The sequence below is a fragment of the Stegodyphus dumicola genome, chromosome 2 (assembly GCF_044657685.1).
Source record: "Stegodyphus dumicola isolate Sdum_Otavi_A_Nest chromosome 2, ASM4465768v1".
Classification (NCBI taxonomy): Eukaryota; Metazoa; Arthropoda; class Arachnida; order Araneae; family Eresidae; genus Stegodyphus; species Stegodyphus dumicola.
This window is the reverse complement of record NC_140769.1, coordinates 250,823,066-251,399,781: the sequence shown is the minus strand read 5'-3', so window position 1 is coordinate 251,399,781 and position 576,716 is coordinate 250,823,066. Positions and strand designations below refer to the sequence as shown.

The 576,716-nt window shown below is 33.3% G+C and overlaps 7 protein-coding genes and 2 long non-coding RNA genes across 15 annotated transcripts; 5 read left to right on the top strand and 4 right to left on the bottom strand.

The window, feature by feature from the left end:
* Positions 1–7,934: 7,934 nt before the first annotated feature.
* Positions 7,935–35,157, top strand: RpL27A (ribosomal protein L27A). Its single transcript, XM_035366014.1, has 5 exons — positions 7,935–8,021; positions 8,820–8,883; positions 12,325–12,400; positions 15,887–16,061; positions 35,000–35,157. The coding sequence occupies exons 1-5, from the start codon at positions 8,019–8,021 to the stop codon at positions 35,126–35,128; spliced, it is 447 nt and encodes a 148-aa protein (XP_035221905.1). The 5' UTR covers positions 7,935–8,018; the 3' UTR covers positions 35,129–35,157.
* A 21,211-nt stretch (positions 35,158–56,368) lies between these two features.
* On the top strand, positions 56,369–122,222 carry LOC118194815 (histone-lysine N-methyltransferase SMYD3-like). 2 transcript variants are annotated; one of them, XM_035366023.2, is made up of 12 exons: positions 56,369–56,522; positions 70,634–70,697; positions 78,382–78,492; positions 81,395–81,464; positions 88,292–88,419; positions 92,554–92,624; positions 97,931–98,036; positions 98,232–98,339; positions 99,151–99,256; positions 106,106–106,286; positions 111,744–111,852; positions 121,937–122,222. In XM_035366023.2, the coding sequence occupies exons 1-12, from the start codon at positions 56,404–56,406 to the stop codon at positions 122,036–122,038; spliced, it is 1,275 nt and encodes a 424-aa protein (XP_035221914.1). In that variant the 5' UTR covers positions 56,369–56,403; the 3' UTR covers positions 122,039–122,222. The 2 variants fall into 2 exon arrangements, with proteins under 2 accessions (XP_035221914.1, XP_035221918.1); XM_035366027.2 differs by lacking the exon at positions 70,634–70,697 and having other exon boundaries at positions 56,370–56,522.
* A 48,279-nt stretch (positions 122,223–170,501) lies between these two features.
* On the bottom strand, positions 170,502–284,728 carry LOC118200201 (uncharacterized). Its single transcript, XM_035372141.2, has 5 exons — positions 284,593–284,728; positions 214,015–214,113; positions 179,692–179,766; positions 174,387–174,480; positions 170,502–170,867 (listed from the first exon to the last, which is right to left on the bottom strand). The coding sequence occupies exons 2-5, from the start codon at positions 214,095–214,097 to the stop codon at positions 170,799–170,801; spliced, it is 321 nt and encodes a 106-aa protein (XP_035228032.1). The 5' UTR covers positions 214,098–214,113; positions 284,593–284,728; the 3' UTR covers positions 170,502–170,798.
* LOC118198284 (CD151 antigen-like) lies at positions 183,723–441,936 on the top strand. 2 transcript variants are annotated; one of them, XM_085812015.1, is made up of 7 exons: positions 183,723–183,786; positions 405,719–405,834; positions 406,447–406,632; positions 408,328–408,402; positions 416,087–416,176; positions 421,629–421,829; positions 441,552–441,936. In XM_085812015.1, the coding sequence occupies exons 2-7, from the start codon at positions 405,805–405,807 to the stop codon at positions 441,600–441,602; spliced, it is 633 nt and encodes a 210-aa protein (XP_085668141.1). In that variant the 5' UTR covers positions 183,723–183,786; positions 405,719–405,804; the 3' UTR covers positions 441,603–441,936. The 2 variants fall into 2 exon arrangements, with proteins under 2 accessions (XP_085668141.1, XP_085668140.1); XM_085812014.1 differs by lacking the exon at positions 441,552–441,936 and adding an exon at positions 422,303–423,298.
* Positions 430,342–484,233, bottom strand: LOC118198283 (nucleoside hydrolase-like). 5 transcript variants are annotated; one of them, XM_035369922.2, is made up of 6 exons: positions 454,617–454,755; positions 453,561–453,828; positions 450,459–450,670; positions 445,855–446,143; positions 439,158–439,294; positions 430,342–435,410 (listed from the first exon to the last, which is right to left on the bottom strand). In XM_035369922.2, the coding sequence occupies exons 3-6, from the start codon at positions 450,657–450,659 to the stop codon at positions 435,075–435,077; spliced, it is 963 nt and encodes a 320-aa protein (XP_035225813.1). In that variant the 5' UTR covers positions 450,660–450,670; positions 453,561–453,828; positions 454,617–454,755; the 3' UTR covers positions 430,342–435,074. The 5 variants fall into 5 exon arrangements, with proteins under 5 accessions (XP_035225813.1, XP_035225812.1, XP_085668139.1 ...); XM_035369921.2 differs by lacking the exons at positions 453,561–453,828; positions 454,617–454,755 and adding an exon at positions 483,884–484,233; XM_085812013.1 differs by lacking the exons at positions 453,561–453,828; positions 454,617–454,755 and adding an exon at positions 483,394–483,678.
* Positions 471,982–538,922, top strand: LOC146998937 (general transcription factor II-I repeat domain-containing protein 2-like). The gene is made up of 2 exons (XM_085812016.1): positions 471,982–472,140; positions 536,600–538,922. Exons 1-2 carry the CDS (start codon positions 472,065–472,067, stop codon positions 536,842–536,844), a joined length of 321 nt encoding a protein of 106 aa, XP_085668142.1. The 5' UTR covers positions 471,982–472,064; the 3' UTR covers positions 536,845–538,922.
* LOC146998938 (uncharacterized) lies at positions 514,757–525,215 on the top strand. The gene is made up of 2 exons (XR_015039836.1): positions 514,757–514,851; positions 522,445–525,215. It is a non-coding gene; the product is annotated as an uncharacterized LOC146998938 (long non-coding RNA).
* A 1,032-nt stretch (positions 538,923–539,954) lies between the features above and the next one.
* Positions 539,955–541,019, bottom strand: LOC118203343 (speckle-type POZ protein-like). The gene has a single exon (XM_035375625.2). It carries the CDS (start codon positions 541,017–541,019, stop codon positions 539,955–539,957), a length of 1,065 nt encoding a protein of 354 aa, XP_035231516.2.
* A 24,823-nt stretch (positions 541,020–565,842) lies between these two features.
* LOC146998936 (uncharacterized) lies at positions 565,843–569,271 on the bottom strand. Its single transcript, XR_015039835.1, has 2 exons — positions 568,155–569,271; positions 565,843–566,909 (listed from the first exon to the last, which is right to left on the bottom strand). It is a non-coding gene; the product is annotated as an uncharacterized LOC146998936 (long non-coding RNA).
* Between the last annotated feature and the right edge of the window lie 7,445 nt (positions 569,272–576,716).

Below are 576,716 nucleotides of genomic sequence, written 5' to 3'. Positions count from 1 at the left end.
TCAGTTTATCAGTGTAAGTTATATCGAGTTTTAGTTGTGTTCGATATAAGAATTTTATTTGGTTTATATAAATCCGATTCGTTTAATAATATTATATTTATTAAATACTATTTATTAGGTTTTCAAATCTGTCAAACCCAATCAATGGCTTCCTGGCTAAGATATCTGATTATTGCTATTTCGACTCGTATTCGAACCCAAACAAACGAACTGGTTGAATTTTGTGATTTTCCCTATGTGTAACATGAACATGAGTACGTTTTACTTAGAAAGTCGTCCATGGAGACATTCATTGCCTTCGGCTGATAGATCTCGTTTCCTTTGCCATACTCAAAAAATCTAAAAATTTTTCAAAAACACTAACAGATGCATATAACAAAATAAAATTAAGTAAATGCATATAAGAAAATAAATTAAGTAAATGCATATAAAAAAAACTGAAGTAAATGTATATAACGAAAAAAAAAAAAAATGAGGTAAAAACAAATTTTCAATAATTTTTCAATACAGTAGTTTTTAAATTGCTTGTTTTCAAATTTTATTTAATTTTTTAGTATGTACTAATATACAGTGTATGTGTGCGAAAGTGTGCTTGTTCGGCATATCCATATATATTAATTAAATAAATCTGATTTGAAAATGCATGCACTAACGCGCTATTCTCGTAATTTGAAAAACACTAAAGTATTGTCTGAGAAAAATATTTATAAAGAAAATTAAATTTCGTCTCCTTACTCGGTACCGTGTAAAAAATTTAAATAAGCTTATTAATTTTTTCTTCTTTATTAAAAACAAATTAGTTTCTTTTCATCTATATATGAAAAATAACAAAATCTTGCTGTCAGAATGGAAATTCTTAAAAATATGAAATTCGTTTTTTTCGAACAAAAGTTTCTGAGAAATTTCTCTAGGTCAGCAGGTAGTAACAGGACCACTGACTGCTTTGTTTGAAAAACCCGATGAAGTGGATGATTTTACCCCCAAAAGGTTTTCTTTAACAAAGCAGATGCGGTCCAAATGGCTTTTCTGAGAAGCGTTCGTATTTGAATAGCTTGAAGCTTGAAAGCTTGAGTTGGAAGATGTTCCTGAAGTCAGACAGCAATAAAATTTGTTATAGATATTTCTCTCTCTCTCTCTCTGTGAGTTCTTGAAATCTTGGAATGGGTGAAAATTTATTTTGTTTTACATATATAAGGAAACTGCATGTAAAGCAAAATAATTCAAGGCACCCATTGTATGTTAATCATTGTACGTCCCCTCAGCTCTTCGGTTGGGTATTAAGAAAAGAAATTCCTATACTGCTTTTGTATTACTTGTATAGTGAAAGATTTGAAAAAAATAGCTTCATATGAAAAGTTTTTCTCCGATGAACGAATACAGCTGAAACATGTTTCTGTCTTCAAGTATATCCACAAAACATGAAATAGTATTGTACTCTTTTGTATTCTATTGCATTTTTATATTACTTCGTGGTAAATTTTTTGATTCTTAAATTTCTCTCTCTCTTTTCTTATAATACACAAGTACTCTTTCAAATATGGCTGACCTATGAACCTAAATTTTTATACTATAAAATTTTATATAAAAATTAGCCGTAATCATTAGACACAGCTTTGTGTATATTATATTCTTGAATACATGCCTGCAATTAATACTAAGAATACTATTGATAAAATTCGTGATATAATTAATAATGAAAATACTGTTTAAGCTAAAAACCGATTTGAATCTTTTTTTCATTATAGGGTAACATGAGCCAAACAATTTTCGTTAGAAATATACAATTATGCTAACTTGACACATCAGATAGAAAATATTTTATCGTCATCATCGGCTATGATAAAAGATTTATACGCTTAAGATTTTGGATTATGATAAAGCACACAGGACCTATTTGTCTAAGGGAAAGGAAGTCTTCAGAGTAGATTTTTTTTTTTTTTTTTGTGGGAAACAAACTGTTAATTCACAATCAATTGTACTTATGAAAAACCCCTAAGCCTCCCATGCAGCCGCTAGAATTTACCGGTGCTCAGCTATCTTACCGCTTGGAGACTAGTTGGCTTTCTGAACTTACGCAATATCTATCTGAATTTGAATATTTGCATAAAAAACGAGCAAAATAAAATGACACATTGTAAATAGTACATTTTACTGAAATCAAACTTTCTTTGAAAAAGGAAAATTAATTGTAAGCAATAAGATGGATGCATTTAATTAAACGGCGGGCAATAACAGCGCTGATCATATGTTTCGTATAGGAAATCATTTTCTTCGTGTTATCGTATAACGGAAAATATCCACAGATTATATTTTACAGTTTTTAAGAAGTCATGGGTTATCTGCTTTAAGAGAACACCTTCGTGGGCAATTTTCTAAATAAAATTGGCTTGAATTCACGTTACGCATCGAGAAAATCATAAATACCACAAGCAGCTAAACTGTTCGGTTGCCAACAACAAAATACCAACATCCAGCAATCTTATTCACTCAACTATAGTGAACTTAAACGAATGTTTGTATATTATTAGTAGTATTAAAATAACGAAAATATTTATTCTAATAAAAATTTTTGTTTGAATATCCTCCCTAGTAAGGTATTTCCTTTGGTTGGAGATTTGTCAACAATAAATGCTATGTTTAAACAAGACATTTATTTAGAGCATAATGCTTCAAAAATGTATGCTGGGATCCCTAGAAAAAAAAAATATCGCCGGAAAATATATCTCCGAAAAAATATTTAATTATTCATATTCTTATGATTAATTATTAAATAATTAATAACTTTTATAATTATTAAACGAAATGCTTATTTATACTTTACCAAATGTACAGCAACACTCTTTCTTTACAAAAATACCATATTGAATAAATTATATTGTAAGCTAATAAGTAACAACATTGCTTTGTTTAAGATACAATAACAAGCCGAACAAACATTAAATTGGAAGTCAAACAACAAAAATCAGCGTTATATTTTCAAATTTTCACAATCTAATTTTCATTATATCTTATCTCGTTCATTTGCGCTTTTGCAGCTGAAGATGATGGTTCGGTAAAACCATCGAAACTAGTCCTGTGAAAATTTGAAAATATAACGCTGATTTTTGTTCTTTGACTTCCAAATTAATTGCTTTGTTTGTTATTAATATGTCTCATCCTTCCTATTTCAGATAAAATTTACTAGTGTTTCTTGGACAGGAAAGCAAGAATTTTTAATTTGAATCCATAAATTTATGATACACTGAAAACGGTTTCATGTTATAATTCCCTTTCTGAATATCTTGAATGTATATGAAAAAGTAAAATGCAAATTTAATATTAATATTACCACCCTTAAAAACACACAAATATTTCGTTTATTACTCTCTTAAAACTACGTAATAATTAAGGAAAAAAGAAATTATTTAAAAAAATTATTAGTTGCCTGCAGTTGAAGAATATAGGAAAATGCAGATGGTTTTAAAGATTTTTAATTAATGACAAAAATACAGAAAATCGGAAATAATACGAAATGTTTCAGCAATATCTCAGAAGGAATGAAAATTGCACCAGATATTTGTCAGAATATAATTTTAGTGATAGCAGTTTAATCAGTCTGCATTGAAACTCCGGTGATAATCAGTGACATACAGATTTAGGTTACTTAGGTTAAAAATGCGTAATAATTTAAAATTTAACCGGGTAAATTTTAAAACCAATTTATTTGAAAACTATCAGCTTCGCTGCGAGCCTTCGTCTGGCTTTTAAATGTACCGGAAAAATGGCTGAAGGGAACTCCAAACGTTAAATTTAAAAACTGCGTAGGATTTTACTCTGCAGAACAACTTCATAAAAAAAGTTATTACGTATAACAAAATTACAATGAAATAAGCAATGGCCCCTTAATACAAATATTAATTATCCTAATAAATAAATTAACCAAATTCCCTTTGCAAAATCTTAAGAACTCAGATGGTATAAAGGAGGTTAATAACTTTGTTTCCTAAAAAAATCAGTCAAAACTTTTCAATATCTTAAAAACAGTGAAATGAGCAATAAATAAAATAAAGGAATGCAAAAAACCAAAAATTCTGAAAAGCAAAGTATAATTAATGATATTTTATCTTATGTTTTCAAGGGAAAAAATTACAATGAAATAAGCCATATCCCTTAATACAAATATTAATTATCCTAATTAAAAAATTAACCAGCTTTCCGTAGAAGAACAAAAATCATGTAAAACTTTTCAATATCTTATAAACAGTGAAATAAGCAAAAAAATGACATGAAAGCAACTCAAAAAACATAAAATTCCGCGCAGAATTTTACTCCACAGAACAACTTTATCAAAAAAAAAAAAAAAAAAAAAAAAATCAATACAAATATATTATATTTATATAAAAATGACAATGAAATATGCCAATCTCTTAAAAACAGTGACATAAGAAATACGATGAAAAATTGTTGCCAAACCCATATTTCTAAAAGAATGAAACTATTCAAAATGATGCGATTTCATCAAAATCTATCAACAACAATAAGACAGGAAAATTGTTGCCCAAATCACATTTTTAAAGATGTGAGATGTGAGAATGTACTCGGAAGCTTCATTTAAAAAATCTTTTAAAAATACAAAATATTATTATTTTTCCAAAATTTTTTTTGTAAAAGCATTCGCAAGGATGAAAGTTTAACGTGTCCAAAAATCAAAGAAAAATAATCTATACATTTTTAAAAATAAACGTTTTTAGAAAAAATCCCATTGAAAAAGTGTTAAGCCCCTTTGTTAAATAAATTCGTATTTAATCGATTTATTGAAACATGAAATTTATTTTAAGTTCGTAAAATAGCTAAGTGCCTACGTTTCATGACGATGTGAAAATGGAGTGTGTAGAGTAAAATCTCACTTTCCTATAGCCCATTATGTTTCAAAATGACACGATTTCGTTACAAAACATGAAATAAAAAAAATTCGAATTCGAATTTCGAAAAAATCGCTTCGAAGTGCACTGGCTTTTGTGTAGATGTACCTATGTACCAAATTTCGTAGCCGTCGGTCTATTAGCTTACGCGCAGCGCGAACGAAAGGCGCGCACACACAGACAGACTCTTTCTTTTATTATATGTAGAGAAGATATGTAGAGATAAGATTGTTTAAGGGAAGGAAACTTTCAAGTTTCGCAGCTGTAGCCTGCGGCATTAAGACGGACATCACGGAGAGTCTAGCCTTTTGCAATTCTCTTGAGAGCTCACAGGTACTGAACAATATATGGCAATCAATCTCACTTAGCGGAATCTTTGAAGTAAAATTCTGGGAGGGATGGGAAATAACAAAAGAACTGCTTGACAATTTTCAGAGGTTTAGGGTTATTTTCGCGACATTTTACGGGAAGTTCGGTCCAAAACTAGCGACAGTTTTAAAGAGATTCGCAGATAATCACTCGACAGGCTAAGGGTTAAAAAATGCCAACCTCAACTTTTCACAAAAACACCAAATAATCTTGCCAGCAAAGGGTAAGTTAAGCAGTATTATCATAAAAAATACCTTCATGTAGCTTCGAAAGCATTGTGTGAAGAAGAAATTCTAGCCACTACAAGTAAGAATTTAACTAGAAAAGTAATGCATGAATGCGTTACCTGTAGGAAAAACAACCCAATTGCACTCAAACAAATTATGGGTACTTTACCTTCAGAACGCATAAATCCCAGTGCTTCTTTTAATTATGTTGGTACAGATTTTGGGGCCGTTTTCTCATAAGATATAAAGGATAAAGAAAGGAGATCCTAAATAAGGCATACTTAGCAAATTTCGTTTGCTTCTTAAGCAGTGCATTTCGAATTAGTATCTGAAATTACAACAGCTGTGTTCATTGCCACTTTGAAGTGATTCATTGCAAGAAGAGGGAAAATGGCAGTTACATTTTCCGACAACGCAAAAAAAACTTTGTAGGTGCTAACGCTGAATTGCAAAATTTAACAATTTAATTAAGCATCATGAAGAAAGGTTAGCTAATTATTTATCCGAAGAATGAACCCAAAGGAAATTTATTCCTCCTAATATTGGTTGGTTGTGGGAGGCAGGGTTAAAATGCTTAAAATATCACTTAAATCGTACAGTATGCAACGCAAGACTAACATTTGAGGAATTATTAACTGTAGAAACACAAATCGAATATATTTTCATTCGACATTCATGATATAGAGGCACTGCAGGTGATTTCCTGATCGGAAGGCAAATGACAGCCATCGTTGAACCCTAATTAATCAATGTAAATGAAAATAGACTTTCTAGATGGCACAAAAGTAGTAGGTGGGTCCAACTTATACTAATCGATGGCACGGAGAATACTTGAACACTCTTCAACAACGTTCAAAGTTGTAGTCAGATAGAACGAATTTGAAAATAGGTATCCTAGTTTTGAAGGGAGATGGCCTTCCTGTAAATAAGTGGTTGCTAGGTCGCGTTGTAAATGTTTTCCCGGGATCAGACGGAAAGGTTAGGGTTTTAAATGTGAAGACAGCAATGGAAACCATAAAAAGAGGAAATGTAAAAATAGCGATATTGCCACTGGAGAAGAATTCTTCCTAAAGAACTATTTTTGATTTAACAATCTGCTAACAGTGTTATTTCGTTTTTTATAATTGTATTGTATTATTGTACTTTGTAAATTTATATATTAATTGTCTTGTAACTGTAATGTATTATGTAATATAGAATATGATTAATATGTTTTCAATGCATTTGGCGATATCTTGTTCTTGGCACCCGTTTTGGCGCATCTTGTTTAGAACCCACTCATGTGGAACTACGCACTTGCAGTTTTGTTTTCGCATATAGCGGCCCGCAAAGCATTCTGTCAATTCAAAAAATAGTTAATTAATTTCATAGTGTTACGTTTGGTTTATCATAGCAATACACATCGCATCTGCATCCACAACATTAACCAAGAAAAGGTAGTGGGAACCATGCATAATCAACTCATCTAACTTTTCAACCATAGTGAATATAAAATAAGTAAAAAAATTGGAAGTATTGTCAACGATATTTAAACTTATTACGTTACATATAGTATCTTTGCTAAACATTCAGATTTTAAATTGCGTTTCTAAATTATAATTCTCAAATTATTATTTATTTTTTATAAATTTCAATATGCTAATTATTTTAATATTACATTACTATAATTTTCACATTTAGCAAACGAAAACAAAAATCCATGTATTAAATCAGAAGCGGAATTCTTTCCCATATTCAAAACTTCCGGCATTGTTTGCGACGGATACATTTACCCTGGACCAATTTAATTATAGCTATTATGAGAGAAATTAGCAGATACTTAGGTTATTGTACACATTTTACTTTACTTGCAGATTATAAACATTTGAGAAGGTATAAACTCTAATTGAAAGAGTAAATAATATTGTACTAATTAGGCAAAACTGAGCACCTGAACGAGGTTCCCAACTATCTGTTCGGCAATTATTTACCCAAATGTTTCATTTCTTGGTTTTTAGGAAATTTTTACCAATATATGAACCTTTCTATGAATGATTTGAGCAACTAATAGCTGCACACCCGACCATTTTACACAAAAAAGCACAATAAATTGTTGCACTGCTACCTATACAGCCGCGCCATTAATGTTCCCATTTGGTCTCCCGAATGGCAGATGATTCAGGGTGGTTAAGCACCGCAGTTCAACATAATAATATAGAAGCCTTATTCAAACCCTTTTCGATTCGTAAGTAGATATTTTTGAGAAAGGAAATAAGATCAGACCATGTAATTTCCTAATAACTTATAACTCACTTGTAAATAATCACTTTATAACGTTTTCTGAAAACTAGATAAAATTTCCAAAGTTATCAATAAAGTGTTCTAATGTAGTTACGGTTAGGCTTGAGTATTTACATCGAACCGTGTCTAAGCCGCAGTTTAATCTTATTTCTCTGATCGGCAGGAATGAAACACCTCAACTTGACTAAGAAGCCCCGTCAATAATTGAAGTTTCCAAGGGAGAGCTTCCTGATCTGTGAGTATGGTAAGTTATAATCTTTATTAATCGAAAGTGGTTTATGCATAAATTAATTTTTTGATTAATTTTTGAGAAAAATTGTAGATGAGAATGGTGTTTTTGGTGGTCATTTTGAATTTTTGCAGATTGGCAAGAAAGTGTTTTTTTGGTTGTCGAGGCCTGTTTATGTAATAGGTCATCTTAAATGTGGAATCTTATATTTCTTTAAATAATAAATGTAATTTGATTAAGCTTCGAGATACTTGAATTATTAAGAATTTATTAGAAAAGTGTTTGTGTACTACACTCATTAAATAGATACTGAAAACTTGCAAATATCATAAACTGACTCCCGTATTCCCTCAAACGTTAAGCACAGCGATGTTTGTTTAAGAAATTTTCTGAAATAGGAAAGTATTCTCTAAAAGATGCTTTATGCAGAACACGAGGAGTTATTTCACACCATGTATCTTCTCAGTAAAATAGTATGAAATAACTCCTCGTGTCTCTTTCCGCTAGTTATGAGTACTGCAGATATTCCAACTTGGATTAAATTTCATTTTTTGAATACAGATATTTAATAATTACTTTAAAAGCATGTATTTTAACTTATGTAAAAAAATCAAATGTGAAATAAATACGCGCAAAAACAGTTCACACACATCTTGTGTTTCAGAGTTAATTCACTTAATAGTTTTTGAAAGATGGACTAGAGTTTTAAGTTAAAGTACTGTCGCTTGACTTGGATGAGCTGCGTTACTACTTTTTCTTTAACAGAATTTACGTTATTTTATGTATTTCATTTTTATTTATTTAATTTTATAGTCGACACACAAAAAGAAGACCAGGAAGCTTAGAGGGCATGTGAGTCATGGACATGGGCGAATCGGTATGTTCATTTTCTTTATGCCTAATATATTTCCTCGAAAATTTGTCCTTAGCATGTAATTCTAGTCGGATCAAATCTTTATTATTGTATTGTCATACATAGTGCTGGTTGCTAGGATTACTGGTTCAGAATTAAAAAAAAGTATACAATCAGTGATTATAAACCATGTGCTCTGCTTGAGAACATTGGATGATTTGTAAATAATTAAAAAAAATTGTAAAACATTGAAGGTACAGGATAGCGCAAAAAAAGGTTATAAAAGCCTGAAAAAAGGAATGAGATATTGCTAGATACAATCTTTTAAACTCAGTTGTAATAATAGAATTGGGAATGGCCCATCTGGCTGCTGACCTGAGAAAGAAAATGCTTATAGTTCATTTGTTTTACGAAAAATATCCAATCCTGTTCCATCAGCCCATAATTCTCTGTGCAATCCAGCTATGTATAAGAATCCTAAAAAAGCAAGAAATTCTTTCTCCATAGGTTTTGCATCTCTTTTAAAATTTCCCAAAATATTTTTTACATAAATATTAGAGCATCTCACAATCATTTCAGTCATTGTGTCATCAAATATTAACTTCCATGCATTGATAGGTGAAGCCACATCTTTAGATATATGTATATTGCCAGATAATTTAAATTTTTTATGATATTATGGGAAGCCATGCGTTTTTAAATTTGAAAGGTTTCTATCTTACATTTTGTTGTTTTATCTTTTCGTATAAAATAGTCACATTGATCACAAGGAATGTCTTCTGAAGAGTAGCACTCTTTCTGATTCAGACTGATGATCACTAAGTAGATCTTCATTATCTGAATCTTCTAAGAAAATCCATCTCTGAAAAGATGTTTGGAAACTTATATGAAATGATGTTCTGTGAATTTATCTTAAAATGGATATAATTCAGTGCTGTATATATTAGTGCAATTTAGATTATCCAATGGAGAATGGAAAAAACAATATTCTCATTTCCATTTATGAAATAACCAATGCTGTTGACAAATTAATATGTACCCTAGGATAATTCCAGTTCGACGATATCATTGAATTAAAATTATTTCTCCTTATAACAAATGTGGGAAAAACCAGCAGTTCCATTATTTGACTTTGTATCAGGCCTGATGAAATTAAACATGACAACATTATTATGTATGAAAAAGGCAGATGAAACACTTCTCAAGATGTTGTATCTGAAATGAGTCGTAAATGATTTGCATGAAAAGTTCATGAGTTGTTGCCAGATGTTGACAAACCTATTTGTATTCTAAGAAAGATCCTTTTAAATCTCTATTATAGTGAGTCTTTGGAGAGACAGCAGCTGATATATTAGTTTTGACAAAGTGGGTAACATGGTCAAGTGAGATTGTTATTATGCCAAGCAGTACTAACTTTATGGGGCATGACAGTGTGATGGCCCAAGATACTGAATACTGAAGTTTCAAACTTGGGTCAAATTACCAGTATTTAGCAATTGTATTGCTCAGCTGCTTGTGAACTTGAACAAAAGTATGAATATCTTGTTAGTGAAACCCATGACGTAAGAAAATCGGGAAAATTTATAAAGTTTTCAAAATTAAAACGTCTATTTTATTGTGAATGCCATGGTTCTGACATGTTTTAAATATACTCCTGTCACACGGATAGAAGCTGAATGATCATTGTCCTGCTTACAACAGATATAACATGTCATTGTAGAATCTGAAGGAAAGTTTAGGTTATTCGAATATGGCAAAGAATACCGGCTATCGACCTGAAGAAGGATACCTTTTTGAACAACTCTGTAAGGGAAACTGGCTTGTATTTGCATTACATATGAGGAAAACTAAAAAAATCAACCATGATATGAAACCAGATCAAACTACCAGTATTCAACAGTCTTAACTGGTTGTAGGAAAAATCTGAAGAAAATGCTTGCAATATCATGTAATTAGAAATTAACTATGTGTTGCATAGCAGGATCTCTTTTTAAAGTGTCGAAGTAGAGAATACTTTTTTTGTTTTTTTTTTCTTTATATAGGTTGGCCATGGTATTTATTACATGTGTTCTCTGTCATTCATACAGAATACTAATAGTTTTAGTAGAAAAGTGTCTTTTTCATTAAGTGCTTTGCTTGTCGATATTCTCAAAATTTTGTTTAATAATTAGTTAATTAATGGATTCATTACTAAATTCATTTTTCACAAGCAATTTTTCGAAGTTATTTTGAATTTACTTGCTGATAGCTTAAAATATTTAATTTTGAAACAACTGCCTTTTTCATAGTAAATTTGACAATGCCAAGAATCATCAATAATATTCAAATCCTTTAAAGTAGCATTGTAAATAACACTAGAAAAAACATGCATCTTGTTATCTTTCAAGATTCAATTAAACTTTGATTAATTACTCAAAGCAGTGGTTTACTAACTTTGATGACCCTGGGAATACATAAAAGTATTTTGTCATCTCAGGAAGCTCATAATAATTTTTATTTCATTCTAATCATCTATTGTATACCTAGCATCCTCTGAAAAGTAACTGTTAAAATGCATTAAAAATATATCAAATTTTTAAGCACGAAAACTGATTTAATTCTTATTTTAGGAAAAAATAACAGTAATAAAAATGAAATCTTAATTATTTAAAACATATATTATTGCAGCCCACGTTAATCATATCTTAAAACGCCTATGGTTCTGCGTGTTTAAAGTCTTATAAAAATTATGTACACAGCTACTATTCTAAACAGCCGTGTTATCAATTATCATTCACACCCGCCGATTTTCACCACCTCATCTGGTAGTGATGCACCTCTAGCCAGCGGCAAAACAAAGCCCCGAACAGATGAGAAATATTCTTTGTCTAAGGCAAGCCCTTGTACAACCTGGTTGTTAGCTCCGACAAACCAATTCGACGGGTTACCAGCTTTGAACTTTTATCGCCATTTTTGCCAATGTTTACATTTAACGGATCCTTTGGGGAAGTGCTTCCAAAATTAAAAATGCAGGAGACATCATCCATAATGAAAAGTAAAAAATTACATGAAATCAACATCCATAACAAAGCACTCAAAATTTCATGAAACAGTAACAAATTAACTGAATTAAACAACCATCCATCATAAAGACTTACCTTTCTGAATATTCTTGGTCTTATGTCCATATGGGCAGTGATGTGTTTTAACTTAAAAAAAGGGGTGGTCCGAGAATTGCAGAATTTTTCAGTCTTGCATAGCAAATTGGCACTGCTTCCCACCAACATATCGGTTTAGTTTAAATTAACAAAAATTTAAGAGAATTGTGCAAATTATTTTCATGGAATATGTCATGAGATGTAATTATCGGGTTGTCGTTTTGAAATGTTTTAGTAGCGTATATATGATAAAAATATAGTTCTTTTAACCAAGAGAATTTTCTTTTTGTGAGTAAAAAAATTAAGCAGTGTTTTCTCAAATCTTTAGGAAAACATCGTAAGCATCCTGGTGGCCGTGGTAATGCTGGTGGTATGCATCATCACAGAATAAATTTTGATAAATAGTAAGTATTTTATACTTTGATAATTTTTATTAATAACAATATGGAGGTAAAAAATATACTGTACGGTACCCCTTGGCAAATCGTTTCTTTTTTCACACCAAGATTGGTGGCAATTTCAAGGTAGCCGCTACACAAAACCAAAAGACTTGCACAAACTCTGCATGTGCACATCGACCTATTTTCAATTAAAAAAAAAATAGAGAATTGCACAAATTTGGCATTGCGCACTTTCGTGACCTCTGTCCTTTTACACATTGATCTATTAAGTCAAAGGAGTACCTAATTCTACAGTAGAGCCAAACAAAAAAAAAAAAAAAAATACATATCTCAATAAACTACATTTTAAATGAACAATAAAATAACAAAAAAGAAAATTCATCTTGTGCATCTAAGCACTACACAAAGCAAATATCTACTTACCTTATTTAGAAATTTCTGTGTTACACAAAGTTCCTTAACAGCATAGTAAAACTTCTTAAAATTATCTGGACTAGAATCCATATATTGGCAATTCCACAGAAATGTACAAAAAAGGGGGAAAATATCCTCCATAGTGCCAGACTGTTGGGGGCATTTCCTGCGTGAACCTTTTCTTGTGACAAAGCTTTTTGAACGATCATTACATTTGACCATACGAATTTCCTTCCTACAAACAGGACACTTATAGTGGCTACTAAGTAAACCTGCATTTACACACCAGTCAATTAATGCTCTTTTCCCCTTTCATTCCAAATCATAAAGAAACTTCAAATTAATCTTACCACATTCAGCCATTCTATCATCTAAGCCACAATGAAGTAATGTACTTCCTTATCAACACACACAAGCCCTTACAAATCTTTCCCCGTCATCAAAAACTTACCGCAGTCACACAACCGATTACATCATAATAGGGTTTCCATAACATTAAACTACTCAGGTCACCATAAGTGAAACAACTTTACAATAATACAACAGGTACCCTTCAATCTACTCTAACCTCCGGTTGATCTTTACATTATGGTAACTTGGCGAAAATTTGGCGACCAACTCTCCTACAGCAACCCTCTTTTTTCCCCGCCGCCATTTTGTCTTCACGAAGTAAAGACTTGTTTCTTTTCTTTTTATCTACTGAACACTTCTTCCAACAATCTACTAGCCGAATTACACTTATGCTAGAAATTTTATCTAACAAAACTGCTTAATCATGACAAATATTCACTGCAAAATTGGGAAAAAGTGCACAATACCATACTCCTTACGCGTTTTTCAAAATAACACATACACATAAACCATGTACACGCCGACTTATTTTTACTTAAAAAAACATCCCAGAATTGCACAAAAATGGCATTGTGCACACTCTTCACTATATCTATGTACACTGCTTTTTTCTCATAAATTAGAAAAATTTCTCGAAAATACATGACAATTTTCTCAATATTTAAACCCGGTAAAAAGAACATATGTGAAATTACCTGATCGCGAAAAAGTATTTACCCTTTCCAAATATGAACATTTCCACATATAAAATAAATAAAATATCCAAAAACTTTTACCTCTAAATCATCTATTACATTATACACGTCACCAACGAATTCATACCGCAAGCATTACAAATACATAGTATCAAATATTTAAATTATTTCCATGTACGTTTACTTCAACTTAAACGTATACCAAATTCCTACAAACATAAAATTCACAAAATAACTATCATTTAATTAAAATATCACTAAACCATGTACACGTCGACTTATTTTTACTTAAAAAAACATCCCAGAATTGCACAAAAATGGCATTATGCACACTCTTCACTATATCCATGTGCACTGCTTTTTTCTCATAAATTAGAAAAATTTCACGAAAATACATGACAATTTTCTCAATCTTTAAACCCGGTAAAAAGAACATATATGAAATTACCTGATCGCGAAAAAGTATTTACCCTTTCCAAATATGAACATTTCCACATATAAAATAAATAAAATATCCAAAAACTTTTACCTCTAAATCATCTATTATATTATAAACGTCACCAACGAATTCATACCGCAATCATTACAAATACTTAGTGTCAGATATTTAAATTATTTCCATGCACGTTTACTTCAACTAAAACATATACCTAATTCCTACAAACATAAAATTCACAAAATAACTATCATTTAATTAAAATATAATTAAATTCAAAAACACTACTTAAAATATAAATGAGCACATACATTAAATTAATAAAAATTACCTTACAATCCTAATTACTTTAAACTAAATCATTGCTAATAACAATTTTCCCAATAATACCAAATTCCTTTACTTCCACCTTACATTTAGAACAATGCATAAAAATAATATCCTCAAATAATTAAAAATACTAACTTACCTAATTTTCTTCAGAATCTTGATTGCGTGTCCGATAAACTTTTCTTCTTTCTGTTTCGGGATCTTTAAAATCATACTTATATTTCACAGCAAGGTACCAGGTAAAATAAATAACTTAATAAAACATCTTTATTTCTATCTCACACAACCTTAAAGAAACATTTATTACTACCCTTTTCAATACCACTAAATACCCATTTCGAATTCACTTTAGTTACGGCCATAGGATCCAAAAATTCACAAACATTGTTTCACACAACACAGAATAAAGCCAAATACAAAATTTCCAGATTTTTTCCCGATTTCCCCCCTTTTCCGATTAAAGAACCGTAATTCGTCCATTAATATTACATGACATATCCCATGATCTCTCATTTCCCTCACACAAAATAATGCGTAATCGGAACTGAGTACTGCTCACATTATTACCAAAGTCCCAGGTAGTAACCTTTATCGCCTCCAAAATGTCGCCAAACTACCAGTTACCATATTGTAAAGATCAACCCTAACCTCTTTTAGCAATATTGTGTGTTTCAGTGTTTATTATCTTTTTTAAATGAAATGTGTTTTAAAAATTCATTTTGTTGCTTATTCTTCAAATTCCGCTGATGTTTCAATTTAACACATGGCTATAAAAAAATAGGCCGATCTGATCTTTCTATGGCAACATACAACTACATATTATCTGTCAGGAGGTGTTTTTATGGTACGAAATGCTTTCACTTGGTACATTGGTACTCATTCATTTTCCTTTAAGAGTATTATAAATATGTAAATTGTATGTTAAATAAGCAAGGGGGAAATTCATGTATGGCAAATACTATTTTACTCTCATGTATGCAAATAAAGTAACTTAAAAAATGTTAGGAAAATAAATTAGATACTTTTCTGTTATTGGGATTGGATTCAGAAGTGTAGGTATGTATTTATGTATGTACGTATACATATACAAACACAAATTTCTGAAGCACATCCTGATAACAGAAAAGTGCCATAAATTCTATAGTCTGTAACTGAAATGCTTTTTTAAATTGCTATTATAACATTTGTATTATGCATGCAAAGAATCTTCTGTTGAATGAAATGTGTTACTAGTGTTGAAGTCTAAACTTGGAATTTTTTTAGCCATCCTGGTTATTTTGGAAAAGTAGGAATGAGGAATTTTCATTTGAAGAAGAATCAGAAGTACATGCCCATTATAAATATAGACAAACTTTGGTCTCTTGTCTCTGAGAAAACAAGGGAAACATACAAAAATCATCCAGAAGGAAAAGCTCCTGTGATTGATGTAGTAAATAGAGTAAGTTAGGCTACATTTTTTAAAAGAGGAATTTGGAGAAAAAAAAATGAAATGTTTTCTTTATTTTCTTTAAATATATTCCTCAGAGTTTTAAGTTTTCTGTTAATTTATCTCTTTTATTTGTTGTTGCTAACTTTATTTTGCATATTCATATAATTCAACAAAAAATTTTGTGTTCAAATGTTTACAGATTTGCATGTATATACGTTATTATTTAACTTTATATCAAGTAAATTAAAACATTTTAGATGTCTTGAGAAGGGCTTCTCAACCAGGGAGAAAGGCTGTCAGCCTTACTCCACCTGCTTCTTGTTGTACCATTAAAAAACTATCTAAAATATATTGTTTTCGAGTTGTGGAAAAGGAGGAATGATCTAGCAGTGGTGAAACGAATGCAAGGGGAAGAAAAGGGTAAAAAATCAGTGGTTTAGAGCATATTTAACTACATAATGTTGGAAATATACTGATTATTTTATTATAATTTATATTTTACTATATTACATGAAAATACATAAAGCTTTCTAATTTAGAATGTATTGAAATATGCTGACAACTTTTATGTTATATGCTTCTTCTTTTTTTAAAAATATATTTGTGTTTTTTGCTACCTGCTCATGTTCTGCTGAATTAATTTGTTCTGCAAACAAATTAATTTTTCAAGCAGTTAGAGCAAAACTCGAAAATTTGACTTTTCTGTGATAACGTATTCAAATTATATCATGTGGTAAAGTCGGCACAGGTAAAGGCCAACATGTGGTAAAGTTGCTGAAAACTGCTATTTGATCTGTATTTGAATCTCGCAAACAGGCTGGCTGCACGGCCATTTTCATGGTTTTTCTCCACATGTTTACGTGAATATGACCCGGTTTCCCTTAGATAGCCCACCTTGAAGGCCATCCTCTGAAGCAGATAACTGTCATGTGGTTTCCAGATAATCAAATAAAACTGAATTGTACCAAAACCAAATTTTATCATATTTGTTTATATAAGAAAAATATAGAATATATTCATGTGTATAAAATGTAGGTATATCGATATGCGAGTATGATTTTTCTAATAATTGATAGTAATACATTCATGATAAACAAAAAAGGAAGAACTAGATGAAAACAAATATGCTTTAATAATACTTAGTTCATAAAGTAAAACACTCATGATGAATCATTGAATCTATAACAAATAGCATACTTAAAATAAGATATCAAATACATTTTTGAAAGAAGTTTTAATATTTTATTACTGTTAACCGTTCATTCTTATAGACACTGCTTCAGTGAGTTTTATTTCATTGTCAAATATATTTTGGAAAATTCCTTGATATTAAAAGTTTTTTAATTTTCTCATTTAATTTTTTTATTTCCTAGCCCAGCAATAGTACTGAAAATGGGCATAAATTTTGGTTTTATTTTATTATTGTATACTGAAAAATAGATTAGGAATGAAAATGTTGAAATGTCTTAACAGTTTTTAGTATAATGTATTGTTTCTTATGGAGAACCATTTCTAATTTTCATTTTCTAATGCAGTTTAGTTTTTCTTCATAACAGACTATTGATTATTTTCTTTTTTGGACTTTGGATATTATGGCATCGTTTTCTTCCATGTGTTCCATACTGCTTTTAACTTTTCTCTGCATGTTTCTTCCACACTGCTTTTAATTTTTCTCTATTCAGTATTTTAGCCCTTTTTCAGATCGAGAAAGTAGTTCAGTATGATTACACTCACTGTTTAATTACCTCCACATTGCCAGAAATGTCCTGTATACTTCTACAGTGTTAATTCGATAATTTTAGTCTCTAGAATAACGGTGCTGTTTTGTTATCAGGACCTGGTCTCTAGAAATGAACAAAGTATGTATATATGTATGCATTTATGTGTGCATGTATATATGAACATGCATATGTACCTGTGTGTGTATACATATTGGTGCACATGCATACATACTCTTCTGACTTCTGTCCTGATAACAGGTGAGTATCGGAACATCTTAAAGAACACTAACATTAAAATCTTTTGTGAAAACTAAGAGTGAGACAGAGCAGTATCTGTTAGGGTAATGGCTTTCATTGCTTTAAAAATATTACCATTAATTAAAACTTAAAAATGCCTTCTTGTAAGCTATAAATGTAAGAAAATATAGGGTTGATCTTTACATTATGGTAACTTGGCGATTTTTTGGCGAAAATTTGGCAACCAACTCTTTTACAGCAACCCTCTATTTTTTTTTATCCGCCGCCATTTTGTCTTCACGAAGTAAAGACGTGTCTTTTCTTCTTATCTACTGAACACTTCTTCCAACAATCTACTAGCCGAATTACACTTATGCTAGAAATTTTATCAAACAAAACTGCTTAATCATGACAAATATTCACTGCAAAATTGGGAAAAAGTGCACAATACCATACACCTTACGCGTTTTTCAAAATAACACATACACATAAACCATGTACACACCGATTTATTTTTACTTAAAAAAATCCCAGAATTGCACAAAAATGGCATTGCGCACACTCTTCACTATATCCATGTGCACTGCTTTTTTCTCATAAATTAGAAAAATTTCACGAAAATACATGACAATTTTCTCAATCTTTAAACCCGGTAAAAAGAACATATATGAAATTACCTGATCGCGAAAAAGTATTTACCCTTTCCAAATATGAACATTTCCACATATAAAATAAATAAAATATCCAAAAACTTTTACCTCTAAATCATCTATTACATTATACACGTCACCAACAAATTCATACTGCAAGTATTACAAATACTTAGTATCAAATATTTAAATTATTTCCATGCACGTTTATTTCAACTTAAACATATACCAAATTCCTACAAACATAAAATTCACAAAATAACTGTCATTTCATTAAAATATAATTAAATTCAAAAACACTACTTAAAATATAAATGAGCACATACATTAAATTAATAAAAATTGCCTTACAATCCTAATTACTTTAAACTAAATCATTGCTAATAACAATTTTCCCAATAATACCAAATTCCTTTCCAGCTTACATTTAGAACAATGCATAAAAATATCCTCAAATAATTAAAAATACTAACTTACCTAATCTTCAGAATCTTGATTACGTGGCGGATGCACTTTTCTAATTCATTCAATAAAATTATTCAAAGATTTTTTCTGCGAATTTTTCCTCCATTCTTCCTCCGCTAAATAAAAAGCAAACTTCTCTTTATCACAATGCCTAAATACCCATTTCGAATCACTTTAGTTAGGGCCATGGGATCCAAAAATTACACAACACAGAATAAAGCTAAATACAAAATTTCCACATTTTTTCCCGATTTCCCCCCTTTTCCGATTAAAGAACCGTAATTCGTCCATTAATATCACATGACATATCCCATGATCTCTCATTTCCCTCATGCAATATAATGCGTAATCGGAACTGAGTACTGCTCACATTATTACCAAAGTCCCAGGTAGTAACCTTTATCGCCTCCAAAATGTCGCTAAACTACCAGTTACCATATTGTAAAGATCAACCCAAGTATAGTTTTATAGTTTGGAGATACGTATTGGTATCCACAGGATTAGCTTTCTAAGGAATAGAATGCTGGGAGCTCTAGTGTTACGTAGGTTAGGTCCTTCGCACTAAGGATGTGAAAGTATCGAATGCATTAGCTGTCATGTTTGTTTTTAGATGAAATTCCATGCATTAAGCTTTCAATTTATTTCTAATCAGGTTTGGCTAATTTAATATTAGGTGTCATGTTCTGTTTTATAATTAAATCTTGCCAAACGTTTTATTATATTTAGTTTTCGAGATAAGGTTGTAAAGTATTCCATTTAAGGTGATTCCCAATAAAAAATTTTTTATTTATTATTTGCTGCACATTGGCATGTAGTAGGGGTTTTGCAACTCATTGATCTGATAAAAAATTAACACATTAAAGGCGGGAGTCATAGTAAGTACTACTGTTTATCTCGATTGTAGCTTAAAGGTGGGAGTCGTAGTAATATGATTTATCTCGACTGTAGCTAGCGCATAGATTGAGCAATCCATGCGCCACTTTACATTTGTATTTAGTATATTTTGTGGTTTGAAGCTGTTCAGTTGTTCAAATTCTACTTACAGTAAATTTTGAAATCCTTTGCTATGGTTTCACGTGAAAATACAGATATATACATGGAGACGATTTGATGGACATTGAAGAGCCACAACCTGGTACATCGAACTCGTCACCACAGACTCCACGATATAAAATTTATCGGCCTGGACGTCTTTTGCTACACATCAAAAAGAACAAATTAATTCGGATAGAAAATAAAGGCAAAAAGCTATATGCCCAACGAAACTGCGTAGTTTGTGTGGCACATAAAAAGAGAAAGTTGACTTGCTTCAAATGCGAGTTTTGCAATACACCTCTTCACCATGGCGAGTGTTATCAACATTATCACATTTATAAAAAAAATACTAGATTCTTCTCATAAATATGTACTTTAAAACATTTTTTGTAATTAGTGTTCAGTTCTTTTTAAATATTTCTTGTAGTTTTAAGAGTTTAAATAAACTTTTTATCAAGTCTAAATTTTTTTGATTACACAAAATATCGCCTGACCTAGCATACTTTTGTCAATGCCCCCTGCCTTAAATGTGTTAAAAGGGCGTATCAGAAAGAGGAATTAAAAAACCTCAGTATTCAGTAAAGCTATTCATAATGTAGGATCAATTTTATGTAACTTTTTTGTGCATAACTTGTTAGTAAATACTATATTATCTTTGAAGATGCATAATTGTAGACTTGCTGTCATTCAAGTAATGACAGCAAGGGGAAAAATTATGCCATATTAAATTAGCTTTAATTCAACAGGATTTATTTTGATCTCTTTGAGAGAGAAGCTAATACAGTTCAGTAATTCATTGTGCATATCTGTAGACATTTTAACTGATGTGAGTTGGTATAACACTGGCTGAAATGTGAAGTCCTTTAATAGGAATCTGTTTTGCAACTCAAAAGTATCTTAATTTTGTGATGCTTAATATTGTTCCCTTAATGCTGTCGTTAAAGGAGTAGCCAACAAAATTGACTATTTCTTGAATACTACTGATCCTTGCTGTTCATGTTTAGCGAAAAGTTGTATTTACTAGTCAACCAATCAATAGTTGAATGGTTAAAGCAGTGGAACACTGGTAGTTTACTCTGTATTTTGTTTTTGATCATGTAGTGGTCTCGCAAATTGGAGTTTTTCTGTTTATGATATAAATAAATACTGATCAGTTTCTCTTGTCAAGCCCTCAACAATGCATACGATCTTGTGTATGCGATCTAGCCCAATTTCTTAATTTGTCAGGCAGCTTTTGCATGCTTTGCTAAATTCAAATAACCTAACCTATTTCTGAGTTGATAGAATGTTATGTGAAATATTTAATTTTCTTATTATTTATTTTGTAGAATTTATTTTCAGGAACAGAATATCAAATTTTCAGTGTTATGTAAATGTCTCAGCTTGAAGAATGAAACTGTTTGATGCCCAATTTTACAAAATTGGGTATTATGCTTGTTAGAAAGTTTAAAAAAAAATTTTAGTTAATACAACTGTATCTGCGGCATTCAGTTATATTCAATTTTTATTAATCTTTTGAGTCCATATGGTGATAATTACAGTACTATCAGAGACTAAATTATGAAAAGTGTCTGATCAGGAAGGGGGATCTGGTTTAAATATAAATAGCTCAGTCATCTACTGAAAGATTTAAATGCTTAAATTTGCCAGAAATTGTGTGAGCCATAATTTGTAACCATCATGAAGTCCGATGTTCTACATATGTTAGATTAGGTAAAATTTATTATGTAAAGTGAAGTAAATGGCCTATGATGAAATATAGTACCGTCCCAGACTGAAGTATTGATGAGAGAACTTATTATTCTGAGGCATTGAATTTTTATCCGAATATGTATGTAATTTGTTACAGAAGTTAATCTTACGCCAGGAATTTACTAGAGTACTGTGTTTTTTTTTTTTTTTTTTTTTGCAAAATTTAAAATTAGCAATTATAAGTAGTTAACTACTGATATTTTATTATTCAGGCTAAATTACTATGAGCAAGAACTTTCAATGTGATGGGAGCATAGTTCTATATGAGGTTAAATTTATCTGATAAAAGTAGCCAAGATTAGATTAATATTTAGGTTTTGTAATAAATTATTACTCACTTTTTTTATGAACGATTTGGTATAATTGTGTAAAGCAGAAGCATTTGGCTTGTGATGAATTTTGGTACCATCCTGGACTGAGATGCGAGGAGTGATTCATTCTATGCTGTGGAATTATTTAATCAGGTTTAAATGTAATTTCTCATATAAACTAGCTTATGATTATAAGAAGTGGATCTATTTGAATTATAGAACATATGTTAAAATACGTCTGAAAATATTTATTTACCTGTGATGATTTACTGTACCGTCCCAGACTGAAGTATAATGAGGGATGACATTTAATCTGAGGGCACAATGCTTAAAACATTAATTATTTGTACAGCATAAATTAGCATTTTAAATGAATTTGGTAGAGCAGAAATAGTGTTTTCTATGATCATAAAGTGAGTAGGTAGTTTGCCTGTGATGAGTTACTGTACCGTCCCAGACTGACTGATAATGAGGGATAATGTGTAATCTGAGGGTATTGTTGTAAAACATAAATTTATCAGAAATAGTGTCTATGACTATAAGTGAATGAATAATAAGCATCTGAGTGAATGGATAATGAGCATCTATACTGTTCCAGACTGAAGTAAAATGATTGATAACATTTACTGTGAGGACTGTAAAACAATTGGTATGATATAAATAGTGTCATCCACAACCATAAAGTGAATAGGTAATAGGCCTGCGATGAGTTAATTGTACTGTCCCAGACTGAAGCATAATGAGGGATGGCATTTAATCTGAGGGTGCTATTGTAAAGCATTATGTGTTATAGCATAAATTAGGCATAATTAGCACTGTCCATGACCATAAAGTGAATGGGTAATAGGCCTGTGATGAGTTACTGTAACGTCGTAGACTGACTAATAATGAGGGATGACATTGAATCTGAGGATTCTGCTGTAAAACTTGAAATAGTGGTTAGCCAGAAAGTGTTGTATATAACCTTTGTGAATAAGTAGATTAGCCTGTAATGAGTTACTGTACTGCCCCAGACTGACTGATAATGAGGGATTACGTTGAATCTGAGGATACTGCTGTTAACACACAACCAGAAATAGTGTTGTACATTACTTTAGTGAATAGGTAGTTGGCCTGTGATGAGTTACTGTACCGTCCCAGAATGATGCTTAATTTTTTAAAAAATTGGATATTATGCTTTTTAAGAAATTTAAAAAAAAATTTTTAGTTATGACAACTGTATTTGTGGAATTCAGTTACATTCACTTTTTATTAATCTTTTGAGTGCATATGGTGATTACAGTACTATCAGAGACTGAATTATGCAAGATGTCTGATGAGGAAGGGAGATCTGGATTAAATATAAATAGCTGAATCATCTATTAAAAGATTTAAATGTGTGGTAATGCATAAATTTGCCAGAAATGGTGTGAGCCATCATTTGTAACCATCATGAAGTCGTATTCTAGATCATGTTTTATGTTAGATTAGGTAAAATTTATTATGTAAAGTGAAGTAATTGGCCTATGATGAACTATAGTACCGTCCCAGACTGAAGTATTGATGAGAGGTAACTTATTATTCTGAGGCATTGAATTTTTATCCAAATATATATGTAATTTGTTACATGAAGTTAATCTTACTCCAGGAATTTAGCAATTATAAGTAGTTAACTACTGATATTTTATTATTCAGGCTAAAGTACTATGAGCAAGAACTTTCAATGTGATGGGAGCATAATTGTATATGAGGTTAAATTTATCTTATAAAAGTAGCCAAGATTAGATTAATATTTAGGTATAGTTTCAGTTAAGGTTTTGTAATAAATTATTACTCACTTGTTTTTTTATGAATGATTTAGTGTAATTGTGTAAAGTAGAAGCATTTGGCTTTTGATGAAATCTGGTACCATCCCAGACTGAGATGCGAGGAATGATTCATTCTATGCTGTTGAATTATTTAATCAGTTTTAAATGTAATTTCTCATATAAACACTAGCTTATGATTGTAAGAAGTGGATCTGTTTGAATTATAGAACGTATGTTAAAATACGTCTGAAAATATTTAACTGTGATGATTTACTGTACTGTCCCAGACTGAAGTATAATGAGGGATGACATTTAATCTGAGGGCACAATGCTTAAAACATTAATTATTTTTACAGCATAAATTAGCATTTTAAATAAATTTGATAGAGCAAAAATAATGTTTTCTATGATCATAAAGTGAGTAGGTAGTTTGCGTGTGATGAGTTACTGTACCGTCCCAGACTGACTGATAATGAGGGATAATGTGTATTCTGAGGGTATTGCTATAAAACATAAATTTATCAGAAATAGTGTCTATGACTATAAGTGAATGGATAATAAGCATCTGAGTGAATGGATAATGAGCATCTATTTTGTTCTAGACTGAAGTAAAATGATTGATAACATTTACTGTGAGGATTGTAAAACAGTAGTTGGTATGCCATAAATAGTATCATCCACAACCATAAAGTGAATAGGTAATAGGCCTGCGATGAGTTACTATACTGTCCCAGACTGAAGCGTAATGAGAGATGGCATTTAATCTGAGGGTGCTATTGTAAAGCATTATGTGTTATAGCATAAATTAGGCATAATTAGCACTGTCCATGACCATAAAGTGAATGGGTAATAGGCCTATGATGAGTTACTGTACCGTCCCAGACTGACTAATAATGAGGGATGACATTGAATCTGAGGATGCTGCTGTAAAACTTGAAATAGCGATTAGCGAGAAATAGTGTTGTTACATAACCTTAGTGAATAAGTAGTTGGCCTGTGATGAGTTACTGTACCGTCCCAGACTGAAGTATAATGAGGGATGGCATTAAACCTGAGGGTGCTGCTGTAAAACATTAGTTATTTGGTATAGCATAAATTAACTAGAAACTGTGTCATTTTATTTGTGTATTTTGTATAAGCGTAAATGGAAAGTATATGAGTAGTTTTTATACCTGTGATGAGCACTGATATGAAAGACTTTATTTTCTGTGTAATCTATACTATTTTACATTTGTTGTGTAACATAGATTAGCCAAAAAATAGTGTATGTGCAGACCATCTGCATTGTATTTCATGCAAGATTCGCTATAAGTGAAGAGGTTTGGCCTATGATAACCATAGTGTAGTTCTCGACTGAAATATTGTAAAAGGATAACTCTTATTCAAATTTATGTGACATTTGTGATGTGCAGTATGATTGTGGGGTAGGAATTTACTGGAATAATGAGTTTGTGCAAAATTTAAGGTAGAAGTAAGAATATTTAGTTGTGTTTTATTATCTCGTACTCAATTATTACAACAGGAATTATCGGTACTGCGACAGCATACAGTATTCACTGGTTAACATGCTACATGTTTTTAAGTTAATATGTTAAGAAATACTAATTCAGAAGTCAAACAACAAGAATCAACATTATATTTTAAAATTTTCACAGTGCATTCTCATTAGAATTGATTTTTGATGAATTTAACCTTTGATTTTGCCTTTTCTATATTTTCGCCTTCGGGTGAACGGGACTTAATTACCGCGAATGGTCTTAGGGCATAAAGTTTAACTATATAAGTAAAAATTCTATGTAGTTGTATGCCAGTATTGAAAGAAACAATCAATCTGATAAGAAATGGCTGCGACTTCTTTTGAAAATGAAGCGTAAAAGGTTACCGCGAGGATATTCCGTTTGGCGCAGCAGATGTACCATTGTTGACGACTTTATCGTTTGCGCCGGCAAAATGGAAAAGTACTGAATTATCTATGCAAGGAAGTGCCTTTAAATAAATCAGTAATCGGCTGCAGTTTTACTTAAGATTTTGCAAGGCTGATCCATATTTTGTGAACGATCAGATGTAGCACTAACAAACATCTGGCCTGTGATGAGCTGTAGTACCGTCTCAGACTGACGTATTTTGAGGGATTACTTGTTCTGAGGCATTGAGTTTGCTTTCAAATATCTATTTTTTTTTTATGTAAAATGAGAGATTTGTTTAAGTTTTCTTTGAAGTATGGAAGTTTTGCTAAATTTTATGCTATCTTCTACTGATGAGAGATTGTAATGTTCCTGCGGTCATTTGTTTCAGTGGATAAATTTCCCTTGAGATATTTCTAAATAAAAATACTGCGAGTTACAAATTTTTTCATATGTATTATTGGTACAGATAAGCTGTTCTTGTGTTTTTATAGGATATTTATGAGTTTATAAATAATACAATTGTTGCAGTTAAATACTAATACAAAAAAGTAAAATATCTAAGTATATCTGATGTGTGGGCATTTAAAAGAGGCTACTTGGCACCAAGATTCATAACATCTAGCACAGATTTAAAAAAATGCTCAGGGTATAAGAATAACTGTTTGTATTTAGCTACTTGCTCTCATTGAATATGCTAGAATAAAGTTAATAACTTCAAAAACATTAAAAAGTAATCAATAAAGTAAATGTTTAAAACACTTATATAACAGCATGACCCAGTCCTGTGACACAGTGTCAGTTCAGTCTTTAAGCCATGTTATTTCCTGTTGAAAAGGTTGGAATAGCATAGTTTATCTGAGCTCTCGAGTCCTTTGGTAAATGTTGCATTGAATTTCATTATGTGTGATGTATTACTGAATTAAAGTGACCCGTATATTTATCCTTGCTAAATGATGAAATATTTCACAGACCTGTTCTGAATTTTGATGATGGTATTTATTTTCTGATAATATTGGATAAATGCTTTAAAGGTAATATTTGAATGCATTTATGGAAATCTGACAGTACTATATGTCTGGAGTTGACATATAGTTAATGTGGTAGAATGGTTTTGAGAATATTGTTTGCTTCAATGTTGAGAGTATATTAGATTTATAGCTCAGTTCATTTACTGTTGAATAAAATATGTACATGTTTTCAGTATAAAAGATTTGAACTTATATGAATAGGGTGCAAAAATCACCTTTTTCTATCCCTAATTCTTAAATGATGAAATTTTTCACAGACCTGTTCTGAATTTTGATGATGGTAATTTCTGATAATACTATAGGAATTCTTTTACGTAATGTTTGTATGTATTTTTGTGAATTCAGGTTGTATTTTTCCTTGCTAAATGATGAAATATTGCACAGACCTGTTCTGAATTTTGATGATGGTATTTATTTTCTGATAATATTGGATAAATGCTTTAAATGTAATGTTTGAATGCGTGTATGGAAATCTGACAGTACTATGTGTCTGGAGTTGACATATATTTAATGTGGTAGAATGGTTTTTGAAATATTGATAGCTTCAAATCTCAGAGTATATTAAGATTTATAGCTCAGTTCATTTCTTTTTCAATAAAATGTGTACATGTTTTCAACATAAAATTTTTCAACTTTATATGAATAGGGTGCAAAAATCACCTTTTTCTATCCCTAATTCTTAAATTATTAAATTTTTCACAGACCTGTTTTGAATTTTGATGATGGTAATTTCTGATAATACTATAGGAATTCTTTTATGTAATGTTTGTATGCATTTTTGTGAATTCAGGTTATAAAAATCTAAGACTATATATCTCGATTTATAGGTGATTTCAAATTTTGTTTTGTGACCTCTTGAGTTATTGTTAGCTTCAATGTTAAGAGTATATTAGATATTTCTTTCAGAGCCTAGTTTCAGAGTATTCAGTAACCTGTATTTTTAAGACAGATTTTTTTTGGGGGTGTTGTAATAATGGACACATTTAAGACATGATGAATCTCCTGTTTGTAAGAGGATCTTCTCTTACAATGGAAGAAATTTCATTTAATTTTTTGAGAAATCCTATTTAATCTAGTGCAAATTAAAAGAATGCATCTGTCTTATTCTGTAATGAAGAGAGAAAGCATGTTTTAATACCAGACTTTTATGATGATACACAACACAGACCTGTTCTGAAAAATGTTTCTGATGATATTGCAGTCTGAAAAGTTTGTTAAATTAATGTTTTATTGTGTGAAGATGTAAAAAGTTCTTTCATGCTCAATATCTCCTAGTGAAAAGTACTTTTATCCCTGATATAAGAGTTGAAATTTTTATTTTGCTGTTTTCTCTGTATATCTAATATATTATTAGATGATTATATTTCAAATTATAAATTATTAGATATTCTTGTTCTGAAGCCATACACTGGGCAGTTAGTAGCAACTTAAAAGTAACAGGCTTGAGTCAGTTGAGCCTGATTATGTTTTAGTCAGAATAATAAAGTTTTGGAGATTTGAGGATTTTGAAAGATGGAATAAAATAATTTGCTACTATATAAAGTTCTTAGAATTTATTTGGAAAATTAATCCATTCAGGTGCAGCCCATGGTTTTATATGTGATTGACCTTTCTTATTGGGTTTAATTTCTGTTAGAATTTCATAATGAAGTATTTCCTATGATGATTTTGTTATCCCTGTCTGACATATAATGGAGAAAGTGGGTGTCTGAGATGTATTTCATACTTATGGTCTATATGAGTAGTATATTAAAAGAAGTGTATCAGTACCTTGGAGCTTTCTGCAAGTGTGAACTATACCTGGTTTTATTTTATCATAAGTAGACTTGTTATAGTTCCTGACGAGTCTGGATTAAAGAATTTTGACTGTATTCATTTTTTTTGGGTTTAATTTCTGTTAGAATTTCATAATGAAGTATTTCCTATGATGATTTTGTTATCCCTGTCTGACATATAATGGAGAAAGTGAATGTCTGAGAATGTATTTCATACTTATCGTCTATGAGCAGTACATTAAAAGAAGTGTATCAGTATCTTGGAGCTTCCTGCAAGTATGAACTATACGCGGTTTATTTTATCATAAGTAGGCTTGTTATAGTTCCAGACGAGGCTGGATTAAAGACTTTTGACTGTATTCATTTTTTGGGGGTTTAATTTCTGTTAGAATTTCGTAATGAAGTATTTCCTATGATGATTTTGTTATCCCTGTCTGACATATAATGAAGAAAGTGGATGTCTGAGATGTATTTCATACTTATGGTCTACATGAGTAGTATATTAAAAGAAGTGTATCAGTATCTTGGAGCTTCCTGCAAGTGTGAACTATACACAGTTTATTTTATCATAAGTAGTCTTGTTATAGTTCCCGACGAGTTTGGATTAAAGACTTTTGACTGTATTCATTTTTTTGGGTTTAATTTCTGTTAGAATTTCATAATGAAGTATTTCCTATGATGATTTTGTTATCCCTGTCTGACATATAATGGAGAAAGTGAATGTCTGAGAATGTATTTCATACTTATCGTCTATGAGCAGTACATTAAAAGAAGTGTATCAGTATCTTGGAGCTTCCTGCAAGTGTGAACTATACGCGGTTTATTTTATCATAAGTAGGCTTGTTATAGTTCCCGACGAGGCTGGATTAAAGACTTTTGACTGTATTCATTTTTGGGGGTTTAATTTCTGTTAGAATTTCGTAATGAAGTATTTCCTATGATGATTTTGTTATCCCTGTCTGACATATAATGGAGAAAGTGGATGTCTGAGATGTATTTCATACTTATGGTCTATATGAGTAGTATATTAAAAGAAGTGTATCAGTATCTTGGAGCTTTCTGCAAGTGTGAACTATACATGGTTTATTTTATCATAAGTAGACTTGTTATAGTTCCCGACGAGTCTGGATTAAAGACTTTCGACTGTATTCATTTTTTTGGGTTCAATTTCATAATGAAGTATTTCCTATGATGATTTTGTTATCCCTGTCTGACATATAATGAAGAAAGTGAATGTCTGAGAATGTATTTCATACTTATGGTCTATGAGCAGTACATTAAAAGAAGTGTATCAGTATCTTGGAGCTTCCTGCAAGTCTGTAGTATACACGGTTTATTTTATCATAAGTAGGCTTGTTATAGTTCCCGACGAGGCTGGATTAGACTTTTGATTGTATTCAATTTTTGGGGTTTAATTTCTGTTAGAATTTTGTAATGAAGTATTTCCTATGATGATTTTGTTATCCCTGTCTGACATATAATGGAGAAAGTGGAAGTCTGAGATGTATTTCATACTTATGGTCTATATAAGTAGTATATTAAAAGAAGTGTATCAGTATCTTGGAGCTTCCTGCAAGTGTGAACTATACAACAGTTTATTTTATCATAAGTAGACTTGTTATAGTTTCCGACGAGTTTGGATTAAAGACTTTTGACCGTATTCATTTTTTTGGGTTTAATTTCTGTTAGAATTTCATAATGAAGTATTTTCTATGATGATTTTGTTATCCCTGTCTGACATATAATGGAGAAAGTGAATGTCTGAGAATGTATTTCATACTTATGGTCTATGAGCAGTACATTAAAAGAAGTGTATCAGTATCTTGGAGCTTCCTGCAAGTGTGAACTATACACGGTTTATTTTATCATACGTAGGCTTGTTATAGTGCCCGACGAGGCTGGATTAGACTTTTGATTGTATTCATTTTTTGGGGTTTAATTTCTGTTAGAATTTCATAATGAAGTATTTCCTATGATGATTTTGTTATCCCTGTCTGACATATAATGGAGAAAGTGGATGTCTGAGATGTATTTCATACTTATGGTCTATATAAGTAGTATATTAAAAGAAGTGTATCAGTATCTTGGAGCTTCCTGCAAGTGTGAACTAACTATACAGGGTGTATTTTATCATAAGTAGACTTGTTATAGTTATTCTAGTATAAATAAAAGGAATCCGAACATTCTTAGCGATTTTATATTTGTAAAAGTTAAAATATTTTGTGTAAGCTGAGACATATAAATTATTTGAGGTAGTATTGTAGCAAAAATGATGGTTAGCAAGTTTGTAAAATAAAACTGAGTTGTTTTATTTATTGGTAAATAGAACATGAAGAAGTGTTTCATTAGTTTATAAGGTATACAATGTGAAAGATTAATAAAAAATGAATCTAAAGAAATTTTGGCACATCTGTTTTCAGATTCCTGAGTTAATAGTATATAAGTAACTGGCGGCCATTTCACTGGCTGAATTTTTCAGTTTTTTACTTTATTTGATTGTTTTTTCAGAAATAAAATTTTAAGATAAAATAGTTCAGAGTAATTTTTCTGGATAAACAATGTATTTTACTGTCTTTTAGCACAGAATATTTTATTTTGATTATAAATATGATTCTTGTGAGAAAGTTAAATATGAAATATTTCCTATGATGATTTTGTTATCCCTGTCTGACATATAATGGAGAAAATACCATCTGAGAATATATTTCATATTTATTATATAAATGCCATGAAACATTTTTGCATATTCAAAAATCAAATACGGTTAATCCTGTTCATAAGAGATTAAGAATGCAAGCTTTGAAGCAAATATTAAATGTATACCATTCAGTGGTGAATAAGTGAATATGATGATTTCGTTATCCCTGTCTGATGCAGTATGAAGAATACAGTATCTGATAATCTTTAGAAGCTGTACATTTTCACGTGTAAATATACTTCTGTGAACTGCGTCCCATTCTACTGAGCCGTTTGATAAAATTCAAATTGTGTTTTTCATGTCTCGAAAGTGCGACTTAGGTATCTATTAGATTTATATTCTAACATAGGTATTTTGACACAAAATTAGACTTTTTTTTTAAATCTTTTTTCCATATTTGGATTCTACAACTCAAATTATGGGTAGATATTAAATTTTGTAAAATTTGGTGTGAAATTTATGGAGAAATTCAAAAATTTATCTTGGCGAAATTTTTTCAGTTTGAGCCAAGAATGATTCACTTGGCGAACTTCAATGCACCAATATATAAATTCATGTATATCTTCGGAAATTTTGACTAAAAAAACTAATTTTTTGCAGGTTTGCTTAGAAATACGTCTACTTTAAGATGATGGTAAACATTTTATAGATTATAATTCAAAATTTTTATGAAAAATTTATAAAAATTATTTAAAAATACAAATTTTAAAAATCATAAAAATGAGTGAATTTTATTTGTATTGAACCTGAGTTTTGAAATGTGAAAGAAAGAATCAAATAAGTTTAATAAAAAAAAGAGAGATTAATAAATATATACCAAACTCAATTAACATTGAAGAGCTAAAATTTTAGAGAGCTAATTTTTTAAAAGCTACTCGTGTGATTTTTACAAAACTTATGAATGTTGTAGAAATTACTTCATAATTTGAGTCGTAGAATTGAAATATGGAATTTTTTTATCTTATTTCAGAAAAAGTCCAAGTTTGTGTCAAAATACCTATATTAGAACTATGCTATACATAAATCTAGTACATATTCTATCCTAAGTCCCGCTTTCGGGGCATGAAAAACTCAAGTTAAATTTCGTCAGTTGGCCCAATAGAATGGGAGATATAGAACTGTCCCCCCTTTTTTCACAGTGTACCATTTTTTAGTGCAATGAATTTTTATATGTTATGTAATTAACATACAAGAGATTTGATGTTTTTTCAAGAGATACTGCCTGCACATAATTAGAACCTTCTACTCTGAAATCCTGGAATAGGTGTCGGAACTGTGCTAAATTAAAACGAAATGTTTTGCTGCAAAATAATTTTATTTGTTGTTTTGCTGCTTGTAAACATTTCACAATAACTGTAAAAGAAATTATGTATTTTATTTACTCTTAGGTAAATTTTTAGTTATTCTTATTTGTGCTTAGATTTTTTCTCCCTATATCCCTTACTGCAAAAAATTAACAAATTGCATTATTTTCTGGTATATTGTTAAAAATTGTGAATAAAGTTAACCTGCTGTCAAACTTTTAACTTTCATTAACTTCAATCCCCCCTTCTCCCTGCATTATACAGAGTGTCTATGCTGTAGCACGAAAATAAGTAGACTTCTACTTCCAATCACAAAAGTGTTTTAACTGGTGCAAATATTTGTTTTAACATTATATAAGGTTAGTGGGAAATATAAGAAGGAAAATCTCATAACTCTTATATTAAAGATACAACCAATTGTTGTATTGCCATAAATTATCAACTTAGAATTTTTTAGTAGCCAACTGCATGAATATTTTGTATTTTTGTTTAGTTAATAAAAAAATGGAACTTGTAGCTTCCTAATTCATTCATGGAATTTTGTTCAGTATATCTCTTAAAACTACTTTTTGGATTTGTTTTGTCTGCTTATTTTTTAATTATTTTTGGTTCCCTGTATGTATTTATTTAGGGGGTATGATTAGATATGCATAGGTCAGTTCATTCATATATTGCAGTATTATATCATTGGCATAATGATTTGTAACTGCCAAAGATCTTCCCAAATTTAATGTAGACAGAAGAGAGCTATTGGTAAAGAGCAAGTAATTTGCTTTACTTCAATTACAAATATAAAAAGAAAAAAAAAAACATGCTCTAAAATAAGTATAGTTTAATTTTATAAGATAAATATTTTGATATAAATACTGTGGCTCAGAAAAAAAACTTGTTGTTTAGAAAATTGAACTGTAAATTGAATTAATTTGCAGTTTAATTAACTAAAAAAAAGAATATTAATTCTATCGCAGAATTTATAATTTTGGCAATGTTTATTGATGTCATACTGTAATATAAGACAGTTGTTGGCTTAGAAAGGGGGAAATTGGAAGCTGGAGACCATTCAATGACATGCTGTAATCATTTTAGCAAGGAGATGCAGTATACAACATGCAGTACTTTTCTATGCACTTCATTAGAACCTTCTATTCTGTATCCTAGAATAGTGGGTGTCGGAATTGTGCTAAATGAAGGAAGATGTTTGTGCTGCAAAATTAGCTTCATTTGTTGTTTTGCTGCATTATATGCATTTTACATTATGGCAATAGAATTTATGCATAAAGCTGCACATTTAGTAGCTTTTTGACATACAGACAAAAGAATGGTTTTAAATTTGCATTTTTAATGTAGGGTTGGGATTATTATTTTTGATTATCGTATTTCCATCATAAATTTAGGCATCATAAATTTTGAAAAAAAAAATGCAAAGTAATCGTACTGCCAGGCATTTTGTAAAATAGCTTAATAAATGAAACAAACTTGCTATTTTATTTAAGCACAGGTTAAGAACTATGTAACTTTATAGATATATAGTGTCAAACTGTGCAAAATTAAATTGAAAATCCATTGATGCAATTCTGAGAATTGCTTTGGGTTATATTCATACAGTATATGCTATGAGTATGTGGCATGAGACTAAAAAAATCTTACTTCCATAAGTCACTCGAGTTATTAAATTAATAGGCAAAATATTGAAACTTGTGTTAAAGAAATTTAAATGAAAGAACTAAAGAATATTCAAGTAAGCTCAAACACAAAAATTTTATATCTATGTTCTGTGGCGTGATCTAGAAGCTTGAGCTCTCCATTGAGTATATATGAGACTCTTCTATTGTGATGGTTTGCTTGTTTTTGGAGGAGTCAGTTTAAAATGGGGCTCTGTCACAGATGTTTTTTTAACTGCATAAAAGTATGTTGGCAAGATTTTTCATCCTCGAGTAAAGGATGTATCAGTTGTTATTCAGGTATTAGTGTTGAATTCTGAATCAGCTGATCTAACGGTTTAATTTATGCCAGCAGGGGCAAGTAAGTACTTAGGTGCTGTGAATTGTCTTCAGATGACCTTTACAAGAAAGATTACTTTTCAATGCTTCCTTTTGCATGAATTTTTTAATTTTGCCCTTCTATTTATATCCTTGTAAAAAGGTAGTAATAGGATATCAAAAATAATGTAGTATAATCTGTTACATAAATATTAAAATTTTACTGCTAAATTTATTTTATGTTGATCTTAAAACTAGTATTTTTAAAGTACTGCTACAAATGTTTTTCTTCATTTAGGGCTACTACAAAGTTCTTGGGAAAGGTCGTTTACCAAGGCAACCTGTAATTGTAAAGGCAAGATTTTTTAGTAAAGAGGCCGAAGCAAAGATTAAGGCTGTTGGTGGAGCTTGTATATTGACAGCTTAAAAAGAAATAAAAAGTTATTTGTAAACTTGTTTGTCTTGTATTATTTTGAATTCCACTTTTACTATATTTAACTTATATTTGAATAATTTGTTCTGATACTTAATCATTACAAAAGTATTATTCTGTTGCATATTTAAAGTGGAAAAATATCAGTGAAGTTTCAACAACTAAACAATGTGTATTTATGCCTATAATACATTTTATTAAATAAAGCATAATAAAATTTGCCACTGCAATATTTTGCACTCTTGATACTTGCTTAAAAGAAGCTGAACAGATCTTACAATTTGCTGATATCTGCAAATAAACTATAGATGTATTTAAAGAAAAACAAAACTTCTCTTGATAAAGTGTTGTATATGTTACGGTGAAACACCGAAATCTGGAGAATGTCAACATTCATATAGTCGCTTGGTGTATGTCCAAAAAATTTTCCAGATACTCTTATTTCTGACTTACACCGGTCAATGTCGACATTCCCCATGTACTAATGGTGAATGTTGAACATATAAGAATATTATATTTTCCTCTCCGTAATCCAGTCGCGAAAAAACGCACTTGAAACTTAAAATAAGAACATAAGACTTTAAAACACACAGTACATTCAAAATGAAAAAGGAGAATAATAGAAGTTAAAAACTTACTAAATTATGTGATTCAAATCTTATTTATTGCAACAACTTAAACTATTATGACACTTTGAGTTGCACAAGGAGGTCCTTGCTTTCACAAATGAATTTACTTGTGGAAAATTTCCTTTTGCAACTACAGCGTGTACATATACTCCTCTCTTTCTGACCTACACCAGAGCATATCTGTGATTGTCGACATACACCGGTGAGGGTCCAAATGCACAAGAATTTAATGCAATATTCGATCTTTCACCGACGTATTTGGTGAATGTTGACATTCTCCAATTTCGGTCTTTCACGGCAACACATACGGAAGTGTATCACATGGAAATCTTGACATTATTTAATGAGCGCTGTTATAAAACCATCTAGCTGATCTGATTTTCATTGGTTTGTTAATGGAATAATCAATTTTCCTGTTTGACAAATACTTAAAACCTTTTATCATATAATACGTTTTTAACCTTCTATATACATCTAAAATTTGCTATATTGAAAGAAAAAAACACTGAGCATTTTTTATTTCCAGCATTGCACTTAAGTACGAATCAGAACTCTTAAAAGACAACTGATGAACAGGATCAAACCATAACATGGGGGACTTTCCCTCCTTCAATAGTAAATTCCCTCTTTTCGGAGAAGAGCAAACTCATTTAACGTGGCCCTGTTTCACGTAAAATGTTCCGAATGATTTGGAGTGTTTTGATAGAATGCTATTCAAAGTTGTGTTTGACACAGTTGAACTTTGTAATTGTCTAATAAGAACTGTTATAGTATACAGGGCCTCACATTTGTTTTCAGATATTTAAGGTTTTTGATGATTATTAGCATAAATATTGAAGCTTAAAATTTTTTTTCTAATATTTTCTCTATGTTAAGCTTTGCTTTGTAAAATAAATATCTATTCTCTGGATCAAAATTTGTCCAAAAAGTGTTAAATTGTAACTCATGTATCTTGGACACTTCAATTTATTGTTGAAATGTTTTGTTTTGAAAGAAAATATATCAGAAGAGTTGCCAAAATTTTTCCTTGTTTATAGGGGGTCCTTACATTTGAAAATCTCTACATATAATAAAAGAGTCTGTCTGTGTCTTTCGTTTGTGCTGCACGTAAGCTAATAGAACCATGGCTACGAAATTTGTTACATAGGTGCATCTAGACAAGAGCCAGTGCACCTTGAAGCGATTTTTTTTTAAATTCGAATTTTTTTAAATTTTATGTTTTGTGATGATATTTCGAGACATGGGCTATAGGAAAGCGAGATTTTGCTCTACACACTCCATTTTCACATCGTCATGAAACGTAGGCATATTTTATGGACTTAAAATAAATTTTGTGTTTTAATAAATCGATTAAATACGAATTTATTTAACAAAGTGAGCTTGAACATATTTTCAATGGGATTTTTTCTAAAAAAGTTTATTTTTAAAAATGTACAGTTTATTTTTCTTTGATTTTTGGACATGTTAAACTTTCATCCTTGCAACTGCTTTTACAAAATGAATTTTGGAAAAAAAATAATATTTTGTATTTTAAAAAATTTTTTAAATTAAGCTTCAGAGTACACATCTTTAAAAATGTGATTTTGGCAATAATTTTCCTTTCTTATTGTTGTTGATAAATTTTTGATGAAATCACATCATTTTGAATAGTTTCATTCTTTTAGGAATATGGGTTTGGCAACAATTTTTCATTTTATTTCTTATGTCACTGTTTTTAAGAGATTGTCATTTTTTTATATGCACAATACTTTTTTTTTATAAAGTTGTTTTGTAGAGTAAAATTCTGCATGGAATTTTTTGCTTTTTGAGTTCCTTTCATGTTATTTTTTGCTTATTTCACTGTAAGATATTTAAAAATTTTGCATGATTTTTTTTCTTCAACAGAAAGTGGTTAATTTTTTATTAGGATAATTAATATTGTATTAAGGGATATAGCTTATTTCATTGTAATTTTTTTCTCTTGAAAACTTGCAGTCATTCGGGTTACCTGAACCAAAGCGAAATGTTGAATCGGCAATGCACAGTGAAATTTGTCATGAAATGAGTTACAATTTGCAAGAACTTACAAAATGCTTAGAACATGTAAAGAAACTGGTTCCAGATCAAAAGAAAGCATTTGAAACAATTATGACCGCAGTTTCTAATCAAGGTGGTATTTTTTTTATTGATGCACCAGGTGGTACTGGGAAAACATTACGCATTAATCTGATACTGACAAAAGTTTGAGTTAAGAAACACATTGCGCTGGTTGTTGCATCCTCCGGAATTGCTATATTGCTAATGGTCCTCCCTTTTATAATGTAAGATATAATGCATGCTCCTACATAACAGGCTAATAATTCCAATCTGGGAATTGTTGCTTTTGCCAAGGGAGCAACTCTGCTCTTAACTTGAATTAAGTGAATTTTTACTTCAGCATGGTTTTCTTTACAAAAAAATACAACTGCGCTGTAAGCAGATTTACTAGCATCTACAAAAGTATGAAGACTTAATCCATCTCGGAAACCATCACAATCAACATATCTTGGAACTTTAATTTCCCATAATAAATGAAGATCTTCTGCCCACAGTGAAAATCTTTTACAAACACTTTCAGGGCATACCTCATCCCAGCCTAACTTAAAGAGTCCGGCTTTCTTGTATGAGCATCTTCATGCATACAGTTACAGGGCACAATATTCCGATGGGATCAAAAGTACTGTTGACAGCTGAAAGAATATTTCTTGTTACAGATTCTGTCTTAAAGGAAACATTTTCTATGTTACAAAAAAGGACATCTTTATTTCTGTTCCACAATAATCCAAGAACAGGAGATTCCTTTTCCTTTTTATCTCCTGTTAAAGAAGTATATTCCCATCCACATAGTCAAAACATGCTGAAGCTAGAATTTGTTTAGCCTCATGTACAAATTGCAGTAATTCCTTTTCATCAGATACAGATATTACACAGTTATCCATATAAGACATTTCTTAACTTCCACACAGTTTCTGGAAAATCATCACGGCATTCCTCCAAATGAAAATTAATGACTGCAACTAAGAGGAATGGATTGCATGTAAGTCCAAAGACTACCCTTTTATGACGATAAATTTTTAATTTTCATGAAATTCTCCCACCATAAAAATCTCAAATAGTCTTGATCTTCCGCAACAGAAATTTGTAAGAAGGCCTTTCTTATGTCTGAAATAATGCCAATCGATCTTTCCCGAAACCTCAGTAGCAGTGGAAGGATTTTCTCCAAGAGGTTTTGTCCTTTCTCTAGAACATTAGTGACGCAGAATGACCGGAGCTACATGAAGCATCGAAAACAGGTCGAACGCTTGTGGTGGAGTTTTTTTTTAAAACGCCTCGATGGGGTAAATAATGGCATGGGATATTTTCTTCTTCAGGTGGTACTTCTTCAGTAATATTCTCTGCTAAGCATTCCTGGAAAACAGCCTCATAATCTGCATATTTGCCTTCCTTAGTAAGTTTCTCCGCAGTTGATGCACACCTACGCTCTGCAACCAATTTATTTTCCTTCAGAATCTCCTGTTCTAGCCAAAGCAGCTTCACGATGTAACAACCTTCTTTATCCCTTCTCACCGTTCGCTGGAACTGTTGCATAACTAATTGATGTGTCTCTTCTTTAGATTTTATTTCAACAGGATCTTTGATGCCTAGATTATCCAAGTTCCACAGATCAGCAATTGATGCATTTTTTATCAGTAGAGAGGTGATTAAGTTTGCAGAGGTGTTAACAGGATTCTTATCAAACATTTTCCCCATAATCAGCCAGCCCAAAAGCGTTTCATATGCGACTAAGCCACACTTAAGATAATGAGTTTTTCCCGTAAACAAATGAACAAAAATCAGCTCCAATCAATATCTCGATATCGGGAAAATTCCATAATCATTAAGCCATGTCTTCTTTCCTTTAACTCCTTTTACCATGATCCTCCTTTCTTTAGTCGTGAAATTTTTCCACGAATAATAAACTGATATAGAGCTTCTATTTTACATGAAAATGTATTGTTTAAGGATTAAATGTCAAGTTCATACTGACGATGCTCCATCTCTGTCATTAATCCTCGAAAGAGTGTGTGAGTCAAAAACCTGTTGCCATTTGGTTCCATACCCATCTCTTCTACAGTTATAAAAAGAGTGGAAATAACAAATATGCCATTCATTAATATGAGTGGAAAAATAAATTGTATTTATTTTTAGGTGCCAAGCAAATATAAGTATGGTAAATTATTATTTATTTTCTCTATTTTTAATTGATATTTCATCATTAAATCTTGTAATATAATTTTGTTCTGCATAGTTTTTTTCTCTCGTAAACTAGTTCTGTAAATTGAGCTGTTATTTAAAATAATAATAATAAAAGAATGTAATTGTTTTCCATGGTAATGCTCATTCTCTCTTAATGAATACTGAATTTTAAATTACAAATCTAATTTCTTTTAAGGTTATGTAGTTGTGTATAATGCAATTAGGTACTTTTTTTTTTGTTGTTGTTGTTAAAATGTGTTTGAAAAGTGCTTATAGGCGTTTATTTATTTTTTTTTAATTAAAATGTGCCTACGAAACCTGTGTTTAGCACAATATATCAACGGTGATCTGAAGTGAAAATGGCAGGATGCTGTGAATTAACAATCAGTTCTGTTAGAAATGTAATATTTTATCTTTTTAATGTAAATATAAAAACATTTGAAGTAATCCCAGATATCTTTGATTTAATAAAATGATAGGAATTGCGTGCAATTGTTGAAAGTGACCTGGCACCCAAAAATTAGTATTTTAAAATTTTCAGCAGATTTAGAAGAATGTTTGCAATCAAGTTAAACTTGAAGCTAAAAGAGGCACATTAGTTCAAACAAGATCACCACAGAAAATTTTTCGTTTACAAAAAAAAAAAAAAAAAAAAAAAAGCCCGGCGTTCCCGATATTGGTAATAAGTTAGGTTTTTTTCATGTAGAACAGTGTTACATATGCAGAAATTAAATGCATTTGAATCCGATAGATTAACCAGTTAACTGTGATTGACGAGTATATTCGTTATGGAGAAGCGACACGATTTTGTGTATTGATGAGTATACTCGTCATGCATATATTATGTTAATGAAATGGAAAGATAAGAGGGAGGTTTATTTAGTAAGTACTGTACATAATGACAACGTAATATAAACAGAGAAAAGAAAAATAATAACAAAGAAACCGGAGCTAGTGATTGATTATAATAACAAAATGGGTGGAGTGGATATGAGCGATAGAATTATCATAGCGTACTCCACAGCAAGAAAACGACTCAAAAAGTACTACAAAAAGATATTTCTCCATTTCTTAGACATTATGTGTCTGATTGCATTCGTATTATATGGAAAAAAAAAGGAACCATCGCTTATCAATTTTTTGCTCAAATTTATTGAAGACACTTTTGCGACGTATGCAATTGAAAGAAATAAATCTACACAAACTCGGCCATTTAGACCTAATATAAGCCAATTAGGCAGGAGTCATGTTCTGGATTATATACTCGGAACATCGGGGGAAAAAAAAAAAACCCTACGCGAAGGTGTTCGCATTGCTACAAACGTAAGATCAGGAAGGAATCGCGTTACTGGTGTTCGATTTACTAAGTCCCATTGTGTATAGTACCCTGTTGTGCTGAATATCACACTACAGCAGGAAATTAAATTCTTGCTTTTATATGTATAATATTTAATTTATTGCGTTATTAGTTTTTTTAGTTTAAAATATGTATGTAATATATGCTTATGTTAACCAAACAAGTAAATATTAGGAATAAAATTTTCAGTTTTATAAAATAAACCCATCTTTTCCATCCAATATGTTACCAGCGCAGCTTACTCTGTGATTGACGAATATACTCGTCATGGCTCGATTCTGGCGACACAAAACGTCGCGCAATCTTAAACAAGAGCGCAACAGTTAACTGGTTAATATGTGGCAAAATCTGAATAAGAACTGAATTTGAAAAACCTTTTGCGTTAGAGTACATCCCTAAATCTTTGCCTGTGGTTATACAGCTGTTCTGGAATTAACAAAGCTGAATATACTTGAATCCAAGGAACATGCATGGGAAGAATTGGAGAATGAGTGTTAAAATAGTACTTCAGGACCCTCGTTTGTTTTCGGACATTTGTATTTTTCAAGTAGATCATAAATTGTTTCTCTCCTTCTGGTCCACAACAATCTCACTGTACAAATGGACTTCGAAATTTTCCAGACGTTCGGTTGAATATCTCTTTTCTAGGAGTGAATTTTAGCTAATAGATTTCTAATTAACGATATCCTGAGCAATTTATCTAGTGATGTAATTAATTTGATGCTTTTCTTTTGGGTTGCAGGTATTTTCCTAAATTTTTCTGCACCTATTTCTGTTTTTACTTAAGTGCATAATATGGCTAGGACGATCTAAATACACTGCTGGCCATTAAAATTTCAACACATGAAAGAAAGATATACAAAAAATATATTTATTGCACGTAAACAGTAGACATGAAGACAAAATGATTAAATTGGTAGGCATTTTGGAGGTTTACAGGGGTGAGAAATTAGTAGAAACATCTACCACTCCTAGCAGGTAAAACGGCCCTTACCTCATTAGGCACGGAGTCAAACTGGGCTTGGTTGACAGAAATGGGAAACTCATTCCTTGCTGCTTCAAGTCTACCACACTTCATCAACCGTATTAGCTGGAGAGGGTGCCGAGCCAGTCTCTCAGCAACCCATGACCAGATGTTTTCAATGGGTGATGGATCTGAAGAACGTTCAGGCCAGGGCAGCAATCGAGTACCTTGTGTACCTTGTGTTGTAAGGAAGGTAAGAACACGACTTGCAACATGTGATCTTTCATTATCTTGTTCGAGCATGGTGTTTGGGTGCCTCGATAGGGCACAACCACTGAACATAAGATGTCAGAAATGTACCCATCTGCTTTCAAATTGCCGTCGATCCGAACTAGAGATGCTGTCATGTACCAAATGGCTGGCCAAGCTATCACACTAGGTGCAAGGCCCCTATGCCGATATTGAATGCAAGTAGGCGATGTGCGGTCTCTTCGGACACTCCAGACGCGTATATGCATCAGAACACTGAGACTCGTTTGAAAAGGCGACATTGTGCCACTCCTGTACCCAGCGTTGTCGTTTGGCGCATCAGAGTCTCTATGTTGCAGTGTTAAGGGAAGCTGAAGTAATGGTCACACTGCTGATAGACCACGCTGCTGAAAACATGCACATTTCCTGTCTAAGGGTCCGTGATATGGTCTGCGGTTTTTGCAGGACTGACCTAAGAATATGCCTGTCCTCGTTAGTCATGGGAGAGCGTTGAGATCCTGCATGCCGTTCAGCATGACCTTCACCAATCCATTGGTTCCATATTCGCATGACCGTGGTTGGATGTTGACTAGTGTGACCGGCGATGTCACGGATCGATAATTTGCACTTTCGATAGGAAATGATCCTGCCTCTATCGAATTTTGAAACTTGCTGATTAAGCATTTCCTTTCTTATTCAAGGCATAACACGATGAGCAAATTCCAAACTTAGAAAGCACTTTACGAATGAGAAATCCACTACACAACTTCTCTTTTATGCAGTGCTTCAGATGTCATTTCTCCCTCCTATGTCGTCTAAAGTGCACTGAGATACTTATCATTTGCATAGCCCAACTTTTTCTTTCTTGTAATTTTGACGTTCGTCAGATCATTCCTTCCTGGTGTTGCAATTTATGGCCAGCAGGATTTATTTGCAATTTATGGCATTTCTTGGATTTGCAAGTGAAGGAAGCAATTTTGTAGTAAGCTTGTGTATTTTTTCTTCAGTATCTCGACAGTGGTGGAAATTAGTTCTGCAAGGCATGTTGACCAGTTGTTCTCTATACTGTTCCTAGTTAACTTTAGAATTTTGATTTTGAACAGGTGGGTAAAAGCCATAAAAGCTGAAACTGACTTTTACTTCCACGTATATTACTGTTCAACCTTTTTAAAACGTACTTGTTTTCGAAAAACTTAATTCGAAGTATTTTTAAATAAAAAATTAGTTTTAAGTAACTTTTAATCGGACACTTTGAATAAACAATTTATATTTAATGAAAACTAAAATAACAGGTTAATCAGTATTTTATTGGATTCCTTCAGCCCTTCCCTACAGCTACACTCTTCATGAGCTTTGTCATGTATTCAACTAAAGTTTTCGAGCGACGAATGTTCCATTTTGTTCTCAGTTTCTGAAGTAAATCGTCATTTTAGCCTCAGCGCGCTGGAGCCCTGAATAAAATGTACCCTGTACTTCCTTTATGTAAGTGAAACAGTTTCAGCAGACAAATTTTATTTTAGAAACAAACACACCTTTAAAATCGATTATAACTTCCGAATTCCTGCCTGTTTTTCTCTGGAGAATAAATACTTTGGCGGAGGTTAGACTTTTAAGGAAAGAAAAGCCCCATCAACATGTCAAAGGCTTAATCTCCAGATAGTGCAATAAATTTATGAAAGCGGGTAAAATGTTTTGTTCTTGAACGTATTAACAGAGATCACCTTAGTCTTCCATGTCCAGTGCTAGTGACCTCTCTCAGCAGAGGTTCTACAATAACCAAATGGGGGGGGGATTGTCGCATATCACCTTACATTTGTTCTCATCTTGTCATCGGATTGAATTCGGGGGAAATGTTTTTGACTATTATGTTAGCTGTAACCGTAATTCGACCCTCATATTGCTTTCCAGTAATTTCGAGAAGCAAAAAGTCCTAGAAATATCTCATCAAGTGCATGGCTTAAGAATACAACTTGTTGACTTGTTTAGAATGGTAATTTCTAAATCCCGCTTGTTTGGAAGATATTAAGCCATTGGTTTCTAAGTACCACTGAAGACGAGAAACAGTCATTCTCTCCATTATCTTTGATAACACACTAGTTAAAGCAATTGGTCTATAGCTGTCCAAATCCTGCTGTGGTCTGTTCTTTTTAAGAATTGGGATTAAGATGGCCTATTTCCAGGCAGCAGGAACAGTCGAGTTCCAATTCTTATTAGAGAGCTTCATGACGACATTCAGGGTGTTTTCGCCAAAATTCTTTAAAAATTCAATATGGATATTGTCTGGGCCTGGACTTTTTTTACATTTCATTTGTCCAATAGCTCCCCGCAATTCAGAAATAGTTAAAAAAATCTCTATTAAAAACCGAAGGTCCCCGAGGGCTTGAAGAAAATTTCTCGATAATTGTTTTCCTAAGGATCTTTCGGCTCTTCTTTAGATCGTTTTTTAAACGCTGTCTTTTGCAATAAAATGAGTTAAAAGCATCCGCAATGACCAGATCATCCGTCAGTATTTTTGAACCTACTTTCATGGGTTCTCTTCCATGAACACTCTGCTCCCTTTTCACTCCATTCACAAAATTATAAACCTTTTTTCCCTCCTTTCTATAATCTGTATTAGTAATGAAATCATTAAAGCATTTTTTCTTTGCCGCAATAATTTCTTTTCTTTTCAAAACTATATAGGCCGGAGAGAGAGCATCCGTTCTTAATTATTTAGTTAATTGTTGTTATTGTTGCGAGTTGTTATTCAGTGTGAGATTAGCGATATTTCCGGGTTAGCTTTCTCTTTAGATTCTCTTTGCATTGCGTTGTGTTTAACGTTCTTAGTAGTCTGAAGTGCGAAGTCTGATTGTACTCTGCGATACTGTGAATACCTATACGAGAATTTCTGCGGGAAAATTCCAGAACTTTGAAGTATTTCATTGGATAAAAATAAATTTTATTAACCTATCATCCGATCTGTGTCTATTTAATCTATTACGAATCCATACGCGCTCATTTGGCAACTTCTTGAGCTTAAAAAGAAAACCCACTCTGGTGATACCGTTAATACGAAAATTCTGGGGGCAAAAAGAAAAGGCATAGAAAAACCAGATGTTGGTTGTAGAGTAATTAGATTACTGAACTCATAACATAAAACATACGCATAATATTTTGAATTATTTTTAATAGTTGTACAATCAAAATGGAATACTTTTAAACGCATAGCTGACTTCACTCCTTACACTGTTTTTTCGTTGTCGTTTGCTGTAAAAACAGCTCTCTGCGTCAGGCATTAGAATCACTAGCAGAAAGCACCATTCCCAAGTGGACCAGCTGCTCTGTCTGAGTACAGTAAAATAAAAAATTGTGAATGACAAACATAAATACTAAGAATTTAAATCTGAAAATATTTCATTCAAATAGTAGCAGCGTATGTTCAATTTTCACGATTTAATGCAACAGGTGGACATATTCGTCCAGCTCTCAACGCATAATAATGCTTTTGTTTTCTCGAAATTTAAATATCCAGTCGAAACTAGTCTTCTAATAAATAATTTTTCCAACAAAAAGAAGGAGCGGGAGATATTTTTTAGCATTTGGTAGTGAATTTTTTTTTTTTTATAGAAACAGTATACATGATTTTGAAAGTTTAAGGAATGAAATTAACCATTTTTACGGATTTGAATGAAATCACGTGTCTGTCTTTTGTTTATGTACCTTTTTTCCTCCTTCGCTTTGTTTTCAGTTTGATAATGTGCAATAACTGCATATGCAGTTAATGCACATTCTGGGGGCAAAAAGAATTATATAAAAAAAAAAAAAAAAAAAAAAAAAAAAAAAGTAAAAACCAGTGTACCTGCTATCAGTTTACTAACATTTTTTCGGAAAATTATCGATAACAGAATGAAATTTTTGCAACTTTTATAATAACGTATGATAAGGTTATCTTTTTCTGAAATTCAGTAAGATAAATACATTTCAGTAAACATCTGTATAGTGTTGGTTTAGCTTAGAAACAATCTATTATTTTTTTATCCCTTTTATTGCAAGATTTTTGTTTTGTTTTCTCCATCCCTACTTCCTTTTTTTTGCATGAAGTCATATTTACTTTACGTTATTTAAATTATACCTTGGCTGCAGAGTCGCCAGGTTTCCTCTTAAGAAGGAAATGGGAAAAATCAGTAATCAGATACGAACAATTTTCTTTTTTTCAAGCAAAAAACAATTCGGAAAGAGCACAGACATGGCCTTGCATTCATTGCTTCTTTGAAACCGCCATTTTGCTTGAAATCATAACTGTCAAGCAGTAGATGATAATTAATACTTTCAAAAATATGGCTGCAGTTAAAAAAACGTATTTACTAGCAAAGTCTTTTATAGCAAAGTCTTTTATAGCAAAGTAAAATAGTCTAAAAATGTGCGAATAGCTTCAGTATTAAACCATTCACCATTCGAAAAAATTAATTTTCAAAACAAAATTATATTGTTAAGCTGAGAAAAGGAGTATTATTACTTTAAGTAAAGCATTTTTTATCAACTACAAAAAATATTACAATCAGCCTTATATAACGTATCTGTATTAAGTAAAATAAACAAAATTTTAGTTTAACTATAAGTAATACATAATTTTCATGATTCTCAAAAGCAGACGATTGGATTTAAATTATTATTATTAATCGGAAAACTGGAAATTTTTCTTCGGTTTCTTCAAACCAAGGCAGTTTTAATTTTTAATGTGAATTGACTTGATCTTTTCTCTTTATTTATATATGATAAATATAAAAGGGATTTAAGAGAGTATTCGAAAATTAACTTCAGAAATGTAAGCAAAGATTTTACTTGTTACAAAGTAAGAACTTATGTGCTAAAGTGGAATTCTTGTATTGATTTAAAGCTGCAGTATTCACAGTACATTGAAATAAAGACTGGCGAAGTTTTATTGACAGGATTGCGTCCATTTATGGATGCATTCCTTGATGTACTTCGGTTCCTGTCATTCTTTGATGTACTTCTACTCCTGTGATTACTTGATGTACTTCTATTCTCCATAATGGCCAAGTAGCTGATGAAATCTCCCTTTATTGGCATGCTATCACCGACTTTCAAATAAAACCAAGGAGGAAAAACGAGATTAACTCTTTTATTTACGAGAGAAATGTTTCGTCAAAAGTGAGACAAAAAGAAATGAAGGAACTTTTGTAAGGGCCAGTAGTTTGGCACTTTTCTGAAAAATTAATTTCAGAAATAAATTATATTAAACAAAGAAAAGAGTCTAGAAGGCATTTTTCTGGAAACACAGAACATTTTCAAACTACAAGAACCGCATGGAATAATCGTTTTCTGTGGTCGTACAAGTACAGTTCTTTGGACGTTCTTTATGTATTCCAAGCGAGGAATCTGGCTATGCAAAGTTTGGGAGGTCTTGATGGGACATCCTGTATTTAAATATCCGTATCTAAAATACACTGAAGAGCCGTTATATTATGCCCACTTGTTTAATATCAAGTAGGATCACATTTTGCTCTCATAATCGCAAACATCTGGTGAGGTCTTTAGTTTCAGGTTCTGGTACCAGACACTCACCAACTGGTCTTAGGATTCTCGCACGTTGCGAGATGGTAGTGAGTGAGGCAGCACGAATTCGGTTTTCCAGGTGGAACCACCAATGTTCGACTGGATTCGTGTCAGGTGAATTCAGGGGCTAAGACGTGACTTTAAATTCACCAGAATGTTCTTCGAAACCACTTCCTGACGATTCGGCCTTTATGAAACGGTGCATTATCTTGTTGGTAATAAATACCCCATCACCTGCTGGCAACACTGCTGCCATGAAGAGGTGCATCTGCTCTGTAGTGACGTTCGCATAGCGCACAGATACCAAGGATTGTTCTGTGTGAATGATGGGTGCTAATACGCCCATGAAAACATCGCCCACACCATAATACCGCCTCCAGTTCGGATCCGGCCCAACTGTATACCCGGGAGTCAGGGTTTCCGTAGGAAATCGGTTTATTCTCAGTTACCTGTCAATGTAGTAGACCAAACAACGAGATTCATCAGACAAGGCGACTTTCTTCTATTCGTCTATGGTCCAATGTTCATGTTCCTTGGCCCAGTGATTCATCAGACAAGGCGACTTTCTTCTATTCGTCTATGGTCCAATGTCCATGTTCCTTGGCCCATTGCAGGCGCTATTGGCGATGGCGTGTTGTCAGCACAGGGACGCGATTCGGGCGTCCTGCGTAGGTCCATATGCAGCAGTGCACGGTGCAGTGTATGTTGAGATGCACCATCGGGGTGAGCACTGTTGTAATATGAGCAATGTTGTTGAGCACTGGTAATTTTGACGTTGTAGCCCTTCAGTCATGACGACCACTTTCGACAAGCACTCATAACGGATGCAAGTGAGCAATCTACCAAATGTGCCGTTAATGAAATCGATGTTCGCAGGTGCGGAGCCATAACTGTTTGACCTTTATCGAAATCTGATAAATCACCTGCTTTTCCCATTATGTCACTAAATAATGTACGTGGGAAAAAATGGGCGTTTTATATACTCCAGTGTCAGCCTTGTGTGCGTCGTGGTTTTGTCTCCACGCGAACTGATTGCTTTTTAGGTAAAGAGTGATCATAAGGTAAGATTTCTTAGGTGTATATTTAAATACAAAAAATGAATAAAGAGTAATTTTTAATTAATCTTTCTTATTCGCATACTAAAGTGTGCAAATTAAGTGGGACAAAGTGATTTTTTTCACAGAATTTTAAGTTGGTTGTCAGCTATCACCCAAAGCAGTTTTGTCTGCCTTAATGTCATCTGGATGTCTGCTTTAGACTACTTAAATCATCTGTGGCCCTATATAACTGCAATTTCGAGAAATTGACGGTAATGGAAATTTCTCGGCGGTCGGAGGAAAACTGTATAAGAACAGAGAGAACATCAGTTCTCAGTCTTTAGTTCAGACTTGAGCTCGGAATATTGAGAGATCTCTGTGTGAGCTTCGCTTTTTAGATCCACTTTGCATTGCGTAGTGTCAACATTCTTAGTAGTTCGATGCGGCAACTACTGATTGATAACTTTTATAGTGAGAAGAGCTGTACGAATACTTTTGTGAATAGTTCCAGAACTGTGAGGTGTTTCTTTTTGGAAAATACATTATTTCAATATGTCATCGGTTCTCTGTGGATTCAATCCATTGAGAAACCGTATGCACGCAACAATTTCTGGTGTCAGAAGTGGGATTGAATGCCGATGACTAGAGCGATGGTGACATGAGCAGCTAAGACAGCTGGTGAGAGAGCTTTTTGCGTTCCAAGAAAAGATAGAAGGCGCCTCCATTAAAGCAGATATGAAAGCACTTCAAGGAAAGATGGAAGGAACCGTAAAATCAGTTCAGGAAGAAATGAAAGCACATCATTTCTTCAGATGAAAGGGGCCGTCAAACCAGTTCAAGAAAATATTAAAGCAGGTTCAGACGAAATGAAAAGAGAAATTACATCCATAATAGAAAATAAATTCGAAGTTATGGAAGGCAGAGTTTCTGCTGTCGAACAACAAATCAAGTTTCCATCGTTTCCAAGGTATCCGACAGTTTGAAGAAATTCATAATGACAACAAGAAGCAATTCTGAAGGCTTTAAGAATGAATATTTCTCATCCAGAAGATACGGAGGTTTTTTAGCATCCAGCAAATTTATAACAATCGCACTGTTGCTTTCAGATTAATTTTCGATACATATTTCAACTCATCTCATGTACTCAGATGATAAGAACAATTCTTAGAGAGCATTATTGGATTTTAGGTAGTTGTCATACAATCCGGGCTGTCCTTAACCAACTTTTTACAATACAAAACAGTACCAATAAATTATAGAGGCTTTACCAACTGCCCTGCCTGAAGATCATGTATGTAATGTCAAGGCTTTCGAAGTAACATATGTAGATTTCGATGGTCCATTATACTTCATATGGCGAACGTTTTCCTACCTCTGTAACAGTGACTGTAACTTTAACGGACTCTAAATTTTGATTTTGTATATTTCCAAAACCGAAGATTTAGAGTTGTTTATTTAGGATTGTTACCTTGATAAATCTTGACTGTATTTTGCATTCCAAGCTTTCTTCTAGATACTTTGAGGTTTAATTGTGAATATTTATATATTTATACAAATCCACATTATTTTTATAAAAAATAAATTTTCCATCGCAGCCGTAGCGAAATAGATCCAATCCATTATGCTTCCACCTTTTTCATGTTCAACAGCAAGCAATAAGATTTTCGAATTCAGTTCTTCATTTGGCTATCTCTCCACAACAGTTCGTCTGTCGATCCAAATGTATTAAATTTTGACTCGTCTGTAAATGTAACATTATTTTAATTTGATAAATCTTAGCTTGCCATAGATTTCGAGAACGTAAGAGGATTTTTGTTATGTTTGGTAGACGAAGAATTCCTTTTTGCTGATCGCCGATGGTATCCACGTGCCCTAGTGACCCTTCTAACATTTTCATATTTTACTGCAAGCTGTTCTTCTAAATCGCTGCAAGCTTCACAACACTAATTTTTTAGCTTAGTTTGATTTTCGTAGGAATATTTTCGGTTCTTTCGTGTTAGCCTGGAATGGGATTCAGACTTCAGTACATTTTAATGAGCTCTATGCAATTTCCATCGTTTCAATACATTAAAGATAAATTAACGCTTTGAATCAAAGGACGTTTTAAAAATATTTTTAATATTTTGTCGTCTTTAAAATCGTGGATAGTTAAATTTCTAACAGAACGTGTCGTTAATTTGTAGCTTTATAGAACTTGCCGTTATACAGTGTTCACTTCAGATATGGAACTCTTAATATACTAAAAACGTATATTATACTAAGAACTTTTTTTTCTTAGTATATATATTATACTAAGAATATTATACGTACTAAGAACTAATATTAAACTAAGAGCGAATATTATACTAAGAACGTAATAATTTTCAAATCCAGATAATAATTCTTCTGATGTTTCTTTTTACTTCCTTGTAAGAAATAAGTTTTCGGGTATCATATTTCAGTGGAAATATCCATTTTGAGGGTTTTTTTTTTTTTTTTTTTCGCGTGACGTCTGTATGTACGGATTTTTCCAAAACGGATTGTAAAAAGGATTCTAAAAGGACTTTTTCGTGACGTCTACGTATGCACAGACATCCTGAAAAATCCCCTTTCCTTACTTGTATACGTATTTATCTCGCATACTCTAAAGCGCTTAGTCGTTGAACGGGGAAATTTGTATATGGGATTGCTAAAACATCTCGTTGTGCAGTTACCTTTTTCATTGCAATCGGCAGTCCGAAAGTATATATATATATGTAATAATAAAATTCCATAGTCAAGAATACAATTAAAATTCTAACTGTATGTTCTTTTCATTTTTAATGGCGACGTTCTCTTATTTGAAAGTACGTGGAATTAAATCCACAGCCCCGTAGTCAAGTTGTTTTTCCTGCTTTTTCTACACGTACAGTTATAGAATGTTCTCGAGATATTTAAAGCGAACTGGATTGGCTGACGAGGCTGACGTCATTTCTTGGAAGCTCCGCCTTTCCAGAGGCTATAAAAGGACTCGCAAAAGGTATATCGCGGCTTTTTCTTAAATGTAACGATGCAGTAAACTACATACAAAAAGTTATTAGTAATTCTTTTTATTTACTCCGGATATCTGATTTTTGTAACTGCTATTTCTCCTGAATAATAATAAATGGATCCTGTTTTTAAACTTATCGTCTGATTATTTAAGCTACGACTAAAGCTGATACATCACATATATGTTAGATAAAAAATATGTAAACCAGTTTCAAATTTAATTTAACAATAGCCTCTTAATTCCTTAATTTTAATTTGGGTATTTCCTTTCTGTATTTTGAAAACAGTAATAACGTTTCTGGACAGCGTGATTTCCAGGTCATTCTGTGTCACATGGCTTACGTAACGTTGATAACATAGCTAATTTGGAACCGAACTCAAAATTTTGAGCACTGAAACTTTTCTTTTAATAAGCAACCTAAAGCAAAACTTTCTCTGGGTGAGTGCCCCTTCTTAATAACTGCGCACTTTAGCTTCTGCCTCTCTTCCTATTAAAACAATATTTAGCTCTGTGAAAAACAAACGTCACCTAGAGACATCAGATTTTGAATAACGGAGTCCTCCACTCGAATATGGGCATCTGAAAGCTCAAATTTGGAATTTGTTTTATTATTTAATGCATATTTTGTAAAATTTTAACGGATTTTCGATTAGCAAACTCAACGATTTCAAAGCTTTCCATTAACTTTAACATCGCGTGCATCTTCCAAGCTCGGATATTTTATGCGCGAGGTTTCTCTTTTTGTGATATTGCTGTTGAATTGAATTTTATTGTTTAACCCTCAGTTGGAGGGGCTGGCGTATGGTACAATCTTAGAGGGGCGGCGTATGAAGTACGCCAGGTCATTTTTCGCCTCTGCTTCGTGTTTGAACTTTTTAATCTTATACATGGTATTAATAAGGCGATTCGTCATAGTAAAAATGATATAAGAAAAAGAATAACAGAAAAAAAGCAGTAAACATGGAAACTACGAATTTTTAATTAATTCAAAAAGTGGATGCAGTGGAAATGTAATTTAAAGGTAAATAGTATTCTGCATTATTTTCTGTATGAAAATTATAAGAACATAAATCAAAATTGCAAATTATAAATATTCCGAAAAGAAAAGTTCGGTAAGTTTCACAAATGAGAAATTTGAAAAACCTTTTGCTCTTTTAATCCTCTTCCGATTGCCTCTGTTCACTGCAGCAGGGTTTGCAAAGTTGTACTGTCTTACCCAGATGATTTTTGCAGGTAAACTTAGAACACTCAGAATATTTTATGGTAGTGTAGTTATTCTTCATTCTACCGCACTCAGCGCAGCGTCCTTTGATCTTTTTTGCAGATGGTTCCTCGTCCCTTTCAACCGTCTTGTCCGCTTCTGTTGTTACCAGCCTTCTAATAATAGCTTTGGAATGCGACAGGAGAAATGGCATTTTCTCCAAATGGCAAGAAATATCTTCTAAACTTGATGGTTGCATCAGGTTTGGAGAAGTTCAAGAGCACTTGCGAATTTAGGGCCGCTACGTTTAGCAGTGCAAAAAATATTGCCATTGTCCACCTCTTGGTTTTTCGGGCAACAGTGAAATTACTACAGAGTTGATCTACGGTATCAACTCCGCCTTTACATTTGTTATAATCGAGGATTATTTGAGGTTTATTCGTTTCCTGGTCAATTTTGCCATCATCGTGTAAAGTACTGAGCAGTATTACACACTTATTTTTTTTCGTTGCATATGAAACAATTGTCATATCCTTTTGAAAACCAAACAGTAAACTGCCGACTTCTTTGGTTTTTGATGGCTGGAATTCATTTGGAATTTCCTTTTTATTTTTTTTTCAGCGTGCCCACAAGTGTTATACCTTTGGTAAGAAGATACTGAGCTAGCGGGTAGCTTGTATACCAATTATCGGTCGTCAGGTTACGGTTGAAACCTTCATACGCACCAATTAGCCTTTTGACAATGTCAATACTTGAATTAGAAGCCTCATAAGGTCCTGGGGGTTGATTGCCACAGTAAATTTCAAGCTTCAATGTATAAAACGTTCGTGAGTCAACAACTGCAAAACTTTTCAGACCATACTTTGCGGGCTTGTTGGGGATGAATTGAATAGAAAGCACCTCGCGCGAAAGGGTCCCAACTTCTCGTCGATTGTGAGTTCGTCACCTGGTGTATAAAAGTTTTGACAGTTCTGATTGAAAGATTCAAAAAATTCTTCTAGTGCAGCAAGCTTATCAGTTTTTCTTCGCACATACCTTGTGCCTTTATCATCGAATCTAATAGCAGCACACAGGTTTCTGAATCGCTTGAGGCCCATGACTCCTTGCAAAATTTCAATTCCAGTACCGTCTTTTGCCCATGCTTCCTGCAAATTGAGTTTTGACATTTTTTTGCACCCTAATAAGAATAAAATTCCTAAAAAGGCCAACATTTCTGCTCTATTAGTATCATACATGCTTCTCTTTGAGATGTTTTGGAGATCATCTGCAGTCCTGTTACATTTGAGATAAATATTTGTATATTGTACGATAGCATCAATCATATTTGTATTTATGATTTTCTGAAAAGCAGAAAGCTCATCATTTATATTGTCACAAGTTTTGGCACTTGGACATATTTTTTTCATCAAATTTTTTCGAGGCGTTCTGGCGAATTTGCTCTTGAGGGGAACTTTATTCCACTTATAAGTTTCCTTTTCTTCTTTCAGAAACTTTCTTCCAACTTTCTTCTTTTTGTAAATTGTTTTTCCAAAAAAGTCCTCATATTTTAAATCACTCATGTCATTTTCAATATCACTAAAATCGTCATTTGTTGGGGAAACATCATTTCAGGAAGGAAAATGAGGATATTTAGAAACATTTCCCTCATCTGAGTCACTTTTATGATCAGATTGTTCGATGACTTCTTATTCATCGACATCAGATGCGTTATCCAAATTGTCGGAGTCTTCATCAACCGAGACTTCTAAAACGCGCAAATAATCTTCAGGAGGTACAATATTCTTTTTGTACATACTTGGAGGAGCGGCGTATTTCTTTCGCCTACGCGACATGTTCACAATACTTTCGGAAGGAAGCGAAAACCAGACTGACCAGAAATACCAGGTGCATTGCACTCGTGGAATGTTTCTAGGAGGTAGAGGAAGGGAGGACGCTTAAGAAGGGGTTGTCTAAAAATTACAGCTCAAAAGATGGCATTGGCGTACTCTGTACGCCGGCCCCTCCATTGCAGGGTTAAGTGCAAAGAACATGGTATTTAATAAATAAAGGCAACACACAAAACGTTAAAAAAACGCCCCTTTTGGCGTAATATGAATTCTGAAATGTTTCAGATTTTTTTTTCTCTTTTTAATATATATTTATGTGGGAATAATGTGAGCACGACTGTAAATTATTTATTGTTATTAGACAAAATATCTATTGAGAAATGGCAACAGCTAATTTCTGGATGTCGTTCTATTTATAATTTTAAATACTATATGCTGATGATGTACGCTTGAAATGTATATTGCTACGATGCAGTAAGAACGTCTGTTATGTTATGTACGTTTATGAATACGTTACGTGTAGGTTCTTAAGTAACGAGTAGGATTTATCTTTAAATAAATGTTTGTTTGTCTTTTAAAATTGTTTCATGCGTGAATAATTTAACTACAAAAGGAAGCTAAGAATAAAAAAACATTTAAATTAACGTCTGCCGATAAAAGGCAAAAGAATTCCTTTTTGGAGTTGGCAACGTCAAGAATTCGAAGAATTGTAACGTTCAATGTGCATAGTAAAATAGTGATAATTTAATTGTCTATTGATTATATCAAATTGTTTATTTATCGTGTTTTTTTTTTTTTTTTCAATTTAACGTAGAATCCACATTTAAATATTTAAAAAATTCGATACGATATTTCTGCGCAAATATTACTACGTAAGTTTCAGTTATTTTACAAATTAAATATTTTATACCAAAGTGTCAGGTAAACTGTGATAGATACGTTAACGAAAAGCAATACAAAATGAAATTTTTTAGCATTTATGTAGTTTGCTGACTACGAAAGTTCGTACTTTGCTTCTTATATTGTTACCTCAGAAATCCTGACAGTGGTTGAATAAAATAGTTAAGGCCAAAAAAGAAAATTTGCTATCTTTCCTAAACCGAAACTCTTTATCGCAAGTATTTATTCACCTGCGTTCCGGAAACAAGCCTTTTTAGCAGTTTGTATCTCGAGGTAGGACGTCAGTATGGCAGACGAAAGGCAAAACTATTACTATCCCGGAGATGTAATTTATTCTGGCAAACCTTTCGTAACTTGTGTTCCGAAAAACGTACAGTCTGAGATATGCTCATATTGTTATGCAAGGTAATTTTTTATATAATTTTTTCAACCTTACTTAAATTGCACTTTGAGAGGTAGTATAGTTCTTTTCTCCCATATGCTGTTCCTTGCTGACTACTATTTTTTCAATTTTAAAGATCTTTTCACACAAAAATATCGATCACAAATGGCGTAAATTTTAATTAAACTCTTTTTAATGCTTGCAAGGGTATTTCAAGAAGTTTAAATTTGAGAGAAAATCATATCCTGCGAAATAGGAAATCGTTGCCAGTTCAAGAGGCATAAGACATTTCTGTTCGAAATCATAACGGCACATCGCTTTTCAGTATAATAAAGAGATCCATGTAAAAACCATACTTTTCGATGCCGAGAAGATTCATTAACATTTATACTAAGTACGTATGAAAAGTACTTCAATTCGCTGACATCTTCGACGAAATCGATGAAAACTGTTACAAACTTCATTATTCGCATCAAATAACAAACTGTTTATTAAAATATACAATTTATAAAAGGAAATATAATCTTTGATAAGTAAGGTTACAATAACATCGATGAACTATCTATGCCTCTCTCAAATGTTAATAGTTTGTTAGTAATTTTCACGGTTTAATGGCCCGCGATCAGTTCATATCACAATAAATATTTGATTTTAATAGGTGGCAACAATATATATTATTTTAACTGAAAACAGAAGTGAAATATCTCTAAATATAATAAAAGAAAGAGTCTGTCTGTGTGTGTGTGTGTGTCTTTCGTTTGCGCTGCGCGTAAGCTAATATACCCACGGCTACAAAATTTGGTACATAGGTGCATCTCGAAGCGATTTTTTCGAAATTCGAATTTGATTTTTTTAATTTTATGTTTTGTGACGAAATCGCGTCATTTTAAGACATAATGGGCTATAGGAAAGCGAGATTTTACTCTACGCACTCCATTTTCACATCGTCATGAAACGTAGGCACTTAGCTAATATTTTACGAACTTAAAATAAAATCTTTAGAATTTTCGATATACACAGTCTCGCGAGCTGGAGATAAAAGTTTTTTTTTTTTTTTCTATATAACGTTGCTATTTCTCGCTTTTAAAGCATTGAGTTTGTAAATCAAAAATTCGTTAAAGTTTTACAAAATATAAAATCTATAATAAAACAAATTCCAAATTTGGGATTTCAGATGCCCATATTCGCAGTAGGATTTCGTCATTCAAAATTCGATGGCTCTATGTACCATTGTTTTATCACAATGCGAGAAATAGACAATCATTTATGCAGATTTTTCATTATTTAATTTCTTCAAATATAATGCAGGACTCTAACATTTTGTTTGCAACAGTTTGAAAAGTGAACCGACGTTTATGAGTCCGACGCAAAATCGCAAAACGAAAACAATAGTCCTCCAGGGACAAAGCCCCTTTGGACTAATAAAAACACTAAAAAAATTCCCCCTTTTGCAGGAATTCCAAAATTTCAAGCAAATCTTGGTTCTTGATTTAAAAATTCATTTCTGAAAGCTAATACCTTCGCTATAATCCTTTTTTCAATTGGTCATTATTGAAATATAGCAGAAAGAACACGCCGAGGAATGAGTGTTAAGAATACTAACAACGCCGATTCTTGTTACTAATTATTAGAATCTTTAATATTTGGTATGCTAATTTTGTGAAGCGTCTTTTTCCTTTTGAAAAATTCTACATAGGTGAGGTAAGGGGGTGACCAAAGTCACATGAGCAAGGTGAGCTGAGTAGATTCCAGAATAAAAGATGAAATTTACAAAATTTCACGAGTACAAAATAGCATACATTAGTAAAAAGGGTGCAGGATCATGTCTTGATAATAAATATAAATAAAATAAATGTTCTAAATACAATAGATATTTACAAAGTCCTCAGATTAGATTTCAAAGTCATGTGGTGTAGACACCCTCCCTAACTGTGTGGTCAGATTTGCTCTGCGTGAAGAATCAAAAGTATTTCAATAACTGTTGAGCATATAATATTAAATAAAGTACAATTCATAATGCAGGTACAGACCCCAAGAAGAAATGAAAATAATGAATACATACAGTACACATAGTCCAGTAGTAAAACCACAAGCGTGCGGTATACAGATATGGATATCAGATGGGGTGGTGACCCTCCGAAGTCGAAGCTCTGAGAGTTGCTGCTGATATGAGCAATCCATCAGACGTAGTCTTAAGTCTTCATTAAGGATTTCATAATGAAACAGTCTGAAGTGATTCATTATTTCACAGGTGTAAGCCCCCTGGAAGAATTTTCTATTTTTAGTCCTGAGAAATTATCCGTAGTGTCCATTTTAAGATCCTTGTGAAGTAAATTATGGGTAGATGTAATAGTTCGTAAGAAGCGGTTTTGTACTTCTTGCAATATATGAATATCCTTCTCAGTCGCTGCAGCCCAGGCAGGAGAGGCATAACTCGTGATAGGCCGTATGACAGAAATGTAGATAAGTCGTTTTTTACACAAGTTAAGCTTGGAATATTTCCCAAGTATAGGTAAGAGTCATCTCATCACTTTAGTGACTTTATTCTTGTTATGTTCAATATTGTGTTTCCAGGTGAGGCTGCCATTTAAGATAACTCAAAGATATTTAGCTTTGTTTACGACAGCACCGGCTTCTTTTTAATAACGGCTTATTAAAAAGAAGTAAGTGCTTCTTAGGTTGCAGTTTTCATTTTTATTTGCGTCTGATAAGTAAAAGCTGGGATTTCTGAGCATTAATTTGAATTTTCCAGGATCTGGAGTTTCATATCCGAGATGATATCTTGGAGCTTTTTAATGGCACGATTTATGTTAACAGACTTAACTGCCAGGGCAGTATCGTCTGCGTAACATGCGAGGATAGAGCTATTCTTTTGACAGAAATTAAGGAAATCAGAAATATAAAAGAGATAGAGGATTGTCCTAAAGCTGAGCCCTGTGGAACACCACTAAGCATGATTCTTGTAGAGGAATAAGCATCTCTGACTAAGACTTTAAAAGTCCTGCTTGCGATGAAAGAGAAAATCAGCAAGATCAGCTCCCTTTCCAATCCGAAATCAACAAGTTTTGCAATAAGTCCTTCATGCCAGATACGGTCGAAGGCTTTCGCCATGTCTAGCACGAGGATAGCAACATTAAGTTTGTTGTGTAAGGCAGCTCCAGCATATTCTAACAACTGCAGGAGTCCCATCAATAACAAGATATCATGGACCTTATAAGAAATAGACTAACCCAAACGGGTTTTCTCCCTCGCCTGAGGCGTTGCCGGCTGTCACCTTGATCACATCCGGAGGAGTAGGGACGACTTGCAGAAATTTAACATTGGTTGCCTAGTGCAGCGTGTATAACTGTCACGAAAAATCTGGTTGTAGCGCCTCATTTCACAAATTAGAATTTCTACATATTTTTATTTTTGAAATTGAGATTGATTTTTTAAAAATTTAGCATATTTGTCAAGCATAATTAACTTTCCAAATATTATGAAGCTATTGCATGCTTTCAGGGCTGGATATTTTTTAGCTTTTCCTATGCCGTAAAGAAATTTGTAACTACTTCTTTTAAAAAATAATGTTTTAAATCTGAACTAACAGAAAATTTCAAACAAGTAATTTTCTCTTGCAATTTTTATGCTTTTTATTGGTGTAAATAAGTAAAAAATACTAAAATATTAAAAAACGAATTTTTGAAAGTTTTGTTTAAAATTCTAAATTGTGCTGCTTTTTTAAAATTATAGATGATTATTATAGCACAATTTCTATAAAGGAATTTTATTTCAATTATATTTCATTATGAAATCACATCATAGTGATAAACACCTTTGACTCCTTAAAAATTTTTATACATTTAATTCTAATATTAAAATTGTATTTAACCGTAATAATTACTTTTGCTTGTATTTTATAGTGATTATTTTTTAAAATTTATTTTTAGTTTTGCATAAGATTTTTTTAATTTACTGTTAATTTAATTTATTAGCCCAAAGCAGCGGTAGCCTAGAAAGGCTGTTAGTTTCGAAGCGGCATTTTGCGCTGTTTTACTATTAATGTCTGTGTCTCCTTGCAAATTGTTGTTACCAAATATTATCGCCCTATATTATATGTAAAGAAATTAAATAATGAAGAATCTGCATGAATACATGTATGTTTCTCGCACTGTGACAAAAACGACAGTATCTAGAGCCATCAAATTTTGAATAATGTAATCCTCCACCCGAACATGGGCATCTGGACGGCCGAATTTCGAATTTGTTTCAATCTATTTCATATTTTGTAATACTTTAAGAAATTCTTGATTAACAAACTCAACGAGTTCAGAGCGAGCACTGTACAGAAAATAACAGTTTTATCTCCAGTGCGGAAATTCTAAATATATGCTGTTTTCAAATATATGTGGTTTACGGACGAAGAACATGATATTCAATAAATATAGGTAACACACAAAACTTTAAAAAAAGGTTCCTTTTGGGCGTAATATAAAATCTGAGTGCTTCTAAATTTTATTTTATCTTTTTTTCCCTCTTCATTACGCTCGAAAATTTTATGTTCTGAATTTTATGAATTATTAAAACAACTAATCCACTTTAATGGTAATAATTTAATGATCATATAATCAAATAAATATGATCGTTTTGAATGTTATTATAGTTTGGGAAATCATTTCCTGAAAATGTTCATTAAATAAAATAAATAAATAAATAAATAAATAAATAAAATAAATAATAAAAAAAAAAAAACTGTTAGATCTTGTTTAATTTTACCTTATTTATTTCAAAGTATCACGTACTATCAATCTGATTTAATTTTACTTTATTTTTACGCAAAATTAAGTTCATAAATTTTGTGCTTAGAGTTCTTAACAATGTAAAGATGTTTGTACAAGAATTACGCGTGAAAAAAATGCGCGAAATGCAGTAAAAAGTGTTTTAATGAGATATATTAAATCCTATTTGGAAAAAACTGTGGCTTTCATAATCTCATCACTGTGCAACGTATCACATTTAATAATTAAAAAGACTTAAGTGATACAAACGCCATAGGTTTCAATGTTAAAGTAAACCAGATCGTCCCTACTCTTTCTTGCCGACATGTCGGTGACGCACGCCCCGCCCACTGGGTTAGTCTATCTCATATAAGGTCCATGCAAGATATACGAACGCGTAGAAGACCTCGCCCATCATAAGGTAGCCACGCCTTCATTGCAAAAGAAAGGGAATAAAATGAGCAAGTGAGACTAAAAACAAACCAGATTCTTGCCGCAAAAGCATAAACAAGTGATCTTCACCTAAAGATCAAATCTAACTCAGAACTAAAGATCACCTCAGCAAACACCAATTATTTATTTATTTATTTTTGTGTAAAGGAAGAGGAAGAGATTGTACTAAAACTATCCAAGAATACCGGTCACTACCCTATTTTCTTCGTAAGAAATATTACGTCACTCTCACTATAGTATTCTGCACAGAATGAGACTAACGAGCTTTGGTGCCTGCTTCCATGAAATTAAATTCACCTGAAGCTGTAATAAAGGAGGGGGAAAAGCGAGTGCGAGATAAGAAGGAGATAACATCATTAAGAAAGCTAATTCATATTTATTATAAAGCTTTTTATAACCAGTAAGATAAGACGGAGGGGAGGAAAAATAGTAAACGTTAAATTTGGAGACGTATCAGTTACGAGATATGCAGAATAGAATAGGCCCCGCCTCCCAATAAGAAGCCGCTCCTTCATTAGACTTAGAATAGGGTTTAGGACACTAAAAATGAGATGACAATTGTTGCCACCCGATGCTTTCAAATGCTTCGCATTCAAAATTTTTCATGGATTATGCCGGCAAAGAAGCAGATATGCTCCAAATTATTTTACTCAGCTACACACAGGGTAGAGTGATGCCTAGGAACCTGGAACTGTGACTTCGTCACTGTATGGACGCCGATTTTGCCTCATGAACTTTGACAGGTCATGGGCTTCGGCAGAGATTGGGAACATACTTCAAGTGAATTTAAGAAAATAAAAAGGAAGATAATGAAAATTTTGTAAAGAAACAATCCTGAAATTCCAACAGAGGAGATCGTTATAATCAGTGTACGTAAGTAGTGGGAGGAGACAAGGTGTGTTACAAGTCTTACTGTAAAGAAAATATTAAGTTAAAAATGAAGGGGAGGCAGAATGAAAGACATTATCGGACCAAGTTACGACAGAATCTCAAGTCATGGTCACAGTTACCTCAAGTCAGCGATTAATACCGCCATGACCGCTCACCCTGAGTACACCGTCAAATGAGTGGAGTTCATAATGATTTGGAGCGTGTGCTCGCAGGTCCCCCCCCCCCTGAAATGGTATCAGTTTTATTGCTTTGAAAATAAAGATTTAACAGTGTGGGAAAAAATTGCACAGAGATGTCACAGACAAAAAACTCTAGCTCATATGAAAAGTTTTTATAGAGAAAAATTTACATAACAGCAAATTGATGCATGTATTCACACATGGTTTGGCTTGCCTTATTAATGGCAAAGCACTCAAGGGCTATCTGCTTAAAGGAGTGATACCTCCGCGGATGACATTTCAAGGAAAGCTGACTCGTATGCACGTTACATATGGATGGGGACCACGAAAACGCCCATGCAGCCAGCCCATTCTCCAGGATTCCAACCCGGAGCCGAATTACCAGTATTCAGCGACTTTACTGCTTGGCCGCTGGTGGGTTATACTGTCACACGTAAGACTACTGAAAACAGTGTTTAAACTGCAAATATGACCTGATTTCTCCTTTCCTTGACGAAAACCTCACGAAAAGTTTTATAGGCTAAGTTGCATTGCAACTCCTGACGATTTCACAGTAAAATGCTGCGATAATTCAAGCATAGAAAAAACATTATTATATTTTGATAAACTTCATTGAATTATATTATATCGCATATATGTGCTTCGTGAAACCAAGGAGATTGATAATTTCAGTCTGTCCAGTTTTATTATGTAATTTATGTTGATTTAGTGTCTTACAGATGTGAAGCTGTGTTTTATGTTTTTGGATATCTATGTAAGTGCAACTGAACAGTTATAGATGTTGCAAGAAATAATTTAAATTTTATTTACTTTATCAGTTTCTTACCTATTTCTCGTACTTTTCGAGATGCCTTATAATTTTGTTTCATACCTCAGTAACATAAAAGGATGACAAACACATTACTGAAAGATGGGAGAAATCATATCGTGCCCCAAAACCTCGACATACGAGTACTTATTAAAATGCTTTTTCTTTTTTTTTTTTTTTAACAATTGTGGCTTAAGTATTTATAAAATTTAACATTTAAATACATATTCACTTAAAATATAAAGGAAATGTTGTACTATACTAGCTAATTTGGAAGTCCTTGAGGGCTAGAATATTGAAGAACTGTGTAGCCACTTAAGAGTTTTATTTATTAAGAAGTAAAAAGAAGGGTTAAATTTATCTTTTATTCCAACTCAAAATAAAAAAGCAGATGGCCTCCTTCTCGGGCTTACAATAATCCTTCATTTAGGATTTAACTCAAGATTTCTATCTTGAGTTAAATTCCAAATTGAGGATTCTTGAGTTAAATCCCAAATAAGAACTAATCTAATGTTAACTGAAATAAAAAACCAGCCGAAGCTGCACGCACTTAACTGAGTTGCTTCTTATTTGAGATCACCGGCGGATACTAATAGGCACTTAACAATGCAACCGAATAGTAGTAAGATTAGACTTTTAGCAGCAGCATCGTCGGAAAGCAGAACACGGACTCCTAACGCTGTACTAGGGTATTTCTAGGGAAGCTTGTCTTGATCTTTACATTACTTACTGGTCCTAACTACGAAAGGTTTTACACAGTATGTTAAGTTTCGAATTCGTAACTCTTGCTTGGTTTTGAAAATCAAAGACATATGATCGCGACGAGAAAACCAATATAAAAGTTCATTCCAAAGTTGATAAATAATTATCATTGAACAAGAAAATTCTTCCTAGACAAGACGGGGAGGATGAGCTTGAAGTCATTTAAATAGTCTATATACAAGTTATTTACATTAAATGCAATAGTAACTTATTTAGTTTCACTTATTGTGCAGTTCGCACGATCTAAAATTCTAATTCCATATTGGAAATGTAATCTAAAGCAGCTATGCTTACTTCTAACTTCTCTAGCATCGTTTTCGCTTGCTGAAATTCAGTGAGTTCCTTAGCTTTTTTTGCATGGTTTTTCATCCATTCAAAAAATGAGAGGTTTGTAGTCATTTTCTTCCATGTAGGAGCTTCTTGGGTTTGCGGATGGTCGTTATTCAGAGTAGGAAAATTTTCTTGATTGAGATTGAAGTTACGAGTTTTCTTCGGATTATTTTCTTCACGTTTCTTCTTGGCCTTTTTGATATTGTTTGGATGTTTCTTACAACCTTTGTAAGAAGATACATGAAATTCGCCGCAAAGGGCACAAATTGCTGGTTTACTATCTTCTTTTTTCTGTTTGCAAGTGTATGTTTCGTGAAATTGACCACATTTAAGACACCTCGGTTTGTAATGGCACACTTCCCTAAATTCTAGGGAAGCAATCCAGACTTTAGCTTAAATATTGGTTTCTATCCTCATTTACATAAAACGTATTCCTAAAAACTCATTCTGGCAAGAAAACGAGAAAGGAACAAAGGAGGAAACGAGAAAGTAAAACAAAACAAAACAAAACAAAACAAAACAAAAAAAATTGTTTAAAAATATAAATTAGTAAATTAAAAAATTCCCTACGATGTAATAATTTCTTTCCTAATTGGCATTTAAATTGTTATTCTGATTCCAGCATATAATATATCAGTTTAAAAACATCTCTTATTAATTGCACATTCTGCATAAATGTTTACGGAATTTAGACGACATTCATAAATTATATAAAATATGCATGTAATTAAGAAATATATTAAATGTTAATATTATTAAGAAACAAGTATTTTGCTCTTTTTCAAATTGCTCCGACGGATGTTTATAATTTCAAAGCTAAATTAAATATCTTCCACTGCAAGACTTTAGTAGTCTTGAAAACTAATAGTTTAGTATAAAAATTAATTTAGTGATTTCTTTCTGGAAGTTTGATAATTAATTTCAGAATTATGAATTTCTAATGCCACGATAATGAGTAAATCTAGAAGTAGAGTCATATAACTGCGGTAGTGCCCAGTCGTTAACTTGACGCGAGCCAATTTAGAATTTCAAATATATTGGCGAGCTACAGTTACATAATGCACCTTTAATATTTCAATTATGAATGCATATAATGCACCATCCTTATAAAAATATTTACTTCAGCTACACTGCAGATATCTGTTGATTCCTTACTGAAGTTAGCTGACATAATTACATTCTCCTTTAGCATTTGACATAAAATTCCGATACAGAAGTATACCGTTTTTAATTATGTTGTCCTCAAGGAAGTTTTGTGAATTGCAGGTATATGTGCAGTTGTAAGTGATACAACAGTAGCAGCCTTCATTTTATTTGCAAACTTGGTAAATATGATTGTTGGGCAATGAATATACTTTTCAGGTTTTTCACTTTTCATTTTCTTAGATCGCTGATCGAAGAATATTCAGTAAAATAATTTTTATGAACTATTGTAAAATATCATCCATGCTGCATTTTTTGTTTCTCAATAGAAAATGTGAACCACAAATCAGTTCTTAAAATTAATGAAAAAATATTTCCTTCCTATTCATCGTTAAAATTATAATGGTTGCTAAGTTTTTAATTTTTTTTCGCTTATTTTCATTCTTTTTGGCTTCACGTGATTAGGATAATTAAAAAATCATTAATATCTATTAAAACTAATGATTAACTTACATAGAAAAAGCGAATATTTTCTATACCCGTATGCAGCCACCAAAAAACAGCTGCTTCACGCACAACTTCGACACTTCGTTCAGTGTTCGATGGTGTGTTTTACGCAGGATATGGCAAGCGACTGATGATGGGGCAATAAAATAACTAAACGTTGCACGTCAAAGATATACGCTGCCCCCCCCAAATAATAATTAAAAAAAATTTGAAAGTTTTCAGATTTTATATTACGTTCAAAGGGGCGTTTCAAAAAACGTTTTAACGTTTTTTTTAACGTATACTGTTCTTCGCCGTTAAACCATAAAATTCAGTTCAATAGCAATATAAAAAAATTAAAATAGCATATCTTTAGAATTTCCGAAACACAGTCTCGCGCGCTAGACATAAAAATGTTTTTTCCCCACTTTTTTTCTTTTTTTTTTTTTCCCCGTACAATGTTGTCATTGTTCGCTTTGAAATCGTCGAGTTTGTTAATAAAAAATCGTTATAGTTTTACAAAATGGGAAGCAGATAATAAGACAAATTTCAAATTCCAAATTTGGGCTTATAGATGTCCACATTCAAGTGGTGGACTACGTTATTCAAAATTTGTGATCTGTAGGTGCCGTTTCTTTTTTTACTGTGCGAGAACCATTCATACATTCATGCAGATTCTTCATTATTTAATTTCTTTAACTATAATGCAGGGCTCGAATATTTGGTGACAACAATTTGAAAAGTGAAACACCGTTTTATAGTGAAACAATGCAAAATGCCAAACCGAAATTAACAGCCCTTCTTGGCAAATTCACCATTTGGGCGTTTTTTTTTAAAGATAAAAATCTGATGTGTACACCACATGACTTCCTTGTACGGAATATTAAATTATATGCATTTTTTCTTGCACTTCATTTAAACTTATTGGATTGAATTAAATCTACTTCGCCGACAGCGCATAAACCAATAAGAATAAATGCATTCTTTAAAATTCACTCTAGTATTTGTTTACCATAACGACACTCTGGCGCTAGATTCACTTAACAGTATTATATTTTGTTCATATTATAACTCATAATGCACAAAATTTATATCATTTAAAGAATAGAATTATCTAAGCGTTGCCACATGTTCTATTCAAATACTATAATAAAGCTAGAATGATGTATAAAAGAAATTAAGCAAACAAAACAAAAAAGAAACAGTTTTTCACAGACGATTGAGTATTTCTCATTCAATTAATTCAGTTCTCACTTCGCGACAAGGCAAAAATACATAAAAACTCAAAGTATCTATATTAAAAATTACGAAGTAAATCTTAAACACTTATTTCCTCGAAAAAATTCCAGAAAGGATTAAGCATGATTTAATTTGCAATAATATATAAAGGCGTTATCTTTGTTGTTGCGAAGCTGAGTTTGTCTAGATTGCCAACAAATCCACTAGTCTGCTGTTTCAAATGTAAACAATCGATGGGCGCCATCAAAAAAAGGCTTAGCGGCACTTAAACAACCTTAACCTCCTCAGACCCGAGACAAAAATAAAAGCTTGATATTTTGTAAGAGGTATTTAAAATAGTTGTTTCGATCACTTTGATGTAGAAAAGTGCAATAAATTTTTTTTTTTTTTTAGTTAATGAAAGCTAGGGGGGGATGTATCACATGTGATACATCAGGAACAAGGCACTACAATCAGAATTTTCTTAAGTATTAAGCAAGATTGAAGTAATTAATTTAATCTTAGTCTTTAATCACACAATACATACAATTCATAAATTCAACACGAAAATTAAGTTTTATTGGAGTTGTAGGTACATATTATTATTATTTATATTCGTGAAATGCCTTGAAACAATTTCTACTAGTTGTAAAGCATAGAAAAACCTTGCAGTCTGTACATTGTACATTTTTTAAGGCCGAGCAGTTCTCATTCCTGCACCTACTTGGATGAGTTCTATCCCCAGCCATTTCAGGCATGTGCCAGCTTCATTGTTACGAGCTGCTTGATGTGGAATGCAAGTTGTAACTCTGCGTTTTGGAGGGGGTTCATCATTTTCATCTTCGGCTAGCGAAGGAGTGGGAGATGGCTTCTTCAGTAAGTCGTGGATGAGTGTATTTGCAATACTGAGTCTAAACGCAAAATAGTCCAGAATGTTCTTCTTCGGTTCCTCTAATTCTGTCATAGTATTTCTCCTGAAAATCAAATGAAAATGGATTGAACTTATCTGTATGTATTCCCATTGATTTGGAGCAGAAAAGTCAAAAGTTACATCCTGATCTTCATCAACATCATTCACCTCACATCCATTATCGCTTTGATAATCATCTTCATCTGACAGTGAACTCAAATCAGAATCATCGCGATTCATCAGCTCTAAAATTTCATCTGGTGTCAAATATTTCATTAAAAAAAATACTTATTAAATAAAAAATTATCAGGAAAAAATGGGTAAAATGGAATGCAAACACTTCAACTAAAGATTTGAATTCAAGAAATACTTCTATCAATCTTCAAATCCCCCCCCAAAATGTAACTAAAAATTAAAACAAAATTGACTTAAAAAGTGTGTTCATAAGTGATTGGGTCCCATTGTATCACAAGTGATACAAACAAATTTCACAAGTCATTATGCTTTAATATATCAGTAAAAATTTCTTTTTTTGCTGTTAACTAGTAAAACGTACATATACAAAGAGAAAGCATATTTTAAAAATAGTTTAATATTTGTATATAAATAAGAAAAAAATACTTACTTCGACGACGTGCAGACATTTTGTTTTGATTCAGAGATGCTACTAGAAATCGCTATCATGGACAAGTACTGCCATCTGTTGACTAAACGAGGAAAATATATGAAGTATTTCACTTTGTATCTTATGTGATACAACCGGTCCCAAATTTGTTTTTGCAGCTCAGCCTTCACAAAAAATTATGAAACTTTTGTATCACATGTGATACAAGGGAACCGAGGAGGTTAAAATTGTTGATAATTCTAAAAATATTGCATACAGATTTACTAAAGGCATAAAAACCTTAACCGGAAGATAAAAACAACGCAATTCAATCATTTTTAAAGCAAAAAATGTACAATTTACAAACATATACCAGTAAAGAAACTGAGATCACTGAGCCGGGTAACAGAGTGGATATATATATAAATATATTTATATACGCTTGGTGCCGCCGATTGCAACCAAAATACGAGGTGCACGTCTACATGTTATAGCAGTCCTATATACAAAATTTCAACGTTCTAAGGCTACTCGTTTTTGAGTTATGCGAGATACGTACGTACATACGTTCGTACAGACGCCATGAAAAATTCTCTTCAGAATTCATTTTAAAGCAGTTTTATAATTTTTTTGGAGGAAACGAGTCTTTTATTCTGTCCTTACGTACAGATATCACGCAAAAACATCGTTAAATTGCATTCGATAGCGGTCAAAATGAATATTTTCGTTGAAATATGCTGCCTGAAGCTTTTCGCGATTACAATACTTCCTTTTTACTTCGTACAAGGAAGTAAAGAAGACAGTTCTATATCTTCCGCTCTACTAGGATGATTGACGAAATTTAATTTGCGTTTTTCATGCCTGAAAAGTGCGACTTGGGATATATTAGATTTTTATATGACATGGTTCTAACTAAGCATTTTGCCACAGAAAACGAGACTTTTTTAGAGAAGACATATCGATTTTTTTCGATTATTCGATTCTATGACTCAGAAGTGTGTTATAAGTAGTGTACTTATAAATATTACCAAATGTAAACATAGCTTTAAGTTCATTCTGAAGTAACTCACTATGACGTTAATAATGATGCGTGGGATACTGACAGCAATATTGCCACGCAATTTCTGGTGTAAAATAGTGTATCGTCTGCGCCGTAGAGCGTGTGGCATACCTGGAGTTCGACTTTTTCTTTCCCTTCTTGGCCCTTGATTTTACAAGAATGAGAAATCACCAGATGTGCAATGCAAGCCACATCAATAAGTCGTTTGCGTCACGTGCGGCTTGCGAGCTACTGGTTGGGCATTCCTGACCTAATGTAACGTAACGCGAAAAACAGAAAACTATAATAGCTTCTAATATCAATACAGAGAAACTTAGAAATGTTCATAAAAATTTCATTTTCATGTCTTCTAGATACATACACCTTCGCTGCTCCAAAATTCATTTCTGTGAAGAGTAGCCAATCTATAATTTAAGAAATTAATTGAAGGAAGTTATAATCTTTTTATACTAATAATTCGACTATAACAGGAATTTCGTTTCAGTATTTTTACGTTTTGCTCTGATATTATTCTGCTGCAATTCTCTTTCCAGGAACTCACCTTTGAAGTTTTGTGGATGTTGCCGTATATCTAAATATTGCAACAAAGTTTGTCAGGTAACGTATGCTATCCAAAATTTTTCGAAATCAGTCACATTTCAGATTTAAATTCATCTGGCTGCACTTCCTCCACACAATATTTGTAAAACATAATGTTACTAATTTTGTACATATGTAAATAATTTTAGGGAAATTACGAGTGAAATTAAAGTGTTTTTCTTGTATAACGTAACATGAAAATCTACCGAAGCGAAGCTTTGCCGAAAAAGTAAGAATACAGGGACAAATCTATTTAATATTGAGTAAATGGCTATCTCGCCAATTTGGCGAGATATCGCCAAGCTGGCGATGGTTTTGGAGACTAATGTTTGTCGCTAAATTTGACGAGAAAGCACCAAAAGTCGCCAAACTTGACGATAATTTGGCGGCATTTTGATCCGGTCCCTGTGTATCTGTAATAACTGTATAACTATTGCAATTGAATTGCTGTACTTGATGCTAGATGTAAATGTAACCTTATCCGGCCCTCATATACCTTCCACAAATTTCGAGAAGGTACTAGAATTCTCTCAGCGGCCGGAAGAAAACTAAGGCCTAGGAGGAGAACTGGAGAGAACTGGGAGAGCTTCAGTTTCGGAATAGTTGTTGTTTAGGTCAGCGTTAGTTCATTGTACTGAGATATCTCCGTATGAATTTCGCTGTTTAGATGCGCTTTGCATTGCTTTCTATATAACTTTCTTGGTAATCTGAAGTGTAGCTACTGATTGTACTCATTAATACTGTAAAGAGTTGTATAGGTAATTTTGTGGAAATTTCCAAAACTATAAATTGTTTACTTTGGGAAGATAAATTTTGTCAAGCTACATTCTGTCATGCGTTCTGTGTGCATTAATCCATTACGAAACGGTACTCATGTAACAATATATGTATTTGCATGTATATGGGAAATTGGTATAAACTGACACATTGACAATTTAAAAATTTTAAACGTTTTAAAAGTATCAGTTAAAACTTTCAAGATGTAAATACCCGTAAATTTTAATTTAATTGTCTAAGTTTATCCGAATTAAATAAGTAAATTTTAATTGTCTAAATTTATCCGAATCGGACGGCGAGTTCGAGAGTGCTTTTCTGGAGTAACGAAAAAGCTGACGAAAAAAAGCGGTGCCAATCATTCGATGCCAGTGTGGGTCGAAAAGAACCGAAGAAATGCAGTTTGAAGGAACCTCCAGCGTTACTACGTAGGAGTGCCTTTGAACGTGTCCGCCTTTGGCATTCTGGGACCTCGAGCATGGACTGCTGATGGGAACAAATACATCTTCGTTGTCATTAACTACTTCATAAAGTGGCTTGAAACGTAGCTTGTTCCTGATCAAGAGGCTGCCACGGTAACAGAGATAATGATACAACATTGGATTACCAGATCCGGAGTGCCTCTTCAAGAACACATTCCGATCAAGGAAGAAATTTTACCTTGACTGTAATTAAAGAACTATGTAAGCTACTCGGCATCGACAAAACCAAACAACACCTTTATATCTCGAACCAGATGGCATGATAGGAAAGTTTCATCGCCCCATCCTTAATAACCTCTTGCTGGTGGTTTCCTAAAACCAACAGGATTAGGACCAAACGTTAGCACTGTTTTTACTTGCCTAGTACATAACAGCACTGCCTAGTGCAGTGCTGTTCACGAGACTACCGGCTATTCGTTTCAGATTCTCTTCCGTGGTGGCCTTCGTCTGCCTTGCTATACCTTGTTTGGTCACCCTCCGCTTGTTCCTTCATCGCCTGAGGAGTACATCGAAGATCTCCAGGCATGCTTTGAAGTGATGCACAGTTTTGCACGAGAGGAAATTAACTTGGCGGCGGAGGAGATGAAGACCCGATGCGTTAAGAAAGCTACAGAACATCGATTCAACGAAGGTGACAAGGTATGGTTATGGAATCCATTCCGAAGCAAAGTACTTTCTCCAAAACTATGGTCACCTTGAGACGGTCCCTAAACAGTCCTAAACAGGCTGAACGACGTCGTAGTTCGGATCCATAAACCATCGAATTTTAAGCCTAAATTCGTTTATTATGATAGGCTAGCCCCTTACTATGACCATAGTACGCAGTCCCTATAGTGTATATATTGTAAATAATGTACTAAGACCATGGTTTTATTTGTATATGAATTTGTAAATTTATGCGTTTATTTATTGGTTAAACATCTGATTCATTTATTGCAATTATTCTTTAAGTAATGCATTGATTTGCTTTAGTTGTAAGTATGTAAGTATGGCTTCTTGTCTAGGGATTGTACTGCTCGGAACATGCAGTCTTGAGAGGGGGGCGATGCTATGAATTTTGTATGTAAAATAGATGATATTTTAGTCCAATTATATGTTAATTTTTTTAAAAATTTTTCTGCATAATGTAACATGAAATTCTGCAGAAAAGTAAGAATACAAGAGCAAGTCAATTTAATATTGAATAAATGGCTATCTCGCTAATTTCGCGAGATATCGCCAAGTTGCAACGGTTTTGGCGATTAACGTTAGGTGAAATCTGGCGAGAAATCGCCAAAAGTCGCCTAACCTGGCGACATTTTATTCCAGTCCCTGTATCACCGTAATACGTATATAATATAAATTAAGAGATTTAAAAATAATAAACACAGTTCTTAAGTATACAGTAAGTTTGTGCTTACGTAAAGCGTAAAATAATAGTTTGCGCTTTTTAATGTGATTGATTTACAAACATATGTCAAAATGTGATGCCTAATCAGATATATTCAGTATTTTTCATGAAATTACATTAGCTGGACTCATTAAAATTATTATATATATTTTTCTTTTTTATGATAATTGTTTTAGGTGGCCGGTTGCGCAAGCGGTTGATTTTTGAAAAATACTATAGGGAATATAAAGTCATGTATGGCAATCTCTAACACTACCCCCCCACAGGTTTTTATATTCTACCTTTTATTACTTACTGTAGCGAGCCGCTCGTGGCAGCATCTATCCAAATGAGCGATACATTCGAAAGATTTCACAACCAAGCTTTTTGACGTATCACTGATACTTTTAAAACCACCCCACATGATGCACTATTAACACGAAATCCTCAATAAAGAAACAAATGGCCATATTTTAAAATCTATGTCTTTGGAAAACATTAAAGCTTCATATTCTGAGAGAGAATGGCTGCTTGTGTTTACGTACGGCTTTGTGTTGACTGGGAGTATTAATACAGGCTCTGGCATCTTTTGCGAGGCGTTTTCATTTTACAATCCTGTTGAAAGGAGCAGGACTGCTTTTGATGCTGAGATTATGGCCATACGCATAGCCATATCGCAACTCCAGTGTCAGCTTGAACATTTTACAGAGGTTGTCACACAATCTGATTCTAAAGCTGCTCTTCTAGCCATTTCTTCTTTTGAATCGCTCAAGATGTCAAAGCAGTTGTAAGGTATATTTTAATTTTATAACAGTTATTTTAATTTCGAAACCCTTTCCTATCAATTCTTGTTTCCACTTACAACTCCTTACCAGAATAAGGTTTTTGAATCGCGTTGAATGCAAATGAGTATAAAGTAGTATTTAAGGAAGGTTCAACTTACTTCGACAGAGAGAGAGCTAGGAATCCTGAGTAGCGAGTGTTTACCTTCGGGCTAAGTCTCTCCTGAAGCCGTATTATTACGTGCCTTTTGATATTCACCGTCTAGTCTAAATTAAGGGCCATCTACGTTAGATAATTGTGTTTAGCTTCGGCTAAGTCTCTTAGTTAGTTCTAATTTAGTTCTTATTTCTTATTCTGAATTTTAGCCCGAGTGGAGGCTTTGTTGTAAGCCCGAGAAAGGGGCCAACTGTTTATCTTATTTTGAGTGAAATAAAGGGTACTTAACTCTTCTTGAATCTACGTCTTTATTTATTTAAATTCAGCGATAAGTCGCTTAACAGTTCACTAGGTTCCTCGACATTTAAACTAAACTCAGTGGCGTAACAGCCCTAATGGGTCTGCAGTGTCCGAAATCTGCTTTCCTGACCGTGGGCCCCTGGATGCGTAAGCATATGCCCTGAACAAGTGGTTAGCTTGTCGTAGGACCCCCTGTGTTTAGTTCCCAAGCGAACTTGGTACTCATTTTATTGAACCAAGTGATGGAAATCAAGGGATGAAAGACAACTTTGCCCAGCCCGGGAATCGAACCCCGGACCTGTGGTGCTGCTGCGCGCTGCGCCACTGGGCCTCCGCCTCGACATTAACGTTAGCCCAAAAGAGAGAGGAACCCTACAAAGTTTCCATACTATTGCGGTTTTAAGTCCTTAACTTTAATTTCTAATTTTAAGACGTAGAAGAATGAGAAAATTTTAAATAAGTAAGAGACGAAATGACAGCGTCACGTGCAAAGCAAGTAAAATGAATGCTTCTATTCTAAAAAGAATTCGTCGAAACGATTTTCATTTTTATTTGTCTGTATTTATCTATTTTCAGATACATTGTGTAAAAATATTTGGTAATTATAAAATTATAAGTTCAAGAAATATCAAAACTGCTAAATTTTTGGCGACCCCCTGCTGTAGGTCCTGCGACCTCCCTGGGGGTCACGACGCACAGTTTATGAAACGCTGGCTTATAACAAACATGTGAAATTTCAGTACACGCCAATATATAAATTCACGTTTACCTTGGGAATTTTAAATAAAAAACTCTAATTTTTTGCATTTTTGCCTAGAAATTCATCTATTTTAAGGAGATGGTAAAAATTGTACAGGTTCTAATGCAAAAGGTTTCCGGAAAATTTATAAAATTACTAAAAAATACAAAACTTTAAACTAGATCAGAAAATAATCTGCGAATTTAATTTATATTCAACCTAAATTTCATATTCCGAAAAAAGGAATGAAGTAAGTTTAATAAAAATGAGATACTTATAAATATATACCAAATTCAATTAACACTGAGAAGCTAAAATTCTGAAAGCTAATTTTTTAAAAGCTACTGGGGCGACTGACCTTTATAAAACTTGGTAATTTGGCATAATTTGAGTCATAGAATCGAAATGTGGAAAAACACAGGTACGCTATTTCAGAAAAAGTCTGATTTTGTGTTACAATACCTACGTTAGAAGAATGTTACATATAAATCTAATATACATCCAAAATCACGCTTACGGTACATCAAAACGCAAGTGAAATTTCGTCAATCGTCTCTTAGGACAAGAGATATACTACAACCGTCCTCCTTCGTTTTTTTATTTGTGCAAGTTGTAACTTATTTGCATTGAAGTGGGAGCTGACGGAAGTAGAATTAAAAGTAAAGATAAAGTAATAGTACTAAATCATTTGACAATAAAGATAAAATAATTTGAAAGTAAGGATAAAATAATAAGATAATGGGCTAGTTAATATAAACCTTACAGAGTCGGTCTCTTCTTCTTTGGATGCATACAACGTAGACTCTACGTAGAAGACGAAGTAGCGAATACTCATTATGTCTTTGAAGAATAAATACTGCAGAAGAAGGTTTTAAAACCTTTTATTTTAACTAAAATGAACAGATGCACGCACTTGGTGCACAAAATTCCCCACCACTTGTGGCTAACTAAATTAACAGAAAATAAGAATGCAAAATGCGCATTAAATTAAGATAGCTAACGACTAGCTCCTTAGCTAACGAAGCGCTAAACGAAATTTAATCATTATTTTCCCTCTTGATATCATTATTTTCCCTCTTTCTAAATCATTATTTTCCCTCTTTCAAAATCATTATTTTCCCTCTTGATATCAGTTTCCGGCGGGAAACTGATATCAAGAGGGAAAGGAAACTAAAACTAATTGGTTAGAATAAAATAAAGTCCTTACAACCTTACAATTTCTTCAAGCGATGAAGTCTGTCAGAAGACTTACTTCCCTTGAAGAGGATGTTAATAAAAGAATTCAATACGAGTTCCCACTTTTAAAGCATCTTGTATGTATATTAGAATGCGTCTCCATTTCATAATTTGTAATTTTATCACCCGTGCTGGCAACAGCTAAGCGTAAACACTTTTAGAATGTATTGAATTCAATTTCTCCTTTACCACATATCTCTTAAGCTTAGTAATCACTTTTACTATCTGCGCATAAATTTTGCTGATTGTAAAATTTTCGGATTTCGTGAATATTTTTTTCAAAATATATTTTTCATTTTATTAGCCTGGGTTGCTGTTTTTGTGTTACAGCTGTACACTGCGAAAAAAAAGAAAAAAAGGGACAGTCCTATATCTCCCGTTCAACTGGGGAGATTAACGACATTCAAATTGCGTTTTCTATGCATCGAAAGCGCAGCTTAGCATATATATTAGATTTATATATAATATTGTTCTAACATAGGTATTTTGACATAAAATCGGACTTTTTCTGAAATAACACAACAACCTTTTTTCATATTTCGATTCTACGACTCAAATTATGCCTAGATATTAAATTTTGTAATTGTTGGTGAGAAATTTAAAAATTTATCTTGGCGAATTTTTCTTCAGTTTGCGCTAAGCTTCAAATGCTTCACTTGGCGAACTTCTTAATTTGTAGCGCCCTATTATACTTTGCCTTTTTTCTTTGTGCACGAGCGGGGAAAAAAGTCATCGTTTGTACTTTCAAATAATTTTAACAGAGTGCATACACCACATTTACGTTGCTATCGCTTATAATAAATACGCCAACATTCAAAACGCGCCAAAACTTAAATTCAGGCATATCTTAGGAAGTTTTGAATAAAAAGCTTTAATTTTTTGCAGGTATGCTTGGAAATACATCTACTTCAAGATCATGGCAACAATTTTATAGGTTATAATTCAACATTAAAAAAATATATATATAAAAATTATTTAAAAATACAAATTTTAAAAATAAATCACAAAAAATTGGCGAATTTGATTTGGAATTAACATAAATTTTGAAACATGAATCAAGTATATTTAATTAAAAAATATATCAATAAATGTATATTAAATTCAATTAACATTGAGAAGCTAAAATTTTGAGAGCTAATTTTTTAAAAACTTCTAGGATTATTTTAACAAAACTTGGTAGTTTGGCATAATTTGAGTCGTAGAATTGAAATATGAAAAAAAAAAAAAAAAAGATATGTCATTTCAGAAACATTTGTGTCAAAATACCTATGGTAGAAAAATACTATATATAAATCTAATACATATCCTAAGTCGTGCTTTCGAGACATGAAAAACGCAATTTGAATTTCGTCAATCGGCCCAGTAGAACAGAAGTATAGAACTGTCTTTTTTTTTTTTTTTTTTTTCCCGCAGTGTACATTAGGGGAAAATATTTTCCACTGTGAATGCATATATAGACATTATTTGGATCTTTGCTTTCGGCCTTTAAAGAAATTATATTTTAGTTCTGGTTTTACCAACAGATGGCGCCACTTGCTTATTCTTGTGCAGGCTTTCTTATCTTATCTAATCATTATTTCATATCTTGTTCATTTGCGGTTTTGCAGCTGAGGATGGTGGTTCGGTAAAACCATCGAAACTAGTCCTGTGAAAATTTTGAAAAATATAACGCTGATTTTTGTTGTTTGACTTCTGAATTAGTATTATTTGGATATTTTACCATTTTCTATTTATTTCTGGTAACCGTTTTTGTATGAAAATACTACTATTAATTCTAAATGCAAATTTTTCATTTTGGAATAAAAAAGTATTTGATTTCAGAGAGTCGGTACTGATACTGAAATCTGAATTATTAATTTTTAGAGAAAAGACTGGAGTAATCACAAACTCGAATGCAGATTTCTGAAGAACCTACCAGAGCATGAGTTAACTTACATTATTCAATTGGTGGGAAAAATAATTATAAAAGTAAAGGTAAGTTATATTCCTCCTTTTGATTTTTCCTTTAGTAAGTTTGAGCAGTACAGGAATTGAGTAAGTAAAACAATTGAACTAAAAATCAAATTTATCAATTCCAGAATTGTCTAATAAAAGGAAAAAATATAGTGCATAAGTATTTCATTCTCTTGATTATCAATATTAATCTGTGTGCAAATGTTAATAATATGCTTGCTTTGAATTAAAATTAGAGAAGTTGCTTTTTAGTGTAGCGTCGGCTTACAGAATTAAGAGGACTCAAAACCCATAAGATCTTCCAATAGTTTGACTGTTGCAAGAATTGGGATAACTTATTTATTCTAAAAGCAATTACTTTCAACGTTTTATAGCTGACTGCATAATATAGCTACTTTCTGAAATAGTAATCAGGAAGTTTGTGTTGCCTCAAATGTTTTTATAATTTAATCCGCTTTGTGACAAAAATTTTCGTCGTGTTTCCACCTTGCGCGCACAGTTTAAAACATTCTGTTGCATCATGTAATTCCATATTTAATATATAGCTTTTACAACATTTGTAAACTACTGTGAACCAAAACTTCTAAGAATTTCATGTTAAAATTTTTATTTAATTTGGAGATGAGCTTATAAAATGTATTTTATTAAAAAAATCTGTAATGGTTTTGTGCATAAAATATTTTTAATATTAAAATATTCATCAGATTTTTGGTTCATTTAGAAAATAGTGCCCATATAAAGAATTCCATCAAATTTCAAGTATATATCGTTAGCCATTTTTAAAATATCACGCGCACAAGGTGGAAACACGACGAAAAATTTTGTCACAAAGCGGATTAAATTATAAAATTATTTGTGGCAACATAAACATTCTGGTTGCTTGTTTCCAAAGTAGCTATACTATGTATTCAGCTGTAAAAAGATTGAAGTTGCTTTTAAAATAAATAAAATATCCCAATTCTTGCAACAGTCACATAATTCGAAGATTATAAGGGGTTTAAGGTGTATGAGCCCCATTAAGTTCTTCCCGAAAGTTGTTCGATAAGAGAAATGTTCATAAACTGAAACTATTAGCTAGAACTAGTTCATAAGGTAGGAATTAATATAAAATAGATTAATTCGTTCCTTGAACACAGATTATTGTGTATTTAAACTTGTTAACAGTGCATTGTGCGCAGATTCACAATATGAAACCAATGGAAACATTAAATGAAAAACATCCGACAGCAGTATTAGCTTCGTCGAGCTTGGAGTTTAGCTCAACAAGCTGTGGAAGAGAAACAATGTTCCAGACCACAATGGCAGCAGAGTGGAGGTTCCTTTTTTGGTTTTTTTGCAATTTTTTGGACCAGATTTCACGCAGCTACGTGCATGACGGCACTAGTTCTGGGCGTGGAAAAATGTTTGGCAGCAGAAACACTGCATGATTCCGATTCTCCTCTTTAGCCTTCAACTTTAATTCGGAGTTTCATGAGATAGTTCACGTTGTGACCCTAGATTTTAGAATCTTGGGAAGAATGACCAGAACTTAGGGCATCTTGGTGTCGATAAGGAAATCTCTGCTGATGCGAGCTGGTAGGCGCGAAATTTAATTTGTTTGCTGTCCAGCAAGCCGGTTACTTTAAGGCAGGCTTCGATGTTAAAAACTTTAACTTATAATTCTTTTCTTTCTTTCAGTTGAGCCTTACAATCTTTCATCCCAGATTTTTTTCCAGAATTTTCGTGAGGTTCTTTCATAAATACTGTATGTAGTTGATAACTATCGACAGAAGATTTTTACTGTTATTCGCGTAGGTGAATTCTCCATCACATGAGTCGCTTGAGTCTTCTTGATTCACTGGCAAATCAGCTGGGAGCGTGGCCTTGCCGGAGCCGGCCTCCTGGGCTGGTGTAGCAAGCACAGTGCTGTCATAATGGGATTAAATAAATGGAATTAAATATTTAATTAATAAATGAAATTATTAATTAATTAATTAATGAAATTAAACACTTCTTTGAGGATAGCAGTCAGTTTCTGTTGTTTAGATTTTTGTGGCTTTTTTTTCTTTGCCGTGTTTTGGTTCTGAGTGTGAGCCTCACTTTTATTAATCCTAATTTTATCGCTTTCATCTGGGAGGATGGCGAATGTGCTTCCACTAGGTAGAGTCCTTCTGTGTTTATTTCGAACGAACTCGATGTTTATGAAAGTGAATAGGTTCAGCAACATAAGTAGCTGAAGAACCAGCAAAAGCCTGGGAGGTGGAAATAACTCCGGGAACTGGTTTTTGTAAACACGCATTTCGTCCACTATCAGGAATAAAAATTTACCCACGAGAGGATAATCCATTGATCCTCTTCTTTCAGAGTATTATTTGGTTCGCTATTTCTTAGTTCAACACAATCCGAAAATATTTGTTTCACAAAAGTCATTTTCCAATTCAGTCAATATGCGTAAGAAAGAGTTCAAATCCTGCAAATGCACGAGAGAATGGATCGTATACTCGATACACATGGGGAAACCACGGAAACGCCCATGCAGTCAGCCCGTTCGCTGGTATTCGAACGCCGAACCGAACTACCGGTGTTCAGGGACTTTACAGCTCGGCCGCTGGTGGGCTTCAGCGTTTCGTTAGTAAAATGTAAATATAAATGCCACAAAGTTATTTCAAAACACCTTTGAAAATAGTGTTGCAGGCTTGGCCAAGTTATCAATCATTTCAATAAAGTTACATTGAAACATAAATATCTTGCTGATGATTTATGTTAGGATTCATTCATTCCTAATTTTTTTTCTTTACTATTTATTTATTTATTTATTATTTTAATTTCCAATGGCTAAACAAAAAGTTACAAGGCTAGGCAATGGCTAGACAAAAAATTATAGAATGTTGTGGTTGATTTCAAAATTTGGAATTCATTACAAAATATGCCTTCTTTTATTTAGGGTGAAGACTGGACTCTGATAACGGATCAGATTGGAAACGACACTGTGAGTTTTGCTGACGTCACGAGCCGTAAGTAGTTATTTTGGTGCATCCTTCTCAAACGGCCGCAGTCCTCGGTGTGACTAAATGGACGAAGCTATAGCTCGAATTATAATGTAAAAAATTTTAAAGTTTGCAAATACTTATGCGATGTTAGTTTTAATTAAAACCTCTCTCATTTTATTTTCGAGACTTTTGTTTTCCTTCTCATTTTATTTTTTCACACCCATCACTCTCATTTTATTTTCGAGACACTTCGCGAGACTTTTGTTGTCCAATCACATGTTACTGCTAGAACTAGTATAAATTTCTGTTTGTTATAAGAAGTGTGGTAGAATTGGATTTATTATTTTTCTTTAATATTCCGTGCGAAATTCTTAAAGTAGCGATACTCGAAATCATTTAATCACATGACTCATTTTTGGACTATCAGATAGTTTCTTTCCTTGCTGATTACAATAATAATGTAAATAATTTTATAAGTGAATCAGCTATTAAAATTTTAAACGCAAAAGCAATATTTTTTCTACCAACATACTGAATACGTATTTGATGAAAAGATTTTGAGTTTAACCAGTCAATTTGTGAAGGATATTTCTTCCATCCCAAGACCCCATCAAAAAATAACACACAGTAAGCAAAAGTTCCTCTGGAGAAAAGAATGCGAGGATGCATTTAACAAAGTGAAGGAAACTTTAATGTCTACGATATTTCTGACGTATCCTCAGGTCTACAAACAAATTATTCTTGATACGGATGCGAGGAATGAGACAGTCGGTGCTGTTTTCTCCAAAGCAATAAACGGTCAAGAACATGTCATAGTAAATTGGACCAAGTATTTATTTAAACTGGAGAAGAATTATTGTGTCATTACCAAAGTGGTGCTCGCCATAGTTAAAGCGATAGAACATTTCAGTCGTTATCTCTATAGCTGAAATTCCAGCTCCGCATAGATCATGCATCGTTAACCTGGTCCTTTAATTTTAAGATTCCTGAAGACCTTTCCTGGATACAGAGACTTTAGGAACATGATATCACTGTCACAGGAAAAATTCCTCACACGGAAATGCCGACACCCTGTCTAAAAGAAAGATGCTGTATTGTTCCAGGGTCGGAGCAAAATACGAGTTGGTTAAAGCGATTGCATGTCAAGGTGCAACTTCCATGTCGTCTGATCCAATATCATGGAGTGACGCAGAAGTCGGAGAAGACCAGTTGGAAGAGGCCGATATTAAACCCTTAACTGACTTACTCGATTCTTCAAACAGGAAACTTAGCTAGCGGGATATTTCGATCTATATTCCGACGAAAAAACTATATTAGGCTTTCAGGGACTCACTTCATATTCGAAACGGCTTCTTGTATGAGAAGTTCGAATCATACGATGGAAAGGTATTCCGATGGCAGCTGATACTTGCAAGATACTAAACGTTCTTAAAGTACTACATAGCAGTTCGGCTGGATGCCACTTTCTAGTAAAGAAGACATTGCATTGAGTTCTAGATCACTTCTGCTGGAGTAATTCAAGAGCTGACGCGTAAACGTGGTGCCAGTTTTGTGATGTATATGCGTGCTCGAAATGACCGAAGAGACACAGCCGAAGGAAGCCGCCACGTTGCAGTTTAGGACCGCCTTTTGAACGTATCGTCTTTTACAACCTGGGACCTCTGGTACGAAGTGCTAATGGCAACAAAAGCATCCTTTTTGTCATTAGTTACTTCACAAAGTGGCCTGAAGCATATAATATCTCTGATTAAGAGGCTGTGACGGTAGCAGAGGCAATGGTACAGCATTTGTTTTCTTGGCTTGGAGTGACTCTTCAATTCCAATAAAATAAGGGATTTTATCTCGTCTGTAATCAAAAAACTCTGTAGAGTATTCAGTGTAGACAAAACCCAGACGGCACCTTTACATCCCTAGTCAGACAGCATGGTAGAGAGGTTTAATCGAACCACCTTTAATAATCTCTCACTGGTGGTTTCCCGAAACCAGGACTGGGACCAGAATTTGTCTTTTTTCTTACTGACCTATCGCAGTGCTGTCCACGAGACTACCGACTATTCCTCATCTCAGATCTTATTTAGTCAAGACCTTGGCCTGTTTGTAACCTCTTGTTTGGTCTCTCTCCAGATGCGCTTTAATCGCCTATAGACTGCATCCAGGATCTCCAGGCATGGTTTGGAGTGATGCACGGTTTTGCAGGAAAGCGAGTAAGTTTGTCTACGGAGACGATGAAGAACTGATAGGACACAAAAGTTCAGTACGTCGATTTAAATGTAAGAAGCTATGGTAATGGAATCCGATTCGACGGAAGGAATTTTCTCCTAAACAACAATCATCTTACACACTTCTAAACAGGTTGAACGACGTCGTAGTTCGGATCTTTAAGTTATCAAATTTTAAGCGTAAAATCGTTCATTACGACAGTCTAGCCCCTTGGCCATAGTACGTAGTCCGTATAGTATATATAGTATAAATATTATACGAAAACAGTGGTCCTATTTGTATACAAATTGGTAAATTGATGCATTTAATTGTTGATTTAGTATTTGATTTTTGTAAGTTAATTATTGAAGTTATCGTGCTAGTATTACATTGGTTCGCTTTAGTTGGAAGCATAGTTTCCTGATAATAGATTGTGCTACCCAGGACGTACGATCCTTAAGGAAGCAGTGTTACGAATTTCGTACAGATATGGATATGAATAATTTTAATGAAATTATATGTGAAGTTGTAGTACTTGTGCATAGTGTAACATTGAAAGTTTGAAGAGAAGGAGCTCTGCGGGACAGTTAAGATTATAGGGCCATGTCTATTTAACACTGAGGTAAATGACTATGGTAAATGGCGACTAATTTGTGGTGTCAAATTTAGCGAGAAATCGTCAAAAGTCGCTATACTTAGCGGCATCTTGGTCTGGTAATCGGTACTGTAATTATAGTTCCTAAATGTAACTGTAACCGTATCCGGCCCTTATATGTGACTTTAATCTATCTGCCTCCAGTAGTTTCGAGAAATGGAAGGTACAAGAGATTTATCCGTTGCCAGGAGGAATTATATAAGCCCGGACAGAACGCCAGTTTTTTTTTTAATTCAGAGCTGATTTCGGAGTATTTAGAAATTTCTGTGATCGTTTCAGACGCACTTTACATTGCGTTGTGTTTAACGTTCTGAGTATTTTGAAGCGTAACTGATTGTGCTTTGTGATACTGAGAAGACCTGTACGAATACGTTTGAGGGAATTCCAGGACTGTAAAGTGTTTCTTTTGGGAAAATAAATTTTATCAAGCTGTCATCGGTTCTGCGCGCATTCAAGCCATTACCAACCCGTACGCCTGCAGCGATATAAAGATATGAATATAAATATTTTAAAACACACAATTTTACTTAAATGTACTACAAAGTAAATAATAAAATTTTAGTTATAACAATATTTTGGTCATATTTATTTAAAATTAAATTCATCGGGATAATGGGAATGACAGATTTTAAATCAAAACTCTCAAACAAAAAGTACAATAAACTGAATATTATTCTTGTAGAATCCTATTTGCACTTTCAGTATTATTTTCCCTAAAATTTCTGTTTGTGTTCAAGTATATTGTTTTTATATTACTCCAAGCTTTTATTTTTAGCCCTAAATATGTAATAATATTGAGATACGTATAAAATTATTACTGCTATTATTTTTTGTTTTATTGTTTTTCAGTACATTGAATTAAAAAGAAAAAAAAATTGAAAATTTTTTATATATACATTTTACTTATGTTTTTTAGTCCAAAGAAAGAGGTAAAATAAGAGCCTCTAACTGCAAGAAAATTATTCCTTCTACTAAGCCTGGCAACGAAAATCTTATCTTAATTTCTTTCAACATCTTTTTTGTCTGTCCAATGGTGTTTTAAATTTCTCTTTGGAGTGAAATATCCGTCAGTGTTTGCTGTTCCTGATAAATCAGATTTGCAACCACAGTTTCATACCAGACCCCTGATAAGCTTTGAAAAAAATCTGTAAAAGTGATGTGATCAGCGAATAAGCCCTGATTTCAAAATTAAATATCTCTGCAACAAAAATCGATAGAATTATGCGGTAAACTGTACATTCATTAGCAAAACTGTAAAAATGGTGTACAAAAGTTTAGAATATTTAGTTACAAAAATTGTTAACAGATGGTGCTCTGCACTGAAAACTCTTTCTCCGAAAGGAGTCAAAAAAAATTAATTAAAAAAATAAAGTGAAGCAGCCTTTGCAATCAAAATACAATTTTTTCAAAATGTTCACTGTTCGAAACAATGAGGTGGCGTAAACAAACAATGAAATTTGACATCACCTCTTGCAATGTCTGGACGGAAATGTAATTCAAGCTCATCTAGAGTAGCAGGATTGTTTCGATAGACAGCGTCTTTCAATGCGCCCCACAGAAAGAAGTCACAAGGACTCAGATCGGGAGAATATGGAAGCCAAGCTATTCCTGTGTCAGTAAATTGAGGATAATCTAACGCAATTTCTCTATTCTCGAAGTATTCGTGAAGAAAGTGAAAAACTTTATTTGTTCGATGTGGTCGAGCCCCATCTTGCAGGAACCAGTCTATCCTCCAACGCTAGTTGAGTGCTGACAAATTGTTCCAAAATTGTAACGTAACGTTCAGAAGTTATCGTTTCTCGTACGAAAAAGGGTCCGATAATGCCTCTGGCGCATACCGCAGCCCATGCCATAACTTTAGGCGAATGCAGTGCTTTTTCTTCACACAAATGAGGATTTTCGATACCCGAAAATCTCCAGTTTTGTTTATTAACGATTCCCTTCAAATGAAAATGTGTCTCATCTGGGAACCAGATGCAGCTCACATCAAATGTGCCGTTGTCGATCATTGTTAGAATCTGATTCAAAAGATTTAATTCATTGTTAGAATCAATCAAAGTCAACCCACAGCTTTCATGGGTTATAGCCTGATGACTTTGGATTTTGTATGGAAACAGCCGTAGGCTATTTTTAAATATTTTTTGTGTGCTCGCGTACTTCAAACCTGTCTCTGATGCAATCCGTCGGATGCTTTTCCTTGGATTTTGCTGAACAATTCCAGAAACTTTGGCTGCATTTTCCGGAGTGACTATAATTTGCTTAGGCCCAACATTTCCCTTTCGATCATCAGCCACGCTGCCAGTCCATCCGAATTTCGCGAAGAGCATGCGAGTGGTTTTCGCATCGGGTCCAAGTGGAACATTGAATCGGTTTTGAAAACTGCGACGTGTTGCCGTAGGACTGTGTTCTAATCGGTGAAATTCCAGAACCAAAATACATGTTGTTCAATGGAATACATTATTTCACTTTCTACGCTAGCCTCTTTTCACTAGCCAACAGTTGTACTGATCACTTTCGATTTCGAAGCATATTTTAAAGGCTATTGATAGGTCATTGCGATTAGAGCGCCATCTGTTAACGATTTTCGTAACTAAATTTTATAAACTTTTGTACGCCATTTTTACAGTTTTGCTAATAAACGTACAGTTTACCGCATAATTCTATCGATCTCTGTTGTAGAGATATTTAATTTTGAAATCAGGGCTTATTCGTTGATCACCCTGTACAAAGCTAAAGATTCTGAATAAACTTCATTTGGAAATCATGCCTTTGCTCCATCGATCAATCCAATGGAACAAAGGTAGGAATTTTACGATGATTTTTTTATCCTTAAGTACGCATAGGAGTGAAAAACACTGCAAAGTTACACAATGAAATACAGTAAGTAAATTCTAGAAGACTACACTTAATAATAGTTTATTAATAATCAAAATTCTCTTTGAAAGCCTTTGGTAGCTTCCATAATACTTACAAGCATAACGCCGACAAGGCGTCTCTGCCTTTACATAACATATCACGTGGCTACACTTGGTACACTGCGGAGGCGTCCGGGCCAGCAAATACATTTAAAAGACAGATTTCAACAAAGAACCAAATTAAAAATATGTGTTGAATTTTGAAACTTTCGCTATGAAACGTTGTATTATCATTAGAATTATGTGTGTATACGTCCACACTTAAAATTAAAAACTAATTTTAAAGTTTAAACAAAGGAATAAACAGAAAAATTACTCCAAGCAAAATTGCCTATTAACAATAAATTGCAGGTTTTCAAAGCATTTTTACAAGATTTTAATTCTAAAAATATCATTTACTGTGTATAATTAGTGTAATGAGCTTTATGAAGTATTTCATTGCAAACATATGCTAATATGTCGATTTTATGATAAGTGGAACTTTAAAATAATGTTTTAAACGGAAATTTTTTATTTATAAATTAACAACTGAAAAAAATATTAAATTAGTTTTCGTACAAATCCTTCACCACGTTATTAGTAAATTATATTATCTCACTTCACTATTATCTGTATTTGATAGTTAAAATATTTGCCATCAAAAATATTTTAAGAGTGAATACGATTCGGTTTGCGGCGCTTCTATTGCAAATGCAGTGTATCTATTTCATGAAAATGAGGCCCACCAGCGGCCGAGCGGTAAAGTCGCTGAACACTGGTAGTTCGGTCCGAGGTTCGAATCCCGCGAACGGGTTGGCTGCATGGGCGTTTTCGTGGTTTTCCCCATGTGTAACGTATATACGAGTCAATTTCCCTTAGAAAGTCCTCCACGAAGGCATCCCTCATCTTAGGCAGATAGCCCTCGAGGCTTTGCCATAATCACACACACACATGAAAATGAATAAATTTCTCATGCCTGAAATGATTAAAATTCAAATGATTATTTTTGTGCTTTTTTATGAGATATTTGTGTTAAAATTATAGTAATAAAACAACAGTTGAATGTAATATACAGTAACAGCATTCAACATTTTCTTATCAAGATACGGATGAACTGGATTCCAACCCTAAACTGAAGCTTGCGTTCAAGGAAGTAGCAGCGGAAGTCAGAAAATACATCGGTGTGGAAAATATGCCTCCACAGGATCAGGTTTTTGAAATAATTGGAAAGGTATGTCAAGGTTCATAATGTGATAACAAGTTCTATTCTTCAGTTAAAAAAATATCTACTTTAACCATTTACTGATAATTCTGGCGTAACTGTTTTAAATGTGCTTACTATTTATTTAGTACTTGTAAAATGTCAAGATGAGGGTAATACTCATTTAAAATATATTTTTTAAAGAATATTGTTCAATTTACTTAGTAGAAATAGACATGTAAAATATAGATCACGGATGTCAGTAATCTTATGTAGTATTTTTTAAATGGGCTTCTTTTCATCAGAAAGACATTTTACATTTCATGTGAATATTATACAATTCGTATCTGCTAAAGCTATATAATGTCAAGCTATATAATATTCATCTCATGAAACCGTATACCGTATGATGATTTAAGGTTAAGAAGTTAAAGTATATAAAACACAGAATTATTCCTTTATTGAGGATTTTACAAAATATCAATAAAGGAATACAAATCCTCAATAAAGGAATAGAATCTGTGTTATTATAAAACACAGATTCTATTCCTTTATTGAGGATTTTACAAAAGAATTTATTTTATGCATGAAAATCTACTAAATTATTAATTTAACCATCTTAGTCGGCGACTGGGAATAATAGTTTTAGTTCTTTAATCGGTGATCAGAAACGATGCTTGTATAAGTCGGTTCAATCAAATTTATGAACTGCTCTGAATTTTATTTATAGTTATTTATTACGAATACAAATTAGAAATTATATCTAAAATATCTAATCACAGGCAGTAACTTATATGTAGTAAAGATACTGAAAGGATGAGCCATTGTTGCTGTTGAATTCCTTGTGCAGAAAGTATTAGATCAAGAATTTTATCTCTTAAGAAGTGCATTTCTCAGTCTACAGTGAACATACATCTAAATGGATTCCGATGTAGTCGACGATCCGAGAAGGGATCGCATAAAACGAAAGCAAGATGGAAGGATATTGATCTCATTCTTCTGTTATGGATTGCCAATATAGTCTACAATCTGTCGTGGTATGCTTGATAACACAGTGAACCTAAGCCTTGCCATCACAATATCTAAAATGTCCAATCACTAAAATGGTGAGACAAACGGAAATATTTGCAATTGAATTTCACAGTTTATTCACATTATGAACGGCTTATATATAACTGAAAAAAAAAAAAAAAAAAAAGGTGAAAAGTTTCTACATAAAAGCATCATTACTGTTGCCATTTACCAATTACTAAAACAAAAATTGTGCTTAATTTCGAAGCTTCTTAATCATGTTCCTTCTTAATGAATAGGTAACAAAATGATGATAATACAAAGAATTTTCTTTTGAATAAATCCAGGTTGTAAATATTTTTTAAGAAATCTACCGTACGGCAGTAATTTGTTTTTGGCCAAATACTTCATTAATGTATTCAGTAACAGCTAACAAATTTATGCTATGTAGTTTTAATCTAGAGTGCATTATACAGTTGCGTAAAGTTTTTTTTATAAAAACTGAATTCAAAAAGGCGAGAAATGCTCTATAAGTCTTAAAGAAATTTCTTTATCTTAACCACCACAGGCAGAAAACTTATCTAGTTCGACGAGAAATTGTATCAAAAAGAATTGAAAACACCGAAAGTAATAATTTTCAACGTTCTTGCATAGCAATTCTATTTTACCTATTTTAATTTCGCGAAACCAAAAGCTGAACAAATTCAACTTAATGAATTGCTGAATTTTCTCAACAACATCTGGTTGAAACAAAGATAAATTTGCGCCAATTTCAAGAAAAACTAATATATTTGAGAAATAATTTTAATTTTAATGATAGGCAATGATGAAGCTTTCAGTTCTATCTGATATTTGCAATTTTGAAGTTTCTAAATTTTCACCATTTTTTTTTTGAAAACTTATGTTTGTACTGATTTTTAATTTTTTGGACTATTTTCTTAATTTTGAATTTTTTATGTGCTTTATGTCCCAAAATATGCATGGTGTTTAAAATTACTATTTTAGTAAGTCTCGTAAAATTTTCTTTACAAGTTTAAATGATAGTTGTGATCCCTCCTTTTGTTTCGATCATTAAATCCTCTGTAAGGATGATAGTTCTAACTTCATGTTGTCCCCGGCAGCTAGATACTTGATATTTGAGAAAAGCTGTACGAGTATTTCTGTGAAAAATTCCAGAACTGTAAGTTGTTTCATTTTGTGAAAATAAATTTTATCAGGCTATCTGGGGTTCAGTGTGCATTCAGTCCATTACGAATTCGTAAGCCCGTACAATAGTTAAATGATGATGTATGAATTTTCTTTAATATTCAAGTACCAAGTAAATTAGATGATACTTTTTATGTATTTCATTGATTTTTATATTATTAGGTAAGACATATATGTGCAGTGAAGATGATGAAATAAACATCGTGATTGATTTAAAAGTAACAAAATATTTGAAAATTACCTTTTAAAAATTTTGGAATGCGTTTACCTAAAATTGTACAATAATGTCTTTGATGATGCAAAGTAAAAGCAGAGATTCTCAATTAATTAATTTTTTTATGTCCATAAAGGAGAAAGAATTTAATCAACAAAAGACTTTCGGTCATAAGTAATATTGTATTACCGCGATTGTGAGCGCGATCTTTCCCATCCTCGGAGCTGGAAACTTCAGATTTCCTTCAGCAAGTCCTTATCTCGAAAACCTTTGATGACATGTATTGTCAATGGTGAGGTATATTTGTTAATGAATAGCAGTACACTAATATTCAAAATTACAAACTAATGCGGTTTTTCTGGAAATTTGGTCAATAATAAAGTGTCGGCAGGCAATACGTAATTGTACAAGGAGATGCGACAACGAAAGATTTTTTTAAGAAAACGTTGCCTTTTATTCCGCTCTTATTTCATTCGCGCGCACTGGTGATAAATCATAACATTTCTTTCAAACCTTTGTTAAATTTCGTAAGTAGTGCGTAAGAATGAATAACCACGAAATTTAGATGACAGACACATGAGAAGAATCATTGGCAGATATAGGAAGCAACCACTTGTTTCGCCAAGGGCAGGTCCGAGTTCATGTTCCAAGATAGTAGATGTAGTACGTTCATTACCATGTACAGTTTCTAAAAACAACTTCATTGGCCAAATCTATATCCTGAGGGCCTGGAAGAGGACGTCCAAGAGCTATGATGCTCAATGAAGATCGATATTTGTCTGTATCAGGCAGACCCAAAAGGACTGTTACAACAGCAGAGCTTTCTCATAAACTCTCTACTGCCCCTGGAATTTTACTTTCATCGAGTACTTTACTGTAAGGCTTCGCGAGAAAGAGCTTTTTGCCAGAAGATCAGCTGTTTCCTTTCGGCATACTCCATCATACAAAAGAACCTTCAACCTGGATTGAGCTTCAGTGAGTTTCATGATTCAACCTAGAGGCTTATTCTCAACATACGTTCTTCTAGAGAGAATCTTAGACGTGATAGTGTTCCTCTAACATCAGAGAAAAGAACCATTGTACAGTGAAAGTTTCATGCTGTACAGACCTCATTTCAGATGGTCGCACACCACCGTGTTTGACAGAGGCTCTTGGCCGGCTCGGAGGATAAAGAGACGATCTTAGAGGCATAGGTTCAAAGTTTCAGAAGCGCTGTTAAATTTTCGTTTCTCCCTATGAAGGAGATAGCGCTCGTCCATATAGAACTCAGCTAGGGAATGAATATCAGTTAAATGAAGATTTCGACAGATGGATTGACTACAAATATCCATACTTAAACTCGAGTGAAAAATTTCGAGATGCTTTTAAGAGTCCGAACCAAATCACCATCAGCTTCCAAAACCGTGCTGGTGCTGAAAATTGCCTTGGTTTAGTAAACGTTGAGCCTGCCGTAAGGATCCACCACTCATCAGCTGTTTCCCTAACACGTACCCTGAACAGTGTATGACTACTCGCTGTGAGACTTGTATGCTTTGCAGTTTTTAGCATTATTTTGAAAATTAAATTATTTGCATGCTGATTATATTTGTAAATTTCACATATTGTTCTGCATATTTAAATAATAAAATTTGTTAATATGTAAAATTTGTTATACATAGTATTAGTTGGAGCCATCTGGTTTTCAATCAATTGACTCTAGCATTTTGTAACACTTTTTCTCCAAAACGTTTTAGGTACTTTTCGGATACATAGCTAATGTTTCCCCCGCAGGATATTTTACAAAAATAAATGGATTTTATATTGGGTAAGTCATGTAATATTATTCTTATCTTTCTTATTGCAGAATATTAAATAAATCTTTCCCCAAGGATCGGGCATATTTTTAGTCTTTCAAAACACATATATTACTCCTACAGTAGAAATCAAATACAGTGAAGCTTCTCATGTCCAATATCTCTCAAATATGATCACTTCCGAAAGTAAACAGTATTTTAAAGAAAATAAATGAACATCATATAGTTCTAGTTTAATTTAATTATTCATTTCATTTGACCATCACCAGAATTCTAATTTATATAAGTTTAAATAGCGAGTGCATCTTATTATTAGAGAGGGTAAATTAACAACGCCGTCGATACAGCGATTCTACAATTCTTTGAAACCGAGTATCGTCAGGTGCTGTTCTGATACGAATTAGTGTGATTTGATCTATTTGTCATAAACTAGCATTGAGTGGAGTAACGCAGGCTGGAAAGGTGATTTTAAATATTTTATCTTAGTTGAAATGCTGCAAGTAATGATGGATATTTGTGTTAATTTTGGGATTTAGGTATAGTCTGCAAGTAACGAGGTTACAAGCAGTGTACTTCCTTGAGCAGCTGCTCCGTTCCAATCCGCAGCCTCACAGATAAAATGAATGCTGGCGAGTTCTGCATTCATCTAACGATGCTTACCGCTCAAAGTTCGCACAGCGAATGAAGATAAACGCTGCAGAATCCTTTCATCTCCCAGTCAAAAGTGCCCTGTTGCATCTCGGCTCGCCATTTCCGCACACATATTCTGTTTACAAAATCTGCTTGCTTCGACACCCTCTACCTGTCTATGCATTTCTCCCAGATATTTTTTAATCATAATGCCTATGAATAAGTTAATTACTCATATTCGTATAAACTACTGAAATAGAATAACATTTATATCCCTTTTTGAGTTACAGAATATTTTAATGGTGGAAAACTGGTTATTGAGGCTTGATTTTTGAAAACTGAAATCTTTTATGCATGTTTCATTGTGTACAGTATATCCTCTTGAACGTTTAAAATATTAGTTGTGTGTTTCTACCGCTCGGCACCAATATACTACATGTTTGCCTATCCTGGCAGATTGCTGATCACAACAACTCGATTTTCAGAAAGAATAAAATTGAACAAAACACAAGAAACAGCGAAGATATGCTTGCAAAAATTAATTGTAATGCAAATTTTTAATGACTCGAACACCGTTTGCAACTTGCAAAAGACCAAACTTCGTATTGGAAATACTGACCGCTGTTGGACTCATGGATCTGGCACAGCCTAATGGATAACCGTTTAGTCAGTAACAACAAAACTCTTTATCTCCCATAGTTTCCATAATATAAGTACTTTGATTACATTTAATTTCGTTTTATTTCTCTGTTTTCTCTCTCCCTATTAATTGTGTCGCTTTGAAACATAATTTTTCACTCTCTTCTTATCAGGTTATGTCCTCAAAAGGAGAACGCAGTTCGTTAAAGTGCAAGTCAAAATTGAATTTACGTCGAAAGCCTAATCCAAGTATGGAAGGGTGTGTAATATTTTCTACACAAGCCGTGTGATGGTAGACGGCACTTCAAAACGTGATGTTTAGATTTAATTTTCCATCAATGTTGATTTTATTCGCGGACAAATTCTGGACAGTAAGGCAAGGCGGCGTCCACATAAGTTTACGTTCCAATTGTTGAGCCAAATCTTTTCGGATGATGGTGACATTGGCTCCTGTATGGATGGTCATATTGTAAGAAACTCCAGTGATATGTTCCATGATGAAATATTCATAACTGCTGCCATTGATTTCAGAAATCTCAAAGTGTTTTAAGATGGGGCTTCGCATTATCTTTCATTCTCCGCTTCGCGAGATGGCCACTAAATTGTTTCTTGCGTCCTTGCTACGATGCGGTCTTACCTTCCCTGCCCTTGTTATTTTGCTGTTCCTTCGTACGTGGCTTTCAACACTGCTGTTCTAGCACTTTAGGATTGGATTTCTGTCATCCTATTCTGTATCAAGATCTTGATCCACTGGGTTTTGGTCTTTAGCAACTCTGATTGGGTGGCAGTCTCTTGAAATGCTTGCTGGGTTGCCTCGAATTCCATGTCGTACACTAAAGCGCTTTTTTATATCCTTCACATCCGCCATTCGCAGGGCTTTTTGAATCTCAGGATCCGGGATGCCATCGATGAAGTACTGCAGGGACAACATTTTCCTTGTTTCTGATGGGTAGTCTAAAAAGGCGAGGTGAGACAGCCTTTCAACATCCGTGGAGAACTCCTGGAGTGTTCCCATGGGCTTCTGTTAACGGGATTTTGATTGAAGCCTGCTGTAGCCTTTTAAGCATTTGTCCCCAAAGGCGCAGGTCCAACTTGCCGACTAGAACTTCGAAATCTGGCCTCTGGTTTTCGGGAAGAGTCTGAAGGATATTCGAAACGTTTGGTTTCAAAGAAGCGTCGAGATGACAGGCCTTAGCTTGGAAATCCCATCCATTTGCTTTCCGCCACTATAGGGAGATTTTAAATAACGGCGGCTATAGTCTTTGAACACTTATCCCCAAAGAGCAGCTCCAATGCCCAGAATAGAGCTTTGAAATCTAGCGTCTGGTTTCCGGGCAGAGTATATCCGCTGCGTCCGCTCTCAAAGAAGCGGCGGGGTTACAGGCCTAGCCTTGGGAATTCCATCCATTTGCGCCCACCACTATTGAAAATTGAGTTTTGTATATTTGCTAAGAGGTCCTGCCATCATATATGGATAGCTTTAGAGAAAGGTGAGAAGACAAGGCTAGGAATTAAAATACGTCAGAATTTTTTCCTGCTGTTAATTATGGATTTCTTTAAGATATCAACTTCCTTGGCGACTGCAGAAGAAACTCTGTAATCAATTTTTTTAGGCATCAGAAACTGTTTCTTCGATTTGTTGTTTGACAGGAGGACCGTTTTTTCCAATTCGGTGTTCAGCAGCAGATAACCTTTCTTCAATTTTTCCAGGCTTCTTTTCAACCTTGCCTGTTCTGCCTTATACAGCTTGAAGTTTGTTTTCTATTATGGCACTAATTTTTCTTTTCATTTCCTCTTGGCATGATTCAGTCTTTTTTTGCAGTACCTTGTCTGCCCCTTCAATATTTTCTTGGCCCATTTCGTTTCTTCTGGGCCTTTCAACTCTCCTTTCAATACAGAAAAAGCTGCCGCCTGCTGTCTCAGTTGTTCAGCCGTCCCTCTTGTCACTCGCATTTAATCTCGCTTCTATGAACTAACTACGAGGCGTATTCGAAAACTAAGTACCGTTTTGGAAAAAAAAAAAAAAAAAAAAAAAGTAAAACAATTTTTTCGAATCCAATTTTATTTTTACATGAAAATACATGTCTTAAACTATTTTTCAACATAGTTTCCGCCAACGATCAAACACTTGCCATAGCGGGTGACCAGGTTTTGTATACCATCGTCAAAGAAACTTATCGCCAGTTTTGATAACCACGACTCCACAGCATTTTTCGTGTCATCGTCAAATCCAAAGCGCTTGCCACCAAGCTCGCGCTTCATGTGCAGGAACAAGTGATAGTCGGAAGGCACCAAGTCCGGGCTGTACGGCGGGTGATCGAACTGCTCCCAATGAAACTGTCGAATTAACGATTGAGTGAAACCAGCAGTATGGGGCCGAGCATTGTCATGGAGCAACACAATTCCTTTACTGAGCATTCCTCTTCGTTTGTTTTGAATGGCACGCCTTAGTTTTGTTAAAGTCTCACAATATCGTGCCGCATTAATGGCTTCACCTCTGGGAAGAAATTCAGTAAGCAAAACGCCTTTCCTATCCCAGAAGACAGTGCACATGATTTTTTGTGATGACAGTGTCACTTTGAACTTTTGTTTTTTCGGAGAATGAGTGTGTGTCCACTCCATCGATTGTTGTTTCGATTCTGGTGTGAAATGACACACCCAAGTTTCATCACCTGTCACAATGTGGTTTAAAACGTTTTCTCCCTCATCACTGTACCGCGTGAGAAATGTCAGGGCACTACCAAGTCGCTTTGTTTTGTGAACATCAGTGAGCATTTTTTGAACCCATCGGGAACACAGTTTGCGATAATTCAAGCGGTCAGACACAATTTCGAACAAAACAGTACGTGAAATTTGTGGAAATGCCTCTGAAAGAGTTGTCATTGTGAAGCGTCTGTTCTCATGAAATGCTTCATCAACTTTCCATACCAAATCATCGGTGACAACAGAAGGCCGACCACTCCGAGCCTCGGCGTGGACATTTGTTCGACCTGCATTAAACATTCTTACCCACCTTTCTCACCATTCTATTATTTATCGCTTATTCACCGTAAACATCTGTCACTTGACGATAAATTTCGGCCGGTTTAACATTCCTCGCGTTCAAAAATTTAATCACGGCACGAATCTCACAGTCAGCGGGAGAACTAATTGTCTTAAACATTTTGAATGTGCACAGCAAACTGAAAACACAACATAGAGCAACCAAAATGGCGACAATTGAAAGTGAATAAGAAAGACTAGTGCGCATGCGCGGAACGCCTACCACAGCGCTGCAACGGCGCTAGAATGAAACTGTACTTAATTTCCGAATACGTTACGTAATTACGAAGAGGTTCGTAATGGATTGAATACACACAAAACGGATGGCAACTTGATAAAATTTATTTTCTCAAAAGAAACATTTTACAGTTCTGGAACTGTCCTTAAAAATACTCGTACAGCTCTTCTCAGTTTAACACAGCTCTAGCAGTAGTTACCATTTCAAGCTACTAATAAAGTTAAACACACAACACAATTCAAAGCGGACTCAAAAACTGAAGCTCGCATGATCTCTCAGTACTCCGAAGTCTGCTCTGAATAAAATAAAATATGAAAGTTCATGCTTTCCCCGATCTTAGACAGTTTTCCCTCGGCCGCCGAGAAATTTCTAGTATTCACCACTTCTCGAAATTACTGGAAGGCATAGATGTTCGGATACGTTTACAGTTACATAGAGAGATCAATTACAGTTATTCATTTCAGTATCAATTACAGTTCTACAGGGACGGGACCAATATGTTGCCAAAACCATCGCCAGCTCTACGATATCTCGCCAGTCAGCGAGATAGCTGTTTACTGCAATGTTAATAGACTTGCTGTTACAATTTTATTTTTCCTGGCAGAGCTTCGTATCTTCAGACTTTTAACATTATGTTATATATTCACATATAATGTCACAAAAATTATTTACATTTGTACAAAATTCGTAACTTTTTTTTTTTTTTTTTTTGTATTGGAACAATAACTGATTACTTTAACTGAAAGAAATTTCTTACACTTTTTCTAGATTTTCTCAGTTGAATAAGTCCTGTATACCAAATGCTTTGGTCACCGTAGAAGGTACTGATGCTAAGCTTCGTACTTTAAAAAAAATTGAGAAGAATATTAAAGCGGTAATAGTTTTAATTTATATCAAAAATATATTATTTTTAAGAAATGAAACATATTGCAATTCAAATTACTTTCGTTTTTATGTAACCTTTATATTATTTAAGAATCACATTACTAATTTTCATTACGTGCATTACAAATAAGCATGAAAGTTATTGCATGAACATAGGATTGTCATTTATGCCGTTTTTCTTTAGCTGAAGCTCAATAACTTTCACAAGGTTTGTGATATGGAATATGCGAAAATTTTTCTATCTTCATATCAGAAGAACTGCAAATGCAACGAATGTTCTTTGCCTTATGGGGTAAGTGAAATATAAACGATGTTTCATGCAAATGTATAGTTGGTTATTATCGAAACACACCGTCGATGATATCTCATTTTCATATAATTGGTCACGCTATATTCCAATTTGCATTTGTAATTCACATTTCTAAACTCTAAAATGCTGTTATCGAGAAATAACTAACTTATAATCTAAAACTTCTTAATGTTAACATTTTTGTTTCGCCAGAAAAACTTCCCGCTTTCTAACTTTGATTCTTTAATTGTTTATTTGATATGACAAAAACCTGGTAGAAGAAGATCCCTAAGGAAGATATACTTTCGTGAAAGGAATTTTCTAAGATAATCTGATTGGTTACAGATGAGGAAAACATATTAAAAAAAAAAAATCAGACAAGTGAGCATAACAACAACAACAAGACAATAGTCGACTTACACCCATTGCACTAAATTAGAAGACCGGACTGAGAAATGGATCTGGCAAACAATTCCTCAATCTAATGTGGTACGCAGTAGTTAAATTAGATGCGTTTTAAGCGTCTGTATAGGTTAAGTTGACTTTGAAATGTGTTTTAACACGCAGTAATATATTTCAGTTTAGGCTTATATTAATTCTCTTAATTTAATTGTATTTGTTTTCAGCTCTGAAAGTCATATTCATTAAGTTAAAATGCAATATTTGTTTTTTAATGCAAACCACATATCAGTGTATTATTTTACAATCCATTTATATATTATTCAATTAATGCCAGCAAGTTAAACAATACAATCTCCATATAAGAATTTAGCTTTGGTTATGTTAATATTATTTCCTGGAAAATATTTTACAGACATCTGTTCTTACAAAAATTATCGATGATACTAAAGCTCATCGTATCATTGAGAAATCTGAAATGTTACTGGAACTTTACAGTACTCTTTACTGTTTTCAAAGTGGTAAGTGATTTTTCCTGATGAAATATTTTCTTGTGTGTGTCTGTATATATATATAGATTAAAATAAAAATAAGATCAAAGGGAAAAAAAATTCTTATAGTTTTCAGATTTTATATTACGCTTAAAGAGGCGTTTTTTTTTTAATGTTTTGTGATTTACCTTTATTTATTAAATATCATGTTCTTTGCACTTAAAGTACATAAAATTGAATTCAGCAGCAATATCACAAAATAACTAAAAATAGCAAAACAACACATCTTTGGAATTTCCGATACACCATCTCGCGAGCTGGAGATAAAAAGTGCTTTTTTCCCGTGCAATGTTGCCATTGCTCGCTTTGAAATCGTGGAGTTTGTTAATAAAAAATTCGTTAAAATTTTACAAAATTTGAAATAGGTAATAAAACAAATTCGAAATTTAAAATTCGGGCTTCCAAATGCCCATGTTCGGTTGAAGAACTACCCTATTCAAAACTTGATGGCTCTAGGTACCGTCGTTTTTCATAGTACGAGAAGCATGCAGTCATTCAATGTGAAATTCACGCATTCATGCAGATTTTTAAATTTTCGGTTTCTTTAAATATAATACATGGCGATAATACTTGGTGGCAACAGTTTGAAAAGTGAACCAAAGCAGAAAGTGAAACGAGGCAAAATGCCGTTTTGAGACAAACAGCCCTTCGGGTCTAACGCTCCTTTGGGCTAATAAATTCTAATAAACCGAAAGATTTTAATTAAAGCAATTCGGATTTATTTATTTTTTTTTTTTTGAATTAAAAATTGTAAAAAGGGAGTGAGAAAAAATTTGTAAAGAAATGTAAAAATATGGCAAAAAAAGTTGTATTTGTAATTAAAACTTTTATAATTAATTAATTACTTAAATTTAATTAATTATCGATGACTTTATGACATCAGGTTAACTAACCATGGGGTGTTAACCTCTTACCATACTATCATTCAGTAATTAAGGAATTCTGATTAGGCGTTTCTGTTCTTAACTACTTGAAAGTATATTTAACTGAAAAAAATCAATAAATAAACTATCAAGCATTCATTACGCCTTTTTAGGATTAAAATTTCCAATTTAGATTTAAAATGTGTTTCAAAATTGTTTTGTGGAATATTAAATAATCTTAAAAGTTGAATCAAATTAAAAAACCGAAAAAATTGAAATGAAGATAAAGAATTAAAACTATTTAGGGTAAAATTACGTCATTTAATGCATAAATAATTACAAATAAAAGCAAAAGACCAAAATATTATTTACTAGAACAATTGTCTTCTATCTCTTAGAAATGAAATTTTTAAAATAGCTGTCCAACATAGGTATGGCAGTCCTTGGTCAAAGAACGTGTATGTAAAGAAAGCTTTCATAGACTTAATGTAAAGCAGTTTGAGACTTGAATAATAGACTCGTAGAATTTTGTTGCTCAAAATAAATAATCCATTAATTGATCTAGTTGTGCGGATCACTGATTTGATCTGCATGGCAAACAAATGGTATCACAGAATTTTGAACTCTTGACAAACGAGACTTTGACGTTCGACACCGACTCGACAACTATTTCGCCCATGCACAAAAAGGTATTAAGCCTACACCAGTTTGACGGCTATTTCGCGCATGCGCAAAAAAGTATTAAGGTTGGATGGATAGCCCCTGTAAAATAAACTTGGAGTATATTTTTCCCTCTGAGGTCTGTCGTAGCCAGTCTTGTTTGGCGAAGCTTTCATTCCTAACATACACGTTCTTTGCCTTGGCGAAGAGCTACACTTTTAAAGAAATGGCGATGTTAAATAATTACAACGTAGGACAGATTTGTTCTAAATGTGAAAAAGGGTTATAGTGTTTTAAGCCGAGTTGCCATAACCAGCGAATAATTCTGTGTATGATATGTTCGTTCTTGAAGTTTATTCAAAATGGTTCCAATGGCTGAAATAACCTAGATACTCTCTACACATGTTAATTATCAAGGTGTCCTGAAAAAGTTAGCTTTGATTATCCAAATAGATAAATTTCGTTACTAAAGAATATTGCTGATTGGTCTTTGTTAACAAAGAATGAAATCTGACGTGATTCTGAGAAAAGAATTGCCTTAGTAAAAATACTTATTTTTAAAAATTGGTAAGCTTTACTCTTAAAACCTACTTCTATCATTGTAGCTTAAGGAAAATGGTAAAATCGCTGAAACTGTTTAAAAAAGAATCGTAATCAATGTAATATTAATTCTGGCAAGAGGTTACGGAAACAGAAAAATAGTAGAATAAATAATCTTCACTCTAAATCGGCTAATTTAGCGTCTAATGAAATTGTTGTAGAGACATTAGTTATTTTTTGGAAGCAGGAAAGATGAAAAATTAGCAACGCCTTCGCAGGGAATCGAACCGTGGACCTCTCAGTTACGCACTGAGCGTGCAGACCACTACACCACGAAGGCTCGTTAAGAAGGCGGGAGAAATACCTTATACTGTTATGTGCATATGGGTTCGTAACAGATTGAATGAACACAGGTCCGATGATAGGTTGATAAAATTTGTTTTATCAAAAGAAATATTTCAGAGTTCTCTAACTTTCCACACAAATACTCGAACAGGTGTTTACCGTATCCTAGAGTACAATCAGTAGTTACATTTCAAACTACTAAGAACGCTCAACACAACGCAGTGTAAAGCTCATCTAAAATAGGAAGCTTTCCCGGATATCTCAATACTCTGAAATGGCTCTGAACTAACAACTCACAACAACAGCTCTCTCCAGTCTTATATAGTTTTCACCTGACGGCCGAGATATTTCTAGTTTCTTTCCTCCAAAGGCGGAACTTTTCGACATTGGCCACTCCTACGAGCGAAAGAGGTGTCCGTTTTATTGTGGAGGGCATCTAATAGGCGGCCACCATTGCCTCCTACGAAGAGAAGGACATATAAAAACCTACCTCCTCGGGGTTTGAGCACGGGCCCTTTGGTATCGCAGTCGGCTCTCCTAACCACTATACCTTCTGGGTGGCCGAGATATTTCTAGTACTTTCTACTTCTCTAAATTACTGGAAGGCATTATGAGAGCCAAATGTTGCAGTTATACGGAACATCAATTATAATATCCATTACAGTTACACAGACAGACAGGAACAAGTGGGGCACCAAAACACGCCATGGGCAAAACTAACCATCTATGGAAGTGCACCCTAAAGGGGCACACTAACGCCATCCTCGGGCATTTGTTGCAATATTCATAATAGTTACATATTAATGGTGCATAATTTGCATTACAGACAATATTGACATAAGGTATACTTTATGTGGCTACTTGGATACTTTATGTGGGTACTTGAGTTGCATGGATAAATGCAATAAGTTATTTACAGATATTTCTTTTGTATTTCAGTTTGGAGCTTTGTTAGTGGGGGGAGTGATTATAGTACGTGGTTCTTTGATTGTTTGGTTGTCTACTACACGGTGCGCAGTTTATAAGTTCATTCATAGTACAGTTCATAGTTCAGCACACAGTTTATGAATTAATTTCATAGTACATAGGGTCAAGTGCGTAGTACTGGCGTATATGTCACACATTACACAGTATGAAGTTAGTTCATAATTCATAGTTTGAGTAGATATGGGAAAAGTCACGGTTGTCTAAAAAAATCGAGATATTTATGTGTATTTTCTAAAGGCACTACTGCATAGTATGAGGGTGGAGAGTGTTGTCGCATTTTCTGAACTTGGAGAATTATTCTGAGTTGCATGCTATGGATGACTGAGGTCCATTTCTTGGCGGTGAAGGAAATCAATAATATTTTTGATGTTTTGGAAGACTTAAGGTGCTTAATGATGAATCTCCTAAATTCTATTCCAGTATCGGTGGGATGGCGAATGCGATGGGCTGACGTTAGCGGACACTGAAACGTGTAATGTTCAGGGTCTCCGCTTTCCCCGCATATGCATCTATCCGACGTAGCCATATTACGATTATAAAAATATTCGGGGAAGGAACTGTGACGCGAGATATACTTGGTGAGGAATTAGGTTCATACTTGTGATATTTTCGTCAGCCTTAGGTAGCAATTCGAATGTACGTCGTCCTTGTTCCCATTAACGTTGCCATTTTTCATTCGCCATTTGTTTTAGTTTGTACTTAGACTGATTTAGGCCATGGGATGTGAATTTGAGATCTTGTTTGTTCTAGTGATGCCTGTTTTGGTAGAAAATCGGCCCTTTCACAAGCGTTGTGCCCTCTGGTCCATGACAGGACAAATCTCTTGCTACTTGTGCTTATGATGTCTTACATTTGCCGGGCTATTGGAAAATTTGTATGCTGTTGTTTGATGGCATGTATGGAGGACTGACTATCGGGGATTGCTTGGGTGGTATCTGTTTTTAAGTCTCTAAGTTGCATTATGCTGTTTAGTATGGCTATGAGCTCTGTTTGATATACGCTGTTTTGCGGCCGAAATGAACCTTGCTATTCGGAGTGGAGGCCTGTTTTTGTTTTTTGTGGTGACACCGCTTGCTACCTTATTTTCGATATTTGAGCCACCCGCGTATGCAGTAAATTCGGTTGATGGAGAAGGCTTATCTAGGTTACAGTGGAGATTGTGAAGACTCAAAAGCGGGATGTCTGTTATAGTACTTCGGTGGCTGTTCTTCAATCTTGTGGATTGAAAATAACGTCGTTGTACGTGGTAGTTTTCTTGAGTTGTAAGATCATTGTGAAGAGTGCGTTGATTTCTGTTTAAGTTGGTAGTGTGATCACTCCGGCTATTATTTATAGTGCGTTGGTGGAGGTTGTTGAGAAGGATCGTGTAATATACAATCGGGTAATATACAAGAATGGTCTTTGAATTGGGTTAAGAATCCGAATTTTTCTCGGATTCTTAACCCAATTTAAAGACCATTCTTGAATTGGGAAAGACCCAGAGAATTCTTGAATTGGGAAAGACCTCTGGGAAAGACCCAGAGAGAAGCTCTGTAGGTAATTATTTTACTGACTATCGTGTTTAATAGAATTTTCATAATGTGATAATAAATTAAGGCCCCAGGAATATCCTTTCATCACTCTTAATGCTTTTGCAATTTTGGCGGTGGTTAGCTTCTTGTCCTGGAGATGCGGTATTCAACAGAATTTCTGGTTTATGGTGAATCCTAAGTACTTGATGGTCTTCACACATTTTGTTTTATTGTTTCCAATTCGCAGAGTGGGGTTCCTGGTGATTGTTGTCCTGGCTTGTGTATTACGACTGCGTGCGATTTTATGTGTGATATTTTAAGTTTTATTGTATGACAAACGTTGTTGAATATAGTAAGGGTGGTGTTGCAGTTTTCCTCTGTTGTCTTAGCGTACATCTTTGGATTATGAAGGATTTTGAGATATGCGAAATACGTAAGAACGTACATATATACGTACGCACAGACGCCACGAAAAGTTCTCTTCAGAATTCATTTTAAATAAGTTTTACAATTTTTTTGGGGAAAAGAGTCCTTTATTCTCTCCTTACATACAGATGTCACTCAAAAACATCGTTAAATTGCATTCAATAGCGGTCAAAATTGATATTTTCTTTGAAATATGATGCCTGAAGCTTTTCGTGATTACAATACTTCCTTTTTAGCTCTTACAAGAAAGTAAAAAAAAAAAAAATCATATATGTTGCCATCTGAGAATCTTAACATCAAAATTAAATTATTGGTTTAGCTAAATAAATATAATGTATGGTTTATGTAACAATAATGCTTCAGTTTATGATATAAAGCATTTTATTCTTTTGAAACAAAAGAAAAAATGCAACCAACCAGAGATAAGCAATGCTTAATTGTGAACAATACAGTAGTTAAGAAATAATAAATCTGAAGTTAATTCCGTAGGGACACTTGTGACAAAGATGAACGGGTTGAGGGTAATGATGTGAACCATTGAGTAAGATTAAAAAAAATCAAGAATTTAAATCTTAAAGTTCAGAAATGTGAAATAATTCCCCGACGGGATTATAGAAAATCAACTAAATTAATTTAACCATGTTTATGATTTAAATTCAGATTTTATAAAATTTATTAGAAAATTAAAACTGGAACAATCATTTTGTTCAGAAATGCGAAATGACGAAAAGTAAGCCTTATGAACTGTTGATGGTTGTGAGGAAAGATTCCAGTTCCCCTTGATAAGTCGAGATCTTTCTATTGGAATCGGCAATAATTCATTTGTTTTAATTGTTTATCTAAGCATTTTAATTACCACTTCCTGTTTCATTAATTATAAATTCCAATTTTTAATTTCCACTGTATAAATTTCACTTCGCATTTCCTAGGAGATAAATTTTATTTACATAATCTCTATTAAATTAAATTTTAATCTTTGCAGCGGAAATGCAGGATTTTACTTTTAAAATCCTTTTTGAATCAAGTTTGAAATTCGTTTATTTTAAAGCTTTTGTCATTATATTTCTTTACAAATACATATATATTTATTTAATCACTTTTGTTTTAAATTTAAAAAGTAATATTTTTATTCGATAGCTTTTCATTTGAAACATTTAAGTATAATTCAGAAACGTGGCTCTGTTGCCAATTCTTTCGGCTGCTGCCTGATAAAGAGTAATAAATAATGAACTTCTCTTTTATTCTTAAATTAATGTACTTCTGCTTTAGATTTGAAAACCAAGTTCTTGCTTCATATTGTTTTTAATTTTTGCTTTCCCGTTAAATAGTAGATTTCCATTTGTGGCTAATATACATACTATATATTTTATCTCATTGTTTTATTAATTAATGAATTTATCAGTATGCGTGATATTAACAGTACTTATTGAATTAATTATTCTTAGCTTTTAATCTATATATATATTTCTTCAATTTACTGCAAACAGAGCGACTGATCGATAAAGGATTTTTTCGTCGAAATATCGAAATTGCGTTAAAGAGGCAAGAAGGTGTTCTAGGAAATACCAATATTCTCCGAATGCGACTTCTGGCATTGAAATGTTTGCATCTCGGCGGACATCCAAGAGAACAACTCGAAGATATGGAAAAGCTCTTAAAGTATATGAAGTAAGTATTAAATTCATATTCGTATTTACCAGCGTGAACAACCTTTCTCGTTTATGAAAAGTACAATTTCCCAGCGAGATCTGGATTAACAGACATACATCTAACCTCCGTTCTGAACATCGCTAATGCTAATCATATGTCTCCAGAGGTGCGAAAGCAGGCTGCAGGAAAACGATGCTAGATGTTGGGAAAGAATAATAGGTATCAATCTATTGCCAAGATTTCCTTATGTTTCTTCTATTTTTTAAGAAACTACAGTATTAGATAAGATTTTATGTTCACTTTGCACAAAAAGAGGGGCAGATCTATATGTCCCGTTGTGTTGGGCCGATTGACGAAATTGCATTTTTCATGCCTCGAAAGCGTGACATAGAATATATATTAGATTTATATACTACCAGTATACAATTCCGATTCTGACACAACATCGGACTTGTCCTGAAATGACGCACGTACTGTGTTCAGTATTTCGATTCTACGACTCAAATTATTATAAAATGCCAAGTTTTGTAAAAATCGCACAAATAGTTTTTAAAAAATAAACTCTTATAATTTTAGCTTCTTAATATTAATTGAATATGGTATATATTTAATAAAATCTTTTTTTTAAACTTACTGGATTCCTTTTTTTGAAGTTCGAAGTTTAAATTTAATATAAATAAAATTCGCAGCTATTTGTATTTTTTAGTAAATTTTATAAATTTTTTAAAAATTCTTTTGAATTATAATCTACAAAACTTTTGCCATGATCTTAAAGTAGATGCCTTTCTAGGCTTACTTGCAAACAATAAGAATTTTTTATTAAACATTTCTATAAATATACGTGAAGTTATATATTATTGGATTTATATAGGAAATTTATTTGAAATTTAGCATATTTGTTGTAAGCAATAATAGCACCACACATTTTACACACTTTGTTACAATTATGTGAGAGAATGCACGATGTACCTTTTTTTCTCCTCGTGCTCAGTGAAAGGGAAAAGAAAACTGGTTACCATAAATTAAGAATTTCGACAAGTATTCTTGACGTAAATTGAAAAAAAAAGTGCCCCAAGATAAATTTTAAAAATTGTGCTAAGTTTCTCTTCAGATTTTACCAAATTTAATATTTAGGCATAATTTGAGACGTGGAATCGAATTATGGAAAAAAATAGTCATGTCATTTCAGAAAATGTTCGGTTTCTAGTCCAAGTACCTATGCTAGAACAGTATTATATATAAATCTAATATTTATCCTACATCGTGCTGTCGACATATGAAAAACGCAAGCTAAATTTCGTCAAACGGGCCCACTAGAATGGAAAATATAGAACTGGTCCCCCTTTTTTGTGTTACTCATTTTTAAATCCATCCTTAAATATGAAAATGGCCTGATCTTTATTTTTTCCTTGAGGTTTACACTACAGTACGCTACGCTCATACGTATTTGGCAGACATCAGATACTGAGTTTGACTTGCCTGATGTGGAGCAAGAGTCAGGCAAAAGACGACCAGATTTACATACGACCGACATAAAATATTTAAGACATAGCACAGGTTCGATAATACAGCACATTCGAGATTTTAGCGATGCCATATTAGTATCCTAAATTTGCATAACATTGTAAAACGATTTTTGTTCACGTTATTGACTGTATTGAACGATAAAATTATTAAAAAATAAGCGCTTTCATAACTTAATTATATTAAATCAGTTTTTGCTTTGATGCCCTCAACATTGATGGAATATGAATTTTTTCCAACTAAAATTGGAATGCCCACGTGCTTCATAGATTCCGCTTTGAAAATCATTCGGTAGAATGGCGTTTCTTAATCGTTTAGTAAGTGAACTAAGACTTTTAATGTCTCTAACACTTTTTAATGTCCACTTTTATCCTGAAACCCACACAACTACCACAAGAACGTCCAGAGAACGTTCAGTGTGCAAGTGCTTCACAAACGTGTCGGGAACGTTCAAGCAGAACGTTCAAAATGCCGTCTATATGTTAGTTACAGTTCTAAGACGGGCAATAACACGTCAAATACTTGTGTTTGTAACACTTTCATGCAACGTGTCCTTAACGTTCTAGTACACTCTTTTTGGCACGTTTTACCTGAACGTTCTGAACCACGTATATGTATTGTAGTTCAATAACGGACAACAGTACTTCAAAAGTGGTACTATTATCACTTTTTATAACGTTCTATGAATGTTCTTCTAACGTTCTAACAGAACGTTCCTTTAACGTTCTGGCAGAACGTGGTGAATCACGTCAATATGTTACAATAATAACGGGCGGTAGAACGTCAAAAAATGGTGTTACTAACAATTTTATAAAACGTCCATTGAACGTTATATGGAAGCTCTTTTAACCTTCTAACAGAACGTTCCTTCAACGTTCTAGAAGAACGTTTTTTTTAACGTTCAGGCAAAACGTTCTGAATTACGTCTGTAAGATATAGGTCATTAAAGGACAATAGAACGTCAAAATGTGGTACTAGTAACCATTTTATATAACGATCCTAGAACGTTCTATGAAAGTTTTTATAACGTACTAGCAAAACGTTCTCTTAACGTTTGGGCAGACGTTCTGAATGTTGTCTATAGAGTATGGTTCAAGAGTATGGTTTTAATTGGTTTTTATTTCTGACTAGAAGACAGACCTGTATACATTTTATTTAATTTAAATTTAGCTTTACAAATTTTCATGAAAATTATTAGTAACTTATACACAATTTTATCAATAAATTTAATATTTCAATTACAGAAATTATAAAATGAAAATTATAGGATAGTAGCTAATGAAAAGAGATTGTATTTAAATTCAGATAGTTCATAATACAACAAAAGGGATCCTTAGTGTTTTAGCACAAAGTTAATAAAAGAAATTTTTTTTCTGATTTTAAACATATATACAGCTGTCGGCTCTTAAACGTTATCAGAATTCTTGCTCTAGTGAGGAACTTAGGCCACAACGATGACAATGTCGATTTCCATTGGTATCTCATCAAATACTCGCCTTACAGTTTTCAATACTGTTACGTTTTTCTCTTTATTCTTCTGACATCAGTTGTTACGTTATTTTCTTCCTTTACGTTCGTACGGGGTTCGTAGATTTGGAGTGAATAACGACGACACTTGATGAAGTATCGAAACACACTTTATTTAGCCAATATTAATCAGGACAGCTCCAAAACACTTTTACAGTCGTCGAAGATCTATAATAAACACGCTGGAGCAATCAGCGACACAGCCTTCACACTGTCAGGCATTAACGGTGGAGACAGCTTCACTGCAAAGCACCCGAGTACAGCTCCCATCTCTGCTTGGTTGTTCTCGGAACTCCACGTACTCTCGAGACTCTCCACACGATGCACTCGACGATACAGAAGAGCATAGCTCTCGACTCAGCACAGTCTATGACGAAACTCGACGATGCACTAATTTGCGATGTACTAAGGCTCTCTCGATGTACTCGACGACCACCTCGGCGCTAGATTTGGAGACACTATCAGCTCGCTAGACGAGGCACACACACTCTCTATGAGAGACACACACTAACTGACTGCGGACCAGCAGGGTTATATAGCTTTAGGCTTGTGTTCGGGAACATTCTGGACTAAACCGGTAAGAATTCGTTCCAGAAGGTTCTCCATCCGTCCTTGGTATATCGCCAATTTTGTCGCTAAATGGGCGATTTCTCGCCAAATATGGCAACCCTGACATCTTTTGCCATTTTATGACAACCCTAAAACTGCTTTGCGGGGAAGCCATGTTACCGCGCCTTTACATTTCGTAACAATACCAAAATAATCCAGCGGCGTTTGGTTGACCGCTAAAGGGATTCTCACAATATAGCGGTGTAGCTGAGGGTGCTTATGTACTGTAGAGTTGAATATCCATGAACTCCGCAGCATCGAAGTTGTGAGAAGTTTACGGTTATTTCTTTTTACTTTTTACGGTTATTTCAGATTTAACCATAAAGCTTCATAACCTCATGTTGCAGCTCTGCGATAAATACGAAATGCGAGCTTCCAAAAAAAAAATTATTTTATTTTTCAAACAAAATAATCAGGAGCATGCAGTTGCTCTGATAAAAATGATGAATGAAATTTTAGAAAAATGATGATAGGTATTTTAATTGCATTTCTTTCATATAATTCCTGATATAATTTTATTGGTGTGTGATTATCAGAAAAGCCAACTTTCGTTGTATTTAAGTTTCATAAGGAACATCTTTCCTTTCTTCAAACATCTGACAACAGAGAACCGGTTAACATTTAAGCATTTCATTAAATTGCCATCTATTGTGATTATTCACATTCGGATTCCATCAGTTATTTTTATATACATTATACGGTTTTAAATTTATAACCATTTTATGTAAAATTTGCTTCAATATATTGTTACGAAATGGCCAGCTGCATTAAGATAGCTTAAAGTTGCCATAAAAACAGCAGGGCAGGATTGCCAGATTTGGCGCGAAGTCACCCATTTGGCGCAAAATTGGCGATATGCCATAGACTGAGAGAGAATATTCTAGAGAGAATTCTTACCTGTTTTCCCGAGAATGTTCTCGAAGACAGGTCAAAAGCTATAAAAGTCCTGCCTCTATACGAAGGAGTTTATCGTGAACAGTATCTTGAGAGTAGTATATTGAGTTCAGTAGTAGCGTCTTGAGCTCAAAGCGATCAACTCGAGAGCGATCGACCGTGTCGGGAGCTGTACTATAGTGCTTTGTCGTGAAGCTATCTTCACCGTGTAGCCTGAAAGCTGTGTTGCTGATTGTTTCAGCATTTTTATCGTAGTTTTTCGACAGCTGTAAATGTCTTTGGAACTCTCCTGTGTAACACTGACGAATAAATTGCGTTTTGATTCTTTATTAAGTGTTGTCGTCAATCACTCCAAATCCACGAGCCCGTAGAACGCAACGATATCATAAATAGTTATGCCTTTATTATATGAAATATTTTTGTGTGAATACTTGGTGCTTAAGATTAAATATCCTTAAACGGTAGTCGTCAAATAACCCATCTATGTGTTTTAAATAGAAATCCTTAGACAGCAAATGAAGAAAAGCTAATTTATGTAAAATTAAAATTATTTTAGATAAAGTCTTAATTTTAAATTGTACATTTATCTTATAATACGCAACTAGATTTGTTAACTTACAAATTATAGAAAAGATTATCGTCATTATGTTTAAGTTGTGCTTCTCACAATTAGAAATCACTTCTCACTGGTCCACTGCACTTAAGTCCGAAACTGACGCTTTCCAGAAAGAGTTGCAAAAGATTGTAACATAACATGTTTTAAGAGTTTTCTAATTCACTTTTGTGCATTTTTTGCTGAAAGACCAAGTATCCTTAGTAATCAGTTGTCTCCAGTCTTCTCTTACCTACGTCCAGAATTTTAAACTATACGCACACACAACTTTTAATGCTGATGTTCATATGATTATATTTATATTTTAGGCTTGCATATGGAGAATACTATCCGGAACTTGAAATAGTTTACAAAAGACTGGTTGCTACAAGTCTAGTTGTACAAGATTATGCCAGATTTGCCAGCTATGAAGAAGAGGTAATAACAGCTTTTTTAATCGAAAAGAATTAAGCTCTTCTAAAGTACAGACCTCTTTTAGTTCCGAAGTGTTTTAAAGTCATTTTTTCTAAAGCATTTTTATGAATTTTCATAAATATATTCTTTATATTTTACTTATGTTACGTATATGGCTTAGCTGCCATAATTGCATGGACACACACTAGAAGCAGATTAGGAAGGTATACGAAGTTTAGTCAAAAATGTATTATTCCCTACAGTGTTGCCACTGCTCGCTTTGAAACTGTTGAATTTTAAAATCAAAAATTCATTAAGGTTTTACAAAATATGAAATAAAAAATAAAACAAATTCCAGATTCCGAATTCGGGCTTCCAGGTGCCCATGTTCGGGTGAAGGAGTATGTTATACAAAATTTGATGACTCTAGGTACCATTATTTTTTCACAATGCGAGAAGTATACATACATTCATGCCGGTTCTTTATTATTTAGTTTCTTTAAGTATAATACAGGGCGATAATGTTAGGTGGCAACAATTTGAAAAGTGATACAGCGCAATTGAGTGATCCAATGCAAAATGCTGTTTCGAGACTAATAGAACTTCTGATCCTATGCGTCTGATGCACAGGTTGTTCATATACGTCAGGTGCTTGAAAATGGCAGTGCCACAGAAGTAGTGAGATTTTGCCCGATCGAAGAACATTTCAACATTTGCACGTGCAACTCATGGATCATCTCCAGCGGGTACAGACCTTAACCCTTTGCGGCACAGTGCGTCCGGTCTGCACACACCTAAAAATTTCCTTCTGTACGTACAGAAAAATTGAATGAACTCTGAACCTTCTTTATTTATAGTAGATGGCAGCTCAACACAAACCAGTCCATATATTTTAGCCATGTTTAGTTTTTTAAGACCCTCATTTTTCAAAGAAATCTTCCAGATTTTTTAGTGTATAAAAGGAATTGTTTGAAAAGAAATTTCTATGCTATTTTTTTGGCTGTATGCTAATATCCTTATTCTATATTAGTTTTAAATTTTTACCTTAAAATATTGCCTAAAATCAAAAGGCGAACCCTAGGTGTGCCCAGACCAGGCTCACCGATAATCTAGGACAACTGAGAGTCTGTATGTTTTGTTTCTCCGCATCTCATCGGTCAATTCATTGACAATAAGGCTGGTTTCAGCATTCTTTTCGAAGCTCTATTCAATCAGTGTGCCCACTTTGGGCACACCTATAAAATTAAAACGATAAGTGCATCTTCACAAAATTTTACTTGTGTACTCCTCTAGGCTTAATTAGACTGCCTACCTTTTTTTAAATCAAAACTCCGACTTTAAAAGGTAGCGTGCCGGAAAGGGTTAAATGGAACGAGTTTCCAGAACGTGTAACATTTCCACGTTGGTTCTTGCAACACAGCATACTGTATCCTCAGTTTGCAGTATTTATCCTCTTTATAGATGTGGCTACGTTCAAATGTAATGTCATGTTTAATATGCACAATAATTATGTGTGGGCCACTGTAAATCCGCATACTACACATCTGAGCTGCTGCCAGCAAAGGTTCCCCGTAAATGTGTGGCTAGGAATTATCAATAATCACTGAATTGGCTCGCATCTTTTACCAGACCGCCTAAACGGGTAGAAGTACATCAAATTCCTTCCGCAGATCTCGACTGATATATTATAAAATGTGCCAGCATATGTTCGAACAATTATATGGTTCCAGCACGACGCAGAGCAAGCACGTTCAATGTCAACATTGCCGTTTCAATGTATTGAACGTTGTACTTCAAATCTTGTTAAAGAGCATTATAAATATGAACAGGTTTTTAACTACTCATAGTCTATCATTAATATCATATTCATATTGTATTCTGTTCATATTCTATCATTAAATCTAAATAAACCCTGAATTTCCTCGTATCTGAAATCGAATTCTGAGAGATTTTGAAACTTTTCGGATATCAAACTTTCGAATCCTCTAAATAAGAATCAGAGGAGGGGAAAAAAATTATACTTAAAATTTTATATACGAAGAAAAATTCGAAATCTGCGTTTAGTGAGAAACAAAATTCAAGCATGCATTTTTAAAAATACATCTATATTTACTAAAAAGCAGAGATATGACGTTTAGTAAATGAAGGTCGTAGCTAATATCTTGAATCTTGGAAGTTCACTTTCTCAAGATAGTTTAATAAACATATTTTTGCAAAGATTCACATTTCACTTAACAATTCAGAATCCAGCAAGTATAGCTGAATAGTTCAGGTGGTAGAAAAGTGGTGTAATGTTTGCTTCGAAGAATTTATATGCCATGCCAAGAATTGACATATTCGTAGTAGATAATTTGTATCTAGAATTAACGATACTATTCAAGGGATAGTTTCAAGAATTTTCGAGAAAGCGCGGCATACCATTTACTTGAAAAAGCTAACGAAGACTATCGGCTTTTAATAGGAGGAATGCGTTCATGAAGGACTTTCTAAAGGAAACTGGTTCGTATTCACACTACATTTAGGGAAAACCAGAAAAACCAAACGCGCAACTAGCCCTTTGGCCTTGCTTGGAACCCAAGTCGAACAACTGGCATTCAGCGGTCTTTACCACTGGACTACTGGTATGGCTTAACAGTACAGGACGCAGGCTCGTTAGGATTTTATACGTTTTATGGATTTTGATATCATTAAAAAATTCTAATAATCCCATTCTTTTTAAAGACTTCTACTGAGCAAACGCTTGGCACTAAGCGTCAGTGAAATTAATCTTTCCAAAGTTTTAAATTAAAATGTTCGGTTTTAGTTAGGATTTGAACGATTCAAACCCAGCACATTCAAATATCTTCGATTGACATGGGATTCAGGGTTTTACTTGGATACAACACATAATGGACTTTAAGAATCGGACGCTAAGAACTGAGTACAAACTTCAGGAATTTTAAAGTGCCAAGTGGGGCTTGTATCCAAAATTATAGAAAATACTCTACGCAACAGTTGCTGAAGAAGTACAACTTACGTAACGGCAGTCCGTTTAACTCCAGTGCAAAGTACGAACCTAAAGTATCTTCTAAGCATCGAAAGACTGTCTGCCATCAACATTACACATGCTTACCGTAAAACTTCTACAGCTGAGGACTCACGCCCCTGCATATGCAGACAGAATCAACAGCTGCACAACAAATTATTTCAGTAGCGTCTCCGATCTGCAGGGCTTAAGATTCACGCACGCGCAATACACATTTTTTCAGCACGGCAACCTTCGTCGATTACCCACGAATTACCACTTCAAGCACGCATTGTCAATTGCTGCGAATTGTGTCTGTGTTCTTTTTTACTTCCTTGTACGAAGTAAAAAGGAAGTATTGTAATCGCGAAAAAGCTTCAGGCAGCATATTTCAACGAAAATATTCATTTTGACCGCTATCGAATGCGATTTAACGATGTTTTTGCGTGATATCTGTACGTAAAGACAGAATAAAAGACTCGTTTCCTCCAAAAAAATTATAAAACTGCTTTAAAATGAATTCTGAACAGAATTTTTCATGGCGTCTGTACGAACGTACGCACGTAGGTACGTATCTCGCATAACTCAAAAACGAGTAGCCTCAGAACGTTGAAATATTGTATATAGGACTGCTATAACATGTAGATGTTCACCTCGTATTTTGGTTGCAATCGGCCGCACCAAACGTATATAAATATATTTATATACTATATATCCACTCTGTTACCCGTGATCCGTTACCACTCCGTTACCCTCAGTGATCTCAATTTCTTTACTCTTATATGTTTGTGAATTGTACATTTTTGCTTTAAAAATGATTGAATTATGTTGTTTTTTTCTTCCGGTTAAGATTTTTATGCCTTTAGTAAATCTGTATGCAATATTTTTAGAATTATCAACAATTTTAAAGTTGTTTAAGTGCCACTAAGCCTAATAATTTTTTTGATCGTGGCCATTGCTTGTTTACATTTGAAACAGCGGACTAGTGGATTTGTTGCCAATGTAGAGAAACTTAGCTTCGCAACAACAAAGATAACGCCTTCATTTATTATTGCCAATTAAATCATGCTTAATCCTTTCTGGAATTTTTTTGGAGGAAATAAGTGTTTAAGATTTACTTCGTAATTTTTAATATAGATATTTTGAGTTTTTATGTATTTTTGCCTTCTCGGGAAGTGAGAACTGAATTAATTGAATGAGAAATACTCAATCGTCTGTGAAAAACTGTTTCTTTTTTGTTTTGTTTGCTTAATTTATTTATACATCATTCTAGCTTTATTATATTATTTGAATAGAACATGTGGCAAGGATTAGATAATTCTATTCTTTAAAGGATATAAATTTTGTGCATTCTGAGTTATAATATGAACGAAATATAATACTGTTAAGTGAATCTAGCGCCAGAGTGTCGTTATGGTAAACAAATACTAGAGTGAATTTTAAAGAATGCATTTATTCTATTCTGGTTTATGCGCTGTCGGCGAAGTAGATTTAATTCAATCCAATAAGTTTAAATGAAATGCAAGAAAAAATGCATATAATTTAATATTCCGTACAAGGAAGTCATGTGGTGTACACATCGGATTTTTTCATATACGAAAAATAAATGCTTAGAAGTAGTCATAGTCCTAAAAATAACTATTTAGAAGTCTGAATGAAGAATTACTGATTTTTTATTCAGATAAGCCCAGAAATGCGGAATTTATTTACTCGGGACTTACAAGCTTATGCGAAAACAGACATAGACGTTGTTCTTTCTTCAAAATAGACGTTGTTCCTTGTTGACTTGCTGATGTTAATACTGTAGGTTTCTGTAACGCTTAATAAGCAATTTACTTAACCTTATATCATATTTATTTCCTAATGTATTTTTGTTTGATATTCCATCCTATATTTACTATTATAAATATCTTTTTAAATTTATTTGAATTAATATTTTCCACAAAGACATCTCTCATCCAAATAATTTTTCGGTGCTTTGCCATAATCAATTAATTTAAACTCATTTTACAGTTTTTTTCTAATGCAGTTTCTATACATATATCTTATATGTATATTATGTACAACTTCTACATTATATGTCTATGTTTTCTTGTTTTTGATTGCATTATCGTACCTATTAGTAATCCAAAAGACATACATTTTATTCGTAATCGATCCTCTAATAACTAGGCTTACCGTATTTTCTTTTTTTTTTTTTCCCTCAACGGAAGAATTTTGAGTAACAAATACTCGCGTAGAATATAAAACCGGAAAAAGCAACTACTAAGAAAAAAGGAAAATAAAGAAGGATTGAGAAGGCGAAATAAAGAAGTTATTAACAAAAAACAACAATGAGTTAAAATAAATTCTCAAATATATATCATAATATATATCATTAGTAACTCAAATATATTATTTATTAGTATTTCTCATTTAGTATCTAGTGTTTTAATCATTAGTGTGAATTTTGTTTAAAAATTATTTGTTATTTTTAACAGTATCGAAAAATCCACATCAATTTAGTTGGCTACTAATTTTGCAGTTTAGTACAGATTTTACTGTCGATTCAGCCAGTTTACCTCTTTCTTCAAACCATTTTTTTATTTGATGCTTATAATTGACAATATTCTTTTGATTGTTTCCAGTGTGTCTCGCATTGCTTGAAAATGTACTCTATCATTTAAATGGCACCGTGCAATGAAATGTGTTTTTATTTGAAATGACTGAAATTTTGTATCCCATTTTTTCACAATTTTTATTTTTCTAAATTTCATAATTAGCTGACCAAAGCTTTTGAAATCATTAATTCATCAAAAACTTGATTCATATTTATTGTATAATTTGTGACAGTTTAATACATTTTTTCATTTGAAGCTTCAATTTCAGACCATTTTAATTTAGTGTTGTAAAATTAAAATAAAAATTCCACCCCACCAAAACGGTTTTCCCATAGCTCAGTATAGAAAAGACATCAATCAAAAAAGTTGTAAATTTATGGTAGTGGTAATTTATGGTTGTAAATTATGGTACGGTTGTATTGATATTAATACTTTCATCATTTTCTAATATAAATCTTATTTTTCAGGTGCGTTATTTTTTCCATGCTTTGTGCGTTCATGTGCACGAAGCAGGTTTAGTTTTGAAAAAACTTCCTCACAATCATCACATGCAAATTTTCGAGCAGTTCTTAACGTAGGGGCTAACTCCTCTAATTTCGAAGGATGGCACTTAATAACATGCGCCCGTAATTTTCGTCGGAATGAATAGGACTTCGAACATTCTAAACATAGCAAATTTCTTCCATAATAATCACACTAAAAGACACAAGTCAGGGTTAATTTCGTAGCGTGACAATATTTAGCAGAACAACATATCTTTGCTCGCCGATCTTATGATACATCGCCAATAGTGTATAGCAGATGCCAGCCTATTACGCTAGCGAAGCATGTTACTGCTCATGCGTGAAGCGTAAGCCCTGAGGAATGGAGACGCTACTAATTATTCCCCAATTACGAAACCAAACGCAATTCCACAACACATGATTCCATCCTAACGCGTATGAAGCACTTAATATCAAGCTGGAATGTGAAATAGAAGTCTTCAACAATAGTCTACTAACTCCAATGCAAAGTTTCAGTAGTAAACTGACGGTCCAGGCCATGATAATGGAATTGGCTGGGTCGTTGTTCAGTACATTGATGGACAAAAATTCCACATATGAAAAGTACAACTTTCACCCAAGAATAGCATCTTCCAGGCTGAAGCGCGTTTACTAGCTGTGGCAAAAATTTATGCAGTAAACAGTAGACACTACACCGTCAGTTTCTATAGCGACAGCCTCTCAGTGCTTCATGCCACCCTAAATCCCATCGACAGTTCTCATATCATCAGGAATATTCAAAAGGACTCAAGGCGCTTCAGATACTTTAATTTCCACCTTCACTGGATAAAGGTACATGTCAGGAAGTAGATTCACTGGCAGCTCGCATCATCATAGCGAATTCGTAACTTCTGCCTCTGCCAGACTTTCACCTCAAAAGATTCGTCCATCATTTTGTTAAAACAAACTGACAAGACGCATGAGACCATTTATCACTCGCTAATTTGTGGCGCCTTTCTATTCTTTCCTAAAGTCAGCAACAAGTGACGTACTTCCACTGTTCAGCTAACACGCTACATTACAAATCACGGCCCATTCCCAGTCTAACTTCTTAAGCATTGTTTAAAATAATTAGATGGCATCTGCGGTAGGACGGGAGAGTCCGAACATTACCCGACGTGCTGCTCACTGATATCCAGCGACCATCTCTGATTTCCAGATAACACAGATGACAGAGTCCCGTACCAATGCTATATCATTAATTTGCACCAAGTATAATTTGGCAAGATATCGCCAAGCTGGAGTCGGTTTTGGCGACTAATTTTTATCGCTAACTGTCGACAAACTTGGCGACATTTTAGTCCGGTCTTTGTACAGCTATAAAAAAATTGTAATTGTATAAATATAGCTGATGCTCTAAATATCTGTAACCGTAGTTCGGTTCCCATACGCCTTCCAGTAATTTCGTGAAGCAGAAAGTACTAGAAATATCTCAGCGCCCAGGTAAAAACGATATAAGACCGACCAGAGCATCAGTTCCTCAGTTGTTAGTTCAGCGTGAATATGGAGCACTGAGAAATTTCCAGATTAGCTTCTTTCTTTATATGCGCTTTGCACTGCGTTGTGTGTAACGTTCTTAGTAGTTTGAAGTGTAACTGCTGATTGTACTCTGGGATACTTTGAAGAAATAAATTTTATCAAGATAGCATCGTTTCTGTATACATTGAATCTTTACGAACCCGTACGCACGCAACATTATAATTTTTTATGCAAAGTCCTGAAAATATTGACAGCTTATTTAAAATTTTTTTTCAAACAGTTTACATATGCGTAAGTTTCTCTTATAAGTTCATTCGCGATGGAATCCCTCCTTTAAGAAGGTAGCCCTCGTAAGCTTTGGCATATTCAAACAAACAAGCAAAACTTTACTGAACATCAGTTTCTCCATTTTTTTCTTTTCGCTGTATTCTTTCTAGGTGACTGTGTATGAGTTAAAAATTAAGAAAAGTCACTGGTTGTGTTTTTTAAATTAGTGCTTTATTCATTACTCAGTTGAGAAATGCTTTACGTTACTGTACTTGCAAACACCAATACGAGTCTTGCTTTCGATTTCAGTTTGCTTCTGTTAAAACCAGTTATTAATTATAAATAGGGAAGAAGATGGAAAACCAATTGGTTTTCTGTCCGAAGAAAGAATGCTCAATTGCATCGTACAATGGTAGAAATAAATGCGTTCGTAATAAAGAGTTCAGGAAATATGAACTAATTTTTTATACCTATATGTAACTTATATTTATCACATAAAAATGTGAAACTCATTTTTACTTGAGACATTTCATCTGATGAAATTCTCTTTCGCTATTTGTAAAATGAAGTAAATTCTGCGGCTCCTTGAAAAAAATTGAGTGTCGGCTCTCGAAATTTTCAGAACCCTAATATGTGGCTCTTTTGGCCATGCCTGCTATGCAGTATCCTTGTTACCGTGAAAGACCGAAATTGGAGAATGTCGACTTTCACCGGAGAATATCAACATTCACCAAAAAAGTCGGTGAAAGACTGAATATTTCACTACATTCTTGTATATTCGGACCCTCACCGGTGTATGTCGACAATCACAGATATGCTCTGGTGAAAGTCGAAAAGAGAGGTCATAAAAGCCCCGTAATAGTTTAAGTTGTTGCAATAAATAAGATTTGAATCACATAATTTAGTAAGTTTCTTATCACTGTTATTTTATTTTCTCATTTAGAACGTACTGTATAATTAAGTAAATTTTTAACTTCTATTATTTTCCTTTCTGATTTTGAATGTATTGTGTGTTTTAGGTTCTCATGTTCTTATTTCAAGTCTCAAGTGCGTTTATTCGCGACTGAATTATGGAGAAGAAAATATAATATTGTTATATGTTCAACATTCACCATTAGTACATGGTGAATGTCGACATTGACCGGTGTAAGTCAGAAATAAGAGTATTTGGAAAATATTTCGGACATACACCAAGAGACTAAGTGAATGTTGACATTCACCGGTGAAAGTCGACATTCTCCAGATTTCGGTGTTTCACCGACCCATCCTATAATTAGCCATTGGAAATGGATAATAGGAAAAAGAGAATAAGGTAACATTCGACCGTTGCAAAAAGATGAACAGCCTCGGTTAGAATTCTGACAGATTTAATCAACGGCGTTAAAATACCCCTACAAAGAATACCTATTTGAAAGTTTCTAGGAACCGATATAAGGTCAATGTTTTGAGGAAACAACCAAAACCTCCTGAATCTTAAAGTCATTTTTTCATCATTTTTTCATGTATCTGTTACCGTGAAAGACCGAAATTGGAGAATGTCGACATTCACCGGAGAATGTCAAGATTCACCAAATACGTCGGTGAAAGATCAAATATTTCTTTACATTCTTGTACATTCAGATCCTCACCGGTGCATGTCGACAATCACAGATATGCTCTGGTGTAGGTCGAAAAGAGAGGAGTATATGTATACGCTGCCATTCCAAAAGGAAGTGTTCCACAAATAAATGCAGTTGTGAAAGCGAGGGCCTCTTGTGCGATTCAAAGTGTCATAATAGTTTAAGTTGTTGCAATAAATAAGATTTGAATCACATAATTTGGTAAGTTTATAACTTTTATTATTTTCCTTTCTCATTTTGAATGTACTGTGTGTTTTAAGTTCTTATATTCTTAAGTTCTTATTCCGAGTTTCAAGTGCGTTTTTTCGCGAATGAATTACGAAGAAGGAAATATAATATTCTTATATGTTCAACATTGACCGGTGTAAGTCAGAAATAAGAGTATTTGGAAAATATTTCGGACGTACACCAAGAGACTATGTGAATGTTGACATTCACCGGTGAAGCTCGACATTCTCCAGATTTCGGTGTTTCACCGTAACATATCTATGATAATATGTGTTACATTTTGCTCTTTCATACTGATAGTGAATGTATACGTATTCAAATTTTAAATATTTTAAAAGATTAACATATTTCCCTTTTCCAATTTTCTAGCTACGTCGCTTTCATCACACCTTATTCAGGGACGAATCTGCGAGAGAGATAAACTTTATGACTTCTTTATTTGGACATTTACGGATGTTTAATGTCGTTTAATAACGATTGTTTACAGTATACTAATTTTGTGATTCAAATATTCTTATTGTTTTGATGTGATAAAGGAATCATTATCACAATTTATAAATTCTGTACGTTTATTTTCTTATTATGTATAAAGTTACTGAATTCAAAATTTATCTTATATTTTTGCAGAATTAATAAAACAGATTTCTAAGCAGTGTTTTCTTTTTTTGTGTTTTCACAATATAATTATATCGTAGTTTAGTGTTCTGGTTGTTTTACTTTTTTTACGCAATAACAGTGAAACTTTAAATTCTGGAACAGCCTTGGATTTTAAGTTTCAATTGGTCTTCACATCTCTAATGAAGGACCACCTAACGTAACCGACCTTGTTCAAAAGGCCGATTTCGTCTAAAAATATCATATTGTTTTATTTCTCATTTTAAAGGCTGGATTCTTACCTACCCAAAACAACTTTCCTTATTTTAATATATTTATTAGAAGTGGAAATATATCAGTTTTTCTGAGAGAGGAAAAACCGAAAGTTATTGCTTGCAACTGCAGAAGTGAAATTTTAAAAGGAATATTAAAAATGCAATTTCGCCCTTTTTTACTTCCTTGTACGAAGTACAAAGGAAGTATTGTAATCGCAAAAAATTTCGGGTATCATATTTCAACGAAAATATCCATTTTGACGGCTATCGAATGCAATTTAACGATGTTTTTGCGTGACATCTGTACATAAGGACTCGTTTCCTCTCCAAAAATTATAAAACTGATTTAAAATGAATTCTGAAGAGAAATTTTCGCGGCGTTTGTTCGTACATATCTATCTCGCATAACTCAAACGAATAGCCTCAGAACATTGAAATTTTGTATATAGGTTTGGTATAACATGTTAGATGTGCACCTCGTATTTTGTTTGCAATTGGCTGCACCAAAAGTGTATAAATATATATATATATATATATATATATATATATATATATCCATTCTGTTACTCAGCTCAGTGATCTCATTTTCTTTGTTCTTATATGTTTGTAAATTGTGCATTTTTTGTTTTAAAAATGATTGAATTATGTTGTTCTTATCTTCCGGTTAAGGTTTCTCATGCCTTTAGTAAATCTGTATGCATTACTTTCAGAATTGGAAGCCATGTTTGTTTACATTTGAAATAGCAGAATAGTAGATCTGTTGCCAATCTAGAGAAAGTAATAATAAACAAAGATTACGTCTTCTTTTATTATTGCGAATTAAATCATGCTTAATCCATTCTAAAATTTATTCGAGGAAATAAGTGTTTAAGATTTACTTCATAATTTTCAATACAAATATTTTGAGTTTTTTATGTATTTTTGCCTTGTCGCGAAGTGAAACTGAATTAATTGAATGAGAAATACTGAATTGTCTGTGAAAAACTGTTTCGTATATTTGTATTTGTTTCTTTTATACATTGTTTTACATTTATTATAGTATTTGAATAGAATATGTGGCAACGATTAGATAATTTTTATGATGATATAAATTTTGTGCATTCTGAGTTAAAAAGTGAATGAAATGTAACGCTGTGACGCGAACTTAGGATCAGAGTGTCGCTATTGTAAACAAATATAGCGAATTTTAAAGAGTGCATTTATTCTATTGTATTTTATGCACTATTGACGAAATAAATTTAATTCAATCCGGTAAGTTTAAATTAAATGCAAGAGAAATGCGTATAATTTAACATTCCGTACAAAGAAGTCATGTAGTATACACATCAGAGTTTTATATTATTCGTTAACTAAATAATTTTAAGCATTTCAATTAGTCTGGAGAATCTGGTAAAGTATTTTTATTATGAATTTTCTCATTTTCATTTGGCAGCGTGAATAATTATGTTTAAATCTCATGTAATGTTAATCTGAGAGTCTTTAATGCGTTTTCTGTTAAATCATTTTTTATTATTTACGTTCACAGCAATCCTGATAATTCTAAAAGTACCTTATAGAATCACTTAAAATTTTGCACACAGAGTTTGTATATTATTATGCATGTTGTAGACTAGTCTTATAGATTTTAAATTATACAATTTTTTCTTCAGTAGTGTATGATTTTTATTTTTTTATTTTTTGTTTGTTGACCAACATACATTACTAGTGAATCAATATTTTCCATTTATCCTTTACTAGTGAATCAATATTTTCCATTTATCCTTCTTCACTATATGCTTATGGTTAATATACATAAATAAAATCAAAAATATGTTTTTATCATCATCTGGTCAGCGACGTTTTTGTTAATTTCAATGTAAAATTTTCAGTTTTTTTTTGCATAAATTTCACAAAATAATGAAATTTTTATCACTTTTATAGTGATCACACTTGTGAGGACAATCAAATAAAAAATATCGAAATTCAGAAATACAACAGACATTTTGAAAAAAGGCCCTTTGAACGAGGTCGGTTACCTTAATTACAGTTCATGGGTTAGGTTGGAGAATCTTTCGTAGTAAACGCAGCATCATCAAAAATGGACAGTAAAATTACACAATAAATATTTAAGCAATTATTAATTTAAATTGCGGTGTTTAAGCACAAATTTGCATTTTAATAGTGGTATAATGGAACATTATTTTACAGCAAACAAAAAATAAAATATTGAAACCTTTTTTGGTACTTTTCCGTTTCGCCGGCGCAAATCTCGCCAAGCAGACTTTGTTGGCTACAACATACAGTATACACATAAAAAATGTTAATTCTAAGAATTTTTTTTTTATTGTGAAGGCATAAACATTTTAATATGGTTTAAAATTTTGTAAAAAGCCAATAAATAAAGACAATAAATTTGTAAAAAGACATTAATTTAAGAATTTACTATGATTTCATAGTTCAAAATCCTGATTCGCCGATTCGTATCACGTGACCCCAAGTGATCTCATCTCACGTAAACTACGCTACTAAAATTTAATTCGCTCAGTAATTATCTACATTAATTTTAAGTTAAATCTTAATTTGGAATACAAGTTTAAATGCAAGAATTATTTCAATTCGTACAAATAGCTTACTCAGAAATTATGTAAAACCGCAGTGCTTTACTTCGCTAGTCATTAGAATTGATGAATTTAACACTTGATTTCACCTTCGGATGAGCGGTGTAATTGCGTTCTAATTTACTTAATTACCGTGAATTGTCTTAGGGGATAAAATTTAAATATCGTGTAAAAATTCTATATTATTGTATGCCAGTATTGAAAGAAACAATCTGATAAGAAATGGCTTCAACTTGTTTTGAAACTGAGGCGTAAAAGGTTACCAGCGAAGATATTCCGTCTGGCATCAGTTAAACCATTATTGGCGACTTTATCGTTTGCGCCGGCAAAACGGAAAAGTACCCCCCCTTTTTTTTTTTTTTTTTTTTTTTTTAATTTACGTTCCTAAAATTAAGTTAATGTGAGATCTGGTTTCCTTCTCTCCTTTAAGTACACTTATGTCCATAAATTAAGGATAATTCGGAGTCACGCAGAAATCGAACTCTAAAATAAATATATCACCTGTAAAATCACTACACACATCTTCAAGAATCATATACAAATTTCAAGAAGTAACCAGATGACACCGATGGTACGTTACAATGACGAGTGTGTAAGAGAGTGATATATAAGGAATACAGGCAAAGAAGTAAAATTGTTCGCAGGCGCTTTATAAGCATTTTAGTGCAATAATAAGATTTCCGGTCTATTATTTTATGACCACTCACGTATTTTTTTAAAATTTATTACCTAAATCCTTAAGATCTGCAACAGAACTCTGTTTCTTCATTCATAACTTTTAGTTCATCAGAATAAATTCTTTTATGTTCTAAAAGATCTTCTGAGATGTCTACAGAAAACTTTCGTATTATCAATTTTACTTATAATACTTTTAATAATCTTAGTGACTGAAGCACCTTTCAGAGACTAAAGATCTAGTGCTAGCACGTTTCTTTTTTAAGTTATTCAAAACTTCGTGAGGCATATTAATGGTTATATGTAAGTTCAGTTCTAATAAAATCTAATCAGAACTCTTCTTTATTATAGTATATATCTATATGATAAAGACCATTCTGGCAGCGATGCCAGACATGTCGTGATTCCACCGAACTAACAAACAAAACAAATCTTCAGAGTGAAGTATCTAAACTTATACGTAAGCAAAAAAAAAAAAAAAAAAAAAAAAAAAAAAAAAACTAACCTGTATTGACCAGAGGAGGAATTTTTCAATTCCTGCTTGAATTTTATCTGATACAGAGCTGGTATTTTGGAAGGTATGAAGAAATTCGTTGATTTTCGTGAAGATTTCCTTGAGGAGTTCAAATACATTTTTCTCCTTTGCTTGACATTTTTGTAAGAATGTGTGGTTGGCTTCGAAATTTTTTGGTTCCCTTTTCCATGGCAGGATGCTAGTCAAATAATTTGTCATTAGTTGGGGCTGATTTCTTTTTTTGCGCCCGAGCCTTGGAATTCATCATTCTTGCTGATAAATTGATAAACCGAGTTGCCACTTATGGAGGTATTTGGTATAAAACTATTTTCTTTTGGTTTACATGTCTCCTTATCTCTTTTAGCTTTAGTAAGATATGTAATATTATAGAGCAACCTTTTCAAGTATGTCCAAATATGTGAACCTGTGCAATAAGCTCATTTACCATCCCCATTTTCGTTTCCATGGCCACATGTATACATTGCATGAGGTCCAGCGCATCTCGTACCCGTGTAATTGGTTTTGCAAAGAGCCTGGCCGTGACAGAAATGTCGGCATCAGTGGCACAGCGTACTTTGAAACTTTGGTTGTATACTGATCGGCAATAGGAGAACAGTTTTCGTATTCTTACGAGTTCCATAGAGAATCCCTTGTAGGGCCTGGCGATTGTAGAATCCTACGCCGTACTCTCTATAAATGAGGTAGATATCATATAGAAAGAGAGAGAAACTGAAGCACTTTGGATCGATGATGAAAATGCCAAGACTAGGAATGTCGGAGAAAGGAGGCCAGATCCAGAGAGCTTGCTTGCTGGTCACATGGTACGACGCATCCGAAACATGTGTGGTGAAGCTTGCCAAACACTTCGTGAAATATAGTGCCACCGCGTTGGTCCAGAAAGCATCTTTTATGGTTCCATATGAACTGGCACGTCAAAAACGGGGGATAACTTCTAAACCAGAGGTGGGTAAAAGCCACCACGCGGGGCAAATGCGGGTCTGCTTATTGCTTAATCCAGCCTATTATGAAATTTTGTGCAACAAAACTTTCATCTCTTTCCTAATCGATTTTGTACACAAACTTCCGAAATCAGCCGCACAAGAGTCCTAAACTGTTGTTAGTGTAGAGGAGAAAGCTATCATTTCTATCAGCTTTGATTTAGAAATTAAATAAATACATACGAATATTGTTGAAGTAAAAACATTGCTTAGGAAAGAGAACTTACGAAAAGAACATTTCACCTTCTAAATTTTTATTTATAAATGAAACAGCATACTTGTCAATCGTTTGATGACCAATAAGAAGAGATCTTTTGTTTAGCATATTTCTAATTTAAAAGAAACTTGACTTTTTTTAATTATATTTTTTTACCGGGCAGAGGTTGTCTTCCCCATCGGGTGCTGTAAAAATAGGGACACCGCAAATATCGTGAATGCCCTGTCCGTATGGTATACTAAATGATCCCTTTTGACCCGCGGTTAAAAGTATCTGTCTATCCTTGTTATAGATCATTTACGGTCATTGTTTCTTTATGCCAACTACAAAACACATCGAAAGTCATTTAGCATAGGTTTCTCCTTTGTAAATGCAATGGCTTTTGCAATTAAATGAACCCGGATGGCTTTCATCGGTAAATTTTCAAGTAATGTTTTAAGATAATGTTTAAGATATGCCATGAAATTTAATCCGAGTCAAACATACGAGTAATTTTCCTATAATCCTACTGGAATACGCAATAGATCACTTTTTAAATTTCCTGTGCTTTACCAACGCTTGAGTCCTTATTGAATTCTTGGACTTTATTCCAATCTATATTGAAATGCGATATTACAGTTAATGGAATGTGGCCAGCATTTTCGCTGATCAAAGTTCATTGGAATCTGCGTTTGTTTCCATTGTATCATCATCCGATTATGAATCAAATTTATCGTGCTTAGTAACGTTACCTGAAGATTAATTACTTAACTTGCTCTTTGGTAGTCTTTCTGAGGATTTCCCAATTTCCGTACACGTTATTTTCATCAGTGTTTAGCTATGATTATTAACGGATCCGCTTGCGTTCACCGCTCAGTTTGCATCATGGGCTACAATTATTGAAGCCTCCGTTTGGTTTTCTTGGGCTGCAACAAAACGTTGTTCGTGAATTTTCTCTTCAGTCAGGCTATTCAGTTTAGTACTTCTTATATATTTCCCATCGGTTGGCAAGAGAATGTAAAAAATCGGCTGCATATAAATTCATAGAATTAGACATAATACCCTTGATAAAACCCCTGGAAATATGCTCATAGGAGATTCTCTTAATACTCTTTTAATATTCTCATCCTTGAAAAGCATTTGCAAAGAGGATGCCATTGTTCATGTATTGAGTTCACAGATGATTCACAAAAAAGCTGCAGTAAAATTTGGAGAACAGCATGCTATAGTGCCCTTCTAAAGACTCAGTCTTCTCGTGTTCCTTCTAAGGAAGCGCACACTGCTTTCGAATATTTCAGGGTATAAATTTGGCCCAACATGTCGACAATCATTTAAAGAAATGTACCCTAGGGCATGTGATGATGCATCATAAACAATACGAAATTTACTTGTAGCTCGATCCTCGCGTATAACTTCCCTGTGTAGTAAGTAAAACACGACATCCTCTTCATTTGAAATTTCTGTAACTAGTTCGATAATATTTTGTTTTAACTGCTCTATTAATACGTTCCGGTATTTGGAAAAATTGATTAGGAATTTTTAAATCGTTTTCTAAGTCGATTAAATCTTTGTTCTGCGATTTCCCTATTATTATTTAGATTTGACGTGTCACGTTTCCAAGGCAATCTAACTTTTAGCGAGAACTTTCACATGTTACATTTGATGACTTCATTTTCAGTTGAATCGAAATTTTCCCTCTTATCAATAAGTCCAGAGCTTTCCAAGTTCCAAAATTTTGTTATTTGTTTGAAAATCAAATTTTCCCCTACAACTACATTGAAGCTAAAGAGACATCATCATCACCTTTTCGTCCATGTGGGCACCAGCCGAAAATAGTTTCCACTGCAACAAGGTTTTTGCTTAAGTATGTGTCCCATTACTATGTTGTAGCTTCAATTAGAATGGCAATGGGTTTTTTACAATCGAGAAAATCTGCGAGTATCAAATTTTTTAATTGTCTGTTTTGCTTAATTTCTTCTCATTTAGGAGAAGGAATCTCTGTACCTGCTACATGATCAGTTACTAATAATTCAACGTCTATTCTAGAATCGGGAGAATTTCTATGCTCTAAACTTAATTTAACTACGTCATAATTTTTTCGGATGGGTGAGGTATTCCCAAAAGTGGAGACTGTCAAATTTTCTTTTCTTATGACTTTGAGGTTTAATCTGTTCGCTAACTCGCAAGCACAAAACCTTTTCATACTTCCACTATCCAAGATGCGAAACGGCCGAAACAATTTCTTCTTTCTGTTCCTTAGTTTGTGTATCGTATTTCGAAATTGATATGCTATCCTTTTTATCACTTGCTGTATTTTTAACTGTCGAACTGGATTTAAAACATATGGCTTCCGAATGTTTACCTTCGAAATTTTACAAACTTTAGTTTGCCGTTGCCGGCATTCTGAAATTTTGTGCTTAGGGGAAAGGCACAGAAAACAACGCCCTTGCTTTTTCAAAATATCTCTCTTATCATTAACTGTAAAGCATTAACAGGATTCTAAGTCATGGTTTTGAAAACAAAAAATGCAGTTTCGATCTGATGCCGCGGCTACCATAAATTCATGTGTTGTGACAGTTTGTTTATGTTTTGGCGTCGGTTTATATTGTCATGTCGCGAATTTTAATTTTAATTATATATCATTATTCTAGTATTTTTATTTGTACTACCACTATACGATTGTTCGATATGATATATGAATGTTCTTATGATGATTATATTTTTTGAGTTTTTTGTCCGGCACCATCACTTCAGTTTGAGTTAAAGTTATAAAAGATTAAAACACCTAATTTTCATATATTCAATAATATCTGTTAATACTTTTCATTTCCGGTTTTGACTTGCGTGGAAAGGATAAGGAGTTAATTTTTTCTCGCGATTCTATTTCTAATCGGAGAAAGCCTGGAAATTTGTTTAAATCATAGGTTGTAGGATTTCCAGTATTTGTTTGATGAAATTCTAAAGTTATATCGTTCGGGACAGTTTTCATCAAAATTAGAATAAACATGTTGGAATATGTTTCTGGTTTCATACTGAATGTTAAAAGGCTTCTGACTTGAATGTTAATTGTATCATAAAGTTTTCGTCATTTTGCCACTTCATTTGAACTTTGAACGGGATTTAAATTTAAGAGATTAGAAATGTGTGTATTGATAATAAGGTCACTTCGTCCGAATCTATTTTTAAGAATGTCTATAGCCTAGTCATAATTAGCCTCTGAGATTGAGAGATCTGGCTGATGCTGCTTTTCCACATAAATCAGTTTTCAAATAATTAAATTTTTCGATCCTCGAAAGCGTAACATTATCATGAATAGTAACCTTGAATGAATTCCAAAAATTCATCAAAAAGCCGTGTCCAATCGTTATAGTCTCCGGAAAATTTGCGAATTAACCAGATTGGGAAATTTCACATTACCTTCAGTCTATCTTTTGGTTTCAACTTCCGTAGATGAATTATTTAAATTCGTGCTGACATTTTGAGTACTGTATTTCCTTAATTAATTTTAGATTTCGTTATTATCATTTTATCGTTATATTCCATTCAAATGTTAATATCTGAATCTAAGTTTGATTCATCTTCAATTAAATTTTGTACTTTTTTCATTTAAATCATGTAGTTCCGTTTCTTTACTATTTAACAATTCCAAACAATTTTTTAATTCTTCTTGTTTTTCTTCTTTTAAATATTCATCTACATTTTTAATAATTTCAGTTACAGAAGCACGTATATGTGCTCGATTCTTATTTAATGTCTTCTGTTCCATTTTAATAAATTATCAAAGGAGACTTACCGTGAGCAGTCTTCGCCTACAAAGCTTAATCCAAGAGGCGAAAAACACATAAATTTCAAATTAATCAGATTCTTGGGTTTCCAGCCGATACACCAATTTTGAAACGAAATTCTAGATCAAGTTGATAATCAAAAAATGAGATGCACGGCCTGGAGGGTTTTGCATAATTTTAATTAAAACTTAATATTATACATGTGGAGATCATCGACGACCGATGCTGACTTAGCGAATTACCAGAAAGGACGTCATACCAGCATAGCTCAGTGCGAATTATTCCAGACAGCGTCAGATAGCGTCCAGACGTGGACGAGAGTGGAGATGTGAGCAGACGGCTTGCATGCCTTCAAGAGTTGAAGAAGACAGGCGGTCTTCCTGGATTATTGAGTGCTCTTTGGGTTAACCAAGCCGTACATATTATTTAAAGCTAGCCGTGTACTAACGTATTCTATCAACGCCGGAGGAACTAATAGTGTCTGTTCATCATTACCTGAATCATGCAACATTAATTTTCACTTACATTTTATTACTTTTATCTATTTCTTATTATTAAAATAAAAGCATTTAAAAATGCAATGTTCGTGCTCTCTGTTTTGAAAGTAAATCCTACAAACTTTGGCGACCAACCGTCGAGCAACGAGCTCATCAACGAACTTAAAATCGAAAGTGTGCCAACAGTGTTCTGAACTGTGAATTGAGTGAACTGTTCTTACAAGTTATTGGATTTATTGGATTACTGTTTAAGTGTGTGGATTACCCTAATTGAAGACGATCATCTGTCGGGTGAGTACAAAACTTTCTTTCCAATATGAAGTTAGTAGAAATTCCAGAATTGGAAGCAGCTTTAAAGAACAGTAAAAGTTCTGAAATCAAAAGTTTGCATAAGCTTATTTTTAATACTGATGGAGATCGAAATAACAGGAAAAGATTACGTGAATTTTCTGGCTTTACATTTAAACCAGATTCTGAAGAATTTAATAAGAGAATAGATACAGTGCAGAATAGTTTTACTTTGAATGAGTTAATTAAAGTTTGCAATGTATTGTGCATAAATTCAGAAGGTTTAAAATCAGAAGTCGTAACCCGAATTGTCTCTTTCTTATGTGATTTATCTGTATTATTTGAAAATATTTTGCATGAAGAAAATAGTGATATTGAAGATGAAACTGTTAATAAAATTTCTGAAGTAGTACTTGATGATAATCAAAGAGACAATCCTGGTTTTAATGAGTCTCAAGTAAATAACAGTATGCAGCTTCCAATTCAAGATCATTTTAAACCTCATCTTAGTTTTTCTGATATTGAAAGTATTGTTAATCCTTTTTCTGGTCATGCATATTGTTCACTCGTTTGTGAAGGGGGGCAGAAATTGAACTCCACACTCATCAAAAGATCGACGCTACCTTTTAGGACAGCACATTTATTCCTACTCACTAACATATACTATGATACATAAAAACTAGCAAGATTAAACAGCGCCCTCTTACGGCGGGCAATGGATGGCGTAACACACTGAGCCCCCATGACCCCGTCATCAGCGCAGCTAGAAATATAAACTGAAATATAATGCAACACATAAAAATTAAACTGTAAATATAATTATAAAACATGGAAAGAAATAATTCAATCAGTCATTTATAGGAAGTCTGACCAGTTTATGTATTGGTCATTTTCATTTCAGCCGACGCAGTTTTTAAGTTGACTGACATTACTCTTTGGTCATTTCCCTTATAAGTGCAAATTACTTTTGCCATCTTCCACTTAAGTGGCGGCAAGTTCTCATCCTTGATTAGCACCAAGTCATTCACACGTAAATCGGAACTGGGTAGTTTCCACTTGTTGCGCACTTGCAACTGAGTTAAGTAATCTTTTGACCACGATTTCCAAAATGATTGGGAAATATGTGTGACTAATTTCCACCGTTCACGGATGGGAACTTTCTCATTTGTTACATCAGGCTCAGGAACACTTTTTAACTCAGAACCGATAATAAAGTGACTCGGTGTAATGACAGAAAAATCATTTGGGTCCTCAGAAGCAGCCACTAAAGGACGGGAGTTAAGTATGGCTTCAATCTCCACTAGACACGTTGAAAATTCTTCTTGTGAGAGAATCTGCGATCCTATAACACGTCTCATGGGAAACTTCATTTAACGACAGCCTCCCAAAGGCCTCCAAAATGAGGGGCTGATGGAACATTCATTGTCCATTTAACGCCTTCGTTGATCAAGTAAGTACCAAGTGACTCCATCGTACACGCCTTTTAAGTAATTCTTTGCACCGATAAAGTTTGTTCCACAATCACTGAATATTTCAGCGGGCTTTCCTCGTCGTCCTATGAATCGTTTCAGAGCTGCAATGCATGCCTGAGCACTAAGGTCACTAACAAGTTCTAAATGGACGGCTTTCGTTGCAAAGCATACAAACACACATACGTACATTTTCAGTGGTATTATCAGGTTCAATGTTTCTTCTTACCTTCTTCGGAAACATACAAGGACCTGACTAGAACAGAGCTTACTAAAGCTATGTTCACTAATTGTAGTAAGTAGACAGGATACAGACGAAGGGTATACAAAACCCTTTATTTTTCTTTATATACAATGACTTCCGTACTTCGGAATACAATGACCCTCCACTCGGGGTCTAACGTAAAAGATATCAAAATAAAACTAAACTCTAATTTAACTTTAGAATAAGATTGGCCTTATAATAACAGGAAGCGTATGTAGCACAGAGACTGTGAACACTACAATACGTTTAATTTATCAAGAGGATTAAAACCTCTGGCCTGGAAGGCAAATAGCAACTGCGTAACTTTTAAGGTAAGCGGCCTGCTTCGAACTCACTGCTTCCTCTCTTCTGCTTGGCAAAAAGGCCACACTTAAATACTTGGCGTTCGCCAGACAACTTTGCATAAACTCCTTCACGCTTATAATTCTGGCCGGAAGTAGAAAATAAGAAGTGATAGTAAAGATTTAAAATAAAATAAACGTTAGTAAAACTTAAGATCCTTACATACTTCCCGCCAGAGTTAATTTGTTTGAAACTGAGGTCTAAAACGACCTTGTTGAAAACTTTTAACTCTAAAAACTAACGCGAGGCCAACCTTTTACAATCATAACTTAGCTAGAAACTAGAAAATTTAAAAGAAAGAAATTTGTTACAATAGCAGCTCCCGGGATATACAACAATCTTTTTTTTCTTTTTCATCTGTACTGCATCTAAACAGGAGCTTTATTCAATTCTGGTTCCTTCCAGAGATCTGGAAGGAAAACTAGTTTAATGAAATGTTACAGAATGACATTGCAAATAACATATAGAATATACTTTTCTTAACATTCTTATTTCATTCATGACTATGTTAATTATCTCTCCCCGTGCTCTCTGACATGTGTTGTAAAAGAACACCAACCACGAATGTGTTTCTGTCTACGTGTGCCACACTTCCTCCTACAATCAAAACACTAACGTGTTAAAATTCAACATACGAGACCTCTTAACACACCCTAATTTTAACTCTAGACCCTGAGGTACTATTCTGAAAGTGGCTAACTCTAAAGTGTAGCGTCAGAGAGCCTAACTACATCATTCAACCTTTAACATATATTCGTCATGATTTAATCTTTACAGTCACACGAATAACAAATTTTTAACATTACTTTCACTTTTACCATATCACGGTATTTCTTTAACATTCAAAATAACAGTTCACATGTATACAAGAACATATCAACATGCCGTTAATTTTACACATTTGAAAACATACATTAGTAGTACATTGTTAACTTCTATTCTTTTCAAAGCAAGTGCCAATTCTTTCTACATTGAAATAATACTACATTTCAAAAAGTCTTTCAGACTAAAACTTCTTTCTTGCTAGAATGTTTTAAATAAAATTTATACAATAACTTTTTACAATATTTAAGTCTTTACACAACGCTATTATACATCAACTTTAGTTTTACGCGCGAGTAATTGAAAAACATAATAAGAAAATCGGTCACAACTCATTTCTCGCCCTTTTGGCGATAAAGGTAGACCTCGCATGAGGTAAAACTTCTTGAAATCTGCCACTTGCAGTAAGAATGAAAGATTAACTTAAGTTTGTAAAGTAACATAAAATTTTACTTATCTTTGTAATATTCAGACATCCTTTTCTGGGCCCAGTCTTTAAAGGTATAGCTGATAGTAGCTTGGTTGATCCTCCTTCTTGTACGGGCTCGCCCTTCAGTGCTTTCCTCTGGAAGCTTCCGTTTTTCACCACTACGGCCACCCTTGAACATCTTCCTTCTGTCCTCTGCTTGTGGTCTTGGCCGTTTGAAGGCAGCTGGTCTTGGTGGAACCGGGAAACTTCTGTCGTGATCCTGCTTGGACCTCGTTGTTGGCCGTTCAAATTTTTCTTGTACTTTTTCCTCCGCCGCTGATGGCCCTTCCGCAGTTCGGCGACTTTTGCTGCGGAGAGTTCTGTCGGATGAGTCAATCTTCCGTTTCACAGCCGGGTTATAGTTCCCGTCCTTTCTCCCGGTCCTTTCCACATACGTCGTCCTTCTCCCTTCTTCATTCTGGGGATGTTCGTGAACTCTGTTTTCTGGACGGTGGAACGGCTTCTTTTTCTTTTTACCTTCAGTTTTTCCGCGGGGCAATTTTCTTTTCACTTGCTTCTGTCTCTCATTGGCTTGCCCTTGTACTTGTCGTTTTCCCACCTCTGGAACTTGTACCTGCGGTGTCTGCCGTACCGGATCCTGCAAAAGATCTGAAAAGATTTTCATTTTATTACGATCGAAGTAGGGTTTAATTTGATCCATATTTGCGGAACAGGTTTCACCATTTCTTGCCTTTAACACTACAACAGCGTGAGTTATTTTTTCTATAACATATGGTCCTTCAAAGCGTGGAAAAAATTTGGCAGTTTTATCTTCTGGTGCTGAAGAAAGTGAATGCTTAATTTTTAAAACTTCATCCCCTACTTTATAAGTTACTCCCCGTCGTTTCAGATCATAGTATAACTTCTGTTTTCTTTGTGCTACTTCCGTATTCTTTTTTGCTTCTTTTATTAGTTTTTCTATATCACCCATTTTAAATTCTGGCGCTCTTTGTTGCACATAAAATAGTTTATCTAACGGTGTTATAACCTTTCTGCCTAGAAATAACTCAGCAGGAGTTTTGCCCGTTGTATCATGTTTTGCGGTCCTAAGGGCGAAAGCAAATTCATTGACATAGTTATCCCAGCTTTTATGAAAATTTTTAACATAACTACGGATAATTTTCACTATATTTCTGTTGACCCGTTCCGCTATATTTGATTGCGGCCGATACGGGACCATTTTTAAATGACGTATGCCCAGTTTTTGACACATGTCTTCAAATATATTACTTACAAATTGAGGACCATTATCCGATATAACTTTTAGGGGCGCCCCGTATTTTAAAATATATTTATTTAAAATAGAATCAGTAACTAATTTCGCGGAGGTTCGTTTTAAGGGAACAAATTCGGTCCATTTACTAAAATGATCAACCATAACAAGGAGATAGCGATTTTTATTTAACTGACTTTTTGGGAAAGGGCCCAATAAATCGATGCCGATTATTTCATTTGGAAATTCGGATTTAATACTATTTAGAAACCCGGCCGGGCGGAAATTAATATAATTAACGGCTTGACATGTTGGGCAGGACTGGACATACGCCCTTGTTAACTTTTGCAGTTCAGGAAAGTAGACTGCCTCGCGTACGCGTTGGATAGTTTTTCGAATACCAGCATGAGAAGCCAAAGGGCTGTCATGGAGCTCTTGCAGGATATTTAATCTAAGACTAGCTGGGATAACAGGTCGAAATTCGTTGTTGGAATTCGTAGTTTTTGTGTAGAATAATAGACCATCTATTAGTTCGTAATGGGCCGCCCTATTTCTTATCGCCACAATATCTTGGTGGCTAAAATTTTCAGGATCCTTCAAATACTCATAAATATTTCCAAACTCAGGATCCTTACCCAGTTCGGTTATTACAGTTTCTCGGGAATTTATTGTACACGCTGTCAGCATTGCAACTTTTACGGTATTACCCTGTTCGTCTAATTTAATTCGTGATAGGGCATCTGCTACGATATTTTCCTTTCCGGGGGTATGCTTGATTACCAGATTATATTCTTGCAGCTTGAGTGCCCATCTTATTAACCTTGGGGATAAATTTTTCCCTGAGTACAATCTAGTTACCGCCGCATGATCAGAGTATACTGTTATCGGCGCCTTTCCAAAATAGACTCGGAACTTTTGCACTGTTAACAGAACTGCAAGTGCCTCTCTCTCGGTCGCGGAATAGTTTCTTTGTGTTTGATTTAAAGTTCGGCTAAAAAATGCCACGGGCTGCTGATTTTGCGAAAGTACCGCTCCTACCGCATAATCCGAAGCATCCGCTGAAATTTCTAAATTTTCATCCTTTTCAGGAAATTTCAACACAGGGGCTTGCGTTAATGCTTGTTTTAATTTTTCGAAAGCACTATTGGCTTCGGCAGTCCACGAGAATCTTGCCTTTTTCCTTTTTAATTTTAACAATGGCTCAGCGATAGCCGCAAAATCTTTTATAAAGGACCTATAATATGAACAAAGTCCTAGAAAAGAAGAGAGCTTCTTTGCCGTGTTTGGAGTCGGATACTTTTGTACAGCGATTATTTTTGATTCATCTGTCTCGATCCCTTTTTGCGATATTTTGTAACCTAAATATTTTAATTCAGGGGCTGCAAATTTGCACTTTTCGACATTAACTTTTAGACCGGCCTCATTTAATAAAGAAAACACCTGTCTTAAATCCTGTATATGTTGGTCGAGATTACCACTAGTAATAATGATATCATCTAAATAGATAAATGTGGACTTTCCAAGAACAGGTCTTAACACAATGTCCATGCATCGCTAAAATGTTGCTGGGGCGCCTGAAAGGCCAAACGGCATTCGCAAAAATGCATAAGTGCCAGACTTGGTTATAAAAGCAGTCTTAGGCACGTCCTCAGGCCTGACCCCTATTTGAAAATAACCATTCGTTAAGTCTAAAGTCGTCATAAATTTGGTTGATTTTATGTTCCTTAAAATTTCTTCTATGATCGGTAACGGATATACCGGATATTTCGTTATGGAATTTAATTTACGGTAATCAATAGCGAATCTCCACCTTTTTGGATGCTCCAAAGGATAATCATTATTTTTCTTACATAAAACCACCGGACTAGCATAACTACTTGAGATAGGCGTTATGATCTTTTTACGTAGCATATCGGTAATATGCCATTCTATAATTTTTTCCTTATTCTTATCATACCGGTATGGTTTTTGACGAACCGGCAATGCATCTCCGGTGTCAATACTATGGTTAGTAACCTGGGTAAATCCTGGAATATCACTAAATAAGGAAGCAAATTCACTTACCACTTGTCGGATTCTATCTTGCTCGTCATTAGGCAGGTGGTCAAGATTTAACCTTGGCGGTTCAACCTTTTCTACACGCACTGGTTTTATCGTCAGCTTAAGGGACGCTTCATTAAAATCCAGTGTAGCTTGTGCGTCTGAAAGAAAGTCTATTCCTAGGATTAAGTGTGCTTGCAAATTCTTTACTATAAAAAACATCACCTTTACTTGTTCGTCCTTGATACGGATGTACAAAGGTACTTTACCTACGCACTTACATTGTTCTCCTTGCGCCGCTAATACTGTTGTATTATCCGCATTATATATGCGGTATTTGCGAAAATACTTTCTAAAAAAGACTTCTGCCACACAGGAACACTGCGCGCCGGTATCCAGGAGTGCGGTGGCCGGGATATTATTTACCAAGACTTCAATCTTCGGAAGAGTTAAATTTTTCACCATTACTGTATTTAACTTGTAGGAAGAGGGGTTTTCGTGGCCTTCGGATTTCCGCACCCTCTCGTCAGCAGAAATCCGTTTTAGTTTAAATTATTTTTCCTTTCGGTGCTTTCCTTCTTTCTCCACTGGCCTTGAGACTTTTTTCCTGGGTTGCTATTGAACTGTCGACGTTCGCCGGCTGTTTTTGAATGCTCGAGTTTCCTTGCCCACTGATTCGCTTTTTCTCCGTAGCCATGTGCTTGAGTTTGCTGTAGTCTTCGCGTACCAAATTGGTTTCGCTGTTGATATTGGCGTCTTCTTTCGACGTCCGCCGTTCTTCTACTTTCAAACTGCATTGCTAGCTCAAATAACTTTTCCAGTGTAGTCGGATTTCGTAATTCAATAAAGTCTTGCACTTGGGGTAGTAACCTCGGCAAAATCACTTGAATTATTTCAGGATCCGGACGGTTTCCATACAAGAGCTTGAAAACGTGAATTTTTCTTAAAATAAAGCTCGAGAGGTTTTCCATTCTTTGTTGATATATACTGAAAAGTTCTGTTTCTAATTTCGCACGATCCCTTACAACAGGGAAGGCTTTTAGTAGGGCAGTCTTGAAATTTTCGTAAGTATAGGTGGGACTGCCTGCTTGACCCAAGAGACTTCTGCCGATACATTTGAACCAGTTAAGCGCTTGGCCCCTCAAAGCGCTGGTAGCTAAGGTAACTTTTTGAAACTCGTGCACGGGGTAGAGCATGAAGTGGTCATCCAATTTTCCCAAAAAACTGGTTACCTGTGAGTTTCCATTAAACGTTGCTTCTGGTTTCATCGAAGCGCGCATGGTCTGGACGATGTACCCAAATCCTTCCAGGGCGGCAGCTGGCATTTCTGGATTCTGAGCCGTTTCTGCAGGCAGCACAGGTTCTTCCTGAAACTCGGCCATGGTTATTCTTCGTCGGGCGCCACTATCAGGTTCAATGTTTCTTCTTACCTTCTTCGGAAACATACAATGACCTGACTAGAACAGAGAGCTTACTAAAGCTATGTTCACTAATTGTAGTAAGTAGACAGGATACAGACGAAGGGTATACAAAACCCTTTATTTTTCTTTATATACAATGACTTCCGTACTTCGGAATACAATGACCCTCCACTCGGGGTCTAACGTAAAGATATCAAAATAAAACTAAACTCTAATTTAACTTTAGAATAAGATTGGCCTTATAATAACAGGAAGCGTATGTAGCACAGAGACTGTGAACACTACAATACGTTTAATTTATCAAGAGGATTAAAACCTCTGGCCTGGAAGGCAAATAGCAACTGCGTAACTTCTAAGGTAAGCGGCCTGCTTCGAACTCACTGCTTCCTCTCTTCTGCTTGGCAAAAAGGCCACACTTAAATACTTGGCGTTCGCCAGACAACTTTGCATAAACTCCTTCACGCTTATAATTCTGGCCGGAAGTAGAAAATAAGAAGTGATAGTAAAGATTTAAAATAAAATAAACGTTAGTAAAACTTAAGATCCTTACAGTATAACTCCTCTACAACGTCTAGGGCTAATCAAGAATGGTCCTGAAAAGTCAGTTCCACATTTAAGAAATGGTCTTCCGAGATTCACTCTCGCAGAAGGTAAATCAGCCATCATTTGTTTCGAAACCTCAGAGCAAAATCTGGTGCAGATAACGCATTTTCTTATTTCTCTGCGTATGGCAGTTTTTGCTCCTATAATCCAATACTTTTGTTTCATGGCAGAGTTAACTAATTGTACTCCTCCGTGCATATAATTAAGGTGATAAAATGTCACTAACAATTTTGTAACAGGATGATTCTTAGGCAATATTATTTGATGTTTCACAGAGTCTGGTAAGCTGGCATTTCTTAAACGTCCTCCTACACGTAGTATGCCACTGTTGTCTAAGAACGGATTTAGAGAAATTATAGAACTTTTCTTTAACACTCTCGCTTTCTCTAAAGTAGCTATTTCCCTTTTATACTCAGTTCTTTGGACTAGTTTGATTAGAATATCATGCGCTTCTTTTAGTTCACTTGTTTCTAAGAAAGGAGCCAAAATCCTATTCCCCCTCACATTTCTTATAAACCTTAAACACCAAGCAACAACTCTCTGCAACTTACTCCAAACTGAAAATTTGTTCCAAAGTTGCTCAACTAATTCCAACTGAACTACAAAATATTTGACAGAATGTTTTTGCTCTCTTAGTATTTCCGCACTGTCTACATTTGGTAACCCTCTAACCCAATGTTTAGGCTAACTCTCAAAACTTTTTCGAAGGCAAATTGGACCTGACCACCATTTTTAATTAAGTACCAACTTCTCAGCCGAGATTCCTCTAGTAAGCAAATCTGCGGGATTATCGTCAGACGGACAATAATACCAATCAATTGGACTCGATCTTTCCTGAATTTCCACAACCCGGTTGGCAACAAACTGTTTCCATCTCTTCGCACTTCCCTTCACCCAATGCAACGCAATACAAGAATCACTCCAAAACACTATTCTTTCAATTTTATCCTTAAAAACACTCTTAAGGTAATTTACCACTATAGGACCTATTACCATGGCCATTAGCTCCAACCGTGGCAGCGTTAGTTTCTTTAACGGTGAAACTCTACTCTTCGACATTATAAAAGATACTCTGTAATTCCCATTATTCTCACAATATCTAAAATAAACAACAGTTCCGTAAGCACTTGGTGAAGCATCGCAAAACACATGTACTTCGGATTGCTCATTCTCACAATCCAGAAAACAATATCTCGGAATAGCAACGTCTATCAATTTTTCAGTTTCTTTACACCACGTTATCCACTTTTGCTGCAAGTCCTCCGGCAATTCTTCATCCCAATCACACGCTCTCTCCCAAATTTCCTGTAACAATAACTTTATACGTATCACAAACGGCGCAATCAAACCAATAGGATCAAAGATTTTTGCAGCTGTCTGTAAAACACATCTTTTAGTGCGTCGCAGCGTTTTCCACGAATCCACCAAACCCTTCACCTCCAACGACAACTTATCTCTATCAGGATTCCAATTCAACCCTAGGACTTTCAGTTGTTGAACTCCCACTATCTCACTGTCTCTAAGTCCATTTTCTATCCACAATTTTTCTAATTCTCTACTGTTCGACTTCAGTTTCCTTAAATTAAATCCACCACTCTTTAATATTGATACAGCATCCGACGACAACTCAAATGATTCTCTCACACTGTCTCCACCATAATATAAATCGTCTACGTAAAGTGATGAATTTAACATTTTAAATGACTTTGGTTTACTTTCCTTATATTTTTTTATATGATGCTTTATCGTAGCACTCAAAATGAAAGGGGAACTTTTACACCCAAAGGGTAGTCTTTTCATTCTCATAATTTTATATTCTTAACTAGGGTTTTCTGAACACCAAAGAAATTTTAAGAATTTTCTATCTCTTTCAGAAATTTTTATCATTAAGAAAGCCTTCTCTATATCACCATTAAACTCTATTTTGTAATTACGAAATTTTAGAATCACATCAAGAATATTTGGATTTAAATTTGGGCCAGTTTCCAAACAATCGTTTAAAGAAAGATTACCTTTAGATTTTGAACTGCAGTTAAAGACTTTACGAACTTTAGTTGTTTCTTTATCTTCCCTAATAACTGCTCTATGAGGCATAAAATACTCATGCTCATCTCTACCACATTCCTCAATAACTCCATTTTGTTTCTGGTCATTTATTATATCCCTATACTCATTAGCAACCCAATCATTTTTAGAAACATCCTTTACTAACTCATCAAACCTCTTTTTAGCAAAAAAATAATTATTTCCTAATTCATCGTAACTAAACTTCCATAATAAATCAGTTTCATATCTCTCATTCATGAATTTTAAATTTTTTTCAAAATCATCTATCAGAGCTTTATCAACTACATTTAACTCTTCTTTTTATTTAATTCCTAAAGCATCAAGCTCCCATAATATCTGAACATCTGAAGCGGTTACACAAAAATTCGCTGAAACTGCAGTCTCAACATTTGGCTTGTAAACATCTTGACTTCCTGTAAAGCAAACCCGAAAATCGTTGGCACGCAAGTAATTTCCTGGTTTATTTTTTCGAAAGCTGAAGCTTCAAAAATCTGCCAAAACACATCTGCCCCAATTAATATCTCAATGGTTATATCACTGTCACAGCAGTCGGCTAAGACTAATCCGCAGGACTGCATAATATGGAACAGAAACAGATGCCGCCGTAATAGTATCAGCCACTAGCACTTCAATTTCAATACACTGATTAGGGTTGTATCTACTAGATAATTTTAATTCTACTACTTCGTATAATTTCTCAGTAGGCTTTGCTGAACCAAAGGAAAAAACTGACAACCTTTCCTTTCTAAATGATTTTAATTTTAAGCAATTGGCAAGGGCCTTCGTACATCAGCTTCTTTCAGAGACATTATCGCATAATATGCCCGTCATTTTATTCAATTTTGTTTTATCAACAGAGCTAACATATACACTGCACGTGAGTAACAGCACAGATGATTTATGTATTCGGCTTGACCTTGATACTGAAGCATTGCACTGAGTTTGTTCGGCGTCACCGTTCTCTACTTTGGAAAGAGGCTTATTTTGTTTATAAAAATGAATCATAGAATGATGAGCTTTCCCACAGAAACAATTTCTGGCTCTACACGTTTTCGCATTACACTGCGAAGAAAAACATTTTAAACAAAGGTTATTTTGCTTAATAATTTCAACACGCTCATTTACTGAAAGCCTTTTAAAATTAGGACAATTTTGTAACGGGTGGTTTTGATTAGTTTTACACAAAATACATGTTTGATCTTTTGCTCCAGATACATATACATTAGAAATATAATTTGTAATTATAATTACGAAGTTTATTAACATTATTTCCCTCGCCTCTTTTATTATCGTTACCTATAAATGATTTTGCAAAAAGGGATTCTGGTTTTTGTTTACCTTTTGATGACAAATAAATATCGCATTCACGACCTAAAGTTTGGGGTTCGAACCATGTCTCTCCCTGTTTAACAGGTATATGGGTCTTTAATTCACGATCAAGTTCACTGAATATTTTATCCGAAACCATAAGATCACATAATGATTTAAAATCTTTTACATTTCTCAACTGACAATAATATTCAAAATTTGCACTTAACCTTGATGCAAACTGTACAAAGTTCTCAGATGATAATTTTTGCATAGAACGAAAATGATTTAAGCACTCTTGAGGGGTTGGTTGAAATTCCTTTAACATCATGGACTTAAGTTTATCGTAATTATTAATATCTTCTTCCTTTACATATACCATTAAATTAGTGACCTTCTCTCCCAAAATATTTAATAGGATTTCTGCTTTTAAATTTTCAGGTACTTGTTTTGTCCTAAAACCCCTTTCAATTGATTGAAAAAAGAAATTAAAGGATTCTGCTTTAGTAGGTATAGAAATTGTTAATGTTTTTACACTTTTAATTAAATTTTCCATATTTCGATTTCAGTTGTCCGTTTCAACATTTGGATTTTGTAGCACATCTTTTCTAGTGTTAGCTAAAGCTAATTCCGCCTCTAACTGAGAAAGTGTTATTTTCTCTAACTCTAATCTAATTTCGTTTTCCGATTTTTGTTTCTCAATTTGTATTTTCTTTTCCTCTAGAATATTATTAATAACATTTTGCACAAATTCAGCATCATTTGCACAAACTTCTGAACTTTCTATTAAAGTTTTCAAAGTAACAATTTTCGCCCCGATCGGAATTACTAATCCTAATTCCTCCGCGACGAGCGTCAACTCGTCTTTTTTTAATGATTAAGCGATTTCAGACTCATCTTAATTCAAAGTAAAATACAACCTTGAATTGACAACTAGAACACAATAAGTACAAAAACGAACACAATCAAACTCAACACAGACACTATCAACTCAAATTATCAAGTAGGAACACCTCAATACACAACACTAATAAACAGAATTTAACACTAAACATTATTACAACAAACCAAAATTACTCCTCACAATCTACACAATGGAACACCTTCACTTTCTATTTTCGCGCAACACATATTCCCATATCGCCACACTATTTTTTAACACAAAATTCGATGATAAACATTATTACCATCACATTCTCACCTAACCCCACTCCTGACACCAAAAAATATGTTCACTCGTTTGTTAAGGGGGGCAGAAATTGAACTCCACACTCATCAAAAGATCGACGCTACCTCTTAGGACAACACATTTATTCCTACTCACTAACATATACTGTGATACATAAAAACTAGCAAGATTAAACAGCGCCCTCTTACGGCGAGCAATGGATGGCGTAACACATATGAAAATGTTGATAAATGGATTGATGAATTTGAAGATGTTATAAACTCTTTGAAATTGAGTGATTTGCATAAATTAGTTTTTGCTAAAACATCATTGAAAGGTAAAGCGAAACTATTTATTCAAAGTGAACCTAAAGTTAATGACTAGTGTAAGTTAAAAAAGCTTTTGAAATCTGAATTTGGTAAAGCTTTTACTTCTGCTGAATTGCACGAAATGTTATGTAAGCGTAAATTAATGCCTAATGAATCTTTAGATGAGTATTTTTTGAAAATGAAAGAAATGTGTTCGCGAGGTAACATTGAAGATGCTTCATTAATTAATTTGTGACGTCTCTGATCAAAAGCGTATATTAATGGTTTCTGATGTGTAGGAATTTGAAACTTCCTGCTCTCTAACATATTGTAATGTATTTTGCAGTAATTTACAAAACAGACAATCTTCTTAGTAGAACATAAATTTTATTTCTAGTTCACAGTGATAGACAAATTTCATACAATTCTTAAGTGGCAAAATTTTAACACTACTCCTAGCTGGCAAAATCTTCAGAATACTAATCTTTTAAAACAATCTCTCAGGTTGCTGAGCAACGGTTTAATACAAATATGGCGTTGCCACTTCAGCAATAATTATATTTATTTATTAAATAACAAGATATTACAATATGTCGGAATTCTCGTACGTGGACTCCATTATGAATTTTACTGAGCTTCCGTTTTCCCTGAGGTAACTATACAATATTGCTCTTGATTGTGACGTCTGAAGCATCTGCTCAGATGCTAAACTGGGATTCAAGAACATAGTGTCCTGCTGTCTTAAAACGATACGCTGAGCAATTAGTATTTTTAGCAGCAATGAAGGCTTGTTTGGAATTTTTATTCCAGCTTAGCTGCTCGGAAAAATTCCGAATGCAAGAACAAGATTTCTTTTTATTGATGTGTATTCTTAACAGATTTATTAAAGCAGAAAGAATGCGTGTTGCTTTAAGAATGAAACAGTTTTAAAAGTTAAATATACTTAAAAATCAGAAAACTGAGTAATCATAATTGGTTGAGGGTAACATTTGACTTTGTCGGGAAGAGGTTCACTTCCGTTTTCAATAAGATGAATACCTAAGAAATCAATAGATGTTTAACCGAAGGTGCATTTTGAAACATATATACGAAATCTGTATTCCTGAAGTATTGAAAATAAGGCTTTCAAAGGCAGATCTAGGAGTCTCCCTCTCTGGTGCATTGTCCCTTTCGTTATAAGCAATTAAATGATGTCAAAATGGCATGTAGGGAAATGAATTCGAACTGCGTGTTTCTTTTCGAAGTAAAACCTAATAATACCAATGTGCTTCCGTAATACCAATGTGCTGGACCCGTAATCGGAAAGTCCGGAGTTTAAATCCTGACGAGAGCATTCCACATTTTTCATGTTCATGCATAGATATAACCTATTAGCTGTACAAATTCATGTAATATATGTATTAACAGGTCCCGCCAGCGATAAAATTGCTGAATACTGGTAGATCGGTCCGGTGTTCGAATCCCGGCGAACGGTTTCGCTGCATGGGCGTTTTCGTTGTTTCTCCATGTGTAATGTGTATACGAGCTTATTTCCCTTAGAAAATCCTCCACGAAGGCATCTCCCTCGCCTTAGGCAGATAGGGTTCGTGTTTTTTCTGTAATTAAGTAAACCATACCACATGTATTAAATGCATAATGATAGATAATTCCCATTAAAGTTTAGAGAGTTGCAGTTCATTCATCTTTTCATTTCATTCAGAAATTAGCAGAAAATGTGAATGTCAAAGTAATTCATATATTTTGAATTATGAAATTGTAAACAGATTTGAATTTTGAAGCGAAATTTATGTATTGGTATGTAATAATGATTTTTATAAATTTCTTAGACTTTCATTTGGAGAAAACTATGTGGAGCTTATGCTGGTTTATAATAATTTGCTTGAAGTCAGTAACTGTTTGCTAGATTTTAACAGAATGGGACATTATACGAAAGAGGTAATATCATTTCATATATTTTAAAAGATTTTTGCCTTCGATACATTACTGAATTATGATTCTCTAGTGTTATAATTTTTCCCTTAACTATTCCTTTGACGAATTTAACATTTCTAAAACAGCTGAGTGAGTATTTAAATGAAAAAATTAAAATATTGCGAGGATATTATACTTCGTATGTAACTTTGATAATGTAGTGCAATCATCTGTTTACGCAACTAAATTTCGAAAATGAAAATATATAATTCTTCTGTATTTCAGTTACTAACATATTATATGTTAAAACAAGCAGTTTCAATAACAATAATTAAAAATCTGGATTTATTCAAAATTCATAAAATAATGAGTTTGTAATAAAACACGCGATTTATTTGTAGATCATGTCCTCTGCAAACTTTGTAATTCTTAGATTTGTAGGTAGTTTATAGCACTTTTGTAAAAATATTAAGTGAAATTTAGACAAATAACCACCGCCTTCGTGCACTGTGCCTAAATCAAATCCAATCCTAAATTTTGGGTTTTCTAGACGTAAGGCTTCAGATCCCATCATTTTTCGATCACAAATCTAGACGACGATGTGCTACTAAACACAAGCTCGTGGTACCTATATTCACTGGCGCATGCGAAAGTTCAGATAAAAATTCCGAAATATTTGTAGGCGTGGAGGTATTTTAGAAGACTTATCGGACTTGTTAAAATGACTAAAAGTGTTTTAATAGCTGATATGGAAATTTTATTTGGGATTGAAAAATTTGATATTTATTAATCTAGGAACTTCCATATTTATTAATCTAGGAACTTTCATATTTATTAATCTAGGAATTTCATATTTATTAATCTAGGAACTTTCATATTTATTAATCTAGGAACTTTCATATTTATTAATCTAGGAACTTTCATATTTATTAATCTAGAAACTTTCATATTTATTAATCTAGGAACTTTCATATTTATTAATCTAGGAACTTTCGTATTTATTAAACTAGGAAGTTTCATACGAAAAGTTCAAACATATTTGATTGATTGATTCCCTTTCGAAATACGGCGACTAGAAAAAGAAGCTAATGGAAGGTTCACTTTGCCACGAATTTCTCGTGAGCGTGGGAACTCTGCATTTTAACCTTTTCCAATCCAGTGTTTCACCTCTGACTTTAAAACCGTGAACACATCTAACCGTAATATTGAAGTACCTGGTTTCCACATTCCTGCAAGTACCGGTATAAGTAGGAGGTGCGCGTCAGTGGTTTGAAGATTCAGTGGTAATCCAAGTTTCGAATATATGGTGGTTCAGCAAAACATAATATCACATCAAATGTGAATAAATCAAAAATCAATAAAATATAAATTAATTTAATTAAATATAATAATATCACAATCTCAGAATCTCGCGTCATCACTGCGTCACACCTTCCATCGAGACTAACACACTCAAGGTGCTCTCAGTGCCCTCTAGCGTTACGCGGGTCTTACCAGGAGGAACAGAAGAATTTCACCGCAGCACTAAATATAAAGATGCGCCCCAAATTTGAGGAAGAGAAACCTGGGGTGCGGTCCGAGGTCTTTCCACCTTCTTCATCTGCACCAGAGGACTTTGGTTCGCAGTGTATTTTGAGTGCCTTCTTGCTGCACAAACAATATCCATTTACAAACATCCATTCCTTCTCCGAGATTCGAGCACGGGCTTATCGATACTGTAGTCAGCGTCATTAACCACTATACCATAAAAGCGGCTCACATCCGTGCAGTTGGGGGGGGGGCAGAAGATGTGTTAAATTTCGTTTTAGGGATGCTTGAGAATTTTTTTCAGCCTCCTAAGCTGTTAGAAATACACATACAATAAGGAATCAATTCCCCAGTAGAGGTCTGTACTGAGTTCTAGTTATCACTGGCAATACAGCAAAACGTGACCAAAACGACCTCAAATTTTGAAACAAAATTCGAAAGCACAGCTAGCTCTTGAAAGATACAGACAGATTTCTCTTCTTCCCCGTTTTTAGTCGCTTTAACGAGAGGGTAAATCTAGGCTCACAGTGACTGAAAAGCCGCTGAGTGTATACTAGGGGTCTTCAACCTTTAACGACCGAGGCCTACATCAATAAATTCACAAAGATACGTAGGCTGCATATCTGTCAAAAGGAAATGTAATAAGAAAATTTATATAAAAAATCTGATGTGTACACCACATGACTTCCTTGTATGGAATATTAAATTATACGCATTTTTTCTTGCATTTTATTTAAATTTATTAGATTGAATTAAACCTACTTCGCCGACAGCGCATAAACCACAATAGAATAAATGCATTCTTTAAAATTCACTTTCTTTACCATAGCGACACTCTGGCGCTAGGTTTAATTAACAGTATTATATTTCATTCATATTATAACTCAGAATGCACAAAATGTATATCATTTAAAGAATTATCTAATCGTTGCCACATGTTCTATTCAAATACTATAATAAAGCTAGAACTATGTATAAAAGAAATTAAGCAAACAAAACAAAAAAGAAACAGTTTTTCACAGACGATTGAGTATTTCTCATTTAATTAATTCAGTTCTCATTTCGCGAGAAGGCAAAAATACATAAAAACTCAAAATATCTATATTAAAAATTACGAAGTAAATCTCAAACGCTTATTTCCTCGAAAAAATTCCAGAAACAATTAAGCAGGATTTAATGGCAATAATAAATGAATGCGTTATCTTTGTTGTTGCAAAGCTAAGTTTCTCTAGATTGGCAACAAATCCACTAGTTCGCTGTTTTAAATGTAAACAAGCAATGGCCGCGATCAAAAAAAAATTATTAGGCTTAGCGGCACTTAAACAACTTTAAAATTGTTGATAATTCTAAAATATTGCATACAGATTTACTAAAGGCATAAAAACCTTAAGCGGAAGATAAAAACAACATGATTCAATCATTTTTAAAGCAAAAATGTACAATTTACAAACATATAAGACTAAAGACACTGAGATCATTGAGCCGGGTAACAGAGTGGATATATAGTATATAAATACATTTATATACGTTTGGTGCGGCCGATTGCAAACAAAATACGAGGGGCACATCTACATGTTACAGCAGTCCTATATGCAAAATTTCAAAGTTTTGAGGCTACTCGTTTTTGAGTTATGCGAGATACGTACGTACGTACGCACGCACGTACGTACATACGTTCGTACAGACGCCACGAAAAATTCTCTTCAGAATTCATTTTAAAGGAGTTTTATAATTTTTTGAAGGAAAAGAGTATTTTATTCTGCCCTTACGTACAGATATCACGCAAAAACATCGTTAAATTACATTCGATAGCGGTCAAAATGGATATTTTCGTTGAAATATGCTGCCTGAAACTTTTCGCGATTACAATACTTCCTTTTTACTTCGTACAAGGAAGTAAAAAGGGAGATTTGTTTTGCAAGTCTGCGATTGATTCTAAGCGAAAAGATAGTCTTACAGATTTGTATGTATATACATTGGTTCCAAATGTCAAATGGAAATCGAATTAAAATGTTTTGCAACTTTTTTTAACTATGAAAAAAAGTATAAAAATGATTGTACAGAACGATGTTACAAAATGCATTTACAATTAAGAAATGAAAAAAAGAAAGAAAAAAAAAAGACTTACTTTACTGGCGGGAGATGCTAATTTAGTTTTAATGTGAAATTTCACATTCATTTTCTTTGATTAAAGCTTCAATACCCGGTTTAATCTGTGTTGTAATTCGTAGTTTACTCCATATGGCTGTCTGTCAGCCGTGTTCTTGTTTCTTATTTTAGGATTTTTATTTGACTAAAAACCTGTTCACATATGTAGGTACTGCCAAAGATAGAAGAGTGACATATGTAGGTGCATCTTTAGGAATTCTTGGGTACTTCTAATAAAAATCTTCGGTCTTGTACTTCTAATAAAAATCAATTAATGTATGATTTTCAAGAAACATTCATTTTACTGCAGAGTCACACTGTAAATCTATAAATTCTAATTGAAAATCAGGTGGAACACTTCTAACCTCTACTGAAAATGGCAAGACGAACATTCTCATAAAAATTTCATTTTCACGAAAATCGGAAAATCTGCTTTTGAATTCCTCTTTCAAATTTGAAATGCCTTACACATAATTATTTGAATTCCATGTTGTAGAGTTCTTCATACATTCCATCAATTTTGGAAAGTGAGTGTTCTTAGAAATTTTCCCACAGGATTAATTTTGTCTCAAAAGCTTTCACAAAGTAATAAAGATTATGAACAACTAGATCTTTTCCCAGCAAGCGATAGTTCAAATCATTGAAATAACCTGTAATATCGACAAGAAATGCAAAGTCTCTCAACCATCTGTCAACACTGAACTCGTGAATGTATTTCTCTTTAAATCCACGAATTGTTGAACTTCGCTCTTCAAAGAAAACAGGCGCTGAAGCATGTTCCTCGCCTCAACCAACGTACATCGGTGTTATATACAAAATCACCATATTCAGCTTCAAAATCACTCAAGAACTGTTGAAATTGCATGTGGTTAAGTCCTTTAGACCGAATGAAATTAACCACTTTTACAAAAACATTCATCACATGTTCAAAGTTTGAGAAGGACTTCTTGCACAAATTTTCTTGATGGATGATGCATTGGAAAGTTATCACAGTATTATTTCCACTTGCCTTCACATCAGATTTGAGTAATATTGTTGAGATTTGAGTAATACTCTTATTTTCTTTCCAGTCATATCCGAGGTTATAGCAGATATATTACTGAAGTTTAACTGGCATTTATCCAAAGTTTGTGTCAGATTCGAATACAATTTTATTCCTCGTATTGTACCTTTAAGTGAAACGACACTGGCTAATTTCCCTATAATTGTGAAGTCACTGTCGACGCCACGAATAAACATGGCTACTTATGCAGTATTTGTTGCATCTGTTGATTCATCCATCGCTACAGAATAAAACTGAATTTTTTTGCATTTGTATTTTAATTTACCGAATATATCTGTTGCGAGATCTTCTATGCGTCTCGCTACTGTCACACCAGACAAGCTAATATTCGATATGACTTGAGCCTGTGATAGGCAAAGCACATCAACTGCACTCTGAAGACATTCTTTTGCAAATTCTCCATAAGTAAATGGTTTTCCACGCTTAGGAATTTTTTCTGTTATCACGTAACTAACACGAACACTATTTTCAGACTCTTTATTCATTGTGGTGAAGAATGACTGCTGAAAATTTAGTTTGGATTTTAATGCACTCACCTTATCACTCCGAAAATGACCTTCCAATGCAGAATATTTCTCATTGTGCTTAGTATCATAACGTCCCTTAATGTTGTATGCCGTTGCAAATAAGGCAAACTGCCTTACCCTTATGTACAACAAAAAATAAAGATCTGACCACTTTTCTTGAAAAAATTGCACTTTTCCTTCGATTATTCTAACTTTAGTTATCCCGGCTTGCCATTGTTTCCTCATACAAAAACCACAAACGCTTCTGAATTTTAGAATGTGGAATGAGTGTGAGTAACCTAGCTTAAAATCAATTGTAGAAAATCTGCTTATCACCAAATTAAGCAGGATTTTATGATCACCGTTTACTTTGACAACTAATTGCAACATTAAGAGAAATAAAATTATGTTAATTTATTCCCCCTCCCCTCTATAGTAGCGGCACGCTCAAGCTCACCTTTGACGAATGATTGACATTTGTTGCAAACCTATTAGCGATAAGAATATACCCTTTTTATGGAATTGAGATTTTATGCGTAGTCAAATTTTTAGTCCAAAGGGATTTGAATCCCGAAGGACTATTAGTTTCGTTTTGGCATTTTGCGTCGGACTCATAAATGTCGGTTCACTTTTCAAACTGTTGCCACAAAATGTTAGAGTCCTGCATTATATTTGAAGAAATTAAATAATGAAAAATCTGCATAAATGTATGTATATTTCTCGTATTGTGATAAAACAACGGTACATAGAGTCATCGAATTTTGAATAACGTAATCCTCCAACGAATATGAGCATGTGGAAGACCAAATTTGAAATTTGTTTTATGATCGATTTCCTATTTTTTAAAACTTTGACGAATTTTTGATTAACAAACTCAAGGATTTCAAAGCGAGCAATGGCAACGTTGTGCAGAAAAAACATTTTTATCTCCAGCGCGTGAGTCTCTGTATTGGAAAATCTAAAGATATGCTCGTTTTAAAACTATTTTGCGATATTGCTGTTGCACTGGATCTTATGGTTTAAGTGCGAGGAACATGATATTTAATAAAGAAAGGTAACACACAAAATGTTAAAAAACGCCCCTTTGGACGTAATTTAAAATCTGAAACATTTCAGATTTTTTTTTTTTTTATTTTTAAAATTACGTAAGATAAAGTGAAATTTTTGAAAAGTTCGTCATTTTCAGAAAATTTTATCTCAAATAATATCAGGCATGTCAATAAAATGTTTTAAATATCAAGAATAAGAGGGGAAAAGTTTGCGATATTGCTGTTGCACTGGATCTTATGGTTTAAGTGCGAGGAACATGATATTTAATAAAGAAAGGTAACACACAAAATGTTAAAAAACGCCCCTTTGGACGTAATTTAAAATCTGAAACATTTCAGATTTTTTTTTTTTTTTTTTATTTTTAAAATTACGTAAGATAAAGTGAAATTTTTGAAAAGTTCGTCATTTTCAGAAAATTTTATCTCAAATAATATCAGGCATGTCAATAAAATGTTTTAAATATCAAGAATAAGAGGGGAAAAGTTTGTTTCACGACAAAATGCTGACAAGGCAATTTTTCTTGAACACAAAATTTCTTAAAATTCTTCAATTTTTCTTCAAATTCAAATGTAGGGCCACTAAAATGCCTTCAGCGGCCCACGAGTTGAAGACCCCTAGTGTATACGAACATCGTATTCATGATTTTATTTTCCTTCGCGTCAGAGAAACCGCTAATTATGCTATTTCCTTGCCTTGTTTAGTGATCCTGCGCTGAAAAACATTCCTCGGCAGAAAACCAACATACATCCAGGTATCAAGGGATCTCAAACAGCTCAACTTTTGAATAAATAAATAAAATAAACTACAAATCAGTCTACCATATTCTTTTATGTGTGATTTGTTACAATACTTGAGTCATAATAGTTTTAGAACTATCTAGTACATATCTGCTGCGATTAACCCTTTCAAGTGTTGAAAGTTTTGATATGGAAAGCTAATGTTTGGCTTTTTATCGCCAATGCTATTCATGAAAATTAATCTACAAGATTATTAAGATGGCAAAGGAATATTCTAACGATATTACGTAATGCGTAAGTTTACTTATTATGATAATTTACATAAATTACTAGTTGTTCGAATTCGGTAGCTAGTATTTGCTTAGGTCGCCACTGATTTTCCTGGATTGCCATTAGATCGTCATTGATTTTCATGGAAATTAATTTTCAAGAATATTAAGGTTACAAGTGAATGTTTAAAAATTCCAGTATGCGTAAATTTAATCAGTATAGTAATTTACATAAATTTTTAGTCTTTTAAATTCAGCCTCTCCGAAAATCAAGCATTTAAATTAATTAATTAACCATTTCTTCTATTAAGACACTAGTTTGCGTTCCCTTTAAATAAGATTTAGCAATTAGAATCCTTATATATGTATATGTGTGTGTGTGTGTGTATTTAGACGGAACGAGAAGCTATCTGTGTATATATATCATGTTTGTAGCATTAACTTAAAATATTTTAAACGGTTATTCAGTACAAAGTCCGTAATCCTGACTCGTTGGGACTTCGGCGATTTCGGATTAGGGGTTTTTCCGTATTATAGATCATTAATTTAAATTTGGTAAGATGGCTTGCAGAAATTATACAGTTAAAAATATGAAACCGTAATTTATGAAATAAAGAGCAATTATGATCTAAAGGGTATCAAAATTTACAAAAAAAAAAAAAAAAAAAAAAAGCTTAATATTTATTTGTTTACTTTATTAAACATTTCTTTCAATGTAAGTTGTTTAAGTTGCTTCGTTTTTTGTGCTAATACTTTCTCTTTAATTCTATAAACAGACATAATTTCTTGTTCAGTTACAAAGTTCCACTGTTCAAGTCCTGTAATTTCTGTATCGAGAATGCCGACTAACTTGTCAATCGAAATTTTTTCGTTTTCAATAACCTCTCTGTCACTTTCTTCACTATCGGAAGCGGTATTTTCTGGATCTTCTATTTTGGGTACCACCAGTGGTACACGTAGCACTGGTTAAGAGTCAGTTACGCACTTTAGTGGGCACAAACGAACACAACTCGCTTTACAAATTTACAACTGACAGATATCGCGCGTATTTGGGAAGAAAGAATTGCTTAATTTTGCAACCGAAGATAATATGGGTTTTTGGTTAGAATTAGTAATGTCAAACTACGTGTGAGATGACTCAATTCTGTGAAAGCGAACATTTTTTATTGAGACACTAGCATGTGGTCTGCAGTTGTTGTATTGATGAATATTAGTAATGTCATAGTTCATACAACGGTTTGCTAATTTCCGAAAACTTTAAATGATTGCTGTTAGCCGATGCCAAATGAAATTTCTAAGAACGTAAATGTGTACTGAAAAAATACTCCCTACTCCCTCTCCAAAAAAAATTTAAAGGCGTGAACAATTTTGTCTGAAATGTACAAAAAAAATCATAAATAAAAATTTGGTATAAGACATTTCAGCGAGCTATTCACTTAATTCTGTTATTGTATTGTATTCTTATTTCCCGATTTAGAGCAGTGCAACACTATAAGAAACTTTTCCGAGAAAAGCGTTTCATCCAGTATTAATCTAAATGGAAGTTTTGTAACCGCAAATTGCTTTCAGTGTTATGTTTCGCGCATATATCTGCAATATTTTATGATTCTGGGAAAAAAATTGCTCTGGGAGCTCTGTTTCGCATAAGATCGGAACCAAGGAAGGCCTAACTTCTCGGCAATACACTTCTAGTACGTCCTACAGTACACTTCTAAGCAGTCTTTACTTTTGGATTAGTTGTTTGATTATTTCAATATGGGAAAGCACACAAATGTTATCTGTACTATCTGCACTATCTGCTATTGTACTTTCTAGAGAGGAAGGTTCTACTTCTAGTATTTCTGGTGATGTCTGCTCTTCAACTTCCGGAACGAACGCATTTCTCAGAAAGATTTTTTTTAATTGAATTTTTTTTTTATTTTTTTTTAGTGCAAAGGGGCTTTGTTACTGAAGGACTATTGTTTTCGTTTTGAGATTTTGCGTCGATTCACTACAAATGGTGAATTACTTTTCAAACTGCCCACCAGCGGCCGAGCGGTAAAGTCGCTGAACACTGGTAGTTCGGTCCGAGATTCAAATCCCGATAATGGGCTGGCTGCATGAGCGTTTTCGTGGTTTTCCCCATGTGTTACGTGTATACGAACCAGTTTCCCTTAGAAAGTCCTCCACGAAGGCATCCCTCCCCTTAGGCAGATAGCCCTCGTGTGCTTTGCCATAATTAAATACACATACACTTTTCAAACTGTTCCCACAAAGTATAATCGCCCTGTCTTATATTAAAAAAAATTAAATAATGAAGAATCTGGATAAATCTATGTATGTTTCTCGCATTGTGATGAAACAACGGTACATAGAGCAATCGTATTTTGAATGACGTAGTCCTACTGCGAATATGGACATGTGGAAGACCAAATTTGAAATTTGGAATTTATTTTATGATCGATTTCATATTTTGTAAAACTTTAACGAATTTTTGAATTGATTAACAAACTCGAGGATTTCAAAGCGAGCAATGGCAACACTCTACGAGGGGGGGAAAACCTTTTTATCTCCAGCGCGCGGAACTGTGTATCGGAAATTCTAAAGGTAGGCTCATTTTAAAATTATTTTGCGTCATTGCTATTGAACTGAATTTTATGGTTTAAGTGCAAAGAACGTGATATTTAATAAATAAAGGTAACACACAAAACGTTAAAAACACGCCACTTTGGACGTAATTTAAAATCTGAAACTGGTTATTGTAAAGCACACTAGGGCTATCTGGCTCAAGGAAGTAATCCCTTCGTGGAACAACTTTCTAACGGAAACTGGCTCGTATTCACGTTGCACATGTGCAAAACCATGAAAACGCTCATGTAGCCACCCCGTTCGCCGGAACTACCAGTGATCAATTTGACTTTGCCCCTCGGCCGCTGGTGGGCGTGTTTCATTTCGATATGTCTGATAAAGGTTTCACAGTTTGGTAATTCCAAATATTCATTATCAGTCTTTATGTTGAGCTCTAGTTTTTTAAAATTTCATGTTAAATTCATTCAGAATTATTCTATTAGTACACAATTTTACTATTTATTCCATTTACTTATTTTAATAGTTTTCAAAATTTGGCTCAATGCCTTTTTTTACTCTCAGATATTCCAAATTACAAACCGAGATTATAATTTTAAGCAAATTTAAAATATATTTCATTACTAAACCTTTTTATCTAATCTTATGTATTTAAGACCATAATTTTCTGATGTGTGGTAGGAAATACGATATTGTTTTCATATTTTGACAACAGGAATATTATTAATTAATTAAGTTTAATTAACTATCAGAGCCGAAATTCAGGGCTGTAATTCCAACAGGAGACTTGAGTATTTTGATATATTAACTATTCTTAATTTAATTTAATTTATTAATTTGTTATTTATCTCTTTCCCACTGCCACTAATTTCATTCACAATATTTTAGAAGCAGTATCAGACAATAGATGGCAGCACATTTGAAGGAGAAGTTTTATAGGTGATTGAAAATTTTTTAAATGGATAAACCAGGATAAGCAGTCTCTGAGTAATTTAAAGTTCTAAAATAAAACTAATTAGCTGTATATTAATTTTACCCGATGTGAAGCTCCTCGTTTATTACGTTTACCCATCTACGAAATTCAATCATGTAATATCAAAGTTATTTTCAAGAAATTTCACATTTTAGTAAGTTTTTAAAGATACGTTTACAGAAATTTGATTCTCGAAGTTTTATTTTTTGATCGACCTTCTTGATCATCGAAGAAAGTTCCGATAGGTTTTACCAAGGAGGTTAGAATAGAAGGAGGGAGGGTTCGCAGTTTCCTCCACTATCGGGGATTGAAACTTCACCGAACAAGCGGCGTCCATGTTTGTAACTTCAAAATATTGCATTACGGCAGTGAAACGTACGTGCTTTTAAGCTGTTCCGTGCATGTATTTTCCACTAAAAATATGTAAAATTTGTAATGAAATACTTCACTATTGTTAGTTTTTTGTTTTAAAGTTATAAAGATAATATCCGTAATTTACTACGTACAGAATATCATTAACAAATAGTTCGAAATCTTGTGCATGTGCATAATATTACAGCCTTTAAAAATAATGTTTCTGCATATTTCAAGAATTTGTTTAGGTTTTATTAGCAACCTGTTGGGTGTACTTTCCAATTTTTCCTTTAAGAAGTGATATTTCTGATTTATTCACAATATTGTAATTTATTAAAGTATCATTTAAAATAATTTTAACCTGAAATTAATAGCAGATAATTTTCTAAAAAAATAGTCACAAGTTGCATTTTTTTTTTAATGAAAGTTTAAATAGATTCTTTTCACAACCAACAACCTTATAACAACAAGAAAATAAATATTAATAAAATAAAACAGATTTATGTGAATTCAGTGATTTCAGTTTATGCGCCTTTCATATTTATGAATCTCAAAGAAATTGCCTTGAATTAAGCTGAATTACAGAAATATACCTATACCTATATTTTTGGATACATCTTTTCACATGTTCAGTTGTGTAAATATTTAACTTACTTTTATCGCTATGCTGCCCACAAATTTGTAAATTTATGCAAAAAACAAAATTTTTAACAACAGAAAAGTTAGTTTATCTTGATCAAATGCACAAATTATATTCCTAACAGTTCATAAAACTTAAAAATTAATAATAATTAATACATAAAGAAAAGCATTACTTTGTTTAACACCTTTACAATTCATAAAAATAGTAAGAATTAGTGTCATACTTTTCATGAAAATTATCAAACGAATTACCTAAAACGTTCAAATTATACAGTTTAAATTCTAGCATACATCATTGTATGTTAAGGAACAAAGATGCTAGCTATAAACAGAAACATTAAAATGTATTTAACATATTTTGATTATTATTAAGTCCTTTTTTTCACATCTGGAAAGAAAACAACATGACATTGTGATATTTTTCACCTAACTTATCAAATTACATAAAAAAAAAAAAAAAAAAAAGAAAATCAATACTTACGCGGAAAAGTAATCCCAGGAACCTTTTTCGAAAATCTGTTTGTGCATTCATATACAACACAAGCTGACATGCTTCAAAAAGAAAAGAAGAAAAAATATTGTAGTTACGGACTTTCTTGCACAAGTCACAGCGATAACAGTAACATGGCCGCCAAGCTTCACCGTTTGAGTTGAACCTTCCCTCCTTCTATTCTAACCTCCTTGGGTTTTACCGGCTTTTATTTAGTACAGCCAATACAATTTGAACAGTGAAATGCTGGTTTCATTGAGTTAATTATGCGTTATATCGTATTTATGAGTACTAAATTTTCCTTTGATTAATAAATATACGTTAATTTACGCTGCTATCTGCAGACATTTGCCAACAAGTATTTTCTGAATCCTAAGACTGATGACATTGCATTTAGTCGTAAGTACTATTTTAAGGAGGTTCTGTTTACAAATTATTACCTCAAAAGGCGTTAGCCCAGAAGGGCTATTAATTTCGTTTTGGCATTTTGAGTTGAAAATTTTAAATGTCCGCTTCACTTTTCAAATTGTTGCCACCAAATATTATCGCTCTGTGATATATTTAAAGAAATTAAATAATGAAGAATCTGCATAAATGTATCTATGTTTCTCGCATTGTGATAAAACAACGGTATCTAGAGCCGTCAAATTTTGAATAACGTAGTCCTCACTCGAAAATGTGAACCCGGAAGCTCAAATTTGGAATTTATTTTATTATCTATTTCATATTTAATGAATTTTTGATTAACAAACTCAACTATTTCTAAGCTACTAATGGTAGCACTATACGAGGAAAAAAAAAAAAAAAAAATCTCCAGCGCGCAAGACTGTGTATCGAAAATTCTAAAGATATGCTCTTTATAAATAGATGTTGCTGTTGAATTGAATTTCTGATTCAAGTGCGAAAAACATGATATTTAATAGCGGTGTAATAATTAAATAAAGGTAACTCACAAAACGTCAAAAATCGCCCTTTTGTGCGTAATGTGATTCGGCCTTTCAGATTTTATTAATTTTTTTATAAATTATTTCTAACCAAACCAAAAAATATAACTTTAATTTTTAAATAAATATATATGTGGCATATTTGATGCATATGCTATAGTAAACTCTGTATCATGATGAATAACAAGATATAGTTTATTGAAAATAATTACAGTACCCTTTAGACTTAAGGGGACTCATACACCTTAAACCCCTTATGATCTTCGAATATGTGACTGTTGCAAGAATTGGGATATTTTATTTATTTCAAAAGCAATTACTTCCAACTTTTTACAGCTGACTACATAATATAGCTGCTTTGGAAAATAGTAACCAGAACGTGTGTGTTGCCAAAAATATTTTTATAATTTAATCCTCTTTGTGACAAAATATTTCGCCATGTTTCCACATTGCGCGCATGATATTTTAAAAATGGCTAATGGTACACACTTGAAATTGGATGGAATTCTTTATATGGGCACTACTTTCTAACTGAACCAACAATCTGATGAATATTTTAATATTGAAAAATTTTATGGACGAAAACTTTAAAAATTTTGTTAATAAAATACATTTTATAAACTGAACTCAAAATAAAATAAAAATTTAGCATGAAATTTTTAGAATTTTAGGTTCACAATAGTTTCCAAATGTTATAAAAGCTATATAATAAATATGGAATTAAATTATGCAACAGAATGTTTTAAACTGTGCGCGCAAATTGGAAACATGACGAAAATGTTGTCACAAAGCGGATTAAATTATGAAAATATTTGGGGCAACACAAACTTTCTGATGACTATTTCAGAAAGCAACTATATTATGTAGTCAGCTGTAAAAAGTTGGTAGTAATTGCTTTTAAAATAAATAAGTTATCCCGATTCTTGCAACAGTCACCTATTCGAACATCTTATGGGTTGTAAGGTGTATGAGTCCCCTTAATAAGACATAAGAACTAAAATTATAAATCTAATTATTATAGAAACAAACATAACTGAATGAACTTATATTTCTTTTCGATATTAATGGCGCCACTGATGCTGAACTTTATAAACACTGATGTCAATTTATTCAAGTTAGGCTTAGTTTTCTTAGTGTGAATTTTGGATAAGTATAAGCTTCTTCTGTTCTTATTTAAAAAAAGGATTTCATGTGTGAAAATATTTGCTCGCATTTATATGTTGAAGCTTATGTGGACGAGACGTTTTTGAATAATATGGATTATGGATGGGCGTTGCAAGACTTATCGATATCTCTTTAAAATTATGTTACAATTTTTATTATTTCCTTATACGAAGTAAAGAAAGTATTATAATAGCGAAAAATTTCCGGTATCATATTTCAACGAAAATGTCTATTTTTAGCACTCTCGAATCCATATAAACGATGTTTTTGCGTGATATTTGAACGTATGAACAGTATAAAGAACTCTTTTCCCCAAATGGATCGTAAAATGGATTCAGAAGATAACGTTTTCGTGACATACTGACGTATGTATGTATGTATTTCGATAACTCAAGAACGAGTAGCCGTAAAATGATGGAATTTTATACAAGGGACTGCTGTAATATATAGTTGTGCAACTCCCTTTCTCGTTGCAATCGGCTGCACCAGTCGTATATATATATACATATTTTATACATATACATATTTTATATATATATATATTCCCACTCTGTTAATTGTTTCATTCTTATATGTTGGTAAATTGTGCATTTTTTGGTTTATAAGGGACTGAATTATGTAGTTCTTATGCGCTGGTTAAGGTTTTTATGCTTTTAGTTAATCTGCATGCAATAGTTGTAGAATTATCATTAATTTAAAAGTTGGCAAGTTAAACCTAACAAACCACCATTTGTTTACATTTGAAACTCTAGAATAACGAATTCAGTCTTCTGCACCTTTAATGTCTTTTTACCTTTAATGTCTTTTTACCTTTAATGTCTTTTTTTTTTTTTTTTTTTTTTTTTTTTTTTTTTTTTTTTTTGATCAAAAGTAAACTTTAAGTTTTGTGCACCGAAAGATCTGCCTTCTTGCCCGCTGGACGAATTACTTGTTTTTGCGTAGAAACTTTAATTTTAATTGGAAAAAAAATATTTTAACTGTATTTGATATTTTATGTTTTCCTGCATTTTACAATATTTGACGAAGATGTTCTGAGATTTTATGTTTTTTTTTTTTTTTTTTTTCATTTCCGCGAAGTGAGAACTAAGGAAATTGAATGGGAAATATTTCTGTAATGAAACAAGTGTAGATGAAATTTTCAAAACGTGTTATAGAGACCTTCCTCTTCACTCTGGTAAATTAGAAATAGGGAGAAATTTCAAGCAACCTTTTCGTCGTGTGACTTCTCACGCTGCTGTTGTTTATCTCTGCCAGTGTGCTTTATGGTACTCATGGTGTCCCATACTCACCTCTGGCTGCCGTTATGGCCGACCTTTTGACTGACCATGATTGTCTTAACAGCTGTTTGTTTCGTTTTAAACTAATTCCTCTGAACATGTTCTGTGTGACTCCGGACAAAACATGGCTGCTGTTTATCAGCACGTGTGTTGTGCACAAAATGATTCAGATTATATGGTTAAAATGTATTGGACAGATAGTCTTCTAATGACCTTGTAGGGTTTATTATTTATTTTAACTAACATTTATTTTAAGTTTAAACTATCTTTCCTGTCAAGCCTTACTTTCCCCTGGAACTGCCAATGCCAGAATATGTAAATTTGAGTAGAACGCGCAAGGATTCAAATTATCAGCGGAAGTATTCTGATTTAAATAGAAGGAAACAAGTTCAGTGAGTGATATTCTTACTTAGCGAGCGCGGAGGTAGTTAGCGAGAATTGAAGAACCCCGCGTTGCGGCCTATGTGCTTGGAGGGAAGTAGTGGAAATTGTTCCAGTGAGCTTCAAGTCTGCTGAATTAGCAGCGGTATTGTAAAACGCGGTGAGTTAGTTATTTTAGAGAGCCTCGTAGTTAGAATCTTGTCTTTATTTTCTTTTCAGGTTATTATTTTTATTTGACTGCCAAGTTGGCACCGTCTGTAAGCGTCAAGAGAACGCAATTGTAATTTATTACGTTGAACAAAAAGGGACTTAAACCCTTCACAAGCTTCTATCTTTTATACAAGTTTTCACAGTCACCTCTTGGTTGCGTGCAAGTTGGAGGCGCGCAACGTTATATTGGCGCCCGAACACTTATCGAACTGAAATGGCCGAAAACTGGATGGAAGCCGCTGGACAACACCAAGAAATGACAACGCAGTTAGAAGGATTTGGATACCTGGTCCAGACTTTGAGAGCATCAATCAAGCCAAACGTCTATTTCGACGGAAAAAATTCGGTGTCCGTATTTTTAGAAGGTATAGAAAACCACTTTCAGCTCTACCCTGTGCCTGAAAGACAAAAAGTTGCCATCGCCACATCAGCACTAAGAGGACAGGCCGCGCTATGGTGGAAAAATATAGGCAAATTTCTTCTAGGTGAATTTGGAAGCCCGACGTATACATTTGAAAATTTCAAAAAATCGTTACTAAAGGCCTTCCCCATAGTGAAGGATCGCGCACGGCTGGAAGCCGAGCTATATAGTTTCTATCAACGGGATACAGCAGATTTGACGGACTTTATTTTACGAAAAATCAAGCTAATGGATATGCTGTATGGGAAAAAACCCGATGCGGAGATTATTGAAATAATATTACCAAGATTGTTACCCGCTGTCCAAGACTACTTTGAAATTAGAAACCCAAACACATTGCAGGAACTTTTCGAATTGGCGGTGAAGTTTCAAAATCGCAGAATAGCGGAAAAAGCGAGAGGGGAAACATATTGTCAACATACCCGAAGGAAGGAGGAAACCAGAAATGGAAATCGCTCATACGGGGGAAAGAACTATCAAGCTAACGCATCGAAACTCGAAGGTCAAGGCCCAAAAAAGAAAATTTGAAAATAAGCATCCGCATACCCAGAAGACACAGATTGAAAGGAAAGCTTTAAACGACTAGAGGGGCCTGTGAAAGGGAGGGTCCAGACCCCGGAAGTTTTAAAAAAACCCTCAAATAGACATTTAAATACAGTCATCGTAAAAAACTCACAGCTACCAATTATACAAGTCCTGGTTGGCGATGTACCAGTAGAAGCCCTCATCGATACAGGAGCAGAAGGAAATTTCATGAGTGAAAAGTTCTTCAAAAAGAATTTTTATAGGATACGACTCTTTAAAACCAGAAATACAGAAATTATAGCGGCGCAAGGAAAAACATGTCACTGCATCGGGAAAGTATCATTAAACGTACAGGTAAAAGAGGAAAATATCAAAGTATTAATTTTTGTGGTGAAACACCTGCAACACTCTTATTTTAGGTATGGACTTTTTAAGGGCCGCGAGGGCCAAATTGAATTTTCAAGATAGTTCCGTGGTACTGGAGATGGACCAGAGGGTGGTGGAACCTGTGGAGACACCTCAATTGGACCTTAGCCATTTGAATGACCAGGAAAGTAAAGCAATACAGCAAGTGGTGAGTAATTTTTCTCATTTGTTTTCAGAAAAACCAGGAAACTGTCAAATCGTGACTCACAAGATTCAATTAAATGCCGAAAAACCTTGTAGGACTAAACCGTATCGCTATGATAAACAAAAAGACTTAATCATTGAAGAACATATTCAGGAGATGTTAAAGAATAAAATAATAACGCCCATAAATAGTGAGTACGCGAGTCCAGTCGTACTATGTAGGAAAAAGAACGAGTTTCCTCCTTCAGATAAAAGGGCTTGGAGGTTTGCTATCGATTATAGAAAACTAAATAGTATCACTAAATTTCCAGATTACCCTTTGCCGGTTATAGACGAGATCATTAGACAGATCAAATCGACAAGATATATGTCTACTTTGGACTTAACGTCTGGCTACTATCAAATGACCCGAAGATACTGTAAGATGAGACCCGAAGATATACACAAAACCGCGTTTATAACAAAATCGGGCATTTATGCATTTTTACGCATTCTCTTTGGGTTGTGTGGGGGAACATTCCAGAGAGCTATGGACATTGTTCTAAAGCCTGTCCTAGGAAAATAAACTTTAATTTATCTAGATGATATAATTATAACGAGTAGTACGTTGGAACAACACATTAATGACCTCGAACAAGTTTTTAAATTATTAAAAGAGGCCGGTCTTACAATTAACGCCTCAAAATGCAAGTTCGCAACTAAAGAACTTAAATATCTCGGTTATAAAATTTCGCAAAAGGGTATAGAAACGCAAGATTCAAAAATAAAAGCTATTAAGAATTTCCCACCGCCCAACACCGCCAAGAAACTTTCGTCTTTCCTTGGATTATGTTCTTACTATCGATCTTTCATAAAAGATTTCGCTAATATTGTTGAACCACTCTTAGTAATCAAAAGAAAAAAGAGTAAATTTACGTGGACAGCGGAAGCTAACACAGCTTTTGAAAGATTAAAAGAAGCGCTTATTAATGCCCCTGTTTTAAAATTCCCTGAGGGGGACGAAAACCTGGAAATTGCGGCAGATGCGTCAGACTATGCGGTGGGTGCGGTTCTTATGCAAAATAACCATCCGCTGGCATTTTTTAGTAAAACATTGAATCAGACACAAAGGAATTATACAGCTACAGAAAGAGAAACATTAGCCGTATTAATGGCTGTACACAAATTTCGAGTTTATTTCGGCAAATCGCCAGTAACAGTCTTTTCGGATCATGCGGCTGTTGGTAGACTTTACTCGGGAAAAAACCTAACGCCCAGGTTAATAAGATGGGCTTTAAAACTCCAAGAATATAATATCACAATAAAATATAAACCGGGTAAGGAAAACAATGTAGCTGACGCACTTTCTCGTATAAAACTGGACGACGAAGGAAATGAACTTAAATGCGCTGTGTTGACTTCAAAAATTTTAGAGTCTAGAGATACGGTTATTACTGAACTGAAAGCTGATCCTGAATTTGGAAATATCTATGCTTATTTGAAAGACCCCGAAAGCTTTGAGCATACAGATATCGATGCGATAAGAAATAGAGCAAAAAACTATGAAATAATAGATAATTTATTATTCTATACGAAAACAACAAACGAAAATCTTGAGTATAAGCCAGTCATCCCAGCCTCGCTTCGATTAAGCATTTTGAGGGAGTTGCACGAAAAAAAAAAAAAAAACAGCGGGCCACCTCGGGTTCAGAAAGACTATAAAAAGGGTACGCGAGGCGGTATATTTCCCGCAATTATACAAAATAGTAACGGCGTATGTCAGGTCCTGCAATCAATGCCAGTTAATAAATGATATTAATTACAGCCCGGCCGGGTACTTAAATAGCATTCGCGCTACATTTCCGAATGAAATTTTAGGCATAGATCTCCTTGGTCCCTTCCCCCAGAGCGAGTTAAATAAAAATCGTTTTCTTTTAGTAATAGTAGATCATTTTTCAAAATGGATAGAAATTGTTCCTCTTAAACGCGCGTCAGCCAAAACAGTCGCAGATGCATTCTTACACAGATACATTTTAAAATACGGTGCACCGATAAAAGTCATTAGCGATAACGGAAAACAATTCATTAGTCAAGTATTTGAAAACATATGAAATGGACTTGGCATACGCCATATCATAATGGTTCCGTATAGACCACAGGCTAACATAGCAGAAAGAGTTAATAAAAACATGGTAAAAATAATTCGCAGTTACGTGAGCACACATCACAAGCGCTGGGATGGCTACATAAATGAATTAGCTTATGCTTTAAGAACGGCACATCATGATACTACGGGAAAAACTCCAGCAGAATTATTTTTAGGCAGAAAGTTAATTACGCCTTTAGATAAATTATTCTTTGTGCAACAAAGAGAGCAAGAGTTTAAACAACAAGATGTGCAAAAGTTGATTGATCAGGCGCTTAAAACCTCGGATACGGCAAGAAATAGACAAAAGTTATATTATGATAGAAAACGCCGTGAAGCAGATTTTAAAGTTGGGGATAAAGTATTGAAGCGGAAATTTTCTTTATCAAGTGCCCCAGACAATTTTATGGCAAAGCTAGCTCCAAAGTTTGAAGGCTCCTATGTAATTCAGGAAATCAAAGGGGTAGTATTATATCTTAAAAACGACAGATGGGAAATCTGTAAAGCAAGTCCCGACCAGGTGAAAAAATACTATAATCCAAATGATTTTGAAATCCTTAAAAGTTTCTTGCAGGACTCAAGTCTAAACGAAATAGAAGGGCCAGAGACTGCAACAACTATTCCACCACCCAAGAAACGGAGAACTGAAGAGAGACCTAGCACTTCTACAACCCGGATGTCGGTATCAAAAAGAAAAAATGATTTTCAAATCCGGCGTTTAAGAAAAACAAAAATACAGATGAACCGGGTAAAGAAACCGTGGTAAAGACGAAAACACCACCTACAAAGGATGGCAGGAGAAATTACACATCAAGGAGAACGCGCACACGGCCACAGAGTCAGGTGCCAGCAAGGCCACCGTTCCGGAAACTGAAACGCCAGCAGGAGGCACAAAAATACGAGGAACAGAAGAAATTCAAGAAGGACTCCAGACCGGAGGACGTCAAGACCAGCCGTCCCAGGCAGAAACGGAAAGGCCAACAACCAGACGATTACTCCGTCAAGAGGCCAGCATGTAGAGGACGCAAAAGAAAAAGCAACGGGGACGACACTCGGAGATCAATAAGGAGAAGATTGACATCCATGAAACCTCTAACTTGGGATCAATTTTGCCAAAAACGGATGACGGAATTTCAAGCATCGAAAACTCAAAGATAAGTTAAAACCTTCTATAAATTTTTCTTTCTGTTTTGTTCTGAAATGTTATGCATAAGTACGAAGTTCTATGTTTTGACGAAAGTCAATATGTCTCGGTTGAGACTTAGTTTTGTTTTACTTTATTTAGCTAAGGCAAAAGTATTATTTTCTTTAAGTGTAAAAGCTAAAAACAAGCATTTTCTGTTGGTCGAAAGACTAATTCTGTTATGTTAAAGCCAAAATTTGGCCGAAGATAAAAATAACTTCGTATTCTTGTATTAATAAGAATTTTACTTTCAGTGCCGCCAGCTTGGCGAAGAATGAGTAAAGTAAAAATTTATTTTTTCTTATTCATTTTATGGTAAATTGTAAAAAGCATATGTATTAAAATTCTGTAAATGTACGTAAATCCTTGAAGGTTATGTAAAAGTAGAATTTAGTCTAGAAGCATAAAATTGTAGATGCTAAAAGTGAATGCTTAAAAGCAATGAAGTCAAAATTCAAGTATTAAACTGTAAAGTCATGCTTTAGAGCGAAAGCCTGCATGTTTAAAGATGAATGAGGGGGAAGTTAGAATGAATGTGTTTTGTAGGGTTCTCCACCTACATTTGAATTTTTAAGAATATTAAAGTAGCTCATTGAGTTGTAGAATGTCGAGTAAGGTGTGTCTATTTGGTCGTTGAATTCTAACAAATCATGGTGGTTAGGGGAAGTGTTGTAAGACTAAAACACGAATATTCCCGTTTGACACCACACACGGTGGAGAGCCAGGGTAAAGTTAAATTAATGCTTGAAAAATTGAATGAATGTGAAGTAAGCAATAACTAAGAAAAACGAATCGTTTAAAAACAAAAATTTATTGTGTCAAGAAAGTGTAAATTATAATGTATGTAGAAAGATACTGATACTTATTCCTTCCAGATGCTGGAAGGAAAGACCAAGATTGATTGATGAAGTCCAGGAAAAGTTGCTGTAAGAAGAAAGCTTTGTAACGAGCAACAGAATTTTAGTATAATTGTTACATAAGATTTTTTTTTTTGTGTAAACGAGGTTCTCGCCAGTTAGTTCAGAATTAGATAAACTTACAACAGGTCGTTTGTAGGACCTGCTTCCATGTTTTTTCCAAATTCTGGCAGCGGCAAATGTAGGGTTTATTATTTATTTTAACTAACATTTATTTTAAGTTTAAACTATCTTTCCTGTCAAGCCTTACTTTCCCCTGGAACTGCCAATGCCAGAATATGTAAATTTGAGTAGAACGCGCAAGGATTCAAATTATCAGCGGAAGTATTCTGATTTAAATAGAAGGAAACAAGTTCGGTGAGTGATATTCTTACTTAGCGAGCGCGGAGGTAGTTAGCGAGAATTGAAGAACCCCGCGTTGCGGCCTATGTGCTTGGCGGGAAGTAGTGGAAATTGTTCCAGTGAGCTTCAAGTCTGCTGAATTAGCAGCGGTATTGTAAAACGCGGTGAGTTAGTTATTTTAGAGAGCCTCGTAGTTAGAATCTTGTCTTTATTTTCTTTTCAGGTTATTATTTTTATTTGACTGCCAAGTTGGCACCGTCTGTAAGCGTCAAGAGAACGCAATTGTAATTTATTACGTTGAATAAAAAGGGACTTAAACCCTTCACAAGCTTCTATCTTTTATACAAGTTTTCACAGTCACCTCTTGATTGCGTGCAAGTTGGAGGCGCGCAACGTTATAACCTGATGGTTAATGGCCTGGCATTTGTTTAATAATCATATTGCTTTTTGTGTCAGTGTACACATGCATTATTATTATTAAAAACTATGATCAAGAATAAAATAATGTTACTATGAACTATTATATCATTAATTCATGTCATGTATAATACATAACCTGCTGACTTTCCTCTTATAACGTGAAAAGGGTATAAATAATGCAGTTTTCTTCAATTGCTTAGAACAGTAATATTTATTATTCTGAGCAATTTTATCGTTAGAATTCAAATTTCGATTAACTGTTTTCGGTCTCCAGTGATATGCATGGAAATAACTGTCAGAACAAAGTAATTCATTCAAAAAGTAATTTATTCGTGCAATTTATTCATTTCACAAATCAGAAAATAGTAAATACACAAAAATGGCTTCTTGCTACTCAGTTTGTTTTTATTTTTACTTTACAAAAAAGTGTAATCCAACATCTATGTCGCATGTTCGAATTTCAAAAGATGCAGGGAGATTGTCAAACAAATGAGTTCTAAAAGTCTGAAAATAGATAATGCCAATTTCTGTAACTGCGCAAAAAGTGTTGCAACAGAAGAGTTGGGAATGAGAGTAAATTAAAAGAATTCTACAGAATTTCCTTCAGTTGTCTTCATCTCTCAAGCTGGCGTAATCGTGGAACTTTTCCAGAAGTTCTCGTAAAATTCGATTCTGAAAAACAAACAACTGATTACACATAAAATGAAATGGTGCTCATTAATGCTTGCAATTAAACCTTATAAAACGACAGCAAGAAGTGCACTGAGTGTAAACTAACAATAAACTGAATTATTAAATTAATAAATAACAAAAATGCTTTTGTATTACATGCAAATCTCTTTTCTTCCTGTCTACATAGATATTTGATATTTTTTTCCTTAAAATTGAGTAACAAATTGACGAGCGGATTTTACGCTATTCGTTTAAAATTTTTTCTGAAACCCTTTTGAAATGAATTTTTGTTTGTGTGAAAAAAAAAGATTAGAATTTCAGTTCAGTTCGTAAAGCTACTTAAAACTGCATAAGAAGCACATTAAAAGAGAGTTAGGTATATGCCATTTTGTAAATACGAAATCATCCCAGTAATTAAATCTTTATTTAATTAAAATCTTTTATTCGAGGGAGATAATTATGAGTTATTCTTTTGCATGCGTTATGTTAAAGTCATTTATATAAACATTTAACAATTTGAAGAAAACCCTCAGTATTCGAAGATTAGTAATTTTCAATAAGATTTATAAAAAATATGTATTTCTGAAATGAATATACGGTGAATTTCATAAACTTTTGGTTTAAAATTTCGTAGTAATTTTATAAAAAGCATAATTTGTATATGGACTGCGTATTTCATATTTAAATGCACAGTATTTTTCAAATGTAAAAATAAAATTATGAAAGAACTTTGAAACAGCTATGCCAATTCTATAAACTGATTATAGTAGAATAATTTGTTTAAAAGAACGCCAGTTTTAATGCAAACACTTCGAAAAAACAATATGAGAGAATATTCTTGATTCCTAAATGTAATGTAAACAACATTCTATTATAATATCATGTATAATATAAAAGCATTAACATGTTTAAATGATACAAACTTCAAAAAGATTAACCACTCACGCCAAAAAATTAAAGTTTTCCCTTGTTGCTCAAGGAAAAGAAGGAAATGAAATTTTACTTCCTATTATTAAAAGTAATATTTTTTCATAGACAAAGAATATCAAGAAAATATCATTCTTTTCACAGAATTCTCCTAAAAATATAAGCAGCTTATAATATTTTCAATAAAATATTTAAGTTGGTTTACCAACAATTGTATAAATTTAAGTAAGAATAATTTAATACTTGAGATTTAGTTCGGATTTTAAAAGGTCTCAGACGAATCGCAAGTAACGATAAAAGATTTTAAAATAACAATCTAGTTTTTTGTTCCTTCATTATGCTCAGAATACAAAAACGTATTATAATTATGTGCATTTTAAACTGTAAATTTTCAAAGACTACGTTTAGAGAGGACTGCAATAGTGTTGATAAGGGTGCGTGACACTTAACCGACAGCCACTTAGCCGACGAGACACTTAACCGACACCAGTTAGCCGACAGGACATTTAGCCGACACGGACTCTCAGCCGACGCGGATACTTAGCCGACAGGACATTTAGTCGACAGGACATTTAGCCGACACAGACACTTTGCCGACAGGACATTTAGCTGGCAGGGACAATTAGCCGACAGGACATTTAGCCGACACAGAGAGTTAGACGTCAGGACATTTAGATACGGGACATTTAACTGTCAAGACATTTAGTTCAACAGGACATTAAGCCGACAATGACGTTTCGCTGACACGTACGCAATAATTATTTAAACTGACTATCAATTACAATTTTTCTCGTCTTCTCCCTAAGTTCAAGTCATTTTCTCACCTATCAGTAAAATTCAATTTTCGATTCTTAAAGATTCTATATGTGCTTTTAATTCTTGTGTAGTTTAGCATAGTTTGATATATATCGTGCTGTTTGGTGTATATTGGCAAATTGAAAAAGCATTGAAATTTCTCTTCAGGGAATATAAATTAATTTTCGAAAGGAAAAAAGAATTTTTTTTAGCTCAGTACGACGGTCACTTAGTTACATTTTAATATGGTATCTGCAAAAATTGTCCGTAAAGCTTCTTCATTTAATCAACTAGGTTCCTTTGAACGCTTTCACATCATTAATAATTTTTCTTGCTTATTTAATGATATTAATCTTCCAGTCTCGCTCTTCCAATCTTACAATTTCAAATTTCCAATTCCAATCTTCCAATTAATTTTCCAATCTCGCTCTCTTCTTCTCATAAATTTATCAAATTTGACAAAAAATAGCTCAAAATCAAGCTTGTACTACCAATTTTAAACTTGCCAACTCAAATGCTCAACTTTGTTTATATTCAGAACATATTTTTTGCTGCTAAACTGCATGAATATTTATAAATTCTTAACACATATTGACAAAAGTTATTTTGCATGAAAAGATTTCATATAACTGAATTTATTGAAAATACTTATCACGATTTGCAAAACGTAAGACACAATATTACTTCAAACAATTATAGATATGTTTTTAGCACCAACGAATTTCGGTAAATAATAATTAAAATGCATGCGCACAACCCGACCCAAGTTGCTTAGCGGGTGGGTTTAAATTAAAAGAAATTCCGGCTGGAGAGTTGGACAGGGTAGTTGGATGTTAAACCCTTTTCCGAAATACGAAGAGGGAAAACAGTAAAAATTATTTACAGAACCGCGTATTTAATTCGAAGATTTTTAATCCCACAAACATGAGGTGAATTAGCTTAAAAATAGCGGAACGACGCGGCGTCTTGTTACAGAAGTTACGAATAGCAGAACAACATAGAACGAAGTGTGTTTAGTAAACGGAACTTAATACATAAACTCTAGTATACAATGTTTGAATGTTTTGAAATGTTTTGGTTTTAACATTTTAAAATTCATTGTTGCATTTATATGTTTATTTGAAATTTATTAATTATGAATATCAATTTCTGGTTTTTATAGACAATATCAATTTCTGGTTTTTATTTATTTATAAAAATAGCGGAACGACGCGGCGTCTTGTTACAGAAGTTACGAATAGCAGAACAACATAGAACGAAGTGTGTTTAGTAAACGGAATTTAATACATAAACAAACGGAATTTAATACATAAACTCTAGTATACAATGTTTGAATGTTTTGAATAGTTTTGGTTTTAAAATTCATTGTTGCATTTACATGTTTATTTGAAATTTATTAATTATGAATATCAATTTCTCGTTTTTGTGAAATGTTCTAAATTTCTTACATTGTCTTTTATAATAATAATATATATATATATATATATATATATATATATATAGTATATACAATCATTTTTCTTTTCTAAATAGAAATTATGCACTAATTCAGCTCTCTCAGTATTAACTTTTGAAGTTGTATCATGATGGCCAGTTAGAAGGTAAAAATCAGTATGCCCGATTCCAACACTTTAATTGATTTGCTTAATCTTAAGAATGCTAAAATGAACTGCCTGTGACGATGAGGTGACAATGATTTTTAAGCATCTCTTGTCTCATAAATTAATTTTGTATATGAGATAAAATTATACCTGTAAATGCGAAAAAGTTTTAATCGAAAGATATTCTGATACTTACAGATCCTCTTCGATTACCAAGTGAAGAATCAGAGAATTCTTCTGGTGATGATTTTGGCCAGTCCCTCCATGCATCATCCAAATCACCTAAGTCCCTGGAGGGAAGAAGTTAGAAACATTTAAATGAATCAAGAGGAGTAAAACAATAGAAGAGAAAGAAGTGAAATAAATACACAATTTCGTCTTAAAAACACCCTTATAATCTAGCCCGCACATCAGTTACAATACATAAAGCATTATAGCATAACCTTTGCTGAACGCGGAATGCCGGAACGTGATTTTGCGAATACACAGTTTTTTTAATTCTCTCCTATTAATTTGTCCATCGCCAAAGTTTCAGTTGTACAGGTATGCCACAGAGCGTCAGCAGCGTTGCGACAATAATAAAACTTCAGGCGTACAGCAAGGTTTACTCTCCAGAAGAGAAATATTTCAGCATGTAACGCTCCTGACCCTTAAGTCTGCTCAAAAGAAGTTCTTCTTTATATGTCTTCGTTTCGCCTATTTCTGTTGGTGACGTTATATAATTCGATCGTTAAAAAGAGCGTAATTTCATTTGTCTAACGACCTTGCTCTTTACAAGGTAACACCCACGCGTGTATATGGCAAACCTGCTTAGCACTATTCTCTAGCGTATTGACCCGAGTGTTCCTATCATTTCACTCAGGCTATCAGAGCTGTAAACACTTATTTATTAGTGTTCTATCTTCTCCTTTTGCTATTGTATGTCTTTTACTTTAAAAGACCAATATGATAGTTAAAGTTTGGTTTGGTTTATTTAATTATGGCAAAGCACGCTAGGGCTATCTGACTAAGGGAAAGGATACTTTCGTGGAGGACTTTCTAAGGAAAACACGTTACACATGGTGAAAACGACGAAAACGCTCATGCAGCCAGCCCGTTCGCGGGATTCGAACCTCACACCGAATGATAGCTAAAAGAAAGAATGAAGTTAATGAAGCAGCAAAGGAAAAAAAAAGAAATGCAAGCTGTTGACATTATCTCATAAAACTGAAACTTTAGAGAAACTAAAAAACGCTACACGTATACCATTGCTTACAAAGGAGCTAGCTGTAAACGAGTCAAGCATAAGAAGAATATAGGAGAATGAAGAAAAGGTTCGGTTTGGTGTCAAAACTTCATGTGATATTTCGGCAAAGGTTGCTCAAATTTCAAGAATTCCTCAAATAAAAAAGATAGAAAAATGTTAATAGCTTGGACTTAAGAATCCACTAATAAAAAAAAGGTTCGGTTTGTGGATGGTGCTGCTATTCTAAACCAAACTTAAGGTTTGTGTTCTTTCGTTTTGAATAAAGATGGCCATCTACAGAGAAAACTGAATTTCAAGCAAGAAAAGGTTAAACGGCGTTTTAATTTGCATAACGTAAAGTTTTAGGCAGAAGTTGGCTCTGATTTAAGTTCCGCAACAAGTTTTCAATGTGCGTGAGACTATTTTATAAGCAAATGGTACGACGAATCTACATTAACATTGCCAAAGGTTTTAAAGCATTCAAGGATATGCTCACCTTGTTCTTTCTTTCTTTCTTTCTTTCTTTCTTTTTTTTTTTTTTTTTTTTTGAAATGCATCAGGCGACTTCAAGTGCAAATTTCTATTCATTTATCTATCTAAAACACTCGTACACTGCAAGAAAAATTGAACAGTTTCCGGTTATGAGGAAGTAGAATAGAAAGATCCTCTTTAATGATTAGTTTGAAAGTTTATTCATTTAAGAAGTCAAACATTACTTAAAAAAAGCAAAATGTGAGCATTAAAGTTCTACTAGTTCTCAATAATGTTCCAGGACACAGTGTTGATGTGCTCACAACATTGTATCCAAAGCTAGAACTTTTATTCTTTCCGCGGAACACCACTTCAAAACCTATTATGCCAGGCATTTTTACATCTCTACAAATAAAGCACTAGACAAAGGAAAGCACGACACACTAATGGCATTTTGGAATTTGGAAGCTATTCAACGTCATAGAAATGATTAAACTCGCATGGAAACAAGTGAACTCTTCAATAAAGAATGCTTACTGGCATTCGTGCAAAAAAAGTTAAAGGAATTGTTAAAAAAGGCCCAAAAATTGTCTTATTTTGTAATGGAGATTGACCCAAATGAAAAAAGAAGACAGCACTTTACGAGAGGTATTAAAAAACTTTTCATCCCTTACCACGAAATGTTTAATGAGCTGCGTCAGGCATTGTCCCAAGCAAAAATCACTAACCATTTTTTAAAAAATAATTATATACCTAATTAAGCAGTAACAGAAATTCTTTTAATTAACATTTCTTTCATTTTTCGCTTTTAAATAAATAAAATCTAGGTCTGTATAAATTATACCTTCTTTCTAAATCTGAAATATATCCAATCCGGTTTTTTTTTCATAAAAAGTTAACTTTGTGAAACCCGATTTGGCCGTACGCGCAATGTGTTAATGACGTAATCTCGCGTTCGGCAAGGGTTTATTGTACAGGAAATACGTACGAGGTGACGTACATTTGCAGATGACAGCCATATTATTAAATTCAATAACGAAGAAGTTCCGCATCTAATTACGTTTGGAAAACTGTTACGGTTCGACTAGAATTACTTTTCTTAAAGCTGTAGAGTACTATTTCTAAGTTTTTATGCGCCTTAGCTGAATTTAAGTACTCTAAAAATAGACTGAAGGATGGAAAACATTGGATTTTGCGACATTAAATTTACGATGGATCATCTTGTAGGAAAAGAGAAATTCTTTTTTTGTTCTCAGTGTGGAGAGAACTGGATGTTAAACTGTCACTTTCAGCATGAATGGTTATTCACAACTCTAAATTTTGGTTAGGGAACTGCCCGAAGTCACCTATTGTTATTTGCAGTGTTAAAAGATGTTGTCAGAGAATCAACTAATGTGTAAATCATTCGAAAACAAAAGTTGTCCATATAAGATCTTGCCAAACCCAAGATCTTCGCGCCTTCATTTCCATCTGGCAAGCTCGCTGGGACAACTCAGAAAAACAACGGTCGACACACCTACTCCATCTTTCCCGTGGTTTCCACCAAAAGGCTCAAAACAGATTTCTATCTACAAGAAGCTTTCACAAATCACGGAAGATTTCCCGCGTACCTCAGCAGGTTCTGCCATCAAAACGTAAAATGCCAAGGTTCTTTAATATTAACCGCAACGGTGCTTCAGCTTCTTCAGCAGACGTTTCACATTACATCCACGACTGTCACTCACTTCTCCCATCAGAGCCTTTCTTCCTCAGCTCCAGGGATCACATAGCCTACAAGACCTTCTTCAGGATTACTACGGACAGTGGGGCGTCAGAACTATCATAGACTATGTCTATTCTAAGAGAAAAATAATCATAGCAGATAACCAGGTCTAAGTACCTGACGAAATGTAAAGGTAGAAAGCCTCTACTCATGTATATATGTAAATATCTCTAAGTCAACTAACCCTTTTTGCTAATTTCAAATTGGAGCACCCAACAAAAGTAATAACTAACGTTAAATCTGTTTATCTATTATAAGGTTGAAAAGATAAACAACCAAAATAGGTTGCTGTAGCAACGATCAGAATAACATGACTGACCTGTAGTGCCCATTGAGAGGTGAAGTAGGAGAAATAATAAATAAATAAATAAATAAATGTCCGTAAAAGATCTTAGTTTCTCTTCAGAAGATAGTCAATAATGATGTATCCAAGTGTAGTTTTGACTAAAAATTCGTGTTTTGTTATATATAATTGCCATGCGGGAAAAATAAATGTAAGTGAAAAATTTAATTATTAACGTTTAAATGAAAGCTCATATATTTATGTACTTCTGCGTTGTTTTCATTACTATACATTGCAATTCAATCAAATATAATTTTGGTTTCCATTTTTATCGATGTGCCAAACTTTGCATTGTAATGAGCTTATTTTATGCTAACCAATTATTTTTAGTTTTAGAAATTTTCCTTTCCATTCTAATTTCAGTTTTCTGCGAGAATGTAAATTTTAATGACGTGTATGCAAATCTAAGTAAGTTCGGAATCAGTATGTAAGCAGCGGTTTTAAGAGTTCGTAGTAGGAGAGTTAGTTCAGAGTTTATGCCACGTGTTTGAAGTAGCTTTGTACGTGAATAGTTGCTGCTTAGCCACTTTCTTTAGATTATATTGATAATCTAGCTTCGGCTTTGCTATGTGCAGCCGATTTAGCACTTTAGATAAAGAAGGAGCCCAGTCGTGTAGCTAATCTTTACTTTTATTCTAATTGTCTATTTTATTTTCTGTTCAAGTTACTTAGCCACGAGTGGTGGTAGATTGAGAGCACCATGCGAGTGCGTTTCTGTTAAGGTTAGTTGAAAAAAAAAGGTTAATTTAAACCTTCTTCTTCAGTCACCTGTTTTTCCAAGACCTAGCGGGAATTCGCTACTTAGTTTTTTCACTACGGTCTACAGTGTATGGTTCCAAAAACGTACTAGAAGACACAGCAATATATGCTGTAGAGACATTAGGTATTTTTTGAAAGCAGGCAAGATGAAAAACTAACAACGCGTTCGCCGGGAATCGAACCGCGGACCTCTGGAATACGCGCCCAGTTTGCTGACCATTACACTACGAAGGCATGCTAAGAAGTCGGGAGATATACTTTATAAGTTTAGTTTAAAAAACATTTGAATTGGTAAATAATTAAATAGACAGAATCATATGCATGCTTATGTATTATATGTTCTGTTTTCTATGAGCAATATCAATGTTTTACTGTTTCGGGTAGAAAAATAAAAGATTATCCGTTTAGTTTACTTCAAAACCGAAGACTTTCATCTCCATCAAAGAAATTACTAATTTATATTGCAGAAATGCGAATAAAGGGAATAAAATAAAAACTTAGCTTGAAATGCTAGAGCGCGTTTTGTTTCTTGATTAAGAATAAATCTTTATAAACATTTTTGAAGTACCTTTAAATTAAAATTTTTATTTAAGGTATTATGCTTTAACATCATATCTCAACTACAGATTTGAACAATCGTTATTTCGAGAAAAACGTGTTTAAAAATTTGACATTTGTATAATTTTGAAAGAAAAATGCTTATGACTTGTACTTAACAATTACGTTATATCATCATCCATTGCAGAAAATATGCGTTTTTCTTTACTAGCAGAGCGTAAAACATTGAAAAAGAAAGAACCTAGGAAATCCAAGTAGCTAAAAAGTACCTATGCATGGTTTTACCAGACAATTTAAGTCATTAAAAAGGATTGCTAGAAAACGAATATAACTCTTTTCGCATTAATATACATTTCCAAAAATAGATGGCGATAAAAATTTACCTCAACTCTTCATTATTCACATTTGAAGATCGTTTAGCACTGACACCTCTGCACATGGGGGCAAATACAAACCTCCTGTTTGAAAAGAAAAACAAATATACAATCTTATCAGATCTAGTTTGCTATTAGATAAAAATGAAAATTGCAACAAAGCATGAATGTATGCATCGTTAGTATAAGTGGCAACAGTCATATATTCAATAACATTTTAAGTACTTGAAAAATGCAGCATATATTAATTGCGTTTATTAGCAAAATATTTGGTCATATACTAATCGGTAATTTAAAAAGAAGAGAATTTGCAAAATAATGAAATGTAATTAAATACAACATTCATAACTAGTTAGACCTTCCAACAAAACTAAAACTTATATCATGACGAATATTAACTGTTCATGATTGGTTGAAAATTTTATCTAAAGAGACAATCTTCTGTATTTCTAATTAAATTAAAGTCTGCAATACGTCAAAAGTTGTTAGTTCTTATTTATTTCTAGAACAGTTCATCAGAATTCAAGCACGGTTTTAAATGGAACCTTAATAATTTAAAAAATACTGTTTTAAAACATCGCGGGTAAATTTGAAAATTTGACTTTATATTTCAAAAAGTAACAATTGCATTTAAATGAGAATTGGTTTAAAATATAAGAAATTACATAAAATATGCAAACTACTTCAAATTATGTAATCATTTATAAGTCTTGTGTCTGGTAAAAGCATAAAATAAAATTTACAATATCACATTTATTGATTTAATAACAATTGCCTTTTTATAACTTCACAATAAACTTAATTTCACAAATAACATGAATTTTGAGATTAACGAATACTTTACTGAAATTCCATAGAACCACCAAATATGTATCATTTTCCTGAAAGCTCATTCAATTTATATTCTGGATTTGGCTAAAACGAAAGTTCAAATCCCAGTTTAGAGTTATGTCACCATTGGCCGTTCATAATGCCGTCATAAATGTCTCTTAGCTATTAAATTGCTATGTTTTGTCCAACGACGCTTTCACCTTGCGTTGTTTGCTTCGAGATGTTTTCTTCCGCGATGTTTTTGCTGCAGTGTTTTCTCCTGTAACCCCTATGGTGTTTCTCTCGAGTTGTTGTGTCGCAAGCCTTACAATAGCAGAGGAAAGTTGACGATGTAGAGTATGGTGAGTTCAAATGATTATTCTGCGATAGTCCACTCCTTTTACTGCAGCATTGACTCAAGTGAGAAGAGATGAATCCACATTTTGCTCATAGTCAGAAACCGACGCAAAACGTTTTTCGAAATGCAGTTAAGCACGGCTAAATATACTGCGTTGAAATTCAACCATCGTGGCTCTCGTCTATGTCACAGAATTTCCGTTTGAATTATTTCTAGCAGATTACTCTAAATTGTTTCAGTACTGCATCTTAACAAGCTCGTGACTATTACTCGATGGTCTTCAATAGTTTTGTTCAATGATTATGAGCTATGGTGTCGTATTGTGTCATTCGATGAGGCTCCTTAACTCTGCTTCAACCTGAGCAGCCATATTATTTAAGTAAAATCAATGCTTGTTACTAAGTTTTCCCTCCCCAGTTTTATGACATGTAGTGAAAATATTATTAAGAGGAGCTATATGTAGTGAAAATATTTGTATGTAGTAAAAATACTTATATATTTTAATTTCTTATGTAATGAAAAATGTGTTAATTTCTGTAAGCTATGAGAAATATTTAATATAATTATTCAGGTGTATAAGTGATAACCAAAATTTTGAATATCAATTTTATCAGCGATGAAGTTATAACAATGATTAAGAGTACATCACGTTGTTTCCGCAATAACCCGAATGATAGGGATAAAAATGTATGACCTACAGAGGATAGCAAAATAAAGTACTTACCCCAGACTTCGTGATAGTTGAAGAAGAAAATACAAGTTATTCATCTACTATTTATCTTTCCTATCAAAAAATTTTATTGCTGAGCTCACACAAATAAACAAGAAATTAAATATCAGATCATAACTATAGTCCTACTATAAATACAGAGCGTCCATTCGTTTATCGATACACTTATCCATTTGCATCACTTTCAATAAATCACAAATTAAACGGGAATCGAAGATATATGTAGACCAGGAGTATACTCATCTTGAAATTTATTTTGATTTTGAAGCTTCTACCAGTGAATTAATTTGGAGCAGTCACCACGTGGCGATAAACAATGGATGAGTCTTAAATTGCACAATGAGATCGTTTACGATTCTCGTTTTAAAACATCATTCTACCCAGGTTGAATTTTCAGCAACTGCATATAGAATGAATATATTCAATAAAGAAACTACAGTTATCGGACTTTTCAGGAAAGTAAAACGTGCATCGTCACACGAGGTTGTAGGTGAAGAAACAGTCAGTGAAGAGACAGGCCGAAGCCCGTCCTTCACCCTTGAACTCCCAGTAGCGAAGAGAAAAAAACCGGTCCAACAACTGCCACCAAGGGCTTGGACGAAACGATGACGATTCTTGAAGCGATAGTCTGATGATAGATGCCGGCTTGCTAGCACATGACAATTCTTACAATGCTACCATAAAGCGCTTGAAGAATGCGAATAAGGCATCTCATTTTTGTTGTCAGCACTGCCAAGGCCTGAACTAGTTTAAAAAATGCAGTTATATCAGCAGCTTTAGCTTGTCAAATAAACTATGACGAAATGCCATAGAAATTTATCAACCAATGCAGATATTACATTCGTAAGGACTGCCTGTTATAATCCATCGTTCATCTGTGCACCGCAAAAACGTTAACTGACAAACATCTTAAAACCTTTCGCAAATGTTATCTCGCAGGAGCAATTATTTTGAGTTGGTTTTGAATTACCATTTCTACCATGGTCTCGAAAGCGAGGCTGAACATTTTCTGCTTTCTCACTAAAATATTTCTAAACCTTGATAGCCATTAAAAAGCATTCTTTACAAGAGTTATATTTCAATTTTTGGGAATTTAGGAAGCAGAAGAACTATCCAGATATACTTTAGGAAACTCCCATTTAATTCAGAATCTCTTTCCACTTTTAATTAACATATAATTGTTAATTCACATACAGTCTACTTGCTTGCATTCTACATGAACGTTTAAAGGTTATTATACAAAATGGCCTTAATATTAATGATATGAATCTGAAAATAAGTTTACGACAGTTTTTCTTCTCAAAAGTAGCATAAATTTTTCACCGAGTCGTGCGCTCAAACCGTCCATAGACTTTGGCCACTAATAAGGCCAGAAGTGGTGGTCACTTTATTATGGAGGTACATAATAGGTGGGCCACCTTTACCTCCTATGAAGGGACGCACAAATACACCCATGCCTTCTCTGGGATTCGAACTCGGGCTCTTTGGTATTGCAGTCGGATCCCCTAACCACTATACCTTCTCTTTATATATAAAATTTTTTCATAATACAATAAAATCCGTACTCATAACTATGCTTCTGTCAGGCAGACTATTTTGACTATGGCAAAGCACATAGAAGAATCTGAATTCAAGTCTTAGTAAGTGTTGCTACTAAAGTTGCGTTCTTACTAAGCTAAGTGTGTTACTACGTTGTGAACAAGTGTGCTACAATTGTTGACTATTTAACTATGATCTAGTTACTAAGTGTCGATTTAACTATAATTAACTACTGAGTGACGATTTAACTATGATCTAGCTACTAAGTGTGCTACAAGTATTACTACTAAGTTAATTTTTTAATTCCCAACTAACTGAAAAACAAAAATCTTTAATATTAATTCGAAGGTTTAATTTTCTCGAAGTTAAAGGTGCTAAATAAACATCACACAATAAAATAAAATTTTGTCCTTTTACATAAAATTTATAAGTTTATGTAATTTTTTTAAAATCTATTTTTGTTTATATATTTCGCATGCATACATACAAAAGGACTCGGTACCCAGTGAATTAAGAGAATGTTTTATTCTTTATTCTCTTCTGTGATTTTAATTTTCTTAATCTGTGCTGTTTTATTAAGCAGAAATTTTTAACTTTTCTTTCAGTTCCTCATTATGAAAATTCAGCATCTTAATTTTCTTCAAATGATGTCACAAATTTTCGGAAGGTAATTATTTATTTTCTGCCGCTAATATCATTACTGCTGTGCATATTTTTTTGAACAAATTAGGTATTATTTCATATATCCAATTTGTAAGCTAAAATGAATTTCATATAAGACTTGTTTTGTATTTCTGTAACTTTAAGAACAGTTTACGGACATTTTACGTTACACCCTAGGTCATTTTCTCATCTATTTCTTTTCCTAGATCCAATTAACGTCCTCTATAATCGCATACGTTTAGCGTGACGGCGAAATTGTTGACAGCACTTCTGAATTATTTTCTTTGTCTTGGTTACATCATTCTCCCACGCACAAATTCGTTCCGGTATGACTTTGAATATTTAGGTGATTTATGTGTACCATACCGTACCATCTACCAATTAAGTAACAGTGTATATTTTATAACAAACTAACTTCTTCTAGCTTCGATTCAGCAAATAAAAAGCCCATGGTATAAAATCAATACTACTGAGTCAAAGATGGAAAACGTTATACAGTACTTTTCCTGAAGTTAATTACATAATCGCTCATATTTGAAGTGAATGCATGAACCTACGGAACAGCATTTGCCCGTCTAAATATTATGCTAGCCACATGCGGACAATCAAATGTCCTAACAAGCACATAAAATCAATAAAAATAGATGAAAAGTATCAATTGTATATTTTATGCTTTGCTGTTATTTGCAACCATAAGTACTGATATTACAACAAGAACCATAGTCAATATAAAAAAAATATTAAAAATTCAACATTAATTACAATTAATACAAAATATTTTATTTTAAGTTATCACAATATGCTTTCATTTAACAAAAACATCTTTTCTGCCATTTTTTTCCTCAATAATTCTTTCAGTTGTAGTGCTAAGGCCAAAATTACCAATTAAGTTTATTCCTGCTGCTAAGAGCATAATTAATTACGGCTTCTAAATTTTCAGTTGTAATACTGAAAATATCGATCGGCAATAAAGATTATATTCATAGGTAATGATAATATAAAACTGTAATGTGATCATATATAAAAATTGCTTATATATATTAGGGTCACCTGTAAGAGTGACTTTGAAGATAAAGTAGATGACTTTCAAAGTAAAATATGCCTAAATCAAAACGCTAATTACTGTAATTTCTTACAGAAGATAAATAGCAAGTTTTCAGTGAAAAGAGGGTTGATTAGGATTGCGTGTTTTAAGAGAAAATATTCGAGGTTTAACTTCATAAGCGCCTTTTCAGTTTTGATCACGCGCATCACAAAAGATGGAACCTCTCTCGAGGACTTCCAGATGTATAGATTTCAAGTATCATTATTTTGTTAAGATACTACACCCACAAACGACTATTTTTTTGGCAAGTTCTAACAGGGGTTTATTTGCACATGCAGTAACGTTCATCTAATCATTAGCTTATGGAACAGTACCAAGTAGCTGTAAATTTCAGTTGATCACGCTGTTTGCCCCAATTGCGCACACACTTTTCGTCCACTTATATACTCTTGCTGCTGCTTTTTTTTTTTTTTTTTTTTCACTTTCCTGCGCAAATTCTACGACCTTCAGTTTAAAAGCCGCTGTACAGCTTCTGTATTTTCCCATTGCAAGCACGCTACTTGCTGACTACCACTAATTCCGATGACTGAAAAGAGAAAGCTTGAAATATGCGAATGCTCCAAGGAGGAAGAAAAGGAAGTAATTTCATTACAAAACAGTATTTCCTGGAAGCCAGTTTAGTGAAAACCTGTTTGGACTGCTTTCATTTATTATCGCGTCTGCCGAGGGAATTGCTGGCTGCAGCTGCACCAGAATGCAAGGAATAAAAGCTGTACCAGAAGGCAAGGAAAGTCTCTGCGTTCCATCCTGGCACCATCCAAAGACGAAACAAATGCATATTCTTTCTTTAAAGAATTTGCGAAATTTTGTGGGAACCCATAAGCATCTCGCAAATCCGACGCACGCGGAAGTGAAACTATTTTCACCATTACTGAATTTTTTTTCACCATTACTGATGTAATATACTATTGCAGTTTTAGGTCATTAACTTTAATTTCTAATTTTAAGGTCTAGAACAATGTGAAAGTTTTACGAAATGACAGCACCACGTGCAAAGCAAGAAAATTTATATTATAAAAAGTTTATATTATAAAAAGAATGCGTCGAAACGTTTTCATTTTTTCTTTGTCTGTATTGTCTTATCTATATCTATTTTCAGATACATTGTGTACAAATATTTGGTAATTGTAAAATTATTATAATAAGTTGTAAGGATTTTGTTAATTTTATCAATAGTTTAAGTTCCTTTCCTGTCAAATTCTTAGCTTCAACTTACTACTTCCGGCCAGATCGTAGTTTTAGAATTACTCTGAATACATAATTAGGAAGAGCGGTATTTAACCTCGAAGTTCTACTTGCTGAGTTAGAGAGAATCAAAATTCTGATTTGCGCGCGTCTCCTTTTTTTTTTTTTTTTTTTTGGCTACTCTCTTGCAAAGCTGTTATTACGCTCGGCCGTACTCAGGCCCTTAATAGCTTCGTAGTCAAATAGAGTCAAATAGGGCCAACTCGGTTAGAATCTTAATAGCTTCGGCTATATCTCTTTAGTTTAAAATAAATTTAATTTGAATCTTATTTGAATAAAATCTGTAAAATCTTATTTGAATAATAAAGGGTTAGTTACCCTTCCATCTTGTTGTTTCTTGTCACACGAACTTAAGCAATTATTCGCTTAGCGGTTCTTAAGATTCTTCACTTTCTACAGTAACTGAGAAATATACACAAGTGAGAATCCCACAAAGTTAAAGAAACATCAAAATTGCTAAAAGTTTTGCAATTTTGATCTGCTGCAGATCCCGCGACCCCCATGGGAGTCGCGACCTACAATTTAAGAAACTCTGATCTAAATGCAGAAAGAACAAAGATCTTTTGAAAGAAAACAAAAGGATCTTTTGATAAGAAAGTGTTTCAAAGGATAAGATAAAGGTTCCTTTTCATAAGGATTCAAGAAATGTTTAGTAAAAAAATATAAGTGAATTGTGGGTTTCTTCTATAATTTGTCATGCACTAAGAAACGGAGCCAAAAAAAGATAAAAATTCGTTAAAATCGACGTTTTTGTTATCAAATAATCAGTCAGCGCAAAATTTCTTGATAAAAAAGGGTACTAAATTTATAGACTTTGTTTATATGCCTTCAAAGTTTTTTTATTTTTCTAGAGAATTATTGTGTCTTCGATATAATGAAGAGAAGGCTGCCAGTGTAGATCAAAAACAATGGATGAGGGAGAAGAAAAATTGCTCGAAACTTCACGAAATATCCTAATTCATATGTAGGAATTCAACATATAGATTAATACTACAGGAAAAAAAACTATTAATATTATATAGGAAAACATTTAAATACAATATTTAAGAAGCAAATATTTTTATTGAAAATATTAACTAAGTGGTAACTTCTTAAAATTGATAAAAAAACTTCGTGCTATCTGTGACTGGTATCTATAATAATATATATATAATAATAAAAGCAAGTGTAATGTGTCTGTCTGTCTGTCTGACCGAGCTCTCCAGCCAAATCTATCGCACGCAGGGACCTGGAATTTTTTATACGGAAGCACAAAGGGGCTGGCCACCAGACCTCGAAGCCCGATTTTCGATTTTTGAATTAGAAAAATTTAAAAAAAATTATTTATAATTAATTAATCACGGTTTTTTTGACTCACTGATATTATTATTTGTTTTCAAATAACGTTCGATTGTAACAATTGATTTCTTTATTCTAGCGTTAGTTTGCTGTTTTGACGATACATTAAATCGATTAATTACAATTCATTTCTTTTTTGTAGCTTATTATTTATAATTAATTAATCACGGTTTTATTGACTCACTGATATTATTATTTGTTTTCAAATAACGTTCGATTGTAACAATTGATTTCTTTATTCTAGCGTTAGTTTGCTGTTTTGACGATACATTAAATCGATTAATTACAATTCATTTCTTTTGTGTAGCTTATTATTTATAATTAATTAATCACGGTTTTTTTGACTCACTGATATTATTATTTGTTTTCAAATAACGTTCGATTGTAACAATTGATTTCTTTATTCTAGCGTTAGTTTGCTGTTTTGACGATACATTAAATCGATTAATTACAATTCATTTCTTTTTTGTAGCTTGTGGGGGGGGGAAGAGAGAGAGACAGTCTACATGTCCTACACTACTATTCCTGCGCTATTCACTTATCTGCATTTTCTAAATGCACGGGCAACGCCGGGTACACCTAGTTAATTAATATTTAAAACAATACCTCCTTAAAGACATTATCAATTGTCTGAAAGATTCAGCATATTCAGTTACAAGAACAAAAAAGAGGTATATTTTGTTAGGATATAGATAACGTATTTATCGTAGAAGTCACCAGCAAGAAACTGCAGTAAGCAAGCCTCAGGGTAGAAAGTCACTAATCTCATTGACTACACTAATAAAATACAAATATCAATAAAAGGAAAAACAAGTAATGCTGATATGTTCATTTATCGATGGTAAATGTTTCACCTGCGAACATGACTCGTGGTTTCGTTATTATTACTGTTACCATTAACGAGACCAGTTATGCGAAAAAAAATACACTGTTAGTAAAATTTAATTGGTTGGTTACAAATTGGTTCCAAAACATTTATTGGTTGACTGCAAATTTTCGCGTCTCATTTGAAAATAAAATACAAGTAGCCATATCTTAAAGGAAATACTGGGTCTGATCACAGGTTGGATGAACGGGCCTTTTCGTGGTTCTATAAAAAATACGAGCCACTTCCCCTTAGAAATTCCTTCACGAAGGCATCCTCCTTTTAATCAGGTAGTTCTCCAGTGCTTTGCCATAATCAAACAAACCAAACCAAAATTAAAGAAAATAAGTTTTTTTATTTTATTACATTTCTTATTCTTCTGTTTCCTATTGTTTATTATTACACTGTTTCTTATTCTTAAGAAATTTGCTAGACAGTTTTTAACAATTTCCGCAGAATCATGTTTCTTGTCTTTCAAACTATTTTCAACGAACTAAATCAGATAGAAGTTCAAAGCACAAAGATCTGGAGATTATGGTGTTTGCTGGAAGATCCTTCCATTTAATCCTAATTGCAGTTCACTTTCAACAGCGTCAAGTGTCAACAACGACAACAGCAACATCAGTCATCTCATATTTTATTATTTATCGTTATGTAAACGGACATGAATTAAGTCCAAATTTGCATTCGCATAAATTTAGATTAAAATTATAAATTACGTTAGTATTGCGATTATAGATTATATGCTTCAGGGAGTAAATTTCATCTTAATCGAACTTCGTCGTTTAGTCGTGTAAACAATTTACTATGAGCAATAATTTACCGTAAATTTGCAGGTTAAGTGAGACTAGAAGGTACATAGATTTATAACAAACCTGAAACGTTTTATCTCCTTATCGCTCGCTATAATTGCTCTGATTTTATTTTAGCGTATGTCATTTTGCTTCTTTTAGCAATATATTCTTATCTCTATGTGACCTGATTAAGAAAGAATTTCATCATAATCTTTTTCAGTTTTTTTGACTGTACATGTTTGTCATCTAATTTAATGTGCACTTTCATATTTTATAAAACCTTGTAAGGTATTTCACCCGCCTTCTTAGCATGTCTTCGTAGTGTAGTGGTCAGCACGCTCGGTGCGTATTCGAGAGGCCCGTGGTTCGAGTCTCGGGGGGGCATTGCTCATTTTTCATGTCTCCTGCTTCGCAATAACCTTATATATTATCTTTATATTATATATCGTCTTTACAACCTTATATATTATCCTATATGTCACATGCATACGTCTAAAGTATAACCATGTGGTTATTACATGATAGGGAGCATGAAATGTATCTCTATTGCATGTTACCCATGTGCTTATTATTTCATGTTTATGGTTTTATGAATTTTTGATCTGTCTTAAAAGGATGCTTTTCTCATCAATATTACATTTCATTTGGAATTTGTTAGAATTTTAGCTCATAACTTTACAAATAATTGCAGTTTGCGTTTCCTTGTATAAAATGAATTGATGTTTAGGTATCGATTCGTACCAGGAAAGTAGGTAAGCGCAGGAAAGTAGTTGAGATAAATCACTGTTTGTGTCCATTTTGTGGATGTTTAGATAATATATTTTAAACCTTGTGTTTGGTCAAGTTTACCATAGAAGTTTTGAATCAGAATCTAAACCAACCAAGCAACCAAAAGTCTATAGTGGGCAAACTGTACAAAATACTTCCTACTATCGCTTTTACAAATAATTTCTCATAAATAATAGAAAACAAACTAAGAAAATTATTCGAAGTACGATTTTCAAAGTTTCCGTTTCAACTCCATGGAAATTTAAATTTCTTGCAGACATAAGTCTTGGCTTCAGTTCTGAGAGTAAGTATAATCCAAAAAGTGAAAACCATACATAATAAAAAATCATTTAAATCACGTTTTAAAACGTAACAGCATATAAATCAAAGAAAAATAGTTTTCGAAAACGATCAGCATGAGATTCCGAAAAATTACATTTCTACCTGACAGAAAACAAATTTAAAAACTAATTACATTTATCTTAAAGCATTCATTGCCTTTGCTACCAAGTCCCAAATTATTTCTGTAGCTATTAATTCATGCGTCATTAACAGCATCCCATTCAGCTGTTACGCTAGTTAAAGTTGATTAAGTTCACACCACTTGTGAGCAAAATCTTCTTTTCCTACTGCAGGAAAGTAGTTGAGATAAATTTTCTCAGTGGGCTACAAAATTCATGTCACTAAGAGGAAGTGCTATTACTTGAGATAGTTAAAGACAGATTTTGTTTCTTTGTTTCACTAAAATTGGATTACAATTAACAACGGAACTAATTACTTCCTTAATTGATGTGTCTAATTTGCTAAAGAAGCTGGGCAAAATGGACATTGTACAGATAATATATGCTATCAATACTAAAATCATAATGGTCTTTTGAAGTTTTTACGTACCACTAAAATTTGCGAATTGAATTTAGGAAATCTGTTCTGCGCTATTTGAAATCTTTTCCTCTGACTTGGAGTTATTGTGGCCAAAATTGAGATACGAAAAGTATAAATAAAGAGACTGTAGCCGTAGGTTTCATCTTGACAACATTGTAGAGTTCCCGTTTAGAAAGAAGAGTGAGGAATTATTTGATGCACAGGTAGTACGAGTTTGAATTGCGTTGAGTTACGTAGTCGTCTGGGAGGGGAGTAAGGGATTTTTCTTAAACTATATTTTTGCGTGCATTCTGAAAATGCGTGACATCAATTTCGAACAGCGTCATGCTGTCAGATATTGCTTTAGACTTGAACGCAGTGCGACAGAAACTTTTGCAAAGGTCTGAGAACTACGAAGGCAATGTTTTGTGGAAGGCCCACACTTTTAGGTGGTTTAAGGTATTTTCAGAAGGAAGGGAATCGACTGAGTCGAGCCCTACAGGATGAAACCTGAAACTATGGCGAAAATATTATCAAAATCCAGAATTTTGTGCTTTCTGATTGTAGCTTGACAGTCAAAATGATCGGAGAAAAGTTGAATTTGAATAACACCACCATACATCAGATTTTGAGAAATCAATTGGGTGTGTGTGTGTGTGTATTTAATTATGGCAAAGCACACTAGGGCTATCTGCCTAAGAGGAGGGATGGCTTCCGTGGAGGACTTTCTAAGGGAAACTGGCTCGTATACACGTTACACATGGGGAAAACCACGAAAACACCCATGCAGCCAGCCCGTTCGCGGGATTCGAACCTCGGACCGAACTACCAGTGTTCAGGGACTTTACCGCTCGGCCGCTGGTGGGCCAGAAATCAATTGGGAATGAGGAAAATTGGGGGGAGGGTCTTGACTTTTTGATCGGATTGAAAATCATCTTTTATTTATGAAACGTGTCATTACTAGTGAGTAGTCTTGGGTGTTCCAGTACTACCCAGAAACGAAGCGCCAGAGCCAGGAATGGTACACTTCAAATTCACCAAAACCAAAATAAGCAAGAGGAGCAAGTCGAAGATTAAAGCACCATGATTTGTTTCTTCGATGGGCTGGTTATCGTCTCCAAAGAGTTTGTGTCTTTAGGGGAAACAGTTAACCAATACTTTTACCAATAATTTCTTCAAAGACTCGAAAAAGTGTCATGAGTATTGCGACCGAGAATCAAGACCAAAGGATTCTTGGTCTTATTCAAGACCAACTGAGTGCTACATCACGACAATGCGAATTGTCACACTAAATTTTCAGTTAGTTTTTGGCAAATAAATACAACTCTGTGGCTTCTCAGCCCCCTTAGTAGCGGGCACAGCCCGACCCGCCTAACCAAACAAGTTGGTCTTATGGTCATGACAGGCTATGCCCATTTCAACAAAAGAAAAAAATGAAACATAAAATATCTAAATAACAATAATGTGTAAATAATAATTATAAGCATAAAAGTGGAAAAAAAAGGAACAAATACAAACATTTAGACAAGAGCAGACACTAAAGACAAAAACAAAAAAGCAAATAACAAACATAAACAATGGTAACAACAAATTATTAAAATATACCAATTAATGATGGCAATAAAATGCAAATATCATACACTGATTTCCACTGCCCGGCGCTCAACGTTAATAAATTTCATCACAGATTTACATAATTGTGCGAAATCTTTATAGCATAAAAAGGGATTTTCAAAATCAATATTTTTATTGTTTCTTAAGCCATCAAAGTAGGGACAGACCTCGAGGAAATGCTTAGCATCACCAAACAGATCACATAGTTTACATTTATCGTCGTTCTGTATCTTAAACCTAGCGAAGTATCCCGGGAAACCCCCATGACCGGTCAGGCAATTACAGTATTCGAGTTTCAGCACCCTTTTATGAAAAGTAAAAAATTCATCTCCAACGCTGTTTCCGAAGATAATTATTTTGATGAAGGCAATGTGAGACTGCAACTTTAATTGAAAAAAAATTTATAAAAAATGAGCCTCATTACCTTATTTATACATCTCGAACATAATATACATATACGTCGCTCAGGTAATCCTGAACGAAGAAGTGTAGAGAAACTTTTCAATTTCTTTTGCTAGATTAAATATTTTACTATTTACAGCATAAATTCCAAATTTGGTTTCTTAATAATTATACATTATGAATATACTGATACTGATACGCAGTCGCATGGACCTCCGACCTAAGGTTCATTATGAATATACTATTCAAAATTATATATAATAGTTTTTAGATAATTGGAACAAAAATATTACTTTTCTGATATAAATATCTTTCTCATTAAGCCATGTGTACACAGATGGTCTCAATCTAATTGTTTTAGCAGCGGTTGCTAGGTGTAGCCATGCAACAATCAATTTTTTGTTTTGCAACAAGAGGTTAAATAAAAATTGATCTTAACAGATAGCTGTACTTCGTCGTACGTATGACGTCGTAGTACAAAACATCGTGTGAGAAAAGAAAGCAAAGAGAAAACATCGCAGTTCTAAAACATCATGGTACAAAATATCGTGGTCGAAAATAAAGCAGTTTAAAAACATCGTCGTCGAAAATATCATGGTAAAAAATAAAGTGCCTACAAATCATCGCATGACGATAACATCGCACACATGCCTTTTTCGGGTTTTAAAAGTAAGTGCATTTTCGCATAATGATTTGGGAGCGCAAGAAGGAAAGAGGGATATTTTTACATCTATATTTTATATTTTTAAATGAATAAATAACTTTTTGTAACTTGAAAAAGAAGAAAGAAACTTAAGCATTTAAAACCTGAAAATGAAAAGAAAATTAATGCATCTTACAGCTCTTAATTTTATATTTACATAGTTAATTACAAATCTTAATTTTTTGTAAAGTTTTACTGATAATTCTTCATGAAAAATACAGTCTAAAATGTTTGTGTTTAGAAAAAGGAAAAGGAAGCTAAATAACTGCATCAGTTACCTCTATACAATCTGCTTACTTAATTATCAAATTACTTTTTTTCACGTTTGTTAATCTGTTATTGTTTTAGTGAAAATTATATGTCTTGTTTTGTTTACGTCTATTCTTAAACTTTCATTAAACATTTCCACCATCTTTCCTTCTTGCGCTATCAAATCATTATGCGAAATTGCATTTACAACTTTTAAAACCTGAAATCTCATATGTGCTATGTTATCGTCATGCGATGATTTGTAGGTACTTTGTTTTTGACCACGATATTTTCGACAACGATGGTTTTAAACCGCTTTATTTTCGACCACGATGTTTTAGGACTGCGACGTTTTCTCTTTGCTTTCTTTCCTCCTACGATGTTTTGTACCACGACGTTTTCGCCATGCGTTGTTTTCTCCTCGACGTTTTAGCCGTAATTTTCAATCCGTAACCCAAGGAAGTCATGTGGTGTCCACATCAGATTTTCTTAATTTAGTTTTCTGTCCTGGAAATAGTAACATGCTTAGCGCTCAAAAAACTGAAACTAAAATGTTTGCTGGAACAATAGAAACGTTTCTATATGTTTATATTAAAATAATGTTATTTATTTATTTTTCGTTATCTAAAGAATCAAGTTAATACAATCAAATAGTCAACAAATTAGTTGATAGAAGTAATCATCAATGAATTAAAAAAACTACAATACAAAAATGAAACGGTTCGAATGCTTTTTACAATCAAGGAAATGAATTTGCAAAACATATGATAAAATTATGCTCACTTATTAGAGCAATCTAAAAATTAATGACACTTTGAATTACATAGCAACTGCAAGCACACCTATTTGTGGTACATTTAGATTTGCAATAACATTTTCTGAAACCCTGCCTGAGCAACAATTTAAAAGTGTAAGTGGTGGCTGTTTTAAGCGTACAGAAACGTTGCTGTTGTTTCAACAACAAAGATCTTATTTTCACATTTCAAAGATCTTTAGCGATTGCCTAGCAGGTAATGTCCAGATTATCTAGGTAATTTGAGAAATTAAACAATTTTTCTCCCTTTAACCGATCACCCTAGTTAATGTGATAGATATTCTGCAAAATAACTGATTTCTGCACTTTATCGGTAACATATATATATAAAGATTATTTTCAGATTAGCTAGACAATCTGAAGATTAGCTAGATCGTAGCAATCTTGCTTTTAAGCAAGAAGAAAGGGGATGAGGACTTTGGCGAATGCCGTTTCCTCCAGTCCGTGAGACAATTAGCTAGATATTCCGCACTTTTAGCGGTAACGTATATATAAAGATTACCATATCCTAGATGTTAAATTTCAAAACATTTTTATCCCTCATTTTATCCCTCTCCATAGATGGCGCTATCTTTGCGCCAACTTTTTTTTTTTTTATTATTATTTATTTATATCTTTTTATTGCGGATGTGTTATTTTTAATTTTGTTTTTGTTTTGTCGCAACAGCTGTAAAAAACCAAACGACACAATACAGTATTCAATGAAAATGTGAACATGTAAAAAATTCTACTAGTGCATATAAAAGTCAAAATTTGATTTATTTCGTGTCTTTACAGTGTCTCACAAAAGTGATGGGACACTTGTGCTTTACAAAAGGAAACTGTAGTAAAATAATTAAAAAAAAACATGTAAAAATTTTTTGTGGATGTGTTTCATACTTAAATTTAGTAACAATTATTACATAACATACATTTTCTCAAAATATTAAAATATTAATTTAATAAAAATACAATTGTTTAGAACGGAGCAAAAATGGCTCACATAAGTGATGGGACACTTACTTTTCCATCAAATATTTATCCAAAAATTTTACTTTTTAAAAGGTTTTAATATTTTGTTGGATTTCCTTTTTCTTTTAAAACATGATTTGATCTTCTTGGTATGGATTCGACTAATTTTTTTATGATTTCTGGAGCGATTTTCCCCATTCTTCTTGAAGCACCGATTTTAATAGTTGCTTTGAAGAAATGGTGTGTTTGCGAATTCTTGATTCCAATTCTTGCCAAATATTCTCTATGGGATTTAAGTCTGGAGATTGTGGTGGTGTTTTTATTATTTCAGGATAGTTATACAGCAGCCAGAGTCTAACGTTCAAAGCAGTGTGCTTGGGGCCATTGTCTTGGTAGAATTTAAAATCGTTATGAAGGTTCAATTTTCGTGCTGAAGATTTCAAATTTTGATTTAAAATGTCAATATACTTGTATTGATCCATTATACTATCAATAAAAACGAGATTACCAACTCCAGCGGACGACATACACCCCCATACCATAACTCCTTCTCCACCATGTTTTACTGTTGGCACCAAGTTCTGTTTGCGAAATTCTTCCCTGGGCTTTCTCCTCACCAAGATTCTACCGTCAGAACCAAATATATTAAATTTATTCTCATCAGCAAATATAACTTCATTCCAGTAATCAGAATTCTTATTTATGTTGGATTTTGCGAAAGCCAGTCTGAGTTTTCTATTCTTTTCACTTACGAAGAATTTTTTCCTGGCTGCTCTACCGCGATATCCAGCAGATCGAATTACTCTTTTAATAGTATCAGGATTAACAATTACTCCATATAATGCTTGTAAACCAGCAGCAACTTTAGGAGCACTCATTCTTGGACTTTCTTTTAATATTTCGAACGATAATTCGCTTTATTCCATCGGATAGCTTTGATGGTCGGCCAGGTCTTCTTTTATCCTGAATCATATGGTTCTTTTTATATCGTTTAATGATATTGAAAACTGTTGAATGACTCAAGTTAATTGTTTCAGAAGTTTCTCTAATAGATTTTCCACGTTCAATATGCAAATTAATAGCTAATTTTCGAATTTCAGGCAAAGTTTCTTTTCGTTTAGCATTCATGGCTGCACAGAGCTAAAAAACACAAAATTTCCAAAACAAACTAGAGAGAAATACTGCAGACGATTTTATAAATTATTGCCAATTGCTTTTGAGTAAAAATAAAAACCCCAAAATATATCTTTATTGTTGTACGTCTAATGATGTCCCATCACTTATGTGAGCCATTTTTTTGCTCCGTTCTGAACAATTGTATTTTTATTAAATTAATATTTTTATATTTTGAGAAAATGTATCTTATGTAATAATTGTTTCTAAATTTAAGTATGAAACACACCCACAAAAAATTTTTACATGTTTTTAAAATTAATTTTATTACAGTTTCCTTTTGTAAAGCACAAGTGTCCCATCACTTTTGTGAGACACTGTATTTATTTGTGTCAAAGACACGTGTTTCAGGTAGCTATAAATCTATAGTTTAGCATCTACACAAGGTAAGTCTTTTAATAATTATTAATTATTGAAATTTATCGCCAAACACTAAAAGGAAATTGTATAAGAAATTAAAAGTGGTACTAAGAAAATGGGAGTGAGAATTGCATTATTATTTGACATTATTGTTTATATTATTAAAGTTTGATAATATTTGACTAATTTGATTTTTAAAAGCAGAATGGAAAAGGTAATTAAAGCGTCAAGATTATAAAACAAATTTAGATAAATAAGTAAAAGCTATTAAATTTTTTAAAGAATATTAATAATTTCTTATATATGAAAGAAATTATTAACACTTTATATATATAAATAACAAAATAAAAATGCTAACAAATTTATGATTGATAAATCTCTAAGTGAAAGTGGAAGTATATAATTTATTCCGCAGAAAATCAAATGAACTATAAATAAAAAATTGTTCAAAAATGCATTGTTTACGTTCTTCTAAAATTCAGAAATATTACTCAAACAAAATTCAGGTATTTTTCTGTAACTAAGAACAAAAGGAAAAGCACCGAGCACTAAAATATAAACATTAGCGCATGAATAAAGAATGATCCATCTGTTTACATACTTCCATGCATATTTTTCAGAAATTTGCTACTCTCGCCATTTACCGCAAGATTTTCCAAGCTTTCATTTACGATCTAAGACCGCTATAAAATATAAGAGTATAGCAGTATTCCGAGCGGTTACCATGACAACAGCAGAGCTATTTTCCTCAGAGGGTTAACTGCCTTTATGCATTTTCACCATAAGAACAATATTAGCTAAGTTTCACAGCATGGACAATAGTTTCTCAGTTGGGAACTGTGGTCATGCAACGTTCTTTAGCCCGCTGCCACATATTCGATGATAAATGTTTTCTTCCACGAACAATTGCAGACGATACTGTTCGAAGCCTGAGACTTTACTGCTGTTAATGGCAACATAAAAATTCTCTTGTGTAGAAGGAGGTTTAATGCACTATTATTCCTTTTCTTTCCAAAACGATAGCTAAAAATTCTCTTTGGCAAGTAAGTTAATTACATAAGAAGCAATATGAAGAATTTAAAATATTTGTTAGGAACCTATTTACTAACAGAATATGCACAATACTTTAAAAATATTCAGGACAATTTAAAAAATAAAATTAGTATAGAAGCAGACAGTATTAATGCAGCTTTATTGAAACGGTTTTTATAAGGACAAGTTGAAATTTCTTGCTCTTATTATTTCAGGAAGCGCTTTCTCAGTTTTGAAGAGCAATATCAATATAAGCTCATTTCTTAAAGTGAAAATAATATAAGAATTTTATAAATCTAAATCTTTTTTGTCAAATTAACTAAGATTATGTAGATGTATGATCAGCTAAAAACACTATATGTCTAACAACGGTCTGGGCTGATGTTAATAATGTGCAACTTTCAAGTTTTTATTAAAAATAGAAAAAATTTAATGGCAATATATTGTTACGAAATGTACAGGCGCGGTAAGATAGTTCCCCCGCAAAGCAGGTTTAGGGTTGCCATAAAATGACAAGGGAAGGCAGGTTTGCCACATTTGGCCAGAAATCGCCCATTTAGTGATATTTGGCGACAAAATTGGCAATATCCCATGGACGGGTGGTGAACTTTCTGGAACGAATTCTTACTGGTTTAGCTCAGAATGTTCTCGAACACAAGCCAAAAGCTATATAAACCCTGCTGGTCCGCAGTCTGAGTGTGTTCCATCTAGTCAGTCCGTGCGGAGACGATCGATTTGGCAGCCGGCCAGCGAGTGCCGTGTGTGTCGTCGAGTGCATCGAAGAGTCTCGCGGTTAGTGCATCGTCGAGAGAGTGTGTTAAGCTCAGGGAACGACTAAACCGAAGAGTCGGGAGCTGTGCTCTGTGTGTCGTCGAGTGCATCGCAGGTTGTAGCGTGGAGAGTCTCGAGAGTACGTGAAGTTCCGAGAACGACCGAGCAGACTCGGAAGCTGTACTTTGGTGTTTTGCAGTGAAGCTGTTTTCACCGTTATTAAGACACAATAACACGCCGAATAAATACTAATTCAGAAGTCAAACAACAAAAATCAGCGTTATTGCCTGACAGTGTCGCTGAACGTGTCAGCGTGTTAGTGACAGTTCGACGACTGTAAAATTGTTTTGCAGCTGTCCTGATTACTACCGGCCAATAAAGTGTGTTTCGATACTTCATCAAGAAGCGTTGTCGTTATTCGCTCCAAATCCACACGAACCCCGTACGAACGTGAAGCAAGAAAATAACGTAACAACTGGTGTCAGAGAAGAAAACACAACAATATAAAATATTTTCCAGTCTTACATTTAATTACAGCTTAAGAATGGTCTTAGAAACTAACCTCGTTGCAGGTAGAAATTGACAAGTCTCTAAATAATCTCCTTTCTTTTAGAATTAGAAATATTTATCAGCGTATATTATGACGTGTAAATTAAATTTGAATGTAAAAAATTCAACATTTTATTTTTTTGCTGAAATACTAATCAACAATTAAAAAAACATACAGATAATTGGTTTTTCTTCTTAAATGAAAACTTCTTTTTATCTGATGAAGTTCTACTTTTAATTAAAATTTGATAAAAAAATCTGAAAGGTTTCAGACTTTATTGATCGCCCAAAAGGGTTTCTTAAGTTTTTTCATGCTCCTCGCTAAACTCGCTATCTACCAGTCTGCTCCTGCACTCCCACTTGCGAACCCTCCTTTCTCAGCTTTATTATTGAGCATCGTTTTCTTCGCATTTACGCCTCATACAATTCAGTAACAAAATCACAAATTTTTAGAAGCAGCATAACAACATATGTTTAGAATTCTCGATTTAGTATTAAGTGTTCGCATATATGCATATATTCTTTTATTTCTTTCAGTCTTTTTTCTGTTCATAATATGTGTTTAGCTTTCTTAGTAAGATGACTTACTTTTTTTTTTTTTTTTTTTGTCTTTTTATTATTAACGTTTAGGATGTTAACTTTACTTATTAAATATTCAGCTCTTTGCGCTTACGCCATATAAAATTCAGCTCAACAGCAAAGTAAGAAAATATTTTTAAAAAATCTGATGTGTACACCACATGAATTCCTTGTACAGAATATTAAATTATACGCATGTTTTCTCGCATTTCATTTAAACTTCTTGGATTGAATTAAATCTACTTCGCCGACGGCGCATAAACCACAATAGCATAAATGCATTCCTTAAAATTTACTCTATTTGTTTACTATAGCGACAGTTTGGCGCTAGGTTCACTTAACAGTATTATATTTCGTTCATATTATATAACTCAAAATGCGCAAAATTTATGTCATTTAGAGAATTATCTAATCGTTGCCACATGTTCTATTCAAATACTATAATAAAGCTGGAACGATGTATAAAAGAAATTAAGCAAACAAAACAAAAAAGAAACAGTTTTTCACAGACGATTGAGTATTTCTCATTCAATTACTTCAGTTCTTACTTCGCGACAAGGCAAAAATACATTAAAAACTCAAAATATTTATATTAAAAAAATTACGAAGTAAATATTAAAAATTTATTTCCTCGGAAAAATTCCACAAAGGATTAAGCATGATTTAATTCGCAATAATAAATGAAAGCGTTATCTTTGTTGTTGCGAAGCTAAGTTTCTCTAGATTGGCAACAAATCCACTATTCTGCTGTTTCAAATATAAACAAGCAATGGCCGCCATCAAAAAAATTATTAGGCTTAGCGGCACTTAAACAACTTTACAATTGTTGATAATTATAATAATATTGCATACAGATTTAATAAAGGCATAAAAACCTTAACCGGAAGATAAGAACAACATAATTCAATCATTTTTAAAGCAAAAAATGTACAATTTATAAACATATAAGACTAAAGAAACTGAGATCATTGAAAGGAGTAAATATATTTATATATGTTTGGTGCGACCGATTGCAACCAAAATACGAGGTGCACATCTACATGTTATAGCAGTCCTATATACAAAGTATCAACTTTCTGAGGCTACTCGTTTTGAGTTTTGCGAGATATGTATTTCGTACATACGTACGTACGCATAGACGCCACGAAAAGTTCTCTTCAGAATTCATTTTAAATAAGTTTTATAATTTTTTTTGGAGTAAACGAGTCTTTTATTCTGTCCTTACGTACAGATATCACGCAAAAACATCGTTAAATTGCATTCGATAGCGGTCAAAATGGATATTTTCGTTGAAATATGCTGCCTGAAACTTTTCGCGATTACAATATTTCTTTTTTACTTCGCACAAGGAAGTAAAAAACAACATGTCTTCAGAATTTCCTATAGACAATCTCCGGCGCGGAAGACAAAAGTGTTTTATTCCATCGCTGCTGGTTTTCAAACCTTTGAGTTTGTTAATCAAAAATTTATTAAAGTTCCCCAGAATATGAAATCAGCACTAAAACGAATATTCTTAAGACGAAGCTATTGCTACCAAATAGCTTAGTTTTTTAATCGACGACTGATTGATTTTGAAAGATAAACATCTTACATTTTCACGAATGGTAACAGATTGCAATGAAAAGTAAAATGACACATTTATAGTGATTCGACGCAAAATCCCATTTCGGAACGAATAACCCTTTTGGGTCCCAAAAAACCGAACAGAGAATATTTAATTTTTAATTGCTCGAAAGTTTCATTATTATTATCACGAAGTTTCATAGTTTTACGTAGACCAAAGTACACAAGTAGAAGAATTAGACTTTGTAACCGAAATGTAAATATATGATTTTGGAAATTTTTTATTATTCATATTAATGGGATAAACATTATAAAAATAGCTAATCGTCAAACGTGTGTAGTAGGATGCACACGTGAAATCCATAGGATATATAAATTGAAAATATGATATTTAATTTTCTTAATTCCACATGGTGTGACATAAAATTATCTTTTAGCTTCTTTGCCCAAGGAAAAAGGAGGATGATTTCATTGTTTATAAATGTAGATACTGACATATGTTTCTGAATTCAAGAAATCACTTTTCGTAAAGTTCTTGAATCATGAGGTAATGCTGATCACATAGACTTTTGCATCTTAGCAAAACGATTTAAAGAACAACCACGTAAAATTTAAATCAGAACGAACTAGCAACGCTGATCGGCAAGAATCGGAACTCTGTTTATAGCTATGAAATTGGATGCAATCGCTCTGTATTATATTTGAAGAAATTAAATAATGAAGAATCTGCATAAATTTTGTATATTTCTCTCATTGTGATAAAACAACGGAACCTAGAGCCATCCAATTTTGAATGACGTGATCCTTCTGCGAACATGGGCATCTGAAAGCCCAAATTTCAAATTTGGACATTGTTTTATTTTCGATTTCATACTTTGCAAAACTTTAACGAAATTTTGATTAACAAATTCAACGATTTCAAAGCGAGCAATAGCAACACTCTACGGAGGAAAAAACCTTCTTATCTGCAGGGCGTGGAAATGTGTATCGGAAATTCTAAAGATATGCTCAATTTAAAATTATTTTGCGAATTTGTTGTTGAACCGAATTTTATGGTTTAAGTGCAAAGAACATGGTATTTAATAGATAAAGGTAACACACTAAACGTTAAAAAACGCCCCTTTGGACGTAATTTAAAATTTGAAACCTTTTAGATTTTTTTTAAAGTTTTTTTTTAGTAGTTGATTATTATCAACCATCTAATGTTGTATGGTTCATAGGATTGCGAGAAAAATATTTTCTTGCTTGTTCTAAAATGATAGAATGATGAGAAACAAGCACTGAGGCTGTCAGGCTCTGAGGTAAAAGCACTCATCAAATTAAAAGCAAAAATTGAGTAAACTTTGTCCATTTGGTCATTTAATAAGGTATCCTTATTCATCAAGGCAGCACCAAACTATTATGGGTAAAAAAAGTATTTGCACACCTACATTTTTGTTTGCAATTCATAAAAAGAAGCAATGAGAAATAAAAAAAATTGTATTGCCAAATCAGAATAAGTTTAATCATCCAAAACAAACAGAAAAATTACAATAATATAAATAACAATGCTTTTTTGTAACAAAATTAAAATATCTCGTATCAAAAAAGTATTTGCACACCTGCATGAATACAAAAGAAATAAAGTATATAAGCAAATTTCAAATAACTAATATTTAGTATGCATTCCTTTAGCATCTATTACTGCTTGTAATCTTGCTGGCATTGATTTAATTAAATTGTCTGTAACAGTAGAGTCAGTATTCGACCATTCTTCAATAAGGGCTTGTTTAAGGGCAGATTTGCTTGAAATCTTACTTTTTCTTATTTTTAAATCAAAAAAATTCCACAAATTTTCCAAAGGATTTAAGTCTGGTGATTGTGGTGGAGCGGCAAGTTTTCTGGGTACATTATAAAGCAACCACATACGTGTTATACCGGCAGTGTGCTTGGGATTGTTATCTTGCTGAAAATAGTACGAATTACTGATACCCAATTTTATTGCACTTTGTGGCAAGTTATCTCGCAACACATCAATATAGGTTCGAGCTGTCATATTCCCATCAATGAAACACAAATTACTAACTCCTTCGCTAGCCATGCACCTCTAAATCATAACAGAACCTCCTCCATGTTTAACTGTAGGTAACACATTTTTGGTATGAAAAGCAGTACAAGGTTTTCTCCAAACTAATTTTCTGCCATCTGATTTAAAGATATTGAACTTACTCTCGTCGGTGAATATGACATTCTTCCAGAAATCAATTGGCATATTAATATATTCCTTAGCGAATTCAAGTCTCTTCATTCTATTTCGTTCAGTTATGAGAGGTTTTTTTCCTTGGAGATCTCCCATAAATGTGTGCATCGTGCAGGACATTTCGAACACTTTGGGCAGAGATTTGAACTCCAGATGTTGAAGCGACATCATTGGCTAAAGTAATTGCACTAACAAATGGATTTTTCGATGCTTCTCTTATGATTTTTCGCTTTATTCGCAGTGAAAGTTTCTTTGGGCGTCCAGAGTGCAAGTTATTTGATGTAGATCCTCTTTCTTTATGACGTTTTATAATATACCGAACAATAGAGAAGCAAACATTTACTTTTTTACCTATTTCTCGATAATTTAGGCCATTTGCACGTAGAGAAACAATTTTTTCGAAATCGGCAGTTCAGATTTCTTAGGTGCCACTACAATTTGAAATCGACAATCAACTGATAACGTTTCGACAACACCTCCTTTTATAGTCGTCTTACGTATGTTATTTACTGAGGGATGACTGTCAAATAATAGCATAAAAATGCAAATTTGCTAAAGTTGAGTTGAGTGTGCAAATACATTTTTGACATAAGCTATTTTAATATTGTTGCAAAAAATGTTTTTTATTAATATTATTGTATTTTTTGTAATTAATTTAAATGAATAAGCTTATTCTATTTTTTAAATGCCAATTTTTGTATTTTTTAATGCATTTTCTTATAAATTGTGAACAAAAATGTATGTGTGCAAATACTTTTTGTACCCACTGTACATGTTGTCCAAGTAACGTTATAAAAATTAAAGGATATAAAAAGGGAAAATCAACCACTGTATTCTTTAGATTTCGTATTCTTTAGCTATCTATCTATTCTAATTTCTGCAAAATAATTTGAATGTCAAAAAAGTCGACTCTGAGAAGGTTCTTGAAATTCCTTTACAGCTACCTTTGCAAAACAGCTAAGCATTTTCTGCGAGGAAGGAATCTGTAAGATTATGAAACTCTAGAAGACGATTTTAGAAAATGATGGAAAACTATGCCAGAAATTATTTTCTTTAGGCTACGATTGCTAGTGTTCTGCTTTCAATTAACCCAAATAATTCTTAAGCTACATACTTTAGCAACAGCTTTATATTTTGATTGGATTTGCTATCCTGCATCAAAGATGTTAATAAGAACCTTGAAAAACAACAGATAAATATAAACGAAATTTATTAGTTTAAATAATAAAATTCCACAAATAAATGAGTAGAATTCTATCAAAGAACAAACTCAAATGTATCAGAAGTAAATAAGCAGAATTTTCCCCATAAAAATACGGGAGCACTTCTATTTCTCGTAGATTTCCATTATATAATGGTAATGTAACAGAGATTGAAAATAAAGTACAAGCACCTGAACGAAAGCTCAAAACAAAAGTGGCAAAATCTCGTGACCGAAGTTTTATTTCCGTTTTTAGTAAACTTTTCCACATCAGTCCTATTCGAAGTTGAAGAATAAACTCGCGCAGTCGCAAGTTTGCGATCAATATATATGCTTCCGGAAACTACTGTGAGAGAATGACAATTGTCTTTTTACCACCGAAATAAAAGTAGTTGATAAACGTCTGCTTTTCATACACTGTTTCTTATTTTCTAAAGTGGTGGGGACAATTGTAAAACCAGATATCGAAATAACCAAGGACAGGAAAGTTATTTTAAGTACACTTTGAGTTTTTCGATTTCAAGTTGCGCAAATAGTATTCGCTTTTGTATTGAAAACAGCTTTCGTTGCAAGCCCGTATTGTTACAAAAATCGTGATATGTCTAGAGTATTGAAAAGGAAGAATTTAGGATGAGTTTGGTTTTTATTGTTTCTCTTTTTATTTGATATATAATGGAGGCTGTTTTTGAAATATTTACATTTCAATGTTCTGTGAACATGAAAGACTACGAGCAAAGACAGAATATCTACGCAAATTACTGCGTAAGTTTACAAAATATGTATAACTAAAACGACAATACCTTTTAGGAAAAAAGTATTAAAAAAAAGGGCAATAAAGTATAAATATTTTTTTTAGATTTGTTAATTTGAGCCCTATGCTTTCTTGAATTTATCCCTGCCTACCATGTTTCCAAGTGTTCTATTTTCGTGACAGAGATGTAAGTCATGATAACTTTCATGAAATACTTCATGAAACAGTTTGCAAGGTATTTTCTCCCTCCTTTCCGCATGCCTTCGTGGTGTAACTGGAAGTATACTTGACGCGTATTCGAGAAATCCAACGTTTGAGTCCCGGTGAAGGTATTACATAGTTTTCACATCACATGCTTCAAAAAATTAAATAAATAATAACAAAAAAAACTATGATAATTAACAAAAAAAATCTGAAAGCTTATATGACGCTTAACGGGGCATTTGTTTAACGTTTTGTGTTAATTTTTAAAAATTCATAAATTAAATATTATGTTCATTTAAATTATATATTTAAATTATTAAATATAATTTATTTATTAAATATCATGTTCTTCGCACTTGAACCATAAAATTCAATTCAACAGCAATATCACAAAATAATTTAAAAAGAGCATATCTTCAGAATTTCCGATACACAGTCTCGCGCTCTGGAGATAATTTTTTTTTTCGTACAGTGTTTCCATTGGTCGCTTTGAAATCGTTGAGTTTGTTAATCAAAAATTCGTTAAAATTTTACAAAACATGAAATAATAAAAAAAACAGATTCCGAATTCCATAATTGGGCTTCCAGATGCCCATATTCGAGTAGAGGATTACAATATTCAAAATTTAATGTCTCTAGATACCGTTGTTTTTTTCACAGTGCGAGAAACATAGTACATAAATTCCTGCAGGAATAGTTTAGCTCAGGCAGGATTAGTTCATACTAACACCCTATTTAGAATTATTTCCAAAAACAATTCAAAACAGAACAGAATTATATTTTATAGAATTATATTTCCGAAAATAAGGAACTGAAATAATTCTGGAAACGAACATTTCTGCGCGAAGAGAACTACGGAGCTCTTTCTGATGTAACAAGTTGATAGAAAAAAGTGCTACATCTAACAGATCCTGTATGCACTGCTACATTGAGTTGACCTCGCATTATAGACATCCTTTTATTTAAAATATTTAGATAACATTAATTAGTATCCGAAATATGTATTTAATTAACTTGTACTATGATTATTTTAAATTTCTTATACGTATCTCGCAATATAGTTAGTAAAAACAATTTGAAATGTATAGTTATTGGTGAGAGTTCTAAAGCAATCAAATTCACTAATTGAAAATGCTTTATGAATAATTTTAGCCGAATCCAAATCCAAATTTTTATTATGCGACAAGTTTATAATTTCTTTCTTTAAATTATTTCTTCATTTCAAACCAAAGACTGATACGACATTTTTTAATTTGCCCATAATATAAAAATACAGTCACAACAAATGCTAAAAATTCCCGAAAAATTCAAATCAAAAGTGGAGTTTTTAAGAAATGAACAAATTTTATTGAAAGGGAAGAACATAATGTGAAAGCTAAACTATTGACAAATGAGCAGTTTTGTAGCTGATAGAAGGATAAAATGAGATGACATCATAAGTTACTTGATTATTTTTAAAGGTAAAATATTTTTTATGATAGAAAGAATAAAGGATTTTTTAAGGCCTTTATCAATAACTGCGGGAGATGGATCTCCGTTAAAGGCAATCGATTTGGAATGAAGTACTAATGAAAATTTTTCCTGACTAATTTAAATGCCATATCAAAATTTCACATCAAAATATAAACTTTATTGACTTTTTTAACTGAAAGATATCACAAGATAAAAAAAATCGGTACTATTCGGTTTCGAGGGCCGTAAAAAATTGCAGCGAAAATGTATGCGAAAAAGCGCCAAATCTAGCAAACAAGCCCATTTAACAGCGCGCTGAATCTAGCGTACGTGCTGATTTCAGATTGCGTAAGTTTATATAGTTCTATATTTCTTAAGACGCCATTGAAATACTAGTTTAATTTTTAAACCCTTTTTTGATTTTAAATCCTTTTTTGATATCCTATGGATTTAACAATTTGGGAATTGCCCATGATGAAAACTCGGGAATAGAATTTTGGGTAAAGTGCAGAATCACCCACTGCTGACGCGTTTTTAAGAATTGCACATACTCGGTATCCATGTGCACATCGACCTATTTTCACTTAAAAAAAAAAAAAAATCCTAGAATTGCACAAAAATGGTACTGCGCACACCCTTGACTTTACCTATGTACACATCGACCTATTTTCACTTAAAAAGTAAAAGAAAATTGCTTGTAAAAAGCGGCAAACAAATAAGTGAGCGATTCTGCACTTTACCAAGAATATTTTCAAAGAAAAAGCGTCATTCATTATAGAAAATTACGTTTGAACAACCAACGAAATGAAATTATGCTTTAGCGATAAGTCGGTAGCGAAACAGCGATGCAGGCATCCATTCAGTTATGTTTAGCAATTTTTATATAAATTATAATAATGATCTGAAATAGTTATTTACTCTTATGCTTCCATTCAGTCATGTTTAGCCTTTTTCATATAAATTATAATAATAAAAAAGTATTATATGAAATTAACCTTCCATCTAAATTAAAACATCAATCTTAAATAGTTATTTACTATTATACTTCCTTTCTCGCCGCAATTATTAGGTTTGCCACAATTATTTTTGGCAACATTGGCATCAACAATAGTTTGGCGATTTTTGACGACCCTCGAAACCGAATAGTACCAAAAAATCTTAGTCTGGAAGCCGACTTTATTTGATTCATTTCTAAAATTATAACCGTCTTAAGAGATATTTAGGATTGAGTACTAAAACCTGATTATATTGCATCTGAGATTATTATCGTAATACGGTATTTTAAAATGAAACAGCGACTATGCAGCTTCCAAATTTCTAATCTGTATGTAATTAATTGTTTTTAATACCTAGGAAGAGACCTTATCGAGATGTTTATTGCATTCATTTCATGGACGCCGGCCCTACGAAACAGAAAGTATACCGCTTGAAAGAAATATTTTTTGAAAATTCCCAAGTGAAATAATAATAATAGTAATAATAAGGAACTAAACTATTTCAAATTTTAACGGTCGCTCAAAACGATTTGTTCAGGTCTTTTACGCTCTCGCTGAGCTCATAGTATACCAATCTGCTGTTACACTCACTCGTGCTAACCCCTTTTTTTGTCTTTTTAGCTTTATTATTAAGCATCACTTTCTTCGCACTTATGCTATATAAAACTCAACAGCAAAATTACAAAAAAAATTTAAAAGCAACATTGTAGTATACATTTAGAATTCCCGAAGCAGGGTTAAATGTTGGCATACATTTTAATATATTTTTCACTGTTTTCTCAGTTTATCATATCAGTGTTCAATTTGCTTAGTTAGATGGCTAGAAAAATTATTTATCATTTTCTTAATTATTAACGTTTTGTGTGTTCACTTTAACTACCAAAGTAAACACGTTCTTAGCTCTTATGCCGCACAGAATTTGATTCAACAGCAAAATCACAAAATATTTAAAAACAACATATCTTTAGACTTTCCAATAGACAGTGTCGCGCGCTGGATACAAAAAAGGTTTTGTTCCGTGGAGTGTTGCCACTGCTCGTTAGGTTTGTTAATGAAAAATTCGTTAAAGTTTTTCAAAATGTGAAATAAATAATAAAAGGAATTCAAAATTCAAAATTCGAGCTTCCAGGTGCCCATTCTTGGATGGAGGACTATGTTATTCAGAATTTGATAGCTCTAGGTGACGTCGTTTTTTCACAGTGCGAGAAACATGCACATGTTCATTTAGATTCTTCCTTATATAATTTCTTTAAATGTAACACAAAATGATAATATTTGGTGTCAACAGTCTAAAAAGTGTTAATGCGTTTACTTTGATTCAACGCAAAATGCCGTTTTAAGACTTATATCTCATACGGGACTAACGTATAAATTCACAAGTACACTTCGAAAAAGAGGAGGCGGAAGACTCTATATCTCCTGTTCTACTGGGCCGAATGACGAAATTCAAATTGCGTTTTTTGACTTAGGATATATACTAGATTTCTATATAGCATTGTTCTAACATAAGTATTTTAACATAAAAATCGAACTTTTTCTGAAATAACATGCCAATTTTTTTCAATATTTCGATTTTACGACTCAAATTATACCTAAATATTAAATTTTGTAAAATTTCGGGCGACATTTACGGAGGAATTTAAAAATTTATCATGGAGAATTTGTTTTTTAGTTTGCGCCAAGAAAAATTCACTCGGCAAACTTCTTAATTTATAGCAAACTTTGCCTTTCACTTCCTTGTACGAAGTAAAAAGGAAGTATTGTAATTGCGAAAAGTTTCAGGCAGCATATTTCAACGAAAATATCCATTTTGACCGCTTTCGAATGCAATTTAACAAAGTTTTTGCATGATATCTGTACGTAAGGACAGAATAAAAGACTCTTTTCCTCCAAAAAATTATAAAACTGCTTTAAAATTAATTCCGAAGAGAATTTTTCGTGGCGTCCGTACGAACGTATGTACGTACATACGTACGTACGTATCTCGCATAACTCAGAAACGAGTAGCCTCAGAACGTTGAAATTTTGTAGATAGGACTTCTATAACATGTAGATGTGCACTTCGCATTTTGGTTGCAATCGGCCGCGCTAAACATATATAAATATATTTATATATATATCCCCTCTATTACCCGGCTCAGTGATCTCAGTTTCTTTACTCTTATATGTTTGTAAATTGTACATTGTTTGCTCTAAAAATGCTTGAATTATGTTGTTCTTATCTTCCGGTTAAAGTTTTATGCATTTAGGAAATCTGTATGCAATATTTTTAGAATTACCAACAATTTTAAAGTTGTTTTAAAGTTGTTAAAGTTTTAAAATCTTAAAGTTGTGCCGCTAAGCCTAATATTTTTTTTGATGGCGGCCATTGCTTGTTTACATTTGAAACAGCAGAGTAGTGGATTTGTTGCCAATCTAGAGAAACGTAGCTTCGCAACAACAGAAATAACGCCTTCATTTGTTATTGCGAATTAAATCATGCTTAATCCTTTCTGGAATTTTTTTCGAGGAAATAAGTGTTTAAGATTTACTTCGCAATTTTTAATACAGATACTTTGAGTTTTTATGTACTTTTACCTTTTCGCGAAGTGAGAACTGAATTAATTGAATGAGAAATACTCAATCGTCCGTGAAAATCTGTTTTTTTTTTTTTTTTTTTTTTTTTTTTTATACATCATTCTAGCTTTATTATAGTATTTGAATAGAACATGTGGCAACGATTAGATAAAAATTTTGTGCATTCTGAGTTATAATATGAACGAAATATAATACTGTTAAGTGAACCTAGCGCCAGAGTGTCGCTATGATAAACAGAGTGAATTTTAAAGAATGCATTTATTCTATTGTGGTTTATGTGCTTTCGGCGAAGTAGATTTAATTCAATCCAATAAGTTTAAACGAAATGCAAGAAAAAATGCGTATAATTTAATATTCCGTACAAGGAAATCATGTGGTGTGCACATCAGATTTTTTCTTTTTTGCACGAGCGGAGGAAAAAAGTCACCGTTCATACGTTTCAAATAATATTGACAAAGTGCTGCACCACATTTTCGTTATTATCGCTTTTTAATAAATACGCCAAATGTCAAAAGGCGCCAAAATATAAATCCGCTAATATCTTAGGAAATTTTGAATAAAAAACTCTAATTTTTTCAGGTATGCTTAGAAATACATCTACTTTAAGCTGATGGCAAAAATTTTATACGTTATAATTGAAATGGTTTCTCGAAAAATTTATGAAAAATACAAATTTTAAAAATAATTTATAAAAATTTGGCGAATTTTTTTGGAATGAACCTGAATTTAGAAATGTGAAAGGTAGAATCAAGTAAGTTTAATAAAGTCAGAGATATTAATAAATATGTATGTAATTCAATTAACACTGAGGAGCTTAAATTTTGTGAGCAATATTTTAAAAATCCTACTCCTGCGATTTTTACAAAATTTGGCAGTTTGGCATAACTTGAGTCGTAGAATCGAAATATGGAAAAAATGGCATGTCATTTCAGAAAAAGTCCGACTTTGTGTCAAAATACCTATATTGGAACAACGCTATATATGAATCTAATAAATATCCTAAGTTGCGCTTTCGAGACATGAAAAACGCAAGTGGAATTTCCAACTTCAATCGGTCCAGTAGAACGGGAGATATAGAACTGTCCCCCTTCCCTCCCCGCAGTGTATATTTTGAATAATACAGAAAGATTAAAAAGACGATTAAACAACTTTATAAGCTTCTATATAGCGTTAATAGGCAGCGAAATAATATCACTGCTATTTTCCTCCACCATTTTGTTACTTTGACAAATGTTCAAAATTTCTCGCCAAATTTGTTACCTCAAGAACTATTTATTACTTGGAAATATCTATCTATATCTCTTTAGTTATTTATGACTCTACAATAATTAAATAATTCCTTTACTCATACTCTCAAATGAGGAAAACAAAAGTTACACTAACTCTCTAAAAAGAACAACATATTATATTGCCATTCTCTGAAACATAAACTGTTACAAAACATAGATAATAATAATATGAATAGATAATGAATAAAAAAAACCTATAGAGCAAAGAAAACGATTGCATTTGCTTGAAGCTCGTGCAATATTACTCAGAAGCTGCAGTTAGAAAAAAAAAATATAAACAAAAATATTAGAGTCAAAATATTGTTCATTGACAGTTCAATTTGAATATATTTTCTAATATCTGCGGATTTAATGCATTTTATATGTTTCAATTGGGGAGGATCTAATTCCTAAACTAAAATGTTTACCATAACTGTACAGGCTTTAATTGTTTCAGGGCATTAAACTGAATCTACATGCCAAGATCAGATCACAATTTCTTTTAATTGTATAATATTTTTGGTTTATTAAATATTGTTTTTAAGTTTTCCAATTTTTAATGGTAAATTGTTCAAGGTATTAGACTTTATTAGTATCAAGGTATTCGACTTTTTCAGTTTAAAATTGCAGATTTTTTATTTTATTATTATTTTGTTTTGTACGCTTGGTATTTACTCTTCGTTTCCAAAATTTAATTTAAATTGAAATTAGCTCTTTCCTTTCGGAGGATTCATCCTCGCAAGCAATATTTTCTTTCCCGAATAGGCCGAAAGAACTAAATTTCTTGCGATGATTATCCCAGTTGTTCTGCGTGTTGCCATCGCGGAGCGAATAAAATGCACCTAGTTGAATCATCTAAGAAAGAAATTACCTTGGAGCTATTTCGAGGTTTGATTGTGTTTTTGCTTCTGTTTGTCTTCTTGGCAGTTATTTAGTTTGACGTTCCGTGATCAATGATTTAGAGAAGAAAGTCTTTGAAAGGTTACTGAAATCCTAATATTACGTGACTGGTTCCTTTCGTGGGGATTTTCCTCTCTTTTAATGTTGTTCTGCGTCTCTACATTTACTTCAAATTTCCCATCAGAGTACATCACAATTAAGCTTGAAAATAATTGCATTCCAAAGGAAATCAACTTAGAATACGCTTTTAAATTTTATAAAATACAGTAAAAATTCATTTGCGTAATATTTATTAGTAAACGCTTTTATCTAGAAAGAGAAATATAGTTCATTTTAACAGCAGCCATTTGTTGGCGAAGAATTATTTTTGTTAATCAATTATAAAAGCAATTAACTGATTATAAGGGTGTATGAAAGATTTTGAAAATTGCAGTTTCTTAATTAACGGCAGGAAGAAAAAGAACGGGTCATTATTTAAGAAGAAAATATTTATTTAAGTATTAACTTGTAGAGTCATTACATTATTTTGAAGCAGGAGATGTGAGAAATGTGCAAGGCTTTTGCTGGGATTCGAACTTGAACCTCTCGCGATTACGCGCCGTGTGTGCTATTGTTATACCACGAAAGCATGCTGGAAGGTGGGAGAAAATACCTTATGAACTGTTTTTAAAACTATCAGTGGAATTGAAATTAAAGCAATGGTGTGTGAAATGGGTATTTCATATAACAGAAGCAAAAAAAAAAATGTTATTCTGAGTTCTTTAACTAAATCATTAAAATCTTCCAAAATCAGTTTTACGTCAATGCTTACAAAAAGGAACAATAACTGAATTTGACATGCAGTCCACTGCAATAAAAAGAAATAGGTACAGAATTAATAATGTATCTAATGAGAATTAATTTACTAACCTGCAGTCGAGAGCTTCTGCACATAGATATAGGCATGTGAAGCAGCACAAGACAACTAAACTCTGTTCGCTAAGTCTTGACATCGCTGAAGCGAAGAGTCTGAAAATTAAAAAAAAGTAAATTTAATAAATAAAATATACAATATGCGCCAAATAAATAAAAAATTATTCCAGCGAATAAATAATTAAAAGAATTAAAATTATTCCATCCCAATCCGATAAGCTAAAACTTCTGAAAGTAGAATTGCAGGTTCTAAATTTTCAAGGACGTTTACTTATAAATTCGGATATACGCTGAAATGCGAATATTTGCGCTAATTGATTTATGAATAGTCCCAAAACAGGTATACTTTGGGAACGGTTCTGCAGAAATGTATTTAATGCACAGAGCATGTAAACTAAGAATTCTTTTAATGCTTTTAATGCGCAAGCTACAGCAAAAAATTAAAACAAATTTTAATAAAATAAAAAAACGAAAAGAAAATCTGAAAGGTTTCAAATTTGAAATTATGTCCAAAGGGGCGTTTTTTAAACATTTTGTCTATTACCTTTATTTATTTAATATCACGTTCTTCGCACTTAGACCATAAAATTCAGTTCAAGAGCAAAATAGCAAAATAATTTACTAATAATTCTTCATGAGAGATACAGTCTAAAAATGCTTAGAAAAAGAAAAATAAATAACTGCATCAGTTACCTCTATACAAATTGCTTAGTTAAATATCAAATTATTTTCTTTCACGTTTGCTAATATGTTATTGTTTTAGTTTTAGGATCTTAAGTTTTACTAACGTTTATTTTATTTTAAATCTTTACTTTCACTTCTTATTTTCTACTTCCGGCCAGAATTATAAGCGTTAAGGATTTTATGCAAAGTTTGTCTGGCGAACGCCAAGTACTTAAGTTGTGGCTTTTTGCCAAGCAAGAGAGAGAGGAAGCAGTGAGTTCGAAGCAGGCCGCTTACCTTAGAAGTTATGCAGTTGCTATTTGCCTTCCAGGACAGAGGTTTTAATCCTCTTGATAAATTAAAACGTATTGTAGTGTTCACAGTCTCTGTGCTACATACGCTTCCTGCTATTATAAGGCCAATCTTCCACGTGTATTATTCTAAAGTTAAATTAGTTTAGTTTTATTTTTTAGAATTTTACGTTAGACCCCGAGTGGTGGGTCAGTGTATTCCGAAGTACGGAAGTTATTGTATATAGAGAAAAATAAAGGGTTTTGTATACCCTTCGTCTGTATCCTGTCTACTTACCACAATTAGTGAACATAGCTTTTAAAAGCTCTCCGTTCCGAGTCAGGTCCTTGTATGTTCCCGAAGAAGGTTAGAAGGAACATTGAACCTGATAGTGGCGCCCGACGAAGAAGAATAACCATGGCCGAGTTTCAAGAAGCACCTGTGCTGCCTGCAGAAACGGCTCAGAATCCAGAAATGCCAGCTGCCGCCCTGGAAGGATTCGGTTACATCGTCCAGACCATGCGCGCTTCGATGAAACCAGAAGCAACGTTTAATGGAAACTCACCGGTAACCAGTTTTTTGGAAAAATTGGATGACCACTTCATGCTCTACCCCGTGCACGAGTTTCAAAAAGTTACCTTAGCTACCAGCGCTTTGAGGGGCCAAGCGCTTAACTGGTTCAAATGTATCGGCAGAAGTCTCTTGGGTCAAGCAGGAAGTCCCACCTATACTTACGAAAATTTCAAGACTGCCCTACTAAAAGCCTTCCCTGTTGTAAGGGATCGTGCGAAATTAGAAACGGAACTTTTTAGTATATATCAACAAAGAATCGAAAACCTCTCGAGCTTTATTTTAAGAAAAATTCACGTTTTCAAGCTCTTGTATGGAAACCGTCCGGATCCTGAAATAATTCAAGTGATTTTGCCGAGGTTACTGCCCCAAGTGCAAGACTTTATTGAATTAAGAAATCCGACTACACTGGAAAAGTTATTTGAGCTAGAAATCCAGTTTGAAAGTAGAAGAAGGGCGGACGTCGAAAGAAGATGCCAATATCAACAGCGAAACCAATTTGGTACGCCAAGACTACAGCAAACTCAAGCATACGGCTACGGAGAAAAAGCGAATCAGTGGGCAAGGAAACCCGAGCATTCAAAAACAGCCGGCGAACGTCGACAGTTCAATAGCAACCCAGGAAAAAAGTCTCAAGGCCAGGGGAAAAAGAAGGAAAGCACGGAAAGGGAAAATAATTTAAACTAAAACGGATTTCTGCTGACGAGAGGGTGCGGAAATCCGAAGGCCACGAAAACCCCTCTTCCTACAAGTTAAATACAGTAATGGTGAAAAATTTGACTCTTCCGAAGATTGAAGTCTTGGTGAATAATATCCCGGCCACCGCACTCCTGGATACCGGCGCGCAGTGTTCCTATGTGGCAGAAGTCCTTTTTAGAAAGTATTTTCGCAAATACCGCATATATAACGCGGATAATACGACAGTATTAGCGGCGCAAGGGGAAAAATGTAAGTGCGTAGGTAAAGTACCTTTGTATATCCGTATCAAGGACGAACAAGTAAAGGTGATGTTTTTTATAGTAAAGAATCTGCAAGCAAATTTGATCTTAGGAATAGACTTTCTTTCAGGCGCACAAGCTACACTGGATTTTAATGAAGCGTCCCTTAAGCTGACAATGAAACCAGTGCGTGTAGAAAAGGTTGAACCGCCAAGGTTAAATCTTGACCACCTGCCTAATGACGAGCAAGATAGAATCCGACAAGTGGTAAGTGAATTTGCTTCGTTATTTAGTGATATTCCAGGATTTACTCAGGTTACTAACCATAGTATTGACACCGGAGATGCATTGCCAGTTCGTCAAAAACCATACCGGTATGATAAGAATAAGGAAAAAATTATAGAATGGCATATTACCGATATGCTACGTAAAAAGATCATAACGCCCATCTCAAGTAGTTATGCTAGCCCGGTGGTTTTATGTAAGAAAAATAATGATTATCCTTTGGAGCATCCAAAAAGGTGGAGATTCGCTATTGATTACCGTAAATTAAATTCCATAACGAAATATCCGGTATATCCGTTACCGATCATAGAAGAAATTTTAAGGAACATAAAATCAACCAAATTTATGACGACTTTAGACTTAACGAATGGTTATTTTCAAATAGGGGTCAGGCCTGAGGACGTGCCTAAGACTGCTTTTATAACCAAGTCTGGCACTTATGCATTTTTGCGTATGCCGTTTGGCCTTTCAGGCGCCCCGGCAACATTTCAGCGATGCATGGACATTGTGTTAAGACCTGTTCTTGGAAAGTCCACATTTATCTATTTAGACGATATCATTATTACTAGTGATAATCTAGACCAACATGTACAGGATTTAAGACAGGTGTTTTCTTTATTAAATGAGGCCGGTCTAAAAGTTAATGTCGAAAAGTGCAAATTTGCAGCCCCTGAATTAAAATATTTAGGTTACAAAATATCGCAAAAAGGGATCGAGACAGATGAATCAAAAATAATCGCTGTAAAAAAGTATCCGACTCCAAACACGGCAAAGAAGCTCTCTTCTTTTCTAGGACTTTGTTCATATTATAGGTCCTTTATAAAAGATTTTGCAACTATCGCTGAGCCATTGTTAAAATTAAAAAGGAAAAAGGCAAGATTCTCGTGGACGGCCGAAGCCAATAGTGCTTTCGAAAAATTAAAACAAGCATTAACGCAAGCCCCTGTGTTGAAATTTCCTGAAAAGGATGAAAATTTAGAAATTTCAGCGGATGCTTCGGATTATGCGGTAGGAGCGGTACTTTCGCAAAATCAGCAGCCCGTGGCATTTTTTAGCCGAACTTTAAATCAAACACAAAGAAACTATTCCGCGACCGAGAGAGAGGCACTTGCAGTTCTGTTAGCAGTGCAAAAGTTCCGAGTCTATTTTGGAAAGGCGCCGATAACAGTATACTCTGATCATGCCGCGGTAACTAGATTGTACTCAGGGAAAAATTTATCCCCAAGGTTAATAAGATGGGCACTCAAGCTGCAAGAATAAAATCTGGTAATCAAGCATACCCCCGGAAAGGAAAATATCGTAGCAGATGCCCTATCACGAATTAATTTAGACGAACAGGGTAATACCGTAAAAGTTGCAATGCTTACAGCGTGTACAATAAATTCCCGAGAAACTGTAATAACAGAACTGGGTAAGGATCCTGAGTTTGGAAGTATTTATGAGTATTTGAAGGATCCTGAAAATTTTAGCCACCAAGATATTGTGGCGATAAGAAATAGAGCGGCCCATTACGAACTAATAGATGGTCTATTATTCTATACAAAAACTACGAATTCCAACAACGAATTTCGACCTGTTATCCCAGCTAGTCTTAGATTAAATATCCTGCAGGAGCTCCATGACAGCCCTTTAGCTTCTAATGCTGGTATTCGAAAAACTATCCAACGCGTACGCGAGGCAGTCTACTTTCCTGAACTGCAAAAGTTAACAAGGGCGTATGTCCAGTCCTGCCCAACATGTCAAGCAGTTAATTATATTAATTTCCGCCCGGCCGGGTTTCTAAATAGTATTAAATCCGAATTTCCAAATGAAATAATTGGCATCGATTTATTGGGCCCTTTCCCAAAAAGTCAGTTAAATAAAAGTCGCTATCTCCTTGTTATGGTTGATCATTTTAGTAAATGGACCGAAATTGTTCCCTTAAAACGAGCCTCCGCGAAATTAGTTACCGATTCTATTTTAAATAAATATATTTTAAAATACGGGGCGCCCCTAAAAGTTATATCGGATAATGGTCCTCAATTTGTAAGTAATATATTTGAAGACATGTGCCAAAAACTGGGCATACGTCATTTAAAAATGGTCCCGTATCGGCAGCAATCAAATATAGCGGAACGGGTCAATAGAAATATAGTGAAAATTATCCGTAGTTATGTTAAAAATTTTCATAAAAGCTGGGATAACTATGTCAATGAATTTGCTTTCGCCCTTAGGACCGCAAAACATGATACAACGGGCAAAACTCCTGCTGAGTTATTTCTAGGCAGAAAGATTATAACACCGTTAGATAAATTGTTTTATGTGCAACAAAGAGCCCCAGAATTTAAAATGGGTGATATAGAAAAAAAACTAATAAAAGAAGCAAAAAAGAATACGGAAGTAGCACAAAGAAAACAGAAGTTATACTATGATTTGAAACGACGGGGAGTAACTTATAAAGTAGGGGATGAAGTTTTAAAAATTAAGCATTCACTTTCTTCAGCACCAGAAGATAAAACTGCCAAATTTTTTCCACGATTTGAAGGACCATATGTTATAGAAAAAATAACTCACGCTGTTGTAAAAATTAATGTTAAAAGCCAGAAATGGTGAAACCTGTTCCGCAAACATTGATCAAATTAAGCCCTACTTCGATCGTAATAAAATGCAAATCTTTTCAGATCTTTTGCAGGATCCGGCACGGACAGAAGCAAGTGAAAAGAAAATTGCCCCGCGGAAAAATTGAATGTAACAAGAAAAAGAAGCCGTTCCACCGTCCAGAAAACAGAGTTCACGAACACCCCCAGAATGAAGAAGGGAGAAGGACGACGTATGTGAAGAGGACCAGGAGAAATGACGGCAACTATAACCCGGCTTTAAAACGGAAGATCTACTCATCCGACAGAACTCTCCGCAGCAAAAGTCGCCGAACTGCGGAAGGGCCATCAGCGGCGGAGGAAAAAGTACAAGAAAAATTTGAACGGCCAACAACGAGGTCCAAGCAGGATCACGACAGAAGTTTCCCGGTTCCACCAAGACCAGCTGCCTTCAAACGGCCAAGACCACAAGCAGAGGACAGAAGGAAGATGTTCAAGGGTGGCCGTAGTGGTGAAAAACGGAAGCTTCCAGAGGAAAGCACTGAAGGGCGAGCCCGTACAAGAAGGAGGATAAACCAAGCTACTATCTGCAGTACCTTTAAAGACTGGGCCCAGAAAAGGATGTCCGAATATTACAAAGATAAGTAAAATTTTATGTTACTTTGCAAACTTAAGTTAATCTTTCATTCTTACTGCAAGTGGCAGATTTCAAGAAGTTTTACCTCATGCGAGGTCTACCTTTATCGCCAAAAGGGCGAGAAATGAGTTGTGACCGATTTTCATATTATGTTTTTAAATTACTCGTGCGTAAAACTAAAGTTGATGTATAATAGCGTTGTGTAAAGACTTGAACATTGTAAAAAGTTATTGTATAAATTTTATTTAAAACATTCTAGCAAGAAAGAAGTTTTAGCCTGAAAGACTTTTTGAAATGTAGTATTATTTCAATGTAGAAAGAATTGGCACTTGCTTTGAAAAGAATAGAAGTTAACAATGTACTACTAATGTATGTTTTCAAATGTGTAAAATTAACGGCATGTTGATATGTTCTTATATACATGTGAACTGTTATTTTAAATGTTAAGAAATACCGTGATATGGTAAAAGTGAAAGTAATGTTAAAAATTTGTTATTCGTGTGACTGTAAAGATTAAATCATGGCGAATATGTGGTAAAGGTTGAATGATGTAGTTAGGCTCTCTGACGCTACACTTTAGAGTTTGCCACTTTTAGAATAGTACCTCAGGGTTTAGAGTTGAAATTAGGGTGTGTTAAGAGGTCTCGTTATGTATAATTTTAACACGTTAGTGTTTTGATTGTAGGAGGAAGTGTGGCACACGTAGACAGAAACACATTCGTGTTCGGTGTTCTTTTACAACACATGTCAGAGAGCACGGGGAGAGATAATTAAAATAGTCATGAATGAAATAAGAATGTTAAGAGCAGTATAATTCTATATGTTACTTGCCATGTCATTGTGTAACATTTCATTAAACTAGTTTTCCTTCCAGATCTCTGGAAGGAACCAGAATTGAATAAAAGCTCCTGGTTAGATGCAGTACAGATGAAAAAAAGATTGTTGTATATCCTGGGAGCTGCTATTGTAACAAATTTCTTTCTTTTAAATTTTCTAGTTTCTAACGAAGTTATGTTTGTAAAAGGTTGGCCTCGCGTTAGATTCTAGAGCTAAAAGTTTTCAACAAGATCGTTTTAGACCTCAGTTTCAAACTAATTAACTCTGGCGGGAAGTATGTAAGGATCTTAAGTTTTACTAACGTTTATTTTATTTTAAATCTTTACTTTCACTTCTTATTTTCTACTTCCGGCCAGAATTATAAGCGTTAAGGATTTTATGCAAAGTTTGTCTGGCGAACGCCAAGTACTTAAGTTGTGGCTTTTTGCCAAGCAAGAGAGAGAGGAAGCAGTGAGTTCGAAGCAGGCCGCTTACCTTAGAAGTTACGCAGTTGCTATTTGCCTTCCAGGCCAGAGGTTTTAATCCTCTTGATAAATTAAAACGTATTGTAGTGTTCACAGTCTCTGTGCTACATACGCTTCCTGCTATTATAAGGCCAATCTTCCACGTGTATTATTCTAAAGTTAAATTAGAGTTTAGTTTTATTTTTTAGAATTTTACGTTAGACCCCGAGTGGTGGGTCAGTGTATTCCGAAGTACGGAAGTTATTGTATATAGAGAAAAATAAAGGGTTTTGTATACCCTTCGTCTGTATCCTGTCTACTTACCACAATTAGTGAACATAGCTTTAGTAAGCTCTCCGTTCCGAGTCAGGTCCTTGTATGTTCCCGAAGAAGGTTAGAAGGAACATTGAACCTGATAGTGAAACTTATATCTTGTTTTGTTTCCGTTTATTCTTAAAGTGCCATTAACATTTTCACCTTTCTTCCTTCTTGCGCTAGCAAATTATTATGGGAAAAATGTATTTACAACTTTTAAAACCTTGCAAAAACGCATCTGTAAGATATTATCGTCATGCGACAATTAGCAGGTACTTTATTTTTTACCGCGATTTTTCTGACGATGATGTTTTTAAACTGCGAAGTTTTTGAACCGCTTTATTTTCGACCACGATATTTTATACCACGATGTTTTACCAATTGCGACGTTTACTATTTGCTTTCGTTCCTCCCACGATGTTTCGTACCACAACGTTTTCTCCGCGACGTTTTCGTCTGCGATATTTTCGTCTGTAACCCATAATATATCCAAATACTTTGGTATGCTTTGAAGTTTTGCCAAAAAATAAATAAATAAATAAATAAATAAATAAATAAAAATAAAAAAAATAAATAAACAAACAAAATCACTTACTCAGAAAGAAAACATTTTCTTGATGTAGTATGCAGAGTTTTTCTCCTCACAGATCATCTATGTTTCCAAAATTACTTTATAAATTTTTTTCCACAATATTTCTTTATAACGAATATACAGGCCCTCAATCTGCCGCAAAATCATACATATTAAAGAATGCCTATTTATCATCATATTACGGGATTTTCAAGTATAAGAAATTCTCCAGGTTATTTGAGTTGTTGAAAGTTTTGGGTCACTACTATGCAAAATTAAAAGAATGGTTTCATTATCATCAAAATCAATAAATATTAAAAGATAACACCATTAGTCCTAATAGTCAAAGGAATATATTTTTTTGTATCTAATTAAAACAGAAATGCATGAAACTCTTTACTCTTTTCTAAATCGATGCAAGTACTCCATGAATTAGATTCTGTTCAGTTTTTCAAATGATCATTACTAAGATCTGAGAACCGTCTGCAGCATGGAACATCTTCTAAAATAATGGTTTTTGAATCGAGAATTCATAATCCACTCTCATACGTTTTGTTAATTGGAATGAGTACCTTCACCAAACACTGGAAGTATATTTCGCGTGGCCTTTGTAATCTAAAACTTCAATTTGAATTAATAGAAGCAGAAAATTACGTTCACGCATTTTAAATAATGATATTAACCCCCAAAAAATAAGCTACAAATTGATGAAGCGGGAAGAATGAAACTTACGTATTTAAAGGGCGCCTTTAATGACTTTGATTAAAGAAGAAAAAAAAACTGTCATCCAAAAAAATTTAAGTGTGACAGAAAAAAAGGCTCATATCGACCCAATGTTTTTAACTTAACTCATAAATCAATTTATTTCTGATATTCACTTGCTTATTACTGTACTGACTATTAAACTATTTCATTTATGTTAGTGTGTATAACGAACTTTGCAGTGAAACTCACTGTATGATGTACACTGTGGGAAAAAAAGGACAGTTCTATATCTCCCGTTCTATTGAGTCGATTGAGGAAACTCAAACTGCTTTTTCCATCTCTCGAAAGGATATATATATATATATTAGATTTATATATAGCATCCTTCTAACATATAGGTATTTGACACAAAAGCGGACTTTTTCTGAAATGACATGCCATTTTTTTCCCGTATTTCGATTCTACGACTCGAATTATGCGTAAATAATAAATTTTGTAAAATTTGGTGCGGAATACCCGGATAAATTCAAAAATTTATCTTGGCATATTTTTTTCAGTTTTCGCCAAGAATAATTTACTGGGCGAACTTCTTAATTTATAGCAACCTATTTTCCTTTTCATTTTTTCATTGCAGACGAGCGGGAAAAAAGGCATCGTTCATACATTCAAATGATTCTAACAAAGTTTGTAAACCACATTTGGCTTTATTATCGTTCAATAACAAAATTCCAAATTTCAAGACGCTCCAATATGTAAATTCATGTATATCTTAGAAAATTTTGAATAAAAAAACTCTAATTTTGTGCAAGTGGGCGTAGAACTGCATCTCCTTTAAGAGGATGTTAAAAATTTTATAGGTTATATTTCAAAACCTTTTTGAAACATTTATAAAAAAATATTTGAAAATACAAATTTCAAAAATAAATCATAAATATGGGCGAATTATATTTGGATTAAGCCTAAATTTCGAATTCTGGAAGAAGGAATCAAGCAAGTTTAATTAAAAACAGAGATATTAATAAGTGCATATCAAATTCAATTAACACTGAGGAGATAAAATTTTGAGAGCTAATTTTTTAAAAACTACTTCTGTGATTTTTACAGAACTTGGTAGTCTGACATAATTTGAGCCGTAGAATCGAAATATGGAAAGCAATCGGCATGTCATTTCAGAAAACGTCTGATTTTGTGTTAAAATACCTATGTTAGAAAGATGCTATATATAAATTTAATATATATCCTAAATCGCGCTTTCGAGACATGAAAAACGCAGGTTGAATTTCGTCAATGGGCCCAGTAGGAACAGAAGATATAGGAAGTGTCCCATTTTTTTCTTTTGCGGACTGTACATACTCCATTTGCTTATATCAGTTGTATCAAACTTAAATTGCATGTGGGCAGAATTCACGATTTCAATCACCTGACGCCCAAAACAAAAAAGTAAATAAATAAATAGTACTTAAAAAATCTGAAAGTTTCTAGATTTTATGTTACGTCCAAAGCGGGGGTTCATTTACACACACAAACACGTTTCGAGAGCATTTGGACTAACGCCCCTTTTGACTCAAAATATTTTTAAAGAGCATATCTTTAGAATTCCTGTGTCTCGTGGGCTATAGATAAAAATGTTTTATTTCGTAAAGTGTTGCCACTGTTCGCTTCGAAATTGTAGAGTTTTTTAATCAAAAATTCGTTAAAGATTTACAGAATAGGAAATAGATAACACAAAAAATTTTTAGTTCAATATTCCGTCTTCCAGTTGTCCATGTCCGGTTGTACGTTATTCAAGATTTGATGGCTTTAGATAGCATTGTGTTATCACAGTCAGAGAAACATACATGCATTCATGCATATTCTTCATTATTTAATAATTAAATAATGAAGAATATGCATGAATTATTGCAGAACGATAACATTTGGTGGCAGCAATTTGAAAAATGATTTAACGCTTTTATTAATTCGATGGAAAATCGAACCATTTGTAATAATTACAAATAGAGAATAATAATTGCAAATGGAGAGTTGATTCCAAAAAAGTGTTTCTCCTTTGTCTCTTTGCTATGTCTATTATTTCTGAGCTGTAATTATCTTGAAGTGTCTGAAAACGTTGAACCCTATAACACTTCAAGATAAACAAAACACTGCTATGGCCAGTCTATGACGCATATCAAAAGGAATGTTCTACCACGATTTCTAAGGATATCAAGAATACCGGAGCAGCTATGAGTATTCCAAAAAAAATAGTGCTTTCAAAGCGACCAGATAACAACCTTTTATACAGAAAGATAAATACCCTACAATAGTTTTTGACGAGGGCTTTTAACATGAATGTTATGTATACCACATACGTGTAATCATATTTGTATGTATTTCTGAAGATGGGTGTCTGATGATGGTGATTTCATTCAACAATGATCATCTGTATTTAGTCATAACTGAAGCAAGAATATGCAAACAAACTGGCAAAAAGAGGCAAGGTTGTCCATTATGATAAATTTCTGAATTTGCAACTTATGTATATGAGAAGAAAGGCAAGTCTGAGAACAGAAAGATAATCTTACTAATGTGAAGAACGATAAACTTACTGTATTTCTTTCAAAAAGTGGCATTATACCGCTTATTATGTATAAAAATCTCAATTTGAAGATCGTTGGATTAAAAACTTCAATTTCACTTAGGTCACTGTGTAACGATACCTATACACTGCATTGGGTAAAAATGATATGGTACGGATTCGTTTAGGATTGATGAACTCCAGAAAGATTTGTTATAAACCATTTAATATTTTTTAGACGCAGCATAAATTTCCTTTTCTGCCGCAGTATAAATTTTCCAACTCAAATTCGAGGAAGTTGTCCTTACTGCTCTCTCATAAAGGTATTTCTCCTAATCATATAACTTTCGAACCTTTTGCTCCAAATAAATCCTGACCTTCTCAACTTAAATAATGTTTAGTCTGAAACAGTTGACAGTTGCGTCAGCTTTGTTAGGAATGGCCAAAACCATCGGTCATCACTGGCAACGTTTATGGCCCAGGATTCACTACAGGGGGCGACTAAATTAGATCTGCCAGAGAAGAGAAACTCCGCTTCTATTCTGAAGGAGCGAAGCCTGGATGCTAAGGCTGATCAGAAAATCTCTTTCCCTAGCACAGTCTCTTGAGAAGACTTTCGGCTAACTGACACAGTCTCTGAGAGGACTTTAGGATAAATGACACTCTTGAGAGGAGTTTCGCCTAAATGACGCAGTCTCGAGAGGACTTTCGGCTAATTGACACAGTCTCTTCAGAAGACTTTAGGCTAAATGACACAGTCTCTTGAGAGGAGTTTTGCCTAAATGACGCAGTCTCTTGTAAGGACTTTCGGCTAATTGACACAGTCTCTTCAGAAGACTTTAGGCTAAATGACACAGTCTCTTGAGAGGAGTTTCGCCTAAATGACGCAGTCTCTTGAGAGGACTTTCGACTAAATGATGCAGTCTCTTGAAGAACTTTCGCCTAAATGACACAGTTTCTTTGAGAAGACTTTCGGCTAAAAGACTCAGTCTCTTGAGAAGAGTAGATGATATTTTAAGGATCTCGCCGAAAATCGGGTATCTAAATACTATTATTATTCAAGTGATTAACATTCAGTCAAAACTTTGTGAAATGAAAGAAAATTTGATTCAGAAAATATTTTAGTTATTTACATTGTCTTTCTATTATTAACAGTTGAGAAAAATTAAATAGTTTCAAAGAGTTTGAAACCGAATCACTCCTTTTACTGTATAAAATACATTAATTTGTGCAAAGCCACGAAAATAGGCTCTGTTTGGAATGTTATTTATTCTGCTTGGGATTAAGTTATAAGGTTATATATATATTGTATTACATACAGAATTAAGTAATCTTATGTTTATTATTTATGAAGTACATTTTTGTTTTATCTAAGAATTATATAGCCGTTTTTCAGGAAATGAACATATATAATTCTATTGCTTGATGGCTTAGAAAGCATGAGAACGTTTCCTTCCGCCAAATTCTGATAGATGGATTTGGGAATGACAGGTTATTCTTCTAAATCCCAATCAGCTGTTAACGTGCGCAGCGTGAGATAAATCGGAATCACATGGCCAACTAATGGACGATTAAATTTCCATTTGTCACCCAGAGCGACTTCTCAAAGTCTTTTCAACATCAAGTGGAAGCAATCATTCCCATGGCAAAATTCTGCGCAACGAAAGTTTGATTAATTGACTTTCAAAGAAGTTTTCTTTCCCATCTGGTTTTAAAAGGATCAGATAAATCCGAAACTTCAGAGAAGTGGCCGAGTAATAATAACTAGCCTTACTTTTCTAATCGAATCCAATGAACTAAAAATTAATATCGTATTCAAAACACTTATACTTGTATTTTAACGATTACGATAACGGAAACATTTTTGCGATATTCAAAATCATTCTTATATTATTAGACCTCAAAGGATAAAATATTCATATTTATCATACAAATCGTTCTCCTGCACAGCACCGATAAATCTGTTATCGGATTATAATCTCTATTATTGATTTTAATTTAAAAGACCATTCTTCAAACGATGAAGCTAAAATTGAATGATGCCATCAGTTAAGAATAAGTTAGCAATATTTAGATAAAGACAACCAATAAAGAATATTTAGAGAAATCTGTAATTTACTAGCTTCCAACCAGGTTTATTTAATTGTCATACTAGTCTCAAATTTTAATTTTAATCGAGCCTCAAAATTTGCACATTTATTTTGGTATAATTTTTAGACCATCCATTAAATCAAAGTGAAACGTGTGAGTAATAGCTATTATTTTTCATTTGGATATTTCTTGTCCTGATAAAACAGAAAGTATTGCCATTTGAAGAAAATATTTAATGCAAGATCCTTGCGCAAGCAATCAAATTAAGTTAGTGCTAAGCTTCGTATTAAATAATAAAGTCTTTTCTTTATAAATAAGTTCACAATTTATTGAGTAAGTTTCCATGTGCATTAATTTACGATGATATAATATTAGTTAAGTACGTACGGTTTCGTAATGCATTGAATGCACGCAGAACCAATAAAAGCTTGACTACCACTTCAAGTGACTAATAACATTGAACACAAAGCAACGTAAAACGCATCAAAAAGCGAAAGTTGTACAAGGAAGTCATGTTGTGTCCAAATAAGATCTTTTTATTTATGACGTTACGTTAACGCAATAAATATCATAGACAGCAGCTTTTTATCCTATTTATTCAAAATTTTTGTTCCCGAATAGTCTAGACCGTATGACCTCTACCATAAATCCCACCGGTTGAAAAGTAATTGGTATCTTTCATCCACACCTTATATTAATTGCGAGTGCTTAATACCAAGGAAAAGCTCGTGCCACTCATTGCAACGGAAACGTTGCCACCGAACGTCAGAAGCAGGATCAAAAAATTTCATATCGACAACGAGCAGCTTGTTATAGATGGTCAAGACAGAGGCGATATGAAAGTGTCAAGGAATGTGACGGGTTAACGGAATTAATCCCTTTAACGGTTAGGCGGGGACATAAGCTCTTTGGGAGAAACAACTGCTGAAGAACGTACTTTAGTTGACCTCCAAAGATAATGACGAGTTTGTTTCAGTTTAATTAGATTTAAAATTATTACCAATAGCTAGCTGAATTTTTTTTTTTTTTTTTTTTTTTTTTTTTTTTTTTTGAATTTTGTAGAGAAATATGTTTTAACGTTCTTTAAAAGCTCTGATGGGGAATAAAGCATAGATGCCAATCATATTCTTTTTAGTCCAAAGGGGCAATTTGTCCAGAACGACTATTAATTTCGTTTTGCCATTTTGCGTTGATTCATTACAAGCCTTGTTTCACTTTCCAAATTGTTGCCACCAAATATTATCCTCCTGTATTATATTTAAAGAAATTAAATAATGAAGAATTTGCATGAATGTATGTATATTTCTTGCATTGTTATAAAACAACGGTACCTAGAGCCATCCAATTTTAAATAATGTAAACCTCTTGCGAATATGAGCATCTGGAAGCTATATTTGAAATTTAAAAAATAAATAAAAGAATAGAAAGATAAATAAAAAACTTTCAACAATTGTCCTTATTTTGGCCCACCAGCGGCCGAGCGGTAAAGCCGCTGAACACTGGTAGTTCGGTCTGAGGTTCGAATCCCGCGAACGGGCTGGCTGCATGGGCGTTTTCGTGGTTTTCCCCATGTGTAATGTATATACAAGCCAATTTCCCTTCGAAAGTCCTCCCGAAGGCATCCCTCTCCTTAGGCGAGATAGCCCTTCAGACTTTGCCATAATCACACACACACCATGTCCTTATTTTATTAGCAAGTCCTTTTATTATTGCAAACTAAATTATGCTTATCACTCGGCAGTTTTGAACACCGAAAAATCTGTCTTCTTTCCCGCTGGCTTATTTTCGAGTAGAAACCGTACTTTTAATTGTAAAAATTGGTTTTATAATTGTTTTAACTGTACTTGGTGTTTCATGTTTTTCGATATCTTTCAGTTTTTAACAGAACTATTTTGGGGTTTTATGTATTTTTGCCTTGCCGCGAGAACTATATTAATTGAATGAGAAATATATCTCTAATGAAAGTCGAGGAAATGCGTGTTTCATATTTGCAGAAAATGCTGTCGCCAGTCTGTTTTGAACAGAGGAGAGTGTTTACGAACAACACATGCGTATTATAAGGTAAGCAGCGCTGAATCGACTGTGAAAAACTGTTTATTTTTTATTCGTTTAATTTCCTTTTTATATCGTTTTAGCTTTATTATAGTTTTTGAATAGAACAAGTGGCAAGAATTAGATAATTCTTTAGATAATATATATATATTGTTTCAAAAGAATAAATAATTAATTGATTGAACTAATTAATTAATTAAACTAATTAATTGGAACTCTAATATCTCTAGAAAAGTAATAGAAAACACGTTTCATAGCCAAATTATCAGAATAAAAAATATATGTACTGAAAATGACGATTTAAAGGAAGAAATCATAAAACTAATTTATGTACAAGTTGATAACCAAGTACCACCAAAATTTATTAATTTATATATTAAAAAGGCAGGCCTTTACTTTACTTTATAATTTTTTGGCTCTTTTGGATATGATAACATTACCCTAAACCTTAACTGGAAGGTAATGAAAGATATAAAAGAGTAGAGAAATTATTGTAAATTTTTATTGTAAATATTTTGTAAATATGTATATTTAATCAATACTGGATTCTTTCCTTTTACTAATAAAGGGCCAACTCTTTTCAAAAGTCTCAATTATAGCCCGAATTGAGTGAAGATTTTAATCTTCTTCTTCTAATTTTCCATACTTTAGCCAGTATTTAGTTAAGTTTTGATATACCAATTAAATCAAGTTCATTAAACTTTTAATATTTTCTTTCATGAAATTTAAGTTTTATTTAACTTCCTAAAGGAATTTTTAAGAATTTCTGAGAATTTTTAGAGGTTTTTTAAGGACTTCATTTCAAAAAATTTTGGGAAATTTTACTTTAAAACTTTAATATTAAAACATTTCAGTTTTTCTTAATTATTTTAATTTTTTGCAATTTTCACACAAAATATCTTTCACTTAATTTTTTCAACAATTTTTCACAATTTTTCAACAGAACACACATTTCAAATTACATACAGTTTACATTTTTTTCACATACCACTTCACTTTAATTTCCTTCAAGCAAACATACATCTCTTGATTAGCTCAGTTACTTAACTCCCTAAATAATTAATATTACTACCTTTAGGATTTTTAATTTAATTTAATTTAATTAATATTAATATTTACAAAAAATTTTTTACTATAACAAAAATAACAGCTTGACACTCAACTTTACCTACATAAGCGCCATCTATATAATTTGAAGAACACACTTACTTCTCTTTCACAACACTTTTGCAGACTCCAACACTCATATAGTAGGTAAGTTAGAATTAAAACTTACTATTTACTTGATTTAAGTATTTTTTTTTAAATTTTTTTATGTAGTATCTAAGTATTTTCTAAATATGAAATTATATTTTTAAATATATATTTATTTTAAAAATTGTGAATTAGTTCTTTTTGTTACTTTTTGTTTCTTATTGGTTTATATGGATTATGTATAGTTCTTTTATAGTTTCTTTTTATTGATATGCATATTCGTGTAGGGGAAGTTTCTGTAGACAAGGATTTCTAAAATACATTGGTTTCTAAATTTTTTTATTATTTTATAAAAAATTAATTTTTAAAAAATTTAATTTTTTAAGAAAAAGTTTAATTCTTGACTTTACTTGCTTGTTTCTCAAAAGACTATTAGTATTTTCCTTTTTGAACTTTAATTCTTAAATGTTAATACTTAAATGTTAATTTCTAAGGGTACCACTTTATTGGAATTACTTTTGGTTTTGACTTTTACCCTTGCCTGCATGAATGACGAAACACGAATTGAATGATTGGAGAGTTAGGTTTGGAGCCAACTTCTCCTTGATAAGTCTGTCTCCTGCCTACTCTACGATCATTCAATTTTTTTTAAAAAAATTGTTTAATTTAATTTTAATTTATTAAATTAGTAGATTTATTTTCATGGATAGATTTTACACTTGATTTGCTTATGCTTCTGAATTTAAATGATATTGTAGATTAGTTCGAGAATTAAATCTTTTACACGTTTGCATATTTTTAAATTATTTTAAATATTTTCCGTTCTACTGGGCCAATTGACGAAGCTCAAATTGCGTTTTTCATGTCTTGGAAGCAGGACTTAGGATATGTATTAGATTTCTATATAGCATTGTTCTAATATAGGTACTTTGGCACAAAATCGGACTTTTCTCTGAAATAACATACCAATTTTTTTTTCCATATTCCAAATAAAATTTTCCTTTTTTTATGATTTATTTTTAAATATATTTTATAAATTTTTCGAGAAACTATTTGAATTATAACCTATAAAAGTTTTTGCCATCAGTTTTAAAGTAGATGTGTTTCTAAGTTTCAAACAGTTTTTTATTCAAAACTACCTAAGATATACGTAAATTTATATTTTTTGCACGTTTTGAAATTTGACTTATTTATTATAAGCGATACTAACGAAAGTGTGATTTACGTACTTTGTTAAAATTATTTGAAAGTATGAACGATGACTTTTTTCCCGCTCGTGCACAATGAAGAAAAGGAAAGGAAAATAGGTTGCTATAAATTAAGAAGTTTGCCAAGGGAATTATTGTTCGCGCAAACTGAAAAAATTCGCCAAGATAAATATTTAGATTTCTCCATAAATTTCACACCAAAAATTACAAAATTTAATATCCAGGCATAATTTGAGTCGTATAGTCAAAATATGGAAAAACAAAATTCGTTTGTTATTTAAAAAAATTCCGATTTTGTGTCAAAATACCTATGTTAGAACAAAGCTGTGTGTAAATCTAATATATATCCTAAGTCGCGTTTCCAAGACATGGAAAACACATTTTGAATTTCGTCAATCGGCCCAGTAGAACGGGAGATATAGAACTTTCTTCCCCTTTTTTTCCCGCAGTGTACAATCATAATGCACACCTTTTAGCTCCTATTAAATCTAAAACGCTGAATCGGCTGCACACTGCTGAGCCTAGAATATCAATATTATCTAAGCAGGGGTTCTCAAACTGTGGTACGCTAAGAAGGAAGGTATTTTAACTATTAAATTCAAAAATTAAAACCCCAACATCCTGATTGAGTTTTTTTCTCTAACTCTCCTAAATTTATGCTATCTAAGCTTTGTTTTAAGAGTGGTGCTAAGGATTTTGAGTTTTTATTTAGATGGTACGTGTTAGTCAAAAGGTTGAGAATCACTGATCTAAAGTAAAAGACTAGCACCAAATATTCAGCTACAGAGCTACTTCAAACACGCAGCATAAATTGGAAACTAACTCTCCTAATGTAAACTCCTTAATTGTGCTACTCAAATACTCTTTCCAAACTCACTTAGATTGGCATATACGTCATTTAAATTTGCATTCTGGTAGGAATTTGAAATCAGAAGTGAAAGGAAAGTTTCTTAAAATAAAAACAATTGGTTAAAATAAGGTCTTTGCAATATCTAGATTCGCTGTTAATGAAGGTGCAGTTCTATTACATTTTTAGCATAAAAATTATTCTAAAACGAAGAGTGAGTAAGTCCATAATTATTATTATTATTATTATTATTTTTTTTTTTTTTTTTTTTTTTTTTTAGCTTACAATTATTTCTTATTCCTATTCCTGAAGTGTGTTTAGCAGCATCTTGAAATGTAAAAAAGGTACTTTTCCGTTTCGCCGTCGCAAATCTCGCCAAGTAGACTTTATCGGCGACAACATACAGTATACACATAAAAAATGTTAATTCTAAGAATTTTGTAGTTTAAATTTTATTATTAGTTTTTTCATTTTAATATCGTTTAAAATTTTGTAAAAGCCCAATAAATAAACACAATAAATTTGTAAAAAGACATTAAGAATTTACTATGCTTTTGCGATTCAACATCCTGATTCGTCGATTCATATCACGTGACCCCAAGCGTCTCACGTAAACTACGCTACAAAAATCTAATTCTCTCAGTGATTATTTACATTAATTTCAAGTTAAACCTTAAAATTGGGATACAAGTTTAAATGTAAGAATTATTTCAATTCGTACGAATAGCTTACTCAGAAATTATGTAAAACCGCAGTGCTTTATTTCGCTAGTGCATTGTCATCACAGAATTGATGAATTTTATCCTTGACGTTGCCTTTTCTGCATTTTCGCCTTCGGGTGAGCCATATGATTGCATCCTAATTGACTTAATTACCGCGAGAGGCATAAAATTGAACTATCTGGTAAAAATTCTATGTAATTGTATGCCAGTATTGAAAGAAATAATCAATATGATAAGAAATGGCTACGAATTGTTTTGAAAACGAGGCGTAAAAGGTTACCAGCGAAGATATTCCGTTTGGCATCAGTTTCACCATTACTGACGATTTTATCGTCTGCGCCGGCAAAACGGAAAAGTACCATAAGAAGAAACAACAATAAAATATGAGATTTGTCTTAAACTTTTCAGCTTTTCTGAAACTGAAATAAATGGATATTTATTTATCTTCTCTTACGAAATGTATTCAAGCAAAAGGTAATCAGTTCTTTATTTATAAACGTGACTTCACATTTTTCGTTTCAAATACAAAAAGATAACTGAACGAATGATTACTTACGGAATTCCCTATATAAGCGACTTATCTCAAACGTGCCGTATCAAGAAAAAAGTGTTTTCTATAAAGGTGTATTTCAAAAGAAACATAGTATTCCAAAGTCGTGGGAATCTTTTCATTTCGAATAACGAAAGAAAGCCGAGAAAAAGATAGCATTTTTAATCTCTCACCGTGATTTGAGATTCTTCCAGTGGAAATGATTTAACTCATATTCTAAGAAAATGAGATAGATGCAATTATCTTCGTTGAATTGCGAGATATTTGCGACGAAGAACAGCTCTTTGCTATTTTACAGAATTTCCGTGGAGAGTAGGTATTTCTCGTTCAACAACTTTGTTGCTCTCGTATTGCTGTTTTCTTGGGAATTTAAATACAGTACTCTAAAAACAAGCATATGTTCAAGCAAAAATGCGCTAAAACTAAATCACACGAAAGAAGTGTTATACGAAATTATATGACTTCATTTGCAATTTAGAAAGTTCATAAACTAATGCGCAATGACTTTATTATGCTCTTTCTCTTATTTGCAGAATTTTTGCTTACGCTCACTGAAAATTAATCAAAAATAACGTTACTGGGAGAACATAACGATAGAAATAAGTGCGACAAGGAATAAATTTGCCACATGCATGATATTGTTGCGAATTTTGTATATATATGTAAATAATTTTAGAAAAGTTATATAAGAAACTGTAGTATTTCTTTTTGCATGATGTAATCCGAAATGTTTGAAAGAGACGAAGCTCTGCTGAAAGAATACGAATACAGGGACAAAGCTATTTAACATTGAAATAATTGGCTATTTCGCCAAAGTGGCGAAATATCGCCAACCTGGCGATGCTTTTGGTGAATGATTTCTGCCGCCAAATTAGTCGAGAAATAGCTGGAAGTCCCAAACATGGCGATAATTTGGTTTGGTCCCTGTACAACTGCAATTAGAATTGTGACTAAATAAATGTAATTATTCCCCATATGTAACGGTAACCGTATCCGATTACAATTCTAAACTTTAGCCCCTGTTTTTTTCATAAGCGGGATTTATATTGTAAATTTTTGAAAATGAAACTAGAACGTCGTTATCCAGTTTTAGCACTAAAAGATCACTTACTGAAAGTTGTATGATAAAAATTAATTGTAAGATTTGTATAATAAATTGTAATATAATATATAATAATTTGTATAATAAATTGTAAGATTTTACTGTAACATCATAAGATTTATCTTAACTTCGGTTTTTAAATATGTAAAGGAACTCCTGAAAAATCGCGATGAAGAACCATTTTGGAAAGTTTGAATAAGCAGGAAAATTCAAAAATATTTATTTTTATAACATTATAAGCTGTTTAATAAACGGAAGGATTTAAAAAAATACAAAACTTGTTAATATCTTAAATCTCTGTTTTATATTTTTACTAAAATATGTAGCAGATATAATTTTAAAACACATTTTATTTATAATATATTCAACTGGTAATCATAGAAAATGGAAGCTTACTGCAATTGACAAATACTTCTTGTGACATAATGTTACATACCTCTGTAAAAATTATTTGTTCAATCTCCTGCCATAAATGCCGTAATGAAAAAATCTGATGTGTACACCACATGACTTCCTTGTATGGAATATTAAATTACACGCATTTTTCCTGCATTTCATTTAAACTTATTGAATTGAATTAAATCTACTTCGTCGATAATGCATAAACTACAACAGAATAAATTCGCTTCTTAGAATTCACTATGTTTGTTTATTCACCTGATAGCGTTACATCTCATTCATTTTATAGCTCAAAATACAAATATATACATATACATACATATATATATATATATATATGATGTACCAGTTTTTGTCCGGAATAAATAAGTTGGTGAAGAATCATAGATGTAGTCGTAGCTTAAATTATCAGACGATAAGTTTAAAAAACAGGATCCATTTATTATATTTCAGGAGGAATAGCAGTTACAAAAATTAAGATCTCCAGAGTAAATAAAAAGAATTACTAATAACTTTTTGTATGAAGTTTACTGCATCGTGACATTAAAGAAAGACCCCCGATATTCCTTTGCGAGTCCTTTTATAGCCTCTGGAAAGGCGGAGCTTCAAAGAAATGACGTCAGCCTCGTCAGCCAATCCAGTTCGCTTTAAATATTTCCAGAACATTCTATAACTGTACGTGTAGAAAAGGCGGGAAAAACAATTTGACTACGGGGCTGTGGATTTAATTCCACGTACTTTCAAAAAGACCGTCGCCATTAAAAATGAAAAGAACATACAGTTAGAAATTTAAGTGTATTCTTGACTATGGAATTTTATTATTACATATATATATATATATATATTAAATTTAAATTTAAACAAATTTAAATTTAAACAAATTTAAATTCTAAAGAAACACGTATAAAAGTTAAAAAGTAGAAAAGCAAATTTAAATTCTAAAAAAAGGAAAAAAGCCATTTTTTTTTTCTTCAGTACATACTATTTTCTATTCATGTTCCTTAGCAAGTGGGGGTTAAATCGTGAGCTCCGAGTAAGTGCACATTCTGCTCCGTTTAGTTAAAATAAAAAGATTGTCTGCGATCATCTGTTCTTTCAAGACATAGCGAGAATTCCTACTTCGTCTTTCATTGTGTCTTATGCTCTCAAAACAAACAAAACGTCTCAACAATATTTACAAATCGTTAGAAAATATTGTTTATTCCTTTAGTATTATTCCTAAACATGTAATTTTAGTCAGGTGGCTTCTGAAAATAAAGTGCAGCATTTTATGGAACTAATTTTAACTATATGAATAGAATAACTCTTTATATGTGAAGTATAATAGCAAAATTCAAGTTGCACGATCTGGCCTTTTTTAGCTGCCATTGCAATGTGACTAGATGTCATTGTTCACCTGGCGTCATCTCGCACAGGAGTGAAGATGAACATGACAAGAAAAAGGTTTAAAAAGCCTTTTGATTAAGCACAACTCCATAACAGATAGGTACAGACTTTGCGCTTACAATAGCACCGACTACTTGCGGTGAGAACTTAGAGGTAACTTTTATAATAAATTCAAAAGGTAAGAAGCAGTGCTAGACTTCACAATTTAATTTAATCTAACAGGCTGACTCAGCAACACTAGCGATAGATTAACTAGCGGCCAGAAGACGTAGCCGTTACTAAGATTAACAGCTGGAGAACAAAATAGTAAACGTGCGTTACATTAGCGAAATCTCTCTCTGTCTAACCGCCCACCAGCGGCCGAGCGGTAAAGTTGCTGAACGCTGGTAGTTCGGTGCGAGGTTCGAATCCCGCGAAAGGGCTGGCTGCATGGGCGCTTTCGTGGTTTTCCCCATGCGTAACGTGTATACGAGCCAGTTTCCCTTAGAAAGTCCTCCACGAAGGCATCCCTACTCTTAGGCAGATAGCCCTCGAGGCTTTGCCATACTCACACACACACACACACTCTCTGTCTAACCTTTAAATACTCTCGTTCACCTACTTAATCTGCATCCTGGGGAGGAAAAGCGAGAGGAAATAAGAGAATTCAGAGAAGATACCAAAATTCAAGTAACTAGTAAGATGAACTAAGGGGAGTCCTATAAAGTAGCTCACAAAAATTCTGACGGTTCCTGTAGAGATGAAATTCCAAATAATAAATGGCCCACTAGCGGCCGAGCGGTAAAGACACTGAACACTGGTAGCTCGGTCCGAAGTTCGAATCCTGCGAACGGGCTGGCTGCATGGGCGTTTTCGTGGTTTTCCCCATGCGTAATGTGTATACGAGCCAGTTTTCCTTAGAAAGTCCTCCACGAAGGCATTCCTCCCCTTAGGCAGATAGCCCTAGTGTGCTTTGCCATAATTAAATAATCCAATCCAAATAATAAATAAATCATTACACTTTATAATATTAAACACAAAATGGTTAGCATAAAATTCGTAAGGATATGAATAACTGACATTTTCATAAAACCGGCTGAAAATTCAATAGCGAGTGCTATTCTATTCATTAAAGAATCATTAATCTTTAAAATATAACTTCTTTTGTAGTTTGGTTCCTAAATTTGGTTCAAATGTTCAGTTGTTTCTTCAGAAATAAATAGTGAATAATGATTTTAGTTAATCCTTTGTCTGATAGCTTCACAAATTTTACTTATAACGAAGTAAAGTGTCAAGAATTTCCTTATGAGATTATTAATCGATTAACTGGAAAATCCGTCTGTTGATTCTCAAGAAAAATACTGTTCATTTTTCATATTTCTTTCATCGAAGAAACTTAATAGTTTGAGCACAGTTGTATGAAAGCTTTTTGTATTTCAAATATATAAGAAGAATAATATAAATATTTATCGCATTCTCCCGTGAGTGCTTTCCCGGTATAAGTGGTTAACAAGTCCGGCTAGGATGTGAAAAACCCGCGTCTAGAATTTCGTTGAATTCACACCAGTTTTTCTCATGCTCCAAAAATGTTAATAGTCTTTTCCTTAAATGAGATTTTTTGCAACCCGCAAGAAAAAAAAATATTACTTTATATTTACGGGACACTTTCGTTTACAACGTTGTAACTGCTTTCATAAAATTCTGTTCCTAGATTTTAAAAGACTTATAAATAGAAGCATAGGAACATCAATATTTAAGGAGATGAAGCCTGTTGCCATCTTTGTGTATCCAAATATTTTTAAAAAGAAAATTTCAATCATTCCGACGTACACTTTTAAAAAAATGCAATATACTTTTCGACACATTTTATAATCTCTATGCACTGTATCAGTGTGAGAAACAGACACACATTAAAAATGTCCATCAAAACGGGTATCATTTAATAACAGCAAGGTAAATTTAAAATGTTTGTACCAGAAAAATCAAAAAAATTTGTTTATTGTCACTGCAGTTCTAATATAGTAAAAAACGTATTACAGAGAATAACTTCGAAAAATATGCTGAAAAATAAATTTTAGCACTTTCATCATTCATAAAAATACGAAGATACAAATCACGTCTCCGAATGTAGGAGTACAGTTGACAGGGAATTTAATTTTTCGTCTGGAACTTAAAATTGCTTACTGTTTACATTCAGCGTTTTCCTGCTCATAAGGGAATAAAAATTTAGGATTAATACTCGCTTTTTTTAATTTAAAGGATAAAATGGAAACGATTTGGAAAAAAGTGCTTTATCAATAAATACAATATTATGAAGTCAACGTCAGTTAAATCGAATGTCAACTGACACATGTCTCTCTTCATAAAGAAATAAAATATTCTGTGCGATTATAACAAATCTCATCCCTTAAATCTTAAGGTTTGTTTAAGAAAAGGTACTTTTAAGTTATTTTTACTTTAAATGTTTCTGCCATTTTTTTTTTTCGGTCTTGAAACTTGAACGTAAATTACAGTAAATATAATTACCGAGTGCAGCTAACATTGAGAAGGCCTTGAATTGGCAACGATTTGAACTTTTCTCTAGGGATTAGTTTTAACAAGTCTTTTGAAGACGCAGATAGATATCTGTCGAGATGACTATAGTCGATGACTGTTATGTAAATCTTTTACTATTTAAGCTGGTAAAAGTTCATTGAACAATAGCTGAAGGTTTAATAGCTATGTCTGAATGCTTATATTGATGTACAATTATTATGTTAGACAATCTTTAAAATTCATTTTAACGCGCCGTATTTTCGCGTGTATAAGCTGCACATTTTTTCAAAAATAAACTCATGAAAATCAGGGGTATGGGTGCAGCTTATACACGTGAATGATTAGAAAAAGGTACTTCGTCGACAGCGAATAAACCACAATAGAAGAAATGCACTCCTTTAAAATTCACTATATTTGTTTACTATAACGACACTCTGAATGCACAAAATTTATATCATTTGAAAAATTATCGTTGCCACATGATCTATTCAAATACTATAATAAAGCTAAAACGATGTATAAAAGAAATTAAGCAAACAAAACAGAAAAGAAGTTTTTCACAGACGATTTAGTATTTCTCATTCAATTAATTCAGCTCTTACTTCGCGACAAGGCAAAAATACATAAAAACTCAAAATATCTGCATTAAAATTACGAAGTAAATCCTAAACACTTACTATTTCCTCGAAAAAATTCCAGAAAGGATTAAGCATGATTTAATTCGCAATAATAAATGAAGACGTTATTTTTGTGTTGCGAAGCTTAGTCTCTCTCGATTGGCAACAAATCTACAATTCTGCTGTTTCAAATGTTAACAAATATGTCCGCCATGTTATTTAAAACTTAACCGCACTTAAAAAGCTTTTAAATTGTTGATAATTGTACAAATATTGCTTCCAGAATTACGAAAGGCATAAAAACATTAACCGGAAAATAACAACAACATAATTCAATCATTTTTAAAGCAAAAAATGTACAATTTACAAACATATAAGAGTAAAGATACTGAGATCACTGAGCCGGGTAACAGAGTGGATATATATATATAAATATATTTATATACGTTTGGTGCGGCCGATTGCAACCAAAATACGAGGTGCACATCTACGTTATAGCAGTCCTATATACAAAATTTCAAAGATCTGAGGCTACTCGATTTTGAGTTATGCGAGATACATACGTACGTGTGTACGCACGTACGTACATACGTTCGTACAGACGCCACGAAAAATTCTCTTCAGAATTAATTTTAAAGCAGTTTTATAATTTTTTTTGGCCGAAAAGTGTCTTTTATTCTGTCCTTACGCACAGACATTATGCAAAAACATCGTTAAATTGCATTCGATAGCGGTCAAAATGGATATTTTCGTTGAAATATATTGCCTGAAACTTTTCGCGATTACAGTACTTTCTTTTTACCTCGTACAAGGAAGTAAAAAAAAAGGTGTGTGTGTGGTGGTGTATTTAATTATGGCAAAGCGCACGAGGGCTATCTGCCTAAGGGGAGGGATGCCTTCGTGGAGGAATTTCTAAGGGAAACTGGCTCGTATACACGTTACACATGGGGAAAACCACGAAAACACCCATACAGCCAGCCCGTTCGCGGGATTCGAACCTCGGACCGAACTACCAGTGTTCAGCGACTTTACCGCTCGGCCGCTATTAAAAAAAGGAAAAGTTCTTTATCTCCCGTTCTACTAGGCCGATTGACAAAATTCAAATTGCTTTTTTCATATCTCGAAAGCGCGACATAGAATATATATTAGATTTATATATAACATTGTCCTAACATAGATATTTTGACATTAAAATCGAACTTTTTCTGAAATAGCATATCAATATTTTTGCATATTTCGATTCTACGACTCAAATTATGCCCAGAAATTAAATTTTGTAAAATTTGGTACGAAATTTAAGGAGAAATTAAAAAATTTATCATGGCACAATTTTTTCAGTTTGCGCCAAGAAAAATTCACTTGGCGAATTTCGCAATTTATGGCAACCAATTTTCCTTTCCCTTCCATTATGCCGGAGGGGTAAAAAAGGCACCTCGTTCTCCTACTTTTTCACATTGTGCATGGGCGGAAAAAAAAAAAAAAAGTCACATCGTTCTGACTTTCAAATAATTTTATCAAAGTGTTTAAACCACATTTGATGTTTTATCGCTTTCAACAAATATCTCAAATTTCAAAACGCGCCAATATATAAATTCACGTATATCTTCGGAAATTTTTAATAACAAACTGTAATTTTTTGCAGGTATGCTTAGACATACGTCTACTTTAAGATGGTGGTAAAAATTTCATAGATTATATTTCAAAAATTTATAAAAATCATTTAAAAATACAAATTTTAAAAATAAATCTTAAAACACGGGCGAATTTTATTTGGAATGAACCTGAACTTCGAAATGCGAAATGAATTAAGTAAGTTTAATAAAAAAAAAAGTGAGATTAATAAATATATACCAAGCTGAATTAACATTGAGGAGCTAAAATTAGAGAGCTAATTTTTTTAAAAACTACTCCTGAGAATTTTACATAACTTGCTAGTGTGGCATAATTTGTGTCGTAGAATGGAAACATGGAAAAAATTTGTTATGTTATTTCAGAAAAAGTCTGGTTTTGTGTCAAAATACCTATATTAGAACAATGTTATTGCGCAGTATACCTACTGAGCATAAAATCCATTGTTCTTGGGTGAACGTTCCATAGAATTTGTTACAAAATTTAGTTGTGGTTGTAGACCGTTTGAAGAAAAATGCCAGGCAAATGAATTAGTTACAATGCATATTTGAAACCTGAACTTATCCAATTCTCTGAGGAAAACAGGACCCTAGTTGCAGCGTATCATTTTGACGTTGATGAATCCAATATACGACGGTGGACAAAGCAAAAGAATGAACTCCAAGGAACAGTTGCAAGAGGTTTGGTTTATTTGTTTTGGCTTATTAGATCGGCTTATTAGACGGCAAAGCACTCGAGGGCTATCTGCCTTAAGGGAGGGATGCATTCGTGGAGGACTTTTTAAGGGAAACTGGCTCGTATACGGTGTCCGCCGATAACATCGCGGCAAAAACATCGCGGACGAAAACATCGCGGAGAAAACAACGCAAGGCGAAAACGTCATGCTACAAAACATCGTGGGAGAAAACATCGCAAAGAGAAAACATGGCAGTTCTAAAACATCGTGGTACAAAACATCGTAGTCGAAAATAAAGCGGTTCAAAAACTTCGCAGTTTGAAAACATCGTCGTCGAAAATATCGTGGTAAAAAATAAAGTATCTACAAATCATCGCATTACGATAACATCGCAGACATGCTTTTTTTTCAGGTTTTAATAATTGTAAATAGATATTCCCATAATGATTTGTGAGCGCAAGGTATAAAGAAGGATAATTTTTACTTTCACATTTTGTATTAACTAATAAATTTTTTGCTGAAAAAGTAAGAAGGAAACTTAAACATAGAAAATTAAATGCGTTTTATAGATTATACTTTTCATGAAAAATTACCAGTAAAAACTTCATAAAAATTATTTATTAATGGCCTTTGTTAGTTAACTATGCCGGTTTAAAATTCTATTAAGTGCTATAAGTTGCATTAATTTTCTATGCTTAAGTTTCCTTTTTATTTTCTCAGCAAAAATTTTTTAATTAATAAAAAATATGAAAGTAAAAGTTATCCTTCTTTCCATCTTGCGCTCACAAGTCATTATGGGAATATCCATTTACAGTTATTAAAGCATGTCTGAAAAAAGCATGTCTGCGATGTTATCGTCATGCGATGATTTGTAGATACTTTATTTTTTACCGCGATATTTTCAACGACGATGTTTTCAAACTGCGAAGTTTCTGAACCGCTTTAATTTCGACGACGATGTTTTGTACCACGATGTGTTAGAACTGCGATGTTTTCTCCCACGTTGTTTTGTAGCACGATGTTTTCGCCTTGCGTTGTTTTCTCCGCGACGTTTTCGTCTGCGATGTTTTTGCCGCGATGTTTTCGGCTGTAACCCTCATATACACGTTACACACGGGGAAAACCACGAAAACAACCATGCAGCCAGCCCGTTCGCGGGATTCGAACCTCGGACCGAACTACCAGTGTTCAGCGACGATACCGCTCGGCCGCTGGTGGGCCCAGTTGCAAGAGGAAGACGTTTAGTGCAAAATGCAGCTAAGTTTCTGCAGTTGAAAGATAATATTTTATGATATGTGAATGAGAAAAGAAGTTCTAATTATGTTGTAACGGCTGTTATAATACGTTTCCAAACTCATGAAAAAGCTGGTCGGGTAAGATTAGCCGCGATCTTCGAGCAAGTGAAGGATGGTGTGCATGGTTCATGCATAGGACTGGTTTCTGGCTACTTCGTAGGACCAAGATTTGCACTTCTCTTGGCAGATTTTGACGACAAAAGTTTGAAGTTTCAGACATTCGCAAGCAACAAGTTAATGGCTATATATTGTTTGAAATCGAAATCCATATCAAACGCCATTTACTGAGAAATATCAATGCTTAGTGCAGTTGCACCAAGAGACTGACACGCATTCAGAACTAACATGGTGGTGAGAAGTAGCAATGAACGGTTATGCTAGCTGTTCCGGCAGATGGAAGAAAATCGATGTTTGTGTTAAAGATTCGATCGTATGTTTGTGTTAAAGGCGAAAGACTATATCCAAAGATTTACCACCAAGTATTGCATTGCCTGCTCAAGAAAAGGGATGCAACATAAATTGTATTGCATTGGCTGGAAAGAGTTAGAAACGGAAGATCCTGTGGATTCCTGATCCTTGAGAACTAACATTTGGGACAGCTTTCAATGTCACTTAACTTCTCGAACGAAAGGGAAATTGAATGAGTTAAAAGCTGATGTAGCTGTGGCTCCTGGAGGTCTAACTTCTATACTCCATGCACCTTGATGCTTCGGTTAATCGCTCCTTAAAAGAGTCATTTCTGAGACTTTAATAGTTAGATGAACTCAGGAAACCATAACCATGCACCAAAAGGAAAATATTAATCATCCGGGTGCGCAGTGTGTGAATGGATTCATCCTGGAAAAGTGTCAAGCCTGAAAAAGTCGTTAAAGGATTTTTGAAGTGGGGAATATCCAATGCTCCAGATGGCTCTGAAGATGATATGCTGTGGAATAGCGGTACCAGCGATAGTGATGGTAGTGGTCCAGGTAACTACTCTAGTGGTAACGACAGTGATAATGAATTAGAAGTAAAAACACTAAACAGGACTCCGTAAACTAACTCTGTAAGAAAGATAGGCACTAAACACAGTACTAAACACAAAGAAAATGTACACAGCTTTTTTTTTGACATAAAAATATTTCGTCTCAGTGTGTGGTAAGTATTGTTTTCATACTATATACTTTCATAACTGCAAAACGAAATAAATATTGTAGATGGTAGACAGGCTATGCGTGGCTTATCCTAGAGAACTTTTTTAATTAGATGTGAAAATTAAGAATGCGGCTTATACTCGTCAGAATACGTTATCTATGGATTTTCGTTAAGAATATGGCAAAGAGAATTTTAGGAAATTGGATTTATTAAAATAACACTGGAAGAAAACCTGCAGTCAAACCATCGACAGTGTTAAACTTGTGTTACAGTTAGTGGGGACCCTTTAGGGCAGTTGCTGTGATTGAAGACTTAATTTCCTTTTGTTCAATAAAACCTTTTCTTATTATATCGAAGATGACTTGATCATTTCATGGCGAAGGTTGTTCGCCCTCTAGCGCCTTACCGCTTGAGTTTCGAGTATATGTTGTGTGGTGATTTGAGCTTGTCCAGTTATGTTCTATCATTTCTTTCATATATATATATAAATTACTCAACAAATGAAACTTGAACAGTATGGAATGTAGAGATTTAGATCAAATAAGAAATAAATTTTGACTCTCTGGGAAAGACGGGAAGGAAGAAAATTTCCTTCCTCTGCCCCCAAAAGAGAATTAATGATTCTTGTTCCCCTTGACATGCTTATTGAAATTTCTGATCTTAAGAATTGATTAATGCACCTGACTCACTTAGATTTCGTCAGAAACTCAAAAAATGGAGGAGAAGGTAAAAGAACTAATAATAATGTAAATTTATTTATTCGTGTCTTAAGCATAGAAATTTTAAGTGTTTTAATTTTCAAATAGCAATTGAAGAAATTCTAGAAAAATTACTATAAATGCCGAAGAAAATAAACTGTTGATTGAAGATATTGGCAAAGCATATTATATCCGATTTTCCTATTTCTTGAAGTTTGGAGTTCGGAATCGCCAAATAAAATGCCAAAACGTACAGAAATTCATGTACAAAATGCCAAAACGAAATTAATAGCCCTTCTTGGCAAATTGCCCATTCGGGCTAGTAAATTTATTTCAATTAAAATCTAAAATACCAATTTTTTTCCATATTTCGGTTCTACGACTAAAATTACGCCAAACTACCAAGTTGTGTAAAATTCGCACGAGTAGTTTCTTAAAAACTTAGCTCTCAAATGTTTAGCTCCTTAATGTTTATTGAGTTTGGTATATATTTATTGCAGTAGCTAGCGCATCGCACAGCAGCACCACAGCTCCGGGGTTCGATTCCCGGGCTGGGCAAGGTAGACTCAGACTTTCATCCTTTGATTTCTATCACTTGGGTCGATAAAATGAGTACCAAGTTCGCTTGGGGACTAAACACAGGGGTCCTGCGACAAGCTGACCACTTGTTCAGGGCATATGCTTACGCACCCCGGGGCCCACGGTCAAAGAAAGCAGACTTCGGGCACTGCAGGCCTTGGCCCATTAGGGCTGTTACGCCACTGAGTTTTAGTTTACTTATTTATTAATCTCTCTTTTTTTATTAAACTTATTTGATTCTTCCTTTCACATTTCGAAATTCATGTTAATTCCAAATAAAATTCATCCATTTTTTATAATTTATTTTTAAAATTTGTATTTTGAAATAATTTTTTCAAAAATATTTTGAATTATGATGCATAAAAGTTTTACCATCATCTTAAAGTAGACGTATTTCTAAGCATAACTGCAAAAAAATTATACTTTTTCATTCAATATTTCCGAAGATATACGTGAATTTATATATTGGCGCTTTTTGAAATTTGACATAGTTGTTGAAAGCGATCATGTGAAAAGGTAGGAACGAGGTGCCCTTTTTTCCGGCCCGGTATAATGGTAGGGAAAGGGAAATTGGTTGCTATATATTAAGAAGTTCGCCAAGTAAATTATTCTTGGCGCAAACTAAAAAAAAAAAATGCGCCAAGGTGAATTTTTGAATTTCTCACCAAATTCTACAAAATTTAATATTTTGGTATAATTTGAGTTCTAGAATCGAAATATGAAAAAGAATTAGCATGTTATTTCAGAAAAAGTCCGATTTTGTGTCAAAATACCTATGTCAGAACAATGCTATATATAATTGTAATATATATCCTAAATCGTGTTTTCGAGACATGAAAAACGAATTTGAATTTTGTCAATAGGCCCAGTAGAAAGGGAGATATAGAACTGTTCCGTTCATTTTTTTGCGCAGTGTATATCTCGTGAACTATGATCTATGAGTAATTCATTTAGATCAGCGCGAGATCATAATTATGTAATTTAAAACAATAAGGGTTACTAATGGCTCTAGCTTGCACTGATGAACATCCCATGGATTGCCGCCTATGTACAAATTCTTTTAGATTAACGCTGAAATAACCATTCTGTCTGAGCACGATAAACATTGCATTCATGTGTCTAGTTACATTTTGCTGGATGACTGACTGTCAATGCCTGATTTCTGCAGGGCAAGCAAAGCACGGACGCCAGGCCTCCAATTTCAATGAGACTTTCAAATCCTTTTAAAAATTTTAAACAGAAGCAAGATTAACATGTTAACATTTTGTTGTGTTGTGTTGTTGTGACAGTTTATGTATAGTCATATAGGATGACACACGATTACGTGTATTCATTAATTGTCATCTTCTGCATTATTGCGCCAGTTGCGTCAGTGTTTCATTTCTTTTAATGTATAAGTGTTTATTGTTTGCCTATCTCATTAACCACTTAGACCAATATACATATGTATCAAATGTACCTATACCACCAATGTACCTATGTATGAAACTTTTTATTAATTGTATACTGAAGCATATATATGCACACGCCCTTGTTTGGCCACGTCAATACCACATATTCTCCATTAATATATTCCCGATGCAGCCCTTTCAGGAAGTCGCCAGGGTTGTGTTGTTCTAAATAGGTGCGGGTACCAGACGACACCCGATTTGTCATATTAAGCCGTCCGGGTGTCCGGGCCCTGCATTCACCTGTCACCTGTGTTGTTGTGACTTTTCTCACTTATCTGAGAATAACATCAGAACAAGCTTACGAAATTCATCGCGGGAAGGAGAGCAAGATTACGTCTGTCGTTGGCAACAGCTTTGAGTACCATACAAGTGAAGCCACGACTTCGCTTACTTCCGTCCCAATTTTATTTACTTGTCCGAGGGTGTCCTACATCTTTTCCTCTGCCACCAACCTCTCGAGGGGACTCTCAGCTCGCCATGTATTTAGAGTGCTCCCATGCTGCATTAGGCTCCCCTAATTGCCATATCGTCCGGGCGAATAAAATTTTGTATTTAGTTTTCATAAGTTTGATTTATTTTATTCATGGTGTCTGTGGTTCTAGTCAAAAGTTTATCATCCATTTCCATGCTATTTACTAAAAAGTTAGCAAGTTCAAAATCTGCATACAATGTTTGTGAATGACAATACGATATGTTGAAGCAATTTTAACGAAGTTCGATTTAGGTTTCTTTTCTTTCACGTTTCGTTATCTGTCATTTAGTAATGCCTCGGTTCCAAAAACACGTCATACTTGCACAGCCAGTAATGCCATTGTGTTATGAAAGACGTAATCAGATGTATATCTAAAGAAAGCACCTTGCTCTGCTAAATTCACTTTCACAGAGATCAGATTAAATTTACGTATTACATAAACTAAATATATCCTAAAAAATCTCTGCAAAGTGTCCTGGAAAATGTAACTTTATTAAATTCCCTTTTGCAACCGTTTTTTTTTTTTTTTTTTTTTTTTTTTCCCTTAGGCTATTCTGCTTACTGAATCAATTTCACTCGAATAAATTGTTATTTGAATCCTCAGATATAAAGCGTAAAAAGAGAACTACAGTCTTTTCCATTTAAAATTCATAACTCATTCAATTATAATTCGCAGTGAATGAGGTAACACGATTTTTTATTAAAATTGCAAAATTATTTATGAGATAGTTAGGGCATAAATACCACAGAATGAGCCATTAGAAGAAATGAAAGAAACTTTTTTTTTTTTTTTTTTTAATTTTCACTTTATTCATATGCATGATTTACTGAATTGATGCCGCCCAACCGGGAGAGTGGTTAGTAACTGCAGTACCGAAGGGACCGGGTTCGAATCCCGGAGAAGGCATGACTGTTAATAAATGTACAGTGTCTGTGCGGCATGGGGGCACTCTATCTATGCCGCGAGCTGAAAGTTCTTTCGAGAAAATGGTGATATGGTAAGAGGGGAACGATACCCTTGGACCCGACCCCCTCCCGATTGCTCAAAATTGGAAGCGGAATTGAGCAACGTCGTAGTGTCACCTGTACAGTGCTGAAGCCTCTTGCTAACGATAGATGCAATCTTGCACTCCTTGCCACGATGAATTTTGTGGGCTTGTTCTGTTGTTACTGATAGACAAGTAAGATAAGTCACAACAACAATAACAATTAATGTTTGCAGCAAAATATCTACAAGTTTATTAAGCTTTTTTCTATCTTTTTTTTCAGTTTCTTTCCGAAAAAAACAAGATCTCCGTTTTAAATGTGCAAGTTTATTATTTATACAACACACGCAGAAATGAAATCCATGAAAATGAAATGTCCAAAAAAGGCGAAGTGTATTCGTTTCCGCTTGAACAACTTTCAGTTAAAAAGTATTGGATTAGAAGGTTATTTCACAACATGTTGTTAAAAATATCCAGCTGCGGAAAGATAGCGTCCTCGCAAAGCGAATTTAGGGTTGCCAGATTTAGCGCGAAATCGCCCCATTTGGCGATCTGCCATATACGAAGCGAGAAAATTCTAGAACGAATTTTTAACGGTTTTACCGAGAATGTTCTCGAAGGCAAATCAGAAGCTATATATACCTGCCTGTACGTTTATCGTGAAGAGTATCTTTAGTGTGTTAAGTTCAGTAGTAGGGCTTTGAGTTCAGAGGTTAGCTCGAAAGCGAGCGACCGAGTCGGGGGCTGTACTTTAGTGCTCTGCCATGAAGCTGTCTTCACCGTTATAGCCTGAAGGCTATGTTGCTGATTGCTTCAATGTGTTTGTCGTAGTTTTTCGACGACTGTAAAGTGTCTTTGGAATTGTCCTATGTATAATGACGAATAAATTGTGTTTTGATTCTTCATCGAGTGTTGTCATCAATCACTCCAAATCCACGAATCTGTAGAACGCAACAATATTAATATGAAACATAATTTGAAAAAGTGTTATCTATCACACTGAAAAAATTAGGTGATGTCCGTTGCAGGTTTTGTCACGTAAATCCGGACCTGCTCACGGTATGTCATCATCTCAAAATAGTCTAGCAATAGGTACAGCGCGAGCAGAAGTTTCGTTAAAAAGCCTCGTGCATCATATGCGCTCATGAAACCCTTGCGAGAGTAAAATATAAAAATGACAGAATAAGATATAACCCACGAACATTATATTGAGCTTTAAGAGAGATATTTTCTGTTGTCTTTATTTTGATTGGATATATTTTATGTGTGGAATACACTTGCGTAATTTGATAAGGATTTGATAATTCATGCCTCTAGATGTTTCACAAGCTATAAGAAACTGCTAGCATGCTACACGAAACTACGTACATAAGAGTGATTCTCAACCGGCGGCACTGGTGGTACTTGTACCACTGGTGGTACGCAAAGAAACAAAGTATTTTTAACTATTAAATTAAAAAATCTCGTGAAGAAGAACATTTGATAGAACTTTCCTGTGATCGAGCACTAACTGAAGATTTCAAAAATAGCATACTTGTAACACACACCACACTTTTGGCTGAACACCAAAAAAAAAAAAAAAAAAAAAAAAAAAAAAAAAAAAAAATTTAAAGGCGTTTCAAATAAAGCTATTAAATCTTTATTGCCTCTTTGCACAGCATATTTGCGTCAGCAAGGATTTTCTTCCACATTTTATTTGAAAAATAAATGCAGAACAAAATTAAAAGCGGATCCTAATTTAAAGTTAAGTGAAATAAGACCACACATAAAGAAATTGATCTCTCTTAAACAGACCCAAATTTCACGCTAAATTTTAGAATTAAACTTATATTTTGCTAACTAAAATGGTAACCAATTTTTAATCTAATATTTTTATGTGTGCATATTTGATACAAGTAACGAATAGGTTATGCTAATGGCAAAATATATTTTTTTTTTATATTTCTATTAAAAAACTGAAAAACAATCATTGTAAAATGTAGTGGTGGAACTAAAGTTTTTCAAGTTTTGTGTAGGTGGTAAGCCTTAGTCAAAAGGTTTTGAGAACCGCTGTTATATAATTTTTCTCCTTAAAGAGGCAGAGCGGAAGTCTACGTATTTTGCTGCACATCATAACAGATATGTTTGATTTTAAACATACTTTAAAAATATGATCGAGTATAATACAACGCACTCTGCTGCAAGCGAATGTTTTTCTGCTTCAAAGATTTAGCCAAAGTCACGCATTAATACCGTTTTTAATTTTTGTTGTTTATTTTACTAATTTAGAATGTGCTTTCCATGTATTTTCAATAGTTTAGTTAACATCAAAATGTTTGAAGGAACGAAAGAATGCTACTTGCTAATTTTCAATAGTACAAAAATTTTATACGAATCTACCTTTCAATCGTTAATTATCTCAAACATATCCAGACAGTCAAAAAGACCATAAAGATAATTTATGTAAATGTTTTCGATAAAAAAATTAAATGTACTTAATTCTTTCAACTAATTTTATTTTAAAGATTTTGTTGCGTGCTTTGGCATTTGAACATTTTCATTTCTTTGATTAGGCTTAAAATGAAGCGTCCGCTGCAAATTAGAAAAATCATACTCATACAAGACCTTAAATGTCAAATCTCATTTGCATAACAACTTAACTGCCGAACAATGAAGGAGAACAATGCACTGAAGGTCCTTTGTAATCAAGAGAATCGCATTTAAATATGATAATGAATACTGAAGGGAAGAACACGGAAGCTTCCTTAATCGATTGCGGTTTGTGAAACTTTGGGTAAACAGTGGTTTTGTTTGTAGACTCGTGAGAAGTTTAAATTGAAAACTTTTCCAGATACCTCTGAAAACTTTATCTATGTCATTGTGTTATCGAGAAATAAGTTAGGAAACTGCACGAACAGAAGCTTATTAAATTTATTACATACTATTGTTTCAATATTGCGAAATCTGGAAGCATAAAAGGGACAATATTTATTTAAAAACTTTATTTGTGTATTGAAAGTTGTAAGCTTTTCCTTATTAAAATCCCCTCACTCGATATAGGTTTCATATCAGGTGGTTTGTTTAAAATTAGAAGAGAGAAATTGGTTGTGCTTAAAGCGATTTTCTGTTAAATTTAAACTAGAAGAAGAATTAAGAATACCTGAAAGCTCTATAATGAACATAACTTCTTGCATTGTAAATAATCTGTAACTGCATGTTAGTGCTATGTCCTATGTGTTGAAGCACTGTAATGAATATAACTTGCATTGTACATTATCTGTACTAGAATATTAGTACTATATCCTATGTGTCACTACCTGTAACCCATTGTGTAAAGTAACTGTGTACCAACCTAATTATGCATATCATGTAATTCTTTAATTCTCTTCAATGGATGCCCGAAAAGGGGCGCTCAGGTCCTTTGTGGAAGGGGCGGTACGCTAGAGAGGTAGTGCATAGAGGCTATACCATTTTTGTCAATGGCAATGACGTGGTGCCCCCTGTACATGTTCCTGTCCTGTCCTGTAGAGACATTAGGTTATTTCGAAGCAGAAAAGATGAAAAGACCACCGAAGTATTCCAGGAGGCACGTAACCATCCGACCGCCTAACAGTTAAGCTTAGACAAGCAGCAACAACGTGTTGCTAGTCTAAGCTCTCAACGCTAGTTCTTCTTTTCTAAGTGTACCAGACTTAAGTACTCGTTTCTACCTCAATAGCATAAATCGTATTCCTGAAAACGCATTCTGGCAGTTAGACGTAGGTGGGAAATGAGAAGTTAAAAGAAAGGTGTGTTTCAAAATAAAAATAAGTGTTAGAAAAATAAACCCTAGAAGCACATTATCGAATTTTTGGATCAAACACATTTCATCCCTTACCTATGCATATAGTTTGGCGGGAGGTAAAAAGCTAAGAGAGAACAATAATAAACAAGAAAATACACTACAATTGCAAAGTTTTTATTAATTTCGCTAATAGTTTAAATCCGCGAAATGTTATACGCTGCAGGTGCTTATTGGCTTCATTTCTAGGTATTCACTTTCGAGTTCAATGCCGAATAAAATAAAAGTTTTGGAACAATTTATGCTCAGCTTTTATTTATTAGCTCAGTTATACCAAGCCCCTTTAAGAAACTAAAGCTAAAAAAATTACTGTTTTTTTTTTTTTTTTTTTTTCTTAGAAGCAGGTCAACACAATTATCTGTTTAATAAACATGCGTTAAGCTCGTCCATAACGCATGAATTCGATATCATATTACAGAAATCTCATTATCAAGGGGGAATTATCCGAAGAACGAGTTCAGATAGCTAAAATGATGAAGCACCTGAAAGAGTCCAAGTTTCAATCTTTAGCCAGGCTGTAAATCTTTAAACGGATACCCAAAGCGGGCCCTCACCGTTGCCCCATTCACTTGGAACATATCACGCCCTATATAAGGTAAAAGGGAATTTGATTGGTGAACATAATCATACCAGTTTGGTAAATGTGAGTCTCAATTAAGTACGCAATATAAATTGAGTTATCCGGAATATAAAGTACTTTTTCATCAATCATGATCTCTACCTGGGCTATTGTATTTCAACAAACATTTCTGGTAATCTATTCACCTCTAAACTCGAGTTCAACAATCGGCTCTTTCTATACATACTGTCGCGTGCGTACGGGTTCGTTATGAAATGAATGCACAAGTCCGATGAAAAAGGAACAAAAATTTATTATTATCACAACAAAAATGCTTAAATTTTCTCAAATTATCATCTAGTATTACAATATCTCACAGTAGTTATCTTTTAAGTACTCAAATGTCCAATAGAACTTAATTCAAAACAGCTAAAGAAAGCTAATCCGCGAATTCGCTACAATCAACAAGAGCAGTTTTCTAAACAACAACAAACTAAGCAACTACTACGAAATCGAAATCGAGTGAATGGTTAAGCGGCATTTAGTAGCCTCTGCTACTTTAACCGTCTCTGTTGGAGATATGCCCTAAGGCGTTGGGAAGAATTAAAAATTAAGGTGATTTACACCGCACCGACAAAGGTGAAGCAGGAACATGTGCTAATGCACGTGAGTTGGTCAAGTAGACTTTGGAGAAGGAGGGTTCAAGCGTCTGGCCGCCGTACAAGTTGTGATGTATCTTCACTAGTTGAAGAAAGATGATACGTCGAGGCCAGTCACGTGGGTGGTCACCCACCCAAGTACTGACCCCGAGCTCTGCTGCTATAAACAGGGGAACCTGTGTGTTGAAAAAGTGAAAGAAATCGTAAACATAGTGAAATTTCCTCAAATGCTTCTAAGCTGGTGATTACTCTTCACTTTCAGCAAATCTCATCAGTGTCATGGCTGCTTTGAACCCGGCAGTAAACTTCTCAGCCGTGGTTTTTGCAGCGCGGATCTTCTCAACGTGCTCAACCATACTGTTCAGAAATTTTTTGATTTTAGGATCTTGGATCCAGTTTATGATATCCTTGTACTCTGTGGGTGGGTTTTCCAATTTTTTCTTTACTCTATCACTGTAGAGAGGTTTCATATGGGTTTTACTGCTGTCTTCCTCTGTTTCGATGAATTTCGGAAAATCTGCCGGCGTAGGGATCTTAGCTGCTGGCTTCGCCTATGGTGCTGTCCACACTTGCAGCATCGCTCAGGATTTGAGCAAAGATGTTGCGAATGTCCATATTCTTGACACCTATAGCATTGAATTACACGTTTTTTCGGGGCAAACTTCTCGATCTTGAGATTAACACTTAACATATTGTTGAGTCCATGAATTGCACGTCCTTCCTTCGTTTTCTTCAGCTCCAACAGGAAAATCGGAAGTTTCTCGATAGCGTCTCCTCTTCGTCTGGAAAACTGCTTGACTTTACTTATTGGGAATTTCCTTCTCTCCAGATCTGCCTGGAACTACTACGAATTGAGATGTTTTCCTCCTTTTATAAGATTTTAAAATCACGCGCTAGAATTTTCCAGTACTTTCTCGAAATCAAAAAGACATATTTATTTATTTAATGCACGCGCCTTGTATTTTCAATTTTCCGGCTTAGCTTTCTTTTAATATTCGTCACGCGCTGCACTGCGCGAGAAATAAAACCATTTACTTTATAACTGAACTAACATTAGCTTTTTAAATACCAAATTCGTAACAATACGCTACCTTAATTAAAACATTCAGATGTATATAGATTCAGATACTACATCTTAATCTGATCGAAGTGCTATTGTTGGAGATCTTTCCCGAACAGCCGCAAGAAAAGACACAGAGAATGGATATTAAGCAAGTTAAAGAACAAATAGCTAAACGTTACAACTGAGTTAATGAACAAAGAAGTACAAATGTTCTTAACAGCTGAAACAAGATAATTTGCTCCAGTGAGACGCATGGTAATAAGAGAGGCTCAGACATTGATGGCATATGCATTTTTTGCTTTTTCAGTATTTTCCTCTTTTAAAGTATTGTTTTAATTCTTAGAGCCTTTTGGGGCATTTTAGAGCCCTTTGATGTATATTCTAGTAATCAAACTGAAAAAAAAAAGTCACTCTTGAAATAACACAGTCTCTTATAGGCAGACACGTTTTATCTACAGATAAATGGTTCTGTAATCTGTTAGCCATATTTATGCCGACAAGCTTTCCCACAAGGTAGGAGTGTGAATTTTTCCATGGCGATATTTTTTAGCAGTCTAAGATTTTGTGCATGTTTGTTTGCATAGGATTTGAATTAGGATAAAACTATTCCACAGACACATTCCTGAAATTACACACACTCACATCGATGTGCAATATTTTTTTCTACTTCGATAAAACCCCTTTCATTTCTTTTCGGGGGGGAAGGGGGCAGCTGCTGCAGTCCGTCAGCGTTAAGTTGCCGAATGACCTTTTATGTTTCCCTTTTAAAGGGATTATCAGATTAGGAATGCCATCAACGTAAATGACGTTTGGCGGCAGTACTTTTCTGGCGAAAAGTAAAATTCAAGTGATCGAAATGTATATTTGTTTGGATTATAATTCATTTGTCAGTGTTTGCCAGTTATATCATTTTTATAAAATTATATTTTTATTTTGGAGGAGGGGAACTTTTATGCATTTTTAAGGTCACTTTTTCCATTTTAAGAGCATATTTTACGGCCATTTTTTAGGATATTTTCAGTAAATTTTTAGGTCATCAAAATCCAAGTCCTGGTAGCAGCAAAAAATTTGAAACTGTATCTTACTTGAACTGGAAAACGGATAATAAATAAAGAAGATTTTAAAAAATCCAATGATTGTACAAAGTGAAAATAACTGTACTTAGAAATTGTAAATAACTGTACTTAAATGTTGAATAGTGTAACTTCTATACCCGAAGATGGGTACCCAGATGTCTGAATTTTGAATTTCGGTATTTTATTACGTATTTCATATTTTGTAAAACTTTAAAAAAATTTATTAAAAAACTCAACGATTCAAATTGGGCAATGGCAAAACTATACGGAATAAAACTTTTTCATCTCCAGCGCGAAAGACTATCTATCTGAAATTCTAAACATAGCTGATTGTTAATAACTAGCCCAAATCCTCTCAAAACGTGTATGTGGGGGTGTAAATGGTCGTAATATAAAATCTGAAACCTTCCAGGTTTAATTTCTTTTACTGTAAGTTACAGTTTTTTTACCGCACAGTTTTTTAAACTGTAAGTTAAAAATTAAAATTATATCTTTTGACCAATATATTTTGAATGTAACTACGACTGTTAAAAATTGTATAATATATAACGTTTTGGTAATTTGAATTACAAGTTTTTTTAAAAATTGATTCTTCACTTTGCAATTACCAATCATCAGTTCAAAAATGTTTTGTAAATATTTCCAATTAAATTGCGTTGAGGAATTTCCTTCGTGCATGTTAAATTTTATAATTTAAACTTATAAAATATTATATACTTCTTAGCTTTTTTCGCATTATGAAAAGAATTTTATTCAAATATGCGAAGGAGACAAAACGCGATCGTTTCTTAACTATTGCGGACTTTATGAAAAAATACTTTTTAAAACTTCCCTTTTAAAAATCAGCCTTGTTCCATGGAATCAGCAATTTATCTATTTTTTTTTCGGGGGGGGGTCACGTAATTTTTAGTACTGTAATTTTTTAATATGAATTCCATTGCAATTCAAAGCTAAGCTTTCCGTAGTTTTATCTGTCTCCTAAAAATTAATTTTTTTAAAGATTTTACAATAGTTTTTGCTATTGATTTCCTAGGGGAAAATCGAAAATAAATAAATAAAATTCAAATTTGTTGCCATTGCTCTGGAATTTTATTTTAAAAGGCCATTCATGCCTTTTTGTTTATTTACTATATATATATATATATATATATACATGTGTGTGTGTGTAAGATAAAAAATATGAAAGCAAACTTCTAAATTTAATTAACTATAACCTCTTTTATTTTTTATTTCATTTGAGAACTTCATCTATTTGTCCTAAAAATAGCGTTTAAGTCTAAACAGCGTCATTCAAATTAATCATGCGATCTTACGTAACCCTTAATGTAGATGCCTCTTGACCAATCACCAAATTGTAAACCAAAACTAAAAAACTGAAACTTTTGACTCCCTCCTTTTTTTTTCTATGAACTGATGCGTCCCTTTTGCTTGTGCTTTCGTTTTGGCCAGAAGTATTTTTGCAGTCATGTGTATGCTGCTTCATTCGCTTCTATGGCAAAATTGTAAATGTTCTTTAATGGGCACGAGTAGAGTGCCAAATGAATCGTGGCCACAAAATGAGAATTTAAATAAAAGAAATCTGACGTGTACACCACATGACTTCCTTGTACGGAACATAAAATTATACGCATTTTTTTCTTGAATTTCATTTAAATTGATTGGATTGAATTAAATCTACTTCGTCCACAGCGCATAAACCACAATAGAATAAAAGCACTCTTTAAAATTCACTATATTTGTTTACTATAACGACATTCTGAATGCACAAAATTTATATCATTTGAAGAATTATCGTTGCCACATGTTCTATTCAAATACTATAATAAAGCTAAAACGATGTATGTATGAAATGAAGCATACAAAACAGAAAAGAAACATTTTTTCACAGACGATTTAGTATTCCTCATTCCATTAATTCAGTTCTCACTTCACGACAAGGCAAAAATACATAAAAACTCAAAATATCTGCATTAAAAATTATGAAGTAAATTTTAAACACTTATTTCCTCGAAGAAATTCCAGAAAGGATTAAGTATGATTTAATTCGCAATAATAAATGAAGGCGTTATTTTTGTGTTGCGAAGCTTAGTCTCTCTAGATTGGCAACAAATCTACAATCCTGCTGTTTCAAATTTAAAGAATTATGTCCGCCATGTTATTTAAAACTTAACGGCACTTAAACAGCTTTTAATTTGTTCATAAATGTACAAATATTGCTTCCAGGATTACGAAAGGCATAAAACCCTTAACCGGAAGATAAAAACAACATAATTCAATCATTTTTAAAGCAAAAGAAATGTACAATTTACAAACATATAAGAATAAGGAAACTGAGATCAATGAGACGGGTAACAGAGTGGATACATATATAAATATATTTATATACGTTTGGTGCGGCCGATTGCAACCAAAATACGAGGTGCACATCTACATGTTATAGCAGTCTTATATACAAAATTTCAACGTTCTTGAGGCTACTCGTTTTTGAGTTATGCGAGATACGTACGTACGTACATACGTTCGTACAGACGCCACGAAAAACTCTCTTCAGAATTAATTTTAAAGCAGTTTTATAATTTTTTTGGAGGAAGAGAGTCTTTTATTCTGTCCTTTCGTAGAGATATCACTCAAAAACATCGTTAAATTGCATTCGATAGCGGTCTAAATGGATATTTTCGTTGAAATATGTTGCCTGAAACTTTTCGCGAGTACAATACTTCCTTTTTACTTCATACAAGGAAGTAAAACGGAATTTAATCCGGCTCGACTGCTCCTCCAAAAATGGATGGACGCTCTAAGCGTCAAGTATCTACGCAATCAGTATATCTACGCATCTACATCTCAGCGTTCGTATTTCAGTGCTTCCAAAATTTGTGTTATTATTACATATATATACATGTATATATATATATATATATATATATATATCATTGGGTAGCACTTGCTTAATATTGCAAATCATGATAAAGAAATTAATATTAATGAACTAAAAACAAACATGATACCAAATGCTCTTATTTACAAATAAAAAATATCATTTAATTCTGAATGAGACTATATCTTTTAATCAAAAGCCTACATGAAACCGATTATATTTAAAATGAAACGTATAAAATTTTTCTAACTCTTACTAGCGAGACCGAAAAATAATTTTATCTTATAATAATTAAAATTTGATGGCTAAATAAATATTGTAGGCGATTTAATAATAACATTAAAAATAATTTTTCCAGCTATCTCGTTATCTACCTTACACACGTCATTTGCTTTTGGTTGTGCGCAACAATTTAAAAGTCGTTAAATTTATATTTCAGTGACTTTAATACGTGGGAAGACAAGACACAAAATACGTAAAATACAATTTAATATTTGCAGTGTTGAACAGCTCGCGAGAAATGTTCACATAATGCATGGAAGCTGAGGAATGATCAAAACAAAATGTACATCAAACATCGAATTAAATTTAGCTTCTCTTGTTGTTATCAAAACCTTACGCGCATTTATTAACAAATCTTCTGACATTTAAGTTCGAAAATTCAACTGCGATTACGAGACGGTACATAGAGTTTATTTTTAAAACTTTTTATAATTAGGAGAATGTTAAACAATTTTTAGCTTCTTCCTTTCCAGTTCTTATGATTTGTCCGAATTACAAAATTTATCAAATGTCTAGAAAATTCAATGAGCAAAAGAGGTGGGAAATATTGCTGAAAAACATTTGGTACTCTTCTGTTATTGGGACCGAATTCGGAAAAGTATTGTTGCGTTTTTCTTTTCTGACACCAGTTGTTACGTTATTTCCTTCCTTCACGTTCGCACAGGGTTCGTAGATTTGGAGTGAATAACGACGACACTTGACGAAGTATCGAAACACACTTTATTCAGCCAATATTAATCAGGACAGCCTCCAATAACACTTTTTACAGTTGTCGAAGATCTATTATAAACACGTTGGAACAATCAGCTACACAGCCTTAACACTGTCAGGCAATAACCGTGGAGACAGCCCCACCGCAAAGCTCCCGACTCTGCTTTCCGGAGTACAACTCCCGACTCTGCTTGGTCGTTCTCGGATCTCCACGTACTCTCGAGTCTCTCCACACTACAACTCGCGATGCACTCGACGACACACGAGCACAGCTACCGACTCTTCGGTTCAGTCGTTCCCGGAGCTCAACACGCTCTCTCGACAATGCACTAACCGCGATGTACTACGAGACTCTTGCGGTGCACTCGACGACCCACTTGGCACTCGCTGCCCGGCTGTCAACTCGATCTACTCCGCAGGGACTGACTCGCTAGACGAGATACACACTCGATGAGAGACACACACTAACTGACTGCGGACCAGCAGGGTTTATATAGCTTTCGGCTTGTGTTCGAGAGCATTCTGGGCTAAACCGGTAAGAATTCGTTCCAGAAGGTTCTCCAACTGTCCATGGTATATCGTCAATTTTGTCGCCAAATGGTCGACTTCTCGCCAAATGTGGCAACCCTGCCTTATCTTGCCATTTTATGGCAACCCTAAAACTGCTTTGAGGGGAAGCCATCTTACCGCGCCTGTACATTTTGTAACAGTATGTATGTATGAATGTATGTGTTCATATATGCATTTATATATTTATGTATTGTTGCGAAATGCCCAACTGCGGTGAGATAGCTTTCCCGGAAAGCGAGGTTAGGATTGCCAAAAAGTGGCAGGAAAAGACTAGGTTGCCAGATTTGGCGTGAATTGCCTATTTGTCGATATGTGGCGACAAAATTGGCGATATGCCACAGACGGAGCGAGAACTTTTTAGAACGCATTCTTAATGGTATTCCCAAGAATATTCTCGAAGATAGGTTAAAGCTATATATATATCCTACCTGTTCCGGCAGTAGAGTAATGTATTAATAGTAACTGGAGTTCAGAGATTAGCTTGAGAGCGATCGACCGAGTCGGGAATTGTACTTTAGTGCTTTGCTATGAAGCTGTCTTCACACTGTCATAGCCTGAAGGCTGTGTTGCTGGTTTTTTCACCGATTTTGTCGTAGTTTTTCGACGACTGTAAACGTGTCTTTAAAACTGTCCTGTGTAATACTCGCAAATAAATTGTGTTTTAATTCTTCATCAAGTTTTGTCATCAACTACTATTATCCAGGAACCCTTATAACGCAGCAGTACATATGTACGTGCGCATGTACAAACACACATATACGCACATACATACATTTCTGAGACCGGTCCCGATAACAGAACAATACCAAAACTTTTACTACTGCAGTTTTAATTTGGACTAACACATATGCGCGATACTTATTAAAGAGACTTCGGCACTGAATTGAAACTGCAATAATGCAATATAAACCAATGTTATGAAGCAAAATATCCAAACGTTTTTCCACAAGAATTTGAAGAAGTATATTACAATAAGCGCAAAAGCTATCCCAGTCTCAAATGTATCATTTACCTGCCCTTAAAGCTTATACAGACATATATTCACATAAAATATTGATATATTCCATCTTATTGTTTGAGGATGTTTATAAAAAACTTTAGCATGTTAAAAAAAAAAAGAAAATCGGTCGGTCAATAAGCTTCCCTTAATGCTAGCCACGAAATGATTGCCCGAAAACATTTAAAATGATTTGATGTTTACATCAATAATAAAGAAAAATTAATTCGTCGAAAAATCACCGTTTGAATAAAAAGGGGAGCACTTAGAGAGGAAAACTAATAGCGGTTCGAATGAAATACTTTGAAAAAAATGAGAAAGGATAATTTCACAAACAGAATTCTTTTGTGATGTTTTTTCGCAATGAAACAACTTCAGCTTTGATATTCAACAATACTGTCGGCCCTAAGATGCTTAGGCATTTTAACGAAAATTATGCCTGCCTCATCATAACTGTTATTTAGACATCATTATACCAGAAACGTAAATAAAATGCAAGAGAAAAACATACGAATAAATATTGGAAGAAAAATATTTAAGTATTTCAAGAACTATGAATTTAATACTTAATTTTCTTCAGTAATAGTAATTTAATACATTGTTAAATTATTAAAATTTCTAATTAACTTACGCAGTTAATTATGGCCCTTCTAGGTAAATTGCTCCTTTGGGCTGATAAAATTACAAAACAGTCATTAACATTATTACAATAACAGTAACTACAGTGAAACTAACTGAAAAATGGAATATCATATGACTGTATTAAGCATTAAACAGAACATTTAGCCGTTGAATGTCAGCTGCATCAACTCTATAACCCGCCAGTATCTACTATATATAGGTTTTCTTCCTTTAACGAGGATCACTTGAGCAAATGATCTCTGCCCATCTCAAAATTATGGTTGGACAAGGTATACAAGGGAACTGTCATATATACCAATTCGGTACAAATGTTTAACGAGACAAATATGTTCAGTCTACAAAGGGAACGTTGCATGGATCTGGGACAGCCTGGGATATTGCAAATCCAGTCTTTTCACTTTTTATTCTTTAAATCATGGCCGAGGGGTAAAATCATTGAATACAGACAGAGCACAGGATTTAAATCACAGCGTTTGGTCTAGCTGCATGGAAATTTTATCGGTGTTCCTTACGTGTAGCGCAAATGCAAGCTAATTTTACTTTAAATGTTCCTCATAACGGCATATCTCTTTAAGCACATAAGCCTCGTGTGCTTTGCCGCTATCTAATCCAAAGTATATTTTCTAGATTTCTTTAGCATTATGCATAACGTTTCATAATACTTACCAAAAACAAAACATAAAAAAAAAAAAAAAAAAAAAAAAAAAAAACTAAAATGGAAAGAATGCAATTTTTAGATAAAGTTATAAGGTATTTCTCCCGCCTTCGTGGTGTAGTGGTCAGCACGTTGGGCGCGTATTCCAGAGATCCATGGTTCGATTCCCGGCGAAGGCGTTGTTCATTTTTCCTCTCTTCTGCTTCGAAATAACATACAGTTGCGCCCGAACTAGAAAGGTGGTGGATGATGATTTTCCACACCCAGGATTTGGCGATTGGGCCTTCTAAAAACCTCAGTCGCCCTTTAAAAGAGGGAGCATTACGAAGGCATGCTAAGAAGGCTTGGCCTTCTTAGCATGCCTTCGTAATGTAGTGGTCAGTACGCCGAGCGTCTATTCCAGAGATCCGTGGTTCGATTCTCGGCGAAGGTGTTGCTCATTTCTCATCTCTCCTGCTTTAAAAAAAAACCTAATGTTCTAGAAAGTACAAGCAAGATATTACTAAGAATATAAGAGATTTTTAGTCTTCAGAAATTAAATATAAATGCTTTACTAATTCTGTTGATTTATATACGGTCATAATAAAAATATTGGTCAATTATTATTGATTGATAAAATATTCTTCTTTCAAGGATATATGTTTTGTCTTAATAGAACGGCTGTTGTGTTAATTACGAAATATAATAATTGCAAAATGGCTAATCATGCAGTTTCTGAAATTCACAGATCGACAAACATTTTTCAAGGATATTTAATAAAATATCCTTGAAAAAGTTACCGAAATTTATTAAAAATGTGGATATAACAGCAATAATACTACAGTATAAGAATAGTTGAAGAAAAGAAGCTGAGTGGCGGAGAAGAAATTGGTTTATTACCTTTAATGATCAATCGAGATATAAAAAGTAAATAATGATATATATATATATATATATATAATCCACAAATTTAATGGTAGCCCTTAATTTGAAAGCCTTGTTGATGTATGTAGGACTTCTAGTAAACCTACAGCTAATAACTGCGATATAATACACAGCATCATATTACAACAAGAAGCTAAAACTAACAAGGAAACCAACAAAACATTGAATAAGCGCATTCTATTCGACTATTTTGTAAAAAGAAAGTCAATTAAAATGCTTTGAAAACTAGAAATATGTCAGTGTATTTAAATCATGGACAGAACATTCTGTTTGCTTATTCGTGAACAGAATTAATGTATGTAGGAATAGGAAAAGAATGAAATAATCTGTTGCCAAATAAATAGTAATACCGTGTAATCAAATTTCATGATATTTTGAAGAATAGCTTATCAGAAATGCAACAATTGAAAAAGAAAAAAGTTACCGACTGTTATTAAAATTATGCTTGTAGTCTGTGGGTAACTTGTAGTCTGTTTCCAAGGTGCCTTTTACCTATGCCCCATAATTAAAACTCAGGAAACATCATTTTAATATTTTCGGTTGCTTAATTCTCATAAACAAAGTGACTTTAGCTCAAAGGAAATTATGACCAGAATGGTTTGCAGGCACAGAATGTGTAACCCAAATAGGCTATTACTCTAGAAATCGGATTTTGCGTTGATTCGCTATAAACGGTGTACCACTTTTCAAATTGTTACCCATCAAGTATTATCGTCCTGTATTATTTTTAAATAAATTAAATAATGAAGAATCTAAATGAATGTATACCCGTTTCTCGCGATATGAAAACACTATGATACGTAGAACTATCAAATTATGAATAACGTAGTCCTCTACCCGAATGTGGGCACCTGGAAGCCCGAATTTTAAATTTCGAATTCGCATATATTTCATATTTTGTAAAACGTTAAAGAATTCAAAGAGAACAGTGGCAACACAGTACGGCAATACTTTACTGTTGTAAAGTTTAAATGAGCAATCATCTGCGGTTCAGAAAGAAACTAATCCATATTACATTGTGTGATACTTCTTTGGCGAAATGAAGCAACTCCGATGATGGAACACAGCAATAACTTTTATTTAACACTAAAAAAATGGCGACATACAAACAAGAAGCGAAAAAACATATTCTAACATTTAAAAATAAATTACATTCTTCGTGCGAGAGTCACACGAGGCACTCGAGTCTGGTTTCAAATATTGCCATTCACAAATACCTTAATGTTCATATATTTAAATTATTTAAACTACAAGATTTTAATATTATTTAAATCTGTTACAATTGATTTCCATGGGGAAATTGTTTCGATTTACGAACATGTTGATTGAAAAATGCTCTTCAGAAAAGAAGTTCGTGAAGAAGTTTGACTGTGTTGTTTAAATTGGCCCTAATCCCTAATAAGCAATATATTGGTATAACTTGTGAAATAAATGAAACACGGAATGGCTTATGGATATTTTTTATTTGATTGCAACTATGCACGGAATAGTATCTGCCAAAGGAAGCGATTCTCGTGGAGGACTTTTCAAGGAAAGTGGCTCGTATCCACATTACGCATGAGGAAAGCCTCATGGCTCGTATCCACTTTACGCATGGGGAAGATTTTCGGCTTCCAATACCCTTTAAGTGTTGGTATACTTTTTCCAGTTTTTCCACTGTTTTCTCAGTTCATCACATCAAAGCATGAGGAAAGCCTTTTAATTACACATGAGAAAGCCTTTTCATTACACATGAGGAGAGCCTTTTCATTACACATGAGGAAAGCCTTTTCATTACACATGAGGAAAGCCTTTTCATTACACATGAGGAAAACCCTTTCATTACGCACGAGGAAAGCCTCGTAAACGCCCACGCAGCCAGTCCTTTTCACAAAGGGATTCGAACTTCATACCAAAAAACCAATGTTCAGCGACTTTACCTTTCGGCCGCTGGTGGGCCATGGCTCGTGGATTGGCTACTTATTCCTGTTTAATGAGGTTACAATTTTCTTCGCAAAATCAAAATAACAGCTTTAAGGTGACAATAAATTAAACCTTAGAAAGCACTTTTCAAATTAATATTAAAATTTTGATTAAAATTTTGTTCACGGTTTATTGCGTAGGCCAACATTTATTGATTCGATTGTGGCAAATATGAATGTGAACGTATCCTGAAAAAGCTTGCAATAAATTAATGAAATTACTATTTTAACGTAAAAGAACCTAATTAATGACAGTTATATTTACGATGAGTCTTGAAAAATCCTGAAGTAGATGCGTCGATGAAAGTTAATGAAATGCTTGAAAATTAATGAAAGAAATATTAGTTGTAGAAACACTAATGAAATTCTGCTAAGGGGTATGTTTATAAAAGATACATCGGTAGACAAGATTGTCCTTTAAGAGAGCCCAAAACGAAGAACAAATGTTTTATTGAACATAAATAAATGAAATGAAAGCGTTTAAGAGAATGCTGAGCGTCTCGAAACCTTTGAAATTAAATATTTAAAGAACACGACTTGAGAAAGCTGATCAACAAGTAATGACAATAAAAAGCTTTCACATGGACATCATGAAACGCCGAAGTTAAGAGCATTTGTTGAGAAAAGCATTATCATTTATTACAATGGAATGGAGATATGTGGGCCCCATGGCTCTTTTAACCCTTTACGATGTGATGAAAATTAGCATTGGTTTTCGTATAAGAAAAGGAACACTTAGTTGTTTGAAATCGATGTATCATTAGGACAGTGGTAAATATTAATGAAGCCAAATATGGATAAATGTAACTATCAATGTTCGAAAGAAAAACCTTAGGTAAAGGAATGATTTTAAAGTCATTATCACTGGACTGAACTGCCAGCTGTATATGAATTATCAAAACGATTTTCAGCTTTCAGGCTAGAAATAAAATTCGGTAAAGTTTAAAGCTGCAGAATCTCGGTAAGGAAGTTTTGCATTTCTATGATGAACTCTTGGGCTATAAGTAAATATTAGCACATCGAAGGTAGGAAATGCAAGACCTGCGGCTTTAACTCCAGGAAATTTACAGCTCTTTTTTCTCATTTTCTCTCACTGTGAATATTAGCACATCGAGGTAGGAAATTGACTAGGTAGGAAAGACTTGTGGCTTTAACACCAAGAAATTTACAGCTTTTTTTCTCGTTTTCTCTCACTATGAATAATAGCACATCGAGGTAGGAAATGCAAGACCTGTGGCTTTATCTCCAGGAAATTTACAGCTCTTTTTTGTCATTTTCTCTCACTGTGAATATTAGCACATAAAAGTAGGAAACTGACTAGGTAGGAAAGACTTGTGGCTTTAACACCCGGAAATTTACAGCTTTTTTTCTCGTTTTCTCTCACTATGAATAATAGCACATCGACGTAGGAAATGCAAGACCTGTGGCTTTTAACTCCAGGAAATTTACAGCTCTTTTTTCTCATTTTCTCTCACTGTGAATGTTAGCACATCGAGGTAGGAAATTGACTAGGTAGGAAAGACTTGTGGCTTTAACACCAGGAAATTTACAGCTTTTTTTCTCGTTTTCTCTCTCTATGAATAATAGCAGATCGAGGTAGGAAATGCAAGACCTGTGGCTTTATCTCCAGGAAATTTACAGCTCTTTTTTATCATTTTCTCTCACTGTGAAATATTAGCACATTGAGGTAGGAAATGCAAGACCTGTGGCTTTTAACTCCAGGAAATTTACAGCTCTTTTTTCTCATTTTCTCTCACTGTGAATGTTAGCACATCGAGGTAGGAAATTGACTAGGTAGGAAAGACTTGTGGCTTTAACACCAGGAAATTTACCGCTTTTTTTCTCGTTTTCTCTCTCTATGAATAATAGCAGATCGAGGTAGGAAATGCAAGACCTGTGGCTTTATCTCCAGGAAATTTACAGCTCTTTTTTATCATTTTCTCTCACTGTCAATATTAGCACATAACTGGTAGGAAATTGACTAGGTAGGAAAGACTTGTGGCTTTAACACCAGGAAATTTACAGCTTTTTTTTCTCGTTTTCTCTCACTATGAATAATAGCACATCGAGGTAGGAAATGCAAGACCTGTGGCTTTAACTCCAGGAAATTTACAGCACTTTTTTCTCATTTTCTCTCACTGTGAAATATTAGCACATCGAGGTAGGAAATGTAAGACCTGTGGCTTTAACTCCAGGAAATTTACAGCTCTTTTTTCTCATTTTCTCTCACTGTGAATATTAGCACATCGAGGTAGGAAATTGACTAGGTAGGAAAGACTTGTGGCTTTAACACCAGGAAATTTACAGCTTTTTTTTTCTCGTTTTCTCTCTCTATGAATAGTAGCACATCGAGGTAGGAAATGCAAGACCTGTGGCTTTATCTCCAGGAAATTTACAGCTCTTTTTTCTCATTTTCTCTCTTTGTGAATATTAGCACATAAAGGTAGGAAATTGACTAGGTAGGAAAGACTTGTGGCTTTAACACCAGGAAATTTACAGCTTTTTTTTCTCGTTTTCTCACACTATGAATAATAGCACATCGAGGTAGGAAATGCAAGACCTGTGGCTTTAACTCCAGGAAATTTACAGCTCTTTTTTCTTATTTTCTCTCACTGTGAATATAAGCACATCGAGGTAGAAAATGCAAGACCTGTGGTTTTAACTCCAGGAAAATTACAGCTCTTTTTCCTCATTTCTTGCTCTGAAGTATAAAAGTCACTAAAGTGGCTGGCGCCCAAATTAAAAATGTGATGAAGTTCAACAAGACTAAGTTAATTACTAATCAACACTAAGGCTAATTAACTAATCAACACTAAGCTTATTAACTAATATCTCTCCACAGCCGTCCTTTATATTAAAAGAAATGTAAGGAACTGTGGTATTCCTTCTTTGCTCGTTGTTCTGCTGTAATGTATAGTACATCCAGTTAATGATTGGAAGGTCCTATGGTTTTTTATGATCCGTCTTTTGAAAATCAAATTCTACGGAGAACTCAGCCACTCAGTAAAGTGTATACAAAGAGTTCGTGAAGAAAATACTCGGATATGATAACCAGCCACAAAAGATGTCTTCTGAAGCGATTGATATTTTTCTCATTATTCTTCGTAAATACGACTATTAGAGAAAAACCCAGTTTATTCGGTTTAATTGGGTTGAAGCTATTTGAGCTAATAATTATGGTAAAAGATGATCAGATTATCTTTCAATGAAATACAGAAATAACGCATTTTTTACGCCTTACTTCCACATACAAAATATCCACCATAATCCCGTATAAATTAATCCATACATTTTTACCCAAAAGAGATGTTCATCACCGTACAGGATATTAGTCTTGAAACGGCATTTTGCGTCGAATCACTATAAACGACGCATCACTTTTTCAAATTGCTGCCACCAAATATTATCGCCCTGCATTATATTTAAACAAATTAAATAATGAAGGATCTGCCTGAATTTCTGTATGTTTCTCGCATTGGGAAAAAACAACGGTACCTAGAGCCAACAAATTGTAATTAACGTAGTCTTTTACACTAACATTGCCACCTGTAAGCCCGATATTTGAATTTCGAACTTTTTTATTATCTATTTTGTACTTGTAAAAACCTTTTACTAATTTTTGATTAATAATTTCGACGATTTCAAAGCGACCAGTGGCAGCATTGTACCAAAAATGAAAAAAAAAAAAAAAAAAAAAAAAAAACTCCAGCGCGCGAGACTGTCTATGGGAAATATAAAGATACGCTATTTTTAAATATTTTATGATTTTGCTGTTGAATTGCATTTTATATGGCATAAGCACCAAGAAGGGGATATTTAATAAATAACGTAAACTCCCACAACATTAATAATAAAAAGACAAAAAGGAGTTTTGTAAAGCGATCTTAGAAAGAAAAGTCAACGTTGATATTATGAACTGAGAAAAGACTGAAACAGAAAAATGTATGCTAATACTTAACGCTGCATCCGGAATTATAAATGAATACTGCTATATTGTTAAAATTTTTGAAATTTTGCTATCGAATTATATACATGGCGTAAGGTCGAAGAAAATGATGCTTAACGAAAAAAATGTGTTAGTTGGAGGGAGTGTAATAACAGACTGCCTGACTGTGAGTTCAGTGAGAGTGTAAAAAACGTTAACAAACTCTTATGTGTGACCGTTAAAATCCGCAACCTTTCAGGGTTTATTAATTTTTCGTTTTTCTTAATTAACTTACTTTGACAAGCTTCTGTTAGCACTCATTCAAAAGACATCCATTTAATGCTCTATTGCTGTCAAAATCGATTCTCCAATTGCCACCATACAATAAATAGCAACGGAAAATTATTTGCTTATCAAATAAAAATAGCTAGAAATAATAATTTTGATAAAACCAAAATTTAAATTTTCATAATTTTTATTACAGCACCATATTACTTCGTGCATGGGGGTTGAAATAAAAACACAAAAATGAAAAGCAAAATTCTGTGACCTTTTTTTAAAGCAAGAAGTGTATTCAAAAGTACTCTCGAAAATGACGTGCACAGAAGTGTTCACTTTGCATAAAAATGAGTCATCTTTAGATTAAAATAGCATTCGCATTTTTTTAATGCAAATTATTTTAGATGGCATTGATGGAATTTTAAACAAATAAATTCGATTGAAATTAGGAAAAAGCGTTACCCCTGCTTCAAGTCCGTTATTAAGAAATGTGTTTTTGAAATTTAGTTTTGAAAAAAAAAAAAAAAAAAAAAAAAAAACATGATTGTTTTTTCGAGCTCCTTGATTCAATAATAATAATAAACATGCATATATTTGAAAAAATTATATTGTTGAAAATTGTAATTTGCTCTTTTCAATCACAATTCTAATTCCAGGAGAATAAATTGAATTGTACTGCACAATAATATTCTGAAGTGACATTTTGAAAGATAATAAAATAAATTAGGGACTGTCTCATATTCTTATTTTTTTTAAATTAGAGGTCAGAAGTTAGCTACCCGTAAAGTCGTCAATAATTTAATTTATAAAACTATAAAACCGAGTTACGTTAAAGCTATTTTTAATCATAAAAGCCTTCAAGCGGAAAAATTTTAGAAAATTATCCTTCTCAATCTTGACTTTATATTTTTCATATAACCGTTATACACCTGTTACCGTATTTTCCAGAAAATTCTTTATTTGAAAATTAACTTAGCACTCTGTAGATGAAATAGAAAAAGTTACACCCTTCCGTCATTTATAAATTATTTATCATATGAGTATTAATGCTGTTTGCTGTCTAATAATTCAAATGTAATTTCGTGAAAGGTATGTAAATTCGTTCGACTTTTATAGGGTAATTTCATTTTACTCACTCACTATAAATCGTTTCCAAAATTTTACCAAATCTTCCGGGACAAACTAATAAATAAAATATCATTATTTAATCATTTTCAGATATGATATAATAAAAAGATTTAAACTATATTGTCACAGCTCAAATAAAAATTTCATTATCAAAAATGGTTAGAAAAAGTTCAAAATAAAGTTTAGAATTGCAAGAGCTAAATGTGATTAACCGTAAGATTATTTATTTCATTTAGTATATAGATTATATATATACATCGTGCATACTTTGTCGAAACGACAAATCCGCAAAACTATTAGTTAGAAAATTATATGTTAAACGTTATGTTTTACATATTAATCTTGTTATTGTTATAAGTGTTATTTAAAGAATTTAGTTATTTTCTTATTATGAAAGAGGAGAACAAAATCATAAAACATGGTTTAAAGAATCTAAAGAAATGTTTTCAAAGGGATTTATGACTGTTGTTTGTTTTTAATATAACGGTAAATTTAAAATAAAGAGAGTGGAGGAAAATCTCCACGTATTTTATCAGGAACATACGCTATATCCAATTTTCAAATATGAAATACCTTTTCTTTACACACAGGGTCATCAATCAGTACAACTGTATCAAGACCAAGCAAGCAGACACACCTCAAAATCCACAGTTAATTTCCTTTAAAAAAAAAAAAAAAAAAAAAGGGGACAAAGAAATCGGTATCACCCACTGAGTTTTGGTGTTGGACTAAAAGTGGATTGTCCAAACGTAGACCTGCAACAATTCTTGGACTTTGGAAGCTGGTTGAAGAAGAATGGGATAAAATACTTCTTCCGACATTACAACCGGCTTTATTCTTTAGGAAATTAAGCTGTAGAAAGTTAGTGAAGAATTAAGGTTATCAAACAGAATATTTAAAACGCAAAATTGTTTGGTGAAGTATTTCTGTAAATACAATGAAAATTGTCTACAAATTCTATAATAACGTGTAATTTCAATGACAGTGGCATTTCGTAAAAGTATTGAATATTGAAAATATTGAAAGAGAAATAAATATCTTGCATTTTTTGTCTCAAATAAAAATTTAACAGCTCAAATAAAAATTTAACAGCTCAAATAAAAATTTCACTATCAAAAACGGTTAGAAAAAGTTCAAAATAAAGTCTATAATTGCAAGAATCAAATGGAATTAACCGTAAGCGGATAGAATTCAGAATCTCGTATGTCAAATTTTATTAGATTATTATTACAATTGCTATTCCAAAACCTTATTTTTTCACTCTGTTTCTGAATGTTCAGATTATTTATTTCGTTTATACAGTATATCACGTATACTTTGTCAAAACGACAAATTTGCAAAACTATTAGTTAGAGAATTATACGGTGAAAATTGTCTAAAAATGCGATAATAACGTGTGATTTCAATGACAGTGGCATTTCATAAAAATATTGAATATTGAAAGAGAAATATCTTGCATTTTTCAGAATGGTAACACGTTGGAAATAAAAATGTCTTATTTCAAATAGCGTTCCTAATGTTGTTTTCCAAATCGTTGAGCTTGTTAATAAAAATGCAAGTAAAAAAGGTAAATCAAAAGGTTTTACAAAATATGAAATAAGTAATGAAACAAATTCGAAATTCAAACTTGGGCTTCCAAGTGCTCATGTTCGGGTTAAGGACTACATTATTCGAACTTTGATGACTGTAGGTGCTATAGTTTTTTCAGAATCCGGGGAACAAACATACCTACAGGCAGACTCTTTTAATTTCTTTAAAAGAATTTAAATGTAAAAAAACGCCTGTTTGGACATAATATAAAATCTGAATCTTCATGCAAATTCTTTTAATTTCTTTAAAAATAATGCAGGACAATAATATGTGGCACAACAATTTGAAAGTGATACGCTTGAAAAATAATTAAAAAATATAATTAAAATCCGAATGGGTTCAGATTTTCACGATCGTCCAAAAGGGCTCTATTATGATAGCGTAGCGCATCATAAAGTTTAACAACTTTTATCGGTAGAGATGATCCACGTGAAATAGTGGAACATTACATAGGATATTAGATGAATATAGGATATTAGATGACTAACATATCAGCATTATATATTTTTTGTGTATTTAAAAAGTGAAAAATATGTAATGCGATTCATAAAAATATTTATTGTTTTTAATCAGATATATGAGGAATGAAATGCATCTCTCTTTAAATTAATCTGATTAAAAAGTAAATGACAAAATGCAAAAAAATTAAATCTGAAATCTTTCAGATTTTATATTATGTCCAAACAGGCGTTTTTTTTTGCATTTACAGACACATATACGTTTAGGGAACATTTGGGCTAACACCACAGTTTTCCAAAGATATTTAAAAGCAGAAGCAGCACACACTTAGAATTTTCGATAGATAGCCTCGGACGTTGGAGATAAAATTGTTATATTCTCTACAGTGTTGCCGCCTTTCGCTTTGAAATTGTTGAGCTTTATAATAAAAAATTCGTTAAAGGTTTACAAAATATGAAACAGAAAATAAACAAATACGAAATTTCAAATTTGTGCTTGCAGGTGCTTATGTTCGGATGCAGTACTATGTTATGTAAAATTTGATGACTCTAGGTACAGTTGCTTTTTCACAGTGCGAGAAACATACACACATTCATGTAGATTCTTCATTATTTAATTTATTTAAATATAAAATGGGCCGATGCTGTATGGTGGCAATAATTTTAAAAGTGATTCGACGCAAAATACAGTTTCGCGACTAATAGCCCTTTTGGTCTAACGCTCATCTGGGCTAAAAACATATTTTTAAGAACTACATTTATTGGTTTAAAATATTTTAGTGTATTCATCTATAATAAACACATGGAAGTATAATATGTTACATTTCTTCGAATGGCAACCGACTGGAATAAACAGTGAAATAATGCAAAATCATGTGTCGAGATTAAATAGCGCTTTCGATATAAAAATGAATGTTAAAATGAAATAATAAAAAATATAAGTTAGTGAATTTGGCATTCGGAAAATGTGGTAAATCTCAGATGAAAAATAAATAAAAGAATGAAATAAATAAATAAAATGTACGAAATAATATACATATATTAATAAATATGTATAAAATGATATAATCTTCGCTTGTTTTAGAATTCAACAGTTGGGTGAATCATAATAGTATCTTTGCACGCGTACAAATACCAGAAAAAAATGTTTTTTAAAATTAATTGTGCTTTCAAGTTATGCGTGCAGCCTGCTAGCACATGAAATATGATATTGAGAAGCAATTCCTTCTCGGCTGAAACGTTTATATATATGGTATTTCAGGTAATCGCTAACATGCGTCGTAATCATAGACCAACTTGATATATAAGTACAGTCTTTGCTGGTTTCAGAATTCAACAGTCTTGTGAAGAATAATATCTTTGCACGAGTACACATACACAAAAAAATCTGATGCGGATACTACATGTCTTCCTTCTGACTATTAAGTTATACACAATTTTTGCTGCACTTCAGTTAACTTATTTCTTCGGAATATTCTAACACAATTAACTGATTCTCGATGCACGTTGAAAATGGCATCAAAAATTGCAAATTTTGAAATGAAAAATCCTGGTCAGTTTTTGTCGTCAGGAGTCAAACTTCTTACATTTTTATTTTTCCATAACGAGTATTGAAACTTTCCCCAACATAAGACTAGGTACCGGGAGACCACATTAAAAGTTAGATTTCGTTATTTGCCTAAAATAATTTTTTGTTTTAAATTTGACATTGCTCAAACATGAATATTTTCGTAATTTTAGACACCTATGTAATTTGAAGTTTGCTCAAACATGAACATTTTCGTAATTTAAGACACCTATGTAATTTGAAGTTTGCTCAAACATGAATATTTTCGCAATTTAAGACACCTATGTAATTTGAAGTATATGAGTACTCCAAACGATTGCGAAAATAAAGCCCGGTAAAGGACTTTTAAGCTGGATAACGGAAGTCTCATTCATATAAAGTAAATGAAAATTTTAATTATGTAAATTAAATTGCAAACAAAATAAAATGATTAATTGTTGCTGCGAACTAAACAGCATAAGTAAATAAAGTGCAAACATGTAAATACATGAAAAAATATACTACAATCCAAAAATTTATCTTAAAAATTTTTTAAACTAAATTTAATTTGCATAAAATGAATAATTGTTGAGCAGGCGGGAGACAGACCTTTTCAAAAGGAAATTGCTCCCAAACCTAACTTTTAAATTACTCATTTCGGGTTTCGTCACGCATATACACATGGGTTAAGAATCACACAAAAACCAAAGGTAGTGAAATGTTTAAATGTAAAGTTTAATAGTGAAGGAGTTTTCGAGAAATGTAGAAAGCAAATCCACTATAGGAAACAAAATTATTAATTAAAAGTACACAGCCAAAGTAATTTGGAATCCCAAACCTATACAGGTACTTCTCGGACAAGAATTATTATATAAACAACTTTGCTCATCCCCCCAGTTGTTTTGAAAGAGAGCGCCTCGCCCCCTCTTTCCCTACCACCAACCTCTCGAGAGGACTTTCGGGTCGCTGCATTTTTAGAGTGCTCCAATGCCACACAGACACTAAATATTTATAAGCATTCATGCCTTCTCCGGTTTCGAACTCGGGCTCTTCGGTACAGTAGTCAGCTAACCATACAGCTAACCACTATCTCGGTTGGGCACCGTGTGTATGTGTTTTGGGTATATAAATATAAAATACCCGTTCGTACGGTTAGGTTATATATATATATATATATATATATGCATATATATTGTACTGCCGATTGCAGTTAAAACGGAGATGGGCAACTAGATGTTATAGCAGTATCACATATAGTTTCAACGTTACGTTTAGTCGTTACGTTTAGTTACGTTTAGTCGTTTTTGAAGTATGCGAGATACATACGAACGTACAGACGTCATGAAAAACGCCATATAAAATCCATTTTACAATCCGTTTCGGAAAAGAGAATCCCTTATTTTGTCCGAATGTTCAGACGTCAAGCAAAAATTATAGACAAAATGGATTCTAAAACGGTCAAAGGGGATATTTCCTTTGAAATATGATACCCAAAATATTTCGCGATTGCAATAATTCGTTTACTTTGTACGAACAAGGCGAGTTTTAAAGTTAATTAAATATTTAGAAGACGACAGAAAGAATAAGCTTACTACGATTATCAATACTGAAAATAACTTAAAATACATTTTTCGCGAAACTTTTTCTGGAAGCGGTTAGTCAAATTCATGTAAATATTCTATAATTGTAAAATATTATTTATGTCTATGTGAGAGATAACTAAAATGTGACACTTTTAAGACATCTGGGCAAACAAATTTCCATCTACAATTTTCGAAAGATACTGAAAAAATAAGAAATTGGATGATAAAGCTAATCTCTAATTCCTTTTTCAATCCCGATGAAAACAGATGTTTTTCAGCGGATGAGAAATTTATGCAGACAATAATCAAATTTTTGCTAAAAGAATAAAGGATTATTAATTTTGATGTGTGAGCTTATGTAATGGACAGTATTTTTCATATGATTACCGTACGTGGTTTCCGCTCATGTTAAAATTGAACAAACCTAATATAATTTTTACATTTTGTTAAGTTCTCTGGAAAATCCGTTGTCACTTATAATTAATTAATTATTATTTAATTCTTCGGAAATTCCGTTGTCAGTTATGACTCCACCAACCATTGTCACTTGCTGTTTGATCGCATAGTGATCGAATATTTTGTCATACAGTTTTATGAATGTGTAAGTTTACTATTATTTTCATTAACAAGTTGTTTTTATATCTTGGATCTTTACTGTCACTTCTCTCTTTCCGTTTCCTGGTCAGAATGTAAATTAGATTGAGTATTTAAACTGAGGTTGTTAGATTTTAAGACAGAGCGTGTTTTTGCCTCTCGAGGCAAGGTTACTAGGTTGCGCTAGCTTAGATAAAGCTGTATTTTCAGCTCGCATTATAGTTGCCGACATTTAAATTGTTACGCCGGTGTGAGATTTGAGCCAACTTCACGTTAAATAATTTTTTGTAGCCCTTGGTTACTAAATTTAGTTTAAATTTGAATTTATTGTTACTTTAAGATTCAGCTCTTTACTATACTAGGTTTCAAACTCTTTTTCTAGAAAAATTTAAATATGCAAAACCGAATAATGCTTAACCGCTTCTGCATAACTTTGAATATGCATAACCGAACCTGCTGTGAGAGAATATATGTGACATGAATGGAAGACAAGATAAGACAATGTTTAAATTAAAACTCAAGTTACCTATTAAAACTTTAAAATAAATGTCACAGGTGCATTTTAATTCAATCTGGTGGATATTATTGCAGTATTTTTATCTAGTTGACTATCTGCTCTTCGAATATGAGTGCACACGCTGAACATGGAACAACTATCTTTTGCTCACTTGAAACGAACTTCAAAAACCTAAACAACGCCGGGCTTACAATGCTAGTTTTAAATAAAAGATTATAATAAATTTCCCTTATTTTTTTTAATTTTATGTAAAACACATCACTGGGGGCCTTTTTAAATTACACGTTTTTAAAGCAATGAATTCCAAAATTTATATTAACTTAATTTATAATATTTTATGTATACAGAGCCTTAATAATCCTTCGTAAAACCGTCAGAATTGTTTCTTAAAGAAAATAATTAGAAAAAATCAATTTAAAAATACAATTATAATAATGATGTGGTAATTCAAAATGCCCCTCATGAAATACCGCAAAAATTTTATTTCATGATACCTATTTTTTCCATTTCTTGATTAATATACATTCCAGTAATTTCCAAATAGCTAGTTTTGGAAATTACGCTGTGCGTTTTTCATTAATCTTCATATTTTACAACCACTCCCACGAGATCTGAAGTTGTTTGTCTTGCTGATGTAATGTTGGGCACTCATCAAGTGTATGGATAATTCGAGCAAAGATAATGAGTTCATCTTTTCATTCACATACATACTCGGTTTGGAGAATACGTAATTGCTGCTGATTTTGAATGAATATGTATACGTTAAGGAATTAACACACCAAGCTTTTAATAAGATGGATTCGCAAGTGCCTCTTAACTGAGCATAAGTAGATCAATGGAAACATTTTATTCCCGAAGATATGTTTTATTTAAAAGCTAATAGAAAAAATCTGATGTTTACACCACATGACTTCCTTGTGTTGCCTATTAAATTATACACACTTTTTGGCTGCCTTCATTTAAATTTATTTCTCTGAATTTTGTTAGAGATATATTTCTCATTCAGTTAATACGGTAATCATTTCACGACAAGGCAAAAACACAAACTCAAAATATCTTCATTAAAAATTGTAAAATACATAACACCTAAAATAAAAAATATCGTTAGAAAGAGATTAAAAACAATTTTTACGATTAAAGTTTCTATGCAAAAACAAGCAATTTGTCCTACGGGCACAAAGACCAAATTATTGGTGCACAAAACTGAAAGTTAACTTCTGATCCCACCGAACAAAAAGACACTGAAGTTGGTATACTGGAATTGGTATACTGTATATATACATATATATATCAGGGGTGTGGCCAAGCTCCTTGATAGTCCGAGCCATTTTTTAAAATTTGAAATTTTTTCCGAGCCGCAATTAAATACGTATTTAAAAGGCATGCATAAAAGGTATTAAAATTTTTTTTTACAGAAATTATATTTATTGAAAACATATAAATAAAAGTACAAAATATGTGTATTGAATTTAAATATTAAAAATTAAACACATTTATTTTAGTTCTCTTGATAATTCTTTAAAATTTGGTGAATAATTGGTAACAGCACTTCTCAGTAATTCTTTGAGATGCTGGGTAGTTAATACTGATCGGTTTTTGGATTTCACGAATTTTAAAGCGGAATAAAATGATTTGCATAAGTACGTTGTTCCGAATATTGAAATAATTCTACAAGCAGCCTTTTTCAATTCTGGATACTTCGATTCTGGCGCAAATTTCCAGAATTCAGTAATCGACGTCGATTTATATTTTAATTGTAGGGGTTGATCTTCTTGCATCTCTATTAATTCTAATTCTCCAGATGCTTTTTGGGTCATGATTATATTTAAAATGGAAAACTCACCTTGAATTGTGTTAATTTCAAATGGATTCAGAAAAAAATCAAGAGATGAAGGACAGAAATGAAATTTGTTACAACGTTGCACCTAGTCTTTCATATTTGTTGTCTGTAATTTAAAAGACATTTTGGAACACATACGGAAGGATAATAATTTTTTTAAATAACATAAAAATGAAGCTCGTAGTCTACCCGTCTGCTGTTAAATTCTCTTCCTAAACCCCTTTTTTTGTCTTTTTAGCTTTATTATTCAACACCATTTTCTTCTCACACATGCCATATACAGTTCAACAGCAAAATTACAAAAATTTTAAAAAGCAGCAGAGCAGTATACATTTAATATTCTCGATGCGGCGTTAAGTGTTGACATACAATTTTCTGCCCAACAGATTTTTCTCAATTCATCATATTAATGTTACTAAGATGTCTTTACAAAACTTTTTTTTGTTGGTCTTTTTATTATTAACGTTTTGTGTGGGTACTTTATTTATTAACTATTACAGTCTTGGAGCTTACATAAAATTCAATTTAACAGGAAAACCATAAAATATTTAAAAGCAGCATATCATTGTAATTTCCGAATTTGGAATCTAGTCAAAATTCTTAAAAGTTTTACAAAATATGAAATAGATAATAAAAAAATCCAAATCGGGTTTCCAGGTGCCCATCAAAATTTTATTTTTCACAGTGCGAGAAATTTTCATGCATTCATGCAGATTCCATATCACTTAATTTCTTTAAATATGATACAAGAAGATTATATTTGGTGGCTGCAATTTGGAAAGTGATACGCAGTCTATAGCGATTCAACGCAAAATGCCGTTGCGTGACTAATATCCCGATTGGACTAATACTTTTTGGGGAAAGGAGAGAGGGAAAGAAAGAGAGAAAAGGTGAGAAATAACAAACATTTCAGACGAACACCCTGTATATACTTTTTAAAATCTCAAGCTATCAAACTAGAAGGAGTGGATAAAATACTCACTTTAAAAATGATGGTATTTTTCTTCTCCTAAATATCTTTGAATAAAATATTAAATGAATTTTATCGATGCAATATATATATGTCGTATTTTTTAAAATAAATATGAAGTTCTTTATGCAACCATCAGCATATTGCTGGCGGCATGCATAGCTTTCGGCTTATCTTATTTGCGACACGTGATACGAAGATCGAAATAACGTTTCAAATAAAATAGAGAGATAGTTTCGTGAATTTTTTTTTCATCTTTGCATTTACCCAGCAAATAACATGTAATAAATCAGTTTACACGTAGAACCAAGGAGAGGCATTTCTGCGTCGCTATTTTAGCTGTGCATTTACTTTAACACTAGAAATAAGAGTGCTTCGTAGCATAGTTTTATTATAAATTTCTTGGCAAATTTTCATATTAAGAAGTTTAAATGTTCTTTGGGGCCCAGCAGCGTCCGAGCGGTAAAGTCGCTGAACACTGGTAGTTCGGTCCGAGGTTCGAATCCCGCGAACGGGCATGGCTGCATGGGCGTTTTCGTGGTTTTCCCCATGTGTAACGTGTATACGAGCCAGTTTCCCTTAGAGAGTCCTCCAAGAAGGCATCCCTTCCCTTAGGCAGATAGCCCTCGAGGCTTTGCCATAATCACACACACTAAATATTCTTTGATTATAATATATAAATAAAATAAGAAAATATGAAAGATTTCAGATTTTAAATTACGTCGTTATAGCGTCATAGCGGCGTTTTTTTAACGTCTTGTGTATTACTTTTATTTATTAAATATCATGTTCTTTGCACTTAAACCGGAAAATTCAGTTCAACAGTAATGTCGCAAAATAATTTTAAAATGAGCGTATCTTTAGAATTCTCGATACACAGTTCCGCGCCGCTGGAGATAAAAAGGTTTCTTTTCCCCCGGTAGAGTGTTGCCATTGCTCGCTTTTAAATTGTTGAGTTTGTTAATCAAAATATTCGTTAAAGTTTTACAAAATATGAAATCTATAATAAAACAAATTCCAAATTTCAAATTTGGGCTTCCACATGCCCATATTCGTAGTAGGATAATGTCATTCAAAATTGGATGGCTCTAGATACTATTGTTTCATCACAATGCAAGAAACATACATACATTTATGCAGATTCTTCATTATTTAATTTCTTCAAATATAATGGAGGACTCTAACATTTGGTGGCAACAATCTGAAAAGTAATATGCCGTTTATAGTGATTCGACGCAAAATCGAAAAAAAAAAAAAAAAAAATCAGTCCTAGGAACAAAACCCCTTTGGACTAAAAACAACAAATTTAATGGGTAAATTTAAGCACGATTAAAAATCACTGAAAAAATTTACTGACGATCTGTTTCAAAAGCGACTGACAGATTTCATTGATATAGAAGCATACTTCAATGATTAAATATGCAATCGTTGGACGATTATTAATAAAATAGGAGTTTTGAAATTATTAACAAAATTTATAATGTTACACGTAAGATCTGTTTTTTATTTTTAAAGAATTTAACTGCAGCATTTTAAAATATTATTACGCATAATAAAATTTCTATAAGATTTTGTTTTATTGCTGTATTAGTTTTTATTTAACTGACCTAATTATTTCATGATTTTATTTTTATGATATTAATGAATATATGTATTGTATAAGGAAAACTTAATATACAACTTATAAGCCGTCAGCGACACTTATTTTCTGTAAAACGATCATTTTCATAAAATTCCAAAATCATGTGGAACTGTGGGTAGTCGTCTTTTAGACATATTGCTGTATTGCAATTATATCTTCAATCAAAAATAATTTATAAATGTTTTCCCTTTTTTATTATTTCTTCTTTCTCTACAAAATATATAATTTAGGAATAATTGCACTGTAATCAATGTAAATACGATTCAGTTTTCATTAATATGAAATATGGCAACTGGAGCAAAATTTGCATTAAGTTTGCATTTTATATTAAATCCACCCTTGTTTTAAAAAATGGCATACGAAATTAATTTATTGCTCTTTGTTCCAATAAAACTGAAATTTAAACGTAACACATTATTTGAGAATTTTATTACGGGCTCATTCAAAATGCTTCTAAAAAGTATCTTTTTATCGTCCCTACTTCTGCGTCCAAATCAACATCCGCACGAAAGAACTTTAGGTCCTATAAATCTAACGCGCCCAATATTTGCGTGGATGCATGAACTGATCATGTAAATACTATTACACAGGATAATTATCCAGATGCATAGCAGAGCACAACAAACTATATACGAATGAGAAGACAATACGATCAACTCTAAAACATTAAATATGAGAAACATGTTATGTTTTAATTAAAAAATGTGAAGTAAAACTATTTTCATTAATCGAAATAAATAAATGTGCCCCAAATTTATTGAATGGCGGTTTAGTTTGGTAACTAGAGCTATCTGCCTAAGGGGAAGGATGCCTTCGTGAAGGACTTTCTAAGAGAAACTGGCTCGTATACACGTTACACATGGGGGAAAACCACGAAAACGTGAATGCAGGCAGTCCATTCGCCTGGAATTGAACCCAAGTCGGAACTTCCAGTGTTCAGAGACTAATTTGCTTGGCCGCTGGTGAGCCTTGAACGTTGAAGCTGCTTCTTAAAGAATAAGACGAGAAAGAAATATAATGCTATGTGTCTTTTTAGATTAATTAATATAAGCGATTTAAAACTGCAGAACAGTAGTCGGAAATCATGCTGATATAATTCAAATAACATGACGCACATTTATATGAGTTATCTTCATATTTCATTTATTGTGCACATAAATTACATGTTAAGTTTTACACAGTATAAAATAAAACGAATTAAAATTAATATTACTTTAATCAATCTTTTTCATCATACGATAGTAAGATTTGTGTCTATCTATGCGTCGTAATATACTGCTTTATACTATTCTGACTAGTACTCATTCTATATAATACTAGAACACAAAAAGTGCTAAATTTACACCAAAATAACTATTGAAATTCATTGTTGTCAACTGTGAAAGTTTTTAACTGTAGTTCATTTGATTGAACCAAATCCTTACACTTTTGGCAAAATTAACTTGAATGCAGAAAGGAAGGTACAAATAGGCTACTTTTATATAGTAATATTAAAATTCAGCCCCAAAGTTAATTTGTCACTTGAGTTACTAAGTGACTAATTTGGTTGCCGGCTTATTAAATCAGCCTCACATTATTTCGGACGGGGAAGACGTACGGATTGGAATTACGAATAATTTTATTGATAGACAATTATATTTATTCTTTTATCCTTTCGAAAAGGACAAAACATTTGATTATTTAAGAAGTTAATATTAAAAAATGTTAATTAGTTAATAATGTTATGTTAATTTAATGTTATGTTAATGTTAATTTAATTAAATGTTATGTTAATGTTAATTTAATTAAATGTTATGTTGATGTTAATTTAAGAAGTTAATATTAAAAAATGTTATTTATTCTTTTATCCTTTCGAAAAGGACAAAACATTTGATTATTTAAGAAGTTAATATTAAAAAATGTTAAAGCAATGACACTTGTTTAATCGCTGCTACTTGCTCCCCTACCTCTCTTTTCTCCATTAAAACTCCTCTGACCGCAAGGCCGTATATATACGGCCTAGAATATTCTTGTGATGTCTGTAATAACGTATATATACGTGCAACTTGAAATATGTCCAAAACAATTAAGGGAATGTATTAAGTACCAGGAGCATTTTGGCATTCAAATGAGTAAAATACTTCTTTCTTATGGCAGCTTTTGGAAACTTATTTGTAATTCCTTTTCTCAGGTATTTCGTTCAATAAAATGTTAAAAAAAATTTTAAATCAATCTTTAAAAAATGGGGTTGAACTTACCCTCAAAGATTAAGGTTGAAAACATCTAACATTTCTTAGGTGGTACAGGTTTTAAAACACAATACTTTTAAGAAATGTATGTACCGCAACAGACGGACAAATTTCTACAAAGTTTTCCATGTATTCTTTTACGGTTTTCTTCTAGATAATTACTAAGGGTATCTTTAATTTTAAGACGAAGACCAATGATATGTAATTTACTTTCTCCTATAAAAATTTCCTTTCGAATGGTGCAATATTTCTTGCATACATCGTTTAATATCTAAAATGCTTATTTAAAAATATATTGCATGTGTTTACTTCTAATAATTTTAATTTTCTCTCCGAGATCAAAATTTCATTTCTTTTAATTCAACTACGAAAAACGCAGCTTATGATTAAAAGGCGTCTGATTAAATACATTCCGAAAGTAATTTAAAACCTGTACCATTAACTAAAATTGCAGAAAGTATAACAGCGTTACAATTAATCGAAACAGAACTTACCGCTGAACAAACTGTTGTTCTGGGAAACGGAATTTGGAAAGAAATATTTTTTACTTCGCTTGTTCTAAAAGCCAGCCTTTCACGAATGAGGAGTTTTCGATATTTCTCGGCACTGCTCAGTCTCCGCGTGATCCAATCAACTGAGTTCTCACACTTTTATACGAGGCTGATTTCTCGAATCTTATTGGTCGCCCACTATTGTCACGTGACTACAACCCACTCTCTGAGAAGCACTCAATCATATCCTCAGAATCTTACAAATTATATAAATCTTGGCAATTAATCTAAAAAAGTGGAATTGAAATATTGACTGGTGACGTAAACGGTATTTAATATTTTCTTTCAAATAAATGTATGAAATTCTGCTTCTTCTATCACAGCGAATAAGATATGAAAATTATATCGCGATGTGACAGCAACGCTTAAATGATTATCAGCTATAAATTTTAAATAAAATTAACATGTATTTAGTATTACTAAATAAACTTCATTGTGTTATCAGTAGGATAACATTTTAATTTCCAAACTTCAAATAAAATATTTTCCTAATTCCTGATTTACAAATTTCAAGTTTTAATCAACTTTAGTTTTGCATAGTATGGTGGACATCTTCGAGATAGTTATGACTACTACGTCTTGGCAGAAAAACAGCACTTAAAAATTTGTCAGTCCAAATATTATCTAAAGATTTCTAATGGCAGGGGGGGGGAAATAATACGAGCCTCTTGATTCTATCTCCTCGTATGCTGTGTTAAAATGTAGGATAAAACTAGGTTAAAATGTAGGATAAACAGATAAGATTTTATTGCGCTTTGCCTAAATTGAGTAGACCAATCTTCAAGTTCTCTAATCAGATTTTAGCTTATCTGCTCTCATTAAATTGTCCCTAACTATCAATTTTCACTATTAACAAAATTTAACTATTAAAAAACTTAAAAAATCGACGTATTGAAATTTTCTACTAAAAATGTAGCAACTAACTTTTTTACCTTCCGTTATCATTTAATTTCTAAAGAGTTCATTTTACTTCTATCTAAATTAATGAGAATCGCTCGTTGTTTTTCACACCAATCCGGTGATATATTTGAAATTATCAACTTCAAAACACTAATATAAAATATCTCTTGCATCATAGACTTTATGCAGATTTTATATCATTTTTTAAGTTATCCTACTACGTCAATTTTGACAAAACTCTATCTACGTCAATTTTGATGAAATTTTTCAAAAAAAGTTTTATTATTTTATTTTAAAGCTCATACATTAAACTTCCCAACACTACTTTTATTTTGTCTCTTCTGTCATTAGGAGCAGGCAGTATTATGGCTGTTCTTGTTCTACGCCGTAAACCGGATGTTTCTGTTTGAAAACCCGAAAGTTAATGTCTAAAGGTTTACAGATTTTCTAATAACTTTAAAATGATAATTTTTCATTTTAATACTTTTGATGATGTTCAAATGATGAGTTCGAACCTCTCTATCTGTTATTAAATGCTCGGGAGCAAGATTAGAGTTTTCAGTTCCATTTTCATACTTGATAACATTTTCTTTTCCTTTATTTGTGTTTGCATTAGATCAAGCCTATTTTTGGAAAAACTTGATTTGTTTCATCTTTCCTGTTACAAAAAAGTTTAAAATATTACTATTACAATTTTATGAAACTTTCTACAAATATTGTATGAAATATTGTGAATTAAATGGACTAAAGGTTTAGGCCTATGTACATAACTAAAACTTTTTGTAATTAAAAAGAGAGAAAGTTTGCAAAAAAATAGCTAGTGCATGTATTGAAACAATTATATTTCATAGACATTTTACTTTATCAGTTAGATTTTAGTCCAATTCATTCCTTATAGCTTAATAAATATAAGTGGCAAATATAAATGTAAAATATTGATAAATAATTTTGCGGAAGCATGTCTAGTATTCCCGAAATTTAACACACATTTAACCCAAAATGTAAGACAAGACCAAAGCTTTCTTACATTTTTTCTTACATTAAAAAAAAAAGTTGATAGTATGTTTATCACCTGTTTCTATTATTTTAAGTAGTAGTAAAACTACTTATAATAAAACTACTAAATAACACTAAAAATAGATTAGTTTTCACTATTTTTCCAAAATTTGGGTGTCAGAAATAGTCGGATATCTTAAGCATAGATTTATAATATCCCATGTTACTTGTATTTATACTTTAGTTTTGGTTAGTGTTTGTCAGTATTATGTATATATTTCTAAAAAGACAGATTATTCTATTAACATGCTACATATACAAATAAACTTTCACTTTCTCACACAATTTAGGAAATTAATCGTAACTCATACACATAACTTTACGATTCAACTTTTGTTTATGAGAAAGGTAGTAAAAAGTATGAGGTAAAGTATTTATCCTGAACTCAGTTCAGCAGTTAGCTCTGTTTGTTACTATGTTAGTTATCCGTAACATAATAATTACTTCCTTCCTATTCAAATGGTTATCCGGTTTATAACATTGTTTTACCTTTTATAAAATACCTTTTATAATTAGAATTATACCTTTTATAAAATAAAGTCTTTATGCTATAAGCCAATTGACTTTCATTCTTTTTTATGAAAAGCTAGCGGGAATAACGCAGTTTAAGGTCTGAACAGAGAAATGCGATTGTACAGGAGCTAATAAGAAACTTTAAAAATTACAGACTTATGCATGGTATTATAGCGGCTTTTGGCAAAGAACATGATTTGTCGGCCAAATCAGTTTCTGAAATATCGCCATGAGCCAAATGCTGCTGTGACAGAGGAAACCCCGTTAATATTGAAGCAAAAATACAAGGGGATTGTGAAAGGTGATACAAAGGACATGAGAAGATTTAGGAAAAATCAGGAAGATTCCGCTTTGTAAAAATACTAAGAAGCTTTACTGCTGCAGTGGAGAAGCCATTGGAAATGACGCAGAAAATAAATAAAATTAAAAACAAATTAAAAAAATGTATGTTGAATCATGTTTTAAGTACCATAAAACTTGAATTGCAAGGTAAGATCCCATGACAAAGGTAATGCTTCGACCTCAAGTTCATTGCTCGTGCCAGAGGATACATAAATGTAGTCCATGAGGCAATAAGTAATTTTGAATTAAATAACACGCAATGTATACATAAACGAAGTGTTAAAAAATGCCAATTGTATTCCTGTAGTTGCATCGTATTTAATAAATTATAATTACTCCTTGTAATTAGTGACAAAACAGGGCAAAACATTATTTCTTAAAATGGAACAATCCTTTCGATGTAAGTAGGTCCATTGTTTCGATAGGACAAAATACTGTGCCCTGTTCGTTCCGGCATCGTGAATTGTCTTTATTTGTGCAAAGAATGCATGAAAAGAAAGAAATATTTTCAGTTATAAATTAGCTTATAATCTAACACCCCAAAGAAGTGTTTGTGAAAGAAGTTGAAGTGAATAAATCTTCCAAAACGCAGGGTGTTTATAAAGTCCCGGACCCATTTTGATGTTGAATAACTCACAAAATAATAAAGATAGATTAAAATTAATAACATAAATGGTTAGATAGACTCAAAAAGTTTCTTGACCCTTGTCAATGAACTTCCACGTGTGCCCCCTTCGTCGCACGGAGAATATCGATATTCAATTTCACGCCAGGTACTGGCAAGCATGTCGGCATCCACAGAGGCTATTGCGGTTGTAATTCTGGCTTTTAGGTCATCAATGTTCGACACTCTCCTCCTGTAAACGTTGTTCTTTACAAATCCCCAAAGGAAAACGTCCAGCGGCGTTATATCAGGTGATCTGGGTGGCCAAGGAATTGGACATCCTCGCCCAATCCATTTTCCTGTAAAATGGTCTTTCAAAGAACTACGAACGATGGTACCCCAATGAGGTGGTGCGCCATCTTGTTGCAAAAAGACATGTGGCTGAAGCTTTTCTAGTTGTGGAAATAAGAAGTTTTCCAACATGTCTAAGTATACGACTGATGAGACCATCTTTTCTGTGAAAAAGAAAGGCCCAATGACTCGGTCGTGCATTAGTTCACACCACACATTAACCTTTGAGGAATCTATTTGTGCCTCACGGTATTCATGGGGGTTTTCAGATCCCCATATGCGAACATTATGGCGGTTAAAAATGCCAGAAAGATGAAATGATGCTTCGTCGGAGAACATTATGCGCTTCCAGATTATGCAGACGATATTTAGAAAAGTACAGATATTTAGACTGGAAAATGAAATTATCTGAAATTAACCACACGCGCAGACGATATTTACAAAAGTAAAGATATTCAAACCTGAAAAGGAAAATATATATAAGTTATTCCATCAGTAAATGCCATAAGTTTGTTTATATCTTCATTATTTTATGAGTTATTAAACATCAAAATGGGTCCGGGACACTCTGTATTTTAATGTATTGATTATGTTAAAAAATGTAAAACAGCATAAATTTAAAACAGATGATTTGATAGCAATAAATTCAAGAAGGAAAAATAAAGATTAAAGTTATTCCAAATGTGATTATTATTTTTAAACACCTCACTTTCATATTCAGTAACTCACTGGTTGCATCTGACAGATAAGTAAAGACCCTTATGCTCTGCCGAAAGCCAGTTCTCTGAAAATCGACTATGTGTGCAGGTAAGTTTAAAGATCGTATTACGCACAGTGACAGTGCTTAACTGGGTGTGCGGATATTAAATACTGCTTCTACATTCCTTCCATTTTTCGTCCATCAGTTTTCGAGGTGTGATCGTGTCTGCGGATTTTATTTTCCCATATGCAAATTTAAATGCACAATGCACTTTCTGCGAGATGTAAGAACACCACCATAAATTTGGATAGTAGCGCTTCATGGGCAACATTTTCATGGCAAATTTATCTAATTTAAATAGTATATTAAAATTCGTAATTTAATTCAACTGAATTCAAAAGAAGCGTGAAGCACAAGCTTAGTCAAGCACATGTCAGGACACAACCTACCTATTTTCCTTAACTTTTCCCTAAGTAGAATGAACTTGATTTTTTTATATTTTTTTCTACTAGCTGTTTGATTAATTTAAATAGATTGCTTCTTTTTATTTTAATCTTAAAATAACGAATTAGTTCTGTTTCCGCGACTCCTCTTTCCGCGTTTTTTAAAATTCTTCCTCTTCCCGCGAAATCGGAGAGTACAGTTCCCCTTCCACAGCTCTTCAGGAGATGTTAGGACGAGTCATTAAGAAGAGATGGGCACTTTCTTTGTGAATAAGTTGTCTTCGTTAGATTGAAGACCTGTCTTAGTTTAGGCTGCTCTTGAAATCTTAAGTGTCATTCCATTTGTAACTCTCCTACAATATTAGCTGTTATTTTCACATCTTATCAATATGGATGTTTTAGACATTATTGGAACTAAAGGCGAAAAACCAAAAAGGTTATCAGTATCGAATTAGTTTATTGCATTTGCATAAACCAAAGAACTAAAAGCTGCAAAAGCGCAATTAAGTCCAAAGAAGTCGTTGTTTTAGAAGAAAGAACGTCGTTTTAGAACGAATATTTATTCTGAAAGGTTTTATTATAAGTCACCTTTATGCAGAATTTTGGAAGAATATTGCTTTTTACTTTAGGAAATAATCCTTTAGTTCACTGCCAAAATCATCGCAAAGTTTGAACATCTCTCTCTTTCCTTTTAAATACAGTATTACCTTCATTCAAGCAAAGATCTGAGATCGTAAATATTTTTCGATAGTTTCTTTTAAAAAATTCCTCTTTTTAAATTAAAAAATTTTGCTTTCCTGCCTTTCGAGAGAGGCTAAGATCCATTCGGCTCCCCCCCCCATTATGTAACACCTTTGGGAAGGGGGTAATAAAGTTTGATGATTTCGCGGAAACGGGAATGATTTTGACAACCGCGGAAATAGGAATCGCGGAAAAAGGAGGACACTAAAATAACACGTTATAAAGAAAATTCCCCAACGAAGTCAGTGAAACTGGATATATTTTTAATTATTGTCTATGGCGATCATATGTATTAAATCGATACTTCTGCAAGTAAATTGCACGCACAAAGAAAATGAATCGCTGGAAAAAATTCCGCGCTAAATTGCCCGTTAATTACCTACAAAAGGCAATCTTCGTTAATTTTAATTTCCAATGGTAGATAGAGCTAAGTGTATGTTGTAATTAGTGGAAGAACAAATGCACATGCGCAGAATAATTTGCTTCTGAAAATAAAAATCTTTTAGTAATCTCCAAAAATAAACTGAACATTTGCGCAACGAGTTACTATAAAAATTTAAGGAATCTTAAACAGCATTTCTCTGTCTGGCGGCTGTCGACAGTTAAAGTGCTCAGTTGGTATGCGAAAGATCTGCGGTTCGAATCCAACGAGGGTGTAGCTGACATTTCACATTTCCTGTTTCAACAGTCTCTACAAGGCCCACCAACGGCAGAGCAATAGAAGCTTCTGAGCATTGGTAGTTTGAACTGAGGTTCGAGTCCCGTCGGTTTTCAGACTCGGTCTGCTCAAAATAATACTTTTATGCTTTTTTTAAAAATATATTTATGCTTCCGATGCTATAATTTTGCAATTTTTACACTGCTCTCTTCCGCCTGAAGAGGTTGACTGATAAAGATACAGATTACTTTGAATGGTTTTGTGAAATTATTTAAATTTGGAACTACTCTTATATGCGCTCTCAAGTCGCCAAAATTCTCGCCAAACATGTTTGGCGAGAAACTCCACGGTGCCATATTACCATCTAAATTGTTTGTCTACATTTCGAACTATAAGCCTAAAATGTCTCCAAAAACGCGGTTTTCGTACATTCAAAATCCACGTTTTGAACACACAATTTAAGCTAAAAATCGAAACAAAAACAAAAAATTTAGATTTAAAGTTGCTAACCAAAAATATTTGACAAGAATCCATGTACACAGCGATATGTTTTAACTTCAAAAAACATCTACGAATTGCACAATCTAGGCAGTGAAAGAATCTACGAACTACTCACACCTCGCTTTAATAAATTAACATAACAACAATAAATTTCAAAGAATACCATGTACACAGCATTCTGTTTCAACTTAAAAAAACATCTACGAATTGCACAATCTAGGCATTACGCACAAATCAACAAAAAAAAACTAAAATAACTAAAATAAATTACAAACAATTCAGATAACAACAGAAATTCATAGTAAAAAAACAATGAACATAACATTCTACAAAATAAATAAATAAAATAAAATGCACTTGTAATACATACGTGAATAAAATTTCGCCAGTCACACAACGTCTGTCAACAAAAGTACCACGATTTTGCTATATCACATGTCTTTCTGTGATTCAAAATTTCGAAAGCAACGATAAAATTTCCTCCAAAGTTAACTTACTACACGAAAACCACAATCCAAATCTTAAACTCCGCTCACAGACACATATTTTACCAGCAACCATTTGACTGGAAACCCACACAAGTCTATCAGAAACACCATTCTTCGTCCGAGTTTTATATCAGTTCCGCATTTCGGAGACGCCAAACTCTGTTTTCAAAAGTCCTAACTCCTACAGAAATTCCAAAAATGCACTTCTATCCGCATAAACACACCCGTGAACAAAAGACTCGTTAACAACTCCAACATCGTACCTTTTAATACTAGATTTATTTTGCACACAATCTAAAATACGCGACTGAAATCTTGCCACCACGTCTCTAAGTTTCAACGTCAAAAGGGTTGCCATACAAACAGCATCGTCCACCAAACCATCCCACAGGACGGAATCGCGCCAAACAACAGTGCAGAACACATATCGCCACATTTGGTGATCTTAGGACGCATAAAAGAGTAGAGCCTTAAATTTAAAATTTTTAAACTTTAATTTGTGTCTTTATCAGTTCAGAAACAAGCTGGTTTGTTTACTTCCTCCGTTGCACCGGATACAGCCGAAGAGGTCGCAACAAAAAAAAAAAAAAAAAATTGAGGACGAAATCGTTGCGGACGAAAACGTCGCGAACGAAAACAACGCAAGGCGAAATCGTCGTGGCACAAAACATCATGGGAGAAAATAACGCAGAGAGAACACATTGCAGTTCTAAAACATCGAGGTACAAAATGTCGTCGTCGAAAATAAAGCCGTTCAAAAACTTCGTAGTTTAAGAATATTGTCGTCGAAAATACCGTGGTAAAAAAATAAAGTACCTACAAATCATCACATGATGATAACATCGCAGACATGCGTTTTCCAAATAATTGTAAACGGATATTCTCATAATGATTTGTGGCCGCAAGATGGGAAGAACGAGAATTTTTACTTTCGTATTTATATTAACTAATACATTTATAAAAAATCTGATGTGTACACCACATGATTTCCTTGTACGGAATATTAAATTATACGCATTTTTTCTTGCATTTCATTTAAACTTATTGGATTGAATTAAATCTACTTCGCCGACAGCGCATAAACTACAATAGAATAAATGCATTCTTTATAAAATTCACTCTAGTATTTGTTTACCATAGCGACACTCTGGTGTTAGATTCACTTAACAATATTAATAATTATATGACAGTTAATTTATATAATAATTATATAGCGGAAACTAAGTTAACTGTTATATAATCCAATAATTACATAACAGTTAACTTATATATTTCGTTCATATTATAACTCATAATGCACAAAATTTATACCATTTAAAGAATAGAATTATCTAATCGTTGCCATATGTTCTATTCAAATATTATAATAAAGCTAGAATGATGTGTAAAAGAAATTAAGCAAACAAAACAAAAAAGAAACAGTTTTTCACAGACGATTGAGTATTTCTCATTTAATTAATTCAGTTCTCACTTCGCGAGAAGGCAAAAATTCATAAAAACTCAAAATATATATATTAAAAATTACGAAGTAAATCTTAAACACTTATTTCCTCGAAAAAATTCCAGAAAGAATTAAGTATGATTTAATTGGCAATAATAAATGAATGCGTTATTTTTGTTGTTGCGAAACTTTCTCTAGATTGGCAACAAATCCACTAGTCTGTGTTTCAAATGTAAACATCAATGGCCGCCATATAAAAAAGGCATAGCGGCACTTAGACAACTTTAAAATTGTTTATAATTCTCAAAATATTGCATACAGATTTACTAAAGGCATAAAAACCTTAACCGGAAGATAAAAACAACATAATACAATCATTTTTAAAGAAAAAAATGTACAATTTACAAACATATAAGAATAAAGAAACTGAGATCACTGAGCCGGTTAACAGAGTGGATATATATATAAATATATTTATATACGTTTGGTGCGGCCGATCGCAACCAAAATACGAGGTGCACATCTACATGTTATAACAGTCCTATATACAAAATTTCAACGTTCTGAGACTACTCGTTTTTGAATTATGCGAGATACGTACATACGTTCGTACAGACGCCACGAAAAATTCTCTTCAGAATTCATTTTAAAGCAGTTTTATAATTTTTTTGGAGGAAACGAGTCTTTTATTCTGTCCTTACGTACCGATATCTCGCAAAAACATCGTTAAATTGCATTCGATAGCGGTCAAAATGGATATTTTCGTTGAAATATGCTGCCTGAAACATTTCACGATTACAATACTTTCTTTTTACTTCGTACAAGGAAGTAAAAAACAAAAGAAGAAATTTAAACAAAAAACAAATAATTTTCACTATGGGAGTATCAAGTTAATAAAAGGGAAGAAAATAATCTCATAATTAACTTCGCAATTTTTTATAGATAAGGGCATGCAGTTACTTATCTTCCCTTTTCTAAACTTTTTTAGATTATACTTTACATGAAAAGTTACCAGTAAAACGTTACGAAAAAAATTTATTAATGACCTATGCTAGTTACCTATCTCAGTTTAAAATTCTATGAAGTACTGAAGTTTCATTAATTTTGTTTAATTAAGTTTCCATTTTCAGTAATTTTTATTAGTTAATAAAAATATGAAAGTAAAAATTATCCTTTTTTCCATCTTGCGCTCACAAATCATTATGCGAATACCTTTCACAGTTATCTAAGCCTGAAAAAGTCATGGCTGCGATGTTATCATCATGCGATGATTTGCAGGTACTTTATTTTTTACCACGATATTTTCGATGACGATGATTTTAAACTGCGAAGTTTTTTAACTGCTTTATTTTCGACGACGATATTTTGTACCTGGATGTTTTAGAACTGCTTTATTTTCTCCCATAATGTTTGCGCCACGACGTTTTCTCCCTGCGTTAATTTCTTTGCGACTTTTTCGGCGGACACCGTTGCACCAACCTTCTGATGAATATGGAACGAAGTATTTAATTTCTTATTTCCCCCCTTTTTTTTGGCCATATTTTGCCTCCCCTCTTCTATCAGTGTGCCACTATGCTACTGGTTTTTTGGCGTTTACATTTGGTTTGTTCCAAATACAATGCGGGATTAATTTTAAACGGATTGTCTATTTTCCATTATATATATACTTGTATACCGTGTTTTTCCGAAAATAAGACCTAATTATAAAATAAGTCCTAGCACCTTTAAAATAAACGCAAGTAAGACCGTCAACCAGACGGGCGCTTTTTTGCCGAATGGCCAAATTCAGATTCAATACGCAGGCACATATGAAAAAATGGAGATAGATAGAGCTCATTTGAGGAGAGCTCTATTGCTCAACATGAGAGGCTAAAGGCCAATGGTTTCAGAACGGGCTGGCTGCATGGGCGTTTTCGTGGTTTTCCCCATGTGTAACGTGTATACGAGCCAGTTTCCCTTAGAAAGTCCTCCACGAAGGCATCCCTCCCCTTAGACAGATAGCCTCGAGGCTTTGCCGTAATCACACACCACGAATTATTGCTCATCTAAATGAGTACTGTCACCTGTCTTAATTTGTAAAAACAATTTAAGAATCACCCTGCATATATATATATGTATATAGATAGATAGATATACATATATACAAACGTAGATATACGCACGCATAAGATGTGCCCATTCTCTCTCTGTCTGTCTAGCTGCTGATTCTTTATCGTATTTCACCAACCATTTTAAAACTCCTTATCGTTTTATCCGCAAAATTACGCTATCACTACAAAAACGAACTTTGTAATTTTTGTTATGCCTGCTTTTAACTTTCAGTCGTAAATAACTTTTCATTAATTTAGAAAAAGGTTAATGAACTCTCCTTTTCAGTCTCCTACAGGAAAAAGAAATTTTTAAATCTTTAAAATAAGCTGTGTGAAACCTGATATTAAAAAAGAACCATACACTTTTAGTTAATTAAAATAACAGAACTTCTTAAACAACTCGGTTAAATTAACCTACAGACACTTTTAAAAAACTACGTGAATTCAATACTTAACAAATTGGATTCATATTTTCACTTACTTTCTCAACTGTTTTGTTCTAATTAATTATTATTGGCATGTGAAAGACCATAAGAGAAAAAAATCAGTTATGATAACTGTAATAAAACAAAAAATGCAATAATAAAATGGAATAAAAATGAGCAAATATTTCATAACCAATTTCTTGTTACTTAAAAGAAAATTATGACTTAATCCAGGAGAAACAGATTCGTAATATTTAAAATAAAAGCTACTTTTAAATTACTTTTTTTATGTTTAGTTTTATGTCAAGTAATAAAAAGGTAGTTGAAATTAATTTGTTTCTTGAAACATGCAAGTCTTTGTTGTCGGTGAATTAAATATTTCAAAGATATTTTGGTGAATTTTTTTTCAACAAAATAAAACCTCTTTAAAAGAGATGGCGAATTTTTCTTTACTGTCTTTAAGAGAACATTGTCGAGATTTAGTTTGCTTTATTTAATTATGGTAAAGCACTCAAGGGTTATCTGCCTAAGGGAAGGGATGCCTTTGTGAAGGAATTTAAGGGAAACTGGCTCGTATATCCATTTCACATGAGCAAACTCCGAAAACGCACATTTAGATAGCCTATTCGCCAGGATTCGAAACCTGTGACCTACTTATGGCTAATGTGATTACGTCAAAGCCTCGAGGGCTATCTGTCTAAGGGGACGCAGAAGAAGTTTCGATTTTGCTGCCGAAATCACACCTAAAAGGCAAAGCGCGGGAAACGGCCCTAAGCCTATGGCAGGAGGAATGGGATACAATCCAACAAGGCCGGAAAACTCATGACTTTATACATAGAGTGACGACAGATCGGCTAATCTCCGCACCCTACCTCACGCGCTTCATAACGGGTCATGAACCTTTCCCGTCTTATTTCAAAGACAGGGGCATATCTACCACCAATATCTGTGTCTGCGGCAATGAAGGGTCGCCAGATCATTATCTTGTGGAATGCCCTTTAACACAGAAATGACACATTAGCTTCGATGGATCTGAGGTCCCGTTCAAGCGCTTTCTTGTAAAACGACCGGCACTTACAAATAAAATTAAATGGATAATGGATAAGTTCGAAGCGCTTGGACAAGAGCTGTGTCAAGCAGAATGATGTCTAAGAAGCTCCATGTAGTGAGCTAAGTTATGTGCAGCAAAATATTCGCTTAGTAAGTCTATATTTATATGCCTGGTATCACTACATATGTACTCCTTGACGTCCTATTTTTGTCTTTTTGTACTAATTCACAAAAAGTCATGTTTCTGTATGCAGTGTTGTGTAGGCTATGTATGCTATGACAATATGCTATGCTATATTCAATCACATTTGTCTATGCTATGCTATGCCCACCTGCTGTACAGGTCATGTTATGCTGTGTATATATATATATAGATATATTTGTTTATTATAAAAATGTTTTGTCAATATTGTTACGAATTTGGTATTTAAAAAGCTAATGTTAGTTCAATTATAAATTAAATGGTTTTATTTCTCGCATAGTGCAGCGCGTGACGAATATTAAAAGAAAGCTAAGCCGAAAAATTGAAAATACAAGAGCGCGTGCATTAAATAAATAAATATCTCTTTTTGATTTCGAGAAAGTACTGGAAAATTCTAGCGCGTGATTTTAAAATCTTATAAAAGGAGGAAAACATCTCAGTTTGTAGTAGCTGCTTAGTTTGTTGTTGTTTAGAAAACTGCTCTTGTTGATTGTAGCGAATTCGCGGATTAGCTTTCTTTAGCTGTTTTGAATTACGTTCTATTGGACATTTGAGTAGTTAAAAGATAACTACTGTGAGATATTGTAATACTGCATGATAATTTGAGAAGATTTAAGCATTTTTGTTGTGATAATAATAAATTTTTGTTCATTTTTCATCGGACTTGTGCATTCATTTCGTAACGAACCCGTACGCAGGCAACAATTTTTGGTGTCAGAAGTGAGATTTGAATGCCAATAACAAGAGCGATGGAGGAGCAATTGAAGCAGCTCATCAGTGCTTTTGCTGCGTTCCAAGAAAAGATGGAAGCTGGCCAAGCTTCATTTAAAGAAGAAATGAAAGAAAAGATGGATGCTGGTCAGGAGAAGATGGAAGATTCCGTTAAAGGAGAGATGAGATCTGTTAGGGAGGAAATGAAATTGGGCCAGGAATCCGTTAAGGACGAAATGAAAGCCGTTCAAGCTGGTCAAGAAGATATGAAAAGAGAAATTACCTGCATAATAGAAAATAAATTTGAAGCTATGGAAGGCAGAATTGACACAGTTGAAAATAAAGTTGGACAAATTGAAGAAAAAGTTTCTTCCGTAAAAGTTCAAATTGAAGAAAGAGTTTCTTCGGTGAAAGAAGAAATAGAAGAAAGAGTTTCTTCTGTAAAAGAACATATAGAAGAGCGAGTTTCTTCCGTCGAGCAACAAATTGATGATAGGGTTTCAGCCGTTGCGAAAGAAGTCGATACTTTAAAGAAATTCGTAGCGACGGCAGGGAGCAGGAGTGATGATTTTAAATTCTTACCGATGCCTGCTCGTCTACCCCTGAAGCTATCCACATATGATGGGAAGACATCCTGGCAAGTGTATAAGACCCAATTTTCTATAGTTGCGGATGCGAATGGATGGGATTCCCAAGCTAAGGCCTGTCATCTCGCCGCTTCTCTGCGAGCAGACGCAGCGGATATACTGCAGACGCTTCCCGAAAACCAAAGACTTGACTTCGAAGCTCTATCCGGCGCATTGGAGCTGCACTTTGGCTAGAAATGTTTAAAAGACTACAGCAGGCTTCAATTAAAATCCCGTCAACAGAAGCCCACCGAATCACTCCAGGAACTCGCCACGGATGTTGAAAGGCTGTCCCACCTCGCCTTTACGGAGTGCCCGAGAGAAACGAGGGAAATTCTGTCACTGCAATATTTCATCGATGGCATCCGGGACCCTGAAATACAGAAAGCACTGCGAATGGCGGATATTAAAGATTTGAAAAGCGGTTTAGTGTACGCCATGAAATTCGAGGCAGCCCAGCAAGCCACTCGTCGAGACCGCCACCCAGTCAGAGCTGCTCAAGTCCAAGAGCCAAGAGATCAAGTCACCGCTCGTCTAGACGATTTAACTAAACAACTGAACGCCTTGAGACGGAATATTGGTGACAAGAAACCGACCGTAAAGTGCTGGAACTGCGGTGCTGAAGGACACATACGACGAAACTGCAGAACACTCCGAGGTACGGAAAATAAGACCATTTCCCAGCAACGAAGCAGTAAACAAATTAGTGACTATATCGAGGAACGGAGGTTGCCAGATAATGAAAAACCTTGTTTTAAAGCGCTTAAAATTTATACAGTGAGTGGCAACAGTAACGGACTGTCCATTAATGGGAATATCGATGGAGTTCCTTGCAATATGATCATTGACACAGGAGCTAATGTTACCATCATTAGGAAAGATTTCGCTGAACAGTTTAAAGATAAACTTATTTGGACGCCATCCTGTGTTGCCCTTCAGACTGCGTCTGGTGATAAGATCGACATAACTGGGAAGTTAAACGTAAGCATCACGTTTGGAAGTGCCGCCTACCATCACATGGCATATGTGGCGGATATCACAGATCCATGCATACTCGGATTGGACTTTTTAAGGAAATACAATTTTTCCTTAGACTTGAAAAACAACAAACTGCTTTCAGCATCTGATGGCATGACTATCCATCCTCAAAAAGGATTTTCGCCTGGAAATGCCGACGCCTTGTCCGAAAGATCCAGCTCGGGAAGCTGCTGAAATCATACTAGGGTCGAAAAGAAACGCAAGACTACCAGCTCTTCTCCATCACAGATGCTCTTCGGTCGTGACCTTCGTCTGCCTTGTGATCTATTGTTTGGCCGCCCTCCAGATGCTCCTTCATCGTCTGAGGAATATATTCAAGATTTCCAGGTCCGGTTTGAAGTGATGCACAACTTTGCACGAGAGCGAGTCAACTTAGCGACGGAGAAGATGAAGACCCGATACGACACAAGAGCTACTGAACATCAATTCCCCGAAGGAGACAAGGTGTGGTTGTGGAATCCGACTCGACGGAAAGGACTTTGTCCTAAATTACAGTCACCTTGGGATGGCCCGTACACAGTTCTAAACAGGCTGAATGACGTCGTGGTTCGGATTCGTAAGTCTTCGAACTCTAAACCTAAAGTCGTTCATTACGACAGGTTAGCTCATTACTATGGCCATAGTACGTAATGTAAATAATTGTAAATAGTATCAGACCATGGTCTTTTATGTTTTTAAATGTGTATTTGATTTGATTTGTATTTAGTATTTGATAGCATTTGATTTGTTTAAGTTAGTTATTGCATTTATTGTTCATGTTGTTTGATATTGTGATGTAATGTTTATGCCTCAGTTGCATTTATGCCACAGTTGTAAGTTTAGCTTCCTGTCGAGGGATTGTACTGCCCGGGACGTGCAGTCCTTGGGAAGGGGGCTGTGTTACGAATTTGGTATTTAAAAAGCTAATGTTAGTTCAATTATAAATTAAATGGTTTTATTTCTCGCGCAGTGCAGCGCGTGACGAATATTAAAAGAAAGCTAAGCCGGAAAATTGAAAATACAAGAGCGCGTGCATTAAATAAGTAAATATCTCTTTTTGATTTCGAGAAAGTACTGGAAAATTCTAGCGCGTGATTTTAAAATCTTATGAAAGGAAGAAAACATCTCAGTTTGTAGTAGTTGCTTAGTTTGTTGTTGTTTAGAAAACTGCTCTTGTTGATTGTAGCGAATTCGCGGATTAGCTTTCTTTAGCTGTTTTGAATTACGTTCTATTGGACATTTGAGTAGTTAAAAGATAGCTACTGTGAGATATTGTAATACTGCATAATAATTTGAGAAGATTTAAGCATTTTTGTTGTGATAATAATAAATTTTTGTTCATTTTTCATCGGACTTGTGCATTCATTTCGTAACGAACGTGCGAACGGGTGTACGCACGCAACAATATATATGCCTCTAAGCTATGTTCATATGCAAGGTTATGTTCTGTATGCCGTGCTGGCTATATGACGCTCTATATTTTATGTCGTAAATCTGTGATGTCGATATGTTATGCCGCATTACTATGTATATTATGTCTATGAGATGCTATGGTATGTCGCTACGCTATACCCATCTTTCATGCAGTTAAGTTATGTTGTGTATTTAATGCTGTAATTATGTAATCCTTATTCTATGCTATGTCACACGATGGTGCAATGTTAATGCTGTGTCATGTTATGTCTACGCTAAGCTGTGATATGTCATCATGTAATGTCCACCTGTCGCATAGGTCATGCCACACTGCGAATTGTATGTTGTAACCACAATATGTTATGTCGCTATGTCTTATCTATGCTTAACAATGTTTTGTTGCTATACTATATCCGCCTGTAATGTAAGTTACATTATGTTGTGTATTTAATGTTGTAAATATGTTACGTCACTATGCAATGACTGTATAATATACTATGTCCCGTCGAATGCTATGCCATGTTATGTCTGTGCTATGTTATGTCGCCATGCAATGCTCTCCTGTCGTGTAGGTAATGCAACTCTAGGTATTTTATGTTGTAAACATGTTATGCTCTAGATGGAGCGGGTCCCGAACTATACGCGATTAGTCTTTGAAAGCCGTCCGGGTGTCCGGCCCTGCTGTCACCTGTCACACCTGTCTAAAGGGAAAGATGCATTGGTGGAGGATTTTCTAAGGGAAACTGGCTCGTATACACGTTATACGTGGGGAAGGAAACAAAAAACCTCAAATAGCCATCCCGTTCACAGGATTTGTACCTCGGACCGAACTATCAGTGTTCAGCGACTTTATCGCTCGGCCACTGGTGGGCCCAAACAGCGACCGAACTACCAGCGTACAGCTTTATCGCTCGGCCGCTGTTGAGTGTGTGTGTTTACAGTTTTAAACAACAATAGTTTAGAATTACTTATGCAAAACAACAAATAATGGGTTGAGATTACTCAGCAGTTTTGTTTGTTCAATTATTTTTTATGGTATTTCAGGAATTTTTAGGAGAAGAAATAAAATTATTATACCCAAAACCTTTCGAAAGATATTGTATAGAATCCAGTTCTAGCGCCACACATTTCCTCGAAATATTAAATTCAAATATTAAATCACCGGAACTCTTTGAATCCAGTACTTTTAGCAGTAATCTTTTTAATTGTCTTTTTTAAAACTAGTTGATGTATTGTATAATATATTAGACAACTAGTTCCTTTTTAATGTCTTACTTTTTTTAAAAATAGATAAATAAGTCTGAGTTTCTGGTTTTTATTATTTAGATTTATTCCTTTGTGAATGAATAATGATTCTGTCTTCAATTTGAATGCCTAGGTTTATTATTTGTGAAAACTGCATATTATTTTTGTACTTTGTATTCTATATTATTTTAGTATTAGTGCTTTCAAATACAACAATGTGTTACTCATGTTTTGAAAGTATCCTTTCTTTAGAATCTATGTTGCTCTTCATATTCGTATTATTGATAAATATCATAATTCGTGTAGATAATTTCGTCCTTTTATTTTCCCAATCATGTTAATGTGCAAGCATATTACTATTATTTTTATATTTCTACATATTATTTCTCAAAATTTATTCATTCAGCATTCTTAAGAAACATTCTGTATTCATAATTTTCTAAAAGTAGTTTACATCGCGATTGTGCTTGTTCAAATAAATTAATTCTTTCAACGCACTGCATCCAATACTAATAAAAAATTAATTTTATAAATATTCTGCTTTAATTGTCTGCTCAACCTAAAATACTTAGATTTGAATTTTTTAGTTTAATTTTCCCACGGAATAGTTTGTAATAGCGCAAGTCCAAGTAGAGGTCTCCTTTTACTTTCTTGTACGAAGTAAAGGAAGTATTTTATTTGCAAAAAAGTTTAGGTATCATATTTCAAAGAAAATATCCATTTTGACTACTCTCGAACTCATCTGAAAGATGTTTTTGCGGGACATCTGTACGTACGAACAAATTAAAGGACCTTTTTCATAAAACGGGTTGTAAAATGGATTCAAAATTGTTTCAGAAGAATTTTTTTCGTGTCGTCCGTATGTACATACATACGTACGTACGAATGTATGTATGTCGCATAAACTCTAAAACGAGTAGCCTCAGAACGTTGAAATATATTGGGATTGCTATAACATATACTTGTGCACCTGTCTTTTTGGTTGCAATCAGCCACACCAAAAGTATATAAATATATATATTGTTGATATATATATATATATATATATATATATATATTGTATATAAATTTAACAAACATTCTCTATTCGTAAAAAGCAAATTTAAAGTTAATTAAGTTTTAAATAACGAAATTTGATGCAAACAAATAAATGATTAATTATTGCTGTGAACTAATCTACAATATCATTTAAATTCTGAGAGCATATGTAAATCAAGTGCAAGTATCAAAATCCAGGAATAAATATATAATTCCAAAAATGTTTTAATCCTAAAAAAATTTAATAATGCATAAGTGAATAATTGTTGAGCAGGCAGGAAACAGACTTATCAAGGGTACGTTGCCTCCAAACCTAACTCTTCAATTATTCAATTCGTGTTTCGTCATCCATGTAGACAAGAATAAAAGTCAAAACCAAAAGTAAAACCAAATGTTGTGAATTACCTAAAAAGAAATTTAAACAAGTGGAATTTTGAGAAATAAGCAAGTAAAAGACTAGAATTAAAAAACCAAATTTTTTAGAAAACGAAAGTAATTTAGAAACTCTTGCCCAAATTACTTTGGTTTTCTACTCTTAATTGACTTTTAATTAATTTTAACTTTCAAGTCAAAAGGAGGGGTGTAGGTCGACGTTTGGATAATCCGCATTTTAAAAATCCAAAAGCGCAAAAATCCGCAGCGCGTAAGCTAATAGACCCGCGGCTACGAAATTTGGTACATAGGTGCATCTAGACAAGAGCCAGTGCACCTCGAAGCGATTTTTTTCGAAATTAGAATAAAAAATCTGATGTGTACACCACATGACTTCCTTGTACGGAATATTAAATTATACGCATTTGTTTCTTACATTTCTTTTAAACTTATTGGATTTAATTAAATCTACTTCGCCGACAGCGCATAAACCACAATAGAATAAAGGCATTCTTTAAAATTCACTCTATTTGTTTAACATAGCGACACTCTGGCACTAGGTTCACTTAACAGTATTATATTTCATTCATATTATAACTCAGAATGCACAAAATGTATATCATTTAAAGAATTATCTAATCGTTGCCACTTGTTCTTTTCAAATACTATAATAAAGCTAGAACGATGTAAAAAAGAAATTAAGCTAACAAAACAAAAAAGAAACAGATTTTCACAGACGATTGAATACTTCTCATTCAATTAATTCAGTTTTCACTTCGCGACAAGACAAAAATACATAAAAGCTCAAAATATCTGTATTAAAAATTACTAATTATTAAAAATTAAGTAAATCTTAAACACTTATTTCCTCGAAAAAATTCCAGAAAGAATTAAGCATGATTTAATTCGCAATAATAAATGAAGGCGTTATTTTTGTTGTTGCGAAGCTTAGTCTCTCTAGATTGGCAATAAATCTAGAATTCTGCTGTTTCAAATGTAAACAAATATGTCCGCCATGTTATTTAAAACTTAACCGCACTTAAACAGCTTTTAAATTGTTGATAATTGTACAAATATTGCTTCCAGAATTACGAAAGGCATAAAAACCTTAACCAGACGATAAGAACAACATAATTCAATCATTTTTAAAGCAAAAAATGTACAATTTACAAACATATAAGAGTAAAGAAACTGAGATCTCTGTGCCGAGTAACAGAGTGGATATATATATAAATATAGTATCTATATACGTTTGGTGCGGCCGATTGCAACCAAAATACGAGGTGCACATCTACATGTCCTATATACAAAAAGTCCTATGTACAAAATTTCAACGTTCTGAGGCTACTCGAATTTGAGTTATGCGAGATACGTACGTACGCATGAACGTACGTACGTTCGTACGCACGTACGTACATACGTTCGTACAGACGCCACAAAAAATTCTCTTCAGAATTTATTTTAAAGCAGTTTTATAATTTTTGAGGAGGAAACGAGCCTTTTATTCTGTCCTTACGTACAGATATCACGCAAAAACATCGTTAAATTGCATTCGATAGCGGTCAAAATGGATATTTTCGTTGAAATATGCTGCCTGAAACTATTCGAGATTACAATACTTCCTTTTTACTTCGTACAAGGAAGTAAAAATGTTTTTATTTTATGTTTTGTGACGAAATCGCGTCATTTTGAGACATAATGGGCTATAGGAAAGCGAGATTTTACTCTACACACTCAATTTTCACATCGTCATGAAACGTAGGCACTTAGCTATTTTACAAACTTAAAATAAATTTCGTGTTTCAATAAATCGATTAAATACGAATTTATTTAACAAAGAGAGCTTAATACCTTTTCAACGGGATATTTTTTTAAATGTACAGTTTATTTTTCTTTGATTTTTGGACACGTTAAACTTTCATCCTTGTGACTGCTTTTACAAAAAGAATTTTGGAAAAATGATAATATTTTGTATTTTTAAAACATTTTTTAAATGAAGCTTTCGAGTACACTTCTCACATCTCACATCTTTAAAAATGTGATTTTGGCAACAATTTTCCTTTCTTATTGTTGTTGATAGATTTTTGATGAAATCGCATCATTTTGAATAGTTTCATTCTTTTAGAAATATGGGTTTGGCAACAATTTTTCGTCGTATTTCGTATGTCACTGTTTTTAAGAGATTGGCATATTTCATTGTCATTTTTTGATATATATATATAATACATTTTTATTGATTTTTTTTATAAAGTTGTTCTGCAGAGTAAAATTGTGCGCGGAAGTTTTTGATTTTTGAGTTTCTTTCATGTTATTTTTTGCTTATTTCACTATTTGTAAGATTTTGAAAAGTTTTGCATGATTTTTTTCTTCAACGGAAAGTTGGTTAATTTTTTATTAGGATAATTAATATTTGTATTAAGGGATATAGCTTATTTCATTGTAAATTTTTTCTCTGTAAATGTAAGATAAAATATCATTAATTATACTTTGCTTGTCAGAATTTTTTGTTTTTTGTATTCTTTTATGTTATTTATTGCTCATTTCACTGTTTTTAAGATACTGAAAAGTTATGAATGATTTTTTTAGGAAACAAAGTTCTTAACCTCCTTTATACCATTTGAGTTCTTAAGATTTTGCAAAGGGAAGTTGGTTAATTTATTTATTAGGATAATTAATATTTGTATTAAGGGATATTGCTCATTTCATTGTAATTTTGTTATACATAATAACTTTTTTTATGAAGATGTTCTGCAGAGTAAAATTCTACGCAGTTTTTAAATTTAACGTTTGGTGTTCCCTTCAGCCATTTTTCTGGTACATTTAAAAGCCAGACGAAGGCTGGCAACGAAGCTGCTAGTATACTTATAAAAATATATAGCTGCAGTTAAAAAAAAGGATTCCCAATCAGACGAGGTTTTTTATAGCAAAGCAAAATTGTCTAAAAAATGTTTGAACAACCTTTGCATGCATATTAGTTTTGTTACATTATAGAAAACAGGCTAAAGGAAAAAATACGAGACATAATATCATCTTGCTGCCACTTTCATAATATAAAATTAGGCAATTACAAAAAACAAAAAATTACAAAACAAATGAAAAGATTATTCGTAAAGGTGAACGAAGAAATGGAATATGAAATCGTAATTTAATTTCATTACATAATGCGAAAAAGGATTCGCAGACGAATAAACATATTTTCCCATTAAAAAAAATTGTAATTCAATTCAAGCGAATTATTCGCGTTGTATTTTAAAATAACAATAATGCCCCCAGAATTATATTCTATGAGGTTGAAATAGTTCTAAAATTTCGAATTCTATTTGTAACTCGGAAATTCAGAATTTATAAACAAAAATTAAAATTCTTTCTATAAAACAAAACTGTGAACATTTATTATTACGGAAGTTTAAAATAAAATATTATTGGGAGTGAGGAAATTTAGGTCCCTTTGCTTGACTAGTTTGAGAATAAGTTTTTTTTTAATTATTATTTCGTTAGATTCCAAAGTGGGAAATGTAGAAAATATTTTTAAAGAATTTCAGTTGTGTCATAATGTGAAATTAATTCATTACACAATTTTCTTATTAACATATTTCTGAGAAAAAAGCTATAGTTTCAAATCGGTATTTTACCTCAATATATTGGTGAAACAATAGTTGATACTTTCATAATGTATGGCATAATTGCTGATGAATTCCAAAAATTTCTGATAAGTTACAGAATAATTAAAATAGTTACTGTATCAATTTTAATTTAGAGCACATCGATGTTTTCTTCCACTCGTCTACCCAAACCGATCGAAAAGATGTCTGTGAATGGATACGTCAGTGATTTTCTCAAATATTTACTCAAAATTCAAGAAAATCCTTAGCGATACGAAAGCCAATTTCATTAAGCACCATATCAGCATTTCCATACTGTACTTGCATATAAAAAGTTTAAATATCTTGTAAGGATCTTAAGTTTTACTAACGTTTATTTTATTTTAAATCTTTACTATCACTTCTTATTTTCTACTTCCGGCCAGAATTAAAAGCGTTAACTTATTTATACAAAATTTGTCTGGCGAACGCCAAGTACTTAAGTTGTGGCTTTGTGCCAAGCGAGAGAGAGGAAGGAGTTAGTCGAAGCAGGCCGCTTGCCTTAGAAGTTTTACTCAGTTGCTGTTTGCCTTCCAGGCCAGAGGTTTAATCCTCGTGATAATTTTAAACGTATTGTAGTGTTAACAGTTATCTGTACTACATACGGCTTCCTGTTAATATCCGGCCAATCTTCCACGTTTATTATTCCAAAGTTAAGTTAGAGTTTAGTTAAATATTTTTATATTCTTACGTTCAGACCACAAGTAGTTGGTCTCTGTATTCCGAAGTACGGAAATTATTGTAAAGAGTGAAAAATAAAGGGTTTTGTATACCCTTCCTGTGTATCTTGTCTACTTCCCACATTTATTGAACATAGCTTTAGTAAGCTCCCTGTTCCGAGTCAGGTCTGTGCATGTTCCCAAAGAAAGTAAGACGGAACATTGAACCTGATAATCTGTTTTAAGCAATTTGCTTACTTTCAGTGATTATTCATGAGCCAATCAACATTTAGTTATGAGATAAACAGCGATGGCGACTTTCAAATTCAGTTTCAGTGTTAAAGGTCATCGGCTCAACGTCTAAAGCTTGGTCATAATTGGTTGACTTATGCGATTTACCACGTTTATGGGTGCTTTGAATGAAATAAATATAATATCATTTTTACTTTTATAACATTTTTATTTATTTACTTATATTTAGGTCGTATAGAAATGAATGACATAGAGTGGAATACAATTTATTAACAAAAGACTGATAGTGCATCAGTTAGAAATAATCCCCGCACATGTCATTACACTTCTGATCTTTGGCTGGGAAGTAACGAAGGTAAACCAGTCTGGGGGGGATGTTGATGCATCACCTATGGACAATTGCATGAAATTCGGCAGAAGATTCAACATGTTGGCCCCTGACTGCATCCTTCATCTTGTCAAGCAAGGCGTAGTCCGAGGTCCACACACTTTGCCCCCACATTCGTCATCTCCAAATCACCATGCACAATCGCCTGCAATGTTCCTTGCGCAAGTCCTGTGTCTTCATACATCTTGTTGAATGTTATGCGCCTGTTCGCCATGATCAAATCCGTCATGGCTGCCATATTTGCTGCTATATGCGATGTTACTGCTCGTCTCACGCTAACACCTTTGGCTGCGGTCTCCACTCCACTGCTGAACTTGGCCAACCAACGAGATACGGTACGCCTTGAGGGTGATTTGTTCCCGCACGCCGACACCATGCGACAATGGATTGATCTCACTACGCTGTATTTTTCCTTCCATAGAAACCACGCTGTCCAATGCTGACCGTGATAAATCGCCTTCAATCATTGCTGACGACGCTCTCAATGACGACGGCGAAAGGGACGGGCGCTGACTTATATCGTTCGCTTTCGGAGAGCTCCATCTGTTCATTCTGAGTAGCTCACGCCTCCTTGTGTCTATTTCACTTGTTTTCCCTCCGCAAAGTGTAATAGTTTCGTTCTGAGAGCCGCTGGGTCAATTCATTTCTGTAAGACCCAAGTACATAATTACGAATGCAATTTTTAACAGTGAAGAGAGAAAATGGTTTACGTTTCAGAAGAAAGAAAGGAATTATTATCAATTAGGGCTGACATATCAAACGGGCTTGGAATGAAAGTAGACGTCGAACCTCCTTGAGGTTCCGGCAACCATTCTTCCATGGAATATATGGACAAGACTACAGTAATAGCAATATATCAAACACGCGGCTCGCGAGCCGCATGAGGCACTTGACTAATATTTTGCTGTCTTTGGTTCATTCCAAGAAAATAACAAAATGTTATAAGGTAGTTTCTCCCTCTTTTTCGCATGCTTTCATGGTGTAAGTGGAAGCCCACTCGACGCGCATTCGGGAGATAAGAAGTTCGAATCCCAGAGAGGACATTGCGCATTTTTCACATCTCCAGCCTCAAGAAATCGTAATAACAAAAAAAAGTATTGGAATTCTACCCCCACATTCAGGCATATATACAAGCTCAGGTATTAAAAGGGCTTTTGAGATGATCTCTTTACAAAAATATTTTCTTCACCTACGTTGTGAAAGTACCAGCTAATTTTTAGATGGTATTAACAGAAATTCAATATGACTCAACTGTAAAGCAAACACTCAGCTGAGCGGAAATGCCCGAATTTTACAAATAACCTTCTTGCATGGTTTTCTAACTGGATTTCCATGTTCGGTGAAGCATATCGTTATGAACATCTTTTCTCACTTATATAAAGGAGCAAATCTCCAATGTGATTCAAGTCACAAGCATTAGTTTGATGTTTGAAAATTGCTATAGGAAGCATCATGTGTCTACACGTCTAACGCTAGCTGCAGGGGAAACGATGCTAGGCGTTGGGAAAGAAAGAATAGGTATGTCCTTCTGCTGACAGTGTAGAGGCATTAGGTATTTTTTGGAAGCGGGAGTCATGAAAAATGAACAACACCTTCGCCGAGAATCGAACCACGGACCTCTGGAATACGCGCCCAGCGTGCAGACTATCATACTGCGAAGGCATGCTAAGAAGGCGAAAGAAATACCTAATATAATCCCCCTTATAAAGGCTGACTTGGGTTTTTAGGGGACCCAGTCGCCAAATCCTGGGTGTGGGGATTCATCATCCACCACCCTTTTAGTTCGGGTACACTGTAGAGACATTAGGTTATTTCGGAAGCAGGAAAGATGAAAAATGAGCAACGTTTTCCTCGGGAATCGAACCGCTGACCTCTGGAATACGCGCGCAGCGTGGAGACCACTACACCACGAAGGCACGCTGAGAAGGTGGGAGAAATACCTTATAACAGAATTTCCTTATGTTGATTCTGTTTTTTAAAAACTTGGTTAAGATTTTTAAAAATAGCGTTAGGTAAGATTTTATGTATTTGCTGACTTTTCAAATACATCATTAAATATAAAAATGGCCTTATTTTTACAGTCCGCACTGTTGTATAATGAGGAATATTTGGAACACTTCAGTTTCACATGTCATGTTTAGAGACTATAGCCTAACTTTGATCCATATTTATTAATAATTATTACGAAGAAATTATCACCATCGGAATATCGAAACTTTCTTTTTATATCAGTACTGACAATTCGCCATCTAGATCTGCTATACTAAATTTATTGGATCAATGTTGTAAGTTGATAACAGTTCGTGTTAAGTCTTTCAAATAAACTGGCAGATAACTGAAGTAATTTAATTCTTAGTTTAAATGTCATTAATCTTACGGTCAAGTAGGAGTGAGATGTAGCTGACGTCATTATATGAAAATACTGAATAGTTTTACTTAGACAGATCGTGAATTAAATGCATTTTTGTTATTTAAATCAATCCGATTAAAATATAAGAAACGAATATTCTTAAGCTCTGTATCTTTTGCTTTCGAGCAGCTTAGTTTGTTAATCCACAACAGACAGGTTCAATTTGAAAGATTCTCACATTTTGAATCTTACACTGAATCTTACATTTTAGCAAATGGCCCAGTGAAACCACGTATTTATAGTGATTCGACGCAAAATCCCATTTTCAGACTAATATAGCCCTTTTTGGGCGTATAAAACCGTTTCATTAGTACCATTTTTAGTCCAAAGGAGCTTTGTCCCTGAAGGACTATTGTTTTCGTTTTGTGATTTTGCGTTGAATCACTGTAAATGATAAATGTCCGTTTCACTTTTTAAACTGTTACCACCAAATATTAGAGTCCTGCAATATATTTTAAGAAATTAAATAAGAAAGAAAGAAGAAAAAATAGAAAAGAAGAAGAAATTAAATAATGAAAAGATCGTTTAAGAAATTCGTGTTAAATAATCGTTTTAAGAAGTTAAATAATGAAAAATCTGCATAAATGTATGTTTATTTCTCGCATTGTTATAAAACAACGTTACATAGATCCATCGAATTTTGAATGACGTCATCCTCCTACGAATATGGGCATGTGGAAGACCAAATGTGAAATTTGGAATTTGCTTTATTATCGATTTCATATTTCCTAGAATTTTAACGAATTTTTGAGTAACAAACTCTACGATTTCAAAGCGTGCAATGGCAACACTCTACGGAGAAAAAAAGACCTTTTTATCTCTAGCACGTGAGACTATGTATCGGAAATTCTAAATATATGCTCATTTTAAAATTATTTTGCGACTTTGCTATTGAACTGAATTTTATGGTTTAAGTGCAGAAAACATGATATTTAATAAATAAAGGTAACACACAAAACGTTAAAAAAACGCCCCTTTAGACGTAATTTAAAATCTGAAACCTTTCAGATTTTTTTAAAATTTATTTTTCTTTTCTTTCGGTGGAGAAGAATCTACTGGGACAATTTTAAGCTTATCATATTGCATATATGTACTACAAAAGTACATAAATATAATATGATAAATTCATACGATTACATTATTTTGCATATTACATTTGCTAATGCAATAAACTTATCTAAATGACAGAGTATAAATGTCTATATGCATATATACATATCGCATAATCCTATATGCATATATTATTATTATTATTATAAGGGAAAATCCCAGATACTCCTAGCCGGCACAAGCCAACCGTGTGATCAAAAAATGGGATTGGCCAGAAAACAAATATAAGAAAAAATATATAAAGTCCGAAATCTGGGTCTCAGTGCCGAATTCCAATTCTATTTTTGTTCGTATTTATAATCTTCATTATTATCTCTGCAAAATCTTTCAAAATTGAATAGTTCCCTTTAAAATCTTTCTTAAAATTCTTTCTATATTTTATCTATATATATTCTATCTATATATATCTCGCATTCTTTCTATATGTCTCTCTATATTTCTATATTCTCTCTCTCTATATATATACATATCCTTCATTCAAAGGATCCGAGGGGATAGAATAATTGACCATAGAGATAACGATGCAGTTGTGTTTCTTTACTAGCATAACGGAAATGAACATGAACGTGAACCCTATGAACACAGTACGTGCCAAACAGCAAAGCCGAAATTATATTCTTGGGGCAAATAAGAGCAAATCGAATTTCCTGGTCTTTTCTTTGCCGGTTGCATTTTCCCAGACACTCGATGAAACTCGTCACTGATCACCGCGGAATTAGCCTTTTTACCTTTGTCATATAAATAAGACTCGTGATTGCGATAAAATTCTCCATTCATTGCAAAAAATAAAGTTATTCTTCCTTTTCCCATCTGTACGCATTTTATTCAAACTCTTTGAGTTCTAAGATTTTTACTTTTTCTGTACCATACTCCATGCATGCAATTTCATCTTAAAGTCACCGTTTTAGAAAGAAATAGTTGTTAGTATATTCTTTCTTTCTTTTTTTACTTCCTTGTACGAAGTAAAAAGGAAGTATTGTAATCGCGAAAAGTTTCAGACAGCATATTTCAACGAAAATATCCATTTTGACCGCTATCGAATGCAATTTAACGACGTTTTTGTGTCATATCTATACGTAAGGACAGAATAAAATACTCTTTTCCTTCAAAAAAATTATAAAACTGCTTTAAAATTAATTCTGAAGAGAATTTTTCGTGGCGTCTGTACGAACGTATGTACGTACGTGCGTACGTACGTACGTATCTCGCATAACTCAAAAACGAGTAGCCTCAGAACGTTGAAATTTTGTATATAGGACTGCTATAACACGTAGATGTGCACCTCGTATTTTGGTTGCAATCCGCCGCATCAAACGTATATAAATATATTTATATATATATCCACTCTGTTACCCGGCTCAGTGATCTCAGTTTCTTTACTCTTATATGTTTGTAAATTGTACATTTTTTGCTTTAAAAAAGATTGAATTATGTTGTTTTTATATTCCGGTTAAGGATTTTATGCCTTTAGTAAATCTGTGTGCAATATTTTTTGAATTATCAGCAATTTTAAAGTTGTTTAATTGCCGCTAAGCCTGTTTTTAATGGCTGCCATTGATGTTTACATTTGAAACAGGAGACTAGTGGATTTGTTGCCAATCTAGAGAAACTTAGCTTCGCAACAACAAAGGTAACGCATTCATTTGTTATTGCCAATAAAATCATGCTTAATTCTTTCTGGAATTTTTTCGAGGAAATAAGCGTTTGAGATTTACTTCGTAATTTTTAATAGAGATATTTTGAGTTTTTATGTATTTTTGTCTTCTCGCGAAGTGAGAACTGAATTAATTAAATGAGAAATACTCAATCATCTGTGAAAAACTGTTTCTGTTTTGTTTCGTTTGCTTAATTTCTTTTATACATAGTTCTAGCTTTATTATACTATTTGAATAGAACATGTGGCAACGATTAGATAAATCTTTAAATGATATACATTTTGTGCATTCTGAGTTATAATATGAATGAAATATAATACTCTTAAGTAAACCTAGCGCCAGAGTGTCGCTATGGTAAACAAAGTGAATTTTAAAGAATGCATTCATTCTATTGTGGTTTATGAGCTCTCGGCGAAGTAGGTTTAATTCAATCTAATAAGTTTAAATAAAATGCAAGAAAAAATGCGTATAATTTAATATTCTGTACAAGAAAGTCATGTGGTGTACACATCAGATTTTTTTTTATAAATGTCTGCAAAATATATGTTTTTGATGTTAAAAGAAACCTGAGAAGGAAATTAAAAAGTTCATGCCTTTTTGTTCACAGGACTGAGACAATTACCACCATGTTTAATTTGGAAATTTTATTAAAATTGTTGTCTAGAAAATTATTTATAATAGTATACGGTTTCGAACCTTGAATTTACAACTATGTGTGTAGAACTTCGAGAACTGGTAAGTGAATAATCGTTTTAGCTCAGGAAACAGAAACGTAAACTCAAGAAGGGTTAATTACCCTTTATTGCTCAAAATATGAATTAATAGATGGCCCTTTTCTCAGGACGTACAGAGACGCATCCACTTGGGCTTGAACCGAAGAGTACTAAGAAAATCAAACTTAACTATTGATTAACTAAAAGATATTACCGAAGCTATCAAAATTCTCAAAGAGTTGGCCTCTAAACGGCGAAGCTATCAAGGGCCTGAAATACGGCCGTGCGTAGCAATAGCTTAGAGAGAGTTAGCCAAAATGCTAATGTGCACTAGTCAGAATCTCTGGCTCTCTACCGAAGTCGGTAAAACTTCGACTAAGTACCACTCTTCCTTCATTTACATTAAACGCGATTCTAAAAACACACTCTGGCAGGAAATTTGTAAGCTGAAATTAGAAGGGACAGGAAAGCAGCTTTAAGTAAAGGTAATTAAAATCTTAGGTTAAATCTTACAATAGATTAAATAATGAGGTTCGATGCGTAATGTAATTCCTGATTATACAAATATATAAATAAACAATATACGAAAGATTATGCATACTAGTATGCGTTTCATAGAACTATGCGAGCTCTTGAGTTAAAAATATGCGGTTTAAAATTTTAACTCAACAAGCTTTCCCATTCGCCAAAATGAAAGGAACTGTGAAATAACTGTTATTTATATCGTGGAAAACGAAACCACCGAATATTTCAAAGTAGGAAACCTATAAAATAAAATAGCCTAGAAAAGCTAGTAGCATTAAATAAAAGAAAGAAACACGAACACTCTGAACACAATGTGAGCAGACGATAATCTGATATCCAACTGAAGAATCGACTTGAAGGAAAAATCTTCGAAAACATGAAATAATGCAATGATCGCAAAATCCAGATAAAAATACCACTCGAAAAATATATTTCTAAAGTATATAAAACAGTAGAACCTACTAAACTTCAAGAAGCACTAAAAAAAGATATATATGCGTTTAAATCCTTACCATAACTTTTAGAAGTCTCCAGCAATTAACAAGCGTCTGAGAAACAAGCTATTTGAACTCATGTTTTCTCCGATTTATTAGAAATTCTTCCATGTCTCATTCCAAGCATGTAAACAAGATTAGTATTCTTAGAACAAGATTGGTAAAAAAGATTAGTATTCTCTTCAAATGGGCATCGTATTCTTCAAAAGTACTTAAGTATTAAGTTATTAAGATTTCATTCCGGATAAAATATTACTATATCCTTCTTTTAGATTATCGTTTTTAAGTACGCCTAAATGCAAGTATATGACTTCGCTATGTTTGAATATAAAATTATATTCTGTATTATATTGATTGTTTTATAAATAAAAGGGCTATTAATATAAAAATGTTAATACATAAAACAAAACTAAGAATTGTATCATCTGGGCCTTTCGAAGTTATGCATGATGCAGATAATTTTCTTCATACTGCCTTTTGCAAATCTGCTAGACCAAGGGTTCTCAAACTTTTCAAATTTTGTATCACATAAATACGAAACAAAAGTATTTGTACCACCATAAAAACATTTCGACATTAAACATCAATGCATCCTAAATGGAGTGTATATAATCAAAGAATAAAAACCTTTAAATTTATATTAATTAATGATATTCGTAAGTGAAACTTTTACATTACAATAAAATATAAATAAGTATACTATGAGTATATATATATATATAATATATAATAACTGTGGTAAATAGTGAGTAATAATATATATTGTATATTAAGCAAATAATATAGTTGTACAAAACAAAGAAGACACCTGAGTCAAATGGCCAGCATTGACAAGATACGTTTACAAATAATATGTACATTATATCTTTTTGACATTTTAGATAGTAAAAGGTTTAAAACAATGGCGAATATTGTGAAATTTAGTCAGTTTTCTTAGAAAAGTCATCATTTCAATATTAAAGCTAGAGCCGTAAAAGCCGAAAAGTCGTCATTTCAGCATTAAAGCTCGGGCTGTAAAAGTAAAATACTTGAAAAATATATGCGTTTCTGAATAATAAAGATTAAAACAAAATGTTAAGAATGGGCGCAATTTCACATTCTGAACATTCATTTAATTTTTTTCTGTCAACATTATACCACTAAAAATATTGTAACGTACCACTAGTGGTACTTGTACCACAGTTTGAGAACCGGTGTACTAGACCATTTTGGTCACCGTAATTTTTGGTTTTCTCATTAAACACGTGTTTTTTCTTAGACACAGGAATTAAGCTAGAAATCTGTAAAATTCCTGTAATTTTCATACAGTGTTACTGTGTAGAGTCATTAAGTTTTTCGAAGCAAATCACAGGAAAAATAAACTGTGCAATGTCCATGCTAGAATTTGAACTCCAGACTTCCCGACAGAGGGCCAACATATATTTCTAATTACACAAAAGGTACGCAGAAAGGAGGAAAAATTACCTTACATTCTCCTCTCCTTAAAAGGCTACTGGAAATAGAATCGTCAAATTCTCATGATGACGAATGAAAAATTGAAATGGAATAGGAAAACGAAATTATGAAGCAAGAGTGTCAGCATTGCTCATGAACCAATAAGTAATAAATTTCCATGAAATCCACCAGGTCTTGCTTTGAATTTTGGAAAGAGTCAGGATATTATATGCTATGATTTCTTTAAAAAACATAATGATCATCAAGTAGGGATTTCGTTAGAGAATTAATGCTCCTTCACTATTATTTTACCTGTTAAAAGTGTACAAAATGTATGACTGTTTCAGAGCTTAAAATGCAGACACATTATTTCATTATGATTCGTTTTGACTGTAGACAGGTGAGACCGTAAATACTACTGACGCATTAAAAAGTTGCTATTGTGAGATAATTATTTGAATAAGATCCTGATAACACTCATTTTCAAATAGTAGATATTTTGAAGACACATTCGGAGAATATAAAAAATATACTTTCTGGTTACCGTCGATTGAACGAGGGTTGTTCACATTAGAATTTGTTAACTTCTGCCCAACTAGAAAAATAATTATTTTATATTAATGTCATTTCCGTAAAACAAATTTAAGAAAGCAACGGCACGCAATGTGCTAGAGATTCTATTGGAAAGTATTCTATTGGAAGATATTATTTGAATCTGCTTCAAGGAGCTGTATGGTGCTTTCCTGAGGAAACTCTTGCAATCAAAATTTTAAAAAACGTTTATTAGAAAGAGAGTGAAGAGAATAATGTTTTCAAAGTAGCACGTGAAAAAAATGAATTCAATTAGTCCTCTTTGGCTGGAACATCCCACCAGTATTCCACTGTAGAACATTTAGGAAAACTGTTTGATTTTTCCGATATCTCCGTAGACGAGATAAACATCTATGAAACAGGCCCCGAGAGTATAGACATTTCGCTGATAAACTTTGCCCAAGGTACACCACATGCCTATGTTGTACCCCATCTCAGATCATCTCACTTGCCTGCAGAATACGTACGATGTAATGCTGTGGCCCTTTTTTTCGGCTAATTATAGGTTATGATTGCCTGGGCTACCATCTTTACCAAATTGGTGGACTTGCTCAATCATTTTGCCCACTCTGTGATCTAATGGAACTCATGAACAGAGTCCACCTTCGTTGCTGTGGGGCACTTCTTGGTTATGACTGCGACACACACCCCCCCCCTATACTGGAGTGCCAGAGAGTCGCTGTGGGGCACTTCTTGGTTATGACTCCGAGACCCCCCCCCCATACTGGAGTGCCAGAGACTGTCTTAGGCAATGACTTTGAGTCACTTTGTGTTCTGCCTTTGAACTTCTTACTGCATTTTGCCTTAGCATTAGAAATAAAAATAAATAAATAAATAAGCATGAAATAACTGTTTCTTTAGAACCTTAAAGAATAGTCAGATCAAACTGAGACATACCAATGTTTTCCATAAGATTGGAAAATGGAAAGAGTGATGAACGAAACCTGGAACCTGCGGCATCTCAGCAAAGAATATGTATTGTATAGACGTTCTTTGTCTCGGTTTTCTTGATCTCTTAATATGATGCAGCGTGTGACAGTGCATCTCTAACTGTTGACTTTTCAGAAAGAAATCAAATGAATATTTTACTTATCTCATTTCAGATGAACAGTATCAGTTTGGAATGAAAGTTCAAGTCTACTTCATTACGTTCGCATCATACTGTCCCTTCAAGTGAAAAAACGAGTAATATTAAACAAGATTTCCAACTACAAAAGCAATGGTTGATGCATAAGAAGTAAAAATTAAGAATATCTTAATTAAACAATGGCAGGAGTGTTTTAGATTGTGGTTTCTGGTACGCAAAAGTGTGCAGTGTTTTCTGAAGTATACTTAAAAAAATGATTGGAATAACTTAATAATAATAATAATATGTTTTATGATTTTGTGTGGCTCATAACATTTTAACACACCTTGTATCTTTTTTATTTAAAAGTTATACATAAAGAAGTAATTTTTAGTTACAACTTCCTGTTAACAAAGAAATGAAATTTTTAATTCTTTGATATACAACTGAAAATCAACTGGCATACAAGTAAAATGGTCTAACAGTAAAGTTCTCAGATAAAACTGGAATTCTTGGTTGATTCTAGTGAGATCAGGTACAGAATATATGTTGCTATATGCAGTATTATTTCTCTTTCTATAAGTGTAATTAATGCGTTTTAGAAATTACTTTAGAAAGTGGAAAAGAAAATTAGGATATTGATAAAACTTGTGGGATTGTTTAGAAGTAACTTCCCTTCTGATGCGAAAGATTGTTACAGCAACTTTAGCTCTTCTTTTAATAAAAATTTGCTTCGGTGGATTAAGTTAACAAAAAAAACTGTCTTCAAAATCTAAGCACCTAAATTCGGCCCTTTTACACAGAATCTCTCTCATGGAAGTGAGACTTCATTGAATCATTTGAAACAATCCGATCCAACGCTGTTACAGAATAAATGACGGCGGCCTATATTTAGCCGCAGACAAGAATTGGGTGGAATCTTCTAATGAGATGCCATGTAATTAAGTAGTTGAGTCAGTTCGATTCGAGTAAGTTCAAAGTTCATTGATACTGAGTCTCAATTTAAGAGTAATAGATCGTGGATTTAAAACCGTAATAAAGTAATTTTAACTGGCGGTTCCGGAACATTTTACAGAAGCATATTGTCAAAAATAAAGAATACAATGCCTTTAATATTAAACTGTGTCAGAGTAACTCGCCGGAAATTCTAGTATTAAATCAAATTTTTAAAATTTGTCTTTTGTGTAACCTAAACACGAAACATTATGCAATCTAATACTTACATTTTGATTACACAGAAAGCATTAGCAAAGTTAAATACTAATCATGGCATATGTTGCTTTTATAAAAGATAAAGAATATCAAATGATTGAATATCATAAAGTTAAATACTAATCAACGGCATCTGTTGTTTTTATAAAAGATAAAAAATACTGGATGACTGAATATCATAACATAAAATACTAATCATGGCTTATGTGGTTTTTATAAAAGATAAAGAATACCGAATGATTGAATATCGTAAAATTAAATACTAATCATGGCATATGTTGCTTTTACAAAATATAAAGAAATTATTAAACAAATAAATTCATGCAAAGACTATTTGTATTAAGACTACTTTCCTAGAGGTGATTATGATTCTTCATTGATAGGATTTGGTGATTGGGTCCCGTAATTCCCATTCGCTCTTTAAAAGGGAGTGTATGAGGTATATTCTAATGGTAGCACACTCGCCATGTAAACGAGGGGTCCAGAGTTCAAGTCCCGGCGAGGGCATTGCTCATTTTCATCTTTCCTGCTTTAAAATAATCTAATGACTCTACAACCATGCATATGTCATACTTTGCGCTTGTTCTCGCGGTATAAGAAAGTTTCTAATCTGAGATACATGCCTAAGATCAATATTTAAAGAAATAAAGCTTATTGTCTCGAACTTCCTTGCTGTGCAGCTTAAACATACTAAAATCCTACGTAAAATAATCCGGAAAAAAGTGCACTGAAAAAATTAATGGATTCGCTTGAGTATCTGGGGATTTGTTTAATCCTTTCGATAATAAATATTCTTTTTTTGTTTAACAACATTAAGAACTCTTTGTTACTAGCTTTCAACCAGAGCTATAATTTTACATTTTAAAAGACAATTCAATAAAATTTTATATTATCCTTTTTTCCCCTTTCCTTTCTTTAATTGTCTTCAGATAAAAAGCAATGGATATTTTAAATGCTGAGGAATTTATACAATAAATCTGACAAATCTAATTTAAGGAAATGGCAGGAAATTATTTCTTCCCAGGAATAAATGAGGAATCAGTTAACGCAATTCTAGAAACAGAAATCCCAAGGGCAGTTTCAAATTTAATTTGCTTTGTTAAGAACTGTTATATCCATTGCAACATTATTTTCTCTCCTAAGCAGTGCAGGAGGAATTTTCATCTTCCTTAAAGAGTTAAGTTTCCAATTTTTTTTCTGTTGCTATTTTCAAGAATAAATTAGAGAAGAGATTTAACAAGTACGTTTTTAATGAGAGTAATATGTTAACAAGAAATGCTTTTTTTCTTATCCATTCGGTAAAACAGAGCTCTTTTCTCAAGAGAAATTCAAGCTATTGATAGAACCACTTACTTAATTTCAGTAGATAAGTATTTGAAAAATTTAGGTTTAATTGGATTAAATACATGTAAAAGCGTAAACGTGTTAGAGAAATAAGAGTTATAAATAGATGAGTATTTAAAAAAATCTGATCTGGAAACCACATGACTTCCTTGTACGGCCTATTAAATTATGCACATTTTTTGCTACATTTCATTTAAACTTATTTCCCCAAATTTCATTAGAGATAGATTTCTCATTCAATCAATTCAGTTCTCACTTGGCGGCAAGGAAAAAAATACACAAAAACTCAAAACAGCTTCATTAAAAATTGTAAAATACACAAAAACCTAAAACAACAAATAGAGTTAAAAACCGTTAAAAAACTCTTACAAGTAAAATTAGTGTTCAAAATGAAGTAAAATTAGGCAGAAAGACAGGTTCTTCGGTGCACAAAACTTTTAGCCCCACTCGGTAAAAAGACACTGTTAATGCAAAAACTGAATTCACTTTCCTACTAAATTTCAAATGTAAACAAATAGCGGCATCTTTAGGCTTAGTGGAAAAACAACTTTTAAATTGTTGATAATTCTACAACTATGATAACTATGGTATTTTTATTATGCTACTACTATATTTCTACCATTCTATTCATTTATGTTAATTCTACGACTGCATGTAGATTAACTAAAGGCATAAAAACCTTAACCGAAACATAAGAACACTATAATTCAATCACTTGTAGAGACGTACATCATGCTATTTTCTATTTTCTTTCTGAAATGCGTATTCTTGATTGCAAATTTAAGAAAACCGTTTGCATTTGAGGTTGGTAACTTAATACGAAATGATCTAGCTAAGGGACAGGTATTACAGGACAGCAGGTTGATACAGAAAGCTGCACCGGAGTTATATTAACTTCGGCTGCAAGAATGCGAAGCCGAGATTCAGAATTGAAATAGCTGGTACAGGTACACCAGCGGCCGAGCGGTAAAGTCACTGAACACTGGTAGTTCGGTCCGAGGTTCGAATCCTGTGAACGGGCTGACTGCATGAGCGTTTTCGTGGTATCTCCATATGTAGCGTGTTAATATGAGACAGTTTTTTTTATAAAGTTCTCCACGAAGGCATCCCTCCCTTCCGTGTAATGCCTTAGGGAGGAACACGTAGATAATAAATAGCTGGTAAAAACAATAAGGTGCGCACTCAATAGCGAAACACGCTGTAACTAACATTTTTGCTCCTTCAGTTTAAATACACTCTGGTTCACAATAATAATTCTGTATTATAACGTATAAAAGTTTTGCCATCATCTTAAAGTAGATGCATTTCTAAGCATACCTGCAAAAAATTAGGGTACTTACGTATTAACGCAACCAGGCCAAAATTCGCATAAATTGCCAAATTTGGCGACCCTACTTACCGCAACCCTACGTGTTATACGTAGTTTTGTAAAAAGAGCATGTGGAGATTCACAAAATTTTCCTGCAAATTTTTGTAATTTATGAGAAAATAGCAATGTAGATGGATAAAGTCAAGAGTGTGCGCAATGCCATTTTTGTGCAATTCTGGGATGTTTTTTTAAGTAAAAATAAGTCGACGTGTACATGGTTATGACGAATACGGTTTTCAATGAGTGCTAAAAGCAATAGCCAAAAGATTTCCGCTGAAAAAATAATTCTACAACTTATTCAAATTCGAAACCGGAAGGGTTTAATTGCTATTTTATATTTTAAAACAAAATAATATAAAAAACTGTATTAAAAATTATCTGTAATTAATAAATGTACATTCTCTTTCTATTCATACTTTTTTACTCAAACTTACAAATCACGCCAACCTGGTTGCGATAATACGTAAGTACCAAAATTAGAGTTTTTTATATAAATTTTTTTAAGATATACGTGAATTTACATTTTGGCGCGTTTTAAAATTTGGCGTATTTATTATATTATAAGCGATAATAACGAAAATTTGGTATACGCAATTTGTTAAAATTGTTTGAAAGTATGAACGGTGACCTTTTTTTCCCGCTCGTACACAAAGAAAAAAGGCAAAGAGAAATAGATTGCTATAAAGTAATAAGTTCGCCGAGTGAATTATTCTTGGCGCAAACTGAACAAAATTCGCCAAGATAAATTTTTTAATTTCTCCATAAATTTCCCACCAAAAATGACAAAATTTAGTATCAAGGCATAATTTGAGTGGTAGAATCGAAATATGGAAAACCACTGGTATGTTATTTCAGAAAAAGTCCGATTTTGTGTCAAAATACTTATGTTAAAACAATGCTATACATAAATCTAATATATGTTCTAAGTTGCGTTTTCGAGACAAAAAGAACGCAATTCGAATCTCGTCAATCGTCAATCGGCCCTGTAGAACAAGAAATACAGTTTTTTTTTTTTTTTTTTTTTTTTTTTTTTTTTTTTTTTTCCCACAGTATACTTCAAGAAAGATCAGCTTCATATACCGAAATCCTCGATTTTATTATTATATTAGTTTATTTACAGTACAACTCTAAATAATTCTTACATCTGTCGTAACCAATATTTATACAGCCTTTTCATCCGTCTTACATAAAGAGTCGGTTGAGTAAACAGATTCTTTAGATGATCACAGAATCGGTTGATTTTCTTCTGTGTGACTCTAGAATTGGTTCTAAATTTGTATTTATGGTTATAATCTTCCAATGTGGTTAATTCCATTTCCGTCTCCGGAAGGAAAATCCAAAGAACTGTCGTAAATGTCTTATTATCCATGAAGAAATGAAGAACAGCACACCCCAGATAAAAACTTATTATTTTGGAAAAGTGACCATATTACAAACAAATGCCAAACAAAACATTTTCCCTAATAATTTTAGTGGCATACTTGCGTAAATAATCAAATAAGTTAGCAAGCAGTCTCTCTCTATTAAAACTCTCATGATTTATAACAGTTAATATACTCATAAATACACTGTGTGATTCAAATGTGATCAATTAAATTACACTTCCAGATTTTGAGTGGAATAATAAAAAATGGAGATTTTTATTATTTTAATGTATTATACATCAGCACTACTACAGCATCTGAACATAATTAAGAAATAGCACCTAAACATACTTACTAAATAAATTCTGACCATTATAAATGTCGTTAATGCTTTAATTGAAATAACTATCGATTCCCTTTTATTACTCTATTGAATAGTGTGTAGAGACATTACGTATTTTTTTAAAGAAGGAGAGACGAAAATGAGCAATGCACTCGCCAGGACTCGAACGACAGATATCTCAAATACGCGTCGAGTGTGCTGACCACTACACTACGAAGGCATGGTAAAGAAATACCTTTATAAGCGAAAGAAATACCTTTATAAGTACATTATATATATTGTTACGTTATTTTCTTCCTTCACGTTCGTACGGGGTTCGTAAATTGGGAGTGAATAACGACAACACCTTAATGAAGTATCGAAACACACTTTATTTAGCCAATATTAATCAGGATAGCTCAAAAATCACGTTTTACAGTCGTCGAAGAACTACTATAAACACGCTGGAACAATCAGCGACACAGCCTTCAGGTTATCAGGCTATCACGGTAAAGATAGCTTCACGGCAAAGCTCCAAAGTACAGCTCCCGACTCTGCTCGGTCGTTCTCGAAACTTCACGTACTCTTGAGACTCTCCACGCTACAACTCGCGATGTACTCGATGATACACAAGAGTACAGCTCTCGACTCAGCACACTCTGAGACAAAACTCGACGATGCACTAACTCACGATACCCTAAAAGACTCTCTCGATGCGCTCAACAACCAACTCAGCGCTAGACTTCGAGACACTCACTCAATGACTGACTATCAAATGGTTAGAGGAGGCACCATCTAACTAGATGAGACACTATCTCGCACTGACTCTCCGTGTACCTAGAAGGGCTTATGTAGTTTTTGGCTTGTATTCGAGAACATTCTGGGCTAAACCGGTAAGAATTCGTTCCAGAAGGTTCTCCATCCGTCCATGGTATATCTCCAATTTTGTCACCAAATGGGTGATTTCTCGCCAAATGTGGTAAACCCTGCCTTCCCTTGCCATTTTATGGCAAACCTAAACCTGCTTTGCGGGGAAGCTATCTTACCGCGCCTGGACATTTCGTAACACTATTCGAACCAGGTACCTCTAAAATACGCGTCGAGCGTGCTGACCACTACACTACGAAGGGATGGTAAGAAGGCGGGAAGAAATACCTTATAAGTTTATCATATGCATTTACGTATACATTTAAGTGACATATTGAGGTAGAAATTTCCATTTTTGAATTTGGCAAACTAACTTCTTGCAGTTCGTTCAGGCATTGCACCTTCTCCATACACTTCACAAATCTCTCGGGCAGTTTCTTCAGCATTGCCGCCTCGATTAAACGCAAAAAGAAGAAGATTTTGAAAGACTTGACACTCCATTTTAATGATCTGAAAAATAACAAAAATTAGCTCCGGCAAAAAAATTCAAATACGTCATCCTGTAGAGGGAAAGATTCTCTTTCGAATAATACAAAACATTATGACATTATATTTTAATTTTACCGCGTAATTTTCAACACAACATAAACGGCCATTACTTACGTTTCAAACCAATAATTCTACTCTTTAATTTTTATTAGTGCTAATTATGAAAGGAATTATATATATAATTGAGCCCTTCACAATTTTAATGAATATTCGCCAAGTTTATCTTTTGAAGCAAAAGTAGTTCCTCAGAAAATATTAACAGAACTTAAAATCTAGAAAGTCTGATATGGACACCACGTGACTTCCTTGTACTGCCTATTAAATTATATATATATATATATATATATATTTTTGGTATATTGTTTTGTTATTTTTGTATTTCCTTTCTCTGTATTTCTACTGGTTTGATGAATATTGTTTGAATTTTACATGTTTATGGAGAAATTTGTATTGTTTGTTATTAATTTCATTTCTTTCATGTCTTCCTTTTTGTATATATATATACATATATATATATATATAAGAACAACATTATTCAATGCCTTTTATAGTGAAATGAATAATTTACCAATATACAAGAATAAAAAAACATACGTTACCGAGACGGGTAGAAGGGTGAGTAAATACCACATATATATATAAATATAGTGAAGATTTATTTAATTTGGCTAATAATAAATTGTTAGTTAAAGTAATTTTGCTTTCAGTCTCGTTTTCACCCACGCTTTCCTGCCAGAATGCTAATAAGCTAGCGTGCATGCATTCAAATGAGGTAGAAAAAAATGCCGTTTAAGGTAAGTTCTTGGAAGATGATTTCAGAGCGTGTCATGCCTGTTAGGCCACGATGCTATTTTAAAACTACTAGCAATTTGATTATGCGGCGTTCAGCGTTTCCAGCCATAAAGCTTGTTCCGCCGACTTCGACGATTCAGAGCCTTTCTGCGCGTTAAATTATCCTGTGAGCCGTTAGGCGAAATTTAATACATTTTATTTTAAGCTCAATGTTAACTGTTTGAGTAAGACAAAAATGTTGGCTTTGTGTAAGTCCAAGTGGAGCCATCTCTGCAAGCATGTTTGATTGAATAAATGGTTCTTTGCATCATCCTCTGACTTTTCCTGTCGCGCTAAAGACCTCGGGATAATTCTTCATACAGTCTTAATAAAGCTCGTTAGTTTATGCTACACAAGAGAAGGAGACTTTATCTATCTATCTACCTAAATATCTATATCTATCTATCTATCTTTCTATATATCTCTCTCTATCTCTCTATCTGTCTCTCTCTCTCTATATATATATCTATATATGTATCTCTATATATATCTATGTGTGTGTGTGCGCGTGCGCTTGTGCATACTTTTGTTTCTATAACTAGATGCTATAGTAGCGCACAATATAGATGCTCTACAACCGAGTGTGAACACCTAGATATTATAGCAGTCCCAAATGCAAAATTTAACATTCTACGGCTAATTGTTTTTGAGTAATGAGATATACATGCATACACACGTACATACCTAAGGGGGTACAGATATCACGAAAACATCCTTTTTGAATCCCCTTTTAATCCATTTTACAATGTGTTTGAAAAAAAAACAGTCCTTTAATATGTGTTTACGTACAGTCACGCAAAAGAAAATTGCCCAAATGGTTTCGGGAACAGTAAAAATGGATATTTCCTTCAAAATATCATACCCGAAACTTGTACCAATTACTGTACTTCCTTTACTTTGTACGAGAAAATAAAAATAGACAAAAATATGACAAGCTACGTGGGAAAATGGTCCATTCAAATAAGTATGTGAAAGAAAACTGTGAAGATCGAAATTTATATCTGTGCAAAATTCAACACCATGTGTAAAGTTTATAGACGAGCAATATATTAGTTCGCTATTCGAACAGACGATTTTCGCACATTTTTTAGGCGATTGCCTTGCTATAAAAAATATCGCCTGCTTGGAAATTTGTTTTTGAACTGCAACTTTATTTTTAAAACTATAAATTATCGTCTGTTACTTGACAGTTTTGTTTTCATGCGAAATGGGGACTTTTAAAGAAGCAATGGATGGAAAGTTATGTTTATGCTGTTTCCGAAGAAAATTACTCGTATCTAGTTATTTAAAAACGCTGTGAATGCCATGATTTCTCGATGTTTAAAGCTACAATAAGTACTATAGTGAATAAGAAAGAAAAGAGGTCAAAATTTCACTTCAAGTGAAAAAATTGTTCCAAATACGTATCCAAAGAAAAGATGGAATGTTTCGAATGTTGCTAAGGTAAGATCTTTAATGTTAAAAGAAAATCTGCGAAGTCAAAGAAACAGTTGCAAAATCATTAAAATGACAAAACAAAGCGAAAAATGCTTATTGGAATCTTAAAAAGGCGAAAAAACTAATGTACATTGTGTTTCTCCACGACATGTCTCCAAACGCAGAACTTGCTGCAGAATTCTTTATGAGAAACATTTATCCGAACAAAAATGGAAAAATATTGTCATAGTAGCTGAAACTTGAATGCATTTAAGGGGGCTCATACACCTTAAACCCCTTATGATCTTCGAATATGTGACTGTTGCAAAAATTGGGATATTTTATTTATTTTAAAAGCAATTACTTCCAACCTTTTGCAGCTAACTACATAATATAGCTGTTTTGGGAACTAGTAACCAGAAAGTTAGTGTTGCCACAAATAGTTTTGTAATTTAATCCGTTTTGGGACAAAATTTTTTGTCATGTTTCCACCTTGCGCTCATGATATTTTAAAAATGGCTAACGGTACACACTTGAAATTGGATGGAATTCTTTATATGGACACTATCTTCTAACTGAACCAAGAATATGATGAACATTTTAATATTAAAATCTTTTATGCATGAAAATAGTACGGAGTTTCTTAATAAAATACATTTTATAAACTCGACTCCAAATAAAATAAAAATGTAACATGAAATTCTGAGAATTTTTGGTTCACAGTAGTTTCTAAATGTTATAAAATCTACATATCAAATATGGAATTAAGTTATGCAACAGAATGTTTTAAACTGTGCGCGCAAGGTGGAAATATGACGAAACATTTTGTCAAAAAGCGGATTAAATTATAAAATTATGTGTGGCAGCGCAAATTTTCTGATTACTATTTCAGAAAGCAGCTATATTATGTAGTAAGCTGTAAAAAGTTGGAAGTAATTAATTTTAAAATAAATTAGTTACCCCAATTTTTGCAAAAGCCACATATTTGAAGATCTTATGGGTTTTAAGGAGTATGAGTCCCCTTAAATGACTGCAATAAAAAGATTCCATTTATTTTCATCAAAGAGGAGAAAAAAAATGTTAAAACTTGGTTCAAAAAATCTAAAAGATTCTCAAAGGGATTTATGATTGTTGTTGGTTTTTCATATAACAGCAAACTCAAAAAAAAAAAAAAAAAAAAAAAGAGAGTGGAGAAAAATGCTAAAATCAACACATATTATCAGGAACATATATTACATTAGGTATTTTTTTGAAGCAGAAAAGGTGAAAAATAAGCAACGCCCTCCCCGGAAATCTAACCACGGACCTCTGGAATACACGCCTAACGTGCAGACCACTACACTACAAAGGCATGCTAAGAAGGTGAGAAAAATACCTTCTACATACTTATACCCAGTTTTCAAATATGAAATACCTTCTGTTTACTCACAATGTTCTGTTTACTCACATTACTTCTGTTTACTCACATTACTTCTGTTTACTTCCAATCAGTAGAATTGCATCAAGACAAAGCAAGCCACCATACATAAAAATCCACTATTGATTTCCTGAAACAATAGTCAAGACACGGCTATCAGTCCTGTGCCCTTTACTCATATCCCTACTAAATCTCTTTATATTGTAGAGACATTAGGATTTTTGGAAGCAGGAGAGAGGAAAAATTAGCAACGCCTCTGCCGGAAATTGAACCACGGACCTCTGAAATACGCGCCTAGCGTGCAGACCACCACACCACGAAGGCATGCCAAGAAGGCGGGAGAAATGTCTTATATGCTCCCCCTTTTAAAGGGCGACTGGGGTTTTAGGGGGCCCAATCGCCAAATCCTAGGTGTGGAGAATCATCATTCACCATCCTTTTAGTTCGGGCGCCACTGTACAGACATTAGGTATTTTTTAGAAGCAGGCAAGATGAAAATTGAGCAACGCCCTCCCAGGGAATCGAACCAAGGGCCTTTGGAATATACGCCCTGCGTGCAGACCACTACACTACGAAGGCATGCTAAGAAGTCGGGAGAAATACCTTATAATGTATCACCCGTGGATTTTTGCACTTTCGGACTTTTAAAATGTGGATTATCCGCCAAGCTTTTTAAGAGAAATGGGATGAAATACCTCTTTCCGATACTAAAAAAACTTTACTGTCTTGGAAATTACGTTTCAGAAAGAATACGGATTATCAAAAGAATATTTAATATAAAGAAACTTTACATAAATTATTTCTGTAAATACAATAAATGTCGTCTAAAAAACATGCAAAACAGGCTCTTCTTAAAAAAGATAAATTATTCAAGAGATAAAAAAAATTCAAACATTAATTTATATGCTACTAGATCAATTTTACTGAAGTGATTTTTGAGAGAAAACATTCTTTCTACTTATGACTATCCATAACTTTGAATTACTTGCAAAATTAAGAATATTTTACTCCTTTAAGAAGAGACATTTCTGTCATTCGACGTAAGTCTCAAATTATTTAACATTTTTTGGTTTCACTGAAGACTTTTATTGAAGTTTTTCTCCTACAAAACGTTTAGATAACATTAATATAAAACATTAAGGAAACTGACACTTGTATCATCATTTTAAACTTCAGTTAAAAATTACTTTGCAAACAGGATATATGTAATTTAATATATACTAACATTTTTAATATCCAGTTGCCTTTTTCAGTTTTTGCATTTCGGGTATCAGAAAATGTGACAGCTACTTGCAACACTTAGTAATTCACGAAAATCTTATTTTACCAATTTAATATTCAAACATTTTCATAAATACAAATATTTATGGAAGCGCTATCATAAAAATAGGGAATTTTACTTTTGGGGAAAAGTAATATATAAATAAGACTAATTCTAGATCCTCGAAAAATCATCTTAATGGAAACAAATATACAGAGATATCTGATTAAGACCAGCTCCCTAAGGCAATAAACTGCGTATGAAAGCAAGCAATAATTTTGAGAACATAATTAAATAGCGATAGTGGAAGTCTCCATTAATATGTACTGTAAGGTAACCTTCTCCAATCTCTATAAGAAACAGTCACTGAGATTGTGGGCGTCGCCTGAAAGATGTTTCACAGTTAAAGAAGCAAAGGAATAGTGTACGAAGGAGTAAATAGTGTATAATAATTTTTAAAAAATTTCAACTGGTATGGAAATTATTCATGTCGAGAAGAAATGTATTTATCTTATATGAGCTTTCTAAACATTATATTAATTCTAAACATTACATTAATCAAAGAAACAATCTTATTCAGAAGTCAAACAACAAAAATCAGCGTAATATTTTCAAAATTTTTACAGGACTAGTTTCGATGGTTTTACCGAACCACCATCCTCAGCTGCAAAACCGCAAATGAACAAGATAGGAAATAATGATTAGATAAGATAAGAAAGTCTGGACAAGAATAAGCAAGTGGCGCCATCTGTTGGTGAAACGAGAACTAAAACATAAATCGAACTAGTCCTGTAAAAATTTTGAAAATATTACGCTGATTTTTGTTGTTTGACTTCTGAATTAGTATTTATTCTGCGTGTTATTGTGTCTTAATTAAACAATCTTATGTTTGGAGTAGATATTATACGTTATATTTTACGATTTCGATTACGATATTATACGATTTCAAGGGCAAACAGGTGTAGATCCCTCTTCAGCAGGAGCAAAGAAGTCAGGGGAAATGTTGACAGATTTCCTTGCTCCTGATGAAGAGAGACTTGTACCTGCTTGCCCTCGAAATCGATAGAATCTTGAATAAAATCTGCGCCAAACATACAGTTGTTGATTCGCTTAAATTTATATTTTATTTTGGCGTATTTCTGTCCTGTCTTGATGTGGTATTTAAACTACTGCAAGAAAATTTGTCTCATTTGCATCAGATTTGATGATATTGGATACAAAATTTGGAAAAATTTAAACTTTAGTGACCTTTATAGAAGATAACCTTTATAGAAGATGTTGGATTCTAAGGTATTTCTCCCACTTTCCTAGCGTGCCTTCGTGGTGTAGTGGTTCTGCACTCTGGGCCGGTATTTCCAGAGGTTCGTGGTTCGATTTCTGGCGAAGGCTGTTGCTAATTTTTCCTCTTGCTTGCTTCCGAAATAAACGTAATTTCTCTACAGTGGCGCTCGAACTAAAAGAATGTTGGATGAGGTTTCTCCACATCCAGGATTTGGCGATTGGGTCCCCTGTAAACCCCAGTCTGCCTTTAAAAAGGGGAGTATATAAGGTATTTTTCCCACTTTCCTAGCGTCCCTTCGTGGTGTAGTGGTTCTGCACGCTGGGCCGGTATTTTCAGAGGTCCGTGGTTCGATTCCCGGCGAAGACGGTTGCTAATTTTTCCTCTTGCTTACTTCCGAAATAAACCTAATGTCTGTACAGGATGAAAGTGAGTTTCTTTTGTGAAAATCATTCTGAGTTGCAAATTCCAAATTATTCAAATCTAAATTATATCAGACTTCAAAATACTAAATGGACCTCACTGGAGAATTAAGCTTATGGGCAATGCAAAACTAATCAAATACTTGTGGGTTATTTTCAAACTCCTTTTATAACAACACAATAGCTAATTTGTTTTTCTCTTATCGATAGATGCAATTGATTATGTTTCCTCTTTCTGAAGATTAATAGCAATATGCCCTTCATCCATTAATCAAGGGCATTCTTGTATCTTAATAACAAGTTGATCCTATTCAATCTGTAACAGGCTTGACATGATTCAACAAATTTTTCTTCTCACAGCTGAACTGAAATAAATCACTTCAGGATACACAGGGAAAAAAGCCATAGGATTAATAATAGAATGAAAACAAATGCCAATATCTGAAAATAAATTTAAAAAACTCTTCGTTAATACCTAAATAAAAAAAATACCTAAATTTAAAGAAATGTTTTTATTTAGTACTGAGTAAGATCTGATATTTATTAGAAGATCTAGAAGAGTTTTAAAATTCGTTTTTGATATGTCGTGCATTTAACACAGTTAAGGGGTTTAAGTACACTATCTTATCTTTAGCATAGTTTTATAAAACAGTCATAAATTATAATATCTGTTAAATCTTTATTTAATAAGTTATAGAGTTTGCTTCACTCAAACAGAACATGAATAACGGTCTTCAGAAACACTTAAATTGAGAATAAACGAACATACAAGAGACTCATTGATAAGTTTTAAATATCTTCAGGCTTACCTATTAGGCAAAAATAGCATGAATATATTCCATAAAAGAAGGTAACGTGGCTGAAAACGAATGCAGCTAAAGTACAACGCAAGTACAAAATCCTTTTTGTAAACTTCTGCATCAAAACATACGTAGAATCCCTCTCTCACCAATATATCTTTTGGCGTTCGTTTGTTTTTGACGTTGCCTAGTTTCGTTACGCAAAAGTGACACTAATTTATTCTAACAGTTTTAAAACGATGCCATTTAATGTATATGAATTTAGCATTATCTCTTAAAATAACTTTGTAAAGCTGGGTTCGAGAATTTTACATCTCTTTCATAAATTATTCTGAAAATTCTACCATCATTAAGCATTAAAGGTAATTAAAATGTTGGATGAATTACAAGAAAGAAAGAAGCTGCTTATCTTTTTTTAGAATATCTAATTCTGCCCGAGTATTTTTTCTGATGTCGTGCTATGCGCTACAGTATTTCCATTTCTATCAATATGAGCACTATGTACGAAGCAAAATAAAAGTACAGAAGAAATAATTTTGTGAGCCATGTTTTATGAACACTTCTGTACAGCTGGGATATGAATTGAATTTTTTAATTTAGTTTGGAAGAATTTATATGACGTAGGAGACTTCAAAGAAATATATATCCGCAATTACAAAACATATTTGAGAGAATTTAACTAGAAAAAAAATTTAAATTATTAACTGAGAGACCAGCATTTGTCATCAATGGAAGATAGATCAATTTTTCCTTTTTCTACCGTAAATTTCTTACTTTCTTTATTGGGAAATATTAAAAATCTTTTAATTTATTTGATTGAATGTCAAATTTAACTTATAAGAGATACTATCTTTAAAACCTGGTATTCTGGTACTACGGGTTAATCTAAAACAGATAATGTAAATAAGAAATACATATAAATTAACTAACGTTTAAACAGATAAACATGTTTTATTAAATGACGATAATCTGAAAATAACATTGTACTGTATTTACCCAAGCCAAAATAGAATTTCCTTCTTTCAAAGTTCCTTTACGTAGCTCTTTTAACAGCATCCGTAAATAGTGTGTTTTTTATATAATGCTCATTTCCCCACAAATGCCTAGAAGATTTAAAAGCGCACCTTGATTATACTTTGGTTTAGACAATTTATTTTTAATACACAGTTTTTATACAATCAGTATTTTTAAAAAAGGAAAATTATGCGGAAAGACCCAAACTATTTTAATTTTTTGTCCTATTTTTATTTTTTTAGCAGGTTAGGTAGAATATGCACTGTCTAGCCATAATACTGGTCTTCAATCTTAGTTTATGTATGAAAAGACTCATATAATGTCAATATTTAAATCCTTTTTGCCTATAATTACAAAATAGTATTTTTCACCCGTTATAAGATAATTAAAATTTCGATTTCTTCTTGCAGGTTTCCATAGTTTTGCTAAAGAGGAGCTTTCATGTAAAACTTTCCATAATCCGAAATATTGCAAGGCAATGGACTACGTCCGTTAATTTGTATAGGAAACGTTTTTCAGTATGCCTCGACTTTCAAATTAAAACAACGTTATAAACAAAGCTTATACGATAAATGCGGCATTTAAAATAAATAGAAATAAAGTATGCCAATAGGCCTTAGAGGGAACTTTTCTCCCCAAATCAGTGACATTTAGTGATCTTTCGCCAAATTTGAGACTTTTGGAAAGTTTTTGAAAAATGCCTTTTCGTAGATATAGGAACAAATTTTTCCGAAATTTCTAGAAAATCGGACAACCCTATAGAAATCAGGCTGCGAGAGCTAGCAAGTTGATTATTTTACACCATTCAGTAAGTCCCTAACTCAGTTCAAATATTTATTTGAACAAATTGTGAATTCCGAATTGCACTTTAGAATTTACTTTACGAGTGATATTGGTAATATGCGACATTTTTGGAATGTTCAAGACAAATTTACCTTATCTTTGTGTTCTTCTTGTACTATTTACAGATGTTTATTTTACTACGTGCAGTTATTTATTGCATAAAATTTGAAATTCCTTCCTACCTTTGGAGTAGTTGTTGCAAAGATCTCCACAATATGTTTAACTGCTTCGACTGGCAAAAGTTTTCTCTTATACAATGAATTTTCTCGCCTTGTTAGATCATGAGTCGTGACATTATACTTTTGGCTATAAGCTGAAGTGACCAGGCCTGGGGGTCTGAGTGCAGACAAAGTGCAGTATAGAATCCGGGAGAGCAGGGGAGATGCGTGAAAGATATACTAGGCATGTGCATCGTTGGTGAGCTGAGATGGTTACTAGAATGTGATGCTCCAAGAACAGAATTCTCCTTGTAAAAATGGTGGTACTGTGGTTCGAATGAAAAAACGCATTACAGCTCATTCTTCTGTTGTGTTTTCTTGTATAAAATGCAAGGCTAACAAAGTCTCTGCCATAGCCCCCCCCCAAACGGTAGAGTGGTTGGAAGAACCTACTGCAGTACCAAGAAGCCAGGGTTCCAATCCCGGAGTAGCCATGAATGTTTGTAAATGTATAGTGTCCGTGCGGCATGGGAGCACTCTAAATATGTGGCGAGCCGAAAGTCCTCTGGAGAGGTCGGTGATTCGGGAAGAGGGGTGATAGACCCTTAGACTCGTCCCCTGGAGTGAGTGTCCTTCATCAAAATTGGGGGCGGAACTGAGCCAAATCGTACTGGATTTTGGTTTCGGTTTATTGAAATTACGGCAAAGCCCACTAGGGCTATCTGCTTAAGGGGAGGGATGCCTTTGTGGAGGACTTTCTAAGGGAAACTGGCTCGTATACACGTTATACATGGCGTACTGTCACCTGTATGGTGCTCAAGGCTCTTGACAACGACAAGTGTAATCTTGCACTCCTTGCCCCGATGACTTTCGTGGTCAGTGAGATAAGTCACAACGCAACACCCTCTTTATAACAACGCCCCTATATGCTAACAAACTATAAGGGTACAGCATTACCCGCATGCTGTTGTTCAAAGATAAAGTCGACCGTTTTTATTCAATTATTTCACAAAACAAAAACAAAATAATATTCAAGCTTTCCTTCGAGTACCCAGAAGACTTCTTCCACTTCCTTTTATCAACCTAAAAGCAGACTGTAATATATCTTTTTCAGTTTGCGACAGATCTTTGTATTTTTAGACATATTAGTTTATACTTGTGTGTCCTTTTCGGTTTGCGAAAGATCTTTCTTAAAAGAAAATAGATAAAAAAGTGGTAGAAACCGAAGCGCTAAAACTGTCACAAATTGCGAATATAGTATCTCATCTTTATATGGCGCAAATGTAATTTTAAAATAGCAGACTTTTATCTCAGTATCAACCAACCAAAGCTATTTAATCCTCTTTAATTACATTTATTTGTGCTCTCAATTATAAACACTAGCTGCGTTGTAGTGCGGATATCGCTGCGAAGCTTTTGTGTGGGTTCTTCTCTCAAACTTTCTTCCTCGTAAATTCAGCATTGATTTCCTTTCGGCTTTATCTACTTTCGAATACTGGAATATTCGCACACGGGTGAAGTTCAGAGGTAAATCGATGCAGCACCAGGGATTCTATACCTTGAGTATCTTTGTCGATTAAATTAGGAATGATTTGTGCCAAACAACCGTTGAGATTCATCTGGCTTGAACAAAGGGGGGGAGAATTTAATCTGATGCTTTTCTTCGAATCAAAGAGAATAAGAAACGTTTTCGATAAAGCGCAGAGTGCCTGGGGAATGGGAATGCTCTTGCGATGTTTCTGCATTACAAGATTTATTGAGCAAACTTATATTCTAAAAATCAAACAAAATTATTTCAGTCGTACGTAAAATGATTGCTAATAGAAACATTCTCTTTTATTCAACAAGAACATGCATAATTTAAATTAAATGTAATGGGTGTAATGATTTATTGATAAGTATAAATACTGCAAATATCTTCAAATTTTAACTCGCGAATTACTTTGCATTATAATTTGGGAATACAATCCTTTCTGAAATATTATTAAATGTGTGGGTGTAAATTATTTTCTCTTACTTTGATAATGCTTTAACGCAAGCTTCGTGTCAGCTTTGTCCTGGTTTATACGAGGGTTGGAACTTTAATAGTGGCAACTGTTTATTTACAATGAATACAAAAGCGATTCATGTCACCATGTTTTACAGTCCTTCAATGTAGTCGCCAGCATTGTGTACAACCCGTTTCCAACGATGTGAAAGTCGCAGAATACCTGTAGCAGCGCCTGTTTTGTTGATAGTTTGAATGAACCGGTCTACTGGGCAAGAATCTCAGGAATAGTTTGGAAGCGAGTGCCACGAAGTGGTTCCTTCATCTTAGGAATTAAGTCATAGTCACAAGGGCTTAGATCTGGAGAGTATAGTGGATGGTAAAGCACTTCTCAGCCCCATCGCTTGAACAAATCAGTCACAGCTTGCGCTGCATGCGGCCGAGCATTGTCATGCAAAATGAGAGGAGCGTTCTGCAGAAAGTGTCGCCGTTTCTTTCTCAAAGCTGGTCGGAGATTGTACTCCAAAAATGAGCAGTGACGATCTGCTGTGGGGGAACGGTATGCGTTAGGATGACACCATCACAGTCGTACAGGAGAATCACCATAACTTTCACATTGCTGGGGTTCTGACGAAATTTCGAACGTCGTGGTGACCCGTGATGACGCCATTCGTTTGATTGGCGTTTCAGTCCTGGCTGGTACGATCGGGCCCAAGTCTCATACAGCGTAATGATACGGCGTAAAAAAGCATCTCCTTCGCGCTCATAGCGCTGCAGGTGGGTTCGGGCAGCATCGTATCGTAGCCATTTCTGCATTTTCGTCAATTCATGTGGAACCCATCGTGCAGCAATTTTTCTCTTGGACAGGCGTTCCTTCAGAATGTGCAGCACAGTCGTATGCGCTAATCCTGTTTGTCCGGCCAGCTGACGAATCGTTTGGCGACGATCACTGTCCATTAGTGCGGCAACAGCTTGCACGTCTGCATCGCTGACACTCGGGCGACCTGGCCGCAGCATGTCTGCCACGTTTTGGCGTCCTTCATTGAATGCTTTCACCCATCTTGCTACGGTTCTGTAAGGCAATGCAGATTCCCCGCAAGCCTCTTGAAGCCCTTGATGACACTGTCGTGCTGTAAGACCTCTGGCACATTCAATTTTTATCTAACATCGTTGTTCTTGTTTTGAAAACATCCTGAGAACACTTACTTTAGACCGCGAGCTAATACAAGGATTCGTTCTTCGCGTCACTCCGCATGCGCGTGATGTAGGCAGGACGAGTCTTTTTGCTGAGAGGTTAAATAGGTATGTAGTTCACGTGTGGTATACGCGATATTCTTTGGTTTTGTTGCGTAGCGTTTTTTCAGCTGTGTTGCCACTATTAAAGTTCCAACCCTCGTACTATGTTTTCGATTTACTTTCTCATGTGTTATATGTAGGCAGTTGAGAAACATAAATAATTATTGTACCGATATTTATAAAATATAATTAAATCATTTCACAGAACAGCTGTTGAACACTAAATTACGTAAAAAATTTTTATGTATATTGTTGAGCTGATTTCAGTTATGAAAATCTCTTCTGTTCGATTCAATAGTTTATAATAGATTGTCTCACGGACGCTGCTATTTTAACCGTATCAAGACGTGAATTAGGTTACAGTTATAAAACCCAAAATGCACTTTCTTCGTTCATCTGGCTTATGGTCGTTTTATCTACCATAACGTGTATATATTAAACACCACACTAACATATTATCATCAACACTTGCTATGTTCAGGAACACAGTTGTATATCAGTCTCAATATAAAATAATCATAAAGCGTTATAGAGACATTATGCTATTTTGGAGAAGGAGGCATGAAAAACGAGCAATGCTGTCGCCGGGACTCGAACCTGGATCTCTCGAATACGCGCCGAGTGTGCTACCATTACATCATGAAGGCATACAGAAAGGTGGGAGAAAATAAATTTTTCTCTCTTCCCATTTTTTTGGTGGGGGTGTTAAATTACGCTGACTGAAAAGAATTAATGCTGGCGACGAAACATTAATACCATCACAACCTACGTCTCGTGGCATTATATGCTATCATCTGAAAAAGAGTCTAAGCATTAGAATTTTATTTTTAAAAAATGTGATGTGTACAACACATGACGTCCTTGTACGGAATATTAAATTATACGCATTTTTTTCTTGCATTTCATTTAAACTTATTGGATTGAATAAACTCCATATCGTCGACAGCGCATAAACCACAATAGAATAAATGCACTCTTTAAAATTCACTCTATTTGTTTACCATAGCGACACTCTGGCGCCAGGTTCACTTAATATTTCGTTCATATTATAACTCAGAATGCACAAAATTTATATCATTTAAAAAATTATCTAATCGTTGCCACATGTTCTATTCAAATACTATAATAAATCTAGAACGATGTATAAAAGAAATTAAGCAAACCAAACAAAAAAGAAACAGTTTTTCACAGACGATTGAGTATTTCTCATTGAATTAATTCAGTTCTCACTTTGCGAGAAGGCAAAAATACATAAAAACTCAAAATATCTATATTAAAAATTACGAAGTAAATCTTAAACACTTATTTCCTCGAAAAAATTCCAGAAAAGATTAAGCATGATTTAATTCGCAATAATAAATGAAGGCGTTATTTTTGTTGTTGCGAAGCTTAGTCTCTTTAGATTGGCAACAAACCTACTATTCTGCTGTTTCAAATGTAAACAAATATGTCCGCCATGTTATTTAAAAATTAACCGCGCATAAACAGCTTTTAAATTGTTGATAATTGTACAAATATTACTTCTAGATTTTCGAAAGGCATAAAACCCTTAACCGGAAGATAAGAAAAACATAATTCAATCATTTTTACAGCAAGAAATGTACAATTTACAAATATATAAGAGTAATGAAACTGAGATCACTGTGTCGAGTAACATAGTGAATAGATATATAAATATATTTATATACATTTGGTGAGGCCGATCGCAACCAAAATACGAGGTGCACATCTACATGTTATAGCAGTCCTATATATAAAATTTCAACGTTCTGAGGCTACTCGTTTTTCGGTTATGCGAGATGCGTACCTACGTACGTACATACGTTCGTACAGACGCCATGAAAAATTATCTTCAGAATTCATTTTAAAGCAGTTTTATAATTTTTTTGGAGGAAAAGAGCAAACTGGTCGGTTAAGCAAACAGGTCGGTGAAGGCCTTGGCAATCTAAGGGATAAAAATGCATTCATGAACTCTTTTGGTTACCAAAAGGCAGAATACTATAATACAGAAAATTCATTTATAAATTTCTAAGGGAACTATAAAACATTGAGCGCTTAAAATTCATTTTACAGGTTGCAAATTTGATTTTCTCTAGCGAATTTAGAAATTGTTTACCGAGGAGCGTCGAGAATTACCTGATGAGCATCAGAAAGTTCCTATCACAATATATGTGCAATTAAAATATGCTTTCAAAGAAATTGAAGCATCAAAATGCTAATCAAGCACTGTTTAACTCTTAAAGTTACGTTACGCTACGTTATTTTAATATGACAAACCATGCTAGGGTTATCTATCTAAGGGGAGGGCTCTTTAAAGGAAACTGGATTTTGTTCCTGTTATACATGGGGAAAACCACGAACGTTGATCCTACAGCCAGACTGTTTCTTTAATTCGAACCCGGATCGAATTACCAGCATTCAACGGTCTTAACCTCTCGGACACTGATGGAGCAATGATCTCATCTAATTGGTGTCTCAGAAATAAAATATCAAAATCAAGTGTTTCAGTCTAAAGAATGTACCATTAATTCTCTCTGTTAACGTATGTAATAACAGTGTGTTTTGTTAATTAAATAAATATTCAATGTTCAATAACAAAAAGGAAAATGGGATGAATTTAACCCCAAAACACTATTCTAAGTTAAGCATTTGAAAGTATGCTTATAAGGTATTTCTCCTGCCTTCCTAGCGTGCCTTCGTGGTGTAGTGGTTCTGCAAGCTGGGCCGGTATTCCAGAGGTCCGTGGTTCGATTCCCGACGAAGGCGATTAGTAATTTTTCATCTCTCCGGCCTCCAAAATTAATCAAGACATTTTGGAGGCCGGAGAGATGTAGAGACATTAATGTCTCTACAGTGGCGCCTGAACTAAAAGAGTGTTGGATGAGGATTCTCCACACCCAGAATTTGGCTCTTGGGTCCCCTATAATCCCCAGTCGCCCTTTAAAAAGGGAGAGTATATAAGGTATTTTTCCCTCCTTCCTAGCGTGCTTTCGTGGTGTAGTGGTTCTTCACGCTGGTCCGGTATTCTAGAGGTCCGTGGTTCGATTCCCGGAGAAGGCGATTGTTCATTTTTCATCTCTCCGGCCTCCAAAAAATACCTAATATCTCTACATGCTAAATATTTGAAGTCTCTGCAGTAAAAATAAATTTTGTTTTTCAAATAATTTTGTTAACTATCTCATTGCCTTTCAGAAATATCAAAGTATTACGTAAAGATTTAAACTCTTACACTTCGCATGAGCATTATATTTCTACTTCAAAAAGAAATTAAACATTTTTGTTTTTAATGTTTATCTGTAAAAATATTATTAAATTTGGCTTATTTTATTAGACATTAAAATAATTAACCGATGATCATCATTTTTTTCATAAAATTTGGAACATAGCTTATTTTTGCATGCATTGTTTTCAGCAATAATGCTATTTTTAGCATATTTTTTGGTAAGTAAACTTTGCAAAACTTCTCTTTTAATGTTTTACATATTTTCAAGTGCATAACGGAACTTATATGCATGCCTTTACACCAAAATATTATTTTAACATTTATATTGTAATCATCTTCTTTAAATTAATAAACCAATATCTGATGGTTTAAATTGAAAAAACTGCATGTTGAAATTAGACAGTATTTTAAATTAATTGCAAGGGTATTTACAAAAACATTGCAAATTAAAGATGCTAATAAATGACTCAAACTATGCCTCAACAATAATAATTTTTCAATGTGAGGAATTCTCTTCCTAAACGCGATAAACATCAGTGGTAACCATTGATAAATTTTCTTATAATATAGCAAAACCTCACTCCATATACACTGAGAGTTTTTCACATTTATTGAAATCTTTAATATACCAGTCCTTTCTTATTCGCTTTCACGGAGCTTATTACAAATATAAAGTAGATGTCGGAAAAGTATTGTAGTTAGAAATACAAAGCTTTTTGGAAAAGGTAATTAATACTCTTCCCCTATTCAAATAAGTCTGTTTACCTGGGTATTACTGAGTGAAACCTTTAATTCGATTCCGATAGCTTTAAATTATTTCCCTGTAAAAGTCTTTTCCGAGCAATTTACAGATTCGTGCACGTAATCTAGCATTACAGGCGTTACCTTCTGGGTTCTTAGAACTCTGCAGAAAAGGAAGCAAATGAACAGTGGAAGTAAAATGCATGAAATTACAAAAATTTACCTGCACAAAAACTATTATCATTGGACATATATGTTGTTTCGGAAATGACAACTGGAGTTAACAAGCTTTGGATAAATTGTAAATTAGTAAATTTTAACATACGCCCTTTTGTCTGGAGAAAGTCGAATCGATATTCGAATTCTCTCGCCGCAATTTCTTCAACATTTTCTCTATTCCCTTAGCAATAACATGCATTTTCCTGGGCTCTGATGTACTACTACCACGAATTGGTGTCACAAAGAGCTGGTCCCTGATATATCCTCAGTCCGATTCACCACCAAGTCAACAATCTCATCCCTTTCAATAGGCCTGCCTCTTCTTGGAAAGTACCTACCAATTTCTTAAAATTCCACTTCTTGGAAATCCTACCAATTTCTTAAAACTTGTCATACCAACTCCTGATTCTCTTAACAGAGGATTGCGTCTACGCGAATTTCTAAATCACCGTTGATGAGGGATTAAGTTTAATGATCTACAAAATATACTTACCTATTTCGGTTCACCTATGTCATTTTATTATTAACTGTTCCCTATCACTATAAACTGTATGGTAAAAAGGTCTATAAGAGCAGAACTGTGTAATCGTAAAACTTTCACATTTCTACCTTCCGCGGTTAGTTTGTAAAGTTTTCGTAATCAGGGAAAGATCTTTTGTTTCCCTGCTGTAAATGATTAGGATCTAGAATGACTTCAAGATATTCCTGAATTTATAAAAATGCCAAGGTTGTATTTTAACTCAAAAGGCATTGACCAAATAAATAATCCTGTCTCACATTACCCTGTCTTCATCTTTTCTAAGCTAAGTCTCCGGAAGGATATAGTTGAGCATATCCAGCATAATCGCAATGATCACAGTCACGAACAATAAAATAGTGTCAAAGCTGTAAAATATGTTAATAATGTTATCTGTAAACATCTACCAGCCAACACGAAAGTGTATACAGAAGTTAGATGCATCAACATTCATGGCGCAGTAGGCTTATTCTGGTAATATCGTATTTTTAAATTGATTCACAATATTGAAATGGAACATATTGCTTGGTTAATTGTCAGAATCCTTTAAAAACGACGAAATCTGGTATATTGAAGTATCATCTTAAAACAAGTTGTCTGCAGACCTCGTAATCGATTCTTATTTTCTTATTCTAATATTTCTTATTCTTATTCTAATACATAAACTTATACATGTGACTTTCTTTTAATGCTAATAGGTTTCTTCAAAAGATAAGTGGAGGTAAATACAAGGCTCGATATTTCCTTTGTATGTCTTCCAGACTTTAAACTAGATTTATCGTCCCAGAATCCTAGTGCTTTTGTAAGAGGATAATATTCACCATGTAGGGTTTATATTTATTTTAACTAACATTTATTTTAAGTTTAAACTATCTTTCCTGTCAAGCCTTACTTTCCCCTGGAATTGCCAATGCCAGAGTATGTAAATTTTAGTAGAACGCGCAAAGTATTCAAAATTGTCAGCGGAAGTAATCTGGGTTAAATAGAAAGGAAACGAGTTCGAAAGTGTGCTTTCTTGCTTCACGAGCGTGGAGGTGGCTTGGTAGAAATTGAAGAACCACGCGTTTCGGCCCATGTGCTTGCCTCGGTAGATAGTTAAATCTTTCAACGTAATATTCAGAAGTTTGCTGAATTATCAGCGGTATTTTAGAACGCGGTTAGGTTAGTTACGTTTAGAGAGCCTCGTAGGTAGTCACTTGTTATTATTCATTTTTAGTTTCTTATTTTTATTTTACCGCCGGGTCGGCGTAGTTTGTGAGCGTCAAGAGCACGCATCTGTAATTTCTAAAGTTGAATAAAAAAGGGATTTAAACCCTTCTTAAGACTTTGTATACTTTCCAGTTCATAGCAGTCACCACTATTGTTGCGTGCAGGTTGGAAGCGCGCAACATTACAACCAATCCAACAAAAATTTAACTTACCTCGCAACAGTTCAAGAATTAGAATAATTCACCAGTCCTGTTGTAGTCATGTGTCCAGTCTGTAGTTCATCACTTACTTCAAGTATCTACAGAGTAGTCATAAAGAAACTTTCCCGATATATGAACCCCTAGCGATATATTCGCTCAACCAATCGACATGAAATTTCATATATTGCTGTTTGAAGATATGTGCTCTTGATTGTTATGATTTAAAACAACAGAGCTCTCACCGTTACTTTTCCAAGAATTTCTACATTTTCGAGTAGCAACAGCCACTTTTTCAATACTACAAATTATTCAGTGCATTGAAAAAAAATCATAAAAGTTTGCAATTACACACCTGTGATTGAAATTGCCGGCTTAAAACATTTGCGAAGAAAAGCATTGTAAAGGACCATCACAACACGCAGGAGAGGGAAAGAACTTTTATTGCAATTACAAAAGTTTTCAACGTGCCCACCTTCGCAAACGATAACTGCATGCGGAACATTGTTAGGAACAACTACGAACATAACATCGGATGAGGAATCTGTATAACTTCACGCTTTATGGCATCGTTTACGTCTGGCAAATCTCGTGGATTTGCTGCGTACACCTTATACAATCATGTCCATAAATTAAGGATAATGCAAAATCAGGCAAAGGAAGAATTAGAAGTAAAACAAATTTGACTTATTTGTAAAGCTTATTTATTAAACAAAAGGTAAAGAGCAAAAAAAAGATGCTATATGTTTGATATTATTAAAACAATTAGCGATGTTTTCTTCCTGGAGCAAATTACAAAAAAACCTATTTACAAAAAACCAATATTACATGGTTGGTATGATTGTTAATACATTGTATGTCTCCCAGACGATGCAATGCAGTCCGTACAACGACTACCAATGCTGAATATCAAATTATCGATCTGATCTTGGGGGATATTACACCACTCAAAAAGCAATGCTCTCCGAAGTTCCGGTAGACATGTAGGAGGAGGTTGCGGGCTGCAACTCGTCGTCCAAGCATATCCCACACGTGCTCTACTGTATTCAAGTCCGGTGAGAATGCTGGCCAGTCCATACGGGTGATATCCTCCGAATGAAGGCATTCGCTTACGATGTTTGCACGGTGAGGACGGGCGTTGTCATCGATAAACACAAATTGTGCGCCCATGGCGCCCTGAAGCAAACGTACATGTTGTTCCAGAATGACGTCCCGATAGATTTGGCTTGTCATGGTTCCAATTTCAACATGCAGGTCAGTTCTGGAACCCAGAATAATTCCACCCCAAACGAGCACTCCTGCACCACCGTAACGGTGTCTTTCATTCATTTCTCTTGATGTTTTCTTGGTGGTAACGGATACCTGGAGCTCTACAGAGATACTACAGAGGGGATACTACAGAGGGACGGAAGATACTCTACCTTAAAACAATATGAAAGTGTTTTGTTGTTTTTTGTGTGTTTTGTTGGACAGCAAATTAAACTGGAAAAAGCACATTTCCTATATTTCTAATAAATGTGAGAGGCTTCAGCGTGGGCTGAATCGAACTGCATGTAATAGTTTTGGTAATAAATCGAATGTTAGCGCAATTATTTATAAACAAGGCATTGTACCCTTTATTTCATAGGGATGTAAAGCTTGGGGATTGTCTCTAAAAACTAAAATTAACTCTAAACGCCTGCTTCGAGTTCAAAGACGAATTTTACTGTGAGTTATAAGGGGTTACCAAACTTTTAGTTTACAATGCTGTTTTCTCTCTTACCGGATTTCGACCGCTAGATTTCTTTATTCTGACCTTTATAAATTACAAGAGTAGTCTCGCAAACTGCTCCAGTTCTCATTTTGATCGTTTATTGCCCTTGTCTGTCCTTCCACATCCCTCTGTAAGACAACCAGTACACATTCTGGATAGTTATGTAATGTAATTCTGACGTAAACTCATCCTCACTTGTGTTGTATATGGATGGTACTACGATTGATGATAAAATATGGTATTTTTGAAGATGATGTTGAAATTGACTACCACCAATTTCGCATTAGAAATGAATGTAATGTATATATTTCTGAGCTTCTGTGTATTAATTTTGCAATTAAGTGGATAATTAACCAGGATGGACGTGGTTCCGGCTACTTAATATGTACAGATTCATTCTCTTCCCTGGAGTACCTTAAAAATACCTCGTCATGTAATGATATTATTGTTAATACACAGCAAGCAATCTCTCGGAGATCTGGAGAAGAATATTTCAATGTTTTTTACATTAGTCCGTGGTCATTCGGGTAATTATGGAAACAAGAGAGCTGATTTGCTTGCTAAGAATGCAACTAAAAATGAAATTAATGTTGATGTAAATATCTTATTTCAAAAAAACATTCAAAGCTAAAATGATTGAGCGGTGGAACTGTGATTATATCTCTTCTGATCAGGGATCTGTTACAAAAACATTCTTCCCAACTATTTTTGAGAGACTGTAAAGTAAGGACTTGTTTCTCAATTTGAATGTTACGCAATTTTTGTCTGGACATGGTAAGTTTAATGTTTATCTTGAACGGTTTATGCTGACGTCTTCCAATTTGTGTTATTGCAGTCTTAGCGTTCAGTAAAGTAATTTCCACCTGCTTTTTGATTGCCCATTGCTTAAGAAAGCATGAAATCTATTGAAATGCAGATTACCATTAACTGGAATTCGTTGGCCGCCGAAATGTTATGATTTTGTATATTCAGCTTCGGCGTCTCGAGCTTTCAACGATTTTATTGACTTTCATATTAAACATTGCAAATGATTTCTTTATACCACTTGTATACTTTTGTATTTACTTTTTATGTGTGTGTGTGTGTGTTTTCTTTCTGCATGATTTCACTGTATTATTGAAAATTGATGTTATTATTTACAATTTTGCCTTTTTACTTCCTTGTACGAAATAAAAAGGAAGTATTGTAATCGCGAAAAGTTTCAGGCAGCATATTTCAACGAAAATATCCATTTTGACCGCTATTGAATGCAATTGAACGATGTTTTTGCGTGATATCTGTACGTAAAGACAGAATAAAATACTCTTTTCCTTCAAAAAAATTATAAAACTGCTTTAATTCTGAAGAGAATTTTTCGTGGCGTCTCTACGAACGTATGTACGTACTTGCGTACGTACGTATCTCGCATAACTCAAAAATGAGTAGCCTCAGAACGTTGAAATTTTGTATATAGGACCGCTATAACATTTAGATGTGCACCTCTTATTTTGGTTGCAATCGGCCGCGCCAAACGTATATAAATATATTTATATATATATCAACTCTGTTACCCGGCTCAGTGATCTCAGATTCTTTACTCTTATATGTTTGTAAATTGTACATTTTTTGCTTTAAAAATGATGAATTATGTCGTTTTTATCTTCCGGTTAAGGTTTTTATGGTTTTAGTAAATCTGTATGCAATATTTTTAGAATTATCAATTATTTTAAAGTTGTTTAAGTGCCGCTAAGCCTTTTTTTTATGGCGGCCATTGATTGTTTACATTTGAAACAGCAGACTAGTGGATTTGTTGCCAATCTAGAGAAACGTAGCTTCGCATCAGCAAAGATAACGCCTTCATTTATTATTGCCAATTAAATCATGCTTAATCCTTTCTGGAATGTTTTTGAGGAAATAAGTGTTTAAGATTTACTTCGTAATTTTTAATATAGGTATTTTGAGTTTTTATGTATTTTTGCCTTCTCGCGAAGTGAGAACTGAATTAATTGAATGAGAAATACTCAATCGTCTGTGAAAAACTGTTTCTTTTTTGTTTTGTTTGCTTAATTTCTTTTATACATCGTTCTAGCTTTATTATAGTATTTGAATAGAACATGTGGCAACGATTAGATAATTCTTTTCTTTAAATGATATAAATTTTGTGCATTATGAGTTATAATATGAACGAAATGTAATACTGTTAAGTGAATCTAGCGATAGAGTGTCGCTATAGTAAACAAATACTAGAGTGAATTTTAAAGAATGCATTTATTCTATTGTGGCGAAAAAAATTTAATTTAATCCAATAAGTTTAAATTAAATGCAAGAAAAAATGCGTATAATTTAATATTCCGTACAAGGAAGTCATGTGGTGTACACATCAGATTTTTTTACTTAGGATTTTTAAGTCTCGCGTGATACTTTGTGGTGCTCGAGGGTTTTTTTTTCTTTAAATTTAAAAAAAAAAAAATGTTAAAACACGTAATTCCAATAAAAGTCTTTTTCCTACCCTCTCTGGTGTCATTGGTCCTTCACAACACTTTTCCTTCCAAACGCCGCCAATTTACGCCGCCAATTTTTGTCATACGTATATCAATTCAACGCAGTTTATGGTTATTTAATGCACTCATCAATTTGCGCAGGAAAAAACGTGGGTGTTGCCATCCGAAATTTTCAGAAATTTTTCACTGTAACCGTGAGACCTAAATTGTTTTAAATCATCACAATCTTGAACACATATCTTCGAATAATAATACCTGAAATTGCATTTTGATTGGTTGAGCTGATAGACAGCTAGGGGTTCATAGACCGTGGAAGATATTTTATGACCACTCTCTATACCAAGATCGTATATTTTCACTCTTTTTATAAAGCTGAGATGTTTTATTTGACAAAAGCTGAAATGTAGCGAGATCCAAGTCATGAATCCTCAGCTTGCAGCATACTACTTAATTCTCCGTTACATAAACTCCGCGTAATACTTCGGCTGTATTGAGCAATGTGTCTCTCTTAGATTCAGTCTAAAATGATCCTTCACTTTCATGACATCACGTATCTATCCAAACGTACAAATAACGGTCTCCTAATCTCAAATAGAATTCATCGTATAGAACAGAAACAGGCTAAATATACATGCTGCGAAATATTCAGGTTCAGGTTCAGGTGGAAGTGTAGTGGGACACCCAATGTTTACTATAAGTAATGTAGGTATAGTCCCACTACACTTCGGTTTATTTTTAAGTTAGTATTTAAAATAGTACATAATAGTATATTGACATTATGACTGATATCATATCTATTAGATATAATTATAGTAGTTATAATAGGTATAATAATAGTAAGCCAACAGTCATAATTTATAATACTTCATAATAGTTTCTTGAGATGAAGTTTATTATATGAATCCGTACCTTCTTCCTCTTGTTTTCCCTTTTTTACTATATCATTATTATTGCATGGATTTGTTTTTAAGATAATTACTTAATTTTAGATGAATTGTAGCTTCAAAAATGAATTTTGACATTAATTACATTAGTGCTCACATAAATATTTGCCTATTTAAGATAGATATTTGATTGTATTTTCTATTTTATTTTTTAAATGTTTGTTGTTAATTGCAAAACGAAAGAAGGCATTGATATTTGAATCAGGCAGTTTAATATGAGTTGACTTTGCTAATGGACATTGAGTAATATAATGGATTAGATCACCTTTATTCCCACGTACACATTGCTCAGAGTGTGAGATGTTTATTCTGAAGAAGTATGTGGGAAATGGCCCATGTCCAGTTAAAAAGCGGTTTATATAACGATTGACCATTGTACATGTATCATTTTCATGAGGTGCTATTTGTTGTAATTGTCTTTCTGTATTTATTGTTGTCCATTCTTCTTCCCACATTTGGAGGCTGATTTTGTGTAGATATTTCTTGAGGTATGATTTCGGCCAGGAGATTTTTCTTGAAGGGATATTATTGTTGGTAGTAGCTGATTTGGCTGCTGAATCGGCTTCTTCGTTACCAAGAATTCCGACGTGAACCTTTAACCAATAAAAGTTGGGTGATATTTGAAGATATTGAATAATTTTATTAAAAATATCTTGAATTATTTCAGATGTATGTTTGGGATTTTGTACAGCTAGTATTGCTGATTGACTATATGAGAAAATATTGATTTTTTGTAAATTGTTATCGATTAAGTATTCTATGGCCATTCAAATTGCGTGTAGTTCTGCTTGGAAGATACTACTTTCCTTGGCGAGTCGATTTTGGAGAGTTATTTTCTGGGTTTGATGTATTTGTATTACACATGCACAGCCAACTCCTAAGTCCATTTTCGATCCATCTGTATATATTATTGATGGAGATATATGACTGGTTGGAGGTTTTATTTTGCTACATATTTTAGGATTAGAGGCAGGATGTTTTCTGTAGGGATTGACTGAAGTTTCAAAATTGTATGGATTAAATATTGCATCATATAATATGCAGGATTTTTTTAATTTGAGGACTCTGACCGTGCTGCCGAACATTCGAAAAAAGCGTTCCAAACTGGGGGTGGTCTTTCCATTTAAAAAGACTTTATATCAAAGTCGGCTATAACGCCATAGCCACATGCAGCTCTCACAGGCGAGTGGTACGGCGCTTATGCAAACAAAATGTTATGTACGAAATATGGTAAACTAAAACTGCTCAATGTCCAAAAGAAAGCAAGGCATAAAATTGAACTATCTGGTAAACATTATATGTAATTGTATGCCAATATTGAAAGAAACAATCAGTCTTATAAGAAATGGCTGCGACTTGTTTTGAAAATAAGGCGGAAAAGATTACCAGCGAAGATATTCCGTTTGGCATCGTTTGTACCATTTTTGGCGACTTTATCGCCTGCGCCGGCAAAATGGAAAAGTACCCATGAGCTCTGTCTATTGTTACGAAATTGTTCAGCTGCGGTAAGATAGCTTCCTCGCAAAGAACGTTAATGGTTGTCAGAAACTGGCAGAAGTATGCATGGTTGCCAGATATGGCACGAAATCGCCAATTTGGCGACAAAATTGACGGTATGGGTGGATAGACGGATGGAGAACATTCTGAAACGAATTCTTAACCGATTTGGCCCAGAATGTTCTCGAAAGCAGCCCAAAAGCTATATAAACCCTGCCTGTATGTGGAATAGCAGTCGATCGCGAGTCGCGTAGTCCATCGAGTTTATCGTCGGTCTACTGTCGAGCTGGTGCATCGAGAGTGTGCATCGTTGAGGCTATCGACGTCTGGAGAGTCTGGAGAGTACATTGAACTCCGAGAACGACCGAAACCGAGTCGGGAGCTGTACTCTGCTGCCTTCACCGTTATAGTCTGATAGCCGAAGACTGATTGTTTCAGCGTGTTTGCTGATTTTGCTGAAGTGTTGCTGATTGTTTCAGCGTGTTTGTGGTAGTTTTCCGACTACTGTAAACGTTGTTTTTGGAGCTGTCCTGAGTGGTACTGGCTAATAAATTGTGTTTTCATTCTTCATCAAGTGTTGTCGTCAACCACTTCAAATCCACAAACCCGTACAAAGCGCAACACTATTTTTGGTGCATTCTATAATAATTATAAATATAAATATTATACTTACACATACTTACATTTCGATAAAGCAATTAGCGTTTTACATGCAGGACTCCTATAAATTAACGAAACTATGGCTCATTAATCTCGCTAACTTCCTGGAGACTTGGATGTGAAATAAGAAATGAATGAGCTCCAAATATTAATAAAGCAGTAATTGATCACTACTTGCATTCTTGAGCCCTTACAACGTGCATTTGATTTCATATTATAAGTGCTTCTGAAATTTAATAATAATAGTAAAGTTAAAACAAATTCCTCTGAAAGCAGTTTGATATCTTTAAAAGTTTATAATACGATTATTCATTAATTAAACTTCCTTTTGCAAATGAAAGCAGCAACAGTTTTACTAATCGCGTTATTGAACGTTTAGACTTTTCATTCTTTCCGTTATTATTTGCTTAGGGAAGCGCAGGTGTTTCCTACGAAATTGTTCATCTGATAACAAGAAGCGTTTGAACTAGCGTTTGAAAGGAAATAGTATTCATTCTTTATTTGTTATTTTCTCTTCACTATCCATCAAGTGCCAAAATATTTTCAGACGACCACCGTGGTTTATTCGAAATCAATAAATCGTTGTCGTGTATTTTAAAATTTCTTTAACTACATAGATTTCATTTCCAATGCTTTCGCGTTTTGATCGACATTTCCGAGCAGGGTGTAAATAACGGTAAAATAAATTCATTTCAATATTCATATTAGGTTCTTAAATATTTGTACTTAGATTTGAAGAAAAAAGAATAAACAGCGCTTGATCGGCTGCTCATATCGCTAACCTTCGGTAAAACTCGATGAACGAAAATTCAGCTCCTTTTCAAATCGATTAATCGAAATTATCGATTTGAATCGAGATGACTTTTCATAGCAAAGATATTGAACGTATTTGCAAAAATATAATAATATTCCTTTATGAGTTTTGAATTTGAGTAAATCTTAGCATTTGGTGAGATTTTAAGTAAATTTGTTTTAAATTTCTTTGCAAGAACTTAGTAGTCTGAGCAACCGCTATTAACATTTTATTACAGTACATTGCATAAAGGTATGTATATATGCATATATATATATATATATATATATATGTAATAATAAAATTCCATAGTAAAAAATACACTTAAAATTCTAACTGTATGTTCTTTTCATTTTTAATGGCGACGTTCTCTTATTTGAAAGTACGTGGAATTAAATCCACAGCCCCGTAGTCAAGTTGTTTTTCCCGCCTATTCTACACGTACAGTTTTAGAATGTTCTGCAGATATTTAAAGCGAACTGGATTGGCTGACGAGGCTGACGTCATTTCTTTGAAGCTCCGCCTTTCCAGAGGCTATAAAAGGACTCGCAAAAGAATATCGGGGGCTTTTCTTTAATGTAACGATGCAGTAAACTTCATACAAAAAGTTATTAGTAGTTCTTTTTTATTTACTCCGGAGATGTGATTTTTTGTAACTGCTATTTCTCCTGACCAATAATAAATGGATCCTTGTTTTTTAAACTTATCGTCTGATAATTTAAGCTACGACTACATCTATATTTTTCACCAATCTATTTATTCCGGACAAAAGCTGGTACATCATATATATATAAAGACAGATAAGGCGAAAAATGGAGAGAAACGAGAGACATATACACACAAGACAGAGAGAGATATATTCAAGACGTGTATAGAAAACAAAATCCATAATCCAGTTTCATTGCAAATAATTACACTTTAATGAAAAATTTCCAGAAGAAAATCGTTTTTCAAATATGACCGTGTAAAGAACTGTTAACGTTTAGCTTAGTTACATTTCTTAGCCAAAGGGGCATTACCTCAAAAGGGCTATTAGTCTCGAAAGGACATTTTGCGTCGAATTATTATAAATGGCAAATCACTTTTTAAATTGTTACCACCAAATATTATCCCCCTGTGTTATATAGATAAAGAAATTAAATAATGAAGAATATGCATGAATGTATGAATGTTTCTCGTGAAAAAACAACGTTGTGAAAAAACAACGGTACCTACAGCCATCGAACTTTGAATAACGTAGTCTTCCACCCGAACATGGGTACCTGGAAGCAGGAATTTTGAATTTCGAAATTGCTTTACCATCTCTTTCATATTTTGTAAAACTTTAACAAATCTTTGATTAACAAACTCAACTATTTCAAAGCGAGCAAGGGTAACACTTGCGGAAAAAAAAAATTTGTATCTCCCGCGCGCGAGACTGCCTGTCGGAAATAGTAAAGATATGCTGTTTTTAGATATTTTATAATTTTGCTGTTGAATGAGAGGAATGAGTTGAAATGAGACTTAAGCGTCCAGAACGTGATATTTAAGAAATAGTAAACACATAGAACTTTAAGACACAATAACACGCCGAACAAATACTAATTCAGAAGTCAAACAACAAAAATCAGCGTTATATTTTCAAAATTCCAATCCATCTTTGCCTTCGGCCTTTAAAGAAATTATGTTTTAGTTCTGGTTTCACCAACTGATGGCGCCACTTGCTTAATCTTGTCTAGGCTTTCTTATCTAATCATTATTTCCTATCTTGTTCATTTGCAGCTTCGCAGCTGAGGATGGTGGTTCGGTAAAACCATCGAAACTTGTGAAAATTTTGAAAATATAACGCTGATTTTTGTTGTTTGACTTCTGACATAGAACTTTAATAATAAAAAGACAAAAAAGTTTTGCAAACCATCTTAGTAAGAAAACTGAACATTGATATGATGAACTGAGGGAAGACTGAAAAAAAAAATGTATGCCAACACTTAAACGCATACTGCTCAGCTGCTTTTAAAACGCTGTACGAAAAAAATTGTGCTTAATATTAAAGCTAAAATGGTGAACAAAAAACATGGGTTAGTGTAATAGCAGACTAGTATACTGTGAGCTAAGTGAGAGAATAAGAAAAACTTTAACAAACAACCCTTTTGGCAGACCTTAAAAATTTGAAACCTTTCAGATTTTTTTATTTTATTTTATTTTTTATTTTTTTTTTTAACATTCAAATACTTTTTCCACTTTTATAAAGTCTAAAGCCTGGTGGAACTTGGGATTTTCGGTACATTTTGAGCAATCGTTTTCTGTAGTAAAATCATTTTAACAGCCTATTGAAAAATGTATTTATTAAAACTGTGAGACTGAACATATCTGGTTGAACCTAACCGTTTTGCGATGATTCGTAACTTAAAATTTATTGATGAGCAAGATTTGCAGTTCATAGTGAATTTCGTCTCTTGGCGATTAACTACACATTTTAATTCCTCATCGCTTTCCAACTGATACGCATCCTGGCGATTTGATAGGCATTTGCGTATCTTAAACGCCATTTTTTAACGGTTGATAGAGTTTGACTTTTCTTAGGAACATTAAATTAACAAGCAACATTCGCGTCAAACTCCTAGCAGAAGCGAAACAAATTATCGCTGTGCCTGTAATTAAATACATAGTCTTAAAAAGGTTTTAAAATAACTTTTTTATTTAAACATAAACTTGAACATAAAAGCACCTCTCATGCTAACAGTATCGACCACCACTTGTGGCGATGTAACTAATTTATTACATCGCCACGACAGTCAAATTTAAATTAAAACGTAAGCTAGTAGTCAGAGACTACGAAATTAAACTTAAATCGAAGATTTTTTTCAAATGACGAGCATAAGCTGTTAGAGACATTAGGATTTTTTGGAAGCAGGAGACATGAAAAACGAGCAAATGCCTTCGCCGGAACTCGAACCACAGGCCTCTCTAATACCCCATGAGAGTGCTAGCTACTGCACTACAAAGGCATGCTAAGAAGATGGGAGAAATACTGTTACGAAATGTAAAGGCGCGGTGATATGGGTTCCCCGCAAAGCAGTTTTAGGGTTGCCATAAAATGGCAAAAGAAGGCAGGGTTGCCATATTTGGCAGGAAATCGCCCATTTGGCGACAAAATTGACGATATACCATGGACGGTTGGAGAACCTTCTGGAACGAATTCTTACCGGTTTAGCCCAGAATGTTCCCGAACACAAGCCGAAAGCTATATAAACCTTGCTGGTCCGCAGTCAGTTAATGTGTTTCAGAGAGTGTGCCTCGTGTAGCGAGCAGTGCGGAGTCGATTGAGTTGACAGCCGGGCAACGAGTACCAAGTGGATCGTCGAGTTCATCGAAGGAGTCTCGTAGTCTATCGCGGTTAATGCATCGTCGAGAGAACGTGTTAAGCTCCGAGAACAACTGAACCGAAGAAGTCGGGAGCTGTGCTCGTGTGTCGTCGAGTGCATCGCGAGTTGTAGCGTGGAGAGTCGCGAGAGTACGTGGAGTTCCGAGAACGACCAAGCAGAGTCGGGTGCTTTGCAGGAAGCTGTCTCCACCGTGATAGCCTGATAACCTGGAGGCTGTGTCGCTGATCGTGACAGCATTTTTATAGTAGTTCATCGACGACTGTGAAACGTGTTTTGGAGCTGTCCTGATAATATTGTCTAAATAAAGTTTGTTTCGATACTTCAGCAAGTGTCGTCGTTATTCACTCCAAATCTACGAACCCCGTACGAACGTGAAGGAAGAAAATAACGTAACAACTGGTGTCAGAAGAGGAAGAGAGAAACGTAACAATACCTTATAACTAAAGAACTAATTTCCTTATTAATATTAATATAATTCCTTATATGCTCCTTCTTTTAAAGGGCGACTGGGGTTTTAGACCCTATCGTCAAATCCTGGTGGTGAAGAATCACCATTCACCACCTTTTAGTTCGTGCACCACTGTAGAGACATTAGGACTTTTTGAAAGCAGTTCTCATGAAAAATGAGCAACACTTTCGTCGGGACTCGAACCACGGGCCTCTCGAATACGCGCCGAGCGTGCTGACCACTACACTACGAAGGCGGGAGAAATACCTTATAAGCTGTCCACAAACGTTGGATACTACTAAGGCTGAAGGGGATGATCACTTTATTATAGAGGCACCTAATAAGAGAGCCACCATTGCCTGGTTGTATTTGTACATCCCCTCACATGAGCGGGCGTACAAATACATCCATGCCTTCTCCAAGATTCGAGTCCGGGCCCTCCGGTACGGTAGTCAGTGACACTAACCACTTTCCAGTCAGGGCAGCATTTAAATCGAAGCTGGCTTAGAAACCTCTAACCGGCGTATTGAATCAATATACTATATGTAGGCAGCAAATAACGCAAATCTGAGCAATTAAACAAACTTATCACAGATGGGAGAACTAAAACAACGGGGCGTCGAGATGCAGAAACACGCTCTGTCTTACAGTCCAAAACCTCCGCCATAATGCTGTCTAATCTGGTGAGGAAACGAAAGGGAGAAGTTACAGAAAAGGTCCAAATTATAAGATTACTGATTAGTGCAAAATAATAGTAACTTCACAGGTTAAAAGGAAAAAAAACTAAATCTATTGTAATAACAGAGCATATGGAATATCACGGAATAAGTTTCTTAGTGAATTAATTTATTTCGATTTGTTTGGTATTCATTATTTTTCTGGATATCATATTTATTAATGGATGAATTTTTTTCATACGGTCCTAACTCGTGTAATACCAACTTGAAATTTCTTCAACTCTTACTTAGATTGACAAGCGATTTATCGATTCGCCTGTGGAATTGCGCTAGTAAAAATATCTATTCGCATTTACGATTCGAACTGAAAAGGGACAAAATGGAAAGAGAATTTTTTGAAATTATGAATACGGTTCAATGTTGCCAAAGCTATCAATTTCTCCTCGAAATTATGTTACAATTTTTGAACATTCATGTTCGCTATTGCAACTTGTAAAATTTATGATTTACAAGGGTCTTCGTTTTATATTTATGTTTTAAAATTCATTTTATATATTATACTTTATTTTCGGAACTCAAATGAGTCACTTGAAATTATGAAACGCGTCACTTGATGACCTGTAGGTCATAGCTTGCCGAGGCCTAATCTAGGAAAAGTTACATATTTATGGGTAAAATGTACATTATAGAATAACTGATTCCGTTGCTTAGAGAACATGAAAAACTGTAAACAGCAATTACATTTTAATAAAAAAAGAACGAATTTCTAAATTAAAAAGGAATTAAAGTATTTATGAAAAATTAAAGTTGGGAATTTTAAAACGCATACATATAGACGTGTTTATATTGTTTCTGTTATACCTGAATATATGATCTATATGGATTTGTGCATGTAGTGTATAAATCTAATGCATTATATTTATAATACTACAAGATGCATTTCATTATGTAACAAGATTTTCTATATTTCCTCTCTTTTATTAGACCTTATTTTCTGCAGAAAATGGTCAAACAATCCTTTTTAGACGTTATCAACTTCTCTAAAATTAAAATATATGCATAAACTATGGAAATTGCGACTTTTTGTTTACCTTTGAAGCTCGGGAATCTATCATTAACAGTCTATTCAAATAAACATTTAATTTCGAAAGCTCAAAACAAAAGAGATTATTCAGTCTTTTACCTTTGCCATTATAACATCTGAAGCGTGAAGGCGTTAAAAAATTGAGTTTCTGAGGAATTTATAGAAACAGTTAGTCATTAAACACTTTCGATGAAAGATACCGGATATTAAAGCCATGAATTGTTTTCATCAAAAGCCGTCTATTGGTTCTTTTTCTCTGTGTATGTGTGTGTGTGTATTTTTTTAATTCATACTCACAGAACGTTTCTGCAAACTAACTGCTGCTCAGTCTAACCCATTATTCTGAAAACGCCCAGGCAATGAAATATTTTTTATAGCATTTTGACATTTTTAATCTCGGAGGAAATGCTTTAACGCGCATAACTGGTAAAATATAAACTACTAAAATTATTTAATATTTTAATAATTAGGAATCTTACCAAAATTTAAAACACTACTGTTTTTTTTAATAACGCAAAGATCATTTGCGATTACTTAATGATTTACGTAGTATTTAATTTTACTTAAATGAAACTTTTATATATATATCCCAATTAAATCAAACTCTGTCTGAATCCGAGTTAGTTCTAATAAAATTTTACCGAGGATATAATTCTCGCTTGCTAAAACACCGATCCATATAGTGAGATATTAAGATATTGCACTTGTGTTAATCGATGATGCTTATTAAGATGTTACACTGGTCTTAATCGATAGTGGTTATTAAGATATCCCACTGGTTTTAATCGATGGTGGTAGATATTACACTGGTATTAAATGATGATATTACACTGATGTCAATCAACGGTGTTAATCAAAACGATCTTTAAAGATTTGGGAGCACCCCTTGTAGACACCATTAAACTGTATTTTGCACAAATGTTTTGTACGTATCGTATTTGTATTCTGCACTCGCAGCAAGTTACGTGAAAAATATGCTACACCCACGCTGGAACTCGAACTCTGAACCTTCTGATTGCAAGCAGAACCTGCTTTCCAGTTGCGTCGTGAAGAGAGATAAAATATGTTACAAGCAAAGATACAAAAATATTACAAACTGTTACAAATTTGCAAAATATTCTAAAATATATCAAATACCAAAAATAATTTAAATCAATACATGTGCTGTAAATTATATGAATACGAAATCTTCATATTGAATCAAATGCTGAATGCAACTGGAACAAAATTTCGACTAGCACTGAAACAGGTGACGTAGAAATTAAACATAAGCACACGTCAAAGTACTTCAAAATAAATTGCCAACTTAATTAGAACAAATTATCAATATACTTATGAAAATAAAAGGCATAGTTAGTTATTTGAATTCAGTTTAATAACGTTTCGTTCATATCTGGTAGTCACAAAAGAAGTGGAATTCTAACTCTGTTTGGTTAATAAATACAAATAGTTTTTGTTCTTCAGTTTCAATGAATAAATTTTTCCTGCAAGACTGTCATTTCCTGCAAGACTGAATCATCCTTCTTGAGGCTTATCCCGTGAGATTGCTTAAGTGGTCGTTGTCAAGGCTAAAATTTTCATTTTTAAATTTCTTAAGCCACCTTTGAATAGTGTCATGAAAAGGGAAGTTTTTCCAAATGTAACGCAAATTTTATTAGCAGACTGATTAGCCATTTTTTCCTATTTACTTCCTTGCACAAAAGTACTGTAATCTCGAAAAATTTCGGATATCATATTCCAACGAAAATAGCCACATTTTGACCGCTCTCGAATCCATTTGAACAATTTTTTGGATGACATTTGCACGTACGAACACAATAAAGGACTATTTTACCCCAAACGGATTGTAAAATGGATTTAAAATGAACTCAGAAGGGAAGTTTTCGTGACGTCTGTACGTACGTATGTATATATCTCGCATACCTCAAAAACGATCAGCCGTAGAACTTTTGTATATGAGATTGGTGTACATCTACTTATGCACTTCCCCTTTTTGTTGCAATCGGCCGCACCAAAAGTATATAAATATACCCAACATTTTACCCAGCTCGGTAAGCTCGATTTTTTATTCTTATATGTTGGCAAATTGAGCATTTTTTAAAGTCATTGAATTATTTTGTTCTTATGTTCCGATTAAAGTTTTTATGCTTTTCTGAATGCAGCAGTTATAGAATTATCAACAGTTTAAATGTTTAAGTGAGACTATGCCTAATGTTGCCGCTATTTGTTTGCATTTGAAACTCTTAGTAAACTAGTGAATTAAATCAGTTGGTGCACCAGCTTCAGTGTCATTTTGCCGAGTATGACTAAAAGTTAATTTTCAGTTTTGCCCACCGAAAAACTTTATCTTTCCGCCCGTTGGCCAAATAGTTTGTTTTCCTGTAGAAACTGTGATTTTAATTGCAAATTTGGTTTTCTTTAACTGTTTTTCACTATATTCGGTGTTTCAGGCTTTTCTGAATTTTATAATTTTAGATGAAGATTTTTTGAGTTTTTATGCATTTGTGTCTTACAAAGAAGTGAGAACTGAATGGATTGAATGAGAAATCTTTCTCTAAGGAAAATCAAAGAAGTAAGTTTGAATGAAGTGCAGTAAAAAATGTGTATAACTTAATAGGCCTCACAAGGAAGTAATGTGGTATCAACATCACATTTTTTTTTTTAAATAAAAGAATATAATATGATGAAAATGTACTCCTGGTTCTCCATTCTTAGCACTGAACTGAAACACAAATTATACACATGCTAGAATTACGCAACGTGTACAGAAAAGACTGTATTTAACTTCCTGTTGGATCAACGTCACTCTTTATCATCAATATCAAAATAGTAGAACAAAACACGCTTCGATTTGTAAAACAGCAGAACTTTCCGGTTGACCCAATATACAGAGGCTGTTCACACATTTTTAGACGATATATATTTTATCCACAAAACTAAATTACATATTCTTCTGTTTTAAATGTTCTATTTGACATCCCTTATTCTGAACTATCTTTCGACACCGCAATTTCCAGGATAATAATGCCTTTTGAAGTGGTAGAAGAGGTATTCTATCCCATTCCTCCCGAACAGCTTTCCAGAGTCCTGTTAGGGTTTTGGGACAACGTTTGGATAATGCAGTTTTTAAAAGTCCGAAAGCACAAAAATCCATAGGTGACACATCGGGAGACTTAGTAGGGATATCTGTGAAGGGTATGGCCTTGATACCAGTTTTTTGTTCCATTTCTTTTAGGAAATTTACAGTGGATTTTGATGTGTGACTGCTAGCTTTGTCCTGATAGAGTCTCACAGATTGATGGCACTGTGGGTAAAGCGATGGTATTTCATTCAGAAATATTGGCGATAAAATATGTTTCTGATAGTATTTGGAGTTAATCTTGACATTTTTTTGCACTCTATTTATTTTTAACTTGCCATTATAAGAAAAACCAGCAACAATCATGATTTCCTTAGAAAAACTTTCTTTCGATTCTTTGAACCATGTACTTAAATTTTTTCCTCCCTTTTTATGATAATAAAAGGCTCTTTTTTTGTAACAATCATTTAAATACACCCATGCTTCATCTATTGAGACAATTTTCCATTTTTCTTTGGATAAGTGTTTCTCATATAGAATACTGCAGCGTGTCCTGCGTTGAGCGATATGCTTTGGAAGAAGAAGCACATTGCGTTTTTTCGCTTTTTTAAGATTTAAATCAACGTTTATCATTTTGTTTACAGTGGACACCGAGCATTTAATTGATTTTGCAACTGTCCTTTGACTAGGGGGATTTTCTTTTAGCATTAAACAACGTACCTTTGCAATAGTCGAAGATGTCCGTTTTTTCCTTGGATACTTGTTTGGAATTTTTGTCCGACTTGAGGCTCCAATTTGACGTTTTTTTCCTTTCTTCTTGATGATATTTCCTATCGACGCTTTAGATATCACAAAACCATGACTCTCACATCGTTTTTGGATAACGGAGTATGCATATTTCTCTTCGGAAAGAGCGTAAATGTAGACTTCGAACCACTGCTTTGTTAAATTCGCCATTTTGAATAATACAAAACGTTCAAGCCACAGACGATAATTTTGACTTTTAAAAACATAGTATAATTGCAATTACTTCTTTTGCAGCAAACGATGTTTTAATACCGCTTACTAAAATCATCTAAAAAATGTGTGAACAGCCTCTGTATGTCTATATGCAAATTAGTTGATTCTGAGACATAAATATTATTTCTGAAGTCAATTACGAGTCACATGTAAAAAATTATTTTCATCTATGCGAATACTAGACACTTTCAGTAGGGGATTTTCTTTAGAAGGTTATATGCAAAGATATTCTTCTTAAATAGATAACCTACGTTTGCATTGCCGTAACTAACTAAATCAAAGCAAACTTTCTGTTGGGGAATATTCCAAATTTATTTTTTTTTATCATTATAGACCTTATAAACAGAAATGATTGTGGAAACAGCATCCTTCTAGCCTCCCAGCGAGAGAACACTGTAATTTGATTCAAATTCTCCATAAATGTTGAATAAAAAATTCCATTCTCTTCATAGAATTAAACTGAACGTGAAAACATTCTGAAACAACCTAAAAATAAAAAATGAAAACTGCGCAAAATAACAGGTAAAAAAATTTCAATACTTTTAGATGAAATGAAAAATTTTTAAAAAATTCAGAAATAAGTGGTTTCTTTTGAAAGTTTATCTCCTGGAAAGTCCAAACGATGAAAAATTGCACTTCGTACATATATCTTATGATAAATTCTGAAACTCGGAATCTGACAAGGAAAAATACAATGCAAAAGTTGTTCAAAAGAAAACGAATTCAATGCAAACGAAAAGGAACAAAATTTACGACGTATCCCTAAAATATTTTTTCTTCTACTAAAATAAAATACACATAGAATATCTTCTTTAAATTACATGTTTTAATTAAATATACTAAAATACACTAGAAAAATAAAAAATAATTTTAGCTTTCACAATAATCTTAGGCGTGTCTGAATAAATTAAATCGTTCTTCAATGATAAATTTCACATCGAATCGTCAAAGAGGAATTTAAAATTGTAATCAATATTCTATGTCCCACCTCCATGTTACCATTTCCTACCGTTCCTTAAAATTCTGTTAACATTCTATACATTTATAATCTTCGGACGACTTTATTTTTAACTATATATGACTAAGAAAACCATGATATAAGAAGTTATTATTTACTTTTTATTAGAAATTAATACATTTAATTAGAAAATTAATACATTTAATTAGAAAATTAATACATTTAATTAGAAAAACATCAATATTGTCGCTTAAATTTATGACTACCCAAAAAAATACTATTTATAAAATCTGCCATTTAAAAGAGTTAGACAGAGATTTAAAAGAGTTAATGCTATTCGCACATTTTTAGACTATTTTCATTGTATTTACAGAATTAGTTTACCTAAAATTTTTGTGTTTTAAATGTTCTATTTGATAATCCTTATTCTTCCCTACACCGTAATTTCAACTAATTTAATTATTTCCAAACTCTAAACTGTAGTCACTCGATATGTAGTTTTAATTTAATAAAAAGTATACTGCACAAAAAAAAAAAAAAAAAAAAAAATGGCACAGTTCTATATCTTCCGTACTACTGGGCCGATTGACAAAATTCAAATTCCATTTTTCATGTCTCAAAAGCACGACTTAGGATATATATTAGATTTATATATAGCATTGTTATAACATAGGTATTTTGACAGAAATCGGACTTTTTTTTTTAATAACATACCAATTTGTTATCAATATTTCGATTCGACGACTCACATTACGCCAAACCATCAAGTTTTGTAAAAATCGCACGAGTACGTTTTAAAAAAATTAGCTTTCAAAATTTTAGCTCCTCAATGTTAATTGAATTTGGTACATATTTATTAATCGCTCTTTATTTATTAAACTTATTTGATTCTTCCTTTCACATTTCGAAATTTAGGTTCATTCCAAATAAAATTCACCCATTTTTATGATTTATTTAAATAATATTTATAAATTTTTCAAATAAAAATTTTTGAATTATAATCTATAAAATTTTTACCATCGTCTTACAGTAGACGTATTTCTAAGAATACCTGCAAAATATTACAGTTTTTTATGCAAAATTTCCGAAGACATACGCAAATTTATACATTGGTGCGTTTTGAAATTTGGCATATTTGTTGAAAAGCGATAAAACATCAAATGTGGTTTAGACACTTTGCTAAAATTATTTGGAAGTAGAAACGATCTGACAAAGAACGATGTGCCTTTCTTCCGCTCCGGCATAATGGAAGGGAAAGGAAAATTGGTTGCCACATATTAAAACAATAATCTTAGTTATTTACTATTATGCTTCCTTTCTTGCGTTAGGGTTGCCGTAATTATTTTTGGCAGCATTGGGATCAACAATAGTTTGGCGAATTTTTACGGTCCTCAAAACGGAATTGTACCGAAAGATCTTATTATACAAAAATTAAATACAGAGAATGAAAAGCTATCAGTGCATTTGTTTCCCAGATCGTTGTAATTGTACTTTTTATTATTTTTGGTATTGTTCTAATTTTCAATGTATATTGGCGATACTAATGTTAGATCAAATATCAGTTGTTTCATTTTTTACTTGTACGAAGTAAAGAAGGTATTGTAATCAAGAAAAATTTCGTGTATCAGATTTCAATGGAAATATCCATTTTGACAGCTCTCAAATAGATTTGGAATTTTTTTTTTTTTTTTTTTTTTTTTTTTTTTTTTTTTTTTTTTGACGTCTGCACGTTTGGACAGAATAAAAAACTTTTTTTTTCCCAAAATGGATTGTAAAATAGATTTAAAATGGATTCATAAAGAACTTTTTGTGGCGTCTGTACGTACGCATGTACGTATGCATGCATCTCACATAACTCATAAGCAACTAGCCGTAAAACGTTGAACTGTTGTGTATGGGATTGCTATAATATCTAGTCGTGTACCTTCATTTTTTGTTACAATCGGCAGCAAATGTGATACATATATATATACATGTATATACCCTCATATCCAGCTCGGTGATGTCTGTTTTTTATTATTATATGTTGTAAATTAATTTTTTTTTTCTTTTTTTAAAAAGTTTGTATTATATTGTTGTTGTGTTTCGGTTAAGGTTTTTATGCCTTTAGTTAATATGCATGTAATACTTATAAAATTATATGCAATTGAAAAGTGTAAGTGTCGCTAAGCCTAATGTGGCAGGAATTTGCTTGCATTGAAACTCCTAAATCCTAATAGTATCGAGAATTAAGTCGTTAGTGCGCGCCCAGTGGGACCAGAAGTTAACTTTAATTTTGGTGCATCGAAAATTTTGTCTTCGCACGAAATATATCTCTAATGAAATAAGTTTGAATAAAGTAGAGCAAGAAAAATGTGTGTCATTTAACAGACCGCGGAAGGAAGTTATGTGGCCTCTACATCAGATTTTATTTAAGAATTCGATAACAGGGGACTCAACAATCATTCTGTAGCAATCATCATATCTATTAATTTCTGAATTAAAATTTCTTTCTTCTATCTACTTATGCGACGAAACCTGGCGAATCTTTCTCAGAGGACATTGAAAAAATGAATAAAAGAGTTTAACGATAACACCATTAGATATAAGTTGCACTCAGAAAAGAATCATCAACACTGAACAATGACGGATGGTGAAACCTGAAGAATTTCTTCACGAATTATTAGCAGCGGTTCAGTTAGCAACAAATATGTTGAAATTTACACTAACAATGAATATATTTAATAAAACTTATACTTTTGCAACAGCCGTATTTGTATCTTAATTTATTAAATATCTAAAATTCATTCAATTAACTTTCCCTTCAAACAAATGAAATACCTTGTATAGATCTAAATATATTAAAAGTTCAAATTTTAAAATGTTATTGAGATTCTTCTCATGAATGTTTAATGCTATTTATCTGTAACAATATTTTCATGAATGTTATTTATGAAACATCGGAATAAATTGTTCGTCGGAATTATGAATTTCGATTATGAGATTTGCTCGGCATAATTTACTCTGCTTTTATCTTGTTTACGTCCAGTGGGTATTCATTTAACTGCACAGTGAAAAGGCGCATCTGCCTGACAGTATATAGGGAATAATAAATAAATGCTAGCGATACTCAAATGTCATCGCAAGTTAAAGAGCAAAAGACAACCAGTAGGAGGCATATTAAGAATGTTACATCTAAAGTGATAAATTAAATATTTCTCCGTTGAAGGAAACACTTCGAAAATTTTGTTTCCGTTGATTATGATTAAATGAAAGATGCGAGCTAATAATATTTTTCTTCGACGTGCTTGTATTTCTTGCATAAAAATGTATTTTCGAATAATTCTATCATTTACAAGTGTGTACTATTATCACATAGAATGTCAACTAATTTTACTTTCAAAATTCATATCTTCCTCTGTTTGGAATCTTATAACAGCAAGAATTATGAATTGTGTTCGTAAACAGTGATGAAATCTTATAAGAGTGAAATCCCATAAGCTTGTTTTTCATGTTCAACGTGCCATTTACATTTTACGTTTGTAGCTTACAGAAGATAAATGCGTAATTAGCTCGTACGCCTTTACGATTATATATAGTAAGGAATTATATATATTAAAAACGAACTTTACGATTATATATATATATATATATATATAATATTTTAGCAGTCGGGCACAAGAGTGAAGCTTTTCAATTCAAGGACGACACAGAAGAATTTAAACGTTAATTGTACATCTTTATTCAATTTGAAGGCATATCATCACTCTTTACTAAATAAATTAATTTCAATGCGTCATAGAATTAGAACAAAGAAAAGGCAGATGAGAAGCAGCGGAATCTTGATAGCAGACGGAGAAAACAGCTTCTGACGCAAAATGGCGCGAATTTTCTATTTATAGAAGCGGTTACGTAATAAGCTCGAATGTTCTGGAAAGTACTGGTCTAATGGGAAGATCTTGAATTGCAGAAAATTAATTAAAGGTTGCTGGTTTGCATAGAGCAAAGCCGTCCTATTTTTTATATTTTACATATATAACCTGAAAGCTTTTAGACTTTATATTACTCCCAAAGGGGCATTTGTTTAACGTTTTGGGTGTTACCTTTATTTATTAAATATCATGTTCTTTGCACTTAAACCATAAAATTCAGTTTAATAGCAATGTCGCAAAATAATTTAAAAAGAGCATATCTTTACAATTTTTGATATACAGTGTTTCGCGCTGGAGATAACAATGTTTTTTTTTTTCCCGTACGTTGTTGTCATTGCTGGCTTTGAAATCGTTGAGTAGTTAATCAAAAATTCAAGTTTTACAAAATATGAAATATATAATAAAACAAATTCCAGATTTGACTTCCAGATGTCCATATTCGAGTGGAGGCCTACGTTATTCAGAATTTGATGTCTCTAGGTATCGTTATTTTTTTACAGTGCGAGAAATTTGCATGCAGACGGTTCATTATTTAATTTCTTTAAATATAATGCAGGGCTCTAATATTTGGTGGCAACAATTTGAAAAGTGATACGCCGTTTATAGTGAACCAACGCAAAATGACAAAACGAAATTAATAGCCCTTCTGGGCAAATTGCCCTTTTGGGCTAAAAATTATTGTTGCCAACTAAATCCTTACAGTGAAATAAAATTAAAACTGGGAAGAGGAGAGGAAATACTGAAATTTTTGCTGTAAATTATTTAATAAATACACACTCTAAATCATAATATATCCAAATATAAGCATGGAAGGAAATGTGTTGCTGTTTTTTTTAATCTAGAGTGAAAAATTATATAAAAATCAGTTTATATATAAACATGTATGCAAATTCACTTTAAAAAAAATCTAGACGTTTGAGGTGAGGTTAAGCAAATTGAATTTTTTTTTTCCTCCACAATTTCTCCAAAAAGGAAACTGATGTTTTCATGTCATCAGTAAATGGAAGGATTTTTTTGCCAATTGTGTGTGCATTATAAACGCCATTTTCGCGTGTTTCTGATCGAATTCGCGGGAGAACATTGAGCTGGCTATCTTGAAGATGGATAGTCCAAGCCTAAGCTATAAGAGATTTGCAGTTCAGATGAAGGTCACAGATAACATTCAGCTGGCTGTCTTGAAAATGAATTCCAAGCCCAAGCTATAAGAGATTTGCAGTTCAATTGAAGGTCATGGATATGGCAACAATTTAATGAGAGCTGTAACGTATTAAACAAACCTAAGGAAAGCCAGCCAAGGTTTACAGTGGTAAGGGAAGAACACTAAGCCTTATTAGCGAGAAAGCGTAGGATGTATACTGCCATGCGGCTGGCTTGAAAACACTCTGAAGACATTGGTTAGAAAAGAATTACAGTGAAAACACATTGCTCGTCAAAATTTTAGGGTAACCTGAAAAAATATGCTCACTGCTACGAATGTTGTACATATCTGCGTAATTTTAGTGGACCTGTGTGTGAAATTGTTGTATTTTTTTTATATAATGTAACATGAAAATCTGAAGAAGCAAAGTTTGCGGGAAAAGTAAGAATACAGAGACAAGTGTATTTACTAACTATGAGTAAATGGCTAGCTTGGCTAAACTCGCGAGATATCGCCAAGCTGGAGATGGTTTGGCGACGTTTTGTCGCGAAATTTGTTGAGTAATCCCCAAAAGTCGCCAAACCTGGAGACCATTTTGCGACATTTGGGTCCAGGCCCTTATATAGCAATAATTTGATGACTGTAATGGATCCTGTATGCAACTGTAACCGTACTCGGGTTTAGATGTAACTTTAATTGCGTCTGCCTTCCAGTAATTTCCAGAGCGGCGGGGTGTAAATCATTTAAGACCGGAGAGAACATCTGCTCTCAGTTCTTAGTTCAGAGCTGAATTCGAGTATTGAGATATCCGTGTTAGCTTCACTCTTTAGATGCGTTTTGCCTTGCGTTGAGTCTAACGTCCTTTGTAGTTTGAAGTGTAATTACTGATTGTACTCTGTGGTACTTCAAGGAGCTGTAGGAATATTTTTGTGGAATGTTCCGGAGTTGTGAAATGTTATTTGGGGGGGGGGTAAAACAAACTGTATCAAATTATCATCGGTTCTGTATACATTCAATCTATTACGAGCCCATACGCACGTAACGGTATTTACAACCAATGTTTAATGGTCGGATTATTATAAGTATTTGCAACTGAACACAAAATTTGTCATAATATAAAGCTGCAATTTGGGAGTTCGATCTGGATTAACGTAAATTCCTGCAAATTTCATTTAGAAAATTCTCTACGGAGGCAACTGTCCTCTTAGGCAGATAGGGCTCTTACGCTTTGCCGTATTTAAATAACCAACAAAAATTTTCTGTGTCTTTGTGATGTAGTGATGAACCTATTCAGCTAACCGTTAGTTCGATGCTGTCGAGGGTATCTTTTGGTTTTCATGTTTCTCTTTATAATAAAATTCTAATAATCTAAAAATTGAGTAATATTAAATAGCAAATTCATTAAATTAATTTTCAAGTTTCTCAAAAAATTGAAAGAATAATTATTTTTGAAATTAAAGTGTAAGAAAAGCATCTTGTCTTTGCTTCTCTTCCTCTACAGTCATATTTTTTGTCGCTTCTGAAGCGTTTCAATTATTTCTTACTGAACTCCTTTTTTGTGGCCCTCTAATAACTCCTGCACTTGTTTGCTAACTTCCAAGCTTATGGCTTTGTCCAGAGACGCAATTATGCAGGTAATACGAAATTTTTCTATGTCAGAGTCGCCAAAATCTACCTACGACACAATCTGACCTCAATTTTCTCGAGGCCATAGGTGCTTATTGCCAGCCTTTAGGAATAAGAGTAAAACAACGGAAAATATTAAAAAAAATATGTAAGAGTTCAGATTTTAAGGATCGTCCAAAGGATTTTGGTAAGGTTTTTTACGCTGTCACTGAGCTTGCAGTCTACCAGTCTGCATAGTTTTTTTTCCTATTTTTTAAGTTTTTTCTCAGTTCATCATATCAATGTTCACTTTTCTTAGTTAAGATGGCTTGAAAAACTTTATTTTATGTCTTTTTATTGTTAACGCTTTGTGTGTTCACTTTATTTATTAGATATCACGTTCTTCTCACTTATGTCGCATAACTTATGTTCAACAGCAAAATCACAAAATGTTTAAAAACAGCACGTCTTTAGAACTTCCGAGAGATAGCTTCGCGCGCTGGCGATAAAAATGTTTTATTCCGTACGTTGCCACTGCTCGCTTTCAAATTGTTGAGTTTTTTTAATGAAAATTCATTAAAGCTTCACAAAATGTTAAATAGAAAATTCTAGCTTCCAGGTGCACATGTGCGGGGGGGGGGGGAAATGTTATTCAGAATTTAATGGCTAGACGTACCGCCGTTTCTTCACAATACGAAGAACATACATTCACAATACGAAGAACGTACATACACGCAGATTCTTCATTATTTAATTTCGTTAAAGATAATACGAGGCGATAGCGTTTGGTGGCAACAATTTTAAAAGTGATTCACCATTTATAGCACACGACGCAAAATCCCATTTCGAGACTAATAGCCCATTCTGTTTAACGCCGTTGGGGGACTAATGTTATTAAATTAATGCAAAATCATGCATTAAAATGATGTATTAATTCTGTATCAAATACACCTAAAAACGTCTGCAAATAATTTGTTGTCCATTTGAGTGATCGTAACGAGATGTCTTTCCGTCGTTTGAAACATATTTTGCTCAGATTTGTTTGTAAATCAATTTGTCAATGATCAGAGAGTTTCAGGTTCCGAGATTTACTGTGTTTGTTCAAAAAAATGAATATTTGTGCCCAATGTTTGAAGATATATTTTTCAAATTCATTTAAAAAAATAAAATCTGAAAACTTTCAGATTTTAAATTACGCCGAAGGCCGTTTTTTAACGTTTCGTCCGTTACCTTTATTTATTAATTACTACGCTCTTTTGCGCTTAAACCACATAAAATGAAATTCAACAGCAATATCAAAAAATATTTAAAAACAAGATATCTTTAGAATTTCCGATAGACAGTCTCGTACGCTAGAGATGAAAGTGTTTTATTCTGTACAGTGTTGCCGTTGCTCGCTTTGAAATCGTTGAGTTTGTTAATCAAAAATTCGTTTAATATGAAATAGATAATAAAAGTGGTTCGAAATTCGGGTGCCTACGTGCCCATGTTCTGGTGCAAGATTGCGTTATTCAAAATTTGATGGCTCTAGGTACCGTCGTTATTTCACAGTGCGAGAAACATATATAATTCATGCAGACTCTTCATTATTTTCTTTCATTAACTATAATACAGTATTATACTATAATACAATACTATAATACAGTATATTAACTATAATAATTTGGTGCTAACAATTTAAAAAGTGAACACACATTTATAGTGAAACAACGCAAAATGCTGTTCCGAAACTATCGCCCCTTCGGGCTATAAGGTATTTCTTCCACCTCCTTGGCGTGCCTTCGTGGTGTGATGGTCTGCACACTGGGCTGGTGTTCCAGAGCTCCGTGGTGGTTCGATTCCCGGCGAAGGCATTTGCTCATTTTTCATCTTGCCTGGTTCCAAAAATACTTAATTCTCTATAGTGGCTCCCGAACTAAAAGGGTTGTGGATAATGATTTCTCCCCACTCAGAATTTGACAATTGGGTCCCCTAAAAACCCCAATCGCCCTTTAAAAGGGGGAGTCTCCCACTTTCTTGGCGTGCCTTCGTGGTGCGATGGTCTGCACACTGGGTTGATATTCCAGAGGTCCGTGGTTCGATTCCCGCCGAAGGAATTTGCTCATTTTTATCTTGCCTGCTTCCAAAAATACCCAATTTCTCTACAGGGCTAAAAATTTGGATTTTTTATAATTTAATTTTTCTGTTCAAACTACATAGCTTAATTCTTATTTAAAATTGCATGTTCTAATTTGGTTTTTATTTAAATTTTTATCCGCTAATGTATCGGCAAGTGTCCAGTATTTTCCACTAGTATATCGGCAAGTGTTCCAATATGTCCACTACTGTCTGAAAATTATTATGCGCTGTAAAAAGCTAATCTCTGTAACTGATTCACACACAGTATTGTAATTTATGGCATTATACGTTAGTTCTTTAGCACGTTTAACTGATGAAATCATTTCGTTAGCATACAGATTGTGATTTCAATTGCCGATTATTGATTATATATTTGATTCTAAAGACGTATTGATTTTTCTTTTTACAAAACTAATCATTTTAAGTAAAATTCAATTTTTTACATAAACTATTAACGATACATTTTGATGCGAAAAAGTTTCAAGGGATTCCCCAAATGCGTAGCTAAAAAGCAACGATGTTAGATTTAGATCTTGTGTTCTTAGCGCTTTAGAAGTGGCCATTTTTACTGCTAATATCTAACAAGATAATAATGAAATTAATGGACGGGTGATGTTTCGCTTTCACTAGAACTCCGGAGACTAAGAACAAGAGCATAAAAGCGAAATCCTTTCCTTTTGATTATCGAACACCTAATGGATACAATGGAAAAAGTTCTGTAAAACTTTTTAAAACATATGATATGGTACGTGTTGGAGGGTACAAGATTGAGACAGTTGCAAGAATGCCTTCCACTGCTATAAATTTCGCAGTAATTTTTTATCTGTGATAAAAAAATTAAATATACTTTAAAAAATAATAATAAATAATAATAAATTTCGTTAATACAATCATCATAGAGTAATAAATATAACAATTGCTGTATACAGGCTATTTATCCATAACTGTATAATAGGCTTAACTTGTAAGGTATCTTATGCATATAGGTGGGAAAGAAAAACATATTATTCAAACTAAATGAGGTATCTTAGGGTATAAATAAGGACTTGGATTACTTTTAATGGTGCTATTTTTATTTATTATTGTAAAGTCATTAGCTCTTTTGAAGCACAAGATGTGGAAAATGTGCAGTGCCCTTCCCTGGAACTCTCGAATACGCATCGACTATGCTTCCAGTTACACCCAGAAGGCATGCTGAAAGGAGGGATAAAATACTTTATATACTCCCCCCTTTTAAAGGGCGAATGGGGATTAGGTGATCCAGTCGCTAAATTCTGATGGTGACGAATTATCGTCCACCACCTGTTAACTCAGACGCCACTTGTAGAGTCATTTAAGTTATTTTAAAGCAGGAGACTTCAAAATAACTTAATGACTCTTCAAGTGTTCGATAGACCTCTCGAATACGCGTCCAGTATGCTTCCAATTGCATCACGAAGGGGTTCGGAAAGGAGGGAGAAAATACGTTCTATTATTTCTATTTCTCATGAATTTGATCGAGTTAATTCTGAGAGAAAATATAGAATTTTGGAAAGATCCGCTCGACAGATTGTGTTTTTTTTTTTTTTTTTTTTTTTTTTTTTTTTTTTTTTTTTTTTAATTACTGTAAACTACGAATGTTTGTATTATTTTGTTTCTAATTCTAGCTGATGTCATTAACGTCTTTGGATTTCATTAAAATATCTCAGCATTTTTTAGGCCTTGTTTAGCGTTAAATAATTATTAAATTAACTTTCAGAATCAGAAATTAGAAGAACTGATAGTAAGATAATGTCAGCTCTTAACATTGATGTGAATTAACTGTAACTGTATAATAGGCTTAACTTGAAAGGTATAATTGAAGTTCATTTACTCGGACTAATTACAGACATAAAATATCCGGATATTGGATATCTGCATTTTGCAGACAATATACATATTTACTGTAATCAAAGTAAGAGAATTTTATTTTCCGATTTAAATACCGATTTTTCAATTTAAAAGTGGAAACGAAAGGAAAGTTCTATTTACATTTTAGGGAAGAAAGCAATGCTTTTTCTCTCTATTAATTTTTATCATTTAATTTTCGAACAATTTTTATACCGTAATTTGTTGTAAGTTCTATGTAGAAAGAAAGCTGTTAAGTGGTCTCAAAGTCACAGTTGAAAGAAATAAGTCAGAGGACTTAACGGTTCACCTGAATCGATTCTCCCTATCCCACTGCTCGTTCGATTCTTTCCACTGTTCTTGCATACAGCTCCTGATTCGCTTTCCGATCCCGAGCCCATTCATCATGATTGTTATTAGCGAGTGGTGAGTCATAAAAATACTCGATTTAATTCGGTGAGTGAGTGGTTCTGATTTAACCCCATAAGAGAGAAGATTTAACCCCATAAGAGTTCTGATTTAACCTCATAAGGTTTTGATTTAACCCCATTTTACTCAGCTGTATTCGGAACAGGTTTTTCCATGTTGTCGATAGGAACGGAGCCCTATTATCGGGACTGGATTCAGAATCATATGTAAGTATGCACTTGTGTATGTACATATGTTCGTATATGTATGTCTATACACACACACTTACACATGTACACTGTGCGAAAAAGAAAAAAAAAAAAAAAAAGCAGGGGGACAGTTCTATATTCCCCGTTCTACTGGGCCGATTGACGAAATTCAACTTGCGCTTTTCATCTCTCGAAAGCTCGACTTAGGATATATATTAGATTCATATATGACATTGTTCTAATATAGGTATTTTGACACATCGGACTTTATCTGAAATGACATGCCAATTGTTTTTTCCATATTTCAGATCTACGACTCAAATTACCAAGTTTCGTAAAAATCGTACGAGTTGTTCTTAAAAAATTAGCCCTCAAGATTTTAATTCCTCAATGTTAATTCTGTTTGGTATATATTTATTAATCTCTCTTTTTTTATTAAACTTATTTGATTCTTCCTTTCTTATTCGAAATTCAGATTCATTCCAAATAAAATTCACCCATTTTTTTATGATTTATTTTTAAAATTTGTACAATTAAATAAATTTTGTAAATTTTTCGAAAAGCATTTTGAATTATAATCTATAAAATTTTTACCATCATCTTAAAAAAGACGTATTTCTAAGCATACCTGCAAAAAATTACAGTTTTGTATTCAACATTTCGGAAGATATACGGAATTTTATATATTGGCGCGTTTTGAAATTTGGCATATTTGTTGAAAGCGATAAAACATCGAATATGGTTTAGACATTTTGTTAAAATTATTTGAAAGTAGGAATGATGTGACATTTTTTCCGCTCATGCACAATGTAAAATGGTAGGCATGAGGTGCCTTTTTTTCCGCTCTGGCATAATGGTGGGGAAAGGAAAATAGGTTGCCGTATATTAAGAAGTTCGCCAAGTGAATTGGTCTTGACGCAAACTGAAAAAATTGCGCCAAGATAAATTTTTGAATTTCTCGTAAATTTCGCCCCAAATTTTAATGCTATAAAATTTAATATATATCCGAAGTCTCGCTTTCGACAGATGAAAAACGCAATTTTAATTTCGCCAATCGGCCCAACAGAACGAGAGATATAGAATAGCCCCATTAATTTTTTTTTTCGCCGCAGTGTACGTGCATATATACGCGTATACATGAACACATCCATGTATACGCGTATATATATCCATGTATACGCATCCATCTATTCATACATGCATACATACATTTCTAAATTCGATCCCGACAATAGAACCGCATCCAAGAAGTCATTAAATATACTGCTATGAATAAAAATTTTGGAAGTTTTTCAGAAATCCAAGTTGAGAAGCGTATTAGTAAAACAGATCATTTTGGTGTCCGAAAAACGAAAGTTGTAGTTATGATCCCAGCAATGAAACTTTATAGAAGACCCATTTACTTTCTATTGTTAATATACCGGATGCTGTTATTATGCTGCATCACTATTATGCTGAATTTTAATTATCTGAGGGTTTGCAACTTAAATTTTAGAATGCCAAAGCCGAATTCACAAGAATTTTATAAATGCTGTATGAAGGAAAATCTGATGGTACATCTTTTAAAACTACTATCGACAGGTTTAAAAGAAACCAGGAAAACGTATCGTTCGAAACATTTAGAAAGATGCGGGCTGAATTCAAGAACGAATTTCTAACAAAACAACATATGATTTAAATTTTTAAAAAATCTGATGTCTACACCACATGACTTCCTTGTACGGAATATTAAATTATACGCATTTTTTTCTTGAATTTCATTTAATTTCATTGGATTGAATTAAATCTACTACGTCGACAGCGCATAAACCACAATAGAATAAATGCACTCTTTAAAATTCACTATATTTGTTTACTATAACGACACTCTGAATGCACAAAATTTATATCATTTGAAGAATTATCATTGCCACATGTTCTATTCAAATACTATAATAAAGCTAAAACGATGTACGACAGAAATTAAGCAAACAAAACAGAAAAGAAACAGTTTTTCACAGACGATTAAGTATTTCTCATTCAATTAATTCAGTTCTCACTTCGCGACAAGGCAAAAATACATAAAACTCAAAATATCTGCATTCAAAATTACGAAGTAAATCTTAAACACATATTTCCTCGAAAAAATTCCAGAAAGGATTAAGCATGTTTTAATTCGCAATAATAAATGAAGGCGTTATTCTTGTGTTGCGAAGCTTAGTCTCTCCAGATTGGCAACAAATCTACAATTCTGCTGTTTCAAATGTAAACAAATATGTCCGCCATGTTATTTAAAACTTAACTGCACTTAAAAAGCTTTTAAATTGTTGATAATTGTACAAATATTGCTTCCAGAATTACGAAAGGCATAAAAACCTTAACCGGAAGATAAAAACGACACGATTCAATCATTTTTTAAAGCAAAAAATGTACAATTTACAAACATATAAGAGTAAAGAAACTGAGATCTCTGTGCCGAGTAACAGAGTGGATATATATATAAATATAGTATTTATATACGTTTGGTGCGGCCGATTTCAACCAAAATACGAGGTGCACATCTACATGTTATAGCAGTCCTATATACAATATTTCAACGTTCTGAGGCTACTCGTTTTTGAGTTATGCGAGATACGTACGTGCATACGTTCTATATAAAAACAGTACTTCATTCTGTTTTCCTTTTGCTTATTTAACGGCAAAAAGCCAAGTCTAATATATATATCTGAGGCAAATATTTGATTGGTTGTTATTACATATTTCTTTATTTATATGTTTATGGATTTCGCAATAGGAACAGATGTTTTTAGCCTAACACTTAGTAACTGATGTAGCATGCTTTAAAAAGTGTCATCCGCAAATGAATGGCCAGGACATCATTTTGGGGAATTCCAGTTTAATCTTTTGTAAATTTCCGATACGTTTAATAATTTTTCTGTGTGTCCGTGTTTGCAATGTTGACAGAAAAAATATAGCAAAGAAGAAATGTATATTTTAGATATAAGAGAATTATTTCTCATCAAAAAATTTATTTGCACCATTATTCTTTTGCACGGAAATGTATAAGCATTAAACGTACAATTAACTAGGAAAATAATTAGAATTTTAACCACTGCTTTCCAGGTAGATTACAAATTTTTCTTTGTCGAGTTTGCAACGTTAGCAGGAAAAAAGAATAAAGAAGAAATGTGTGTTTTAGACATAAGAAAATTATTTCTTATCAGAAAAATTATTTGCACCATTATTTGTTTCTACCGAAATGTATAAGCATTGTTGTTATTGCTGCTGTTGTGACTTATCTTACTTGCTTGGTAGTAACATCAGCCTGTCGTTGACAAACCCTTGAGCATCATAGAGAGGTCTTGAGCCTATAGAGGGGATAGTACGACTTTATTCAGTTCCGCCCTCAATTTTGATGGAAAGCACCCCAGGGAGCAAGTCCGAGTGTCTTCCCCCCCTCTTCCCCTACCACCAACCTCTCGAGAGGACTTTCCGCTTGCCAGATATTTGGAGTGCCCCCATGCCGCATGCCGCACAGATGCTATACATTTACAAACATCCCTGCCTTCCTCTGGATTCGAGCCCGGGACCCTCGGTATAGCAATCAGCGTCGCTAACCACAAACCGGTTTGGGTGGGCATGTATAAGCATTAAATGTACAATTAACTAGAAAAAAACACTGAAATTTTAGACATTACAAATTTTTCTGTTAGGTCACACCAGCATGCCATACTACCTTAGCTGAAAACAATCACCTTATCAGTAAACCCATTTCAAAGTTATCTCATTTCAGTAATTGGAAAAATAACTCATACGGCTAAATTTAGGAAATAAACCTTTTGAAGGCCGTCAACAATAATATATTTTCAATTTTATGTTTTTTTACAAGTTTGAACGTAATGCTATTTACATTTTTAATGTACATCTAGATTAAAAAGCTTCGTTTTTAAATTACAATACTTTTACTTCCTTCTACGAAGTAAAACCGAAGTACTGTAATCGCGAAAAATTTCGAGTATCATATTTCAACGAAAATATCGATTTTGACCGCTATCCAATGCAATTTAATGATGATTTTGCGTGACATCTGCAAGTAAGGACAAAATAAAGGATCCTTTCCCCCCAAAAAAAATATTACAAAACTGATTTAAAATGAATTCTAAAGAGAATTTTTCGTGGCGTCTGTGCGTACGTACGTATCTCGCATAACTCAAAAACGAGTAGCCTCAGAACGTTGAAATTTTGTATATAGCACTGCTATAACATGTAAATGTGCACCTCGTATTTTGGTTGCAATCGGCTGCACCAAACGTATATAAATATATGTATATATATATCCACTCTGTTACTCGGCTCATTGAGCTCAGTTTCTTTATTCTTATATGTTTGTAAATTGTGCATTTTTTGCTTTAAAAATGATTGAATTATGTTATTCTTATCTTCCGGTTAAGGTTTTTATGCCTTTAATAAATCAGCAAGCAATATTTGTACTATTATCAACAATTTAAAAGCTATTTAGTGCAGTTAAGCCTAATTTTTAAACAACATGGCGGACATATTTGTTTACATTTGAAACAGCAAAATAGAAGATTTGTTGCCAATCTAGAGAGACTAAGGTTCGCAACAACAAAGATAACGCCTTCATTTATTATTGCGAATTAAATCATACTTAATCCTTTCTAGAATTTTTTCGAGGAAATAAATGTTTAAGATTTACTTTCTGATTTTTAATATAGATATTTTGAGTTTTTATGTATTTTTGCCTTGTCGCGAAGTGAGAACTGAATTAATTGAATGAGAAATACTGAATCGTCTGTGAAAAATCTGTTTCTTTCTTGTTTTGTTTGCTTAATTTCTTTTATACAACGTTCTAGATTTATTATAGTATTTGAATAGAACATGCGGCAACTATTAGATAATTCTTCAAATGATATAAATTTGTGCATTCTGAGTTATAATATGAACGAAATATAACGCTGTTTAGTGAACCTAGCATCAGAGTGTTGCCATGGTAAACAAATATAGTGAATTTTATAGACTGCATTTATTCTATTGTGGTTTACGCGCTATCGACGAAGTAGATTTAATTCCATCCAATAAATTTAATTGCATGGAATTAAATCTACTTCTTCGATAGCGCATAAACCACAATTTCATTAAGTTTAAATGAAATGAAAGAAAAAATGCGTATAATTTAATATTCCGCACAAGGAAGACATGTGGTGTACACATCAGATTTTTCATATGTTGGTAAATTGTGCATTTTTTGCTTTAAAAATTATTGAATTATGTTATTGGTATCTTCTGGTTAATGTTTTTATGCCTTTAGGTACCCTGCGTGGAATATTTGTAGAATTATCAGCAATTTAAAAGTTGTTTAAGTGCGGCTGAGTCTACTTTTTTTACCATAGCAGATATATTAGTTTACATTTGAAACTTAGCAGAATAGTGGATTTGATGCCAATCTAAAGAAACTAAGCTTCATAAGAACAACTGTTTCTTTTTTATTTGCCTAATTTCTTCTATACATCGTTGGTATTTGAATAGAACATGTGGCAACGATTAGATAATTCAGATGGTATAATTTTTGCGCTTTCTGAGTTATAAAATGAATGAGATTTAACGCTGTCAAGTGAATGTAGTGGCGTAGTGTAGCTATGGTAAATAAATGTAGTGAATTTTAAAGAGTACATTTATTCTGTCGTGGTTTATGGGCTATCGACGAAGTAGATTTAATTCAATTCAATAAATATAAATGAAATGCAGGAAAAAGTGCGTATAATTTAATATTCCGTGAAAGGAATTCATGTGGTGTACACATCAGGTTTTTTCTTTAAAGGACATCATGAATTACTAGCGATTTCGTTAATTTGTTCCGTTATCGTGTTAGCTAAAAAACTAATAATTTAAAAATTATTGTTGTTTGTGACAAATGAAGTTCAACAGAGTTAATCAAATAATGTGTAAGGTTATTATTTAAATTAACCAGTATAATTTTACCTTTGCTATAACTTCTCCTTTTCGTTTCCTCACCGGAATGTAAACGTGTTAGCTAGTATTTAAATTGAGGTTTTGGGATTTTAAAACTAAGCATATTTCTGGCCTGATCTTCTAAGTCCTGTACTTCTCTTCTAAGTCCTGTGATTCTGTTCTAAGTCCTGTGCTTCTGCCAGCTATGCTTATTTCCTGCCAGCTTTGATAGTTGTAAGTTTCGATTTTGCAGTATTCGCTGCCGACAAATTGATTTTGACGTTCCGATTAGAATTAATGAGCCAGTTGAGCGTAAAATTTAAGTGTGCAGTCTTTGATTGCTATTCCACTTTTCATTTGAATTGACTGCTCCTTTAGGTGCATCACCAGTATTTGTGGCTGATATTGTGAGGGGAAGAAAGTGAATTTATATTCTAAATTTCTAAAAAAATTTGTTTAAACCTTCTTATTAACTTTTTAATTACTTTCAGTCAATGCGATAATCAGGCTAACATCTGTTAGGGGTTTTAGACTAACTAACACTTCCAGATTTAAAAAAGTCTCACAAATCTGTAAAGAATTCGTTATCAGTAAATATTCTTGATCGTTTTGGGATGATACGTGAGAGAAAGATTTGCTTCAAAATTTGCTCCTGCTTCAAAATTTGCTCCTGCTTCAAAATAAATTACTGATTCTACTGTGGTAAACTACCGAACTAAAAGGTGGTGTATGATGATTCTTCACCACCAGGATTTGGCGATTGGGTCCCCTAATCGACAGTCGCCCTTTAAAAGGAGGAGTATATAAGGTTACAAATGAGAGGAATACGACCTGATCCACCTGGTCTAAAAATAGATCTTATGATCTTGCTTGGATTCACCACAAAATAAGAAATTCCACCACAAAACCAAACTCAAGCACAATCACAACATTAAAACACAAACTATAAACACACAATTAACACATATCAAGTAAAAGGAAACAAGGACATACAGAATTAAAAAATCACAAGGCATAAAATTAATTTTTGAATAAGTCAAAATGAATAAAATTATAAAAGGCATTTTTTTCCTCCTTTAATTATAATGTACCTTCGTGATGTAATGGTAGCACAATCGGAGCATATTCGAGTGATCCAGGTTTGAATGCCGGCAAGGGAATTGCTCATTTTTCATGTCACCTCCTTCAGAAACAAGCAAAAAATTGCAATATCTTGTGAATTACGAAGATATTTTTTTAAAGAAAATTCTTTTAAAATACCGAATAGATTTTAGTGAAATCGGTAAAATAAGATCTGAACAAGTGTTTATTAAAAATCAATAAATAATAAATTCAATTTAGAATGAGATATAACTTAACAGACGATAATTTATGATTTACAGAGAATCTTAAAATACGTCACTAGGCAAACAAATCAAGCAAAAGATATTGCTATTAAAACTCTATTTTTAATCTTATTCAATAATATAATAACCACTGCTAAGTAAATGATGCTGCAAATAAACAAATTCTAAAATCATTATCTATTTGTGTTTACATAAAGTAAAATGAAATAATCATGCAAAATAGATAAGCGTTTTATGTTTTGAACGAAATATTTGTAGATACGTTTGTCGTTGGAAGTAGAAGTTTGATACGTTGCAAGTATTTAACTGAGAGAATTGGCTGAGAAATTTAACATTACTTAAATTAAATACTTTCAGTTTTTACCTATATATCTACCTGCATTTATTCGAACCTGCATAGAAGAAAACAATTTACAATTTTACTTCTGGAGCGGAATATCATTTATTTTTCAGCAAAGTAATGCTTCTCTTTCTGTTCGAAAGGAATCACCGCGAAATGAAAATGTGTTGCAAGAAACGTGTGAATTTGATTTTTTATTTTTTCAGCTTCATCGTTGATCAGAATTCAGCAACAGAAAATTAATTTCCGACTTCAGAACAGTAGGCGCTATCTTAAATTAGTTTTCTGGTTGCAGTATATTCATCCATTACATTTCAACAGCAACCAAATTCAAAAACCAATCGCATTTAGACAATTGATGGTAGAGGTGTTGCTTTCACAGCCATTTTTTTCCCAACTTTTTATTGCTTTTTAGGCGTACTTTGATTTTAAACAGGCCTTTTTTATATATCCTGCTATATTTTATTATCTAAAAGTGATCACTAAAACCATTTCTGATAATTATTAGTTCAAAGGGGCTTTATCCTGAGGGAATGTTGCTTTCGTTTTGCGATTTTCCGTCGAATCACTCTGAATGTCCGCTTCACTTTTAAAAATGTTGCCACCAAATATCGCCGTGTATTATATTTGAAGAAATTAAATAATGAAGAATCTGCATAAATGTAGGTATGTTTCTCGCACTGTGATAAAATAAGGGTATCTATAGCCATCCAATTTTGAATGACGTAATCCTACTGAGAATATGGGCATGTGGAAGCCCAAATTTGAAATTTGGAATTTGTTTTATAATCGATTTCATATTTTGTAAAACTTTAACGAATTTTTGATTAACAAATTCAAGGATTTCAAAGCAAGCAATGGCAACGTTGTACAGAAAATATTTTTTTTTTTAATCTCCAGCGCGTGAGTATTGCGATATTCCTCTTGAACTGAATTTTATGGCTTAAGTGCGACGAACATGTATGTAATAAATAAAGGTAACACACAAGATGCTAAAAAAACGCCTCTTTGGACGTAATTTAAAATTTGAAACTTTCAGATTTTTTTTATTATTATTTAGTTCCCTGGAATAGTGTGAAGTGTTTCTATTTTTTTTTTTTTTTTTTTTTTTTTAAATCTTAAAAGAGGCTATTAGTCTCGAAGTTAGATTTTTCCGTCGAATCACCGCAAATGCGTCGTTTCGCTTTACATTCCAGTCTGTTGCCATTTATCAAAATGTAAGATATTTATATTTCAAACGGAATCGCTCTGTTGCGGATTAACAAACTCGGCTATTAGAAAGCAATAGACGCAGTTATTAAGAAAAATCGCTTCTTACTGCTTTTGAATAGGATTGATTTAAATTATAATAAAAAGAAAAGAAAATCTGAAAGTTTTCAGATTTTACATTACGCCCAAAAGGGAATTAAATATCATGCTCTTTGCACTTAAAACATATAAAATTCAGTTCAAGAGAAATGTCACAAAATATTTAAAAACAGCAGAATAGCATATCTTTAGAATTACCGATACACAGTCTCGTGCGATGGAGATAATTTTTTTTTCCCTCCCTCCATACAGTGTCGCCATTGCTCGCTTTGAAATCGTTGAGTTCGTTAATCAAAACTTCGTTACAGTTTTAAAGAATTTTAAATAGATAATAAAACAAATTCGAAATTCCGGCTTTCAAGTGCGCATGTTCGATTGGAAGACTATGTTATTCAAAATTTGATGTCGTTGTTTTTTCACAGTGCGTGAAAGATTAATGCATTCATGCATATTCTTTATTATTTAGTTTCTTTAAATATAATACATGACGATAATACTTGATGGCAACAGTTTGAAAAGTAAATTGACGCAAAATGTTGTTTCCAAATTAACATTTGGGCAAAAAATGCATTTAATTAATGGTCTGTCTACCTAAAAGTATTCAGTATTTTTATAGAATGACATTATATACTTTTTATTATTTATTTCATATTTTGTAAAGCTTTAATGAATTTTCGATTAACAATCTCAACTACTTGAAAGCGAGCAGTGGCAACATTTTACGGAACAAAACATTTTTATCTTCAGCTGTTGAGGAGACTGTCTGTCGGAAATTCTAAAGACATGTTATTTTAAATATTTTGTTATTTTCCTGTTGCATCGAATTTCATGCGACGTAAGTACGAAGAACGTGATATTTAATAAATAAAGTAAAAACGCAAAACGTTAATAATAAAAAGACTAAATAATTTTTTGTTAGCCATGTTACTAAGAAAACTGAACACTGATATGATGAACTGAAATAAGACTGGAAAAAAAAAAAAAAAAAAAAAAAAAAATAGAAAATGTATGCAACATTTAACATTGCATCTGGAATTTTAAACCTATGCTGCTAAGGAGGTTTTAAAAAAAATGTATAATTTTATTTTTGAACTGTATGTGGAGTAAGTGTAAAGAAACGGATGCTTAATAATAAAGCTAAAAAGACACAAAAAAGGGGTTAACAGGTGTGAGTGCAAGAGCACACTGGTAGAGTACGAGAGACAGTAAAAACCCTTAAAAAACATTCTAGCAATTTTTGAAATGTTAAACTTTACAAGAATTTTTTAAAATTTTTAAATAATTATTAATTTTATTATTGTTATTTTTTCAGTTTTACGCATTGAGAATGTAAAATGATAAACATTTTACATAAACATGAACATAAAGGAACACCTCACTAACTGTATAATACTTTATATTAATATCAACTGAGGCAATTTTAAAAAAATGTAATTCTGTTCCTATATTCTAGCACAATACACGAAAAGCATCATAGAAAGATAACTTTGTGGTGAGACATTCTTCAAAATACTCCCTAGCAGAATCTTTTGGATAATAAGATAATAAGAAATATTTAATCCTATAGATATAACTTAAGAAAGTTTAACTGATATAAATACTCAGCAGAACTCATGTACACTCATGTACACTGGGGGGGGGGAAGGAAACTTCGATATCTTCCGTTCTAACTGGCCGATTGACAAAATTCAAATTGCGTTTTTCATGTCTCGAAATCGCGACTTAGAATGTATTTATATATAACATTATATAAATATATTCTAAGTCGCGCTTTCGAGACATATAGAATACATTTATATATAAGCGCGACTTAGATTTATATATAGCATTGTTCTAACATAAGTATTTTGACACAAAATCGGACTTTTTCTGAAATAACATACCAAATGTTTTTCCATATTTCGATTCTACGACTCGAATTATGCCTAAATGTTCAATTTGGTGCGAAATTTACGGAGAAATCCAGAAATTTATCTTGGGACAATTTTTTTCAGTTTGCGCCAAGAATAGTTCACTTGGCAAACTTCTTAATTTACATTAAAAGTTAATTTCGTATTGTTTTATTATTATAATTTATTTTAAAAAAGGCTAAATGTAACTGAATGAAAGCATAATAGTAAATAACTATTTCAGATTATTATTTTAATTTACATGAAAGGTTAATTTCATATAATACAGTTTTTTAGGCACTAATTGGTTTTGAGGGCCGTAAAAAATTGCAAAACTATTGTTGATGCCACTGCTGCCAAAAATAATTGCGGCCACCCTAACGCAAGAAAGGAAGTATAATAGTAAATAACTATTTAAGACTGATGTTTTAATTTGGGTGAAATGTTAATTTCGTATAATGCTTTTTTATTATTATAATTTATATAAAAAGGTTAAACATGACTGAATGGAAGCATAAGTGTGTGTATGTGTGAGATTATGGCAAAGCCTCGAGGGCTATCTGCCTAAGAGGAGGGATGCCTTCGTGGAGGACTTTCTAAGGGAAACTGGCTCGTATACACGTTACATATGGGGAAAACCACGAAAACGCCCATGCAGCCAGCCCGTTCGCGGGACTCGAACCGAACTACCAGTGTTCAGCGACTTTACCGCTCAGCCGCTGGTGGGCAGGAAGCATAAGAGTAAATAAGTATTTCATATCATTTTTTCTAATTTATATAAAAATTGATAAACATAACTGTATGGATGCCTGCATCGCTATTTCGCTACCGAGTTATCGTTAAAGCACAATTTCATCTCGTCGGTTGTTCAAACATAATTTTCTATAATGAACCATGCCTTTTCTATGAAAAAATTCTCGGTAAAGTGCAGAATCGCCCACATATTTTTTTGGCGCTTTTTACAAGGATAAAAACAATTGGATTTTTGTCAATTTTCTTTTACTTTTTAACTGAAAATACGTCGATACATAGATAAAGTCAAGGGTGTGCGCAGTGCCATTTTTGTGCAATTCTGGGATGATGATGATGATGATGATGATGATGATGATGATGATGATGATTGTTGTTGTTGTTGTTGTTGTTGTTGTTGTTGTTGTTGTGAAAATAGGTCGATGTGTGCAGGGATACCGAGTATGTGCAATTCTTAAAAACGCGTCAAGCAGTGGGTGATTCTGCCCTTTGCTCAAAATTCTATTGCAGATTTTTCGTCATGGGCAACTCCCAAATTGTTAAATCCATAGGATATCAAAAAGAGATTTAAAAATTAAACTAGTATTTCAATGGCGTCTTAAGAAATATCGAACTATACAGGGTGTCCCAAAACGACCGCATAAACTCTGCACAGCTAGATTTCTCGTTGGAGGTACATAAAAACTGCCCAAAGAAGCGTTCTTGTACGATCCATAGTTTACGAGAAAAATACGAAAAACAAAGTATGATGTCACTGCCGGTGCAAGAAAAAAACACTCTATTGAACATATCAACAGCAGTACATGCACAATTTAAAGCAGATGTTCAAAGTGTCCACCGTGCAGGTCGAGGCAGGCTTGAGCACGCCGTGGAATGGCTGTCATCACCCATTGCAGGTTCGCGGGGTCCACAGAAATACAAGCAGCATGCCCAGATGAGCAACTAAAGTCCATTGGTGTTGTCGGATACACGGCGCGCGCGCATGCAGGACGCGATATTCGCGGCGAACGTTTTAACCATTATATCGTCTAGAAAGATATGCCAATACTGTACGCTAGATTTGGCGTGCTGTTAAAAGGGCACGTTTGCTAGATTTGGCGCTTTTGCGCATACATTTTCGCTGCAATTTTTTTACGGTCCTCAAAACGGAATAGTACCGTTTACTTTAGTTTATGGGGGGGAAAGGCTAAATATACTTGAAATTAAACAAGTGGCATAAAATTTTTGATGTCTTCCAACATAGCAGAAAAAATTTCAGTTTTTTTGTGCAAACGTCTGTACAAAACCTGGGACAAGTAAGAATCGAAATGCTGTCGAGCAGAGCCCCGATGACGTTTATTACGCCACTTAGCACTTTTCTTTTCGCCGATCGATCTGGAACAGCGACTAAGAAACATTCATTCGACTCTCTGCATAATCCGCCGAACATTATTCTTTCTTTTACTGAAAAGGCTTTCGTCTACTTCAATAATTTTGCCACATCTCACGCATGTAACTGTTCCAGTTTACAACTCTATTGTGGTTCATCTTCAGTTGGAGTTCACAAAATTCAACATATGCCATTTCCTGACACCAAAAGTAGATGAACCTCATGATTGTTCAAACACAATTTTCTATCATTAATGATGCCTCTTTTTTTGAAAAAATTCTATCGCACACTGTTCATCACTGTGCACTTTCCAAGTTGTAAAATCCGTAGCGTTATCAAAAAGAGCATTAAAAAATTAAACTAGTATTTCAATGGCGACTTACAAATATAGAACTATCTAAACTTATTACGCAATTTCAAATCAGCGCGTTCGCGAGATTTGGCGTGCTGATTAATGGGCGAGTTTGCTATATTTCGTGCTTTTGCGCATGCATTTCCGCTGCGATTTTTTTACAGTCCCCGAAACGGAATTGTACCGATGTTTCTATATATTGAAAAAAAAAAATATTTTTGTAATAATGTTATTAAATTATCACAAATAAACAAAAAAATGTTTATGAGGAAACATTTAACTTACTAAAAACTCCACATCAAACTTCTTTTTAAATACACTTTTGGCACTACAAATTTCTAATCTCACATGCTCGAGACCGTAAAAAACGCATGCGTCATTACAACAACGTCCGTGCGGAAATTCATTGATTTCATTAATCTTTTTAATGTAAAATTTGCTTATGTCCTCCAAAATATAAATAAATAAATAAATTCAAAATTCGGTCTTCGGAGTTCACACGTTTGGGGATAGGACATACTTGTTATACGTGTTTTAAATTTAGTAGCTCCAGACACCATCGTCTTTTCACAACGCCACGCATTCAGACACAGATCCTTGATTTCTTGGCACACAGATTGTTGTCTCTTGGTGGCCAGGAAAAGTTATTCAGTGCATTATTTTAAATGTAAATAGGATTGTTTGTTACAGCCACTTACAATATCGCATAATTTTCATCGAATCAATCTTCACAAAAAGTGGCTGTTATCAATAAGTAACAATCCATATGAGATTAAGAAACTTCGTTTGTAAATATTTTGCAGCCACACAACAACTCATCGTAACAAATTTTGAAATATTTGTTTATGATCCGTGATGCAGTTGTACTAATACATGCATAGAATAATGGAAAGTTCAAAAGAAGGTAAGCTTTCTAAATAATTCCTTATTTGTTATTGATAAGTATTATGATCCAAACTAAAATTTCTTTAAGTATCATAATGCTTATTTAAGTATGATGATGTATATTAAAATTCCAAGAAATAATATGACTACAATCAACGTCGGGTAAAAGCGCAGAATAGGCTGCATCAACAAAGTTCAGTAGGAGGAGCTCTGTGACGTCATAAATGGGTGGGACTAAGCTTATGACGTCACAATGTAGTCTCGCATTTACACTATGTGTACTTTCTATTTTCTCTTAAAAATAACAATAATAAATTGTTTATTATTGTAAATTAATATCAAATTCTTTATTTTTAATTTACTTTTATAACATTTAAGCTTAGGCGTTACTGATCATAAGTATAATAAATTGTTTATATTTAAAATTACCATGATACAGTGTGCGAATTCTACCAATTATTAAAACGATAAACAACGTCGCAGTCTCTAATACTTGTAGAGCTTCAATATTTTCAAAGATTTTTATTAAATTATTATATTTATTTTTATTATTATTTTTATTATTTTTTTATTTATACAAATAAAATATTTTTTTAATTTAAATTCATATTGTAGAACATTTCAATTTTATCATTTTTACAAATTACCTTCTTGCTACGTAACGACATAATTCTTTACATACCCAATAATTAGACAATTTTCATTATTTCTAAAAATTTTAAACTTTACATTAACAAAAAAAGAAGAATATTTTTTATTTCATATGAACATCATTACACAGCTTTCATATCAGTTTCTAAAATTCCTAAATCACCCCATATTCTGTGTAGGCATGCTAGAATTCTGCGCGTTAATAAATAAAAAAATTTAATTTCTCAGAATGAAAGAAAATAATATAATAAAATAAATACTACAAACTTGGAACACTAAGCAATGCTTCACATACGCACACACACACATATTATCAATGAACTCATATTATCAAGTGCAATTACGATACCAAACACTACGTATTAAAATATGAGGTAAACGTTACTTCAAGAGTTAAAGTTAACAGTTTTGCTACTGTTGAGTAGATCGTCGGGCAATCGATATATGTCATAAGTCAGAAAGCATTATAAATATATCAAAGCCAAAAAATTAAAAATACAATTTAAATGAAAAATGATGTCTTAAATATATTTCGCAATTAAAACAACAATACAAATTTAAAATACACAAACGATATGTTAAACATTGCACATAAATAAAGTTACATTACTGCTCGGCATCACACGCAACCTCGTTTTCCCTTCTACACGACTATCAGTATTCGCTCCAAAAAACATCAAAGAATTCCACAAACTCGGTGTCCATGTGCTCATCCATCTATTTTCACTTAAAGAAAAATCAGAGACTTGCTCAAACTCGGCAATGCGCACCACATTGACATTGACCATGTGCACATCGATCTATTTTCACTTAAAAAAACATCCCAGAGTTGTACAAACTCGGCATCGCGCACACCCTCGGTATTGCGCACCACAATGGCATTGGCCATGTGCACATCGATCTATTTTCATTTAAAAAACATCCCAGAATTGCACAAACTCGACACCGCGCACAGAAACGGCTTTGCCCATGTGCAGATCGATCAATTTTCACTTAAAAAAAATCCCAGAATTGCACAAACTCGGCATTGCGCAGAACCTCGGAGTTGCGCACCACATTGGCTTGCTCATGTGCACATCGATCTATTTTCACTTCAAAAAACATCCCAGAATTGCAGAAACTCGGCATCGCGCACCACATTGGCTTTGCCCATGTGCACATCGATCTATTTTCACTTGAAAAAACATCCCAGAATTGCACAAACTAGGCATCGCGCACAACCTCGGCATTGCGCACCACATTGGCTTTGATCATGTACACATCGATCTATTTTCACTTACAAAAATCCCAGAATTGCACAAACTCGGCATTGCGCACCACACTGGTTTTGCCCATGTGCACATCGATATATTTTCATTTAAAAAACATCCCAGAATTGCACAAACTCGGTATCGCGCACAACCTCGGCATTGCACACCACATTGGCTTGCCCATGTACACATCGATCTATTTTCACTTCAAAAAACATCCCAGAATTGCACAAACTCGGCATCGCGCACAACCTCGCATTGCGCACCACATTGGCTTTGCCCATGTAGACATCGATCTATTTTCACTTAAAAAATCCCAGAATTGCACAAACTCGGCATTGCGCACCACACTGGCTTTGCTCATGTGCACATCGATATATTTTCACTTAAAAAACATCCCAGAATTGCACAAACTCGGCATCGCGCACAGCGGCTTTGTTCATGCGCACATCGATCAATTTTCACTTAAAAAAACATCCCAGAATTGCACAAACTCGGCATCGCGCACAACCTCGGCATTGTGCACCACATTGGCTTGCCCATGTGCACATCGATCTATTTTCACTTCAAAAAACATCCCAGAATTGCACAAACTCGGCATTGCGCACCACATTGGCTTTGCCCATGTGCACATCGATCTATTTTCACTTAAAATAACATCCCAGAATTGCACAAACTCGGCATCGCGCACAACCTCGACATTGCGCACTACATTGGCTTTGCCCATGTGCACATCGATCTATTTTCACTTAAAAAAACATCTCAGAATTGCACAAACTCGGCATCGCGCACAGCATTGGCTTTGCCCATGTGCACATCGATCAATTTTCACTTAAAAAACCATCTCAGAGTTGCACAAACTCGGCATTGCGCACCACTCAAAATCGTCTATATGTTTCAAAACCGTCTCTCTACTAGTTTCATATTTGTTCCACAAATTGGGCACTTATACGATATTGCAATCAAACTTTTCTATATACACCACTCAATAACGCTCTTTTTGCCTCTTCGCTCCAACTGATTAAAAAAATCCAGATTCTGATACTCATCCATTCTGCAGTAAGCACTGATTTTGACACACTCATCAATAATCAAAACATTCTTTAAGCAAAAGAATTCTTTTCTGTATTTTCAGAAGTAACTGTTATAATTTTTAACTCATGCATTCAATATTTTCAATCGTTTGGTAATGATCGTTTTCAATCGTTTGATATCTTAATAATACATTTGTCAGAGATAATTCGTTGCATTAAATGCTAACACTACCACACACCACACAAAAGTAGATTTATAATTAAAAACATCTCGCGCAGAACATTATAAACCTACCATTTCAACTCAGTTAAAACTTCATTTAAGTTTTCTTTAAATACGAAGCTATAGTATACTTATAACTTGTTTTTAAGGAGAGGCGTAACCAATATTACGTCATAAAAAGGCGTGTCCAAGCATAAGAGAAGTAAACACAGCATCGACTGATGCGGCCTATTCTGCGATTTAGCCCAACGTCGATGTATTTCTTATGACTACAATCAACGTCAATGTAATAACGGTAGGCCGATGTATAGTATCATTTAGTATTATTTTTTTTAACTCGGTACAAATCATCTGCTTCATATATAGAAGTAGTAAGTCTGTTCTTCTATAGAGTAAATAAGTGCAATGTTTTGTGAAAGAACTTCGAAATTTATGAAAGAATCTACCTTTTACCATCTAAGAAAAAAATTATATGGTTTATGGCTCATTATTGCAAAAGTATAGGGAAAAGTGCAGAATCGCCCACAGCTTGGCGTATTTTTAAGAATTGCAGATACTCGGTATCCATGTACACATCGACCTATTTTCACTTAAAAAAAGCATCCCAGAATTGCACAAAAATGGCATTTCGCACTCCCTTTATTCATGTACACATCGACATATTGGTTAAAATTCCATAATCGGGGTGAGCGCCAAGCTTGGCGAGAATTTTTTATTTGGCGAGATTTTAATTTGGTTGTGGTTTCCTGCTGTATGTTTTCTTGTGGCAAACCTAGAGCTTTATTTCGGTAACTGTAAAAGCGCGAATTTAGTGTAGCCAGATAGAGAATTTTTTAAATTTAATTTTGAAAATTGCGTTTTTAAAAGTTTTGCTGTTTAATATTGTTGTTATATATATGTTTAATATTTTATTTATATAAATATTTGCAGAAGGTTAAGCTGTTATTGGTGGGAGAATGTTGGATTTCATATGACACGAAGGTTATAATTTATGAATGTTTTCATTTAATTTTATTTAGTTAACATTTTTTTTTTAGTTTTGTTTCTTGCATGTGGCAATCGAAAGATGTGGAATATTTAAAGCTTTGAACGAAAGTTGTTTAGTGTGTTGAATTCCACGACGATAGTAACTTGAACATTTTTAGTTAGTTTATGATGCTGAATACGCATAATTTGCTATTCTGTTTACGTTTAAAACTGACTTCGCAGTGCTCTGATCTGATAAGTTTATATACATTTATTTACTTAATAATTATTTACAAGAATAGCTAATTCTACTATTTTATGATGAATTACATATATATAGGACTATGCTTTTACTTGCAAAGCTGTTGGACTTTGTTTTACTCATCTAGTATTTTATCATTTCATTTTACTATTCTGTTTACATAAAATAACGGCGTTTCACTACTGGAAAACTTAAAAGTTACTATTCTGTTGACGTTTAAAAATCACATTTTAGTGCTTTCATTGCCGCCTAAAACATTCGTCAAATTTTGAAGGCCAAAATAGTTTGGCGCTAACTTACCCGCTTATGGAATTTTAGCCGACATATTTTCACTTAAGAACTTCCTTGTACTTCCTTATTTGAACACAAAGAGTTAACAATGACTCAACTTGGGTTTACACAAGGCAAGCACTTCTGGCTTAACATAAACCCGTAATGCTGAACTACTTCAAAAAGTGGTAGATTAACCTAACGGCTCACAGAATAATTTAACAAGCAGCAAAGGCTCTGGTTTGTAGATCGGCGAGACGAACCAATGACTAGAAGCACTCAATGCTACGGAATCAAATCGCTAATAAAGTACGATGCAATGTGGCCTTGAATAGGCAGACACGTTCTAAAAATAACTTTCGCTTAAATAGCACTTCTTTCTGCCTAAATCTGAATAAACGCTTGCTATCTCATTTATATTCTGGCATGAAAAACTTGGGTTAAAATTAACCATTAGTTAAAAATAAATAGATAATCTTCACAAGGTTAAAGCCAATTTTGAAGAAGAAACCCTTCCCTTTTTACTTCCTTGAACGAAGTAAAGGAAGTATTGTAAACACGCTAAATTGCGGGTATCATATTTCAACGTAAATATCCATTTTGACCGCAATGGAATGCAATTTAAGGTTGTTTTGGCGTGACATCTCTACGTAAGAACAGAATAAAGGACTCTTTTTTCCTAAACGAATTATAAAACTGATTTAAAATGGATTTGGGGTTGCAATCGGCCGCACCAAAAGTCTATATATATATATATATATGCACTGACTACCAATGAGTATTTGGACACCTGTGCAAATGACGATATCTGCGGTCCTAAGGTATTTCACGAACTCCGCCGGTATATATCGTGTAGGAAACAGCATCGGCTTTAGTCGCATGCAAGATACCTCGCACTTTGGAGCTCTCTGATTTCAAGAAAGGTATAATTATCGGGTATCACAAATGTAGCCTATCCTTAAGGGACATATCTAGCAATCTGAAGTACCCAAAATCGACAGTGGCTTATGTGATTAAGAAGTGGAAGGTGAGCGGTGATTGTCGGAATGTGCCCCGAGTCGGCAGACCAACGAAACTGGGAGATAGAGATTGACGAGTGCTGTCCAGAGAAATTCGGAAGAACCGCACCCAACCGATAGCCCTCATGCGCGAGGAGTTTCAACAGGCATCTGGGAGTATTGTTTCAATGAATACCATCCGTAAGGAAGCACATCTGCTTGGTTTTCATGGTCGTGCTGCTGCCCATAAGCCTTTGATCACAAAGTCCAACCGCGCTGCTCGGTTAATGTGATGCAAAGCACATCGAAATTGGACCGTAGATCAGTGAAAACGGGTTCTTTGGAGTGACGAATCAAGGTTCAACCTTTACCGTTCGGATGGCAGGGTCTGGGTCTGGCGAGACGAACCTGGAGAACGTCTCCTCCCAGAATGCATTGTGACAACAGTAAAGTTCGACGAAGGTGGAATTATGGTCTGGGGGTGTTTCTCCTGGTATGGGGTGGAACCCTTGGTCCCCATTCATGGTAAGCTCAACTCCGATGCCTACTGCACTATTTTGGATGACAATGTGCTTCCTACGTTGTGGCAGTTTTACGGATTGGACCCTTGTTACTTTCAGGACGAATATGCCAGTTGTCATGTTTCGACGTTAACCAAGGCTTGGTGTGGTGCCAATGGAGTTCATCGAATGGACTGGCCTGCCCAGAGTCCAGACCTGAACCTTATCGAGAACCTCTGGGACGAGTTGCATCGCCGAATTCCGGGGTGCACTACCCGTGCAAAATCGGTGAAGGAACTTCTATGTCTTCTCCAAGCCGAGTGGAAGAAAATACCACTAGCTGTCATACAAAGACTTGTCTAAAGTATGCCCTAGAGGGTCCACGCTGTAATTACATCTCGTGGAGGCTCTACCAACTATTGATTTTGAATAAAGTTAGTTTTTCGTTTCTATCACAGGTGTCCAAATACTTATTGGTAGTCAGTGTATATTGTGAGGTTTACCACTGTGTAATTGCAGCCAAAAGTGAGTAACCTTAAGAACTAGTTAGCGAATAATCGCTTATGTTCGTGTGACAAGAAAAAATAAGATGGAAGGGTAACTAACCCTTTATTATTCCAATAAGATTTAACAAAACTCCGTCTTGGAGTGTACAATCAAAGCCGTCTCTCAGGCTTGAACTTAAGAAATTAAGAAATAAACTAAAACTAAAAATTAACTAAAGAGATATAGCCGAAGCTATCAAGATTCTAATCGAGTTGGCCCCTTAACTCTATTTGACTACGAAGCTTATCAAGGACCCGAGTACGGCCGAACGTAATAACAGCTTTGAGAGAGAGAGAGAGTAGCCAAAAGGCGGATGCGCGCAAATCAGAAACTCTGATTCTCTCTAACTCAGCAAGTAGAACTTCGCGGTTTAAATACCGCTCTTCCTCATTAAGTATTCAGAGTGATTCCAAAACTACGTTCTGACCGGAAGTAGTAAGTTGAAGTTAAGAATTTGACAGGAAAGGAACTTAAAATTTAACTGTTAATAAAATTAATATAATCCTTACATAATATATATATGTGCGTTTATGTAATATAAAGTATATGAAAGCAAACTTCTAATTTTAATTGGCTATGACTTCTTTTATTTTTTTATTTAGTTTGGGGATTTCACCTCTTTATCTTAAAAATAGTATTATAAGTCTAAACTACGTCATTCAAATTAATCATGTGATCTTACGTAGCGCTTAATGCAGATGCCCCTTGTCCAATCAAATAATTGCATGCCAAAACTTCTTCGAACTCCAACTGAAACTCTTGACTCCCTCTCTTTTTCCTCTGAATCCCTGCGGCACCTTTTGCTTACGCTTTCATCCTGGCAGGACGCTGCTGCAGTTATCTATGCTCGCTTTTATCGCCACAGTATAAAAACTGTAAATGTTCTAGAAATAAACAGGATTGATGGGCCAAGTGAATTGTGGCCACAAATGTGAATCTAAATAATAAAGAAATTTAATCCGGCTCCACTGGTTCTTCTTCAATATGGGTCATCGCTCTAAGTATCAAGTATCTACGGACTCAATATTTCGTTTCTACGTCTCAGTGCTCCTACATCATCAATTATTGCAATGCATTAAAATGTAATCAGTAATGTAACTTAGGTAATTGGGTTCGGTAAGCGGGATTACGGCAAAGCACTCGAGAGCTATCTGTCTAAGGAAGGAATGCATTCGTGAGAGACGTTCTAAGGGAAACTGGTTCGTCTGGTTAAAAGAATTTGTCTCTAATCCGTTATTATTTTGCATGGGGTAGGAAATGTCGTGGCAAAAGACCGAGTCAAACTACTATTCAGAAATATCTTTCCATATTTACATATTCTGCATGTATCACTATTTACAGCAGGGTTTCTTAAACGTTTTTTCAATCGCGACCCCTTTCTATCACTGAGACTTTTTTCGCGACCCCCAGGACCCCATAATATTTATAAAAATTTTGTGGGATCCTTTAAGTATTGTGCAAATCGACTCAAGCGTGAGTAAAACTGTCAATTTTTTCCACTTATACTGTAATATACTATTGCATTTTTAGGTCATTAACTTTAATTTCTAACTTTAAGACATAGAACAATGTGAACATTTTAAATAAGTAACAGATGAAATGACAGCGTCAGTTGCAAGGAAAATGAACGCTTATATTATAAAGAGAAAGCGTCGAAACGTTTTCTTTTTTTTTATCTTTGTCTGTATTGTCTTATCTTCATGTCTTTGCAGATACATTGTGCAAAAATATTTGGTAATTGTAAAATTATTATAATAAATTAAAAAGATATCAAAACTGCTAAAATTTTTGGCGACCCCTGCTGCTGTGCAGGTCCCGCGATCCCCTTCGGGAGTCGCAACCCACAGTTTAAGAAAACCTGATTTACAGCTTTTAATCAAACATAGTTTTAAGAAGCAAGCAAGCTGAAACTATTCCACTGAGGTGTTTTACTAACACCCTACAAAAACTATTAAGGCTAAATCCAAATTAAACTTTTTTTACGTGTTGGCTCCTCGTACTCTCACTCTTTCCACCACCCCCTGCTGGTTGTGAAGACGAAGCTGATTGGCTGACAGCAGAGGGATACATGATAGGTATTTTAATAGGTGATATATTGCTTCATCATTTTTAGTTGTTTATTATTTGATGCAGTACTTTACTAATCGCTACTTTTCACACAATATATTTCTTCACTTCCACTCAACTTACATTTTTCTTCGTCGACTAATGGGGCGGTTAAGTAAAATTTTTCCTCCGGCACTTTGATCCTACTATATCTGTTTCGTTGTTCCTGATAATTCTTATATCTGATGCAGATTAAAAGCGCCCTCTCGCACGATGAAACTTTTTTGTCATTCGAAACAAGTCAGTGATCATTTTTAAGCTCAGTTTAATGGGGCTTATATGGATATATTGATAATGAAATTGATTAAACTTGAGTTAAGGAATAAAAATATCTAGTTTAGTTATAAGGTATTGTCTCCTTCCTTTCAAAATGCCTTCATGTTGTTACAGGGTCACTGTTTTTTTAGTCCAGTGGGGCTTTGTCCCTGAAAGACTCACCTATGTTTTCGTTTTGCGATTTTGCGTTGGTTCACTATAAATGTCCGTTTCACTTTTCAAACTGTTGCCACAAAATGTTAGAGTTCTGCATTATATTTGAAGAAATTAAATAATGAAAAATCTGCATAAATGTATGTATATTTCTCGTATTGTGATAAAACAACGGTACATAGAGTCATCGAATTTTGAATAACGTAATCCTCCAACGAATATGGGCATGTGGAAGTCCAAATTTGAAATTTGGAATTTGTTTTATTATCGATTTCATATTTTGTAAAACGTTAACGAATTTTTGATTAACAAATTCAAGAATTTCAAAGCGAGCAGTGGCAACGTAGTACAGAAATAACATTTTTATCTCTATGAGAAAATGCGTATCGGAAATTCTAAACATACGCTCAATTAAAAAGTATTTTGCGATATTGCTTTTGAACTGAGTTTTATGTTTTAAGTGCGAAGATCGTGATATTTAATAAATAAAGGTAACAGACAAAATGTTAAAAAAAAACACCCCTTTGGACATTTTGTAATGCAGAAGACGTCAAAAATGATCAATGCCCTGGCTGGGACTCGAACCCTGGACCTCTCTAATACGCGTCGAGTGTTCTTCCCCGAAGGCATGCGATAAAACCGAAGAAATAACCTTATTTTGTATTTTTATTATATTGTTATTATTATTATTATTGTTATTATTTTCGCTATGTCTCTGGTGTTCACTTCTGAGTGAAGTTTGAATTGTGCCTGTGGTTTTTTTCTCTTCCACAAATTGGATAAATATGAGCCTATTACACTCGATATCATAGCTAAAAAGGCAGAAGCGTATGGTTCACCATGTGTTAGTCAATTAACCAATCCAGTGAGTAGTTATTAATTGGCTTCTAAATATTTTTACATATCAAGAAATCGTCTTTCTTTCTTCATCTTTCTTTAAAGCATCACTCAACTATATCGAATTTTCAAGAACTGTTTATTTGTATACGTAAATTCTTGAAGAAAATATTCAGAATGGAACGTCAGTTTTTTTTTTCATGTATAGTCAGTCGCACTCCCCTTAAAGCCAAGAAATCTCACACCATGAAGCGATAACATTCATAACAACATTCTGGAAATTCAAATTATCGCAAATCTCCTCAAGCGTAACGCCCATTTTCAGTGCTTACAGCTCTTACTGCATGGTTTTTCCCTACAAAAGAAATGTAAAAATTAGGAAAAAAAAAAAGGTTCTTTGTTTTCCTCCTCCTTCAAAAAAGGTGAGTTTTTAAAGCTAGTGCTCCACATGATCATTAATTTGCTGTCGTAAATAGAATAAAATACATTTTTAAATGTTCTATCACGAAACTAGAGCTGAAACAGTATTTTGTATTTACTTTATTTATCGATTTCATGGCAATTAAAATTCATTAGACCTTTTTCTTATTAAATCTTAAATCCATAGAGATGTCCTCCTTGTAGTTGAGTTTTAAAAACTTATTTTATCAAATAAGAAATATAAATATTCCGCACATTACATTAAAAAAAAAATAAATAACAGAAAAACCTCTGTTTCGAAGTCAGCTATTGTATTCTCAGCAAAATACATTTTAATTGGCGACCTTTCGAAATTGAAGTAAAGTTTTTGTATTTAAATTCAATTAACTGCGATCTATTTGAATGCCGCGCATTCGAATGAAACTAAAAAATTAGCTCAGTTCTTTAAACTGGAATTTATTAATTAATCATCAGCAGCAGCAGCAAAATTTAGTTAATTGGTCACCGTTCATTGGTTTGGGGGCGAAAATGCTTCGGGTTAATTTTTGAGGAATGTTTGCTTTTCTTTTTGTCCTCAGATCGCCTGGTACAAATCGCACATGAAGATAAAATGAAATACAGCATCTGGCGCCATCTATTAATGATATTATGAAATTACATTATATTAAAAACGTTTTCTTTCCCATTGTTTTATTTTTATGTCTGCAGTTTAATAAAAAAATCTGTTTACCAAAATTTTATACCTGTCAATGTTTTTTTACGACGAAGTTAATAATTAAATTTAATATGATTTGAACCTGTTCGGTGCTTTAATTTAAATAACAATTACGAAAGTACAGAAGCTTAGAAATGAGGAAAATTAAATTGATCTTGGTCACTTGGAATTAGCATGCAATTATGATAAATCAAGCGTTAATATAGATATATTTATCTTTGACTGGTCATGTAATTCCAAAAAAATATTAATGAGAATTATTTTTTATGTTTTCATAAAGAAATTTTTCTTCATATTATATATTGCAGGGGCGGGGAATCATTTAAGAGTTTTGATCTGCGAACAAACACTATTTGGAATCTTGTGTATATTTGCACATAAGTAACGCTTCTTTATTTTAAATTCAGTAATGTTATTTTGCTTTAAAAATTAATCAAATTTGAATAAGGCATATAAATTATATTAATAAAATATAAGCTTGAAAAGGTTAGCTCAGATAATATAAACTGAGGTCAGTTTTGACCAAGGAGGAGATAAATGGACTAAGTCTCTCGCGTATATTCTGTGCAATGAAAAGGAAGCCATAAAAATCACGGTATGACGTCATGACTTTTCATGGCCACTGCCATAAGCGGTTTTACAGATTAGCGGTTATCTACTCTTAGAACTTCACGGACCACTACATATAATTTTATATTTGGCGGATCACTAATATGAATTTTTTTTTAAATCTTAAATCAGACCTTAAAAACAACATATTAATACGCAAAAACAATATTCAACTATCTAATACATATAATTCTAATTTTCATTTGTTAATATAATTATCAAAACATTTGGTGTTCAGCAGCATGCCTTTATGGACGCCCCTGATTATGAGTAACAATTAAAATTCTATTAACATCTCACTGATACACATAATTCGTTCACATTGAAAAATTATATGAAAAGTACAAAAATCTTACCATTTTGTACAGAAAGCTTCACATTTCCATATCACTGAAAAGGAACTTCACGAAAAGCAAGAACAAACCCGCAAACGCAAAGCAATATCAATAAACTGAAAGTGTTATGCCGCCAATTTTTAATTATTGTAAACATAATAATCATCGCTTACTCAGCAATGGCGCCATCGATTGACAGTTAGACAAAACAAGAATTTATTATAAACAAGAATGCAGATGGTTCTCATAAAAATCCATCAAACTGCCTATTGACCCGGAGAAAAACTGTGTTATTAACGACAACAATAGCATATGTTTGTAATTCAAAAGGAAAGAGAATTCCAGTTCGCGCTATTATTGATAACAGCAGCATATCTATGGATGCCAACTCTCATTTTCAAATGTCGCTAGATACACCTGCAAAAGTAGCTAAAAAGTCGCTAAATTCATTGGAGAAATTTCCCTAAAAGTAGCAGTTAAATTTTTTTTAAACAAAGTATAATCCATCTTCCATAATAGGTTTCGTTACTCGTCATGTTTTAAACTGAATCTTCATAAAATATAAATATTGTCCCAAATTTTCTGCCGACCATCAAAACGTTTTCACGGACCACCGATTGGTGACCGCTGATATAGATCATTCTGGTTGGTTTTGTTTACATCCTCGTTGTTAACTATTCATCACTCATCGTTTGTAACACTCCCGTTCTAATTTTAATACTTAGAATAAAAAATTTTCTACTTAGTTTATAGAAAAATCACACGGATTGCAAATAACTCGTTCAAATTTAAAAAAACAAAAATGTGTTAATGGTAACACAGATATATACATGGTAACATCTGGAAGGCCAGTGGAAGTTTCAATGGTATTTTATGCAAATTATGCATAAAAACACTTTTCTGCCTGCAGACGTTGATGTTTGCTTTCAAAATCGGTATAATTTTATTTAACAATATGTTTCGTAGTCGTATCCGTACGCTATGCGGCGGCCATAATTAAGTCGTGACGTCACGTTGTTGACATCATGGACCTTATAAGAGATAGACTAACCCAGTGGGCGGGTCGCGCGTCACCGATATGTCGGCAAGAAAGAGTAGGGACGAATTTACTTTAACACTGAAACCTATGGCGTTTGTATCACATAACTCTTTTTAATTTTTAAATGTGATACGTTGTGTGATGAGATTATGAAAGCCACAGTTTTTCCAAATAGAATTTATATCTCATTAAAGCACTTTTTACTGCATTTCGCGCATTTTTTTTCACAAATTCTTGTACAAACATTTTTACTTTGGTAAAACGGTAAAAACTCTAAGCACAAAATTTATAAACTTAATTTTGAGTTAAAATAAAGTAAAATTAAGTAAGATTAATAGTACGCTATGCTTTGAAATAAATATGGTAAAATTAAACAAAATCTGATAATTTTTTTTAATTTAATGAACATTTTCAGGCAGTGATTTACCAAACTATAAGAACATTACAAAACGAAAATATTTATTTGATTATATAATCATTAAATTATTCTGAGCGTAATGAAGGGAAAAAAAGAAGATAAAATAAAATCTAGAAGCACTCAAATTTTATATTACCCCCAAAAGGAACCTTTTTTTTTTTTTAAGTTTTGTGTGTTACCTATATTTATTGAATATCATGTTCTTCGTCCGTAAACCACATACATTTGAAAACAGCATATCTTTAGAATTTCCGCACTGGAGATAAAACTGTTATTTTCCGTACAGTGCTCGCTCTGAACTCGTTGAGTTTGTTAATCAAAAACACGTTAAAGTTTTACAAAATATGAAATAGATTAAAACAAATTCGAAATTCGGCCGTCCAGATTCCTATGTTCGAATGGAGGATTACATTATTCAAAATTTGATGGCTCTAGATACTGTCGTTTTTGTCACAGTGCGAGAAACATACATGTATTCATGCAGATTCTTAATTATTTAATTTCTTTACATATAATACAAGGCGATAATATTTGGTAACAACAATTTGAAAGGAGAGATGGACATTTATAGTAAAACAGCGCAAAATGCCGTTTCAAAGCCTTTCTAGGCTACCGCCCCTTTGGGCTAATAAATTAAATTAACAGTAAATAAAAAAAATCTTATACAGAACTAAAAATAAATTTAAAAAATAATCACTAGAAAATACAAGCAAAATTAATTATTACGGTTAAATACAATTTTAATATTAGAATTAAATGGATAAAAATTTTTAAGGAGACAAAAGTGTTTATCAGTATGATGTATTATGAAATATAATTGAAATAAAATTCCTTCATAGAAATTGCGCTATAATACTCATCTATAATTTTAAAAAAAGCAGCAAATTTAGAATTTTAAACAAAACTTTGAAAAATTCATTTTTAAATATTTTAGTATTTTTTACTTATTTACACCAATAAAAAGCATAAATATTGCTTGTTTGAAATTTTCTATTCGTTCAGATTTAAAATATTATTTTCTAAAAGAAGTAGTTCCAAATTTCCTTACAGCATAGGAAAAGCTCAAAAACTATCCAGTCCTGAAAGCATGTATAATTATTTGGAATGTTAATTATGCTTGATAAATATGCTAAATTTTTAAAAATCAATCTCAATTTCAAAAATAAAAATATGTAGAAATTCTAATTTATGAAATGAGGCACTACAACCAGCTTTATCTTGACAATTATACACGCTGTAATAGGCAACCAATGTTAAATTTCTGCAAGTCGTCCCTACTCCTCCGGAAGTGATCAAGGTGACAGCCGGCAACGCCTCAGACGAGGGAGAAAACCCGTTTGAGTTAGTCTTATTTCTTATAAGGTCCATGGTTGACATCTCCTTAGTTTCACTTTTGTGACGTCATACTTAGTCCATCCATACTAACCGCCTTGGAAATTTTTAATGATATGCTATTTTTAAATATCTGGTGAATTTGGTGTTGAATTGAATTGTATGTAGGGTAAGCGCGAAAATCGTGATATTTAATAAATAAAGTTAACGAAACGTTAATAATAAAGAGAAAAAAAAAACGTGTAACGTAAAAAGAGAAAATATATTTTAAGCTAACCATCTTACTAAGAAAACGCATCACTGATATGATTAACTGAGAAAAGAACGAAAAAATTATATAAATGTATGCCAACACTTAACACTGCATCGAAAATTCTAAATTTTGTTAAATTAAATAAAATTTTCCAATTTTGCTGTTGAATTGTATATGGCGTAAGTGTGAAGAAAATAACGAAGCCAACAAGGCAAAACAAATGGGCTAACAAGAGTGAGTGCAAGAGCAGACTATAAGTAGACTTCGGACTCAGCCAGAGCGTAAAAAAGTTTAGCCAACTCTTTTGAGCCACCGTTAGAAACTGAAACCATTCTTTTTTTTTTTTTTTTTTTTTTTTTTTTTTTTACTTCCTTGTACGAAATAAAAGAAGTGTTGTAATCGTGGAAAATTTCGGGTATCATATTTCAACGAAAATATCCATTTCGACCGCTCTCGAAACCATTTGAACAATGTTTTTGCGTGGCATCTGTACGTACGGGCAGAGTGAAAGACTCTATTTGCCAAAACGGATTGTAAAATGCATTTAAAATGGATACAAAAGGGATTATTCTTCCCTTCTGAATCCATTATGAATCTTTGACTCCTTCTGAATCCTTGAATTCATGATACATACATATGTACGTACCTATTCGGGATACATACATATGTACGTACCTAGGTACGTACATGTGTATGTATCCCGCATAACTCAAGAACGAGTAGCAGTAAAACGTTTATTCCCACTCTGTCACCTGGCTCAGTGAGCTTATTTTATTGAATTCTTATATGTTGGTAAATTGTGCCTTTGTTGCTTTAAATGTGATTGAATTATATGGTTTTCATGCCTTTTGTTAACCTGCATGCAATAAGTTCTAGAATTATCAACAATTTAAAAGTGGCTAGTTAAGCCTAACGAACCGCCATTTGATTACATATGAAACTCAGTAGAATAGTGAATTAAGTCAGTTTTTACACTTCCAATGTCTTATTGCTGAGTGGGACCAAAAGTAAACTTTCAATTTTGTGCACCGAAAAATATACCTTCTAGCCCGCTGTCCGAATAGCTTGCTCTTGTGTATAAAATCTAATTTTAATTGCAAAAATTGTTGTTGTTTTTTAAGTGTATTTGGTGTTTTATGTTTTCCTGTATTTTAGAATTCTTAATGAAGACGTTTTGAGTTTTTATATGTTTTTGCTTTACCGCGAAGTGAGAACTGAATTAATTGAATGAGAAATATATAAATTGCTCATATTTTTTTGCTTTAAAATGTTTCAATTATATTGTTTTTGTATTCATTCTAGTTAAGGATTTTATGGCTTTAGTTGACCTAATAGAATGTAACAGTTGTAGAATTATGAGTAATAGTTGTAGAATTATGTGCAATTTAAAAGTGTGCGCACCGCACCAAAAATTTCAAAATACAAAAAACTTTTCAAAATACAAAAAAGCCTAGTGTGACAGGAATTTGCTTGCATTGAAACTCCTAATTGTATAGAGAATTAAATCGGTCAGTGTAGCTTGAGTGTCGTCTTGCCCAGTGGGACCAGAAGTTAACTTTAATTTTGGTGCGCCAAACAATTTGTCTTTTTGCGCGATGGCCGAATTGCTTGTTTTCTCGTAGAAACTGATTTCCATTGCAAAAATTGTTTTTTAAAATCTTTTTAACTGAATTCGGTGTTTTAAGTTTTTTGTATTTTGAAATTTTTAATGACGGTGTTTTGAGTTTTTATGCGTTTTTGCCTTGCCGATGGGTGAGAAATGAATTGACTGAGTTAGAAATATATTTCTAGTGAAATAAATCTGAATAAAATGGAGCAAAAACATCTGTATAACTTAATAGGACATACAAGGAAGTCATGTGTTGCGCGATTTTTTAATTATTATTATTATTGTTGTTGTTGTTATCATTATTATTATTATTATTATTACTCTTACTACTACTACTATTTTAGAACTAAGTGAGGCAAAAGAAAAATTCATTTCTTTGGACGAAGCAAAAAGACTTTCTCTAGAAAATTCAGTTCGCCATCATGCTCGAATGCAAGCTATCATCTGCTTGATCTTATGGGTAAGATATGATGTCGATTTATATCTCTCATAGGAATAAATTTCTTAACTCTTATCTGACGTGAAAAATAATTTAAAGGCTAAAATTCATCGTGCAGCTAAGAAAGCACAAATTTCCCAAAAATTATGAGAAAAAATTATTTTCTTGATTATTAATGTAAACATTCTCTTGGTATTTTATACCTGTATTTGTATACTTTTAATACACTGTCTTAATTTCTTTGACATATTTTAATATACGCGTATATATACGTTCTTACAGATATCACAAAAAATATTCTAGGCGTATATATACGTTCTTACAGATATCACAAAAAATATTCTAAGCGTATATATACGTTCTTACAGATATCACAAAAATATTCTAGGCGTATATATACGTTCTTACAGATATCACAAAAAATATTCTAGGCGTATATATACAAGTATTCCGGTTATAGGGTGAATTATACGTAGATAAGCCAGTATATATGATTTCACCACTTTATGCATAAAATTTATATTTTACTGAATTAATCCTCTAATACTTAATCACCTAAAGTTGTTGGTGAAATTTAATTTATTTTATATTTCTAAACTAAACGCATTATTTGCTCTCCCCCACCCTCTGTAGATTTCAGGATTAATGACGTATTCAATAAGTGAATGGTACCATTCTGATCCTACGCAAGAACCTCTTCTATCCATGCCACGTCACCAATCCACCGTTTATCTCAGTCACTGTGGTATTGTCATCTGCCTCACAGGCTATTATGGATTTTGGGCAGCGCTTCGACAAGTACATTCTATGATTTTTGCGGTAGGTTCTTTTTAAAATGTAATATTTAAAACGATTGGGAAATTAAAGACTTTTCTTTTTAAAATTTTACTTTAAAGTTTGAAAACAGTTCAGTTAGGTAAAGATACATCGCGTTTAGCGATTTTAGAGACATTTCGGCAAAAATCATAAATTAATGGTGAGTTCAGAAAGCCTGACAAAAAAAAAAAAAAAGGTTGAATTTGATCACATCTGTAACTGTAACTAATTTTAGATCCAAAAATGGGTCTTCCGTCAAAATTAATTAATTTTCAGTTATTAGGTGAAATATCATGCACGAATTTAAGAGTCTCTGTTAAGTCTCACTCTTTTCGCTAACATACTGTTGCGTTTTTCTTTTCTTCTGACACCAGTTGTTACGTTATTTTCTTCTTTCACGTTCGTACGGGGTTTGTGTGGATTTGAAGTGAATAACGACGACACTTAATGAAGTATCGAAACACACTTTATTGGCCGGTATTTAATCAGGACAACTCCAAAACCTTGTTTACAGTCGTCGAAGTGTTATAAACACGCTGACACGACCAGCGACAGAGCCTCCAAGTTATCAGGCTAGCTCCAAAATCACTTTTCACAGTCGTCGATGAAACACGTCGATGAAACACGCTGACACGATCAGCGACACAACCTTCAGGTTATCAGGCTATCACGGTGGAGAGAGCTTGCACAGCACCAGAGTACAGCTCCCGACTCTGCTTGGTCGTTCTTGGAACTCCACATACTCTCGAGACTCTCCACGCTACAACTCGCGATGCACTCGACGACACACACAGCACGGCTCCCGACTCTTCGGTTCAGTCGTTCCCGGTTCGGTTCAGTCGTTCCCGGTTCGGTTCAGTCGTTCCCGGTTCGGTTCAGTCAGCTCAACATGCTCTTTCGACGATGCATTAACTGCGATACACTACGAGACTCTTTCGGTGCACTCAACGACCCACTCGGCACTCGATCGACTCCGCAGGGATTGACTCTCTAGACGAGACACCAACTCGATACTAACTATCTCGCACTCTATGCGAGGCAAACACTCTCGCCCTCTCGACGATGCACACTAACTGATTGTGGACCAGCAGGGTTTATATAGCTTTTGGCTGGTGTTCGAAAATGTTCTGGGCTAAACCGGTAAGAATTCGTTCCAGAAGGTTCTCCATCCGTCCATGGCATAGCGCCAATTTTGTCGCCAAATGGGTGATTTCTCGCCAAATGTGGCAACCCAGCCTTCCCTTGCCATTTTATGGCAACCCTAAACCTTCCTAGCGGGGAAGCTATCTCACCGCGCCTGGACATTTCGTAACAATACACTAAGTCAAGACTCAAGTTAGAACTAAACGAAATATCGCTGTGTCTAGAATGCAAACAGCTAAACGAAGGGTACGAAGGATGTAAAATACCCTTTTATTATTAAGAACTCAAAAACTGAACAGAAGCCACTTCTCGTGCTTACAAAACAGTATCTAGTAATGTGGCCTTCAGCAGGCGGAACACGCTCTATCTAGGGAATCTAAAATCTTCCTTTATATGCTACCTCCTTCTGCCTCATTTAAACACGCTCGAAATAAAATTTGCATTCTGATAGGAAAACTGAAAGGAAGAAATGACAGCATAGATCCTTAAAATAAAATAACTGATTAATTTAAATAAATACCTTACATTTGTAATATGTATATTTTTTTATTTCAGTTTTCTTACATTGTATTCATAACTTCAGTAGCCGAAATCTGTGGCGGTGCAGTCATTCTTTCCTACTTGGAGCAGGTAGTATATATTTCTAGCAAATCGTAAGTGCAATCAAATTGAGAGATTATTAAATATTATTTTTTTCATTGAAAATGCAAAATAGTTTATTATTTCCTTAAAATGAAATAATACACCTCCATACTCAAAAATACCTACTCTTTGCATAATTATACTTCTGTTAATGTGTTACAAACTTTTCACATAAGCATTGAAAACTTCCAGTTCCATAAAAGCTATAAAATCGACTAATGCGTTAAAAAAATGGAATTCTTTCCAACGTTCCTCCTTGACAGAAAATGCCGCCCCCCTCAAAAAATATATTAAACAGATTAAATTTGAAAGGCAAAAAAAAAGTAAAATCTGAAAGCTGTCAGATTTTATATTAGAGATTTTTTTTAGATTTATATTAGAGACCCAAAGATACTTTTTTTTCCCACTTACACACACATACGCGTTTCGAGTGCAGAAAAGCTAACGCCACTTTGAATTAAAAATATTTAAAAATAGCATGTCTTCAAAATTTCCGATAGATAGGCTCGCGCACTGGAGATTAAAATATTTTATTCCGCACAGACTGTTGCCACTGTTCGCTTTGAAATCGTTGAGTTTCTTAATAAAAAATTCGCTGAAGGTTTAAAAAATATCAAATAGATAATAAAAAAATTCAGAACTCATGATTCGGGGTTCCAGCTGGCCAAGTTCTGGTGGAAGACTACGTTATTCAAAATTGGATGGCTCTAGGTATCGTTGTTGCTGCCAGCCGTTATTCTGAAATAAAAGACATTACTTGCTGTGTTTTGAGTATTTTCCCATGCATCTGATATTGTTGTTACAGTCTCCAAACCTCATAGTATTTTATAGTATTGTAGATATATAGTATCATAGCATCTGAGGATGAATAATTCTGGCAGAAGACTGTAACTAATGGATTATTATTATTATTACCTACAGGATTGATTTGCTGTATTACGCACTCATGATATTTATACAGTCTTTAAGAAGAACATTTATGACCACCTTATAGGATAAATACCTCATAGGCAGTCAAAATTAACTGTAGAATATACCTTCCTTTTTGTACATGTTTAAACTACGTCGCATCTTAAACGGCTTGCCTCTAAAATGTCTTGCCTTGCATTATTCACTGACTTAGGCGGCAAGCATTGATCAAGTTTCTAATTAAAAATGAGTACAAATTATGGAAATACAATTGAATAATGGATATTCACTGGGAGAACCAAATGTTTCTTTTGGATATGATTCAGTGAAATTAATCAATTTATAGATATTAACCCTTTGGGTACGTTTGACAAGTGAGACTCGTCATCTGCTTACTTGGGCGACATTACGGTGGACGTGTCTGACTCGTCAACTGAATTTAAGAAGCAGGCGTTGATGTCTGCGGCACCCCCCCCACCAGTGGGCGTTGATCGCAAACAATTGCCTGACGTTTGTTTATGACATCTCACAGTTGCAAATAAGGTTAATTCCATTTATCTTTATTATTACCCCTGTTTTTTGATACGCTACCCTAAGATGTCTGACATAAAAAATACATGACTGCGAAAATGATAGTTTTTTGATACGCTACCCTAAGATGTCTGACATAAAAAATACATGACTGCGAAAATGATAGTTTTTTGATACGCTACCCTAAGATGTCTGACATAAAAATACATGACTGCGAAAATGATAGTTTTTTGATACGCTACCCTAAGATGTCTGACATAAAAAATACATGACTGGGAAAATGATAGTTTTTTGATACGCTACCCTAAGATGTCTGACATAAAAAATACATGACTGGGAAAATGATAGTTTTTTGATACGCTACCCTAAGATGTCTGACATAAAAAATACATGACTGCGAAAATGATAGTTTTTTGATACGCTACCCTAAGATGTCTGACATAAAAAATACATGACTGCGAAAAAGATAGTTTTTTGATACGCTACCCTAAGATGTCTGACATAAAAAATACATGACTGGGAAAATGATAGTTTTTTGATACGCTACCCTAAGATGTCTGACATAAAAAATACATGACTGCGAAAATGATAGTTTTTTGATACGCTACCCTAAGATGTCTGACATAAAAAATACATGACTGCGAAAATGATAGTTTTTTGATACGCTACCCTAAGATGTCTGACATAAAAATACATGACTGCGAAAATGATAGTTTTTTGATACGCTACCCTAAGATGTCTGACATAAAAAATACATGACTGGGAAAATGATAGTTTTTTGATACGCTACCCTAAGATGTCTGACATAAAAAATACATGACTGCGAAAATGATAGTTTTTTGATACGCTACCCTAAGATGTCTGACATAAAAAATACATGACTGGGAAAATGATAGTTTTTTGATACGCTACCCTAAGATGTCTGACATAAAAAATACATGACTGCGAAAATGATAGTTTTTTGATACGCTACCCTAAGATGTCTGACATAAAAATACATGACTGCGAAAATGATAGTTTTTTGATACGCTACCCTAAGATGTCTGACATAAAAAATACATGACTGGGAAAATGATAGTTTTTTGATACGCTACCCTAAGATGTCTGACATAAAAAATACATGACTGGGAAAATGATAGTTTTTTGATACGCTACCCTAAGATGTCTGACATAAAAAATACATGACTGCGAAAATGATAGTTTTTTGATACGCTACCCTAAGATGTCTGACATAAAAAATACATGACTGCGAAAATGATAGTTCTATAAAATGCTCTATCAGAAAAATAAGAATGCAGGGGGAAGTCTATTTAACATTGAGTAAGTGACTGTTTCGCTATCTAGGCGAGATATCGCCAAGCTGGCGACGGTTTTGGCGACTAATTTTTTTTGCCAAATTTGGCGGAAAATGGCAAAAATACGCCTAACTGCGTATGAAAAAATGCAAGAAGTTTGATGTACGATAAAAATGGATCAGGATATTTAACTTCAAATCTTGCAATTTTTGTATCATATTCAACTTAGCCTGAGGAACTGGTTTATTAAATAAGAATAGTTCGGGGAGATAAATTTAAATGAAGTGCAGCAAAAAAAGAGTGCATAATTTAATAGGCATTACAATGAAGTTGTGTGTTGTATCCAGAAATTTTTTTAACAGGGCGAGTAGCACACATACATATATGCAGATTCTTCGTTATTTGATGTCTTTAAAAATAATACGAGACAATAATATATAGTGGCAGCAATTTGAAAGCCAAATCTCTCCTCTATAGTGAACCGACATCCATACTGGATCCACATCAAAATCCCGTTTGCAAACTAAGAGCCCCTTTTGGGCTAGAAATATAATGTCATCAAATCACATTATGCTCCTGAATATTCGGATATTAACATAGAAAGAGCTTCAGTTTGATGGCAAAAGCTCATGTTTTCTTCTCAATGAATGGCCCTCTAGGAAATGCGAAGACAAACTGATCGGACAGCTAGCAGAAACCCATCATAAGTTGTTTGATCAAAACCAGGTATGCTGTTGAGGGATGAAACTTGGAATACCGTAAGCCAATTAATATTTCAAAATTTATTACACTTTTAATGTATAATTTCAATTTAGCAGAAAACAACCGGTTGCATAGAAGTTGCCTTCACTTAAAAATACATATATCATGTTATGAATTATTTCTCCCGCCTTCTTAGCATGCCTTCGTGGTGTAATAGGCAGCACACTCGGTGCGTATTCGAGAGGTCCGTGGTTCAAGTCCCGGCGAGGGCACTACACATTCATCACATCTCTCCTGCTTCGAAATAGGAGAAAATAGAATTTAACTTTGATAAATCTTCTATTAGTTATGCCTGTGATGTCTGCAAAATCCTAAATGCTTTAAGAAATTAGTTCTCGACTGTAGTTCTCTTTTAAAAACACAATTAGATATATAAGTTGTTCTCAAATATTACAAAATAATAATTAAAAAATTTGATAAATACACAATTGGAAAATGCAGTAAATTTTAGAATGGATTTTCAGAATAATGGCAACTAAAATATTAATTCAAAAGAAGAATTCTTATTGAATAAAAACAAAGCATTAGTGGCACAGTTTAAATAATGATAAAACCCTTTTCACTTTTTAATCATTTCTATTCTCCAAGAGGAAAAGAAAACATCCGTTAATATTATTCATAAAATAAAATAAAACAAAACATACAACTTATTAATTGATAGCAATACAGTTATAAAAATACTAAAAAGAATTATGCACGCCGGAAACATTTATCAATCAGAATAAAAATAACATTTTGTTACGTAAACACTTTTCGTTCAGAACCGGAACGAAATTTTACTCGTGTTGACTTCTAATGAAAACAAAATTATTCTTCATTTAGAACATAGAATTAAAACACGGGAAATTCAAATAAAAATCCATTATTTAAACAACGTAAGACAATATAAATTTTTAACGTGCAACCTAGATAAAAGAAACACCTAGAGCTTATACCGTGTTTGACGGCATATAAGACGCACTTTTTTTTCCTAATTTTGGTCTCAAAAAAGTTACCTGCGTCTTATATGTGAAGGACACAGTCACGTGAAAGTAATTGCATTCAATAATTGTTTATATGGCTTTTACGAAACGTGAGAACTAAAAGAAACCACGCTATTGAAACTTTTTTCCCTTGTGTGTGGCCGCCTAAATAAGGGTGCGTCTTATATGCCGTCAAATACGGTATATACTTTATATATGATTCTGTTTCGTTTTCAACGACACATTTTATTCCATATTATTAAAGTATTATCGACGTTATAATTAGAATTTTATATTGTTTCAAGTGAAACTGCTATCTCTTTATTAAGTTAAATGCTTATTAAGTGAAAATCTCTTTCTTATTAAGTTAAATGCTTATCCGTTATCTTCGGGTGAAGATGAAACCATGCAATGTCCAAAATAACCTTCGGGTGAAAATAAAACCGCTACTTTATTCAATTTCCAAAATAATCTTAGGGTGAAGACTTCGCTGGTGGAAGTAGTACCTAAAAAACTGGAAAAGAATATGAGCCGATGTCTTGGATTCGTAAACTAAACATGGTTTTTCTCAACTGGATAAAACATTCGAACCGCGCGTTCGGTAGCCAACTACAACCGAAACTACCATAAACAAAATACTCACTTGGCATTTTTAAAATAGTTTTAATTAACAAAACGCAAATAAGATAAAACATTACAATTAAGGGCGTTATAATTACACATTTAAGTTACAAAGTAAATATCAGGGAATAACATCTCGGGAAAACAGCATGCTTAGTTCATGACTCCCGCACATCGACTAACTGTATATAGTTTTTGTTTATGACTGGTGTTTATTCCGGCGGTCGCTAGGTGGCGCTCGTTGAGCCGTAGGGTTACAATATGAAAAAAATCTGATGTTGATACTACATGACTTCTTTGTACGGCCTACCAAATTACATCCATTTTTTTTGCTGAATTTCATGTAAAATTCTTTCCTCGAATTTCATTAGAAATTTATTTACCATTTCATCAATTCAGTTATCACTTGGCGACAAGACAAAGATACATAAAAACACTAAACATCTGCATTGAAAATTATAAATACAGAAAAACATAAAACACCAAATAGAGATAAACACAATTTTTGCAACTAAAATTAGCGTTTCTAAGCAAAAACAAGCAATTTGGTCTGCGGGCAAGAAGACAGATTTTTCGGTGCACAAAACTGGAAGTTTACTTTTGGTCCCATCCGTCAAAGAGATACTGAAATTGGTGGACAAGCTAACTTAATTCACTATTCTATTAAGAGTTTCAAATGTAAGTAAATGGAGGTTTCATTAGGCTTAGTACCACTTAAACAACTTTTAAATTTATTGATAGTTCTAAAAGTATTGCGTGCAGATTAACTAAAGGCAGAAAAACCTTAACAAGAACATAAGAACAGAATATTTCAATCAATTTCAAAGCAAAATATGCCCAGTTTACCAACGTATAAGAATAAAAAAACTGAGCTCAACGGGTAACAGGGCAGATATATAAAGAATATGAGACTGAGCTTACCCCTGCTTAATCTCATAATCTTTCCTACCATTACCATTTTTTCGTTTCTTTTCTTTTATTAGCCCGAAGGAGCGTAAGCCCAGAAGCGCTGTTAGTCTCGAAACGGCATTTAGTATTGAATCACTTTTGAAATGGCTGCCAGCAACTATTATCGCCCTGTGTTGAACTTAAAGAAATTAAATAATGAGAATTTGTTTGAGTCTATGCATGTTTCCCGCATTGTGAAAGAACAACGATACCTAGAGGTGTGTTTACGCCTCTAGCCATCCAATTTTGAATAATAAGCACCATTTTATCTCATATTTTCAACAGTCAGCAGTCCAGTATGCAAAGCATTGAATGAAAAACTGTTGCCAAAACCACATTTCTAAAATGAAACTATTCAAAATGACGCGATTTTATCAGAAAAGATAAAATAAAAAAAAATCTGATTCAAATTTTGAAAAAAAAAAAAATCGCTTTGAGGAGCCCTGGCTCTTGTCTAAATGTATCTATGTACCAAATTTCACTGCCCTGGGTACAGCTTACGTACTTTAGCTTACGTACAGCACGAACGAAAGACACACATACAGACAGACTCCTTCTTTTATTATAGTCTATAGAGATTATGTACACTCGTGATCAAAAAATGAGCAACAAACGCTAAAATGGAAGGTACTAATATAAAAAGGAGAGTTCCCAAGCATACAATTTATATATGACGTAGCGGTTGCATCGCCGAAAGAAAATAGATGACCAAAATTAGCATAAAACGCAATCCTGCAGTCGCACCACAATGCCTTAAACAGGCATGCCGAACCTAAGCGTCAGTGCGCAAGCAGCGATAGTTCCGTATAATTCGAGATAACCAAAGCCTAAAGCATGATTCGAAGACACCATTTGCACGATGAAATGCATTGGAGGGCTGTCTGTTATGCAAGCTGGTGCAAGACAATTCGCTGTTGCGAGATTGCTGAATGTGCATCGTACTGCCATCAACATGCTGTGGAATCGCTACCAAAGGGATCAAATTTTTATTGAAAAACATTTGCTTTTCTTAATACATTATCTAAATCGTTTTAAAAATGCGTAAACACCCTCTGTAACTATACTACTTAGACAAAATCATTTCCTATTTGTGCATACATTTTACATTGTTACCATACATCAGAAGTTTCCAAATCATATGCTGAAAAAAAAACTGAAGTGGGTGAATATGCAAGGGAAAGAAAATAGAGAAAAAATACAGTAATTAAACGTTTTCCCTTCTTCTATCTCAAAATACTTTTGCTGTCAATGTTTTTTTAACTCGTCGCATATATTATACAAAAACTAACACAAAAATATAAACAAAAGGTAATTATTATGTGCCTTCAGTGTTCGGGTTAAAAATAAATTTCCATGTTGTAAAGGCTGATCCTATTCTGATTCGCTAAATGCAGCATATAGGTACAAATAGGAAAGCACAACAATGTTCCAAATAGCCAAAAAAAAAATATCCATTGTTACGTACAGGAAAATTCAGTATCATTATAAATAGAAAAAATTATTTCTAATAACTTCAGTTAAATTTTGAATAAAAAAGGAACTGGCATATTTTCATCCAAAATCTTTATAAAAATCTATAAAATTATTTAAAGACTTTAACTTTTATAATTATTTTCTTGTAGTAATTAATTTTCTTTTTTTCAGCCTGTTCGTGATAATGCCTTACGTATTATAGTAAACCAAACACGGGCCTTTAGCATGGAAAATCCGCGAATCTTCAGGCTGCAAATTACAGTAGGAATTTCTTCGTTATTCATTTAAAACATCTAATAGTACATAGGTATTCAGAGTTACAGGTACACAAAGTTGATACTGTGTTGTAATTTACGGTGCTTTAATTCAATTTATAAATGTTATTATTTGTGAACTAATCCTTAGTATATTATTATTTAAACTCATTTTTCATTTGAATGCGATAAAACTCTTAATATGTTAGCGAAAAGAATTGAACTGTTGAAAAGCGGATGATGTTCGTTCCTACGAGGCCACTCACTTGGGGTCAGTCATAGTCCGACCCCCTTTTACGTCCAAACTTCACACGTGTTTCATTCGTTTGAGGCGAGAAAATTTCGGCTTCTCCTGAAATTAAAACTTTCTGTTTTGTTTATTTCTATTAGTGTCGCATCTTTGGCAGAAATATGGTTAAAACCATTCATTGAAGTTTAGCGCGAGGACGGGATATGTCACATTTAAAAGGGGGTTAGACTTGTATTGGAAATTTGGCGATGAATTACTACCCTTTTATTGTTGGTTGGAGAAAAAGCAAGATAAGTACTTGATTGGATGAATATTAATTTATAGTTAATTTGAGCCAATAGTGATTTTAGAGGCGGTCCCTCTTTGAGAGAAACCGAGGTTCTAAAAGTTTTAACACGAAATGGAAGAAAGATTTTTCTACCTTATTGAAAATTACAAAAAGAAAAAAAAATGGGGGCAGAGAGAGAACGAAAGACAATGAGGTTTCGACCGAAATTCGGTCGATCCCGGTCTGCGAGTAAAGTTTTCCCAGCGATAAGGAATTACCGGTCTGCGAGTAAAGTTTTCCCGGCGAAAGGTAGATGGGCGTGTACTTCATAGCCGTCCCGGCCACGTATGAATAGTAGCATAAAGATAATGAATTCCAGTAGCCGAAAATATGAGCTCGTTTCGTCTCTTCAGTAAAGTTTTACTAGCCGCTGAAAATTCGTGCTTGAAATTTCGGGCTTTTCATGGCCTTCGCAGCTGCTAAAATGCACTACTTTTGAAGCAAGTTTTAGGATGTCGCTGTTGTTATTGTCTTGTCGAGGAGTCAGTGCAGAGGAGTCAAATAGGACCGAAAGTATCCAGAAGAGCCGCAGCAACATCAATAATCTTCGAAGAATAGAGGAAAGTTGGTGCGAGGGAACTATATCTATATTGAAGAGCTTAGCCAAAATAGCAGGACAGTCAAAGAGATGGAGCTTTGTGGAAGTTCCATGAACGCTTATACTGTGGGAAGTATTTCTGATTTATTTGGATAGCGGTGAGAACAGGATAGTGGTCGCTAATTGCAAATTTTATTACTTTCCAGTGAGAATTATCTGCAGTTTGTTAGCTTGTAGCGGTGATATCGAGAGCAGACGGACTGCCGATGGTTCTAGAGACGTAAGTGCTTTCTCCTGTGTTAAAAATAGTCAAATTCAAGTCAGCAGCCAGGTTTCCAATTTGGTTTCCCTTGGAATCCTGTAGTTGGCAACCCCATGAAGGGCTTTTAGTGTTGAAGTCTCCAAGAATAATTTTGGTCTCACTGTGGTATTTGTAAGACACTGGAGGAGACAGGTGTGGCTAGCAGGGGAATAAGGTGAAGAATACGGGATTTGGAACATGCAACTCCATTCATTCCTTCGGAGACTGATGGACATATTGGAATTTCGCTAAGAAAACAAATTATAAAGAATATTTGATTTTTACAGAGCGACAAGTAACTGCGTTCTCTCCTTCAGAGACTGATAATCTGACTCTTTCCAGACTTATTAAGTGGAATTGTCAGCTTTCAATTTCTTTATAAATAAAAGAATGCCTTTCTATAAATGCCTGTCCATGTGATAAGCTTAGAGCATTTTTGATATTTTCCATACTTGTGTCAAGTGAAAAGTTAAGAAAACAAAGGGAAGATAAAGATGTGAAGAAAAAGACTTCTAGTATCAGAAGTGCAACATTCAAACATTATGATTTCTTTGTCCTTCCAAAGATTTCCCAAAAGAAAATGGAATAGAAATATTTTGAAAAAAAAAAAAAAAATCAGTGGAAAAAGAGGAAAATTAATTTTATACAGAAAACTGATACATACTCTGACAATTCTGAATATTCTGAGACAATTACATGGAAAAAATTCTTACCATGGAAAAATTAAAAGGAAGAAAATTTTAATTAATTATATAGTAGTCTGCTTTTGCTATGAATTGTTTTGTAAACTGTGCTTTATAGCATTTATTACCTTGTTTATTTTTCAGATTCAAAATACTATATAGCAAAGGAAAATAAAAATGTTTTATTTTAATGTTATTCCTTAAATGTGATTTAAATACATCACCATTATTTTAATTAAATTTATCAATGTTTCCAAAAAAAATCGTCGAAAAATTCCCAGATCTCCGATATAATTTTCTGCAGAAATCAAACTTAAAATCGCCAAAATGTTGATAAGTCGCTAAATTTAGAACCGTTTAATAAAAGAATTCACATCCCCAAAAGCAGAAAGTTGTTTAAATGCTCTTCATTAGAAAAAAATTAAATAATTTTGAAATGCTTATGTTTGACTCCTTGCTCAGAAACTCCAGTATCCCACTCTTTATATTAGAAATAGGAACAAATTATAACCCATGAACCCATTCAAAAGATATTCATATTTGTCAGTGATTTGTCAAAAATATTCCTCCATAATGATAATTCACACTCAAAACAACAGTCGTAAAAACAAGACAGAAATTTCAGATGATTAAAATTAAGGACCTTCTGCCGATTTTGGCCGAAATTAAGGACTTTTAAGGACCAAAACTCGATTCCAAAAAACCGAAGGACATTTAAGGGCTTTTATGTACCGTACGAACCCTATGTATTGCAAATTTTTCATCTTCTCGAAAGTGTTGGTAGCATCTATCCGAATTTGTTGATGAAGACTTATTTTCAAATCTGTTTAAATTTGTGAGTTTCTTACAAACCATGGCACATTCACCATGGCTTTTATCATCCTTCTTTTTAAGACTGCGATCTCCTGCTTTTTAGTTTTTAGTGTGGTGGCTCACATTGGGGCTGCATATTATAAAATTGGTCGAATAAACGTTAAGTAAAACATTCTTTTAACATGGATGCTGAGTTTGAATTCTCTTCCTCTAAAACTGTATAAGACCATAAAAGCTCTATTAGCCTTGTTAATTTTATCCATAATGTATTCTTTGAAGGTTATTACCGCAATGTATTTATATGAATTTGTAATAGGGATGATTTCATTTCCTATCTTTACTTCTGAGTTTAACTTCGTATGCTTCTTGTATCTTCTGTAATACACACTGCTGCATTTTGAAATATTAACTTGATCCGCCGGTGACCATGTTAACATTGCAGTTGCAGGTTGTCAATTGCGATTTGATGGTTTCTTGATTTTGATAAAATAACTGTATCGTCTGCGTATATGAGCATTTTAGAATTCAGTTAGGGTTTGGCAGGTCATTTACAAAGATACTGAAAAGTTTTGGCTCCCTGGAGCACACCACTTTGAACAAATTTCTTTTGAGATAGAGATTATTGGCAAAATGGCGGTGGTACAAAAGACTGTCTGGCCAAGAGGAAGAACAAAAAACTAAAGAGCCTTACTCGGGGATATAAACTCTCTTAACTGCAATGTCTATCGATATTCAACATCAGATTTAACAGTTCTTAGGGAACGAGTTCCCATTCTTCAAAAAACATCTCTTGCAATTGTCCGGTGTTCTCCGGAGAGTAAGATCGTGCCACCACGCATCTCCTTAAAGTATCCTACACATGTTCAATGGGATTTAAATCAGGGAAGCACGTTGGCTAATCCATTCTGTGAGTATGTTCCCTTTATAGACGCTTCTCAACAGCATGAGTTTCTTGTGGCCCTGCACTGTCATCCATAAAGACAAAGGCGCGACCAATGGCCCCAAAAACCACGCACGTGAAGGAAATAACTTAATTATAGTAACGATCTCCGGGTTGGTGGGATGAAAGGTGTCCCTACTTTTCTTCATATCAAGTGGTGTCAGGAATCGTTTGTCAGACTGAAATAACTTATTGGTAAAGAGAACGCTATTCCGTTGATAAGGTATCCAGTCTTTTTATGCTCTATACCACTGTAAACGGTGCTGCCGATGGGCTACTGTTAATGGTATGAACGTTTAGGACTGCGGCCAAATAGGCCACATTTATGAAGTTGTCAGTAAACCAGGACACCTGTTTTTCGGTTGCAGTGAGCAACTGAGCTGTGGGTAATGTTTCCCGCAGTTTGATTCCGATCTCTTTTCGCCTGCAGGACTACATATCGGTCCTCAGTCATCATTGCTTTCTTTGGCCGACGACCACCAACCTTCTTACAGCTGTACGTGTGGTGTGGAAAACTTTCAAACTCCTACAATAATACTTCTGTTATTTCCAAACTCCTGAGCGACAAGCATTCAAACTATGTCCCTCCTTAAGATTCCCAATCATTCTACCACGTGTAAAGGCGTCCTGATGGTTTCTTGTAGCCATACTGCAGGTACAATCTCACTTTCAGTTGCAGAAGAATGACTGGAATGCCCCATCCTTTCTTCTTTTTAAGTTGCCTTGTACTGCGCGCGCTGATTTCTCGTATTTTGTATGCCATCTAACGTCATGGTGCTGATATGTGGATATGCATCCCCATTCTACCAAGTTGGCTTTTCCAAAAACCGTTTTCAACAATTTCATAGTTGCTTGTTGAAAAATGAATTTTTGTTGCTTAATTTTTGCGCATTAATGTGTGATGTAAATGCGATCCACTTTTCTTCAGAAGGTCTTCCAAAAGATCACTATGCAGTCACTGATTTATGAAGTACAACGCTGTGTGACGGGACCGCTTCCGCCCTAGCTTTTGCCTTTCTTTCGGAATTCAGTGCCGTCCCGCACTTCACAGTGGCCAGTCATCTTAAGACAAAAGATACCCCTGTTTCATATTTATGGAGGCCACAAAAGGCGTACCTTAGACCTTGCCGCTCTCGCGACGCTATCTACGAATATATCTGATAACTGAAACTAATTTTTGCTGGAGAACGCTGTTTTGTTAATGGCGATGTTAATCGATAGATGGCACCAGTGAAGTTTGATATTTTCTCCTGCTCTGCTAGTTCCGAAGGTCAAAGTGAGAACCGTAGCGTGATGACGCAAATGATGAAAACAAAAGTGCACTTTCGTATTAAATGTTGAGAAAGCATACCGTTTCTGCATATTGAGTGAAGCTGCCACTCATTTTTACATTTTTTCTAATCCGGAGAATCATTTTGAGGCCCTCTAAATAGCACGGTCCCCTGCGATTAGGATTTTCTCGACACGTAAGTTCTCCTGAGCTTGCATGTTTTAATATAGCATGATAAATAAGCATTACTAAATTATGCCTGCTGTTGTACATTTATGTTTAGCACAAAAGTGAAATCAAAAACATTAAATCAGCGTTTGTTTTATCCTCTTCTAGCTTCAATGTTGCGGCGCCGATTTTCCAGGGGACTGGGTGGGTTCTACATGGTGGCTACAACAAAGAGAGAAAAATACCAGTTTCGTCGTTCCTCCCAGCTGTTGCCTCACGGGAAGCGTTATAAGACAAAAAGAACTATCTTGCAATAAAGGTCAGCCACCGTATGAAGAGGTCTTGGATTCTAGACTCATACATCAAAAGGTGGGTTAAATAATATTTTTTTTTATATATCTATAAATCCAATGGCGGGCATTTGTCCATTCAGCAATGGCCACTCCTAAGGTCAGAAGTTGTGGCCATTTCATTGTGAAGGCACCTAATAGGCGGCCACCATTCCCTCCTATGAAGGGACGGACAATTAAAACCATGCCTTCTCGAAGATTCAAACCGTATTCTTCGGTACCGCTATACCATCTGGGCGGCGATTAGTAAACTGTGATAAGTTCAGACTGCATACAATCTTTTCTTAATTAAATATATAAATGGAACAGCCTACATTTCATGCACGCCAGTGGATAATTTCTTCCAACGTTGCAGATGAAAAACATTTATTCAAATTCAATGAGGGAAAAAAATCAATTTTTTCTCCTCCCTATCTGGTGAGAAACTAATCTCTAAAAGAATGCTTAAACCGTTCTTCTGCAGTGAATTTGTAAAATGTTATTTTCTTTTAGGGTTGCTCTGATGTCGCAAAGAAACGAAGAAAGAAATTGCTACTTACATCAGGAATTGTTTTCCTGTTAAACGCCACTGTTAAAATGGTGGGTTTCTTTGGAATCCACTGCTTTGTTAATTCCATTGCTGTTTCCCAGCAACAATTAAAAGAAATTTCATTTGAGGATTATTTTGCTACGACACATATCTTTGCTTAAATCTTTCTTGTCTGCATAAAGACATCTTTAAAATATTTTATACAAACGGCACTAGGGTCAAATCTTTGAGGTGCATTAAATTTTTACACGGAAAACTTAATGCACCTCATAATTTTTACATGGAAAACTTATATATATAAACCTAAAAATAACAAAATTTTATAAGCCTAAAAATATAATTAAATTTATAGGCCTATACACATTAATTAAGTTTTAAGTCTGCTTGAGCTAATTAAACGTATATTTAGATTTATTAATTTTAAAGGTATTATTAACGAAACTAATAATTTGGACTAGCTTAAGTTTTATAAGTTTAATCAGATATATCTGATTTTGCATCTACATTGGTTATCACGTTTTGTAACAATTACATATATCTGATTTTGCATCTTTGGTTTCGTAACGATCAGATATATCTGATTTTGCATCTACATTGGTTATTACGTTTTGTAACAATTACATATATCTGATTTTGCATCTTTGGTTTTGTAACGATCAGATATATCTGATTTTGCATCTTTATATATCTCTATGCATTGTATCTGTAGATTCACTCGTACATTTGCTATTAATTAAGAGTAATAAATATTATGAAATATATTGCTGTTTTCTGAAACCTTGAAATGTATTCTACGTCTTGTGATAAAACAGCACTCTATGCTTTTGCTGTTTATCTGACTCTGTCCAGGGTTAAAGAATAAATTAAGTTGCTATTCCTAGTGTGATACTGGCATCATTTTAATTCAATTTCAAATGCTACTGTTCTTTTGAGATACATGTATTAGTTGTGTTTGGCCTAAAGGGTGCACGTTAAATAAATTAGAATAAGAAATCATACCCACTAATAGTCATTAATTCCAATTTCAGCATAGCATGCTATCATGCTTTTGTTCATTGTTTAGTTATACAGTGCCTAATCAGCTGGCTCTGAATGTAATCAGTAAGGTACACTTCATATAATATATGCAAATAACAGCAAAATATATTTCAAAATTTTGAGGAAATCTCTTCAGCAGCTATTAAGTGAATGAATGCACTTCACCGTTACCACCAGTTAAACGTGAACTGGTGATACGTATATTATAAAGTTTGTTACGTATATTATAAAGTATGTCAGATGCAGCTGTTTATTTGTTCGTTTTCCTGCAGCTGAGGAATATATTATGTGGTTAAAAATATTGCAACACATGCTACCAATACCTACACATGTTACACCAGTAGTCTCAAACTAGCGGTCCGAAAGCAATTTTGTGCTGCCCATGAAGAAAGACACTTCCAGTTATGTATTTGTAGCAAAGATTTCAAAATTTTAGTTACCGCATAATCCTGCGTATAACATGCACTTTTCATTGCAAAAAATTAGGTTCAAATTTACGGACGCGCATTTTACGCCGGTTATAAAAATGATAGGTTTAAAAATAAGGAACGAGCATTAAAAAAAAAAAAAAAAAAATAGATTTTCTACATATACCTAAATGATGTTTATTTAAAAGAAATGGCATACCTTATGAACTTCAAATCTATATTATCGGATAACATGAAAAGTTCGTCATCCGTTATATCTTCAAGCACATCATCGAATTCTTTTTCATCTTCACCATCATAGTTACTCTGATCCGTAAATCATCATCATCATCCGTTTTATGTTCACCAATACCAGACACCCTTGCTACAACACGACTTCCATTTTCTTTCGCGAAATGAATGTCTTTGCATTTTAAACCAGCAGTGCGTTTGTTTCTTTTCGCAGGAACCATTTTTATTATTAAAAGGAACACTAGATTAACTGTATTTTCAACTAAAGCAAATGCGATTTACTATAGGGCTTCCATTTTCACTTCAAAATCACATCTTCAAATGACTACAGAAAAAGAAAATATCTAACTCCTAGTTCCACGAATTCATTCAGGTTGGAAGCGCATTCTTACTCCAATTACATTCCCGATTTTCTCGAGAACCCACAATAGTATTCTTTTTTATCACTGCACCCTCTTTGCCGGACTATTTATTTTCTTAGCATTAAACCCACACACCTTATCGCTTGTCAGTTCAGTTGTCTTCGAAAGGAGCATTGCACATGCATCTTTTAGGGTTTTTCGTGAAGAATTGGGTACGTGCTATACGGCGAATATGCCTAAAAATTAAAAAAAAGTGTAGCTTGAAATTACAGATGTGTGCCAGAAAATACGGTATTTGAAGTTCGAGTTTAAATTATTTTTCCATTAGAAACGAACATGAAAATCTATAAATGGAGTTAATTAATTTAAAATGTGATATAAATTTTATTAGAAGATTTGAAGGTGCAGATTTTATTAACTTTCATTCGTACTTGTGAAAAAATTAATTTGTTATGAATTTTTGCATTCAGAATAATCGCTTTGGTCGGGAATACATTTATATGAAAACAGCTTTGTTTTTCAAAGTTGAAAATAAATAAAAAAAAGAATGCGATTGACTGATGAGCACCGACAACCCGTGATGAAGATAATTTCTGGTAATTTCCTCTCTAAGGCTGCAACTTTTATCAGAAATGAAATACCATCAAATATCAAGCTACAGTAAGAAATGAAGAAGTGTCTAATTATGTTATATAGACAAGCATTGAAGATAAATTTAATAAATATCAGAAAAGAGATTAAACTGTAAATTTTGTCTGAAAACTTTGAATATTTCATAATTTATTTATTTTTAGTTTAAATTAAAGTAAGTAATTTAGTGATTAATTAAGCGCTTTGAAAATATTTTAAATAAACTTTAATTCAAAAATCTAACATTTAGTTGTCAATATCTTTAAATTACAAAATGCAACCCCCAAAATATCTTACAGATTTCAAACAGAAAATAAATATAAATTTGATTTTTTTTTTTCCTTTTGCGATACAGTACAAAGTCTTTAATCCGGAATCGTCAGGACTTCAGCGATTCCGGATTAAGGGTTTTTCCGTATTAGAGATCTCCAATTTAAATATGGTAAGATGGCATGCAGAAATTATAAAATTAAAAATATGAAATCGTAATTTATGAAATAAAGAGCAATTATGATCTAAAAGGTATCAAAATTTACAAAAAAAAAAAAAAAAAAAAAAAGCTTAATATTTATTTGTTTATTTTATTAAACATTTTTTTCAATGTAAGTTGTTTAAGTTGCTTCGTTTTTTGTGCTAATACTTTCTTTTTAATTCTATAAACAGACATAATTTCTTGTTCAGTTCCACTGTGCAAGTCCTGTAATTGCTGTGTCGAGAATACCGAATAACTTGTCAATCGAAATTTTTTCGTTTTCAATAACGTGTCACTTTATTCACTATCGGAAGCGGTACATCGAAACATGCTTTTGCTTTGTAGATCCTTTGGCAGCTTCAGAATCGGAAAAGTCTTAAAATTGCTCTAACAGTCTGCAAAAAATAATAAGCCGGATCCAATTAGAAGATTAAGGAACAACGCAATCTGCAACATTTAACTGAAATAGATAATTAGATAATTTTAGCCTAGCTTATACCGTCCGTTATACATTAAACGCGCATGCGTAAACGCATATGCGCGTGCATAAAGGTATTATTCCCATGCGTAAACGCTACGCATGCTCAGAAAATTTTTAGCTTTGAGGTCCGGATTATAGATCATTCCGGATCATGGACGTCCGGATTAAAGACTTTGTACTGCATTATTATTTATGTATGTTTTGATAAATATTTGCGAATTAGCAAAATTTACTTGAAATATTTTTATTTATTTATTTTTAATTCTGGCCCATAAGTTGTTTTCAGATTGAGCATTTGGCCAGCATGCAATTAGATTTTGAGACTACTGCATTACACCAAATCTCATGGTCAAACAAATACTGCTTTTGCATCTTTTAGTGCTAAACATTTGTCATCAGCAGAGAATTTAAAATGTATGAAAATTTAGAAATGTATTGCAAAAATTATTTCTGATGGGCACAGAACAATTTATAACACTTAACTGCATACTTAAAAAAATCATACTTCATGTATAACTGCTTATTTTCAAAGCATACTTTGCAATCCCCTTTTCTAAATAATATTTCAACATAATTTTATTAGTATTTTTAGTATCTTATCATTAAAAATAAAATTTCATAACTTTCAAATGTGAAACAATTAAAATATTGAGTAAGAATGAATATAAAAAACATAAATGATAAGACATTTGCCACCATACATTCACTATAACCATAAACCATATAAAAACACAATGCAAATTTTAAATTTCTCACAATAAACATAATTTTCTTAATTATAAATTAACTAAAAAAGAAATTGATATCATTAAAAAAGTAATTTATACAGAGATCAAACACATTTTTACATGTGGAAATTGAAGAATTTTAAGGACCATTAATGAAAAAAAAGGACCTATCAGCAGAGAGAATTTAATAAATGAAAGCAATTATCAATACTTGAATTTCACTTCTGTAATACCATTCTAGGAATATAGTAGCAAATCTGTAAGTAGGATACATTATTATTAAACATAATGTAATACTTAACATAATTATGTTATGTAATTTATGATATTGGTTCTAAATCGATATTAGGATAATTACACATAAAATGCTACAAAGCATGCATGTTTCATAGCAACAACTCACAGCAAAATATTTATGAATCTTTTTAAATTGAAAATTTTTCACATATTTTAGCTAAGTTACATCATTCTTCTCTTTAGCATCCTTTAAAATTCATTTGTATCAATGAAGAAATCAATACTCCAACTAATTTCTGCTTCATCACCTAATTTGTTAATTCTTTAACAATATATATTTGAAGAATAATTTTCTTTATGCAATCAAATTCTTTCTCAAAAAGTTTCATTTTCATTTTAGAATTTCAGATTTAATTGAAGATCTCTGTTACTCTAAAGAAGTTCAAGTATTTAGAATGTTTAGAAGGAACTGCTAATTTTATTTCTTTAATAATATGAGTATTGAGAATAAATGTAAAATGATATAAGGTCATGGCTGGCACCATGATCTTATATCATTTTACATTTATTCTCATAAATACATATTTGTTAATGAATCACCAAAGAAAAATATGCCTTGAAAATGTTATTTCACACTCAGAATGGCAGTCATAAAAAGCAGACAGAAATATCAGATAAGAAAAATTATAAGATGTATCTCCTGCCTTCTTAGTGTGTCTTCATGGTGTAGTGGTCTGCATGCTGGATGCCTATTTTAGAGGTCTGTGGTTCGATTCCCAGCAAAGGCGTTGCTTATTTTTCATGACCCCTGCTTCCTAAAAAAAATACCTGATGTCTATACAGTGGCGCCCGAACTAGTGTGGTGGACGATGATTCTCTACACCAAGGATTTGGCGATTGGGTCCCCTAAATCCAAGTCGCCTTTTAACAAGGGGGAGTATATAAGGTATTTCTCCCACCTTCTTAGCGTGCCTTCGTGGTGTAGTGGTCTGCACGCTGTTCATGTATTCCAGAGGTCCGTGGTTCGATTCCTGGAGAAGGCGTTGCTAATTTTTCATGACTTCTGCTTCTTAAAAAAAAAAAAAAAAAAAAAAAAATACCTAATGTCTCTAATTGAAAAGATTCAAGAGATGATAAATCATGTCATATGCACAATTGCAAATTTTAAAAGAGAATTAAAAAAAGGCTGATCTTTAGAATATGGTAACTGATAGTTTGGCGACATTTTGGAGGCGATAAAGGTTACTACCTAGGACTTTGGTAATAATGTGAGCAGTACTTAGTTCCGATTACGCATTATTTTGTGTGAGGGAAATGAGAGATCATGGAATATGTCATGTGATATTAATGGATGAATTACGGTTCTTTAATAGGAAAAGGGGGGAATTTGGAAGAATGTCTGTGGCTGTATATTATTTTGTATTAAGCTTCATTGTGTGTTGTGTGAAGTAAGGTTGAATAATTTTGGGATTGTATGGCGCTGTCTAAAGTGAATTCTAGATTTTTAATGCGTCATTCCGAGGAATTGTGATAAAGAGAATTTTGCTTTTTATTTAGCTGAGGAAGTGTGGAGGAAAAATTCGCAGAAAAAATCGTTCAATAATTTTATTGAATCCATAATAAAAGTGTATCCACCTTGTAAGCAAGATTCTGAAGAAGATTAGGTAAGTTAGTATTTTTAATTATTTGAGGATATTATTTTTATGCATTGTTTTAAATGTAAGCTGAAAGTAAAGTAATTTGGTATTATTGGGAAAATTGTTATTAGCAATGATTTAGTTTAAAGTAATCGGGATTGTAAGCTAATTTTTATTAATTTAATGTATGTGGTTATTTATATTTTAAGTAGTGTTTTTAAATTTAATTATATTTTAATTAAATGATAGTTATTTTGTGAATTTTATGTTTGTAGGAATTTGGTATACGTTTTAGTTGAAGTAAACGTGCATGGAAATAATTTAAATATTTGACACTATGTATTTGTAATGCTTGTGGTATGAATTCGTTGGTGACGTTTATAACATAATAGATAATTTAGAGGGAAAAGTTTTTGGATATTTTATTTATTTTATACATGGAAATGTTCATATTTGGAAAGGGTATATACTTTTTCGTTATTAGGTAATTTCATATATGCTCTTTTTAACGGGTGTAAAGATTCAGAAAATTGTCATGCATTTTCGTGAAATTTTTCTAATTTATGAGAAAAAAGCAGTGTACATGGATATGGTGAACAGTGTACGCAATGCCATTTTTGTGCAATTCTGGGATGTTTTTTTCAAGTAAAAATAAGTCGACGTGTACATGGTTTAGTGATATTTTAATTAAATGATAGTTATTTTGTGAATTTTATGTTTGTAGGAATTTGGTATACGTTTTAGTTGAAGTAAACGTGCATGGAAATAATTTAAATATTTGACACTATGTATTTGTAATGCTTGCGGTATGAATTCGTTGGTGACGTTTATAATATAATAGATGATTTACAGGTAAAAGTTTTTGGATATTTTATTTATTTTATGTGTGGAAATGTTCATATTTGGAAAGGGTATATACTTTTTCGCGATCAGGTAATTTCATATATGTTCTTTTTACCGGGTTTAAAGATTCAGAAAATTGTCATGTATTTTCGTGAAATTTTTTTAATTTATGAGAAAAAAGCAGTGTACATGGATATAGTGAAGAGTGTGCGCAATGCCATTTTTGTGTAATTCTGGGATGTTTTTTTAAGTAAAAATAAGTCGACGTGTACATGGTTTATGTATATGTGTTATTTTGAAAAACGCATAAGGAGTATGGTATTGTGCACTTTTTCCCAATTTTGCAGTGAATATTTGTCATGATTAAGCAGTTTTGTTAGATAAAATTTCTAGCATAAGTGTAATTCGGCTAGTAGATTGTTGGAAGAAGTGTTCAGTAGATAAAAAGAAAAGAAACGTCTTTACTTCGTGAAGACAAAATGGCGGCGGGAAAAAAAAATAGAGGTTTGCTGTAGAAGAGTTGGTCGCCAAATTTTCGCCAAAAAATCGCCAAGTTACCATAATCTAAAGATCAACCAAAAAAAAAAAGCTATGTAAGGAGGACCGAGGTGGCAATAAGATATAAGCAAGCTTAGTAGCAGGTCTCATAACAATATATTAGAACACAAAATTCTTGCGTAACAAAACATTTGCTAAATTTTTTGGAAAATTATGTTCTCCCAAATGAATCAACAATTTTACACAAATGAATCAATTATTAAATTTAACAACAATAAAAAAATTTTATGAATAACAATTTCAATTATGAATAAAAAATTTATGAAATTATCATTATATAAATGAACTGATTTACTATCATTTATCAGTAGATTACAAATGAATCAAGAATTTTATTAACAAATGAATCAACAAATATATCAAAAATATTTTTATTTAACAAATTACAAACTGAATCAATAGTTTTATATAATTGAATCAACAATTTAATACTTTACAATTTTTAGGATAAATTTCATATATCTCACAAATAAATCAACAAGTCAGTTCATAATATCAAAATATTATAGAATAAATTTTTACACTGTTTGTCTCCCAAATGAATCAACAGTTTAAAAAATTATCAACAACTTATCAACAAACATTGAATAGATGGTTTCTTATATTTTATATACTCTACTGCAAGTAATTCGTAATTTTCTTTTAACATAAAAATGTAGAAAATTACATGGAAAAATGTTTTATCAAATGATTTAATTTAAAAAAAAGAAAAGAAACTCCAGAGGCACTTGTATCTAACAGTGACCACCAGGTATTACCTAAATACCCAGATTTCTAAACTAAGTTTAGTACTTTTAATTATTTTGTAACAGTTTTCTAGGTCCATCCTCTTCATTTATAGTAGAAGCCACTGAATGTGATCATGTCTGTCCTTAAGTATTCTGATAACATTAATTAAATGATAACATTAAGAGGTGAAAAATATATCCTTCAAAATATGAATGGAACTTGACTAATTCAATATAAATGTAATCAGAAACATGTAAATACTTATTTTCACAGCATTTTGATTCAGAAAAAAGTCATTAGCAGTTGACTGTTTACACTAAAGTTTGTTTTTCAGAACAGTTTATAATGTTCCTGGAAATTATTTGCCCAATGATATACCTCTACTTTTAATACTCATAGGCCATCCTCAACTTCGAATGAGTAGGAAATTCACTGATTTTGTCATCATCTTCTGCAGAAAGTTTATCATATGATGTTCTTGGATTTGTTTCAAAAAGTTAAGAAGTAGTGATCTTTTTCTGTCACTGAATCTACAGACTGAGATTTTTCATTGGTATCCATCTGGGCATTAAATTCCTCACAATTCATGATAGTTGGAAATGTTTCTAATACTTAATCTTCTTTTATTTTACCATTTATTATAAAACTGATAAGCTTGAAACAATACTTCATAGTCTTTTCTAAAGAGGTTCCAAGACTTTAATGGATGCTTATATATGATCCTGTCGACCATGAAACTTTCGCCGAACAGCATGATTTAGTGCCAGTTATATATAAGCATAACTAACAACACAGTAATAATATCTGCACTTTAATTTGATGTAATAATCCTGATTGATAATTTGATGCACTCCAGATTGATTTTTGATAAGCCATCTTTTGTTTTCACGAGAAAGGATATAAATTAATTGTTATTCCTGTATATTTAATTATTAGAGTTTGAGATTTACTTTCTACAGAACAGCAAGCAATGTGCTGTTTGCAAAGTTAATGAAATCTTACCTTAAAAAAAGTGTATGTTAATAGACACCATGTGGGATTATTTGAAAATGAAAAAAAAATGGTAATGCAATATGAAGAGAATATCTGTTTGAAAAACAACATAGTTCGTGGGCTGGAGAATCATACTGATTACACTCTGAGACCTTTACAGCTGATGTGGAGAACTCATAGCATTCCAAACAGAGCTTCCAGTAAAATCGAAGGGCTTAACAAAATAGTAAAACCAAAGAAAGCCTTTTTCGAAGTGTAAAAATGAAGCAAGTTGAATACTGATTGTTTGTTAAATAAAAAGCTGCCAATTACTTTAGAATTTCATAGGAACAATTCCTGCAGCTTTGGAAGAATATTTGCCAACTTTCATGGTTTGATAGGAGCCAGCTTTCGCAGTTGACAGAATAATATATAAGTACCCTTTAATGCTGCCTTAAATGAAAATCGAGATGCCTCATGATTTAATCTTTTACTTGACAATACATCTCAATCATTTGGCAATTTTATCTCTTATTTAGCTATTTTATCTCTTTGGCAACATTACTTCTATTCATTCTATGATATAAAAATTCATTCTGTAATAGTTTGATAACATTAATAGACATGTTGATCACAATAAGCAATGTATTTTCTATGTTTTCATATAATACAAGTGCATGTGCAGTGGAAGACTTAATATGATAACATATCTAAATGATAAAATTAACCATGATCACATTAAGCAGCCCCTATTGTATAAGCATTCACAAAAAACTTACAAAATTTATATGTTACAAATAGAATATGAAAGCCGACCAACCGGGACAGTGGTTAGCGATGCTGACTGTTGAACTGAAGGGCCCACGTTGAATTCTTAAAAAGCCATGGATATTTGTAAATGTATAGTGTCAGTTGGGCATGGTGGCACTCTAAATATGCTGGAAGCCGAAGACTTCTATAGAAGTTGTTGACAGAGGAAGAGGAATGAGAGGCCCTCAGACCTGTCACCCTTCAGATGCTGTCTCTCAAAATTGGGGTTGGAACTGAGCTAAAATTAGGCAATCACCTATATGGTGCTTAAGGCTCTTGCAAACAATAGGCACATTTGATTCCTTGCCATGATGTATGTCGCTGACCTTTGTCAGACAAGTGAGACTGGTTACAACAACAACAGAATATAAAAGAGTTACAGTAGTTTCCAAACTTTTTTTAGTGTTGCAAATTAAGTGCATAAAATTAGACTTGAAAAGGCAGAGTAAAGAAAGAATACTAGAAGAAAATAATGTAGTAATGAAGCAATAAAAAGTAAACAACTTTATGTAATTATTGATAATCAATTACAGTACAAAGTACGGAATGATCTATAATCCGGATCTCAAAGCTACAAACTTTATGCACATAATGCGTTTATGCATGCGCGTTTAATGTATAACGGACGGTATAAGCTAGGCTAAAATTATCTAAGGCATTTCACTTAATGTTGCAGATTGCACTGTTCTTTAATCTTCTAATTGGATCCGGTTTATTATTTTTTGCAGACTGTTAGAGCAATTTTATAAAAATTAAGCTTGAATTTTCGATTATGTCAAAAAGAGTTTCTAATTCTGGAGCTGCCAAAGGATCTACAAAGCGAAAGCATGTTTCAATGTCCATTAAACAAAAAGTGGAATTACTGCAAAAATTGGATAAAGGCATATCCATCTCAAAATTATGCGAGAAGTATGGCATTGAAAGTTCACTATATATGACACAAGAAAAATGACCTTTTTGAATTTTTTGTGGAAGCATCTTAAACAACTTACATTGAAAGAAATGTTTATTAAAGTAAACAAATAAATATTAAGCATTTTTTTGTAAATTTTGATACCCTTTAGATCATAACTGTTCTTTATTTCATAAATTACGATTTCATATTTTTAATTGTATAATTTCTGCATGCCACCTTACCAGATTTAAATTGATGATCTATAATCCAGAAAAACCACTAATCCGGAATCACCAAAGTTCCGACGAGTCCAGATTACGGACTTTGTACTGTAATAAACAATTATGGCTGTATATGTGTGCAGATATATATTTATATGTATATATGTAGAACAGCATTATACATACATATATACATAAAACAAGACATACTGAAATACAATATATTTTATGATTCACCAAAAATTACCTACAAATCTACTGTTGGGTTTCAGTACACATTTATGGAAACACTGACATTATTGCACAAAAACATTATTGAGCTAACATTGTCCCCAAATAGCAGGAATGAATGAATAGGTTTATTTACACATTTTCTTTAAAATTTAAAATTACAATTTACCATATAATTTATCAAATGGTTAAATAAATACACAATATGAATATTAACACATTCATTGCAGCAATGACATGCCTTTGTCCTACTCCATAAATTTTGTGAGAACAAAATTGTATGGACTGGGATGCATCTACAAATTAATAAATAAGTTACTGCAATAATATGAGAAAAAAAAAACTTGTATAGAGAAGGAAGTATGTCGTTGCTAGCATTCAGAAAATATTCCTGAAAAATGAGATTAGCGTACATAGCAATGTAAGTGTTGAGCAAATAAAAAAGGAAAATGTGGTTATTCTTTGAGAACAACTCCATCATTTAAATTTTATGATAAACTAAATCATACTTAAAAAATTATCAGATAAATTATTATTAAAAGAACCAGCAACAATTCAGTGAGATATTTTACATAACATACTAATTATACATGAAATTTTCAACAGAATTACAATTAAATACACAATCAGTATTGATAAATATATTTTTCAGATTTAAGCAAAAATTATAAAAGTCTAAATTAATGTAAACCTGATGAGCGCTAATGTTGTTTCATAGATGACTAACCAACACCATCATATATTTTAAAGATTTCATTTTTTTCCCACTATGTGTGGATTCCATATAAAGATATTTAAAAATTTGGACAAATATAAATATGTAAATGACAGAAAAAGAGCACATTTCTAAATTCATTTTTCTGTAGCAGGGCAAACTTTAAATTCTTCTAAACTGCTCAGTTTTCAATGGCAATGAAAATGCAAGGCCACAGATTACAAATCTTATCTAAACGAGAAGCAATTTAGTAACATGGCTTCAAGAGGCAGAACACACTCTGTCTTACAACCTAAAAACCTCAGTTTAAATACATGAGCTAATGCGCATTCTGCCATGCATATGGAAGGAAATTATAGTAAAGGTCTAAAGAATTAAACTGTCTCACCTTAAAAAATATTACTTTAGTTTTCTCATTTTCTTTTAAATCATATGAACACATTTTCTTTTTAATTTAGAATAAGAATCTTTTTAGTTTATTATTTTTCTTTTACTTAATATTTTTGTTTGGAAGTTATTAGGATATAAGCATTTCTCTTATAAGATTCATTACAAAAGTCTCATCAAAGTCTGTGATTATTTCTATTTTATTTTGTACAGGATTATTTTCAGATACTTCTCTTTGAAGAATTGTCAGGCCTTTTGAATATGTACCACTGCATTCTACAGCAGCTAGATGCTTAAAGCTAGCCTTAACACAATCAGGATACAACACAGCGGCCACAGCTAAAAGATCACAGTCAAACAGTCTTTTGTTGCCTTTTGCAAGACCACGGGTAGCAGCATACTCTGTGATGCTCTTAAAGAACACTCCCTTCTTGGTGGTTATATGGATCAACTGGTCATAATGATCCTGTGTAAGGGGTGGAAAAGAGATGTTAATAAACACTTTTTAACATTCAAATTCTTTATAATTATATCAACAATATAATAAAATGCTGAATAATCTTGCATTTCCAGATCATATGGGATATTTTACAATTTAAATATTCATCAACTACTAACTAAGTTCAGTACCATGACAGAATTATTACCATTTAAATTCAATCATGCCTGCATAAGATTCATCCATTAACAACACATCACACTTTCACAGCTTACTACTGACTTCACCTAGTACATCTACGACAGTAGTTTTTGACCTTTTTTTGTCTCAATGTATTTTTTTCACCATTGCTAGATGACCATCCCCACTTCCTTTCCAAAACTAAAAAAAATGCATATACACTTTCCTTTTTTATATTTAAATTACTTCTTAATGTGTTTTATAAATTAAACAAGAAAATGCATTTAAAAATGCAAAAGCTTGGACAAAAATAGATTTTTACATGCACAAACTAAAAATGAACACTTAACAGGTACATAAAAAGCTAACCTTATCCCTTTGAAAATATGAAATTCCACCTTGGTCACAAACACCTGATCTACAAAACTGTAAGACTAAATTCATGCAAAATCAAAAGCTCAAAGAAACAACACAGTTGTTTACTAGCACTCAATATATGAATTTTGTATAAAATATTAGAAATACATTGTATTCCTTGCCAGTGTGTCAAAATATGCAAGATTTAAAATTTTAAATTAAAGAATAAGAAATAAACATTTAAGAGGAAGAACATTTATAAATCATTTACCATTAATCGTTGCTAGTCTCTTGAGTACATTTATACATTTTCTTTAATAATTAGGTTTAAAGCTACAATATTAGTCATTAAATTTATAACTGACTCATTAGTCATTAAATTTGTAACTTTATATTCGGCAAAAATATTTCATGCACTGCTCTACATGAGTTTTTTAATTAAAGATATGAAACTTTTAATTATTTTAGTTTAATAAATATTTTATAAAATGGAAATTTTATTCCATAGTGATTATACAAAATATGGATTTACTTTTTACAATTGCATCCATTCACAGCAATGTTTGAAAAATAAACGTCTCACATCAATATTTAAAAACCTAATATTTATTGCACATATTTAGACATATTATGCATATACTAGAATACCTCAAAACTTTCATTTGAAAAAGACATCAAGAAATATATTTAATTTTTCATTCATATTCCCTTAAACACATACAGTCAAAAGTCGTTAATTCGGACACCCATAATCCGGACCTCAAAGCTACAAACTTTCTGCACATGCGTGGCATTGACGCATGCGTGTAAGACCTTTACGGCTGCGAATATGCATGTGCGCGTGCGCAAAATACGTTTACAAATGCGCATTTAATGTATAACGGACGGTATAAGCTAAGCTAAAATTATCTAATTCAGTTAATGTTGCAGATTGCGTTGTTCCTTAATCTTCGAATTGGATTCGGCTTATTATTTTTTGCAGACTGTCAGAGCAATTTTTTAAAAGTAGGCTTGAACTTTCGATTATGTCAAATAGAATTTCTGATATATATTTACTAATATGCAAAGGATCTACAAAGTGAAAGTATGTTTCAAGTCCATTAAACAAAAAGTGGAATTGCTGCAAAAAGTGGATAAATGCATATCCTTTGTTTATCTAAACTTTAACGTTTGTTTATCTTTAATGCGGGGGCACGCAATGAACTGGAAGTTGATCTGTCCTTATCTTCAGGGCAGATGTTTTTATTTTATTTGGCTTATAATTCCTTACTAAATACAGTATTTCATCTCAATGTACTCTGTCTTTGATATGATTTAAATCAAATTCCTCGTCATTATAATTCGCTTCTGGTAGCGAAGAAAGTGACAGAGGTTATTGAAAACGAAAAAATTACGATTGACAAGTTAGTCGGTATTCTCGACACAGCAAGTACAGGACTTGAACAGCGGAACTTTGTAACTGAACAAGAAATTATGCCTATTTATAGAATTAGAGAATGTATTATCACATAAAAAATGAAGCAACTTAGACAACTTACATTGAAAGAAATGTTTAATAAAGTAAATAAATACTTTTTTGTGTGAGGCTTTTTTTTTTTTTTTTTTTGTAAATTTTGATACTCTTTAAATCATAATTGTTCTTTATTTCATAAATTACGGCTTCATATTTTTAATTTTATAATTTCTGCATGCCATCTTACCAGATTTAAACTGATGATCTATAATCCGGAAAAATCGATAATCCGGAATCACCGAAGTCCCGACGAGTCCGGATTAACGACTTTTGACTGCATATATAAAGAAAAATCTTTCTTGGAAAAAAAATTTTTTTTAATATTACAGTACCAATAATTCTTTAAATAAAAAATTTTATTCAAAGAGGTTTAAAATAATTAGCTTATATGTGCATCACTTTTCTTAATTAATTCAGTGAATTTTCATGCTCAAAAGTTTTAATGGGTTTTATCCAGTACCATTCAGATATTAAGAATCTGAGTTTGTGTCTAGCAGTGTGGTATGAAAATGTAGCTTCTTTAGCAGCACACTTCAGATCACAGTTGTTGTTATATTACTATCTTTGGTTTTAAAAAGATCTCTTATCTTTGTTCAAGCAGTAGCATAATAGCACTCTTGCATTTAACTGTTTTCATATTGTCTTCACCCTTTCTGTATGTGCAAAGAAAATTCTCCAGCACAAAGAGTGCATAAACACATTGATTGTTATTGTCATTACAAAATTTCAAAAACGTGTATTCCTGTTGCAGGTTAACATTAAACACACTTTTTTTTTTTTTTTTTTCTTTGCTTATTGCTAAAAGATGAGACAAAAAATGAATGGCGGTAAATGAGCAAAAACATGTAAATGAGTTATTTCACCCACGAAAGAAACCTAAACACATTGCCTCTGTAGTGATGCCAAATAACTAAAGTAAAATGGTGTGGCGAGACTGGTAGCCATGCCTCCGTCAAAATTGACATCAGTACTTCCTCCAAGAATGTGTAAAAATGCAATGTCGAATATATAGTTTTAAAGTAATAAAAATGCTCATCTGCCATAAAATTCTCAAATCCCGGACGTTACCACAGACTGCACTAAAATGCCAGGACTGACCGGGCTAATCCCAGACATATGGTAAGCCTACATATCTTGCATTCTAATTGAGCTACTTTCGAAGTTTAAATGTTATTAGGTTCAGAATTGATGCAATTGTTATACAAAAATAAGCACTTACTATATATGCAAAATATAGGTATAAATTCAGTTGCACAAAATATGAACTCTAAAACTATTGTGTTAAATGCAAAAATTAAACAAATAAATAAATGAAACGATACACAAAAACAGCAATGCGATTAAAATGAATTTAAATATTTACAGAAATTTACAAAATCAATGCACAAATTGAAAATCATATTTATAGGATTCAGTTACACCAACTTTTAGTTGCATTTCATTATGCTAAATCTTGCTCATTAATATCATATTTATAATATATTTGATATATCAGTCAGAAGAAAAACTATTTTTTGTTTGATATAATAAATATGAAATGCATTTTAATTTAGGTTTCCTTATGGGAAAAAATTACTTCTATAATTAAATATTTACCTTCCAATAAAATTTCAAAAAATATCATGAAAGTATCACTGAAAAAGTCGGCCTGAAAATTCACACTGAAAAAGTTGGCCACCAGTGCAGTATGTAATGATATACAGAAATCATAACAAGAAACTTACCCACTCAATACCATACTCAACAACTGTTTCCCAAGGTACTAGAACAAATGGACACAAAGTTTCAATCAGAACAATATTAGCTGCATCAGGATCACAGAAAAAATTAAATTCTGCTACCTCTGTTGTGTTCCCAACACCTAAATAAAGGTTTTGAAATTTAATTTATACAATATGACACTGATATCAGTAGATATCTGAATGCATTTAAGGTAAAAAATCTTAACCGCAGTTCCTAGATTCTGCCATAAATGCAAAGCAGTAGAAAGGCAAATCATCTAAAACCTTTAGTTCTAGTGCAGGTATATTAAACTTGTAGACTGCAGGACACATTTTTCTGTAGTCCTTAATTTACTATGACAAAATTAGAAAAAGCTAGGGATTAGAGTATATTTAAGGGTGCCCCTTGGTTTATCACTAAGTTGTTTCGTCTATCATCAAGTTATTGTTTCATTTATAGTAACCTGAGTACTTGAATGCTATGAAAACCCTATTATGACATAACTGATTGCAGTGAATTTGACTGATGAGAAAAGATTTGTAAGAGCTTGTTTGTGTGTTTGATGTTGGTTAGGGAGTACGTTGCTGATTTTGTGGTTTACACGGTAAAATGGCTGAATGTGGTAAGATTAATTTGAAGCTTCTGTATGATTTGGAATGAAAAGGAAAAAAAAAGCATTAATTGACTGGTATGTAAATGAAGATTTACTTAGTAGCCATTACAAGTGTCCTGTGTGTACGAAGGAAATGCGTATGGTCGAACGTCGGAAGATACCAGCACTATGGGGAATATTTTTTACTCTTATTTTTGAGAATTTATGTGGCAATGCCAGTATACAGATTCTAGTTCAGATAATTTTAGGAAGTTTTTGGATGCTGTTAAGGAATTTTGTTTGACTGAAGACACAGAAATTTCAAAATACGGTAAGTGGATATTTCCTTTGTGTAGTGCTTAGATGCTAAAAGGAATTTCCTTTTTTTATGTTACTTCATTCATTGTTTGATTTAAAATGTAGTTTACTGAGATTATATATATATATATTTACTGAGATTATATATATATATATATATATATATATTGGCTGCTCCTTTGACCTTTTAAGTGAAAATAGATCGATGTGTACATGGACAAAGTCAAGGCAGTGTGCAATGCCAAGTTTGTGTAATTCTCTGATTTTTTTTTTAATGAAAATAAGTCGAGGTGTACATGGACACCGAGTTTGTGCAATTCTTTTACTTGTTATTTTGGCTTTATGTAGCGCAAAAATCACCGCTACACAAAGTCAATATAACAAGTCAAAGAACTGCACAAACTTGATGTTCATGTACCACCAAATTTTGCCTAGGGGCACCTGTAAATATCTTTTACCAAGCTAGGACTATAAAAAGGCAGCTTGTTTTGCATAAAATGTATTCTGTAAAATTTCACATACAAAATGCATTTTATACACGATTGCATTTGAGGAATGAATTTGAAGAGAAGATCTTTGATATCAGACTCGCAAAAGATAAGCTCTGACTTGCTTTTTGCTATTTTCTCAACTGATATCAGGAAAGTGCCAGTCCATTTCCAAAAGAAATTAATACTGTTACATTCTACGTGTTCATGGATTTGGGGTAATTGATGAAAACATTTGATGAAGAATCAAAACACATTTTTCAGTATTACACAGGACAGTACTAAACACGTGTTAAAGTCATCGAAAAACTATGATAAACCTGCTGAAACAATCAGCAACACAGCCTTCAGGCTATCAGGATATAACAGTGAAGACAGCTTAATGGCAAAGCACTAGTGTTCAGCTTCCCACTTTGTCAGTCGCTCTCGAGCTGATCTCTGAACTCACACTACTACTGAACTCTACTCTAGATACTCCCCTACTTTGAGTACAGGCAGGATATATGTAGCTTTTGGCCTACCTAAGAGCCTACCTTCAAGCAGGTTTGCAGGGAAACTGGTAAGAATTCATTCTAGAATGTTCTCACAGCGTCTATGGCATATCATCAATTTTATCACCAAATGCCACCAAAGGAGCAATTTTGCACCAAATCTGGCAACCCTAAACCCATTTTGCAGGGAAGCTATCTTACTGCAGCTGGGCATTTCGCAACAACAGAAATCCAGCCCTACTCAAATCTAAAGCAAATATTTAGTAAAATAGATATCCCAGAATTTTATAAATACTTAGCTGTGCTGCTCCCAGAAACATGAAATTTGCAATGTAAGTGATTTTTATGTTTGGTACAATGTATAAGAGTGAACACCCTTCTTGCTTTCATCTGTTTCCTTATGTTCCTTCCACTTTTTTAAGAACTTCAGAATTGAGATGTTTATGTATTTACTCACTTTTAAAAAAAATCATTAACTATGATTTTTTTTTTTTTTTTTTTAAATAGTGGCCTGCATTGCTGTACTCGGATGACTTTTTGTCCCACTTTAGGTACTAAGTTTGACAAGATTGTTCTGGAGCAATGGTGTCCAACCCGGGGCTCATAGGCACCTTAAAGTCTGCAATCCTATCTTTAGGTGCCTGCTAGCTGCAATCAGAATATCACCCAGAGATAAAAGTTATATGCTAATCCTAATGTAAAAAACTACCCTAAAGAGATGCATGTCGCATACAGGAGCATTCCATTTGCATTCATCTACTCGTGTATTACCTAGATATAAATTTCAATCAATAAAATCTTCTCCAAAAGCTCAACAAAGCAGTCTTCTTACCCTCAAAAATGAAGCAAAGAATCAAACAAAAGCATACTTTAAGGAAAGTAAGTGACATTCTTGCATCACATAAATGGCATATTCAAACAAGGCCATTGTGAAGGAAGCTATACTGGTAATGTCAGAGTCTTTATTTTACAAATTTAAAAACAAAAATGAAATTATCTCAGCTATAAAAGATGTGTGTCTGTCACAAATCATGGTGACATGATAAGTGGATGATAAGGCAATTGATATCTAAAATCTCATTTGGAAAATGAGCATAGTTTTTCCTGCAGTTTGATAAATCCACTGCTACTGATTTATTGCTACTGCTGATGTTCACAAAAATGGTGTTTCCTAACTTCTCCATGAAATAGTACTGCTGACCATGTTGACATTAGCAAAACACACTGAAGGGCAAGACATATGCGACACATTTTAAAAATTATATTACTGAAGAAAACATACCACAATCCAAATGATGTTGCCTCAACTATGAAAGGGAATAAAACTGGGTTTTATTGGTTTTGTAAGCAGGAGGACATTTCCCAAATTTAATTCAAACCACTGAGTCATTCAACGAGAAGATCTGGCTTCTGAAAAGCTCAGTCTCAGAAGTAAGGTGGCTGACTCAAAGAAAAGTTTTAACAAGATTTGTTGGAATGTTGTAAGAGATTAAATTTTTTCTCATATCCAAAGACAACTATGACTAAATTTGGATGAAATGGAATGGTTTGCTGATTTGGCATTTTAATCAATACCATTCCAAAATTCAATGAGCTAAGTACCACACTACAAGAAAAAAGGTAACACCTATCAGAAACAATGAGCTCAATATCTACTTTTCTGGCTAAAATCAATATGTGAAAGGACTATCAATATTTTTCATCATTTACCCTCATTCTAACACCCTAGAGTGTACACACGGGTTTAGTATTTTACGAAGGCAGTAGCATTCTGGAGAACAAAAACATGAGCCTGACAGTTTCATAGCCCGAAAGGGAGATCATTCAAAACTGTTGGACCAAGGGGGATTTGGATGTAAGTTCCAAACTATTAAAAAAAAAAAAAAAACTAGCAGTCATGTTTAGCCATTTGTATTCTGTGTAAACTTTCTAGTGCAAGGCTGCTTTGTGTAGCACTGGTGAGGGCATTATCGACAACTAGTTAAAGTGTCAAGCTTAAAAACTACAGCCACACCCTTCCATGAGACCAAGAACTGGAAGTGGTGACCTGCAAGTGTAGTCAGATTGGTTGGGAAGTGAATACTTTTAACACATTGAGCCCGGCGGTGGTCCCTGGGGACCAGCAGTGAACTTTCCGTGTGACCGGCACTGGAATTTTCATTTGGCTGGCGTCAGTCTGTGGGACCAACAGTATTAACATTCATGACCATGAGCTTTGTCACACACAGGCAGGGCTTGTATGTCAGTAGCCGACAAAGCTCACCAACAGATAAGTTGTACTCAGTGCATGAAGTTGCGGATCATTCTGCAACATTCCACTGCTTGATCACTCGCGCCAGTGAACTTTCCATTCAGCCAGCAAATTCGGCGCCGGGTTCAACGTGTTGATGCTGTCAATAGTAAGTGTGGGACTGGTGGAAAGTTAGTGCATAACTCTATTAGCACAAATTGATGGCTTTTTTGGTCCTGTACCCCGCTCTTGCTAATACGGAGAACAAAAAGATAGTGGAGCAAAGGTAGTGGAGAATAAAGGATTTATTCTGGAGTATGATTCATTTAAACATGTTGAAAACCATTTGTTATTTAGCTAAGAATTTAAAAGAAAATTCCAAGACATGTATTCTATGATGCCCATTTTAATGTTAAAAAAAATCCTTCCTTGGAATTAGACATAACAGAAGTTTCTTAACAGAATGGAGGCTGAATTAGAGATTATAACTCTTGATACTGATATAACACTCAAAAGTACAGAAAAAATTGATGAAGTATTTAAACTAATGGACTCTATTAAACACAAAAATATATTTAGGTGTGCACTAACAATTTTTATGTCAGCAAACCTCAGTGGACAGGTTTCTTCAGAACTTAAAATACTAAAACCTAAGTGCAGAGATAAGCTGACTCCAAAGCATGTGGAAAACAGCACGGTGCTGGCATGCTGATTATTAGACTATATGTCAAATTTTAATACATTGCCAAAGAATATTAATAATCAAATACCTCATTAATAGCATGTTAATGACTTAATGAAGTACTCATTTAATAAGATATTAGACAAATTTAATGATTTAATAGTTACATTTTCTAGTATTACTAATTAGTTAATAGTATGTGCTTTTCTTTATTCTAAGTAGAAATAAAATTAATTTGAGCCTATAGTGTATCTGTATTTTATTAGTGGATAATTTTAGTTTTTAGTAAGTTCATATTTTCCCTATTATTTGGAAACACAAAATCACTATTTAAAGATAAAATGGGTACTAACTGAGACAGGTACACAACAAAAATTTAAAAATGAAAAACTTTGCTCCCAAAAGAAATATGCAAGCTTTTCCATTTAATATTCTAAGCAGGTTTTTGATTAAAGAGTAGGAAGAAATTAAAGCTGATGTTATTAAACATAAAAAGATGCAGCATTTCTGATTTGTTAGATGAAGAAATTTTGGTTTCTAGGGCTATCTGCCTAAGGGCACAGATGCCTTTGTGGAGGACTTTTTAAGGAACTCTGGCTTGTATACATGTTACACATGAGGAAAACCAGTGACCTCATGCAGCCAGCCCATTCAACTGGAATTGAACCCGGGTCGGAACTACCAGTGTTCAGTGATTTTACCACTCATCCACTGGTGGGCAGATGAGAAGATTATTTATGTAAAAGTAAATAGAAGATTCAGCTGTTTCAGATATCGAATGGAATCTGTTATGAGGCACTAACAGAAGCAGATGATGATGAAATTGATGTCTCTGGTTATAAGGGATTTTGTATTTATGGTTTTTTAAAGATTAATTTTAATGAAAAAAGTAGTGTATTGGTGGTATAAATATATTTCTGACATATTTCAACATATATAGCATATAAGATTTTCCAAAATATAATTGCTTCCTAGAATAAAATTTGTCTAGAGTATCATTCTTGCTTATTTTTAGAAGATTCTATTTTTGTTTTAATGTTTTATTTGTTAATAATAAGTTAATATATCAAGTGCACAATGTGTTTTCATGCTTTGTATAAATTTTTAATGAGTTACAAAATTTTTAAAAAACTTGGTACCAAGCCACTAAAAATATTACAATTAATTAACCTGACTTTTATGAATTTAATTAGCATCCTAGCACATTTGAAGCATTCTCCTGTAATTCTGAATTTGGATTGATGACACGCACAGTATTTCATTTAACAGCATAGATATCATTCAAAGCTTAAAGCATACAGTCCTTAACAAGAAAATTTAGAACAGGAAATAATGTCTGGCCCAAGTTTTTTCCAAAATGAAACATTAACATTCATCTGTATTTTTATGCAAAGAGGTAAAAAATGGGAAAAAAAAAATAAATCTAAACATATCCTAACAGAAATAATGATAAATGAAAATTTGAAAAGTATATAAAATTTTAAATAAATATATTTATTAATAAATTTATAAATACATTTAAATAAATGTGTATTTATATTTCAGAAATCTTAATATTCTACGACTGAATAATACTCATGCATTTTACTTTTAGATTCATATAACAGTTTCAAAGTTATAGAACTAATTGAAATAACATTTTAAAAAGCATTTTCACTGAGTAAAAAATAGTAATTTATCTTAGTTTTTTTTTTTTTTTTTTTTTTTTTTTTTTTTTTGTAAAAACATAAAGATACACAGTAGCTTCACATTTTAATTATTCTAATGTTTTCAGCTAATGTTCTGCTTTGATTAATATGCATTAAACTAACTCAAGAAAAAGATAAACATAATGAGTGAAATCTTCACATAAATTGTCTGTGTAATCTAACAGTTATAAATTTCAGTAATTTCATTACCTTTATAATTACCTCCCATACAAACTAGTGACTTTAAATTCTCTGTGAATTTAGGATCAATCCTGTGTGCCAAAGCCACATTTGTTAAAGGACCAACTGCTATAAGAGTAATTTCTTTGGGATACTTCTTGACTAGCTGTAACAGGGCTATAACAGCCGGAATTTCATCTTCTTTTAAATCACCAGTGGAAAATTCATGTCCACGATTTCCTAATCCATCACGTCCATGAACAGTTTTTGGATTTGCCTGTGTACACAAAGGTTTGCTACAACCCTTGTGAACAGGAATCTACATAAAAGAAGCAAACAAATTAAATACCAACAAAAATACTTGAAATATAAGGAAATAATTACATTTAATGCCTGGTGAAATAAATAATTATAAATACATATAGTATTTTAAAATTTCGCATGTTTTAAATGCAAAATTATCTATAATTTTGAATTTAGTAAAGACCTGCTAGAATTTCCCAGTTTTTTCACTCAAAATATAATGAATGCTCTTTAATAATATTTTAAAAAGAGTTTCATTACAGATTTTGGTACTTTTCTGCTAACAGGACCGGATTCAGCAATATATGTCAGTATATGCATATGTATGCATACATATGCATATGTATGCATATATATGCATGCACATATATGCATATTTACACCCATATATGCATACCACATATGTATATATATATGTATTTCTGAATCTAATCCCTGATAACAGAAAAGTATCCAGATTTTCATTATGTTTGTATTCTGTTGGTATATGGAAAAGTACATGATTTTGAAAAATGTAAATATACAAAATATGTAACATAAATGTTTATAACTTTTGTTTTTTGAAATAAAATAATTAGTTGTAGTAAATTATGTAACACACTGAACATGTAGAAAATATAATTTTAAAGATAGTTAAAACACCTCCTTTAAAGGAGATAATTTTAAAGAAGACTTACATGACCTAATTTGTGATGGAATAAGCCCAACTGCCTAAAAAATCTACAGTTCTGCAATGAATACCATGAAGTTGTTTATGCATCTTAAGAATTAAACTGAAATCATCAGAGCTTAGATATGTGAAGTATAGAGGTTGACAGGGCAATATCCAACCCTGCTGATCCAACAAATCAATTGCAACTTGTGCTACCTGTACCTGTCCTGCAAAATGATCACATCCTGTAAAAAGTGCTGTTGTTTATCTCTCAAAGCCAGTATCAGACTGTTTCCAGAATTGTACAATAATACAATGTAGTGGCAGTGTGTTCTGCAGTTAAGGTTATATCAGTAAAGTCATACAGAAATTTTATACTGTTGTGATTCTGATGAATGTTCTGTCTTTGTGGTGATCTATAATGATTTCACTTATTGATGATCTTGCTGGTTCTGTAAAACTAATTGTTGTTCTGCAGTTAAGGCAGTAGAGTAGACTTTAAGGTACCCCTTGTATTATGGCGAAGTTTTTGTTTCATTTATCGCCAAGTTGTTGTTTCATTTATGGTAGCCTGAGTAGTTGAATGTTATGGAAACCCTATTGTGACGTAATCGGGTGCATGATTCTGGGAAATTTTGAATCATGGGATGTTTTGTAAGTGTTTTTGATTCTTTAGACTATAGAATGGCCGAATGTAGTAAGATTAATTTGAATTTTCTGTACGATTTGGAGCAAAAGGGGAAAAGAGCTTTAATTGACTGGTGTGTAAATGAAGGTTTACTTAGTAGCCGTTATAAGTGTCCTGTACATAGGAAGGATATGCGCTTAGTCGAACGTAAAAACCGTTTAGATGGATTTGAATGGGTTTGTAGGAAGAAAGGTTTAGATGGTCACTATGTGAAGCGTTCGATCAGAAAGAGTACCTGGTTTGAAAAAAAGTCATTTGAGTATGATTGATATTTTGATTTTTACGTGGCTCTGGGTGTACGAAGCGAACTCGAAAATCATGGTAAGTGAATATTTACTTTTGGTAGTGCTTAAATGTATAACATATTTTTCCTTTTTTATATTATTTTATTGAGATTATGTATTTTTTGTTTGCCTATATTTTAGAATTTGGTGCTCCTTTGACTTTTTAAGTGAAAATATATTGATGTGTACATGGACAAAGTAGAGGGAGTGCGCAATGCAAGTTTGTGCAATTCTGGGATTTTTTTAAGTGAAAATAGGTCGACATGTACATGGATAAAAGTTAAAAAAGTGCACAATAATACAAGTTAAAAAAGTGCGCAATGCCATTTTTGTGCAATTCGGGGATTTTTTTTAAGTGAAACTAGGTCGATGTGTACATGAATAAAGTTAAAGGAGTGTGCAATGCCATTTTTGTGCAATTTGGAGATATTTTTTTTAAGTGAAAATAAGTCGATGTGTACATGGGTACCAAGTTTGTGCAATTGATTGTCTTGTTATTTTGGCTTGGTGTAGCGGCGATGTTTGGCGCAAAAATCACCACTTCGCATGCCAAAATAATGAGTCAAAGAATTGCACAAAATCGGTATCCATGTGCCGCCAAAAATCGCCAAGGGGTACCCTAAACTATACTTTTACCCAGTTAAGGTTATATCAGTAAAGTCATACAGAAATTTTATACTGTTGTGGTTCTGATGAATGTTCTGTTTTTGTGGTGATCTATAATGATTTCACTTATTGATGAGTGATGATCTTGCTCACATCTGGTTCTGTAAAACTAATGCAGATTGTTTGAAAACTTCTTAAAGGCCTTGATGATACTGTTCTACTGCATGACCTCTAGTGCCTCTAGTCCCATTCAATACTGTTGCCCCTGTTTTGAAAACATGGTGACTACATTACGTTAGCACCAGGCTCTATTCTCATAACAATGCTAAAGCATGAATTGACTAACACATGGGATAAGCAGCATAATCTGATTCTTACAATATAACCTCTTTACAGCAATATTGCCATTAATAAATTTCCAACTCTCAAACTTATTACTTGCAAGACATCATTTGTCATTAACATGATTATTCCTGCAACATCTGTAAAGCATTATACTGTTGAAAAGAATACTGCATTTACATACATGTGCTTTTATGGTGTCAGTGATTACTATATCCAGCTAACAACTGGAACATGAATAGTTTGAATCCTAGAAAAAGCACAGTGGATTCAAGTTTCTTACTTTAAGAAACTTAATTGTAATAAAGATTAGTTTCAGAAAAAAAAAGCACTATGCATTTCAAAGGAATGTGATATAAATCCGTTTTCTTGAAAAAGCAAAAATACCTATGCAGTACACAAGTCATATACATATTAAAATTTCAAGTAAATTTAAAATTGTTTCATTTAGCATCATAGTAAGACAGTTACCAGCCACTGTGATATATGACAATTGGTTTGGAACTGAAAACAACATTTTATTATACAATAAGATATTTTTTTGAGGATTTTCCATGTTAACAATGGTTACCTGACAAATCATTAGGTAAAACATTTTGGCACCTAGCACAGACAGTTTTGCTGATAGAAAAGTACAAATGAAAACATGCATTGGTATAGACAAAGAGCCTAAAATACATCTGAATGAATCTGGTTTATAATATGTAATATGACAACTGGAAATGACTTATTTAGAACCCAAACAGTATTTTCTTACTGGTGCAGCACCTAAATTTTGAGGTGTAATTATAACTAAAATGCACAAAGGTTATAATTTATATAAGACAATGCAAGAGTCGAGAAAAAATGACATGCATAATTACCTAACGTAACTTGTATACAATTTAAACAGTCTTATAATATACATATTGCATAAACATTGTAGGGTTTATATTTATTTTAACTAACATTTATTTTAAGTTTAAACTATCTTTCCTGTCAAGCCTTACTTTCCCCTGGAATTGCCAATGCCAGAGTATGTAAATTTTAGTAGAACGCGCAAGGATTCAAATTATCAGCGGAAGTATTCTGAGTTAAATAGAAAGGAAACGAGTTCGAAAGTGTGCTTTCTTGCTTCACGAGCGTGGAGGTGGCTAGTTAGAAATTGAAGAACCACGCGTTTCGGCCTGTGTGCTTGCCTCGCAAATTGTTAATCTTTCAACGTAATATTCAGAGTTTGCTGAATTATCAGCGGTATTTTAGAACGCGGTGAGGTTAATTACGTTTAGAGAGCCTCGTAGTTAGCCACTTGTTATTATCTCTTTCCAGTTTCTTATTTTTATTTTACCGCCGAGTCGGCGTAGTTTGTGAGCGTCAAGAGCACGCATTTGTAATTTCTAAAGTTGAATAAAAAGGGATTTAAACCCTTCTCAAGACTTTGGTCTATTTCCAGTTCTCAGCAGTCACCACTTTGTTGCGTGCAGGTTGGAAGCGCGCAACTTTACAACCTTAATCTAAATTTACTTGTGTATGCCTATGATTTTCCATCCAAATCATATGTGAATTTCAAATACTTCAAAGAATGTTTCTTTAATGAGAAAATCCTATTTACAAGATGATTTAATTTTAAGTATTCTTTTTTTACATGCATGGCTGAAAATTTCATTATGAAATAAAATCTTGCATTCTTGCAACCAAAAAGCAAGAAGAAAATGCAGAAATCACAACAGTGCAGAAATAGCAACATAACAGTAAAAAGCAAAAATTAAATTCAGCTCACCTCTGTACTATCACAGAGCACAAGAACACGCATTACATTTTTGCACACATTTTCAATAGTAGTATTTCCAAATACACATGTAACAGCAACAACCTGAGCAATATCTTTGTGGTTCAAAGCTAACATCAACGCCATAGCATCATCAATGCCACAATCGGTATCTATAATAATCTTTGCTTTCTCTTTTTCCATGTTAACCATCTTATCAGTAGCTATTAGGAGAGAAAATTAAGTTGTTCATTTTCTAATAAGATGATAACAAATAATAACTAAAGTTCGTAATAATTTTAGCATAAATGTATAATAAATAAACACAATTTAAACAATAATAAAACGTTTCCCATTACAGATTGATAATTCGAATGCATTTTCCATGAAATTCAGTTACACTTGTAACCTTTTTCTCAATAATAAGCAAAGTACACCATTAACATCAGAGACTTTAAAAGAAATTCAATTAAGTTTTCATTTAAGAATAATACCTTCCTAAGGACTGACTGTGCTCAGAAAGATTGCTTACATGACAAACTTTCTAAAGAAACTGCTTTTATTTGCTCTGATAATTATTAAAATCCTACATATTTTAGCTTAAGTTTAAATACAGTGAGTCCCAAAATTGAGGGTACACTTAATGCTAACTTAATTTGTAGGCTATTGACAATAGAAATCATTATGCAAGTTTTCCTAGTTTTGTCTCATTAAAATATATACATTTTGCTTCTTACCTGCACAAAAAATAAGTTATAAAACTCCGTTTAAAAAATATATTACTTAAACGAAAATCTTCAACTTCTGAAAGTCACAAAATTGAGAGTACACTTCTTAAATGACTGTGTAAAACTACCAGTAAAATTTTTAAAATAATTTGTACCTAAGATTTATACAAAAATACAACCTTTTAGTATCCAAATATTACAAATTTGAGCTTACTACCTTTCTGTGTGACAAATATGGAGAATAGGAAAGAAACGACGATTGAGGAAAAAACCTGGTCGTTAATCTGTCTAATCAAGGCAAATCTTTGAGAAAAATAGGGAAATACTTGGAAGAAGTGTAAATTGTATTAGAAGAATCATTCAAAAATTTAGAAAGGATGGTACGCTGGAAAACCAAGCAGAGAGAGGCAGGAAGAAAATTCTCATTTCAGCAGCAGAGAGGAGAATTGTACACAAGGTAAAGATTGAGCCTACAATAAGTGCTCCAAAAATTGCTACAAGTACTTTGGAAACTGTGGGTAAATCTGTTTCTGCAGAAACAGTGTGCAGAATCCTCAGAAGGGCTGGTTATAATGGCAGAAAAGCTCTCAAAAAGCCCTTCATTAGTAAAATAAATAGAGCTAAGAGATTAAAATTTGCTAAAGAGCACATTCTAAAGCCTAAAAAGTTCTGGAATGAAGTTTTTTTCAGCGATGAGAGTAAATTTAATGTTTTTGGCAGTGATGGTCATCGTATGGTGTGGCGCAAGAAAAATTCAGCTTTAGATCCAAGAAACGCAATTCCAACTGTGAAGCATGGAGGTGGGTTAGTAATGGTTTAGGGCTGTATGGCATCATCGGGAGTTGGAAAGCTAGTGTTTATTGATTGTTTATAATGGATAAAATGGGTTATCTTAATATACTGAAAAATAATTTGAAGGACAGTGCTACTCAATTGGGACTAGGATCAAAATTCACATTTCAACAGGATAATGATCCAAAGCATACAGCAAATACTGTCAAAGAATGGCTGCTGTATCAATGCGGAAATCAACTGAACACACCCCCTCAACCTCCTGATTTGAACATGATCGAAAATTTGTGGTCCCACCTTGAAAAAGAGGTTCGAAAACATCAGATCACAAGTAAAGAACATTTGAAGCATGTACTAAAAGTGAAGTGGAAAAACATTTCACCCGAAATTACGAAAATTCTTGTCGATTCGATGTCCGGTGGCTTCGAGCCAGTGGGTATGCTACAAAATAGTAATGTGTTGTTTTTTTATAATTTATGTAATAAAACAATTACACGTACCCTTAATTTTGTGAGCTCAGATTTTTGACGATTTCTGTTGTACATTTTGTTTCTGTATTTCATGCATTTTTTTATGTCTATTTATGAATAAATATTAAGATTAGGTATCTTTCTACATCCTCGTCTAAAGGTTTTGGTGACTATCTTTGTCTGACAGTTTTTGTTTTCATTCTAAACATGAATTCTGTTGTAGAATGGAGTGTACCCTCAATTTTAGGACTCACTGTATGTTATAACAATAGACTAAAATAATGGAAAATATTGATATATTAATAATATGTCCAAAATGTTAGTATCACTCAAAATAAAAAAAAATAAGAAATAAAGGATAGAAAGTGTGACTTAAATTCTATAATGTTTAATCCCTATTTCACAACATGCATAACAATGTGAAAACCTGTACACAAAATTTCAAATGATTTTATGAAGAATTTTTGGAGCTATCATTTTTTGATGTGAATATAAATCAAAAGGGGGGGGAATTGCAGAAATCACATTTCTTCAGTTCTCAATTAAGTCTTCAGTTCAACACTACATAATATATATATGCATAACTGTTTACTTAAAACGGTCTTGCTTTATATGTTTCTCAAAAGAACATTTTTGTTTTGCTTTCGAACTTCTTTCACTTTTTCCAATGAAAGTGAAAGAAGTTCGAAAGCAAAACAAATTCATGAAATTCCAATGAAATTTGACAAAATTCAATAAATACCTTCAAGAAGGCACAATTTTCATGACATCTAAGTTTTAGTAACCAGGACTGACTTATTTCTCTAATATTTTAATATGGCCAAAAAATTACATTAATATGGCATCAAATATTTGTGTATTTAAGCTCACAAACAGTATATTTTTAGGTATTATACGTTAGACAGTGTTATTAAAATATTTGTTGGTATTCTGAGTTTTTCCATGCATACATTTTTGTTACATTTCTCTGTTATGTATTTATCAAATTTAAAATAGCTATTGGCAGTCCTTTCGCTTTTACATTTTTTATTTTGAGTTTATACCAGTTGTTCACATCACAAGGGTAATAAATCACAAGGGCATTAAATCAGAGCCATAGCTAAGGCTTCAAGCTATTTTCTTACATGTGCTATAATAATGAGTTAAAGCTTTAATGTCTAAAAGTTTTCAGTCTGAATGGCCTGTCGGTAGCTGAGTGGTAAAACTGCTGAATACTGGAAGTTGGACCCAGGTTCATGTCTCAGCAAGACGAGCTGGCTGAATGGGAGTTTTCAGGGCTTTTCCCATGTATTACATGAATATAAACCAGTTTCCTTCCAAGAAGCCTCTTCCCTTAGACAGATAACTCTCAAGTACTTTGCTATATCCAAAATAATCTGAATCCTCTTCAATCTAAATAGAAACAATAAATACAAAATCATTCTATGATGAATAGCCTTTTTCTTTGCAATGTCACCAAAATAGACATTCTGTTACTGCAGTTTTATTTTTACACTGTGATAATTGCTAACTTCAAATGTGGCATTCACCATCAAAGTATTAGGTACTGCAGAAAAATCACTGGTACTCTTCTGTCATCAGGACAGGATTCAGAAATGTATGTATATATGCATGAATGGATGTGTTCTTGTATGCATGTATCTATGTAGATACATGCATACAAGTAGATACATGCATTCAACATACTATGTAGATACATGCTATGTACATACATGCAACATACTATGTACATGCAATATACAACATACTATGTACATACATGCATACTATGTAGATACATGCATACAACATACGTATGCATGTGTATGTATACACATATGCAAATATATACATATGTACATACACACACATTTCTGAATCCGGTGCCGATAACAGAAGAGTTCCAAAACACTGCAAATGCAGACCTAAAGTTTACATATTTACAGCTGTAATGACCTCTCAGCTTTTCTGAAGATGAAGAAGTTTTAATTAAATGCATGACTTGCAGCTCATTATGAAATATCAATATAAACAGAAACGTAGTGATAAATTGGTCGTCTGACGTACCGAGCAGCAAGGTGACAAGATAATATTTACAAGACTAGAAATTTCAATAATACGATTACCATTTAATTCATTTAACTCACGTTTAGACAATTTATAGAACTAGCTCACGGAAATATTTGTTTTATTAGCATTACCTAGCTTGCTAGTGTAACGATTACCATAAAATCTTCGCTTTTTCGGACGATTAGATCTATATTTAGGCATTACAGATTTCAGAGTATGAAAAGTAATTAAAATAAGTAAAATAGATTATTTGTTAACTTAAAATTAGCGCTACCTGGTCGTAAACAAACCAATTAGTCCGATAAGTTGTTGCCAAACTGAAATGAGAAAATGCATAATCAATGTATCAAATTCAAACACAAACACGGCAGCATAAAATTTCAAATTTAAAAGTAAAAAAATGCATCCTTAGTTTGGTGCTGATTTTGAAAAAGGCCTCTATAGATTTCGAAGAGCTTAGACACAAATACCTCTTCTTCGGCAGCAAAAGAATTTGTATGAGGTGATTCCGTTGAATTTATCCTCAGAAAACACTTTACTCTGAAAATCTTTTAACTTAATTTAGGAAAGATAAAGGAAAGAAAGACCATATCTCAGTGCTTAAATTGCGGCGGAGCCCACCGGAGTCCCGCTCCGATGCTTCTCAATTTTTAAGATAAATTACAATTTCAGCCGGAGCGCACCGGAGCCTTAAATAAGATGAGCTCCGGTACTTCTTTTTATAAAATGAATCACAATTTAAAGGGGAAAAAATTAGAATTTCTAACGTTTTAGTTTAACAACAAGCAAACCTTGCAATACTTTTTTTCCCTAGAAATACGAACTCGTGAGAACATGAGACGTTCAAGTCCCCTCGCTCACATGCGGAAACTTTCCCCTTTAAGAAGGGCAAGAAATTTGGGGAAGTTTGTTTAGGAACGCGTAAATTTGTCGCCATGCCATTGTATCTAGTGTATTGTTATCGATGCTTACAGTTAGTTATTCTCGTAGGAAGGAAAATTTGTGTTCTTAAATTAGCGTTAAGTGACAGCGAGTACAATAAGAGTGAAATACGGAGATAAACTGCTCAAGCACGTCCTATACATCGTCTTCCCACAGTATCCACTAATGTGGGGGGAAGCAGCGTAAACAGCAATATTACATTCATCCTTAGGAGTTAGATTCAGAACTCATTTTACCCTTGACAGGCATCTGCTTAATGGCTAGAATTACATCAGCAGAGAGCCGCGGGTCAAAGAGAACGCTCTCTCTCATCAAGATGCCCCTCATTTTTTTGTTCCCACCCAGTCATACCCTCATTCGGTTTCGCCCTGGAAATTTCATCAGCTATACTCTAAGTATATTTAATTTTTGTGATGATAAAATAACTCCCCCCCCTACAATCAGAGCTTAAATTGAGCCCACCGGATCTCGGCTCCGGTGATTCTTAGTTTTTGTAATAAATTATAATTCCAGCCGGAACGCACCGGAGCCCTGAATAAGAAGGCTGCGGCACTGCTTTTATGTAATTGAGTAAAAATTTCAGTAGAAATTTTATCTCGAAAATTTTATTTTAGCAATAAAATTATATTAAAAATCGCATATTAAATTTCAAGTTATATCTTTATATTTTATTTAATTTTAATTATTTAATTACTTAATTTAATTTTAATTATAATTATCTTTAATTGTTTCAATAAATAATAATTAATTATCTAATAATCATCAATTAAATTATAAATACTTAATTATCCAATAATTATCAATTAAATTATAATTAATGACATAATAATTATTGATTAAATAATAATTTATAAACATTAATTAAATAGCTACTAATTACTTTGATAATAATTAACTATTTAATTTAAAAATTATTAATGAGTTAAATAGTCATTTTATTTATTTATTTACTCTTGTTCCTCTTTGCTGACGGTCTTCCATAGGGCTGCGGCACTTCTATTCTTAGAAATTAAGCCCTGCCATATCCCTCGTAAAAAGTGCTGGCTGTTACTGAGAAATGCTATGGACTAATCACTTCAGTGCAAATCTCTTTATCGTAGTCGACAATGAGGTGATATCAGAATGTTCAAGAATATTCAGAGAGCAGGTAGGGAAAATTAAAGCCAGATACAAACAAACGGTGGCTTAAAATGCAACGATACAGGGACAAATAACACCTACTATTTAATATGAACATGCCATTCAAGGGACAACCAAGCTTATCTGTGCTGTGAAGATGAAAAGCTAAGTAACGAAATTTTCGCCGCTCAGAAGATAAGCAGCAAACTGTGAGTTACTATTATCCATAATTTCGTACTGAAAAAACTGAGCAATAGCTCACAGTGCAGCAATGAACTGCTTTGCGAAAAATGATCTCATAGAGAGTGCGTAAAATTTCGCTGATCCAGTGCAGTATGAGCCCCTTATGAAGTAGACTCGTCCTGAAAAGATAGTGTGCATTAAATTTAAATCTAAGCACCCTATTCTGCAATTTCGCGTAATGCTCGAAGAAAATATATCTCTTATGATAAAATGAGGCATAAATGATCACAGATCGAATCGCTGAAATATATATGTGTTCCTACACTTCCAATTACAATCTGGAGTACTTTCTTCCACTGTGTAAGTTATTTACTTTGCTGCACATACAGAAGTGTAGCTAGGGTTTTCAGCGCCCGGGGCAACTGAAGATTTTGCGCCCCTCTCTGTGTGCCACGAATGGAAAACATTTCATTCTAGAATTTCGTACCATCAATTTGGCGCCCCTGGATGCTGCGCCCGGGCACAGATGTCCCCCTTTGCCCTACCCTAGCTACGCCACTGTGCACACACAGGCAATTTGATCAGTCAAAGTTAGTGTGTGGTTAAGTAATTAACTATCAGGACAGTAGTATCAAATAATTTGAGATCAAAATCAATTAACATCTTTGTGTCTTCTGACGACGAATTGTTAAAACTTGAGTTTATGTAAATTCCCCCACAGACGACGTTAGTTTAAGAACTGCAAGTTTCAAGCTCATGGTTTCAGGCTCTCAGGTTCAGGAAACTGTGGATTTGCAGTTATAAGGTATTTCTCCCGCCTTCCTAGCGTGCCTTCATGGTGTAGTGGTTCTGCACGCTGGACCGGTATTCCAGAGGTCCGTGGTTCGATTCCCGGCGAAGGCGGTTGCTAATTTTTCATCCTCCGGCTTTTGCAATTAACCTAATGTCTCTATAAACCTTTCTGGAATTGTTCAGGAAATATATAATTTCTTTTTATCATCTACACATAGATGGGCAATACTGTTGTAAGTCTTCAAAGATGATTCAAAAGTTTAAAAGTCTTTGTCAAAGACTAGATGGGAAGCACATTCAAGGGCCACAAATGCAATACTTGATAGTTATAATGGAATAACTCTGCAATCAGCTGCATATTATTAATATACACAGAAAAGCAAAACAAGAAATCAGGGCATAAACATTTTGAATAAAATGGATGAATTAGGATTTATGGTAATGTTATATTTGTGGAGTTACTTGCTGGATGAATTTCACAAGACTAGTAAATCACTTCAAGACCTCCAAATTAGTCTAGATGTATGTAGTAAATTGTATGCTTCGCTTTCGGATTCTGTTAAATATTCCAGGGATATATTCGATCATTTTGAAGAAAAAGCAAAAAAAAAAAAAAAAAAAAAAATTTGCCTGATGCTGATTACAAGAAAAGGAGATATAGAAGAAGGCGTATCAATGATGATAAAGATAATGCTTTAGAGCACGTTGGACCAAGAGGCAAGGTCAGAAACAAAATATTTATACAGGAGGCATTAGAGTCACGTCTGGCACAGAGGACTTCAGTATACAATGAAGCTGCAAAATGTTTTTATTCTTAACAAAATTAGTAGCTACAGAAGAAGAGTTTCGAGATGACGTTAGTGCTTTATGCTAAACATATTCTGAAGACGTGGACATGAATCTTATAGGAGACGGCTAGCATTTTCATCAGTACGTTATACATAGTCAAGCCTATGATTCAGCGGAACATGATAGACTGACACATCACGATATGTATAGGGTAATATTTAATGATCGTGTCCAATCAGCATTTCCTAATGCAGAAGCAATTTTGGGATTGTTTCTTAATATGATGGTTGCAAATTGCCCTGAAGAAAGATCTTTTTCTCAACTGAAGAGGATAAAAATTTAAATTAGAACGACTCAAGATAAATTACGTTCCCTCAGTCTCTCGTGCATAGAAAGTGGCAAACTACACAGTTTATCATTTGATGATGTCATCACCCAAGTAGCACACAAAGTTGCAAACTAGACCGAAAGGCTGTAAAGTGGCCGTGGTAACTTTCACGATGTCTTTACAACGTTGCGAAGACGCAAAATACTTGCCGTTGCATCTTGGCAATTTGTCGACGTCACTGAAACGTCACGATATGACCGCTTTTAGACGTGGTCGTTTTAGCATTTTTTCATAGTTCATCAGCGTTACTTTTAGAATTAAAAGAGACTAAATCTGTCCTTTCAAAAATCTGAAGTCCGCATAAGATTTATTTTGCAATGTTTCATCACTTTATTTCATCTAAATATATTAATCTAAGGTAGCTTCATCTAATGAAATATAAATTTAATATAAATACTTTTAATTTATTAAATAAAATATGTGCTAAATAACTGCTTAAAATTTTGTTAAAATAATTAATACTTAAAATATTTTTTATAAATATTATAGCAAAATATTTAAAAGTGAAACTAATCCATAAAGTAAGTTATTAAGTTATGCATTTTATATATTTTAAAAAATCATATTTCAATGCAAATCACATGTTAGCAATTATTTCACTCTACTGAAATATGACTTTATTTATTATTTTTGAAGTAAGGACGAATTTGTTTGAATTAATATGGTTATAAAATATGAAACATTTTACCGCATACAGCGCAGAAAGTACAGTTTTCCCGAAGGTATGATTGTGCGTGAAGATGTATTCACGGATAAAAATGGGGCGATTTTAAGAATCCGAGAAAACGTCCAATGTTAAAAGACGATGCATATCCATGCATATTTAACGGCTGTCCAATGTATATGACGGAAAACTCACCGACAGTCAGGAGAAGAGGAACGGAAACATTAATGGAAAAGGAGAAAGAAATATTAACGTTTTGATGGAAACGACAAAATGAATGGATTTGATAAATTACTAATAAATGTGGACATAAAAATTAGAGAAACTGGGAACAAAAATACAAAATTCATTATCTATAAAAATTCTCAACTGTTTGTTAAGTTTCTGTCTATCTCCATGCATTCAAAAATGCTTGGTTTAATCCTAGTATACGGTACACTCGGGATTTGGCAACATTGATATTACAAATGTTTTAGCGAACCCGATAAGTAATTTTTTTTGTTGTTGTTGTAAATATAATCATGTGAACATATTTCGTAATTCTATTCAGTTGAAACAATTTTTCTAGGCCATTAAAGAAAGATTCTATTAAATTATCAGAACTATCGAAACGTTTAATGCAATCGGTATATATCGCTGAAAGTGACACTGCATCGCTCTTCAACCGATGATATCCCACGGATACTTATATAAACGAACATCTCGAATTTTGCGCGCTTTGGCTAGATACCAAATTCGAACAAGTAACTGCGCAATTAATTGAGATTTCAGCAGTTTTTTCAAATAATTTGGTAAAGATGCCTTCTGTAAGGCGAAAAGACTGACTTCATGTTTGAAATTGAATCAATCAAGGACTGATATAAATAATATTGCTTATATTAAAAGTAAATGTAATGCATTGTCAATCAAAGAACGCATTGTGAATCTTATCATTGTTCTGTCCCTATCTACTTACTTCAACTGCCTTCAGCGAGTGAATTTTAATTGCTGTGAGCTCCTGTTTGAGAAATCATCGTAGGAATTAAATCATCGTAAATGAGGAGAAATCATCGCAGAAATGTCGAATTTGTGCTTATTTTGTTTGTGAATATCTGCTCTACAAGAAGACACCAAAAGTTTAGATAAATCGTTTAGAAAATATCAGATGAACGTGCTACAATGCTAATCGTGAATATGGTGTTCGTGAAATAATGTTCTGTTTTGGGGTTTTATGTGTTTCCGGTGACAATTATATGGTAGTTGGTGTTCTCCAAGCGGTTTCAGCGGTGCAATATTTCGATACACGGATTAGTGATTCGGTTATAACGTCCTAAGTACTATATCGTATATCATTCATATTAATCGATTATTATGTTGGTGCTCAGAATTAATTCACATAAAACCAAAAATAACATACAACGGTAAGGCATTTTCTGGTTTTGCTGAAAATGCAATCAATGCAGAAACAACAACAATTCAAGCTGTTATGGCATGTTCATTTGTTTCAAAATACAAAGAAATTATTTGACTGGTACCAGTACTTAATATCACTGCTGAAGATGAATTAGATATATGTAATAACAAAAACCAATACACATTAAAATTAATTAGTAATTCACATTCTATAGTATGTTGTCTTTGTATAGTATGCAGAAACGGTTAATGATTTTAAAGTGTATGAAATATATGATCGAAAAAATAGTGTTAAAGAAACATTAGCATTACTATGAAATATCGTAATCTATAATTATGTGATATTTAATTGTGTAATATTAAAACACACTAAATATTTTTTATTGATTGCAAATTGCACTTTTATTACTTTTCGTTTGGTATCAATTCTTCCACACACTGTGTAATTCGCGTTTTTTTTTTTTTTTTTTTTTTTTTTTTTTTTTCAAATATTGCTGATATGTATGTTTATTAGATTATCTTGTAACGTTGCGCGCTTCCAACCTGCACGCAACAATAGTGGTGACTGCTAAGAACTGGAAAGTAGACCAAAGTCTTGAGAAGGGTTTAAATCCCTTTTTATTCAACTTTAGAAATTACAAATGCATGCTCTTGACGCTCACAAACTTCGCCGACCCGGCGGTAAAATAAAAATAAGAAACTGAAAAGAGATAATAACTACGAGGCTCTCTAAACGTAACTAACCTCACCGCGTTCTAAGATACGCTGATAATTCAGCAAACTTTTGAATATTTTGTTGAAAGATTAACAAACTGCCAAGGCAAGCACACAGGCCGAAACGCGTGGTTCTTCAATTTCTAACTAGCCACCTCCATGCTCGTGAAGCAAGGAAGCACACCTTCGAACTCGTTTCCCTTCTATTTAACTCAGAATACTTCAGCTGACAACTTGAATCCATGCGCGTTCTACTAAAATTTACATACTCTGGCATTGGCAATTCCAGGGGAAAGTAAGGCTTGACAGGAAAGATAGTTTCAACTTAAAATAAATGTTAGTTAAAATAAATATAAACCCTACATTTGCCGCTGCCAGAATTTGGAAAACTTGAAAGCAGGTCCTACAAACGACCTGTTGAAAAGTTTCCACAATTCTGAACAAAATTTTAAGAGCCTCGTTTACATAAAAAAATCTGTTATCTCACAAAAGGTAGAATAAATTTCTGTAGATACTTATTTAATTTTCTCTTCTTACAGCAACTTTTCCTGGACTTCAGCAATCAATTTGTTCTCTTCCTTCCAGCATCTGGAAGGAATAAGTATCAGTATCTTTCTAAATACATTATAATTTACACTTTCTTGCACTGAATAAGTTTTTGTTTTTGAACGATTTATTTTCCTTAGTTACTGCTTAATTCACATTCATTCAAGTATTCAAACATGAATTTAACTTTACCCTGGCTCTCCACCATGTGTGGTGTCAAACGGGAATATTCGTGTTTTAGTATTGCAACACTTCCCCTAACCACAATGATTTGTTAGAATTCAACGACCAAATAGACACACCTTACTCGACATTCTACAACTCGATGAGCTACTTTAACATTCTTAAAATTCAAGTGTAGGTGGAGAACCCTACAAAACACATTCATTCTAAATTCCACCTCATTCATCTTTAGACATGCATGCTTTCGCTCTAAAGCATGATTTTATCTACAATTTAATACTTAAATTTGAATTCATTGCTTTTGAGCATTTACTTTTAGCATCTAAAATTTTATGCTTCTAGACTAAATTCTACTTTTACATAACTTTCAAGTATTTACGTATATTTACAAAATTCTAATACATATGATTTTTACAATTTACCTTAAAATGAATAAGAGAAAATAAATTTTTACTTTACTCATTCTTCGCCAAGCTGGCGGCACTGAAACTAAAGTTCTTATTAATACAAGAATACGAAGTTATTTTTATCTTCGGCCAAATTTTGGCTTTAACATAACAGAATTAGTCTTCCGACCAACAGAAACTGCTTGTTCTTCGATTTTATACTTAAAGAAAATAATACTTTTGCCTTAGCTAAATAAAGTAAAAGAAAACTAAGTCTCAACCGAGACACATTGACTTCCGTCAAAACATAGAACTTCGTATTTACGCATAACATTTCTGAACAAAAGAAAAAAAATTCATAGAAGATTTTAACTTATCTTTGAGTTTTCGATGATTGGAACTCCGACATTCTCTTCTGGCAGAACTGCTCCCACGTTATAGGTTTCATCGACGTCAGTCTTCTCCTTAGTGTCCTCCGAGTGTCGTCCACGTTGCTTTTTCTTTTTCGCCCTCTGCATGCTGGCCTCTTGGAGTGGTAGTCGTCGGGTTGCTGTCTTTTCCGTTTTCCCTTGGACGGCTGGTCTTGACGTCCTCCGGTCTGGAATCATTCTTGAATTTCTTCTGTTGGTCCTTTCGTTCCTCTTGCTGTCTTTTCGTTCTGGGGAACGGCGGCCTTGTTTGCACCTCACTCTCTGGCCCTGGAAGCGTTCTCCTCGATGTAGAATTTCTACTGCGATACGTTGTAAGTGGTGTTTTCCTCTTTACCAAGGTTTCTTTACGCGGTGGATCTGCATTCTTGTTTTTCTTAAATGCTGGAGTTTGAAAGTTTTCATTTTTTCTTTTTGGTACCGTCGCATGGGTTGTAGAAGGGCTAGGTTTCTCTTCAGTTCTCTGCTTCTTGGGTGGTGGAACGGGTGACGTTACTTCTGGACCTTCTACTTCTTTTACGCTTGAGTCCTGCAAGAAACTTTTAAGGATTTCAAAATCATTTTGATTATAATATTTTTTCACCTGGTCGGGACTTGCTTTACAGATTTCCTCTCTCTCGTTCTTAAGGTACAATACGACTCCCTTGATTTCCTGAATTACATAGGGGCCTTCAAATGTAAAGCAGTAAAATTGTCTGGGGCACTTGATAAAGAAAATTTCCGCTTCAACACTTTATCCCCAACTTTAAAATCTGCTTCACGGCGTTTTCTATCATAATATAACTTTTGTCTATTTCTTGCCCTATCCGAGCTTTTAATCGCCTGGTCAATAAGTGTTTGCACATCTTTCTGTTTAAATTCTTGCTCTCTTTGTTGCACAAAGAATAATTTATCTAAAGGCGTAATTAACTTTCGGCCTAAAAATAATTCTGCTGGGGTTTTTCCCGTAGTATCGTGATTTGCCGTTCTTAAAGCATAAGCTAATTCATTTATATAGCCATCCCAGCGCTTGTGATGTGTGCTCACGTAACTTCGAATTATTTTTACAATGTTTTTATTAACTCTTTCTGCTATGTTTGCCTGTGGTCTATACGGAACCATTTTGATATGGCATATGCCAAGTCCAGTGCATATGTTTTCAAATATTTGACTAATGAATTGTTTACCGTTATCGCTAATGACTTTTATCGGTGCACCGTATTTTAAAATGTATCTGTGTAAGAATGCACCTGCGAATGTTTTGGCTGACGCGCGTTTAAGTGGAACAATTTCTGTCCATTTTGAAAAATGATCTACAATTACTAAAAGAAAACGATTTTTATTTAACTCACTCTGGGGGAAAGGACCAAGAAGATCTATGCCTAAAATTTCATTCGGAAATGTAGCGCGAATGCTATTTAAGTACCCGGCCGGGCTGTAATTAACATCATTTATTAACTGACATTGATTGCAGGACCTGACATACGCAGTTACTATTTTGTATAATTGCGGGAAATATACCGCCTCGCGTACCCTTTTTAAAGTCTTTCTGACCCCTAAATGACCCGCTGTTTTCGCGTCGTATAATTCCTTCAAAATGCTTTCGTTTGTTGTTTTCGTATAAAATAATAAATTATCTATTATTTCATAGTTTTCTGCTCTATTTGTTATCGCATCGATATCTGTGTGCTCAAAGTTTTCGGGGTCTTTCAAATATGCATAGATACTTCCAAATTCAGGATCAGCTTTCAATTCAGCAATAATTGTATCTCTAGAATCTAAAATTTTTGAAGTCAACACAGCGCATTTAAGTTCATTGCCTTCATCGTCCAGTTTTATACGAGAAAGTGCGTCAGCTACATTGTTTTTCTTACCCGGTTTATATTTTATTGTGATATTATATTCTTGGAGTTTTAAAGCCCATCTTATTAACCTGGGCGTTAGGTTTTTCCCCAAGTAAAGTCTACCAACAGCCGCATGATGCGAAAAGACTGTTACTGGTGCTTTGCCGAAATAAACTCGAAATTTGTGTACAGCCATTAATACGGCTAATGTTTCTCTCTCTGTAGCTGTATAATTCCTTTGTGTATGATTCAACGTTTTACTAAAAAATGCCAAAGGATGGCCATTTTGCATAAGAACCGCACCCACGGCATAGTCCGACGCATCTGCTGCAATTTCCAGGGTTTCGTCCCCCTCCGGGAATTTCAAAACAGGGACATTGATAAGCGCTTCTTTTAACCTTTCGAATGCGGTATTTGCTTCTGCTGTCCACGTGAATTTACTTTTCTTTCTTTTAATTACTAACAAGGGTTCAACAATATTAGCAAAATCTTTTATGAATGACCGATAATAAGAACATAACCCAAGGAAAGAAAAAGTTTCTTGGCGGTGTTGGGAGGTGGGAAATTCTTGATAGCTTTTATTTTTGGATCTTGAGTTTCTATACCCTTTTGCGAAATTTTATAACCCAGATATTTAAGTTCTTTAGTTGCGAACTTGCATTTTGAGGCGTTAATTGTAAGACCGGCCTCTTTTAATAATTTAAAAACTTCTAGATCTTTAATATGTTGTTCCAACGTACTACTCGTCATAATTATATCATCTAGATAGATTAAAGTCGATTTTCCTAGGACAGGCTTTAGAACAATGTCCATAGCTCTCTGGAATGTTGATGTGGCCCTACACAACCCAAAGGGCATGCGTAAAAATGCATAAGTGCCCGATTTTGTTATAAACGCGGTTTTTTGTATGTCTTCGGGTCTCATAGCTATTTGATAGTAGCCAGACGTTAAGTCCAAAGTAGTCATGTATCTTGTAGATTTAATCTTTCTAATAATTTCCTCTATAACCGGCAAAGGGTAAATTGGGAATTTAGTAATACTATTCAGTTTTCTGTAATCGATAGCAAACCTCCAAGCCCTTTTATCCGAAGGAGGAAACTCGTTCTTTTTCCTACATAGTACGACTGGACTCGCGTACTCACTATTTATGGGCGTTATTATTTTGTTCTTTGACATTTCCTGAATATGTTCTTCTATGATTAGCTCTTTCTGTTTATCATAGCGATAAGGTTTAGTCCTACAGGGTTTGTCGGCAGTTAACTGTATCTCATGCGTAACTATTTGACAGCTACCAGGCCGTTCTGAAAACAAGTTTGAAAAAGTACTCACCACTTGCTGGATGGCTTGACATTCATGGTCATTCAAATGGCTAAGGTCGACTTGCGGTTGTTCCACTGGTTCCACCACCCTTCGGTCCATCTCCAGCACAATAGAACTGTCCTGAAAATTGAGTTTGGCCCTCGCGGCCCTTAAAAACTCAATACCTAAAATAAGTGGATTTTGCAAATTTTTTACTACACAAATTAATACTTTAAGGCTTTCATTCTGAACTTGTATCTTTAAAGATAGTTTTCCGATACATTGACAAGTTTGTCCTTGTGCTGCTATGATTTCCGTGTTTTTATTTTTAAATAATCGAAACCTATTAAAGTTCTTAAAAAAATATCACTCATAAAATTACCTTCTGCTCCTGTATCGATGAGGGCTTCTACTGTACATCGCCAACCAGGACTTGTATAATTGGTAGCTGTGAGTTCTTTACGATGACCGTATTTAAGTGTCTTCTTGAGAGTTTTTTCAAAACTTCCGGGGTCTGAACCCTCGCTTTCACAGGCCCCTCTACTCGTTTAAAGCTTTCCTTTCAACTTCTGCCTTCTGGGTAGGCGGACGTTTGTTTTGAAATTTCCTTTTTGGGCCTTGACCTTCGAGGTTCGATGAGTTAGCTTGATAGCTCTTTCCCCTATAAGAGCGGTTTGCATTTCTGGTCTGCTCATTTGAAGATTGCCTTTGGATATTTTGAGAATACGATGCCCCTCTAGCTTTTTCCGCTATTCTGCGATTTTGAAACTTGACCGCCAATTCGAAGAGAGCTCCTGCAATGTGCTTGGGTTTCTAATTTCGAAGTAGTCTTGAACAGCAGGTAACAATCTTGGTAAGATTATTTCAATAACCTCCGCGTCGGGTTTCTTCCCATACAGCATATCCGTCAGCTTAATTTTTCGCAGAATAAAGTCCGTCAACTCTTCTATATTCCGTTGATAAAAACTATATAGTTCGGCTTCTAGCCTTGCTCGATCTTTCACTATGGTGAAGGCCTTTAATAACGATTTTTTGAAATTTTCAAATGTATAGGTCTGGCCTCCGAATTCCCCTAATAAAAATCTGCCTATATTCTTCCACCATAGCGCGGCCTGTCCTTTTAGTGCAGATGTGGCGATGGCAACTTTTTGTCTTTCAGGCACAGGGTAGAGCTGGAAGTGATTGTCTAGGCCTTCTAGAAATATTGCCACCGAATTTTTTCCGTCGAAATTGATGTTTGGTATGATGGAGGCTCTCATCGTCTGGACCAGGTATCCAAATCCTTCCAATTGGCTTGCCATTTCTTGTTGTTGTCCAGCAACTTCCATCCAATTTTCGGCCATTTCAGTTCAACAAGTGTTCGGGCGCCAATGTAACGTTGCGCGCTTCCAACCTGCACGCAACAATAGTGGTGACTGCTAAGAACTGGAAAGTAGACCAAAGTCTTGAGAAGGGTTTAAATCCCTTTTTATTTAACTTTAGAAATTACAAATGCGTGCTCTTGACGCTCACAAACTTCGCCGACCCGGCGGTAAAATAAAAATAAGAAACTGAAAAGAGATAATAACAAGTGACTAACTACGAGGCTCTCTAAACGTAACTAACCTCACCGCGTTCTAAGATACGCTGATAATTCAGCAATCTTCTGAATATTACGTTGAAAGATTAACAAACTGCCAAGGCAAGCACACAGGCCGAAACGCGTGGTTCTTCAATTTCTAACTAGCCACCTCCACGCTCGTGAAGCAAGAAAGCACACCTTCGAACTCATTTCCCTTCTATTTAACTCAGAATACTTCCGCTGAGAATTTGAATCCTTGCGCGTTCTACTAAAATTTACATACTCTGGCATTGGCTATTCTAGGGGAAAGTAAGGCTTGACAGGAAAGATAGTTTAAACTTAAAATAAATGTTATTTAAAATAAATATAAACCCTACAATCTCAATAAATGAATGTTGGAAATTAGGTTTTATTTTTTATTAAATTTAAGTATATTCTATTGCCGTTATGTATGTTTATTAGATTATCTCAATAAATGAATGTTGGAAATTAGGTTTTATTTTTATTAAATTTAAGTATATTCTATTTTCTTCTCTTACTTTTTATGTGCTTGTGATAACAAAGAAATTCATAATAAATAGAAACAAAAAATTTCGTCGTGTGCTATTTCTTTAACGTACTTTACAGTAACAAAAGGAAAGTTATTGATCATAAAAAGTGCTTGAAATAATCATTGTAATCTACCACTATTCTAAAATGTATAAACTAAAAATAAGTAAATACATTAACATATGATCGAAAGAAATTGTATTAAGAAAAATCAGCATTACTAGTAAATACTGCAATCCATAATTATTGCACTTTTAATTGCTTACTATTTAAAAAACACATTTTTTTATTAATTAGAAATTTTAATTCTGTTACCTTCTTTCTGCTGTTTATACTTTCAACACTTCTAGTTTATATTTTTTCTTAAATAGTGCTGTCATGTATGTTGTTTGTTAGGTTATTATTTCATTTTAGATATGAATATGGAAGGTTTTTTTTTTTTTTTTTTTTTTTTTTTGCTTATTAGATTTAGGTATATTTTTGTATGAAATATTTTTTATCACACTTTTTAACTACTTTACACGATGTTTCATTTGCACATTTTGGAGATATAGAAGTTAATGGTTATATTTTTTACTATAAAATGCGAATAAATATATATTAAATCTTAAATAATCGTAACTTGGAATTTAAGTTATTTAAAAAAATATAGTTTAAAGTACTGAAAATAATTAAGGCTATTATTAATTATGCATATTTAGTCTAAAGAGAAAAAATTGTGTATCTTCTGGTTTTCAAGGAAATGATAAAATATTTAAACTTTAGAAAAATACAAGGAATACAAAATTTTAAAAAAGAAGGAAAATACATTAATTATTAAGCTTATTTTTCTGCATAAATCAATATGTAACACAAGGACATAATAATGACGTTTTCACAACTGTTGGAAAAAGGTCGAATTCTGCGAACATTTAGACGTCGTGATACGATGATTTCAAATTCGAAATATAATCTAAAAAAGAGGCAATAACGATGTCTGTGCGACAAAAACCTCATCTGCAAAGACGTAATAAAGACGTCTTTGCAACGGTTTCAAAACAGTGGAGTTTCAGGAACATCTGGGCGTCTTAAAGACATATTACAACGTTTTTGCAACGACATCCGCAATGATTTTGGCGCAACGTCGTTACGACGTTGCCGTGCTACTTGAGCAGTGACTTTGCTCTGGCAAAGGCAAAAAAAATATTTTAATTTAATATAATTCCTTAATCCATATAACATGTTTCAAGAAATTAGATAATAAGCCTTTGTAAATTGTGCCTTTTAAAAGAACTTTTGTTTCTTTTCACCAGGTTTGTTATGAATAAAAATGATTTTAAGACTTATTATTCCACTATCTATATACTTCTTAATTGTATTTCAGTTTAACTCTCTAGGTATCCGAAAATCATATTTGGCACTGACATATAAAGGGCCATATATCTAGGTTAAATTGATTTGTGTAATCTTGAATTACTAGCTTATTACTAAAATTTAGTTTGTTACCATTATCTTCAAGTTCCTTACCACAAGTGGATGGTGAAATTGTAAGCACGTAAAACCGTGCCATCTGTAAATAATTGAGTTCAATAAAAGGGTTTTTTATACCCTTCCCTTGTCGTATTCATCTTCTAGTCTTAAGTCGCTAAAGAGACATTTATATACATTAGGTCTAGTAGCCGTGTATGTTAGCAAATAAAATTAGATCTTACAAGTTTTATACAAACGTTTACAGGAGTTTCTTATAATCTCATGAAGAAGTGAAAATTTAAACTTATTCATATTTTTGAAATTTTGGAATTTAAATTTATGCATTAATTTGAAAATTTTCTAATGAAAATTATATAATTCATACACAGTTTATAAGGTTTATGTTAGTTTTTCTAACAGTTATTTTAATTTGTTAGCCTTTTCTGTCACTCCTTATTTCTCTCGCCAGATTTTAAATTTGTAGAGACATTAGACATTTTTTTTTGGAAGCTGTCAAGATGAAAAAACATATAATGCCTTCGCCGAGAATCAAACCTCGGATCTCTCAATTACGCGCCGAGCGTGCAGACCACCACCCCACGAAGGCATGCCAAGAAGGCGGGAGAAATACCTTATAAACTTATGCATAATTTCCAAAACAATTTATATATAATTTAAATTTATGCATAAATTTCCAAACATGAATAGAAGATTTTAGATCGCAGTTTAACTTTATAACTTTGAGAATGATATTTTGATGTTTATATTTAAGTTTAAAAATGGAGGTTGTTCAAAAATTTTGTGCTCGGCAGAAATTAAAATAATAATAATAATAGTTAATAATAATAATAATGCCGTAAAATTCAATTCGACAGCAATATCCCAAAATAATTTAGAATATATCTTTAGAATTTCCGATACACAATCTCGCGTGCTTGAGATATCCCCCCCCCGGTACAGTATTGCTATTGCTCGCTTTCAAATTGCTGAGTTAGTTTTAAAAAAATTCGTTAAAATTTTACAAAATATGAAATAGATAATAAAACAAATTCCAGATTCCTAATTTGGGCTTTCAGATGCCCATATTCGACGACTAGCACTACATTATTCAAAAGCTGATGTCTCTAGGTACCGTTACTTTTTTCAAGTGCAAGAAACATACATACATTTATGAAAGATTTTTAATTAATTAATTTTTTTAAATATAATACTGGGCGATAATATAAAGTAATAAATTTCTGGTTTGGCAACAAAAAAATTTTTACGAATTGGTTGTTGCTTGGAAAGATTGAACTGATTTCATTCATGCTGAAGTATTTTTATGCATTTTCTTTTTAGGTGTATATAGAACTTATAAATTTTGCTTTGGCCGCAGCCCGCTCATGTAGCGGGCTTGCCCACTAATGAAGTCTTATTTTTTGATTATATGCGTTTCATAAAAGGGCATAAATGCGTTTCATTAAGAACCAAACATTTGGTGGAACATCATTTGAAAAGTGATTCGGACACAAAAGTGAGCTCTGAGACTAATAGCACATCTGCTGCTAAAAAATAAATAAATGCAAGTGAACAGTGTATAAACATTACATATATATAAAACAAATATAAGTATAATACATATATAAATATAAAACAAATATAAATATAAAACATACATATAAAACAAATATAAATATAAATATAAAACATACATATAAAACAAATACAAATATAAAACATACATATAAAACAAATATAAATATAAAGCAAAATGCAAACATAAAACGCTAGAAAAGTTTAAAAAATCACCCTATTTATAGCTGATGCATCGTCCATAGAATTAATCAGCCAGAAATAAAAATAAATTTCGAACTATACTTGGACTAACCTTCTTCGAATATAAGAGAAAGCTATTCGATTAATGCGATTTCCCCCCCCCCTCCTTCGAATTTTGAGTTTTTTCGAACCAAAGAGAAAGCTATTCAAACTTCTAGATAATGGGTGTGTTTTCTTTTAAATTTTGTCTCGCTTCAGCTGTGTATTTACTGCTACTAGATGTCTGAGGTTTTATGTCTATACGCGTGTAAAATTCTAAGTACTTTACCATCGATATCTACATACTACTAAAGTATGTCTTAACCGCGAACGAAAACAATCTAACCCCTTTTCTAATGAAATTTTTCCCGATCTAAAGATAAGCTTTGCTTGATATCTCAGACGCATATCTTGTGTAAATAATTATAAAACTGGCGAAAAAACAGAAACCTCTTTATATTCAATTTCAGTAATTTATTCCCAGTTCGTTAGTTCACTTCTCCTTGCAGCTGTGACTGTTTAACATTTTCGAGCTATGTTTACGCTTAACGTCTCGGTTTCAATGCTAACTAGAGGAAATGCCTTTCTGCCATAAATCGTACGACTGTCAGCGAGTCAGGGTGGCATTTTCAGGCAACCTCCTCCCTTTTGGTGGTAAGTATTAGTTAATAACTTTTATCAATGCATTCCATTTTATTGAATTCAAGAACTCTATCCTGTGTTATTAACTTTAAAGGTATCAGAAATAATATACGATCGTTGGTGCAAAGTATAGTTACTAACAGCAATTTCAGACTCCGTGTTTGAACCTGACATTTATTTAAAAAAAATCTGAGAGCCTTCAGATTTTATATTACGCCCAAAGGGGCGTTTTTTTTTAACGTTTTGTGGGTTACCTTTATTTATTAAATATCATGTTCTTGTGACTAACCACCTAAAATTCAATTCAAGGGCAATGTCATCAGAATTTCCAATAGACAATCTCGTGCGCTGGAGATAAAAATGTTTTTCTTTTCCGTATAGCATTGCCATTGTTCGCTTTGAAGTCGTTAATTTTATTAATCAACAATTCGTTAAAGTTTTACAAAATATGAAATAGCTAAAAATTCGAAATTAAAAATCCGCTCTTCTAGGTGCCCATGTTCGAGTGGATATGTCATTATTCAAAATTTGATGCCTCCGTCTTTTTTTCACATACATACATTCATGTAAATTCCTCATTAATTAGTTTCTTTAAATATAATGCAGGGGGATGGTATTTGGTGGCAATAATTTAAAAAGCGGTACACCGTTTAAAAGTTTACAATTGGGTGCCCCTTGTTTATTGGCGATTCTTTCTTGACGCCAAGATCGGCGCCAGGAAGTCACAATTTCAAGATGGCCGCTACACGAAACCAAAATAAGAAGTCGAAGAATTGAATAAGATCTGTGTCCAAGTACACATCGATCTGTTTTTACTTAAAAAAACATCTTAGAATTGCACAAACTAGACATTGCGCACTGCCTTAAATATGTCCATGTACACTTCAATCTATTTTCATTTAAATAAAATTGGGAAGCTAAAACAAATTTAAAACTATCTTGGCAACCAGAAGTGAGATTTCATCGCCAAAATTTTTTAAAAAAATGTTGCCAATCGAAAGGGCACCCAATTCTACACTAAAGCCCACCGTTTATAGTGAATCGACGCAAAATGCCGTTGCATTTATTAAAACAGTGAATGCTGTGTAAGATGACTAATTACAGTTCCGAACAATTTCGGTCTTTTGTGGAGTTTCGGTCACCTTGGAGAATCTTTGCGATGCCGATTTTCAGTTTGCTTAATGGATATATCCACTTCAAAGTATTTGGAATCTGCTAAAGGAAATCACTAATGTTAAAGGGGGGATGTCACTTTATTAACACCTTTATGGTAATAAAATTACGAATTAATTACAAAGATAAATAGTGAACACTTAAGCAAGTTATTTCTCTACAACAAGTTTTCTTAAATGCTGTAAATAAATAATGCTTTAAAATAACTAAAGAGATCTTTCTGGTAAAACAATGTTATATAAATTAGGGAGATCTTTTTGGGGGAATGTGTAATAAATTTTACATTACATATTCTGTGTAGTAACTTCAGGAACATTCGTTACTTTATAATTTCAAAATTTATAAGGTTCAAAATTTAATGATTGCGAAGTAACCACTAGACAAAGACTGTGCTACCTTGTATTTTCTCCCGCCTTTATGCATGCCTTCGTGGTGTAACGGTAATATACTCGGTGCGTATTCGAGAGGTCTAGGTTCGAGTACCAACGACGGCATTTCTCATTTTTCACGTCTCTTGCTTCAGAATTACTGAAAAAAATTCACAATATCATCACTAGAAAACTGAACGGTTCTTGAATTGAAGGATCTTGAATGAAGACCATGTTATCTAGTTTTTTTCCGATTTTTATTCACATCACACACAAAAAGCATATTGACTGAAAACTCTAAGCGTAATTAATAAGAGAACAGTAATTAATACGAGATTAACAATACTGCGTAATTAATCCGAGAACAGGAAATAAAAAACTAGCCTAGTAATCCAAGAAATATCTTACACCCAAATTCTAAAGCCTTACTTTCATAAACATTTGCCGCAAGGCCTGCTGGGAAAAGAATTCAGACGACCGTTAATCACGGCGACTGATCACATGATCATTTTATTTTTAACAATTACCTAACGACTCTACAACCTATTAAAACAGAAAGTACTGTCGATTATCCGGATTAATGTCGGGAAAGCAGATTCCGTGATCCCGGATAACTTTTTATACACTCCTCCGATCCCTATATTTATGTTTAGGAAATTCTTTTACTCATTATAAACAAGTAATCTCTACATATAATAAAAGAAAGAGTCTGTCTGTGTGTGTGTGTCTTTCGTTTGCGTGTTGCACGTAAGCTAACAGACCCACGGCTACGAAATTTGGTACATAGGTGCATCTAGACAATAGCCAGTGCACCTCGAAGCGATTTTTTTCGAAATTCGAATTCGAATTTTTTTAATTTTATGTTTTGTGACGAAATCGCGTCATTTTGAGACATAATGGGCTATAAGAAAGCGAGATTTTACTCTACACACTAATTTTCACATCGTCATGAAACGTAGGCACTTAGCTATTTTCTGAACTTAAAATAAATTTCGTGTTTCAATAAATCCATTAAATACGAATTTATTTAACAAAGAGAGCTTAATACCTTTTCAACGGGATATTTTTTAAAAAAGTTTATTTTTTTAAATGTACAGTTTATTTTTCTTTGATTTTTGGACACGTTAAACTTCCATCCTTGCGACTGCTTTTACAAAAAGAATTTTGGAAAAATGATAATATTTTGTATTTAAAAAAAAAATTTTAAATGAAGCTTCCGAGTACACTTCTCACATCTCACATCATTAAAAATGTGATTTTAGCAACAATTTTCCTGTCTTATTGTTGTTGATAGACTTTTGATATTTTGAATAGTTTCATTCTTTTAGAAATATGGGTTTGGCAACAGTTTTTCATCGTATTTCTTATGCCACTGTTTTTAAGAGATTGACATATTTCATTGTCATTTTTATATATATATATAATACACTTTTATTGATTTTTTTGATAAAGTTGTTCTGTAGAGTAAAATTCTGCGCGGAATTTTATGTTTTTTGAGTTGCTTTCATGTTATTTTTTGCTTATTTCACTGTTTGTAAGACATTGAAAAGTCTTGCATGATTTTTTTTCTTGAACGGAAAGTTGGTTAATTTTTTATGAGGATAATTACTATTTATATTAAGGGATATAGCTTATTTCATTGTAATTTTTTTCTCTTGAAAATATAAGATAAAATATCATTAATTAACTTTGCTTTTCAGAATTTTTTTTTTTTTTTTTTTTTTATTCTTTTATGTTATTTATTGCTCATTTCACTGTTTTTAAGATATTGAAAAGTTTTGAGTGATTTTTTTAGGAAACAAAGTTCTTAACCTCCTGTATACCATTTGAGTTCTTAAGATTTTGCAAAGGGAAGTTGGTTAGTTTATTTCTTAGGATAATTAATATTTGTATTAAGGGATATTGCTTATTTCATTGTAATTTTGTTATACGTAATAACTTTTTTTATGAAGTTGTTCTGCAGAGTAAAATTCTACGCAGTTTTTAAATTTAATGTTTGGTGTTCCCTTCAGCCATTTTCCCGGTACATTTAAAAGCCAGACGAAGGCTGGCAGCGAAGCTGCTAGTATAAAAAAAAATATTTTAAAGTCAATTCCTACTTAGGTCAACAAAGAAAATTTTTATTTTACTTTTTATTAACATTTTTTCGTTTCTAATTTATGAAGCTGATGGTGGTCTATAATTTCTCTTTCTATCCATCTCTTGTAATGTTTCATTATTGCAAGGAACCTTTCTAGTGCAGTTTCGAGCAGTCCAGTTCTTCAATTAATGTTCCATCTAATGATTTCCCACGACTCAAGGCGACATATGCTTGAGCTGTTGCGAAGAGTTTTCGTCCTAGATATATTACTGCATAATCTATAGTGCTACCTTGCATCGTATGTACTGTTGCTGCCCATTATAGTACTATTAACGGTAGCATTCTTCGTTCAGCAGTACCATAGCTGCGTTTGGCGGGAAATTGCACTGCTATTGGCTCGATTCTTGTGAACACCATTATTGCCAAAGTTCATAGTGACTGATAGAATGTCTTATTCATACATTTGCGCGCGGCGAAAATTAGGCCAACCGAATTTCGGTGATGAATCCAATTGTTTTCCTCCCTAGCATATCTTTAGTTCCGATAAACAGGAATAAATAAGTAGGAATTGACTTTAATATGTGAAAAAACTGTATTAACATCAAAAGTTATCCACTGCAAGTTTAAAAAAATGTATTTGAACTTGAGTGGATGAATAAAAAGTATTTTATTAACGATTGAAAATTTGAACAAGGTATAGGCAGAGTGTGAGCTAATAGTAGGAATTTACTAAAAATGAAACGGAAAAGTTTTGACTTACACACAATTGACTGAGATATTTGATATTAAAATAGGAGTTTCTTATTCAAAAGCTGTACATAAATTCACGAGCAATCGCACGTAACTGAAAATAAAATTAAGATTTTAAATGATGAGCATTTCTATATAGATTACTGGGGAAAATTATTGATCAAGGTAATTTTATTTTTCAAAATGGAGATGTTTTTCATACAATCTTATAGAATTTGTGTTCTAAAATCATACACAGACTTCAGCATTGGCACATAGAAAACTCGAAATATTATTTGCATTAATTAAAAATAGAAAATATTTCTTACTTTAACAGATATTTTGCAGGATTACCAGATCATGATTCAAAAGTGATAAAACCTCATGAGATTACTATTTTTAGATTTGGAAACATAAATTGCTCATGCGAAATTTCAGCATACCAAATATATATTTAAAAAAAAATTAAAGCTTTTAGATTTTATATTACGTCCAAAGGGCGTTTTTCTCATTTACACACACGTCACATTTCGAAAGCCGTTTCGAGGGCATTTGGACTAAAGTCCCCCTGGGCTAAAAATATTTAAAAACAGCATATCTTCTAGAATTTTTGAGATACAATATCTGGAGATAAAAATGCTGTATTCCATATAATACTGATTTTGCTCGTTTTGGAATTTTTGAGTTTTTAAACAAAAATTCGTTTTAAGTTTACAAAATAGGAATTAGATAATAAAATTTAAAAAAAAAACTGACAGCTTTGAGATTTTACATTATGCCCAAAACCACAAAATATTTAGAAAACAGCATATCTTTAGAATATACGATAGATAGTCTCGCGCTCTGGAGATAGAAGTGTTTTTTCCGCGCAGTGTTGCCATTTGTCACTTTGAAATCGTTGAGTTTGCTAATCAAAAATTCGTTAAAATTTTACAAAATATGAAATAGATAATAAAACAAATTTGAAATTCGGTCTTCTAGGTGCCTATGTTCGGGTGGATTCATTATGTTTAGTAATTTGGCTTTATTCAAGGTAACCCTAGGTAACGTTGTTTTCTCACAATGCGAGAAACATACATACATTGATGCAGATTCTTCATTATTTAATGTCTTCAAATATAATACAGGGCGATAATATTTGGTGGCAACGATTTGAAAAGTCATTCAACATGCTTAGTGATTTGGGGTAAAATGCCTTTTCGAGACTGATAGCCTTTCAGAGCTAACGCACCCTTTAGGCTAAAAATAAAAATAAAAATCAATTAAAGGTATTAGAAAATCGCAAAAGAATACCATTGAATGGTATTTAAGGAGAAAAATCAACTTGGAATGATTTTAATTTATTTCTTAACCAACGCATCAATGCAAATTAAAAATTTTGTTATAAATCAAAAGTTTTGAAATTAAATATCTCGGTCAATTTTTGTGTCGTACAAGAGTGAAATTGTTTATGTTTTATTTCTTATATCGAGTATAAAACTTTATTAAATATAAGTATAGGGGGTGGAGGAGCATGCAAAAATTTAGTTTTCGTAATTTTTACTATTTTTTACAAAAATGGTGTCTTTAAATTTAAAAATGCCAATCATGAACATTTGAGTCATTTAAAGCATTTTCGAAATTGGTAGTCTATGTCTACAATTAACGGTTGCTAAAATAAAAGCCGGGTTTGGACTTTATTGGAGAAGGTATATGACAGTAGTAACCTAAACGGTTAACGGATGAATAACATCAATGCTAATAATGTTACGGTTAAATTTAGCCTTGAGCCGAGCAGCTGAAACTGCTATATACATAAACGAATAAAAGGAGAAGCGTTATGTGCCGAGTAAAAGAATGTTTATAGAGCCTTCATTTTATCTCATATGAAGGGGACTCATACACCTTAAAACCCATAAGATCTTCGAATATGTGACTGTTGCAAGAACTGAGATAATTTATTTATTATAAAAGCAATTACTTCCAACGTCTTACAGCTGACTACATAATATAGCTGCTTTCTGAAATAGTGATCACAAAGTTTGTGTTGCCACAAAAATTCTTGTAATTTAATCCGCTTTGTGACAAAATATTTCGTCATGTTTCCACCTTGTGCGCACAGTTTAAAACATTCTGTTGCATAATTTAATTCCATATTTAATATATAGCTTGAACCGTGAACCAAAAATTCTAAGAATTTCATGTTAAATTTTTATTTTATTTGGAGTTGAGTTTATAAAATGTATTTTATTAAAAAAATCTGTAATGTTTTCGTGCATAAAATTTTTTAATATTAAAATATTCATCGGATTTTGGGTTCAGTTAGAAAATAGTGCCCATACAAAGAATTCCATCCAATTTCAAGTGTGTACCATTAGCCATTTTTAAAATATCATGCGCGCAAGGTGTAAACATGACGAAACATTTTGCCACAAAGCGGATTAAATTACAAAAATATTTGTGGCAATACAAACTTTCTGGTTACTAGTTCCTAAAGCAGCTATATTATGTAGTCAGCTGTAAAACGTTGGAAGTAATTGCTTTTAAAATAAATAAAATATTCCAATTCTTGCAACAGTCACATATTCGAAGATCATAAGGGGTTATGTATGAGCCCCCCTTAAAAAGCAAGGTCGTTTTATCAAATCACAATTCATATTCGAAGAAATTATCAATTAGCCCGGGGATTCAATTTACAAAACCGAAACCCAGTAATCTGTACTGAAATTCGGCATCTTCGGTCGAAACCGGAGAGGAGGCAACCGTTAATGGAAGATATCTGGCAGTATTTTTAAAAAAGTCTTGTGTGTCAGCGATTCTCAACCGCTGGTACGCAAGAGAAGAGTAGTGGTATGCAAAGAAACAAAGTAATTTTAACTATTAAATTCAAAATTTTTATGAAGAAAATGAACAATTGATAGAAATTATCTGTGATGGAACTCTACCTGAAGATTTCAAAAATAACACACTTGTTAACTTTAGGCTGAATGTAAAAAAAATTTAAAGACGTTTCAGATAAAGCTATTAAATTTTTATTCCCTTTTTGCGCAACCTATTTGTATGAACAAGTATTTTCTTCGATGTTATGTTTGAAAAAAAAAAAAAAAAAATACAGAACAAAATTAAACGTGGTTCTTAATTTAAGGTTAAAGTTAAGTGAAATATGACCAGATGTAAAAAAATTTACCTCTCTTAAACAGGCCCACATTTCACAATAAATTTTAGAATTAAAGTATTATAACTTAAATTTTGATAACTAAAAATAGAGATCAATTTTTAATCCAAAGTGTTCATATTTAATACAAATAGCCAATAGGTTGGTGTCCGCCGATAACATCGCGGCAAAAACATCGCGGACGAAAACGTCGCGGAGAAAACAACGCAAGGCGAAAAAGCCGTGTTACAAAACATCTTGGGAGAAAACATCGCAAAGAGAAAACATCGCAGTCCTAAAACATCGTGGTACAAAACATCGTCGTCGAAAATAAAGCGGTTCAAAAACTTCGCAGTTTTAAAAACATCGTCGTCGAAAATATCGTGGTAAAAAATAAAGTATCTACAAATCATCGCATGACGATAACATCGCAGACATGCTTTTTTCAAGTTTTAATAATTGTAAATGGATATTTCCATAATGATTTGTGAGCGCAAGATGTAAAGAAAGATAATTTTTACTTTCACAGTTCTTTATTGGCTAATAAAGTTTTGCTGAAAACGTAAGAAGAAAACTCAAGCATAGACAATTAAATGCAACTTATAGATTATACTTTTCATGAAAAATTACCATTAAAAACTTTATAAAAATGATTTATTAACGGCCTTTGTTAGTTAACTATGTCGGTTTAAAATTCTATTGAGTGCTATAAGTTGCATTAATTTTCTATGCTTATTCTCATTTTCTCAGCAAAAATTTATAAGTTAATAAAAAATATGAAAGTAAAAATTATCCTTCTTTCCATCTTGCGCTCACAAATCATTATGGGAATATCCATTACAGTTATTAAAGCCTTAAAAGAAAGCATTTCTGCGATGTTATCGTCATGCGATGATTTGTAGATACTTTATTTTTTACCACGATATTTTCGACGACGATGTTTTTAAACTGCGAAGTTTTTGAACCGCTTTATTTTCGACGACGATGTTTTGTACCACGATGTTTTAGAACTGCGATGCTTTCTCTTCGCGATGCTTTTTTCCACGATGTTTTGTAACACGACGTTTTCGCCTTGCGTTGTTTTCTCCGCGACGTTTTGGTCCGCGATGTTTTCGGCTGTAACCAATAGGTTGTACAAATGGGAAATTCTTTTTTAATATTTCTATTCAGAAACTGAAACATAATCATTGTAAAATGTAGTGGTGGTACTAACGTTTTTCAATTTTTGCTTAGATGGTTGAGAACCGCTGTTCTATGCTATTTGATTAGCTGACTCATTCAAATGGGAGAAAACATTTACTCAAGAGTTAAGATTAATTTATTATGGCAAAGCAACTCGAGGCTATCTGCTTATGGGAAGAGTTGCCTTCGTGGAGGAATTTTTATGAAAAATTGATTCGTATCTATGTTGCAGATAGGAAAAACTACGAAAACTCCCATGCAGCCAGCCTATTCGCCGAGATTCGAACCCAGAAAGGACTGCCAGTGTTCAGCGATGTCGTCGCTTTGGCAGCTGGTACGATGCTCAAAAGGAGGTAGGAGGAGTCAGATTCAAAATGTACAACATAAAGGAATTCCACCCTCCCGTTCAGCCGTCTGACACTCTAAGGAAATACTGTATGCAAGAAATATGCCCTTGTGACTCAGTGTGTGTATCTTAGTCTATCAGTGTGAGCTTTATAATAACTTAGGGATTCGACCAGTCGTATGTATATAATGCTTTACTTTTGTGCATGTTTCAATTCACATGAGCGCATCAACGTGTCTCCTTACGAACGAATAAGTGTACTTCAGTGAATCAACGTCTGGTATGTATGTGATATATTCAAACTCAGAAGCAATGACCAGGAAATTGGAGGCGAAGGCAGATTAAATCTTCAGTTTTATTTCCAGCAACTTGTTGCGGTAACACACAAGTCGGCACATTAAATGTGACTGTTCTAAAAGGCTTACATTTTTGATAAATTTAAAGCAAGAAAACAGTAGCAGACAGACAGCAGTCTAGCTAAGCCAAAGCGTGGAAGGAAAGTGCGTTATGTTCAGAATGAAATCTGAATTCAGAAGGAGTTAGTTTTGGTTCTCAATGCATTTTGATTGGATGGTTAATATTGCTGTAAAATTACTATGGGCTGGTTGAGTTCTAGTTCCATTTACATCATAATAATTACGTAAGAATCATATGACATAGATTTTTCTCGAAATGACGCAATGCAAACACAGGTTACTATTTTTAGAATACAGAAGGGAATTAATTTTCTCTTCTAATTTAATCTTTTACATATTTTTCATTTTTCTTATATTTATTTATATAAAATATCTCTATGCGAACTCTCGATGTGATGCTCTTAGATAATCAGAAACTGCTTGTCCTAGACAATTGTTGACTCCGGGCAATACCCGAAAAGTTTGAAGCGGGTCCGCCCGGGTGTCCAGACCCGCTTTCACCTGTCACCTGGGAAAATACGCAGCCAACTCAACGTTATCACTTAGCAAAAATATTTTGCACCAACTATAAAACAAAACAAATACTGAATTTGTAGGGGGGGGACATTTTACTTACTTTTCTTTCTTTTTATTTAGGGCATCATTTCTTAAACTGTGGATCGCGATCTCAGTTGGGGTCGCGTGACCTGCAGTAGGGGATCGCCAAAAATTTTAGCAATTTTTATATTTAATTTACTGTTATAATAATTTTACAATTAGCAAATATTCTTACATAATGTATCTAAAAATAGATAAAAAACTATACAAAAAAAATCCTTTCGACGCATTTTTTTATAATAGAAACGTTCATTTTACTTTAAAATTAAAGTTGACCTAAAACTGCAATAGTATATTACAGTGCAAGTAAAGAAACTGACAGTTCCACTCACGCCTGTGTCGGATTTGCGCAATGCTTATTTCGTAAATATTATGGGGTCCTCACACCAAAACTTTTAAGAAACCCTAGTTTAGGGCATTTTACGGTATACTACCTTATATCATAAAACTACTAACTGCATGTTTGTATATTTATGAAAAGTGATAGGAACTACTCTGATATGCGCCCTCAAGTCGCCAAACATTTTGGGCGAGAAACTTCATGCTGCCATATTACTATCTAAATTTTTTGTTTATATTTCGAACTTTAAGCCTAAAATGTCTCCAAAAACGCGGTTTTCGCACATGCAAAAACTACGTTTTGAACACACGATTTAAGCTAAAAATCCGAAACAAAAACAAAAAATTTAGATAGCAAAAACTTAAAGTTTCTAACCAAAAATATTTGACAAGAATCCATGCACACAGCCACGTTTTAACTTAAAAAAAGTCTACGAATGGCACAATGTAGGCAACGAACAAATTTACAAACTACGCACACCTCGCTTTAATAAATTAGCATAACAACAATAAATTTCAAAGAATACCATGTACACAGCATCCTGTTTAAACTTAAAAAAACATCTACGAATTGCACAATTTAGGCAAGGAACGAATCTACGAACTACGCACACCTCGCTTTAATAAATTAACATAACAATAAATTTCAAAGAATATTGTGTACGCAGCATCCTGTTTAACCTTTAAAAAACATCTACGAATTGCACAATTTAGGCAAGGAACGAATCTGCGATCTACGCACACCTCGCTTTAGTAAAATAACATAATAACAATAAATTTCAAATAATACCATGTACACAGCGTTTTGTTAAAAAAACAACAACGACAGAAATTCATACTAAATAACCAATGAACATAACATTCTACAAAATAAGAACAAGAATAAAATAAAATGCACTTACTATGAATTAATGCTTTTTCGAGCAGCAGAAATGCCAATTTCATACCGCCACGTAATCACTATCGTATTTACATGACAGCCAGACACACTCCAGAAAATTTATACTATGGTTCACAAATAAATAAAATCACAAATCCCTACTTCTATCATGCACAGGCATTAAAAATAATCTCCCAGACCCTCCTTCCACACCTCCAAATACCCACTACCCCTCAACAGGATGGCCACAATGATATTTCCTTTTGCCGAACTTCAATTCAACAACTTCTTTATCTTTCCCTCCCATCTTCTCAGACACAGACGCGAATCAACGAGCTCCAGCTAAAGATTGTTCAACGTCAACAGGGTTGCCATAGAACACGCAATCGCGCCAAAAACCAGCGCAGAATACATATCGCCACATTTGGTGAAATTAGGGCGTATATCAGAGTTGTACCAAGTGGGAAGTTAACATGTGTTCGACAATCAAGGAAAAAGGTGCCAGAACTTACCTCAGTGTATTCATCAATGAATTCACGACTCAAGGTTGCAATTAACAATCATTTATACTATAAGTTCCAGTTGAAACTCCAGCACTTAACATGTATTAATTCGCCATACACATTTAAGAACAATTCCTTGACACCGCTGGAAATAGTTTTTCATTTTCCGCTGTTATACATATAATACAACTTAAATCAATGCTGTTCAATGAGCGCTTTCGTGAAGACTATTTTGAAGGTTTGAAGCAGATAATATTACACTGTAAAAACATTTGCATATATTAAATTCAGCTTCATTCAACCGATTCAATACAGGATCTTTGTGAAATTTATGCACTTAGAAATATGACTTTAGAAGAGCACAGAAAAACAAACACTTCACAATAATCTCATGATTCTTCCTTGAACTTCTTATCTAAACTCCAGCTAGATTTATCTTCCCAGTTGATTTTCTTCCGCAGAATTCAGTCGGTGTATTTGTAACTTATCATGATTTCAAAATATATACCATAATCATTTTCAATTTACTTGCGCAGTTTACTTCATACTGACAAGGTAAGGTTTACTGTTGTTGGTATGATGAATGATAAAATAAAATGCGCCTTAAATTAAATAATTATATATTAGAGTTAAATGTGAATTGCTTAATCCACTGTCTGCTGCACTCGATATAAAGTATGAATTAATACGTCTAGCTCATATTATTATCATTATTGTAATCGGAATGCCGAATGTGCTAGAACTAAAAAAAATCTAAATTTATAAAACGTTTTAGATCGAATATGAAAATACAGTGAAACCTCGGTTCGATGAATGTAATTCGTTCGAGATCTGATTCGTTCGTGATCGTCAACCGAAATGATCGTAAACTGAAACAGTTTGTCTCTTAGGATGTAAAACGGATTATTTCTTTCCTGGATTGCTTATTTAATTTTTACAACAGTAATTTGCGCACTGGTTCATATTCGAAAATAATTACCCAAAAATAAAATCATTTAGTGTAAAACAAGAAATCTGATGTGTATACCCCACGACTACGGCCTATTAAATTTTACCCATTTTTTGCTGCATTTCATTTAAACTTATTTTCTCGAATTTCATTAGATATATTTCTCATTAGAGATTAATTGACTTCTCACTTCGCGACAAGGCAAAAATGAATAAAAACTCAAAATATCTTTATTAAAACCCTCTAAGCGGCAAGGCCGTATATATACGGCCTAGAATATTTTTTGTGATATCTGTATAAAAACGTATATATGCGTGCATATTAAAATATGTCAAAGAAATCAAGGCAATATAACAAAAGTACACAAATCCAGGTATGAAATACCAGGATAGTTTTTACATTAAAATAAAAAAAATAATTCGTTCTCATAATAGTTTTGGGAAATTTGTGCTTCCTTAAAGAGAACCCTGGCAGCTCAGAGGGTTAAAAATTGAAAAATATAGAAAAACATAACATGCCAAAAAATTAAAACAGTTACAGTTTTTTTTTTACTATTAAAATTAGAGTTTCTGTGCAAAATCAAGCAATTTGGCCAGCGTGCGAGATGGCAGATTTTTCGGTGCACAAGACTGAAAGTTTAATTTTGGTCCCACTCAGCAAAAAGACACTGAAAGTGCAGAAACTCATTTAATTCACTATTCTGCCAAGTTTCAAATGTAAACAAATATGGCTGCTCTATTAGGCTTAGTCGTACTTAAACAACTTTTAAATTGTTGATAATTCTACAACTATTACATGCAGTTTAACAAAAGGCATAAAAACTTATTCGGAACATTAGAACAACATAATTTAATCGCTTTTAAAGCAAAAAATGCAAAATTTACCAACATATAAGAATAAAAAAAGCTGAGCTCACCGAGCCGAGTAACAGATTGAACGGCCGCTTTCAACCAAAAAGAGAGGGGCATAACTGCATGTTATAGCAGTCCCATATACAAAATTTCAACTTTCTAAGGCTATACATTTCTGAATTATGCGAGATACCTACATACGTACGTGCGTAGAGACGTCATGGAAAAAAATCTCTTCTGAATCCGTTTTAAATCTATTTTATAATCCGTTTTGGGAGAAAAAGTCCTTTATTCTGTCCTTACGTACAGATGCCACGCAAAAACATCGTTAAATTGCATTCGATAGCAGTCAAAATCGATATTTTCGTTGAAATATGCTGCCTGAAACTTTTCGCTATTACAATACTTCCTTTTTATTTCGTACAAGGAAGTAAAAAGGCAAAATTGTAAATAATAACATCAATTTTCAATAATACAGGTATCGATATACGAGTGCCCTAATTTACGAGTGTTTTGAGATACGAGCGAGCGATATTTTGCTTTGAGATGAGAGCAAGATTTGAGATATGAGGAATCGCACACTACACCGCTGCACACGATCGCAACATGCGCGCGCATGTTGGTGTCGTGTGCAGCGTCTAACAGTTTCTCCCACCTCAGACTAGACTTGTTTCTCTGGGAAAATCCATGGGTCTGTGGATGAATGAAAGAGATGTCAACGAACTCGTCGAGGAACAGTCTCAGGAGCTGACAACCGAGGAGTTACACGATCTACATTCGCAGCAGCATACGGTGGTTCAACAAAAAATTAGTTTTGAAGAGGAGCAGCCAGAGATGGAGGAGGTCATCCCTACAAGAGATATAAAGGAGTTCTTGGGAATGTGGGAGAAAGTTGTAGAGTTCGTGGATAAAAATCACCCCGAAAACGTTGCAACTGGTCGTGCATCGGAGTTGTTCAACGAAACTTGCCTAACTTATTTCCGCAATATCCTGAAAGGGAGGAAGAAACAAACCTCCTTGGACAGTTTTCGAAACGATCTGCAGGTGAAAACGAGCAAAACGGACAAAAAAAAGCGAAGACCAGTGACGAGAATTAAGCGCTTCCGTAAGCACTTCAATTTTCTTTTAATTATGTTTTTATAGAATATGTATTTGTTATTAATAAAAAAATTTTCTTCTCGTAAATATATTTTTCTTATTCAAAAACACTTAACAAAAACAACTGAGGGGTGTTTTGGGAGCTGGAACGGATTAATAGCATTTCAATTAATTTCAATGGGGAAAATTGCTTTGAGATACGAACAATTTGACATAAGAGCAAGGTTACGGAACGAATTAAACCCGTAAGTAGCATGAAAATGGGCGTTCTGCGGCAGGAGGAGCTGAGGAGCTGAGGGCGTGGTCAATGACGTCACACAGAGGACGGGGCCAAAGGCAACGTCATCACACCAAAGGGGCGTGGTCTCGAGTTGAGTTGAGTTGTTGGTAGACTGCTGGTTGAATTGTAGACCTCCTGCTTTTCATTTAAAGTTAGTTTTTTTTAATTTGGCAACGGGAAATATTTTCTGCATCTTAATTTTGATGAAATGGCGATGCTGCCCTCTCTTGACGAAAAAGTGAATTATATGTTTTAGAAATATATTTTTTAAGTTTGGTGTTAAAATTATTCAATGCGCGACTCTGAAAACAATGTAAAAGAAACAAATATAAAAAAGACTTTCCTTTAATGATAGTTCATCATGTTATGAAAATGTAACTACAAGATAATTTGTTTTTATTACTCAGTTTTAGTCTGATACTTTTATCCTTTCTAGTTTTCCATGAAACTTTAACTTATTTCTTAGGTTTTCTGTTCATAATAACATATTCATTTACTGTCATATTTTTTTAATACTTAACGTTTCTAATTTGTAATATTTTATTTAATTTCCACATACTATTTTTTTTATCATACCTTTCATAAATTTCAGAATACCTGATTTTTAACTTATACGTTATATTTCACAAACGTTCCCGCACATGCTGTTTATTTGTTACATTACTTAATTTTAGATGCAATTTCACACTTTTTTTAACGTTATAATGTTCAATATTTTCTGAATTTTAACTTCATTTACTTTTTTTAAACCATTCTAGTATTCTATACACACTTTAACTTAGTGGTATGAAATTGTATTTAAAAAGAAACGTTTATTTTTCGTGATCTTAGTTCTTTTACTAAATTTTCTACAGAATTTCTAATTTCTTTCACGTGTTTAACAATATCTTCCTTACATTACCGAATATTTTTTAAAAAAACTTAAGTCTATAACTTTTAATTGCTTTACTTACGTTCATGATTTCCCTTCTGTGTTTATATTTCTTAATTCTAGTTTAACTTATTTATTATAATGTTTTTATTTCTGTCTCATCACTCGTAATTCCAACATTTTATCCCTTTTTATTCATTTTAACGATATGGATTGTTTTCATTTACTCCATATTCAAATATTTCCTTACAATTTTTATAATACTTGTTTTATTCCTCGATCATAATAGATCATCTACAGGTTTTACTCAGAAATTTCCATTCACAACTTTACAGTTTAATACCATTTATATCTAAATGTATTTCTTTCTCATATAGTTTTATGGTCTTCAAAGTTTCTAACATCATGTTTAGTTTTAAATCCCGATTACCTTTAAGTGTGTTGATAATTTTCATTTCTAATTTTACAACCACGTTCAGTGTTTCATCCACACATACCAAAATATTTCTTACATTTTCTGATATTTAGTCTATGTCATATTTCAGTACTTCAAATGAATTTACACTGCTCACACTATTATTTTTCATGTTTTAGAGACACTAACTATACTAATTTTACTATTTTTCCTGCACTAATTGCATCTATGTCAGCACTCATGATAAACTAGCAATGGTTTTGCATCACATGCATAAAGAAATTCTTAAAACCAACTTTTTCAATATCGTACTCAAATTACTGTTTTCCAGATAGGAATTACCAGTATTCTTTGGTTTTACTCTGTTACATCTTTTTAAATTTTAACATCTTACTTTTAATTCTAACATACATCTTTTAAACAGCTTTTTCTTTTAATGATAGCCTTACCTTATTTGTTCAAATTAATTCTTTCATTCACCTTCTTTGCTACCTTTCAGTACCTTCATAATTCACTATGCAAACGCAATGTCTTTCACTGACATTCTGTTTAATAATACCACAAGTTTCCTTAATTGACAAAAAGCGAATTATTTCTCATTTCAAAATAGAACTACTATATTTTTGCACAAACATTACCTTTATCCATTCAAGCCACCCCTTAACCTGTAACTGACGTAGCGATAGGAAAGGAGATTCTTATCATATGCTCTTTCGACATTTGAGGTTTCTAGAACTTCTTTGACAAGTATATCAATACCATCAGAAAATATACTTAACACTTTTACCCAGTTTAAAGGCAACATACTGTTATAAGAATGGTTTTAGTTAAATTTATAACACAAAAAAACGCATTTTGTGCTAAATAGGCATAAACATTTAGATTCAGAATATTTCTTTTTAATCCGATGTAAGACCTGAATTTCATTCATGATACGGATTGTCTCTTGATTTTCTTTTTGTTTACCTTACACTAATAGAAAATTTTTATTTTACAAGTTCAGCTTTTAATGAAATAGAAATAAAAACTACGAAACACCTGCTGTTTTTAAGAAAAGGAACTTTGATATATTTCTGGAAATGTAAATGCTTTTAGAATTTTCTTTCAATAACGTTGATTTTCATTACTTTACTAACTTCAATAATTCTCTTATTAGCTAATATGAATGAAAGAAGATTGTCAAAAATGTGACACAGTATAATTCTTACGAACATACATACCATTACCAGCATACAGATATTACCGATTGAAATGAAGAAAGATACAGATATTTTACTCCAATCTACATTAAATTTAAAAAAAAAAATATTTAAACTTTCATACATTCCAAAGAATAAACGAAAACTCAATAGATATTGTCATGTTTGTATATATGAGATAAAAGTTTTATGAATGGTATTTAAAGTAATGCTTAGAACTTCATAAAAGCGAACATTCACTATGTTAATACACATATCATCAGTTATTTACATTAATCAATGTAATATTAATCATTACATATACTATATGCATATATATTTAAAGTTGAATTGTCTTACAATTGAATAATTAACTATTGAGAGAAAGAGGTTCATATCTTACACTATTTAATTCACATGGAACAAATTTTTCCATCAACCACATTGAACCACGTTTATTAAATTCGCCAAAGCTCTTTTATTTCTGCATTTTCACACTCACGACACATTTTAAATGTAACTATTGATTACCATTTCAAACACCGATATCATAACTCAGTGTAAAACTACATCATAACTCATTTTTTCCCTACTAACTACAATTTTATATGTTCAAGAAGTACATCTAAGACATGATCATTTTCTATGTTCTAGCAAATCGATTCAATTGCGAACATACTATTAAGACTTGCGATTTTAGAAGACTTGCATGTATTAACGATGTCAACGTTTCTTCGTTTTTGTAAGATTCGCATCAAATCATGTCGCATTCGAATGTGGTGTAAGAGATCACTTTTTCTTTTAAACACTTGTAAACAATGGATGCAATTTATAAGAAGAGAAGTATCATGCTGTTTCAAAACATCATCATCAGCATATTTCTGTTTCTTTTGACACCGGCAACATTTAAAAAAAAAAGTTTCGTGAGATATTCTTCAAATTCTGTTTTACTTGAAAAAATGTCCGAACTTTCAATACGATGTAAAGTTTCATATTGTTTTAAATTCTTATGCTCACTAAATATTTTTTATCACGATTTACTCTTAAAAGTAACTTTATAAGTTTTCATATCCTTTTTACATGAAAAGAACTTGTGATTATTCACTACAAAATTCTAAGGCGACTTTTCAAACTACAAACTTAAATTTCTTAGGACATACACTACATCTGATGTTTCTTTCATGAGATTTCAAATATCTCTTCAGATTACTCGTATTCAAGAAACCTTACAAATATATCACATACACTACATCTGATGTTTCTTTCATGAGATTTCAAATATCTCTTCAGATTACTCGTATTCAAGAAACCTTACAAATATATCACATAAGTTCAGCGAATAATCGCTTCATAAACTCTTAAATTTTCAACACGAATGAATCACTTGAAGCATATACTGCACTGTAAACATACAATACTTAAAAAAATTGTTATAAAAAATAAAAATACATTCATTTCACCAAGAAGCTTTTCTATTTAAATACATTTATTTATTTCCAAAGAACAAGTTTCTGTATTATACATAAAATATACTTAGAATTTTCTTTCATTAGTTAATATCAAATTAACAACAATATCCATTTACTGATATTTGATATACATGTTTGCTTTAAAATTAAAACTAAAATTTCAATATATTTCTATTAAAAAAAACATAATGAAAAAAAAATACTCATAACATCAACCAAAGACAGAAATTTAAATAGAATAGCTGTACTTATATTAGTGCATTTTTATAATCTTCATAACATTTCGATTCAAAAAACCTATTACAAAATAAATGAAACATTTTTTTCTGCCTTAAAGAATCTCTTATATTTTTAAAATTAATACATAAAAATATATCTTCACCAATATATTTAATTCTGTCCTCAACACTTATTATAATGCAATCATGTCTTGTTTGTGAAGGATGATTTACAATGCAACCTTCGCATTTATATAGCTTTTTTATCACTGAATTTAATTCAGTTTTGATAGAGTTTATGAGTTCTTTAAAAAGTTCATCATCATCACTTACCATATCCGAACAATTGTTTTTACATTTGATTTGCAACGGTAAAATAATTTCAAAAATACTTTTATATAAAGTATTAGATACATCAGGAATAATTTCTTTCAATTTTTTTAAAATATCACAGTTTACTTTTAGATATGTAGGTTTTAGTTTAAAAGAATTTTCATCTTGTTTAAAAACTTGTTGAAAAATACACTCACCTTCTTTGTTGAAAACTACCAACTCATTATTGCAAATGATGCTGGCACTCATATAGACAAGATTAAATTCATATATTTTTGAGGAAAATTCTTGCCATGTTGCAGGAGTTATAACAACACCGCGTGTAGTAGGGTATAATATTTTATTTTGTTCCACACATTCACGTAGATGAATGTTCATTCTGTTTTCAAACTGATTTATGGACACAAAATATCCCCAACCAAGAGTCCACTGTGCAATCAACTTCGAACTTTCTTTTTTCTGTTCTCGATTATTCGGCATGAAGATATTTTCAGGAACAGACTTCATATAGTGGGCAAACCAGTCATCCTCTGGAAGTTCATCCTCATTATCTTCCAAGCGTCGTTTTTTAATTTTCGAAATTTTTATGTTTCGGAATGTGATACTAATTCTAGGATCTTTAACGTCAGGTTGAGAGGGTATTCCGTGCATCCAAAATTGATTCGTTGGGGGTTTCATTACAAGGAGAGTTCCATGAGTTAAGTCCACGCTTCGAGATGTGAAATTTCGCCTGGTAAATACCATTTGACGTTTTGCACCTAAACTGATGATAGGTATATCACTTTCAGGTTCGAGACAAGTTTCATTGTCTTTATGCGTTGAAATTTTCGCCACTCCGTCAGGATAATAGTTCAATAAAGCAAAATTATATTTTTTGCCAGTTATCGTTTCAACATAATCTTTTACATTTAGAAGAGTTTGAGTCCATGGTTCTGCACAAATGCTCGTTCCAGAGAATTCGTAACTAAGTCCTTCATCACCAAAACCGAGTACTTTTCTTCGTGGAACATACTGAGTCCTATTAATTTCAAAACTAATATTTTTAAAATCATAATTTGATAGTTCATCTAGCAAAATATCAGCTTCATTTCGTGAATAAAATTCTTCGTATAATTCCACATTTAACTCTGTATCACATATATTCCTCATATTCGCTTTTGAATCTAACGACAATTCTGAATGATATAGAAATACGTAGCATTCTTAAATAGCAAAAATTATCTAAAACATACATTAACGAAATGATTTCATCAACACTTATCGTAATACATTCTTGTCATGTCTTGTTTGTGAAGCCAGTCTTTCCGGCGTCATAGGTGTAAAAATAATCATGATAGGATAGTGGGAAAGAGTTATAGTGTCCTAATGTTGTTATTCTGAACCTCGATATTACATATATGCATAAGGAGAATCTTAAAAGCATCATCCACTTATCATGATAGAGTAATGGAAAATTTCTAAAACTCTGATAATCATACGCGAAAGAATGTATTATCTTAAGGTAGTTGTTGCTATTCCAAGTTTGACAATACATACAGAAGTGAAGGAAGACCCTTGATGAGTGCTGCACGTTATCATGATAACGTGAAGTCTACAGCGCTTATCAAGGGTCTTCCTTCACTTCTGTATGTACTGTCAAATTTGGAATAGCAACAACAACCTTAAGATAATACATTCTTTCGCGTATGATTATCAGAGTTTTAGAAATTTTCCATTACTCTATCATGATAAGTGGATGATGCTTTTAAGATTCTCCTTATGCATATATGTAATATCGAGGTTCAGAATAACAACATTAGGACACTATAACTCTTTCCCACTATCCTATCATGATTATTTTTACACATATGACGCCGGAAAGACTGGCTTCACAAACAAGACATGACAAGAATGTATTACGATAAGTGTTGATGAAATCATTTCGTTAATGTACTCGTATGTTTTAGATAATTTTTGCTATTTAAGAATGCTACGTATTTCTATATCATTCAGAATTGTCGTTAGATTCAAAAGCGAATATGAGGAATATATGTGATACAGAGTTAAATGTGGAATTATACGAAGAATTTTATTCACGAAATGAAGCTGATATTTTGCTAGATGAACTATCAAATTATGATTTTAAAAATATTAGTTTTGAAATTAATGGGACTCAGTATGTTCCACGAAGAAAAGTACTCGGTTTTGGTGATAAAGGACTTAGTTACGAATTCTCTGGAACGAGCATTTGTGCAGAACCATGGACTCAAACTCTTCTAAATGTAAAAGATTATGTTGAAACGATAACTGGCAAAAAATATAATTTTGCTTTATTGAACTATTATCCTGACGGAGTGGCGAAAATTTCAACGCATAAAGACAATGAAACTTGTCTCGAACCTGAAAGTGATATACCTATCATCAGTTTAGGTGCAAAACGTCAAATGGTATTTACCAGGCGAAATTTCACATCTCGAAGCGTGGACTTAACTCATGGAACTCTCCTTGTAATGAAACCCCCAACGAATCAATTTTGGATGCACGGAATACCCTCTCAACCTGACGTTAAAGATCCTAGAATTAGTATCACATTCCGAAACATAAAAATTTCGAAAAATAAAAAACGACGCTTGGAAGATAATGAGGATGAACTTCCAGAGGATGACTGGTTTGCCCACTATATGAAGTCTGTTCCTGAAAATATCTTCATGCCGAATAATCGAGAACAGAAAAAAGAAAGTTCGAAGTTGATTGCACAGTGGACTCTTGGTTGGGGATATTTTGTGTCCATAAATCAGTTTGAAAACAGAATGAACATTCATCTACGTGAATGTGTGGAACAAAATAAAATATTATACCCTACTACACGCGGTGTTGTTATAACTCCTGCAACATGGCAAGAATTTTCCTCAAAAATATATGAATTTAATCTTGTCTATATGAGTGCCAGCATCATTTGCAATAATGAGTTGGTAGTTTTCAACAAAGAAGGTGAGTGTATTTTTCAACAAGTTTTTAAACAAGATGAAAATTCTTTTAAACTAAAACCTACATATCTAAAAGTAAACTGTGATATTTTAAAAAAATTGAAAGAAATTATTCCTGATGTATCTAATACTTTATATAAAAGTATTTTTGAAATTATTTTACCGTTGCAAATCAAATGTAAAAACAATTGTTCGGATATGGTAAGTGATGATGATGAACTTTTTAAAGAACTCATAAACTCTATCAAAACTGAATTAAATTCAGTGATAAAAAAGCTATATAAATGCGAAGGTTGCATTGTAAATCATCCTTCACAAACAAGACATGATTGCATTATAATAAGTGTTGAGGACAGAATTAAATATATTGGTGAAGATATATTTTTATGTATTAATTTTAAAAATATAAGAGATTCTTTAAGGCAGAAAAAAATGTTTCATTTATTTTGTAATAGGTTTTTTGAATCGAAATGTTATGAAGATTATAAAAATGCACTAATATAAGTACAGCTATTCTATTTAAATTTCTGTCTTTGGTTGATGTTATGAGTATTTTTTTTTCATTATGTTTTTTTTAATAGAAATATATTGAAATTTTAGTTTTAATTTTAAAGCAAACATGTATATCAAATATCAGTAAATGGATATTGTTGTTAATTTGATATTAACTAATGAAAGAAAATTCTAAGTATATTTTATGTATAATACAGAAACTTGTTCTTTGGAAATAAATAAATGTATTTAAATAGAAAAGCTTCTTGGTGAAATGAATGTATTTTTATTTTTTATAACAATTTTTTTAAGTATTGTATGTTTACAGTGCAGTATATGCTTCAAGTGATTCATTCGTGTTGAAAATTTAAGAGTTTATGAAGCGATTATTCGCTGAACTTATGTGATATATTTGTAAGGTTTCTTGAATACGAGTAATCTGAAGAGATATTTGAAATCTCATGAAAGAAACATCAGATGTAGTGTATGTGATATATTTGTAAGGTTTCTTGAATACGAGTAATCTGAAGAGATATTTGAAATCTCATGAAAGAAACATCAGATGTAGTGTATGTCCTAAGAAATTTAAGTTTGTAGTTTGAAAAGTCGCCTTAGAATTTTGTAGTGAATAATCACAAGTTCTTTTCATGTAAAAAGGATATGAAAACTTATAAAGTTACTTTTAAGAGTAAATCGTGATAAAAAATATTTAGTGAGCATAAGAATTTAAAACAATATGAAACTTTACATCGTATTGAAAGTTCGGACATTTTTTCAAGTAAAACAGAATTTGAAGAATATCTCACGAAACTTTTTTTTTTAAATGTTGCCGGTGTCAAAAGAAACAGAAATATGCTGATGATGATGTTTTGAAACAGCATGATACTTCTCTTCTTATAAATTGCATCCATTGTTTACAAGTGTTTAAAAGAAAAAGTGATCTCTTACACCACATTCGAATGCGACATGATTTGATGCGAATCTTACAAAAACGAAGAAACGTTGACATCGTTAATACATGCAAGTCTTCTAAAATCGCAAGTCTTAATAGTATGTTCGCAATTGAATCGATTTGCTAGAACATAGAAAATGATCATGTCTTAGATGTACTTCTTGAACATATAAAATTGTAGTTAGTAGGGAAAAAATGAGTTATGATGTAGTTTTACACTGAGTTATGATATCGGTGTTTGAAATGGTAATCAATAGTTACATTTAAAATGTGTCGTGAGTGTGAAAATGCAGAAATAAAAGAGCTTTGGCGAATTTAATAAACGTGGTTCAATGTGGTTGATGGAAAAATTTGTTCCATGTGAATTAAATAGTGTAAGATATGAACCTCTTTCTCTCAATAGTTAATTATTCAATTGTAAGACAATTCAACTTTAAATATATATGCATATAGTATATGTAATGATTAATATTACATTGATTAATGTAAATAACTGATGATATGTGTATTAACATAGTGAATGTTCCCTTTTATGAAGTTCTAAGCATTACTTTAAATACCATTCATAAAACTTTTATCTCATATATACAAACATGACAATATCTATTGAGTTTTCGTTTATTCTTTGGAATGTATGAAAGTTTAAATATTTTTTTTTAAATTTAATGTAGATTGGAGTAAAATATCTGTATCTTTCTTCATTTCAATCGGTAATATCTGTATGCTGGTAAAGGTATGTATGTTCGTAAGAATTATACTGTGTCACATTTTTGACAATCTTCTTTCATTCATATTAGCTAATAAGAGAATTATTGAAGTTAGTAAAGTAATGAAAATCAACGTTATTGAAAGAAAATTCTAAAAGCATTTACATTTCCAGAAATATATCAAAGTTCCTTTTCTTAAAAACAGCAGGTGTTTCGTAGTTTTTATTTCTATTTCATTAAAAGCTGAACTTGTAAAATAAAAATTTTCTATTAGTGTAAGGTAAACAAAAAGAAAATCAAGAGACAATCCGTATCATGAATGAAATTCAGGTCTTACATCGGATTAAAAAGAAATATTCTGAATCTAAATGTTTATGCCTATTTAGCACAAAATGCGTTTTTTTGTGTTATAAATTTAACTAAAACCATTCTTATAACAGTATGTTGCCTTTAAACTGGGTAAAAGTGTTAAGTATATTTTCTGATGGTATTGATATACTTGTCAAAGAAGTTCTAGAAACCTCAAATGTCGAAAGAGCATATGATAAGAATCTCCTTTCCTATCGCTACGTCAGTTACAGGTTAAGGGGTGGCTTGAATGGATAAAGGTAATGTTTGTGCAAAAATATAGTAGTTCTATTTTGAAATGAGAAATAATTCGCTTTTTGTCAATTAAGGAAACTTGTGGTATTATTAAACAGAATGTCAGTGAAAGACATTGCGTTTGCATAGTGAATTATGAAGGTACTGAAAGGTAGCAAAGAAGGTGAATGAAAGAATTAATTTGAACAAATAAGGTAAGGCTATCATTAAAAGAAAAAGCTGTTTAAAAGATGTATGTTAGAATTAAAAGTAAGATGTTAAAATTTAAAAAGATGTAACAGAGTAAAACCAAAGAATACTGGTAATTCCTATCTGGAAAACAGTAATTTGAGTACGATATTGAAAAAGTTGGTTTTAAGAATTTCTTTATGCATGTGATGCAAAACCATTGCTAGTTTATCATGAGTGCTGACATAGATGCAATTAGTGCAGGAAAAATAGTAAAATTAGTATAGTTAGTGTCTCTAAAACATGAAAAATAATAGTGTGAGCAGTGTAAATTCATTTGAAGTACTGAAATATGACATAGACTAAATATCAGAAAATGTAAGAAATATTTTGGTATGTGTGGATGAAACACTGAACGTGGTTGTAAAATTAGAAATGAAAATTATCAACACACTTAAAGGTAATCGAGATTTAAAACTAAACATGATGTTAGAAACTTTGAAGACCATAAAACTATATGAGAAAGAAATACATTTAGATATAAATGGTATTAAACTGTAAAGTTGTGAATGGAAATTTCTGAGTAAAACCTGTAGATGATCTATTATGATCGAGGAATAAAACAAGTATTATAAAAATTGTAAGGAAATATTTGAATATGGAGTAAATGAAAACAATCCATATCGTTAAAATGAATAAAAAGGGATAAAATGTTGGAATTACGAGTGATGAGACAGAAATAAAAACATTATAATAAATAAGTTAAACTAGAATTAAGAAATATAAACACAGAAGGGAAATCATGAACGTAAGTAAAGCAATTAAAAGTTATAGATTTAAGTTTTTTTAAAAAATATTCGGTAATGTAAGGAAGATATTGTTAAACACGTGAAAGAAATTAGAAATTCTGTAGAAAATTTAGTAAAAGAACTAAGATCACGAAAAATAAACGTTTCTTTTTAAATACAATTTCATACCACTAAGTTAAAGTGTGTATAGAATAATAGAATGGTTTAAAAAAAGTAAATGAAGTTAAAATTCAGAAAATATTGAACATTATAAGGTTAAAAAAAGTGTGAAATTGCATCTAAAATTAAGTAATGTAACAAATAAACAGCATGTGCGGGAACGTTTGTGAAATATAACGTATAAGTTAAAAATCAGGTATTCTGAAATTTATGAAAGGTATGATAAAAAAATAGTATGTGGAAATTAAATAAAATATTACAAATTAGAAACGTTAAGTATTAAAAAAATATGACAGTAAATGAATATGTTATTATGAACAGAAACCTAAGAAATAAGTTAAAGTTTCATGGAAAACTAGAAAGGATAAAAGTATCAGACTAAAACTGAGTAATAAAAACAAATTATCTTGTAGTTACATTTTCATAACATGATGAACTATCATTAAAGGAAAGTCTTTTTTATATTTGTTTCTTTTACATTGTTTTCAGAGTCGCGCATTGAATAATTTTAACACCAGACTTAAAAAATATATTTCTAAAACATATAATTCACTTTTTCGTCAAGAGAGGGCAGCATCGCCATTTCATCAAAATTAAGATGCAGAAAATATTTCCCGTTGCCAAATTAAAAAAAACTAACTTTAAATGAAAAGCAGGAGGTCTACAACTCAACCAGCAGTCTACCAACAACTTAACTCAACTCGAGACCACGCCCCTTTGGTGTGATGACGTTGCCTTTGGCCCCGCCCTCTGTGTGACGTCATTGACCACGCCCTCAGCTCCTCAGCTCCTCCTGCCGCAGAACGCCCATTTTCATGCTACTCCCGTATGTCGAGGTACCACTGTACTTGCTTTATTTGGTACAAGGAAGTAAAAACATAAACAGAGTATTAAATAGATAAAATAGATGAAAGCGTAATTTAATTTTACTGTACGAAGCAAAATTAATGGTGAAAGTGGAAAGTGATAAAGGTGAATGTTATTTCTTGGATACGAAAATTCCTAGATGCTTTTGGACTCTGCTTGATGCTCTTTAGGCCTTTTTCGTTCAAAATTTGTCCACTGTTCTTGTCTATGTTTTAAAATATTTCTAAAGTGAAACTTGGCTCTGTCACTTAAAATGCTTATGCTGTAACTTGCTACTGCTTTATCACCACAGACCTCAAGTAAAATCTTTGCATCTTACTCCTTGTCGCGGATCAGACAGGATCATTTTTCATTCTCCTTTTTCTGCTGAGGACATTTCATCCACGATTTCCTTTTATTGCTGCTTCGGAAGATGTTGTAATTTTCTCTAGTTGAGCTAAATTTTTATGGTCCTCAGGCAACTTCTTCACATCTTCATTATTAACCTTCTATCCCAAGGTAAATGAAGTTAAAATTCAGAAAATATTGAACATTATAACGTTAAAAAAAGTGTGAAATTGCATCTAAAATTAAGTAATGTAACAAATAAACAGCATGTGCGGGAACGTTTGTGAAATATAACGTATAAGTTAAAAATCAGGTATTCTGAAATTTATGAAAGGTATGATAAAAAAATAGTATGTGGAAATTAAATAAAATATTACAAATTAGAAACGTTAAGTATTAAAAAAATATGACAGTAAATGAATATGTTATTATGAACAGAAAACCTAAGAAATAAGTTAAAGTTTCATGGAAAACTAGAAAGGATAAAAGTATCAGACTAAAACTGAGTAATAAAAACAAATTATCTTGTAGTTACATTTTCATAACATGATGAACTATCATTAAAGGAAAGTCTTTTTTATATTTGTTTCTTTTACATTGTTTTCAGAGTCGCGCATTGAATAATTTTAACACCAGACTTAAAAAATATATTTCTAAAACATATAATTCACTTTTTCGTCAAGAGAGGGCAGCATCGCCATTTCATCAAAATTAAGATGCAGAAAATATTTCCCGTTGCCAAATTAAAAAAAACTAACTTTAAATGAAAAGCAGGAGGTCTACAACTCAACCAGCAGTCTACCAACAACTTAACTCAACTCGAGACCACGCCCCTTTGGTGTGATGACGTTGCCTTTGGCCCCGCCCTCTGTGTGACGTCATTGACCACGCCCTCAGCTCCTCAGCTCCTCCTGCCGCAGAACGCCCATTTTCATGCTACTCCCGTATGTCGAGGTACCACTGTACTTGCTTTATTTGGTACAAGGAAGTAAAAACATAAACAGAGTATTAAATAGATAAAATAGATGAAAGCGTAATTTAATTTTACTGTACGAAGCAAAATTAATGGTGAAAGTGGAAAGTGATAAAGGTGAATGTTATTTCTTGGATACGAAAATTCCTAGATGCTTTTGGACTCTGCTTGATGCTCTTTAGGCCTTTTTCGTTCAAAATTTGTCCACTGTTCTTGTCTATGTTTTAAAATATTTCTAAAGTGAAACTTGGCTCTGTCACTTAAAATGCTTATGCTGTAACTTGCTACTGCTTTATCACCACAGACCTCAAGTAAAATCTTTGCATCTTACTCCTTGTCGCGGATCAGACAGGATCATTTTTCATTCTCCTTTTTCTGCTGAGGACATTTCATCCACGATTTCCTTTTATTGCTGCTTCGGAAGATGTTGTAATTTTCTCTAGTTGAGCTAAATTTTTATGGTCCTCAGGCAACTTCTTCACATCTTCATTATTAACCTTCTATCCCAAGGTAAATGAAGTTAAAATTCAGAAAATATTGAACATTATAACGTTAAAAAAAGTGTGAAATTGCATCTAAAATTAAGTAATGTAACAAATAAACAGCATGTGCGGGAACGTTTGTGAAATATAACGTATAAGTTAAAAATCAGGTATTCTGAAATTTATGAAAGGTATGATAAAAAAATAGTATGTGGAAATTAAATAAAATATTACAAATTAGAAACGTTAAGTATTAAAAAAATATGACAGTAAATGAATATGTTATTATGAACAGAAAACCTAAGAAATAAGTTAAAGTTTCATGGAAAACTAGAAAGGATAAAAGTATCAGACTAAAACTGAGTAATAAAAACAAATTATCTTGTAGTTACATTTTCATAACATGATGAACTATCATTAAAGGAAAGTCTTTTTTATATTTGTTTCTTTTACATTGTTTTCAGAGTCGCGCATTGAATAATTTTAACACCAGACTTAAAAAATATATTTCTAAAACATATAATTCACTTTTTCGTCAAGAGAGGGCAGCATCGCCATTTCATCAAAATTAAGATGCAGAAAATATTTCCCGTTGCCAAATTAAAAAAAACTAACTTTAAATGAAAAGCAGGAGGTCTACAACTCAACCAGCAGTCTACCAACAACTTAACTCAACTCGAGACCACGCCCCTTTGGTGTGATGACGTTGCCTTTGGCCCCGCCCTCTGTGTGACGTCATTGACCACGCCCTCAGCTCCTCAGCTCCTCCTGCCGCAGAACGCCCATTTTCATGCTACTCCCGTATGTCGAGGTACCACTGTACTTGCTTTATTTGGTACAAGGAAGTAAAAACATAAACAGAGTATTAAATAGATAAAATAGATGAAACCGTAATTTAATTTTACTGTACGAAGCAAAATTAATGGTGAAAGTGGAAAGTGATAAAGGTGAATGTTATTTCTTGGATACGAAAATTCCTAGATGCTTTTGGACTCTGCTTGATGCTCTTTAGGCCTTTTTCGTTCAAAATTTGTCCGCTGTTCTTGTCTATGTTTTAAAATATTTCTAAAGTGAAACTTGGCTCTGTCACTTAAAATGCTTATGCTGTAACTTGCTACTGCTTTATCACCACAGACCTCAAGTAAAAACTTTGCATCTTACTCCTTGTCGCGGATCAGACAGGATCATTTTTCATTCTCCTTTTTCTGCTGAGGACATTTCATCCACGATTTCCTTTTATTGCTGCTTCGGAAGATGTTGTAATTTTCTCTAGTTGAGCTAAATTTTTATGGTCCTCAGGCAACTTCTTCACATCTTCATTATTAACCTTCTATCCCAAGGGTTTTTGCCTAGAGACACAATAAAATACATCCCAAGCTTTAAAACTCTCAGTCTGCAACCCAAGTCTCTGTCTGCAAGCCAAACTGGCTGTAATTTCCTCTAAGTCGAATTTGTGGTATCCTATAAGTCACTTCCGTCAGTTATTGTTAATGTGAGTTAAGAAATCTAATATTAAAATGATGTTTCGGGAAGCACGTAATTTTTAATTGTATGGTACAGGTTACTTCAAAAGACCTTTGAAAATCGTTCCAGACTAGCGTTCTAGACATAGTTCCAGCGTGTTCTTAACTCGAGATCTTAACTGTCATCCAAGTCGAATTTTGTTTAGATGGTTTGTTCGTGTTCTGAGTTGTTCACAAAATGAGGCCTTTGTGATCAGAGGCTCCGCTGTATTAACGGTACTCATCCTGATCTGACTCTCGAAAATATTTATATCTTTTCATTATTTATTATGAAAGCAGCTGTTGGAATGATTTATTATGATAATTAATGATTTATTATCTTTGCCGAACGGCAAAATTTTCTTCTCTAAACAGCTATTCGCATTTGAATCATGTAAACAGTGTGTCATAAGCCAGTGGTTTCAAACTGAAATTTTATTCAGGCCAAAGGCTCCACTTGAAATAACTGGGCCGGAATTTTTTCTCCTAATTGAAATTTTTTAACAAAATAACTAAATTTTAAATATCACTTGGTGAATATTTATCAAAATATGCAGGAACAATAATAATAATAATTCAAAGGAAAAATTGTAATGTATTGTTGCGTGCGTACGGGTTCGTTACGAAATGAATGCACAAGTCCGATGAAAAATGAAAAAAAAAATTATTATTATCACAACAAATATGCTTAAATTTCCTAAAATATTCGTGCAGTATTACAATATCTCACAGTAGTTATCTTTTAACTACTCAAACGTTCAAGAGAACTTAATTCAAAACAGCTAAAGAAAGCTAATCCGCGAATTCGATACAGTCAACAAGAGCAGTTTTCTAAACAACAACAAACTAAGTAACTACTGACTGACTGAATTGAGAGGTTTACCTCCTTTTTATAAGATTTTTAAATCGCGCGCGAGAACTTTCTGGAACTTTCTCGAAATCAAAAAGAGATATTTATTAAATGTTACATGCACGCGCTCTTGTATTTTCAATTTTCCAGCTTAGCTTTCTTTAAAATATTCGTCACGCGCTGCACTGCGCGGGAAATAAAACGATTTAATTTATAAGTCTACTAACATTAGCTATTTAAATACCAAATTCGTAACACTGTCCCCTTCCCAAGGACTGCACGTCCCGGGCAGTACAATCCCTGGACTGGAAGCCAAACTTACAACTGTACATGCAATAATAAGCATTACATTACAATAATGAACAACATGAACAATAAATGCAATAAATAAAACAAATCAAATGCTATCAAATAGTAAATACACATTTAGAAACAAAAACGACCATGGTCTTACACTATTTACAATTATTTACATTACGTACTATGGCTATAGTAATGAGCTAACCTGTCGTAATGAACGACTTTAGGTTTAGAGTTCGAAGACTTACGGATCCGAACCACGACGTCATTCAGCCTGTTTAGGACTGTATACGGACCATCCCAAGATGACTGTAATTTAGGACAAATTCCTTTCCGTCGAGTCGGATTCCACAAACACACCTTGTCGCCTTCGTGGAATTGATGTTCATTCGTGGAATTGATGTTCATTCGTGGAATTGATGTTCGTGGTATCGAGTCTTCATCTTCTCCGTCGCCAAGTTGACTCGCTCTCGTCAAAGTTGTGCATCACTTCAAACCGGGCCTGGAGATCTTGAATATATTCCTCAGACGATGAAGGAGCATCCGGAGGGCGACCAAACAAGAGACCACAAGGCAGACGAAGGTCACGACCGAAGAGCATCTGTGATGGGGAATAGCCGGTAGTCTCGTGGACAGCACCGCGGTAAGCCAGTAAAAACAGTGGTAATTTTTTGTCCCAATCCTGTTTGTTTCTGGAAACCACTAATGAGAGGTTATTAAGGATGGTTCGATTGAACCTCTCTACATGCCGTCCGACTGGGGATGTAATGGCGTCGTTTGGGTTTTGTCAATGCCGAGTAGTTTGCAGAGTAGTTTATTTTCCCTTTCAAATTTAAAGATCTAAACTTGCAAAAAATTTCTATTGGATACACTTTGTTACTATTAGGTTGCCAGAGTACAGGCAGCTAAAGATTAAATCTTCAAACTCACATTTATTTCAAATTCTATTAACCACTAAATAACTTACTTTTAAATTACATTTAAAACTTTACAAGATTTTAGAGGAAATCTTTCCAAGTATTACAAAACTTTAAACTAAACAATGTCAACCTATTCTCTTTCTTTTATTTATTAAATTTTCTTCGACGTATACATAAAAAACAAATACGTGGTATGTGAATAATTACAAACTTCTTTGTTCCTCTCTACAACTCGACTCTTGAATGGCTTGGTTTAGTTCGGTTTATTTGATTACGGCATTGCACGCGGGATTATCTGCCTAGGGGAGGGATGCTTTCGTGGAGCGCTTTCTATGGGAAATGGGCTCGTATACATGTTACAAATGAGAGAAACGACAAAATCGCTCATGCAGACAGCCCGTTTGCCGGAATTCGAGCCTCGGATGGAACTACCAGTGTTCAGCGACTTTACCGTTCGGCCGCTAATGGTTCCCGCTGCACTTGAATGCCTCTCGATTCTGATAAAATCTCGTAATCTTAGAGAAAATTTACTAGAAACTATCTCCATAAAGGACGGCAAACGCTCCTGTTTTTTACTTCCTTGTACGAAGTAAAAAGGAAGTATTGTAATCACGAAAAATTTCGGGTATCATATTTCAACGCAAATATCCATTTTGGCGGTTGTCGAATGCAATTTAACGATGTTTTTGCGTGATATCTGCACGTAAGGAGAAAATAAAGAATTCTTTTACCCCCTCCCCAAAATTATAAAACTGATTTAAAATGAATTCCGAAGAGAATATTTCGTGGCGTCTGGACCTACGTATGATGTATCTGGCATAACTCAAAAACAAGTAGCAAACAAGTATAGAACAATGCAATTTTGTATGTAGGACTGCTATAACGTGTAGATGTGCACCTCGTATTTTGGTTGCAATCGGCCGCACCAAAAGTATATAAATATATGTTATAACGTTGCGCGCCTCCAACTTGCACGCAACCAAGAGGTGACTGTGAAAACTTGTATAAAAGATAGAGCCTAGTGAAGGGTTTAAGTCCCTTTTTATTCAACGTAATAAATTACAATTGCGTCCTCTTGACGCTTACAGACTGTGCCAACTTGGCAGTCAAATAAAAATAATAACCTGAAAAGAAAGTAAAGACAAGATTCTAACTACGAGGCTCTCTAAAATAACTAACTCACTGCGTTTTACAATACCGCTGCTAATTCAGCAGACTTGAAGCTCACTGGAACGATTACTACTACTTCCCGCCAAGCACATAGGCCGCAACGCGGGGTTCTTCAATTCTCGCTAACTACCTCCGCGCTTGCTAAGTAAGAATATCACACCGAACTCGTTTCCTTCTATTTAAATCAGAATACTTCCGCTGATAATTTAAATCCTTGCGCGTTCTACTCAAATTTACATATTCTGGCATTGGCAGTTCCAGGGGAAAGTAAGGCTTGACAGGAAAGATAGTTTAAACTTAAAATAAATGTTAGTTAAAATAAATATAAACCCTACATTTGCCGCTGCCAGAATTTGGAAAACTTGGAAGCAGGTCCTACAAACGACCTGTTGTAAGTTTCTCTAATTCTGAACTAACTGGCGAGAACCTCGTTTACACAAAAAAATCTTATGTAACAATTATATCCTAAAATTCTGTTGATCTTATAAAGCTCTCTTCTTACAGCCACTTTTCCTGGACTTCATCAATCAATCTTGGTCTTTCCTTCCAGCATCTGGAAGGAATAAGTATCAGTATCTTTCTAAATACATTATAATTTACACTTTCTTGACACAATAAATTTTTGTTTTTAAACGATTCGTTTTTCTTAGTTATTGCTTACTTCACATTCATTCAATTTTTCAAGCATTAATTTAACTTTACCCTGGCTCTCCACCGTGTGTGGTGTCAAACGGGAATATTCGTGTTTTAGTCTTACAACACTTCCCCTAACCACCATGATTTGTTAGAATTCAACGACCAAATAGACACACCTTACTCGACATTCTACAACTCAATGAGCTACTTTAATATTCTTAAAAATTCAAATGTAGGTGGAGAACCCTACAAAACACATTCATTCTAACTTCCCCCTCATTCATCTTTAAACATGCAGGCTTTCGCTCTAAAGCATGACTTTATCTACAATTTAATACTTAAATTTTGACTTCATTGCTTTTAAGCATTCACTTTTAGAATCTACAATTTTATGCTTCTAGACTAAATTCTACTTTTACATACCATTCAAGTATTTACATACATTTACAAAATTTTAATACATATGCTTTTTACAATTTACCATAAAATGAATAAGAGAAAATAAATTTTTACTTTACTCATTCTTCGCCAAGCTGGCGGCACTGAAACTAAAATTCTTCTTATTAATACAAGAATACGAAGTTATTTTTATCTTCGGCCAAATTTTGGCTTTAACATAACAGAATTAGTCTTTCGACCAACAGAAAATGCTTGTTTTTAGCTTTTACACTTAAAGAAAATAATACTTTTGCCTTAGCTAAATAAAGTAAAACAAAACTAAGTCTCAACCGAGACATATTGACTTTCGTCAAAACATAGAACTTCGTACTTATGCATAACATTTCGGAACAAAACAGAAAGAAAAATTTATAGAAGGTTTTAACTTATCTTTGAGTTTTCGATGCTTGAAACTCCGTCATCCGTTTTTGGCAAAATTGATCCCAAGTTAGAGGTTTCATGGATGTCAATCTTCTCCTTATTGATCTCCGAGTGTCGTCCACGTTGCTTTTTCTTTTGCGTCCTCTACATGCTGGCCTCTTGACGGAGTAATCGTCTGGTTGTTGGCCTTTCCGTTTCTGCCTGGGACGGCTGGTCTTGACGTCCTCCGGTCTGGAGTCCTTCTTGAATTTCTTCTGTTCCTCGTATTTTTGTGCCTCCTGCTGGCGTTTCAGTTTCCGAAACGGCGGCCTTGCTGACACCTGACTCTGTGGCCGTGTGCGCGTTCTCCTTGATGTGTAATTTCTCCTGCCATCCTTTGTAGGTGGTGTTTTTCTCTTTACCACGGTTTCTTTACCCGGTTCATCTGTATTTTTGTTTTTCTTAAACGCCGGAGTTTGAAAATCATTTTTTCTTTTTGATACCGACGTCCGGGTTGTAGAAGTGCTAGGTCTCTCTTCAGTTCTCTGTTTCTTGGGTGGTGGAATAGTTGTTGTAGACTCTGGACCTTCTATTTCGTTTAGACTTGAGTCCTGCAAGAAACTTTTAAGGATTTCAAAATCATTTGGATTATAGTATTTTTTCACCTGGTCGGGACTTGCTTTACAGATTTCCCCTCTGTCGTTCTTAAGATATAATACTACCCCTTTGATTTCCTGAATTACATAGGGGCCTTCAAACTTTGGAGCTAGCTTTGCCATAAAATTGTCTGGGGCACTTGATAAAGAAAATTTCCGCTTCAATACTTTATCCCCAACTTTAAAATCTGCTTCACGGCGTTTTCTATCATAATAAAGTTTCTGCCTATTTCTTGCCGTATCCGAAGTTTTAAGCGCCTGATCAATCAACTTTTGCACATCTTGTTGTTTAAACTCCTGCTCTCTTTGTTGCACAAAGAATAATTTATCTAAAGGCGTAATTAACTTTCTGCCTAAAAATAATTCTGCTGGAGTTTTTCCCGTAGTATCATGATGTGCCGTTCTTAAAGCATAAGCTAATACATTTATGTAGCCATCCCAGCGCTTGTGATGTGTGCTCACGTAACTGCGAATTATTTTTACTATGTTTTTATTAACTCTTTCTGCTATGTTAGCCTGTGGTCTATACGGAACCATTTTGATATGGCGTATGCCAAGTCCATTGCATATGTTTTCAAATATTTGACTAATGAATTGTTTTCCGTTATCGCTAATGACTTTTATCGGTGCACCGTATTTTAAAATGTATCTGTGTAAGAATGCATCCGCGACTGTTTTGGCTGACGCGCGTTTAAGTGGAACAATTTCTATCCATTTTGAAAAATGATCTACTATTACTAAAAGAAAACGATTTTTATTTAACTCGCTCTGGGGGAAGGGACCAAGGAGATCTATGCCTAAAATTTCATTCGGAAATGTAGCGTGAATGCTATTTAAGTACCCGGCCGGGCTGTAATTAATATCATTTATTAACTGACATTGATTGCAGGACCTGACATACGCCGTTACTATTTTGTATAATTGCGGGAAATATACCGCCTCGCGTACCCTTTTTATAGTCTTTCTGACCCCGAGGTGGCCCGCTGTTTTTTCTTCGTGCAACTCCTTCAAAATGCTTAATCGAAGCGAGGCTGGGATGACTGGCTTATACTCAAGATTTTCGTTTGTTGTTTTCGTATAGAATAATAAATTATCTATTATTTCATAGTTTTTTGCTCTATTTCTTATCGCATCGATATCTGTATGCTCAAAGCTTTCGGGGTCTTTCAAATAAGCATAGATATTTCCAAATTCAGGATCAGCTTTCAGTTCAGTAATAACCGTATCTCTAGAATCTAAAATTTTTGAAGTCAACACAGCGCATTTAAGTTCATTTCCTTCATCGTCCAGTTTTATACGAGAAAGTGCGTCAGCTACATTGTTTTTCTTACCCGGTTTATATTTTATTGTGATATTATATTCTTGGAGTTTTAAAGCCCATCTTATTAACCTGGGCGTTAGGTTTTTTCCCGAGTAAAGTCTACCAACAGCCGCATGATCCGAAAAGACTGTTACTGGCGCTTTGCGGAAATAAACTCGAAATTTGTGTACAGCCATTAATACGACTAATGTTTCTCTTTCTGTAGCTGTATAATTCCTTTGTGTCTGATTCAATGTTTTACTAAAAAATGCCAGCGGATGGTTATTTTGCATAAGAACCGCACCCACCGCATAGTCTGACGCATCTGCCGCAATTTCCAGGTTTTCGTCCCCCTCAGGGAATTTTAAAACAGGGGCATTAATAAGCGCTTCTTTTAATCTTTCAAAAGCTGTGTTAGCTTCCGCTGTCCACGTAAATTTACTCTTTTTTCTTTTGATTACTAAGAGTGGTTCAACAATATTAGCGAAACCTTTTATGAAAGATCGATAGGAAGAACATAACCCAAGAAGAGAAAAAAGTTTCTTGGCGGCGTTGGGAGGTGGGAAATTCTTGATAGCCTTTATTTTTGAATCTTGAGTTTCTATACCCTTTTGCGAAATTTTATAACCCAGATATTTAAGTTCTTTAGTTGCGAACTTGCATTTTGAGGCGTTAATTGTAAGACCGGCCTCTTTTAATAATTTAAAAACTTCTTCTAGATCTTTAATATGTTGTTCCAACGTACTACTCGTTATAATTATATCATCTAGATAAATTAAAGTTGATTTTCCTAGGACAGGCTTTAGAACAATGTCCATAGCTCTCTGGAATGTTGATGGGGCCCCACACAACCCAAAGGGCATGCGTAAAAATGCATAAGTGCCCGATTTTGTTATAAACGCGGTTTTATGTATATCTTCGGGTCTCATAGCTATTTGATAGTAGCCAGTCGTTAAGTCCAAAGTAGACATATATCTTGTCGATTTGATCTGTCTAATGATCTCGTCTATAACCGGCAAAGGGTAAACTGGAAATTTTGTAATACTATTTAGTTTTCTGTAATCAATAGCAAACCTCCAAGCCCTTTTATCCGAAGGAGGAAACTCGTTCTTTTTCCTACATAGTACGACTGGACTCGCGTACTCACTATTTATGGGCGTTATTATTTTATTCTTTAACATCTCCTGAATATGTTCTTCGATGATTAGGTCTTTTTGTTTATCATAACGATACGGTTTAGTCCTACAAGGTTTTTCGGCATTTAATTGAATCTTATGAGTCACGATTTGGCAGTTTCCTGGTTTTTCTGAAAACAAATGAGAAAAATTACTCACCACTTGCTGTATTGCTTTACTTTCCTGGTCATTCAGATGGCTAAGGTCCACTTCAGGTGTCTCCACAGGTTCCACCACCCTCTGGTCCATCTCCAACACCATGGAACTATCTTGAAAATTTAATTTGGCCCTCGCGGCCCTTAAAAAGTCCATACCTAAAATAAGAGAGTGTTGTAGATCTTTCACCACAAAAATTAATACTTTGAGATTTTCCTCTTTTACCTGTAAGTTTAATGATAATTTCCCGATGCAGTGACATGTTTTTCCTTGCGCCGCTATAATTTCCGTATTTCTGGTTTTGAATAGTCGTATCCTATAAAAATTCTTTTTGAAGAACTTTTCACTCATAAAATTTCCTTCTGCTCCTGTATCGATGAGGGCTTCTACTGGTACATCGCCAACCAGGACTTGTATAATTGGTAGCTGTGAGTTTTTTACGATGACCGTGTTTAAATGTCTATTTGAGGGTTTTTTTAAAACTTCCGGGGTCTGGACCCTCCCTTTCACAGGCCTCTCTAGTCGTTTAAAGCTTTCCTTTCAATCTGTGTCTTTTGGGTACGCGGATGCTTATTTTCAAATTTTCTTTTTGGGCCTTGACCTTCGAGTTTCGATGCGTTAGCTTGATAGTTCTTTCCCCCATATGAGCGATTTCCATTTCTGGTTTCCTCCTTCCTTCGGGTATGTTGAGAATATGTTTCCCCTCTCGCTTTTTCCGCTATTCTGCGATTTTGAAACTTCACCGCCAATTCGAAAAGTTCCTGCAATGTGCTTGGGTTTCTAATTTCAAAGTAGTCTTGGACAGCGGGTAACAATCTTGGTAATATTAGTTCAATTATCTCCGCATCGGGTTTTTTCCCATACAGCATATCCGTTAGCTTGATTTTTCGTAAAATAAAGTCCGTCAATTGTGCTGTATCCCGTTGATAGAAACTATATAGTTCGGCTTCCAGCCGTGCGCGGTCTTTCACTATGGGGAAGGCCTTTACTAACGATTTTTTGAAATTTTCAAATGTATACGTCGGGCTTCCAAATTCACCTAGTAGAAATTTTCCTATGTTTTTCCACCATAGCGCGGCCTGTCCTCTTAGTGCTGATGTGGCGATGGCAACTTTTTGTCTTTCAGGCACAGGGTAGAGCTGAAAGTGGTTTTCTAGACCTTCTAAAAATACGGACACCGAATTTTTTCCGTCGAAATAGACGTTTGGCTTGATTGACGCTCTCAAAGTCTGGACCAGGTATCCAAATCCTTCTAACTGACTTGTTATTTCTTGGTGTTGTCCAGCGGCTTCCATCCAGTTTTCGGCCATTTCAGTTCGATAAGTGTTCGGGCGCCAATATAACGTTGCGCGCCTCCAACTTGCACGCAACCAAGAGGTGACTGTGAAAACTTGTATAAAAGATAGAGCCTAGTGAAGGGTTTAAGTCCCTTTTTATTCATCGTAATAAATTACAATTGCGTCCTCTTGACGCTTACAGACTGTGCCAACTTGGCAGTCAAATAAAAATAATAACCTGAAAAGAAAGTAAAGACAAGATTCTAACTACGAGGCTCTCTAAAATAACTAACTCACTGCGTTTTACAATACCGCTGCTAATTCAGCAGACTTGAAGCTCACTGGAACGATTACTACTACTTCCCGCCAAGCACATAGGCCGCAACGCGGGGTTCTTCAATTCTCGCTAACTACCTCCGCGCTTGCTAAGTAAGAATATCACACCGAACTCGTTTCCTTCTATTTAAATCAGAATACTTCCGCTGATAATTTAAATCCTTGCGCGTTCTACTCAAATTTACATATTCTGGCATTGGCAGTTCCAGGGGAAAGTAAGGCTTGACAGGAAAGATAGTTTAAACTTAAAATAAATGTTAGTTAAAATAAATATAAACCCTACAATGTATATCATTAAAGACATAAAGTAAGAAATTTAGAACTAATATTTCACGAAGACCAGAAACTGAATTAATATTTACTGTGTTTTTTCCTTCCCCAAAGGGAAGGGCCAGAATTTTCGGCTGAAGTATTATAATTATAATTAAAATACATTGAAATGGTTCATCGGCTAATTCTGGATACAGAAAAGCAAGGATTCTTGTAGAAGAGAGATTTCAATTAATTTAATTAATTCAATGAATTAATAGTTCCTCACCCCTGACGAAGTGACATTGAGGTTGTTTGAATCCCTCTTCTGTTTTTGTTCATTTTTCATTAAATTTCATAAATTTTTTGAAGTGGGATTTTGCTTGTTTGAAATGCTTTGTTTTTAACATTTTAAAATTCTTTGTTGCATTTATATGATTGTTTGAAATTTCTAATAATCAATTTGAAATTTCTAATAATTATGAATTTCAATATCTGGTCTTTGTGAAATATTAGTTCTAAATTTCTTTATGTCTTTAATGATAATTTTTCTGCAGCTTAATGCGCGAAACTAATAGACTTTAGACTAATAGACTAATAGACGAAACTAATAAACTTTGTGTTTTGTTTTCAAAAGAATGCTTTGTAATTATAAATATAAATATGTTTGTAAGAAAAATAAAGAATATGTAAAAGATTAAATTAGCAGCGTAAATTAATTTCCCTTCTCTATTCTAAAAATAGCAACATCTATTTGCACTGCGTCATTTCGAGAAAAGTCTATGTCATATGATTCGTACGTAATTATGATGATGTAAATGGAACTAAAACTCAACCAGCCAATAGTAATTTTACAGCAATATTAACTGTTCAAATCAAAATGCTTTGAAAACCAAAACTAAATCAGTCTGACTTGAGATTTCATCCTGAACATTACGCACTTGCTTTCCACGGTGTGGCCTAGCAACACTGCTGTCTGTCTGCTGCTGCTTTCTTGCTACAAAGTTATCAAAAATGTAAGCCTTTTGGAAAATGTGCCGACTTGTGTGTAGCCGTAACATGCTGCTGAAAATAAAACTGAAGATTTAATCTGCCTTCGCTTCCAAATTCCTAGTCATTATGGATCAACACTTCTGCGCCATCAAAATTCCTGCTCCCGAATATATTGCATGTATATATCTGTTACTTAGTTCAGTTCAGTTTCTTTATTCTTACATGTTTGTAAATTGTGCATTTTTTCCTTTAAACATAATTGAATTATGTTGTTCTGGTTAAAATTTGTATGCCTTTAGTTAACCTGCGTGTAATAATTGTGGAATTATCAACAATTATTTGCTTTTGAACAAAGCTTTTGAAGTGCAGCAAAGCCTACTTTTTAATTACCATGGCGTCCATGTTTGTTTGCATTTGAAACTTAGCAAAATAGTGGATTTTTTGCCAATTTAGAAAAACTAAGCTTCACAACAACAAAGATAACGCCTTCTTTTATTATCGCGAATTAAATCATGCTTAATCGATCCTGGCAATTATTCGAGGAAATAAGTGTTTAAGATTTACGTCGTAATTTTTACTATAGATATTTTGAGTTTTTATGTATTTTTTGTCGCGAAGTGAGAACTAAATTAATTGAATTTAAAATACTGAAAAACTGTGAAAATACTGTGAAAAACTACTTCTTCTTTTTAGTTCAAAGGGGCTTTGTCCCTGAAGGACTATTGCTTTCGTTTTGCGTTTAATCACTATAAATGTCCGTTTCACTTTTCAAACTGTTGCCACCAAACGTTAGAGTCCTGCATGGTATTTGAAGAAATTAAATAATGCAAAATCTGCATAAATGTATGTATATTTCTCGCATTGTGATAAAACAACGGTACGTAGAACCATCCAATTTTGAATGACGTAATCCTCCTATGAATATGGGCATGTGGAAAACCAAATTTGAAATGTGGAATTTGTTTTATTATCGATTTCATATTTTCTGGAACTTTAACGAATTTTTGAGTAACAAACTCAACAATTTAAAAGCGAGCAATGGCAACACTCTACGGTGAAAAAGACCTTTTTATCTCCAGTGCGCGGAACTACGTATCGGAAATTCTAAAGATAAGTTCATTTTAAAATTATTTTGCGACATTGCTATTGAACTGAGTTTTATGGTTTAAGTGCAGAAAACATGATATTTAATAAATAAAGGTAACACACTAAACGTTAAAAAACGCTCCTTTGGACGTAATTTAAAATACGAAACCTTTCAGATTTATTTTTTATTTTTTATTTATTTATTTATATTGTTTAATTTCTTTTATATATAGTTTTAGATTTATTATAGTATTTGACTAGAACATGTGGCAACGATTAGATAATTCTACAGATGATATAAATTTTGTGCATTCTGAGTAATGAAATGAGAAGGATTCTGTGTTATAATATGATGAATATGAGAGGATAATATGAGGGATTCTGAGTTATTATATGATTGAAGTTGGTGAGTTCTTGAATTTATGCTTTTTAGCGTTTCTAAGTTTATTTAAATTGTAATTAAGTGCTATATGTTAATTGAAATTTAAGTAATATTCCATCTAGTGTATTTTTGTATTTTGATTATAAGCGAAACTGTAAAAGTAGCGTTTCCGTGTTGCGTGTAGCTAAGCCTAATTAAGCTTAGTGAGTTTTTCGCTGAAAACTCCGTGGTTCATTCTAAAGATTTTTGTTAGGTTTTTGATCGGGGTTAGAACTGGATTTAGGATTTGAATATGGACCCAATTATTAGACTTATGGCTTCTACCATTGAGGAACTCAGAATTAAGCTAAGTAATAACACCATTACCACGAAAGAAAAAAGGGAACTCGATTTTCTTCAAAAATTCTACAATGCTTACAATATGACACAAAATATTTCTGACATTATACTACTAGATAATTCTCGAAATGACACAAATACAAACCTTCAGGATGGTGAATGGAAAACAGTTGTAGATACATTAGATATTTTTTGGAAGCAGGAGAAATGAAAAACAATTAACAACGCCTTCGGGGAAAGTGCAGAATCGCGCACTGCTTGGCGCGTTTTTAAGAATTGCACATACTCGGTATCCATGTCCACGTTGTTCTTTTAATGCTGCTTTTGGGAAGCAGCACCTCTATTTGCTGCACATCTATGTTCTTCGCGGCCTCCTTTGCTAGTTAAGTCCGCCTCCTCATTTCCCTGGTGCCCAAAATGAGCTTTAATCCAGGATATGTGAAGTGGAGATGCCGGCGATCTAGCTCTCAGGAGTGCTTGGATTTCTGCTATAAGTGGGCTGGGATGACAAGGATTCCTTATTGCAAAGATGGCCGATTGAGTATCGGTGTAAATGAATTTTGGCTATTAGTGGCTGCATAAGACAGCGCATGTTTCAGGGCTGCTGCTTCTGCCTGGAAAACAGAGTTGTTTCCTTTCAGGTTCCCTTTCCATGCTGCGAGGGTATCCCCTTGCCTCTTGGCGATGAAGCTGCACCCTACCTGGTTGACAAGCTTCGAATCATCTGTATTAAATGTATACTTTTGAGTTATCTTCTTTTCAGGCGATGTAGTCGGTATGCGCATGCACTTGTCTGCCATATTCTTCGGGATGAACTAGTCATACTGTTCTTTTTTCTTCAAAGTGTGCAGGGATATAATGCTGCCCCCTGTAAAAAGATTACTGTCTTAATAAGGTGACTTGCGTAATCGTTGCCTCTTGTTCCGCTTTAATGTGAAGGGGCATTATGCCCGCGAGCACTGCTGCCGCCATCGTTGCGGTTGTGCGGTACGCCTTGGTAATGGAAAGTGCATAAGGTCTTTGTATGCTGCTTAGGACTTTCAATTTCCTGGAGCTCATTGGAGTTGCCCAGACTGCTGCTGCGCGCTTCGTAACTGGACACGGGCCATTTCCCAGTTACTTTTATGATAGGCACCTAACAACTACCAACGTCTGTGTATGTGGAGATGTGGGCAAGCCTGATCATTTTCTGACATCATGCCCACTCACAAGAGACTTCCACCACGTTCTGCCAACTACAAATACAGCCGCCTACAAAAGATTCATGGTCAAGCAACCTTTAATACAGAGGAAAATACGACTAATGATGCAAAAAGTCGAAGCGCTAGGCACTGAACTCTGCAGTGCGGAACACGGTCACATCTATCCATAGGAGTCCTAATCCTTCATGGATATTAATATCTTTATACCAGTTAATGCAATGTCAATGCATAACTTTAATGCTCAATATAATCGAATAGGGAAATGCACATTTTATCTTATGTATATATTAATGTAATGTATGTATGCATGTACTATTATTGTATAATGTATATCGATATATATAGTTATAAGTTGTACAATTTTGCACTGGTATATGTCTGTAGAATTTAGAAAATTTTTATTATTGTAAGTACTAATATATCCAGTGCACCTATTGATGTATCGAATGTACCTTCTTTGTAACGTATGTGTTAATGTAATGTATGTGTGCCTGTATTATTTATGTATATAGTTATAAGCTGCGTAATGTGCACTGGTACAGCTTTGCAATATGTCTGTAGAGTTTAGCAAATTTTATTATAGTATGTATTAATATATCGAGTGCACTTCACTTTTAATGTTTATTGTATTATGTAATTATATTGATATATCGAATGCACCTTTCATGTTATGTATGTATCAATGTAATGGACGTGTGTATGTGTTATTAATGTGTAATGTATATAGCTATAAGTTGCGTAATGCGCATTGGTATTGCTCTCCAAAATGTCTGTACAGTTTAGGTACTTTTTTTTATTGTATGGCTTAAATCGAGTACACTATTAATTTATAGTGTATTAATATATCGAATGCACCTTTTATGTTATCTGTATATTAATGTACATAGCTATAGATTATACATTGCGTATTGATACCGCTCTGCAATGTCTGTAGAGTTCAGAAAATTTTATTATAATACGTATTAATTTATCGTCTCTCCGTCGACTAGCCGATAATAGTGCATTATTAATGTATAATGTAATACGATGTACTACTATTGTGGTAATTCAACATATTAACAGCACTTTTCGATGTAAGGATATTTGTATTGTATAATAAGCATTGTTATTGTAGGAATCCGCAATACCCCTGTTTTCCTCCATCTGCCCCTGTTTGCAATATTCTTTTTCTGGACAGTTGCGGGATTCGGACGATACCCGAATAGTCAGTGAAAGCCGCCTGGGTGTCCGGACCTTGCTCTCACCTGTCATCTGTTGAGAAATGCCCAGCTGCGGCAAGATAGATTCCCCTCAAAACAGTTTTAGGGTGTCAGGAAATGGCAAAGAAAGGCAGGGTTGCTCGATTTGGCCCTATATCGCCATTTGACGACATTTGGCGGCAAAATTGGCGATATGCCGAACATTCTAGAACGAGTTCTTACCGGTTTTCCAAGAATGTTCTCGAAGCCAGGTCAAAAGCTATAAAATTTCATTGGACATTCTTATCTCAGAACTCTAAAATGTGTAAGTGTTTTAAAAGAATACAGTGCTAAAATTAATAATTCAATTCAAAATTTTATGACTTTCAGTGAAATCTTTCAAAGTGTCGGTCAAAATTTTATGAAAATAATTTTTTGTTTAAAAGTTAATATGTTTGTATTTTCAAAATTATATCTTTCACATTTTGCTGCTCTAATGCTTGTTCTTCCACCCTGCTCACCCAACTTTTCTTTTGAAGGGGGGATATGTAAGATATAACAAAATATGATAGCTGTTTCAAAAAAATAATTGACGACCTCAAAATTAATATTCTAAATTTGGTAATCTGCCCCTAAATTCATCTCTTCTCACAGGTTCCAGACTTTTCTATCTTATGTAATGTTTTAATGCTGATGCCTCTCGTCCAATCAAATTAATTCTAAACCAAAACTGTGAACTGAAACTCCCAGCCTTCTTCCTATGAAAGTACTATAACCTTTCCCTTTTTCCGCGTTAGCTCTCCTGATGGTAAGACGCTTTACATCCATGCTGCTGCCGCTTACTTACTTAAGATGACGTTCTAATTCAAACTGCAATTTATGTATTCAAATATAATTAGGAAACATCTTGTCTGAAAAAGGATGACTTGATATGCATGGAAAAAATAAAGATTGTGATTTTTCAAGATATGTTGTGCTAAATTGCGTCATCATGCTTTCCACTCTGCCACCTCCAAACCACAGTTTCATTACAATAATATGGCGCAGCCGATTTTCGACCCTACAGGCGTGGAACTTCAGTGCAGTTTATTTCAACTAATCTCACATCGTTTAACGAATGGATAAAATAAAAAAAGGTAACTATTCATCTGAATTCCCAATCAAGCCACTGCGGTCTTCTCGGTCATCTACGCAGTATCGTAAGCTGTTGAGAGTTCCACTGCTATCATATACGCATTTGAAATCATTACATATTTATAAAACGCCGGTAGAATTAACCTGGTGCAAGTTACCGAATGGATTTCGAACTCTGCTGTCTCAAACTACCAATGAATCATCAAATTCGTTTCCGGTGTGTGATTTAACGGCATATTTTAAAAGTGCTTTGAAATCATCGAATATCAGTAAGTTCAAAATCGAAAAGTATTTCGAATCAAGGTCAGTGCCGCCAACGTAGTGAAATATGGTTACTGGTTCTCGCTCGCTTCGAATATTCACAATGTTTATTCATTTCCAATCATCGCGTAAAAAGAAAATTAATTAAAGGTTGCTGGTTCGCAAAGAGCAAAGCCATCCTATTTTTTTATATCTTATATACCCTTGCCTGCACGTGGAATATCTTGAGTAGAATCTAGTGTATGTTGAGTTCAGTAGCAGTGTTTTGAGATCGGAGTTGTATTGTCATCAATCACTCCAAATCCACGAACCCCTAGATTGTAGTACTAAAGCGCCACAAAACAGTCGGTTAGAGAAAAAAAAAAAAAACTTTATTGTGCGCCAACGTGCTTCGCAGCTGTGCGTCCAGTCAACTAACTAGTGACTGAAGAAATTATATATTAGAGGCACGGGCTTAATAGAAAATACCGGAAACACCACAATACTAAATTTACTGTGTGCCAACGTGCTTTGAAGCTGTGCGTCCAGCTAACCAACTAGTGACTGACTGAAGAAATTATATGTTAAAGGCAGAAACAATAGAAAATACCGGAAATACCAGAATACTGAAAGGCGACCAACGGTAGGCTGGCGAACAAAATTTACGATGTGCCAACGTGGAAAGATCTTCCTCCGTATTCAGTTACATGGCCTGGCATATAAGCATTACAGTAACAAAATCCCAACTTGTTAAATCATCTCTTTTTTCCTTCAGTAGCAATGTCTTACATGGGCTCAATGCACATCTCTATATCGCTAAAACGATTATCACTGAATCTAGAACTAATGCATAATTTAAATGTGATTGCGAGTTGCGTAATTTTGCGGTCCCTGAATCGTCAATCTAAGATCAGTGATCTATGTTATTACATAATGGCGTGTATTTAATTATGGCAAAGCACGCTAGGGCTATCTGCCTGAGGGGAGGGATGCCTTTCGTGGAGGACTTTCTAAGGGAAACTGGCTCGTATACACGTTACACATGGGGAAAACCACGAAAACGCCCATGCAGCCAGCCCGTTCGCGGGATTCGAACCTCTGACCGAACTACCAGTGTTCAGCGACTTTACCGCTCGGCCGCTGGTGGGCGCCTATGTTATTACAGAAAAACGGTTACTGAATCCTTGAACAGCTTTTTTAACAATATGGCTTCAGTATATTCAAAAACGACACGTGCCTTATGCGTCCTTTGCAGCGTTTTCTCTTTCAGCAACCATCGAGATTACTTCAAGAAAAAAGTGCGGATAGTCATGATGATTTTCTAGCAAAATGGCTTATAATCGTTTTTGTAACATTTGAGCATAATGCACTAAGTATTTCCGAAGTGCGTGGCGAAGGATTTATCACCCCGAATGATTCAGTGGATTCTGAAATAGGAAAAAAATATGTAATTTAAAAATTTAACATCCCGACGGCTTCTCATAAATTTGTTAGATTCTTATACTGAAAGCCAGTCAAAAAAAATTGCGTTTTCTGTTAGTAATTGCTGACCATTTTACAAAGTAATGCGAACGAATACCACTACACCTTGCGTCTACAAAAGCAGTAGCCTTAAAGCGTTGGGCCCTACAAAAATTTATATCGGATAATGGATCTCAAGTAAAATGTTTTTTTTTAATTATTGCGCAAAATTGCACATAAAGCGTTTAAAAGTAAAGCCGTATAAATATTGTCAAATATTGCTGAGAGCGTAAAACGAAATGTATTACAAATAATAATTTTCAATGTCAAAGAGTACCATAACAATTGAGATAAACACATTGGCGAAATGACGATGTATGCGTTACCATCCTAAAAAATTAGAGAGTACACCGAGTGTACATGAAAGCGTATACATGAAAGAAAATTTTTGTACAAGTATTAAACACATGTTTGTAACACAAGTATCAAAGACTTTGTGAAAGGTTGGTACGTTTACCTGATTGGTGAAAGCCTTGTTTGGCTAACTTTATCTGTGGCGTGTCTACTCATATTTTTTAAAACGTAGTCTCTGTGATTAATCCAGCTTTTCGAGCAACCAAAGAAGAAAATGTCTTTAATTTTTCATTGCACTGTCTTTCATTTAGAAATTGCGCTGTCAAAACCTCCAATGCTGGGTTCATTTCATGGACTTTTTTCAGGTTTGTTAAAATATGTTACACTTAATCGCGGTATTTCGGTACTGCACTGCATATCTCAAATAGTGATTGTGTTACTATGTCACAACGGTTGTTACAGTATTCTTCCATTTGTGCTTTTGTAGTGTAAGTTTTAAGCACGCCCTGCTGAAAGCCAACAACTGGAAGAGTGAAGATCCAAATCTCGGAGAAAGGGGGATGGATCTTAAAGGGCGACTAGACTCGTGAAGTGTCCAGCTACCAAATGAATGATCCAAGATTCGGTCCACGGCGATGGTAGAATTTATTTTCCACATTTCTTGCACGAAAAAAGCTATCAGTTGGATTACGTAGCTTCTGATGCCTATTAAGGAATATAAATGAGAAATAACTTGTGTGTACTTCATAACTTCTTCAAATAGAAAAAGTATTGTACGTTTTAATTTTAAAATGAGACACGGCCGACATTAAATAACATGAACAACTGATGACATGTTATCAGGATCCTGGATTTCCTAACTATCAGAAACTCTTATAGAAAAGGGAGAAAATATTAAGAAATAATAAGGGCGTTTTTATCCAAATACTTCTGAGAATGTGATGCAATTTTAACGCCTAATTTTACGGCGAAATATCTAAATTAATATATTTTTAAAGTAGCTTGTACTAAATATTGTATTCCATATTGTTTCGTTACACAATATAGTCTAAATTTTAAGTACTTTAAATTTGTTATTTTCTTTTGTGTATGTATCTGTGCCCTGGCCGGGACTCGAACCTGGACCTCTCGAATACGCTCCGAGTGTGCTACCGTTGTACCACGAAGGCATGCTGGAAGGAGGGAGAAAATACCTTATATACACCCCCGTTTTAAAAGGCGACTGGGAATGAGGGGACCCAATCGCTAAATCCTGGTGTTGACGAATTATTATCCACCCCATTTTAGTTCGGGCGCCACTGTACATTCTGTTATGCTATTTTGAAGCAGGAGACATGAAAATTGAGCAATGCCCTCGCCGGGACTCGAACTTTGGATCTCCCAATACATGACGAGTGTGCTAACTTTACACCACAAAGTCATGCTGGGAGGCGGGAGAAAATACCTTCTAAATTTTAAATATTTTTATTTATTTATTTATTTTTTTAATTAATTTTTTTTTTTTTTTTTACTGCTGCAATTTTTTTCACCTTCTTTTTTTCAGAATATTTGGTAAATTTTTTATAATGTCCTTTAGAATATTCATTAATCAAGATATGCATAATTATAATTTAATAACAGAGATAACTCAAATTTTAACTTTTTTTCACTTTATTCATCTCAATAACTGCAAAAATTATGCATATTAATACAGTATAAAATTTTTTCAGGTCCAAAGAAGGAAAGATATTTTACTAGCATCATTATCTGTTTCACATTTCCCCGACTGCAACCAGCCAATAAAAACACCACGTAAAAATGCAGCGAACCAATAAAAAATCTGAACGTAAACTTGCTAGAAATAAAAAGTGCGCTTCTAAAGTCCTCAAAGATTTGAAGAAGTATAAAATCAGAGACTGCAGTGTGTGTGTTGTGAGTCTTAGTACATTCGTAGCTGCAGACTATGGCATAACAAATCTCTCAAAAGCTATAAAAGCAGCTCTGCAAACAACTTCTTGCTAAGGAGATCTCCAAGCGTAATTGTTGGAACTTCTGCAAAAACATGTACTATCAGCCCATTAGCCCCATTAAATAAAACAAATTCATTTATCTGTTATGAGGAAAATCGAATTGTAAAAATATAATACTAGTAAACCGTTCAGGAAATATCCATGTGCAGAAGCTTCTGTAATTATCCTTCAACATTTTAAGAGAATTGAGGAAATATTCCAAAAATAAAATATTCTTTCATAATGTGAATGTGAGTTGTTCATTTCGAACTTATTCCAACTTATTATTAAATTATTCGAGAACTTCCTAAAGACCTGCCAGACGTAGCAGGAAAAGAATCTCTGCCATATTATATGGCATCAGAAAATGCTATAAAGGGAAGACAAATGAATTTTGAAGACTCATCCATCATCAAGTTACGTGAAAAAAAATAGCATAATGAGTAATTTTAAAGAACCATCTGGCACTTCGAACCCAAAGAGATGTATTTGGTTAGAACAGTAAATAAGAATGGATTAAGATAACGTCTAGAGAAATTCTAGTAATGTGGCTGAAGCATTTAATGGTAGTGATTATATGAATTAGAGCTAGGAAAGAAACATAAGAAATGGCTCACGTTGAATAATTATCCTCTTATAAGTGAAGTAACAATACTCATAAGAACTGATGAACATTTGTATATTGAGAAGACATATAATGATGTCATAACAGAATATTTTCCACAGTAGACCAGAGAAAAACTTTCTGGGATAAAAAGACGATTTAATCTTAATGATAAATGTGTCTAATGCAGAAAATGATAAAGAAAAACATATTCGTCGAAGGTAGAGATCCTTAATATATGTAGATAACGTCGTTGAGAAATCTGCTAGTGGTAGTAAGATACTGGATGATACGTTTACATAAACATCTGAAGCAATCTGACCAAATTTTGATCCTGAAAAACTGGAGTTTTCAAAAACAAAGTTGTAAATACGTACTTATTAATTACAAACATTGTTGTTTAGTGTTTCAATGAAAACTTTCGGTAATCGTAATTTCTTTTTTTTTTTTCTTTTGAAAGTATATGTACAAGTAGTTCGCCTACAAAGCAAGGACTAAAGAAACTGTATAGATTAAATAAATGAAAAAATGAATCCGAAGAAAGTTTCCAAGATGCTTGCAAGAATTCGAGTGAGCAAAGAATACTGTTTTTGGATTCCAGATACCCAGGTGATGTGCAGAAACAGGAGAAATAAATGGATTTATAAGATAATAAGCATTTTAGCAACATCGGAAAGGCACTTGAAGATAATTGTTTCGTTAGTAATATTATGCAACCTAACCACTTAACAGAAGGGTCAATTAATTTAGATAACGCTTGTAACAAAGAAGAAAATGAAAACGCCATCTCAAATGTGAAGCAAGAGAACTGGATGTAATTTATGAACTTTTCATTTGTAGAAGAGAAATAATGATGCCAGAAGGGAGAATAGCCCCACTACTTATTAAGAAAGGATTTTATAAGATGATTAACTAGATTCCTTTTTGATTGTAGATGCATCTGTACAGATATAATACAGGACAGTAGCTCCCTAAGACTATCTGTAACCACCTTGGAAGGGAATCTGAGTGCGATGTAGGGATAATTTTAGCCTGATAATGATGAATTCAGTGCATTTTAAGCACACTTAACAACGTTTTAAGCACAATGTAAATATGTTTTAGGAAATGGCGATTAAAAATAAAATGAAATAGCCCTAAATGTTTATTGCAATTTAACATAATCTATATGAAAATGAAAAAGAAATGCAAATTCTATAATAAAGAATAAAACAAAATAAAAAAAAATAGGGCTTTTAAAAGTTTACAAAAATTTTAAGTTAGATAAGTTTTATGCATGTCTCCAAAACTGCTGAAATGCCTTCATTTATAATCATTTCATTTCTGCCATTCATTAATGCCATTTCAAATACTTCGCCAATGACAGAAACAAAGTTTACGGTGTCTTTGGTTGTAAAGTATCCCATGAGGCCATTTAAACAACTTTAACAGAATGACAGTGTTTTCCATTTTGATCTATGCGTTTTACCTTAATATTCTCCAATTCTTTTGAATTGTCTGAACTATTATGAAATTATGTTATAGGGGAGAGTAGCGTAATTTGAACCAATTTTGTATTTTTCACTATATAGAAGGACGGAAGAAGTGCCAATAAAAATTAAGTAATAGAAAATAAACTCACTAAGTGTACCTTAAAAATAAAAATTATTTATAACGGTGAAAAATGCATTAAAAAAATCGTGTCGTCGGTTCAATTTAGGAAACCGGTTTCCTTATTAGGACCGCTAGCTCCCTAAATTGGACCATGAGCTTTCTTAGCGGCAAGAACCTTTTAATTGCAGCACTAACTCCAGCACATCGAGTATGTATCCAAGCGTGACATTTCAGGCATTATATCATTTCTTCTTCCTTGGTTTCTTCACATCATAAATAAAACCATGAATCACCAGTTTCTTTTTTATGTTTCTGCATTTTATTAAACTTTGGTGAACTGATTTTTGCTACTACAGATAAGAACTTTATTTCTTGCGGAAATATTTCTGCAATTAGCTTTTAAAATAAGTTTTAAGCACGCTTACGCATACTTCGTCTCGGAGACGAATGGTTGCCATTCCCGTTTTTCGAAGGGTAGCATTCTAGAGTAATTATAATTTATCCATGAAAAAAAATGTCGTTGCCGAAATTGGACCGATTCAATTTCGGCAACTGTTTTCGGTCTAACTTGGGAAATTTGAATATTTAATGCTTGATACTGTACAGAAACGTCAAACTAACATAACCTCGCAAAATTATAACTGCAAATTGTAGATAAATAAGCAAGTTTTGTGATGGTATAATGAGACATGTAATTACTTACGTTTAGACGAATTAACTGCTTTCACACTTATGTCGAAATAACAGATTTTCTTCTTAGCCAAACGAATAACACTTCTATCAATGTAACCACGAGGCGTTTCTTTACAAATACAATTGCATTAACCTCTTCTACATCTACGTATAACAAAATCCCTATCTCAAATCTCGCAGATATCATCAGTCTTTGTATATCAGAGCGGTCCAAATAACGCTACGGTCGAAATTAGGCTACCTTGCCCTAGATTTTTTTCAAATAGGAACAGTGCAGGAGACGTTGTCATGCTGGAAGTCCTATACTGACTCTCTGAAAGGCTCATTAAATATCAATTCAATTATCTTTCCCATTATTTCCGGTAGTTAGTTGATGTTTGCTTGCACTTAAAACCAAGCTTACGGAAAAGATCTATCTTACCACTGAACCCAAATGCTTCCCAAGGAACTCATAACTTGCGTCTTTAGTATATGTCCCTGCTCCCGTTTGAGGTCACTGAAATAAAGTTTTCAGCATGTGCAAAATCTAAATCTTTTGAAAGCATTTATGTAATGAAAGTAAGAAAATGAAAAGAAGAAACTAAAAGAATAAAATTTTCACTCTGTGTCCTCTTAATGACGACTTAGAATAGAGTAGGTCCTCTGTTAATAAAGGTACAGTAAACAACTGTACAGTAATACATATTTACAAATTACGCTATAAATTTTCCCTTCCTCACAAATTACGCTATAAATTTAAAACATCCTTCTTTATCCTTCTCTTATTTGAGCTTTCAGATAAAAAAATCATTACTTTAAAAAATGTTACAGGATATAGACCACTCGAGCTTTTTTAAGTAGACTGTTAATGAAGTTAATTAGAATTTAATTTTCTTGTAAAATTTTAATAAGGAGAAGTATTTCTGGCAGTTGTTCAATTTCCGTGCATACTTTTTTAATTCAGGCAATTTTATTAAAATTTGTGGCAATAACGTTTTTAGAAATGTTGGTATTCAAACAAGTTTAATTATGGAAAAAATGAATTTTCTTCTTTTTATCAAAAAGTCTTATTTAAGACTCGCCGCTACGCAGTCAGCCTTCGTCTGGCTTTTAAATGTTCCGGAAAAATGTCTAAAGGAAACACCAAACATTAAATTTAAAACCTGCACAGAATTTTACTCTGCAGAACAACTTTATAAAAAAAAACTTTCAATAAAAATGTATTACATATAAAAAAATTGATGTGTACACCACATGACTTCCTTGTACGGAATATTAAATTATATGCAATTTTCCTGCATTTCACTTAAACATATTGAATTAATAGTTAACGAATTTTGAATTAAATCCACTTCGTCGACAGTGCATAAACCACAACAGAATAAATGCACTCTTTAAAGTTCACTATATTTATTTACCATAGCGACACTTCGGCGCTAGGTAAGAAAATATATTTCAATATTATATTTTAAAGCAAATTGACAGGCATGTTCAAAAAAGTCCTATGTGTGTTGAAGGTGAAGGCATCTAATTTACAGAGACAAGTTAATATTAATTTTAATATGCCTGTAAGAAATATTCAGTTCGAATCGTTTAATTTCTACTAAATTTAGAATATCCATCACAGTACCTTTTAAAGCAGTATAGGTTTCATTTATAAGCATCAAATTCTTAAACAAAAAAGAGACCACAAAATTGGAATTTTTCTTTTAAAAATCTTACAGGTCTTTGTGATATTTCAATTACTATAATTTTCATTGTATAACAAACAAAAAATAAAATCTGCATTGGCTGGAAATTTACATAACATATAATGTGACAAAAATATTATTCCCGCGAAGAAATTTCGTATATGATAGATTATGTACTATAAACATTACTTACACAGAAGAATTCGTGCATAATATGTGTAATGTAAATAGTGTTTATATAAGAAAATATAAAATGTAATATATTTTTATAGATCTAGATTATTAGCCTTTATCACCTGTTAAAACTTTAAAAGGTGCAAGTAATAAGATTTAAACTAAGATAAGACAAATTTATGAATATTTCCATATGTTTACGTACGGGCACTCAATTAGCTTTAGGCAACAAATCTTTAGCAGTATTTGAAAAGCATATTTATTTCAAATACAATTAGTTTGGTTACTTTTTTAGATATATATTTCATAGGCTGTTCAAAAGGAAACATATTCAATAATAGTTAGCCTTTAAGGATAGAAAATAGGTAAATGCAGGAATTCAATACTGTGTTGAAATTCATTGATGCTCCTTTATAGATCAGGTTTTGCGAAGTTTCTTTCTTCTGCACATAGTATAAATAAATACCAGCCAGTAAATTCTTTTAGCAATGGAACAAGTGTATTTAATGTCAATGATTACATAATTTAATAGTTAAACTAATGTAAAATTCTAAAGAAGAAAATTGCACCAACTCAGTATTTTTGACGTATATTTAATAATTATGAATACGTTAAAAGTAATAAAATTTTCACAACAGACAATTAAATTAGTTAAAATTATTTTGTAAACCATACATTTCTTAGAATAAAACTAAAATAGGGAAATTCTTAAATAACAAAATTCTAGCAATTTCCTAAGCAAGCTTCAAAAAGATCACTAAGTAAATAACTAAACATTAAAAAATCGAGTTATTTTAATAACTGTTACTATATATTATTAATAATTGCATTAATTATGCAACATTTATATATTGAAATGTTAAAAAAATAACACCAGTTAAAAAATTTGGTTTTCCGCCTTTGAATAACACCGGAAAAACAATAGGCCTGTTTCCGCGTAATGCTTCATTTATGGTCTTTAATGATAATGAAAATTTAAATCGAAAATTTTAAATTCAGATCTATATTCCTGCTTAAATTTTGGTTCTCATCATTCTTATTCTTTAGCTTTTATCGCCAACATGAAAACAATTTTGTTTGCTAACTGTTGATTACTTCTCATCAAATCGGACTATTCCTCAGTGATAGTGATTTCAACAGCGAGCTCTGATAGAAAACAAATGGTTACTTCCTTCAGGACATCTTGGTGATGCGAGCCAACTCAAGTACGCGCAATGCAATACTTGAGTCTAAATTGGATGCGATGAAATATGAGCTTTTCTTCAACAAACTATATATTTCATATTTATCTGCAGCGTAAACAAGTTCACAAGCCATGTCAAAATCTAAACTGCTAATAAAACCACCATAAATATATTGCACGAGCCTTTCCTACAGCAGCTTTAGCTATCATTGATTATGATTTCATTGGAGTTCTGCAGTTCGGGCACAAAGGTTGAGGAAAAACTATCTTGCACACAGAATATCTTTATGTACACGAAAATATTCACCTTCTACTTTTATTGTAACATCACTAAAGTTTCCACTTTCGAGTAAGATTCGTAGGCTTTTACACACTTCTGAAGATGGTACTTCAAGTGAAGGATCATGATCCTCAATTTTGGTTGTCGGAATCTCCTTGTATTCGTACATTCTCAAGGTACATTTCAAACGTAAGTACTTGGTAAGCGTAAGTACTTGGTGGGTAAGTAAGTACATAGTTGCTGTCTTACAAAGTTTTATTTTTTTCATTCAGGATGGAATCTTGTTGCCCATCCAAGAACTGATTATAATGCTAATACTTTATTTATTATCTTGGTTTTAATTTCTATACCTCTGATATTCAGAATTGCACATGAGAAATCAATTAGCTGTTCTAGAGGCGTTTTCTTCAGCCATACAGATACATAGTTTTTCATTCGATCGTTTAATCCTTTTGGATAAATAATGAGCCTCCGATCATTGAAATCCGTTTGAATAAACAACTGTCCTTGTACAATGAGCTTCTTTACAATTCGGTGCGTTAAAATGAGCAGTAAGGTATTTGCCAACTGTAGGGACGGTATGTTACAAGTTTAATAATACGTACCGAATTTTGTTTTTCGTATATTTTCTTCTGCAAACTGTGCACTTCCCATGATTCAATTTCAAGATAATACGTAAATACTCTCAAGAAAGAGAGATTGAGCGAAAGAATTATTTTCGCAGTTTTGAGCAGTTACCGTTATATATTTTAAGTCATTTATTCAATATAATCAATCGCTTGGAAAGTCTTCATAATGCATTTTTGAGAGCTAACTCGTTGTGCTAAATGTTAACAATAGCACAAAACACCCAATAAAGAAGATTTATAATAAAAATATCTGGCGTAGTAGCCATTATAAACCTAATACCTCAACTAAAAATATAATTTAAAATTTCTTCAAATATTCAGATATGAGGCTATAACTATAACTTTTTTCTAGAAAGAGGTGTAGCCAATATTACGTTATAAAAAGGCGAAGCTACACCAGAGAAATGTGTTGAGATAACACTTGCTTTCAGATATGTCCGGCGGTATGAAGACATCAAATCAGAAGAAACATTTCATTCAAGAAATTCACAAACGTTTATTTGACAATTTTTTTTCCACAACTTTTATTTCACAAACGTTTACATCTCCTCAGACGAATATATAACGTTTCTGAAAATTTTCATAAAATCATTATATTCAAATAAACAAGTCTCTAATATTTTTCTAATATATTTTCTCAACGGTGCATCTCAAAAATTAGTATAAAAATAAAACTTTTGTTGCTCTTGATAAACATTAGTCACACAACTTTAACCAAAAGCAAAACGTCGTCCTAAAATTCTTTAAACTAACGGAAAAAGAATTTGACCTATTGCCATCAAAATGTAGTTTATAATTAAAACTATAAGATTATGTTTATACTCTCACTGAAATATTAGATGGAGAAATGTAAAGATGTAGTTTCCAACATCCTCCCGCCTAAGTTGTGGAGCTATTAGGTTATTTCGAAGCAGGAGAGATGAAAAATGAGCAATGCTCTCGCCGGAAATCGAACCATGGTTCTCTGGAATACGCGTCGAGCGTGCTAACCACTACACTACGAAGGCATGCCAAGAAGGCGGGAAAGTACTTTCCCTTTTAAAGTGGGACTGGGGCTTATGGGACCCAATCTCCCAATCCTGGTGGTGAAGAATCATCATTCACCACCTTTTTTAGCTCCAGCGCCACTGTAGAGACATTAGGTTAATTTGAAGCAGGAAGAAGTGAAAAAATGAGCAGTTCCCTCGCCGGGACTCGAACCACGGACCTCTCGAATACGCGACGAGTGTGCTGACCGCTACACCACGAAGGCGGGAGAAATATCTTATATACTCCACCTTTTAAAGGGAGACTAGGGATTAGGGGACCCGATCGCCAAATCCTGGCCGTAGAGAATCATCATCCACCATCTTTTTTAGTTCGCGCGCCACTAGAGACGTTAGATTCATTTTGAAACCAGGGGAAACGAAGAATGAGCAATGCCCTCGCCGGAACTCGAAACATGTACCTCTCAAATATGCGACGAGTGTGCTGACCGCTACACCACGAAGGCATACTAAGAATGCGGGAGAATTAACTTTCAAACTCTACCACTTATCTGCTCGAAACAGCGTTCTATCTATAGACAACAAGTTACTTATTTTCAAATCCAAATTGCGTCCTGTGCTTTATTATGCATGCCCAGTATGGGAGTTTGGTTGTTAGAACGATAGAAAAAATTGCAGACGGTGCAGAAGTCGTTTTACGTTAAGTCAATTCCCTGTAGTACTTGCGTAATAATCACATCCAAGAAGAACTGAATATCGTCCACCTCAGGACACATTACTATTTCTTAGTATAAAAATTCCACAAGAGACGAGAAACTTAATAACCCTGCAGTTAAGATTTGCACGTATGATTACAATAATCTGGCTATCAGTAACAGGCTTGTAGAAGTACTCAATAGGTATATTACGTAAATGCTTTATAATGTAAAATTAATACTCTTTGTTTTCTTTTGCACCTGTAATGTGTTTGTACCCACTGCTGTAACGCTCTGTGTTTTCGAATATATGTATATCTATCTCATTTGCATGTTTTTGTATTCTTGCTCCTATAAGTGCCAGTTACTCGTACTTGCCTGTGTTGCATTAATCTTTGTTTTTCAGCAAACTCACAAGCTCGAACTAGCCTTTTGGTCTGCGAAACTAATAATAGTCGATTTAAAGAAAAAGTCTCAAAGCATTCTGATTTTATATTACGTCCAAAGGGGTGTTTTTTAAACGTTTTGTGTGTTATCTTTATAAAGCTTTAGAGCATACCATAGCTTTAGAATTTCCGATAGACAGTTTCTTGCGCTAGAGATAAAAGTGTTTTATTCCGTACAGTGTTGCCAATGCTGGCTTTGAAATCGTTGAGATTTTTAAATAAAAATTTCGTTAAAGGTTTACAAAATATGAAACAGATGATAAAATAAATTCGAAATTCAAAATTCTGGCTTCCAGGTGCCCATTTTAGGGTGGAGAATTACATTATTCAGAATTTGATGACTCGAAGTATCCTCGTATTTTCACAATACGAGAAACAAACATACATTCATGTAGATTCTTCATTATTTGATTTCTTTAAATATAATACAGAGCAATAATATTTGGTGGCAGCAATCTGAAAAGTGATAAGCCGTATATGGTGAACCGAAGCAGAATACCTACCTCTTCTTTGGGCTAAAAATGAAAAAAAAAAATCAATACTTTTGTTTTTTTATAGAAAACTATATATTGAATTTTTAGTTCCTCACGGTGCAATTAGGAAAGTTAAGCAATTCTATATGGCGTAGGATCTTTGATGCCCAGGTATTTGGTCAGCAATCAATCCTATGGTATGCAACTGACCACGAGGAGATGCTTTGCTACGTAGTAGATACTGGCTCAAGACTTCAGCCTCATATTCTGCTAGACTCCTGCTGTTGTTCGTATCTTGGATAGCTACATTCACGTCCGAATTCCGTGGTTTAAAACACCGCTTCAAGACAACGAATATCGTAAATACAATTCATTGTGACTCAGAATCTCACTGACATGCTTTCAGCAACCGCAAATTACATATTGTAGTCACTATCGAAATATGTTGATTTATACCTCGCGTTATTGCTAATATAATTTTTTGGCCTTATTACAAACAAATTGTTTCCAACTTTTCTTCTGCACCAGCAGCCAGAGCTTACATTGCGCCGGAGCCCAATGGAACCCGGCTCCAGTGCATCTCAGCTTTTGTGATAAATCAGAAGTTTAGCCAGAGCACGGGTTCCGGCACTCTTTTATGTAAGTTAACCCCAATTTCAACAAACAAAATTTATTTTAATAAAACAAATTCCAGATTTCAAATTTGGGCTTTCAGATGCCCATATTCGCAGTAGGATTACGTGATTCAAAATTGGATGCCTCTAGGTACCGTTGTTTTATCCCAGTGCGAGAAACATACATGCATTTATGCAGATTCTTCATTATTTAATTTTTTTCAAATATAATACAGGATGCTAGTATTTGATGGCAAAAGTTTGAAAAATAATACAGAAATTTATAGTGTTTCGACACAAAATCGCAAAACAAAAACAATAGTCCCTCAGGGATAAAGCCCCTTTCGACTAATAAATATGCCTTATAATCGATTCTAACTTCTGAATGCAGGCCTGTCTTTTTCTCGGACACAAACCTTGGACACAGGTTGAGACTTTTAAGGTAAAAAAAAATCCCCACCCAGATGCCAAAGGCTTATTTTTCAGGAAATGCAATTAATTTATGAGCGTGGGTTAATTTTTCGTTCCTGAAAGGGCTAAAAAGCATCTCCGTGGACATGCACGTGCCAAGCTAGTGACTTCCTACTCCAGAGCTCCTGTACACTTTTTGAACGATATAACCAAATGCGGGGCACCACTACTGTCAGAGGAGTCTTACGTTTATTCTCACGTTGTTATCGGATCGTAGAATAAGGAAAATTTCTACTTGGAGGCTAGAATTAAACCGATAGGGCATCCAAATCAGAAAGTCTTGGACTCTTCCCTCTTTATTTTCAAAGCTACACTTTTCCGTTAAAATTTCCTTCCGTATCCTGATATTGTTTCTAAAATTCACTTTATTCTCCTTTGTGATGCTTTAATCGTTTTATCATTTTTCATTGAGTGTGCTGAAAAAAGAATGGATTTGGTGTCTATCATCCCTCGAAACAGTACATTTTATGCATAATCAGGCTTAAATTCTAACGGAGATCGGCTGGGGTACTTCTTAACGTGAGTGGTATTGTGATTCGGAGCCAAAAATTAAACGAGATCCGATAATTTATTTTTTTTATTTAAGTACTTATAATTGATTAAATATATTTTTAATTTCGATGTAACCCTTTGCAGTTCTTTTAATTTTAATTTAATTACTTAATTATTAGCACAGAGGGACAATTTGCCAGAAGGACTATTAATTTCGTTTTCGCATTTTGCGTTGATTCATTATAAACGGCGATTCACTATTTAAATTGTTGCCACTAAATATTAGAACCCTGTATTATATTGAAAGAACTTAAATAATGAAGAATCTGCATAAATGTATGTATGTTTTTCGCAATGTGATAAAAGAACGGTACCTAGAACCATTAAATTTTGAATAACGTACGTCTCCATCCCAATAGGGGCATCTGGAAGCACGAATTTGGAATTCGTTTTATTTTCTATTTCATATTTTATAAAGCATTTATGAATTTTTGATTGAGAAAACGATTTCAAAGCGAGCAATGGCAACACACTGTATGGAAAAAATATTTTTTATCTCCAGCGCGCGAGACTGTGTATCGGAAATTCTATGCTCTTCTGAATTAGTTATTTTATGTATTTATTGTTTCTTTCCATCCATAATCTTCAATAAGACTCCTGCACTTCTGATTTCAGTTATTATGCTGATTTACACCTCGGGCTACTGCTGATATAATATTCCCGGCCTTCTTACGTACAAATTGTCGTCAAATTTCCTTCTACATTAACTGCTGATCTTTGCTTTTCAGATTTTCTTCCAATAGGAAGGAAATGAGGAATTATTATGGAAGCCTCACTTTTAATTGATATGTTTCAGTTCGAATGTTATGGCATTTACATTCTTACATAACTACAAATTTAAGCAAGTAAAAGGGTTACTGTACTTAATTCTGTTCTTTAATACCAAATGGTATTTTAAAATCATTTAACATGTTTTTTTTTTTTCATTTTTTTAAATAGTTTTTTGTTTCATATTTGGGAAATTTAAATATGTAAAATATATTTTCATGATTCTCTCCTTATCATTATAATATTTTGAAAATTTACCTATGCCTTAATATAAGCTGAATTGATATTAATATGTACACTACACTGCATTTACCTAAGTATTTCAGATTTTGTGTCATTTTGAAGGAAAGCAAATTCTTTAACGACCTTTCAGATAAAGTCAATTTTACGAAAATGATATTTCAGCAGACTCTCTGTCATAATCTTGCATTGATACTTCAGTTCATATATATATATTAATAAAAAATATATATAATCAATAAATTAAACATATAAATCAACAAATTAAATGTAAGAGCATTTAATATTTTCTTTGTAAGGGTCGATCAGCAAAATAATGAACTCCACATGTTCATCAATATTTACGAATAATATGTAACTAATAAATAGAGAGGCAACATTTGCGAGCCATATTGGTTACTAATAATTCTCCATTTCTTCCAATCATTTTAATTGCTTAAAGAACGTTAAGAATTATAATTTGAATACAATAAACAAGAAAAACTGGATTATGACAATTAATAATAATAATATTTAATAGGTAAGTATATATATTTTTTACAAAATAAATTTCAACATATTTTAATGAGTATTTAATATTTCAATGTAATTTTTGATTAAATACTCAAAGAACTATTACCTCTTACGTCATTTAGTTAATATTTTAATAGTATTTGTTCACAAATAATTACAGTTTAACTAAATTCATTATTTAAAAAAAAGCAAATAAAAATGTAAACATTCTTGTTTTGAAAATAATACTTTGCATAGTGTATTAATTTCGTATAGGAGCAGCAAAATGATATCACACGACCAACATTAAATTTTTACATGAAGATAACTGCAGTAATAAAATAATCTCGTTCTTGTTTAACATTATGAGTAGCAATTCAATAAAAATTGATAAAATTAAAGTTCTCAAATTATGTGCATCACATAATAATTCAAGTTATAACAACACATCAACTTCTGTCCTTTTTGCATTGTTATCAAAATTAAAATACCATTATATTGAACTAAATAATCAACTACACATCTCGTTTTACCTATTACAATGTGCTTGTCTATACTGTCAAAGTTCACATATCATGTTCAAAATGGCGTTTAGAATTCATATAGAGAGAAATGGCTATCACATTGTTTTAAATAGAAACAAAAAATTCAAAGCATTTTACTCACAGGGATTTAAATAAGTCATTTTAAAAACAAAAAGAAATTTAACATAAATCCTCATATTCTCTGGATGTTAAACTTCGCTAATAAGAACTGACTCCTTCAAAGTATTCAAAACTAATTACATGTAATTATGTCACCGGAAATTTGCGTTTGATAACAGAATTTTCCAAAAAATATTCACCAATTAACTCTCCGTGAAATTAAGTATTACCAGACAGGCCACTAAATTAAAATAAAATTGTTTGAGAATTATATTTCTGAAAGAATCAATAGGAAATAATAATTTATTTTAAGAAATAATGACATTTTGCATTTGCAATAAAAACTCTTTTCTGAAAAGAAAAAAAAAAAAAAAAAGGTTAAGGAAAAAGAAAAAAATGGACAAAATGTTTTTATTATCAGGCTAAGACAGGAGTCGGCAACCTGCGGCTCTTTTGATGTAAAGTTGCGGCTCTCCAGTTCCATACGGAAAAACTAATAATTTATTATCAAAACCCTTAAAAAATAAGAAAATATATTTTTTTTAAGTACCTAATTTCTCAATAGCTTCTATTTTCATAATCGTTAATTAAGCTTAACATGACCGTAATGAGATAAATTTGAACCATTTTTACTGTACTGTTAATTTGAACTATTGTTCATTTTTTCAGCTGCGCTGTCAGCATGGCAGTTGGCAAAAAAGAGAAGAACTGAAGAAGAAAACAGAGAATTCAATCAGGATTTGGCGGAGTCGTTTACATTCATATGCAACACAGATGGCCTTCCGAGTTGTCTCATTTGCCACCAAAAACACTCACACAAAAAGAAGTCGAATTTGGGGAGACACTTCACTACAAAATATACCCAGTTTGCTGGTAAATATCCAAACGAGGACGCACCAAAAAAAAAAGCTTAAAGAGCTCAAAAAAAAAGTCAAGTTCCATGCTATGTAACTGGGTACAATCTTCCAATAATGTAAATCTGCCAAGCTCTGCAGTATCACTAGAAATTGCAAAAAGAGTAAAACCATTCACGTCAAATACGTCAAAGATTGTTTTATACGTGCATCTGAATGTTTCGTGCTATTAAAATCAAAGCAGAAATCATGAAAAAAAATCGAAGATTTGCCATTATTTGCAAAACCAGTACAAGATAGAACTGCTAGGATGTTTTCAAACGTAACACATATGCAAGTGGAAGACCTTCAGCTGGCTTCTGCCTTATCACTTGCTATGGAATTTATTTTGCAAATTGATGCTTCATCAGTTTGCAAACTAAATTCCTTATTGAAACTCTGATATGGATGTCATTTTAGCTCAAAAAGATGAACGAGACAATGAACATCTAGTATTATACCTCAGTAAGAAGTTTACAGAAACTGAAAAAAGTACTCTACCACAGAAAAGGAATGCGTCGCCATAATATTTGCTGTAAAGAAACTTTAATTTTATTTAGACGGGCATACTAAATTCCTCATCATGACCGATAACAATCCCCTAGTTTGGCTCAAAAATAATGTGAGTCTAAATCCACGATTTATGAGATGGGCACTAGTACTACAACCCTACAATTACACGGTCGTCCATTAAAGTGGTAAAAACCATAAAAATGTAGACGCATTAAGTCGTACTCCCTGGCCTGATTAAATAATTTGTTTTTCTATATAGATAAAAAAATATATATATCGTTCTTTCCTCTCTTCCTCAGTGTATATTATTTCCTGTATTTCAATTCTGTATTGTGCTGATATTGTTGTTTGAAAAGAAAAAAATTGTAAACTCTAATTTATAAAAATATAAATTAAAGTTTATTTACTAATTCAGAAGTCAAACAACAAAAATCAGCGTTATACCTACAAAATTTTCACAGGACTAGTTTCGATGGTTTTACCGAACCATCATCTTCAGCTGCAAAACCGCAAATGAACAAGATAGGAAATAATGATTAGATAAGATAAGAAAGCCTGAACAAGAATAAGCAAGTGGCGCCATCTGTTGGCGAAACCAGAACTAAAACATAATTTCTCTAAAAGCCGAAGGCAAATTTGGATTGGAATTAGGATCGTTAACTAGAACAGAAAGATTTTTATGAATGTGAAATGCCTCTAGAAAATCCAGTTCTCCAATGGAAGATGTTTTTTGAATAATTTTGGCAGCAGAAAAATTGAAAGTGGGATATTTATATTGATATTATGATAGTTTTAAAGTTTATTTGTATTATGTAACTGTTGCTCAGCAACGTGAGAAATTGTTTAAAGATTAGATTTCTGAAGTTTGACCAGCTAGTAGATGTATGAAAGTTTTACCACTTAAGAATTGTATACAAATTATCTATCTCTGTAAACTAAAAATAAAATTTATGTTTTACTAAGAAGATTATCTGTTTTGTCAATTACTGCAAAATACATTACAACATGAAGCCTATTCATACTTTATATTTTCAACCAATAAATGTTGTACAATTAGTTAAAAAATCCCAGTATGGTTGCGTTTTGTGTTACCATTTTTTATGAAGCGTATTCGAACCATTCTAGTATACCCATCAGCAATTGTGCATGATTGCCGAAATATTACATTCCTATCTCCAATATCTGCAACTGTGGTCGCTCTCAGATATACAAAACCTCAATCAAATTTGTGTTTTTTAAATCATATATATATTCAACATAAAATGATAAAAAGTAGCACACATAACGTAAGAAACTCAATTCTTACCTTTAATCTTTTGAAACCAAACTCACCAAAATTATTTTACGGGATCTTTTTAAATGATGCAATATAGAAATATAATATTATATTATATACTTTATATACTTATATTTAATTCGGTTAATTTTTAGATTATGGTAACTTGGCGATTTTTTGGCGAAAATTTGGTGACCAACCCTGCTACAGCAACCTGCTAGTTTTTGTTTGGGCGCCATTTTGTTTTCGCAAAGTAAAGGCATGTTTTTCTTTCTTTCTTTCTTTTTTTTTTTTTTTTTTTTTTTTCTTTTACTCAACATTTTTTTCCAACAATCTGCTAGCCGAATTATGCTTATGCTAGAACTTTTATGAAACAAAAGTGCTTAATCATGACTTAGATTAGGTGCGAAATTGGGAGAAAGTGCAGAATCGCAAACTGCTTGCCGCGTTTTTAAGAATTGCACATACACGGTATCATCCATGTACACGTCGACCTATTTTCACTTAAAAAAAATATCCCAGAATTGCACAAAAATGGCATTGCGCACACTCTTGACTTTATCCATGTACTCTGCTAAAGTCTAGTAACCTTTATCGTTTTACCAAAATGTCGCCAAACTACCTGTTACCATATTCCAAAGATTAGCCTTCAATTCAAAAATTTCAGATTACTAATAATATTTTGCTAGTACATACAAGATGAAAAATTTTTAATTTTACTTTTAATCTTTTGAAACAAAAATCACTAAAATTACCTTTAAGTGTCTATTTTACGTGATATAATGTGCAGGTATAATACTTATATATCATATACATTACTAAAATTTCAAATTATTAAAATTTTATATTGATATTTTTTTACCACAGGTATGAGAAGTAAAATCATATAACAAATTTGATAGCTAGAAAATCTGATCATTTTTGACAATCCAAAATATTTAATGATTCCAAAGGAACCATAATAAGTCAATGTTTGCATTTACTGATACAAATAAAATACTGAGCTACCCTGGCATAAATAAAATAATAAGATGTAATGGCATAAATAAATTTATCAGATATAATAACACAAATTTATCAGATATAATGACACAAGTAAATTCATCAAAACTGGAATTACCACTCACAAAAATATGCTGTTTAGAAGGCAATTTATGTTTATCAATATGAAACCTCTCCTTTATACGTTTCTATCTCCATTTTTTTTCCAATATTATATTAGGATTATTAAATCGGAATGAATATTTCTTTGGGGGATAAGTAATTTAAACTGGAAAATTCATAATGATGAAACAAGCAGTTATACCTAAAATTTTGATTCCCATAAATTTCTATTTCTATTTTAAATTTTAGGACCTTTCTTTTGGTATTCATCTGTTTTCGTGGCTAAAGTGACCACAACTTCGTTGGCTAACATTTGATTGTTTTTCATTAGTTCGAACCATTTTTTGGTGTTTGTGATTTCAGAAGCATATTTGGATATGTAGCAAACAGCCGCATCTTTCAATTCATGATCTTCGTGCCTATAGGCGAGTATAAGAACGTCAACAGCGACGCTTGTGCTTAAGTTAGATGCAATGAAGTACGAGCACTTCTTTTTCAGGCCAAATATTTCATATTTATCAGATGCATAAAAAAGTTCACAAGCCAAGTCAAAATTCAAATTTCTAGTAATACCACAATAAATATATCGTAACATTTCTTGAACTGCAACCTTAGACACTTCCGTAATATTAATTATGTTGGATTTCTGTAATTTTGACTGCATCATGGTACGAAATACTCTAGACCTTGCACTAAGAATAGCTTTATGCGCAGGTAAAGTTTCATCTTCGACTCTGATAAAGAAATCACTAGAATCTCCACTTTCAAGTAAACTTCGAAGGTCTTTGCATATTTCCGACGACGACTTTATACTGAAAGGATCGATTTCTTCAACCTCAGCAGTCAGAATCTCTTTATCGTTGTAAATATTTAAGCTGCATTTCAAGGTTAATTTACCATCTTTCAAGATTTTATTTTCTTTATTCAAGATGAAAGCTTGTTTGCAAAAGGTTGCCCATCCAACTTCTGATTCTAAGGCTAATATTTTTTTTATTGTCCTGGTTTTAATTTCTTTACCTTCGGCGTTCACAACTGAACATGAGAATTCAATTAGCTTTTCTAGAGGTGATGTTTTCTTCAGCCATAGAGACGTATAATTTTTCACTCTATCGTTGAATCCTTTTGGATAAAGAATGAGACTCCATTGATAGACTTCTTTATTATTAGGCGTGTTAAAATAAGCAGTAAGGCACTTTCCAACATTAGGAACGGAGTTACCAAAATTATCAATATTCCAAATGTAATAATATGTACTGAAGGCAGAATTTTGTTTAGTTTCTTCTGCAGACAGTGTTCCTCCCATGTTTCAGTTTCAAGAGAATTCGTAAATACCAGTGCTCACAAGACAGAAGCAAATTTCTATAACAGTTGCTTACAAATGTTAATATAGTGTCTGTTGTATCCTAACTGCGAAGCCTTTGCACTTCAAAGATAAAATTTTTATGAGACTGATAACGTCGAGAAAGGGAAACTCCCGAATGAAACGTTTTTTTTATTCGTTGATTCTGATAAGATTTATCCCGGCAGCTCGTTTTGAAAGAAGAATTTCGGTCATTCAATTCCAGATAAGCGCTGAGAATTTCACAGATAATCAAAATTATTTTCGTGTGTTATTCATACCGTCTGTTGATTATTTTAGATAAATTACGATAGGAAATGAATTTGTTACCTTATATCTTTTGCAAATGAAAATATAGCTTCATTTACATTCTTTGAGCAACATATTCAACCGTCAGCCACCTCTTGTAGAAATATAATAATGGTAAAGTTTAACAACAATGTACAATTCGCAGAACAATTTCAAATAATATTGTGATAATTAATGTAACATTAAGTGGCCAACCAACACAGATATATATAATTTATCATTCAATACCACACAAATAGCATAAATTAATGAAATACAATTATTATTTAATTACCTCTTTCTCCGAATAAGATTGTAGTTACGGAAAAATGGAGGCTTAAAAGCTACCGTTTGTATAGAAAAGAAGCAGATGCTAAGGTGCATTTACGGCTAACAGGATCTGCACCAATACAGCCCCGACTTATGTATTATACAACTTATGTGAATTCGCAGTTATGTAAATACGCAAAAGCTGTAAATTCAAACTGAAAGCTTCCAATTAGAAATAAGTATTCGGTACACAATTCATCCTTTACCAGATCTCGTACTTCTTGCATTCAAACAATATTCACGAAGTAAGTTTATTCATTTATTTATCAGAGTTTGTTTCAGTAAAGAGACCTGCTGAGGATTTTAACTCCATAGCGCTAGCAAAATCAGAATCGAAAACCAAGAGGTTCCAAAATGCTAGCAGGCAGATTTCGATATGTGTAGCTCCAGTCCATCCACCGTGGCAGAAAGTGTGTAATCACTCTATTTATTCTAAATATGTTTGTTTATATGCCGCTCAAAACGTAGTCATAACAACTGACCTCGACTACATCTAGCTTTTAAAATCGATAGACGTAAAAGCTGCCACAAAATAGTTTTTCTTATAATTGATCATCCACGGGTATATTCCATTACAGTTTTTCCCAATCCAGGTTTTCTAAAAATCATGCTATTTCCTCCTCTGTTGATGGTGTGGGTAAGGACCATTCCCATTTCAGCCTTTTCATTCAGAGTCAACGCAAAATTCGATAGCGCGCTGGAAGATCACGTGACTGTGATTCATCTATAAAATTATGTCACTATATACTTTTCGCCTTTTAAATTTTAGACATTGCTTAAATGAAACATTAAGGACATTGACTATTATAACTAATACAGAAAATTAGATGTTTCTAAAGTTTGAATCTCATATAGTTTTACTGTTTTTTAAGCAGAATTCTAAATCTTGAAAATTAAAACATCGAAAGCAAAAAAATCACATTAAAAATACAACAATAAAAACTTTTAAGCCTTTAGCTAGCATTAAATCTGCAGCAATCCTGTAAGATCTAGTCTCTTTGTCTGCCCCCCTTTTTATCTAATAGTTAAGTGTGGAGGAACCTAGTGAACAAACAGCTAAGCGAATAATCGCTTAAGCTCAGTAACAGAAGCGTAAAAATTAAGAAGGGATTAATTGCCCTTCATTGCTCAAATTAAGAATTAACAGATGGCACCTGTTCCTCAGGACGTACAATAAAACCTCTAAATCAGCTTAAACTCAAAATTATAAGAAATAAGAACTTATCTAATGACTAACTAAACATTTAGCCGAAGCTAACACAATTCTAAGAGGTTTGCCCCTGAGCATCGAATTAGCCAGCGAAGCTATCAAGGGCCTGTAAACGGCCGAGCGCAGTAAAAATAAGTAAAACCCTACAGTCGTACCTCCTAAAGGTTCTTAAAATTCAGCTTCATTTGTACGAAAAAACTCGCTTTTCTTTGACAGATAAAATTTAAAATCAATATGGAGCAAAATCTTAAATTAAATGATAACACGTGCTTCATTTAGCCCAGCTTGTTATTTTGAACCGCTTCTCGTACTTTTCCAACGTTTTTCCACTAGTGTGAAGGGTAAAATAGAAAGGTTGAAAGGGTATGACTTTTCTAAAATACCTCCAGAAGGAGGACCTCCCCCCCCCCAAAAAAAAAGTCTGAAATAGCGGAATATTTGTTGCCACCTTCAGAAAGCCTGAGATGGGATAATCATGTTATCCACCTTTAACGCCGATTATAATATAATCCAGGTTATCTCAAATTCCATGCTTCACGTCGTTTGACTCTACGACTATTCTACGGCAGAGGTTTTAATTACGGAAAAAGACGCCGCCTCGGTTTTGGTTATGATTCTAAGACACATTAAGTTCGAAGGAATATATGATTGTGTGTGTGAACCCTCCAATTTGTTACTTCTGAGAGTAACTGTATTTAGGATGCAGTATTAAAATTTAAAGATTCTACTTAATTACCCACTCTTTGATTTGAATATTGAATATTGAACATTGAATTGAGCGAATATCGGAATGCGAGTATCAACAAGATTCATATTTGTTTTCAATGAAGAAACCTACTCGGGATTTAAACAGATAAGAAATTTTGCTTACCTAAAAGTTTTAGATATGTCACTGGGAAGAGTTTTTTTAGTTTGTAAGTTAAGTGGAGTGTTGACACAGAAAAGCCAGACTATCTGCCAGAAATATTTTTTTTTATTCGAAAGCGTTTTTTCAGTTTTCTTTATATATATATATATACCAGCGGAAGTACTCGACGGCAGAAAGATTGAGAGTAATGTATAACAAAAGAGCAAACGATACCGCTGTAATCCTTCTCTAATAACGATGTAAAAAATAAGATTCATAGTCATACATTTTTCAGTCTAATGCGATATGGAACCCACATAAAAATTTCGATAGAAAAATTAGCTTATTTTCTCTTAATATATCAGCAACAATGGCTCTAAGGCTTTAATGATTTTCGTTTTTCTAATCAACTGGTCGTAAAAGCTCAAATTACGTCCAATATTCACCTATATACAATTTTAGTCGATTAAATGTGGCAAATAAATCGATCATAGTTAGTCAGAAATCAGTAACGCGAACAAACATTCTTCCTTATATGTAGAGATATTGTAAAACTTACAAATTTTTGATTAACAAACTCTACGGTTTGAAAGCGAGCAGTAGAAACACTTTTCGAAATAAAGCATTTTAATCTCCAACGCACTAGTCTGTTGCCACTCGGATAAACGAGTGCGAAAATTAGAGCTTTCAGAGTTTTCAATTAATATTTCGGCTGATTTAAGTCGTACGAAAATGGCAATCGCCGAAATGGCTTCCCATTAATTTTTGGAATCGGGAATAATGTATTTAATGTTTGGCAATGCTGTTTTTATTTCATCGTAAAACTTAGAAATTTTTTATTAACAAACTCTAGGATTTGAAAGCGAGCAGTGGCAACAACTTTCGAAATAAAGCAGATTTTCATCTCCAGCTTGCGAGACTGTTGCCACTTGGAAAAATAAGGGCGAAAATTATCGTTTTTCCGAATTTTTAATTAACATATCTGATTTTAGCTACTTTTTTTGGAAAAAAGTGGACGTCGACCTTTTCCAGGACCCAGAAAAGAATTGTAGAAAGTTTGGTGACGATAGCTATAGTAGTGACTGAGTTATCAGACGACAAACAAACATACTTTATTCTTCATATATAGAGATATATAAGTAAATATTTTAATTAATCGAAATAGATTGCTTAATACATAGTCAAAAGTTGCAAAGTAATAAAATAATAATTTATTTACTAATGGATTATTTCGTATGTTATCTTCTTTGATAAAGATAATTAGAATTTCGAAATTGATAAATAGCGCTAATTGATGCTATTGAATTAAAATCAAAGATTTAAGGGGGCTCATACACCTTAAACCCCTTATGAGCTTCGAATTATGTGACTGTTGCAAGAATTGAGATATTTTATTTATTTGAAAACTAATTACCTCCAACCTTTTACAGCTGACTACATAATACAGCTGCTTTGGAAACTAGTAACCAGAAAGCTTGTGTTGCCACAAATGTTTTTGTAATTTAATCAGCTTTGTCACAAACGTTTTCGTCATTTTTCCACCTTGCGCGCATGATATTTTAAAAATGGCTAATGGTACATACTTGAAATTAGATGGAATTCTTTATATGGGCACTATTTTCTAACTGAACCAAAAATCTGATGTATATTTTAATATTAAAAAAATTTATGCACGAAAACATTACAGTTTTTTTAATAAAATACATTTTATAAACTCTACTCCAAATAAAATAAAAATTTAACATGAAATTCTCAGTTTTTTTAGTCCAAAGGGGCTTCGTCCCTGAAGGACTATTGTTTTCGTTTTGCGATTTTGCGTCGGACTCATAAACGTCGGTTCACTTTTCAAACTGTTGCCACAAAATGTTAGAGTCCTGCATTATATTTGAAGAAATTAAATAATGAAAAATCTGCATAAATGATTGTCTATTTCTCGCATTGTGATAAAACAATGGTACATAGAGCCATCGAATTTTGAATGACGAAATCCTACTGCGAATATGGGCATCTGAAAGCCCAAATTTGGAATTTGTTTTATTATAGATTTTATATTTTGTAAAACTTTAACGAATTTTTGATTTACAAACTCAATGCTTTAAAAGCGAGAAATGGCAACGTTATATAGAAAAAAAATACTTTTATCTCCAGCTCGCGAGACTGTGTATATCGGAAATTCTAAAGATATGCTTAATTAAACATTATTTTGCGATATTGCTCTTGAACTGAATTTTATGGTTTAAGTGCAAAGAACATGATATTTAATAAATAAAGGTAACACTCAAAACGTTAAAAAAACGCCCCTTTGGACGTAATTTAAAATCTGAAACATTTCAGATTTTTTTTTTTTTTTTTTTTGTTTACAGTAGTTTCCAAATGTTATAAAAGCTATATATAAACTATGGAATTAAATAATGCAACAGATAATTTTAAACTGTGCGCGCAAGGTGAAAACATGACGAACATTTTTGTCACAAAGCGGATTAAATTATAAAAATATTTGTGGCAACACAAACTTTCTGATTACGATTTCAGAAAGCAGCTATATTATGTAGTCAGCCATAAAAAGTTGGAAGTAATTGCTTTTAAAATAAATAAGTTATCCCAATTCTTGCAACAGTTGTGTATTCGAAGATCATAGGGGGTTTAAGGTGTATGAGCCCCCTTAAGTAAATACTTTAATAAATCTTAATAAATTGCCTGATACTTGCGCAAGAGCTGCAAAGTAATAAAATAATGACTTACTTAATAAGGGATTATTTAGTGTATTATCGCCTTTGATAAAGGCAAGTAGAATTGGGATTTGGTTTATTCCCCTTAAAAAGTCAACCAATTTCCGGTCAATGACAATAATTACTTGATTTTTTTATTATATTTCCATTTTTATTATACCTTTTTAAAAGTTTCCTTTTTCAATTTTTTTCTTGATTTATTCTTGATTCTTCTTGATTTTCAAAATATGCTTATAAGTTACTTCACTAGAATTCTAACTATCTTTATCAAAAGAGATAATATACTAAATAATCCATAAGCAAATATGTATATGTGTGTGTGTGCGTGCGATGAAAACAAAGTTATGATGCAGGAACACTGAGACGTAGAAACGCAGCAATACTAATGGCGTAGATATTTGATAGCTTAGAACGTAGATCCATATTGAAGAGGAAGAATTCTGATCGCGTAGAATGCTGATATATTGAATCCATAACGACTAGGAAACTGGCAGTCCAAGCAGATTAAATCTTCATTTTATTTATAGCATATCTAGTTTTCCCAGTTTAAATTGATCGCCAATAGAATCATGTATATATTTACATGTACATTGTACATGTACATATTTACATGTACACGGTAACAACAGATGCACACTTGTACTGTTGATTTCGGTAATTCGCATACAAAATCGGTTTGGAAAGAGATCAAATTGTAGCACAGAATTTCATAATAGGCCGAATTAAACAATTAAAATGTGCCGTAACTGGCCCGCTGTCTAGGGTTTTTCCACCCCTAACCTAGAATTACCGAATTTTGAATACACGTTGTCCTCCACCCGTACGTGTGCACTTCGAAGCTCAAATTTCGAATTCGTTTTTTAATTTTACACGGTATTTCTCCCGCCTTCTTAACACGTCCTCGTGGTGTAGTGGTCAGCACGCTCGGCGCGCATTCGGGATGTCCGTGGTTCGAGTCTCGGCGAGGGCACTGTTCATCTTTCACATCTCCTGTTTCGAAATAGCCTAATGTCTCTACAATTTATTTTAAAATTTGAGCGAACTTTTGAAATTTTGATTAACAAACTCAGCGATATGAAAGCAAGACACCTGTTTCAAATTTAATCACAAAAGTCAGCGATTTAAAAAAAAAGTGTTGCCATTCAGCAGAGCGTAAAATTACCTGTACCAACGTCCTGTTTACTCAAAAACATTGTAAAAATTAACATCAAACGAACATTCTAAGTTCTAGACAATTCAGTTTAAATGCAGTCAAAGTAAAGTAGCAGACGATGACACCGCGAAGGTAAAAATTTACTCTCACAAATATTTTTTTTAAAGAAAGAAATTTTAAAAAAATTTTAAAAATTTGAATAATATCATCTATAATTTTTTAAAAAATTAACTTTTCATATAGTATTAATAAATATTTATTACGCATCATTGAGGGAAAAAATTTCATATAATTAATTCTCCGTAAAATTTTATTTGAAACTTAAGGTTAAAAATAGCTGCGGGAATTCACTGTAACAAAAATCCATAAACCACATTTGGCGTTATTATCGCTCAAAACACGATGCCAAATTTCAAAACGAGAAAATCTGTAAATTCTTGTATATCTTAGAAAATTTCGAATAAAAAACTCTACTACGCCTACTTTAAGATGATGGTAAAATTTTATAGGTTATAATTCAAAAATGTTTTTAAAAATTTATAAAAATTACTTTAAAATAGAAATTTTAAAAAATGGGTGAATTTTATTTGGAATGAAACTAAATTTCGAAATGTGAAAGGAAAAATCAAAAAAGTTTAATTAAAAAAGAGATATTAATAAATATATGCCAAATTCAATTAACGTTGAGGAGCTAAAATTTTGAGAGCTAATTTTTTAAAAACTACTACTCATAGGATTTTTACAAAACTTGGCAGTATGGCATAATTTAAGTCGTAGAATCGAAATATGGAAAAGAATTCGCATGTTTTTTTTAAAAAAAGTCCGATTTTGTGTCAAAATACTTATGGTAGAATAGTGCTATACATAAATCTAATATACAGTGGTGGCCAAAATTGTGGACACTTTTGGAAATTTTAATGTTTTGAACTTTGTATGCTTATAGAAAACGTTACGTTTCACAAAATGCAAACTTGCATATATCATTTTAAAGAAAATTTATTACTGAATTCAATACAAAACACAAAATTCAATTATTTGCAATACAAAAAAAGTTAAACGATAATAGTTATCGATATACATTAGATAGTGATGATTGCAGTGAGTTATCAGTACTTAGTAGGGTACCCTTTATTTTTTATTACAGCTTCACACCGATGTTTCATTGAGCTGACAAGAGTTTTAAGCTCTTCTTTCGTTATTACATGATGCCAGGAAACAATTATAGCTTCAATTAGTTCCCTTTTATTTGATAGGCGCCTCATTCGGACAAGAATTTTCAAACGGTGCCACAAATTTTCGATAGGATTGAGGTCAGGACTGTTTCCTGTCCATGACAACAATTTAATGCTCTTTGTACGAAAAGACTCTTTCGATATTTTGCCCGTGTGGCAAGGAGCAGAATCCTGCTGAAAAATAAACGAAGCATTGTTGGGAAAGGGACCTCTGAAGGAAGGTAGCAAGTTTTGATTCTAGAATAGTGTCAATGTATTTTCTGGCATTCAGTGTCCCATCGAAGACATGAAGGCGACCAATACCATCTGCTGACATGCATGACCAAATCATAACACTAACTGGGTTCTTCACAGTTGCTTGAATGCAGTCAGGATGTAGCTCTTCTGCTATTCTACGTCTTACATATTTTCGCCCATCACTACCGAATAATGATATCTTAGTTTCATCACTCCATATAACTTGTGACCACTGATCATCTGTCCAATTAATGTGTTTCTTTGCCCAATGTACTCTTTTTTTTTTTTTTTTTTTTTTTTTTTTCGTTGCTGAAAATTAAGATAAGGCTCTTTTCGTGGAATTCTGCCTCTCAGTCCAACATCTGTTAATCTTCTCCTGATTGTTCTTGAACTAACAGAAACACCAGCATCATTCAGATAACTTCTGATGGCCGCTGATGACATTTTTCTATTTTGGAGACATAGTCTTTTTAATCTTCTGTCATCAAAAGATGTGGTGCACCTTGTTCGGCCTTTTCTTTCTTTGTTTTTTATTGAATATGTCTCCTGATATCGTAAACAAAACTTTCAGACTCCAGATGTAGTCACTGAACCACCCACCTGTCTTGCAATTTCAGCATAGGAAAAACCACTTTCTCGTAACACAATAATATTACATCTCTTTCTAGGTGTCCAAACTACTCTTTTATTTGATGTCATTGCTTCTTGACTAAATATTAAAAATTTTTTTAAAAATTCCTACTTGTAATTGCAGTGCATAAGAAACAGATCCTCCTTCTACAGAACAAAGCAAAATAATGAATTGTTTCAAGTGTAAACATGATGTCAGCTTCTACTGGCAGTTACTAACATTTGATTGGTTCTCAGAGCAAGAACAGTGATTGGCCAGGAAAGCTAGACATTACAAACCACTTCATGAATGTGTTTTTTATTTATATTAAAGTACATATAATTTTTTTGTATTGCAAATAATTAAATTTTGTGTTTTGTATTGAATTCAGTAATAAATTCTCTTTAAAATGATATATACAAGTTTGCATTTTGCGAAACGTAACATTTTTCTATAAGCATACAAAGTTAAAAAACATAAAAATTTCCAAAAGTGTCCACAATTTTGGCCACCACTGTATATCCTTAATCGCGCTTTCGAGACGTTGTCAATCGACCCAGTAGAACGGGAGTTATACAACTGTTCCATTTCTTTTTTCTTTTTCTTTTTCCCCCGCAGTGTACGTTTACCGTAATCATTTTCTTTTAGTTTACAGAATCAATTGTATACTTTATAAGAGGTGTGTTAATTTTAAGATTGGATAAATATACATAAATTTATTTGAATATACATTAAGTTTATACACAAATTTTCGAAGGTGGAGGTTTCAATCAACAGTATAACATTTTACATAAATATTTGTATATATCATTGGATTTTATTTTGCGTATATTTTTGTTTTGTTGTGAATATGTTTATATAGATGTAGGAAATAATCGGAGACAGCGAGGTGTGACGTCATCTGCTGCCCGCAGCCCAGAGACGCGGAGACGACTAGAAGACTTGGTGAGGAAACAAGCGCCTAGACATTGGGTTCTCATCTATCCCAGAGCTCCCCACTCTCGGTTGCTCGCCAGACGTCACTTCCGTTTCAGAAGATGTAAATAAGTTGGGAGGGGGGTTGAACCAAAGCTAACGTGGTTGTCGTCTTTCTGAGAGCCGTGTTATTCCATGCAGCTCTTAAATATCGTGTGCCCTCAAAATATACATTTTTAAATGGTTAATGAAGTAGTGTTTTTTATTTCTGTTGTTATAATGTTACCTATAATATTAAGCAGATCAGTTTTTATGAGTAACATTATAATGAAATAATATATTTCGAATGATATTTTTTTTTTAATATTTACCATTCGGAAGATGTTAGGTGTTACATCCAATAAGTGATTTCAGTAAAATAAAGATTATTATCATTTTATTGGCTCTGTGAGATGACTGAGAAGTTTTATGCACTCCCAAAGTCACCAAAATTAACAAACTGGTGTGGTGTAATCTAAATTCAAATGACTTCAAACTGCATAAAAATAACAAAATGTATAATTTTTCTATTTTATAATGATGTTCTAAGGAATTTAAATGCTATTTAAAATCTGTGGTATTGTTAAGTATGTTATGAATAAGGACAGGCAGTCGTATCAAACTAAAATGCTGAAAGCGGTAGGTAAATAGATAAAAAAAAATGTCTTTAAAATATAGTTTGGGAAAAATGAATATGTTAACTGTGTTAAGTTGTGAATTCATTAACGCACTTCATGTACTATAACTAGCACTGATAAAGATAAAGTTTTCTTAATATCGATAAAAAAGTACATAAAAACATATTCCTACATATCATTAAAATATTAGTATTTTTCATGAATTCCAGAGAAAATATGCTAATGAATAATAAATACCATGGTCAAGAATTACCTAAACAAACAGCAAAAAAAAAAAAAAAAAAAAAAAAAAAAAAGATTCCCTACCTTGATACATAAGAAAGGAATATCACCATGTAACACATTGTTCACTTGTGTCAATATCACAGGCATTTTCTTCAGATTCTCTTTTGACAAGTTGTATCTGCTGTTTCTCCAGGGAAGCTTGTATTTGAGAGAAATATGAAGCTATAAATGTGAGACTTTTATTTAGAGATGTCTTTTTAAATAATGCCTAAGCATTTTAATCGAAGAACATAAAAAATATTGACAGCATCTGTGGTTTTGACAAAATACTAGTCATTAGGGCCAACCTTACTGTATTTTCTGCCCACGAAAGCATACAGAAAGTAAAAATCTGTTAATCACCCTTCACTGAAACCAGAAATAACTGAATAAAGATAGAACATTTCACAAAGAAATCTATAAAAAAACTTCAGTATTTGGCATTCTGTGCAATCACCCTACCTCCACCTCTGAAAAACGCTACTACTCGCCAAAATAGCAAGCTCACGCTACCATATTCCTCACTTTTTCAAAACTGGATTTAAAGGCAACAATATATCAACTGCAATCTCTCTAAAGACTTTTGTTCTAGCAGATAATTCTAAAAACATCCTTTTTACATTAGAAATAAGTTTGCAATTGTCTGTGAACAATTCATGAAACTTTTTGGCAAGGTGTACAGGGTGTGCATTTTAGATACATTATTTTGAGAAACGACCCTGTAAATGCCTCACATTTTTTATACATCTCATCATTCAGGAAAAGAATGGCATATTCATGTTTACTTCTATTAAGACGAAATAAATTCTATTGATGAAACTTGAGATATACCGAAACTGTTGGTTTCTTTCTACATATGCTATCAGGAGGAATATATCTGATATTTTAGGGTGTAAGGTTTTAGTTGCAATGTTACATATGAATTTTACCACAGCATTCATTCATGAAAATGAATTGCTGTTCAAAATCACACTTTGGATATCCTTAACTGCACCAATGTAAGCAGTATGTCAATATGTTCTTCTTAAAATAGATTTATAGGGAATTTATCACTTTCAAAATATCTTTTTGCAGATGGACTTTTAACTTTCCAAAATGTCATTCAATTCAAATCATTCATGAACTACTTATGACATGACATGCAGCTGTAAACACTAGTAAATGTTTTGTTGTTTCACTGACATTACACTTCCTCTTAATTGTATGTTTGTGCTATGCTACAAAATAAAATTTTTGAGCACTAAGTGGTTTTTCTGATGCTTATGTATCAATAAAAGTGTCCATTCCAAATTCTTTTGAAAAATTGTTCATTTTCCCTATCATTGAAAGCTTATTCTTAAGCTTGGCAGTATAGCACATAAGGCAAAGCAAAGAAACAAATGAAACTGAGAGAAGAAATTTTGACAGAACCTAGTCATCACTCTGGCATTCATGCTGCTAAGTTCATCAACAGTAACCTTCCTGAAAAGGAGCATTTCATCCATTTATTTTTTTAGGTAATTTCTAATTATCACACCCCACCACCACCAAAAATTATAAATTTGTTGCCAACTTTGGAGAGAGATGTTTATTTGAGTACTTTTGTGTCTATTTTAATAATGCATCCAGTGCCACCTATTTCTTTTTTTCTACAATACACACATACTCCTTTTTTTTTTTTTTTTTTTTTGTGCTACTGTTTGATTTCTTGGACACAGCATTGAAATCAAAATTTTAAAATAAGAAGGTAAAAAAAAGAGGTCCATAAAGCCTTTAACCCTTTGATGGGCGGCGGGATGGCTTTTTTTATCAGTTTTTATACCTTTCAGTTTCCTAAATATATAACAGATGGTGGCACTAGTAATTCATAGAAATCATGTAGGAAAAAATTCTTTGCAGGTCTAATTTTGAAGCATTTTTTGTTTTAATTTCTTATGCAATTTAAATCATTTGGACAACTTTTGGTATTAGAATGAATATTTTTTTTCTTGCAGATAAAAAGTATTATTTGAATTCATATATATATATTAATTAAAAATGGTTGAAATGAAAAGGTGGGACAAATTTGTCCCATCACGCATGTAGGAAATACTGCTACTAGGGGACAGGACTATTGAAAATGTTTTCCGAACATTTGTTCCATTGTGATTTTGTACCTTCGGTTTAATTTTCTGAAATTTTTTTGGTAGGTTTATGGTTATTTCTAAGGTATCACAAACTATAATAATCATATGAGATATGCTGATTAATTTGACCACTTAAAAATGTCTATATCAGACTGAGAGAAAAAGTGTCAAATGGTGGCACAGAATTTTTTTTCATTTCCTTGATGTTTGTGTAGTTAATTCATTCATATTGTGTAAACAGTTACCCGCAGAGTGAGAACATTTAAAATATCTAAAATTGTTTAAAATGTATATAGCTGGAAATTTACTGAATATGAGTTCTATAAAGAGAAAAAAATACCAGAGTCCTGTACATGTAAAGTAATAGTAAAATTAATATAAGTTAATTTTACTAAGTAGTAAAATTAATATAAGTTAATTTTACTAAGACATAGGTCATCAAATGAATTTTCAATATAATGTAATTTTTAAACAATGAAAATTTTAAGAAGAATGTTGCCCCTGAACATTTGTCTTTTTGTTTATCATAACTGTGAGAGGAAAATTTTGTACTGATGTCCGAATTAAATTTTTCATTATTTTTCTTCTTTTTGTTTGTTTAAAGGTTCCTTTCTGTACAATTCTTTTATTAGCTGGTATGTTTACAGTTGGAGGTTCAAAGTGTGGTATACTCGTATTTATTGCAGATTTGTAAATTTTCTCCATTTTAGTTACTTCATTAGGTGTTGTTATTGAGTTTAGTAAGCTTGTAAATTTATTCAGCAGTGCTATTTTTCTTTCTGCTAATGTCAAAGTTTGTGATGTACTTTGCATTAATTCATTTACTATTACTATATCATTTGTGTCGTCTATTATCAATGAAGGATCATTACAGGAATCATGAACTATATCTGCTGGACTGTTTTTCTGCATCTGGCATAAATAATGAATATGCTTACACATATTCCACTTAATTGAAGAATCTATACATGTGCACATATATGTGTCTATGCATACATTACATTCAGTACACTTCAATTCACAGTTACTCTCACTGATCACTTTTTGTATGGTATACAAATCTAAATTGCTTTCTGATGAAATAATCCAGCCACTTTCATTTTGTATAATTTGTGATGACAGTGTTAAGCTGGTTTTATATCTGTTTCTCAAGTCTCTAATTTTACTTGTCAATTTTCCTTTATTTGATGTAATGATTCTATCAAACATTTTATCCCTAATAAATTTCATAATTGCATGCACAGCCTTATCAAATCTTTTAACATTTTTTCCATGTAAATAAATATATGTACTTTAATGTTCGATGCATTCTTTCAATATGTGTATTTGTATTTAATCCACAATGAACTCTGTGACAATAAGCCCAAGTAGTTGCATCTTTTAAATAATGTGTCGAAAAATAATTATCAAAATCAAGTGTATCGGGATCAGTTTTCAAGAAATTTAACACAACTTCTGCTGCAGTATTAAAACTCTGTATACACATTCTTGTAAAGAAGTGCGGAGAACTTGATACTCTTGGGCTTGTTTTTCTCTACCACCGATTTTTTTAAAATTCTTTTGCCATGCACGGTCAACATGCCATGCACAAAAGAAGCGTTTTTCACGTGTGCCCATCTCTAAAACCTATACATTAAAAAAAGAATCAGCCATATCTGACATGAAAACTTTTGGTTGTAATGTGCCAATGCTTTGCTTGATTATTGAGAAGAATATAGACAAAACTGGTTGGTCACTTCGATTCGAAATTAAAAATGCACAAGGAAATCCTTCTCTTAAATTGTTGACAGTTAATAAAACTATAAGCTCAAAGCCATATGCATTCATGCCATGAGTGCCATCTATACATACAGTTAGTCAATAAAGTCTGCGTACATCAAGAAAAGTAATAGCAAATCCAAATTTATGGTGCGAAAAGGGTAGTTTCTTAAAGTTTTTTTTTAAATGTTTAGTTTCAATAAGGGACTTTGAAATTATTTAACTGTAATATTTTCATATCTAATAATTTATGCACACTAAATTTTAAAAGATAAGTGGTCAGAAATCAAAGGCAATAAAGTTTGCGTACAACGCGATTTGCGTACAACGCGATTGCGTACAACGGAGGCGGGGTATTTCTTAAACTTTTAAACTTCAAACTTGAGAATGCAAAGAAGGTTACACTTTCAAGGTCATTGACTTCCGAAGCAAATTTCACGTTGATTGGAAGTTTTTATTTCTATTTTCTTTGACGAAAATGACAACCAATAAAGAAATTCCTTTAGTTACGAGACAACTAATTATCAAATTGAGAGATGAAGATAAAACTCTTCGTTATATTGGTAAAACCATTTTCTAGTGGGCAAAGAGTTATTCAAAACTATCTTGACACTGATAGTCTTGCTGTAAAACCAAGATGTGGGAGACCGAAGAAGCTAACGCAGAGGGAAAAAAGAACAATTCTTTTACGAATTAAGCAAAATCCTAAACTTTCTGCTGCAAGCATTGCAAAAGACATTTTTTTAACTAGCAACAAGGAAATTTCTCCTGAAACTGTACGAAAAGTGCTGCGAAAGGCCGATTATCATGGACGCAAACCTAGGTCTAAGCCATACATTTCCGGGACAAATAGAACGAAAAGAATTGCTTTTGCCAAAACATATTTAAACTCTTCGCAGGACTTCTAGAACAATGTAATTTGGTCAGATGAAAGTAAATTTACAATATTTAAAGTTAATGGCCACCCTATTGTATGGAGAAAACCAGGAACAGAACTGAATCTGAGAAATTTAAATCCAACTGTCAAACATGGAGCTGGTGGTGTAATGGTATGGGGGTGTATGTCGTTGAAAGGAGATGGAAATTTTCACATTATTGATAAAGTCATGGATAAGTATGTTTATCTGGATATTCTGAAGAAAAATCTATGAGACAGTGCCCGAAATTTAAACCTTTCTAATACCTTTATTTTCCAACAAGACAACGACCCGAAACATAGAGCTAAAATTGTGAAGGAATATCTCCTCTATCACACTCCAAGACAATTGCGTACTCCTCCACAGTCACCAGACCTCAATCCAATCGAACATTTGTGGGCAAAATTGGAGAAACAAATTCAAAAACACAATATTACATCACGAAATGATCTAATTAGTAAATTGCAGAAAGAATGGGCGAAATTTATGTCGGATGACACTTAAAAACTAGTTCAGTCAATGCCCAGACGTCTGCAGGCTGTTTTGAAGAATAAAGGATATCCTATAAAGTATTGAAGTAATGTAAAAAACTTATATTTTACTTTTTTTTTTGAAAGTGTACGCAGACTTATTGGATGGAATTTCTGAGTTTTTTGAAAAAATTTAAAAAGTATTACACTGATATTATTTACTTTTTATTTAAGCTTACAATTTTAGCTAATAGAAGAAAAATATGCAATGATTAAAAAACATTTTTCTATGCTTTAAGTGTTTTTTTTAATTTAAAATTTAGTCTGTACACAGACTTTTGTAGCTAACTGTATGCAATCTGAACTAAATTTTTTTAGCATTTCACTTTGTGATTATTGTCATCATATTTGTCATTATGATGAGAATAAAATCTTCATCGTTAAGGAATGTATGTGTTGGGGATATTACACCTTGTGCCTTATAATATAACACGCATGAAATCTGTGAACTAAGCATTTCATTCACCCACATGTCAACCCTCACACAGTCATTACTATGCTTTAGCCGACCAGCGGTCGAGCAGTAAAGTCGCTGAACACTGGTAGTTCGGTCCGAGGTTCGAATCACGCGAATGAGCTGGCTGCATGGGCGTTTTCGTGGTTTTCCCCATGTGTAACGTGTATACGAGCCAGTTTCCCTTAGAAAGTTCTCCACAAAGGCATCCCTTCCCTTAGGCAGATAGCCCTCGTGTGCTTTGCCATAATTAAATACACCAATACCATTACTATGCTTTACTGCACTGGAAGCTAACTCAAAACTTCGTTCAATGTTTTGCAGATCTCTTTTTGTTATTAGATGCAATCGTTCGAGGCCAGAATCAGATATGGAATTGTGAATGTCATCCAAAATTGCATCAAATGGTACTTTAGCAGCTATTCTTGATGCAATAAAGGTTCTATCCTTACATGAAAGGAAAAGATGACCCATATCATTTCCATGGCCTACATGTGTTTTCTGGAAATATGCATAGTATTCCTCTCGTTTTGATTTGACCAATTTTATTTTCGCAGGACAATAAGCATTAATTTTTTTACTGCCCAGTAGCTTTATGTGTCGCTTTCCAGAACTCTGTGAATGAAAATGCCCTGAACGGTGACAGGTAAAATATGTAACTGTACCAGTGGCATTTGGTTTTCAGATACATGTATTATAAATTTCGACTTTATTTTCTAAATCATCTTTCCATTCAAAAAAACTTTCATAGGATTCAAATTTTAATTCTGATGTTTCAAGTTTTACATCATGAACTTGTAAAAAGTGTTCATTTATCAACTCATTTTCAAAATCCCCTTTACACAAAGGACATTTATACTGTCTCTTAGTTGATATGTGATCACCATTACAACTAGAGTCACATATTTTGAGTTTGGATGTTTCACATACTTTTAAATTTAGAGACTGCAATATGTGTTCATCCGTTGGATGGCATTTTATTACATGCCTTTTCAAATTAAATTTGGAAAAAAAGAATTTCCCACGTCCGCATGGAAACTTGTTTGATGTAATCATATCCGTAGAAATATCCGAATTAGTTTGATTTTTTTCATCAGATTGAACATTTGGCTCTGAAAAGGGCCCTTTATTAAAGTGATCATTTGGTCCTGAAAAGGACCGTTTTGTTTTAAAATGATCAGAGATGTTTGATCAAATTAGCTCGCAAACACTCGACTACGAAAATTGCAATACGAGGATTTCCGTTCACTAGCTATTCTATCATTTGAGATCCCTCCCCACAACCGGAAATGACATACTGCGAGCAAAGAGAGTGTGGAACTCTGGGATAGATGAGAACCCAATATCTAGGCGCTTGTGGTGAGGAACAGACGGTTTCCTTTAAGGCTCAAGTTTCGGGTCCAGGCAGACAATGTGTTACTATAGCTAGCCATGGATGAGGGTAGACGTGCCCTGTCGAGGTTTATACCAAGGACTGTTAGAGAATTGAGGATTTCAGTTAGACCATTGTGATTAATAGTCCTGTGAGAGACTTAACGTGTGAAAGAACTATTCTTGTATGTACTGTTCTACGACTGAACATAACTGTGGGGTTACGGCTTTTTATATCAAATTCATCTATCACCAGTTATATGTTCATTTTCAGCATTTTATCATACCTTCATTCATATTAGTAATTTCATAATAAAGTAGTTCAGTTATGTTTAACTCGTGCTCTTCATGTATCAGGTAACCTCACATACATATATATATTATTGTGTTGTAGACTTAGATGTTAATGATCAGGAAATTAGTAGCAAACGCGGTAGCCCAGGCAGCTTAAATAGCAGTTTTTATTTCATTGTTATGTCAATGTTGCTGTTGTTATTATTTTCGAGTCAATATTTCATGGAAGAATAGAATAAGAGGTTGGACTTCCCATTTTGAGGCCCCATTTTGAGGGAGAGTACCCCGGGTGGTGGTCCGAGGGTCTATTACCCCTCTTCCCTGCCACCCCCTCTCCCCTACCATCCTTCTATTCCATTATACGAGAGGACAATTGGTTCGCCATATATTGTACCCAAAGACACAGACCATTTACAAAATCCGTGACTTCTCCGGGATTCGAAACCAGGCCGTCCGTTACGGCAGTCATTCACTAACTACTATCCCGTCTGGGTGGCTAGAGACTACCATGTTCTTATAATTAAGGGAAGAAAATAAAATGTTAATTGGAATGATTTCTGTTGCTGCTTAAAAGAGAAGTACATAATACAGTTTCCTTAAATAGCTGGTATTTTTTTTAAATAGCTGGAGATGTTTGTTTGGGACAACGTCTGACCGAACTCAAAAATGTTTTACTGTAAGGAATGCAAAGGTTTTCAATGCCTCTCATAAAATGAATTCTTCTTTCTTTATTTGGTCAATCTCCATTACAAAATCAGACAGTACTTGTGTCTTTTTAAACATTTTGTACGTTAAAGTCTATTTTCTTCACTATTTCAGCTTTCGCCGTCATCGAATTCTTCTTGCCTTAATAGTGAATGGAATTATAAATCCAAAGTGAATGCAGGTCGGTATAAACTCTTACGTGATGCCGAATCTGGTCTTAACAGTAGCAATATCAGTGTAAAAGAAAAATTTCGAAAAATTACTAACGTATTTTTTAATAATAATTCAATGTTGGCACAAGAAGCGGCATATCGCATTTTATCGTTGCCATTGTCAAATAGTAGTAGACAAAAGATTTATATTAACACAAGTCCCATAAATGAACGCGCTTTAATGTTAAAAATACGGCTGAATTACGCTGAATTCTGATTCTACTGAAATATACTATATGGATAACGTCATTACGAAATATACCAACAGACCGCCTACAGTCGAAAATACGTGTTTAGCAGATTTTGTTTCTAGTTATTCACAACGAAAAATTAAAAGTAATGGCAATGATGATGAATTAATTGAATACCGACTCAAAGAAAAAATTGCTATTATTAGATGCAGACGGTATAAGTTAGATTAAGACTCGTTCAATTATTGTCGCTTATAAATACTGTTACTTTTGTCCTGGAGAAATGGAGCTTATGAAGTAGAAAATGTAGATACGGAAAACGTTTACATTAATAATATTGTTACGAATTTGGTATTTAAAAAGCTAATATTAATTCAATTAAATTAAATGGTTTTATTTCCCGCGCAGTGCAGCGCGTGACGAATATTAAAAGAAGAAAGCTAAGCCGGAAAATTAAAAATACAAGAGCACGTGCATTTAACATTAAATAAATAAATATCTCTTTTTGCTTTCGAGAAAATTCCAGAAATTCTCGCGCGCGATTTAAAAATCATATAAAAAGGAGGAAAACCTCTCAATTCGATTAGATAGTTACTTAGTTTGTTGTTGTTTAGAAAACTGCTCTTGTTGATTGTAGCGAATTCGCGGATTAGCTTTCTTTAGCTGTTTTGAATTAAGTTCTATTGAACGTTTGAGTAGTTAGAAGATAACTACTGTTGTATATTGTGATACTGCACGATTATTTGAGGACATTTAATCATTTTTATTGTGATAATAATAAAATTTTGTCCCATTTTTCATCGGAATTGTGCATTCATTTCGTAACGAACCCGTACGCACGCAACAATATAGAAATAATCGAACTCAATAGACAAAAATATTCGATTATAAGGATCATGTATTAGAGAGAGCTTTAGAAAATGTTTAGAATAAAATTCAAAACGTAGAAGACGAAGAAATTAATAGTTTCTTAGCAGAAGAAATTATCTGGGCACCAGCAAACTGATATTTAACAAGATGGGAAAGAAATTTGTAAAGATAAATGTAACGAGTATCACATAAAGAATTGTTAAATGTAATGCCGAAGTTAAATAATTTACAACGTGAATATGGGACGCACGTGTTAAATTGTTTCAAAACACACAAATTACCATTAAAAATATTCTTAAGCCGTTCCGCTGGGGTTGGAAAATCTATAGTAATTAAATGTATTTACCAAATGATTACTAATTACCACCGTAATTTACCTCGTTCTGAAGAACATAAATTAGTTGTTCTATTATGTGCACCTTCTGGTAAAGCTGCCTTTTTAATAAATGGAGCTGTACCCGTAATACAGTTTGGTGGCCAAATGCCTGAACTATCTGCTGATTTAGCAAATAATATTAGAGAAAAATTGTTTCAGTTAAAATTATTAATTATAGATGAGATTTCAATGGTAGGCAGTACATTTTTAAGTTGTGTAGATACCAGATCACGACAAATACGAGGAATAAATAAGCCTTTTGGTGACTGATCAGTTATTGTAGTTGGTTATTTTTATGAGTAATGGATTCACGTATTTATAAGATATAAAAAATAATGAAATGTTTAGGCTTTTTGACACAAATCCTTCTTGGAAAAATTTTGAATTTTTTGAACTGAAGCAGATAATGAGACAAAAAGATGAAAAACTGTTTGTTGAAGCTTCAAATAAGTTAGCCAAAAGGCTGCAAATGATAGAGAACTACTTACGTCAAGTTCAATAATCAGGTGTTCCTGAAAGTGCAATACGTTTGTTTGCGGAAATTGTTAACGTCGATATTTATAATCAGATGAAAATAGAAAAGCAAATAGGCGCAGAATACATTTTTGAAGCAAAGGACACGATTTTAGGTAAAGTATCAGATACAAATAGAAATCGTATAATAGTGTGACCTTATTTTCTTCCTTCACATTCGTACGGAGTTCGTAGATTTGGAGTGAATAACGACGACACTGGATGAAGTATCAAAACACACTTTATTTAGCCAATATTAATCAGGACAGCTCCAATAACATTTTTACAGTCGTCGAAGATCTACTATAAAGACGCTGGAACAATCAGCGACACAGCCTTCACACTGTCAGGCAATAACGGTGAAGACAGCTTTCTGCAAAGCACCCGACTCTGCTTTCCGGAGTACGGCTCCCGACTCTGCTTGGTCGTTCTCGGAACTCCACGTACTCTCGAGACTCTCCACGCTACAACTCGCGATGCAGTCGACGACACACGAGCACAGCTCCCAACTCCTTGGTTCAGTCGTTCCCGGAGGCGTAATGGCAAACCGCACATTGAGTTGATCAATGTTAAATGAATTTAGCTTACTGCGCATACTCAGAATAGAATTTGGCACAACGACAACTATTTTAAAAGAAGATAAATACGGTGTATGGTTGATACTGTGTTATCTGGGCGTAAACCGTTCAAGGTTTTAAAACTTGTTAGGCTGTAAGTTGCTTCATTATTGAGAGTGTAACTATCGATTGTAAACTACGAAAATTTTCGTTTAAGAAGAGTATATAATAGTAATAAAAATAGTAATAACAAACAAGTTATAACAAAACAAGAAACATTACAAGATATATTAGCTGAATGCTTATTGATTATACTTCTGAGGAATAAAAGCAATTGAGTTTTTACCATACGTTCCATTCGTATATACTTTATCAAATTAAGGAATAAATTCAGTTCAGATTGCTGAATTAAAGTCAAATAGCTGATATTAATTGTAAAATTTATGAACAAAATAAACCAAAAAAATGAAACAGAAGCACATCAATAAGCACACAACATTTTTCTATAGCAATGCAATTGTAAAAAAAAAAAAGGTACCCTCCAACATGGCTAACAAACAGCGTTGTGTAGAGTTGCTTATGCTTAGTCGCCAGGATTTCCTCCCACGCCAGCGGTATACTATTGAGCATGCGCAATAAGCAAAATTCGGTAACATTGATCAACTCAATGTGCGGTTTGCCATTACGCTTCCCGGAGCTCAACACGCTCTCTCGACGATGCACTATTAGTGTATCGCGGTTCGGTGCACTCGACGACCCACTCGGCACTCGTTCCCCGGCTGTCAACTCGATCGACTCCGCACAGCTCGCTAGACGAGGCACACTCTCTGAGACGCACTCACTAACTGACTGCGGACCAGCAGAGTTTATATAGCTTTCGGCTTGTATTCGGGAACATTCTGGGCTAAACCGGTAAGAATTCGTTCCAGAAGGTTCTCCAACCGTCCATGCTTATATCGCCAATTATGTCGCCAAATGGGTAATTTCTCGCCAAATGTGGCAACCCTGCCCTCTTTTTGTCATTTTATGGCAACCCTAAAACTGCTTTGCGGGGAAGCCATCTTACCGCGCCTGTACATTTCGTAACAATAGTATAATTCAAAACAAAAAGTATGATCGAGAGAAATGGTTTACCCGTTAGTGTAAGATTAAAATTATTTATTAAATATATAACTAGCAATATGGATATCCAAGACGGCCTTATGAATGTAGTCTGTGTTTGCTTAAGGCACATAACTTTTACTTCAAATTCTACAGATCCGTATGGAATATGGATAGATTTTGCATCCAGCGCTGTTGCTAAAAAAGCAAGGCTGCTCTACAAAGAATTCATGAAATACGAAAATATCGATTCCTATCCAACGCCAATTGTGAAAACCAGTATTTCACTAAACATTTCGAATGAATTACAATACCAAATATTACGACAATTATATAAAAGCCAAGGTCAGACTTTTACCAAGAAAAATGCGTAAATTTTAATAAATCAAACAGAATTTCGCGGCCCATGTTGTTTGTGGCACTAAGTAAGGCTACAAGCTTATCTGTAATTATACATTTCAGGTACATTTAAAAATTAATTAAATCAAATGATCTAGTTTTGTTAGACTTACATAGTTTATGAACAGAAATAAAACGTTGAAATTATAATTTGATAATTTAAAAGTAGTTAATGGAATTACGGTCGTGTATCAAAATATCAACTCTCTCGGCCAAATTGGAATTAATATTAAGCGATGAATGGTATCGCAGATGTGACATTTTAATATTTGCGGAAACACTCTCAAAATCATCCGACAAATTTGAAATTCCTGATTTTGTTGAAATATTTCGATTCAACGTACATAGTTCGTCAAGAGATGTTATTTGTTTTGCAAGAAAAGGAACTGATTATCTGGATCATCAAAATACAGCTGAGTGTCATGCAGAATTAGTTATCATTAAAATAGAAAATTCTTTTATTATCAGTGGTTATAAATCTCCATCCTATACAAATAAACCTTTTGAGAAAAATTTTTCAAAATATATTTAAGAAAATATATGAAAATGAGAAAGAATTAATAGTTATTGGTGATGTCAACTTTGATATGAAATGTGAAAGAAAATTTGATATAATTAACATTTTTAACAATTATAACTTAACATCCGTGTTGCCAACTGATGTATCTACTAGATATTTAAATACATAACTAGATGTTATATTTCTGAAAGGGCCTATATGTGTACTACGTGACAGGTGAGTACGAAACATACTTTTCATACCATAGAACACGATTTGTAAAATTTAATTTACAAGGCAATGATCCTGTGTGTGCACAAAATGAACAGTCATAATTAAATAATACAAAATACAGTTTCTAATTAGTAATCATAAATTTATCGCTTCTGTTTCTAGTACTAATACTAGTAATCATAAATTTATCACTTTACACAAAATTATTGAACTAAATGCGGTTGAACTTATAAATTTAGACAAAACAATTTTATAAATTGCTGATAGAATGCTGTCGGAAATTCATAAAGTAAATGTAACACCGTCTAAGAAACATTATTCTAATAGTTTAAGAATCTTTTTAGAATACGAACACTTCCTGGAAATGGCACAACGAAGTGTTCTGACAGAAAATCACTCAGAATTAAAATCTCACCCTACTGATTTAAAAAAAAAAAAAAAAAAAAAAAAAAAAAAAATCTGAAATGTTTCAGATTTTAAATTACGTCCAAAGGGGCGTTTTTTTAACATTTTGTGTGTTACCTTTCTTTATTAAATATCATGTTCCTCGCACTTAAACCATAAGATCCAGTGCAACAGCAATATCGCAAAATAGTTTTAAAACGAGCATATCTTTAGAATTTCCGATACAGAGACTCACGCGCTGGAGATAAAAATGTTTTTTCTGCACAACGTTGCCATTGCTCGCTTTGAAATCCTTGAGTTTGTTAATCAAAAATTCGTCAAAGTTTTAAAAAATAGGAAATCGATCATAAAACAAATTTCAAATTTCAAATTTTATCTTCCACACGCTCATATTCGTTGGAGGATTACGTTATTCAAAATTCGATGACTCTATGTACCGTTGTTTTATCACAATACGAGAAATATACATACATTTATGCAGATTTTTCATTATTTAATTTCTTCAAATATAATGCAGGACTCTAACATTTTGTGGCAACAGTTTGAAAAGTGAACCGACATTTATGAGTCCGACGCAAAATGCCAAAACGAAACTAATAGTCCTTCGGGATTCAAATCCCTTTGGACTTAAAAAAAAAAAAAAAAAAAATATGATGCTTTAAGACAAAATTCCCAGTATTGAAAACAGAAAGTGATGGATCATGTGTGTGTGTGTGATAGAAACAAACTTAGAAGTAATGACAAGCAGAAATTTGATCGCGTAGAAGTGTTAATCCATAATAAACCAGAAACTGGAGGCGAAGGCAGATTTAAATCTTCATTTATTTCAACAAACATACTGCGGTGACAATCAAGTTGGCATTTTTTTAATTGTGCCCATTCCAAGAAATTTTATATTTTAGATAAATTTACAGTAAGAAAGACAGAACAGACAGACTGCAGTGCGGCCAGGCCAAAGCATCGAAAGTAAGTGCGTTATGTTCAGGGTGAAATCTTAATTCCGACTGATTTAGTTTTGGTTCTCAATGCATTCTGATTGGATAGTTAATATTGCCGTGAAATTATTATTGGCTGCTTGAGTTTTAGTTCCTTTTACATCATCAGAATTATGTAAGAGACATATGACAGAGATTTTTCTCGAAATGACGCAATGCAGAGAGAGGTTACTATTTTTAGAATTGAGAAGGGAAATTTACATTGCTAATTTAATATTCTTTATTTTTCTTACATATTCCCCTCCCCCGTCAAGGAGAAAAAGGCGTAGCGACAGAGAAGCCCTTTTTAAAGAAAAAACGTTAAATCACTAGAAAATGAAGAAAACCGTACATTATAAAATTTTAAATAAATGATTAAATAAATAACTGTAAAGTACAATTTATAAATATCAATTTTTCAAAAAAAAAATTATTTTTAGAGTCCTATTGAATTTTTCAGCATTTCAGTCCAAAAGTCTTTTTGTTTGAGAGTTCACATAATCATAATTCTTCAGGGAAGGTTCTTGTTATCACAGAATATCACAAATAAAACCTTTTAAATAATCATCCCTTATAATTAAATGCAAACAAACATAAATATTTATGATACTAATTTCCATAGTGATAAATTATATTTTAACATCATAAATATAATAAGAGTAACATTTTCAGAAATTAAGGTTTCACCGTTATTATCTTTCATTTACAATTCCTGATTTTACCAAACTGGAAGGCCTCGCAATACTTCTAAACAAACATCACCATCAATAGGGCTGTCCTCTTGAGCTAACCATTGTGTTCTGCACTCGTGTCTCAGAGTGCCTAGGCAGTTACTTGAAAAGGCCTCCGTTCCTTGCATAAGGTAACTGGCCTTTGAGAACTGCACAAATACATTTCCTAATAAATAAAAAAGTATAATAATAATAATATATACAAAATTACATTCAACCATAAAATGAGAGCCTCCAATATTACCTTCTATGAAGAGGGTAAAAAGAAGAACTGTACAGAGGTAATAACAGGCCTCAGTTTCGGAACCAGTACTCCCTCAACATACTCTAAACTTGACATACAGTCAGTCATAAATTTTAACATGCATTTACCATAATTTCATATCATATTGAAATTGCTAATCATTATTATTATATTGAAAATCTGAATATATATTGCTGTTTCTGCTTGTATTGGATTAAATTATACTATTGTTTTATGAAAAATGGTAATAAAAATTCGAATTCTAATAATTTAGTGAAGTAAGTAAAGAAGATTTTTAATTATTTTCAGAGAAAGCTATTAAATAATTATATTTTGAAAATTTTGAATCGGAATTTTATAATTAAGCCAAAAATGAAGTAGATATAAAAAATAAGTGAAATTAGTACATATATATATATATATCAAAGATTGAATTAACGTAAATAAGTTTATTAATAAAAAGGATATCTCAAAGGAGATAATATACTCAATAAGCCATAAGTAAATATATATATAATATATATATATATATATATTCAAATAGGCAAAGGTTTCTAAATTACTTTGGTTTTCTACTCTTTTTACATTGGAAATATACATTTAATTATTATTTTGATTCTTAGTCAATTTGCTTTCTAATTTTTTCAAATTACTCTGTTTAAAATTTTTTAGTAATTCACTACATTTGATTTACTTTAGTTTTGAATATAACTATACCCATGCCTATATGGATTACGAAACACGAATTGAGTAATTGAAGAGTTAGGTTTGGAGGCAACTCTCCCTTGATAAGATCTTTCTTCTGCCTACTCAACAATTATTCACTAATGTAAATTAATTTAGTCTTAAATTTTTTTTAATAATATTATATTCATGGTTTCAGATACTTGTACTTAATTTACATATGCTCTCAGAATTTAAATAATATTGTAAAATAGTTCGCAGCAATAATTAATCATTTATTTGTAAGTTCATAATTTAAAATTTAAATTTTAATTAACTTTAATTTTGCCTTTTAGGAAAGAGAATGCTTGTTAAATTCATTTATATATATATATATATATATATATAATTACAAACAATTTTTAAAATAACATAATATAATCCTTCCTAATATATACAAATATAATAAAAATATCTATCTTTCTAGTAATAAATTAACAATACCCTCTTCATTCTAAAAATAGCAGAGCAATAACTTTCTTAATATAATCCATACTTCCTGTAGGAACTGTAGTACATACAGTCAGTAATCCTTACTTCCTGTAGGAACTGTAGGAACTGAACTTACGAAACTGTAGGATGCTTGTTAAATTCACCCTTTGCGGCTCAGTGTTCCACTACGTGGAACACCCAAATTGAATCGCTTCTGAAACCTTTAAATTCAACCGTAAATAGATAAAAATGCCTTTATAATATACTTTGAACTTATCTTTTGAAACAGTAGATAGCAGCATATCACAAAGAGACACAGAATTTTCATTTATTATGTGTTATTAAAATCCACTTTTTTCAAGTAATTTTCTCTATTTTTTAATGATATAAAAATTTTATTTGGGAAAACATTTAGGCATAATTTTGCTGGCTGTACTCCAAATTATCTGTTCTACATTTTTTTAAATCTTTCAGACAAAAACCATACGCAGAATCATTGAATAAACCTGGGTGTTCCATTAGCGGGAACACTGCACCCTTAGCGATCTCATACTGTTACGAATCAGAACATCTGTGCTTAGGAGAGAACATCTGTTGTTTACATTTTCTGTTTCCGTTGCTTTGGGGCGGGGGGAATGAATTCAAACAAAGCAGTATTGAGGGGTGAGGTGTGTTTTGTGTTATGAAAGCCCTAATATTGGCATCTCGAATTTTTTGGGAGTAGTTTTTTTTTTTTTTTAGGCGGGAATTTTATTAATAGGATGCTTGTTGTAATTATACATATATAAATGAATTTAACAAGCATTCTCTTTCGTAAAAGGCAAAATTAAAGTTAATTAAAATTAAAATATCGGGACGTGTGGTCACTTTATTTATGGGTGCAAAATGCATCCTACAGTTTCGTAGAGCTTACATCTTCTTAGCACAGCAGCTTACATGTTAGTTACATGCATGCCTAGAGGCAAGGCGAAGCAGGGGAAAAATCTTTATTTAGACTCATCACTTTCAAGAAGACTCATCACTTTAAGAATCTTTACTTAGACTTAGACTCATCTTTACTTAGACCTGCGCGAATTTTTTGCTGTCGCATTTTAGTCTCATTCCCATTTATTTTCAATAATTGTGTAGATATTTTTCGTGTATGTATATATAATAGACTTGTTTTTCTTTATTGTTAATATTAATCGTAGTTAATTTTTTTATTATTAATTTTCCATAAATGGAGCGGAGAGGTCTAACGCTTTCCGACGCGCTCTTTCCGAAAATGTGTAAATATTTTTGTATATAGGACTTGTGTATATATATTTATCTCATTTATCCATATATATTCAAGAATATTGTGTATATCCAGGAAACCATGTATACAGCCATAATACAGAGTTTTTTCATTCTTATACAAACGCTTCTACTCATTTTCGTGCTTCACTGCAATGCTCGCTTAGTCGCACTTTTAAAAGCTCTGGCGGCGCAGTGTTCCACCTCATGGAACACCCACAGAATTAAAACGGTAAGTGCAATTTTTACAAAATTTTACCTGTATACTCCTTTAGGACTAAATAGACTGCATACAACTTTTGTTGTTGAAATTCCGACGTTAACGTATAGCGCGCCGCAAAGGGTTAAATTCATTTATATATGAGAATGCTTGTTAAATTCAATTATATATATATATATATATATGACTCTTCCGAAGATTGAAGTGTTGGTGAATAATATCCCAGCCACCGCACTCCTGGATACAGGCGCTCAGTGTTCCTGTGTGGCAGAAGATTTTTTTAGGAAGTATTTTCGTAAATATCGCATATATAATTCGGATAATACGACAGTGTTAGCTGCGCAAGGAGAAAGATGTAAGTGCATAGGTAAATTACCGCTATACGTCCGTATCAAGGACGAACAAGTACAGGTTATGTTTTTTATAGTAAAGAATCTGCAAGCACATATTATCTTAGGAATAGATTTTCTTTCAGAGGCACAAGCAACGCTGGATTTTAATGAAGCGTCCCTTAAGCTGACGATGAAACCAGTTCGAGAAGAAAAATCGGAGCCGCCGATGTTAAACCTTGACCACCTGCCTAATGAAGAGCAACAGAGAATCCGACAAGTGGTAAGTGAATTTGCTTCGTTATTTAGTGATATTCCAGGATTTACTCAAGTTACTAACCATAGTATTGACACCGGAGATTCAATGTCAGTGCGCCACAAAGCATACCGGTATGATAGGAATAAAGAAAAAATTATAGAATGGCACATCAGCGATATGCTACGTAAAAAGATCATAACGCCCATCTCAAGTAGTTATGCTAGCCCGGTGGTTTTATGTAAGAAAAATAATGGCTATCCATTGACACATCCAAAAAGGTGGCGATTCGCGATTAACTACCGTAAATTAAACTCCATAACTAAATATCCGGTATATCCGTTACCTATTATTGAAGAAATTCTAAGGAACATAAAATCGACCAAATATATGACGACTTTAGACTTAACGACTGGTTATTTTCAAATAGGGGTTAGACCTGAGGACGTGCCTAAGACTGCTTTTATAACCAAGTCTGGCACTTATGCATTTCTGCGTATGCCGTTCGACCTTTCAGGGGCACCGGCAACATTTCAGCGATGTATGGACATTGTGTTAAGGCCTGTTCTTGGAAAGTCCACATTTATCTATTTAGACGATATCATTATTACTAGTGATAATCTCGACCAACATGTACAGGATTTAAGACAGGTGTTTTCTTTATTAAATGAGGCCGGTCTAAAAGTTAATGTCGAAAAGTGCAAATTTGCAGCCCCTGAATTAAAATATTTAGGTTACAAAATATCTCAGAAAGGAATCGAGACAGACGAATCAAAAATGATCGCTGTGCAAAAGTACCCACCGCGAAAGACGGCGAAGAAGCTCTCTTCTTTTCTAGGACTTTGTTCATATTATAGGTCCTTTATAAAAGATTTTGCAGCTATTGCTGAACCATTGTTAAAATTAAAAAAGAAAAAGGCAAGATTCTCGTGGACGGCCGAAGCCAATAGTGCTTTCGAAAAATTAAAACAAGCATTAACGCAAGCCCCTGTGTTGAAATTTCCTGAAAAGGATGAGAATTTAGAAATTTCAGCGGATGCTTCGGATTATGCGGTAGGAGCGGTACTTTCGCAAAATCAGCAGCCCGTGGCATTTTTTAGTCGAACTTTAAATCAAACACAAAGAAATTATTCCGCGACTGAGAGAGAGGCACTTGCAGTTCTGTTAGCAGTGCAAAAGTTCCGAGTCTATTTTGGAAAGGCGCCAATAACAGTGTATTCTGATCATGCGGCGGTAACTAGATTGTACTCAGGGGAAAACTTATCCCCAAGGTTAATAAGATGAACATTCAAGCTACAAGAATATAATCTGGTAATCAAGCATACCCCCGGAAAGGAAAATATTGTAGCAGATGCCCTATCTAGAATAAAAATAGATGAAGAAGGTAATACTGTAAAGGTGGCAATGCTCACAGCATGTACAATAAATTCCCGAGAAACTGTAATAACCGAACTGGGTAAGGATCCTGAGTTTGGAAGCATTTATGAGTATTTAAAGGATCCTGAAAATTTTAGCCACCAAGATATTGTGGCGATAAGAAATAGCGCGGCCCATTACGAACTAATAGATGGTCTATTATTTTATACAAAAACTACAAATTCCAACAACGAATTTCGACCTGTTATCCCAGCTAGTCTTAGATTAAATATCCTGCAGGAGTTACACGACTGCCCTTTAGCTTTTCATGCTGGTATTCGAAAAACTATCCAACGCGTACGCGAGGCAGTCTACTTTCCTGAACTGCAAAAGTTAACAAGGGCGTATGTCCAGTCCTGCCTAACATGTCAAGCAGTTAATTATATTAATTTCCGCCCGGCCGGGTTTCTAAATAGTATTAAATCCGAATTTCAAAATGAAATAATTGGCATCGATTTATTGGGCCCTTTCCCAAAAAGGCAGTTAAATAAAAGTCGCTATCTCCTTGTTATGGTTGATCATTTTAGTAAGTGGACCGAAATTGTTCCCTTAAAACGAGCCTCCGCGAAATTAGTTACTGATTCTATTTTAAATAAATATATTTTAAAATACGGGGCGCCCCTAAAAGTTATATCGGATAATGGTCCTCAATTTGTAAGTAATATATTTGAAGACATGTGCCAAAAACTGGGCATACGTCATTTAAAAATGGTCCCGTATCGGCAGCAATCAAATATAGCGGAACGGGTCAATAGAAATATAGTGAAAATTATCCGTAGTTATGTTAAAAATTTTCATAAAAGCTGGGATAACTATGTCAATGAATTTGCTTTCGCCCTTAGGACCGCAAAACATGATACAACGGGCAAAACTCCTGCTGAGTTATTTTTAGGCATAAAGATAATAACGCCGTTAGATAAATTATTTTATGTGCAACAAAGAGCCCCAGAATTTAAAATGGGTGATATAGAAAAAAGCAAAAAAGAATACTGAAGTAGCATAGAGAAAACAAAAACTTTATTATGACTTGAAACGACGGGGAGTAACTTATAAAGTAGGAGATGAAGTATTAAGAATTAAGCATTCACTTTCATCAGCACCAGAAGATAAAACCGCCAAATTTTTTCCACGATTTGAAGGACCATATGTCATAGAAAAAATAACTCACGCTGTAGTGGTTTTAAAAGCCAGGAATGGTGAAACATGCTCCGCAAACATTAATCAAATAAAACCCTACTATGACCGTAATAAAATGCAAATATTCACAGATCTTTTGCAGGATCCGGCCCGGCAGACACGGCAGGCACAAGCTCCAGAGGTGGAACAACGACAAGTACAAGGGCAAGCCATTAGGAGGCAGAAGCAATTGAAAAGAAAGTTTCCCCGCTGGAAAATTGAAGGTAACAAGAAAAAGAAGCCGTTCCACCGTCCAGAAAAGAGAGCTCACGACCACCCCCAGAATGAAGAAGGGAGAAGTACGACGAATGCAAAGAGAGCCAGGAGTAATAACGGCAACTATAACCCGGCTCCCAAACGGAAGATCTACTCATCGGACAGGACTCTCCGCAGCAAATGTCGCCGAACTGCGGAACGGCCACCAGCGGCGGAGGAAAAGATACAAGGAAAATTTGAACGGCCAGCAACGAGGTTCAAGCTGGAACGAGAGAGAAGTGTCCCGGTTCCGCCAAGACCAGCTGCCATCAAACGGCCAAGACCACAGGCAGAGGCGAAAAAGAAGGTATTCAAGGGTGACCGAACTGGAGGAAAAAGAAAGCTTCTAGAGGAAGGCACTGAAGGGCGAGCCCGCACAAGAAGGAGGATAAATCAAACTAGAATCTGCGCTACCTTCCAGGACTGGGCTGAGAAAAGAATGTTCGAATATCACAAAGATAAGTAAAATTTTATGTTACTTTGCAAACTTAAGTTAATCTTTCATTCTTACTGCAAGTGGCAGATTTCAAGAAGTTTTACCTCATGTGAGGTCTACCTTTATCGCCAAAAAGGCGAGAAATGAGTTGTTACCGATTTTGGTATTATGTTTTTCAATTACTAGTGAGTAAAACTAAAGTTGATGTACGAGGGCTATCCAGAAAGTAGATTACGTTTTGGAATAAAAAAATAAACAAAGTATAGGAAACAAATTTTATTATATACAGATGAAAGCCACACTCAAATACTACTTTTCTACATAGTCACCATACAAATTAAGGCATTTATCGTAGCGATGTACGAGCTTGGAAATTCCTTCGTCGAAAAATTCGGCCGCCTGCGCCTTCAACCACTTCGTTACCTCTTCTTGCAGCTGTGCGTCGTCATCAAAACGCTGCATAGCCAGCCACTTCTTCATTGCTGGGAATAGGTGGAAGTCGCTCGGTGCCAGGTCGGGACTGTACGGCGGATGAGGAAACAACTCCCACTTAAAAGATTCAAGAACTTTACGAGTGACATTTGCCGTGTGGGGCCGGGCGTTGTCGTGAATCAACAAGATCTTAGAGCTCAACATTCCTCTGCGCTTGTTTTGAATTGCTCTTCTGAGTTTTTGGAGAATTTGGCAATACCTTTGAGAGTTTATTGTAGTGCCTCTTTCCAGGAAGTCCACCAAAATTACACCTTTTCTGTCCCAAAAAACAGTCGCCATCATCTTCCTTGCCGACATTGTTTGCATGCATTTCTTGGGTTTTGGGGGGAGAACTTGTGTGCCCCCCTGCATTGATTGCAATTTCGTTTCACAGTTCACATGTTTCACCCATGTTTCGTCACCAGTAACGATGCGATCGAGTAAAGAGTCACCATCCTTATGGTAAGCGTCCAAAAAGTTCAACGCTGCAGCCATTCGCTGATTTTTGTGGTCCTCTGTCAAGATTTTTGGAATCCATCTTGCACAAAACTTGTGGTAACCAAGCTTTTCGCTGATGATTTCGTGCAACAAACTTCTCGAAATTTGTGGAAAACTCAAAGAAAGTTCCGTTATTGTGAAATTTCGATTTTCACGGACTTTAGCATCGACTTTTTCGAGAATTTCGGCGGTCACTATGCTGGGTCTCCCACTTCGATCTTCGTCGTGAACATTGGTTCGGCCATTTTGAAATCTTATGACCCACTGACGCACTCCACCTTCAGTGATAATGTTGTCCCCATACACTTCACGAAGCTGCCGATAGATTTCTATCGGTTTACAGTTTTTTGCAGTCAGAAACCTTATTACTGAGCGCACCTCGCAGCTCGCGGGATTTTCAATTAACGCAGACATTTCAAACCGTCACAGTATCTGAACGGAGCACAGCACGAACCTCTTACTAGCACGGCTAGATGCAGACTGAGCTGCGCAACGCTCTGACCCCAAGATGGCCGCGCTAGCCCCGCCCCTAGCGGACACAGACGGAAACGTAATCTACTTCCTGGATGGCCCTCGTATAATAGGAATGTGTAAATACTTGAATATTGGAAAAGTTATTGTATAAATTTTATTTAAAAGATTCTGGCAAGAAAGAAATTTTAGTCTGAAAGACTTTTGAAATGTAGTATTGCAATGTAGAAGAATTGGCACTTGCTTGGAAAAGAATAGAAGTTAACAATGTACTACTAATGTATGTTTTAAAATGCGTAAAATTAACGGCATGTTAATATGTTCTTATATACAATGTGAACTGTTATTTTAAATGTTAAGAAATACTGTGATATGGTAAAAGTGAAAGTAATGCCAAAAATTTTAAACTTATTCGTGTGACTGTAAAAAGACCAAATTATGGTGAATATGTGTTAAAGGTTGAATGAATGTAGTTAGGCTCTCTGACCCTACACTTCAGAGTTAGCCACTTTCAGAATAGTACCTCAGGGTTTAGAGTTGAAGATAGGGTGTGTTATGAGGTCTTGTTATGTTGAATTTTAACACGTTAGTGTTTTGATTGTAGGAGGCAGTGTTGAACACGTATACATAAACACATTCGTGTTTGGTGTTTTCTTTTACAACACATGTCAGAGAGCACGGGGAGAGATAATTAAAATAAAGTCATGAATGAAATAAGAATGTTAAGAGAAATGTAAATATTCATGTTACTTGCCATTTCATTGTGTAACATTTCATTAAACTAGTTTTCCTTCCAGATCTCTGGAAGGAACCAGATTTGAATAAAAGCTCCTGTTTAGATGCAGTACAGATGAAAAATTGGTTGTCCATGGAGCTGATGTTGTAAAAACAAATTTTTTTAAAAAAAATTTCTAGTTTCTAGTGAGAAATGTTTGTAAAAGATTGGCCTCGCGTTAGATTCTAGAGCTAAAAGTTTTCAACAAGGTCGTTTTAGACCTCAGTTTCAAACTAATTAACTCTGGCGGGAAGTATGTAAGGATCTTAAGTTTTACTAACGTTTATTTTTATTTTAAATCTTTACTATCACTTCTTATTTTCTACTTCCGGCCAGAGTTAAAAGCGTAACTTATTTATGCAAAATTTGTCTGGCGAACGCCAAGTACTTAAGTTGTGGCTTTTTGCCAAGCGAGAGAGAGGAAGGAGTTAGTCGAAGCAGGCCGCTTGCCTTAGAAGTTTTATTCGGTTGCTGGTTCCCTTCCAGGCCAGAGGTTTAATCCTCTTGATAATTTTAAACGTATTGTAGTGTTAACAGTTCTCTGTACTACATACGGCTTCCTGTTAATATACGGCCAATCTTCCACGTTTATTAGTCCAAAGTTAAGTTAGAGTTTAGTTAAATATTTTTATATTCTTACGTTCAGACCACAAGTAGTTGGTCTCTGTATTCCGAAGTACGGAAATTATTGTAAAGAGTGAAAAATAAAGGGTTTCGTATACCCTTCCTGTGTATCTTGTCTACTTCCCACATTTATTGAACATAGCTTTAGTAAGCTCCCTGTTCCGAGTCAGGTTCCTCAATGTTCCCCAAGCAAGTAAGGAGAAACACAGAACCTGATAGCTTTATCTTAAAACTAAGCTTACGAAAGATGGATATTACTACTTATCTATGTAGAAAGAGAAAATACTGTATAATTTCTGTAATAACGTAAGATACAGTAGGTACGAAAATTCTTTCAGTGACAAATGGTCAATTTTAGAGAAATAAATTATT

Excerpts from the sequence above, each read along its gene's own strand:
- RpL27A (XM_035366014.1), top strand. Across the intron at positions 8,884-12,324 it reads TCATGGACATGGGCGAATCG|GAAAACATCGTAAGCATCCT; the intron begins GTATGTTCATTT and ends TCAAATCTTTAG. Across the intron at positions 12,401-15,886 it reads AGAATAAATTTTGATAAATA|CCATCCTGGTTATTTTGGAA; the intron begins GTAAGTATTTTA and ends GAATTTTTTTAG.
- LOC118194815 (XM_035366023.2), top strand. The coding sequence starts at position 56,404 with ATGGCAGACGAAAGGCAAAACTATTACTATCCCGGAGATGTAATTTAT. Across the intron at positions 81,465-88,291 it reads TTTTGCTGACGTCACGAGCC|ATACGGATGAACTGGATTCC; the intron begins GTAAGTAGTTAT and ends TTTCTTATCAAG. Across the intron at positions 88,420-92,553 it reads TTTTTGAAATAATTGGAAAG|GTACTTTTCGGATACATAGC; the intron begins GTATGTCAAGGT and ends AAAACGTTTTAG.
- LOC118200201 (XM_035372141.2), bottom strand. The coding sequence starts at position 214,097 with ATGTCAAGACTTAGCGAACAGAGTTTAGTTGTCTTGTGCTGCTTCACA. Across the intron at positions 179,767-214,014 it reads GCAGAAGCTCTCGACTGCAG|GAGGTTTGTATTTGCCCCCA; the intron begins GTTAGTAAATTA and ends CTTTTCAAACAG. Across the intron at positions 174,481-179,691 it reads GTGAATAATGAAGAGTTGAG|GGACTTAGGTGATTTGGATG; the intron begins GTAAATTTTTAT and ends TCTTCCCTCCAG.
- LOC118198284 (XM_085812014.1), top strand. The coding sequence starts at position 405,805 with ATGCAAGCTATCATCTGCTTGATCTTATGG. Across the intron at positions 405,835-406,446 it reads TCATCTGCTTGATCTTATGG|ATTTCAGGATTAATGACGTA; the intron begins GTAAGATATGAT and ends CACCCTCTGTAG. Across the intron at positions 406,633-408,327 it reads TACATTCTATGATTTTTGCG|TTTTCTTACATTGTATTCAT; the intron begins GTAGGTTCTTTT and ends TTTTTATTTCAG.
- LOC118198283 (XM_035369920.2), bottom strand. The coding sequence starts at position 454,686 with ATGCCTAAATATAGATCTAATCGTCCGAAAAAGCGAAGATTTTATGGT. Across the intron at positions 439,295-445,854 it reads TATGGGAGGTAATTATAAAG|GTGTTGGGAACACAACAGAG; the intron begins GTAATGAAATTA and ends ACCTTTATTTAG. Across the intron at positions 435,411-439,157 it reads TTGAGTATGGTATTGAGTGG|GATCATTATGACCAGTTGAT; the intron begins GTAAGTTTCTTG and ends CCCCTTACACAG.
- LOC146998937 (XM_085812016.1), top strand. The coding sequence starts at position 472,065 with ATGCCTTTCTGCCATAAATCGTACGACTGTCAGCGAGTCAGGGTGGCA. Across the intron at positions 472,141-536,599 it reads CAACCTCCTCCCTTTTGGTG|CTGCGCTGTCAGCATGGCAG; the intron begins GTAAGTATTAGT and ends TCATTTTTTCAG.
- LOC118203343 (XM_035375625.2), bottom strand. The coding sequence starts at position 541,019 with ATGGGAGGAACACTGTCTGCAGAAGAAACTAAACAAAATTCTGCCTTC.